General features: G+C 42.3%; 13 protein-coding genes, 1 long non-coding RNA gene and 1 pseudogene across 38 annotated transcripts; 4 read left to right on the top strand and 11 right to left on the bottom strand.

Moving 5' to 3' along the window:
- Positions 1–19,955: 19,955 nt before the first annotated feature.
- On the top strand, positions 19,956–45,961 carry GRTP1 (growth hormone regulated TBC protein 1). Its single transcript, XM_035114920.3, has 8 exons — positions 19,956–20,616; positions 25,411–25,562; positions 31,101–31,259; positions 33,380–33,504; positions 36,437–36,533; positions 44,001–44,173; positions 44,288–44,473; positions 45,652–45,961. The coding sequence occupies exons 1-8, from the start codon at positions 20,558–20,560 to the stop codon at positions 45,739–45,741; spliced, it is 1,041 nt and encodes a 346-aa protein (XP_034970811.1). The 5' UTR covers positions 19,956–20,557; the 3' UTR covers positions 45,742–45,961.
- A 1,211-nt stretch (positions 45,962–47,172) lies between these two features.
- On the bottom strand, positions 47,173–65,697 carry LAMP1 (lysosome associated membrane protein 1). Its single transcript, XM_035114919.3, has 9 exons — positions 65,600–65,697; positions 58,374–58,489; positions 55,896–56,109; positions 55,606–55,770; positions 50,919–51,100; positions 50,163–50,285; positions 49,245–49,308; positions 48,641–48,811; positions 47,173–48,142 (listed from the first exon to the last, which is right to left on the bottom strand). The coding sequence occupies exons 1-9, from the start codon at positions 65,646–65,648 to the stop codon at positions 48,003–48,005; spliced, it is 1,224 nt and encodes a 407-aa protein (XP_034970810.1). The 5' UTR covers positions 65,649–65,697; the 3' UTR covers positions 47,173–48,002.
- Positions 65,698–67,652: 1,955 nt separating this feature from the next.
- CUL4A (cullin 4A) lies at positions 67,653–104,120 on the bottom strand. The gene is made up of 20 exons (XM_035114917.3): positions 103,129–104,120; positions 98,185–98,300; positions 97,034–97,137; positions 96,169–96,238; positions 94,391–94,464; positions 93,534–93,696; positions 90,060–90,149; positions 88,899–88,981; positions 84,656–84,723; positions 83,820–83,938; positions 81,080–81,272; positions 77,589–77,693; positions 76,696–76,806; positions 76,363–76,448; positions 75,299–75,406; positions 73,011–73,124; positions 71,186–71,291; positions 69,907–70,079; positions 69,221–69,373; positions 67,653–69,034 (listed from the first exon to the last, which is right to left on the bottom strand). The coding sequence occupies exons 1-20, from the start codon at positions 103,301–103,303 to the stop codon at positions 68,939–68,941; spliced, it is 2,307 nt and encodes a 768-aa protein (XP_034970808.1). The 5' UTR covers positions 103,304–104,120; the 3' UTR covers positions 67,653–68,938.
- LOC148685871 (uncharacterized) lies at positions 85,327–88,752 on the top strand. Its single transcript, XM_088668506.1, has 3 exons — positions 85,327–85,338; positions 86,947–87,557; positions 88,746–88,752. The coding sequence occupies exons 1-3, from the start codon at positions 85,327–85,329 to the stop codon at positions 88,750–88,752; spliced, it is 630 nt and encodes a 209-aa protein (XP_088524632.1).
- Positions 104,121–105,577: 1,457 nt separating the features above from the next.
- On the top strand, positions 105,578–115,687 carry PCID2 (PCI domain containing 2). The gene is made up of 15 exons (XM_060273389.2): positions 105,578–106,436; positions 107,009–107,082; positions 107,684–107,773; positions 109,095–109,168; positions 109,705–109,772; positions 110,075–110,114; positions 110,509–110,563; positions 111,089–111,192; positions 111,416–111,491; positions 111,574–111,715; positions 112,374–112,474; positions 112,883–112,956; positions 113,219–113,344; positions 114,496–114,619; positions 115,153–115,687. The coding sequence occupies exons 2-15, from the start codon at positions 107,047–107,049 to the stop codon at positions 115,240–115,242; spliced, it is 1,200 nt and encodes a 399-aa protein (XP_060129372.1). The 5' UTR covers positions 105,578–106,436; positions 107,009–107,046; the 3' UTR covers positions 115,243–115,687.
- On the bottom strand, positions 108,694–114,548 carry LOC148685870 (uncharacterized). The gene is made up of 2 exons (XR_015949752.1): positions 114,427–114,548; positions 108,694–109,427 (listed from the first exon to the last, which is right to left on the bottom strand). It is a non-coding gene; the product is annotated as an uncharacterized LOC148685870 (long non-coding RNA).
- Positions 115,688–116,334: 647 nt separating the features above from the next.
- PROZ (protein Z, vitamin K dependent plasma glycoprotein) lies at positions 116,335–127,480 on the bottom strand. The gene is made up of 8 exons (XM_035114923.3): positions 127,251–127,480; positions 126,454–126,617; positions 125,632–125,656; positions 123,970–124,083; positions 122,270–122,401; positions 118,981–119,066; positions 118,530–118,644; positions 116,335–116,975 (listed from the first exon to the last, which is right to left on the bottom strand). The coding sequence occupies exons 1-8, from the start codon at positions 127,321–127,323 to the stop codon at positions 116,458–116,460; spliced, it is 1,227 nt and encodes a 408-aa protein (XP_034970814.3). The 5' UTR covers positions 127,324–127,480; the 3' UTR covers positions 116,335–116,457.
- A 922-nt stretch (positions 127,481–128,402) lies between these two features.
- On the bottom strand, positions 128,403–143,922 carry F10 (coagulation factor X). 2 transcript variants are annotated; one of them, XM_035114922.3, is made up of 8 exons: positions 143,824–143,922; positions 140,509–140,669; positions 137,452–137,476; positions 136,281–136,394; positions 133,761–133,892; positions 131,791–132,002; positions 130,783–130,900; positions 128,403–129,550 (listed from the first exon to the last, which is right to left on the bottom strand). In XM_035114922.3, the coding sequence occupies exons 1-8, from the start codon at positions 143,891–143,893 to the stop codon at positions 129,003–129,005; spliced, it is 1,380 nt and encodes a 459-aa protein (XP_034970813.2). In that variant the 5' UTR covers positions 143,894–143,922; the 3' UTR covers positions 128,403–129,002. The 2 variants fall into 2 exon arrangements, with proteins under 2 accessions (XP_034970813.2, XP_088524715.1); XM_088668589.1 differs by lacking the exon at positions 143,824–143,922 and adding an exon at positions 140,813–140,965.
- A 2,991-nt stretch (positions 143,923–146,913) lies between these two features.
- On the bottom strand, positions 146,914–156,342 carry F7 (coagulation factor VII). Of its 2 annotated transcripts, none has more exons than XM_088668591.1 (8): positions 156,111–156,342; positions 153,918–154,078; positions 152,955–152,979; positions 152,761–152,874; positions 152,488–152,628; positions 151,445–151,551; positions 149,065–149,185; positions 146,914–147,635 (listed from the first exon to the last, which is right to left on the bottom strand). In XM_088668591.1, exons 1-8 carry the CDS (start codon positions 156,178–156,180, stop codon positions 147,055–147,057), a joined length of 1,320 nt encoding a protein of 439 aa, XP_088524717.1. In that variant the 5' UTR covers positions 156,181–156,342; the 3' UTR covers positions 146,914–147,054. The 2 variants fall into 2 exon arrangements, with proteins under 2 accessions (XP_088524717.1, XP_088524718.1); XM_088668592.1 differs by lacking the exon at positions 156,111–156,342 and adding an exon at positions 154,442–154,810.
- A 1,902-nt stretch (positions 156,343–158,244) lies between these two features.
- MCF2L (MCF.2 cell line derived transforming sequence like) lies at positions 158,245–274,345 on the bottom strand. 19 transcript variants are annotated; one of them, XM_088668573.1, is made up of 34 exons: positions 273,688–273,966; positions 269,517–269,706; positions 213,168–213,251; positions 207,925–208,039; positions 196,928–197,018; positions 192,845–192,964; positions 190,992–191,108; positions 189,403–189,552; positions 187,429–187,553; positions 186,841–186,955; positions 185,865–185,984; positions 185,563–185,754; positions 184,444–184,635; positions 183,535–183,694; positions 183,362–183,438; positions 180,570–180,646; positions 179,894–179,960; positions 176,721–176,836; positions 175,639–175,708; positions 173,638–173,730; positions 173,439–173,531; positions 172,198–172,323; positions 169,469–169,690; positions 169,233–169,325; positions 168,781–168,859; positions 168,251–168,320; positions 167,390–167,505; positions 165,170–165,229; positions 164,767–164,841; positions 164,259–164,339; positions 162,482–162,600; positions 161,367–161,479; positions 160,657–160,760; positions 158,245–160,538 (listed from the first exon to the last, which is right to left on the bottom strand). In XM_088668573.1, exons 2-34 carry the CDS (start codon positions 269,683–269,685, stop codon positions 160,444–160,446), a joined length of 3,696 nt encoding a protein of 1,231 aa, XP_088524699.1. In that variant the 5' UTR covers positions 269,686–269,706; positions 273,688–273,966; the 3' UTR covers positions 158,245–160,443. The 19 variants fall into 19 exon arrangements, with proteins under 19 accessions (XP_088524699.1, XP_088524705.1, XP_088524700.1 ...); XM_088668579.1 differs by lacking the exon at positions 164,259–164,339 and having other exon boundaries at positions 273,688–274,345; XM_088668574.1 differs by lacking the exons at positions 269,517–269,706; positions 273,688–273,966 and adding an exon at positions 237,304–238,538.
- A 5,790-nt stretch (positions 274,346–280,135) lies between these two features.
- On the bottom strand, positions 280,136–396,572 carry ATP11A (ATPase phospholipid transporting 11A). Of its 4 annotated transcripts, none has more exons than XM_060273372.2 (29): positions 395,930–396,572; positions 343,243–343,365; positions 341,294–341,383; positions 340,115–340,195; positions 339,344–339,451; positions 336,103–336,231; positions 335,217–335,320; positions 333,346–333,396; positions 331,587–331,651; positions 329,948–330,029; positions 327,645–327,795; positions 326,509–326,706; positions 325,472–325,645; positions 324,364–324,527; positions 323,210–323,281; positions 322,792–322,865; positions 321,124–321,227; positions 320,427–320,608; positions 307,057–307,308; positions 304,586–304,760; positions 303,526–303,628; positions 302,734–302,879; positions 300,986–301,045; positions 299,243–299,370; positions 297,857–297,992; positions 292,462–292,527; positions 290,097–290,200; positions 288,559–288,724; positions 280,136–281,453 (listed from the first exon to the last, which is right to left on the bottom strand). In XM_060273372.2, the coding sequence occupies exons 1-29, from the start codon at positions 395,966–395,968 to the stop codon at positions 281,196–281,198; spliced, it is 3,585 nt and encodes a 1,194-aa protein (XP_060129355.2). In that variant the 5' UTR covers positions 395,969–396,572; the 3' UTR covers positions 280,136–281,195. The 4 variants fall into 4 exon arrangements, with proteins under 4 accessions (XP_060129355.2, XP_088524714.1, XP_088524713.1 ...); XM_088668588.1 differs by lacking the exon at positions 322,792–322,865 and adding an exon at positions 322,459–322,532; XM_060273373.2 differs by lacking the exon at positions 280,136–281,453 and adding an exon at positions 282,828–282,932.
- Positions 311,578–315,820, bottom strand: LOC148685868 (uncharacterized). Its single transcript, XM_088668590.1, has 2 exons — positions 315,091–315,820; positions 311,578–312,699 (listed from the first exon to the last, which is right to left on the bottom strand). Exons 1-2 carry the CDS (start codon positions 315,686–315,688, stop codon positions 311,726–311,728), a joined length of 1,572 nt encoding a protein of 523 aa, XP_088524716.1. The 5' UTR covers positions 315,689–315,820; the 3' UTR covers positions 311,578–311,725.
- LOC148685867 (major facilitator superfamily domain-containing protein 6 pseudogene) lies at positions 358,469–360,243 on the bottom strand (annotated as a pseudogene).
- Positions 396,573–416,243: 19,671 nt separating the features above from the next.
- TUBGCP3 (tubulin gamma complex component 3) lies at positions 416,244–469,122 on the top strand. 2 transcript variants are annotated; one of them, XM_035114915.3, is made up of 22 exons: positions 416,244–416,894; positions 426,331–426,438; positions 427,982–428,049; positions 429,363–429,440; positions 431,600–431,817; positions 435,538–435,710; positions 438,888–439,006; positions 440,526–440,651; positions 441,876–441,944; positions 442,586–442,718; positions 444,773–444,939; positions 447,443–447,553; positions 449,291–449,399; positions 451,456–451,645; positions 454,551–454,686; positions 456,157–456,225; positions 458,411–458,546; positions 465,440–465,528; positions 465,687–465,818; positions 466,562–466,702; positions 467,342–467,458; positions 468,044–469,122. In XM_035114915.3, exons 1-22 carry the CDS (start codon positions 416,819–416,821, stop codon positions 468,200–468,202), a joined length of 2,724 nt encoding a protein of 907 aa, XP_034970806.2. In that variant the 5' UTR covers positions 416,244–416,818; the 3' UTR covers positions 468,203–469,122. The 2 variants fall into 2 exon arrangements, with proteins under 2 accessions (XP_034970806.2, XP_034970807.2); XM_035114916.3 differs by having other exon boundaries at positions 416,525–416,894; positions 429,347–429,440.
- Positions 469,123–469,986: 864 nt separating this feature from the next.
- LOC118085752 (uncharacterized) lies at positions 469,987–495,742 on the bottom strand. The gene is made up of 12 exons (XM_088668666.1): positions 495,637–495,742; positions 488,843–488,899; positions 486,643–486,744; positions 485,812–486,354; positions 484,452–484,529; positions 481,621–481,728; positions 479,081–479,164; positions 477,917–477,997; positions 476,565–476,690; positions 475,694–475,765; positions 471,730–471,874; positions 469,987–470,807 (listed from the first exon to the last, which is right to left on the bottom strand). The coding sequence occupies exons 1-12, from the start codon at positions 495,740–495,742 to the stop codon at positions 470,024–470,026; spliced, it is 2,286 nt and encodes a 761-aa protein (XP_088524792.1). The 3' UTR covers positions 469,987–470,023.
- Positions 495,743–501,477: the final 5,735 nt, after the last annotated feature.

Here is a 501,477-nt window from a genome sequence, read left to right as displayed (position 1 = left end):
CGTTCCATTGATAGCTGTACTCACCATGACTTGGTTTAAGTCTCTTTTAAAGGTATTCACTACATCTTGTAATATATACCGGTCACGTTGGTTGTTGGTTCCTACTCAGGGGGATGTTATATACGTATTCTCCATCTTGCCATAGCCAGAACTATATTATAGTAGAATACAACAATTGCTTAGTTTCAAGGCTCACCAGTGTCAGACCTCAAAATCTGTTTAATACTCCAGCATTTATACTGCCAATTCTCCCCCCACCCCTGCCCACCTCCCCACAGGCTGGAAGTGCCACATGTGCAGAGTGCCTTCCTAACCTTATAGAATAACCACATCCATCCTTCATAGATCAGGATTTGGGGGGGGGGGGGTAGAGTGCTCTGAGCTCAGCACCTCTCAGCTAAATTTTATTCAGCTGCAATTCTCTACACCAGGGATAGCAAGTTGCCTGGAAGTGACTCTAGCGAAATAAGTGGACATAAAAGGACTAGAGTGTCTCATATTTATCCTTTTTAAAAAAAATGCAAATGTACAATATGGGACAAAATGCTCTTTGTTAAATACACAACACAAATATGCATTATATAAGGCTCCTCTCCCTGGATCCCAGTGTAATAGGAATTTATTTTTTAAAAGATAAAATCTGATTTACTGGCTATTACGGAAGGGAGCAGGTTCGGTTCCCCAGGCTCCTTATTTCCTTCCAAATAGCAGACTGGAGGTGAGACGTTTATGTTGCAATGCCTCAAATTTATATCGTCTTTTCCGCCCGTTTTATTCCTGGCGCTAATAATGATATTGCTGATGCTCTATCCCGTTTTCAGATGGAGCGCTTCAAATCCCTTGCTCCAGGTGCCCACCAGCTTCTGGAAAAATTCCTAGTCCAACCTTGGCAGCAGCTAGTTTTGCAGGGAGTAGTAGCACCTATTTCTCCTTCCACTTTGAGGTCTTATAAGAAGGCCTGGATGGACTTTTTAGCTTTCAGAGCACAGCTCATGACCAGCCTTAGCATGGAGTCATCATCTACACAGCAGGTGTTGCCGTATTTGGCTCACCTGCGTTTTATGGGTCGTGCTGTGAAGTTCATCCGAATTCAGTTGCCTGCCATTTCATTTTTCTGTAAATCCCTTTATTCCAGAGACCCTTGTGGTGCGCAAGGCGCTTGAGGGCTGGGCCAGATTGCAGCCATCTAGGGCGCCAGGTAGGAGGCCGGTCACATTTGACATTCTTTGCGCTACGTGTAGCAAGCTGAGGCTAATTTGCTGGTCTGCTTATTAGGTCTTTTCGACCATGTTTTCAATTGCATTTTTTGGTGCACAGTGTGTGGGTGAAGTGGTGCTGGAGTCAGCACAGGGAAGGGCTGCTAGGCGCTTGCTTTTGCAGGACGTCCAGCTGTTCAATGTTGAGCTTGTGCTCACTATTCGCATATCAATAACTGACCAGTTGGGCAGAGGCACCTTGATGAGGCTGCCTGCCACCTGTAAGCCTGGCCCTTGTCCAGTTAAGGATGCCAAGAAATATATGTCACTTCGCCCACCAAGGAATGGTCCCTTCCTGGTTCATGAGAATGGGTCCTTGTTAAGGAGACATCAATTTGCTGCAGTTATGCGTAAGGCAATCGCAGCATGCGGCCTGTTAGCCAGCGAGTTTGCACCTCATTCCTTCCGTATCGGGGCAGCTACTACTGCTGTGCATTGGGGCCTGTCCGTTGACAGGATTGAGGATCTGGGCCGCTGGAAATCTGAAGCATACAAGGGTTATGTTCGGATGTGGCGCTGAGGTGCAGTTGCTTATGTTGTTTTGTTCATTCCTAGGTCCACCTACCCTGCATGTCTGGATAGTTGTGCCAGCAAGAGGGTGGCAGAGTTTGGATTCAGATGCAGGTTTGGGCCCCCCGATCACGTGAGCGTCTCCTGGGTGTCCAGACAAGGAATGCCTTGGGAGGGGCTTCTCCTAAGAGGTGCGGGCAAAGGTGTCTGCGGAGGCACGCCTGCGGTGGTGGTAGTGCAGCTGGCAGGGCCGTCTTAAGCACCTTTGGTGCCCTGGCGCAGTAGTGCGACGGATCCCTCCGCCGCCCCCCACCGCCCCGTTTTCCAGTGCGGCGGGTGGGTGGGTGGCCGGGCTCAGCGCGCAGCGCGGTCGCTGAGGGTGCTGCACGGCGGGTGGGCGGGCGGGCTTGCTGTGCGGCGGAGTGGGCAGCGTGGCTGCGTGGCGCCCCCCTGGCGGGCGGACGCCATGGCGCCCTGCGCCACCCAGCCTGGCCGTAGAGCCGGCCCTGGCAGCTGGGCGCAATTGCCGGATCCCCTGGCTGAGCTTGCGGTCCTGCATGCAGGAGGACTTGGAAGAGTTGAAGGCAGCTCTTCCTGGACTCAAACTTGGTCACTGATGGCAGTGACGTGTGGCGAGGTAACCAATGCCCAGCAGCCACCGAGAGGGTCCAGATGAGTGTCCAGAGCACGGTGGCCAAAAAAGGTTCTGGCCTTGGGCAGGGATGGTGAGCCGTCACCATTACAGATGGGGTTCATCTGTCTGTGATTGGGAATGATTTGTGGCTGACCTCCGTGTCAGTGGGGTCAAGGGATTGGTTACAGGTGTCAATGGTTGGCGGCGAGCGCGGGCTCGTGTGGCAGATAGGCTCTGGTTCAGGTGATAGGGATGGGGGAGCGCTCTCGCCATGCCTATGTGAAGGGTATTCCGTTAAAGGAATCCAAGGACTCAATGGTTTGGTCAACCCTGTGAGGGGTTGTGCCCGTGCCTGAGTCCAGGGGGACATTTGGGTGGTGGACATAGCCTGGCTTTCCGCCTATCCGGGTGTTCACCTTAGGCTGATCTATGCAGGTGCCCTGGGTCAGTGCTACCTGTTGTTTCTGTTTTAACTATTTATTTGTGCTTTTATCTTGTGCTTTTATCTTGTGAAACACTCTGACATCTTTTGATGAAGGGCGGTAAATAAATAAAATTATTGTTATGATCATAATTGTGCATTTCTACACACAATGCGTCCGCTGTTTATACGGAAAACAGTATTATTTATTTGTTCCATTTGCATTCCTCTCTTCCTCCAATGACTTCTCTTAAGGTTATTCCCAACCACCCTAACAAGGTAGGCCAGGCTATAGCAATTTGTCAAATGCCATGCAACGAGCTCCATCGCTGTGTTCTGAAGACTTGGACAACTTATTGGCAACACAAGCTATCCGTTAAACCACCACACTGACTCCAGCACCGAAGATACCTTTGCTGTTTACAGGTTTAACCTTTCGCGTTTCAGTTCCACAGAAACTGTAACAGATACCAGCAGGTATTATTAGTATAAGCAGTCACCCCTCCCCCCCTTTTTTGCCATGTACAGGAACTATCAGCTGCAGTGGGAAGGCTCCATCATGTGGCTTGATTTATATTGCAGGATATAAGTAAATAATGGAAATTAGCAACTACATGTAATTAAGACGTCCAAATCCCAGAGGTACAAATCTTGATATTGGGGGGAGAACACACATTGAGCTGCTTTTAATGAAAGCTGGTCTATACTTTTTTAAAAACACATAAATAACGAGCTAGCATTCTTATTTTCCTGTGTGCACAGCTATGCCTATAATAAAACTTTGCATGTGTCTGAATTGGGAGTTTCTAATAGAGCAGAGGGTTCTTCCATAATTCCACTTGTTCTGTGCCTAGAAAGCATGGTTCCAAGCAGTTTTCCACTTGCCCAGCGGTTTTGCCTTTGCCCTGCTGTTTTGGTACTAAATCAGAGCAAATGTCAATCTAGAGAAAACTCAATTGCCGTTGGCTCTGATTCAGTGCTAAAGATCAGGTCTCCTTGGGGGGGAAGAGGCAGGGCAAGCAGAAGCATGAATGAGCTCCACTACTTCCCAACATCATTTGACTCAGGTCCAGTCCTCAAAAGGGCAGTAACAGTTGTGTCAGGGTTGTACCACTTTGGGTAGCTCATATGCTCCTCTTCAGAGTAAAAAATAAATGCTTGCACACAGGTGACTTGGTGTCAGAGAGCAGCCTAGCCTAGCCTAGCCTGGAACCCATTCTGCTGATTTTTTTGTTTTTTGTTTTGTTTGTTTTTACATGCAAGGATTCCTGTATGGATTATGTAAGGAGGAACATTTATCTAGGCATGGTAAAGTCCTGGCACAGGTTTGCCACCTCAAGCGAATATGCAACATTAAATTTAACTTCGTTTGTTTGTCTGACCGATTCCTTACCAGCTATTTACCTCGATGTTCTGTGGGTGGTTCCAGCAATTTAAAAAAGCAATATTCAAATTGGTTTAAAACAAATGCAATCGAAATAATAGGGGTGGGTGGGTCCTATATATGTATATATAAATATACATACCAGTATATACCACTACCATGGCAGTGACCAAAGGAGGAATGACTACAGAGAGAAGAAATGCCACGGTGCACTTGTAGCAGGAAAATGGGATGTATACCCCACCTGCAATGAAACACTGTATATCCTCTCTACAGGATAGAGGTTATACAGTGGATATACTGTATATCCTCTATCCTCTCGACTGGAAAGAGAAGTTGCAGAATTGGAACTCATTACCAAGCTTAAAACCATGGAGCCACCTGGGATGAATAAAGACATCGGATTCTTATCTCATTATGCATGATCAAGCTTTCTTTAGCGCCTCAGCCCTTGCTTTTTCCCCCAGGACCAATTGCAGTCATCAGCAGTCGTTAACAGCCATCTACAGGTTTACCACTCCCATCAGCCCATCACCCATTCCCATCACCCCCACCCTCTGAATATACATAAGGGTTTGGTGGATTCTATTTCAGTGTATCTGACGAAGTGTGCATGCACACGAAAGCTCATACCAAAATAAAAACTTAGTTGGTCTTTAAGGTGCTACTGAAGGAGTTTTTTATTTTGCTTCGACTCAGACCAACACGGCTACCTACCTGTAACTATCCTCTCTACAGTTACAGCAGGTGCGGTAACTTTCCAACAGTTTGACTTCACCCCTGAAGGTGCACTCTTCTGCTGTCTGTAGGGACAGACGGATGCCAACAATTATATGCAAGGTGTCAATGAATAGGTTAAAGAAGTGGATCATCCGCTTGCAATGGAAACTGCGTGACGAAGGTATAAGGTGCACTTACAGGAAGAGGGGATTCCTCAACTTAGTAGCTGCTGCTGAAGATGCCCTCTTCCAGGCTGTCACATGAACCCTCCAAACTTCTGAGGACGGTGGAACTACCAAGAGGTAGGCAAGACCTGCTGATTCTTAACACCTGAGGGGATCTGTAGGGAAGCAGGCAGTCTTAGAGATTTGAGGCCTGCCATGTTTAGGGCTTGAAACACAAATGTGAGCACCTTGAACCAGACCTGGAAGCGACCTGGCAACAAATGCAGCTGTTTTAGAACAGGGGTTATAGGAGTTCTGAGTGTCACCACAGCCAGTAATTTGGCTGATGCATTTTGAACCAGCTGAAGTTTCTAAGTCATCTTCAAGAGGTCACTGAAGGCTCGTGGTGTTTTATGTATTTGAGGAGTGGCTTAAACACTTCAATAGGAGCCAAATCCACTGCCTCCCCCTGACAGACAAAAGCACCCCCCACATACACAAAAGGAGCATCTTGCTCATTTCCATCCTCTCTCTGATTCTCTCCCGGTCTGTCTCACTCTCAGACAAAACTGCAGCTTCTATGGAGTTCCTGCATTATTTGTTTGTTTTAAAGGTCCTCCTTTTAGTGCAAAGCCCCCTTGTCCCCACAGCTTCCATCAAAACCATAAAATCTAGCAAATTGTTGGAGAGGGTGTGGGAAGCAGGATACTTTTCTCCACATGTGGTGGTCATGCAAGGAAACTGCAGAGTACCAGCGAACTGTTTTTGGAGAAATAAATAAGATAAGCAAATGATTCTGCCAAGCCTTCAATTGACTTTACATATGATTTCTGATGGGCTATTCAAACTTACAGCTGCTTACAGCAGCTAGGACTGTAATAGCTAAAAACTGGAATGCTGTGGGGGCAAATATATTAGAAAGCAGGACTTGGGAGGTTGGTGTATATATAATGGTAATGGGGAAACTTAAGACATAAAATTTAGGCAATGCTGAAAGGAACAGAGGGGGCCTTTCATTTTCTCTAGATTTCTCCCATTCTGTCTTACTGCTCGTGGTACTACAATAAACCACTTAACCTTTGAATGGATGATATCCTTTTTCTTCTTTTGTAGGTAGACTGTTTTCCCCCCCTGCAGTGTAATTTTCTGGCTCTAGATGGCGCATTTTCCATTTAGCAGAACAATCTAGGTCAAGCATCCCCAAACTGCAGCCCTTCAGATTTTTGGCCTACAACTCCCATGATCCCTAGCTAACAGTACCAGTGGTTAGGGATGATGGGAATTGTAGTCCAAAACATCTGGAGGGCCGAAGTTTGGGGATGCCTGATCTAGGTGTAGAGCAGTAAAAAGGCATCACAAGGTATCTAAGTTCCTTAGAACATGCTGTTGGCAAGCCTATGTTCAGAACCAGTTAGTACAGCACAGCTGTACTCTATAATGTAGCTGCAATTAAGTTGTCTGTTCCAGCTGGTTAAAGTTGAGACGCCGCCTCTAAAAAGAGTCCTCCTGTCATACATGTAGCATCTACGCTATTGATTCAATTATTCCAACTCACTACATTCTCTGAAAACATGTGCTTGTGATCTCTGGACCATGATGCAGGGTTCATTTTGACAGATGCTATTCAGATGTGTGTGTGTGTGTGCATGTGTACTCTGAGTATGTAGATAAACCGAGAGATGCATTGTCAAATATTTTTTAGCTTTGATAGATCTTATTTTTAGGTATTTGGACCACCCGAGAACTATGATGATGGAGATGTGTCAACACAAAAGTTTGTTATATTTAGTACAGTAGATGCAACTATAGCTAGCTAGCAGAATGCCAAGGTCAGGCTAGTATTAAAATCTAGCCCTGAAGGGTCTCCAGACTCATGAGGTCAGTGTCTTGAACTAGGAATTGAACCCCGGAGCCCAGAAAGAAGAAAACATGACTTTCTTGACCAGCAACAGGCAGAAGGCCTGCTTCCTTTTATGGATAAAGGTAAAGGTAAAGGGACCCCTAACCATTAGGTCCAGTCGTGACCGACTCTGGGGTTGCGGCGCTCATCTCGCATTATTGGCCGAGGGAGCCGGCGTACAGCTTCCAGGTCATGTGGCCAGCATGACAAAGCCGCTTCTGGCGAACCAGAGCAACGCATGGAAATGCCGTTTACCTTCCCGCTGTAGCGGTACCTATTTATCTACTTTCACTTTGACGTGCTTTCAAACTGCTAGGTTGGCAGGAGCTGGGACCAAGCAACAGGATTCGAACCGCTGACCTTCTGACCGGCAAGCTCTAGGCTAGGCATCCCCAAACTGCGGCCCTCCGGATGTTTTGGCCTACAACTCCCATGATCCCTAGCTAACAGGCCCAGTGGTCGGGAGAGATGGGAATTGTAGTCCAAAACATCTGGAGGGCCGAAGTTTGGGGATGCCTGCTCTAGGCTCTGCGGTTTAAACCACAGCGCCACCTGCGTCCCTTTTATGGATACCAAAAGCTAATCTACACTTGCTGATGTTGCATGGCTCTGTTACCTTCTGTGTGATGCTGGTTCTGCAGCCCTCCCACACACCATATATAAAATCTCACTAGGCTAAGTCTCTGAAGTTTTCGTTTCAAGCCTCTGGAGGCTCCACCTTGGAAGGTTTGTCAGAGGCCAGTCCTGTATTTAAAGGAATCCTTCTATTTGAAGGGCTAAATCTGGTTTAAAGGTAAAGAACTGCATGAAGGGAGATCAGGGGCCTTGAATTTGCCCATCCACAGTTAGGAGGCTGAATGGATAGCAGACACTTGCTCATGGTTTCCCCCACTACAGTGAGGTACACCGTATTCCTGTTAAAATTGCAGTACTTATTTCTAAATTTGTGCCTACATATACATCAGCACCTGCCCATTTTATGCAAATCATGGGTAGCCTCTTAGGCGGTGGGGTGTTTTGTCTTTTGGGGTGATGGGTAATTCCAAGTATCACATTCAAAGGAGATCCGGTGCCATCATCCTCTTCCTGTGAAATTATTACCAGATGCCACTTTCCTTAACAATGTAGTTACCCAATTAGGCTTTTGCATATTGCCTGCAAGTACTTAACAAACCAGTCATTTTTTTAAAAAAAGGAGCGAATGCCACAAACATTCCAGAGTGGAATGTCAGAGGACCACATACACACAATTCATAAAATTATTCTTATTATTAAACATTCCCTATGAACTAGATCTCCCTGAATTCATCTTTTATTTTCTCTGGGTTCTTATGACAAGCTACAGATCTTCTTGCTCAAGCATGATGTGCTACCACCATACTGAAATAACTAGCCTTACAGTACAGTGGTGCCTCGCTAGACGAATTTAATTCGTTCCACGGGTCTTTTCTTATAACAAAAAATTCGTCTAGCGAATCCCATAGGAATGCATTGAATTTTTTTTTGCCCATAGGAACGCATTAATTGAATTTCAATGCATTCCTATGGGAAACCGCGATTCGCTAGACAAATTTTTCATAAAATGAATTCGTCTAGCGAGGCAATCTCCACTAGAAAAAACCTTTCGTTAAGCAGGGCATTCGTTAAGCGAGGCACCACTGTACTTGCTACTGCAAGGGCCCGAAGGGGGTGACTACTGCTCCAATGCAAACATCAGCCTCTATAGTCTCCAAGGTGAGCATAGTATTTTTTTTAATAAAAAAAACTAACACCAGACTTGGGGGTCATTAAAGCAGATAGCACTGTTGCACAATTCCAACTCATCATTCATAAGCTTACATAAATACACTGAAATGCCATTTTGACCACCCTAATCTCCTGGGAACTTGCAGCAAAAAGAGAGAAATAAATAAAAGGAGGGAAGTTGTGAAGTACCATATTGTCTCTAGTCACAACAACATCAACATGTGCTAAAAACAAAGGTGTCTGTGCAGTGGTCAATAACAACCCCCCCTCCAAAACCAACATTTTCATAGCACTGTCTAGACTGTGGTCCAGGCAGTTGCTTCCTGTATTCTTGGTGGTCAGCTGTACACACAACCAGGAACATGTTCTGAATTTAACCTATACTGCAGCTGCAACCCTAGGCACGCTTATATGGGGTAACCGCCCCCCTCCCCCGGCACATTTGTAAGTTGCCCATCTACACTGCAGGAAATCAGCCACACTGGAACGAAATTCTCAGTCTTCAAAATGGCAAGCCAACCAGACAAGGCCTTGTCTTTACCACCAGGCAAACTCGGAACCTCCAGATGTTTTGGGACTACAACTCCCATCATCCCTAGCTAAGAGGACCAGTGGTCAGGGATGATGGGAATTGTAGTCTCAAAACATCTGGAGGGCTGAGTTTGCCTATGCCTGCTTTACACACACACACACACACACACACACACACACACACACACACACACACACTACCCTCCTGTTTTTCATATCATGTACAACATCCACCATTTCTCTCTGATGAGAAAATGTTCAGAGGCAGTAAGCTTCTGAATGCCAGTTGTTGGAAAACCACAGGAGAGGAGAGTGCTCTTGCATTCAGATCTTGCTTGGGGTTTTCCCATAGGCACCTAGTTTGCCACTGTGAGAACAGAATGCCAGACTAGATGGACAACCAGCCTGATCTAGCAGGCTCTCCTTATGGTCTCTTAAGTCTAGCAAAAATAAAATCTGCCACTGATTCCAGTTGAAATAAATATTGCTGAAATAAAATTCTTCTTCTGGCATATGAAACTGAACAGCTAAAGGCCACAATTAGACCCAAATCAGATCATATGTTAAAGGACTGTCTCCTATTGTATGACCATTCACCCTCTTGTATGTCCTGCTCCCAGCTGAACATGTGCTGTTCCTTCAACCTCAAGGATCCAATAAGGATGCAATAACTTGCTCCAGGAAATATTCTGCCCATAGGTTCCATAGTTTTGTACCTACATGTATGAAGTTGGCAGGTGGGGAGACTTTCCTATGTGATGATCCATAGACAGAACTTGCTTATGCTTGGGCAAACTGTATTGTGTCTTTCAAGTTCTGCCTACGAAATCATCTTAAAATGAAAGACATGCACTCCAATACATGCACACTCTTAGGACCTGCCCTAGCTCCCACTCATGGATACGGACTCTCGGCTCAATGATTCCTGAAGGCTTTATTCTAAGAATCACTACACAGTTTAAACATAGATCAGATTACTGATTACAGGGTTCAAGAGTTCAAAGCAGAGCTCTAAGGTACATGGTTGGAACAAGCTAAGATGCCGTCTCAACACCTGACATGACCCCTTTGCACATGTCATTTGTGTATTTCAGGTTCAAAGCAACAGGGGCTGGGGCAGGTGGCTCTCCCTATTTTGCTGAGATGCCCAACATTGTTGGGACAAAAATGTCTCCTAGTGTGCAATACTTGGTTCTCCCCGTCTTCAAGCTCAGCACTGCTTTCCTATTCCTCCTCTCACTCTGACAGCTTCATTAACATGTGACCCTGAAATTCTGGATCCCCCCCCAAACTGATGCCAAAATTTTGTGCTAGTTTTATGATGTTTTGTGCTGTGAACCCCGCATTTTGTGGCTACACCCCCAAACCACATAATTGGCAAAGCAAATCGGGGTCACAAGTTAATGTCAAAAAATACAACCTTGTCTGATGGACTCCAAACAGGTGCCAAAGTTTTGTGCTGTTTTGTGCTGCAAACCCCACGTTTTGTGCTGTCCCCCAAATGGAGTAATTGACCCTCAAACCAGGGGCCATAGGGACACCCCCCCCAACCCAACCTTGTTAGTTGGCTCCAAACTGGTGCCAAAGAGGCATGCTGTTTTGGTGCTGTTTTGTGTCATAAACCCTGCCTTCTGCATGGCCCCCACACTGAGCAACTGGCATTCAAACTGGGTTCACAAGTAAAGGGCCAAAAAACCTGAAGCAGCTCAGGCAGGGAGTCATTGGTGTAGCGGGGTGGTCGGTACGCCAATAAGAATCCTGTACTGCCCCTATTGCCCAACTTCTAGAACATGCACTCAGAAAACTGGTTTTCCCTAATAGGACTTCTAAAAATCACTGCAACCTTGCCTCCCTGCCCACGTGCCCAGGGTTGCAGTGTGTAAGAGAAACCTGGTGGACAAGCAGCAGCAAGAACAGGCCCATCTGCCATGTCCAACCAAGTCTTCTGTTACACATGCCAGGTCAATTCATCTATGATCAAGTCATGGATGGTGGTGGTCTTGTGAATCATTGACCTAGCATTGCACTGCAGCACCTTAAGATCACGTGGGGCACCTTTGTTGGTACCTGTAACCTTCTCGTCAGGACCAGGACCAGAGGCAGGGGCAATGACTAAAGTTGCCTCCTCCGTAACGACATGGTCTGGTCATAGCATAACTCCTCTTCTTGCCTGGGGTCACGAAGATTGGGTATCTTGATGCATTCCCCCACTGTGAAACCTGCCCCAGCCATTGTCTGCTGGAACTGTGCTGGAACCTGCCCCAGCATACCCCAAGCCCAAGGCCCATTTAGCTGCCTCAGCTGTACTTCATCAGTCCGTCAGGGCCTCAGCTGCTGTCAAACTGTCTGTCCGAACCCTGCCCTCCTCAAGTGCTGAGCAGCCTTGGTCACAGTCTTTCATAACTGTGGTCTGCCAGGACCCCGCCCTCCTGGGCCAGATGGAACTGGCCGGTTTGCCAGGCAGGGGGCAGGTCCACCGAGACTCACAGCTACTGGTCTCAGGCCAGAACAAGGTGGCCTTGGAGCAGTGGGAGTTACGCTCTAGAAGCCTAAGGCAGGCAAGGACCCAAGTGGCGCTCACTAGCCCAGGTGGGGCTCGCTAGCTTGGGGAGGAGGTGAGGGTCACGACAAGCCCAGAAGGTATAAAAGGAAAGCCTCATCTCTAACATGAAGACACTTAAATAGAAACTGACTTTATCCCTTCCCTTGCAAGTGATACAAAGAGTTGAATTCCACTGAATGGCTCTGTCTGCCAACTTACACTATTATTGTATGCATGTGAAATATGCTTAACGGTGGCAATATGCGACTCATCTTCCGCTTCCTTTCTTACCATCCCAATGTATTTTTTTTAAAATAAAAAGAGAGAGCCGCCTTTATATGCATTCCTCTGTTCTACCTACAGTAGAATTATTAGAATAATGTTGATGCCCCCGGCTATTCCTTGATTCCGGAGCAACCTTATATATGCCACAGTACATTAGGAATCTTTGAAGCTCTTAAGTCACATGGAGATTAAACTGAATTACGGAATCGGAAGTATTTTTCAGCAGCAGCTTTCAAAGTTGCCTTAATAATTCTCATTCCCCGGATATAGCAAATATATACTGTAGATCAGGGGTGGGGAACCTTCGGAGCACAGGCCTGCCTCTCACCCCAAATGGCTGGAATGTGTCCTTGTTTGCCTGGATCGAATATTGTGCAGAAACTAGCCTCATGTACCAAGGTAAAATTTACTTTCATCGTTCCAACCACTTTTGCCTCTGGCCCCACCCACCACAGGAATGTGGCCCTTTGTAAGGTTGCCAGGAAGCCAATGTGGCCCCTGGGCTAAAAACTGCTGTGACATAGATGAAAGAAAGATGGGTTTTAATTTTGTGAGATGTGTTCTGGGTCTCTCTCTTGCCTTTGATTTCTTGAGTGTATATAAAAAAAGGTGTTGTGGTCACACAGAAGTCTCAGTGTTGTTAATAATAATAATAATAATAATAATAACAACAACAACAACAATAATAACAATAATAATAACAACAATAATAATAAATTCATTTGTTTGTTTATATGCCACCCGTCTAACTAGGTTGCCCCAGCCACTCCCAACAACAAAAACAACAAAACCACTAAAAGCCTAATGCAATGTCACACTCTGAAAACTTCCCTGAACAGATGTCTTTTAAAAATCACATAGCATTCCACAGGGCGGGCACAACTACTTGTGGGGGTGGAGGCCAGAGGGGAGTCTAATATTTTCTTTCAGTGTTGATCCAGAGAACAAAAAACCCTTTTATCTGTCATGTCCAAGACATTTTGCAAACAACGGTCCCCTTCATGAACTTGAAGTTCATGAGAAAAATATTGAATAGTCCCTCTTTGCCTGGGAACCTCTCTGCAGAGTTAAGTCAATAAATACTCACAATGCAGTGTAATTACATAGGTTAATGGAGTGGTGTAAAGAAGTAGTGCTACTAGTACCACTTCTGAATTTTCTCTATGGTAAATACAGCATAACTGCACCAAACTTCTGGCTATGTTTGCTCTTTTGATCTAGGTAAACTGTGTGCATTGCATGCAAAACATATCAATATTGATAAGGCGGGAGGAACTGTGCAATTGTGCTTTTTCAATTCATGTCAGCTTTCTTTAATCTTCATATAGAGAATGGCACAGACAATTCAAGCTTCTCCCCATTTATTTTTTAAGCTGGTTTCCCCCCAGCATTTCTTCTCCCAAAACATTACAGTCACACCTCGGCTGACGAACATAATCCGTTCTGGAAGACCGTTCGACTTCCAAAACATTTGACAACCGAAAACTGAAAGCGGAAGACTCAATACAATCGGGAAACTCAAAATGGAAGCCGCATAGCACATTCAGCTTCCGAAAATAGTTTGAAAACCAGAGCAGTTACTTCCGGGTTTTCAGCATTCGAGAGCCGAAACGTTCCAAAACGGGAGCCGAAACGTTCCAAAACGGAGGCATTTGGAAACCGAGGTTTGGTTGTATGTTTCTTCTTCTCAACGTTTTATGATAATTAGGAGATTCGTAGTATATCGCATCAGATAACAACTCTGGAAACTATCGTATTGTTTTCTCCTTTTTGGGTGATGGCTGAAAATTATAAGGGAGCAAACACATACAGTGGAACCTTGGTTTACAACTACCTCTGTTTATGAACGCCGCGGACCCGGAAGTGTTTACATCCGGGTTCTGCGGAGTCGGATGCGCAGCTCACGCATGCGCAGAAGCGCTCTATCAGCGCTTCACGCACGCACAAAAGCGTGCCTTCGGGGAGTGAATGCCTCCGTGGAACGGATTGCGTTCGTAAACCGAGGTTCCACTGTATCTGCTTAGGGTTCAGCAACTGGAAATCCCAAGGGTCAAATCTGTCTCCCTGAGATTACTTGTCCCCTCTAGGGTAACATAGCAAAGACAAAGGTGGGGCCATAGGACTTGCTAGCACCATGCATTTTGGGGGGGAATATAGAGGAATTGGATAGGCCTACTACCCACCCACGGAACGCGGGTGGCGCTGTGGGTTAAACCACAGAGCCTAGGGCTTGCCCCCCTTGCTCGGTCCCTGCTTCTGCCAACCTAGCAGTTCGGAAGCACAAAGTTCAAGTAGATAAATAGGTACCACTCCAGCAGGAAGGTAAGCGGCGTTTCCGGGCACTGCAGTTGGTGCGTCTATGTTGAAGTATTATTTGATTTGTTTGCTCTGCAAACTGCAGGGACAGAGGAATAGAAACATTAATATGTGCTCTTTCTGTATGCAACTTTTACAGAGAAAAGAGAAACAGATTTACTTCCATCTTGTTAAGCATGCCAGCATGGGCAAGTTCCTTTATTTTAAACATGCCTTCATCAATGAAGCAGCCATTAAAAGGAAATGCAAGACATAATCTGACAGCAACAACATCTGCTCTCTATTTTTGAGGGCTATTTTTGCTTTTGGCCATTCACATTTCAGATATCAAAGACTGGAGATCAGAAGTGCCCAAGAGCAAAACAACAACAACAAGCAAACAACAAAAAAACTCAGAAATACCGTACTTTTTCGTGTATAAGACTATGTTTTTATTTTATTTAAAAATCATGGGTAATGCATAGGGTGGATGTTTGATTGGTTTCTTCTGAGGGTGTCAGCGGCTATTGTGCGTGTTATTGGTTGCTGTGTCAATGGGTGGTGTTGATTGGCTGACATTGGACAGGCGATTGGCAGATTCTGCCTGTGATGGGACAGACGGGAGGCAGATTTAGCAACGTGTGTGGGTGAGCGATTTTTTGCAAATCCCCACCCTAAAAAAAGCTCAACAACCCTGGGTAATCCCCCCCCAAAATGCTCAACAACTCTGTGCCATCTCCCCCCATTTTCTTAAACTTGAGTCCTCAAAAATTGGGGGGCGCCTTATACATGGGGGCGTCTTATAGACGGAAAAGTAGGGTATATATTTGATTATTTCTGTGCTTGGAGAATACTTTGGTGACCTTTCCTATCACCACTTGCTAGTCCCCAAGTCAGATGCTCAGCTCAGAAAGCATGTTATATAATGGGAACGGGCATGTACAGTCAATCTGGGCAGGATTTAACCCTGTGCTCGAGTGACATCAGCTATTGGGTGTGGTTTGGGGGAAATGGCTTTGTAGGCCAGATTGAACCCCCTGGTAAGGCAAGACTGGGCCACGGGGCAAAAGCTCTCTACTCCATCTTTAGCAGAAAGTGCATCTACCTGTGCAAAACACCTGATTTCTTTTAATTTGCTTAACCCACTGCAACCCCTTGTACCCCATGCAAAGCTGCTCCTGAGGGTCGGGGGACCTTTTGCAATAGTATTAGATGTGAAGCAAGGGGCTGCAGTGGGCAGGGGGAGAAGGGTAAAAATAACGTCAGGTGCCCAACCCACCTGAACAAGTGGAAGTGCTTTCTGACAGGTAAAAGCAGAAGTGCCAGCTCAGGGTAGTGCGGCAAGACCCTAGACTTTTACGGCTGCCATGGATAATACTTCAGTTGTAAAGCATGCAACTGACATTTCTCTTCTGCCTCAAAACCCTTGCCCCAGTCATTCCATTCTTTTACAAATTGTATTCCTTAAAAAAAGAAAGAAAGGAAAAGAAAAGTTTGCCAACTCTGATAAAAAGAAATGCATTTTAAGCTCACTAAAAAAAAAAGCCATGACCATGGCTGCACAAATAAAATGTCCTTCTTACAGTCTTATAAAATGGGGTTTGCTTCTGCTGTCCTGAGTTCCTCAAGAATAAGTGGGCGAATGTCTGAAAAGTGAATGTCTAAATCAGGCATCCCCAAACTTCGGCCCTCCAGATGTTTTGCACTACAATTCCCATCTTCCCCAGCCACTGGTCCTGTTAGCTAGGGATCATGGGAGTTGTAGGCCAAAACATCTGGAGGGCCGCAGTTTGGGGATGCCTGGTCTAAATGCTTAACTGGCCCTTCCCTTCATAAAAAAATAAGAAAGCAAGGATCCTGCGTTGGCCAGCATCAGCCCTGGTGGGTACCACGATGCTTCTGACGAGGACTCTTTTTTTATCCAGAACTCAATTCTGGCACCTTTCAGCTGGGCGCCATTGCCATTATAAGAGAAAAAGGGAGGTGTTCATGGTGAGTTCCGGCACCTCTTTTTCTGCAAAAATAGCACTGCTCGTGGCATGCAGGATTCTGACCACGGGGCCTGCATGTCACTGTCCTTCATCACCCGCCATTCTTCTGAGGGTCGTCTGGGAAGCCCCCAGGGTGTAGGATCCTGAATTTTTGTCCCCAGGGTCCAGCCCTAGTTGCACTTAGTGGCATCTTAACTTCATAAACACCTACTCCCTTTGGGAAGGTTACATGGAAAAAATGAACTGTTCTTTCTGCTTTTAAACCAATCCACTTGAACATTAATTTATTTCAGTCCTTCATGACTAGTTGTGCCATGGATGGAGTTGCACATTCAAATAGCACATCCAATTGGAAGCACGTCTACCTGGGAGTAAGTGCCACTGAATACAGTGAGATTTCTGAATAAACATGCATGGTACAGCTATGTTAATCATGTTGTTGTCCTTCTGACTTTCTTATTCCAACAGGCTTTGGGGAACTGACTGCTTTTAATGAAAGGGCTGGTGCTGTGTTGCATTAATTGTTAATTATCTGTATGCGTTCATTAGATCTTTTATATACAGAGAGAGTTTTAATTCTATTACTGTCTGTTTTTTAATTCAGTTTTCGCTTTTTTTTTTTTTTAGCTGTTCCTATCTTACCAGTATGCCACCTTCCCTGCCAAGGAAAAAATGTGGGATAGAAATAAATATATAATAATGAGTAGTAGTAGTAGTAATAATAATAATAATAATAATAATAATAATAATAATAATAATGTGTTTAACTCTCCAGGTGAAATCAGTGGGACTTTAAAGCATCTAATTCACTTTATTGTGTGCAACATGGGAACACAGCAGAAACAATGTATGATGCAGTCTTGCAAATTAGACCTCTAATTTGACTATACAGTGGAACCTCAGTTTATGAACACCTCGGTTTATGAATTTTCGGTTTATGAACGCCACGGACCCATCTGGAACGGATTAATTCATTTTCCATTACTTTCAATGGGAAAGTTCGCTTCAGTTTATGAACGCTTCAGTTTATGAACAGACTTCCGGAACCAATTACACCCATGCTTCAGTTTATGAACGCTTCAGTTTAAGTACTCCGCGGACCCGCCTGGAACGGATTAATCCACTTTCCATTACTTTCAATGGGAAAGTTTGCTTCAGTTTATGAACGCTTACTCCGCGGACCATCTGGAACGGATTAATCCACTTTCCATTACTTTCAATGGGAAAGTTCGCTTCAGTTTATGAACGCTTCAGTTTATGAACAGACTTCCGGAACCAATTGTGTTCATAAACCGAGGTACCATTTTTAACCAGGAAACCAGCACTTTCAAAAGCCGTATCATTCACGAGGCGTGTGTCTATCAATAATTATCTGCATTTACAGCAGAAAATAAGGGTTTAAACAGACCATCAATGCAATAGTTTTTCATTGAGCTTGACAAATGAAAGTGTGCATTAGTCACATTTTGGTTTCGATTTTTTTTTTTAAAAAAAGGTAATAGTAGAGATCTCACTAATCCTGGTTATCGTACAGACCCTTCTGGGTGTGTAAACCTTGCACAGAAACATAGCTCAGGATCCTTAACTTGCCCCAGAAGCTTAAGCGGCTCTGCTTTTAGTGTTAGCGAAATGCTGTTATTTGGAGGTCATCTATTTCAGAGCCAGGAAAATTCTTAAGCTACTTAAAAAAACGATCTTAGCTCTTACTGATCTTGAGACACTCCCTGATCAACCTAATCCCATGTGATTTGGGCAAGAACCCTGGAGCTGACACTCTGCCAGAAGCATGAAACTTTGATACAAAAAAACCCAAAGCAGTGCAGTTCAGCATCGACCATTAACTACTGGGTAAATGACTCACAAAAAGGAGGAAGTGGAAAATGGGTTTTCTGTTGAATGAATTTCTTTAGTGGGATCTGTATCTTCTACTCCGCAGGCAGCATCTCGGGTTCAAACTACAGGCACAGCAACCATTCCAAGCAGCCACTTCCTTCAGCTTCTGCTCCTTATCTGAAGCACTTGTGACTCTGTGGAATGTTGGCTTCAGAGAAGCAAAGTTCTGTGTTCAAATCCCACCAGGGATTGGCCTTTCTACTAACTGGTCTCCAAAACAATTGAATCCCTATCTGGCTAGCTGTTAAGTGGCAATTGCATTAAAAAAAAAAAGGTAAAGGACCCCTGACAGTTAAGTCCAGTCGCGAATGACTCTGGGGTTGCAGCACTCATCTTGCTTTACTGGCCGAGGGAGCCGACGTTTGTCCACAGACATTCTTTCCGGGTCATGTGGCCAGCATAAGCAGCCTATTCGGATGAGCAACATAACATCAGAAGGGGGTACACACAGATAACTGCACCTTTGCAGCTCATTCTGTTCAAGGAAGCAGATATGCTACTCTTGATATATCCTTTCCTGAAGTTACACCACTCAGGTGAGTAGCCACTGATGTAAGCTTCTTTCATAGAGTGCTTTTCTTTCATAGAAGTGTAGAGTTGGAAGGGACCAACCCCTTGCAATGGAGGAATCCTGTCCTGGGTGGGCTCGAACCACCAACTTTCTGGTTAACAGCCAGGTGCACTGAACCATTTTGCCATCTTTCGTAACGGCACATGTACCAAATTACCTGTGTTTAAAATCTGCAGGAAACCCTCACATGCCACCATAGCCAACAAGTGTATGATGATTTATGTTGTGAACTGCCCTGAGATCTACGGGTATAGAGTGGTATATAAATTTAATAACTAACTAAATAGAATAAAATCCCACCAACAGAGCCCCCAACAAGGAATGAGGCATGTAGGAACAGACCAACACAGGTTTCCATCCAATTCCTACACAGAAGTAAATACCACCACCCCCCTCATTTCAATGGGGCTTACTTCCAGGGGTGAAGATGTCGACGTGTTTATTGTTTATACCAGGCATCCCCAAACTTCGGCCCTCCAGATGTTTTGGACTACAATTCCCATCTTCCCCGACCACTGGTCCTGTTAGCTAGGAATCATGGGAGTTGTAGGCCAAAACATCTGGAGGGCCGCAGTTTGGGGATGCCTGGTTTATACAGTGTCCCTAGGGTGTGTGTGGTTTAAGAGCACAGGTCCTTGCCCCTAGGAGCTTACAGTCTAAAACAAACAGCTGGGGGAAGTGAGGTAGGGGTAAACCGGAAAGCAAAGGTGCAGTTGTTTGCATATGCTCAGACTTGGTTATAAGCTGTGTTACAGTAGGGCGTGCATGGGAATTAGGGAGCTGAGTGACATCTGGGGCTGGAGGTCACACCCTTTGCTCTGGACTTCCCAGCGGCACATGCGTGGCCCGGCTGCGCTGACCCACGAGAGGAAGGTGCGCTGCTGCATACTTTATTCCCACTGCACCTGCTCCAAAACGGAAAACGAGTCCCGGCCCTGCGCCTTGCTGCAAACTGAAACGCTGCCCTCACTGCCCTGGCGAGGCTTCCCTCCCCGCCTCCTCTGCCGGCAACACGAGCAGCAAGAGCAAGACTGAGGAACGTGGGGAGAGGATTCCTTCTCCTCCCCAAGGTTTTTCTAGGGAACTGCGCGCGCAACTCGAGGCGAAGAAGGAGCGAAGCAGCAGGTTGAGGAGGAGCCAGTCGCGCGCTCAGCCACCCGGGGAAAGGGAGGCTTCTCAGCTGCTGCGCTCCTAAGTCGCTCTACCTCAGGAGCCGTTTGCCCCGGCGCTGTCCTTAAGGAGGCGCAATTCCCAACTCGGCTGGCGGTGGGAGCCACAAATAAGCTAAACTCTCCCTCACAGGCGCGTCTGAAAAAGCGTTGGGCGCGGACAGAAAGGGATAAGCTCTGCGCGCCGCTCTGTTCCCTGTCCTTGAAGGGCAACGCTGTGGTACTTTGGAGACGCTTCCAGCTCTTTTTTCCTCCGCCGCCCTCCAATGTGAACACATTTTCTACTGCAGGCTGCCCTGCTCTGGAAACCGCCCGCTCCCTTCCCTCCCACCTCGCCAAAGGCACTTTTTTTTCAGCCAACTTCGGAGTGTAAGAAGAGGGAGGAGGCGCGCTCTCCCTTGGTAAGAGTGGTGGGACTTTGACTCGTCTCCAGCAAGGGGAGGAGGAAGCGGAGGAGGAGGAGGAGGCAGGAGCGGCGAGGCCGCGCCGCGCCGGGCGGGGGTTCGACCATTCTGTGCTGGAGGAACCCGGAGTACTCCCTTCCCATGGACGGGGAGGAAGAGCGGCGGGCGAAGCACGAGAACCGCGAGAGCAACGTCCACAGGTAGGTTGCGCCCTTGCAGAATAATGGGGTTGCCCTCCTGCTTTTTGTATGTGTGCCTTTAATATTCTCTATATATATATCATGGCCCAAATGTAAATATATATATATATCTTCCTGGGTTGGTGTTAAGTGGCCCCTCAGGTGTATCTGTGATACAACAGGAAGTTAAAAAACAAAAACCAGCAGCAGCAGGATTTGCTTGAGAAAGGCAACCCAGAAAACTTATTTACGTTTGGGGTAAATCGATGCTGGGAACCTGGGAGTGCTCCTTTTCCTACTGAAAGTGCTTCGTGCGTGTGGTTTTCATCTAAAGTTTGTATCGCATGAATTGGTTACTGAGTACACAGTGGGGCAGTTATTTCTGCCCTTCAGGTTTCAGTTGGCAATGTTGGTCTGGCTGTTTTATTCAGTGGATAAGTTAATTAAGCTAACTACATTGTCGTCGTCCCCCAAATAATTAAACTTTCAAAACCCTGTTACCAAATACCTTGATTTGTCACTCTCTCTCAGGTTTTATTGTAATAAAACTAACCTTTTACTGCCAAGATTATTAATCGTTTACAGCTGCCATGGTAAAACCTACTCCCTTTGGAAGGTTACATGGAAAAAAATGAACTGTTCTTTATGCTTTTAAACCAATCCACTTGAAAATTAATTTATTTCAGTTCTTTACATTTAGTGGCATCTTAACTTCATAAAATAGCGAGATTTAATTATTATTTTTTTAAATCTCTCCCCAACACCCCCCATCACCCCTATTGTTATTACTACATGGAACTTTAGGAAAACACTCTAATTTGTAAAATAAAACTTAAAACTCTAATGAACTCTGTCCAGAAAGGCAGTCTAAAATATTTTAAACAAGAAACCCTTGTTGTTATAAGAAATATCAAAACAATTTGTGTTCTGCAGTACTCTATAAATTACAGAAATATTATAAATAAGAGAGCACAGAGGTTGGCAAGTCACTGGAGAATATGGGAAGGCTGAATATTGTCTAGATGGAAGTTATGTTTATAAATTTCCTTGTAGCTGAAAAAAAAGGCTCAGTGGAATTTCTACAGAGAGATAGATGAGACATCAAGGATGGGCTGACCAGCATTTCCCTGTTTATCACCAGACAGTGGGTATGCAAGGATGTAGCAGAAGAAGAGCTGACCTGCTGGATCAGATGAAAGATCCATAATTGTTCCGCATCCTGTTCTCAACAGTGGCCAACCAGAGGCTTATGAGAAGTCCACAAGTAGGACCTAAGTGCAACAACACTCTCTCCCCACTTGTGGATCCTAGCAACTGGGATTCAGAGTGACACCGCCACTGCAGTACAGTATTCTTTGTCCTGGTGCATATTATCAGGCACAGCCGTTTATACAATACAGTAGCAGAGCACAACCAGTTAGGCATGGAGCCTTGGGGATGCCATAGCTGCGATTTAGAATGGAGCATGAGAGTCGCTGATTTTTTTTAATTTGACACCCCAAGAGCTGCCACTGACAGTAATAAAAGCTTTTCTCCTGAGCTGTACCACTTCAGATTCTGGTTGGAACCTGGCTTGTTTGAATGCCATCCTTCCAATAGGGCTGAAAAGACCTAATGGAATGTGGAAACATGAAGTCTTAAGTTACAAGGAAACACAGTGCGATACTTTTATTTAAAAACAAAACAAAACGGTGCAGCATAGAAACATATTGTACAGTATTAGTAGTGCAGGAAAGGCTTGCTCACCCACACTGAGCAATGGGCTTGAGCAATGGGACTCAATGGTTGGACAGTGCTCTCGAAGCTACGAACATGAGTTTGACCAAGCTGCGGGAGGCAGTGGAAGACAGGAGTGCCTGGCCTGCTCTGGTCCATGGGGTCACGAAGACGACTAAACAACAAAACAACAACATGGCCATCTCTTTTGGAAGAGTACTTTTTAAGGATTACGTTATTATCCAAAGTCCCATGTATGCTTTTCTGGGAGGCTTGAGAAAGTTGTGACTTTTGCGTTTGAGTGCTAAATATACAACTTGTTTGTGCTGAAGCGCTGAGCTTTCTTGAACTTTTGCAGTGATTAAATCTGCACAGTTATGCATGCTTAAGTTCAATCGAAACCAATGGCACTTAAGCACATGTCCCTGTAGTTGAACATTTCCCTTTAGATGTACATGGTGAAACTGATATTATTTATTGGAAATGTCTTAAGCGGTGACACTTTATTCTCTCGTTTGTCTATGTTTTCAAGCAGCTAATAGTTAGAGGCTAAAGGGAGCTGAAAATTGATTGATTGGCCTGCCTTATGCATCCATTTAGATAAGCAACCATGTAAATCAATTGTTGTTGTTGTTTAGTCGTTCAGTCGTGTCCGACTCTTCCTGACCCCATGGACCAGAGCATGTAAATCAATATTGGTCCCATTATACAGAGCTTGATGAGGTTCAGAATTTAATGCAAAACACACAAGTGACCTGAAAAAAGGCCTTGTCTACTCTCTGCAAGAGTGTGCTATCACTTGCCTGAGTAAACCATGACTGTAAAACTGAGGTAAAACTCTGGTCATTGAAAAGATCTTTGATTTGTAACAAGTGCCAACCTAGCAGTTCGAAAGCACGTCAAAATGCAAGTAGATAAATAGGAACCGCTACAGCGGGAAGGTAAACGGCGTTTCCATGTGCTGCTCTAGTTTGCCAGAAGCGGCTTTGTCATGCTGGCCACATGACCTGGAAGCTATACGCCGGCTCCCTCGGCCAATAATGCGAGATGAGCGCGCAACCCCAGAGTCGGTCACGACTGGACCTAATGGTCAGGGGTCCCTTTACCTTTACCTTTACTAAAAGTAATAGGGACCCAGGTGGTGCTGTGGGTTAAACCACAGAGTCTAGGGCTTGCTGATCAGAAGGTCGGTGGTTCGAATCCCTTTGACGGGGTGAGCTCCCGTTGCTTGGTCCCAGCTCCTGCCAACCTAGCAGTTCGAAAGCACGTCAAAATGCAAGTAGATAAATAGGAACTGCTACAGCAGGAAGGTAAACGGCATTTCCATGTGCTGCTCTGGTTTGCCAGAAGCGGCTTTGTCATGCTGGCCACATGACCTGGAAGCTGTACGCCGGCTTCCTCGGCCAATAATGTGAGATGAGCACGCAACCCCAGAGTCGGTCACGACTGGACCTAATGGTCAGGGACCCCTTTACCTTTACTAATAAAAAGAAAAATAATCAGGATTAAAATTACAAAACATGCAATGATATTACTCTGTATAAATGGTCCATTCATGTCCTGGTTAGATAAAAATAATTACCAGGTTATAATGTGCTTTATATACAGTGTGATCTTTACTACAGCCCTATATGATAGGTTGAAAGTGTTACTTGGAAGGAAAAAAATAAGTATGCAAAAGAATTCCCTGGATGCCAAGATCCAGGTTTGGGGCAAGTACTCTTTGTTGAGCAAACCCCAGCAGACATAAAAATCACAAAATATGCAGCAAAGTAAAGTGTGAAATAGATCGTTAAAATATGTCGTCCTAAGTTACTTCCAAAGTCCCCCTGTTCCCTTAGCATAGAAAAAGTCCACAAACTTGGTAAGTTAAACTCTCCAAAGGTTAGGTTCATGTGCTTTTCCACACAGCATTTAGAAAGCATGGGCAGTAAAACTTGGTTTAGTTACAGTGGTGAAAGTTCCTAAATCATTGGTATAGGAACTCAGAAGAGGCTTATTACTACTACTACTACTACTACTACTACTACTAAATTTTTATTTATACCCCGCCCTCCCCAGTCAGAACCGGGCTCAGGGCGGCTCACACCAATAAAATTACAATAAAACATAAAAAGCAATTAATTAAAATACAGATTAAAATATAATATTAAAATTTAAAATTTTTAAAATGCAGCCTCATTTTAAGTAGTCCATAAATCCATGTGGTACTAGAGCCATGTGGTCTGATCTTGGAGCAACCAGCTCAGACCTCACATGTTGAGCTTCTGAGGTCTACTTAGGTACAACAACAGGCCCAATTTTCTTCCTCCCAAGGGTAGTGGGAGTGACCTAGCTATGCCTGGCAGGACCACTTACTCTATGAGTAAGTGGAGAGCCAGCATGCTGTAGTGGTTAAGAGTGGTAGACTCGTAATCTGGGGAGCCGGGTTTGTGTCTCCGCTCCTCCACATGCAGCTGCTGGGTGACCTTGGGTTAGTTACACTTCTCTGAAGACTCTCAGCCCCACTCACCTCACAGAGTGTTTGGTGTTGGGGAGGAAGGGAAAGGAGAATGTTAGCCGCTTTGAGATTCCTCCGGGTAGTGATAAAGCAGGATATCAAATCCAAACACTTCTATGGCATTAACCCCTTCCTTCATTAATTAGACTTAAGCATGTTGGTTATATGAGGCTGGTTATCCCTCAGGGTAGAACCAACTGTAACCTTCCTCCTTAGTGTTGCCATTGTAGACTCAGAAGGGAGGATGATGGGAGCATAACTAAATTTGCTCTTCCTGTCATTTGTTCTGGCTCCACCTGCTGTTGGCCTCTTTGTCTTCTTATCTATCAGTCCTAATTAGCATCAGCCATCACCAAAGCTAATGGGTGTTAGCTGGGTGTCTACAAAAGCAGACTCATCTTCTAAACTTCCGGAAGGTTTCTTGAGCCCATTCTGGCATTTCCAGTCGATAAACATTTTTTTCATTCGGACATTTTAAAGTCCAGTTTTCCCTCCCTCTAAGCTGCATATCTGGAAAAATAGTTTTAATTTAGGTATGTGAAGTTTATATAACTACATAAAACTAATAAGTCTGTACAATGATTTCCCTTCTGTTGCAGAGTGGATCCGTATGGGTTTGAAAGGCCAGCAAACTTTGACTATACATCATATGAAGATTTTTTTTCTAGATACCTAGTGATACTCACTAGGAGAGCAATTAAATGGTCCAAGCTTTTAAAGGGTAACCGCGGTGTACCGAAAAGCTTAAAAGGTAATATTCCAGTATGAAGCTGTTCCTTGTTTCCTTCTCCTGTATGAAATCTTGCTTGAATCTTTTCAACAGGACTTTTTCAATAGGGGGACATTGTTTTCACATTTATTGTAGTGCCAAAGTCTTACCGGTACACCTACCCCACTTCAGACCTTAGTTTGATTCTTTCTGGACAAACAGTGTGATCCTATACAAATCTACTCTGAAGTATATTCTAGTGCAGGCTTCCTCAACCTCAGCCCTCCAGATGTTTTAGGCCTACAACTCCCATGATCCCTAGCAAGCAGGACCAGTGGTCAGGGACAGAGGTGTCCTTCCCATAGGGGCTAGTGGCTCATTGCGCCAGGGCACCGGCCTCTCAGGGGCACCCCAGAATTGGCAGGGTGCAACGAGTCACTAAGCCCTGCCGCCCGCTCAGTCCCCGCGCTAAACAGGTGCGGCGTGGAGGCTGACTTCTGTGATGCAGCACGGCTTCTGATTGGCTGCAGGAAGTTCCTGCAGCCAATCAGAAGCTGTGGGCGCCTCTGGGTGCTGCCCCTTCCTTCCCGCTGAGGTGGTCAAGTGGGAGGAAGCGGCTGAGAGCAGGAAGGAAGCGACAGTGGCACGGAGACTGCCTCTGCCGCCCAGGCCAGCAGCATGGGCTCTGCGCCCCGCTGAGCCAGAGGACGCCAACGCCAACACTGCCGAAGATGAGGCCGCGGCAGCGGCGTGAGTGGCCTTTTGGGGGTGCTTTTGGGAGGGGGTGGGTGCAGCCCCCCACAAGGTCTGAGGGACAGTGAACCAGCCCCCTCCTGAAAAAGTTTGCTGACCCCTGCTATGGCTCCTCCTCCGTCGCCGCCGCCTCTCCCTCAGCCACGGGAATCCCCTGCCCGCCGAGCCGGTGCCCGCTGCCCCACCACCACCACTCCCAGGGCACAGGCAGCGGCTTGGCAACTGCCTCAGGCCTCTGGGCAGCGGGCTGTAGTCAGGGAGCCCCAATGGCGCCCTTCACCCCAGGCTAAATTTGGGGAAAGGGAGGGTGTGCCGGAGGGACCTTTGCGCCACGGCGCTGGATGTGCTTAAGACGGCCCTGGTCAGGGATGATGGGAATTGTAGTCTTATAACATCTGGAGGACCGAGGTTGAGGAAGCCTGTTCTAGTGAGTCCCAGGTAAGCAGGCATACAAATTACATCCCAAATGAATAGTTTATGGGGAAACTGCAAGGAGGGTAACCCCCGTTTTTGACACTTGATCGCTGATTAATTGCTTTCATTTCTACGTAAGTTCTGTCCTTGTAAGAAATAATCTGTCGGCTACTACGGATGTTTGGTACTTGTTGCAAATGCTACTTGTTGCAAATGCAGCACAGTGAGTTGCCGTGAATAGAAACTCCCCAATGTCTCTATTCCCTCACTGTTTTAAATATGGCATGTTTGGAAATGTAGATTTTCAAATGCGTCCTTATGAAAGCAAATGTAAATGCTGAAAGGAAGTATATAAGCTTGTTCCTTTAAATGTATATTACTGAAGCTGAAGCAAGAAAATAAAATTTAATTAATTAATCCAAATATCTATTGATTCCAAAGTTCCACCGAGATGAACAGCAAGGCACTTCTTCTCAGTCTCTAGTTGTTGTTGTTGTAGATTCCCCCTGTGCTGCATCTCATACTGTTCTAGAAGGGCCCCCAACACTTGGGGGCAGATTTTCAGGAAATACATAGGGCATTCAGCAGGAAGAGGCTATGAAAGGGCCCCATTCCTTGGAACAGGACTCTGGTCATGGAAGGTGGAATCCAAGCTACAGTAATGAGATAAAACTCATTTAGTGAGTAGGACAAAGTTTGATGACAAATCATGACACTGAAGCTAGTTAAAATATTTTCACGTTTGCATATTCAAAGGCTTCATGGGCTGAATAGGAAAAGGGGGATTTCACAGTCAGGTATGCTTAACTTATTCCTCTGTGAAGAGAACTGGGCAAGTTTATGACGGTGTTTGCACAACAATTACAGCTTACTGCTGGAATGGTGACAAGTAGCTTGCAATTATACAAGTTTTCCTGTACATACGAAACTGCTATAACCAGTTGGGCGAGTAAGATGCCACTGATTATTAGTGGCTGTTTATCATAATTAGGCCCAACCACTGGCTTATTGCCAAACTGGAACGTGATTAAGCTAATCAGAGCTGGCAAAATATTTAAATATTTTCTTTGCCTGTGTCTCTTTAGGTGCTGGCTCTACATAGCTTTCTAAATTCCAGCACAATATTCCTGCTGCGGTTGTCCCAGCACTGCTAAATCTGTGAAGCTTGGCTTCCATTTAAACTGAAAGTAAAAAAAAATCCTCCCCTTAAAAGATTCTTGATAAAGTGTTAATTTTGAAATCCTTAATGGGTGTAGATAGAAGTTGGCTCAAACCCAAAATAGAGCAGTTTGAGAGGTATTTGAGTTCTTCTGCTCTCCCCTACGTATACACACATTTTATATATATTTTAAAAAACACCCTGAAAAGATAGATTGCAGAGGTATGCAATAGTACATCTCCCGGCTGCAGCACCAGTTTCAAAAGCAGAGACTGCTACAGTAAGAGCTGTTCGACAGTGGAACTTGCTGCCAAGGAGTGTGGTGGAGTCTCCTTCTTTGGAGGTCTTTAAGCGGAGGCTTGACAGCCATCTGTCAGGAATGCTTTAATGGTGTTTCCTGCTTGGCAGGGGGTTGGACTGGATGGCCCTTGTGGTCTCTTCCAACTCTATGGTTCTATGATTGTTTTAACAATTGTTTTAACTGTTTTGAATTTCTGTGGGTTTGTTTTTGTTGTTTGCTTTTATTGAGGGAAGGCAGATGTGTCTGGGAGGAGAGGAACTGGAGAGAACAGGGTGGCCTCCAGTCGCAGTGGTTGAACTGGAGAGAACAGGGGGGCCTCCAGTCGCAGTGGTTGAGGGTAGGGGGAAGTAGGGCAGGCCAGGTAAGGGGCACACGGCACAGGCCGTTGGTGACTGGGCTGTGTGCCAGCCCCTCCTCTAACCTGGGGAATTCCCATTGTCCCATCAGCCAGCCCTTAGGTCTATGGCAGGGGTGGCCACCTCCCAAAAGACTCTGATCTACTCATAGAGTTAAAAACTGGAAGTGATCTACCCCCTTTGCGGGGGGGGGGGTTCAGGTCAAAGCTGTTGAGTTTTTTTTAAGGAAGGGAAGCCCTATTTTTTGGGGGGGGGTTAGGTCAAACTTGTTGAGCTTCTTTTAGGAGGGAGGGAGGCCCATTTTTGTTTAGGGCTTCAGGTCATAGTTCAGTTTTTTTTTAGGGAGGAGGAAAATTTTGGGTGAGCTTTTTTTAGGGGTGCCAGTGATCTAGCAGTGATCTACCACAGACATCCAGTGATCTACTGGTAGATCACAATCTACTTGTTGGACGTGCCTGGTCTATGGCTTCTGTTGCTGAATGCCAGGTTGGCTTTGAGTAAAACCTCCCTCATCTCTCTTCCATGCTCTGATTATAGATGAGGAAGCTGGTCTGGTCCATATCACTGAAACCTGGGTAGGTGAGCAGAGGGGAGTTGGTCTCACACACCTGTGCCCACCTGGATACTCAGAGCAGTGTCAGGGCAAACTTGAGGACTACGAAGGGGGAGTTGCTGTGGTTCATAGATATTCTCTCTCTCTCTCTCTCTCTCTCTCTCTCTCTCTCTCTCTCTCTCTCTCTCCCTTGTGATATTCAGATGAAGGACAGTATCTGAGAAAGGAATGCATGGCCTCCATAACTTCAATTTACTTTTCCTCATCATAGGCCTCTGCAGGGCTGGCTCGAGGCCTTTTGGCACGTGAGGCATGCCATGGATGCTTCCTCATCACCACAGATCCGGACCCACGCCCTGGTGGGGTGGGAGGAGCATGCCACCTCAGGCGGATTGTGTCACTGGTGTGCCAGCTATGCTAGGGAAGGAAGCTAGCTTAGAGGCTGCAGGGCAGACCACATGGCACACCTTTCTAGCCAGTGTCCAGCCTGAGGCAGCTACCTCACTCAACATCATGGTATGGGCAGCCCTGGGCTCGTGACTTTGCTGTCAACAACAACAACAACATTAAAGAATAATGTATGTTAAGCCTCAGGGCTGGATTCCCCTTCCACTGTCCACCAAAGTCATGAGGCTATATCCGATTGCAGCATCTGATTGAGCTGTGTTTTAAGCTGGCTTTACTTTTAAAATCAATAGCCATGATGGGAAAGGGTCAGCTGCAAATGCAAGAGACATTATGGAAACAATATTCAAATATGGTGCTTTGCCTAGCTATAAATATCCACAATCTGTAATATCCATACACAGAAAAATGCATGAATGGATTCTCCTCCCCAATTCTTTTTTTGTAGATGGGAATCATTTGGCTATTGTAATATTGGCAGCATTTTCTGAGCCAGGTTTTTAATTTATTTTAGAATTGTAGGGATATTTTCATATTCTTAATCAACTTAATCAATCAAATATTTATTACGGTCATAGACCAGCACAAGTAGGGTGCAGGTACAATCATTTAGAATCTGTAAAACATTTTGGAAAGCTAAAAAGTATTAAAACAGAAGGTATACTAATCAACTTAAAAAACGATTAACCTGGAAAACCCAGGAACGTTTGGTTGTATTAATATCCCAAGTTGAAACAAGTCCTCCTTCCATGGCGAGTATAAATAAAGGAAGGTAGAAAAAGATGGGAATAAATAAACAAATCACTTCCTTTTTGCCCTCCTCCATGATACACACAAACTACCTCTCTCTCAGGATTTTTGTGGTCACCTGAAAAGGGCACTTGCCTGCTTTTTGTGTGTTCCTCTTGTCACTGAAGTTTCCTACCTTACTAAGGTCGCACAAATGTTGGTTCTGCACTTTCAAGCTCTTGTTTGTGGAATGATCAGCAATTGCTGGTTAATAATAGTAATAATTTTATTTGTACCCCACCTATCTGTGACTGGGTTGTCCCAGCCACACTAGTTACCTTAATGTCCTTTTACTTCCCTTGGAGGGGTTTTGTTTGTTTTTTGAAAGATCTACATTGGCTCCCAGTACGTTTCCGAGCACAATTCAAAGTGTTGGTGCTGACCTTTAAAGCCCTAAATAGCCTCGGTCCAGTATACCTGAAGGAGCGTCTCCACCTCCATCATTTTGCCCGGACACTGAGGTCCAGCACCGAGGGCCTTCTGGCGGTTCCCTCATTGCGAGAAGCCAAGTTGCAGGGAACTAGGCAGAGGGCCTTCTCGCTAGTGGCGCCCGCCCTGTGGAACACCCTCCCATCAGATGTCAAAGAGTAAAACAACTACAGTACCAGACTTTTAGAAGACATCTGAAGGCAGCCCTGTTCAGGGAGGCTTTTAATGTTTAATAGATTACTGTGTTTTATTTTTCTGTTGGAAGCCGCCCAGAGTGGCTGGGGAAACGCAGCCAGATGGGCGGGGTAAAATAAATTATATTATTATTATTATTATTATTATTATTATTATTTGTATTTGTATTTTAAGTATCCAAAAAATAATGCTTGAAATATCAACTGGTGTGCTTTTTCTTTTGCAGTAAAACGCTATATCAGGAAAGGCATTCCAAATGAGCACCGTGCACTGGTTTGGATGGTGGTGAGTGGTGCTCAGTCCCACATGGAACAAAACCCTGGATACTACCAGAAATTACTTGAGGGAGACAAAAATGACAAACTCGTGGACACAATTAAGACAGGTTAGCATCTAAACATATATGTGGTTGTTCTAGTCCAGGCATCCCCAAACTGCGGCCCTCCAGATGTTTTGGCCTACAACTCCCATGATCCCTAGCTAACAGGACCAGTGGTCAGGGAAGATCAGAATTGTAGTCCAAAACATCTGGAGGGCTGAAGTTTGGGGGTGCCTGTTCTAGTCTGTTGTTTACCAAGGAGCCTGTAGCCAAGTATTCCGTGGATAGAGAGACAAGTGTGGGAAGTTTGTTTCTTTGTACTGTATATTGTCTTTCATCGGAAGACCACAGGGTGGTTCACAACATAAATATACAAAATCAGGACACAAAATACATAATAAAACATACCCATAGCACCCCTCCCACAAACACATTTAAAATGCCATAGAATGTTAATCAGTCAAAGGCCTGGCTTATAGAGAGACATTTTTGCCTGGTGCCTTTGTGGACTTGTGCCTTAGTTTTGGAGACATGTGAAAACCTGACCCTTCACAGAAGCAGTGGTGTTTGTGTTCAGTGTGGGACATTCTCTTGGCAATTCCTATGTTTATGTTTATGTATATACAGTGGTACCTCTACTTACGAATGTTTCTACTTATGAATGGAACTCCGTCCGCCATCTTGGATGCGGTTTAGATAGGATTTTTTCTACTTACGAATTTTTAGATAGGGTTGCTTCGACTTACAAATTTTTTCTCCCAATGCATTCCTATGGGATTCGACTTACAATTTTTTTTACTTACAAATATGCATTCGGAACGCATTAAATTCATAAGTAGAGGTACCACTGTATATATATCCCTGCTCAAATGGATTATTTGGCTTTATAGTCTGCCAGACTGGTACCAGCAGTATCTCCATAGGTCCCAAGTGAGGTTGTGTATACACTGATGCGTTCATAGCACAGAAATGTAGTTTTTCCTCAGTCCAGAATCATTCATGGTTGCCCTCAACATGCTGCTTTCAGTTTAGATTGTTTCTAGATCCTGTCATCCACAAGGGTTACTGGCTGTGCATTTTAAAACTCTCCTGTTTATCAGTCACGCCTTTCCCTCCCTGCACATGCCACGGGTGAATGAAGAAGGCAGTGGTGATGTTCACCCACAACACCATTGGGCTAGTGTGGGTACCTCCCCGGTCTCATCACATCGGTTTTCACACTGAGGGGTTACAGAGAACTGATCTGCAATGAACTTTTTGGAGTGAAACCAATTTCACATGCAATGCTTTTCAGGGGCAAAAAAATAAATAAATGCATTAGATCTAGATTATGTTTGGATTATATAGAAGAAGAAAAATACTCTTTCTCTGTTGATTATAGAATAAAATACCAGTTTCTGCCAAGTATAACAAGCCTCTCAGAATATCAGGGCAGTGTACAGCAACCCTTTAAAAGCAATACAGTACAAACATTTAGATGACTGCAGCGATACCACCACAAAGTTAATGTTCTAGGCAAGCAACTGTGGTGATTATTCAAGGTCATTTTAAGAGACTGTTGGAATCTTGTAAAGGATAATCCCTGGCATGCAAAGAAACAATAAAAGACTTCTCTGCAGTCCTGAGGGAGATGGGATAATGTTAAATCCATGGACAGTCGGCAGACGAAATAGACACACAGTTGTGGCACCTTTAAAGACACAACAAATTTATTATGGCATGAGCTGTGAATTACAGTCTACTTCAGATTTGTTTAGAGTCAACCTACCCTGTTTATAGATCTATAGCATTTTGCCTGCATTGCTGAAGAATAAAAGGCTTCTTAAAGCCTGTAATGTTGATCTTCTTCCTATACAGAAAACCATGTTCAATGTGCAGATGTTTAAAAACAACAACCTGATATTGAGGGCAAGGCTAAAATCATGGCCCTGTTCTGCTAGTTCAGATCTGTATTTGAGCATCCCCTACACACAAGTCATGCGTCCATAAGGCTGTTTCGATCCTTTCAATAGGACAGCTGAACCATATTGTTGATCAATCCCACAGCAGAGAATCACAGATAGATAACATGGTGTCAACTATTGAGTTCATGGGTGAGAAGGCAACTTCAGATCCCAGGTCCATGAATCATACTGCTTTATAGATAATTTTTTTTATTTTTGCCGTTTCCTTTTTTTACATTTTAGACATGAATAGGACATTTCCGGATAATGTAAGGTTCCGCAAAACTGCTGATCCCTGCTTACAGAAGACACTCTACAACGTATTAGTGGCATATGGGCACCATAATCAGTCTGTGGGATACTGCCAGGTATGTAATATTAAGTATGCAAGCATGAGTTTCTTTTAAAGCGAAGCATTTACAGCTTAGGTGTCCTTGATGGCAGTGCAAGATTTGAACAATGTCGATTTCATGCACTTAACCACCCCACCCTTCTATTTTGGTCCTTAGTCAATATCTGAAATTTGCCATAGTTTAGTACCTTCCAGTTTGCTCTTTTATTTGGAACTTTCCAGCCCTTTCCAGAACAGCCTCTCGAGACTGGTGCTCAGAGACCCTCGCACCACCTCACATGCGAGCAATACCTATCGAACTTACGCCATCATTGCATATCAAACTGCCGTAGGTATAAAGTGAGCTGCCACCGTTCTCTAAAATGCACCGTAAACCTCAACATCAGTTGGGAGACCTTTTAAAAGCAAGAATTAGACGTTTCTTTAAAAGAAGGCAAAGCCTTTTCAGCAAGGTAAAAGATTGCATGATGTACAAAGCGCACCGGGGGGGGGGGGCACAGATTGCTTTGAGTCCTTTCAACCACCCACCAAGTGTGGGACAATGCTTGGGATCCTGGAGCACCCGAGTTTGTGTTTCAACAGGACCTTCCTAATGCTTGTAATGTTAATGTGCTCGACAGTTAACTCCCTGAGAAACATCACTGTGAACTGTGACGTTAGTGTTGCCTTGCTATTCTATTGTATGCTCCAGTACGATGCTTCAGTGCATGAGCTTTTATGCTGGCATGTACAATTTAGTTTGCTCCATGAATGTCTGTTGAGGGGCACTCTTTTGTTGCAGTGCCAAATAACCCTCTGTCACCATGGTTGCTATTGTTGAGCAAGCTGGCAGTCTGAGGACTGAAAAAGTACCCTCACAATTGGAGGACAAATACCCCAATAAAGTAGAATAGAGGGTTTTGTTGTTGTTGTTTACAACATCTGTTAGCTTTTTTTGCATTTCGGGAGGAATTGGAAACAAATGTTTTTGAACCATGCCCATTAGGCACAAACAGATGGTTATGAATTCTTGGAATTAGAAAGCAAAACAGTTGGACCTATTTTGGATTAACTGAGCTACTAGTTGTGGGAGAACTCTTCATTTACCCAGGAGTCCCTTCCCCCCTCCCAATCTTCCTGCTTGAGACCAACGCATTGTTTATGAAATAAAAATGAGAGAGCTTCGTTCTTTTCCATAGAAGAAGATGGTATAGAAGAGTGATTAGTGAAAGGTTCAGAGAGGTTTCAAAAGAAAGAGATGAAACAGGAGATGCATTCAAAAGACAGATCTGACAGACTGCAACTGATACGAGCGTCCATGAATGTTTTAAAACGATCTTACAACTTGTACACTTCAGACTTGCAGAGCAGCAATTGCTGTGAGTGTGACTAGGATGGCTGCAAAAGAAATTCATGGCAGGGTGTGTGGGTGTGTTGCAGAAATAGAAATAACAGCACAACCCTATGTCTACTCAGAAGTAAGTCATATTGAATTCAGTGGTGGCTTACTCCCAGGTAAATAGGGTTAGGGTTGCCGTCAAATGTGAAGCAATCAGGGACGTCTTGAGCCTATCTGGCGCCATGGTGCACAGATCCCTCTGGAGCCCCCCGCTCCACCATTTCCCTCTGGGTGGGCAGCAGCTGGAGGGCTGCTCCTCTGGTGGGACGGAGGCTCTGACCATGGCATGGCGGGCAAAGGTGGCGCTGCCGGCGGGGCTGGAGGGCATCTCCTCCGGCAGAGAGGAGACTCCAGCCGCGGCATGGCATGGTGGAGGCGGGCGAGGGCAGCGCTGCTGGTGGGGCTGGAGGGTGGCTCCTCTGGCAGGGAGGAGGCTCCGGGCGCAGCATGGCCTGGCAAAGGCAGTCGAGGGCAGCGAGCTGATGCCAGGAGGCACTGCGTCCAGCCTCCACCTCTTCCCTGGCACCTTCCAGAACTTGGTGCCGTGGTTCCCCACGCCACTAGCCTCTATAGCTAAGACACCCCTGGAAGCAATATTACGATAAAATTGACACAGTCCTACTCTCCCCCAGCATTGAAAATGCATTTCTTGCACAGAGACTGTCTTTTGTCTGCTCTTTCTTCTCTATGCCAATTAGCCACATCATAAATAATTGAGTTAATTGCCATTTCGCTTCTTAACCCAAAATATATGTGTCAAAAAAAACCCTACAGTGTTTATGGTGATGCACTCAGCTGGTTCTGGTCCGTGGCAGACTGCCTGCATGCTGCCTTAGGTTCTGTGATGAAAGAAAGGTGGGGCATAAATGTAAGGAAACAAAAATAAAACCAGATTACATCTTATGATGCAGAAACCAAACAATCCAGTTGTATTTCCTGTGTTGCTTATGTGTGTTATACTTCAAATAGCCAAGCTGTGAACAGGTGTAATTCTAGAGTCAGCTGTAGAATTCCTAACTGGCTTAAAAAAAAAATAACAACACCTAATTACTATTGCAAAGGTTTGAGTATTATCATTGGCTGAAAGCAAAGGAGTGTGCTTGGGGTGAGCACTCAATGAAAAATACAACTGGAAGTCATTTTGTCATGTAAGCGGTATATAAATTAATAAATAACAATAAATGAAAACGGGGCTTAGTCACGTCCCGGAATATTTCTTTTGTTTTATGCATTCATTTGTGGTCATTCAAACAGTTTTCATCCTTCATTATTCAAGGAATTCTAGACTTTGCACAACTAAAAATGGAGACCTAGTCTGTGGTATTTTAAAGTCAAAGTGGCCCAAACATTATTTTCCTTTTAATATAGCCTCAAAATTGAAGTGTTTTACTTGCATCTGCAGCAAGGAATTGCTTACAACACTTTTAAAACTGACTTTTGATAAGCATGAATTACCATTACTGTAGTTCCTTCCTCTGCCCCTTCCATTTATTATCTTGGCTCCTTTTAATATTACTTTTGTCAACATTATATCAAGCTAGTTAGATAAATTGTTCCTTTGTGTTTTTAGGGCATGAATTTCATAGCAGGCTACCTGATTCTCATCACAAGGAATGAAGAGGAATCCTTTTGGTTATTAGATGCTCTCATTGGTCGAATATTGCCTGGTAGGTCAGATTCCCACCATTTCTATCTTTGTGTCACAGATCATTTCCTGTGTTTGAGCTAAGTAAGGGTGACTATCAAATGGGTAGTCTAATCATATAATATTGTAACTCCAGAGAATTACCCAAATACTATATTGAAAGCAGTTCTCTGTAGGAAATAGCAACCACATTCCTGTATTCATTCTATTTAAACTTCCCTTTTGTATATGTAGCAAAATACATGTTGATATATTCTACTCTTTTTACTAAAGTCCATTCCGCCGTAAGGAGGAATGGAGGTTGTGGGCCCACGAGGCCGACACGTGGGGGGTGGGAATGGTTGCCATTTCCCCTGCCCATTGGCTGGCGCCCGGCCGCGGCACTCCCTTGGCGCGTCCAATCAGGACGTTCGAAGGGGGCACGGCTTACTGATTTAAGCAAGCCCGCGGCCAGGAATCTGCCTCTCTCCGCATTTTAACCTCCAGCTGCTTCGAACGAATGCTGCGAGCACACAGCATAGTATTTTTTGGCATTCGGGTTATTTCCTTCCATAAGAGGCCCTACGTCCTATCACAACATAATCCTATACTACACACACACACACACACAGAGAGAGAGAGAGAGAGAGAGAGAGAGAGAGAGAGAGAGAGAGAGATTGAAAACTTGCAAACTTGCAGAGCTAAAACAGACCATAGAATTTGTGATATTTTCATGCAAAAATGTCCCCCCCCAATAGTTGCGGTGGGTGACAAAGGGTGGGGCCGTGTCCCCCTGGGTGCGTTCCATGGACCCCAAGTCCCTGGGTCCCTAATTGGGAACCACTGCTCTATACCAAAAAGCATGTACCACAGAGAAAACCTGGAAGATGTTTCTTGCCTAGCCTTTTCTGACATGCTGGATATCTATGTATGTATGGGGAATGTCGTCTTCATGGTACATCATTCAATCATGTGAGCTCCCACCTGCAATAGAAAGTGCTGCAGTCCAGACAGAGACATAGTTGCTGTTTGGCTATACTTTTCATCCTTTACAAAAGGCAGGCAGGCAGGCAGGAAGGAAAGGAAAAACCTACATAAAAAGAATCTGCGAAATTGAACCAGAGCACTTCTGCAGGCCTCTGTTCATTTGCATGTTAATTAAAATAGTTAAGGTGTAGTACAGGCACCCCCAAACTTCAGCCCTCCAGATGTTTTGGACTACAATTCCCATCTTCCCCGACCACTGGTCCTATTAGCTAGGGATCATGGGAGTTGTAGGCCAAAACATCTGGAGGGCCGCAGTTTGGGGATGCCTGGTGTAGTACAACAGAAACTTCTAAAGCATGCCTCTTAAAAAGGAAATGGAATCTTTAGTGATTCATTCATCTTCCAGTGACTGGCTGGATTTTTTTTTTAGAGCATGTCTTTAGAAGGAAGGCCTGGGGTACAAAACCTGTGACATCTTGAAAGTCTTGTTTGCTGTTGAATTATTTCTGCTACATCCCTTGTTTTTGTTTTTTGAAGTCTTTTAACCATTATCCCAAAGATAATGGGAATTTTCAAGACACCAGATAGCGGCCTCTCTTCCCCCTTTCTGCTCTACCCAACAAGAAGGAATTAACAGTGAAAACGTGTAACTACAACCTAGCAGAGAGTTCACAGTTGCTGGATCTGAATGCGCCTTCCTGTTTTAAGTACAATGTATTCTTGAGTATAAGCCTACTTTTTCAGCACAAAAATGTGCTGAAAAAGCTGCCCTCGGCTTATATTCGAGTGAGGTGGGCGGCAGGGGAGAAAGGCACAGGACTGGGGGCTTGGAGAAACGCTGCGCTTCGACTCTCCGAACCCCCGTCGTATGCCTGCTCTGTGCGAGGTGATCAGGAGGGAGAAGCGGCGACGAAGGGATCCTTCCTTGCTGCTTCTCCCCCCACCTCACCGCTGACAGGTGGGAAAGGCATAGGATGGTATTTATTTTTATTTTTGAAATGCTGCATTTCCCACCCTCGGTTTATACTTGAGTCAATAAGTTTTCCCAGTTTTTTGAGGTAAGATTAGGTGCCTCGGCTTATATTTGGGTCGGCTTATATAGTATCTTTTATTATTATTCTTTCCTTTTTCTTTTTCAAGCATGGTGCAGATCCATTTGCACAATCCTTGAAATTTGATTAGTTCCTGTGTAGTGGACAGGGCAATTGAGGTGCTTTTGGTGTTTTGAGAGTTCTGAGAAGATGCCTTTAAAGATGCCTTTAAACAAATGCTCCTAAAAGTGTGAATGCAAGCACAGCCTTGATTCTTTCTCCTTTAAAAATGTTTGAATAAATGCACATCTTTCATAAGTTGGGTGGGCTGCCAAGTATTGTGAAATAGCCCCCCCCCCCATATCCTCAAGTGCTGCACTTAATCTCTTCACAAGAGTGAATAATCACTACACATGGACGTAGGAGAAAATGAAGAGTTGTGTTTGGGGGATGTTGTTGGAGGGCTAGAATCTTCCAGATATAGACTGCAACTTGCCAATTTTCATTTTGACTTCTTTGTTAAGTATTTGGGCTATCTTTTTCCCAGTTAAACATCCAAGGTTTTTCTAAAACATTCTTGCAAAAGTGGGTACAGCAACCTTGTGTTGAAGTCTAAATGGGCATGCATATCCAGTGTTTCAAAAGATGGTTCTTCAGCTTCTGTGCATTGTTTATCTGAAGATGGAGATTTAAAAGTAGAAAAAGTCAGGGAACTGCACCATGCTCTATTTCTGGATATGCTTTTTAATCCATTTGTAGCAGAGAACAAGTCCACATAGCCTTTATAATATTTATTCCTTATTTCCTGCAAATCTCATTACTGGTCCATAGAAGAGTTTGGAAGAAGAGTTTGGATTTGATATCCCGCTTTATCCCTAAGGAGTCTCAAAGCTGCTAACAATCTCCTTTTCCTTCCTCCCCCACAACACACACTCTGTGAGGTGAGTGAGGCTAAGAAACGTCAGCGAAGTGTGGGTAGCCCAAGGTCACCCAGCAGCTGCATGTGGAGGAGCGGGGAAGCGAACCCAGTTCACCAGACAACAAGTCCACTGCTCTTAACCACTACACCACACTGGCTCTCCCATAGGACAAGAAAGCAGCTGCAACTGCATTGATGCTTTATTAAAGATTGTAATCAAGGAACTCTGGCAAGCAGAATTCTGTTGAACTGTGAGCCCTAAAAGCCACTGTGTGTGTGAAGAGTCCCAGTGATGAAGGGAATGCATGCACAAACCTGAGCATCATCATAACCCTATCTTAGGAGTTTTTCCTCTGTCAGTACTGCAGCAGATGCAGAGTTTTCAGCTGCTGTCTGAATCAGAGGTATATATTGTGAGCTAAGAGGAAGCAGTATAAAGCATACCTCTGTCCAGCACATTGGGAAAAGCATCTCTCTCTCTCTCCTACTTGGGAACTTGGGTAGGGAACATACTCTCTTAGAGCACTTTTACCCATTTTTTAAAAAGGAAGCAAACACATACCGAGCTTCAACTGTTTTGTAAAGCCAGTGCAAACCTACAATGGCCAGCACTCAACATTTAAATTTCTTATGCCTCTGCCTCACAAGCATATCTTTGGATTATATCATAAGTTGCATGAGAGAGAGGCTCAAAAGCTATTGAACTCTTCCAGGTGAAAACATTGGTTTTCATCCAGTAATTGCAAGTTAATACAATTGGTTAAGTAACACGTCAACATCACTCTGCAACAATTTCCCAAACAGCCTTTCAAGCTGATACACAAATACTAAAACCACTGCAGTAAAATGCAGGTTCGAATCTTAAGTGATCTAGCTTTCCTTTGTCTCTATTGCAGCTCTGTATTTTGTGGTGTTGTTTTTCGTAGTGTCGGATACAACTCACTTGGTTTATGAAAAATCCTGCTGCCTCAAGTCTTTCAGCTATTTCATGACTTAAAAGGCTGGTTGCTCCAAGAACTGGACATCCTAAATCTGAAGAAGTGTGCATGCACACGAAAGCTCATACCAAAATAAAAACTTAGTTGGTCTTTAAGGTGCTACTGAAGGATTTTTTTTTTATTTTACTTCGATCCAGACCAACACGGCTACCTACCTGTATCCTAAATCTGTTCACAAGCAAAGGAGCTTGAATGTCACAGGGCCAGTGTGGATGCTTCAGATTTTAATTGATTGTATTTGATTATATTAGGTGATATTTGAAATTGCGGAAAGTAATGTCGAGATAGAAGGGAAAGATGCAGGTAATACAGGACATTGGATAAATCTCAGTTAGACATGTTCATAGTCGACTGATGAACTGGATAAATCAAGTTAACCTAGGATGATTAGAATTGTTAAACACAGGACACAGTTAATTTTAAGTTTTTATCTCCACCGTGAATCAGTCTCTCTCCTTCCCCAATCACTGAACTGCAGTAGGTGACAGCATATGCCAGGCATTCCCAAACTGCGGCCCTCCAGATGTTTTGGCCTACAACTCCCATGATCCCTAGCTAGCAGGACCAGTGGCCTTTTAGTGGACCACCTATACCATTTCTGAGCCTGCCTCAAGTGGTAAAGATCTCCATCATAGGCAGCATTCGAAACTCCCATTGTTCTAGGCACATTTTGCAACAGGGAATTAGCGCGGGCAGTTTCTGAGCTCTGGGCGCAGTACTGCGTCTAAGATTTCGGATTAAAACTGCAGTGTAAGAAAGAAGGACCTTTTTCTGCCTCCTCACTTCCAGCTATTCTCTGAAGACTGGGGTAGAGACCCTCTTAAGAATATTAGGGGGGTGGGCAGGGAAAGGACCAGACCATGTGAAAAATGAACATAGTGTTTTAGCAGCAGTTCATTCATTTTCAGCTTTGTATTCTTGTTATAAAAAAGCGCACCTAGACATATTGTTGCACCCATAACCAAGGTTTAAGGTGCCATTTAGCTCTTAGCTTTCATATCTCAGTTTCTAACATTGATCATAGGCTTGACTCATAGGCATTGATTCTTTAAATAGGTAGCTACTGGGTGTAAGGCTCTCTTAATAGCCTTGGCTATGGAAATCTCCCCCCTTATCTTCGCTGGTGCCCTACTTGATCATCTTCCAACATTCAGTAAAAACAATTCTTCATTTCTGGGCTTTTCCTTGGTACCATAGGAGCCAACTCCTAGGGGCCAAGGGCCCTTCACCTGCCCGCAATAAAATATATCTGGCTTCAGGCATCCCCAAAGTTGATGGGCATTGCCATTCAAATGGTGTGCATGTACTGTGTCTTGTGATCAATTCTGCAGGGTGAGGTCCACCTGCCCCCCCCCCCGCCAATACTTTATTCAAATTGGCACCTCTGCTCGGTAGTATTTAAATGGCTCTTGCAAGTTCCAGTACAGTGGTACCTTGGTTTACAACCATAATCCACTCTGGAGGTCTGTTTGTAAACCAAAACTGTTTGTAAACCAAAACTCATGTCACACTTTCCACAATGGGGCCTGCAAAAAAAAATTGTTCGTAATTTTTTTAAAAAGGGTTATAATCCAAAAAGTTTGCAAACCGGGACATGCACTTCCGGGTTTGACGTATTTGTAATCCAAAACGTATGCAAACCAGTCTGTTTGTAAACCAAGGTACCACTGTACTATTATCTCAAGTTTTGCTGGTTTTTTAATTGTTGCAGTTTGGTTTTAAATATGTTTTTCTACACTGCCTGTTTTGCAGAAAGGGCCCTCCCTCTTACTATTTTGTGCCTGGATGTTAATACTCCACGTATGTGGAGTAATAAGGCACACTCTGTGTGGCACAGTGATGCCAGAGAGAATCCATAGAACACTGGGGCACAAACTTGGAAAACTTTTAATTTCTAGTTGACCTCCGTGCTCAGTTGGCGCTATTATTTTTCTGATCATGAAAGCACAGTAGCTCAATAATGGCGCGCCTAGCCTCAGTCTAGTTTTTTAGCAGCTTGGAAAGGTGCCCTGTTAGCCTTGTGGGAGCTTTAGCATTCGTTTTCTGCTCTGAAGACTGAAAGCAGCAACTGCTGTTCCTTTTCCACAGATCAAGTGATTAATGTTGAACATGATGCACAGTGACTTATGCCAAGTTACAGAGCGCCCTCTGGAGGCTTCCTTAAGAAAATCTGTTTATTTTCTGTATTTCTTTTAAATACAGTACTGAGTTTATTTTTTAAAAAAATAAAGAGGGGGGGGGGAATTACTTGGTTGCCTATCTGACAACTTTTTTGCCACCTGCCCCCAAGCCTATTATGGTGCCAACAGCAGCTTCTGTAGTCTTGAATCACATTTAGCAACTTTATATTTTCAGGTGCCTGTGATGAACTGGGAATTAGCTTGGAGCAGTTTCTCTAGGGCTTATCAGGCAGTACCCCATCCAGAATGAGACCCAGGGACCCACAAATGTAGTTTCTGATGACTACCAGTGCTCACAAAACCATTCTTGCAACCAGCTGCCCCTGATCACTGTGCACAAAGTAAGAACCCTCCCTTCCCCTGAGTTTTCTGAGAGTCTTGCAGAACTTAATAGGTGAGAGGAGCTATTGCATTATGTGGTCGTCGGTGGTGATAAATCATACTAAGGCTGGCACTAATTTATGGAGCTGTACTGAGACCTTTTCGTGTTGGAATAACTCTCTGACAATTGCATGTGGCCTTTGAACGTTTTGTGGACCCACATGTTATAGTGTCAGGGGATTGTTGCGGTTACTCTCGAGTAAAGACGCTCCAGTCCGCTCTGTCTTTCAGAGTTTTATTGTGCATATTATTTACAGTGCAGAGATATCAGAACACATGACTGCCTAGTCCGATTCAGAACCCGGCAATGGCTGCTTCTGGCTCTTTGGCCAACATAAAAGCTTGGGCACCCCAAAGCGCCTCCCCCTAGCCCTGCGTGTGGGCGCATGCCTCAATTTGGGCACCAGAAGGGGCTGCGTTCCTTCTCCTGTCCTTCAGCTGGAGCGTTGCAGAGGCTCCGGCACCTCGCTGCGCTGTCCTTCCCCCTCTGGCCAGCTGGGTCGGTGCCTAGGCTCTGACACGTCTGAGAGCCCTATCTCCACCCCGCTCCATTCCTCATTCCCTCCTCCTGACCCGCTGCTAGTGCTGTCACTGGGTGAAGTGCTGGCCAGGATGACGGGGGGAGGGTCCCTGTAAGGAGTCCCCCTGACAGGTAGGGTCTGAGATGCTTTGAAGGATAAATCCCAAAAGGTACCACATATAGTCACACACGGCTGTTTATCTGTCAACTGTGCATTTGTGTATCTAGAGTTGAGTCCGCTCAAGTCATGGAACGCAGGGCATTTTGACAGCCTCTCCTAGTTACATTGCAATCTGAGCCATCTTAACAGCTGTCACAATAGGTGGGGTTGAGCCCTTTACGCTTTCAGTGGAAAGACATGCTGCAATTTTACCTTTTGAAAAATGAGCTCTTTCCCTTCCCCATATACTGTTCCCCCCCCCCTTTTAAATGAGTGATAGCAATTGATCATTTTGGTGATTAGCTTTTCTTTCCCTCCTTCCCCCCCCCTAAAGATTATTATAGTCCAGAAATGATGGGTCTGAAAACAGATCAAGAAGTTCTTGGAGAGCTTGTGAAAATGAAAGTTCCTGCCGTTGCAGAATTAATGGAGAAACATGGCATCATGTGGACTTTGCTGGTATCGCGTTGGTTTATATGTTTGTTCATTGACATTCTTCCAGTAGAGGCAAGTGAGAACTTGATGGTATTTTTAGCTGTGTGGTTTTTTGTTTTTGTTAATGACATGGGCTATATATATATGCTTTAGTGATGCCTTTAAACAAAATCCTGTCTCCTACAGACTGTACTTCGAATTTGGGACTGCTTGTTCTACGAGGGATCAAAAATAATATTTCGTGTGGCCTTAACACTAATTAAGCACCACCAAGCTTTCATTTTGGAAGCCACCAACTTCCCAGATATCTGTGATAGATTTAAAGAGATCACCAAAGGACCATTTGTAACGGAGTGTCACACTTTCATGCAGGTAGGTAGGCATCCCATGTTGTAGAAAATTATAAACTGGCTAGAAACGCTGTGACCACTGGCAGCCTTCAGTTTATTTGCTGTTGCTTTTCTGCATAGTCGTACCTTCAAGTCAAACAGTCTAGTTCTATAACGTTTTGGCTCCCAAACGATCGAAATCCGGAAGTGACTGTTCCAGTTTTTGAACGTTCTTTTGGAAGCCAAACATCTGATGGTGATTCTCTTTGGTTTTTGAACGTTTTGGAAGTTGAACAGATTTCCAATGTACAGCGGAACACCTCGGTTTACTATCCTAACCTGGAAGTTAGTAAACCGAGGTTCCCAAGGCCTACTGAGCGTCCGATGCCTTCGGGGAGGCCGGGCCTTCGCTCCGATGCCTCCTGAAGGTCCGGAGCGAAGGCCCAGCCTCCCCGAAGGCATCGGAGCGAAGGCTAAACCTCCCCAAAGACACCCTAGCGTCCGTTACCTTCGGGGAGGCTGGGCCTTCGTTCTGATGCCTCCCAGAGGCCGGGGAGCGCTTCCTGGCCTCCGCGAAGGCATCGGAACAAAGGCCTGGCATTGAAGCAAAGGCCCTGCTGCTTTAGGGGGTGTTTTTCCTCGTCTAGAACGGATTAATCAGCTTTCCATTACTTTCAATGGGAAAGTTCGCTTCGGTTTATGAACAGACTTCTAGAACCAATTTTGTTCATAAACCAAGGGATCACTGTACCAACTGTATTGCCTCAATGTGCTTTTTCATGGTGTTCTTGAACTTCGGTTGGTTCGATAGAACTAGCAGCGGGTCAAACTCTATAGGACACACCACTAGGGAGGAGTTTGAGGAAATTTTTGCTGATGCTCTCTAATCTCCTGTAAAGCTGCTGTCAGATGTTCAAGGGATCCTGCGGAGCAGCATGGGAGGCAGCACCAGAGAATTTTCACTGGATCTCCTTCCCTTCTGCATACAGGAGCCCTTCTGCTCACAGAAGAGCAAGTCTGAATCTGACTCATAGTTAGCAGCACTGAAGTGACCACCCTGGGACATAAGCCTGGGCAGTGTGTATGGAGGAGGGCCTGGGCTCCCCAGCCTCGCTGATGTTGTTCAGGGGAAAGATCCATTATAGTGATGGGAATACTCAAGGATGTAAAAAGAACTGTGTCCTGACTTACACTAACTACTTCTAAATATCTTAATTCTAGAAAATATTTACAGAGCCTGGAAGTCTGAGGAGGGCTACAATAGAGAAACTACGAGAAACTTGTAGAGCAAATCTGATTGCTCAGACATAAACGGACAATATTTAAAACAGACAAAATGCTGCAAAAAATGGGCACATTTCTTCACTTAATTCCACTGATACACCATTTCTTCAGTTTGCATTAGTGTTGATTGACATGACCAGTTCTCTCCAACCTTTCAAGTAAGTGTTGAACTGGGTAATTTGATTATTTTTTATTTTATGTAAAAACAAAACTTTAAGTTATGTGAGAATAAAATGTGGTCACTGTGGCAGTAACCTTTTTTTTGGGGGGGGGAACAAATGCACTGCATACCTTCAGAAGATTTTGTAATATTTAAATACATAGATTTATAAATATCAATATAAAAAGGCAAAATAAATTCTATTTTGAAATCCCCTTTTCTTGAATTTGCATAGTAAAATGGGCCTAAGACATCTAGCAGAAGTATTTAAGAATAATCTGCAGCAGCTGGAAATATTCAGTATGCTGCTGACCTTAAAGAAATCCGATTTGGTCTCTGTATTGATCACAGGGAGGTTTTGCTGTATTCCCACCCCCAGGAGGAGTAGGCTGACTCTTGAAATACATTGCTTGTGTTGAAGACCAGGCATTCCCTCTGGGAATCAATTGTATGATTTGGCCATAGCTTATATGTTTAGGAGCCATCTGGTATACAAATCTTCGAATGAATGGCTACTAGAACAAGCACAGTTTCTATTTGCGCCTCTGAACTTTAAGTTGCGTGTGTAGTGTCCTGTTGTGACTGTATAATATAGGGTCTCTACCTGTTAAGTAAGGCTGGGCAATATCTGGTCATTAACATTGTGATGTATCAGCAGCTACATGCCATGATGTCTGAAATGTATCTGGGCTGCTGCTTCCTCTATACCTTAAGGGAGGAAGAAGCAGCCGAGATACATTGCCCAGCCCCAAGCCGTTGTGGCTCATGTGAGCAAGAGCAGTATGGGGGCTTGACCAGTTATGGGGTGGGTAGCTTTCCATGCCCCTCAGTTGATCAAGCCACCCCACCCCTTCCATAAGATGGGGGGTGGGGTGGGGCTTCCTTAAACTGCTCAGCTGAGGGGCAGGAAGCCTCCAAACCCACAGTTGAGTAAGCCACAATACAGCTCTGGCTTCCGCAAGCCAGAGAGGCAGGGGGAAGGTAGGTGGTAGCTTGCCACCAGCACAGCAGGAGTGAGGGTACACTGTGCTGGCAATGGCTGCCAGGCATTTACACAACAGCCCACATATTCTCTTAGCTATAGGTACCTTGGCCACTGCAAACCCAACTGCTCTTTCATCTTTTGAAACTTGCTTCTGAGCTTGACTGGGGCACAGAGGGAGACTAGGGAAATGAATATGGCAGGCAAAATTTGCTGCTTGGGTTTTGCAGTGCGCCCCTTCCAACTTAGTTTTTTAAAAACTTCCTCTTCTTTACACAAAGATGTTGCAATTGCTCAACTGGACACTGACAAAACATACAGAAAAGTCTTTATTAGCATTGTTACAGGCAATGCATCCATAACTGATCCTTGCAGTGTACAGTCCCAGCCAAGATCAAAGCAAGAATTAGCAGACTGAAGTCTATTATTGTACACATGTGCAGAAAAAGGACCTCCTTTGAACTTCAACAGAAGAGACTGAAATTCACTTTACAAAAAAATAAAGTAACACCCATTTTTCATGTAAAAAAGGGCCAGCTCCTACCAAGCTGACAGACCAAAAATATTTTAGAAGTCAGCCAAATTGTATCTCCACACCTTGCATATACCAGGCTTAGCATTTAAAGCTTATTAATGATACATACCTAGGTAGAGACAAAGTGGGAATTGTGTAAGTTGATTGGTCAGTCATTACTGTAGTTACTGCACCTAAGCAGTTGAAATTCAGCACAGGATGGTAGTTTCAGAAAAGTGGAAATTTCCCTTTGTTAGATATAATTAATCTGAATTTTAAGTGAATGAATGTGAATTAACTAAATCACATCCATTTAGAGTAGTTGACATTAAAAACCATGCCAATTCAGAAAAGCATTCTTAAAACTTCAGCCTGTTTCTATGTGGGTGAATACTTAACCCATTAGCAAAATTAAACAGAATTATAGAAGTTATCCTTTGTGCATAGTTAAATGCCACGAGATGGATTTCACATTTAGTAAAAGCAGGCACTGCAAGAAACAGTTGGTAAGGAAGAGATTGTGCTCCCTCATTATCAATCTATCTGAGGGGAAGATGGGGAAATGGGGGAATCGATGTATCTGCTTCTTGCAACTGCTATTCTCCCACACTGGTTTAAGGAAGTGCTAATCATTAAATTGTTTGATAGCCAGCATGGCTACGTTTTCTGCCAATTAAATATGCAATCAACACAATAAGGACAAGTCCAGCAAGGGCTGCACCAACTATGATTGGGATCAACATATTGTTTTCATCCATTGGGCATTCTTCCGCTGAAAGAAAGAAAAAATCCTATTAAGCAGCTTTAATCCAATTTTCTCTATACTGTATATGGCATCTTGCTCTGCGCCAAGTGCAAAAATGGCAATCTGCCTTTACCAATTGGGAGTCAACTTTAAATTAGTGATGCTGCAGGAAGAAAAATGCTTATTACGGAGTGTTCTGATACGACAGACTAGGAATCAATGATTGTCTTCCTTCTGAAACTAATTTAAGCTTCTTTTAACTACCTTCAGTGTTTGGGCAGAGCTGAGATGAGCCACCATATAATAAAGCTTACCCCTGAGGTTGTGATGCACAAATTAATCTACATTTAATTGTTTAAGTCACAGATCATGTGCTCACCCACAGTAATGTAAAGAAACAAACCTATAAATGTGTACAGGTGACACCACTCAGTATGGCCAAGGTAGCTCATCAAGTTACTATTGCTCTGAAAGTGTGAAGTTTTTGCACTGAACTTGTGTTTAATATGTAGTTATACAGCTTACGTGTTCCAAATGTGTTTCCTGTGATCTTGAAAGCCTGGACTTGAGCATTGAATATATTGAGAGAAGTTTCATTCGAGATCCAAATACTCTCTTCTGAAAAGCACTTGTACGATTTTCCAACTGTAGCTTTGAGAGCACTCAGGCTATCGTTGTCAGCTTTAAATGTTCTTTCTGTATAAAAAAAAAAAACCACACACGCGAGATTAAGTAGGACCACACTCTTTTGTAAAGGCACCAGCCCATTTTGCCACCATGTTTTTATAGGTGGTGGTGTGAAGCCCTGATGAGCAGTAAGAAGACAAAAGTCAGGACTCCTTTCTTGCTATCAGTACAGCATTGTCTCTGACAAGCTATTGCACCAAACTTTTATAGGCTACCGGTATTTGCTTTCCTGGGTTTGAGGACCCTGAAATCATGGTGTGAATGTCTTATCTCCCAGTGAGCCTTCTAAAAGCTAAAGAATTAATAACCCTGGCATTTCAAACTGGCAATTAACACTGTGAATACTTGCATATCTTTCTCTGCACTCTTTGCTATTTTGGACATTCTTTGTATCCTTCAAAATCTAAGCTATTAAAGTCATTTTAATATATATATTACTTACTTTCAGCAGGCAGACTTGTGCTCACAGAGATACGGTGCAGGAAATACTTGTCAGTGGTTGAGTTCTTAAAAAGAAAGATAAATCTTAGTCACTTGTTGGGTTTCTTTTAAAAGACTACCCATATCCATGCTACAGGGCCACCATATCACTGGTAAAATGTGCTGCAGTTGTTAATAGAAAGAGACAACATACATAACATATACATCTGCATATCATGACAAGCCATAATTAAAACATGGCTTAATGTGCATGCACATACTGCTGAATCACTCCTGCTTCACTCCCTTTGTTGATCCAGGAACAAAAAACCACAAGCATTGGCAACTACAGATCAAGAACCACGGTTTAAACACTACAGAAGACACTGAAGAAGAAATGCCCTATTTTAAGGGCATGAACTCCAGATCCCACTGGAGTTATTGATGATTTTAAGATAGTGAGGCTGTTTACAAAATGGCTATCATGCCAATCTGCTCGTTCACAAAATTACAAGTCATCTAAAATTGCCATTTTATTTTTAACAAGTGCCATTTATTTATTTATTTATTTACTAATTTGCACCACCTTCCTCCAGGGTGATAAACACACCAATAGTAACATAATGAAAAACTCTAAAGCAACCTTCTAAAAACAGTCTAAAGCTACTGAAGTTCTGCACATAAGCTATTGTGCCCTGATCCATGATCTTCCCCAGTTACTAATAGAAGCAGAGTTGTGCACATAAACAGAGTAGTATTTGCATGGTCTATACATGTCAAACACAGCTCTGGCTGTAAATCAGAAGCAGTCAATGTGGTGTCCTCCCATCTTCACTGGCTCCAGCTAGCATGGCCAAAACTCAGGGACAATGGGGAGCATAGACCAATACCGTATGGAGTACATCAGCATTCCGTAAGTGTTGCATCAAATTATGCTTACCTGCTCAAAATAAAAAACCAGGTCAGTGGGCGCAGAAGTCAAGTTCAGAGTAACTGTGGAATCCCCACAATGCCCAGAGAAACTTGTATTTGCTGGAAGATTCAACAACTCCCACTTCTTAGTCTTGGAAATAGAAAAACAAAAGTTATGACATATTTCCTGTAAAAAAACCTCACTGGAGATCAAGCAATAATGTATGCGCTTTCAGTAAATTTTGTGTAAACAGCTTTGGAAACAAGTGTGCAGAAACAGGAAAGCAACTTTCCTAGCAGTACACAATAGGGTTAAATTGAATGGCTTCACTGTACAAGCAGGCTATGATCTGTATGGATATTGAAATGAGCACATTATTAAAAACCCTTTGGTGCACAGCAGTGTTATCTCCTTGATTGTTTTTTAAATTTTAGCTGTTTTTGTCTTGTTTTGCCACCCTGGGCTCCTTTGGAAAGGAGGGCAGGAAAGAATTTTCAGTAACAATAGTGCCATGGGGGTGTTCAGGAGAAGATCAACTTTTCCAGATTTTGCCATGTTTAGTCTAAATTTAGCTGGTAGTTGTGCAAGAATAAGAGATCCTGGCCAAGTGTGCAGGACACACTGCACAGGTGGACAACACTAACCTTCTTGAAACACATTACTGTGTGGCTGCTGGTGCTGAAGAGCCTGGGTTTAATAAGCCCACTAGTCTGATCTAAGGTGCATTAGCTTCCCATATATCTCTATGAATTTCTATGTATAAATAATAAATATGGAAGTTACCTGGTTTTTGGTGGTGTAGGTAACATTAAGCTGCAGGCCCATAGAAGCAAGCAAACAGCCAGTCAAATTGTATCGTCCAACATCTGGAGTTTTGGGGGCTGCAGTTGGGGCTGCAGTTGGTGCCACACTTGTAGTTGTGGGACTGGCGGTCGTAGACCCTTTGTCTTCACTACAGACAGTTTCTGGAAGGCAGTGATCACAAATCATAGCATGGAAAGTAGTCAATTAACACCTGGACAACCTTTATTTCACTTTGTCCTTTTGTAGTCACCCAGTCTTTTCTCCTGCTTTGCTCCCTCCCAACTACAAAATGTGTACTTAGCCCCTTTTTGTTTTTGAAAATATATTTTAATATCCCTTGTACAACTGTGTTCTCCAAGGCAATTCATAGTTTGTTAAGCTCAAAAACAAAGATAATGCAATCATAAAAAAGCACAACAATACGAAAAATAGGATGGGCACAGGAGCTAAATATTTAAGAAAGGGGAAAATGGGGGAGGGAATCAGGTTGGCTTCAGGCCAAATGCCAGGCAGAACAACTCTGTCTTACAGGCCCTGTGGAAAGAAATCAGGTCCCGCAGGGCCCTGGTCTCGGGAGACACAGCGTTCCACCAGGTCGGGGCCAGTGTTGAGAAGGCCCTGGTTCTAGTAGAGGCTAATCTAATTTCCTTCGGGCCTGAGACCTCTAAGGTATTACTGTTTATGGACCTTAAGGTCCTCCATGGGGCATATGGTCCCTTAAGTACGAGGGTCCTAGGCCGTAAAGGGCTTTAAAGGTCAAAACCAGCACCTTAAATCTGACCCTGTACTCCACTGGGTGCCAGTGCAGCTGGAAAAGCACTGGGTGAATATGCTCCCATGGCAGGGACCCCGTGAGGAGCCTCGCTGCAGCATTCTGCACCCGCTGGAGTTTCTGGGATAGCTTCAAGGGCAGCCCTGCGTAGAGCAAATTACAGTAGTCAAGTCTGGAGGTGACCGTCGCATGGATCACTGTGGCTAGGTCAGGGCAGGAAAGATAAGGGACCAACTGCTTAATGCAGCGAAGGTAAAAAAATGTTGCCTTAGCTGTTGTAGTAACCTGTGCCTCCATAGAAAGGGAGGCTTCAAGGATTACACCCAAGCTCTTAACGGAAGGCAATGGCACTAATTGGGCCCCCACAAGAGAAGGGAGTTGCTCCCTCATCCCCATGCCATCCCAACCCAGCCAGAGGACCTCTGTCTTTGAAGGCTTTAGTTTCAGTCGGCTCCCACAAAACCATCCAGCCACAGCCTCCAAGCATCTGTTCAGTGTGTCCGGGGCAGAGCCGGTATGGTCATCCATCAACAGATAGAGCTGAGTGTCATCAGCATATTGGTGACAACCCAGCCCAAAGCTCCAAACAATCCTGGCAAGTGGGCGCATAAAGATGTTAAAAAGCATCGGGGAGAGGATTGCGCCCTGTGGCACTCCACACACTAAGGAGTGGCGCGACAACATCTCCCTCCCTAGTGCCATCCTCTGTCCCCGAACAGAGATAAAAGAGCACAGCTATTGTCGGGCTATGCCCTGTATCCCCACATCGGCGAGGCGGTGGTCCAGAAGATCATGATCGACCATATCAAAGGCTGTTGACAAATCTAAGAGAATCAGCAGTCCCGACCCACCTCGGTCCAGTTGTCTACAGAGATCATCTGTTAGGGCAACCAGAGCCGTCTCTGTCCCAAAGCCAGGGCGGAAACCAGACTGAAATGGGTCTAAAGCCGATGTTTCCTCCAGAAACCTGCCAAGCTGTTCAGCAACCGTTCTCTCAATTACCTTGCCCAGAGATATGGAAGATTCGAAACTGGGCGGTAATTGGATAGATCTAAAGGATCTAGAGAAGTTTTCTTTAAGAGCGGACGCACCACTGCTTCCTTCAGCTCCCCTAGGAATGTCCCCGTGCCAAGGGACAAATTGATGATTTCAACCAGGGGGATCCGCGCAACGTCTGGGCACGCCCTAATCAGCCAAGACAGGCACGGATCAAGGGGGCAAGTGGTGGGCCTACTAACTTGAAGGAATCTATCCACATCAGCGGGGAGAATCCGACTGAAATGGTCCAACACTGGACCTGAAGACAGTCGAGGAGCCTCCAGTTCTACAACTGTATCTAAATTGGCAGGGAGGTCAAGGTGGAGCGACAGGACTTTCTCCACAAAAAAGCTCGCAAATGCCTCACAGATAGTAGAATTTGTACTTAAATTTGGTTGTCCCCCTAAGGACGTTATCGACCTAATTATTCTAAATAGTTGTGCCGGGCGAGAGCTAGCGGATGCAATGGAAGCTGCGAAGATTTCTTAGCAGCTTTCATAGCCATCTCATAGGCTTCCATAAGTGTCCTAGAAGATGTTCTTGAAGCTCCGTCGCGAGTCCTTTGCCATACTCGCTCTAGCCATCTGAGGTCCCGCTTCATTTTTCGGAGCTACTCAGTAAACCAAGGGGCCCGGATTTGGCGGGGTCACAGAGGGCGCCTAGGTGCAATCTCATCGATGGCCGCCGATAACCGGTTATTCCAGTCCTCGACAAGGTCATCTAATGAGTCGCCAGGGGGAGCAGGGTCCCGCAAGGCCTGATGGAATCTATCAGGATCCATCAGCTTCCGTGGGCAAGCCCAAATAGGCTCGCCACCCGAGCAGGGCAGGAGCGGGAAGTCAATCTTGGCTTTCAGAGCATAGTGATCAGACCATGGCACATTTAGGGCTTTAAAGGTTAAAGCCAACACTTTGGATTGGGCACAATATGATTTTATTTGCCAATCCCCATCAGTAATCTGACCACTCTTATTTGGACCAAATCACGTTTCTAGATAATTTTCAAAGGCACAATGCTGTATTCCAACCAGGAGCTTTGTTGAGTCATAGTTAGGTCAGCCAAAACTGATAAAAGGTGCTCCAAATCACTGGGGGGTGGGGAGCAGCAGAGTGCTGGATCTAGAAGCACCCACAAGCTAACTTTGTGTCCTCCACATGTTTTGGACTATGATCAACTGCAGCCAATATGATTGTGCTGCAGTTGTAGGAGCCTGAGCCACAGTACAAAATATCTAGAGGACACCAGTTTGGCAGTGGCTGGCCTAGGATACTAAAAGCTGCTGACATGTAAGAGAATCAATTAAGTCACACTCTTCACCTGTCTTGGCAGAGACCATCTCATAGGGAAACACGGGCAGTTTCTATTCTGTTCCAAACCCAGTCCTAATACCTCACTAAAGCAGATCTAGAAAATCAGAGCCATCCAAAAGAGCTTGGAGCAGCTAAGCCTAGGCAAAGTTCCTGTCTTACTCAGGTGCTGCAGAGCTTGGATCCACTCCCTCTCACAATGATAAATTTACAGTCACCTGGATCCAGGCAGACAGCCCCTTCCTAACACAAGTGGTTGGTCCAGAGCCATGTCACTATCCTCAGGCCTCAATAATTGAAACTCCAAGCAATAAATTGGACCAGACAGTGCTATGGATCCCACCTAAGGCACTGCACTAAAAGTGAAAGGTGTGAGGAAATAGGCATAAATCATCATCAGTCAACATTTCTTTTCAATCTCCATTTCAAAGAACACTGATACCGTAGGAACACCCACCCACCAGATATTAACTGTTACTTCACCCCACCAACAAAAGACTAGATAAAATATTTTTCTCCTCCTCTTTCCCAAAGCTCAGTGCAAACGAGCCTGGCGGCCGCCAATACACAACACTGACCCGCCGGAAAGCAATATTTGGCAAGTGTTTCTTACAGTCATAATTATAATATAGGGCGGCACAGAGTTAAATTTTTAAACTTTTTTAATGGTGGTGTGCCTCGTGATTTTTTTCACGGAACAAGTGGGCCATGGCCCAAAAAAGGTTGAGAAACACTGGCGTAGCCCTCTCCCTCATACTACCCCCTCCAATGACATTGGCACAGCAAAACACACACACACCCTTGCTTGAAGAAGTCAAGGCTCTTGGCCTTTCTTAGCAAATTCTATCCACTGTGAGGAATGATGTGAGTTTCATAGCAGGGATGGTGGCAGCTGGTGCTCCCGCCCCCAGCCGGGTTTTTGTGTGGTAGCGGTGAGGAGCAGAGACCAGATGGCAAAAAAGATCTCCTGCTGTCCTACCTGTGGCACTGCTGTTCCAAATTCACCCATGTATTTTGATGAAAGCTGTGTCTCAAACTAAACTTGGGTGTCAGGCTTCTCGGTGTGATAGCAATTTGCTTCCTGGAAATGGGCCATTTTAAAAGCTATGATAAAATTCATTTATTTGCTGCTACATTGCCGCTTCACAAATTGCACACAGCAAAGAGGGCTCCTCCTGTTCTTCCAAAACACTATACTGTCGGAAAGACCAGTGAAAGAGAGAACTGGGATGAAGGTTCTCCCAGCTTGCTCTTCTCTTGTCCTTTCCAACTAGGCTTCAGCTGCATTTGCCAGTAATACTATTTCCCAACTTATTAACAATACCCTTCGGCTTTCTGCATGATACGTTGTTGGTCATTCAAATTCTATGCTTTACAAGGACTGCTTTGGCTTTCCCCAATCAGAAACTCATTTTACATAAACCATTACAAAATAGCAATATTTCAGCACAACCCCAGACCTACAGAGAAAATGAGAGTCCCTGGGGTATGACTAGTTACACTGGGAAGAATTGGCATGCCATAAGCTTTTTGAAAATACAATGCTTACCTTTTCCACTGAAGGTGTTATTTGGAAGGTATGCTTCAAGCGTAACATTGCTGAGGAGGACAGTCACATTTTTCATGCCTATTATGGTGTTGTTGCTGTGACATGTATACGTTGTCTTTAAGTGTGCTTGAATATCGGTTTCTTTGGACACACTTCTTGCTCCAGCTGCAGAAAGTGTGCAATTGTATTAGTGTGTGATTTATTTCTCCATAAATATGGCAACCATCCTATGTACCACCAACCCAGCTACCTTCATCATACTGTACTTTGCAAAGCCTCAAAACACTTACTTTCACTTGAGTTGGGGAAAAAGCTGGCATCTGACAAGTTGTAGGTGAAATTCAGATTACTGACAGTGTAGACGCCTGCATTTTTTACAAATGTCATCTTTAATGAGTTATTGTTGCCAAATCCAATTGCAAGAACTTCTGAAGTGCCGTTTAGCCTGTCACATGTGCTTTCTGGCAGTACCACAGCATTAGAAGGAAGTGAAAAGACCTTGACCTAAGAGACAAAAACAGTGTTGCTGTTATAGTGAGCCTCAGAACTGTTGTAAACATAAAACAATCCAAAGTAAGTAAAATGCTTCAAGGCATTCAATAACCATAGTAGATTTTGGGGGGTGGGGGTAGGAATACAAAGCCAACCTACAGCACCTTTGGGTCAGGATCAAATTGCCGTTTAATTTCTACAATGTAGGATAAGGCTTTAGAGTGAAGCATGGGAAAGAAGGATCCCATGCCAAGTAAAAGTGCATTTGCTTGTCTTTTTATTTATTAACTAAAGGTTAGGCAGGTGGGATGTGCGTTGGGGAAAGAATAATCCCTCCCTATGTTTTAGAAAGGATTTGGCACAGAGTAGGTTGGTTGGGGCTTACAACATTTTGTTTCTGTCTCCTAAACTAGACAGGCATACGTAGTAGCAACAGAAAGTTAGCAAAACAATAGTGACAGAACCAATGGTGTACCGATTAGAATGCTGGACTAGGACAAGGGAGATTCAGGTTCAAATCCTAACACAGCTATGAATCTGATTTTGTGACACTGTGCCAGTCATTGTCTCTCAGCCTAAATTACTTTACAGGGGTCTTACAAGAATAAAATGGGGCTTTAGCTTTTTGGATGGAAGGCAGGATAAAATGGTAAAATTTAGCTGAATCTCCTTTCCTGCAATTTCTATCCATTAGCTCCAGTTCTGCCCTCTGGAGCAACAGACTGTCAGCTCCATTTTCTGCATGATATTTCTGAAAACTACCCAGCTTCTCGTTTCAGGCTAAACATGCCCAGCTTTTTCAACCATTCCTAATAGAATTTGGTTTCCAGACTCCTCTGCACTTGGATCACTCTTCTCGAGGCACACTCTTGACTTTCAATGTCTTCTTTAAAATGGGATGCCTATAACAGTACACAGCTGTAGCCTGACTAGTGCAGAGCGAAGTGGAACTACTACGTCTCATGGTAGGATTCTGGACACAATGCTGCTACCAATGCAGCCTAAACTTTCATTGGCTTTTTTTAGTAGCTGCACTGTGGCTCGTGTTTAATTTGTGACCAACAAACCTTTAGTTACTAAAGATACCTACTTTTCACATGTATTGCTTCAAATCAGGTCTCCCCCATTCCTACACTTGTGGCCTTGATTTTGTAAACATAGAATGTTACAATTTCTCACTGTTCAACTTAATCTTGCTGGTTTGGGTACCATGTTTTAGGCAGTGATAATCACTTTGGATCTTGATTCTGTCTTCTTCCAAGCTTCCTGTCATCTACAAATTTGAGAAGCATATCCTCTACACCAGGCATTCCCAAACTTCGGCCCTCCATATGTTTTGGACTACAATTCCCATCATTCCTGACCACTGTTAGCTAGGGATCATGGGAGTTGTAGGCCAAAACATCTGGAGGGGCGAAGTTTGGGGGTGCCTGCTCTACACCCTCATCCAAGAGATTTATAAAGATGTTAAAAGGCACAGGGCCTAAGACAGATCCTGTGCAGTACTTCACTCAGAACCTTCCTCTAGGTCAGGGTTTCCCAAATTTGGGTCTCCAGCTGTTTTGGACTCAATACCCATCCATCATCCCTAACCACTAGCTAGGGATGATGAGAGTTGTAGTCCAAAAACAGCTGAAGACCAAACAGCTGTAGTCCAAAAACAGCTGAAGTCTGGGAAACTCTGCTCAAGGTTGATGCAGAGACCATTAATGAGCACATGGTGGATACGGTTGTTTGAGCAGCTATAAAAGTGAAGTAAGCATTGTGTGCCTTATAAACAGGGCTATTTTTAATCCTATATTTGCTTTGAGGCATTATTACTGATCCCAAGAAATTGGGTAAGGACAAAATTTTATGTATAACTAAATTTTATCCTCATCTCCCACCAGTAAATGATATTACAGACTTGTTTTCCATCAAGCTCTGCCTTCAGTTGACCACAAACACTTCAGCAAAGTACTTTCCTTTCTGAGTTAGTTTTGAGCCAATTCATGCATTACTTTCATGGCGTACATTTAAAATTATTTTCCTACTGTGTGGAAAGGATGAACATATACATATACTAATGAATCAGAGACCAGGGTTTAACTGGAGCTCCCAATCAAATATAGAAATCCAAAATTTCTTCAAACACTCAACCTTGAGTGCAAATTAATCAGCTTCAGCTCTGAAAGCAGCATCTTGCTGCTTTTAGCCACACAACATAGCACCTTAAAAGTTATGTCTCTGTAAGCAGCTTTCTGGCCCACCACTCACTTAAGCTTCAGCATCCTCACCTCTTTACTGGTGTTTGTGTGGTATTCCACTGTAAATAGCACAGAAAAATTTGCTAATATGCAGATTTTGTTTTTCCCATCTCTTACTTCAAACGCTGAAGATGCTTGTAAAAATCCTGCAAACGGAAAACAATAAATATCAAGAAGTGCAATGCCGATAGACAGCTTTGAAGAATATATGCAACGTCGGTATGTAACAATGTGCTTCACTGGGACAGATGACTTTTGTGGAAGCAGAATAGGAATGCTTTTAGAAAGCCTGCACTTACTCAGTACAGGTATCTTTACACTTGCACACAATTGATTTTGGCGTCAAAGGGGGTGGGGTGGAAAGGACCCCCATACATCCTGCTGCCATGCACAGCTGCCAAGAACAGAACCCCCGCATAAGTGAGAATTCCCCTGTAACAACTCTTGCTCGCAACACATTTTATTGTGAAGATAATCTAAGCCATTATTATAAAACACACAATATTTAAGAACCTATTATGTATTAGTTAGTGCATTCCTACATTCATACAAAGCATGTTCCAAAGGGATGAAAACTTCTTAAGCAACCATGAGAATGATGTAAGGAAAGTCAATTTATGCCAACCAGAATTACAACCTTTGTTTGCAAAATGGTTCATTGTATCTCCACTGGCTTTATTTGTATCTAGTCCTCTTGATAACACACTGATAAGAGTCCTGTTACAAAACTAGCAAACATTCTTGTTAAATTTGTCATGTGAGAATCACAAGCTAACAAGTTTTATCTACATGTTAAAGAATCATTTTGATTTGAATATATACAAAAGCAGAAAACTCACCACATCCCCATTTTTATACTTTTGTTTATATGAGTGGGTAGTATATATTTTCATAAATATGTTATCAATACTCAAGTGTACAAGACGGCTTTTTAGTAACTGAGCCGTGGCTTAACATTAAGACTGTACGACAGACACAAAAATATTACCTAAATACTCATTCCTATTTTACTGAAAATTAAAGGAATGTAGAAATCCCCACCCCACAAAGGTGTTCGAGTATATTCTACCTCTGGTCAGTATTTTTAAAATGTGAACAGGCAATATTAAGTTGACCTCAGCTATCAGGTGTCTTCATTAATAAGGTTCTAGTTGCTACAGTATAGGCTGTTGCCAAAGGCAACTACAGATTACCACCTGCAGGAGCTAATGATTTACTCAAATTGCACCAACATATGAAGATCTGCACAAAGGACAATTCTTTAAACCTCCACCTTTTTAAAACTGTGTAACTATAACACATGTGTGGAAGTCTCAACAGATCCCCCCCCCCAAATTTAAGCTAGAATCTTATTTGCTTCCCTTCTAGATTTACACAAGTACATTGTTAGGCTTTTTCTACAACAGTGACATGTTTTGTCAGAGGGAGAACTGGAAAGGGTTAGGGAGGTGCTAGGCCAGGGGGTGGGGAACTGTATAGTCAAAACTAAACAACTTTCTATGAAGTGAACTGAATGAATACAGGTTTGCCCAGCAATATTCAAGCAGGTTGAACTAGATGACCCTCAGGAACCCTTCCAACTCTACAATTGCATGATTCAGGCTAAGATACCATTCAGTCAACTGTTCAACAGGCACCGAGTCTGGTATACCAAGCTTCTCATCCTCTCTTCAACGGCCACCCAACGAGCATGTCATAACTTTTCTCCAGTGGATTTGACTTGAGAACAATCATCATGTACTGCAATTTTAATACTGGCTGTATGTTGCTGAAACTTTCCATTGCCTATGACCGATTTGTGCTTCTCTGTCCTCTCTTCCACGACAATGTGCAAGCTGTGAGACTACCGAAAAGTTATGCAGCACGTGAATTTGTTTTCAATTGCTATATAGCCAAAACATTAATAGATAAAATTTGTTTAATTGTCCGACAGCCTTAATACTTTCCCCCAGTGCTTTCCCCTTCCTTCCAAACTGTAGCAACTTTCTTCTCTCTCTAAAAACATAAACAACTATCTTGGAATACCAAGTAGTGACCTGCCAATGAAGCAGCATTGTTGGAAGACACAAAAATTGAGCAAGTTTCACAGCCTGATTATACCCCATCATTTTGTTGATTTTGTCATTTTTGAACATGCTGGAGTGGCAGCAATTCAAGCCCATTATAAAAGTGTATTCATACAAGTTTTTTCTCCCAAGAACTGCTTAATGCAGAGTGAAGGGCAAAGTCCACTGCAATGTTTTCCTCTTCTATTTAAAAATGCAGGAAGGCTGTAAGCTGTTTGTACTTCTGAATGACAAGTCTTACTGCAGTAGAATTGTGTTCCATTTGTTGTCAGACATTTAATTGGGAGTATATACCATGGAGGGATTCCTCTAAAATGGAAGAAACTGCTACAGAAGTCTGAATTGCAAACACACTGCTCCATCTTTGAATTGTTTGAATTGTATGGCAGACTCAAAAGAAACAAATGAGCTACACTTCCAAAACAGCATCCAACCAATAGAACATATTCCAACTTTAAGAACAGGTGTTTAAAGCAGTTTTACATCCCTTAGGGCACAATCCAAACTCCTGATGTGCCAAACAGTTTCACCAGTCTCTGTGGAATGGGATGGGGCTGAGCTGGCTGAAGATCCAGGCCTCATCCCTACAATAGCTCCAGAAGCAGAATTTTGCCTGCCCTGCACCCTGGCAATGAGAGCAATAGAGCTGCAGATTTTGTGGAAGCTCCACTGCTCTATGTGTTTCTGCTGCCCAACCAGGGTTTGGATTGCTCTGCCAGTGTATTTTCGATGCCAGTTTCTTTGAAGACTTGTCATCGAATATTCATACCCTATGTAAATAATATTTTAACCAAAATGCTTGCTTGGTTTTTTAAAGATATGCACTAGAACCAATAAACAAAGGCCTTTTTTAAAAAAATGGATCCTTTTTATTGGCCAATTCTGACAGGTTTTATTGGCCAATTCTCACAGAGCTGGAACTGCTTATTAGGAAAAGGGTAGCTGCTTTACAATATGCAAGCTAACAAGATGAATATATAAATCAAAAGAAGACACACCTGCCTTACTCACTCAACACAATATTAATAGGGTGCAAGAGGCATTTTAAATACAGTGTGTGGACAAATGAAATTTTTAACCTGTGGGATCCATGGAAAGTTTCTTTGTATTTGCGAGCACATTTAAGATCTGCAGGCAGGCAGCAAACTAGGGCACTAGCCTGGCTGTAGCCCCACCCATGCATTTCACAATACTGTACTGCACCATGGCAGCATGGCTGTTCCAACCCTTTATGCAGTGGATAAGAGCAGAGACAGGAAGACTCCAGGGCAGCCTGAATCACTCTCTACTCTATGATAAGTGTGCCATGCTCAGAAAGTAGAATGGTAGCTACATGTTTCATGCAATTAGAATCTGAACCATGGAGATACCTAGTAAACTTGAGTGAAGAGCAGCTATGTGGGAAAGCAGTTCACATTACAATTGCACACCCCATCTTAAGAGTAAGACTAGGTTAAGTTTCAGTGGATCATTTAATAGTAAATCTTGAAACTGACAAGTTCATGGTTATGCAAGACAATATATTACAGCTTCCTGCTAAATAGTTGTCCTGGCTAAGCTTTCATGCTGCATCAGCTCTTCCTGAATAAGCAATTCTATGATACAGATAAACATAAAACACAAGTTTTAGTGGAAAGTCATTTGTAAGCTTCATGTTTTGGACTATACGTATGTGAAATGAGCTGGTACAAAGAGATGTTTCTAGTGTTTATGCACCAATGTCGGTTGCTTCCTTGTGACTATGGGGCAACTGCAGATAAACCTATGGAATGAATATTACCCTTCCAATAAAGCAGCCATTTTAAAAAGGAACTCCCCCACTGCTTTTCATCTGATAAAGGCACCTCTGTCATGAGCCCTTTTAAGTTAGTGCCTTTTAGCAAGAGATTAGATGACACCAATTTGCCAGCAACTTTGAGCCAACACTGCACTAGGAAGATCCTAACTTGCATATCAAGAGTTTGGCAGCACTGCAGTGTTCAGACCTGACACTTTTCTAAAAACACTATCTGCAATTTTCAAAAGCTGATTTGGTGGCTATTAATTTATAGCAAGAAACACCTGTTATGTTTCCCAAATACAGCTTCTTAACACCTAAACTGGACAAGTCCACTGCAGAAGGGAGTTAAAACCCTCCGACAATTATCTACATATCCAGAGCCCTCAGCCTCATTTAGGGCACTGGAAGGATTATCATTCCTTTTACAGCCCTTGTTTATCTTCTTTGTTTGCTCTTAGTAAATCAACTAGAGTTTGGCAGTTCTGGAGAGATATCTACCAGGCCTTGGAGTTAGCTGAATTATTTATTGTGCACATGCACAAGGATTCCTTACCATGCAGATCCATTCAAACAGCCCAAAATTTCAAATTGTTATAGAAACCGCATCTCATGCCATAAAGCTGATTCTAGTTCAACCAAATGTAGTTGACAGCTGATCTGGAAAGTTTAAGAAAGCCAGCCATTTTCTTGTAGGCAAAGATGTACTAAGTTTATAGTTGCTTATGGAAATTTATTCAAAAATCTTGAAGTAATAAAGTTCAAGAGAAGCCACCAGTCAGTGTTACAGCTCCCACACAATTAGATATCAGTTAACAAGTTTAATACTGTATTGTATTTCACTGAGCACCCATAAATCTTTTGAAGACATGGGCATGAATGAGAGTTCAAGAGAAGACAGCAGTTGACCAAAGCGTACTAAGTCATGCAACAAATGCAGTATAAGAACATGCTCTCCTGTCCTTTTAGAACCTTTATTTTGGTGCAAAGCAGGAAACTGCAAAGTGAAACTTGAGGGAGCATCATATAAGCAAACAAAAGTTGAATTTCAGGAAAAAGCAGGTATCACACCCAGAATAAAATCCACTGATAATCAAATCCATGAATGTATCTTTAAAGAATCCAAGTTCAAAAGCATTACAAACCATAGCTGCCAAGTTCTCCCATTTTTAAGGGAAATTCCCTTATGCTGAATAGGCTTCCTCGCGAGAAAAGGGAAAACTTGGCAGCTATATTAAAAACACACACCAAGTACGCATAATTAGTTTAAGAAAAATAAGTATTCATTATTTTTCAGTAAAAGGGGAGGTTTGTCTCTGGTTTTCTCTGGTTTTCTCTGGTAGTCCCAGGTTTGTCTCTGGTTTTCCTATTTTTTGTGTTTTAATGCCTTTAAAACATTGTAAATACAGTAAACCACTCTTGAATTTGCTATATGTAGCTTTTTACTTCTATGTATGTTTGGGGGTAGGCCCAAATACTTCAGCCTATGATGGCAAGGCTAACTGACAAAGGTAAGAAAAGGAGATACAATCAATCTTGGGGGGAAACACTTCAGGATATACATAGCCACCATCTACCGAGTTGGAACGGAATTAGGCAGACCAGCGATTGCAGACTAATAATCACATACAAATCCATACGGTATCAAGTCAAAGCAGCATAGAAGGACACAAATTCATGAGTCATACTTGTTCTTAATTCTGGCCTACATGACTAGGATGCCCAAGTTTTCTCATTTACCTCATGCTATAGTGAGAAGATTGTGCGATTTACAGCCTAACCCTATGAATATTTACTTGGGGGATAAAGTTCCACTGAGTGCAAGAGAACCTGTAGAAATCTCTGCAAGATAACAGCTTCATATCACCAGTGTTATACAACCAGTGATAAAGAGACTGAAACTAGACAATGCCACTTGGGAGAAAAAAAACCAGCAGAAGACAACTACTATCAGGAGAGAAGAATTTCACCTTCAGATGGGTCATCTATTACATTTTCAGTTCCTTCACATTTGCTACATCTAGTTTCCACAAAACACAAGTTTGGGAAGATGGGGAATGCCTTGCAAAATCTAGCTAGGAGGACACATTCCCTTCCGGGAAGCCTTCCTAAGCCACATGCCAATTATGGGTGGGGCCAGAGGTAAAAGTGGGCAGAACAACAAATGTAAATTTCACCTTTGTACAGCAGGTTGGTTTGTTCACTCTCACACTCAAACAAGCCTTCCTATCCTCCATCCAGAGAAAAAAGACAACAGTTTAGCCAACTACTCACAAGAAGGCTGCAAAGCAGTGCAGTGAGGGTCAGCCAGAGTGGCATCAAGGGAGCATTGCCAGTTTTGTTGGTACAATCAAGCGGAGAAGAAACTCTCAGTGCTCTCTGCACCAATATACCAACAGTGAAAGTCATCTCAAATTATTTCAAATTAGCAGCGTGCGAGGCCTCAAGCACAAGAAGGCAAACAAGTTCTCTTGCTCACACCTGTTGTTGCTAGAAGAGGGCACTCCAGCAAAAAAAAAAGTTGTTTGCAGAGCTGCTGGGGGAAAACAGAACATAGGGACACAGGATTTGAGTAGCCTTCAAAACACAGTTGCCTTGGAAGGAGAACAATAAAGTGGCAGTATGTTTCTTAAGATATGCAGCTGCAGCCAGAAGGAATTAGGCGTCAAGGTTACAAAGCCATCCACACCCTGGGTGTGCAAGCTAGGCAAAGATTGGAGCAGCAGCAGCTACTAGTCAGTCTCACAATCAGTGACCTGGAGGAAAAGTAGGTGGTCAGCTCTGAAGGGAAAGCTCCGGGATTATTATTATTATTAATAATAATAATATCATTATTTATACCCCACCCATCTGGCTGGGTTTCCCTAGCTGGGCGGCTTCCAGCACATAAGGGGAGAAGGATGGGGGACGACGACATGGGTTTCGGTATACAGCTGCCTGAGGAGGAGAGGCAGCTCCTTTAAATGTTGAATTCCGCGTTAGCGGTTGCACTGCATTAAGTACACCGTGTCCTGCGCCACCGTTTCCCATGGCGAAAAACCGTCCTCTTGCTTCTCCCTAACGCAGAGGCTCCTCTGCCCGCAGGGCCGCGTGGGAGGCCCGCCTGCCCTTTGACGCGGACACCTGGCCTGCTAACTTCCCAGGTGCCGGGAAAAGGAAGCGGCTGCGGCGACCCCGCGGCCCGGGCCCAGCCCTCGGGCTCTAGGAAGAGGCGCGGTGCCAGCCCAGCGCCACACGGGAGGCCTCCACCTTTCCCCTCGCTGCGGGGCTTCCACGCAGAGGGCGCAGGCCTCTAGCGGAGGGCAAGAGGCGGCGGCAGTCAGGGCGCTCCTTCCCTCCTCAGGTAAGCGGCGGAGACCAGCGAACCGAGGCTGGGGAGAGGCCTGCGAAAGGAAGCCGCCGCGGATACTCACCCAGCAGGGCCGCCGCCAGGAACAACCCCCAGCTGCACCGAGGCGCCATGACAGGAGCGGGCCGAGTCGGCAGACAGAGAGAGGAACGCAAAGCTGAGCGGGGAGCGCAGACTGAGGAACGTCGGCGTCGGCAGCACCGAATAACGCCAAGGGGCGCAGTCACGTGATCTTCGTCGTCGTCCCGCCCCGCCTCTCCCACCGCTATTTCTTTTACCTCCGTCACCTGATCTTAATAAACCACGCCCGGCCTCTTTAATAAAGAGTGGGGAGGGGTGCAGAGAGAAAAAGAGAGAAGACGGACGGAACGGAGGGCCGGGCAGAACCAGAGCCGTGATCTCGCGAGAACGGAGAGAAGCAGGCCATAGGCTGAGGCCGTTGAGGGGCTTTCTCCCCCGCCTCTCTTTTTTTTTAACCGTAGCTTTTTAACCGATTTCGGTACGTTCTGAACTGCTAAAAGCGAAATATACGGAAAGCTCGAATCGGCTTGTGGCGATTATAATCACTATTAGGCCCGCAGCACATCGTGCGTCGTCCGAGGAGGTCGGCTGGTCGCAGGGAGTTTCGTTTCCTTTGGGAAGCTGCTCCGGGTTCTGTGCCAAGGAAATGATTCCGATGTCACATGAGAGCTCTCTCGCGATAGAGTCATGTTTTTAAAAGAAATTTTTATTATTGCGTAGGCGGAGAGGGAAAACAAATAATTTCCGAAACATAAATCCTCTACTGGAAGGTTCTCAGAAAAAGCAAGAGAGCCCCTAACAAATGTGGGCTTGTCGGTTGTACTGTCGCCACAAACGTGACTTGATAGGCTCGTAAGAGCAGGAGGAAGAGCCTCATAACGAGACATTTTAGGGCGAGGGGCAGGGAAAGTCACATATGTAGTAACATGCCAGTGAGACAGCAGAAACCTAAACACAAGCTGCATAAGTTTGAAGTTGCTTTACGTTGAGATGAAAGACGTTTTAAGACCTGCTCTGGCTTCTGAAGCCACCTGCAGCAAATGGAGGTGACAACCTACCAATGCCACGAAATTTCACTAAAATGGCTACTGCTGTCACTGGTCATTGCTGCCTTTAAAAAGAAAAAGGACGCTAACAAAAAAAGGAAAGAGGTCAAGAGGGGGACTTTAACGAAAGAGGGTAGATATGAAAATGAGCTTGGCATCAATGATTGCAAACGAGGCAGTCTTTCCAGTTCCCCCTCTCCCGTCCCTTGATTGACAATTGGAGTCCAATGTTTCCCAAAATATATCTATAAATGCATCTCTAATGCAGTTGTCTCCCACATCCAAATGACCAGGCACAGAACCCTGGAAAGCTGTAAACTGAACCATATTTAGGCTATCGGTAAAGGCAGATGTGCAAGCAAAAACTATTACTAACTGGGAGAATTGTGTTTATTTAAAATTGTAGTGTTGACAATAATAAATAATAATTTATAAAATGCCTGTTATTAACTTGTAGATTTTAATTTTTCTCTTACGTTTTTCTGGTCAGATCTACAAAATTATACTTTTTTAAGCAATTGATAGTTTTGACTAGTAAACTGAAGTAGGATCCTGGTTACTGATATATGTTGTTTTGGTTTATTATTTTGTTTTCCAGTCCAAATAATAATGTAGCTATATTTATTGTAGAGATATTTCCCATAACTTTGTTAATCAAAGCCTGTGCAAGCTTCCAAACTGAACAAGTGTTGCAGGAAATAAAGCAGTACTGGAGACCAGAAAAATGAGGATTTACTTTGTAAAAATACTGAAACATTGAACTAATCCCTTGTGTGAATCCTCATGAAGGTCCTGTCTTTTAGAAAGAGGTATACTCATTATAGTACCAGTAGCAACACAATTTTACCAATATTGGATAGACAATACTCCATGCTATTGCAAATAGGAAAGAGAGTCACAATCATACTGTGGCAAAGTAGTTACTATGCACGAGATCTGATTTAAGTAAAAATCAGATTTAAATGTTTCTATTTGCTTAATATTTTTTAAAAAAACAAAAATGGGAAGGAAAATTCAATGAATGTTGGATTCATCACTAACTCATAGTAATGCAGATGAGAAAATGATTTTAATTTTCAGAAGTCAAAATGGTACAAGGGAGTTTATATAATAAACCAAGTTACTAATTTTATGCAAAGCATTTTAATAAAGATACTACTAACATTAATGACACAAAAGGTCAAACTCCCTTTGGTTTCTTTTAAACATACATCATTATGCATATCCTGTAAAGCCAGCAGTTACAACTGTCTGTTAACATAGCTTGCTTTCTTTCTTTCTTTCTTTCTTTCTTTCTTTCTTTCTTTCTTTCTTTCTTTCTTTCTTTCTGTTCTGTGAATTTCCATATAAATGATATGAAACAAGCTACTTCATCTGTCACGGTAAAACTATGAGAACAATCAAATCTTCCTGCGTGCAGAAAGTCCAGAGAAACTTTGCATATGAATGCACAGTATGGGATACAAGGGAGGAAAGCTACCACAGTAGGAATATTTTCTCATGTTTTCTCATGTTTCAGCAAGTATCCAAAGAGGAGCCGGATTGTTTTCGTTACAGGGCTAAAAAGCCTTAAAAAAATATTTTGAAATTTTCTAAGATCATGCCACTGTAATTACCCTGTGTGTAACTTTTAGAATAAAACTATATTATCCTGTAGTTTCAATTTTTTTTACATGAAAGGTTATAAACAATTATCCCAGAGCTAGAAAGTGCTTATTTGGTTCACCTTCATGTGGCCAAGAAGAAAATATATTTCACCAATGAATATCTGATCTCATTAGAAAGCTCAACTATTGTTTTTAATGCAGTTATCCTCTTGGCACTTGATCCATCTAAACAGGGATAAGGTATAGAAAACAAAAAAACAAAAACAAAACAAAAATCTAACAGAACAAACTAGAATTCTTGGTGCATAGTTAAAACTTCAGTGTACCCCGAGACCACTGATTGTTCTTCAACAGTGTTTAAAAGAAACTCAAATAATTCTTGAAGCGAAAAATGGCAGCGTAAAGTATTTTTATGATGTGCTGTCAAACACACACAACCACTCTTCAGGCAAAAGAATTATATCATACAGAGGACAATTACCATTCACTCCAACTCCAAAATAAATTTTGAACAGAATTCTGAAAGAAATCAAGAAGCAGACCTAAAAATAATTGTCTCTGAATAACACCACAGATTCTAGGCAAGGATGTTTCAAGTATCAGCAGTACATGCAGCTGCTTAATGAACATCATTCCCAGTTCTGCTAAAAGTAAGGTTTGGGAACAACACAAGTATCCATTGTTGGGAAGCTAATGTCCTCCTGTTTTATAAAAACAGTTTCCTCATCATCATGCAACATAGTGGTACTGATTAGGGTTATCTTTGTCTCTCTCCATATAGTCTCTGTCTATGAGAGATTCAATCCGCTTTTTCAAGTCTCCAGGCTGTAATAAGAGAATAAGTTGACACTTTAGCAATGTAAGGACAAAAGAAATAAAATACTAGAGACAGACAGACACAGACAACTCTCTGAAAATGATAATGTATTCTGTGATCACAGTAATATTACCATAATTGTGCTCCCAATTTTGCCTCTCCCTTACTGTATTAGACATTAATATTTCACTCACCTTTACTGGAAATTTTAGCTGATTATATAACTCTGAAACAAGAAGATTGTGACTGAGTGTCTTCCTCATCTTCATTATTCGTACTATAGCTGCATCAATCTGATACTGTCTATCTTGAAACACCCTTTCAGTTGTGCTGACTTGCTCTTCGACCTATACGGCAAGTATGAAAAATATGCATCAATTACCCTCACATACAAACATACACATGCACTCACACATGTGCATACATACATGCATATTATTTGGTTAATTATAATAAATTGATCTATACTAAAAGAATTGGTATTAATGCTATGGCATGGCCAGCTTTTGGGGATTAGGCAGGAGTGAAACAAAAGTCAACTAATGGTTGCATCATGTAAATTTGCCTCTCAGAAAGGAAAGGCAGCACAGGCTATGACTGAAATAAAGGTCAGCTAAATATTTACAAATTATCTACAAATTTAACTGGCTGAATCCATAACCATGTCAAATGTTTAGTTTTCACCCCTCAAAACAACCCCCCTCTCTGAACCTAGAACAACACTACAACACTTGGTTGAACCCTGAACAAAAGCACTTCTATTCAGGGCTGAGAATACAGTACATTTTTCATACATGTCCTAACCTCTCTTGGTTAAACCCAAACACTACCAGCACTATAGACAGACTATTCCAAAGAGCTGTTGGCATAGAATACATACCGTTTCTTTCATCTGTATTTGATTGATCTTTATTCTGAACAATTTATGCTTAAAATCACCATTAAAGGCAAATTTGTCTCCATCTTCTACATCCTTTCCTCTTGGACTTTTATTCAGTACTCTTGCTTTACCACAGGCCAGAGACTGCAAGGTTCTTTTTAATTCGCTGTCCTCTGTGAAATGGGTTTAAAATGCAAACACACAGTGGAAAACTGTTTACAATTGCTGTATCAATTGCCATAAAGCACAGACTGAAGAGGAAATGAGCTGGAAAAGTATTGAGATAGGAGCAGGTGGAGATTGCTCTAGTACAGTTTGAAAATTTACGTCTATCTACTTGCTTAGGGGAGTTAACAATATCCTAAGTGATCAGGATATCAGACAGGATATTACAAACTGCTTCTGTCCACCTCCCTTCTGCTATAGTGCAGAAGACTGTGAAATATAAGCCTGACACAGTACAGTAGCACCTCGGCTTACGTTACCCTTGGGTAACGTAAACTTCGGGTTGCAAAAGCGGCAAACCTGGACGTGTTTCACCCCGTGCACATGACCAGAAGCGCTCTACTGTGCCACATGCATGCACAGAAACAGTCTGTCACCACGCACCCATGCGTAGAAGCAGTCCCTCTGGCTGTGGAAACCTCGGGATCTGACCGGAGCTCTGAAATGGATCCCATCCACAACCGGAGGTACCACTGTACAACTACCATAGTAGTTTGCTTGAGGAAACACAGCATGAGGAAATTGCCAGCTACCATAATGCAGTACAATCTGTAGGCACAATATTCAGTTCAGAGCTCCATTCAGTTCAGAGCCCAGGGTCAACTACATCTTGTATGTCATAGGCAGTTATTGGAAAAACTGCAGCCTAAATATGTTCCGCAATATGTTTTGAAACCACAGTGGTAACATGTAGTACTGGTATCTCTTTGTATTCATGTTTACCTCTATTAATAAAGCTCTTGTAACAAGTCATTCTCCTGTACTGTGGTACCTCTACTTACGTTCACCTCCAGTTATGTATCCTTCGGGATACGTACACAGCAAACCCGGAAGTATTTTTCTGGGTTTTGCCAGGTGCGCATGCGCAGAAGCGCTCTATCGTGCCACATGTGTGCACAGAACAGGCACCTCTGGTTGTGGAAATCTCGGGATCTGACCGGAGCTCCGGAATGGATCCCGTCTGCAACCAGAGGTACCACTGTATTTTAATCCAATCACATTTATGCCAGATCAAATCCACAAGACACCTGTCTTTTCAAAAACTATTACATACCTATACCAGTAGCCATTTTAGTTTCTTCAAAACTGAATTCATCTCCTTCATTGAACATTAAAAGCACTAAGGTTTGGAAGAGTGACACCTGAAACTCCTTCTTGCCCTAAAACAAACAAAATATATTTATAACATTACAAACATACACACACTAGCTTAACTGTTAATGGTGCTGCCCCCAAAGGTCATTTATGTTACACACACAAGAAATTAAGAAATTTGCAGATAGAATGATTTTTAAATTTACTATTTTAAAAAGAAAGCATACATGCTTGTAATTACAAGCAAAACATATACATAAACTGAACATAGTTTGGAATGGGGTAAGTTACCTGCCGTACTCCACCATATCTTTAGGGGGACTTACTCTGGCCTTGGCTAAGCCAGGATGAAAGACTTATCCCAATGTATCTCCAGATGAGCAGGCTCTATGTTGGAGAGCCAACTATTCTAAACTCCCCTCGTTCAGGAGGATATTGGGTTTAAGTTGCTCCCTTAGTGTTAGAAAGGCAGGAAGAAGGAAACTGATGGATGACAGGTTTGGCATTAAACAATTCTGAGCTAAAGTGAAATTCAGCCTAGGAATTTCCAACCCCACCCCAGCTATTTCCAAAATTATTTTCCATCCTTAGTTCCGAACAGAATGCCAAAAGTCATTGGCACAGTTCAAACAGTATGCTCCCTGACTCACTCTATGTGCAACAAAGGAGCAAAATTCCACCTGACACTTCTCAACATCTGTGCACAGACGTAGCATTTTAATAGGATGTACATACATAAAATCTATGGCTAATTTTTTTCTCAAATGAATCTCTGGAAGGACCATGAGCTTCAGATCTACATGCATCAAATTCTAAATGCTGCACTCTACTCTAAATGTCTGCACAAGCAAGATAGGCAAGTTTCATGGCAGGAAGGCACAATCTGATTCCCGCACCATGCATAAAGAAAAGATAAACATATCACGTGAATCAGAAGACTACCAATATATTTCTGCTTGCACAGCAGAATCAGACTCAAAGCTGCAGCATAATATATATGGACTGATAAAAAATCTCATAGAATGTTGCTTAATGTGAATGCTCCAATGTTCACCAAACAACTAGAGTTTATGTTCCATAGATTAAGTGCAAGTACTCTTTCAGACCTATTTGACCACAACAGCTCTTATACAATGCAGGCAACTAGTAGCATAAAATATTTCTGATCACCAACCTCTGAAAATCCTTCTGGCTCCTGGAAGTGTGAATTTCTTTTATGTATGGCCAGGGCTCTTTTTCTAGAAACAGAGGTGCCGGAACTTGTTGACCTTTTTATGGGGGGGGGGAGCCTTTTTAAGCCAATAGTCAACTAGCCAGGACAGGCAGCCCAAGCAATCCATGGAGGAGCTTTCAGGCCAGGCCAGGCCAGCTCACCAGCAACCACTCTCCAGTCCAACTATACTGCTGCTGCATCTGTCCTCTCCCTCTGCCACCAAGAAGCATTTTGGGGGACAAACTGCAAGCCTGCAGTAGTGGCTGGTGAGGCAGCATGGGTGGGACTCTGTTGCTTTCCTGGCTTCCCAACACTATGAGTCACTGCAGCTTACTGAAAAAGGAAAGTGAGTAGTGTGTGGACCCTGATTCACTGCACTGAGCTCCTTGTACTTCTTCTTCTTCTCAATAAGCAGCACCAACTTGGGGTACTGGTAAACCAGAAGAGCAACAGAGTCACACAGAAACACCACCCCTCGAGCTGCAATGCGTAAGGGAAATGGAGGGTTTGGGAAAGCTGTAAATGGGAGTAAAAGAGCAAAGAAAGCAAAGATTAAGTTATTCAAACACACCTCTTTAAATTCTGCTTTCAGGACAGCATGTCCTAAACTAGTTTGCCACTGAAGTTTTCGACCACTATGCTTTCCAAGATAAAAAGTCTTAAATACTTCTTGAAGTTTAACCATCTGAAATACAAGAAATAATAAGCTTAAGAAAAATAAATCCAGGCAAACACACAAATCCAGGCATAAATGGCAGCCTGGTAACATTTCATGTATTCATTTTTGTCTACAAGTAAAGCAGAAAACCAAGCAAAGAATGCAAATCTGTACAATTGGCAGGATTTTTTCCAATTGCAGGATTTCGGCTTGTGGCAGAGAAGTGAATACTCTCCTTGAACATCCCATTAATGGGGATAATAGCTCAACAGCCCTTAATCGGTTTTGGAAAATGTGTAGATACACTGCATTTATCCAGGATCTTACATTTGGCTTTAAAAATTGTTAAATCAGAATTGAGTAGGCTCTAAGGCAGGGATGCACAACCTGCAGCCCTCCAGATGATGTTGGGCTACACTTCCCACCATCCCTGATCACTGGCTATGCTGGTTGGGGCTGATGGGAGTTGTAGTCTAGAAATATCTGGGGGGCCACAGGTTGTGTACCCCTGTTCTAAGGGGTGGAGGTAAGTAGATAAATGTATACTGAATGGTATATTTCGTCATACCACCCCTGTATTTCATGCAGAACTACTGCATTCAGCAAAAACACAGAACCCATTACTTCTGGGGATGCTTCACTTTGAGATTCATGACGTGTGAATATGTGCATACATGTGCACACATGGGGTGACTGGATGTCTACATGCTCCCATGGCAAAAAGTTTCAGGAACAAGGTATTATAGGCCAGATAGAACAGTTTTCATATTCAGGAAGCTTTCGACATGAGAGTACATTCATGTATTCAACCTCTCCCCCTGCAGTCTGAAGTTACTGCATCCTAGAAAGAATTATCATGCGCATTCCCCGCACTACTGGCCAGGGTTTCCCAATTGTCGGGTGTTTATACTACATTTTGAAATATTTCCCTTGAGAGAGTCTTTAAACCTCTTTAATCATGCTTTCCATTTTTAAGTTTGGAATACAGTAGTTGCTTTGGAAGGTGATGATCAGGCATCCGAACAATATGACCAGTTGAACGAAGTTGATGTTGAAGAAGAATCATTGCTTCGACACTGGTGATCTTTGCTTCTTCCAGTGCACTGGCATTAGTTCACCTGTCTTCCCAAGTGATATGTATAATTTTTCAGAGACACCATTGATGGAATCTTTCGAGGAGTTGGAGATGTCGTTTATAAGTGGTTCATGTTTCCACAAGCATACAGTAAGGTTGGTAGTACAATAGCTTTGTAAGCAAGCATTTTGGTTTCCATACGAATATCCCGGTCCTCAAACACTCTTCACTTCATTCGGGGAAAAGCAGACTTGGGCAGACCTGACCTGACCCAACCCTAAGGTGGGATGAGGCGACTACCCCAAGCGGCACCCCCAAGGGGTGGCATGCTCGTTCCACTGGTCATCTTTGCAGCCAGTCTCTTTGGCTTCTGGGGCAGAGAGGGACCAGCAGCAATCTTTGAGGAACGCTACCCCCTCCTCCAGAGTTGGCAAGAGGGGAGGCATTCCACCATCCAGCTTTGCTGTTGGGCAGGCGAGGGAGATTTCCCCACCCCCACCTGGAGAAGCAGGCATAAAGCCTCGCTGCCAGGTGGGAGGGAGAAATCCAGAAAGGATTTCAGCCCCACCATGGCAGGGGAGACCCTAAAAGGGCATCTCACAGAGGAGTCCTTACGGAGGTTGCTCCCAGTCCCTGCAATGTGGGATGCTTTGCCTCATGTGCCAAAACACCTCTGGTCACCCCTGGTGGTGGGATTAATAGCATCTACAGGAGCCACACACTTCCTTATGAGCAGTGGTGAAGCTACAATTTTGGAGCCCTGAAGCATGAGGCAACCAGCAATGAGGTCTGATTAACCATGGCTATCTTCTCCAATGGTGTTGTTCCACGTTAGATCACCACACCTTTACAACATCTGTGCTACTGACTCTCAGACTTCGGGATTGTTGAAATATATACAACAAAAAATTAATCAATTTGAGTTGTGCTACTCAAATTGGGCCTCCTAGATACCAAAATTCTAAGCAATGTGGACCAAGAATCACTGAAAGCTTCTGTGCTCTGGTTTGTGCATGTGTAAATCCCAATGTAAGAGCTTCCAGAGATCAAATCCAACAAACCAATGAACATCAATAATTTGGGGGGGGGGAATGTCCCAACACTTCAAGTGTAGTTGAAGACTTACCTCTGGAGGCAAAAGGACATCCATAGGCGTATAAGTTGGCCAGTATCCCATTGTAAGTATATTTACTGTTAAGTCTATATTCCCTGGGTCCTTTTGATTCTGTATGTACTATGATAAGAAAGGAAGAAAAGGATTTTCAGTCATGTTAATGAGTTAAAGGTTTTGCCTGGGGACAAAGAAGGAAGGAGAAAAGAAATAACTACTGCTGATTATTATTATTTTCTACAAAAATGTCAACTTTATTCAAATAGCGTAGCAATTTCCCCCTATATTTACAGCAAAATTGAATTTAATTATTGAAAAAATGACGTAAAGCTGTTTTTTAACAAAGGTTGAATTCAGTGATACTCTACTTTCATGTTATTAAAACTCAAAACAATCTGAAAATAAGGAGCTTAAAGTAATATTTAGAGTTGATGTTGAGGTGAAAGTACTTTCCTAATTCTGACCTAGATTTTCACCTATTGAAGTATTAAATTTCAAAATCAAAGTTTGACGCATCTACGTTTTTAAATGATGCAACATTTCCAATTCCTAATAATACATTAGGATATATCTGTGTCAGTTAAAGTGAATTCAACTGATTGACAAATCTTAAGGTAGCATATTCCATAAGTTATGTTCTGTGTGAAATTTTACTTTATAATCTAGACAAAAATAGTAATTAGCATGGATTTTAAAATGACAAAATAACCCACTATATTTGCAAATGCGCCTCTCTCTTCTTTCACCACTGCTGCAAGGATGAGTTCAGATGTAGTCAATCTTAACTGTGATTTGTTTGACACAAGCCAACTTCAAATCAAGAGCTATGAAGCTGCAGTTAAAATTAACCATGGTTTAGGGTTCATATTAAATACTAAACTGCAGTTAATGAAAAATGAAAGCTTCTGATATACTCATGGCTGTGCCAGAGGTCTTGGGTGGGGGTGGGGAGTGTGCAAGCCCAATGTTCATTGCAGCTCATTTCTGTTATGCTAAACGATCATATATTAGGTCTGAAACTAGTCATATCAAACCAGCTCAAAATTTCACTGAACTATCCAACTGAAGTGAAATCTTACCTGTTTAAACTGAACCATAACATCTTTTGAAAGTTCCATATCCTTAAACATTCCTTCCAGTTTACTGGTGAAAGCAGCACCACATTCTGTTATATGAAACAAAAACAACAAAAAATAGTAATATGGATGCAGTAACTTGAACTGTCAATTTAGGCACATAAAGAAGGTAACAAACTCTTCAGAAGGAGTAAAGTAAAGCAAACCAAACATGAGATTTTTTAAAAAATGTGCATTTGTTTGGAATCAGATTTCCAAAAGGACTAACCTGTTCCATTTCCCCCTATATAAGGGCTCAAACTTGTAACTGAAGGAACCAAATTCACAAATGCTTACCATGCTTAAGCTTAGACAACATAGATTTCTCAGCATCTACTGAAGCGCTTTTCCCAACCAGAAGTCTTTTGGCCAGGTCCTTTTTATAAAATGCTTCAAATACATCTTTACCTGCATGGACAATGTTGAGGAGGATGAGAAAAAACATCACTAAAGCACATGCTGTGACTTTTTTTGAACCACAGAGGGGGGAAATTAACTGTGTGTGTGTGTGTGTGAGAAAGCATAGGAATAATCCTCTATTTAAAGGAAGTAGCAGAAGCAAGATTCTGTCACTATAAACCTCAAAATACTACAGCTTATACAAATAGCAAATAACTTAAAACTTGACCTACACGTTCTACCTGTGAAAGTGTCAAATTTCAAACTGAGCTAATAAAATTGTCACAGATACAGCAAATTTAAAAGTGCTGGAAATATAAAATTCAACTCTTCCTCTCCAATTATTAAGATAACATATATATTTCATTCACATTCTGGTGAAAACTACCAAAGTGCTTTAAATAGACTTGTTGCAGAACCTACACTTGGGTTTCTCAGAAGTTATAACAATTATAACAATGTTCCTGCCCCATTTCTATTGAAAACAAGTAGCGGAAAATTGTGTTGTGCATGGCTGAAAGAAAAATTGAAGCTAAAGATCTTGTCAGAAGTGCAATGTTTGTAGAGGGAGCCACAATTCCTATTCCTTTAGATATAAAATATCATTGGGTGGATCCTTCAATGTGCAATTCTATAGAGTTCAATCCTATCCTTCAAGCATCTGCATGAAACCACTGCATGGAGTCATTTACTGCAACATGCATCAAGCCTTTGGTATTTTGGTTAAAAAAATCAGCAGGGCAGAAATGTATGATACACTTTATCCAGTTGTTTAAAAAGAGATTCCTTACCATGAATAAATCTAAATATTATCATAATTTTGTCAAGGATTCTTTCCAGCTCTTCATCTGTTGCTTCCTTATTGCCAGCTCTTAGCTTTGAGTCCACATGTTTTGCTAAAAATAATTAAAAATAAACAGCTTAAAACTAATCGGGGTGGGGGGGAGATCACTTGGTTTCCACATATTAGTTTTAACACATCTAAAACTACACTACGCATTTTATAAAAGTTGAAAGAAACCACTCAATGTCAAAAAACGTATAGTCTAATAAAAATATTTTTCTATTAAAGATTTTCTTGGTTTACAAAGATATGATAAAAATATGACAAAAAAATGAAGGAAAAGTAAAAGTAAAAAAAAGAAGCAGTGGCACTTTTCCTGTTACAATACCGCAAACAAGTAGGCTGCTTGCATTTCATTGACTTCAGTGAGATTAATCCAATCTGTGCATAAAACTGCAATATTTACAGGGTTTTAAAAAATCCAAATCCATGCCGGACTCAGAGGAGGAACACAGATATGGGCAAAGAGTGCAGAGATACGGTAGTAGAACAATGGTGATGATGATTATGATGAAGACAAAGCTAAAAATTAACAGTAAAAATAAACAGTTTGAAAGTAATATACAAATCTACAGAAAGCCAATGATAGTGAAAATGGGAATGATACTATTAGAGAGGCAAATAATAATAATAATAATAATAATAATAATAATAATAATAGCAGAATTGAGAACAAAAATCTGAAGCTTTCAACGTGAAGCGGGAAAACCAGTTAAAAATATTACAGGTTAGGCGCCGTGACAAAATTTAAATAGTAGTGAACAGAGGCAGTAAACTGGCAGATATGGGGAACTGATGAAAAGAGTGTGAAAGAGAGAACAGCACGGGGAAATTTAAAATATGCCCACATTCAGCAAAACTATGAAATAGTACAGTATTTCCTCTTTCTGTACCTTTTTTTTACTATACAGTGGAATATGTATGCATACACACCTGCGTAATCTGAATTTTTGTAAAGCATCAACATTTATATATAAAGCACTAACATATTTACGCAATACTTATTAAGAGAAGTTAGGAAATTTTTAAACTTTAACACACTACATGAAAGACCTCATAGAATCATAGAGTTGGAAGAGACCACAAGGGCCATCCAGTCCAACCCCCTGCCAAGCAGGAAACACCATCAAAGCATTCCTGACATATGGGTGTCAAGCCTCTGCTTAAAGACCTCCAAAGAAGGAGACTCCACTCCTTGGCAGCAAATTCCACCTAAACTTCTTCATTTTTTTTTACTCTAAGCTATTGTAATGGCTTAAAATATTTCCAATGGCTTGATGCCCAAAAAAAGCCCCTAGGATTACACCATGAATCTGAAGATAAAAAGACCACCTCCTCCAATTAGAAGTAGAAAATAGTCTTACATGAAAGGAAGAATGAAAAGGGCATGTTAAAAGGTGAGAACTCAATTCTTTCACTGCCTTTTCTTACTCATGGTTGTTAGGGGCAGTCACTGTAAAAGCAGATCCAAAAGCCCCTTGCTATAGATAGCACCAAGCTGTTTTTAAATATACTGATAAAGTTCTTATAAGCCATGCAAAATCCCTGAACTCGTGGGAAAGAGCAGTGTGTGCACATAATAAAGCAAATAAAATAATAGAATTTTCCACTCCTTATTAAGGAGCTCCTAAGAGATTTCTACACAGATATCAATCTCTAGATATAAATTGTGACACAACAGTTTCCTTCTGAATGCTTTCACAAACTAACACCAGCTGCAAAATAAGGAGAGGGCCTTCTCTATGGTGACACCCTGGTTGTGTAAATGCTAAATATATATCTGGCACCATATCCGTTGAATCTTTGACAGGCAGCTAAAAACACACTTGTTTGAACAGGCATATGCTGAGCAGAGGGTAAACACCATACATTTTAAACACATTACTTCCTCCAAAGAACCCTAGAAACTGTAGTTTATGCTTCACAGAGATATAATTCCCAACATCCTTAACAAACTAGTTTCCAGGATTATATGGGGAAAGTCAGGTATGTATGATGCCTTAGTCTGTGTTTGTTTCTGCAGTACCGCTGTTTTAATGTTTGGTTGTCAATGGCTTTCATCTGCCCTGTGATTCACTTTTTATGTAACCATTATGTTTAACTTGTTTTATTGTACTCTGACCTGAGACTGCTTGTTGATAAGGGGCAGGTTTAAAATGTTCATTATTAAGTAAGAAAATAAATAAATGCAGGATGTGGCCAAATTACAAAAGCTTATCTATATCCCACAAGACTTCTGCAGTAGGATACCCAGGTTAAGGACTGCAGGGACAGTTCTTCAGTTGTTCTGCTCCTGCCTCGAGGGTCAATTCAAGAAAGCAGGAACCTGCTACTCAGCAGGTGCTATTTAACATCCACATCAAACTGCGGTATGGAGGTCATCCACAGGCTTGGGACTTGAGTGGCATCAGTATCCTAACAACACCCAGCTAGTTAGCGAATCAGAGTATATTACCAAAGAGTAGGGTAAATAAAACTAAGAGTAAAATCAGAATTAGATCACATTTCTCTCAAAAAGGGAAACTGGTTAAATATTAGAACTTTTGAATTTTATCTTCTCCTCCCTCACCCCCCCCCCAAAAAAATCCATCCCGCATGTGATAAGCATTGCAAGAGCACTGGTGTTAGAGATACTGGAGGAAGTGTCTGCATGCCTACTCCCCATTGAACACTCTCTTCCCAGAATTTTACCTGTTGTTATAGCCACTGCTTTTGGGAATACAAACTCATGCCAAATCCAGAATTTAACCAGACCTTCTATGTCCCACTTCCAATCAATATTAAGGCGGCTGTGGTTCTCTCTCTCTCTCTCCTCTGTGTTAGAGGACAATGGGACAACTTCTACGGCAGGGATAGGAAATCTGTGGCTCTCCTGATGTTGACTACAGCTCTCATCACCACTAACCATGCTGGCTGAAGCTGATGGGATTTGGAGTCCAGCAACACATGGAGGAATCATCTCTACTTCATGGTTTGTGTTCTTTGGTCGTGTGCATGTGTTTGGGTGAGTTTGTTTTGGCCCCCTGAGGTCTTTACTTTGGATACCTTAGAAAAGACCACTACTTTTAGATAGCTCTAGCCTCCCTCTCTTCTCTCTTTCATCAGATCACCCCAATAATAAGCAACACAACCAAACTTACCTCTGCATCTTTTGGAGCTTCCTTAAATAGTACTATGTTGCAACAGCACTCTAATTTCCATGCAGTTTTATGAGCAAATGTCACTGCAGTCAGTCAGAATAAAAACAAGCACAGATGCACAAGGAGAAGAAACAATCATGTCTCTTAAGAATGCAGCCCACATCTTTATCAGAATACACACACTAGCAAATATTTTCATGGAATAGATATTGTACTGCTGGACACTGGCATATTTAGCAACTTAATCCTAGACAGTATAAGTTTTAGAAACAGTATTTTTGCAGAAAAATTGTTATACCTATAAGTTCTGCTGGTTTATTTGGTCTCTTGTTGATAAACGTTTCAAAAGATTCTTTCATCAAGTTTATACATTTCTCATTTTTCTGAAAACACACTTCTATTATATGATCCACTTTGTCCTTAAAATCTAGCAGCTCTTGCACCATATCCTTGTCTTTTTCAGGGTTTACCACTATTGTTGTCCCATAGTTCTGCAAAACAAACACTTTTGATCAAATGTGTCAATAGTACTTACCTCTCTTATTTCCTAATATTCCCCCACCATTTACATTGATAATAAAATCATTTAAATCACAGTTGCTTTAATGCACCTGAAACATTAAAAACACCAAAACATGAGAATTGCACTACATTTTTTTTAAAAAAATAAACACTTAATAAGTGTTTTTCCAGCCTGTGATGCTAATTGACACAGAAAATCTGTTTGTACAGTACTAGTTTAGGCACAATACAAAACTATAGTTTAGTAATACAAAAAGAAGTCTTTTCTGGCACCCCACCCACACTTCCTTAGCATAACCACAAGAAAGAGCTTGGAAGCTTGTGCTTCAGTTTTTTATTAAACTGCAATTTACTAGGGCTATCCAAAAAACCCCAAACTGTGGTTAGCTTAACTATGAAGCTAGTTTGCTTCCACTACCATAGCCAAGATTAACCATTGTCCAGAGATTCAGATAACATGTTAAACCGAGATTACTCTAAATTGGAAACTGAAGTATTTTATTACCTCCTCATGGCCACACAGCATGTCTGAATACAGCCACAGATCATTGTTATATAATATGAAAAGTCAAAATATGTTTAGGGAACATTCAGAAAAATAGTACGCTGTGGTGTGTTGGGGGGAGGAGTGCGGCTTCTAAACATACCTTTAATTGAAATAGAAACTTTAAAAAATAGCAACAACACTCCCAGACTGTGAAGTCTTTGTAAGTCATGTATGAGAAGGGAAATATACACAAGGGACATATCATTTTAGGCAAATGCAGCTTAAATATTCAGAACATCTAATAATTCTGCTGTTGATTAATAAGCATTGCTTGTGACAACATGCTGCAGTATACTTCATTTCCTAGCTGAAGTGCTCCTATAGTATCCACCTGTGGGATACTAAAATGTAAGGAGCTCAAGCAAGGCATTACATTTACACACAACACTTTTCATTTTTCTTTCCTGACACAAAATATTCTGTGGTTACTGTGCCTGGTGAATCCTGGAAGGGGGTTGGAAGGTTCCCATAAGTTTTTTTTTTAAAAGCTCTTGTATGTCTGCAAATTTTGGGGTTCCTCCAAGCCTGCTAACCCTCTTATTTCTTGGTGGCTCAGCTTTGCTCGTCACCAGCAGCAATCACCACCAGTTTGCTGTTAGGAGGAGTGATAGCAATTAAAATAATATTGCTCAAAGCTGGCTTTTGTTACATTGCTCTCAAAAGTTTCCAGTCTTACACCTCAAACCACTATTGAATTAAGAATATTTTTGAACATTTTATTTATTTATTTATTTATTTAATGCTAAAATGGCAAGGTAAAAGGTAAAGGACCCCCTGACAGTTGTCCCATCAAATTTGAGTATGGGGTGCTGTGCTCATTTCCGCTTTTCCGGGTCATGTGACCAGCATGACTAAACTGCTTCTGGCGCACAGAACACTGTGACGAGTGCCAGAGTGCATGGAAACGCCTTTTACCTTGCCACCACAATGGTACCTGTTTATCTACTCGTGCTGGTATGCTTTCAAACTGCTAGGTTGGCAGGAGCTGGGCCAAAGCAACAGGAGCTCACCCCGCCACACAGATTAGAACTGCCAACCTTGTGACTGGCACGCCCAAGAGGCTCAATGGTTTAGACCACAGCGCCACCCGTGTCTCAATGCTAAAATACTGCAGGCTTAAAGATAATGGATAGCAAAGTAATTAGACAAAAAAACCACCATCCCTATCCCACCACTTAATTTTTCTTTCTCCTAAATCGTCACTACATTAAGCTGAAGGCATAAATTCAGAAGTAACATACTGTCAGCTTTAGCCTTCCATAATGAGTGATCTACTTCCCAGCCTGGTAATTCTTCTGGTCTTCTACTATCTGTGAATTCAGCCTCTGTGATTCTAGCTACCAATCAGGAGAAAGCCCTCAAAGAATTCTACCACTCCTAGGTTCTTTATAGCTATGAGGTGGTTTAGGTTTTCCTCAGGCAGATCTTCTTTGTGAAGCTAAACCACACTCCAAACACCAGAAATACGATTTTCTAAAACAAAAATTGTGCTTAACACTTAGGGTGCTTACTACTCCCATGGTTCTTTTGTATTCCCTCTCAATATGCAAAACGTGGCCTTCCCAAGGATGGATTGCAGGCAGTAAGAGTGCTTCAGAAGTAGGTGGCTGCCACACAAACTGTTTGCTGCAAATATTGCAAAATATAGTAGCCATGGTTCAAAGAAGAATTTTCTTTTCCTGTGGTATGTTTTTCCACATGCGAAGTACACTGCTATATTCAACTTCGATAGGACTGCTGCTGAACAGTAGAGAAAATTGAAGTGAAGCAAAGTTTCACTTTCTCAAGCACTTGAACTATGCATATTGCCTTGTTTTCAGTATCTGATCAACCTTTTTGTTTATTCAATAAAAAGGGGATTTATTATGAATTGGTTGAAATTCTAAGTTACTCAGAATCTAGAACAAGTATATCATTTTTGACTTTTTTTTAAAAAAAAAGTGCAACAAAACAGCATGTTTCTAAATACCTTGATGTATTCACTCCAGTGCTGCAAGAGGAGCTGTTGTCCGGTTTTCACACGGCTGAAAAGCTGGCACATCTGGGTGAGATCTGCTATTCTGTTTTCATCAAGCAGATTATCAAGTCCTTAAAACAAGCATGATTAACACGTTAAATAATGTGTTATTGTTAGAAAATGGAACAGAACTTTCTGTGAGTTTAAAGCAACAGCATCTAGACATTATGGTGGTTGCAAACAATGCAACTTTCCCCCCTGTAAAGAATATATGATTGACAAGTGCTTTATATACAAACTGAGTTTCTGTCTCTCATATACATAGATTTTAAAGGTACTATATCCAAACGGATTGGCTGTGGAATTCTAATAGGCTAGATTTGCAACAGCTTGTCCTAACAAAACTATCAGCCTGCTGAATGTAAAATATTTCACAGGTGCTGTTAGATTTTAGTTCATGGAAAAACACAGGCCTGTTATTGCTACAGCACCAAGAAAGAGTTCTATCAGTTATAGAGGTCTGCAATTAAATAAGCAGTTTTCAGAGAACTATCCGTGACCCAGCATTCCTGGCAATTCCTTCACATACAATGTTAGCCAGTTTTATGAACATTTTTATGAAAAATTTATACACATCCCTTAACTTTTATTGCTCTGAAAAGCGTTTGCTTACATTATTTGTTGCCAGTTGTGTGTGGGAATGTGTATTGGCCATTGTATTTTAAGAACACTTGTTTGTTCCAATAGATTTTCCCAGGCCAAAGAGGCAGCTGTACAATCTGTTTTCACTTTCCCATAAAATGTGAGCAGATTATGCAGCTTAAAAAAAAGCTAATTAGAAAAAGTACCTTTTTGCAAAACAGCTGATAAGTGCTCTCCTAAAAGCTGCCTCTCCACACAAGCAATGAGTGGCTTCCTGTTTAAGGCAAGAAAAAGAATCTATGAATACCTGTACAATTTAGGAGGAAGAACCTTCAAAAGGTGTGCAAGTGTATACTCTTGGTTGCAGATACAATTGTAGGTAAAATACAAATCTTAGGTTCACCAACTCTATGTTTAACTACATACACAGAGGGACGATATAGCAGAATGAAAGTATTCAGTTAACAACCCAGCCATTACTGATGTGGAATCATCAGCGTGATCTTTACACTAATCAAAAGGAAAAACTTAAATATGAGAAAGAAGGCACTTGCTGTTATGTATTAATCCTAAACGGATATAGAGCTTAGCAGGAGAACTATAAAGTTCTGTAGGTGGTGTTATACTGTCTACTTAAAGCACCAATGAAAAGTGTGTATAGAATCTAGATTAACTGTCCAGCAGGTTGAAGGGCAGCAAGTAGACATCTGCCACATCAAGGGCTTGCACCTGAATTATGCTGTGGAGTTATCTTTTCACTTATGTACTTTTTCTTGAATACCTGCATATTTGCCTTGTCTGTGGGCTGCCCCATTGCCCTACTAATTATCATGGCGCTCTGCTTCACCATGAGAAGGAACCATCTGAGAACTCCAATATGCTACAGAACGTTAGTGTATCCCCAGTATATTCTTGGCTCCCTACAGGAGTACTCTAGCCTACTATTATTTATGAAGAGGGAAAGTTTCAGGATCACAAGGATTTCTTTTTCCCTGTTCCATGTTGCTGAAACCTTCCTTTACTGTGTTGAAGGGCTCTGGTTCTGGATACCAGGCTCAAACCTGAACACATTATTGTTGTAAAGTAATAGAAGAGTTTCTAAATCGAAAATGAGGTGTATGTGTGTCATTTTTTTCTTTCCTCCTTCCAGAAAACTGCCCATGTTGTGCAGAGAGGAGTGAGTGCACATCAGTCGTAATCCCTATCTCAAGCTTCTAAAAGATTTTAGGAGTTCAAGCAGGTCAATCCCCTACCAAATTACACCTTCAACATTGCATAGGCTGTAGAAGCCACTGGTCCCTTTACCTTACCTTATTTCCAGAGTAATCAGACCAGCAAATTCAGTATAAAAAGAAATGATGATATACAACGCTTCAGTAATGAGCATTCATTAATAAAGATCTTGGGGAAAGTCAAAAAGGATACACAAATGTAAGAAGAGCCCTTCTGCATCAGAGCAAAAGCCCATCTAGTCTAGCATCCAGTTCTCACAGTGGGCAACCAGATGTCTATGGGAAGCCCACAAGCAGGATATGAGTGCTAAAGTACTCTCCCCACATCTGATTCTCAGCAAGTGGTATTCAGAGGCATACTGCCTCCACTGCTGGAGGTAGGACCCATCTTCCTTCCCAAAGATGCTCATCTTCGATGACAGCGGAGGAGGAGCCACCCTGGTTCTCTGAAATCTGCCACTGCCAGACGTTCCCAAAGGCCTTATCTATTAACCTCTCAGCTTGTCTAGATCAGCCACCTTGGTTGGCCTCTGGGGAACAAACTTGTCCCATGGGTGCCAGGAATGCACTGATTGCACCAAGCACACAAACACAGTTCCTGCCAACAGGTATATAGTTCTACATGTGACATTTGGTACAATACAGTGGATAAGTCAAATCTCTGCTGGCTTTCTACCTGCATACTTGTTACTGTTGTTTATTAAGTAATTTACTATGGAGCTTCAGATTTCTGGAGTTGAAAAGTGGTGCGGGAATAGCCTGACAGCACAGTAAGGTGCCAGGGAAAACAGTTTTCTAACTTGCTTGCTACCTTGATGCTTTTCCACTGGTGCTGATGGCTCCCCATACTCGGCTGCATTGTTGCCCTGACTAGTGGTGCTGCAGCCAAATTGTTCACGGTCCTCATTTGAAAAACACAAGGAGGTGTAATTCAGACTTACAGTGAAAAAAGCAAAATGTTATCTTGTAGCTGCAGTAAGCCAAAGCTCCTTTTGTAACTTTCAGAACAAAAACAGGTGATAATTAGGAACACACAAAGCTGCCTTACACTGTCAGACATAGGTCCATCTAACTTAGTAATGTCTAGTGTCCAGTCGAGGTGCGGGCCCCTCTGGGTGAGATCATTAACATGCCCCTTGGCATGGGGACATTCCCAGAGGAGTTGAAGGAAGCAGTGGTGCGTCCGCTCTTAAAAGAAAACATCACTAGATCCTTTAGATCTATCCAATTACTGCCCGGTTTCGAATCTTTCGTACCTGGGTAAGGTAATTGAGAGAGCGGTTGCTGAACAGCTTGGTAGGTTTCTGGATGAAACATCGGCTCTGGATCCATTTCAGTCCGGCTTTCGTCCTGGTTATGGGACAGAGACGGCTCTGGTCGCCCTAACAGATGATCTCCGTAGACAGATGGATCAAGGTGGGTTGGGACTGCTAATTCTTTCAGATTTGTCAGCAGCTTGCGACATGGTCGATCACAAACTTTTGGACCACCACCTTCCCAATGCGGGGATTCAGGGCACAGTCCGACAATGGCTGTGCTCTTTTATCTCTGGTCGGGGGCAGAGGGTGGCACTAGGGAAGGAGTTGTTGTCACGACACTCCTTGGTGTGTGGAGTGCCGCAGGGCGCAATCCATCCCCTGATGCTTTTCAATATCTCTAGGCGCCCCCTTGCCCAGATTGTCTGGAGTTTTGGGCTGGGTTGTCATCAATATGCTGATGACACCCAGCTTTATCTCTTGATGGATGGCTGCCCTGACTCGGCCCCGAACACACGGACCAGATGCTTGGAAGCTGTGGCTGGATCGCTGCGTGGGAGCCGGTTGAAGTTAGATCCTTCGAAGACAGAGGTCCTCTGGCTGGGTGAGGATGACATGGGGTTGGGGGGGTCAACTCCCATCTCTTGTGGTGGCACAATTAGTGCCAGCGCCTTCTGTCAAGCGTTTGGGTGTAACCTTTGACGCCTCCCTTTCTATGGAGGCACAGGTTGCAGCCACAGCAAAGGTGGCATTTTTCCATCTCCGCAGTATTAAGCAGTTGGTCTCTTACCTTTCTTGCCCTGATGTGGCCACAGTGATCCATGCGACAGTCACCTCCAGGCTTGATTATTGTAACTTGCTCTACACGGGGCTGCCCTTGAAGCTGACCCAGAAACTCCAGCAGGTGCAGAATGCCGCAGTGAGGCTCCTTACGGGGTCCTTGCCATGGGATCACATTCATCCAGTGCTTTACCAACTGCACTGGCTCCCGGGGGAGTACAGGTTTAAGGTGCTGGTTTTGACCTTTAAAGCCCTATGCGGCCTAGGACCCTCATACCTACAGGACCGCCTCTCCTGGTATGCCCCGCGGATGACCTTAAGGTCCACAAACAACAATATTCTGGAGATCCCAAGCCATAAGGTGGCTAGATTGGTTTCAACTAGGGCCCGGGCCTTTTTAGCACTGGCCCTGACGTGGTGGAACACTGTCACAAAGGACTAGGGCCCTGCGGGATTTGACATCTTTCCGCAGGGCCTGCAAGACGGAGCTGTTCCGCCTGGCCTTCGGCTTAGACTCACTCTGACCCCTTATATGGCATTTGGTATATAAATTTTACCTTGGCTTTTTTGCTGGCCCATGTAGGACCAGCCTGGATAGCTGGCTCGGGTGAATATCTGATATTTCCTCCCTTTATGGTCTTGATTTATGTGCTACTACTAAAATGAGGCTGCATTTTAAGTTGTATTTTGATTAACTGTTTGTTTTTGTTGTTGTTTTCTATTACGTTTTATTGTAATTCATATTTGGTACAGTATTTATTTATTTACAGTGACTGGCAGCAGCTGCCCAAGATTTTAGTCAAGGTTCTCTCCCTCCCTTCCTGGAGATGCCATGCATGGAAGCAGACACTCTACCACTGAGCTACACCTCTTACCCTATGGCTATCTGTAACTACAATTACAGATGTTATCATTAAAGTTAATTATTAATGAACAGATAATCTAAATTGAGTGTTATGTAATAGATAGAATTCTAAAACTCTACACATTGCTAAGCTTTCCCAAATACCTTTTGCTTCTATTTCTAGAGCATAATTTTAAGAACATAATTTAAATATAATTTATAAAAGGTGGCACCACTACCCCTTTAGATATAAAGAGTGTTGTACAGTTTTCTATAGAACCAACTTTTAAAACAAACAGGAACCTTGTATTAAAGAAAAAAGGTAATAGGTACTCACTGTGTGCTGTGGTCTAAATATGTCACTACTCTATCTGCTTCTTCTTCTAAACGTTTGTTAACATGGTGAAGGTATTCTGGGACCTGTCAAATAAAAAAAAGATATTTGGAAGGGAATTTTGTTCTACAAAATGACAGAGTCTAAAAGCTGCTAAATAGTAAAACAGCATGACCATATGCTCGTATGATCTTACCTCATGTAATCATATACAGTAGATAACTATATGCATTGATGGCTCTGCTCATTTATTTGTAGTAATTCTGTTATCCCACCCCACCTTTTGCTCACAGCAGGCAGGCAGCAATAACAAGAGAAAGTAAAACTGCTATCCATTGTGATTTCAGTCATTTTTCTATGAACCAAAAGCAATTATTGCAGCAAGGAGTCTCAAAATACACAAATGGCAATTTTAATCTAACCTGACAGATATTCACCTCATCCCCCAAAACAGAGAGAGAATTGAGGAGATATTAATATTTTTACAGCACTAGGAAAAATCCAGAAATGCACACACTGCTTTCAGTCCAGACACATCTGCAGGGTTGAATTCTCAGAAAAACAGCTCTGCAAGTTTGCAGCAGAAGCAGGCTGTGGACAGCACTGATGACCTTGACCTGGCACCCATGATGTCAACAAGAAGCCTCTCTCTGGAGAGGTTTTTGCCTTCTGCCATGCTATCTCAGTACTCACATTCATAACTACTTCAGCTTCTTTTATGAGAGGTAGAAAATACTGCCTGTTTTCTAAATTCTGTACACAACTTCAGAATCACATTTATAAATCTTTGTAAATAACTAAATATTTAGAAATGTCTCTCTATACTGAGGTGAGATTTTCTTTGCATGGAATTGGAAACATCTAAGTTCTCAAACACAATCATGTGGACTCAAACACAGTCATGTGGAAGCCAGATTATTGGCTCTTTATACAATTTTTATGCAATCTTACTGCTTTCCTTTGGCTATAATCCCTCAAATATCATACAAAAATCCCATATATTTAACAATAAAACTGTTTCAAAAGGTAATTGCTATGCATTACTATGACCTTTTTGTTCATATGCATAGAGCTATTTGAATGATTCTGCCTAATGCAACAACCACTCAAGCATATGAACTCATATTGGGAACAATTCCTACTACATTTTGTTTAACTTCATACCTCTCTTTCTTGCATTAATCTTTGGCCTTCTGCAGTATATAAACGATTTGTATCTTCCAAAAACCTTTGTTCAAATGCATCTTTGTAAACCTATTTAAGAGAGACACTAATGTATTTTATCAGGTTAGTGCCTAAATTGTACAGCAATTTGTCAGTAAAAGATAAAACATAGCTTCTATGCACTTTTCTTTTAAATACAGGCTGTTTTATTCATTCATTCATTTAGATTACTTACCCACCATTTACAATAAGATCCCAGGATGGGTTAGAACAATAAAATATAGTTACAAAACAAATAAAACAAATAAAAATATAGTTACAAAACAAATAAAATAGGTACAACCATAAAACAAGTTAAGTGTAAAAACAATTCCACATCTTAAAATGTTTACATTGTTTTTACAAGAAAAATAGTTCTAATATAGATGCAGACTAATTTCATTCATATTGGGAACAATTCCTACTACATTTTGTTTAACTTCATACCTCTCTTTCTTGCATTAATCTTTGGCCTTCTGCAGTAACTTTGGCCTTCTGCAGTAATCTTTGGCCTTCTGCAGTATTGCATTAATCTTTGGCCTTCTGCTGTCACTGCAGATGGTGACAGCAGTCACGAAATTAAAAGACGCCTGCTTCTTGGGAGAAAAGCAATGACAAACCTAGACAGCATCTTAAAAAGCAGAGACATCACCTTGCCGACAAAGGTCCGTATAGTTAAAGCTATGGTTTTCCCAATAGTGATGTATGGAAGTGAGAGCTGGACCATCAAGAAGGCTGATCGCCGAAGAATTGATGCTTTTGAATTATGGTGCTGGAGGAGACTCTTGAGAGTCCCATGGACTGCTAGAAGATCAAACCTATCCATTCTTAAGGAAATCAGCCCTGAGTGCTCCCTGGAAGGACAGATCGTGAAGCTGAGGCTCCAATACTTTGGCCACCTCATGAGAAGAGAAGAATCCTTGGAAAAGACCCTGATGTTGGGAAAGATTGAGGGCACTAGGAGAAGGGGACGACAGAGGACAAGATGGTTGGACAGTGTTCTCGAAGCTACGAACATGAGTTTGACCAAACTACGGGAGGCAGTGGAAGACAGGAGTGCCTGGCGTGCTATGGTCCATGGGGTCACGAAGAGTCGGACACGACTAAACGACTAAACAACAACAACAATTTCATTCATTCTTCAAACAACCCTGTGGCATAGGAAATATTCCTACTTACAATTAGGGAACTAATAGTGAAGGAATATCACTTGAACTAGTTTTACAAATTTGTTGGGCTCATTTCCTTTTTTCATTCTCCTTCAGTATGGGCACAAAGAGGAAATAAAAAGCTTTTATTTCCTCTTTCTACTAATTGAGGTTTGCTGCTACATTCTAATCTAGAACTGTGGGTAATTTTAACTATGGTTTAAGAAAACAGTTTGAGATCAGAAAGCATAGTCTACGCCAGGCATCCCCAAACTGCGGCCCTCCAGATGTTTTGGCCTACAACTCCCATGATCCCTAGCTAACAGGACCAGTGGTCAGGGAAGATGGGAATTGTAGTCCAAAACATCTGGAGGGCCAAAGTTTGGGGATGCCTGGTCTACGCTATTTGAAGTTGGTTTGTTCCATTAAACTTTAGGTAGACTAACCAGAGTTTCTCCAGGTTTGGACATAACATGTGTGACATGCATAAGGAAGAACAAGCCATAATGACTCTCAGCCTCACATGCTCCCCCCCTTACCTCTCCCAAGTGAAGGGAGTTAATGGTATGATGTGCTGTTCAAAACCATGGTTAACATTATGCTTAGTTTAAAGAAAGCTTCAATGTGTGTGCAACCGTGCATCGAGCCAAACCCGGAAGTGATCCGAAGTCACAAAAGGGGGCAGAATGGGGTGCCTTGGAATGTAACCCCCGTGTAAATGGGAGGTTGCCTGTGTTCAAAAAGACTCTCATTCCTACCTCAAAACACTGCCTTAGTGATAATAAAATAATAATAATAATAATAATAATAATAATAATAATAATAATAATAATTTGATATTTGTATCCTGCCCATCTGACTGGGTTGCCCCAGCCATTCTGGGCGGCTTCCAGCATATATAAAAACAAAGTAAAACATTAAACCTTAAAAAGCTTCCGTATACAGGGCTGCCTTCAGATGTATCCTAAATGCTGTATAATTACTCAACTCTTTAATATCTTATGGGCAGGTATTCCACAGGGTGGGTGCCACTACCGAGAAGGCCCTCTGCCCTAGTTCCCCTGTAACTTCGCTTCTTGCAGTGAGGAAACCATCAGAAGATCCTTGGAGGACCTGAACCAGAGGATCCTCTGGGCTGAACGATGGGGGTGGAGATGCTCCTTCAAGTATACAGGGCCAAGGCTGTTTAGGGCTTTAAATGTCAGCACCAACACGTTGAATTGTGCTCAGAAATGTACTGGGAGCCTATGTAGGTCTTTGAGGACTGCTGTATATGATCTCGGCTGCTGCTCCCAGTCACCAGTCTAGCCGCTGCATACTGAGATGTTAGGAATGCCCACTTTGAAGCTGGTTGCTCCTTAATTGAGCAGGTCATGTGATATGGTATGACTTTTCAAATAAGCACCAGTACAAATACCATGCCAAGCTGGAAATTTCAGCTCTTTTCTGTGAGCTTTTGCTGAGAGTTTGGGGTGGGAGGAGGAAAGTGTCGTTGAACAGGCATCCCCAAACTGCGGCCCTCCAGATGTTTTGGCTTACAACTCCCATGATCCTTAGCTAACAGGACCAGTGGTTGGGGAAGATGGGAATTTTAGTCCAAAACATCTGGAGGGCCGAAGTTCGGGGATGCCTGTCGTTGAAAGTCTACTCAATATTGATCCAGAGTAGATTTCAATGTATAGTTAGCAAAGTAACAACTTAAACACATTGCAGGATTCCAAAAAAAAATTAGACCAGATGCAATTGTAATTCGTCCAACAGAGCTTTTCTGCTACTGAAGGCAAATGAGCATAATGGTCACAAATCTCATACATTCAGGATTGGCACAGTCCATAAGAAATCCAGTTGCCGCAGATTTAACTTAAACTTACAATAACTACCGGTATAATAAGTCTAAATCTTAACACTATCTATGTACAGACGACCACACCAGAAGGAAAAGATATAAAGAGAAAGTGAAACCCAGGATCCTTCTGGCCTTATCTTTTCTGTCAAGGTCATGCTGACACTAAAAGTAACAGAACTGGTTCAAACCAGCTGTACCCAGCTTCTCTGAAGAATAACCCAAACATCATGAACCTTCTGCTTTTATCTTTCACACAGAGAAGCTTCCACATCCTCTTGAATTAATTAGAATAGGAAAGATCTCTACAGTATTTGCTCAATACTTTCTGCACTAAGAACTGCAAACTGACAGTAAAGCCTCAACTTTCTATTCCCATCCAGAAAAGCAGAAAAAGGAGTGTAATGTTTACTTGCCTTGTACATATTAGGCTTTTATACTTACTTGCAAATCAGACAGCATACTTAACAGACTTCGTAACAAGCTTCTATCTACAGCTTCACCATTCCGTTCTCGTTCAATCAACAGCAGGATTCCATCAATTGTTTTTGTTTGAACTAATTTATCATTAATAATATGGCTTCTAAAAAGTTCTAATCCCATATCCCTGTAAAATTATAACAGGTTAATTACAATTTGATTTTATATAACATTACATGTTCTTATAGACCTAAAATCATATTATGCTTCTATTCCACAATGTGAAGGTTCCGAGTTTTCTCCCTAGTAGAATTTCAACTGTAGGTGCTTGCATGGCTTGAGAACTGGTTACCACTGTAATGACCATTCCTTTTGCACTTTTGCTGAAATTTAGATCAGCAGGAACGCATTACTTGCAGTATTAGGATTACAGAACCAGTAGAAGGGGCATAAAAGAAGCCCTGTCTACATAGCTATTAAAGTTTTAAGAAAATTTTAAGGGTGCAGGTTATCAGTTAAATGGGAGCAGAAATCACCTGCTAAAATTCTTATTTTTGCAGAGATAGTAGTATATGCTTGTGGAACCTAGGACCCTCCAGATGTTGGAGTTCAATTCCTTTTTTTAAAAAAATCATTTTTATTAGATTTTTTTCTCTTATAACAATATCTGTAATCATTACATTCAAATTTCAATTTTCCCCTTCCCTGCTGACTTCCCTCAACTACCATCCCTAGTTTGTTACAACTCATATTACATTCTGCTCTTTGTATATTTTACAGCCCATATATCCACATTTCACACCGCAGGTGCATAATGGCCAACACTGTAATAACAGATCCACACACTGCCAACATACATACTACTTAAATACTGTACCTACCATATAGAAGGTAGCATTGAATTCTGAAGAACATAAGTACGGTCCAAAAACAAAAAAATGCTTCTAATCATGATCTGCAAAAAAACAACCCATAAAGATAGAATTAATCTTCTGTGCTTATGCATTACCTCTGCCATATATGTCACATTTCCTGATTTCCTATCCTCATCAATATGGTTATTATACATTCAGAATATATCGTAAAGTTTCATCAAGGAAGAGTATCTACAAGCCAAGAAAGAATTTATACAGTACTGTATATGATCGCCAACAAATAAGAATTTTAAGGAGTTTTCTTAAAGTATGTATGTTTCCTAGAGTTGTAATAATTTGGAGTGAAAAGCAGTAAAATAGGGCCAGCATAGACATAATATTGCTTATCTTAGCCAATATCAGCAGTTCAGAAGCAGCTGTAAGATTTCAAAGTCAATTCCCAATAACCTCTTAATCTTAATCAATGTTAATGTGTTACTAATCCAATATTAATAATCTTAGCTTGATGTTTTATGGGCATGACTGTTAAAGAAGCTTAACATAAAACATATCTAATATGGGGTAGAATTAATCCATAGGGCCAAATGACCATTAAATGTGAAAATTTATATATAACCAAACAGTATATAAATTTTGTTAAATGAATATTGCTAGCTAATGTAAAGCCAAAATATATTTAAGATAATCCAAAACAGCATTAATTGGTTACGACACAGTCATTCTAATTTTACTAATTAATTTTGCTTGGGTGAAAAAGGCAACTTTATGTAATTCAAATACTTAAGGGGATTTCACACATTCCCCATAGTCAAATAACTAGTTCCTAATGAGTTGCACCAATGTGCAATTAAATTTGAAGCCAGCGAGCTTCAAATTTGTTATGCAACTTCATACAGTATTTGTGAAACTAGGTAGCAGCTCAAGCACTCTTTGCTTTTGGGGGGGCGGGGAGCAAAAAAGCAGGGATGCAGCTAGGAAACTAAGCTGAAGTAAATTTCAAAGTCTTTCAAACTCCCACAACACAAAAAGAGAGAAACCAAAGTAATGACCAGTTTTGCAAAGAACACCCAACTCTGTTTGCCCATACAATCATGCTGCAAACTGTTTTTCAAAAGCAGCTGCTTAATTTCATAGGGACTTGGTGATAAATTATTTTGTAGTAACAGAATTAAGAGCTAACCAATAGCTTTTCAAGCAGTCAAAAGCTGTTAAAGTGCTACAAAGATCAAAGTTTATATATCCAAAGGAATATAATTGGATTCAGCTTTCTCATTCAGTTTTTGTAAAACTTTTCCAAGTCATAAATACATATATCATTTAGTTAATTTAACAAAGAATCTAAGAGTTAAGCGAAGCAAATAAAAATTTTCATCCATTTGATTAACAGGGGCAAACAATAGATGTGAACCTGAAATGCCTTTATGAGCTGTGTTGCACAGTAGCTAGTGTCAGACTATGACTAGGGGGCCCTGGTGATCATGGGACAACAATCATCTCTCAGTCTATCCTACCTCATAGGACTGTTGTGAGGCTAAAAATGAGACTCATATACATCAGGGATGGGAAAGCTGTAGACCTCCAGATGTTGTTGGAATACAAACCCCATCATCCCCGAGACCCCAGACCATCCTGGCTGGAATGGATGGGACTTTTAGTCCAAATATACCAGGTTCCCCATTCCTGATTTATATCATTTTGAACTGCTTGAAGAAACGTGGGATATACAACTTTTTTAAAAAATAAAATGAAATATAAATATGCATTATGAACTACATGTAACTTACCATTTGTCTGCAGTGATCTTGCCAGCATCTGTTTATTTTCTTTAAAAACAGGAGACTGTCAAGAGAATCTGTGCTACAAAGGTTAAGGGAAGCTATCTTTTTTTTTTAGTCAATATATCAGTAGTTACTCTCTATAGAGTTATATGTTATAGATTAGGATTCTAGCCTGAATTTGGAGCTATCATTTCTGAAAGAATTTCGACTTTTACTGTGACAACCACATCAAGTCTTTAAGAATCTGGAGTCTCCCTGAAAGCATCCAAGAGGGGAAATATATGATTCTTAGTATAGTTGAACACAGGAAATTATTGCACTGATTATTAATCATACCCCAAATCTTCAAGAACTGTCAGCAATAGATTCTCCACTCTAGAACACAATCTAAACCAAGCGAGACCCAAGCAACACTCTGGGGAAATTAAGAATGCAGACGGCCTTGTTAACTTCAATATCACTGTGAAAAGATGCCAACATGCTACAAACCTAAACCATAAACAAGACATTATTTTTCAGATTCCAAGTACATTATTTGTGAAGCATTTTTACTTTGATGAGACTACAATGTATACTTTATGAACACTAAAACTATTAATGCAGTGGTACCTCGACTTACGAATGACTCGACGTATGAATGTTTCGAGTTACGAATGGAGCTGTGTCCGCCATTTTGGATGCGGCGTGAATAGGATTTTTTCAACTTATGAATTTTTAATAGGGGTTGATTTGACTTACGATTCCCCCCCCCAAATAGGCTTCTACTTACGATTTTTTCGACTTACGAAGGTCCGTTCGGAACGGATTAAATTCGTAAGGCGAGGTACCACTGTAACTGTTTAGCTGCATTTTTTGTATATAAAAAGGATATTCTCTAAACTGCAGTATCTGGGCTTTCACGTGGTCTTCACAGACTTGTCTTAGCTGTTTATACAGCATAGGTGATGCTTTATAAGAACAGACATTTTCAACAGCCTGGGATATAAGGACAAAGAAAGAGTTCAGCAACATCAAGGTAGCCACCACCACCTCCTTCCCCTCCCCCAGGTTTCAGATACTTTTTTTTTTTAAGGAGGAATAGAATATTTCCGGAAGAGATATCCCAGGGAGAGACAACAGATCTCCCCGTCCTCTTCTGGGTAAACCTATTTTGTCTTACTTAACTATATTCTTGAAACAGTTCAACTTATGGGAAGATTTCTGGGCAACTGCTTCACCAGACAGAATACTCGTAGTTTATTCAAGCACCGAGAATAAAATGGAGAGAATGCTCAAAAATAGCCAGTTCAAAAGAAAATTAATCCAAGGTGACCCAAATGAGAATACTGGGTGGGGTGGGGGAAATGGAGTGTCCTGAGAGAAGGCATGGCTGCCTGACTAGCTGGACTCAACAATGCATTCCACAATGCATTATTTTCTTGCAGGCTCCCTTGTATATTTATAAATCTATAAGAACACACCACTCCTGACATTTTAGTAAGATTCATTTTTTAGTTTCTTGCCATAAGTCCAACACAACTGTCCCATTTTTACTGGGACACCCCAGTTGACAGAAGCCAATTCCGGCTTCTGTTTTGATCCTCGAATGTCCCTTTTTTTGGTCTGGTGCTCTGGTTCAAGCACTGGACCAAAAGATGCTCACTCTGGTGATTGTCAGCAGCATCACACCAAAGCGCCTTCCCATCCAGCACTGTGGCATGACTCTCCTGATCGCCAGAATACTGGGTGAGAGTGGATGAGTGGCATGAGGGTGTGGGAGAGTGGCGAGAGCAGGGGGTGGGGATGGAATAGGGTGTGTTCTGAATTTAGTTAGGAAAAAGTTGGAGCACAGGTGCACATAAAGGATAGAGTACCTGAATGCACCCCTATGCACACAGAAATCTAGGCAGGGAGAAATATAGGCATCAGGGCATTAGAAATGTCCAAGGACAGGTTTTCCACGTGATGTATTCTTTGTTACAGACAGAAAATCTCCCAAATCACTACTTCTAAAATATCCATTTTATTCATATAAACTCTTACTTGGTAGAGCTCTTCAAGATTATATTTAATAGATGTACTGCTTTGAATTGCTCTGACTGCTTCATGAAGCTTCTGCCATGTGTCCTGAGTGTAGTTATCAGGTAAAGTGGGTCTCTCTGCATTAAACAGACAAAGAACAAGGGGTGAGGAATGGTATATTCTTTTACAACTTTATAATTCTGAGTGTGGTTTCTTAATCGATAAATAAGGCATTTCCATTTTATTTTATTTGACCTTTTGCAATAGGCAACATGAAGAAAGTGCTTTCTAAATGGAAATAAAACACAGTGTGATAAAAGAGCATACACCTTTTAAACTTTATATTTGTATTCCATACAAACATGCACTGAAAAATACAAAAATACACCAAATCAGCAGTTATTCAACCACTACTTCAAATGTGCAGAAAAGGACACGCTTATATACACATGATCTGCATTAAAAGTATTCTGTGCATCACACCCTCTCACAAAGACTTCAGTCCTATGTATGCTTGGAAGTAAACCCCACTGAACTGAAAGGGATTTACTCTCAACTAAACATGCATAGGATTAGGCTGCACATGTAGTACAAGGAACAGGTGTAATTTGTACTTTATCCCATTTCCTGTCACTTGATTGATGGTGATTAGTGCTCCACTTCTGTATGTTAATAATACTGTACCTTATTAAAGGGATATTGGCTTCCTCATAACTAATTTGGACCAGCATTTCATCGTGCCCTTTATCCCAACCCTTTCATTTTTAGAGTCATTTTTTTCTTATTTAAAAAAGTTGAAGATGAATTTGTGCATCTGTATCCATTCATCGTAATCACCCAATTTTTTCAGCTAATTGCAAAATGTGAGGATATGGAGTAGATTGTTTCTAAACTCACATAACTATAGCCACTTCATGTTCTCTGCTGTTATTCTGCAAAATTATGGCTCTGTCTCTGGACGCAACTACCAGTATCCATCATTTTTTTCTAAAGGTCAAAAAGTCACATTATGAAGGAACACACATGAACTAGGAACACCGAAATTTTACTACCAGAACAAGCTATTAACAAATTAAGGCTGCAATTCTGTGGAAACTTACTTGAGAGTGAATCCCACTGAACATATTGGGACTTGTTTCTGTGGAAATATGCATAGGATCCCCCTGTATGTGTAATAACTGTTGCTGCGTATATAGTCTAAAATGAACTGTCATGTATGTATATGTCCCTGAATTTGTCATGCAGCATTAAAGTGGGTAAGGGTGAGAAAGAAGGGTTAGGCTGACTAAGTTTAGGCAAGTAACAATGTTTTGTGAAAAAATACAAAGCTCAGCTTCATAGGAGTGAAATCTCTCTTTTGGAGATGTTTAACTGGACACATATATGGTGAAATGCGAACAGGGGACAGAGAAAGGGCAGAACTCCTCAATACCTTCTTTGCCTCAGTCTTCTCCAAAAAAAGAAAACAATGCCCAACCTGAAGAATATGGAGCAGATGATTCAGCAGGGGAAACACAGCCCAGAATAAGTAAGGAGGTAGTACAAGAATACTTGGCTAGTTTAGATGTATTCAAGTCTCCAGGGCCAGATGAACTACATCCAAGAGTATTAAAAGAACTGGCAGAGGTGATTTCAGTACCACTGACAATAATCTTTGAAAATTCCTGGAGAACAGGCGAAGTTCCAGCAGACTGGAGGAGGGCAAATGTTGTCCCTATTTTCAAAAAGGGGGAAAGAGAGGACCCAAACAATTACCGCCCAGTCAGCCTGACATCAATACCAAGAAAGATTCTAGAGCAGATCATTAAGCAAACGGTCTGTGAGCACCTAGAAAGGAACACTGTGATCACTAAAAGTCAGCATGGGTTTCTGAAAAATAAGTCATGTCAAGACTAATCTGATCTCATTTTTTGACAGAATTACAAGCCTGGTACCCTGTTTCTCATATTTTAAGACATACCCATAAAATAAGCCATAGCAGGATTTTTAAGCATTCAAGGCATATAAGCCATACCCCGAAAATAAGACATAGTGATAGGCGCAGCAGCAATGCCGGCCGCGGCAGGAGGAGGAGGGAAAAAATAAGACATCCCTTGAAAATAAGCCATAGTGAGTTTTTTGAGGAAAAAAATAATATAAGACGTATCTTATAATATGAGAAACACGGTAGATGAAGGGAACGCTGTGGATGTAGCCTATCTTTATTTCAGCAAGGCCTTTGACAAGGTGCCCCATGATATTCTTGTAAAGAAGCTGGTAAAATGTGGGCTAGACAATGCTACCATTCAATGGATTTGTAACTGGCTGACTGACCAAACCCAAAGGGTGCTCATCAATGGCTCCTCCTCATCATGGAGAGTAGTGACTAGTGGGGTGCCACAGGGTTCTGTCTTGGGCCCAGTCTTAATTCAACATCTTTATCAATGACTTGGATGATGGGCTTGAGGGCATCCTGAGAAAGTTTGCAGGTGACACCAAATTGGGATGGGTGGCTAATGCCCCAGAGGACAGGATCACACTTCAGGATGACCTTGACAGATTGGACAACTGGGCGGTAAGCAAACAAGATGAATTTTAACAGGGAGAAATGTAAAGTACTACACTTGGGCAAAAAAAGAAAGAAAGGCACAAATACAGGATGGGAGACACCTGGCTTGAGAGCAGTACATGTGAAAAGGATCTGGGAGTCTTGGTAGACCACAAACTTGACATGAGTCAACAGTGTGATGCAGCAGCTAAAAAAGCCAATGCAATTCTGGGCTGCATCAATAGTATAGCAAGGGATCAAGGGAAGTAATAGTACCACTGTATTCTGCTCTGCTCAGACCTCACCTGGAGTATTGTGTCAAGTTCTGGGCACCACAGTTCAAGGAGGATACTGACAAGCTGGAACGTGTCCAGAAGAGGGCAACCAAAATGGTCAAAGGCCTGGAAATGATGCCTTATGAGGAACGGCTTAGGGAGCTGGGTATGTTTAGCCTGGAGAAGAGAAGGTTAAGGGGTGATATGATAGCCATGTTCAAATATATAAAAGGATGTCATATAGAGGAGGGAGAAAGGTTGTTTTCTGCTGCTCCAGAGAAGTGGACACGGAGCAATGGATTCAAACTACAAGAAAGAAGATTCCACCTAAACATTAGGAAGAACTTCCTGACAGTAAGAGCTGTTCGGCAGTGGAATTTGCTACCAAGGAGTGTGGTGGAGTCTCCTCCTTTGGAGGTCTTTAAGCAGAGGCTTGACAGGTATATGTCAAGAATGCTTTGATGGTGTTTCCTGCTTGGCAGGGGGTTGGACTGGATGGCCCTTGTGGTCTCTTCCAGCTCTATGATTCTATGACATGAGGAGGTATAGATGCTTGAGAGTGTATTCTTCAGATTGAAAGGATGAGTTGTTCCTCAGCATACTTTAACTTCCTCAACATTTCAGGGGATGTCTACAGATTCTAATTTGTTAATGACAGAGTATGAAAGCAGTGGATAGTGGTTATACACAATTAAACACATGCAGTACACAGCAGCTTGCTGTCATTTGGTGGACTGCAGACAATGCAGCAGTACACCAAGCAACAGATGAAGGAAATATGAGACTTAAAACTGCCTCTGTGAGAACAGTAACAAAATCTAGTTTCACTCCTATAGAGAGGTCCCATGTGGACAGTAAAGTGAGGAAAGGGCAATGGATGTCACACGTCAACACAAGCCAAGGGGCCTGTGCTCCTGATTGGCTGACAGTGACTGATCTGACCAGGCAGAGTGCCAAACACTCTTCCACTCCTGCATGTCAAACAAGGAAAAGTTCCTTAGAGTCCTTGGTCTGCCTGACAAAGAGCAACCTCTCCCCAGCCAGACTTAAGATGACAGCAAATACATCTGTGTGGTAAATATCAAGTTTCCTGCATTCAGGCATATTTACAAGCAAGCATGTATGTGTGCAAGCAAGCAAGCAAACAAACACACATACTCACACTCTTGCATGCCTGAAGAGCTTTTTAAAAACAAGGAACACTTCTGGAGTTCTGCTGACTCATTAATAAGTAAACAGCATTACGTAGGATCAAAACAAAGATACAGAGAAGACAGACTGTTTTCACAAATCAGTTTTAAAATTGCTTGCTGTCTGTTAGGTCAAATGTCACTTTTAATGCTACATGTGAAAATGTTCTGAGATGCCTAGAGCTACATTCACAAGATCACACCCTTTTGCTCCACATAATTTTTTAGAGAGCCCCATCCCATCATCATAATTGCAGGTTCACCCATAAGAACATAGCAGGAGGCTTGGGGGCAAGAAATTAAGCTTGTCTTTAACACCCCCCAAGTGCAACTAGGGTTGCAAGCCTATGCATACCTACCTGGGAGGAAGTCCTATTGAAGTCAGTGGGGCTTACTTCTCTCTCTCTCTCTCTCTCTCTCTGTGTGTGTGTGTGTGCAGGTTTGCACTGAAAGGCAGGTTTCAAGGATATTAAGTGATAACCCCTGGGGTATAGGGCTGTATATAAATTCAATAAATAACAACAACAACAACAACAACAACCATCACCACCCTATCCACATTTGTGATGTTGACCGCCTAATATCCCCAGGTGCAAAACAGGGCAGGTCAGTAACATTAAAAAAAAAAAACACACCCCAAACCGACAGCGTAGGAGAAACCATTTTGTATCCCTAACTCGTCACCCAAGGAAAGCCCACTTTTACACCATTTTTATAATCCCGCCTTTGAATCTGACAACCCCTTAAGTACATCTGCAAAGGGGTGGGAAACAAAAACAAAAGCAGGTTGCATTTCGAAACGAGCTATTCAAATGGGGACGAGCAAGAAATCAGAACAAAACGTTTGAAATGAGGGTGCTGATGAGCGCGCCACGTTCCCTTGGACGGGGAAAAAACCAACCCAGGGGAGACAAGTCCCACACGCGAACATCTCCTTCCTCCTCCAGCATCCTAGATGCGCTTGCACACCCACCTCTGAAGTTCTTGATCACTAATTTCTTGGACGTGGCCCCTCCACCAGCAGCTCCAGAGCCGGCCGGCCCGCTTCGGACGCCGGCCACAGCTGCCAGGGAAGCGGGCTTGGTGAAGCCGTTGGTGTGCCCGACCAGCGCCGACAAGTGCTGCTTCTTCTGGGGCTCGCCGGCCATGTTCGACCCAGCAATCCCGGGGGTGGGTGGGGTGTAGATTTCCCTTGGTGCCCCTCCCTCCTTCCCTCCGGCTTTCCTCTCAGTTTTGAACGACGCGGAAGGCGGCTCTCAAAAGGGGGAGACGGTAATAAGAACAACAACGACAACGGTAAAGATCCTCGCCGCCAACGGGGCGCCGCCTCAGCGACCCAGGCGCTTCCATGAGGGGCGCACGGAAATCGAAGGAAAAGGCCGGAGCGGCGCCTCCTTCCCGGCCGCTGGACTCGGCGTGTGGGAACAGCGAAGAAGCGGCAAACAGCAGGCGACGGCGACGACGACGACGCCCCCGACGACGCCTCACAAAATGGCTCCTTTGGTCCACTCGGGTGAAGGCCGAAGCTGCTGCTGTTGCCTCCGCCGCGGGTCGGGTTGGCTTCTGAAAGCAAGGCCGAGGCGGCGGCGGCGGCGGCGGCGGATGCACCTCGCCGGGGCAGATACCTACGACTTCCTCGGCCCGGAGGAGGGCTCTAGCCTGCTGTTGTCACGGGACTCAGGCAGGGGCCACGCAAGGGGGTGGTGGGAGGCAACTGGCGAAGCAGCACCTCCGACACCGCCGCCGTTTCCACAGTATCAGCTCGGCGTTAGGCAGGCCAAGGCCGCAATCCTATATCCACTTACCTAAGGAGTGGGCGGTGCGCGGGCGAGGGAGGCGCTATTTCTGCTTTGTTTTGCTCTTACGTTGTGTGCTTTTTTGCACAGTAAAAGGGCGCCATGTGATTCTTCGCATTGTGAATTAAACGGAACGACAAGTCAAATAAATAAATAAATAAAGTAACCCCACCCCACCCCCACTGAACACTACGCAAGTTCATTCTGAGTAGGGAAAGAGAACCCAGGTTTATTCATTGTGGGAACAAGCTGATACCGTACTGTATAGGGGTGTCGTCGTTACATTTGGTGAAGCAGGATCGATTCAAGACCAAGCAGAAGACGCTGCAAGGTTGGCATCCTGTCTGCCTCAGAGACAAAAAGCACTGGGAGTTGTAGTCCCAAAACATTTGGAGGGCCGAGTTTGCCTATGCCTGCTGTAGCGCTACCCATAGGGGAGAGACATGCTTTGTTGCAGCTGGGGCAGATGGAAGCCTCTGGGATGTGCTGCTGTAGATTATTATTATTATTATTATTAATTGAATTTATATAGCTCCCTATACCCGGGTGTCTCAGGGCGGTTCACAGATGCAACATTCACAGTGAGCAAGGACAATGAAGCTGTGACATTGACAGTTTATTTTCAGTTCTTTTCGTAACATGGGGTTTGCCATTTTGCAGCTGCAGAACAGCTGTCAACATTTTCACTGAGCTATCTAGCACAACTCAAACATCTCTTTCCCTGTCAGTCACTACTAATTCAGGCCCCTTTAGTATATAGTATACACTGCTCAAATGTACACAACTTCACAATTGCTTACAAGGGGTAGGACCTTTTAGCTGGGCTAGAACTACTGGTATGTTGCTAGTATAAGTCTGAATACAAAGTAAGACATTCATATCTGTTAATGATTCCCACTTGCCACCAAGTCTAGGCCCCTTTATTAAGACCCACTGGGTTCAAGTATTCCATCAGCTTGCAACTTCACTCATTACTTGTGCAGTCCTGTATGCAGGGCTGCCCATTGAAGGGGACAAGTCACATTGAAATCAGTTGGAATTACGGTACTTCTGGGTAAACACGCACCACCACATTTGCTGCTTTCCACATTTGTTTTGATTTGTTGGAAGCTGCCCAGAGTGGCTGGGATAACCCAGATGGGCAACATTATTATTATTATTATTATTATTATTATTATTATTATTATACAAATAGTAAAAGCATTAGATGATTTAATAATAATAATAATAAAAATAAAAATTTATTTATACCCCGCCCTCCCCAGTCAAAACCGGGCTCAGGGCGGCTAACACCAATAAAATTACAATAAGACATAAAAGAAAACAATTAATTAAAATACAGATTAAAATACAATATTAAAATTTAAAATGCAGCCTCATTTTAAGTAGTCCATAAATCAAAACCATGAGGGAGGAAAACACAGGGGTCATACTGAATCCAACCCGAGGGCCAGGCAGAACAGCTCTGCCTTGCAGGCCCTGCGGAAAGATGACAAATCCCGCAGAGCCCTGGTCTCCTGTGAAAGAGCGTTCCACCAGGTCGGGGACAGTACTGAAAAGGCCCTGGCCCTAATTGAGACCAATCTAACCACCTTATGGCTCAGAATCTCCAGAATGCTGTTATTTGTGGACCTTAAGGTCCTCTGTGGGGCATGCCAGGAGAGGCGGTCCCGTAGGTACGTGGGTCCTAAGCTGCATAGGGCTTTAAAGGTCAAAACTAGCACCTTAAACCCGATCCTGTACTCTGCTGGGAGCCAGTGCAGCTGGTAAAGCACTGGATGAATGTGATTCCACGGCAAGGACCCCGAAAGGAGCCTCGCTGCGGCATTCTGCACCTGCTGGAGTTTCTGGGTCAGTTTCTGAGTTTCTGTATGGCAGAACATGTGGACTGTAGTCAGGTTTGCATGAGATTCACAGACTGAATACGGAGAGTCTGGGCCACTGGTTGTTGCAAATTGCAATTCTACTGTATAAATAGGTATAGAGGTGGCATGTGATTTTCTACGTACATATAAAGATTATATGTAAACACCTAGAAGGTAGGGCGGAACAGCAACAACAAAAATGGCACAGCAGAACGGGATGAATTTAGCACCCATGATCCTGTCATTTATATCGCCTTAACTCAGATAAAATCCTTCCCCGCCCCTAAGACGAACCCTGCGCCGGTTGCTTTGGTGAGGTCCCGCCCCCTTCTATCTGAGGCGAAGAGCAAGCGGAGGCCCCGCCCACCCAGCTCTTCCCTGCTCGCGAGGAACCGCGCCGCAGGTTGTATGGCAGAACATATCACGTGGGCAGAGGGAGTAGGTGGTGCCTTGAGGTGGCGATAGCCAATCCGCAAAGGGGTAAGCTCTCGGCTGAAAGGAAGTTCGTTTTTTGTAAGCTACCGCATCGTCGTCGTTGTCGGTGCGGCTCTTCACTGCTGGGCTTCCTCGCGAACCGCCGAAACGACGTGTCTAGGAGTTGCGTGTGCTGAAACTCGACGGTAGGTCGTCAACAAGGGGCTCGCGGGGGCCCCGATGGAGTGGTTGTTCTGCGCATGCTCGGTGTGCAGCGTGGAGGACTTAGGGGCTCTGCACGTCGGGATCAGGCAAGAAAGCTAATCGCTCTCCAACCCTGAAACCCGCAAGGCCTTTTTCTTTGCAAAGCTTCTCTCGTAATAAATGTCTGAGCCTTTCAAGTGCCCCAAACCTTCCTTCGTGAATGTACTTCTGAGCATGTGCAGAGTTCCTTTTTTGGAATTTTATGGTTCCACGTCAGATATATTATCACATCCTGGGGTGGATCGTATTCTCTGCAATTTCTCTGCTCTATCTATCTATCTATCTATCTATCTATCTATCTATCTATCTATCTAGAAGTCTTATGTGTATAGCAACATCTGACTTTTAATTTAGCTGGAACATAGCCTGCTGTGCAAAGGCAAGAGTCACATCCATCCTTTTTACCCAAGCATGCAAACATTTGAGGAGGGTTGACGATAGTTTCCCCAGTCTGGTCCACAGAATAACTATTTTGTCATCATGATTCATAGTGTTCTTTTTGTTTTGTTTTCAGTATAAGGTGCTTATTTGCTTTGGAGCAACACCCTTTCAATGGCACATATCAGTATAAATCAATATTTGCAACAGGTAAGTGATACAGTTTTGTAGTGAATCTTACACATCCTTATTTGGAAGCAAGTGCCATTGAACCCAGTGGTGCTTACTTCTGAGTAGACATGTCTACCTTGGCCTTATCAGCACCACACTCTAATCAACTGAGCTAGCCATTACAACTCTTATTAGAAAGTAACTAATTGACTGGGCACAAAGTCTCTTCAAATACAGTATTTACCTTTCTTTGGCTCACTAAAATCATCCACTGCTCACTGGTGTTCTTTTAGCTGCAGGGGATATAGAAGGCTGGTCTCTACATTGGTGCAAGAAAGAATGTCACATTCCCTTGCAGTGAAACTTGGAGGTTTCCCCACTCCAGCACCAGAAATGAGGGAAATTGTCACTCTCCAGATGTGTTCGACTCAAATTACCGTCAGTTGCTGGCAGCATGACTGCTGGCCAGGGATAATCAGAACTGAAGTCCAACAACATCTTGAGGGTACCAGGTTCTCCCTAGCCTTTTCACCAAAATGGCAATTGACAAAACAAGGAATGAGAATATTTCTTACTGCTTCTGTGGGTATGGCTAGGGAATTTGTTCTATAATATTTTTGTGTGTGTGTTCCTATTACAGGTGTTAGAATCTATTGACAGCAGAGATGGACTGTTTTGTGCAGAGTTGGTGTCATTTAAACATCCTCATGTTGCAAATCCTAGACTTCAGGTAAGAGATTTGGGTTGCAATCCTGTATACACTTTATCTGCAAGTAAGACTAGCGGAACTGAATGGGGCTTACTAAGCATGTTTACTGTGGAGTAAAATGATAAAGGTAAAGGACCCCAGGGCAGTTCTCTCAAACTTGACTATGGGCTGCGGCACTCATCTCACTTCAGGCCAAGGGAGCCGGCGTTTGTCCGTAGACAGTTTTCTGGTTCATGTGGCCAGCATGACTAAACCGCTTCTGGCACAACAGGACACCGTGACAAGTGCCAAAGTGCACGGAAACGCAGTTTACCTTCCCGCCGCAGCAGTACCTATTTATCTACTCACGTTGACATGCTTTTGAACTGCTAGGTTAGAAGGAGCTGGGACAGAGCAATGGGAGCTCAACTCATTGCACAGATTCTAACCGCCCACCTTCTGATCGGCAAGCCCAAGAAGCTCAGTGGTTTAGACCACAGTGCCACTATGGAGTAAGCCCCACTGTACATGGTGGATGTTTATTCCGAGTAAACATGTATAAGCATGAAAATCTTTAGTATTTACATTAAGGGAACTCAACTGCTCTGCTGTATTTGTACTGAAAAGGCAATTTCTGCTGTAACCATTTCCAGTGTAAAATAATTGCATTCTGCTACATTATTGTGGTTAGTTGATTTATAACTGGCTTCATATTTCAACTATGTGGTTTACTTACCCCAACAAAAAGGAATCAGTATAATGCAAATTCTGCATTCAGTACCAAACAATACCACTAATATTACTACTAATAACAATTCCACATTTTAAGCAAGATAAATAAAAATGAATCTCTCTAAGCACTGTATATAAATAAGAACCACAAAAAATAAAACATTAATTACCAAGGCAAGCCATAGACCAAATAGTAAGATCTTCAGCAGCCCTGCCCATATGTTCAGCTCTTGAATACATTGTCTTTTATTGTACTTTATGAACTTTACATGCATAATTTTTTCTTGTCAGATAGTATAATAAATGTGTTTGCATGGATTTGATCACTCTCCCTCATATGCACACCATTTATGGAATATGCACTGACGTTCTAAATTTTCTCACTGATAATTTTAAAATGTTAGCGCAATAGGCCAATTGGCCACACAGGCCAATATTGCAAGCTTTATAAATGAGGAACTGTTGCTGTTGTTTCCCCACGCTGTTGAGTCAGCACGCTGTTGAGTTGCACAGTGTCCAACAAGCCCTCTTCCCCTGGTGGTTTCTTCCCCCTAAATCTAGCCCTTTTGGTTACATTCTTTTGCATGTAACAAGGTATCACATTTTTTCATTGCATTTAATTTATTATTAGCTTTCATCTCCAGAAGAAAAATGTCAGCAAGTGCTGGAACCACCTTACGATGAAATGTTTGCTGCCCACTTAAGGTAAAACTCTTTTTGGGGGGGAGGGGGGTTATGGCTTGAATTCTTGAAGATTCAAGCTACAAGTTCTATGCATTTTTTTACCTAGGAGTAAGACCCATTGAACTTAGTGCAGTGCAAAATGGAGGGACATAAGCATTGGAAGCAGTGATAGTAAAAACAGAAGAGCTGTAAGAGGAGCCCCAGTGCTCTGTATAATGTGTATGCTCACTTGAAAATCATTCCTGCTTTATTCAGTCTGTACAAGATTGCAGCCTGTAATCTGGAAAGTAAAAAATAAAATGTGTTACCCTTTAATATTCAGCTCAAATATCTTTTTAGTGTAGAGGAAAATAACAAGTATTACCTGTTGCCAAATACAAATTTTTAGACTTCAGTGCTGAAACAAACGTACTCGCAAGTAAGCACGCTGGGTAGATAAGGGATTTTTTTGCTGAGCAAATACGCAAAGAATTTCATTTCTCAATCTAGCTAAAGAAAATAGTATGAAGCTTTGCTATTGTCTCATGAATCTTAATCTTTGTCTCTCCTCTTGATAGATGTACTTACGCAGTTGCCAACCACGATTTTGTAGAAGCTTACAAGTGCCAGACAGTTATAGTACAATATCCTTTATGATTGACTCCATTAAAAGTCTGTTATGGAATTCTGAGTTCAGAACCTTCAGCATGGCCTAAAGAATGAACAAGTCTGTGTTAGGACAATATGGGCTGTTGGCTGCATTCCTGGGAGAAGATAATCTGGAATGTTGTTGAACTGAAGGATATGGAGAGATGCTGGGCTTTCGTTAGATGGTCCATGAGGCTGCCCAGTCGCTGTTGCGATTATTGTTGTCTGTGTTTGCTTTAATAACACATCATTATATAAATCACGGTGTATTAATTTTCCATAACCCTAACCCTTGCACATCTTTCCTGAGAGCCTTTCAAGCACACAAAGAAGAAAACTGGTACGTATCTGGCAAACATTTAATGAGAACTATGCCGTTGAAAAAATAGAACGGACTTTTCACCTGGAGGCAAATGCCATTTCTTCTGTTGATGTCACAATGCCATTGCATGTAAAGGGATCTCTAAATGTTTCATCATTAGTTGTGCGTAGGGCCAATTAAGGCTATTAGAAATCATGAAAACAAAGGTTGCACAGCCCCCAGCAAGAAGGATTGAAAGGACAAATGTGAAGAGAAAAGATGGAGCTTGATGTAGGGGAGCTACAGTCCCATGAAAGGGGTATCTCTGAAGACTATATATATGTGCTTGCGGGCAAACTTAAAACTGCCCCATAAGCTGTTAGACTTGGGATGTGTTGTATGCATTGTTATGTTGCATTTTATTTTTTTCCAGGGCTTTGCCTATTATGTATGCAGTAGCCCTTGATCTTCGAATTTTTGCTAATAGCGTAAGTAGTATCTTTAGGGACTAAGTTACTGGGTGCCACTGAGGTTGCTGGGTGGGGGTTGAAGGTGTATCTCATCTGGGGAAAACCTTGGGGTTTTTCCTGTGCTCATCCTGAGACTTACCCTGCCTTGGGAGCGCTTGCTCTGCATATTGCTTTGAGGTTTTCTTACACTCAAGAAATATATAAATTTGGTTAAAGAAATTGTTCTTGGGGTCTTGTTTGCAGTGTAAGCAAGACACGCATTGCTTCTACAAAGCAAGCATTTCCTATGGAGCAGTTGTTCTGACTGCAGACAATCTAATTTTGTTGGTCGTGGGGTTGGGAGGAGAGAACTGGCCTACGGTGTGTTTAAGGACATGTTGAAGATGTCTACTGATTGTGCAGCCGTGTGTTTGCAACAGGCGGGGGGGGGGGGGGGGGTTGATTCATTCATTTCAACACTTCATATCGGTTGCTGTTAGGAAAAGACAAAGGCCTGCCAGTAGGAGTATGACTGTGTCTCTTGGTTGCTTTGTGTCACGATAGGCTGACCAGCAGCTGGCAAAGAAAGGCAAAGGCAAAGTTGGTGACATGTTGGAAAAAGCAGCAGAACTTCTTATGAGCTGTTTTCGTGTATGTGCCAGTGACACGTAAGTGAACACGCTGTTTAAATTGGACCAGGAATAGCCTGCATGTGTCTGTATATGTATATAGGTGGAAGCTTCGTTAGGTTCTGTTGTTTTTGTTGGTTTGCAAAAAAGTGGACCAGAGACTTAAGAGGATTTTCCTTGTATTTTAAAAAAAGGTTTAAAACAATATCCTGCCTTTTAAAATACAATCTGATCCTGATGCATTTTTAATGTTTTTTTATAGTCGAGCTGGCATTGAGGATTCCAAAAAGTGGGGCATGTTGTTTCTGGTGAATCAGCTGTTCAAGATTTATTTTAAGGTACGACCTTGAACCAAACTCCTAAAGCAAGCCTGCCGTTTTGTGATGATTTCCCTCTGCTAACGTCAGGCTTCGTTTCCAGATCAACAAGCTTCATCTGTGCAAACCGTTGATAAGAGCAATTGATAGCTCAAATCTCAAAGATGAATACAGCATGGCACAGAGGGTTACATACAGATACTATGTTGGACGGAAAGCCATGTTTGACAGTGACTTTAAACAAGGTACTATATTGGTTTGTTTTTTTTTTTTTTGCCAAAAGTGTTATGCGCATTGATGTGGTTTTATGCGGTTTGTATTGGTGCATCTGTCTGTAATGCCATTGTGATGTGATGTGTTGCATTGGTGCAATAGTTTTTACTTTCACCTTAAGCACTATCTTAAAGCCACAAGTTATAGGAGTTGGGTTAGTTAGCCTTATTAGCTAAGTCTCTCTGCAGATGCACTGCTGCCCATTCAAGAATGCTGTGGGCTTCGCAAGACTCTTTCCTATCTATAATCTGTCATTTGAATTCTACTCAGTATTGATCCAGAGTAGATCCCAAAGTATAGTTAGCAGAGTAACAACGTTGCAGGATCCCCCAAAAAATAGACCAGAGGCATTTCATCCAGCAGAGCTTTACTGCTCCTGAAGGAAATAAATGCTATTAAACGTGAGTATATACAAGCCACACCTCAAATATGATAATAAATACTTGGTGGGGGGGGGAGTGGCGGAGGCTGGTTTTATTTCAGTGCGAATACTTGCAAAACTGTAAAATAAAGGACAAAAAGCCGTGAACATTTTCCAGGTGGCTTTGACACCATTATTCTAAAAAGTGTTTCCTTACCATTGGTAAGTATGGGGCACCTGTTTCATTCATCTTCTTTTTGTGTTTTCAGCGGAAGAGTATCTATCTTTTGCCTTTGAGCACTGCCACCGCTCCAGCCAGAAAAACAAAAGGATGATTTTAATTTATTTGCTGCCAGTGAAAATGTTACTGGTGAGTGGCATCTGAACATATCAAAATCCTTTGGGCATACTCCAGCGCTTTGTAGCTGCGATCTGTGTTTTAACAAGCTGCTCAGACAAGTATAGGCTAGGGTGAAGCTGCACAACATGTAACTTCTCAGGCTGAACGTGTGCCGCCGCTGCCACCACCTATGGAGAAATCCAGCCACATGCTTGATAACTAATCGGCGCTTAAAGTTCCTAGTTCACAGCAAAACCAAGAGGTGTGTTCGGCACCTGTTAGTTTATGCTTGGCTTGGTGAATCACCAACTCAGTGGTGAAAATTGCAGAATGGCTCAATTGGAACTCTGCTGAGAACCATTCCAGAGGGCTGGATTTCTTCAAGAGCATGATGTCCTAAAGCTGTCAAATCAACTTCAGTCTGTGCTTTGATTTCAGGGCCACATGCCAATGATCCAGCTTTTAAAAAAATATGACCTCATGCAGTTTGCTGAAGTTACAAAGGCTGTGAGGTAAGTTTCATTTCTTTGACAGAATCTAAACTTTTATGAGCTGATTTCCACATTCACAACAGGGCTTCCGTTTCTTTCCCTCTCCCTTAAAACCTTCCCTACTGCATAGAAAACTACTGTGTCCAGAAGAAACAGTTCTCCTTTTCCCTGTCCAGCCACCTCCTTCCCTATGTCTATGTATCATACGTAGGAAGGACATGCTGTATGTGCCTGCTTTGAAGCAAGCCTTTTCAAAACTCTTCTTAATTTTAAATTCCTCTAGTGAAGGGAACCTTCTTTTATTGAACGAGGCTCTGGCAAAACATGAGACATTCTTCATTCGCTGTGGTATCTTCCTTATTCTCGAGAAGCTGAAAATCATCACCTACAGGAATCTCTTCAAGAAAGTGTAAGAAGAGTATCACTTGTGTTGTCTGAAAAGGCAGTCTGTGATGAATATGTACTTAGAGTTATTATAATAATTTCTGGTGTTAAATATAGGGAAAAGCCATCTTGGCTTGAATCATGTTACCTCTTTTGTTCTTGCCATTTTTGTTAGCAAAAAGAGTCCTGTGACATTTTGAATGGCGGAAATAAACAAGCTGAAGTTTTTCCTTCAGAGCAATTGGTTCCTTTTACACCTATGATCCTTTTACACCTAATAATTAGGAACTTGTGTTCCTAACTGTAAGAGTGCTGATTAAAAATGTATTTTCCTGTTCGTAGGCCTAGATTTACACCTGTGCCAGATATTCCTGGAAGCAGTTGTTAATGTAATAGCCATTATTGGTTTTCAAATCCATTTCTTGGTTTGAGATCTACCTTTTAAGATTTGGTTTAAAGACCTGGGAAGTTTTACCTGAAAAGGGAAGACTATCCAGGATGGGGAAAAGACTGACTCTGACCCTTGACTCTGCCTCTGGTCCTGCTGGCATACAAAGATTCAGCCAGGCTGCCATTTTTTTTATTAAAAAAAATTGTTAGGCGACTCTCCCTTCTGGTAGCCATGATGCTAGTTATCTTGGAAAAATTTTCTAGTAACATTTCACTGAATAAGAACAAAGCTTGTAGAAATTAAGTTAGGGGCAAGAAGTAAAAGTGAATTACATTGTGTTAACTTTGTTTTCTTTCTTTTTTTAAAAGTTAAAGAAGTTGACAGATTCAGCAACAACTGGCATAACCAGATTATCTTGCCCTCTAACCCTGTGCTTTCAGTACAACTTTAGGTTTCTGTCCCACCTCAAAAATAAAGGAGGACGCAATGGATGCAGCTAAGCTTGAGATTTTAGTGACTAAGTGAGGTTTATTTCCCCCTTAAATCTTTGTCCGTATATTATAACAGGTTGCACCCAGTTTTGAATCTCTGCTGAGGAAAAAAAAATTGGTTGGATTAGCATGGCCTGGCCTTTAGGTGGGGCTCAAATGTGGTTTCCCCGGATAGAGAAAGTATTTTGTACTCCCCCATTTACAGAAATATGAATTGGTACTTACAGGATAGAGATGGTGGGACTCCCATCTAGGTTTGCTACAGTAACTGTGGTGTACTTTTTCTTCTTTCAGGTATTTGTTACTCAAAACTCACCAGCTGTCTTTAGATGCCTTTCTGGTTGCCCTGAAATTCATGAAAGTTAATGATGTTGATACGGATGAAGTCCAGTGCATTCTAGCTAACCTCATATATATGGTGAGCGTCGTGGTTTTTCATTCATCATGAACAAATGAAACCATTCTTCAGAAATGTGTTGTTGTCGTACCAGGCCTATATAAAACCACCAACTCTCAATTTATTAATGAACACTGGCAAGTTATTTGCATATATGGTGGCATGCAACGACTATGCATAGACTTGTGCATGTTCAGTGCAAATAGTTTATAAATGTAATATTAAAGTATTATGCAAGGGGCATTTTCTTAGCAGTGGTTTTACATACTACCACGATGCGTGTACAAAAGGATGTCTGCTATCCTGTGCAGGCCTCTCACATTGCCCACTTTCTTTTCTGTAGAAAATGAAAAAGGTTTGCCCTTTTTCTGGCTTTTCATTCACTACTAACTACACAGCGTCCCATTTAAGTAGCAAATGAAAAACCATTGCTTTTATAATGTGATGATGTTATTTGGAAGCCCTGTGCACTTTACTGAATACATATCTCATTCTAGCAAAAGTCTATAAAGGGTTTCACCTTTGCAATACTAATATTCGTTTTCCTCTTCCAGGGTCACATCAAAGGCTATATATCGCACCAGCACCAGAAGCTTGTTGTCAGCAAGCAAAACCCGTTTCCTCCACTGTCTACCGTCTGTTGAATCTGCTGTGACCTAAATGGAGATGTGCTGTCCATCGACGCTGGTTGCTGTTGGAGCAGGATGGAACTGGCCGTGAATTTAGACCAAATCTGTTGGGAGTACTCATGAGTATTTAAGCGACTGCTATAATGAAGTGGGGCTTTCCTGCTTATTCCTCCCACCCAAAGCCACTCTGCACTGTCATAGGACCTTTTCAAACAACATGTGGACAGAGGCTGCAGCAGGCTAGGGAAAATGGGAGAACCTGGCAAGGCTGTCTTGTCCAAGCCTTGTAGAAAACTGCAAACTTGTTTTTAAAATTGTTTTTGTAAAGTTATGTCTTCTTTTGACACCCTTTGGTTAAATGTTACCATAGCTGGAACAGTTGAAAATGTGTTTTGCAATGATTTGTATCTGATATTGGCTGACTAAATAGCGAATAACAGTAAACATTTATCTTGTGGTATCTGTGTGTTCAAGTGACGGAGAAAGGCTAGGAAATCATTTTTTTCTGAGAGGATTGAAACTTTTATTTATTTAATTGGACGTTTTAAAAATGCTTTGGTGTAGCTTGTTTGCTTTCCTCATGCACCTCTGTGCGACCTTCATTTAGCATCTTTTGAAATAGTTGACTGCAAAAAAAGACATTGAATTTACAAAGAATAATAGTTGGTATGGAACACGTCTGGTTTTGTAAAAATAGTTGCATAGCTCCATTTTGTTAAACATTCCGATTCCTTTCTGCAGTACACATCCCAGGAGTCACAGAAATAAATGTAAATGTAGCCATGGAAATCAAAAGGCACCAACAGTTGCGATAACTCAGGACCAGCTAGAACTGTGTACCTAAACATTAGGAAGAACTTCCTGACAGTAAGAGCTGTTCGACAGTGGAATTTGCTACCAAGGAGTGTGGTGGAGTCTCCTTATTTGGAGGTCTTTAAGCAGAGGCTTGGCAGGCATATGTCAAGAATGCTTTGATGGTGTTTCCTGCTTGGCAGGGGGTTGGACTGGATGGCCCTTGTGGTCTCTTCCAACTCTATGATTCTATATAGCTACATTATTATTATTATTATTATTAATGATGTTAGTAATGTGTTCTGTTAAAATGCATAAAGGGCAAAAAGTTTTATTTTCAAGAGTTAATTGCACATAATTTTTACAACTGACTTCTACACAAATACATACAAATGCTGGGCCTTGCCATTCCACATATTCCTATGCCCTTGCTTTCAATTAGTCCATTTTTTGCTTAAACCACATCATGTATCGTGTCGTCTTAGTGAATATAAGTGTTTCCCACTTAGTTGCTTCTGTTGCCCATGGTTCTAAAACACCCGTCAGAAACCAAGTGCCTTTATAGTCAACAGCACTAAAGCTACCTCCAGCCAGTAGTTCTCCCGATACTTCACGGCTATAGCCACAGAATTCCCTTGTTATCAGTGTCCTGTTGAGGATTTGCTTGCATTCGTCTCCATTGAGGTACGAAACTGACAGCTCCGCCGTTGAACCTGTGGAGTTATTTCCATCGGCTTTCCAGCCACTGAGAGTGGCCTCCCGTTCCGAAATCAGCACGTGCTCCGCAAAATCCCTCTCTGGGATGCATATGGGCAGGTGGCGGCTGCTGCAGCCAATGTGCTTTTCGAGTTCAAGCAAAGCCAAGTTGTTCTCACCGGTGTCGCTATCATAGCGGATGTGTATATTTATCTGTTTCACAGGTATTTCTTGCCTAGCTCTTTGCAGCCTGTTGATTCCTATGCAAGTAATGATGTACCCGTTAGTTGTTGCAATAGCATTTGCTTGGAATAGGCTCACATTGGCAAACACATAGTGCCTTGAATTGGAATAAGCACGTAGCCATTTCTCAATAGGCCTTAACGACATTATACTCGTGCAATACTGTTAGTTTCCAAATGCATCTGGACTGTCAGCAAATCCTTTTTTGGTGAGAAGAGCAAACATCTGATATGGAACTCACAGGAATTCATGTGTATGTTTACTGCCCTTTCACTCCAATTTTTATAGGGGCAAAAAGAAGAGAAACCACAGAATGTTACAACCGTACTGTTGTTGAAAATGTAATTTACTCTTGCCCAGGTCAAATCCTGAGTGGGTTGACTTGGCAAAGCTAGAAAAGTTCTCTAGAATTCTTACAACTCTTAATACGGATTTGGTAAGGTTGGGCATGTGTCACAGTGATCTGCTTATTTTGGAATGCAATGGTGAAGTGTAATCTTTTGTTGGTTATCTACACCAATTGCCTGAACCAAAGTGGTTGCAGTCTTGTTAATAATAGTTCCTGCACAGCCCCCAGTGTGAAATGAATGGAAAGTGCACGAAAAGTACCTTCATGCGCTTTTGCGTTGCAAAGAGGAGACATGCCTGAGATGAGTGTGAGCTTTCAAAATTGAGATAAAGGTGTCAATGAAATTCTACTTAATATTGATCCAGAGTAGATTCCAATGTATAGTTAGCAGAGTAAAAATTTAAACACCTTGCAGGATCCCCCCAAAATAGATCAGGCATTTCATCCAGCAGAGCTTTACTGCTACTGAAGGCAAATGAGCATAATGGTCACAAATCCAGTACATTCAGGATTGGCACTAAGAAATCCAGTTGCAGCAGACTTCACTCAAACTTACAATAACTTATAATAAGTCTAAACCAGGGGTCAGCAAACTTTTTCAGCAGGGGGCTGGTCCACTGTCCGTTAGACCTTGCGGGGGGGGGGGGCGAACTATATTTTTTTGGGGGGGGGATGAATGAATTCCTATGCCCCTCAAATAACCCAGAGATGCATTTTAAATAAAAGCACACATTCTACTCATGTAAAAACACCAGGCAGGCCCCACAAACAACCCAGAGATGCATTTTAAATAAAAGAACACATTCTACTCATGTAAAAACATGCTGAATCCCGGACCGTCCGCGGGCCGGATTTAGAAGTCGATTGGGCCTTATTTTGGGGATGCCTGGTCTAAACCTTAACACTAAGCATACTATGTACAGAACACCACACCAGAAAGATAAGAGATATAAAGAGAAAGTAAAACCCAGGCTCCATCTGGCCTATTATTAGTCAGCATGACCTTGACAGAAAGAGATAACAGAACCAGTTTAAACCATCTGTACTCTGCTTCTCTGAAGGAATAACCCAAACATCATGAACCTTCTGCTTTTATCTTTCACAAAGAGAAGCTTCCAGCACCCTCTTGAATTAAGTAGAATAGGAAAGATCTATACACATCAGATCAATACTTTATGCACTAAGAAATGCAACCTGACAAAAGGGTCATTTGGCTACCTACCAATCACAGCGATGATGGGATTCAGCCGTGCACATTCAGCTGTAGTCAGGACAAAGTTAGTTTTCAGTAGAACACCACCACAGAACCATTCTCCTTCCGAGTTTAAGAGCAGGACCTTGGAAGCACAGAAGACAGTACATGGCTCTAATTTAGTAATTTTAAGTCCATAGGGCAGGACACATTGTTCTTCTGCATCCCATTGCTGCTCAGAGCACAGCATCAGGGAACACACCATTACAGAAGAAAAGCTCATTTCTGGTGTAACCACAACCAGTCAAAGGCATGTTGAGTGCACTGCAAATCGGGCAAAAGTTTAGAGGGGCAGTTGAGAGGAGGGAAGAGAGCAAGCTGTGGTCTGAGCAAGGAAAATGGGGGCAGACCTGCCTAAGCACTGGTTAGGCACATATTTATAGCAAGTCTAGATAAAGGCTGTGTTCAACATTTCACATACCTGCCAAGGGAATCCTCTCTGGATTGTTTCGGTGGCATCCAGCTGCACAGGTAAGTGGTCTTTATGTCTGCCGCATGCACACTGATCTAACCATGGTAGGTAAAAATATGGAGAAATGCTATGGGTGTCTTCCAGAACTTTCATTCATCCTATATAATAAAGTCCAAGTTGTCCCTGCGTCCAAGCTGTCCCGTGTGTCCCTGGGTCACTGCGCATGTCCCCCAGGCACACAGGGATTGGACGGAGAGACAGGACGCACACGCTCTCTCTCTCTCTCTCCCCCCCCCACCTCTGCCTCCCATTCCCCTGCGGCCGCCAACTGCCGTTCCCGGCCGGACAGCCGTTGGGACATGGAGCGGAGTGGGGGGGGGGCAAAGGAAGATGTGTTATTGGGGGGAGTTGAGAAGCAAGGAAACCGTAGCGCCGCTCAGAGGAGGAAATGCCTTTGAAACCCCGGCTCCCCTGGGCTTAGGCAGCCCCAGCCTCCGCTGAAGCCCGATCCTGCATGAAGCAGGTGGCCTCTAAGGGAAATCCACGAATTAAAGTCCAGGCAGGAGGCAGATCTCGGCTCTAACATCATCCGCTGCTGTGCCTGCTTGGATTTTTGTGTGTGCGTGTTTTCATGTCCGACCATTTATTGCTGTAAAACAAAGATATAGAACGGGATGCCTTCATTTTCCTTTCCTCTCCCTCTCCCTCCCTCCCCGAGGGTGTTTACTTTTCTTTTTTCCTCCACAATAGGAGAGGGGGAAAGAGGAACGCTCCAGGAAGTGAAGCACCCCCCCCCAAAAAAAATCCAGGATCCTTACAGGTTGGGGACACGCAATGGTTAAACAAACATTTAAAAACAGTATACCACTTTTTCAATAACTAACATTGAGGCAGAGTCGCCTCTGAAATTCTGTAGGACAAACCTTTTTAAAAAAGTACTGAGGAGCACTCTAGGTGTCCACCAGTCCTTTAATATTCTTGAGGGTGGACATGGAAAGGCTTTTGCGCTTTCTACTCGCTCCTGCCCCTCCCGCAGCCCAGCCTCCCCTGGAGAATGAGAGAGAGAGGGCGGGGACTGAGGGAAGGGACAAATTTGTTGATCTTCCACTGGGTAAGCCAGATCTGCCACAAGCCTACTCTGTGCCTGGGAGACTTATGGGAGGACAGAATTCACAAAATGTAAAATGCCATTAACAGCATTTATATATGGTCAAACTATCTCTCTGCTTTCTGGAACAACATGTCCCTGTCGTGTCCTTCAGGGAGATACTGGGAATGTCTTTTTAAAAATGTGTTCTGCAGATTTCAAACTTGGGGCAATACCTTGATTTTAGTAAATGGACACAACATATCAGTACACTGCTTCTCTTCCATCCCTCCACTCACAGTAAATGGGGACAATAAAAGTTTCAGAACAGGCTTGAGTTTCAACCAGATCCGTTATGAGTGTCAGTTTACCAACAGTCCCTTGCTTCAGAAACCAATACAGATCAGGAGATTGCAGAGTAAATGAATTTACATGTATTTTAGACACAGAAAATATTTCCCAATGTGCAAGTAGGTGGTGGTGGGGGAGGCAAGCAGAGCTGCTTTGAGAAAGTAAAGATGCTATTTATGCTGCAGCATTGCAGACACTATTGCACTGACCTGAGTAGGCTTCTTCTCAATGCTTCTCAAGTTGCATTGTTCCACCACATGTTCTGGCAGCAGCAGGAGCGCGACCCCCTCTGGGCGGGACAATGGTGCGACCCCCTCCTCCCACCTCCTGGCAGCTCCGGCCGCCCCTCGCAGCTCGGAAACCTTCCTCAGGCCTCATTCCGCCCCCTTTGGAGGCCGGCTGGGGAAATGCCTCCACGACGAGCGGGGCTCACGGCTTCCCCTCAGCCCCCTTCCCTTTGTCTCGCCTCCCTACCCCCTTTTCCCAGCGGCAGGAGCAGGGCTCGCTCCGAAACTCATTGTCGGTTGTCGGGCAGCAACGCCTCTGAGCGTGTGCAGAGTGCCCGCACTTTTCTAGCGCCCGTTTACCTAACGGGCTGAATGACACTAGTTTTTAATATTACTGGTAACTTCTTTGCGGGGGGTGGGAGCCCAGACACACCACCAAACCCAAGATGAAATCAGATCCTCGGATGACGAAAACAAGCACAGTTCCTTTCCATTTAGCTATAGTTTTGCTCGGTGGGTTTTGTCATGACTCTGAAATTAAGTATTCGTTTCTCCCCCTCAAATTTGCATTGTAAAGAAGGCTTGGGCTTTATACCAAGCATGCATGCATTTTAAGGACGATGTGCACGTCACAAATTTATGAATGTAATTTGTTTACTTTCTTCCACGGGAAAGAAAGAGTAACTTATTCCTATGGTTCTAGTTACAGGTAGGTAGCCATGTTGGTCTGAGTCGAAGCAAAATAAAAAAAATTCTTAGGGTAGCACCTTAAAGACCAACTAAGTTTTTATTTTGGTATGAACTTTCGTGTGCATGCACGAAAAGTGTGCATGCACACGAAAGCTCATACCAAAATAAAAACTTAGTTGGTCTTTAAAGTGCTACCCTAAGAATTTTTTTATTTTGCTTATTGCTATGGGTTGGTGGGGAAGGTACTGTGCTTTGGGGCAATGTTGCAATGGGGGTAGGGCTACCCAGTCTCCACCAAAAGGGGACCCCAGTGGGGACCCCATCTCTGCCTGCAATGTCCAATCATCTCCCTCCCTCCCTCCCTCCCTCCCTCTCTCTCTCTGTCTCTCTCTCTCACACACACACACACCAATACCTGCAAAATAACAGTTCTCTATGCATACTCCAATCATGATGATATACATTTTTCTCATAGTAGTAGTAAAAATAATAACAAAAGGGGACAACCAGCAGTACCCGGTTACGAATGGAAGGAACCCCCAGGAGCAGAATGGGACTTCCCCTTCCTTTCCTCCCCTCCCCACCGCAGCTTCTCCAACTCCAGAGAGCTGGGAGACAAAGGACCAGAAAAGAGAATTCCATTGCACAAGCATGGACTCACATGGGGTTGGATATCATCCAGTCTTTGTACAGGGATTTCCCATAAGGGCTCTCAGAAAAAAATATCCCTGCAATCCTTAGCAACCCTGTAAGAGAGGCAGCTATCCCCATTCTACAGAAAGGGTAGAAGGAGGCTGTCAGAGGCTTGCCAAAAGCAGCCACTGGGTTTTATGACTGATGTGATGACTTGAATCACAGTTCCTTTTCTTAGCTACTATGGTACATTGGTCTGTATTGTTGCCTCCTTAAATAATTTATTTTATTTTCCATTTTCTAGACTTACCTTGGGGAAGGCACGATTTAGCATCTTTCCCAAGTTCATAGGCTTTTGCGCACGAACAGCGGTACGACATCAGTTCTGGATAGCAGAAGTGCTGGCAACCCTCGTTTATTTCATGGCGGCACTCATTTTTAGCTACGGGGGGGACGGGACATTTAAAACTATAGAACAAGCATTTAAACATAGGACAATGTTCAACAATGTCCACTCACTTATGCAGAGGAAATATCCTTGCACAACAGTACTTCACTTCTCTCTGCTCCAGCCTCTGGTATACCTCCCAAAATCTAATCTAAGGGGTTCCCCAGGAGTTTTGGGGGACTCCAGGAGGGAAGGAATGAAGGAGAAGTCATGTTGCGCAAGCAGACACCAGCTTGCACTATATCAGATCTCACCCAAAATTAACAATCAACTGAAATTATCTTGTATAAATTAACATGGGCTCCCTTTCCCTAATATTGACTGCATTTGTTTTTTTGATGCTCAATTATTTTCCCAGGATCTGCTGGCTTACCGCTAGTCTCTATATTTGTGTGAGATACATTACACTTGCAGCATCCATTAATTCCTGGCAACGTTTCCCAACAAAGACTAAGCTGTAATCTAGCTCTAGTTACAGGTAGGTAGCCGTGTTGGTCTAGAGACCAACTAAGTTTGTCATTGGTATGAGCTTTCGTGTGCACAGTGTATCTGAAGAAGTGTGCATGCACACGAAAGCTCATACCAATGACAAACTTAGTTGGTCTCTAAGGTGCTACTGGAAGGAATGTTTTTATTTTGTTTCAACTGTAATCTAGCTGTAATGGTCAGATTTCACTTTTGACTATGGATGTCAAGAGTTTACATCTTGGGAATAAATTTAAAACAAAACAAAAAAGAAAGAAAGTAATTCACACATCCATCATTCGCACAAAGAACAACTGCCTTCATTATCAGAAATGGTGAGTTAGGTTCACCCATGGGATATTCTCATTAGAGAGCTGGAGGGAAGAGGTGACTCATCAATTTATTCTCTCTGAAGCCTTCCATGCGTCCTGAAAATCTGTTCAAGATGTGGTTGTTAAGACCCTCCCACAGGAACATGGAGGTGGCATGAGAAGCTATAGGAGGAAGGCGGCGATTGGTGGAAATCACCTCCCATCACCATCTGTTTTTTTTTTTTCTGTTTTAAAGCAGAAGCATCTCCCTAGATCTGTTCCATCCGCAAATGGAAGGATCAAATATGTAATATCTTGCTTGTCAGACAGAAAGGGGGACAATTGTGCACAATGCCCTTGTGAATTTTCCTATGGCACCTAGTTAGCTATTGTTGGAATGTAGAGATTAGTAATGAGTAATTAATAATGATATTACTTGACATAGGCTGGATCTAGACACACCAAAGAACCGTTTCAGGTTAAAGCGTTGTAAATTTAAACAGGGAAAACAGGTAGAGAAAAATGGGACTCCACATCGCCATCTGGTGGCACAATGGTTACAGGTAGGTAGCCGTGTTGGTCTGGATCGAAGTAAAATAAAAAAAATTCCTTCAGTAGCACCTTAAAGACCAACTAAGTTTTTATTTTGGTATGAGCTTTCGTGTGCATGCACACTTCTTCAGATACATTGTGGTGGCACAATGTTATATTTAGAGAGATTCCTTTACAGTCTTCTAGGAAATGATGTGGCACATGCCTCTTTATAAAGAAAACATTGCCATTTACCAAAAGCACAGCTGGCTCCTTCAAAGCCATCTCTACAATCACATGTGTAGCTTCGGATGCTGTCCTTGCACACGCCATTATTCAGGCAGGGGTTGGAGGAGCATGGTGCACCATCTGGGGCGGGGGAGAGGAAATATTAGTAGTCAGTACATTTAGAATAGTGAGAATATTTTCTGCTGCTCTTCTGCTGCTGCATCAAAATTCTTTTTGTGAACCCCATTCCCTCTCCTCTAAAAACCCACATTTCAATAAGGGATGTTGCCCAGTTTTGGTAGTCCTGATTTCAGAATGTGAATCTTGGCAACTCTTGGAAGGCATGATACCGTCAAGTTAATCTGTATCCAAACTGCTTCTGAACCAAATTTTTCTGCCTACTTGCTTGCTGCTGCTCCTGCAGTGGGAAGGACAGAAATCTATACCCTTTGCAACATAGGAAGCTGCTTTAAACTGAGTCAGGCCAATGGTCCACCTCAGTTGTCTATGCTGATTGGCAGCGGATCACCAGGGTTTTGTACAGACAACATCTCCTACCTGGAGATGCCAAAGATCAAACCTGAGACCTTCTGCTTGCAAAGCAGATTCTTTGCCAGTGAGCTATGGCCCTCTGACACTTGGAAAGCAGCTGTGGCTGCAGCCCAGGTGCCAGAAATGCTGGGAATTCAGCTTTCCTGGCAAAAACATGTGAACTCTATTTCCCCGCACTTCTGGCATCTGTTTCACAGCTGTAGCAGAGTGCCAAGTACCAGATAAGTCAATTTGGCCCATAAGTGGACTTGGAATAAATCTAAACATTTCCCAAGTTTGGAACAGAATAATTGGGTTTTCTAGACCAAATTACTAATTGGACCAAAGCCTAACTGGATTGGTTTGCCTCATCACTTATTTCAAGGGCAAATTTTCTACAATAATTTGACTCACACCCTACTTCTGTGATTATCCAGTTCAAGAGGCAAGTCCAAGAATGGAGGAGAGCTGGAGGAATTGAATGTACTTGTTATTTATGTATTTTCCCTGCCACAGAATAAAAGAGCAAAATGAAGTACTATATTAGCCTCATAACATATGCTCTATTATAAACAAATTTCCTTGGGTATAATGAGCAACTCCAATAAATCCCTTTGTTTTTAATATAATGGATGTAAGGGTGACTCCCTACAGGGAGCCAGCCCCCATCATCCTAACGTCCACCTCGCCAAGCACAGGGAGCAGCAGTGGGTCTGAAGCAGCCAGGGGGGAGAGGAAACTCGGAGGGAGAGAGAAGCCAGCATGCGGAATGATGGGAAAGCTCAGGGGAGGAGAGATGTAGGCAAGGGCTCAAGGATGCTGGAGAGCCCTTCCACCGCCTTGACAGGGAGGAGGCTGAGAGGGCATCGCTCCTTCCGTCGCAAGAGTTAAGGAGAGCATCGCGACACAGGTCAAGGGGGAGGCGTTTTGGGGTGCCCCGACTACTTTGCTGGCATAGGGACAGACGTACGCCATTGCCGGATTCTGATTCGGAATGAGAGGCCATGGTTTAAGCTGTCTGCACTATAAATACTTTGCACAATTAAAGTCTTTAAAGACAAACTGGACTCAAGCGGAGTTACTCTAGAGCAGCCACGACGACCCTCTGACAGCATCCAATAAAAAAATAATGAAATACAAAACTGAAAAACTACTTACCAAAGTAGCCATTCCAAAACTTGTCCTAGGGGGGAAATGTAATTTTTTGTTTTTAACAGTGGACCATTTCTCTCTCCCTCTCTCCCTCTCTATCCCCTAGCAACATATCATGCCAAATATAGGATTACCACAGAGGTCTCCAAATTTACGTGGGCCGGTGCCTCGAGCACCGATCGCGCTGTGGGCCGGAGTGTGCGGGAGCACACACCCATACGCGTGCACACACGTGATTTCCGGCGCACTTCCAGGTCGCCGGAGCATCGGACATAGCTTGTGCACATGCGCATGGGCCTCCTCCGACCCGGACGTGTGCCGGAAATGACACTCGCGCATGCGCACAAGCTATTTCCGACGCTCCAGCGACCCAGAAGTGGGCAGCTGCGCTGCGCCGGTAAGAGCGGGCAGCGGCAGTGTGCGGACGGGGCCACTGGGGGCTGGATGAATGAGCTTTGCGGGCCATATCCAGCCCCCCGGCCGTAGTTTTGGGACCCCTGGATTACCACCTGATTTCTCTGTGTGATTTTGGACAGAAAAAGTTAATGGGGCCAGAAAGATTGCTTAAAAGATCCTTAATAGTAAGATGAGAACCAATGTGGTACAGTGGTTAGAGTGCCGTACTAGGAAATGGGAAACCAGAGTTCTAATCTCCACTCAGCCTAACCTACCTCACAGGGTTGTTGTGAAAAATAGTGCAAGAATGAATATATCTTAAGAATTTATCATTGGTTCAGCAATCTTAACAATTGTGTCATGGATTGGATTTCAATGCCCGGTCTACAGCTTGATTGATATGCCCATAAAGGAAAAGTTTAGAATACATACAGTTTTCTCGGTGTCTTCAAATACTTCTCGAGCTTCTTCATATGTGCACCTTTCTTCAAAGCATTCTCTTTCCAAATTACCTTGGAGGAATTCTTCGAAATACATGAATCTGGCACGCTTAGACCTTGCAACAACTTGATTTGCATCCCTGTCCGACAAAAACACTGAAAAAAGGGGAAAGGTGGAGGGGAGCAAATAGAATTTGCCCACAAACCTACTGGGCGCAATCTCTCTCCATGTGCCTTTTGCTTCCTGTGCATTGAGGGATCAGAATAGCTTTCTGTAGAGTCAAGCTGGGGAAACTTCTTCAACCATTCGAGGCACCCTTTTGAGTAGGTTATGCTAGTGGTAGGTGGTGCCACGGGCAAAAGTGTTCCAGAACTTTGAAATGTATTTCACAGACCATGTGACCGAACCACTAATTTTGGTTGCATCTGATGAAGCAGACTCTATTGCTGAGAGCTCACATATATATACATGCGTATTATTTCAGAAAGTGCAAATTGGGCCAACTTGGCTTTAAAAATGAGAACCAAATCAAATTTCACTCCGATCCCTACTACCAAATAAACTGCATTTATATAAATCACGGAATCTGCCATGTGAGTTAAACCAACTAAGTTTTCAAACATTAACTGAAGAAGACTGTTTTGGAGGGGAGTAACTCTCAAAGGTACAGATTAAATGACAAGTCTAAAAGTCCCCGACTCCCATGTTCATATATATATATATATATATATATATATATATATATATATATATGGCAAATTAACACTGTTGTGGACAAAACACCATACCTGTTGATTCTGCCTGATGAAAAATGAATGCAAGGAAGAGAAACCATATTGTCCAGTTGTTGTGAGTTCCCATTTTGGTTCCCTTGGAACAGTTAACTGGATTTCGCCTGCTTAGCAGCTAGCTCTTGGGTGAAGTTACTGAATGACTAAAGTTTAAAGTTCAAGAACCCAGTAAAAAAACAGAAGGGCAATGGTAGGACCTAATGTTTACAAATGGAAGCTCTGAAAGAAAGGACTTCATACCTACAGAAACAGAAAACAAGTGGCAGGAAGCATTCCAGGGTATCTCTACAAATTCTGAAACTAAACTGCAGAGATAGGGCGCAACTAACCAAAATTTACTCCGTGTTGTGGCAAGATATTTCAACCCATTCAACCCCCTTCCCTCAGCAGCTGAAAGCAAATTGGGTCCCGTAAACAGGCGAGGGCATTGAGATACCCTAGAACTTCATCATGCCAGCCTGTTGTATGGATCTTTTGGGACTCTGTCACTGAACTAGGACACATGAAGCTACTCATCTGCCCTAATCCCAAACAGATTGCATACATTCAGTTGCAATTACAGTTTTGCGATTTGTTCCACCCAAACAGTTATTAGGAATGAGATGCTTAAGAGCATAATTACTGTAAATATGTGTACGATTTGCATTTGGCTTATGGGTGTTAGGATTTTAGGAAGTTGGAAAACGCTGAATGTTGTTCTATTGAATCAAAATCCCTCATCTGTAACACTTTTTTGGGGAAAATACACATTTCTAGCACTGGTTCTGCATTGGTACTTTGCGACCACAAGAGGGAGAACGCACCCAATTTAGTGGACAGGCTTTCTGCCCAGCTATAGGATGGGAGAGTGTGAGTCACTCGAAAATGGGAATGAAACAAAGACCATCAAGTATTAGCTATGTACATTCTCTAGCCAGATAAATAGGTGGAGGTTGGCCCATTCAGATGCAGGCTAGCAGATGATTTGTGATTTCTGAACAGGTTGGAATACTAACTTTCTGTGACAGCTCTCAACTCGCATGGCCTGATAACATGCTTTCAAAAAACAAAACAAACCCAGTACCGTCCACAAGGCATATAATTTGTTGCTACTGTAAAGGATGCATTGTTGAAAATGATGTATAACAACATAGTGTTTTCCCATCAGAGAAACGTTAACATTTTCTTTTATTATGGCATTATTGGGATGGGATAAGAAATTCAGTTCGGTTAGCATTTAAAGGCTAACACGAAATTTGTGCTTTTATAAAGAATACATGAAGCAAAACGTAGCAGTCCTTCAGAACATGCACTTCTCTGAATTTTGCAATCCAGTTCTCCAGACAAGTAAATGTGCTCAAAAATGCATGTACTAGGTGGGCACAGAGTGCATATAAATGAAAAGAACATACAAGAATGCATTGCATTAGGCAAAACTGCATACTATATTGATATTTCTTGTTCTGGAAGAGCACCTGAACAAGGCTTTTGAAATGAAGAGGCCATTAAAGTAACATAGTGTAAGTTATCCCTCACTAAGCGTGTGCCCTTGGGATGTTTTGTACTACAACTCCCATCCATGCCAACCAGCATAGCTGTGCTGGCTGGTGCTGATGGGAGATATAGTCCAAAAATAATCCTGTTTGGTAGAGGCTGGTTTAAGTCCTAGGCAGAGTGACTTATTTAATTCACCCATGGAAATGCCTGTGTGAAACATGACAATAAACCATGATCAGGGAGACAAGTGTTGTCCTCTCATGCTCTACTGTGTTACAGCTTTGAACGCATGATTCTCCTCAGCCAACCTATGAATTTTGACACCTTGGTATAAACCCCATATTTCCCCTCCCTTGCACACCCTTCCCCCCAGCTGATTACACCAGTCACAAAATATGTGTCCCAGTATTGCGTGACATGTGGGCCTCCGCTGTCTCCCTGACATGCATCTTGGGCTATAGTATGGTAACCAGCACAGAACATATTTTCAGTGATTGGGAAATTGCTGGACAGCTTGCAGATATGCCTCTCGACATAGGGGACATCGATTTTTTTGAGCGTGGCGGATACTCGGCCTCTTTCGTGGAGGCGGCCAAAGCCACTGATCGTACCCTTTCGTGCTCTCATTAGGACTTGATTCGCAAAGTCGGCAGTGGGAAGGCACGCAGGGATCACGTTTTCTGAAAAGTGGATAGGGGTCTTCAGCTGAATGAGGGCTATATCGTAATCATAGGTTGCCAAAACAAATTTTTGATGTACGTATATTTTATCCACTGTATGAACTGTCCCTGTTCTTCCGCTCACCGTTGTGTTGACTTCCCCTGTGTGAGAACAACACAGTATAATCGTTATGTGATACAAATATGAGGTGCATTGGTATTCAAACTGGGTAGTGTTGTTATTAAAATTCCCCCCATCAATTAGAATATAATAAAAACAACAACACTTGTATTCTACAACATTTGATCCAGAATAAATACAAAACTTGCTGTTCTTTTCCCAACTCACCCAGTCCTTGCTCATAAAACTATGTCTTTCCACCCTCCCAGAACCCCAACTTCTGGATGTCTAATGATAATAATTTTGACACCTATTATTTGGCACCTGATAATACATTTAACTGAATTAACAAATAGATTTAAAAAAATTCAATGGAAGAAAGAACAAAGAACAGAGAAGGGGAATGAAAATGGCAATATTTTCTGAGATTCTGTGGCAGCTGCCAGAGGTAAGCAGGGGCTGCACACACCTCCTGAATCGCCAAAAAGGTAAGGAAGCCCCGCCAGGTATCTTCAAGATGATCTGCTTCCTACTAAATATTTGAAAGACATTTGAAGCGCATTCTTTCATTCAAATAATTCTGGGAACTGCAGTAGTCTGCTACTGGGAATATTTCTGGGACCAGTCTTCCCACTACGCATAGCGAGGGCAGCTTATTTCGGGAGTCACTCAAAGGTTGGAAACTGATAGCAATTTATTATTGTTGCATTTTTCCTGCCAGGAAAGGGAGGAAGTACTTGTGGGATTTGCTCTCTCCAGTGACAGAATAATTTGTCCAGCTTGGGTATTATGCACCTCGATATGTATGTGCGCGCGCGCACACACACACCATTTGCTGCTCTGACTCAGACAGGCTGGCCCTAGGCATTCCATGATTGGAACTCGCACTTTCTGTGGGTGGGTGCTAATCCTCCCCACCCCCAGTGTATTTTCTCAATTACCATTGAGATTCCAAAGCTGCAAGTTTCCCCACGGAAAAAACACCATCCTTTGAGCATCACAGTTTACACCCAATTCATTCACATCCACCTGTCCACTTCTGTTCTGATTTCTTTAAAAAAAAAAAATCCCACAAGATGAATACTGTAACACACACACACAGCCTGCCACAGCTCACATCCAAAGGCTTATTTACAAAACATTAATTTTGGTGAGATATTGAGTAAGATACTAAAACCTATTAGTGATTATCTCTGTGTACCTCACCTACCAATTTTTTTTTTTTTTGCAATTTAGCATCTTTGAATAGGTGACAAAAATCGAAAATACCCACCAACAACAACTTTCAGCGTTCTTGTCTGATTTATACAATGAGCCGCGGTAAGCACAAACTCTGGGCTCAAAATGGTCCCCCCGCAAAACCCTTCTCCTGCATCATCTATCAGAAGTGCCTGAAAAAGAAGCAGGTACAAAAATCAGGATTGTGTGAGTAAGTAGCTTTTTGTCTGAGGGAGAAATGACGCCACAGGATGTATTACGTCTTCTTACTAGAACACCTGTAAGAATCAAAATAAGGCAGAGCCAAATGAGGGGGAAACCAAAATAAGGACATACAAAGAAAGTGAAGAAAAGAAAATAGTATATTGACAAAAGCAACTTTTAAGTGCCTGAGTGATGTGGTGCATTTCTGCCAGGGGTTTAATGGGAAGGAGGGCCGGATCTGCCATTAGGCAGAGTGACGCAGCTTTCTCAGGCAGCAGGGGCAAGCTAAGGAGCAAGGAGTGAGAAAAGCTGTGAGGGCCATACAGCCTGGCCTGAACCCCATAAGTTAGCCTGTTGCCTGAAGGTGTAGTGGAGGACTCTGCCCCATCAACCAAGGCTGAATTAAAAGTATATGTACAGAGAATGGAGGAGATGCCATCTTGCCCTTTGCCTCAGGCAGCAAAATGCCTTGATGGGAAGAGCCCAGGGTTGGTTAAGGAATCGCCAAACTGCCAATTCCAAAAGAGATTCATTTGTGTGATTCACTCAGGATGGAGCATGAGCTGGATAGTCTACTTCAGAATCTGAAGTCCTGTGGGTAACCTGATGAGGCTGAAGGTTGCAGGCCCATAGCCCCGAATCTCTTATTGTAAATGCTATTTATTGCCTTAAAAAAAGAAGAAGTTTAAAAACAGGAAATCCAGCCAGCCAGCCACAACCTGGAGTGGGGATCCTTGCTGTTCCCCACTTTAATACAATATGGGAGCAGTTAAAAATGATAGAATCAGTGTCCATTGTTAAATATGGATAATAAACGAGTATATAATATTTATACAAGATACATGGCAGAGTAACTTACCTGCCAAGGACATTGGCCCAGTTCACAATCCACTCCGTTAACTATTCTGACACCACGGTCCTCGTCAGGATCTTCTTTGACCCCATACAATGGCTCTTCATCTTGGGGACCAGGGCTTGGGAGAATCTGTGTGCCATAATCTGAATCTTCTAAAGAACTTGCTTCTCTCTTTGCCACCTTCTTTTTCTGAATCCGACCACAGGGATATGGAACTGCAAAACCGGCATTTTAAATTAGCCAACACAACCAAACCAACTTGTGCCAATGAAACAAAAAAGCCAATCTTTTAAAATCTTTTTCTACGAAGGGCTGGAATATTCTTTTTATTATTATATTCATTTATACCCTGCCTTTTCCCCTGATGATACTCAAGACAGCTTACAGATAAAAATAAGAACCACTAAAACCAGAAAAAAATAATTAAAGATTAGAATCTAATTAAATCTCTCTCCGTCTCTCTCTCTCACACACACATCTATTAAAATCATACAAATAATTACAAAAAAAGGCATGGCACAAGCCCCCTCATTAAAAGCAGCCAGTTTCCAAAGGCTGTTGAAACAAGAATGCTTTCACCTGTTGGCAGAAGAACAACAAGGAGGGAGCCAGTCCAGCTTCTCTAGGGAAGGAATTCCAAAGTCTGGGAGCAGCCACTGAAAAGGCCCTGTCCCACATCCCTACCAAGTATATCTGTGAGGGTGGTGGGAGCTAGAGAAGGGCCTCACCCAAAGATCTCAAAACCCAAGTAGGTTTGTATGAGTCCTTCAGACTACTTTGACCCAAGCTATTTAGGGCTTTCTTAGCCATAACTAACACTTTGAATTTTGCCCAGAAACAGATTGGTAGTCAGTGGAGCTGTTGTAAAAAGGGAGTCATATGCTCCCTATAACCAGTCCTGGGTCAAGAAACTGGCTCCTGGATGTGGCTTGGATCCAGGAAGATGAATTGTGGACAAAGTAGGTAAAGAAGGGAAGTTAGAAGACAAAGACCCATTGAACTCAATGGAGCATTATTATTTTTAATAAACATTCATAAGAGTGCCTGATTAATCTTCCTGTGACCAACTATCTTTTCACTGCATCTTTCAAAAATGATGAAATTTAAAAAGCACAGAGGAAAGACATAGGTCATCCTGGACCTTAAAATGAAAACATCAGCTAAAGGACCTTCAGATCTAATGGTCAAATCATTTATTTATTTTTAAATTTAAAAATTCTCTCAGGCCCTTAAAACACTTCAGAATCTGTGCACTCAGTTAGAAACAAACTATATATCAATAATAAAGGATGCAGGACACAAAGTGTAGGTAGAAGTATTTTGTGGTTTTATATTCTGATTTTATCCTGTGAACCGCCCTTAGACCTGCGGGTATAGGGCAGTATATAAATCAAGTCGAATCAAATTTAAATAAATAAATAAATGTGGAACATCACAAAGGTTTAGATATGAAATTAGGGTTTAACTTTAAAATGCATCTTGGGTGAGGAAAAAAAACGATGAAAAAAATCAGTACCTCCAGTCTCTCTCTCTTAATATCTTTTTTTTGGTACTATGAATTATTTTAAGGTAGAAATCAAAAGAACAAATTCTATGGGTGCTTCTGAATGGCTATTTATTGTGATATGGGCGCTCTTCATGTATGCAGTATTTTAATTTTGCAGTAGCCAGAAAACGTTGTCAGCATCAATATGCCAGCCCATATCCCTCTTCCTCTGCTTTAACTGATTTTGTTAATAGGAGACACAACAACGTTTGACTGAAGACTCCTGGAAATTTATGGATTGATTTCAGAACATGAAGAGAAAAAACGGAGATAAGAAAGTTTGAGAATATCCTTGTACAAGGAGAAAAGCAAACTCAAAATTAAACTGTTGGTAGCATTAAAAAAGACAATGCATGCAAAAATGCACCCCAAAAATAAAAATATATAATTACAACAAGTTGCTTCAACCAAACAAATGGCTTCATACCTGTAGGAATGCAGGAATGTCCATTGTTTTCCAGAATATATCCATTGGCACAAAAGCATTCAATATTGTTTTCTACAAGCTTGCAGAACTGCTGACAGCCACCATTCTGCAATTTGCAGGATCTTTGTATGACTGTATAAAAGACAAATACACGAGTGCTGAAAAATAAATTAACACACATTCTTCAGGCAATGGTTAAAATGTCACTTAGAGCCAGAGCCGTTTTCCTCTAGGTTGTAAATTCTTCAAGGCATTTTTTTTTTGCACTGGGTAATTCCTTTGTGTTCTCTACTGTTTAAGCTAAAGCTCTATCAATGGACAAATGGGGCAATTGTTGAGGGTCACTGAAAAGCCAACTGCTGGAGGGAAACTGGTTTGTAGTCTAGCGATTTCATAACCGCATAACGTCCTCCAAGACGTAGCAACGATTTTGAAAACGTGTGTTCTTTGCTCCAGTAGGAGAAACAAAATAAAGCCTCATTTATGTTTGAACCAGAAATCATGGTTTGTTGTTCCCTAACAAGCCACGATCAGCAAGCCAACAAAAGAAAAACAAATCACGGGCCAGGACTGGCTAGCTATCGTGGTTCGCTAGGGAGAAAGAAACCACAATCCCTGGAGGAGCGAAGTGGGAACAATTGGGCAGCAATTGCTCATTCACAATAAAGCACAATAAGCCATATAGTCAGGCTATCATTATGTGCAAATGCAACCATTGTGTGGATACCATAAATGCATAGGGGCATAAGAATCAAACCTGCTGGATCAGATCAGCATCTTATTCTCAGTGGTCAACCAGATGGCCATGAGAAGCATTCTTGAATACTTATCTAATACATATGGGAATCTTGTTTTGCTCAAGTTACCACATTTAAAGAAGAATGTTTTCTTCAACCCTACACTCAGGTGCATAGGCTCTCCCTTCCTTGGGATCTCACAGTAAGGAAGATTTAAAAGGATCAAGGAACTGAAATGATAGGTGACATCTGCCTCTAGTTCCCAACCGTGGCTGTACAGCATATTATTATGAATGTTGGGGAGTCCCCTAAACCAATAAATTAATAAATGGTAAGATTTTGGGATGTGAAGGGAGAAATACAAACTGAAGAGGAAATCCTGGCCTAGCCTATGCAAAAGGACGTGGCCAAGCTTGGGCTGTTACAAAACAATGCAGGGCCACTGAGGGCCATTGGCAATGAAAGAGAACTGTCAGGGGTGCCAACATGAATAAAATATTGTGGGGGGCCCGGGTAAGCCCTGCCCTGCATAATCTATCACATGACACAGTGCACACACAACATTTGAATGGGAATGTCCATCAACTTTCTGAGGCTCAAGCCCCCACGAACGCCAGGAGTTGGCTCCTAAGTTTCTGGTGTAAAGAGAGACAAGTTGCCGGGGTAACTGGATGTAATGAGACAGGATGAGGGGGGGGGCTTGCACAAAGCTTGGAATAGTTGAAAAAGGCAGGACAATTTAGGTTGGCTGGCTGGGAGAGATGCCTTCGACTCCAATATTGTACTGCTGTGAGGAACAAGCCCCTCTTGAGATGAACATGCTGTAACACCTGTAGTCTCTCCATCTAAATTCTAGGGGCTAGGTTATGGGACATAGAGCGACAGGAACTGACTTTAGCTGCGAGGAAACCATGTTCTCCTCTTTATTTTCATCTCTCTTGGGCACAGGAATCTAATCCTTACAATTTCTGTTCAAGCCACAAGAAAGAAGGGCTTTCGCGCTGGCTAGGTTTAACGCTAACCCGTCTAACCTCCTCTGGGGTAGGTTCGCAGGGACAGCAGAAGGAGACAGGATCTGCCCATGTGACACCCACCCAGTTGAAACTCTGGCTCACATGGTCCTCAAATGCAAAATGTATGCTGATATCTGCCAGCAATAATTGGACCAACTATGTATTCCAAACTGGAAACCGGCAATAAAGGTTACACGCTTCCTATTACAGGGGATAGACCAGGTGTGATTGTAACTGGACCATTTATTTTAACGTTTGTAAATGATGTCAATAAAGGTTTTGATTGATTGATCATCTAAATTCAGGTGTAAATTATGTGAATAAATCCTATTTCTTAAAGCTACCACAGCCTCTGCCATGTCTTCAGTTCTCCAAAGGAACACAGACCCTGGTCGAGGACAAAGACCACAGCTCGTTAGGGTTTGGGGTGGCAAAATGTATGCTGATAAAAAGTGGAATCTGTGGGAAAAGTGGAATCTGTGTTTCACGAAGAGAACGAAGGCCTGGGAGCAACGTGCACCTGAAGTAGAAAATAGAGGGGGGAAGACCAACAACCTTCGAGTCGGAAGGAAAACTAGCAGAGAAAGAGAGAGGGAAATGGCATTGGCAGTTCCCACATTCATAACAACATATTTAGAAATGCTGTTCCGTATGGTCTCAACCTTAGGGTGCTTGTTTGGAGCTGTATGGAACCCACCCTCAGAGAACGTAGTGAAATAAACCAACAAATAAGAACGCCACTGCTCTTTTGCAACTGAAGCACAACTTACCACTATCACAGTTCGTCCCATCATAGCCATCCAAACAAGTGCAGGTGTATTTATTAATGCCATCTTTGCACGTTCCACGGTCATGGCAAGGGTTTGAGGCACACTGGTCCCCATCTATCATTTGGGGGGAAATATACATTTTTGTAATATAGTTTCTTGTTATCCAAGGTATTAATGAATGTGTTAAGAATGAAAATATGAGGTTACCCGGTGTCACTTTTTATACTGGCTCCCCAAAATTCATCTAGTCCAGCTTCCTGTCAACACAGGGCATCTACCACGATGATGTCCCTGATTCAGCCTCTGCTTTAAAATCTCTTACAAAGGTCTGCTCCACTGTTGCTACTACAGCTCCTGTGCCTAAATCCTGCACATTACATTGAAGTAAGTTCCACCGAAATTAATAGAACTTGATATTGGACCGGGGCCTTATGAGCACACTTATTGTCGTTTAGAACATATAGATTAAGAGCTAAGGGTTCAGCTTTCATTCCTATTGCAAAATGCTGAGCATAAGCTCTGGACACAGCTGCTCACAGCTCTAAGAGTTGCTGCCATCGTTTGAAAATAGGAAGCCACCTTTGCAAACGTGGATTGTAATCCCTTGTTTGCTTTGGCTGGTCTCACTCTCACCCCCACCAGAATGCAAACTCTTCCACCAGCAGGCTTTGCTTCTGTTGTTTCAAATGCCATATATATATGTTGAAGGCACCAATCAGTCAATTTGTGGCATAGGGTCTTCCTTTATCAGTTTTATGCAGCCATGGAGGAGTAGAAACACACAATTTAGCGTCTCCGAAAATGTTTTCTACTAAGATACAGGATGGGAGAGCATGAACTATCAAAACATGGAGCTATAGTTCCTTGGTCACAATCAAAGTAGTTCACATGAACCTGGCACAACTAAAAACTGTTCTAGCTAAAAAGTGTAATTGAATCTGAATTAATAATAAAATAATAATAATAATAATAATAATAATAATAATAATAATGTATATCCCACATTAGTCATACTGTGAGTAGACTCATAGAAGTCAAGCAACTCAAATCTACTTGGATTATTGTCTTAGTTTGATATTACCCAATGAATCAATTAATTTATTTTTTATCTAATGCATATCAACTGTATTTTAAAGAAATATTTGGTTAAAAAAACATACGCATCTCTTACCTACGTACACATTCCAGAACTCCTCCTAATAAGAAAACAGCAGATTTTATTTACAACAATATAACAGTTCTTCCAACAGCAGCAGCAGCAGCAGCAGCAGCAGTAGCAGTAGCTCTTCCCATAATTTGGCCATGTTAGAGCTCCGGTGCCATACTTCACCCTAGCTGTGACTGCTGTCCCAGAAGCACAGATGTACCTGTAACTTTGGATCCTTACTCACCCCAATGAGATAGTCTTCAAACAGACTCAGCAGAACCCATTGTAGCGATCAGTTTAAAAATTAGCCAGGCTGTAGAGGGTTAACCCTGTTAGAACCCTAAGAACCCAGGGGGGAGGGCTCTGGGGGAGTATAAAAACCCCACCCCTGGAGTCAGTGAGGTTGTTGAAGGGAGTTGTTGGTTGAAGTCAGTCAGGTTAGAGTTGGTGTGAAGATAAGAGCTGGTTAATATTGAGGTGGTTGTTAAACAGGGAGATAGACAGACAGGATACAGTGTGATGAGATTAGTGATAAATATTAGTAGTTATATTTAGAGGTAATAGGCCGGTAATTCAGATTTAGAGGTATTAGGCCGGTATAGGAACCATCTGTTATTTGAAACCGTTTAAGCTTTGTACAGTAACCAATACGCATAAGAACATTCAAATAAACTATCTTGTTTTATTTTACGATATCCTGGTCTGAGGTGTGTGAGTGACTGAAAGTATTTGTTTGTCGTAGGCACATCACCAATAGACCGTCAAACGTCCGGGGGTGATGTGCAGGTCAGAGTGACCGCGACACCCATCTACCCAATGTAGACCCACTTGTTAATTTTCAGACCACATATTCATTGGGCAGCAGTGCCGCTTTTGTGATCCACCTTAGGTCAGGCTGTGACCCAACTGAGGACCAGTATAGACAGGCCAACAGTATAGACAGAGTATGCCAATTAAGGTCTGACTAAAGGACATATTTCAGTCCTCTGCCAATTTCTGCTACTGCATGCCGCCTAGCAAAATGGAACTGCTTAAGGCAGATCTAACAAACAGTACTAATGCCATGTGTTAATGTAACCCGCCTAGGGACATTAGGTGGGAGTGTGGGTAGATTAAGAAGAAGACGACTATGTCAAGTATCAGCAAGAGCTATGCATATATTTACAACTTCAAACAGATCTGGGAGTATTTGCAAAAAATGATCGCATTTGGTTTAATGGTAGCAATTGACTGCCATTATTAAATACTAAAAGAAAAGATGCATTAGCTAACTGAGAGACAATATTGCACTACCTGAACTAAGGCAACTTGAGGGAGGATGACTATTTCAGAGTTCCCCCTTTGCGTGTTGAGGTCACTGGACATTCCCCCAATACATCACACAGCAATTTAAGTTTAAGGTTTTTGGCATTATTTTGGCCACAACTTTATTTAAAATACAACCAAATGTGAGTGGTTGCTTAGGCATTGGTTCATCCATCTGTCCCCCGCCCTGGGACAGATCTGACATCCCTAGCCGTCTAGGGAAGTCAGTAGGTAAACACCCCCAGAGAGAGGATGGAGCCATGTGTCAGGCCCTTCACCTCTCCCCGAATGTTCCCCGAGGCTCTTGCATGGCCCTTGCCCCTTGCAGGGGTACAGATGAGAGCCCATCGAGCCCCAGGATTCCTTTAATGGAATACCCCTATAAGCAGCAGCAATTTTGAGGGGTAGGCCCAGCCTTTCCATACCCCTCCATCAACCAATTTTTAAACCAATGCCTAACCGCCAACCTTACAAGTTGTGACGATTTGCTACGCAGTAGGCAAAAACCAAATGGCACAGCCAATCAGCCAAATGGACAAAATTCCTACCAGGCCCCTGCCCCAAAGCAGGCGACCCCATGACAGGCATAGCAATGTCAAAGCAAAAGGACCTTAAAGACGGTGGGCGGGCGATCCATTGCACTGGCAAAAGTGAAACTAAAAGCTGCCCACAAAGAATTTATACCCGCTATCACTATCAATCATTAACTTGCAACATGACTCCCCCCCCCAAACAAACTGTCCAATTCCCCTGTGGCCATTAGACTGATCTGCCCAGCAATCCCAGGGGATGTCCTGTTAACCCCTACCGCAATGCGTGCTCTCAATGAATAAAGAACCCGATTTGCAAGAAGGTAGCTGCTGTGTTGTTAATTTTGTTTCATCACTGTAATGTTTGTAACAATCTAATATTTCTAATAGGTATGGCACATCAGTGTTAAGTTCCTACTTTTCTTAACTTTGCTTCTACGCCTTAAGCATCCTTAATACCTTGTACCTACACTGTTAACATTCTTAATACTTATAACGATTTTAATGGTTTTTTGTTTTTGGTCTTGGCTGTCCTATATCTTATGAAGAACCACTGTATCTCGGCTCTTTTTGTATGGTAATAAAAATAATAGAAATACATTAATAAAATATTAATAAAGGAATAAGCTGCTGCACACATATATGTAAGCATGGGGAAAATATCATTTAAGATGCAATATAAAAACAGGGCCAACCACACACTACTGAGTGCACCTTCACAACAGAGTTGTCAGAGTGGTATTAATCAACAGTCTGTCTTGACCCTTCCTGCTTGTCTGCTCCCTTTTCCATTATTATTGCCCACAATTTCCTCCCTCCTCTGCTTTGTCTAGGACAGGAATGGGGAGCCTGCAGAATGATGTCAATGGACTACAATTCCCACCATCCCTTACCATTGACAATGCTGGCTGGGACTAATGGGAGTTGGTTTCCAAAAATATCTGTACAGTCACAGGTTCCCCATTCCTGGCTTAGGGAGAGAGATATGGAGAGATATGTCTGTGTTTCAGCTTGTTCTCCAGCTGGAAGAAGCAATAGTAGGGAAGAAGAGGGAAAAGCAGTAGCACATGGAGAGAACGCTAGGGTATTGCAGGAGTAGGAAGCTGTTAAATGCAGCTGACAGTTCCACCGTGAAAGCACGGCTGATAGAACATAGCTGTCAGCCCTGTTTTGATCTTGCTCCGGAGGACAGAAACCAGCAGCCATATTAAGGCAAAGCAAAGACATTGGCCAGCTTTGTCCTTACAGTTTTCTCTTGGTCTTCGAAGGCTTCTCTGGCTTCCTCCTTAGAGCACCTCTCTTCCATGCACTCCCTTTCAATGTTTCCTTGCTTAAACTCCTCAAAGGCAGAATTGGCACGCTTTGCTCTTTCCAAAAAATTGTTTGCCTTTTTATCCTGTAGAAACACTAAAGGAAAAAAACAAACACAAAAAACACAACCCACTAATGTCTCATATGCAAATTTCAAAACACATTATGGATAACTGTTTTGCATTTATAGATAAATGTTGCACATGGTTTCACATCTTTACTTGTGATAGAAAGTACACCTTGGTTCTTTCTCTCTCTCCGTCTCATGTGCATGTTGTATGAGGCAGCATCCACAGAGGAACAGTGATTCAGTTCTTAGGTTCATATGTTTGCCTATGAAGAGAAGACAAGCCACCCAGTGCTTGTGGTGGCTGCTGCTCCCTTGAGGAGGTTGACTTACTTTACTTCGCTTCCAGCCTTCTCATACTTCACTTGGGGCAAAGAGAAAGCCATCCCATTTGGGCAGCTGAAAACAGCAAGCTCATCCCCACCCCAGTCCACCCACTGCATTTCACATGGCATTCACACATTGTTGTACACACCAGAGTGGGAGGAGGGAATGTATTCACTTGATGCACACTACCTGTTGCGTTTTTCCACCCCTTGCAATCCACTCCCCGACTGTGCATGTGCTGCAATGCCTGCATGAGCAATGGCTGTCTCAAATGCACACACCTCAGCTTAGCTGTGAATGTGGTTTAAGTTTTCCTTTTGAAATGAAGCTGGTTTGAGGGAAAACACATCAAACAGCAGGACTGCTCAAGAACCTACAAGATAACTCTGCATTTCAGTTACAGGTAGGTAGCCGTGTTGGTCTGACGTAGTCGAAACAAAATAAAAAAATTCCTTCCAACAGTACCTTAGAGACCAACTAAGTTTGTCATAGGTATGAGCTTTCGTGTGCATGCACACTTCTTCAGATACCTGAAGAAGTGTGCATGCACATGAAAGCTCATACCTATGACAAACTTAGTTGGTCTCTGAGGTGCTGCTGGAAGGAATTTGTTTATTTTGTTTCGTCTGCATTTCGGGTAACACCATGTGTACATGGATCAAAAAGGGAGGTAGTGAGAGTGCACTGGAACCAGAGGAAACAGTAATGTGTACACAGCTTTAGTTGCTCCCACAGCAGTAAAGTCCCTCAGAAACCTCCCATGATCATTGGATGCTCTCTTTCCATACAGCATGGGGTAAAGAAACAGGTGGAAGGAGGGCTTCCAGCATAATAGCCTGTAGCTGCAGGGTGGGTGGCTATCACAGGCACCAGGAGACTTCCCTGGTCTATGTCTCAGGAATTCTCAAAATTCCTACTTAGACCACTATATTGGATTTCGGTACATGCCACGAAGATGTGGGAGCAAAATTCATCATTCTAGGATTGCCACTCTGCACATCTTGTAAGCAGTCACTTTCTGCAGGCATCACCTTGCTGCTCTCAAAATTGCACACTCTCCATCTTTTTGTCATTTGCTCCTTTCGTTTGTAGTCTGTTGATGGTCTGTTGGTTCTCTCTCACCCTGGGCTCTGCCTCTTAAAGCCTGATGGCCAAACACAAATCTCTGGCCTTATCTTTGATTCTTCCTCTCCCCCCCCTCCCCAAATCATTGCAGAAATCTACCAATTCATCTGCAAAACCTCAGCTAGAACCTCAGCTGCATCCTCTGGTCATCTCCCACCTTGACTGCTCCAGCTGTCTTCTCTGGCTTACACCTTTCACAACTTTCTATATCCCTCAGTTTCAACTGCCCAAATTATTCACATTCCCAGTCACCCCCTCTAAAGTTTTCCATTGCATTAAGGAGGAGGCAGGTAGGTGAGGAAAGGCTTATTCTGCCTCCACATCTGCTGTTACGCTCATAATTATCAGCCGCCTCCCCCAGCATTTAAGTTGCACATCAAGTGCAAAGGTGCATTTAACATCATGTTGTGGTGGCCATTACTACTACATCGTGTGTGGCAGCGAATTCCATAAATTTAACTACCTTTGGTGTGAATAAATACTACCTTTTGCCTCACCTGTTCCCTGCCAACCGTTGGGGATTCCCGAGAAGAGGTTTATGAAGACCCAAAATGGGGCAGCATCACTTTTTCACTGGATGTTATTGTTTCCGTGTCCCTAGTCCCATCCCATATCGGCCACTTCAGTTCCCATTATAACCAAAGCACATGAAGAAATGCAGATCATCATTCGACTGGGTCGATTTAATGTGATGTACACTATAATCCTAAGCAACTGTACTGAACAGTGGGTTACAGTTAAATTAGCATAGCTTGCTTCCATGCCCCCAAAATAGTGTTTACTAACAGAGTGTTAACATTCATAAAGCCTATATTGCATTTGCTGACGACATGAAAAGGAACTTAAAACACCAAAGCTAGCTACTTGTTTAAAAATATCACTCCAGATTGCCAGTGGGGTCTTGTTATATTGTACGTGAAGTTTTTATGAAGTTATGCTGTTCATAGCAGCATTGGTGTGTTTGAGAGAACAAGCATATTAAATTTATTGCCACAACTTCATTGATCTGTGAAATGTTAAGATTCCTCCCACCCCAACTAAAATCAGGTGCATTTCTTCATTTCATGGAAACATTACTTCCACTATCATTCTCACCATTTCTTGTTTATTAACTCCTTCTGTGTCACTTTTTATTTTTCCTTCCTCTTTTTAAAAAAACCAAATCACCACATTCTTACCAAATCACCTGTCTTCTGGGAACAATATTAGATATATGTTTCTGCCTTCCTCATACGAAACATGTATTTGCTATATGAAGAGCTCTTTCCCTTGTCATGTATATCATTTTCTCTCCTATCACCCCTGTAGCTGAAAGAGAAGGTATTTTTACCATCTCACAGATAGAACTGCATTCCAGGGTGCTTTCTCACACCATTTAAATCACATTGAAAGCAACACACACACCCCAAAAGAATTTTGCGAACTGTAGTTCCTCAATGCATTGTAGCGATGTGATGGGTAATCTATAGTTTCCAGGATTATTTGGGGCGGGGCGGGGAGTGCTTTAAATGTATGGTGTATATGCAGCCTAAAAACTAATTCCCACACCATACGCAGGCAAACAAGATGCAATATACTTTATAATATACTGAGACCCTTTCAGTGGAGAAGACTCCTAATTTGTGACCCTTACTTTCTTCCTATGTACAAAGGAAAAAAAATTATTCTTATTCTAAATAAATGAAAGCAATTGCAATTGAGAGACAGAGAAATTATTTAAGGCTCTCTTACCATTTCTTTCTGCCTTCAGGAAACTTGACAGAGAAGTGAGAATCAGAATGAGGAACAGCTGGCTAGCCATGGTGCCTATCGGTGGAAAAACAACACACTGTTCTACTGCAGGGTCTAGCTGTGAATAAGGTTCAAACAGCACACTTCCTGTTGCTGGGCTGCACCTCTTATCACACATAACAAATGAGGTTGTGTTTGGATACAGATCCTCCAAATTATTGTGCTGAATGATAAGACATCCTGGTCTTTTCCAAGTAAGGTCATAAGAGGCAGAGTAAAGGCAAAGTGGTGCCATGGATGCTTCAAAATGCAGTTTCCCTTGCTTTTGTCCTCAGATATTTAGGCACAGAGGAAGTGTGTCTGTAAGTCAAAAGCTGATTACGTTTACAGAAACAAGCCCTCTGTTCACAACAAAATTCAAAACAAACCGATTCGGGCAATTTGTTCCTAATGAAGTCTCTCCACCCCCTTCCCCTTTCCAAAAACATTTTGTCATGGATGTCCCTTTTGCAGTACCTGAACAAGAAAATAAGGGAGGAGGAGAAGTGAAATGCCTATATTAGGGGTGGATGTGCCAAAAAATGAATTACATTAGTGAAAATAATATTCAAACATGCTTGCAAAAATGTGCACTTTAGGTCAAAACTGCACACGAAAGCATGGTTTCTAGGAGGTATTTGCACTAAAATGCTGAATAATTTTCATGAGATTTTTTTTTAAATAAAATAAAATTGCAAGCTGTTGCAGAAATGTGGAGAACTGAATTTAAGATTGGAAAAGTAAGCAACCCGAGAGAACCATAATTGACATATCCTTTCATCTGTACTCCTCATTGGGAAGGTGGCCCCAAGGTGATCCTCTGGTCATTTTGGTTGCTCTTCTGTGTACCCTAAATAAGCTCTATGTGCATATGGGTTAACTCAGTCTAACCCAGGCACCCCCAAACTTCGGCCCTCCAGATGTTTTGGACTACAATTCTCATCTTCCCCGACCACTGGTCCTGTTAGCTAGGGATCATAGGAGTTGTAGGCCAAAACATCTGGAGAGCCGCAGTTTGGGGATGCCTGGTAACCTACCTCGGAGGGTTGTTGAAAGCGTTAAGAGCGGGGATGGGAATGTACGTAGAAGAAGAAGAGGAGTTTGGATTTGATATCCCGCTTTATCACTACCCTAAGGAGTCTCAAAGCGGCTAATAATCTCCTTTCCCCTCCTCCCCCACAACAGACACCCTGTGAGGTGGGTAGGGCCGAGAGACTTCAGAGAAATGTAACTAGCCCACGGTCACCCAGCAGCTGCATGTGGAGGAGCCAGGGCCGGTGCCTCCACTTAGGCAAACTAGGCCATCGCCTAGGGCGCCGAAATGGAAGGGGCGCTGTCGAGCCTGCCCGCGGCCACCCGCCGCCTGCCCGCGCCAGCACCTCCACGCGCATTGCCGGAGCCTGGCAGGCGGCTGCTCGGCTCCGCCCCTGAAATGGAGGGGGCGCTGGCGAGCCTGCCCGCTGCCGCCCGCCCGCACTGCCCTCAAAGCGCACTTCCCCGGGCAAAGAGACCCGCATCCATTTTTTACCTGGGAGTAAAAAACTTCCACATGGAAGATAAAAACAATATTTATTTATTTTTTTAAAATCCTATTTCTTGCCAGTCTTCTGCTTCTTGAATATGTATGCATCAGAACTAAGTCTATTTGCATAAGGAAAAGATCATATCCCTTCTTCACTAACTGATTCCAAATAAAAGCTCATATACAGTTTCTTAAATTAGCCATTTATATTCACAGTAACTACTCAACCAGAATAGCGGAACATTTGCCATCTCACATATTACATAAGTAAGGTTAAAAACAGTCCGTTGTCATAAACTAGAAATGAAGCTGGATAGATCAAGATCTGTATACCCATCCCTGCTAAAGTTCAAGTGCATGCTAAATCCGAAATAATTTCTAGTTTATGACAACGGACTGTTTTTAACCTTACTTATGTAATATGTGAGATGGCAAATTCTGGTTGAGTAGTTGCTGTGAATATAAATGGCTAATTTAAGAAACTGTATATGAGCTTTTATTTGGAATCAGTTAGTGAAGAAGGGATATGATCTTTTCCTTATGCAAATAGACTTAGTTCTGATGCATACATATTCAAGAAGCAGAAGACTGGCAAGAAATAGGATTTTTAAATAAATAAATATTGTTTTTATCTTCCATGTGGAAGTTTTGTCCACTGGGAATGACAGAGATAGTCTTACTAAACTCTCATCAAATAATGATGCACATTTCAAATCCTATCCTTGTTTCTTTATAAAATAGAGCTACAGTAGGCAGGATGAGTATCGTAATCTAACTCCAAACAGGTGGAGCATGTGGATTTTGTTACTGTGTAGTAATTCTGGCAAAGAGAAGTGTTCAGAATCTGTGCTCATCTTAGGGCATGATGAGAGCCTGTTGGATCACACCAATGGGTCATCTAATCTAGTGTTGTGTTCTCACAGTGGCCCCCCAGATGCCCATGAGAACCTACAATTAGGACCTAAGCACAACAGCACTCTTTCCCTGTGGTTTTTGGCAACTAGTATGCAGAGCATACTGCCTCCAACCAGGGAGGACAGAACACAGCCATCAGGTTTGGTAGCCATTGATTCCCTTATTTTCCATGAATTTGCTGGTCTTCTTTTAAAGGTGTCTGAATCGTGGCCACCACCACCTCTTGTGTTTGAAATATGATTGGCAGGGGGGGGGGCACCAGAAGGTGATTTCACAGCGGCTCTGGGAGGAGCATCCGGTTCCCCAGATTAGGAGTCTACCGCTCTTAACCACTACACCACACTGGCATTCACAAACCATGTAGAGAGAAAGGAACAAAGCCAAGACAGCATCTCCTATCACTTTAAATACTTTGTCTTATGCAAACTGAATTATGCATGTCCACTCTCGTTTCTACTGAAACTTTTAAGACCGCAAGAATAAAATCAAATTCTTATTTTTCTTGTTGTAAGTGAATATATGCTAAAGATAACACTACGATTATAAACAGCGTATGCTCCCTTCCTGGTCGCAATGTTAAAAATAATAGTGAAGAATAAACTTGTGAAAATGAATAAAAGTGTTAATTCAGTATATAGCCTTTAATTGATATACGATGCTCGAAGAATTCTGAAAAACAAGTGTAAAAAAACACACACACAGAAAGTGCTAATGAAGGCTGCAATGGGATTAAATCCCATTGAACTCAATAGGCCTTAATTCTGAGAGGGCGTATGTACAACTGCAGTGGTAGAGGTATTCTGCATGTGATTGTTTAGCCACCCAATGTATTCGACTACATTGGTGTAAACTCCGTATGTGCCCATTGCTGCACAGCCTTTACCCCAGCTCACGATCCCTGTTAGAAACCACGTGTTCCTATATTCAGTGGCGTGAGGCCCACCGCTGTCACCTTCACAAGAGTCCCGAGTCCCATTAAGGTATCCTGCGCAGAACATGTTCTTTGTAATATTAAAGTTAGTGTGCTGAGCACATTCTTTTCTGTGCATTTTGACGAGTCTCACTTGCATAAGTGTGGCTGATGTAGCCCCGCCTTCTAAGAGACGCCCCCATCCACTCACTGTGGAGTATTCAATGAAGCTCAGCACATCTGCAGCAAACCGCTGCTGAGGCAAGCATATGGGCACCACATAATCTGTGAAATTGACAGGTGTCACTAATTGCAACAAGGCGATGTCATTTTCAACTTTTTGGGGAGAATACTTTTCATGGATTATGATTTTAGCAACTCTTCTTTCCTGTTCACCTTCGTCTTTCTGGTTTATCCTGTATTTACCTGGAAAAGCAGGAACATTTGTTATGTGACAGGTATCAGGTTTCTCAATAGCACAGATCTCAGAGTCGAGTCAGGTCTTTAGGCTCATATTCAGAAAGGATTAATAGCACAAAGACTGTCCTTATTCTAGGGTCACACACTGGCAAATTTAGGTTGTACAATTATAGTTGATTGGGAGGTTTTGCATCAAAGACCCCACTTTCCCAACTGGACATTTTGTAAAGCGACAGGAAAATGCACTGGAATGTGTGGAATAAGATTAGTTTTGATGCATCATGATCATCATCCAATTTCCATGCAAACTAATCAGAATAATTTGTTATTCTGTAGTCAACACTGTCTATCTCCCTGGAAACAAATCAGGATGACCACTCAACCAACAGGTTGTCTGGAAGCACTGCATGGTCATTAATGGTTATGTTTTCGATTATTTTCTTGTTGCATGCAGAATAATTTTCCACTATTAGACCTCCAGCAGGTACACTTCCGTAGAGCAATGATTTCCTTCCCTGGGACCTCATTCTCCCTGACAGCAGGGAATCTATCATTGTGGGAATGGGACACAGCTGTAACATCCCTGAAGGCCTTATCTGCCAGCTTCTCTGCATCTTTTACCTTTTCCAGGCCTGCCACTTTGGTCTCAATGTTCCCAGGAAGCTCACTGCACCTTGGAGAAACCCGTGACTTCTGTCCAACAGGGACAAAGCACTGGAAAGCCTCGATGCCCCTGCTGGCATTCTAGCTGCATAATATTTTATTTTATTTAAGCTACCTTACTGAGAGTTTGGGTTTACTTTACGTCAAGGAAAGGAAGGGCATAGTGGAATACCCCGGTCTCCTCACAGATGGATTCATATTGCAGGCTGTGTTTGTAGAAGCAGAATGTGTCACACTGATCAGATTCTGATGTCCAATTATTTATGCTGACAGTCTTATTTGATCTACATATCCAGTGATCCAGTTATTGGCCATTTGAGCTCCCTGCATGGCATAGCACTCAATAATGTTTATTTTGTTTATTTATTTATTATTATTATTTTAAAAAACTTGTACCTCCTTCTCCACACTTTACCAAGGAAGCTTGTTCCAACTGGCCAACCATATAGATTGAGCTCTATGTAGTTTCAGCAGAGCATAATCACAAGCCTCTCTTTACTAAGTTTATCATCTCACCTGACTCTTTGGACCACATAATTTTGGATTGCCCTCTTTTTAACATCTTCCGTGATGATCCTTCGATGTCCTCTCTGTGGCTTGGGGTCCTCGCCAATAAACAACACGTGGTGCAGTCTCTACTGAGAGATGACTCTCCTGTTCTCACTAGAGTTATGGTACAATTTTTGACCAGGATCTTTGAAGTTAAATCTGAGGTAGTTTGGCCTGTATAATAGTGATTATTCTTCTCAATTCCACTGAGGACTGTACTCACCCAGCTTTATCCTGAGTGTTTCACGGCGTGTTTGTGAGAAGCAGTGGGCTGCAGTAACTACCCATGATGGAGCAATCAGAACACCTCCACACCTCTGCATTTGACCTTCTAGCATGAGAGCCTGAAAATACAACAATCATCACTGCAAAACCCTTTACAAGAAACATGATTTACTTGGCATTTATGAAGGACCCGCCAACACATCTACCGCTAATGTGTTCAACTGAATGGAATGGTTAGGTTATTTAAATAACACTTAAAATTTTGGGGAGCGGAAATAATCAGAAGGCTGGAGCAACTTCTTCAAATGAAGGAAAGTTACAATGTTTGCGGGAAAGGGTGAGTTTAGAAAAAACAAACAAACAAACAGATGAGTAAGGAGGGGTGCGACTGACTACGAATGTATGCAGGGTGTGGAAAAAGTAGGGAGAAAGATGTTTCTATCTCTCTTTCTCTCATAATACTAGAACTTAGGAGCATCAAATGAAGTTGGATAGCAGGAGATTTAAGACAAGCAAAAAATGAGTTCTTTAAAAATACAGTAGCTTTAAAGGGTGATTCAGCATAGTTAAACTATGGAATTTGCCGACAGAACATGTCGTGATGGCCAGCAATTTAGGCATCTTTAAAATGAGATTAGATGAACTCCTGAAAGATAAATTGTGATAGCTATGTACTACCACCAGAATCAGATGTTTTCAACACCTCTGAATACTAACTTGCTTGGAAATAACTGCAGGAGAACATCCTGTTGCTCTCACCTCTAGCTTGTGGGCTTCCAGGTTGACGGGCTTTGTTCTGACCCAGGAGGGCTCTTATGTCCTTATGGCCAAGGAGAGCACCTGAGATACCAAAGCAAAGGCAAGGGTCTAGACGTCCTAAGAGTGGTTACAAAACTTAGTATGTAGGGGGAGAGCTGAGTGAACAGCATCTATGCCTGTCTTTTTTTCTGTCCCCAGAGCTATTAGCAGCTTTTGGGCAGTGGGAGGTGGGAAGTGGTTTACACTGTGTAAAGGTGCAAAGTTAAGAATCCTTTCCCAGAGAACCACACGCCCAATATCTAAATCAAAACAAACAGCACACATAACTTTGGGTTTCACCTCCATTCAAGCACATCACACATTGGGCTTTTCTGTTCCTGTGCAAAAAGTTGGTTCTAGTTGGTTGTGCATGTTCTCCCTCAAGGTTGCTGCAAGACGGTCACAAGAGTGCCTGGTCTAAAATTGTCTATCAAAAACTTCACTCTTGTGGTTTATCACAACAGCTATTCACCTTGGGTTTTAGTAAAGCAAAAAGTCTAATTTGTCAGCACCTTAATGATATTGAGCGTCAGAACAACTTGGCCACAGCAAGGAAATTTTGCTCATGGTATGACTATTTTCCACCTTCCCATTTTGACTCTGGCACCCTATCTGCATAACCTAGCAATTCTAAAATATAGACACGCTTTCACCCTTGCAAGATTGAATGTATTGCCCTTGGCTGTACTTGAGGGACGATTCCAACAGATTCCACACGAAAAACGCTTATGTCCCTGTGGAGATGGCACTACTGAATCAGTGGTGCACACCCTTTTGGCTTGCACTCTTTATAAAGCCTTGAGGAATGAGATTATCACCCTTCTTTTATTGTCCATTCTGGGTTGCCCAACCACTGCCACAGTGTCCTTTCTCTTGGCAGATCAAGATGCAGATGACAGCAAAGGTTGCAAGGTTTTTAGCTGGGGCAATCAGAAAAAGGTCCACTATTTGACTGTTGATTCGGGACCCTAAAGTGTGTTTGATATAATCAACTTTTTATTTCTGTTCTTTTTATATTGCATTGTTCTTTTGTTGCTATGGCCAATGGCTGACACTAGTAAAGATTCATTCAATTCAATCTCCCTCAAGGCTGCACTTCCCAACATCCAAAATGCAACATCTTGCTCATGTTTCTTACCCCTGCCTACACCTCATGAATAGGTCTGCTGTTTGACTGCTGTGCAAAAAATGTGTTGTTACTATTCCTATTATCAGTCTAACTTTTATAACTTTTTAAAAAATGACTTCGTTTTAGTATAAAGTATCAGTATAGGAATGGTTGTCTAGCCATTTAAAAAATAAGACAAGCTTCTCCTGAACACCTTGCAATGTTTTACCACTTTGCACTGAACACCTTGCAATGTTTTACCACTTTGTGAATGTTATGTTGGAGGTTTTGTTTGGATATTGTTTTGTCTCTTTTGAAATGTAGGGATCTGGCACAGTTTTCTTTTCCCCTAATGCACCATGCAGTGTATGGAAAGTCAAGAGGGACCTGTTTGTGCCCCTCCCCCATTTCAGTGTTTCTGATGCAAAGACAGACGGAGAGAGAATTGTACTAAAGTTACTTGAAGACTCACTTGCCATGGGCATTCACCTGGAGGACAGGTATAACCACCTACGATTCTTCCCCGTCGGTCCTCCATTTTTTTGGCCAGAAGTGGTATTTTCCCACAAGGATAATCAACTGCAAAATGATGTAGCTTTTGTTATGCATGAAACATGATTATGATCCTTTCCCCACTTCTGAGTTTGGTCTGTATCACAAAACACCAGTAAATAATATTTTGAAACATACAGTTGAGCTTTCAGACTGTAATACTGTGACAATGTTTTAAAGTGCAAATTTACAATCTTTGGTTATTAACTACTATGAAAAAAGCTCATTCTCAGGTGGCAGTTTTGAATTGTGAAATCCTTTGAATCCACTGATTGAATGCATTTAAACAGTGTGACATGCAATTATTTTTTTAATTTCTGTGCCTCATTCCCAACAGGCTGTTACAGTCACATCTGGCCTAGTCAACAAACCAGTTAAGCAGGAGTAGTTGGACTGAAACTGATGCATATATCCCAGCAAAGTCACAAGCTGATGACCCTGCACTGCTGCAGCATGACAGATATACAGGTAGCTACATTCGTATCCATGCAGAGCAGTTACTGAAAATGGAGAACAGGACAGTAGCGCACTTGCCAAGTTTAATCCCCAATATCTCCAGGAAGGAGAAAGGCCCATCTGAAATCCTGGAGACCTGCTGCCAGTCTGTGTGAGCTATGTGAACCAATGGTCTGACTCGGCATAAAGTGTTTCCCTTGCACTGCCAGTAGTAGTTAAGATCCTGGTCCAATGATGTTAAAATTGGTTTAGCTGGATTAGTATTTGAAGCCCTAAAGTAATGCAACTGCTAAGTGGGAAAGAACAATTTTTTTCCGAATGGGGAATAACATGGAATCTTTTAAAAACAAACCAGTTTTCTGCCATCATATTTTAGCCTACCATTTTATTTTAAATTAAAATTGCCAGATTATTTTTAAAAAAGATTTTTAAATATTCCCTGGCATCTATCAGGACATGGATGTAACCTGAAATACAATTGGTGTGGTGATGTGTTCTATACCTTACCTTCTGGGATACAAGATTCTTTATCATTTCCCAGCCTATATCCCTCTGCACAGAAACACTGTCGTACTGCATTTGGGATATCGATGCAATAATGCTCACAGTTGCCGTTGTCATAAATGCACTTCAGTCTGGTTTCTGGGCCTAAATATATGGGAACATATTAATTCACCAAATGCCTTGCAAAAGACCTGCAGAATTATATTCTAAATGTTATAGAGATAGATAGATAGATAGATAGATAGATTAGATAGATGATAGATAGTAATATCTTACCAATTTCACAGTTTTTGCCCTCATAATCTTCAGGACAGTAACAATTGTACTTCTTGTACTCATCATGACAAGTCCCACCATTTTGACAAGGGTTGGAGTCACACTCATTAGGATCTATGAAAACACTCAAGTGTCAGCAAAAATTCTAGGAAGAGCTCCAATAGCAAATTTTCTATTAGCATGAGTCAGCTTACCTGTGTATTGTTTCCAGAATTCCATCTGAGTAGAAAAGGACAGAGATACAGGAGAAAGAATCAAAATGAGCATAAAAACGTCAAAATCTAAGTAAAACAGAACCTACACTATAACAGTTTGGGAAAAGTCATCTACTATCATGATAACCTTCAAAATATTAGTTTACTTCTGGGTTTACTTGTAACTTCCCTATTTTTGAACCAAGAATTGCTTCTTAAATTGGCTGATCCCACTCAGACACTCCATAGTATCACAGATGGGGCTTTTCTGTCTACTATGTTAATTTCACCTGCAATAGGTTCTTCTTTGGTGATGCAAAAGCCAATTGGGCCTGTGTTCTTTCGCTAACGTTTCACAAGGAAATTATAAATGCCGCACCCAATATTTCAAATTGAGTTCCATCAGATGCAACATAGGAAATGGTACATTGAACACCACATGTTGTTCATGTATGTTATGCACATTTATTACATTTACATGTGTTTGTACAAGAGATATGATGCACTTCAGAGATCGATCCCTAAGGCCTGAAGAATCACAGATCTATCAACTCCCACTAATGCATTTAAAACAAGTAATCTCCAAAATCCCATTCTCTCACCAAAGGCAGAACAGGTAGAAGCTGACTGAACCTTTTTGCTATTATACAGTATCAGAACTGGCAAATTCTCCTCCAAACAAGAAGCTGCAAATCACATTGAAATTGGCAAACTACACTTTGTACTTGCTATCAGGGTCTGCAATTCTGGTTTGGAGGGTGAGCACAACCCACAGTTTGCTGGTTTGGATTTGGGAGGGAATTGGATTGAGCAAGGGGATTAGGGAGGAAAGGCATGAAGCCAGTGGTTCCTCATGTAATGTCAAACCATGGTTCAGTTTGTTATAAACCATTGCTTCTAATACAGATTTGGCAAATGTCATCAAAATGGGAATATGCCCTTCCATTACTTCACATTACTTACAGTTCTTTCGCCATCTTTGTAGATTTCTCTGGCTTCCTCAAATGAACATTTCTCTTCCATACATTCTCGTTCCAGTGATCCCGCTTTCAACTCTTCAAAGAAGGAGTTGGCTCTCTTATTCCTTTGTAGCACACGGCTTGCTTCCTCATGCTTTAAGAAGACTTAAAAAACAAAAACAAAATCATTGGCTTTCTGCCTCCGCAAAGCACAGTTATTAGGGACATCTCCACAGCTGAGGAAAGCAGGGAATGGAACTAAACCGAGATTACTATGTCCATTTTGGAGAATATAAAATTCATTCTGTAGGGGTTTTTGTGTGGATCATGGTCCCCTTGTTCTCCAGGTTGCCGTTTCTCAGCCCAACAATTCCTTCTTGCCCTCAGCTACCTTCACTGCTATTTCACCTTACTGGCGGGAACAATCCATATGACTTTTGTCAATGGTATCATTAAGCTATGTTAGTAAACTGTGCTTTTTTTCCAAGACAAAAAGGTGCAGGAATGTGCCTCCTCCAGAAGACCTACCCCAAAGCCCAAAGTTGATCTCTTCAGGCTGGGTGTGTGTGTGTGCCTCCTCTGCAGCTAGAGGCTTGCTGAGGCTGCTCAGCTGAGGTGAGGGGAGTCTTCCACGCCTCAGGGGAACAGCTTAACGACCCCCCCATCATGCCTCTCCAGCTCACATGAGCCGGAGCACCTGGGGGCTTGCTCAGCTGAGGCACGGCTTTCCCACACATCAACTCTTAGTTCGGGGGCTGAAGAGCCTCAGAAAAGTCCTGCTACACCTCTGGCTCACAAGGAGACCCTCTCCGGATCCCCGTAGAGGATGTCCCCTTCGGGCTCCTTGTGAGCCAGAGGCACAGCAGGGCTTTGATGAGGTTGGTCTGGTCTCTCCTCTGACTGTTGGGGGCATTCTGACTGAAAAAAGCCCTGCTCAATACACATCATGTGATCACCACAACCAACCAGGTAAAATAGTTGTGAGGGAAAATGAGGCTGAGGGTGGCACTGGCGTAGGTGGTATTTGTTTTGAGCAATTTCAAAATAAACGTCAAAATTGAGGAATACTTGGCATAGTCCTAGTAGAAATGCTTCAAGCCAGAAAAATACTTCACTGTTCATTGTGTCATGGGGTACTGTAATTCTTTTCCTTTGAGTTTCAGAACAACCCTCTCTGTCCAGCCCACAGAGAAACTACTCCTTGCTCCCCATCAGATTCGAACACACAATCAAATGTTCAAGAAATATAATTAAAATTCACAAGGTTGACTGATACAACCCAGCAAGTCCTGACACTGTGTCAAATAATGAGCTGACTCTATAAAGAAATATTATTCCTGTTATGTTGCATTCAAATAGTTTAGTAACTAAATTTTTGTTTCAGAGTAAGCAAAAAAAACCGGAACAAATATTTACTATGTTTAGCTTTTGTCACATTTTATCCTTCCAGTAAAGAATAACTTAACCTCTATTTTCAAATGATTTGTATCACAAATAATACATAAATTTGAATTACAGATTATGCTTGTAAAGAGGATTAGTCTTCTTTACCTGAGCCATCACTTACTTGAGCCAACACAGTTCATACAACCTGTTTAGTAATAATTCACAAAATGTAAAGAATCAATTTTTTTTGTATTTATGGCCCTTCCTCTTTAGCTTTGTGAATGCCAGAAAATTTGCTCCCCCCAACCGCCCCCACCTTTCAGTAATTTTGTTAAAATTACTGGTAAAATTCTGAATTCTTAAATGTGGAGGCAACACAGAGATATAGGTTTCTCTCTTCATGATATTATTCTACAGGTTCCGTTTAAACAAAACCAAACCAAAACATAAACCAACAAAGAGAAAACTACATGGAAGCAATAATTGATAATGGTGGCTTTAGAAATACATAAAAAAGAGTTGGTCAGATTTGCTGCTGTTTTTGACCTCTCAGTTTAAAACCTGGTTTTTGATCTATCTGTGAGGCACTGGGGAATTTGGTTAACCATTAAGCTTAGCAGCAGATTTTCCTGAATCATTATGGTAATCACATGAGCAGCTCTGTCACACAAAACAGTTTGGTTTTAGGAAGCTTTAGAAATGTTTGAATCCTTTCTCAAAATTGCTCTGCACTTTCCAATAAGAAAATTACAAGAAAAGGAAACATTTCAAGTTAATACTGTGCACTATGACAGTTTTTCGTGAGTCATACCTGCAGCCAGTGAAAGCGGATACACCAGGAAAAAGAAGAAAAACAGAATGCAGAAGTGACAGGAAATCATGATGAAACCAAAATGCCTGTGTCCCAAATTGTGTGCTGATATTTCAGCAAGATCTCTGTGACCAAAGTTCTGCTGCAATTGCTTCAGTCATAGGAGGGGGTACAGAGGCACTGGAAGAGAGAGATCTGAAGCCGTAACAAACCAATTTTCATGGGCGGAAAGCTGAACAAATAAGAAAGATCAGATATAAGTTCATTTATTTCCGTTTATCCTAGGGGCGGAGAAGCTTTTTTTCATCCAAAGGGCCACCTTTCCTCATCAGAAACCTCCTGGGGGCCACATGCTGGTGATAAGTAGAGCAAGGGGCAAATGTTGTGGAGCAACAGGTGTGACTCTTGCACACCAAAAATAGGTTTTGTCTTAGTTCGAGGACACATTCCAGCCAGCAAAAAAAAGCATTTAAGGAGACTGCAGAGCCCGACCACTGAGGGTTTTTGCCTGGGAAAAGGGTGTGTGGACAGGGAAGGGGAGTGAATGGCAGGAAAAGCAACTATTGGTTTGACAAAACAGCAGCAGAGAGGGGCATTTAATCTGGAAAACAGCATACTATACCTTCTCCCTGCTGACTCCCATAACAACAACAATTTTATTATTTACATGCTGCCCATCTGACTGGGTTGCCCTAGCCACTCTGGCCGGCTTCCAGCAAATCAAAACATCAAACACAGTAAAACATCAAACATAAAAAACTTCCCTATACAGGGCTGCCTCCAGAGCACTGGGATCCTAAGCCAGTCTCTGCCCCGCACCCTGCCCCATGGCTGCTAATGAAAATGGGTCAGTTAAAGATGCCTTCCTGTGTGTTCCAGCAACGCAGATTGCTGAAAGTAGGATGGCCACAAATTAGAAGCATTTCTTCTTAAACATCCAGCACTACTTGGCCTAAGATTACTGGGCAGACAGAAAACCAAACTGACCCACTAGCTAAATGTTTGCATCCTTTCCATGTTCAATGTGCAAAAGCCATTTAAAAGCTGCAATAAAGAGCTTATAGCTGCCCTTAAACAGACAGCTTGGAATGAAGAGAGCTATCTGAGTGAGGCTAACCTCAGGCCTTTTGCAAGAGACATTATTTGCGCTCTGTTTGTGCTCATTGCCGGGTCTGCAAGAATGCCATTTGAATAGTATTGAATCGTCAACCCAAGCTGAGGTAGAGGGTGTGCATGAAAGGGAAACCCCCCCCCTATATTATTTAGAACCCCTTTCTTCCAGAATTTGTTAAAAACACATTGATATTGCTTAGAAGTTAAGGCTTGAAATAATTTTACCTAATACCTGCAACCAGTGCTTTTTTATTTAAAAAAAAATGTTTAGGGGTACTCTCACTTTCCTATTCATATTGAAATACTGCCCCTCAATGAGGCCAAACTTAGATCCACAAAATGTTTAGGGGTATGCGTACCCCTGCGTACTCCCAGAAGAAAAGCACTGCCTTCAACAGTCTCCCCATTGCTATCCATCAAGTCCCTTTCCATCTGCAATGTATACTTAGCAAATTCAATCCTGACTTGCCATGGATTCAATAACTTGATATCTTTCACAACAAAAAGCAACCCCAAAGTTTTCCTGGGATAGGGATATTACTGCTAGTGTTTAGAATGCCCAGTGCACACAAATAATTTTTATTTTTTTTAAATAGAGGACAGGCACACTCTAAGGGGCACTCCCATTGCAAGATCTGCCAGATTGAGAAGCTGAGGATGCAGCGGATCTCTAGCTCAGCCCAAGATATGCTGGTGCTGAGCAAAAATCTAGGGTCTGGAGTTGGGGCTAGAAAGGGAGGATTTAGGTTGGATCCTAAGCCAGTTTGGCTCAGTCACATGATCTGGCAACCCAATGCAGAATATTATTTGAAAATCTTGTTTCTCCTGTTAGGCTTAGGCAAAAGCCTAAGCTGAGTGGGGTTTGGATCTGGTGTAGCTTTCTGCTGGCTTAATTTACAAATGCTTTGCTTTACACCAGCTTCTTGTACATAGATTCCTCCCTTAAGACTTGCTGCATCAACTTCTGACATACTGTGGTACCGGGTTAACACACCCACACAAAATAGACACCGCCATCATGTTGAGGAGACCCAGCAAGAAATGCTGAATTTTATTCAAAGTTTCATACATATACAATAAAGACATTGGATTCTGTAATTGCAATTTACAACAGCAGTAGAAAATTGAAACGTGGGTCATATTAAAGTGCAATGGTATATGTACAACCACATGAATAAGGAAAAGGCATTGTCAGGGACAATGTAAAAAGAGACAGCCTCTAATATAAGGGCTTTCTCTGTGGTTTTCCCTCCCCATAATAACTCCTCTCACTTGAGCCAGAGAAGCAATAAACCAATTAAGCCTATGCAAGAAAAGTCATTTATTGTTTGGCAGTATCCCAAGCTAGGGCCACTGACAGAGGAAGGTGTGTGTGTGTGTAAGGCCTGTGGATGCATCATAATTGTATCCTTTCTTCTAGGACGATTTTGCAATAGAGGGGTCCGCACTCCCAAACTCCTATTTACAAAATAAATTACAAAAGACTATTGCTATTTTATGACCACAACAGAACAGACCGTGCCTTGGCTGGCACGATCTCGTTCGTTTGAGATGCTTTCAAGAGATGCACTTTTCTGTGCTGGAAATTATATAAAGGAAAGCCTTGTACAACCTTTACATTGCTGCCCTATTAAGAAATTTAGGACATACAGAGGCCATCTTTAGCAGCCAGAAGTGTATAAATACATATTTTACATTAATACACATACACACACAAATATATATATATATAAATATGAACATATACAAATAGATATAAAATTCTGCACTGACCAGAGCCAGTCATAGTTTGATTGTTAACTATAAGCCAGAACTTGTTCCTGACATTTGAAACAACAATCTGAGATGCTATTTATACTTCAGAAAAAGAGCAAAATCCAAATTCGTTTTCTCTTGCCAGATTCTAATTGCTTAGTATTCATTAAGTGCTGACCACCAAACATTCACTTCTTCAATAATATATGAATGAGGTACATACGCTATGAGCTGTAGGTTAATTCAGATGTATGGATGAATCCAATGTGGTTTATACATCAGTTTACATACTACTAGCCTTTGGTAAGGCAGATTTATAAATCGTATCTTGAGGGGGAACAGCAGTTTACACAGCATTGCTCTGTTTCACATGTGTTAAATAAAATGTGTATGGTTTTCATCTTCGTTTATTTTAAAACTATGCCCACAATGATTTTTCCCTGCTCAAATGACACACTCTTGCATTTCATAGACAATTAAGCACCAGGAAGGATTTAGAAAGGTTTCATTTAGAAGCTTGTAGGCATCTTCTAACAGTAGAAGACAATTGCCTGCTATTATAGAATGTTTAATTTCTGGAAGTTCAACCCATATAAAACATGTTCTGGTATTTACTTGATAATTTAAAAATTTACAAAACAACTTATGAAATCAACGGCATTGTGTAAACAATTGTCCTTGATGGCAAAAATATCTCAAAAGGGCTATCGTCATAGATTGTAAAAAAAAGAAAGAAAAAAGAAAAAGGAAAGGAAAGGAAAAAGTATAGTCTCTGTTGAAGTGGAATTGCTATTTCTTTTGAAGCTAAGATTATAAACAAGCTCATGGCTAGATAAAGCACAGTGGGTTTTTTTTTTTTAAACTAAGCCAGAAACAACAGCCAGATCAAAACGGATTCCCCTGATGCTGTAAGATATTTCCCGCATATTAACACATTGCCTCAAGGAGGATTTCATGTAAAATGACATGTAAATATCATGTTTATGTTTCCTTCTACATGATCAATTAACTTCATATTAATTATACATTAACATATATTCATTGTTTTACTGTACAGATTCACACCAATGGACACAACCTGATTTCTTCATAGTATTCTCCCACATTATCCCTCTCCAGGTTCATTTTTTTTCTAGGAAAATGATAAAAGATTTCCAACATGCACCTTCCAGAAGATTCTCTTTCCAACAAGGCACACTTCTTCTACTCCATGCTGCTGGCAATCCTTTACATCTTCATTCAATGTCTCTTTATTTTTTTATATAAAATTTTCTTTTTGTTATTCAATGTCTTTTATTTTAAATAAAGAAGATTTTGTAAGCTACCACTGAAACATGGGTGTGTGGGTGTGTTGGTGAATGGAGAGAGATCCATGTGATGGTAGCTTCTCTGTTTCATTTAACATCCAGCATTTGCATTAGAAGTTTGACAGTTTCACAAGAGTCTTCATGGAGGTTTTAATAAGTTAACCCTTTATGTCCGAGAAGCTGATACTGCTGACATTGCAACTCTCACTGTAGCTTGAAGATGAGCTCAGTGTACTGGAACCAGCTGCAGACTCTGGATGGAAGGAACAGAAATTTACAGAGAAATATATTTGTAGCTTACTTGGTACTGGGCTCTTTGACAAATTAAGTGGCACTCTGCTAAACCAAAGCATTTACAATGAAAATAATACCTGAGCTGCTCAGAGATATAGCAGATTTTGAGTTGCCAAGCAGCACCAACAAACTGTTGACTGGAACCCAACCTTCTTTGCTTGTGGTCAGATTCTTTACATACCTAGGGGGAAAATTTGTTTTTGCTTTTAAACTATTAAAAAAAAACACAGCATTAAAATATTAGGCCTCATTTGGAAGCAAAGTAGCCCTTATTTAGAGGCAGGCAACATTTTTTGTATTTCTTCTGGTGCATATTGTAATGCTCTAAAATCAAGGTTTCCTGATTTTAGTCTCCAGCTGTTTTTGGACTACAATTTCCATAATCCCTGACCACTGGTCCTGCTAGCTAGGGATGATGAGAGTTGTAGTCCAACAACAGCTGGAAACCCAAGTTTGGGAAACTAAGCTCTAAATTAACAACATTCCAGGTTAGAGAGATAGAGAGTTGAGGGTCACATGCTCCCTTCCCCATAAAGCCCCCTTTCGTAGTGAATTCCGCCCATCCATCTGATAGCTTTAACCATGGTTAAGGGAATACTGTATCCATTGTTTGCAAACCAGTTTCAGGAACTGAAAGAGGTCAGAAACAATATTGAGAAATCAGCAATGAGAACTGAACAATCTCACTGCCCTTTCCAAATCTCTTAACTATAGATATACATCTGGACATTGCACCAGGCCACGGTGCTTTTGCGGACATTCTGTCTTAAAATATTGGCATTCATACCAAAGTCCATCTTCTCCTTCATGCATCAGCTGAACTAACTCTCCGCTTTTCAGGGCCATGTCTTCAGGGCCTCCTCTCTCATGATCGGCCACAACAGTGTATTTACCAGGAGTCTAAACATACACAGTAGAAGATACAATTGGTTTAATGAGAAATAATCAAATAGCTATTAACTCAGAGACAGATTTTATGGTGATCAAAGTGCCAAAGCTGAATCAGTTTTTTTTTTTAAAAAGTGACTTATTATGCATGTGGAGCATTTCTCCCTCATAACTGAGAAGCAGAATCACATCCTCTCGAGCAGTGTTCTTCAATCTTGGTCCTCCAGCTGTTTTGGGACTACAACTACAACTCCCATCCTCCCTGACCACTGGTCCTGCTAGCTAGGGATCATGGGAGTTGTAGGCCTAAAACATCTGGAAGCCCAAAGTTGAGGAACACTGCTCTAGAGTGACTATGCATATATATATGAAATAGATTTTCCAGGACTGTCACAGTCCTGTACAACCAATAAATAGAACAGGGAAAGGGTTATGGAGTTCTAAATTCCGTCACCAGCATTCCATAGGACATACACTGTGTCAGTTTGCCCCATGATTAGCCAACATGGTGCCAACTACAACTCCTATCAGTCCCAACCAGCCTGGCCAATTGTTAGGGATAGTGGGAGTTGAAGTTTGGAGGGCACCACATTAACTCTCTGGTTTAGCCTTTCTCCAATGGTACATCAAAGTGCACACTGTTCATTTTCCTTCCACCCACCCCTCCCCGCATAACAACATACTGTACAGAGTTAGGCTACATTAGAATAAGTGCTGCAAAACTATGATCAACTCACTGTTCATTCTACCAGTGTCACTGAATGAATGAATGAATAAATAAATAATAATTACTATTTATACCCCACCTTTTTTCTCTGACAGAGACTCAAGGCAGCTTACAGATAAAAGGTTGTCATTTGCTGTATACCATACATTCTGATTGACAACCTATTTCCAAAGACACCATCTCCAAGGGGTCTATGGGAGATAAGTCACTGCAAATATTATATATATATATTATATTCAAATATTATATCTTCCTCCCTCCTATAAACATGAAAATATATTAGTTACCAGCTTCTTCTCTACTTTTACTTCTTCTTCTGCATCTGAGGAATTAAGCGGATCCTCCGCACTGGACCAGCCATCATTTTCTTCAGAAGCATCAAGTGACTGAGATGTTTTAGACCATCCTTAATAAACAAACAAGAAACTGTTATTGAAGCTTCTCAAGCAAGTACTGAACTGTTTTGATACAATAGCCATGAAGGGGTGTGTGTGTGTGTGTGTGTGTGTGTGTGTATATATATATATATATATATATATATATATATATGTATACACACACACACACACACACACACACACACACACACAGTATTATTTATTTATTTGACATTTAGTTGTGACTTCTATATTAAATGTGGGATACACTTTGAACAGTTACAGCAAAACACTAGATACCCTTTGAACCAATTCAATTGTACTAAGTGATATGCCGTCTTGGAGCATCTCATCTTCTAAATAAACAATCCCAAATAAAACTCGCACAACAGATTTCCATATCTACTTATTGAAAAACAACCCACTTCAACACAACTACAAAAGGATACCATATGAGTTCCCTGCACTCTCTCTCTCTGTCACATTACCTTAGTGTGAGCAAGAAATGAAACCTACAGCGCTGCTCTGCAGGTTAAAACAAGTCTGATTGTCAATGCCTTCTATTAATTACAACTAGGCAAATTAAATGAGCAGTAGTTGGCAAGACTCTTCGTAGTGGATCAGAATCTGCTCTTCCCAAAGAAGGTCATTGGGACGTTTGTTCCTCCAACCCAGGCATCCCCAAACTGCAGCCCTCCAGATGTTTTGGCCTACAACTCCCATGATCCCTAGCTAACAGGACCAGTGGTTGGGGAAGATGGGAATTGTAGTCCAAAACATCTGGAGGGCCAAAGTTTGGGGATGCCTGCTCCAACCCCATGCTGCCAATAAATACTGTATAGCTATTTATATAGCCATTTATTTTCACCCGTATGAATGCGGATGGCTGCCATTCACTTCTGTGGAAAATGTGGGAAGCTACACTTGGGGGCCCTGTTATGATGGAGGCAAAACCTGCCCTTCTCATGTCATGAGACGCTAGATGACCCAGCTTCCACAAGGAACACAGGTGGAGCACAACTCCTTGAGAAGTGGTTGTGACTGTCCATGCTAATCATAACAAGGGGCTTCCTGCAGATATAGAGTTCCAAAACTGGAACCCCTGATGCCATTGCCTGGTTCAAAAAGCAGCTTGGGGTGGAGTGGGGAGTATTAACCCTTTGTTATGATTCTGCAAAGCAAGTTACCCTTATCTCATCCCCTAAGCTGTTATTAATCACAGAGGTAAAGATGGGCACAATATTTGGGGAGGGAGGATCCCTGGCCCCAGTCTAAATCATGCTGCTTTTTTGGACAATGCAGGAAACTCTGATTCAATCCCACTCAGTCCTCAGTGGAATTAACCCCACACAATGGAATGGGGAGGGACTACCAGGACGGATGCTGTCCTGAGCTTTTTGGAGGAAGGATGGCATACCAGTAAGATTCCAGGCAGATTGAAAACCAATTTAAAAAGAAGGAACAATTCCCAATTATAGCTATAAATGAGTAAAATGGAACACCCCCCCCCCTCCCCAAAATGAGGCTTTCGGTTTTTGGGCAATTCTGCAAGATTTGTGCCTCTTGTCATCTGTGACACTACAAGATGTTAGAGGAAAGCCAAAGCAAGCCCTTAAAAGCAGCCACGAGTCACAGCACACATCACACCATGCACAAAGTCCATGTGGCCCCAGAAGAGATACGTTACCTTGCCTGCGCTGGGCTGCTAGTAAAAGATAAGTAGTGCTGACCCACTTGGCCCTGTTCCAAGTTAACACAGAACTTGCATCTGTGAAAGAACTGAATAATAAATATTCCTAGTGCATTACGCTGTTGCCATGGTACCACCTTCCACCCTGAGCTTGAAATTGGAAACTAGGTTCCACTCAATCATAATTAAAATGAAATAGCCTTGCACTATTTATCAAAGACAGGTCTAGCGTTTCTCTCTCCCCCCTTTTAACTAATGTTTGCTATCTTTTTATCAGGTTATATGTTGCAACAACCTATCCGCTGCCAGCTCTACTCCCAGGTTCTCATCTCTCAGCTTTTTACACAATGTGGTTTCCTGGCACATTTGTCCCTGAACTTAAGTGAAGGTACAGAAAATTGCATTGCTTTGTTGGCTACCAGGTGTGGCAATTTCAGTCAAAGCGAAGTGCATGCTACTGTTGGGATTCTGCGATTTCAAGTTTGGAAAGTCGGCTCCACTCTACCTCTCAAACCCAAAGGAGTTGGATCACTCTTTACTTCATGTCGTTTAGTGTTTTTGTCTGGGCTGGTAGGAGAAGCTGCAGTAGGGCAAACAGGCAAAAAAGACAGAGAGACAAGAAAGAGATATTGAAGAATTTGAAAGAGAGAAAAATAGGTGGGTTGCATGCAAAGTACCTTTGAGTTTAGACTGGAAAACAAAAATAGAATCTCATACTTTTAACTGGTATTCATAAAAACAAGAAAAAACATTTTTAAAATCTAGGAATAATCAAAAAGTGCACAGTTGTGGTTATATGTACAAATACTAAAAAGCTGGTAGCAAAGATATAATTAATTTGCAATTTTCTTTATTTTCTGTATTCATATATCATTTTATTCCAATGAAACCAAATCTTGGATCAATACCTGGTCGTGAAAGAAGGATCATTGGCAAAGTCTGGCTTTTAGCGGTAGGAGACGCTGTTTCTGTCAAGGCAAGCATGGAATATTAGTGCTTACCTATATGAACTTTAAGTAGCTGGCTGCACTCATTGGCAGCTTCTCCAGAAAGAACTCAAAGGTAAAGGGGTTGTTAAAGAGAAGGAGAGAGAGAAAGGAGAGACTTTTTTCCATCAGGGCGATTGGTGCATAATGTTGGTCACTCCTTTCAATCTCGTAATAGCTCCATGGTTATAGTGTGAATGACATCTCAACATGTCTTCCTGGACACTTTAGATAAGTTATTCACTAACAGCATGAAACCACTGTGCGAGTGTGCACATGGCTCCCACAACCAAAGCACTGGCCACATGCAACGAGTGTAATTTAAAGCAGACCAGAGCAGGGCAGGTCTTTAAAACGCTTTCATGTAAAATGGTACAAAGGAAAATGCTATCAGAGATAACAGCTTTGAGAGCAAGACTTAGCCCACCTTCTGTGGTGGAAAAACACACAACCTCTTTTCCTTAGGGACCTGTGAAATTAACATTTCAAAAGGGTCTCTTTTGAAAAAAAAAGCTCCTCTTGATAAAAAGCTTTCTTGAAGGAAGCAAGTGCATTCCTTCTCCAGTAACAAACTGAGTTAATGATGATGATGATTTTATTTTATTATTTATACCCTGCCCATCTGGCTGGGTTTCCCAGGTAAGTTTTTAGAGATGACAGAACACAGCAGCTCACCTTGGAACATGAGAAAAGAGTGGAAGGAGTTGTCCACTGGGAACACATCATGACAGTGATCCCAAAACTGCATTAATTGCCTCCAAATATCTGGCAAAAATTAAGCCAATTCCAACTTATAAGAGCTTGAACCTTACTTTCCTAGACACTGTGTTTATGTCCAAGTACAATCTCAGTCCTTAATAACCATGAAGAACTTGATTAATACTGCCCCCACCCCACCACAAATGAAGTTTGAACATTCATTGTTCACAGAAAAGCATTCTGGTTGGTATGCAACACATCTTACAATTTTTGTGGAACTCCCTCCCAGCTCCAGGGAGGGAGAAAAAGAGAATAAGGACCAAGGTCTTCCTATCTGAACAGAAAGGCAACAGCTTGAAAGTTTGGGTTATTTATGGCTGGGAGCTCTAATGAAAATATGCTAAAGCAACTTTATAATCTTGTCAACAAAAATCATTTCAATCGTTCTATTTAGCCTCATATTTTACATTAGCTTCACGGCTCAAGGCCAGACAGCTGTCCTTTTGAATTTTTCAGGTCCTTAATCGGGGCTTTGAAAAACCAAGAGTTAAGGCTTTGAAGTTACAATAACCATTTTGGAAATACACAAATCCTAATGGTTTGAATCTTAAGTACTGTGGGCAAAGTTTCCAAGTCCTTTAATTCCTGGGCATTCAATGCCAACTCCCTGCAAAAACCTGATCTAGAGGGTCTAAGGACTCTTCGGAATGGTGCATATAGGCCTCTTCCTTGGATTCTAGCCAATATTTGTACACGTACACAGAGTGGCAACTACAGTGTGTACTGAACAAAAATAAACCAGCTAGCTTTGTAAAATTTACCTTTCTGGCTTTGGGGATTAGTAATACTGTACATTAGTGTGTGTGTGTGTGTGTGTGTGTGTGAGAGAGAGAGAGAGAGAGAGAGAGAACTGAGAAATCTGAGATAGTATCTTCAATAAAATGAAGACAGAGGGGAAAAGAACAGAGGAGTCAAAGGTAAACCAGAAGGTTGTGCCAGAAAAGTAAGGCATTTATGAAGAATTAATTATTGAAATGGGAACAAAGTAACAGAATCACCCACATGTTTACTACACTTTTAGAATCATTTCTTTTTTTAAAGAGCTTGAATCTTAATATAGTAATGAAAAATCACCCTATGGAGACAAACAGGTTCCTGCAAATAAATCAGTGTGGTTCTTCTATGGGATTTAAGACAGGCATGCTAATGAACAGATATTAAACAGAACCAACTAGCCAATATTTGTTGTATACCTACCTAAAAAAAGATTATTATTATTATTATTATTATTTGCACACCTGTTGGTTTTATCTATGACAAGAGTTGACATGGCAAAATATGATCACATGATCAAAATATGGTCACAACTCCTTTTATGCCACAACTTATTCCACTTTACAGTAATTGATGCACATTAATAACCAAAGGGTATTTCAAATTTACCTTTGCCTTTTTCAGGATACTTTGATGCTACTGAGGTTACACATCCATCAGGACTTACAACACCAGCATTTCTCTCCTCCTGTTTTCTGGTGTTCCTTGCCTCATTTCTTGAAGGACTGTTCATGGAAGAAATACAAGGGCCAATTCACTTGTTCCCATTACAAGATAACCACAACAATCTCCGAGCAAGTAAAACAAACCTTTTCTTTTCCTTTCTTTTTTTAAAGCAAGAGACAACCTTACAAATTAGACATACTTTCCCACTTAATGGGTACGGGGAGAGATGTTCTACACTAAACACTATGGCAGGCATCCCCAAACTGCGGCCCTCCAGATGTTTTGGCCTACAACTCCCCCTAGCTAACAGGACCAGTGGTTGGGGAAGATGGGAATTGTAGTCCAAAACATCTGGAGGCCCGAAGTTTGGGGATGACTGCACTATGGTATTGTGTTTGCTTAGCTCGCTCCATATCTACAATAAATATTTCAGAACAAAAATGAAGGGACAAATCTGTACCTGACACAGTTATTTTTAAGCTGAGACTTGCAGGGAATTTTTCAGGTTGCCTGCCAGTGAGGTACCAGTAAGTAAAGGTGCAGGTAACCTGAAAGTTTCTAAAAATGCATATGTACAAAAGTTGGGATCATCATCGTTCTCTACTGTTTGTAAAAGCACCCATACAGGAGGTGCTATAAGTAGATTAAGAAGGCATTTAAACTCTCACACTGCAATATTTAGCAAGTAAGTTTAAAGCAAATAAATGCTTTTGGAGACAGGCAAAGCAGAAAACATTGAAATTGGAAGAGTATCTGATGAATCAATGTTTTATAAAGTTATTTGTGGAGCAGATAGCAGCTTACCTGGTATTATTAGACGATGCAGGTAAAGGGAGACTGTTTGTATGTTCTAGAACTCTATGCTGGCTAGCTTCTGTAGGGAAAAGAGAGAGAGAGAGAGAGAGAGAGAGAGAGAGAGAGAGAGAGAGAGAGAGAGAGAGAGAGAGAGAGAGACTGCCTATCAAAGCACCTCAGGCAAGCTGCATACCTTTGGTTCAGATTTTGGAAGTTCTGTGCAAACTTTGGAGCTCTCACCAAATACTGAAGGGGAACCAAATTATATGGCTTCCACTACACGACAACAAACTGAGCATGAACAGAACTCTTTGACAGTAACTGTGGGACTTTGGTTCCAAGCTGCAAGCAAATTAGCAGCAACCCCAACATCAGGACAGGGTGGGAAGTTTTGCATCCATCCCCAATTGCAGCATCTTTAATCTCCCCCCACAAAATACAATGGAAGCTGCTTGTGTCTGTTAGGGAAACTAAATGCAGCCATCATACTGATAGCCACATTGCTATTGACAGATATTAGGGAGAAAGAAAAGACTTACGCCTGCATGCCTGTAACTGACTGGTCAATACTTTCCTAATTTCATTTACCCAGGTGGCTTTGACTTCCAGGGTTGGAGCCTGCATCAAAAAGGAAAAGGTAAAAATTCAGCCAACTATTTGCCACAAATTAAGCCATTTCGAAACGAGACAGGCAGGACCAATGTTTTCGGGCCTCAAAGAAAACATCTACACCAGGGGTTGGCAACCTAAGGCTCATGGGCCACAAGCAGCCCACGGGGGTCATTTAACTGGCCCAGGAGCTGCCCCCGAACTGAGCCGCCCGCTCGGCAAGTCACCGTGCACCGTGCACAGCATGAGGACTCACTTCTGTGGCACCGGAAATCGCATCTGTGCATGCACAGACGCCGGAAATCGCCCCTGATCTACACCTCCATAAAACTGGCTTTAAAAGGCAGCACAATGCTTAAAATGGGGGGTGGGTGTTGTTTACCTGTATTATATACACTTCTTCCCTTGCATTATACCAGATTTCAAATTTTTTAGCGTCACCTTTAACGTTCTCTGTTATTCCAACAGCAGTCATCTGAAAACAAAAGGAATGTTGAATTGACATCTGGCATGACACCCTTGCTAGTTGTATATATATCTTGCTGCAGCCAAAATGTTATTACTTTTGCTCTACTATTTATTAAAATGTTTATTTTTTTAAAAAACAACACATCTTACATTTAAGGAATTCTTAAAGCTATATGAGGGTGCTTTCTCATATCCTTCTCCATTTTCTTCTCTCTTTTTACAGAACAGTATTGCCTTCTCATGAAGGAAGAGGTGCCTCTGCATTGGCTTGAAACGTGCCAGGTCCTTGACTTTCGAGTGCCCCTTTTTGTGATCAGTCCACACACTGAAAGATCCCTGCATCAGAAGCTTGCCAAGTTCATTCAGGTTTCCCTTAAAACAAAAAAACAAAAAGCAGACTTTTTACACTTTGTTAATAATATTTAGAAAGGAAAACCAGCAATGGAGCTGCACCATGGGTAGAATTAAATGTTTTGCTAAGGAGAATGTGCCTTCATTTCTATTTGCCAGAAAGAACAATCTCCCCTCCCTTTCTCCCAACATGCTGTTCTCAGGGTTCTTCTGACCCTCCTGGGTAGATTTGGGGAAGGCGTGGGGGATGCACATGGGTGGGGAAGAGAAGTGGAGAAAGTCCTGTTGCACTAGGGGGACTAGGTGAATTAATACCGGTGTACTGGAATAAGTAAAGATCATCAGTGTCAAAGCAACGATTCTTCAACATCAACTTCGTTGGACTGGTCATGTTGTGGGGATGCCTGGTTATCGTCTTCCAAAGCAACTACTCTATTCCGAACTTAAAAATGGAAAGCGTAATGCTGGCGGTCAACAAAAGAGGTTTAAAGACGGTCTCAAGGCAAATCTTTTAAAATGTAGTATCGTCGTCGTTTAGTCGTGTCCGACTCTTCATGACCCCACGGACCATAGCATGCCAGGCACTCCTGTCTTCCACTGCCTCCCGCAGTTTGGTCAAACTCATGTTCGTAGCTTCAAGAACACTGTCCAACCATCTCATCCTCTGTCGTCCCCTTCTCCTTGTGCCCTCAATCTTTCCCAACATCAGGGTCTTTTCCAAGGATTCTTCTCTTCTCATGAGGTGGCCAAAGTATTGGAGCCTCAGCTTCACGATCTGTCCTTCCAGTGAGCACTCAGGGTTGATTTCCTTCAGAATGGATAGGTTTGATCTTCTTGCAGTCCATGGGACTCTCAAGAGTCTCCTCCAGCACCATAATTCAAAAGCATCAATTCTTCGGCGATCAGCCTTCTTTATGGTCCAGCTCTCACTTCCATACATCACTACTGGGAAAACCATAGCTTTAACTATATGGACCTTTGTCGGCAAGGTGATGTCTCTGCTTTTTAACATGCTGTCTAGGTTTGTCATTGCTTTTCTCCCAAGAAGCAGGCGTCTTTTAATTTCGTGACTGCTGTCACCATCTGCAGTGATCAAGGAGCCCAAGAAAGTAAAATCTCTCACTGCCTCCATTTCTTCCCCTTCTATTTGCCAGGAGGTGATGGGACCAGTAGCCATGATCTTGGTTTTTTTTTATGTTGAGTTTCAGACCATATTTTGCGCTCTCCTCTTTCACCCTCATTAAAAAGTTCTTTAATTCCTCCTTACTTTCTGCCATCAAGGTTGTGTCATCTGCATATCTGAGTATAAACACCGACAACTGGGAAACACTTGCCTGAGAGCGGTCCACTTGGAGAACAGCCTTTACCAAAGGTGTCATGGGCTTTGAGACACCCGAACTCAGGGCACAAGGGAGAAACGTGCTAAGAGGAAGGCACGCTTGGCAAACCCACACCGTGATCAACTCCCACCCGGAAACCAATGTCCCCACTGTGGAAGGACGTGTGGATCCAGAATTGGCTTCCACAGTCACTTACGGACTCATTGTTAAAACTGTGTTTATGGAAGACAATCTTACTCAGCTATGAGTGATCGCCAAAGAAGATGTTATGTTGGCTTGTGCAAGTGGAACAATTTAGTTGAAGCTGGTCCTAAGCCTGCATTATTCTCCTGGAACTGGGTGGGTTGGTTCTATAGTCCTGCCTCTTAAGTCCAGTGAACAGTCCCTTCCTGAGGAAATGGAGAACATCCAATGTCTGGACTTTGGCTGGCTAAGGCTGCTGGGTCTCATGAACTAACCAAAACTGTTTCAGAGTTTTAGTCTCCCCTTCTCTCAGGGCTTTGGATGGCAAAAGTTAAATGTTAAAAGTCAGGAACCAGAATTAAAGTGTGGGACGGTAGAGAGAAGAAAAACCTATTTTATATACGGCAAGTCCTCTCACCAACACCACCCTGCAGATTTCTATTCCATTCTAAAATTCAATCGATGCGTATATCTCTTTTTGTGGGGGAGCGACACACCAAACACAGGCTAAGTGACATGCCACCAGAAATAATGTAAGAAGGGGAAAAGTTTTTCCTTAAGTGCCAACTAACAGAATATATCGCAGCTCAATGTGTTTTGAAACAAGTTCCTTCTTCAGCAGCAATCTCAAAACTTCTGAACTCTGTAGAACAGCAGAAGCAGCTTCGACAAACATTGCAGCTCATCTAGTACCGTTAGTAAAAGTGCAAGACAGGGCAAAAATACATGCTCAAGCTGCTGCAACTATTCTAAAAAAGAAAAAGAAGAAAAGGAAACTTTTAAGATTCTTTCTAAAGAAGGAAGCTGTAGTCTGAAATGTACTGAGGTGGAACAAATCTTGTAGGATGGCATTTTTGATAACTGGCTTCTTCTTTCTGCATTCTTTCAGTAGTTTTGACCATCATTTCAGATAAATGGTGATGGGGAAAACTGTTGCAGAAAATATTGGCACTACTGCTTGCATTATGTATCACTAAAAAGTGAAATTTTAATGCTACTACTTACATCATAGCCAGTGATTGCAATCTGGTGCATGGAATCATTAACTGCTTTAAGAATTCCCAATATTGATGTCAGTGCCTCCTGAAGATCTTCCGCCCCTTCACAATTTTTACTGTATTTTAGCATTTCCTGTGAAAGAAGTAAATATAGCACCTTATGAATCTCAAGAGCAACAACATTATCTAAATACAACAGGGGAGCTACTACTATATGCCATAAAATAAATGGTGACTGCAATCCTATATAATAATGTCCAAGTTGTCCCTGCGTCCAGTTGTCCCGTGTGTCCCTGAGGTACTGCGCATGTGCCCCAGGGATACAGGGATTGGACAGCAGAGACTGCCCGCGCGCACTCTCCCCCCCCCTGCCTCCTCCAACCGCCGCTCCCGCCGGACACCGCCTCACTGCAGGGCACGTCAGGGAAGCGAGGGTGGAGGCCGGCGAAGGCCTCCTCGCAACCCTCCCTGGCCCGTGAGAGGAGCGGCGGTTGGAGGAGGCAGGGGGGGGGAGAGTGCACGCGTCCTTCCTGTCGGCGGCTGGCGGAGAGGAAGGAAGGAGAAAGCGCTCCTCCGTTCCTGTCCCCCTGCCGCCGACAGCAAGGACAGGTCCCAGGGTTCAGAGAAGCGCTGTGCAAGCGCTTCTCCGAACTCTGGGATGTCTGCTTCCTGTCGGCGGCTGCGGGAGAGGAACGGAGGAGGAGAAAGCAGCGCTTTCTCCTCCTCTGTTCCTGTCCCCCTGCCGCCGACAGCAAGGACAGGTCCCAGGGTTTAGAGAAGCGCTGTGCAAGCGCTTCTCCGAACTCTGGGGTGTCTGCTTCCTGTCGGCGGCTGCGGGAGAGGAACGGAGGAGGAGAAAGCAGCGCTTTCTCCTCCTCCGTTCCTGTCCCCCTGCCGCCGACAGCAAGGACAGGTCCCAGGGTTCGGAGAAGCGCTGCGCAAGCGCTTCTCCGAACCCCAGGATTCTAGCGCCCGTTATTAAACGGGCTGAAAACCACTAGTATAAAATATAAGGTTACAATCTGAGAAGAGACAGTGAAGCTGGGAGACCAGCTTGTCAGCTCATAATGATTCACTTCATTGCAATCTTGCTGAAGGCAACTGTAAATGAAGACTGTAAAGGATGCTACAAATTGCAAACACTGTCAAAGCTATAAACTATGGAATTACTAATAGTGGGCATTGCTCTAAATCAGAGTCACTTAGAAATTAACTAAGGGCATGGCTAAAATAATATTATACTCCTACCTTTAGCAAAAGCTGATATTTGGTTATTCTTTGAACAGGTTTCAGCAAATAGGAATCCAAACTCAGCTTGTGGTCAAGTTTTCTCTGACACTCCTATAAATATAAATGAATAAAGAACTGGGGAAAAAATCCTTCCATGAGATGCAATGAGAAAGATAGTAATCAACTAATTGTGTGTTTTCAGTAAAATAAAGAATACCTGAAAGAATACAGAGTCTGAGAACTGCCTCCATAGACTTTCAGATCGAGGTTTATTCTGACAGTATTTTTCATAAATCTGAAAGTCTTCCATCTGAATGAGAGAAAATAATTATTACAAAAGTTTTAAGTTTTCATGCAATTATGAAGTAAACTGTCACACTTACAATGGGCATTCGACTAAGTCTTACTCAGAGGAGACCCACCAAAATGAAAGAAAATGGCTAAGTTAAGTCAACTGCTTTTAATGGGTCTACTCGAGGAAAGCTTGAGTAACAACCATTCTTATTAATGGACTGTTGAAATATGTATGGCTGTTCCGATTGGCCAAAACTGAGTTGACATTAGATCACGCAAATAACTCCATCCCACCCTGCCGCCATTAATTCATGTCTCTGCTCCTGTGGGAACTAAAAAAAACAAACAACCTGTATTATTTATTTAACTTCTATACCCCACCCTTCCTCCCCAAGGAGCCTCAGCTGGTAAGCACATTAGTGTTAAAACAATACAATGAAAAATAAAATAACACATTTAAAATGTCTTTTTTTTTAGGGGGGGAAACATACTCTCATAACCATTTAAACACTGCCAGGAAAATTTTTAGCCATCCAGTGTCTCGGTAAACAGGAATGTTTTAAAATCCACCCTGAAAGTTTATAAAGAGGGGGCAGATACACCTCACCAGAGGAGACATTCCACAAACAGGGAATCTCCACTGAGAAGGCCCTGCCTTATAAGAATGACAACCAGGCAGCACTCGGCAGTGGCACTTCCAATAGGGCTTTCTTGCTGATTGTGCTGAGACTAGGGAAGGCGCTCTTTCAGGTACTTGGGTCCCAAGCTGTTTAGGGCTATGTTTGCCAGCACTAGCACCTTGAACTGGACTGGTATTACACAACATGACCCACAACAGCGAAACCCAACTGGGTAAATCTGACATTACTGTAATTTCCTAGAACGGGCATAGGCAAACCCGGCCCTCCAGATGTTTTGGGAGTACAACTCTCATCATCCCTAGCTAACAGGACCAGTGGTCAGGGCTGATGGGAATTGTAGTCCCAAAACACCTGGAGGGCCGAGTTTGCCTATGCCTGTCCTAGAAGCTAACAGAACTCAGAATTCTGATCTTCCTCTCTAATATGCATTTGTTTCAGCACGAAGGCCTAGACCCGTGGTTCCCAACGTGGGGCAGATGCCCCACAGAGGGGCAATTTGATTTTTAGGGGGAGGGGGAATTTGAGAATGAGTTAGAGCAAGTTAATGGCCTTTTAGGCTTCCTCCACGTGAATAGGAGTTCACTTTTTGAATAATAAGAATTATATGTTACGGGGGGTGTGGGATCAGGATTTTAGAGATGCTTAGGATGGGCATGGCCCAAAAAAGGTTGGGAACCACTGGCAGACATTTGCAATGCAGACATTGTTGGGGAAGAACGATGAAGCTAGCAAAACAACTATGCTCTCGATCAGGGGGTGGGCATACTTCAGGCTTGTTGAATCTATTTAGTTTTTCACGAGAACTCCCAAGGGCCACCAACCAGAGACAGATGTGAAATAGTGGCTCGGCATCACTGGGAGCCGAAAACTTTTGTGGATCTACTGCAAGTCATTCAGCAATTTCCCACTAGATCCTGATCCCACCCCTGCAATAGACCAGTGTTTCCCAACCTTGTGCCTCCAGATGTTTTGGGACTACAACTCCCATCATCCCTAGCTAGCAAGACCAGTGGTCAGGAATGATGGGAATTGTAGTCCGAAAACAGCTGGAGGCACAAGGTTGGGAAACACTGCAATAGACCACTTGAAACACATATGATTTTTGTCACATTCATTGTAAAACTTTCATCGCTAACCATATGTACCAGGTTTATTCTTGATTGAATTAGGCACTTGCAACTATGGCATAATTTCTCCTAATATTGCTGGTGCCAGAATGAAAACTATTCTGCCAATGAAAGGCCAAACACAAAAACTATAACCCTCATTTTCGTACTACTTACCCTTGCAAGGAAACACCTTCCTACCAGTTCTGGATATTCTATGTAATTTTCTAGTTCTCTTAAGAATATTCTGCAAAGAAAACAATTTTAATTTATTTGAAAAAATATGGAGAAACAATCCATAAATATCTACAGCATATGCTGTAATATTAGTATATTTAATACATTATTTAATATTATTTAATAATATATTAATATATACTGTCTGAAATCTCAGAAGCAGGGAGCTATAGTATTCCTTATATGAAACTAAACAAAGATGAATCTAAAAGAGCACCAAGTTCAAAGTGGCATTACTGCTTACTTCTTTTACAGATTTCACACTTAAATACAGTGGCCATTGCATAAAGAAGACCCCTCAGGAATCTATAGTTACATTTGCATAGCATACTAAATCATAGTTTAATACAACATGAATGAGCTTCAGCAAAAGGAATGGGACCTGAAGGAGCATCTCCACCTCCATCATTCTGCCCGGACACTGAGGTCCAGCACCGAGGGCCTTCTGGCGGTTCCCTCGTTGCAAGAAGCCAAGTTGCAGGGAACTAGGCAGAGGGCCTTCTCAGTGGTGGCGCCTACCCTGTGGAACGCCCTCCCAACAGATGTCAAAGAGGAAAACAACTACCAGACTTTTAGAAGACATCTGAAGGCAGCCCTGTTCAGGGAGGCTTTTAATGTTTAATAGATTACTGTGTTTTATTTTTCTGTTGGAAGCCGCCCAGAGTGGCTGGGGAAACCCAGCTAGATGGGCAGGGTATAAATATATTATTATTATTATTATTATTATTATTATTATTATTATTATTATTATTATTACCACGGTAAGTACTTACGCAAGAGAGAGTGGGTGCAAACCCTATAGTAATTTCCATGGGGTTTTGACAAAGAAACAATGTGCAAAAAGGCTGAAGCAATGGATTTGTAGACTACTGCTTTAAAAAGGAGTTTAACTACTGTGACTCTGCAAAACCAAATAATTTGGGGGTTTCGATAAAAAATCACAAAGAATATATTCTAGTGTGTTTGTTTTTATTTTCTGTTAATATGATTATAAATTGTGTGCACGGGCCACAAATCTTAACCTGTTGTGAAAGTGATAGATTTCTTCCATGTTTCCGAACAAGACATCTTTCTTATTTTGCAGCCCTGGTAAAATGAGATGTGCCATTAAGGGACTGTCCATTTCTGCAGCATAGCCCTGTAATACAAAAGGCAAGCAGATTAATTGTTTGCAGTTAGTTCCAACATCTCTCTCTCTCTTTCTTCAGCAAGTCTAGTCTGCTCAAAGCTGATAAACACACAGCAATATTTCAACATCATTGTGAGGGGGGGAGGGGGGAGAGACTATTCAATGTCCAGTACAACAGCTCTCCCTTTTAATTCAAGCCCAGTTCTGCCCCCCCCCCCAACAAAACAAAACAAACAAACAAAAATAACACACCACACATCTGCCGTCTTATAAACAGTTTTGGAGAATATTCTTGTTAAGAAGGAAGTTTACAAAAATCAGAATGTATTTTTGAATTGCATGTAGATTCAAGACTATTTATAAAAATCCATCCAACTGATAATTCCAGTGTTTTGGATCTGAGCTCACCACAATGACTATGGATCCCCATATCGTGACCTTTCCAGCCAATTGTTCTTCTTCCTTCCTGACATAAGTTCCTGTTTATGACATCTGCTGTAGGCAACAAAGCCAGATCTATTCTTTAGCACTTCCAACACAGCAGGAAAGACGCACAATCTTGTTTTAATTTGCACTTTTAAGTACTCATGTGCTCTTCTCATTTGGTACAGCTAGGCAAGATTTTCATTTTGCCTAGTGTCAGAGGGTCATCGTGGCTCCTCTAGAGTAACTCCGCTTGAGTCCAGTTTGTCTTTCAATACGTTTATTGTGCTAATTATTTACAGTGCAGAGACAGCTTAAAAACATGACCTCTAATCCCGAATCAGAATCTGGCAATGGCGTATGTCTGTTCCTACGCCAGCATAGTAGTCTGGGCACCCCAAAACGCCGCCCCCTTGACCTGCGTTGTGGTGCTCTCCTCATTTCTGGTGCCGGAAGGAGCGATGCCCTTTCAGTTCCCTCCCTCAGCAGTCGGTTCTCTGGCTCTGCAAGCATCTGCCTGCCTCCCTCCGCCTCCACTTTCCCATTGTTCTTCACTCTGATTTCTCTCCCTCTCCGAGTCTCCCCCTCCCCCTCTGGCTGCTTCAGAACCACTGGTGCTCTCTGTACTTGATGAGGTGGACGTTAGGATGATGGGGGCTGGCTCCCTGTAGGGAGTCCCCCTTACACCTAGGTTCAGATAAGCAACCTGGCTTAGAAAGTGAAGCAAGGTAGAACTGCAATAGAATGCATTATGTCACCAGGCACACTGATGAAAACAATATTTTAATTCTCCCTTCCATAACACAACATTAGGAAGTACATGGAGGAGGGCCATTCTGCCTCCACATCCTTCATCACCAGGAACTTGGGAGATGTAAAATATGATGGCCCTATATGGGAAGTATTTCCAAATATTATGGCAGGAAGGAGGAACAGGTCTGCACTGGGAAGCTGTCTTCAGTTGTTTTTTTTAAAAAAAGGGTAAAGGTGAAGTAAAGCATGAGAGCCAAACAAATTTTTAACAAGCACCACCCAGGGGTGATCCAAACAGAGGTGCAGATTGCCTCTCTTTAAGGGGCTGTAGAAGTCACTCAAATATGACCATGTCAAGTCATCTTGAGATTCCTCCTCTTGTAAGTGCTTTGTGAAGAGAGTGGAGGAAGGTCCCAATTCCACAACAAAAGGGAGTTCTTTCTAGGGGAGCATGGAAAACCTTTCACTGCAAAAACCCCACAACCTCCCCCCGCCCATTAACTCAATCCTAATACCATTTGGTACTCATACATACAGTTTTAGAATGTGCACTGCACAGCAAGTTTGCTCAAGGGTTGTAGTTAAATGTAGCACTGCAATGCTACATTGTAAATACCGTGTTTCCCCCTTTTTAATACGTAGCCATAAAGTAAGCCATGGCAGCATTTTTTAGGAGTTGCTATATCTAAGACACCCCCCGAAAATAAGACATACCTCTCATACCGTATACAGCGAGACCGCCAAGCGCCCCAGCCAGCCAGCGGGGCCTGGAACCAGCTGCTGCAGCGGCAAGCCACCTGCCGGAACAGACGGCTGAAGAGTGGAGCGCTCCGCAGCGCCGAGCGCTCGGAACGTCCAGCAGCACCGGACGGAGTGCCCAGCCAGAGCGGCGAGGCAGAGCGCATGGCCCAAGGCAGAGCGGCGGTGGGAGCCCCGCTGGCCCTGCCAGGGTGATGGGTGGCGACGGGAGCCCTGCTGCCCCCTTCCGCGCTGCAGGAACGTTGTGGGCCGCATGGCCCAAGGCAGAGCGGCGGCGGGAGCCCCGCTGGCCCTGCCAGGGTGACGGGCGGCGGCGGGAGACCTGCTGGCCCCTTCCGCGCTGCCGGAACGTTGTGGGCCGCATGGCCCAAGGCAGAGCGGCGGCGGGAGCCCTGCTGGCCCTACCAGGGTGACGGGCGGCGGCGGGAGCCCTGCTGGCCCCTTTCGCGCCACCGGAACGTTGTGGGCCGCATGGCCCAAGGCAGAGCGGCGGCGGGAGGCTCACGGGTCCTTCCGCGGGGACGGGGCGCGGACGGCGCCGGAAGCGCTGCTGGCCCCTTCCGCCCCGCCGGAGCGGTGTGGGCTGCATGGCCCGCCGCCGGAATGTTGTGGGCAGGGAAGCGGGAGGCAGGCAGGCGGGCTGGGCGATGGGCCCGTGGCTGCGCTCGGCGGGGCCGGTAGTGAGCTCAACGCTGGCCTGTGCCAGCCTGCGCCAGGGGCTCCGGCTCAGTCCGTTGCCGGCGCACGGCGCCTTGCCGTGGCCGGGATCTGGGTCATGGTTAGGTGAGTGCCCTCCCCTCCCATAGCGGCGCCCGGGACGAGCCTGCCTCTGAGCATGCACACCCCCCCCCCCGCCAGTCCAGTGCCGGGGAAAAGGCGTCTTGGAAAGCCGGGGTGGGTTTATAGCTGGGGATGGGATGGTCTCTGAGCATGCACAAAGTGCCTCCCTCACCGCTGCCTTTGCTCTTTTTTCCTTGTCTCTTTTTAAAAGAAGTTGCTCCCCAGGGTGGGTCCATAATAAAAATCGTAATAAAAAATTAAGACATCCCCTGAAAATAAGACACCTTGTGTTTTTTTGAGGAAAAAAAGTTATAAGACGGTGTCTTAAAAAAGGGGAAACATGGTACCTACCTCAAGAACGCACAGAAGTTCTTCCACATACGCTCGTTCCGTTTCAAGAAGTTCATTCATTACATGTCTATGAACACAGGGAACAGATTAGTCAAGAGGTGGCTGCTCGAATCGGTCTTCATGTGTTTCTTAGATTACTGACAATAGAGATCATGAGTACCGTCACTGATACATACTAGCAACTACATAGGAGCTGCGTGGAGTTTCCTAAAAATGAAAGAACTGTCATGGCAGCTTAGTACCACCGAAACCAAATAACGTCCTACCTAAACGTTGCTGCCGCGTTATACAGGGATGCGTTCAGGGAATTTGCTTAGATCATGGGTAGGCAAACTAAGGCCCGGGGCCTGGATCCAGCCCAATTGCCTTCTGAATCCGGCCCACGGATGGTCCGGGAATCAGTGTGTTTTTACATGAGTAGAATGTGTGCTTTTATTTAAAATGCATCTCTGGGTTATTTGTGGGGCATAGGAATTCATTCATTATTATTTGTTTTTCAAAATATAATCCGGCCCTCCCACAAGGTCTGAGGACTAGCCCCCTGCTGAAAAAGTTTGCTGAACCCTGGCTTAGGTCAACCAAATCTCAGGTTAGATGCATAAAATATGTAGACACTGGAGAACCATCTAACATGCTAACTGTACGATATTGCTCTGGTATGTAAAGTTGTACTTACTTCCTTAACACGGCTAGATTTTCTTCATCATCCATCACAGATCCACCTCTGTTTTGATTGATTTCACTGATTTCACTCTGAAAATATTTTTATTTCAAAGTCAACAACACCATAGATAAAGCAACAAATCTACATTTAGAGTCAAACCAAAAGTAACACTGCAACCAGTCAGATGGGTGGGGTATAATATTTTTTTATTAAAAAAATTACTATTATTAATATTATTATTAACCTGATGCTCTTGTCTCCCCTCAAAAGTACTTCCGGGAGGGAGATTTTCAACAGAGTAGGTAGGGTGTGTATATGTTTGTATTTAACTCTCTCCAACTTATGCCTACCTGCCAATCTTACTCTAAATGCCACTCCTCAGATGCTTTCTCTCACGTGGCGTTCCAAACTTGCAAAGGCAAGCATGGTCTTGAAATTCCATTGGGAGTTGAAAACACAATAACACAACAGCAGGGGTGTTTAATGTTTCAGGGGAGAAGTGGTGAGGAGGAGTGGTACTCCCGGTCCTGCTTCTCTACTGCAAATCACTTTTCCAGAGGACACTTTCGAACAAAAGAGCAGCCAGCAATGGCTACAGGTACACTGGCAATCACTCTGCTTTATTAAGTATGTGAATGGGAAGACCCATATTTAAAGAGATAGATCTTCTGCCACCACATCTAGTTTGGTACTGAGAAACACAGGCAGAGGTGGAGGCTCAAGCAGGTATACAAAAGTTGCAAAACTTGGTCAAATGTTTTGATGTTCTCGCTTTGTATTACTTCACATGGAACACACATAAAATGTATAGCAAGGCCTGGGTGAATCAAGTAAGATGGGGTTTGATTTCTGCTGGGAAAATTGTGGGCTTGTGGAATCTTTTTGCACAAGCAGTAGGACCGAGGATGCACTGAAATTAAATGCTTTTCCTGCTTTCCGTTTGAGAATAGATTATTTCCTGATTTAAAATAGAAAAAAAATCTTTATACAGTCATACCTTGGTTTTCGAACAGCTTAGTTCTCGAACATTTTGGCTCCTGAACACCACAAACCCGAAAGTGAGTATTCTGGTTTGCGAACTATTTTGGGGTGCCAAACGTATGGCGGGGCTTCCAATTGGCTGCAGGAGCTTCCTGCAGCCAATCAGAAGCCGCACTTTGGTTTCTGAACGTTTTGGAAGTCGAACAGACTTCCGGAATGGATTCCGTTTAATTTCCAAGGTACCTCTGTATCTGTTTACTGATCCTCTGAAAAACTGTATTAAAATGTGTTTAATAAAACGATCTACACTGTTTCAGGCCCTGATCTGACCCTGACTATTCATCCTCCAACCAAGACTCAGACGTTAGAGAGCCCGGAATCCTCTAACCCCACTACCGATGCTGAAGACCCCAGCATTTAGGGAGATACTTCACAAGGCTGGCTCCCTGGAAAGATCCTCAGCGCAGACCCTTGATTAATCTGTGGCAAAAGAGCTGCCTCCCAGACTCAGACAGCACAGACACCAGAAAGTCCTAGCTATGGTAGCCACCTAAAAGCCCAAGAGAACAGAGCACCTTTCAAGGAAGGTGCTCTTGGGAAGCAAAAAGCACAATTAAATCCTTGTAGCTTGGCTTGAGTGGGATTTGCCAAGACCAGACTATGTAAGCCAGTGATGGACAACCTTTTGAGCTTGGTGTGTCAAAATTCGCCAAAAAACTGAGCAAAACTCGGGTGGTGTGTCACTTCGAGAAAAAACCCATAATTTCATGATATTTAGAGTTTAAATAACAAAAATGTATAATTGTAATATATAACTGTATTTAATAAACCAAAACCTAATTATTTAACCAAACCAAACCAAACCAAACCAAAAACCCCTTATTTATCACAAAGTGCCCAGAGTTGTTGAGCTGTTTGGGGGGGAGATGCTAACCAAAGTTTTGGAGGTTTTTTTGGGGGGTGCAAAAGTTGGTTTGCTTTTTGGGGGGATGCCCTAAAGCTGCTGCGCTTTTTTGGGGGGGGTGAAGAGCACAGAAAGAAATGTCGAATAATACCTTCGCTGGAACTAACACGCAGCACCAACATAGTCTGCCAAAGTGCCAAAAAACTAGCACAGAATGGGTTAAAAAACCAACCTCTGGCTACCAGCAACAGCGGAGACAAGCTGTAGCGGAGACAAGCTGTAGGAGGAGCGGGAGAACAAATGGGGGATGACGACAACAACAACAGCGCGAATGGGGCAATGGGGCATGTGCCAGCAGTGAGGGCTCTGCGTGTCACATCTGACACGTGTGTCATAGGTTCGCCATCACTGATGTAAGCCTTCGGTTTAGTTTGGTAGTTCTTGGAACAATACAGGACTTTCGTCTCCCAGACTGTTGCAACTTGACTTAACTTCTCTGCCCGTGACTGACTCTTGGGACCTGCACTCAGCTGCTGTGCCCTTTGGCTTACACTCAATTCTGGACAGCTTTCTTGCATTGTAAACAATGGGGCCACATGCTTGTAGCAGGTGGAGCCAGAGACAAAAGGGAGTAGAGCAATGGATGCAAATGCTAGTTCTCTGTGTTAGGTTACTTTCTACACGCACCCCCTCTACATCTTCCATCCAGCGTGATCAGAGTTCAAAGACACCTTCCACCCAAAGACATACAAAGTGGGTGCAGGGCAGGGCTGATGAGAGAGATGTCTTGGGGAGAGGGTCCAGATAGAGGTCTGGAGGGCTGTATTTGACCCCCAGGCCTGAGGATTCCCCATCCCTGATATATCTATACATGCTTAAAAACACACATGGGCAGCTACACAAACAAACAAACCCCTACCTTGATTCTTCTCAGGTTCATTCTTCGAACCATGAGACTGTCAGGGCTGGACGAATCTTCAGAGTCTCTTTGAAGGCCTGGTATGCAAAACAAATCCAACCATTGAAAGCCAGTCAAGTCATAAGCTCGGTTATTTTTGGATTCAACAGGTTCCGAGCAAGCCAGCTGCTTACCTGGAGGAGGACAAGGTGATTTCGGAGAGGTCTCTGGTCTAGGGGCCACGGGCTGAACTGGACGCATCTGCTTAGCTGCCAGTTTCTTAAGGCTGACCCGCCTCTTTTGAAACATTTCTTCCATGCTTTCCTGCTTCTGAAAAACTTTTTGTATGTGCTCCTGTAGAAGCCAAAATTAAACCATCGTTTTAAAACAAGCCCATGGTGTTTATTTATTTAGTTTTAAACTGAACTGCTTTTATCCTGAGTTGTCAACACACAACGCAGTTGATAGTGCACTAATTTTCAGTAATTCAATAATGATTTGGAACAATAACGTTTAAAAATGAATAACATTTTCACATATTGCACACAATTAAGATTCTTAGGACAATACTCTAAGCAACTGAATTCCAATTCTGTAGTTCAGCTGCATGCCTATACGTTGCCTAAACAAATCGTATAGCAAGATACTCATTTGTCTTGCATTTAGTCTCCTATCCTACTTACATGCAGCTGAAATTTCCCATAGCGGCAGCCCCACACGCTGCTCTGGAGTGTCCCATGAACAGCTTTTTGTGGACTGGAGGATTGGGCAGTCACCAAGCAGAAAAAGCAACCAGTGACTGGTCACCCCATGTGACCAGGTTCTTCTGATCAGAGAGAGTTAGCCAGTGTTTGTGAGTGGGAATCCACAATATTCTGGCTCTAATACTTATGCACGTGTTTGTAGCTATCTTAATACCCTTGCAGAAGTACTTTAATACCTCAGCTTTAATTTAGGGACAGACTTGGACTACCTGTGCCTCATGATGGGGCAAGACACGGGTTTTGGGTCCTTCAAACAATCAAGTTTGAGGAGAAAGTAAAGCTACCTTGGCATAATAACTGAATAATCCATTTATTATTAAGTTCTGGCATTAAGAGTACCATTAATTCCTCGCTAAGGATGGCTTCATATTCCCTGAACAAGTAATTCGGTTCCATGAGCTTGTTGTCTCCACCCGTCTCCAAAAACTTCTCGATCTCCTGTAAAGCGGATTCTGCTCCATCTTGGGACTGGCATTTGTCCACAGGCTGTGAAGCCAGCAGGAAAATTCCTTCATCACACCACTTCATGGACTGTAAATGTACAAAGGAGGCAGGCAGAACAGGCACATCAGTAAATATCCTTGAACTGGAAAAAGATTTGGTAATACACACACACACACACACACACACACACACACACACACACGAGGCTTGCACCCCTACTCAATCTGCCTGCCAATTTCCTGATACTCACCCTACATGAACTGCCTAGAGCTTCACCTTTCCAACCCCATTTCCAAAGCCACTTCTCTTTTCTGTTTCCGCAGCCCTGCTTTGTAACTGTTTTCACCTTCACACCATGCCCATGGCTCCCCCACCTGCTTTTGTGCAACCCCTCCCTTGCACAGAAACTACCCCCGTAGTAACTTCTTGCATCTTTCTCCTCCCACACATTGCAACTACCAAGCAGCCTCTTCACCATGTGACACTTATGAAGCCAGAATCCCCTCCACTTATTCAGACCCTTTCACATCCCTGCTTTCACTTTCAACCCAATTCCCATGCACCCAACTCTCTTTTCTTGCAACCCATTTTGCACTCCCGTTTTCACCTTCACTCCCTTTCCCCCTGTAGACTCCTTCTTTACTGTTCTGAACTCTCCCTTGCACACAGATCACCCCCATTTCCATGCCTCAACCTCTCTTCTATTCTGCAGTCAGTGTAGACCAGTAATCTTCGACCTTTTCAGATCTCGGATTATACATCTGTATGGTGGCAGGACTGCTGCAACTCAGTAGTGGGTCCTGATCCACAGCAAGTGGATCAATGATCTGTTTCAGTATAATACATCTTCTTATGTTTCTGTTGCCTGTGTCACTCTAATAAATGAAGCTGTCTCACTCTTTGGTTGGATATTTTGGTCCCCATTGTTGTGAGGAGTAGTCAACAGCGACTGCCCCAGGAAGGGTCATCACATGCCTGCATTTTGATGAGCAAAATGAGTAAAGTTGGGCCTACCTTCTCCAGCCGGCTGTGCAACTCATGCGACTGGTTCAAGAAAGCCCTGATTTTATTCACTGCAGTGGCAATGGCATCACAGCGATGTTGGAGTTCATTGCACTTGGGGAGAATGGAGTCCACAGCATAATGGTTGTTTCGTATAAACTGGTCACCTTTAGAGATCAGCATCTTGGCCTTTTCCAAAATCTCCTATGAAAGTATTTGGTTAAGACATGAAAGCATAAGTTGTAACACTATCTCTTCACAAGAGCAGCCTGCTGGAAAAAAACACGGCTTACGAAGGAACGTCAAATCTTTACATGCGATTTCTCTTCAGAGCTGGTGAGATCTTTCAGAATGTGCTCCACATGTGAACAGCTATTTCCCACTTCTGTGAAATGTGATAACCTCTCAGATACACTATCAAGGGCTGCTTTGACCTGAAACGAAAGATAGCTGCATGTAAATGAAAGTGTGGAAATTTACACACCTGAGGGAACAAGTTTCAGCCCTTTCATAAATCGTCAGTTATATAACAAGGTCTTCATTTTTTAGTCACACCAACAAAGCAAAGCTGCCAGTCATCTCATTCACTGAGAGTAATAATCATGGACACTTATATACACTGAACTATAAAGGGTGTGTTGCTGTTAACTACGGGCTTTCTTGTGTCAAATATACCGTATTTAAATCACAGAACGTTGATTTGAAACTTTGAGAAGGGATTCTGTAAGTCAAAGCTGTGAAACTGTAGGACTTACGTCAACAATATTTAGATGGTGAATGACATACTTTATGGAAGGTCACAAATATAATTTATTATTGTACCTATAATATTCTGTAGATATTGAGTCATCTGTTCTCTCAGTTACAACACTGGAATTGCTATGGTTAACATTTAATTTTATTCTACCCTGCCCTGAGACTGTTATAACGTACGGCAGCTTATGAACATTAATAAAACTGACACATATTTTTTGATACTACTACATAAGGCAAAATTAATTTAGTGAATGGCAGAGGAGAGAGAGCAAGGCAATAGCAAAGTAATACAACACACAAAATATTACTGGGTGTTGATTTTGATTTGCTTTGAGGATAACTCAGTCAGTAGAGTATGAGACTCAATCTCAGGGCCGTGGGTTCAAGCCCCACGTTGAGCAAAAGATTCCTGCATTGCAGATGATTGGATTAGATGACCGTTGTGGTCCCTTCCAACTCTGCAATTCTATGTTTTTCTGTCTGTCTGTCTGTCTCTTTCTCTCTCTCTCTCTATATATATTTACAAGTCATCACCTCTTTGAACTCCAGTTCAAAATGTCTAAGTTGCAAGCACTGCTCAAGCTTCTGTTGATGTTTAGACCAAAAATCATCAAAGGCTGCTTCAGTTTCATCTAGTTGAGCTAGAAGCCTAAAAGAGAAAAGGACAATAACTCCATCCAGTGCACTGTAAGTGAAATAGAACATTTACTTTTATTCTGGAAACAAATCATCATCATCATCTTTATTGCGGTCCAATGACCCATACAATGGATTCAGAATAAAATACAGATTCATACAGACACCCCCCCCCCAGGGAAGGGAGACAGAAGCGTTATTTGTTTAGTCATGGGTATGTTGATCTTTGATTCATATGGCTACTGAAAGAAACTTTGCCACGGCCACTGTGATATCATTGGACGTGTCATCCAGAAGATATCTGGTATAGTAGGCTTCAGACTGACCTGGCCGATTTGCCAATAGTGGTGTAATCAATAGTTCCCTAGCTTGATTATATTGTCCGCAATGCAAACAAATTAATTCTGGCTGCTTATTTGATTATATTTTAGGGGGAAACAAGCATGCAACACAACATACATGCTACAAGCACCAGGTTTACCTCACCTTTCCACAGTCGTTTGATTTTCTAGCTGATCCGGATTCATGTTGTATTCTGAGTTTTCAAAAACCGGTTTTCTAATACTTTTGAGAATATCTTTTCCTTGTATTAATGCTATCCTCAGGTCCTCCTGTAGAAAAGTTAAAAGGCTATGACTTCCCCCCCCTAAGAATTCCACCGAGGCTATACCTTCAAGCTTTGCGAAAACTAAGATTGGAGACGAGTAGTCTATTGTTGTACCATCTAAGCCACTGGAACTGCATCATTAAAAGATTTATACGCTGCCTTGTTCACCTCCCACTGTCTGAGAAGGAAAAGCTATGAAGCCTGGTCACCACCACTTAAGTATCCTCACAAAACCTATCCCCAAAGGCAGGTGATACATACGAATACATACATACAGTGACTTTAGAGATTTGGGACCCCAGCTGGCTCCAAAACAAACAACCGAATCTCCTTTGGAACCAAAGCAGCATCATTAGTGTCAACAGTACAATGCTCACCCCATCCTGCTCCTACCTAGCCTAGCCCTGCCTTTCTTCTCCAAGCTAGACTCCTGAGTTTCGACTGAAATTCTGCTGTTCCCTGCAGCCCAACAGTTAGGGTTAAACACTTCAAAGTATATTTTGAAAACCATCACTGGCAAAATCCTAGCACAACCAACACTACATTTATTTGTTACAGGTAGGTAGCTGTGTTGGTCTGACAATAGTCGGGGGGAATTCCTTCTAGTAGCACCTTAGAGACCAACTAAGTTTGTCATTGGTATGAGCTTTCGTGTGCATGCACACTTCTTCAGATATACTGAAACAGAAGTCACCAGACCAGTCAGAGGGTGGGGAGGGGTATTACTCAGAAGGGTGGTGGGAGTGGGTGATTGGCGGATAGGAGTGGTAAACCTGTTGACGACTGCAATTGGTATTGCAGGAAAAAGCAAGGGGTGAGATGGCTAAAGATAGCTTTATCATGTATAATGAGATAAGAATCCAATGTCTTTATTCAGACCAGGACTCTCCGTGGTTTTAAGCTTGGTAATGAGTTGCAATTCAGCAACTTCTCTTTCCAGTCTGTTTCTGAAATTTTTCTGTAATCAGATAGCTACTTTGAGATCTTGTATAGAATGTCCTGGGAGATTGAGGTGTTCTCCTACTGGTTTCTCTGTCTTGTGATTCCTGATGTCAGATTTATATCCTTTGGCGCAGGGTTTGGCCTGTTTGTCCAATAAAGAGAGCTGAAGGGCACTGTTGGCATTCTGTTGGCAATCACCCACTCCCATCACCCTTCTGAGTAATACCCCTCCCCACCCTCTGACTATACATAAGGGTCTGGTGACTTCTGTTTCAGTGTATCTGAAGAAGTGTGCATGCACACAAAAGCTCATACCAATGACAAACTTAGTTGGTCTCTGAGGTGCTACTGGAAGGAATTTTGTTTATTTTTTGTTTCGACTACATTTATTTGTTGTTGTTTTTTTTAAAAGCAAAGCATCTAACAATTATTTTGTTTAACATACCACATTCAATACAATCGCTTAGATTTGCAATAAAGTTGATATTAGTGGAGTCTTTACTTATACTGACTCATCAACTTTCTCTTTTTCTAGCTGTGCGCCGAAAAAACTTCTCTCACCACATTTGCTTAACTACATTTGCTTAAAAGTGAAAAATCCCTGAACAAAATTCTCCTAATAAATCAATAAATAATTATCCAAACATTGATTTGGGATTCCATGGGGGAAGGAGATGAAAGAAAGAAATGCTGTCAAAAGAAATGATAAAATACAATGAAACTACTTTAAAATCTCACATTGCTACTATTCTTTTTGCTTGAACTGGTAACTGGGGAGAGGATTGCCCAAAGCATTTTAAAGGCAGCATGAAGAAGTATGGCAAACCAAGTTAAAGCTCCGTTACTTGAACTATTCGATAAAACGTCCTCATATATTGCTAACACTACATATAATAACACAGCTAGAATACCTTCATTTTGTCTTTGTTTTCAGTATGTGCTGTAAGAAGGGCACTGGTGGATTGCACATCATTTGGTAGCTCTGTTTCTGCCAGTTCAGTCCCGAAGGATCGAAGGTTTTTAGCAGTCTGCTTAACCATTTGAGCAAAGTTCTCTATAGCCTTTGGGATTAAAGAAGGCATTACACATGAGTCACACTCAGGAGTCAAATGCCATTGAATATAAACACACACACACACACACACACACACACACACACACACACACACACCATCGAAGCATAAATAAAAAGTGACACATCAGTGGGTAATAGCCAACTAAGTCAAACTCAAGAGCAGACCACCGACATCAGTGAACCAAGTTACTTAAATTCGTTGATTTCTCTGTTTGACTACTGTTAGATATCATTTGACTAAAGATTCACTCCAGCTTTCTGAGACATATTCTTGGACTCCCAACTGTTATCAAATATGTAACAATGTGTGCAGAAATAGGCATACACACAATGGAATATTGGGCTTGGACCACCTCAATAAAATACTGGTTACGCTGCCATTTTCGCTGCTCTCCATCAAGTCTGCTCGCTGATTTGCCCAAAGACTCCTATAAATCAAGATGGTATCAGTACCTTGAAAAAAAGATTGAATCTTTAGGCATCGAGTTGGAGCCCTTGTACAATTCTAGCGAGCAATACATTTTCCAGAATATCCTAACTAGACTAAAGTATGTCAAGAGACAAAATATTGTGGCAGCTGTAAACAAAACTTGCTCCCCTATATTCTATGATTTAAATATCCTAGATAGCAGAGCAAATTACGTCACTAAGTTAATAATCCCAGCCCAACGTAGGGCTTTTATGTTGGCCCGTCTGAATGTTTTTCCCTCGGCATTTGTCAGGGGAAGATATCAAAACATTCCTAGAAACAAGAGATTCTGCAGATGTTCTATGAATGTCCCGGACACTGTAGAGCATATTTTCTTTCATTGCCCATTGTACAGTACGCTCCGTCAACGTGTGCTGTCCCCTCTTTTGGGTGGTCTGGAACCCCAGCAAGGTGAAAGTGTGGGATTCTGCCTAGCTGACGTTGACCAAAGGGTAACGGTGGGGGTAGCCGAGTTTTTGGTAGCAGTCCTCTAAGGAGCAGGTTAACAGGGAAAACCCCAGATTCTACATATATATATATGTATGTGTATATATATATATATATCTATATCTCAAGGCTTTTATTTGTGATTTTCTCTTTTATGGTTTTATTTGTAAAATGCCTAATAAAGGTTTGATAAGCAAGTAAGCCTAATGATGGATATCACCTAATAGATCTCAATTTTTCTGTTAAAAGCATTTTAGTTGTTGCATGTCTCGTGAGTTGTCACCAAAAATAGCCACCCTCTTTCAACAATATATTGTTAATTCCCAAACTCTAAAGTCAAAACTCCCAAGTTCATTAATCATTGTATTAACTCTCTGGGATGGCCAAGTTCTTCTGAAACATCTTCTCATATATGCTACTTCAATTTGTATTCATAAGGCTAAGCCCATAGTGACAGAGTGTTCAACAGAAGGGTCATTGATACAACCAGTTAAAGGGAAATGACTTACAGTGCGATGTGTCAGCCACCTATTATGGCAGTAATCTAGAGTTCCTCCAAGATCTTCTGTTAGTTGTGTTCTGTCAATGTAGCTATTTAATTCTGCTAGTGAGCTCAGCATTATGATCTATAGCACAGAAGCAGCAGGAGCAAAAGAAAGAAAGAAAAAAGGCTCTTTTAGGATTTTTTTTGACAGCTTTGGAAGTTTGCAATTATTTAATTTCATTTCAATCAAGCCACGATACTTCCTTTTGCATAGGATAGCAACAGAGAAAAAATAATTGTTTAAGTCAAAAGGCATAACCAAAATGTATACATACAACTGATTGAAACCAATGGAAGAAGGAGCTAAATTACTGATTGGCTACAGTATCACCAATTACATGATATGTTTAAATTAGATTTTTCAAAAACATTTTTTTAAACCAACGCTCACAATTTCAAAAATAGCTATTGATGAACAAGGAAAAACTATTGTCTAAAATGTACAAACTATTATTGGAATGGGAAACAAAAGATGAGCTGATTAAAGTGTCAATGACCCACTGTGCAATGGATATAGGACATAATATAGATTTAAACCCCTGGGAGAAACTTTGGAAGAATCATCTGAAATTTACTGCATGCTACACACTGAAAGAGAATTATATGAAAATGATCCATAGATGATATTTAACGGGGTAGATTGGCTAAGATGTATAAGGTAGAATCAGACCTGTGCTGGAAATGTAAAGAAGTAGAAGGAACCTTCTTCCATATGTGATGGGGCATGCAATAAAGTTAAAGTATATTGGGAAATAATATATAATAAGATGGGGGGGAATTCAAAACAACTTTCCTCAAAAACCCAGAGGCATTTCTGGGAAAGAGGTTCCCAGGAGTCAGAAAAATTTATTAATGTATGCAACAACAGTGGCTCAGATTTTGGTAGCCCAAAAATGGAAAGTGAGAGAGGTCCCTAGAAAGGAAGATTGGCAACCTAAGATGCAGAAAATGCAGAATTAGCTGGTCTAACACGTAGAACAAGAGAACAGGTATTTAAAAAAGGAGTGAACATTTTTTGCCGAGGATATTGAAAATAATTGTGCAGTTAAAAACGCCGGCAGTATTAAAGTACAGTAATTCAACAGTATAACATATTTTGAATTGATGCAAGGTTGCAAAATTAAATTAGATGGATATACAGTATTCAAATATGCAAGAATGGTGAATAAGTTAAATGAACCTTGGAAGGGGAGGGAGGGAAGTAAATGAATGAATGTATGGTATAATAAAAGATGCTTAATTGGAAATGTAACCTTTGAAAATGTAATAAAATTATTATTTAAAAAAATGGAATGCTGGCCCGATGAGAACCTTCTACTGAATTTTGTTGGTTAAGTAGTTAAGATTCTATGTTAGCAACTCTGGGAAACTATGGAGTATAAATCCATTAAATAACCAATAAATGAAATGAATGCCCTCTCCTCTTCTTGGTCACCTACTGCACACATCCCCTACAAGACAGCACTGGATGTGTTACTCATACCTTCTGTTTGCTCCCACCACATAAATGGGACAGCATGGAGATAAAAGGACGGAGAATTAAACTTGAAATGCTATGCATAGGAATAAAACCTATGCATACAACAGAGCTTCCCCCACAGAAAGAGAGTTTTGGATTTAGCAAATCCAAAAAAGATCGATCTCGCTCACCAATCTTTTTCATACAGTTGTTAATTTGCAAATATCACATGTCAATTGTGTATGAAGAAGTATTATAATTCAGGTTTTCCAAAACCAGATTAGTGACCCAAGTTAAATTATTACCAAGTCTACCCAAATAACAAATCACAAACAGAAGTAAATGAATTAAGCACTAACCGGCAGCTTCATCTTATACTCATCTCTATGAAATTTGAATGCAATGTCGAAAATGGTCCTGTGAAAGAATCCTGTTGGTCTCAAAACCAGAACTAGCTGCAAATTTCCAGGAAAAGATGCCTGCAAAAACCATGGAAAAATAAAAGCCTGTCATATTAAAATGGAATGATTTCTTCATGGATTTTTGCCAAAGGCAGTGAAGCAGTGTTCCAGCTTTCTGTAAAATCCCACCAGGAAAGGAGAGAAACCATTGTTTGAATTTAAGTGGATTGACAAATCATGGTTTGACATGATTTCAGAATGGCAGGCCATGGCTACAGCCGTTTCCCCTGTGCTATAGAACTGAAAACAGAAGCCGCTTCAGAGCATTGCTTGCCTATGTTTGGAAGTTCATACAGTAGTTTGGGGTTTGGTGCAATTCATGGATTGGTGTGATGTGTAAGCTTGAGCTGCTGATATTTATTAATGATATGATATTTATTAATACAAACCATTTTGAGATGACAACTGTGGCATACCGTAGGTTGAATTATTAATGTTTCCAAACTGATAATGTAAGTTAATTTTGTTGCATTCAGCCTAAATCTGCAGTAAGTACGGTTGTTCTTCCAGCTATTAGGACTCAATTCTGAAGTGGGTATTGAACTGGTACCACAGATGGATGTCTGGCCAGGGGGGGTGGGGAGGACACACACACACACCTTGCTTTAAATCCAGGTGACAAAGCTGTTTTTCTTCTTCTAAAGTCTTTTGTAATAATATTAATGATGATGATAAAAAATAATAACAATAACATTAACATTAACAATAATAATTCCATTATTTATACCCTACCTATCTGGCTGTTCTGCCCTAGCCATTCTGGGCGGCTTCCAACACATATAAAAACATAATATAACATCGAACAATTTGTAAGCTGTATACAATACCTTAAGTGAACAGACAGATATTGACCTGGACCTTGCCTCTCTATATTTCCACTCAACTTCACCTCCAGACCAACCCAACCCAGATAGATTCCACATTTAGACCTGCGTAAAGCTTCTGGGATTCTGTCCCAATGTTTCACCCCAGGCAACAAGCTACTGTGTTAGGTTTGCTCACTAAGCACTGCTCCTCCTGCCTATAGGATTGCCTTTCCTTCTGCTCGCTAAATCCCTAAGCACTTAAAACTTTGTTGCAGGCAGAAAGTAGAAACCAAATAGCTGCCTTCTGAACTACAAAAAACTCATGGTTCATGTTTCCAATACATAATGCATTGGCATGCTATGGACATTGTCATGTCACACAAAGATGCTGGGCAAATAATGAACGGATGAGTTCCAAAATAAATACAGGAAGCACTGCCAATTGGAAGGACACACTCTCAATTTTCTTCACAGCTGGATATTTCTCGGTTCATCAAGTTATATTGCCCCCAAGGAGCTGTACTGCAGAGGCAGCCAATGTGTTGCCCTCCTGACGTTGTTGGACTCCGATTCCCACCAGCCCCAGACAGTCGGGACAATAGTTAGGGATAATGGGAGCTGGAGGCACCATGTTGGCATCTCTCTTGTATGGTATCCAATTTGCTAGTTCCTAAAGTTCTAAAAAGTCAACCAGCTACTACCATTACCTTAAAAAATGATACAATAATAAGCAACATTAGATGAGAGAACTAAGTTCACAAAGACCAACCATCTCCTTCCCACAATGTATATTCCCAGAACAGAATGACAGTGTTCTTTTAACCTTGTGTCCCCAGTTAAGGTGGGACTACAACTCCCATCATTCTTGAACATTGGGTCAAGCTGTCTTGGGATGATGGGGAGTTATAGTTCAACATTATCCAGAGACCAAGGTTGGAAAACACTGGGGTATGGGGCAGTACACCATCACTGACCATCCAGAATCCCCACCACCATCACCAAAGGAAAGGAATCTGGCAGACTTCTTGGAAGACAACACATGGTAAGCAAGCACAGAGCACGATAGGAGAGCCATTTGGGAAATAAGCCACAAATAAGCTCCCAGCACTTATTGAAGAGGAGACAGGTACTGGAGGCTGTGGACAGACACTATAAACACTCCTCCCATTAGCACTGTTGGTCAAACATCCCAGCACTTTCTTTCCTTGCGGAAGCTTAACCAAAAAAGTGATCGTCATACATCAGATTCTCTAGGAAATTGTGACTTCTTCAAAGGCAACACAAACTTATTTATAATATTAATGCAATATAACATAACTGGTTCCTCTCAACTGATGAACCCTAGAAGTTCTGATAAGGTAAGCACAAATTTAGCAGGAGTGAAAGAACACAATAAGTGGCATTTGGACTTTCTGCTACAAGCATTCAGTCACAGGGACCATCCAGGTAGACTGCAAACTATTGGCTCCATCTGTTAACACAAGTCCCTTCTTTCAATGAGCCTAAACATATCTACAGCAGCAAAGAGATGCTTGATGCAAGAAGCTAAGGAGGACTGCAGCAGCAGCAGGCAGCAGCAGCAACAACACTAGCAGCTGTGAAAGGTGGAGAAGCAGGTGGCCACATGAGATCCACCCACTGTAGTATACAATAAGGTGCTTTCAATAATGTAAGCTGTGTTTGTTTTGTTTCAAATTCAGGGATGAATCTCCAACTCCCTTCTGAAGAATAAACATTAGATGAGCTTGGATGCTCAAAGAAAGTGAAGGATCAGTATCTTCTTGGAGGTGGGGACTTCAACAATTTGCTCAGAAGCTGGGCAGACCCAAACAACCAGATGCCCACCTGTCCACAAAATAATGCTACAGGACAATACTTCATAAACCATGCTGTTGGCACTGCACTGCATACTTGACAGCTGTGGTCTCTGTCTTCACAATGTTGGAATCACAACCAAAAATGGGCATACCCTGTGGCAACCTTGGTGGCTTTGTTGATGCAAAAGGAAATCCCCAAGGGATTGGCCAGCTCAGGCTTGTTAACTATATTAAGTTGTGGATCCAAGGTGCTTTCTATAAACAGGTGATTGAAAAGTTCAAGCTAGTATCTAAAAATCCCCCTCTACTGTAGAAGTAACACCCCTTTCAGGTATTTAAGGGGGGGGGAATCACTGGTTGGTTATCAAATAGGGGAAGCCTTGAGGAAGTAGGCTCTGCCTTGCCAAAATGAGAAGTGACACTAGCTTTTATATGTATTGGCTTTTTTTTGCTTCCAGGAACAACAATGTGGCCTTATGAACACACATTTAATCACACTTTTGTATTAACTGCAAATGGTTTGTCAAATTGCCTCTAGGAAAGTAGAAATCATTTACTGTTTTAGATTATGATATACTTTTAACACATGACATTGAGTCTTGGCAATGGAATATTTTACTATTATGGTAACGTATTCTGTGTTTACTTATTTTGGTGTTGTCTTTCTTAGGTGTTGAGAACAAAAAGAGAAAACGTGACCAGTATATTTTAGAGCCAGAAGGTTGTTGCTTTACACAGAGAATTCTAAAAAGCCTTCTGGTTGACTGTGTATATAATATAATAAAGTAAATGCTTATCAATCCATTTACTGTTTTGTGTTATTCGATATGAACTACACGCCTAGCTAATAAATGTTACAATAGCAACACTTCAAGGTTTTCATGTGAAATACCAATTGTGCTTTAACTGAAACCTGCTAATTTGTCATTTCTTTGAGCTACATTGTTAGAAGCAAGTGGTCCTGTGGGCATCACAAAATAGCCCTTCCCCCAACTTCCCTATACATACACAGTTAAAAATCATGAGACCGTTTGAAGCCCACCCTCCTTAAATCAGCATAACCCTAAAGGACTGGATTCACTCGATCACCACATCATAAAGCAGCAGGTTCTACAAGCATCCCATTTTTAGTGTATTCCATATTTTTCTATTGGTACAGATCATTTCTGCCTCTATTGGTATGCCATATATAGCATGGTAAACCACTGCACATAATGAAGCAGACAATCATTATATAAAGCTGCCTGACAAAGGGATAACATGCAAATACTTTGGAAAATAAAATAAAAAACCCTTTTGAATGAAATTTGTGTACGATTGTTAAGAGAGTCGAAAGACTTAGTTGCATAACAGCTCACCGCAATTCGCAGGATAGAGGCTTGCACTGAAGTCCATTTGTCTTGCCTGCGGTCTATGACAAGTATAAATCCAATTCCAGCATCTTGTGAACTAATGGGGGCACAAGGGGGGGGGGGCACAAGAGAAAAGAAAAGGAAGAAGCAATTATGGGAAATGATACAAGTGGTTGAAATTCTCAAGAAATTATTTTACCGTCAGGAATGAACCTTTTCCTACCAGACACTAAGTTATCAGTATGCTGAAATCAATATGCCGATGAAACTCGAAAGCAACATGCATAACCATTACAAGAATGAGACATTCCCAAATGGATTACACATAGCTTCAGCTGGTCAAAACATCAATTACCCTTCTCCACAGGTAGCAAGGCTTTATTAATTTGATATGCAAATATGCTTCCACTTCATTCTTTCAGAATCTATCTTGCTGTTTTCTGCAGTACAGTGATAATCCATCCTTTAAGTAAGGGTCACTCCAGAAGGGGAAAAAATATTTTCCTTCCTCTTAACATTTTCTTGCCGGTACACTGGTTTTATTCCATCAATATATAGGTTTCCATCCCTTGAAATGCAAGCTCTTAGGTTCCAGATTCCAGGCATTACTTTAATCCTAAGGCACCTGAGATTTCTCTAGTCTTCTGCATTTCCGTGAGCTGCTCTTCGAGGAATTATGTAAACCAAGGCAGAATTTTCCCCACGTCATTTATCAGAAAGGTGAAGAAAGAGGCAGTTTCTGAAACAGGAGTTTCTGTGGCAGCACACAAGCTGGCATCCGTCTGGGAGGAGAATCATTGTTTTCTTGCTCTGTTCAGCTGCATGTGTTACAGTCACAGAGTATAAATAAAGAGCTCCACTCCTGTTTTGTACTTTCACATACAAACCAGTTGTGTAACGCTGGCAGCTGACTGCTAGCCAATTACAACGTAATGGGAATGACAGGCAACTATAAGCCAGCATGACTTCAATTTCTATGTGTTTTTGCATATGTTTGAGCAGATTATATATATCAATCCCCATTACATTACTGTAAACAAAACCATGGATTATATTAATAATAGCAATGGACAGAGATATGTGCAAGGATCCCTGCATATTCCCGATTGCAGAAATAGACATCGTATTTGTTTTCGCTTATAGCATTTCACATGGTGACAAGAATGTGACTGAATTGGCCATATATGTAAATGCTACTTTCTAAAACAGCATTTTGTATTAAGACGATTCCAAGTCAAATACATTAGGACTTTTCACTAACACAATTCTATATAAGCATCAAGGGCTTTAATTCACTCTGTTATCCCATCTGCAATTTTCCAAGGGCATAATTCTGTGCTGAACACCATCATTTATTTACATTTCTAACCTGCCATAATACCCATGTGCTACTGTGATTAGTAACATTTTGTCAAATCTTTCCAATAACATTAAGAACTAAAGCATTAGATGTAGCTTTGACTACATGAGATAGCTCAGTCGGAAGAGTGTGAGACTCTTAATCTCAGGGTCATGGGTTTGAGCATTAGATGTAGCTGAGATTCAGAATATTGTACCTAAACAATGCCCCAAAGAAAAGAAAGAATAAGCAGCAACTATAGATTACTGTGTGTTAGCATTTACACTGGGCTGGTTAATGCTAAACATGGGCAAACTCTGAAGAACCATTAAGAGCTTGCCACCCTTAGGTGCCAAGAAAATTCCAGAATGTTCAGGAATCACTTAGACCCCATTAGTATCTGGGAACAGACCACCCTAAGTTATGTCAAATCCATGGGTCACTTTCTGTTCCCTCTCTGGGGACATTTCAAAACAGATTTTCAATGTGAACCAGGAAGTGACTACAAGACAGTAAGATAGTTCTTCCGAGCCCTTTTAAAACCGTTGCTTCCTTTACCTCTTTTTAGTCACCCCATTCCATTTCGCAACCCACCCAGTTATCGATTTTTCCTCCTCTCAACGTTATGCGCCATTCAGTTTTTAAGGGACTGTTTGGGAAGTTGCTTCAAGCCCTTGATCAGAATCCCCCCCCAAAAAAACAAGTAAAGGTTGCAATATTTGGGCTTCTTAGTTTAAAAAAAGGCAAGTAAAGGGGGACATGGCAGAGCTGTGGAATAATACGCATTGTGACAGAAAGTCTTTCTCCCTTTTTCCTAATAGTAGAACTCAGGCCATACAGTGAAGTTGAATGTAAGAAGATTTAGGACAGAAAAAAAGAAGATACTTTGCCCTGCACAAAGTTGCACTATAGAATTTGCTCACAGAAGATTAGACAAATTCTTGATGACAAGGCTATCAGCAGCTGCAGGCCACAATGGCTATGCTCTCCCTGTCTTGCATGTGAAGAGATTCGTTATCCCAAACTTGGGTCTCCAGCTGTTTTTGGACTACAACCCCCATCATCCTTGGCTAGCAAGAGCAGTGATCATGGATGGTGGAACTGTAGTCCGAAAACAGCTGAAGACCCACGTTTGAGATACACTGTGTTACTGCAAAGCTACTAAACATTAATATCAATGTAAATAAAGCAATAAGGATAAGTGAGGCAATAAAAAGCAGGGCGGATAGACAAAAAAATAAACACATGAATTTGCAAATATTCAAATAAGCCCCATACCGTACTATATTTTGTGATGGAAACAGCAAAAAAAATCTCTTGAGCAGTTTTGGTGTCTTGAAACGCTTCCTACATCTCAAACAATACCACAGACATCATATCATTTGACCTTTTATTGAGAAGACAGTCAAATGACCTCATGCACCTAGGGGAAGGGGTGGGAGTTTATAATGCATGGGATTTTAACAAGCAACTTTCCCAAAGGGTGAGTGGAAGGAATAATCTGTTAGTCATTTTGAAGATCACTGCATCCTTGAAGGGATGGGTAGTGGTAAATGCTATATAAATCATGCGTTAAGTATTTCTTCTGGTATGAGTATGCTTTCTCCTTCATTCCTGCCTTTAAAAAGAATTTTATCTCCTATAACTGCAGATGATTCTTTAATCTCGCCAAGCGCTCTCTCTCTCTCTCTCTCTCTCTCTCTCTCTCTCTCTCTCTCTCTCTGTGTGTGTGTGTGTGTGTGTGTTTAACAAAAGGTCAATGAAGGCACCTTTAAATAAAAATATTTCTTCTTACAGAATATTATGTAAGACTATTTTATCCAACACTGCTCTCTACTGCAAGCAGCCTCCACCCTATGGGTGATCGTGGCTGAGTAGCAACCTTCACATTAGGAATCGCAAACACTAGCAGTGCGAGTTCACGAATGTACACCTAGCTCAAAACACACTTCCAGCAAAATACCGTATAGTAGAACTCAACGAAATAAAATACTTTCCTATATTTCTGCTCCGTTGAAGTTACATTTTAATCTACCTGCGCAAATATAGCTGTGCTGCCTTAGTATTTACTCACCAGTTAAATGAGATTGACTATTTGAGAGTGTAGCTTTGTCCCATGAGTAGCATCCAGAAAGATTTAGGCAGCTACATTTGAAATTAGAAAAAAAATACAAAGTATAGTATCTCTAATCACTAAGGTTGCTACTGAGATATTTTGCAATATCCAACTTGAGACTCTTTTTTGCTTTTTAAACAAAAAAGAAGGGGAAAATATTTTGAAATGTAACATTAGCACCATCTCTTAATTTTCCAGGTTGAATCCTTTCAGGTATGGCTAAGGAAAACTAGCGGGCCACTGCCAGTCGGTGTGGTTCAACCTGGAAAACCTGTGGCCATCTAGATGTTCCTGGATTAAAACATCAATCATCCTATGCTGCCTGAGGGTTATGAGAGTTGTAGTCCAACAATATCTTGTGTAGTCCAACAAACTGAGTAGACCAGGCTTTCCCAAACTTGGGTCTCCAGCTGTTTTGGGGCTACAACTCCCATCATCCCTGGAACAGTTGTCCAAAAACAGTTGGAGACCCAAGTCTTGGAAACTCTGGTGTAGGCAATACAGCACTGAGATAGGTGGGCCAATGTCCTGCCTATAAGCCAGTTTCCTAAGATGGTCTGAGAGTTTTATTAAAAATGACCCATGCTCATTTAAACCTATATTCTATACCACAACTCTGTGTTCTGTTCATTTTTGCTACTAACAGCCTCTTATATCTTATTTTATTATATAACAAATCTCCAACCAAGATACCAATTGTGTCACGTACTAGAACTTTCAGTTCAAATCTACGTCAGCACAGCATACCCTAAAAGCAAACAGCGTGAGTCATTCTCTTCTAGTAAGTAAGAATGCCATCTTGGTATAAAAATAACCTGAGTTTTAGCTGTTTAGACAGAGAACAACAATATCTTGAAGCCATATTCTGCTCCTGTGCTATTGTCACTGAGGTCAGCTGAAGGCTTACATGTCCGAGGACACAGCTGTTTATAAATGACCGTGATAATAAAATAAAATAAAAATTAGTCACTGAACAGGCTATAGAAATTTTTCACATTGCATAGCATGCAAAAAGTAATGTACTGTACAATCATCCAAATCTAAAAAAAGATTTTGCTCTTAAGCTGTTGTCAATACGGTTGAAGCAAATAAATATCTGCCTGCCTAATGTCACGTTCAATGGTTTCTATATACAGTATTTATTAGAAAGTACCTGATGCTGATACTTACACAGTTACATAAAATAAGTTGCATTAATACAAAGTTACATCTATCTATCTATCTATCTATCTATCTATCTATCTATCTATCTATCTATCTATCTATCTATCTATCTATCATCTCAATATCAATTCATTTTCCTTCTGACGCACCCTCCCACTCAGCCTCCGGGTTTTCACCCAGGGTCCAGACAAACTCAGCCCACCCAGAAAAGTCTCGCATTGAGAAGAGTTTCTGGAAACCGAGTACATCACCCTAGTGTCCTCTCTCTCTAAACTTGATTTTTATGGGCAGGACCAAGAAGGATGGCACTTCCTCAGGCTGCCCACAGTTGTGTCCCATTCAGCTGCACTCTCCAATTCCAGGCACACCAGGTTTGTTGTGTTTCCCAAGGGGTCCAGAAGCTGGGGAAAGACTCTACCCTCCACCCACAACTCTTTCTTCGCCCTCTGACCTCTCCTCCTCCTCCAGCTGCTTTCCATAAGAGTACAATCTTACAGTTTCCTCCAGTGAGTTTAATTGAACTCATTCACATATTAAGTAAGCACGGAATCATAGCCAGAGGCAGATTCTGAGTTGGAGAGCGAAAGCAGGGAGATGTAAAATATTCAAATATCCACAAAATGTCTGGGCAAATGTACCTTTAGATCAGAATGTACCTTTAGATTAGGTCTGATCTAAAGCAGGCATAGGCAACCTCGGCCCGCCAGATATTTTGGGACTACAATTCCTATCATCCCCGACCACTAGTCCTGTTAGCTAGGGATCATGGGAGTTGTAGTCCCAAAACTTCTGGCGGGCAGAGGTTGCCTATGCCTGCTTTAGATCAGACCAAAGGAACAACATTTCTAGTTACAATAAATTATTATTTATGACAATTATTCATTGAGATAGTTATAGGGGAAATGGTATGATTTGTTGCATTGTAAGTGGCCACATGCAGAAGTGACCCTGCTTGTTATTGAAGGAGCATGTCATCTAGTCAAGTCAGCAGAAAATGTTATTTACTGCAAGCAATAATTCTTGAATTGAGGCTATATTTGTCACGACTACCACAAGTTGTCTTTTAATTTCGTCTTTTAATTTCGAAATTAAAAGACGCCTGCTTCTTGGGAGAAAAGCAATGACAAAGCTAGACAGCATCTTAAAAAGCAGAGACATCACCTTGCCGACAAAGGTCCGTATAGTTAAAGCTATGGTTTTCCCAGTAGTGATGTATGGAAGTGAGAGCTGGACCATAAAGAAGGCTGATCGCCGAAGAATTGATGCTTTTGAATTCTGGTGCTGGAGGAGACTCTTGAGAGTCCCATGGACTGCAAGAAGATCAAACCTATCCATTCTGAAGGAAATCAGCCCTGAGTGCTCACTGGAAGGACAGATCGTGAAGCTGAGGCTCCAATACTTTGGTCACCTCATGAGAAGAGAAAACTCCCTGGAAAATACCCTGATGTTGGGAAAGATTGAAGGCACAGGGAGAAGGGGACGACAGAGGACGAGATGGTTGGACAGTGTTCTTGAAGCTACCAACATGAGTTTGACCAAACTGCGGGAGGCAGTGGAAGACAGGAGTGCCTGGCGTGCTATGGTCCATGGGGTCACGAAGAGTCAGACACGACTAAACGACTAAACAACAACAACAACAACAAGTTGTACATGACACGTAATCATATGATGCCTTACCTTCTTGTGTAGATTTTAAAAATAAAAATATGCTATTTTATAGTAACATTTTTCTTAGTCTGACTGGAACAAGTTAAGCAAACTATTCCTAATGACTCTTACGATACTGTAATAGTAATATGAACACCATCTACTTTTTATAATCCATTCCCAAGGACAAAAAGACTCCTCTAAATCCTACGGATAACTCCTAAACTGCCCTGTAGAATTAAAAATGAATAAATCTCAATGTTTTTCACAGTATTACTAGAACATTCAACATTGTCTCCTGAGACAGATGGATGCCAACATGCATGAAAAAGAAGAGACAGCAATTTAAAAAAAAAGAATTGCTAGGGAAATTGTAAGGATATTCACCATTCTGTAGCAGCCTCTAGTGGTTCTTGCAAAAACTGAATCAAAAAATATTGAAAAAGCTCACAACATCGAGAAAATCAGGGAAGAATGGTAAATGAACAAAAATACTGGGTGCCACTCACAGGGATGCGGGATAAACTTTGTTCAGCTTGCATTTGAATGCAAACCTACATAATTCCCACTTCCAGAAACAATTAATTTATTTATTTACTTCATAAAATGTATACATCGCTTGATTGTAAAAAGAAAACCCTGTGCATGGAACACAATGCAGCTATCCTTCAAAATTCGCACTTCTCTGAATTGAGCTATATGCAGTTCTCCAACCAAATAATAGTTTCTGAAAATAACAAAAAATGCATACAATCATACATTGGATCCTGAATGCTTTGTTACTTGAATGCTTTGGCTCCTGAATGCCACAAACCCGGAAGTGAGTGTTCTGGTTTGTGAACGTTCCTTGGAAGCCGAACGTCTGAAGGGGCTTCCGCGGCTTCCAATTGGCTGCAGGAAACTTCTGCAGCCAATTGGAAGCTGCGCCTTGGTTGTTGAATGTTTTCCGAAGTCAAATGGACTTCCAGAACGGATTCCGTTTGACAACCAAGGTACGACTGTACTGGTAGGGAAAAGTACTTGCATAAATATGGGGTGTGCGCTCTCTGATATAGCAATGTGGAAAAATGAAATTAGGAATGGGAAAATGAGCAGCCGAGAGAAAGAGTAATTGACAGATTCCTAGCCATCAAAAATGGAAGCCCTATGACAAATTCCACCCCACATCCTACACAGCACAACTGAGCCCATGTCCTAGTAGTGGTTGAGTACAGATGGTCGAAATCTCAGCTTAATTAACAGAGATGCACATGAGCTTCATGCATCCAGATGCTGCAGCCATGTTTCCCTGTCAGCAAGAGCCAATGATGTGGAGCAAGGGTGGAAAAATGCTCAGCATCATGCAGGATGTAAGCTATAGCACATGCAATCACATTTTATGAAGGGAGGTTGGATCACAGAATCACAGAATTGTAGAGTTGCAAGGGAGCCCGAAAGTCATCTCTGTCACCCAATATCATCTCCCTCTTCTCCATGCAGAGGACCTACTGCTTGCTTGTTCTTCCTCTTGCTTCAAATACAGTATAGCCAAATATACATTTTTTAAAATTATATTTAACCTTTCTTGCAAGTCTGAGCTCATTCTGAGCTTTGGCCCACCAGACCTTCTCCCTCCAACTTTGGCTACTAGTGCATACTCTTCCTTCATGATTTCTTCTTTCTTCCATTTCTTATAGATGCACTTCTAACATCTTAGCTCATCTGTAAGCTCCTTATGCAGCCACAGCAGTTTCCTTAGGTGTCTCCCACTTTTCTTTGTTGTTGGAACTGTGTGCCTTCAACATTTCACCTCTTGAACTCTCTTCTCTTTTATTATTTCTGATCATGGAATTTCACCCAGAGCTGCTGTTGTGTGTTGTTACTTATAATGATGTAGTTCCTCCTAAACTCACAGCATCCTGATTGGATGATGAACAGAGAATAATAAGGAAAGGGACTCCCAGGGAGAAAGGAAGCTGCGTAAACCTCACACATGGCTTACAGATAGGAGGCCTGCTTGGTAGTAGGAGCTAGGATCCATAGCTATATTAATGCAAATAGGTTTGGATAAAATGAAGGATCTCTCCAAGAAGGAAGTTCCCAGGCTCCCCAAACATAGCCTGTCACCTTCACCACGCTGCTTTTCCCAGCACTGTCAACAGAATGGCATTGGATGGTTAGAGGAAGCTGCCTTATTACAAATCAGACTATTGGTTCATCTGTCTCAGTAGTATCTGCACAGAATGGCAGCAGCTCCCTGGGATTTCAAGCAAGAAACATCCCCTGGTCTGCTGATGTTTGAACCCGATATCTTCTACATGCAAAATAGATGCTCTACCATGAGCCATAGGTTCTTCCTGAGATCAGAAGGTAAAGTACGCGTATAAGACTACTTTTTAACCCAGGAAAATCTTCACAAAAGTTGGGGGTTGTCCTATACGCCGGGTCATATTTCTTATACGGCGAGTATATCCCAAACTCTATATATTAACTGGGAAAGTTGGGGGTTGTCTTATACGCCCAGTCGTCTTATACGGTACTCTGTTCTTTTAGAGATTGCTCTAAAAAACTGGATGGAGTGGATCAGGAGATAACATTTCAGGGCCGGTGGGCCACTTCTCGCAGCTTGCTATTCCACATCTGGTCTGTGGGTTGCAGGCTAACCACCTTTGCTTTTAGTACATGGCTGCTTTGTGTTTCTATATTCCACCACATTTTTAAGTTGTGCCGACAAGAGTAGCCGAGTTATTGGTTCGTGGCACAGATCGTTGCTGCTCATGTTTCTGCCGCCTGCTCTTTTGTACACTGTATGCTCAGTCATTGGGTAATTACCATGCAATGAATACAGGCTTATGACACGGTAGCAGTAGAAGATCAGTACTCCAGTGGAAGGGAAGGTTTGTGAGTCCAATATTGCTCAGCTAGACATGGGTTACCAGTGTTCATGCTTCAGCATGCTATCCCTTCCTCAGCATTAAAATCGACCTGCATACTAAATGCACTGTATGCACTGATGGGAAGCTTGCTGTTGGTGTTGCATTTAGGGGGCTGCAGGAAAATTCATCCAGGGATAATTCACCATTCCGTTGAAAATCTTCCAATCTATCCACCACCTGCTGCTCTCCTCCTTTCCTGCTCTGCTTTATAATTTGTATACTTATTTCTTCTAACCTCAAGCCAACAGTTTTGAAATTCCCAGAATTAAGTAGTGTTGCTGTTGTTAATGTGTGAATGGTTTTTTTTGTTTTGTTTTTGTTTAAAGGGGGGGGGCAGGAATCTGTACAAAACTGAACAGGAAGCTTTTCAGCAGCTGACCGAAGCATTCCAGTTCTGAAAGAAATTTCCCTGTGTATGAAACTGCAGTGTCCTTTCTGTCTTGATTATTTTACTTCCTGATTTATGTGGGAGTTGTGTGGTAAAACTGGGTTAAGCACTGCCATAGCTGTCAAGCTGTCCCTTTTCTCGCGAGGAAGCCTATTCAGCATAAGGGAATTTCCCTTTTAAAAAAGGGAGAACCTGATAGCTATGAGCACTGCAGTTTCCAATAAGGCTAGTTTACATGACATTGTTGACTAAGGGCAGAGATGATACAAGACTCTGCCATACAATTAAACAGTTCAGTGTACCATGCCATGAAGATTTAGAAATAAAGGCTTTTAAAGCGCACAAGACCAGATACCGTGAAGTAATTTACAAGGACTATACTCTTTGGCACGTCAAAGCAAATACTCCCAACTCATGCAGCATCACTCTCACGGAGATCAATTTTCATTTCTATTAAAAGGCAAACTTGAGACTCATGGATGCATATTAAAAAGGCTCTTATGATATAGCTTCGCAAATCCAACAGCTCACAAAGCTATACTGTAAGAGCCTTTAATAGCACTGGCTTTTTGCCAAAATGCACTTTCTTTATTAAAAGTAGAGATCACTTGGTAATGTTTCTATGTCAGATGAGTGCTAGGGAGCAAAGCTGAATGACTGATTTGCTATGTTCCATAGCTGCATGAATTGAACTGCTTGAAGCTGTTGGGTGAAGCAATGTCCCTGAGATTCAGATGGTTTCAGTGTAATCCTCCTTTATTTAAGGGAGCTGGGGTGTATGGCTGAATACAGCTAAGCCACATGGGTTCCTACAAACACTGGCTTAAGAGCCATGACTTATTCAGGAACTTCAGTAACCAAAGATGTTTGGATGACAACGTGTTGCTTTGTCAGCATGCTTATAATGTCTTGTTGACACTCCATGGGGAGACCCTGTGTTTTGGATTTCAAAACCCAATTACAAGAACAGAATTTATGCCACAACAGTAGGGTTGCCAGACTCAATAGAGGACAGGACTTCTGTGCCTTTAATTGCCCTGCTCTCTTTTGAGTCTGGAAACCTTAAAGAGAAACCAACAGACCCTTTGCTTGGAATCCCCCGCCGATCGCAAATGGCGCCAAACCGGAAGTGCGTGGGACTACTATTGCTTAAGGACTGTGGAACAGAGCTGAATGTTTGCATGCTCAGAGCTGTAGAGAAACATAAAAAGGGGTCTTGGAACCCAAAATTTATATTTCAAGGCGTTCCAAAGGCTCATTTCTCCTTAGAAGTAGCAATATTCTTTTTCAAGCCCTGCTTTATAACCATAATGTTCTTTTCTTTATTAAACGGATTACAATCTGCCAACTCTCTTCCTTATGTGTGTGATTTAGCTAACGAAGCATTAACATTAATTTGATAAGCATTCCCATTTCCTTGAGCGCACGTCTTACCTGGGGATGTTAGTGAGGTATGTCAGAACACTCTGAAACTCCTTTTCTGGAATTTCGCTGAATGTTGAGTACTCTGGAAAAGTGATGACAGGGCAGCCATCTTTTCCTCGCCCACCTGGTGAAAAACACAATTTTTTTTACTCACCACTAATTCCTCACAAAGAAGCTATAATTGCTACATCACTTTCAGACTTGAAAACAGATCAGTTAAGATATCAAATATCTGTCGTGATCTACTTATGAGCCTGATAATGAGAATGCTCCTCAAAAAAAGGAGGCTGAGGAATTGCTAGTAGTGAGGGTGCTTTGATTTATTTAAACTGTAAAGCAGCTGCAGGTAGGGGAAATGCTAAATATAAACAAGTCCAAAACAAAGTGAACCCAATGGAACCACCTACTATGCAATAATGCAACAACAATTTGTGATGCAGCTGAGCTTAAAAAAAAATTAGGCTTGGGAAGCAAAAGTCTATGTGCCAGCGGCAACTCAAAAACTGCCGAATGGATGTACAGCTTGATAAGGAGAGCAGGAACCATGTTTATCCTCCCATGTGCACTGCTGTGTGCAAACTGCTAGGTGTCTCCTTCCTTGTTCCTAGTCCCCTTTGGTTTGATCCACAGCTTCCCAAAACACCGTTTCTGAAGTTTTTTCCCCCCAATGCTCAGCTCTGGAAGATACAAAGCAATAGTAAGATGTGGGGTTAACAATGCAGTTTTGCAGCATGGAATGGTCCTGTTTAAGGTTCCAGGCAGTCATGCCCTTTTGGGGAATATTTCATCTCCCCCTTATAGTTTTTTCCTCACAACAGGAAGTTAGAATTTCATTATTCCATGCTCAATTCTCTGTGAGCAGTTTCCCCCAATTTTTTTTTTGTATTTCTGCAAACCTCAGGGTTCCTCTGAGCATACCGATACCTGGATTCTCATAAGAGGGTTATAACACTTTGGCTACATGTGCAATGGAATCAGATTTGAAGCAAACTTAGAATACACAGGATGTCCAACACTTTTTACCTCAGGCTGTGGCTGAGGGAGGTTAAAGCATCAGAGTTTAAAGACAGGAGTCCATGCTCTAACTTGGTGCTTATTTCACCTGAAAAAGTACTTTAGATTTTAGAAGCCCAACCAGTCTGCATGCAAGTCAGTGGAGCATGACATTTCTTCATGCTTGATTTGGCCTAGGAGGAGGTCTGAAGGAGCAATTTAAGTTGAATGACTTAAACCTTTATTGCAACCTAGGAAGTATGGGATTTTTTTTAAAAATTGGAAATTCAAATCAGCTTCACTTCTGCCCTGCAATATTAACAGTGGACTATGGAAATGTATAAACTTTGTGATAGTTGTCTGTGGATGAAATAAACAACATAGGAAAACACAGGCAATGTACAAAAGCAAACTTCGAAAATATGACTTCCGTACATTTCAAAAGCTGGGTATGTACAAAGCCTATACTTGCAAGGCTCATTTAAGCTACCCTCTAGTCAACATAGAACTGTAAACCTGCAATGGCGGCCTAACCTCAGGGTTTTTGTAAACCGTTCAGAACTTGGAACAGCAGTATTCAGTGTGAACTACATTGCAGGGCTGTCATAAGCCACTCTCTCTGTGTGTCATAGCCCCTTGTAACCTGTGGTATGGAGACAAGGAACACCATTTGCTGTGGAATTCACTTTAGCTGTATTTATTTTATTTTAAGTTTCACTTTAAATAAGAACAGAGTTATAAAAATCAGGAACTCTTCTATTTTCTGCTAATGTTGAGGTTTGGGTTTTTTTTGGTAGGCAGGGAAGGGGTTTTGTGGACACACAAGAAGGGTAAAATATTGAATTTCTCCATTGGGTTCGATGAGCTGCTCTCGCTTGTGTCCCTGGAAATTCTTAAAACGTCCTTCCAATGTGAGTTAGGAATGACCTTTCCAGACAATGTGATTGTTATCTCTGCATTTTATTAAAATCTATGCATCTTTTCCTCCTTTTATAATCCCTCCACCCACCTGGTTTTCAGTTTTTTCTCCTCTCAACAGTCAGTTAGCAGTAAGCATGCTCAGTTCTCGCCAGGCTGTTTTTAGAGGTTTCCCCTAGCATCCTAGGTTTTTTTTAGAAAAAGAGTGTTTGTACACCTGCAATCTAGGGCAGGCTTCCTCGAACCCAGCCCTCCAGATGTTTTGAGACTACAGTTCCCATCATCCCTGACCACTGGTCCTGCTAGCTAGGGATCATGGGAGTTGTAGGCCAAAACATCTGGAGGGCCGAGTTTGAGGACGCCTGACCTAGGGATTTCCCGGTTCCTCTTGTGTATGGTGATGCAGTTCTCTGACCATTTGAGCGTGAGTACAATCAGGATTACAACAGTAAGAACAGAATACTCCAAGCTGCCTTCTAGAAAGACTGCTTGTTCTCCAGTTCTTAAAAAAAGAAATTGCCCCAATGAGATAATTTCAAGGAGTAGATAACCAGCTGCGAACATAAGAACAGCTTCCTGGGTCATCTTGTCTAGCATCCTGTTCTTACAATGGCCAACCAAGGTGTCTATGGAAAGCCCAAAAGTAGAACCTGAACACAACAGCAATATCACCTCCTGAAGTTTCCATCAACAGGTATTCAGAAGCACAGCATAGCCATAAGGGTCAGTAGCCACTGAAAGCCCTATCCTTCCACAAATTTGTCTAATCCTCTTTTTAAAGCCATCCACATTGGTGGGCATCGCTGCCTCTTGCAGGAAGGAATTCCTTAGCTTAATGGAGTGTGATAAGAAAAAAAACCTCAAGAGTAAATATGGGAGAATGCAACAAGCCCATTCGTTTTTTTAGCCCCACAGTCAATGTATTGCACTACTGTTGTTGTTGGCACCTGTCTGTCGAGAGAGAGAATGGAGTGCACTTCTGAGGATAAAGTTAAACCCAAGTAACCTCCTTGGGGCACACGCCTGGGTAGTGTGTATGGAGGGGTCCTGGGCTGTTCAGAAAACACAACTCCCCTTTCAGCCTCACGTTATGGTCCAAAGGAAAGCAGAGCAATTTGGCACCATCCTAGCAGCAGGAGTTGTGGGAAGGGTGTGTCCAAAGCACCATCCAACAGTCTTAGGGACTTGTGTAGGGTTTGGTTTACTCCTTAGGCTTAGACTTTTCTGTCCCTCAAGGCAGTGGAGGCTTAGGATCAGTTTTCCTTCTCCTAGGTTGGCTACGTTCCCATATTGATGAGCCCCATCTGGCCCTCACTTCCCTCTACAGCACTATATGGATCATTAAACTAACCCTATTCTTAATGATCTATATGACTTCTGGGAGAGGAGACTCCCAATGCCTTTCAACATTACGTTCCTCTGACCAGGTTGACTGCTCTCAGCATGACATTTTAAAGTTAACTTAATAACAAAGCTGTGCTTTTAAATCAACATCCATTTTTGTTTATCTTGAAACTACAGTGTCAGCAACCCTTAAGAAAAGTGCAGAATAACAAATGACAGCAGCAACACCCAAACTGGAACATCAGCAGAATGAAAACTGCAAGTAATTTGCTACATAAATTCCGTGGCAGACTATTAAATTCTGCTCAAACGTTGCAAGGGCACACTGCAGTGTATTATCATCGAAGTTGGCATTTATCTTGTATGTTGATAACCAAGAGTGAGGAAAAAAACAATATGGGGTGGGCGGGCGGGGTCAGAAAAAGATAATACAGTCTCTCTCTCTCTCTCTCTCTCTCTCTCTCTCTCTCTCTCTCTCTCTCTCTCTCTCTCTCTCTCAGCACTATTTACTTATAAAATGATAAGATCTACTCACCACAGAATCAAAAGGGTTAACTATAAATTAAACAAAATGGAACGACAGAGGGCTGTTTCTGTTATGCTCCACTGGGCTGTGGATGAATGCCCATTATGCTTGTGAGTGTGTTGAACTAATAAGGGTAGGAGGGATTAAAGAACCTGGAACTCAATTTCACACTTTTATGTAATCCATTTTCAAAAGCACCCCACTTTTGCTTGGGGGAGGAATTACTCTTCATTGTTGTACGTTTCGATAAATAAGGACAACTTTCCTTCTTTAAGCATGTAACAGGAGTGAAAGTGTCCCACCTCAAACATCCAAACCTGAAAAGACTATTCCTAGGCTACCTTTTGGTATCAGCTATGAGGTACTCCAGGGACCCAGGTGGCGCTGTGGGTTAAACCACTGAGCCTAGGGCTTGCTGATCAGAAGGTTGGCGGATCGAATCCCTGTGACAGGGTGAGCTCCCGTTGCTCGGTCCCAGCTCCTGCCAACCTAGCAGTTCGAAAGCACGTCAAAATGCAAGTAGATAAATAGGAACCGCCACAGCGGGAAGGTAAACGGCGTTTCCATGTGCTGCTCTGGTTTGCCAGAAGCGGCTTTGTCATGCTGGCCACATGACCTGGAAGCTATACGCCGGCTCCCTCGGCCAATAATGTGAGATGAGCGCGGAACCCCAGAGTCGGTCACGACTGGACCTAATGGTCAGGGGTCCCTTTACCTTTACCTTTTTATGAGGTACTCCAGACACAGCTGGCATCCTGGAAAGGTGTTGTCAGTTGGGTGTAAGCAATACAGTGGTACCTTGGGGTTATAAACACCTCGGGTTACAGACTCCGCTAAACTGGAAGTAGTTCCTCGGGTTAAGAGCTTTGCCCCAGGATGAGAACAGAAATCGCGCGGTGGCAGCGGGGGGCCCCATGAGCTAAAGTGGTACCTCAGGATAAGAACGGTTTCAGGTTAAGAATGGACCTCTGGAAAGAATTAAGTTCGTAACCAAAGGAACCACTGTACGGTGCTAAATTGGCCAACGGTCTCATTAAGCATAAGGCAACTTATGTTCAACTGCTATTATTGTTTTAATGTCCAGTTACAACAAAGCCACCTTAAATGGCTAGCATTCTGTTCATAGGATTAAGATTTCATTTGTGCAGCATTCATTTGGTACCAGGCCCGGCTCTAGGTGCAGTCCCGGTGGCACGGGGTGCCAGGGCACCGGGCCGGCAGGGGGGGGAGCGCTGCACGGCGAAGCCGCGCTGCGAGGTCCCGGAGCGATCTCCGCGCCTCAGTGCCAGGGCGCCCGACCTGCTCGAGACGGCCCTGTTTGGTACCATTCAAGAAATCAACATGTACAAAACGAACCATGGAAAGAAATATACTACAGGGTTCATACAAAGAATAAGAACTGAATTGGCCAACACTTTGTTCTTTTTAAAAAAATAAATAAATAATCTAATGTAAACATTCAAACTCTTACCTGACAGATAGGCAAACTTCTTCCTTAGCTCGTCCTCAATTTCTGCAGCACAGAGGGGAACAATATCTTGATGCATGATTTCATCTGAAACAGATCCCCCAACAAATAGTTCATTATAACACTCCCATGTAGAAATGCTTGGCTCACACAATTTTTATTTACTGAAAACATTTATGTGTCACCATTTCATGACTGCACTCAACATTAATTAAAAAACATTTCATCCAACCACTTAAAAAAACAAAGCCATGAACATTAAAACTCAAAACAACAATGCTCATGGGAAATATAATGATTTCTAAAATAAGCAAGATTCAGATTCTGAGGTTACATTTGGGGAACATTAGAACACATTTTGGCAGCTCAGATGCATAAATTAAAGCATTATTCTCTTATAAAGTTCCCCAAATGCTTAGGCAATCAGCCTAATTAGAAGTGCATTTTAGTAAATAGGAAGAAACTTTTAAATAAGTAGAATGCCACTCTGGGTTCTTCCAAACACATCCCCCCCCCCCGGTACTGGAAGGTATTACGTATCTAGTGAATTAATGCCTATATGGTTTTGCCACTGAACCTGTTTTCTAACAGTTTGAGACACCTTTTCTTTTACCACTGGCATTTACTGCTATGAACTGGGCTGTGTAGAAAAGATGGAATTTGATGAAAAGCAAGTGAAAGTGGCTGATGTACAAATCAACTTAAGAAGCAGAACTGTTTAGTCACAAGTTCACCATGTGAGAAGTCTACGGACATCAGGGGAAGAACAATAAAAGAAAAGGAGGAAAGTCCATTTTTACAGGGGCTGGGTGCACAGGCAGAAAAAAAAAGCTTAAGCTGAATTTTGACTGACAGCTTCATAATTGGGATAACCATATTTTCCCATAAATTCTCTGCATTTTTTTTAATTAATGTGTATCAGCTTATGAGAAGACCACAGGAATGCACATGTTACATGTGTGAAATCAACAAACTTATAAACAACCAAACAAGCAGGATTGCATTCATGGGCCACATTTGGCCTAACACGTGAAAGAACATGTGTCTTTCATGTAGGCAGGCAATGGGAAGAACCAGTAAGCATGTATCTACATGTACTGACCGTACATTCATATGTTAATAACCCAATGTGCTCCTCTGATCTGTAAGCTGTACATATGCGGAGCCTTCAAATCTTACTTGACCCTCAACATATGTGAAAATTGGTGCCAATGGAAAAGAACACCTATTAACCAGGTTTACTACCACACATACACACATCATATATGCAGGATTTGAATCTGCAGGCTTGGGATACCAAGAACAGTAGAATTACTTCAGCACAATCAAAGATACCATATATTTCGGCGTATAAGACGACTCCCAACTTTTCCAGTTAAAATATAGAGTTTGGGATATACTCGCCGTATAAGAAATACGACCCGGCGTATAAGACGACCCCCGACTTTTGAGAAGATTTTCCTGGGTTAAAAGGTAGTCTTATACGCAGGAATATACAGTAGGTTTAAAAATTCAGAGCATAAACCAGATCTAACTGATTACAGTGGAACCTCGGTTTATGAACACCTCGGTTTATGAATTTTCGGTTTATGAACGCCGCGGACCCATCTGGAACGGATTAATTCATTTTCCATTACTTTCAATGGGAAAGTTCGCTTCAGTTTATGAACGCTTCAGTTTATGAACAGACTTCCGGAACCAATTACACCCATGCTTCAGTTTATGAACGCTTCAGTTTAAGTACTCCGCGGACCCGTCTGGAACGGATTAATCCACTTTCCATTACTTTCAATGGGAAAGTTTGCTTCAGTTTATGAACGCTTACTCCGCGGACCGTCTGGAACGGATTAATTCACTTTCCATTACTTTCAATGGGAAAGTTTGCTTCAGTTTATGAACGCTTCAGTTTATGAACAGACTTCCGGAACCAATTGTGTTCATAAACCGAGGTACCAGTGTACTGTATCTCATTTCCACCAAGCGTACTAATAGTGTACCTTGGACAGCACCATATTTCACATTTCCTACAAGGACATCATTTTCATAAAGGAAATTTTGTACCCTTGTCACACAGGACAAGCACATGGGCACCTTTCACCACATGGGCACCCGGCAATTCTTCCATCTATCAAGTCTGCCTGGGAATGTAAATGCAATAAAAGGATAAAAAAGACTTGTACACTCATTGTATTTGGCAGCAGTTGTTGTTTTAAATGATGGCATTATATATGAAGGCATGTGTGGAGTATCCCCCTGTTTTAGTAATTCTGAATATTAAGTAGTATATGAATACCTGAATTAATAAATAACTTGAAAATCAGTAGCCAACCGCAGTTTGCTAGAGTACGGTATGATGAAACTGCTATTTAACAGTTTAGTAAAGGACACAACTAATAGCATCCATTGGTATTAACAGCAACACAGGCAATATTTGACAGGCAAATTACAATGCACATTAGAAGTCTTGATGTATTTGTTTTAACTAGGCCTGGGTGATATATCGATATATCGCCCAGGACCGGTATGAGGGCAGACCATGATATTGGTTTCACTCAGCAGTATATCGTTGGTGAAACTCTCACCACTCCTGAGTCAAGAATTCCTTCCTCCAGCGGGCACTGCTAACAGAGGGACTCAGGAGCAGTGGCCGTTTCACCAGCGATACATCACTGATACATCACCCCACTTTGGCCTCATACGATGGAGAGGGAGATACAGCTTGTTCCTCCCTCTGCATATTTAAACTGATCGATTGAGGACTGTGCAGCTACCCTTGCCTCAGTCGAGCAGTTAAAGGAGTCCCTAGCTTGGCGCTGGTTCCCGCAAGCTGGCGGTGGAGTGGGGGTGGGGGCTCTGTGAAACTGCTTGGCTGAGGGTAGCGCGGTTGCCGCAGCAAGCAAGGAGCCCTGAGGCTCCGCCCACTCATGCGCCAGCAGTGAGAACACTGGGGCTGTCTCAGCTGGGGAGGGTGTTCCCTCCCCTCAGCTGAGTGGCACCAAAAAGCTGCATTGTCCCAGCTTGTGAGTCTGGGTGAAGCCGCATCAGCTCTCGAGGTGAGAGCTGGAGCAGTTTTGCCCAGTGTTTTGCAAGCAGAGGCCAAGGCACTTTGTTTTTTCAACATCTCACCAAACCGTGATGTTTGGCTGACGATACACCGCAATGTTGAAAAGCTGATATCGCCCAGACCTCGTTTTAAGAAGTTAAAAAGAAGTGCCTCCCACATAGGCTTTGGGTCTTTTGATACATTTTGACCCATAGTATTCAGGGATTTTCCCACTACTGTTAACGTGGAACTATTTAAAGGGTAAATCACTACTACTTGCAACATTTTGTTATTATGGTGATTATTATGACTGACAACCATTTTTTGAAAGCTAAGAATGAGGGCAATTGCTCTTTCTTCTACACTTCAACAGCAATTTTAAATTTAGAAATCCTTAATGATATAAATAGGTGCATTCAAAAGAAAATGCTTGAGCTATAGATGCTCTATTTTAAGTGCACAAAATGCAAAATTGATTATGTCTGGGAAGTGAAATACTACTCACAAAACACAAGTGAATGTATTGTATTCTACAACAGACATCTTCACTAAAAGAAGAAGGAGACACTCCCTGTATTATGACTAATATAGACATTAATGTCATTCATCATTTACAAGTGGGAGTTGAAACCCTGAAGCAAATCCTTAATTCTTCATCCCTTTGGGGTCTTTAACTTGCCCCCTACCAATAGCCTGTCCAGCTCCATCAGTAAGAAGATTGGAATTACAAAGAGATTAGACTGTGGGGCCCTTTATGCGGAAGATGACTGCACGCCACTGTTAACTAACTGAAGAAACAGCTGTCATTTCGGACTTTTTAGCTAAGAAGTTCACTTCAACAAGTTAACAGATTCAGTAAGAAACAGAAAATGACGGCATTTAAAAACACACTCTGTATACCACATAAGTTTTATTAGCCCCACAAGGAAATCCAGAGGAAAGGACAAGCAGTTTGAGCGCTCCATGCTCCTTTCCTCCTTGCAATAAATTACTTGTATGTTGGGTTAATCTGTAACCTGGAAGGATGATTTCACAGTTAAAGCACTACAGTAACTGAGATTTCCTCAGTATTTTCAGCAACCGTTTCAAAACATTGTACCTGAAAACTAAAGACATGATTTCTGCAGGATAGTCAAGAATGGGCTTAAAAATCAATAGGCCTGGGTGACTCAAGTTGTGTACCTCAATTGTTTTAATATGGTGGAAAGGGGTTTCTCCTGAATGCACTAGCTAATGGAAGCATTTTTGTTAGTTTATGAAGTAGCTTAGGACACGACCCAACAAATCTCCCAGGTACAGCTTGTCCAAGTTACTAGCCTATGACTAAAAAGTTGACCACGTAGGTGGTTTGTTGCCACACAGGATAGCGGTCAGAGATCCTTCTGGACAGCAGAATGTCTATGCTCCCCTTCCTCTGGCTGGAGGCGATGTAATCAGTGTGTCATGAAATGGAAGAAAAGACAATGTAAGCCTTGCAACTGGGATGGAAAAGGCTTGCTGTCTTTGAGAAACCAAAACTGTGGCATTTGAGGGCTTCCCTAGAACCTACTGGGGAAACAGGTTCTGTTGGGAGTTAATGCGGTGAGCCTTCCATCTCATCCTGCATATTTATGTGTTTGGAAATAAACCTTGTATCACAGCAATGTCATCAGCCTCCAATGACCTACAGTGGTACCTCGGGTTACAGACACTTCAGGTTACAGACTCTGCTAACCCAGAAATAGTACCTCGGGTTAAGAACTTTGCTTCAGGATGAGAACAGAAATGGTGCGGTGGCGGCACAGTGGCAGTGGGAGGCCCCATTAGCTAAAGCAGTACCTCAGGTTAAGAACAGTTTCAGGTTAAGGACGGACCTCCAGAACGAATTAAGTTCTTAACCCGAGGTACCGCTGTACATTGTAAGGGAACCAAACTGAAGTTTCTGTTGGAACCCCTCACTGCTCAAATATTGGGGTGTGTGTAACACTGGGGTCAAGTGGTAAGGATAACTCTTCCCTGAAATCACATCACATACAAGGCAGGCAATAAGAAACTGGAAGTTACTACTGAATGCACCACTATATATGATGCTACAAACAACTGGGCAAAGCCTAGCCAGGTATGTTCACAATATAAAGTCTGCAGTAGATGATCTTTACAAATTCCTCTCACTTGAAAGAGCACAACAAACGAGCATGTGGATAAGCTGTAGCAAGTATGTTCAGTGACCAGAGCTGACCCCATACCTTGGCTTTGAATGCATCTCACAACTCTGAATACCTTTCACTTCAGGTTAATTTTTATATGATGTAAAGCACTGAGTGAAACGGGTGGGGGTAGGAAGGCTGCAGCCGAAAGAGAAACCAACCTCCACCTTTCAGCCAAAACACACGAGAGAAGTGAAATGGAAACACAAGCTCCTTTAACATTCCTTCTTCAAGATGCAGTCAGAGCAATGCTAAGTTCTCTTTACTAACTGTAATAAACCAACAAGATCCTATATAGCTGCTAGCATGCTTCTTTGTTGTAACATCCAAACCAATTGTCGATGAATAATACAAAATTAGCAAATGGAGATGATATCTGAGGCGTTCTGTATACAGCAAAGCAACGCTATGCCATTGCCCTGCACCACCCTACAGTTCCATTGTCTACTTGAGTCACCATCAAGCTATTTAAAAAAAGAAGAGCGTTAGCACAGTTAAACTGGATACAGATCTGAGTTTTGCAGTGTTTGCAAATGAGGCAGTCGCTTAACAGCTTCACCACATGTTAACAGATCCATCACCCCACATCCACATTGCAACATTTTGGTCATTCAACTCAGCAGATCTCGATCAAAGTTTCCTGATCAAGTGCAGTTTCAACAAATGAACTTAGGCTGCAATGTCAGTAAGCCTCAAAGAAGAGGAGGAGGAGGAGGAGGAGGAGGAGGAGGAGGAGGAGGAGGAGGAGGAGGAGGAGGAGGAGGAGGAGTTTGGACTTGATACCCCACGTTTCACTCCCCTTAAGGAGTCTCAAAGCGGCTAAAAACTCCTTTCCCTTCCTCCCCCCCAACAAACACTCTGTGAGGTGAGTGAGGCTGAGACACTTCAGAGAAGTGTGACTAGCCCAAGGTCACCCAGCAGCTGCATGTGGAAGAGCAGAGACGCGAACCCGGTTCACCAGATTACAAGTCCACTGCTCTTAACCACTACACCACGCATTGCTCCCAATGCAGCAGAGACTTATTTCTGAGTAAACATGCATGGTACTGGACTGTTAGCACACATAAGTATTAAGGTCAGTATAGCTCAGGAACTGCAAGAGGTATCTTTCTGCCAACTACAGCGGTCTCTCTCCAAACAACCTACCACCTAGGGTACTGAATTTAAAGACTGTGGTGTACCCTCTCCACACCAAGAGCTGCAGCACCCCAGAAGTAGGAAGCGAAATGCGAGGGAAGAATAAGACCCTGAAATGAGTCTTAGTGGGACCCTAGTACAGAACCTTCATTGATATAATGTGTGCATGGTTTTGCTAGAATTGTATATGCTATAAATTAATCAGGACATTTAACCAGTGTTTTTCTTCTTAAAAATTGTTTAGGGGTACTCTCACTTTCCTACTCTTATTGAAATATTGCCCCTCAATGAGGCCAAATTTAGATTCACAAAATGTTCAGGGGGTATGCATACCCCTGCGTCCCCGCCCCCCTCGAAAAAAGCACTGAATTAACTATTGGCTCCAGTTGAATATACCCCCAACTAGCTTTCTTCCATCAGCTCTGATTGATTTGCACAAAAACAGTTGGATGAAAAGACATTAACTTAAGGTTATGTTCCCCTTGCCATCCAGTACAATACTTATTAAATTTAGGTCCCAGTGAAGCAAAATACCTATTGAACCAAAGTCTTTTTGATAATGAACAACAGAGCAATCTGTCCGCAGTGAGGAAACTATGCCCCTGGTTTGCCTGCCTTCCAACTGGTCCTCCTGATGTAGGATCTAACAATTCAAAAATGTAAACAATTCGTAAATGTCCACGTGGAGGTGGGAATGCTGAAACATTGGTTCAGGTTTCTATTTTTCTCTCTGTACAGTGGAACCTCGGTTTATGAACACCTTGGTTTATGAATTTTCGGTTTACGAACGCCGCAGACCCATCTGGAATGGATTAATTCACTTTCCATTACTTTCAATGGGAAAGTTCGCTTCAGTTTGTGAACGCTTCAGTTTATGAACAGACTTCCGGAACCAATTACACCCATGCTTCGGGTTAAGTACGCTTCAGGTTGAGTACTCCACGGACCCATCTGGAATGGATTAATCCCACTTTCCATTACTTTCAATGGGAAAGTTTGCTTCAGTTTATGAACGCTTCAGTTCAAGTACTCCGTGGACCGTCTGGAACAGATTAATTCACTTTCCATTACTTTCAATGGGAAAGTTCGCTTCAGTTCAGTTTATGAACGCTTCAGTTTATGAACAGACTTCTGGAACCAATTGTGTTCATAAACCGAGGTACCACTGTATAGGAATCTATGTAAAGAGTTAATCCAGGAAGTACAGCTGATTCTTATGCGTCTTTTCTTCTTGCAGATCACAATAAAAAGTAATGCCCTCTATCTTTTTTTAAACTTTTGGCCAGAATTGGCTGAAATTTGTAGGCATGGTCACTTATTCTGAGGGCACAAATTCTGTCAGCTTTCAGAAGAAAAGTTGCAATGATTTTCATGCAAGAGCAGCCATTGCAGTTTTGTGGTGGGCAGAAAAGGGAATCCCTTAACCTCACCTTATGTTGTCTGGGTAATTGGACTGAAAAGTAGAAGCATGCGAGAGAAACCTGACCAACTGCAGACAAATAGATGGCTAGGCTTTAGGTCTAGGGACCTTTAAAGTTCATTTTGGGGAGGAACTACATAGGATTGGGGTGGGGGGGTCTGGTCGATTATAAGCTATAATTTTTAGTTGCAAAAGAACTCTCCCAGTCCAATTCTGACACCTCGATTAAGTTTAGACACATACGTTCCACTTGCAAAGTTGCTCCCTCTCTTAAAGAAACCAGGATGGAGAGCACTGGTAAAATTAATCCCTCCGATAACCAAGCTAGACCCATCAGTCACAATGGTGCTCCTTCTCTGTGCCCTGGTGTTTTTCTCTTCCTCCCCAATATCATTCCACCTTGGCCTTTTGGCTTTATAGTAAGCTTAGACACACTACTTTCACTTTCAACAGGTGCCTGTCTGCAACATTACCAGTATTTTGATATCTGCACCACTGAGGTGCCGCAAAGTGTTTCAGCTTGTGCCACCTTACAAAGATCCCACTTTACCTCTGACAAGTCCTAAATACCTCCAACGTATCCCACTCCACACCAGGATTTGCCTAAATCCAATATCCATCCCTACTTCAGAGTTCCATTCAAGCCAATCAATCACACCAGGGATGGGGAACCTGGGACCCAATAGATATTATTCACAACAGTTCTTATCATCCCTGACCATTGGGCTATGCTGGATAGGGTTCACAGGAATTGGCAGACCACCACCACCTGGATGGCCAAAGGTTCCCCATCCCTTAATTGCACCTTACTTGCATAAAATTAGTACCTTCTTCCACATGACATGGAATAAATGCTTTGCTAAAGGTAAAGGTAAAGGGACCCCTGACCATTAGGTCCAGTCGTGACCGACTCTGGGGTTGCGCGCTCATCTCGCATTATTGGCCGAGGGAGCCGGCGTATAGCTTCCAGGTCATGTGGCCAGCATGACAAAGCCGCTTCTGGCAAACCAGAGCAGCACCAGGAAGCAATTTCGGAGATTAATAAGAGTATGCCCACATTTTATTTGCATGTGTGTAGTGACCGGGCTGCTCAGTTTTATAGGCAGCCAAACCTAACATATCTCTCTGTTTTCTCAGACCTTACCTCAGATTGCATACTTCTTTGCACATTGATGTTCCAATACCTCTAGCAGCAGCAGGTGGTGGGGAAAGCTTATCTCCATGCCCCAAGTACCTGCTGATGAACAGCAGGCTGATGGGCAAAAAAGGCCAACACTTTTGCTTAATATCAGACAAGTTGGACTACCCAAAAAACACACACACAAGGATTCTTACTATTACCCTAAGTTAAACTATATTTAAAATAATTCATACAACACTATCTGGCAGCTAGCATAGAAGTACATCCCCCCCCAATAGCATTTGCTTAAACAAAATGGTTTTTAATAATAGTATCAAGCAAAACATTTCATGCACAATGTCAGAAAATGCAGCAGGGGGGGGCACTTGAATTTTCTAATTCTGTTTTCTTAAATCCTTTTTAACCTCAGCCTTGCATTCCTTCTTGTCTCCAGCAGTATACACCAAGCCACAAAAAGCATAGCACAATTATCCTGAATGCACAGTGATGCTGCAGGCGCACCCAGAGCCTTTGATATAACTTACTTTAAATGGAAAACATCACTTCTCCTAATGCACGCCAACACTTAAAACTCAACATTAAATAAATATCATTTCAGAGACCCAAGTGGTAGAATACAAATCACCAACCTGACATGTCATTGCTGTTCATCCCGTATTCCTCTCTAGCAGTCATGCATACCAAACAGAACACAAGACAGGCAACGTGAACTGAATCAGCAGCATTTGGTTTCTCTCTCCCCCCTCCCCTTCCCCAATTTCCACAAAAACAAGCTTTCAGTTTCACAGTGGACTGTAGCTTCACTATTTACAGCAAAGACTGCCTCCAATGCTTCATTCATACCCTATTAGAATAAAGCAAGATTACTGTGGAAAGCTCTGAATTAAAAGAAATTGTAAGAAAAGATATGATAGCGAAGCTTTGCTACTGACAATTTTGGAAGAAGATGTAGTAGAGGAATCCCCACCTTTGCCCTAGCCTTTTCTCAAAGGTAATAAAATGCCTTGGAGGGAGAGTGACAGTCAAACAGCAGGTCACAAGATACTGTACAAGGAACCTCTTTCTAAAGGAGCTACTGGTAGGTACAACAAGGAAGCATTCGTGATTCTTTAGTAAATATATTCTACAAACATTCTGTGTGATAAAGCTCACAATGAACACGTACGTGGCGCTGACGTAACAATAGGCACTCTGGAAATGAAAAATACAAATGCGTGAATTGCGCAGAGGACCGGAAGATCCCTAATACTAACCTTAATACAAGAACTACTAGATTGCGCCAGTCATTTCAGTTCAGCAAAGTCACTGGAAGCAGAAACAAGAAAGGGAAGGGAAGAAAACATGAAAGGTAGACACACCTGTTCTTTTCTTCAGAAGATACCACAGTTCTGCAATATCCTTGTACAGCAAGGAGATCAGACTTAAGGTCATATTGCCACAAATCAATTTAGTGAAGTGTTGCTCAGTAGATGGTGACCTCTGTCTTTAAAGCGCCCGTTCAATATACAAGGAAAGCTCAAAACTTCACCTTTCACAGTAAAAGTCAAGCTGAATGGGACACAATACCTTTCTTCAAGTTACATGCAAAGCCAGTGTGTCTTTCAACGGGATCAGAGGTCCACAAAAGGGTTAGCGATTGACTGGAAACTTCTCGTTTTCCTGTTTTATGGTACAGAGAACTCACAGGCAGCACACTAAGTTTATTTACCCAGAACGTAGAAGACAATAACTGAGCAAATTCAATTAAAAACAAAACATGTTTTTAAAACAAATTAATTTCTAAACTCTCCTGGAGTGGCATGTCAAAAGCCTCCCTTAAGGAACCCTACTTTAGCAAATGGTAACCTATCAAGTAAAGCCATCTCTTTTTAGCCTGAAAGGAACAACACTGGTCAGCTGACAGCTGCTTCTCTCAAAGAGCTCTCTAATGAGACAATTCCTTGAAATGGATTGGGAAATTTCACATTTCTTGGGGGGGGGGATACCTATTCTCACTTTTTTTCTGGAAAAGTGCAGAAAAGGACAATTCAACCTTTAATTGAAATCTTCACCAATATATGTGCATTACTGAGCTTAATAAAACTTTTCTTCAGTTAGAATAATAAAACTTATTTAAAATGCATGTACTTCAGAACATGTTTTATATGCCCAAGGCAATTCTCTTGAGGATTTTGCATGTTGTTAAAAACAATTATTAAATGAATATAGATTTCTTTCTTATTTTTTAAATGACATCTACATTTCTTGGAATCATAGAGTTGGGAGGGACCACGAGGATTATCTAGTCCAACCCACTGCATTGCAGGAATCTTTCGCCCAGCGTGGGGCTTGAACCCACAACCTTGAGATTAAGAGCCTTGAGCTCTATCAACTGAGCTATCTCTATGCCAGGGCTTTTGTCTTTTCTCAAAGAGATATCCACATGTCTGTAAAAAAAAAAAAGCACTTGCTATACACTTTCAGAGACTGTACACAATAGGTCAGAATAGTCAATCCATAAAGCTTATGTTATACATGCAGATTACAACAGGCAATGTGAAACAGATCCTCTCTCGTTTGTTCTTTCACTTGTGTTTTTTCACCTGCCAATGTGGTGTAGTGGTTAGAATGCCAGATGAAGACCTGAGAGACCAGGGTTCAAATCGCCATGAAGCTCAATAGGTGACCTTGGGCCAGTCACTGCCTCTCAGCTTAACCTACCTCACAGGGCTGTTGTAGGGATTAAATGAGGAAGAGGAGAAGCATGGACACCACGTTGACTTCCTTTGAGAAAAAGGTGGGATATAAATAAAACAGAACAAAATAAAATAAATTGTAGTGATATGTGTAAAAGGACTTTTTAAAAAGATGCCCAAGGTTTATACAGTTCAAGTACACCTATGAACTTTCACCCACTAAACGTTAAGCAAAGTCTTATTTCACTTGATCCTTTTAGGTGATTGTTGTAGGGCAGATTACCTGTTAATTAGTGACCTCAAGATTGCTTACTAGCAATCTCAAATTCAGTAATACAGATAAACAGGACAGTAAATGAAAGTGACAGAAGCAACTGTTAAATGACTCAAAGAATATAACAGACCGTTTCCCCTCTGCTACTGGAGAAGACTTCTGCCTTTCCAAAGTCACCAGAAGGTCAAGAAATGAAAACATGGTGGATAGCTCAAGGATTTATAATTACAACTATTCAAACAGTAACAGTAAGGTTTCTTCTTCTTCACTGTACATTTATATCTGGAAAAGCATTCCATTATGAGTACAAATTATCTACAAATTTGTAACAATCACACTAAGTATAAATTCTACCTAGTTATATCCATGAACAACTTACCCAACAAAGGTACTTTTAATGCCATGCTTTCTATTCCCTTATAACCAAGACCAAAACAAGATAGATAGATAGATAGATAGATATAGATAGATAGATAGATAATTTGCTTATACTGCAATATGCAGAACATGGCTGAGGAACTTGTTTGGATAATATAGATTTGATAACAAAAAAGCACAAAAAGAACTGCAGTGAATGAGTGAGCTTCCCATTTCTGATGTTTAATTTTCTATAACTGGAGGAGGGGGCATCAGTGACAGCAGATGGGAGACAGCAGATGTTTCAGGCAGCCCACCTGAAACATAGTGAAGAGCTAAGACCATAGAATGCACACCTGACAGTTCAGCTGGCAATCCATTGTTATCATATTATGGCTGTCTTTATTCTTACTGTTGTAGAAGGGCTTGTCTAACTAAAGATTTCAAGAAACCAACAGGAAACCTTCTCATTATGTTCTATGCTTCACATAGAAACTTAATATGAGATGAACAGATGAAACATCTTGCCAAAGGCTATTTAACTCACCTATGGCTAAGAAGAAGAGAGCCCAGAATTGTAAGACTTGTGGTAGACAATAATGTGTCTGGTTTTTCAACCAGCAAATGTTTAAAGTTCTTTAAATTCTGCACAGAAGGCAGTCTGCCTGCCATCCACAGTACCTCCCTATGACATATCCTTGAGACCTTGCTTAGAAGCCCTGCCTGACAAGCTGAAAGTTTGCAAAAACCCAGTCCTTACTGGAATGTGGTGCCTGCACACCTCCCATGCTCCCTTCTCCAGACAAGAGATACTGTCCTCATACAACTCATTCACATGTGGCATCGCTCACTTGCATTTTCTCTAATTCCTCTGTAAAAGTGAAGCCTCTTTGCAAGCAGTCAAGTCCCTCTTAATTTCTAGTCATCCAACACACCATACTTTTCTGTTTATAAGAAGCCCCCATGGATAAGACACCCCCTAATTTTGGGGACTCAATGTTAAGAAAATTGGGGAGGGGTTGTCCGGAATGGGAGGAATGCCGAAAAAAGCTCACCCAAATTCCAAATGCTTGCGATCGAACGCAATGCAGAAGCCTCCTATCTTATTTCTGATCAACGCCAGCAGCCGCCAATCACACGCCCCATTGCCACAGCAGAGCCCAATCACCAGCGGCAACTGCCGCAGCAGTGCCCAATCGCAAGCAGACCTATCACCCACAATAACGCCAATGACAATCTACTACTCAAGACAGAAATCATTTCCACTATCCCTCCTCTAAGACGACCCCAATTTTTAAGCGTTGTTTTAAGGTAAAAAACATAGTCTTAAAGACGGAAAAGTACGGTACATCCAACTAACCCACTATTCCAATGTCCACTTACACTACAGCTCATCCATGGGTTGTACATTTGGCAAGAAGAGAAAGAAAGGACTCTCCTTCCTTAGAGGTTATTAAGCACACTGTTGAACCCCCACAAACCATTAATATAGTTCAAGAGAAAATCAGGCACTGGGTTCCCTCCCCCCCCAGCTCTTTAAAAGAATATGTAAATGATGTGTATGGTTGATTTTAGGCCATTTTCTTTTCTCTCTCTCATTTGTACTTCTGCTGTGCTATGATAGTTGTGGCTACACAGCCATGTGTGCTGCCTCCCTCTTGAAGCATTGTAGCATTTGCTCAGTGTCAAATAAGGCTAGAAATCTAATGCTGTGGGATTTACTCAAATACCCATGTGGTTAGCCCGAATGCTTAAAACACATATTTGACCTTACTATAAAATAGCAAACAGAAGCATCAATATAAAACTTTTCAGTGTGATTTGTGTTTTTAATGTTGTAAACATTTGTAAGGTTGATTCCTATTCAAAACAATGCAAATTTCCTGGATTCTTTTCTAGGACCTCAGGGTGGAGATATAGCTTGTGGTTCTGATTTGGCCCACTAAGTCCTGATGTACATGGGTGGAGTGACTTATGGCAAATAGGGGTTGAAATTAATCTGCACTCACTTCAGCATTTATGCCACAGATCAAATCGTCCAGGCCGCTCCCCTATGAAACAACTGGATGAAGCAGGGAGGGACTGATTTGTATTACACAGAACATAATATATGAGAAGAGGCTGCTGGATCAGGCCAGTGGCCCACTTAGTCCAGCATCCTGTTCTCATGGTAGTCAATCAGATGCCTACAGGAAGCCAGCATTCAGGATCTAAGTTCAACAGCACTGTTCCCTCTTCCAGTTTCCACCAACTGGTATTCAGAAGGATTGCTGCCTCCGATTGAGGTGGTAAGACTGCACAGAAAGGGGACAAGGAATCAGTGGCGCTCCAGTTCTTGTTGGCATTCACAGCTCCCAGCCTGCCTAGCCAAGGATCTGGGATGATGCAAGTTGTAATTCAACAACAAATCCAACCATGGCTGGGGAAAGCTGTCACAAGAATGAAGCCAAGCTTCATTCTCTTCAGCATGGAACAGGCATGGAACAAGACACTTCAGTGTACATTAACCCCCCACCCCCAATAAACCCCACAAACTTTCACTTAAAAATTGTTCTGGGAGCTCCAGAAAAATGCTACGATGCATTCCTTACAAAATTGGGGTGGGGTTTGTTTTACACCAAATTATGAATGGAAAACATGGCCCCTAAATCAGCTGTTACCAGCTACACTGTGTAAAGGAAATAAACTCTGGTACTCAAGCCCACTAAATAAAGACTGAGCATGTAAAGCTATAATCTGCAAGTAATTAAATCTATATGTTAACTACGCGCTTGAAAAATATAAGCCTACAAAACGTCTCACCAGTCATAAAATATGCATAGCAGCATGACAGTATACTTGTCTACTTTGTTAATCCAAAAGGAAGCACAATCTTACCTCTAACATTTTGTTTTGATCCCAAACTTTAGAACAATGGCTATTCTTTTTTTACCTTTGACTTTCCTAAGGTGCTTCCTGTTTTAGTCCTGCATGCAAATAATGGGTGTGCAGAACAGGAGCCACCCCTTTCCACATTGTTGTTTACACTGCTGCTTCTTTATGTACTTTCATGCTGCGTATGGGTGGGGTAACACAAACATTAAAAAAGAAAACTGCAACAGGAAATGATCTTGTTTAGAAAAGGCATTTTGCTTTAGTCTCCTACATGTCATATTCCACTATTGTCATTTTAGAATAGTATGCCCTACGTCAGGGGTGTCAAACTCAAATTCATCGGGGGCCGCATCAGCAGTTTGGTCACCCTCAAAGGGCCGGTTGTATCTGTAGGACTATGTGTCCACTCTTTATTATCATAAATTATTGTCACTGCATTCAATTATTACTGTTTTTTGTAATAATGTAAGTAATAACTAGCTCTGAAAGCAGAAACATAGTCAGAATAATGGCAAGTAGATATTCAAATGTAAAATTATTGTACAATTTATTGAAAAATGATTTTTGGTAACTGCACTGGGTGGTGGAGGCTCGCTAGGGTTTCATGCAGGACCTTTGCAGAGCTACTAGTACCTGGAGATGCTGGGGTCCTTCTGCATGCAGGACAGATGTTCTGCCAGTGAGCCACCACCCTTCACCAAAGGGACTGGCTGAGGTTGACTCACTGGAGCTGCTCTCCTGGTTCCAGGGTTTAAGGGCCAGAAGTATAAAGCAGCATCCTATGTTTCTGAGGAGAGGGAGAGGGAGGGGAGGGGAGGAAGGAAGGAAGAAAAGAGGGAGTGGGAGGGAGAGAGGAAGGAAGGAAGGAAAGAGGGGAGAGAAAGAAGAGTAGGAAATAAGGAAGGGAATAAAGAAGAAAAGAAAAAGAAAGAGGGAGAGAAGACGGAAAGGGAGAAAGAAGGAAGGAAGTAGAGGGAAAGAAAGAATAAGAATGAGGGAGAGGAAGAAAGATGGGAAGGACGGAAAGAAGGAAGGAAGGAAGGAAGGAAGGAAGGAAGGAAGGAAGGAAGGAAGGAAGGAAGGAAGGAAGGAAGGAAGGAAGGAAAGAGGGAGCAGGAGGGAGAGAGGAAGGAAAGAGGTGAGAGAAAGAAGAGTAGGAAAGAAGGAAGAAAGAAGGAAAGAAAAAGAAAGAGGGAGAGAAGACAGAGATAAGGAAGGAGGGAGAGGGAAAGAAAGAATAAGAACGAGAGAGAGGAAGAAAGAAAGGGAAGGGGGGGGTTGCCGCCTTGATTCAGCGCCAGAAAAGAGCGCGAAGGGACCCAGGGGCAAAAAGCATTTCCTGTGCAGCGTGAGGCAGCAGGTGTCCGTTTTAGGAGAAGTGCGTAAAGCCTCAGAGTTGCACGTTCGTGAGGCTGAGCCGCTGCTGAGCTCACGTTCATGAGGCTGAGCCGCGGAAGGAGGAGGAGGAGGTGAGGCAAGAGGAGGAGGAGGCGGCTTGTCGGGTCGGTGCCCGGCAGCACCGTACGGAGAGTGCCGAGCCTCTGGGACGCAGCAGTGCTCTGTAGCACTTTGAATCCTCCTCCTCCTCCACGCGGCGCTGCTGGGTGCTTTGTCTGTGCTTCAGCAACAGCAGCCGTTTCCAGGCGCCGAGCCGTGGCAGGAGGAGGAGGATTCAAAGTGCTACATAGCACTGCTGCGTCACAGAGGCTCAGGACTCTCCGTGCGGCGCTGCTGGGCGTTGACCCGGCAAGCTGCCTCCTCCTTCTCCTGCTGTGGCTCGGGGTGCTCCACGCAGCGCTGCTCTGGCCGCCTTTCTACCCCCCCGGGCCCAGCTGTTTGTCGGCGCTTTGTCGGCGCGGCGCTTCAGGAGCAAGGTCCCGCTGCTGGGTCCCGCTGGCTGGGGCGCTCGGCGGGCCACATGACAAGGGCTGGCGGGCCGGATTTGGCCCCCGGGCCTTGTGTTTGACACCCGTGCCCTACGTAGTCATAAGTAATACACCAGTCTTCAGCCATTCAAAATCCTTTGCAGCATCAAATATTCAAGGCATTACGATACAGCGGCAGAGGAATTCCCAGCCTATTATGCACCCAAATCTTTTCATTTATGATTATTTGCCTTGTTAGGTTTGCAGCTTCTACCAGGAGTCAATTTCCGTTCCTTCTCTGGTTTGTCTCTTACTTTTCACTGTGAATGTCTATTGGTTGCTATTTGTTCCAGCCGTCCTGAAACCCACCAGTGATTTGTTTTTTATACTCCCCAGTGCTCTTTGGGGTCCATTTTAACTCATCTTCTGATGGGTTTTCCAGTCTTGGAGCCAACATTATTCCTTTCTTCCCTCCGTGCCATTTTTCCATTTGCACCCATATCTTAACTGCATTCCTTTCTTTCTTCCCTTCCAAGGCTTTGCTTGGTACAGTTCGGGGGATGGAATCAGTGACAAGAGCACACTTTGCATGTAGAATGTCCCAGGCTCAATACCTTAGCATCTCCTTTCTTTCTTTTTTAAAGACAAAGGTGGACTGTAATGTGACACCACTGCTAGAACTGAAAGAGCTGCTGCCAGAAAGAACAGGCAATATGGACTAATAATCCTACCCGGTTTCCAATATTCCTATATGTAGCTGTGCTACTTGAGCGAGATTCAAGGACCAATTAATTTTGTTCCCCTTACTCCCGTGATCAACATGTGGTGCAGGGATAGCCAACATGCTACCCTTAAAATATTGTGGCCTCATTACCCCTGACAATTACATCATGCTGGCTGGGGCTAATAATGGGAGTTGTAGTCCATAACATCTGGAAGGCACGTTGGGTACCACTGATGTAGCAAGAAACCAGCATTGTGCAGTCTGGCGCTCTCTAAGCTCAAGAACAGCTACGCAAGCAAGAAGACGTAGCAGCTTGCAGCCTTCTCCCAGCCGCAGCTTATACTGCAATATTGCAGCAGTAACTTCCAACCTTGTGAGAAAGGGACATTGCAGTTCTATTTAACAGCACCACCCTATGCAGTAGGTGGTAAAGGGGTAGTCAAAATAGGCTTGGGTGTTCCTGAGCACTGAAAAAAAAATACAGACAGCATAGAAGTTTCAAAATTTATAGATTTGTTTACTAAATACAGATAAAAGTAAGGGGTGGGGAACCTGTGGCTCACCAGGTGTTGCTCGACTACATCACTCACCATTGGACTTGGTGACTGAGGACGATGGGAATTGCAGAAAAACAACATCTCAACGGGCACAAGTTAAGAACCCCTGCTCTAGGGCAGCGTTTCTCAACCACTGTTCCGCGGCACACTAGAGACGCTGGCTGGTGTGCCGCGACGTGCAGCGACGAGAAGGGCGATTTGCATTGTCACGTGCCTGGCGGCCGCCAATAACTGACCCACCGGAAAGCAATATTTCTCCTCCTCTTTCCCAAAGCTCAGTGCAAACGAGCCTGGTGGCCGCCAATACACAACACTGACCCGCCGGAAAGCAATATTTGGCAAGTGTTTCTTGCAGTCATAATTATAATATAGGGCGGCACAGAGTTAATTTTTAAAACTTTTTTAATGGTGGTGTGCCTCGTGATTTTTTTCACGAAACAAGTGTGCCGTGGCCCAAAAAAGGTTGAGAAACACTGCTCTAGGGCACCAGAAAATTTCCTGGGAGAAACTGAAAATTTCCTAGAAAACCGACATCACAGCACACTGCATAAAATTGTTTTAAGCAAGCTGGTACAGATGCAAGTTGCAGAAACACACATGAAAGTGCATGCACACAAGAGCAAATTTGACTTGTGCATCTTCCTACAAGATACAGAGAAATTGCTCCTTTTCAGAGGAGTGAAAAGCAGCAATACCAAGTCAGTGGCCTACCTACAGTACTTTTCAATGCCTTTGTAACGGGGAAAGCAGCTCTTAGCCAGATGACAACTGAAATTGCCTGCTGTGTTGGGGAGGGATCATAGCACATGCTTCACATATAGAAAGTCTCAAATGCAATAGGCTGCATCTCCAGTTAAAAGGTGATGTGTAATACCTCTGAAACCCTGAATAACTCACTAGAATGTATAGTAGGGGCTAAATGGACTCTAGTTTGACCTGGGTAAGGGCGGATTTGTGGTATTGTGCCTGTTTGGAGAACAACAAAGAAAATTTTCCACATTTCTGTATGAAGACGAACCAGTGTAGTTCTTACCCTAATTAGTAGTACAGAATCTCATCTCAACTCATTATTGAGGTGTGTTTAGCTCTTATCTAGAACCCAGCGAAGCAATTATGGCAGCATTAAGCTTATGGACTAAGCCTGTGGTACTCCCTTGCAAATAATATTTCCAAGAATGAAAACATTATTTCTATTTAATAAAGAACTCAATAGCAAAGTGAAGGGGTTTAGATGGATTTATACTCCCCAAACAGACACCTGACAGGCACAATTGTTCCTTGAATCACACAAAAATGCCATCTAAAATGAATGCTTGTGCCAACATGGCCTGTAGTGACTGGAACCCCTTAAAAATAGTCACCTGTAACCTCTGGTCTTGTACTCTGACAAAAATTAATGAAGCCTCTGTAAATTATTAGAAGAGTGGGATTAGCAGAAAGTGGCATGGTAAAAATTCACCTCAGTAAATGCCAGAAGCTACAAGTATTACCTGCCATATAAGCGAGTCTAAGTGATATAAACATTTCAATCCTCACAGTCTGCTACAAAATCAAATTTCTTTTACTTACCTTGAGCCATAGAAACTAGCCAGGAGCTGCAACTCAAAAAAATACTATAGCTTTCCATTTCTTTTACTGAAATCGCAATACAATGCATCTTCACCCAATCTAACAAGGAGTGAAATATTTCCTCTTCCAACAGATCATGCTTATTTGATCTGGCTTTACTTTTTGTGTGTGGAATGACCTTTGTTCCTTTTATTATCAGAAGTTGGACAAAGTTACTAAGCAATTCCATCACCACCACCCATCGTTGCTGTCTGCTATTTTCTCTTTAGTTATAAAATTGTCTACAGTCACCCAGGATGTTTACATATAGCAGAGGTACCTAACAACTGGGTTACTACAAACCAGGCCTTTAAAACTCCAGATTAGGCTTCAGATCTGAAACATAGTACAAGATACTGATATTTTTGGCTTTACCTAATCTAGAAAATGTTATGAACCACTTAAATAGCTCTCTAGGTGGTGCACAAATAAATTTGCAGATAAAATACAGCTACAAACTACAAAACAATTTAAAGAACAGATATACAGAAAACTATAATCACTGAAACAAATATTTTAAAAAACCAGCAAAACTTTAAAACAAATATAGGTAACTAAAGTATATGTCTGGGTAGATTTGCCAGCACAAAAACCTTTTCAGCAGGAACCTAAAATAATATCACAAGGGCTTCTGCCTAATGTCAATACGCTGCAGCTCAGTGATCTTGTGTAAACCTAACACAGACAGGAAAAGATGTTTTCAATAGAAACACATTTGTCCAAGGGGAGCACTTGCTGTCAATGTGAATAGAGTTATCAAATGTAATTTGCCGAGTTTGCAAAGGGTGAGGCAGGTTACCTGGTGGCGAACCATATTTATTATTCAGGAAAGACTTGACCGTCTTCCTGAACCCTTGGAAAAATATGATGACAAGATGTAAATTAGTTGCTTTTATTGAACTGTAATTATGCAGCAGTGACTGGTATTCTTCATGCTGGAGGAAAATGAATAAAATGCTAGAACTAAAAGAACTATCATTAAAATACGGTATATTGCAAGAAAAAGAATCACTTCCTTTTCCAACCTGCAGGCGTTGAGTGTGGTTATGTAGCCAAAACAATGTTACACATGCATAAGAGTTCAACGGAAGTGGGGGTAACCAATGACTCATACTCCTGATTCCTACGGTACCTTTCATTTTTTGATAGAAAGGAAGTTTCTAGTATTTGTAGAACCTGAAATATGAGACAAAATGTGCAAGCACTATACTCTCCATTTTTTTGGTAAGAAATTACAGAATGACACACACGCCTACCAAAACTAGTATGAAATGAAGGAATCACATGCACCTTCGAGGTTACTTGGGTGTGTTTTATTATGTCCCTGTCTACGTTAGCCAAATTTGTTGAGTAGATATTTTATTATTCCAAGATACCTGCTGTCCAGCCATGTGAGAATCAGATTTAAACACACTCAGGGACTAATGATACGCATTTGCAGGAGACAGGTGAAATAAGGCTATTATTTTCAAAGCAACAAAAGGAGTCTACTGAATTGGATACCTTACACAACCTCGTGAAACAGTACCACAGCCTTTGAACCTCAGGCCTACCCTAAAACAAGAGGTTAAAAGGGGCAGCTGTTAATCTCCATTTAATACTTGAGCTTGAGGTTGACTTAATTCACACCTGAGCAAGATCAACAGGTGTTTCTCAAAAGCCTATTATAAAATTAATAGTGAGGGGGTGGGGATGATCCTGACTGAATAATAATAATAAACAATTCTGATTTTCACGGTGTCCATGTAAAATTACTGCTAAACATATGAGGCCATGCCTATTAAAATAGGGCTTTGTATTTCATAGTAGTATGTGATTTCATCAGTAGTGCAAAAAGTCAAATTCATTAAAACAAATCGTAGGTTGGAAATTTGTCCAAGGTCTATTTACAGCCACCATACCCTTGTCAGCTGACAAAACCAAGCCAATATGTATGTGTGTATTTCCTCCCCCACCCCCAAGCAGGTCACTGAGCAAAGACAGTTCAAATATTTTGAACAAAACCCTACCCAGATTGTAGTCCTAGACGTAAATCATGGTCACTTGTGAACCCAGTTTTGTAAATAAGATTGCAACTCTGAACTGAAAGCAAATGATGGATTTTTTTATCTCTGGCATTCAGCCTCTGAATTAAATGCTCCTGGTGGCTTTGTCTCTACACCAATTATTGTAAGCCTTTAAGGCAATTAAGTACTAAACACAAGTTAAGGTGTATTTTGATGGACACTTACTTACATACACCTCAGATATGAAATCTAAAAAGCATTCCTGTTATATTGCAGGACACATACAATATCTGACATTTGTGGAAAGGATGGGTGGGGTTAATTGCATGTACTTTTTTCCAGACTGTGAAATGTACATTGTCACAAATAGTGTCCTCCCTAAAAGAGGACACGTGTTGCGGTGAAACCTGGAAACTGACCTCCTGTGTTGTGGGTGGGTAAGATTGGTCAGCCACAACACCCGATTGTAGATCCCTGATGTCGGGTTCAATCTGGCCAATGGGGCGCAGTCCAGACGGATTGAGGGACCTATATATACCCATGCACGTGACCCAGAGCAATTCAAAAATGGACCAGTTGTGCAGAGGTGCCTTGATGAGGCTGCCTGCCACTGGTAAGCCCGGCCCTTGTCCAGTGAAAGATGCCAAGAAATATTTGTCACTTCGCCTGCCTGGGGATGGCCCCTTCCTGGTCCACGAGGATGGGCCTCTGTTAAAGAGGCATCAATTTGCTGCAGTGATGCGTAAGGCAATCGCAGCATGTGGCCTGCTGGCCAGTGAGTTTGCACCTCATTCCTTCTGTATTGGGGCCTGTCCGTTGACAGGATTAAGGATCTGGACCGCTGGAAATCTGAAGCATACAAGGGTTATTTTCAGATGCGGCGCTGAGGTGCAGTTACTAATGTTGTTTTGTTCGTTCCTAGGTCCGCCTACCCTGCACGTCTGGATAGTCGGGCACAGCATTGTCCACTGGGCCAGCAGGTGGACGGCGGAGTCTGGATTTGGACGCAGGCTTGGACTCCCCAACCACATGTGCGTCTCCTGGGTATCCAGACGAAAAATGCGTTGGGAGGAGCTTCTCCCAACGGTGCGGGCGAAGGTGTCTACGGAAGGCACTGGTGGTGCAGATGGGCGAGAACGATTTGCCAGAAGCACCCGGCTTGAGCCTGTGGACCCCCATGCAGGAGGACTTGGAAGAGTTGAAGGCAGCTCTCCCCGGACTCAAATTTTTTGGTCACAGCTGTTGCAGCGACGTGTGGCGTGGTAGCTGATGCCCAGCTGCCACCGAGAGGGCCAGGAAGCCCATCCAGAGCGTAGTGGCCAAGAAGGTTCTGGCCTTGGGCGGGATGGTGATCCATCACCTGGGCATTACCTCCTGTGATGCGTCCCTTTACAGGCTTGATGAGGTTCATCTGTCTGTGATCGGGAATGATTTGTGGCTGACCGCCGTATCAGCAGGGTTAAGGGATTGGTTACAGGTGAGAGTGATTGGCGGCGAGTGCAGGTGCTCGTGTGGCGGATAGGCACTGGTTCAGGTGATAGGGATGGGAGAACCCTCTCGCCATCCCTATGTGAAGGGTATTCCGTTAAAGAAATCCAGGGAGGGACTCAAATGGTTTGGTCAACCCCTGAGAGGGGGTTGTGCCCGTATCTGGGTGGTGGACATAGTCTGTTCCCGCCTTTCCAGGTGTTCACCCTTGGCTGACCTATGCTGGTGCCCTGGGTCAGCGCTACCTGCAACGGTGCAGGGAGCTAGTCGAACCAGAGCCTATGCAACCACTCACTTTCTGTAATCAATAAAGTTGTGGCCTAAATTCTGCCAAAAACCAAACTAAAATTTGAGTCAAGTGTGAATTTATTTAGGGGGGAGGTCTCTGGGTCTGAACACGTAAACAATTACTTTCTAAACAAGAATTATTTGTATAATGCATAGTTTATATACACGTACTACATACAGGATAGAAAAACCTGATCCGATACCTACAAACTCTAAAATATTTATTATACTGAACAGACACCCACTTGTTTAAAAAGTACATATTTTTTATTTGTCATTGTCACTTGGGACCATTAAATAAGGTTGTGCTATTACAAGTGCACTAAAACTAAGGAAGGTGTTTCAGTATTTTGAGAGCTTTTTAAAAGAAAATAAAAGAATAATGTAGTAAAGTGAAGTGTCTGGCACATACAAGAATTGGCATGTGAGTCAGACACTGATACTCTGGAACATTGGTTAAAAGATTACAAATTATTATTCTGAAATAAAATCTTACCAGAATAGGCGTGGCGTGGGTAATTTCGCCCATGCCTCTTTGTCAGAGACCGCTGTACTGCTGAAGAAACACTGTGAAAGATGTGGTTCGCTCTGCGCAGAATTCGGAAATGATTTTCTTGTCCTTCTCTTGCATATCCACGTTGCGACATTGTGTTATTGCCACATGAAACTTTTTAAAAAATATTTCATACAAATAGAGCCCACAATATCCGTTTCTTGTAGCCTTTAATGTTAATTCCAGTGCTACTTAAAAAGGTAGCATTTTTAAAAAGTTGTCCAGGACTTTAGCATTTGGAGATGAAGGGTAACTCTTTGTATTTCACTTCTCATTAATAAACGAAACAATAAAACACTTGGTGGATTTAACTGTAGATAATTCACTCCAGTTTTGATCGCAGTGACAATTTCTTGATGAACCTAAATTACACTGTATACTGCTAAATATTTTTTTAAAATCTAACTAATATATTGATGCACGGAACACATTCACTACCTCTCCTCTTCAGCAGCTGTTACGTAAAGCCAGAAATCTACATGAGAAATAATACTGTACAGAAATATCTGAATACTGTAGCTAACTTCTGTCCTCGGATCCAGGTGTGTTTTCAGTCAGAACCCATCATTTTTAGAAGAGGTCATACCCAGTTTTATAGTCCATCTCCTTGCCACATAGCTCTCCCACGATATTAGAGAGTTTTCCTTCATTTCCAAATCACCTCTACCATTATTTACATATTTGCAACCTCCTCCTTAATGCCCAGGGGTCTTCTGCAATTACCAAGCAACGTCTTAGGCTTCCACTGAAGAAGGGCGCACGGAGTTTCTCTTCATAGATTCATGTCAGCAGCCAACCAGGCAGAAATCTATTTCTTAAATTGCTAAACTGTCAGCTCCCACATCTGCCACCTCAGGTTTATCTCTTCCAGTCTCCTTGAAGTTTGCACTGTTCCGCTGCTTTCAACAGGGCAGGATAAAATAGCAATGCTAAGTAGGATGCTATAATCAAATTATGCACCTTTCCTGTAGCAGGTCCTCTTTGTAATTGCTGCTGGAGCCCAAAGAAACTGAAGATATGCTGCATTTGAGCTCTTCAAAATCAGAATGGCTTTTTCCTCCAAGCATTCAAAAGGGAAAAAGCTAAGAGGACACTTCCCAAGGAAATTCAAATAACACACAAATTACAGTGGGAAGGAAGGGAGGGAGACCACTGCTGTCTTAAACCATACCAGGAAGTTCTGCATTGTCTCCTCATCTTATTTAATACAGAAGGGGGGGGGGGACTGATTATGTTGCTTTACTTGGCAGGAACCCTTTCCTATGAGAGACATTTGGCTAATTTAACTGTGGGTGTGTTCAGATAACTCGTATTTTCCCACAACAGCACACTGATGCTTTCAACTACTGTGCAATGTGATTTTCAGAGAAGTATGTACAGGTCCAACAACACACAGGACTCAGGAGTGTATATTAACAATTTGAGAAACACAATCTTCCTACTTTTTAATACATATGCATCTTCTGAAACCTTTTAATCACAGTAAGTAACAGGAAAATCACAATGCACGAAGCAACTCAGTTGTTTCTTTGTGGCTTACAGACGTATATTCCGGCGTATAAGACGACTGGGCGTATAAGACGACCCCCAACTTTTCCAGTTAAAATATAGAGTTTGGGATATACTCGCCGTATAAGAAATACGACCCGGCGTATAAGACGACCCCTGACTTTTGAGAAGATTTTCCTGGGTTAAAAAGTAGTCTTATACGCAGGAATGTACTGTATTTTTTGGATCGTATGATCCATACACAATCAAAGGCAACTAAATGAAGTTCTTTGGGAATGTAATAACGCTCTTCATCAGAGAATATTAAGCAAACGTTTCTCAACACAAGACTTATCGCAGAAAGTATTTAAAAGGAGTTTTTTTAAAACAAGTCACTTTGTTCCTACCGTTGTTCTTAAATATCCATGGTGAGGAGAGTTCCAATAATAGTTATGGATCTTTAAAATGGTTTCTGTACTCACTAACTGAACTTGGTTGGCTGACTCTTCTACCTCTCCCCACTCCCACCCCCAACTTTAAAAATGAAGATTACGGTATAACGAAATGAAGTTAGATAAATATGACATATAAACAGAATTTACTCACAATAGCAAATCACTGTGATTGGCCTGTTATTGTTTAAAGAAAAGCAAAATAATAAACCAACCAACAAACCTTGCACATCTGGTTAGCCGTATCTTACTGAATTACAAAACAACAAGTTGACACAAATAATTCAAGTAAGGACCAAGGTTTAGTTCCGGTTTTTAACATGAGATGCATTGTGGCTGAGATATAACTTATTTTTCAGTTTCATTATCCCTACGTACATGTTTTTCCTGGCTAGAAGAGCACAGATGGCTCTACGGACTGTGCACATAGCATCACTCAGTGTTGGAAACACAAAGAGGCAAGTAGTTCAGGAACTACTTATCACAACATATTTGCAATACAGTCAAACACATATATGGAATCCTTGCAAACGGATGTGTTACTAGTTGCAAAACCTTGGAAGCAAGTGTACTTTCCACGTCAGTAGCAACTTCTTATTAGGTGCCATGTTCAGGTTCTGTTATTGGCATCTCCAGGTAAAGCTGGGGAAGGGCTCTGCCTGAAACTCCGACAACCTGTTGCTGATTAGACCATGGTGTGGATGGGCCAAGAGTACTGTATAAGGCAGATTTCTACATTCATTCACCCTAGGGCTATGTACACAATGCCATTTGCTCTGGCTTCAGTTCACTTTGACTGCTGCTGTTTGGAGTGGAGTACACAAAACGCTAGCCACAATCCATACATATCATGTAGCTGCTTGAGAAATACTCCTGTTAGATGTGTTTCCCCCTCAAACAAGCTTCCATCCTATTAGAGGATGGAAGCTGCAGTTAAGCTGAGGTGTGTACATTTCAGGCAGCTGGTTTGAGCATGTGCAGATAATGGCACATGCAATGGTGACAGATTAAGTGAACTGGAGCTTGGCATGGGAAAACAAATCAGGTAATGGTCATCAGGTGAATACATCCCCAACCAGTCTCTGCGGTATGCAGCAATGTAAGATAGCAACCCGAAATTCAATGGGCAGGGGCTGTGTGTGTGTGTGAGAGAGAGAGAGAGAGAGTAACCTAGAGCTGCTGGTGATTCCTGAATACAGGCAGGAGTGGTGAGAACTTTTTTTAAAAAAATCTCTATGGTACTAACATGGTTAGCTTAAAAACACAGATAATCAAAATGGAAGATTATAGAATACTTTAGTTTCCACAAGATGACCTACTGGCATTCTTTGGGCGAAAAGCATAACATTAAACTATAGTGATGATGCAAACTGGCCGTACATTTCATTTCATGTACTCAAGAGTTCTGAAGTGCAAAGAAATTTGTCGCAACAATGATTGTGCCTGCTCAGAAATCTGAAGGAAACAGATGGTGTGACATCAAGGGGGGGGGGAATAAATATTTTTTCTGGCTGCTGATTCCTACTGTTCAAAAATATACAGTATCCACTCAGGATTTCTTTTTCAGCCTCTGCCCAACCACCACCAAGCCAATTAGCAGCTTGAAAGACAGCAGTATCCTACCGTGTTAATTGGAAATGCTAAGCAAACTGCACCTGATCTTATCTGTCCCCTGTGCAAAGGGGAGAGTTGGTTAAACCAACAGGGATATTGAGGGACCAAGCTACAGTGGGGAAAGCCTTTTTTTTTACCTTTTCAATAAAAGTCTCAATTCTATTTAAAATGCACTCTTCGTGTTCTTTTGAGAAGATAATTGGTTTTTTAAAATGAAATAAAAATATGCTTGAACAAGAGTGGTTCATTTCATTTCATGAGCCTAAAACTCTCTGCAGCCTGTTCTCCTAATTCTCTGAATTGGCCTGTATATAAAATGCCACTTGGAAGCCTAGTTCTTCAGACAATTGATTTCCACATGGAACGATCTGTGCATACTGATTTTCTTTTATATACTCAATAACAGGCATCTCCTTAAATTTAAAATAACCATGCTACATACGAGCAGGCCTTCTTTTCTGGTGAAGATGCAAATCTATATATATATATATATATATATATATATATATATATATATATATATATATATAAATAAATGTAAAAATCTTGAAAGTGTCGGCCGAACTTTTCTCCATAACCACTTGACCAATCGTCCTGAAATTTTGACACAACGATCCAGGCCACTCCCCGAGCGTTGTTGGGGACAAAAATCCCTGACATCTCACATCTGGGCAGGTAGAAACCTGGTTTTCCACCAAGTCAAACAGCGCCCTCAAGTGGCATTATACCCTCCTCCACCCCTCCCTTCCTGTGAAATCTAAGCCACACCCACAAACTAAATGACATCATCAACCAAGCAACTGAAACCACCAAGGTGGCCATTATCAGACCCCTAGGCCCCTGCCAGGCTCCCACTAGGCCCGGGCGGGGGAAGAGGGTGAGCGCCCGGATCGCAGGTCACAGCACATCCTTTGTTTTATGTAGCCCCCTGTCAGGCCCCCGCCAGGCCCGGAGGGGAGAGGACAAGTGCATGGATCACAGGCCGCAGCATGGCCTTTGTTTTATGTAGGCCCCTGCCAGGCCCCCACTAGGCCCGGGGGGGGGATAACCCACAGCAACGCACTTGGGGCACGGCAAGGGGTTTTTACTTTACAATTTAGCACCACTACCCCCCCAAATCCCCCACCAAATAACCACAAGACAAAAATAAATACCATCCTTCAAAACGTCATGAGATACGCTGGTCACGGAGGGGGGGGGACACAAACAGAATAGATCATGGATCGGGGCACGTGGGGGCAGTCACAGGGATTAGCCACAACAACACGCCACACCCACAAACCCCGCCTCCGCCACGAGATCCTGTAAAACAGGGGGACTCTGAGGCTCAGGGGGATCTGAAGGGGGCCTATTACCAGACAACCCACAGAGTCAGGCCAGGGCCAAGGAATGGAGATACAGGGCGGAGGCCTCGGGTCACATTTAAATACTAGCCCAAGCCAAGGCCTCGCCTCTACTTTACAGCCTAAAGACTAGGCCTCGGCTCCATTTTACAGACTAGGACTCAGCTCTACAGCCCTTTAAATACTATCCCAAATGGAGCCCTGGGTGGGAGGTGGAGCCCAAATAGGTCCTGGGCTGACGTAGGGTGGGGGGAGCAACTGTCCAACAACCACCAAAACAGCCATTCCACCCCCAAAGCCCAAGCCCAAAGCCTCTCCCGGCTGCTGCATTAATAAACGCCTGGCAGCATTAGGCAGACGTTCATCATTTCTCCTAACACACACTTGGGGGCACAGCGAGGGGTTTTCACTTTATAATTTAGTGGGCGTTGTGTCACATGCGAGGCTCCGGCGGCCATTTTAAGTAAGGGCAGTCGTGCCCCTTTTAACCTAGGCTTTACCGGTATATACTACAACTGATTGCAAGCCTCTGTGTCTTTTTTTAAAAACAACAATAATGCACTTTCTCTCCCCAGTTTAAGTCCTCAGATATTTGCAGTGGCCATCCCCCACCCCATTTACAATCCCCTACCTTCCCCATGCCACTTCCTGGGTTTTTTATGGAACTGAACAACTTGGGTGCTTCAGAACACGCCTTCTGTTGTCAGGCCCTTGCAGGGCCAGACAGAAGCCCGGGCCAGGTAGATGATGTGGCCCTGTTTTTAACTCCTTTGTTACTTTTTTCATTTTACTGATTGTGAATATGCTGACCGAAGCCCCCTTTGGATTGGGAGGCCCGCGCCAAGCGGCCCATATGACCCCCCTCCTTCTGTCTGGCCCTGTCTGTTGCTGTGGGGCTTCGCTATCCCCCCCCCCGTCGGGATTTTTAAAGTAGTTCTCTGGGTCCCATGGCGCATCATCACCCCCGATCCTTTATCTAAATATATAGAAATGTTCACGATGCGTGCGCAGGGGCCAATGTATGGAGATACAGGGGGAGGGGACAACAGAGGCTCAGACAAAAGTAAATACTGGGAAATGGAACCCAGAAACTGACAGTTCCTTCTCCAAGGGTGGGGGCCAAGGTATGGAGATACATGGGGGAGGGGCCAACACTCCCCAGGGACAACAGAAGGCTCAGACAAAAGTGCATGCTGGGAAATAGAACCTAGAAGCTGACAGTTCCTTTTCAAAGGGTGGGGGCCAAGGTATGGAGATACAGGGGGGAGGGGCCAACACTCCCCAGGGACAACAGAGGGAAGGGTATCCTACCAAAACACAGGGATGAGCCGGGGTGGAGGGAGGAGGGGCAGGATACGTCATGGATCGGGACAGGGTGGGGTGGGGTCACAGGAAAGAACCACAGCAACGCGTGGCCGGGTCAGCTAGTGATATATATTTGATTTGAGAACTCCCAGTTTTTTCTAGCAAAGATTTCAAGGCAAAAATGGCATGCCTGGTTCAGCTCTAGCTGACTTAAATTAATCGAATATGCTTTTTGTTCTAAGTAAAAATTAGTTTAGTCATCTATGATTAGTCCTAAACTGAAGATCTGCATGAAAAGTAAACCACACAAGCCACTTCAGTAGACAAGCATAAGAAGGATCAGTTTAGAAGTGCTAGCTGGCAATGTTTCACTTTCAGGCCTCCAAAGCCACTTCTTTAATGTAAACCATAGAAAACTAACCTATGTTATGTTAAAGAGTGTGAAATTTAAATAAGTGTCTTTTCTGTAAAAGATTTTATAGAACTGTTAGTTCAACACTACAAAGCAACAGAATTGAAAACTCTTTTTAAGTGTTACCGGAACATTTGCTATTGTGAAAACTCTCCCCCCCCCCAAAACATATTCCCTCCCACTTTTGATTAAGGAGGCATTAGAACAAAATCCTTTGTTCGCTTAAAACAGCAAGCCAGAAATACAAAGTATATTTCAGAATAGGTAGCATTTTCTTCCTTAAATATCACAGGATTTAAAAAAGAACAAAATCTGCCACACTGCAAAACATTTTTTGTTCTAGGTGAGAAAACCATCTTAACAGTAAATTAGTTTTACACCATCATTTTAATACCCTATTTGGCAGACGGCTGAATGTAGGATTTTTCCCATTGTAAAGTGAAAGTCTGTTTACTTGCTTTCAGAAAAGGTAGCAATGTGCTTTTTTTTTTGCCTGGAAAGCTAGGTGCTAGAATGATGTTTTGTTGATTCAGTTGATGCTACTTATGTCTTTGGTATTTGAATTATGGTATATACGTTACTTTCTTATATTCCTTAAGCTGCTTTGATATTTGGAAAAATGGCATAAAGTTTTAAAAATAAATATGACTTTTCCAACAGAATTGTTCTGCAACGTTAGCAAAACATCTCAGCTGCACAAAGGCGGATCAAGTTTATTTCTTTTTAAAAAATAAAAATAAACCAGAATTCAATTTCTATGGCCTTTGTACTGCATTAAATGCAACAGAAGGCTTAGGCACTAGCACATCACACAGTTCAGAATCAAGACTGAATGTGTCAGTCTGCATCCCCAAAGAAATCTCAAAATAGGGGCACACAGTGATAAAGCTATTTATTTAATTTTTTTTTAAAAAAAACCCAGTCGGAAAATTTCAAATACGAAACAGTTATGAAACGTGCATTTGTTTTAACTTGATTAGTTAAGCAGAGAATCCTTTAACAAAGGAGGAGGATACAGAAGCCATTTCCTCAGAGGAAAGCAAAGTAAACAGAAGCAAAAAAAAGCTTTGGGTGAGAAAGGTGTCTAAAAATAAATGGCAGCTCTGATTAGGTGAGAACCAGACACTATGTCTACAGAGTTTAAAGGAGCTGGTTTTCACTCCAGTTGTACAAGGAGAAGCCAAAGTGATTTTCATTTGGCTAGCTTAGGGTCAAGGACTGTTGGGACTGCCTCTATTTGGTAAAACCACATTTCAATAATGTGCCTCTGCGTTGACAGCAGAGTTTTACAAGTAATACCCCGCGAATCCTCTTCGCTAGTTCATAGAAGAATCAGAAGAAAGAAGAATGCGCACAGATGAGTAATAAAAACGTAATATGAGCCCTGCTGAATCAGGCCCAAGGCACATCCTAACCCAGTACAGTGGTACCTCGGTTTACAAGCTTAATCCATTCCGGAAGTCCGTTCTTAAACCGAAACCGTTCTTAAAACGAGGCCGCTTTCCCTAATGAGGCCTCCCGCTGCCGATGCCCTTCCACCGTTTGGATTCCGTTCTTAGACCGAGGTAAAGTTCTCAAACCGGGACACTACTTCCGGTTTTGCGGAGTTCGTAAACTGAATTGTTCGTAAACGGGACTGTTCTTAAACCGAGGTACCACTGTACTCTTGTTTTCACAGTGGCCAACCAAATGCCTCCAATCCCACCCCAGGTCAAAGTCAAGCTGCTAAAATCCATTGGGTTGTTTTCTTAAGTCTGAAGTCATTTGGGGACTGCTTGATGTTGTAAGGGAGTGTCCAGGGAACATTTTCACTGCTATTAGATATACTGTACTGCAAACTACCAAACTACCTGTGAGGGACAGGGGATACCGGGAGGTCCCTCCCCTCTTAAGTTCCAGCCCATCCCCAAGCGCTGGGGAGAGCAGGGAGAGCTCTGCCTCCAGCGGAGAATCAGGAAGTGGTGCCCGAGGCTCAGGCAAGGTTGCGGAGCCACTGACCCAGGTGGGACAGGAAAGGGGGAGCCCGGGGGGAAGGCCAATTCCCCCGACGCCGGAGTTGCGCAGAAAACGTAGGGGGAAGAGGATGGGTCTCCCAAAGCTCCTTTGCTGGAAGAAAACGCGCCAATCTCCATTCGGAGGTTCTGACACCTGACCGAAAGCATGTATATAGATCGCTCTGAGCACTGTAAATAATCAGCACTTAATAAAAGTCTGAAAGGAATATGCTGCGAGGAGTTGTTACTCTAGAGTAGCCGCATCAGCGCCTCTGACACTACCTGTTTCAGCAACTACCAATAGGATGCCTGGCCCTCACAGGTGAGACTTTTGAAATAGAATCAGTGATCAAATATGTTGCTTGCCTGCACTAGTGAGGCAAGGAGAAGTAACATGTTATAGGCAAAGACATCAAACTAGAGCAGAAAAAGGAAACCTGCAGCATTTGTGAAATGCCCAGCATTTGTGGAAGGACACAGGTGGCGCTGTGGGTTAAACCACTGAGCCTAGGGCTTGCTGATCAGAAGGTCAGCGGTTCGAATCCCTGTGACGGGGTGAGCTCCTGTTGCTCGGTCCCAGCTCCTGCCAACCTAGCAGTTCGAAAGCACGTCAAAATGCAAGTAGATAAATAGGAACCGCTACAGCGGGAAGGTAAACGGCGTTTCCGTGTGCTGCTCTGGTTCGCCAGAAGTGGCTTTGTCATGCTGGCCACATGACCTGGAAGCTATATGCCGGCTCCCTTGGCCAATAACGCGAGATGAGCGTGCAACCCCAGAGTCGGTCACGACTGGACCTAATGGTCAGGGGTCCCTTTACCTTTACCTCCCATCAGATGTCAAAGAGAAAAACAGCTACCAGATTTTTAGAAGACATCTCAAGGCAGCCCTGTTTAGGGAAGCTTTTAATGTGTGATGGATTTCTGTATTTTAATGTCTGATGGATTTCTGTATTTTATAATTCATGTTTTGTTGGAAGCCGCCCAGAGTGGCTGGGGGAACCCGGCCAGATGGGCGGGGTATAAATAATAATAATAATAATAATAATAATAATATATTATTATTATTATTATTATTATTATTATTATTATTATAGACGTAATGCCAAACTAACAGAAAATCTTATTGTTCCGATCTCATCATGGCCTTACCAGAGGAAGAAAGGACAGAGCGCAAAAGGCTTATTGCAGTTCGTTCTTGTTAATGCTAAACCATAGTTTAGCTTGACATGCAAATCCTTTACAGTCCCAGTGAGATTGTAATTGGAACACTTCTAATTAAACATATTAAATGGTTTCGAATCTGAATTCAGCATGTTTAGGCAACACAAATTTATGGTTAAAATTCACTCCTTTTCCTATTTACAAACTAAGCAAGCAAGGGAGAGTAAAAGACCCCACTCTCTTAAAAGTTGTAACAGCTTTGAAATCACCCAAGTTGGTGGTGTAGCAATTCATTATGTCACATTTAGCAAATAATGCATTTTTTTTTTAGAAATGGGAAATATAGCAGTGGAAAATTCCCAAATAAAAGGAAGGGAAAAGCAAGGTCTTATCTCCCCAAAGTTACAGAAAACAATACCAGATGGCAACAACTTCAGATGCATTTGTCAATGCCAAACGTGGCTCTTCCCTGACTACAAAGTTCAAGCCAAGCCATGCTTTTTAAAAGCACAGAAGGAAACATGCCAAAATCTATTAGGATGCACCACAGTCATCTATGCTATACAAAATGAGGTATAGATATTCAATCAGGTGTACAAAACTCAAAAATAAGTAGTCTAATATGCCCATAGCTGCCAAGTTATCCATTTTTTAAAGGGATTTTCCCTTATGCTCAATAGGCTTCCTCGCGAGAAAAGGGAAAACTTGGCAGCTATGAATATGCCCCCAGCAGGCATAAGGTGGTGGATCTGACTGGTACATCTCCAAGTGACTTGAAGCAACTGTTTACAAACTCCCAGCAATTTAACAATAGATATTAATCTGGACCCTGCTAAGTATCGCACGACCATTATCTACAACAGGTAGAACATCCATGAAGGACCAAAATGGATGACAAGTTCTGTAATGCTTCTTTGGCAAATTGCTTTGATGATGAGCCTGAAGACAACACCGTATTTATCAGCATAAATAGGTTGGCATGAGTCCTTTGGAAATATACCAAAGCAGACAAGGAGAAAAAACAACAGCAACATGATAATGTATAAGGAATTATAAATATTGATGAAATGTTTCAAAGAATGTGCTGGAAAAGCAAGGGTCACAATTATACATCCCCCCCCCCCGATAGATTATGGTAAACCACAGTCTACCTTTTATGTGAGTTCACCTACATTAGTAATTAAATTAACAGAGAAGATGGGAAATACCATCATCCTGGGTCAGTTCCGGATCAGTATAAAGGGTGTTCAAAGGATTATTTCTTCTCTCTTTTCCTAGCTCTCTATTCAACTCAGCTTCATCTGCTGAAGGCCACAAGATCCTGGCTCACAGCCCTGGGTGGATTAACTATGAACTTTATTCCAAAATGCTAAAATGCTAGGGAACTTTGAAATTCTCAACAAGATGGGCTGGAGGAAGGAAGGAAGGCAAAATCTTCAGTTAGGATGGGATTGAAACAGAAAATTGTGATTGTTTTGTCAACTCTAATGCAATTCTTACACCATTTTTAAACCACAGGAACTTTTATCTCCCTATTCCATTGTGTTAAATTGCTATCCTTTCCAGATTCCACAGTAACATTCAGATAACAATAAGCCTTAAACTGAAACACTGTACACTAATTAACCACTTGATTCGTTTCAGTTACAGTGTTTAGTCTGTGGTATCACACTTTTCTCTCCATCTCTTTGGGTTGCAAATTACCAAATCTGAACCCTGATTGGAAGAGCCATTGAACCTTGGTGCACTGACCAGGAATTGGCTGGATTAGATCCCAAATTAATGATAGATCATGGTGTACAAAAATACACTTTTGAGCACTTCAGTTCCCATTGCTTCCAATCACCCTTTATGCACAAAAAACCTATTTCAATCCTCACAGCAATTTTTATAACAGAGAATGTACACAAGTAGATATTCATATGAGAGACTGCCAGTGTCAGAATGAGTAAGAACTGCACAGTTACATTAAAATTAAAATATGCAGTAGAGCAGCCAATGAAAACAGATACAAGCCACTCCAGTTATTCAAGGTGTTAAAATGAGATCAAGAGTAAATCTGAAACTGTTTGATACCTTAAAAGCCAATCCAAGGTAACGGTTAGCCCTCCAGCCTTAGAGGTTTTAATGTGGTCGAAGACTTGGGTCTCCCAAGAGAAAATATGCTTTAACAAGTTTTATTTATAGACAGCGCAGTGCTACATAAGGTGACATTTCACAGGAACCAGAACCTGAAAATTGCTACAGGGTAGCAAAAGTCGCCAACCATTACTAGTCTAAAAACAGTCTTAGATCTCAAATTATCACAGACAGCTTAGTACATTAGAAGTCAACAAAGAAATCACTACAAATCTCCTAGAATTTTACCAGCCACAGCTGATGCGTGAATTACAGATGACCTTGGACATGAATATTCTGGCCACAGTGATTCATGCATTGGTAACCTCAAGATTCGATTATTGCAATGCACTCTTTCAGCCTGGTCCAGAGGCTCAAGGTGGTGCAAAACACACCCCTTGAACTGCCTGTTTACTCAGGCCCATCATCCACTTCACTTGGCACTCCCCACTCTAAGATCCCCACCTAATCTTCCTTCCCTGCTGCTCCCCAACCATCTGAGTTCATCACTGCAGTAGGAATACTGCACACTAGATAGATAGATAGATAGATAGATAGATGATAGATAGATAGATAGATAGGCACACTAGATAGAGCCTGTTACCCACCTAGCCTGTCTCCCTCTGCTCCCCCTGGAAAAGGCAGGCTGGCTGGTGGGCAGGCTGAACCTGGAACAGGAGAACCTCTGTTAGAGCCGGGGGTCTACAGCAACATTTGGTTGCAGATCCCACTTGTTAAATCGTGAAATGTGGATGGGTTTTTAATATAACGTCAGAAGAACTTCCACAAGGCATTTTACTGGAAGCAGAGATGAGCTTATGTAAATCCCACTCCCTGATGGAATCACCTCCCCCGTCTTTTGTGTAATTTACATGTTAACTAATTGGGATATCTGTCCCAGAAGCATAGGGACCACAGTGCAGCAGCAGCAGCAACAACAGTAGCAATCTTCACATTATTAAAACCACTGCACTGTCAACTAGATTCTATGCTGGACTTCACTGCAGTAGCTTTAACTCCAGAAGGGGCCAGCTACTATTCAGTTTGGGAGCTGATATGCTGGGAATCTGTGTGATATTGTTGATTGAAAAGTTTGAGATTTTTACAATAGGAGGAAAAGTATCCTTCCCCATTATAGTTTGGTGCTACTGGGCATATCAGTAAGGCTCTATTCTGCATGTGCTCCCCTCCCTTCTAATCCTTCAAGTTACTGACATGTGTTAAGGTGACTAGCAGTTGGGCAGAGGTAAAACTACCAGGGGGGGGAATGAAAACCTGCTGTTTCGATATTAATTTGGAGCGGTGTGGCCATTACTGAGAAAGAGGGAAATGTCATTAAAATCAGATATATGGGGGAAAGGTGGATTTCTCCCTTCCTATTAGGAATGGTTCGCTTGTTTTGAAATATTCAGTGTGCATCAACCTTTTAAAAGGCTGTTAAATCAGTATTGGTATTTTACTAAGTATACTCAGAGACTGTATACATGTGCAACTACACATGCACATGATCATTGCTTTGGTGACTTCACTGTAAGTTTCAAGAGTTGTTGGGAGACAAAACAGCAGAGATATTTCACACAGTAACTCCAATATGCAGACATATTGTACACTGTTACAATGAATTGTGTGGTAAGTATAGTCATTTTTCTGCAAATACTACTAGGCTACACAACGGCAGGTGGGTGTTAAGTATTCTCCCCCGCTCCCAGCCAATGGCAAATGCAAACTGAAAACTTAGCAGCAGGCATGGCTATGGCTCTTTCTAGTGTAGGTGCTAAAGACCATTGTACAGTTAACATTTTACTAAGAAGTATAAAATGATATACCCTGCCAACCTAGCAGTCCGAAAGCACGTCAACGTACAAGTAGATAAATAGGTACCACACCGGCGGGAAGGTAAATGGCGTTTCCGTGCACTGCTCTGGTTCGCCAGAAGCAGCTTAGTCATGCTGGCCACATGACCTGGAAGCTGTATGCCGGCTCCCTCAGCCAGTAAAGCGAGATGAGCGCCGCAACCCCAGAGTCGTCAGTGACTGGACCTAATGGTCAGGGGTCCCTTTACCTTTTTACAATGATATACAGGCAACTCCCCGTTTGCATGGGGGTTGTGTTACAGGTCAATGTGTTTGTCACTGGTTGTGTGTTAGCCCATTCTGCCCTATTCCAGGGCCGAAAGTGGCATGCGTGTTAGCAGTCCTGTGTGTCTTGGTCATACACAAAATGGCTTCTCTCTCTGTACATGTCTGCTCAGAAGTATGTTTGTGTGTAATAGGCCCTACTGCCAGGTATGTCAGAGCAACCATTACTACCCTCAGCTTAGAGTTGCCCTATGGGGTTCATGTACCCTTATAACAGCTCTGTGGAGGGCAGAAATTCAACAGGGTAAGACTTTTCTACTATTTATTTTTTGAGCACTCCACTCTGCCCACAAAAGAGGACACAAATCTGCATATGGCACAAAGCCCATTCAAATCTGAGGCCTCTTTTGTGAGTGGTTCAGAGGGCCCAATCCACATACAATCCCTGACCAATAGTCCTGTTAGCTAGGGATGATGGGAGTTGTAGTCCCAAAGCATCTGGAGGGCCGAGTTTGCCTATGCCTGACATACAGTGTACTGGGTACACGTACACACACACACACACACACCTCTGATAAATTACGCTCATTTCTGCATAATTAGCACTACAACATTTTATGAAATGCAGGTTTCTGGAGCTTATATGAATAGCCTATGTAGTGTTATTAATTTGACTAATAACAGTCCTATTATAAACAGATTGCCTATATCAAAAACCTAAGCCTTTTTAAAAATTATGGCACTGACTTCTAGCATTATCTATGTAGCAGGTCTTGCAGAAGTTAAAAGCAAAACTCTTTTGACCTTGACTGTGTCCTTAGATTTAGTCCCATGGCAATATTTGCATTCCTGGAACAGACACACTTTCCTCCCCAAGAACTCTGTTAAGTATCTAATTCATTCAACATGTCCTGCTCAAATAATAATAATAATAATAATAATAATAGTAATAAATGGAAGTAGAAATTTAAAAATAAAAGCAAAATTCCCATTTCACAACATGTTTTATGGGAGCTTAAAATATATTACATGGTAGGAAGCACAAAACCTGTATTACGAGGCACAGCAAGTCATAGATTGAGTTTAATGTTCAATTTTTGTGCACTCAGAGATAGAAAGCACCACCAGAAATTAAGAGTAGAAGTCGCATCACAGCACACACACACAAGCTCACACAACCCTACCTTAGCACTAATAAATAATGTACGACACTTAAGAACATACTTGGTTAAGAAATGTTTTTATTAGGAAGATTAATACTTCAATCTTTCAATGCACTCACAGAGCTCAGAGTGGTTTACAACAATATGAAAACAATTCAAGAAAAATAATAATAAATAAAATCTAACAGCAAAAAGGCAATAAGAAACAGAAAACGTTCAGCAGAGAAGAAACAAGATGAAGATTATAAGCCATTTGCTCATTTTAAGCAAATCCTTAATGCATCTAATCACTACAGCTCTACAATCATCAGCCATTTTGTTAATTATCTCAGATACTTCGTGAAAAAAACGAAAGGACAGTTTGGAACCCTGGCAGAAATTAAGCAACATTAATAGCACAGAATGGCAAGGAAGTATGATGTTTTTATGTCCTTATGCTAATAGCACATATGAAGAGGGCTCCGGGGGAATTATCCCCCCCCCCAGCAGTATGGCATTGATACCTATTTACACAGCAAAGGAAGGGGAGAAGTCGGTGTAGGAAAATCTGTTCAGTATCCAACCTTCTTTTTGGATGGTGTTACTGTTTCCTGTGCTATTGTAAAGCATCACAGGTTACCATGTTTGATTGGGGGGGGGGGGGACCTAGAAAGGACGAATGTGACAAAGTCCCCTTCGTCATCCGTCCTTGCTATGCTCTCTGGTACATGGTAGTAGTTGGAACACGGGCAAACAAGTCAGTAGTTCAAATCTCAGCTCAGCCATGAACTCACTAGGTTGCCTTAGGCAGGCTGCTGTCTCTCGGCTGCCTTCCCAATGCAGTGTATTAACAGGAAGACAAACACTAGCCTACTTAATAGGCTTGCTTAAAGGATTACTTGGCTAATATATGTAAAGCATTTTCGGTACAGGGTGAAATCTTTATGCAAAATGCCCATTTAATTGTTTCATGAAAGATGCATAGGGGAACTTCTTGAACTTCCGACACAACTAAGCAGCTATTAAACAATGATAAAATTCCTTAACATCATTAGGTTTTTAGAGAATCTATGAATGTCTTCCCGATTCAGAAAACAAGTCCTGCAATAAAACATTATTTAAAAAGCCGGTCTGAAGCCAGACTAAAATTAGCTCACAGCGTCCCTCTGTCGCACAAGTAATTTCAAGGTTGTATTTTTAGAAAGCAATCTTGGGAGAATCGCGATGGTTTGTACCTGATGTCTACGAATTAGGAGCCATCTATGAACAAGTGTACATTTCCCCTGGAAGCTTCAATACAGACCTTCATTTGCTAACAAAGGCTGTTCAAGGCAAGGTCAGGTCCTAGTATCCATCAGCAGATAAAGTTTCCATCAACAGACATATGTAATTATCATGCCAATTACAACCAGGTTATTATTATTTTTTAAAAAAATCTTATTAAAAACACCAAGTGTCAAAAACACATTACAGTATTTAAGACCTGCAGCTCCTCCTACCAGTGTGCTGAGAAACAGCATACAATCTCCAATCCAATTCTTCCATAGCCATTTCTTCAGTTTTTAGCCAGCATCTCATTCTCTAACAAAGGCAACGCACAGGAAACATTCTTCTCCCCATCATAAAGTAGAAACATTATTTGGGGGGGGGGGCAACCTACAGCACTGCTTCAACAGCACTGCATTTCAGTTACTGCACACAGACATTTCCCCCCCTCCATCTCCATGTTAGCTCAAAAGGAGGTGCAAGCACCCTCCCTCCGCAATGCACGGAAAAGGAGGGATGCTGTGGAGAGGCAGTCATGAATGATAATTACATCAATATCGCTTTTTTAAAAAAATTCTCCCCTCCTCCACGAAGCGACCCCCACCCAGCCTTGCTCCCACGCTGAATTGCTATTAGATTTCAGAATTAACGCGAAGCTTTCATTAGCCAGGTCTCCTTCACACATCCCAGCGCTGCTCTGCTTCAGCAGCACATCTATACTGAAGCTGCCTGCTGTTTCCTTAAAGAGAGGAAAGCTAACACAGCTTTGAAAGATAATACAGCTCTGAACATAAAAAGGGGAGGACACAGAATTTCCTTTCCATAGGAAGCAGCCAAGTAAGCCTAGTTTAGATGAAATACTTGCTGTTTTTAAATTGCTGTCTGGTTGGACTTTTGAAAATGAAATGAAATGAATGAAAACATAAATCCAGTGCATCAACTGCTACTGACATTTGGCTATATCAGGCATCCCCAAACTGCGGCCCTCCAGATGTTTTGGCCTACAACTCCCATGATCCCTAGCTAACAGGACCAGTGGTCAGGGATGATGGGAATTGTAGTCCAAAACATCTGGAGGGCCGGAGTTTGGGGATGCCTGGGCTATATCCCTTAAGTCTTTAAATCAGTGTTGGAAACTGGGATAGAGAAGCTAGGAGCCAAATGGCTTCTGGGACCTGGGTTGTGGGCGCCAAGACAGACTGGGGTGGGTGGGGGTGGGGTGGAGGCAGTCAGCATCAGCAACACTTTCTATTTATTATTTTAATAAACATGAATTAATATGCAATTCACGTAAGTGACACACTGTTAATATCACGTTTAACAGAAATTGTTAATACATTTCATTGAGTGTTTACAATAAAAAAATTGGTACCATACTTCAGTTTTCAAAACACTCTACTCTTTATTGTTAAAATTCCTTAACATATTGACTTTCCTTAACATATACTTCAAGGCTTCAAAGCACATACATTTCAGTAATCCCTGAGTGTCAGCTAGGTTCAAAATATGGCACCCAGACTTTTGGAAGTGCTAGCAAATGAAGAATCTATAGGAGCAAAATGTGCCTGGCGCCCTGCTAATTTCGAACCCTGCCTTCAGTTTCAGAATGGCTTCAAGTTTACTCAGCTAAGAGAGAGTCTCAGCCATTGAGTCAATAAGATCAGGTCAAAAGCCATGGTGGACTCAAGTAGGCATGGTCCAGTGATGGTCTTAACAAGGTGCAATGCTGGCCACATATACTCTTCTCACTCCTTCCACTGTAACTCAGCAAGCTAAACCCTGAAAAGTTTGGGAAGGACTGGAAAAGAGACTGTGATTTAGAATGAGACCCGAGCTCAATTCTTCTGAGTTACCGAGGATAAAGATCTCTTTCTCAGCCTTGCTCTTTTCACAGAACATAGACAACAGATTCCACCTCCTTCTTAAAGCCAGTGTGCTTCTCTGGACATAATCCCTTGGCCATTAATATTGCTATGACACAAGCTTGAATTTTTCATGGGGGGTGGTAAAATAATGTTTTAATTAAAAATAGCATTTAATTAATCTAATTATAATTAAATAAAAATAAAGTAAATTTCCTAGGGACTCCATGGTTCTCTCTTCTTCACATTAGAAACTCCCACAAGCAGAGGCCTTACTTGACCTAGGAGGTTTGACCCAGTGCTGGTGAAAATTTATAATGGAAGACGGAAGTGTTATGATCTTTGGAAAAAAGAAACAAACGTCATGTTGTTTCAGATGAGCACTATTTAATTAAGACAAAAGCCACATTTTAAATTATTATTATTAATAATAATGTTGATGATAATTTGATTTATTACCTGCCTTTCACCTTAAGGTGCCATGGATAGTCACAACTTAAAGTGCTACATTTAAAATAAAATACCTTGCTTAGAAGCCATTTTTTACCATGTTAGTTTTGGATTTATGAACATTAGAAAACTGAAATCAATTGACTGTGATTAAGCAGTCAAGTGCTGCATAAACCAGAGGGGAGCCAATGTGGTCAACTCTAGAAATGGTTGGATTCCACCTCCCATCAGCACAGCATAACCAATAGTAATTATGAAAGCTGTAGGGCAGGCATCCCCAAACTCGGCCCTCCATATGTTTTGGGGACTACAGTTCCCATCATCCCTGACCACTGGTCCTGTTAGCTAGGGATAATGGGAGTTGTAGTCCCAAAACATCTGGAGGGCCGAGTTTGGGGATGCCTGCTGTAGGGCAACTCAGTATGAATTATGGGTGAGCAACCTACCCTTCCTCTACAAAACCAGAATGCAAGCTGATTTTTGCTCCCACGTGTGGGAAGGCTGTGATGAGGAACCACAAAAATAGGCAACCCTTTGTAAGTTGCCTGGAGCCCTGCATGGTGTGGGTCCTGCGTTGTGAGCTTTCCTTGAACTAGAGATAGTACACGTGCAGGAATGCAGAGTTAAGTGCAAAACCTGTGTCTTCAACAGATATTCGGCTCAAAAATTTCGAGAGGCTGGCCTAATTTGCTCAAATATCCACTAATTATTTCTAGAGCCCCAGTCCCTGCATCACAAATAGTGTGAGGACTAACACTGCAAACTTTAATGAGGCATTTTTGTTGTTGTCCTTATGCGTTACTAGGATATGTTAATCTTAGTTCTTGTAGCATGTTCTTAACTAATTCCACTTCCTGAAGGCAGCAATCTCACCAGGAAACCTCTTAAGACACCCAAACCCACATTTTCCCTTTCACTGTACAGTAGTTGAATTAACCCAAGAGCAAAGGCTCACGGCTTTTTAAGTAATGAACTGTCCATTTACTGTAGCAGAAGGTACAACAAACAACACAAACTTGGAAGTACCCAGATGCAGTTGAACCGTGGGATTTTTCAACTGGTCTAATGGCAGAACCCATAATTCACAGCACACTATTAGTTTTATTTATGTGCCTCAACTATTTAAGTCCCGGGAAATTTATTTCCTTTTTAGCCTTAGCTATTTTTTTCCCTTTTAAGAAAATTAATCTGATGCAGTAAGTGGAGAACAAAAGAAAACTCAATACCACTTGGTATTCAAGTCCAGATTCTTACTCTGCAAAAGACATGTCAAACAACGAAGTGATGATTTAAAATATTCTGGCCTTACCAGCGGTCCTGCTTGGATCACAACCCAGAAGGAAACTACTGTACATTTATGATCTACAGCTTTTTGAATTTCAGATCCCCTGCAGTCAAGTCTGACCCTCTGTCTAGGGTTGCAGCCTAAATATTAAGAATACCATTTGAAAGCCTCACCCCACCCCAAAATCAGCAGTAATATTATATCCAACCAAAGTATGTACATGGTATACTGTACACCTTTTCAGTTCTCCTGTGTGTATAATAAAATTTATCCAGGGTGAGAATAGAAGCCCCTTTTTTTGTTTTGGCTAGTAGATAAATGTTGAGAAACAACAAATAGGGTTGTTTCTTTTGCTTAATCTGCTACAGAAAATTACATTAGAAGAGTTCAGCATTCTAAAATCCATGAATGATTATACCCCATATATTGCAAAAATGAGAAGTTTATTTCCAAAGTATTATGTATGTTTCTATGAGACTCTACAGAAAACTCCCACTGCATCGGTTCTTGGTCAACTGTGCCCCCCCCTAAATTTAAAAGAACTTCCAGTCCTCCACATGCTCAAACAGGAAGCCAGTGGCTGTCTTAAAGCCTTTTGGAAGTCTCCCCCCTTCAAGTCCTTAATCTGAGAAGCTGAAAAGGGGAGAGTGTGGAGACTTGCAAAACACAAGGAATTTTGAGAGGTGGCCCTGCCCACCTGTCACTCATTTGACATCATCATGACAACATGCAATTGATAGGTGGATGGCCCTTGGAAGTCAAAAAGGTTCTCTACCCAATTTAAAATGAGTAATCTACACTACCCCCTTCATGGATCAATGCCTTGTCGTGGCGAAGGGGCTTGAATAACTCAGAGAAGCTATGAGCTATGCCATGCAGGGCCACCCAAGATGGACAGGTCATAGTGGAGAGTTTTGACTAAACGTGATCCACCTGGAGAAGGAACTGGCAAGCCACTCCAGTATCCCTGCCAAGAAAACTCCATGGACAAAGACAACAGGCATATAAAAGTTATGACGCTGGAAGATGAGCCCCTCAGGTCGGAAGGCGTCCAACATGCTACTGAGGAAGAGCGGAGGACAAGTACAAGTAGATTCAGAGCTGATGAAGCGGCTGGGCCAAAGCCGAAAGGACGCTCAGTTGCGGATATGCCTGGAAGCGAAAGGAAAGTCCGATGCTGTAAAGAAAAATATTGCATAGGAACCTGGAATGTAAGAACCATGAATAGAGGTAAGCTGGATGTGGTCAAAAATGAGATGACAAGAATAAATATCGACATCCTGGGCATCAGTGAACTAAAATGGAAGGGAATGGGTGAATTCAGTTCGGGTGACTATCATATCTACTACTGTGGGCAAGAATCCTGTAGAAGAAATGGAGTGGCCCTCATAGTCAACAAAAGAGTGGCAAAAGCTGTAATGGGATGCAATCTCAAAAATGACAGAATGATCTCGATACGAATCCAAGGCAGACCTTTTAACATCACAGTAATCCAAGTTTATGCACCAACTACCGGTGCTGAAGAAAGTGAAATTGACCAATTCTATGAAGACCTACAACACCTTCTAGAAATGACACCAAAGAAGGATGTTCTTCTCATTACAGGGGATTGGAATGCTAAAGTAGGGAATCAAGAGATAAAAGGAACAACTGGCAAGTTTGGCCTTGCGAGTTCAAAATGAAGCAGGGCAAAGGCTAATAGAGTTCTGTCAAGAGAACAAGCTGGTCATCACAAACACTCTCTTCCAACAACACAAGAGACGACTCTACACATGGATATCACCAAATGGGCAGCATCGAAATCAGATTGATTATATTCTCTGCAGCCAAAGATGGAGAAGCTCTATACAATCAGCAAAAACAAGACCTGGAGCTGACTGTAACTCAGATCATCAGCTTCTTATAGCAAAATTCCAGCTTAAACTGAAGAAAGTAGGAAAAACCACTGGGCCAGTAAGATACAATCTGAATCAAATCCCTTATGAATACACAGTGGAAGTGAGGAACAGGTTTAAGGATTTAGATTTGGTGGACAGAGTGCCTGAAGAACTATGGATGGAGGCTCGTAACATTATACAGGAGGCAGCAACGAAAACCATCCCAAGGAAAAGGAAATGCAAGAAGGCAAAATGGCTGTCCAACGAGGCCTTACGAATAGCGGAGGAGAGGAGGCAAGCAAAATGCAAGGGAGATAGGGAAAGATACAGGAAACTGAATGCAGATTTCCAAAAAACAGCAAGGAGAGATAAGAGGGTCTTCTTAAATGAGCAATGCAAAGAAATAGAGGAAAACAATAGAATGGGGAAAACCAGAGATCCATTCAAGAAAATTGGAGATATGAAAGGAACATTTCGTACAAAGATTACCATAATCAAGGACAAAAGTGGTAAGGACCTAACAGAAGCAGAAGACATCAAGAAGAGGTGGCAAGAATACACAGAGGAATTATACCAGAAAGATATGGAGGTCTCGTACACCCCAGGTAGTGTGTTTGCTGACCTTGAGCCAGACATCTTGGAGAGTGAAGTCAAATGGGCCTTAGAAAGCACTGCTAATAACAAAGCCAGTGGAAGTGATGATATTCCAGCTGAACTATTTAAAATTTTAAAAGATGATGCTGTTAAGGTGCTACACCCAATATGCCAGCAAGTTTGGAAAACTCAGCAATGGCCAGAGGATTGGAGAAGATCAGTCTACATCCCAATTCCAAAGAAGGGCAGTGCCAAAGAATGCTCCAACTACCGCACAATTGCGCTCATTTCACACGCTAGCAAGGTTATGCTTAAAATTCTACAAGGCAGGCTTAGGCAGTATGTGGACCGAGAACTCCCAGAAGTGCAAGCTGGATTTCGAAAGGGCAGAGGAACCAGAGACCAAATAGCAAACATGCGCTGGATTATGGAGAAAGCTAGAGAGTTCCAGAAAAACGTCTACTTCTGCTTCATTGACTATGCAAAAGCCTTTGACTGTGTCGACCACAGCAAACTATGGCAAGTTCTTAAAGAAATGGGAGTGCCTGATCACCTCATCTGTCTCCTGAGAAATCTCTATGTGGGACAAGAAGCTACAGTTAGAACTGGATATGGAACAACTGATTGGTTCAAAATTGGGAAAGGAGTACGACAAGGTTGTATATTGTCTCCCTGCTTATTTAACTTATATGCAGAATTCATCATGCGAAAGGCTGGACTAGATGAATCCCAAGCAGGAATTAAGATTGCCGGAAGAAATATCAACAACCTCAGATATGCAGATGACACAACCTTGATGGCAGAAAGCGAGGAGGAATTAAAGAACCTTTTAATGAGGGTGAAAGAGGAGAGCGCAAAATATGGTCTGAAGCTCAACATCAAAAAAACCAAGATCATGGCCACTGGTCCCATCACCTCCTGGCAAATAGAAGGGGAAGAAATGGAGGCAGTGAGAGATTTTACTTTCTTGGGCTCCTTGATCACTGCAGATGGTGACAGCAGTCACGAAATTAAAAGACGCCTGCTTCTTGGGAGAAAAGCAATGACAAACCTAGACAGCATCTTAAAAAGCAGAGACATCACCTTGCCGACAAAGGTCCGTATAGTTAAAGCTATGGTTTTCCCAGTAGTGATGTATGGAAGTGAGAGCTGGACCATAAAGAAGGCTGATCGCCGAAGAATTGATGCTTTTGAATTATGGTGCTGGAGGAGACTCTTGAGAGTCCCATGGACTGCTAGAAGATCAAACCTATCAATTCTTAAGGAAATCAGCCCTGAGTGCTCCCTGGAAGGACAGATCGTGAAGCTGAGGCTCCAATACTTTGGCCACCTCATGAGAAGAGAAGAATCCTTGGAAAAGACCCTGATGTTGGGAAAGATTGAGGGCACTAAGAGAAGGGGACGACAGAGGACAAGATGGTTGGACAGTGTTCTCGAAGCTACGAACATGAGTTTGACCAAACTACGGGAGGCAGTGCAAGACAGGAGTGCCTGGCGTGCTATGGTCCATGGGGTCACGAAGAGTCGGACACGACTAAACGACTAAACAACAACAACAACAACAACAACAATCTACACTACCAGTCCTCACAATTATTCCACTTCATAATTGCAGATTCCAGCTCTGTGGCAAATCATGCCTTGGATTGGGGTGGGTGGAACAATTGCCTTCTGCCTGTTTTCAGATTTGGTCTATCTTTGTCTGTCAAGGAACACCTGTACATTGGCCTCAAGGTCATGTTCTAAGATACATGTTTGGTTAGTGTTGCAGAGGCGTCTGTGGAACATGTTGGTCCCTAACCATGTTGGCTTAGCTTAACCACAATGTAGCCTAACGCAAACCAAACTTTCCTGTTGCTACACACAACATAATGAAGATCAACGGTGGGCAATCTTTCTTTTAGAGTATGCTGTACATCATTACTGAGGTTTTTCTTGATATGAGAAAACCTAGATAAGCTTCCAAGGTTTCCTAGAACAAAAATTGAACACCTGGAGTCTAAATCTTGAGCCAATATTCAATTCCTGTAGCTGGAAGAGGTAGACTCTGCTCAAAAACGTCCATAACTTGGAGTGTTTATGTTGCAAGTCAAGTATGGTGAACACAATGAAGTGATAATGATACCACCAAGTCTAGAAAATAATGCTACGGTCCTGAACTGCCTCCAATCCCAATGAAACTTGAAAGTTATGATTCGTAATTAAGTATAGTTTTTATTTAAAGGCATCAGAAGGGGGTGATTTTATTTATAACAGAATTATAAAGAGACTGAATCGAGGCAAACTAAATTTTAATCCTTAATATTTATCGCAAAGCAACAATGGTAGGGTTGTGAGTGTGGGTTGTTGTTTTTTGTTAAGATAATACCTGCAGCCATGTACATTTTAAAATTAACTTTGATGATATAAAGCTCTCTTAATCCACACTCCTTATGACTCCCATGTAAAGAGATTAAACATACAAATCAAGAGCATTCATTTGAGAGCAAGTCAGGCTAATCTTAACAAACGCAGCAAATGGCATTTTAATAAAATGTCACATTTAATCATCACATAGCATTAATTCCAAAAGGTATTTCAGGACGGAACAAGAGTACATCACTGGTACCTTGTCAGTTTGAGTACATATCAAAGAAAAAGAAAATTCACCCTTGAGGAGGAAAGCAACTCATTATATCATACCAGCAATATAGTTAAGTTTTCCTCCTTTCTTTAAAATGTTTAGAAAAACTGTCAAAATCTTAAATAATCTTAGCTTTTTTTATAAAAAATGAAGAGATTTGATATGTTAATACTGGGGGGGGGGGAGGAGTTGGGACTATCAAATGACACAACATTTGATTTTGAAAGAACTGAATTGCATATAGTTTCCCCCCTCTGTGTTCAGCTCCCTGGTACTATAAGAGAGCCCATAGATTGAAATTTACTAGTTCAATCAATGTTTTAACAAGGCTACTGGTGGTCACGGGACAGAATTAAACTGGGATCTGGGAGATCTGGGTCTCGCCTCCTGAGGGAATATCCTGAGATTCCATTTCAAATTTATAATACAGGAATGTGTTCACATCTGAAATTCCTCTTGTAACCAAGCAGGATTACTACTGAACACCTACAGTTACATTTATAGGGGCTTTCAATTTAAATACATTCATTCATAATCCCACATACAGTAGCTTTGCCCAATCACACAACAGAAGCGAAAATGCAAGAAGTCATTCCTATAGTCCCCTTATGTTAGTGAGGGGAAACTAGATAGCAAACTCATGGGGTGTCCACCCAACAGTCTCCCTTTAGTCATTATCTTTCTTTATTTAAGTGGCTATTTTTATCCCAGACTGCATCTGTATTGGACTTGAAATTGTTTCATATCTGTTTTTTTTTAATGCTGATGGGGTTTTTAAAATGGTTAAATCACTTTAGGATGTTTTATAGGAAAAGAGCATTAATAGATCTGTACTTTTATTTCTATAGGATAACTGCCTACCATTTTGTGTACGTGCACTACGCAAAAATCACAATGTGGGGAAAACCGTGAAGCCAGCCAATGCTTCTCTTGATTCCTGCCGTCCAGGTTAACTTTGCCAGCTCAGCTGTCCCCTGCCTCATACAGGGGGGCAGGGATTCACAAGAGCAGGCGCGATGGAGGAAAAAACCTTATGCCAGCCAGTGCCTCTACATAGAGATATACTGACATATCAGGCGCTGTGATGTGTCACAGTATATCATAATGTTCTAGATTACTGCGATTTTGAAAACCAGTTATTGCCCAGCTCTATTCCCATCACAAAGGGGTGTGTATCTCAATTTTAAACACCAGAAGTATTGCATGTAAACAGTATAGACTGCTCCCCTTATCACTTAAAGGTTCTCTCCCTTCAGCCACTGTCTGCCCTCCCACAAGTGCTTTCCCTCTCATACTGGAAGTGTGCGCGCCTGGGAGAAAAATGCTTGGATAGAAAGGCCATGGGAAGGGAGAATTCTGCACTTTTTATCCCTATGCGCGTTTTGCTGTTCTGCAGCCTCATTCAATGCAAAGAGAAGGTGAGATTCATGTTCAGAAGATCTAGATCAGCACAGCTTAGACAGGCAAACTCTGAGCATCCTTCTTCTAAAGTCTTATGCAGGTGACTTTGCTTAAGACTTTGAAAGGAATGGAGTTATCTGCTGTCTGTCTCTCTGTCTTAATGGGCAGAGGGTCATTAAGGCCATGATCCTACTTTGAAAACAAACCAGGGTAATTACCCAAGCCTTAAAAATTTAAAGGGGGATTTAAAGGGGAAAGGACTCGCTCACCAGGCTTTCTGTCTCCCCCTAGGTGGTTACATACAGTACATTGCTTTGACAATCGCTGCCAACCCGTATAAGTAATTGAAGTCCTCCTTTTCCTCCTGTTTTAAACTCCCAGTCATGTCTCCATCACTAAGCCTGCGACATTGGTTCAACAGCAACACCTACTGGAGAGTAAGGGTTCATACACCAAATATCTCACCATCTCATCCGTGTTGGTGGGTTAGACGACACTAAGAAAACCGCCACACAATTTCTAAAACAGTCATTGGGAGAAAATGTACACAACCAATATGCTTTAATCCTTCCATGGTTGATGATTTAAGCTGGTTCTCACCAAAACCACATATCATGTGCTGAGCCTTCTGTTCTAGACCAGGGTTGGGGAACCAGTAGTTCTCAGAACTTGTTGCGTCTTCAGCATCCTTCAGCTCCAACCAGCAAGGAGTTGGATTCCAATTTTTTTTGAAGGGTCACAAGTTTGAAAAACCTGGTCTAGACTGTACCACTTAAGACTGCGGAAGGGGGCTCAAATCATGGAACGCCCTCCACACAATTTTCCATATCTTCCTGACGACAGGGAGAAGGATTCTTGCTAGCCTAGACATTCCCTTGATATGTGACTTTCACGTGTGAGGGAATTTATGCTCTGTTGTTGTGAGTGATGACCAGAACGCAGCCCCTGCACAAATCAGGGGTTGCCTGCATTACTCTTTAGGGAAGCTTTTAATGTTTAACAGACTATTGTATTTTAATATTTTGTTGGAAGCCTCCCAGAGTGGCTGGGGCAACCCAGCCAGATGGGTGGGGTATAAATAATAAATTATTATTACTGATGTTTGTAATAATTAGGATTCTGCATTACGTTTTTATAAACATAAACTGGAAATACATGGGACTGTCGATTGGTGAAAACTCGGAATTTGCCCTCAAGGGCTATGGTAAGAAACATTTTGTCCACATAGATTTTAAGGCCTATGTGGAAATAAAAATAAAGAAAACAATTCCTTTGAGAGAAGCGGGGGGGGGGGGGGAATGCACCTTCAAGACCTTCTGTGCTCTGTCCATTTTATTATCTGAAAATACCCCACACGTAGGCCTTTGATTATGTCAATTTAACAGTTTCCGTTTTGTATCCAAGTTCAATTTATTTTTCTTTCAAAGCCATAAAATAGCAATCCATTTCTGACGCGAGTCCTTTGTGAATTGTTGTTGTTGTTGTTTTTTACACAAAAAAGCTCAGTAACTTGAAGGCCTGCCAATCCAAATCAGAACCACAAAGGCAGGGTGATTAGCCTCCCCATTGCCACAGCCAAAACCCCAGTGAAAATCTCCCCTCCTATTGCACAAAATACCAGTGACATAAAACCACAAAACCAAGAAGAACTCAGAAACTGCCAAATTACCTCAGACACAAAACAAACATTTTAAATCAATGGCTATAAAAGCATCACTGCTCTGATTTCTTTGAAGCATGTCTGTGCAGAGACCTCTCACCAGGAATCAGATGAGGGAGATAAGTTTACCAATTTCAGCCACTGATTTTGCTTTTATAATGAACAGAAAGTATCAAAGGGAAAGGGGTGTAAAGAGGTTTATCTTCTGCATACAGCAGAAGTGCTAGATGCATCTCTGCAGGGATGGAAATACACAATTTAGGGGCTGCCACAGAGAAAAAATATCTCCCAGGGCAACATTTCCAGCACTCCAAGAAAGGTGGAACTATCAAGAAAGGTCCCCTCTGTTCATCTGAACACTTTGAGAGTTTGTAGGGAAGCCTCAGATATCTTGAGGCTTTAAACACTAATGTGAGTGCCTTGAACTGGATCCAGAAAAGAACTGCAGCCAGTGCGAATGTTTTAGGGAAAGGGGTGAATTCTAAATGGAACCACAGACCACAAGCTAGCTGCTGCATTCTGGACCAGTTGGAAGTTTCCGAATTGCTTTCAAGGGCATCCCCAGGTAGAGTATTTTGCAATCTAGAAGCCGTACAGAATACAGTAACCAAGTAATACCTGCCCAACAGGGACCATAGCTAGAAATAGGTACTCCTAGCCACCAAGATCACTTGCGTCTCCAGGTAAAGGTTGCTCAGGTCAATTAATGTCAGTTCCGAAAATTACCTGAACTGTGTGTGTTGAAGTTAACAAAAACCTACGTTTTCACATTCTTGGTCTACATTCAGCTGGTTGAGGAGAGCTTTCTTCCGATTGTCCAAATTCATCCCCTTCCCCATCGTTTAAGCCCTGGGGTGAATACTCCAGTTAGCATACTGGGCTAACTGGTACTGCAGCATATACAGTAAATGTGGATTAAAAACCCCATTTAAAAAAGTTCTGCGGAGTTCTCCTTTGAAGTATAGTTAGCTAATCTAATACTAAATAAAGTCAAGGTTAATTCCAAGGTGGTATCAAGTAAAGAAAGTCTCCTCAGGGATATTACTGTCAGTTCCAAAAAAAAGTTATATAACTTGATATAAGCTGGCAGTAAACACAACATAAAATATTTTTTGAATACCTCACTTCATATTTATTATGTTGAGCCAGCCTAGCTTAAAGATTCAATTGTCAGCACAAAATTTAGCAGCAAAACTTTCCACTTACTTAAGTACACCCTTTAAGGGTAAAATTAAGTGGTGATGGTCAAAGCAGTTAACTAAAAGCAATGAAAACTGCAATTTTCATCCAAGCTACCTTCCATTTAATTATTTTAGGAAATAAAAACCTGTATCTTGGGTAACTTAAATTGGAAGCATTACTACTTATGTATCACTAGTTCACAAAAAAAGAAAATCCAAGTTCTGCACCTGCAGGGGGCTGGACTAGATGACCCTCGGTATCCCTTCCAACCATACAATTCTAAGATTCTGTGATATTTCAGGAGGCAGTATGGGATTAATGAATGAAGCCTGTACTTAATAACTGGATTTCGCAAAATGTGTAATGCTTAACAGATGACTTTCTGCCTGGGTGTGTGATTTCCTTTCTCATTTGAATTTCCACATTATTAAAATAACTACTATATTGATAATAAGCTAAGTTGAATCTGTTCCAAGATAATTAAAGAACACCTGCTGGAGTGCAGAATTACCATTTCTAGCAGTGTGCTGCTGAAGAAAGCTCTGCTGGGTGTCAAACTAAGGGGAACTTCCCCCCAATCTTAACCCTGCTCGCCTGACGACTGTCTCCACTCCCCACACTCATAAATATAATTGCTCAAGATTTCTAGAGCCTGTGAACATAGCAGCTGTGAAACGAAATTTACATAAATGTATAAACTGACAATTTGCATTTTTAAAACAAGTTGAACAACTGACACACATACTGGCTGTGTTTGGACATGATAAACCATATTCTCCCCCCTGAATTTTCCCCTCAGTGCAGCTGAAGCTTTTACTTTCCTTTTTAATAACTCCAACTTAGCATTATACACAACCTGACCTGTGGTTAATCTGAACTATGGTTTATTGAAACAACGCAGCTTCATAACCATGGTTTGGCAATAGTTTAAGATTTACCACAGTTTGTCAGGTATGGGTGAAAAGTCAAGCTGCAGCTAATCAAAAACAGAAGCAAAAGCTTCTGAAGTCCTCCTTCTTGGTAGTGGCACCCGCCCTGTGGAATGCCCTCCCACCAGATGTCAAAGAGAAAAATAACTTCCAGAGTTTTAGAAGACATCTGAAGGCAGCCCTGTTTAGGGAAGCTTTTAATGTCTAACAGACTATTGTATTTAAATATTTTGTTGGAAGCCGCCCAGAGTGGCTGGGGAAACCCAGCCAGATGGGTGGGGTATAAATAATACTATTATTATTATTATTATTATTATTATTATTATTATTATTATTATTATTATTCCTTTTCTAATTAAATATTTGCAGACATGAAAAAAGAAATGTTTATATCCATGTTCAGTACAGAGGCTTCCTACAGAGGCTTTCTAACGAGCAAAGGTTTAATTATTATTTCATTCGAGTTTTCAGGTTGGGATGCAAACCTGATCCCTTTGCCCCCCCCCCCTGTGCATTCACTGTGCAAATGAACATTTGGTACCTGAAAATTGATTTTTTGCTTGCAAATTTACACCACCAAACGTAGATGACTTTATTCACCAGAATCCTATAATGTCCTTCCAGTATATGGTATCCATCCACTGCTAGCTATTTTCACCACCAAGTATTTCTGAAATGTGCAGGCATTGCAGCAAACTCAAAAGCCTGTTTGTACAAGCAGATTTCCTAAAGCATTTTTTTCAAATTTAGCCACTTATCATTTGGGGGGGGGGGTGTTAGGTGTGTGCGCAAAATATCCCAGGATATTTTAATTCAGTTGTTTTCAAACACTTTGTTAACCTGGCTAAGGAATGTGTCCTTGTGCAATACTTCCAGTTTTGAGTCTGATTCAACATTAACATCCTAGAGTTTCTGGACAGTATTGTTGTCGGCTCACAATCAGAATGTTCATGGTGGATTTCAGGAAACTAGAATCTGCTTACGTTGAATAAAGCAGACAACCCTTTTGCTCTAAGTAGCTGGTTGCAGTGTATGGCATAAACAGGGGTGGGGTGGGGGAGGAAGCATCTGCAAAAGCAAAATGGTAGGCAATTCGGGGGGGGGCTCACTATTTCCCCAGAAACATGTCTACCGCACGCCTAATTAATTGCCCTAGCTACAAAGTATCAAACATTAGCTGAATAACCGTATTGAAAGCAAGTTCTGAAGTGCTAGGATGCAATGAAAAATATGCAAATGCTAATCTAAAGATAAGTTTATCGCAAAACCTAGAACTCATTTATCCTACATTTTGCAGAAGCAGGAAATGGATGTGCTGATTGGAGACACAGAAGTGAGAGAACACAGGTGAGAGGAAACATATTACACGCAGACTGAAAAGCTATTGGCACAGCTTCACACATTTGTTAACAAATTACCTCCTTCCTGCTCTTAACACTTTTTCTGTCATAAACGCCCCTCTCCTGTGCTGTTTCTATATGAATAGGAGAAACAGGAATATAGAGGCCAGTGTGAGAGGCCACAGGGTCAAAGATGTGGGAGGAGAGGAACCGAGTTTCCTAGCAACATTTAAAAAAAATGTATTCCCTGCTTTATCGATTTTCTTTGTGACTTTATACCGTGTTTCTCATATTATAAGACATGTCTTATATTTATTTTTTCCTCAAAAAAACACACTATGGCTTATTTTCAAGGGATGTCTTATTTTTTTCCTCCTCCTCCTGCCGCGGCCGGCATTGCTGCTGCGCCTATCACTATGTCTTATTTTCGGGGTATGGCTTATATTCCTTGAATGCTTAAAAATCCTGCTATGGCTTATTTTATGGGTATGTCTTAAAATATGAGAAACAGGGGTATATGACATAGAGGAAGACTTGCTTTATTGTAAAGTCTTTCTAAGGTGTAGCACAGATTGCCTTACCTGGCTGTACTGCCAGCATCTTCTGCTTATCTTGCACAAGCCGGATGATGTCCGATACCGCAATGTGGTGATCCATATCTTCTTTCCCTTCATTAGGTTGATTTTCTTTTGAAAAACAGCTGCAACTTCCATTTTCTTTACACAGGACAAACCTCCAGTAATTAGACATGAAAGTATCTTACTTCAATTCCTACAATTTAAAAAGGAAGAAAACAAGTTTATTCCACAAGCAGCGGCAGCTCATCTGGGGACATGGTCATGTTCTTAGGTTTTCTGCACCTTGTAAAGTACAACACATCCCCTAGTTCTAAACTGGAGGCCACTTCGTAGGGACTGTTTCAAAAACTAGAATACAGATTTTGCTTATTCTGTAGGCCTAACAAATATTTAATTCGTGCAAATGCTTTTAGACAAAAGACCAAGCTGCTGATAATTTTGCCCTTTGTAATGCTGTATATATTATCTCATAATGTAACATTCCTTTTCAGAAAATGATTTCTGGCATATTGAGAAGCATCAAATAACCTCTCACAAGCTGAACCTGGCAGGATTATAGAGATAGCTGGCATTGATTAGCCTAAATGTTAAATTTTCTGAAGAGATATTGAGCCAGAAGTCACAGAGGCTACAACCCTATGTCCACTTCCCTAGGAGTAAATCCTACTGAACTAAACGGGGCTTACTTCTGAATAAACACAAATAGGATAATGATTCACCCGTCAGGGTACTTTTCTTATTTTTGGTTCCTTTCAGAAACTTGTCATCAAGCTGAGGGCAGGAGGCTTTTAAAAATAAATAACTGTGTATGCATAAGATTTAATAAAAAAAAATCCTGGGACTTTCAGCATTCTGGCAGCTTGTGTCTCAAAAGCAACAGCTCCAAACCAAATTCTCGGCAGAGATGAATTTTGCCCAAGACAGAAGACATTTAAAATGCATTAAATTCCCTGTTTTCATCCATTTTTAACCAGGTGACAAACTAAAAGCCATATATAGCCAAGGGCATTTCCAGTAGCAGCACCCTCATGTAGAACTCTTCCCCCCAGGAAAGTCTGGCAGGCTGTTTACTATGAATACTTTATTCATCTAGTTGACAAATAAAACTAAAATTTCTTCCAGAGGGCATATATGGAGCAAGGCTATTCTGCTGTTGGCTTGCTGCTTGTAGGTTATTTTAAGGTTTGGGGATTCTCATTTTTAGCTGTTGAAATACTGTATGTTTATGGTTATGGGTTATGTTATATGTTGTATATGTTATATGTTGTTATATGTTGTATTTTTAGGGTTATGGGTTATGTTATATGTTGTGAGCTGTCCAAAGGGTGACAAAAGCGTCACAAATCCAACCAAACCAAACCACATAATTTTGTAAAATTTAAATGGATATGAATTTTAAGGGGTATGAAATATACTTTAATATTTCAAGATATAAAGTTTTTCCCTCCCCCACCCTGCATTATTGTGCACCTTGCTAAAAAGTCACTTTTTTGGGGAAAACACATGGAAGTGTACTGTATACAATTTCCAATGTTCAAGAGAACTTCAGTAGCTCAGCAGCTCCAAGCAAAATGTAATTGTGAATTAAATTGAGACATGGCATTTTTTTCAAACCACACAGGGGAAAAAGGGAACAATTAACCTGAAAGAGATTATTACAACATGATATTTCTTCACCCTACTGGTTGCCACCTCTTTGTAACATTTACGTCTATGAAAAAAGGAAAAATATAGATTTTTAATACAGGACTCTTTCTTGAAATATAATGTACATTTTTTAACACAAGACCAAGATAATAAATTCAACAATTGCTTCCATTTAATGGGGTTGTACTGTATGCACCGTTGTGCTTAATGGAATTTACTCGCAAGTAAGTATGCCTGGCTGCACACCTTATCTGGGAGTAAACTCTGTTAAATACAGTGGAACTTAACTTCCAACATAAAATAGGATTGGGCTTTTTCATTATCTATGGATATAAATTATATTTTTAGACTGTGATGCTAATATCCAACCTATGTCGCTGGGGAGGGTAAGGATCCAGCAAAAAGCACAGAAGAGGCAATGCTACTGCCTTTAGAGGATCCTGAAATAAGGTGCTTCAGCGGCAAGGGGGCTGCCCAAGAATCCTATCCAGGTAGGTGCTGTATACAACTTATACCTGGCTGACAGGTGTTGCAGGGCTTTTTATGCAGCAATGGCTGTACAAGCTCCATCCCATTCTACTGCTCCCCAGACCGGATTCAGATTGCCATTTTTTTGTTAACTGCAATTTATGCACCTAAAAACAAAAACAAACCACACTATCTATCCTTTCAAAATGATAACTGATCCCATCCATGGCTGCAACCTTACCACCGAACTGTGAGTTAAGTCTCATGAAAGTCATGCTTGACTTCTTGCTTACAAGCAGTCTGAGGTTGGAACTCATGTGGCAACCTCCTCTTCCTTAGTTTTGTTGCTTCAGCAGGCAGGCAGGGGATGGAAGTAGAATTTGTTGGTTCTTTTTTAGGGTTGCCATATTTCAAAAAGAAAAACCAGAATACCCCGAAACTTGCTGAACATTTTTTAGGAAGATCCCAAGACCTGTTCTTGGCTTCTCTGCCTTCCATATTCCCGGTTCCAATGGACACCAGCCACCACAAATTTATACCAATACGCAGTAACTGAAGCATGCGACTCTAATTAGGCCTACTCAGACATGTATATCTGATGTGTATTTGAATATGTAATTTTATTTTATAACGTGCATTTTTGAAACTACTAATTTCATTTCTATTTTAATATTTTTTAAGGTTCCCTAAGTTTTTTTAACATCTGATTTTCCTGGCAATTTTAATGTCTGCTTCATGTAAACAGCTTATTCGTGTTGATGACTAAGCAGTATATAACAGTGTTCAAAACTCCCATTATTCTAGGCGCATTTTGCAACAGGGAATTTCATTAGCGTGAGCTTTTTCTGCCGCCCCACTTCCAGCTACTCTCTGAAGACTGGGGGAAAGACCCTCCTAAGGATATTAAGGGGGTGGGCAGGGGAAGGACTAGACCATGTGAAAAATGAACATAATAGTTTAGCTGCAGTTCATTCATTTTCAACTCTGTATTCTTGTTATAAAAAAATTCACCTGGACATTCTGTTGCTGCGCCCGTAACATAGCTGCCAAGTTTCCCCTTTTCTCACGAGGAAGCCTATTCAGCATAAGGGAATTTCCCTTAAAAAAGGGGAGAACTTGGCAGCTATGGCCCGTAACCTAGGTTTAAGGTGCCATTTAGCTCCTAGCTCAGTTTCTACCATAGTTATATAAACTTGTTAAAATAAATTCTCATATTCCCATTTGCGGCTGGGACATTAAAGCTGATAGAGAAAACATATATTGTGAACCGTCCTGAGATCTTAAGATGAAGTGCGGGATATGTCTAATACAAATAAATGTGAAAGAGGAACAACACACAACAGTCCAAGGTGTATGTCCTTGTGTCTTTCAGAGCAAAGGAATTTCAGCAACTGCATCTTTTCTCAGGGCAGCACCAACATCTATGACATGGCAAGACACACCTGGTCTAATTCCCTCCAATACACAACAATGGACATCACAGGTGGACAACTCAAGCACTCTTGCTTTCAGGAAGCAGTCTTTTCAGTTACTAAGCTAGAGAAGTCCCTTGAACTTAGAGGGACTTACGAGTCTCTGCAGACCGCCAGGAGCAATCTAGGGGTTGCAAGACAGGAGTTTCCCCCCAGGCCTACAGAAAAACAGAGCCTGAGGGAATTTAACCCGGCCCATTTTGCATGCAAGGCAAAGCCCTATCTTACCCCAGAGCTACGGCCCTTGCCTCCAAGCCCCATCGACCAGCCGGTGCTCTCGAAGCAAAACTGGGAGTCCGAGGTTTCTCTACAAACTCACAAAGGAACCGGCGGGGCGTGAGGGCGCGGGAAGCGCCGCTTTGCAGCTAACCTCTCCTCACATTTCTTTCCCAGCAAAGGAGGGCGAGGAAACAAACACAGCACCCACCCCACCCCAAACTAACGTGCACTGAGTAGGAGAGCTGGTAAAGGCGGGAGCAGCCGAGATTCAAATCATTCCCCCACCCAGCCACCCCACGGCTAACCCCTCGACTAGGAGGAGCCGCCTGAACCCAAACAAACACACAAAGCACATGACTCGCGCTCACCTCCGGGGTCGGGATGCTGCTGCTGCTGCTTTTTCTGAAGGCTGCGACGGCGCTACCCGGCAAGGTGCTCCCTCCCTCCTCGCCTACCAGTGTTCCTCTTTTTCTGCGCCCTTCTTCACTCGCAAGTTCCTCTCCAGCCTACGGCACGGGGAGGACCTGCCTCCTTTCTCCGGGGCAGCCCGGGACGCCGCGTGGAGTTGGCGCGAGCTGGAAAGCGGTAGCAGCACCGACGGCGCCCCTCACCTCCTCAGCCTCGCCGGGCTCGCCTGCGTGCAAGCCGAGCGCCGCCCACTCCTTCCAGCCCACCGCTATTCCGGGCAGGAAGGGGAGCGGGGTGCCCAGGGCTCCTTTGTTGCCGGTGGGGGGGGGAGGAGGAGGATGCGCTGCACTGAGCAAAAAAAGGGACCTGAGGGGCTGGAAAAACGGAAGTAGCCCTGTGCTCGGCTCGTCGCCTCTTCCCTCCCTGTTGTTTCTCCTTTTGCAGGATGGAGTCACGCTTAGGCTGCTGCAGTCCTGGTACCTGCTCTTCGCCCCCGGGAGTAAACCCCTCTGGACTCAGCCGCGCGTACTTCTGAGGAGACCTGAATATAACATCTCGGTCTTGCTTCTGCCTCTTTCTTACCCGTTATTCTTGCCTCCTCCCTCCCGCTTTGCGTCTGGACAGCTGCTGCTGTTTTGCGCTCATAAAGCCTCGTTTCCGAAGGTGTAGCAGCAGTCCTGCCTAACCCCTCTTTACCTGGGAGCTGAATTCAACTGAGCGTTCTTCTGAGTCGACTTGTTAAGGACTGTGCTGTGTAAATTGAGAGTTGTGTGCGTGTATGTGTCTGTATGTAGACACATAGTATCTCAACGGAAGTTTACACGACACGTCTACTCTGAATATATCCGTCTCTATGTCTCTGAAATGAAATAAAGTTTCTGTCAAGAGCTGAGTTTTTAGAATCATAGAGTTGGAAGAGACCACAAGGGCCATCCAGTCCAACCCCCTGCCAAGCAAGAAACACCATCAAAGCATTCTTGACATATGCCTGTCAAGCCTCTGCTAAAAGACCTCCAAAGGAGGAGACTCCACCACACTTCTTGGCAGCAAATTCCACTGTCGAACAGCTCTTACTGTCAGGAAGTTCTTCCTAATGTTTAGGTGGAATCTTCTTTCTTGTAGTTTGAATCCATTGCTCCGTGTCCGCTTCTCTGGAGCAGCAGAAAGCAACTTTTCACCCTCCTCTATATGACATCCTTTTATATATTTGAACATGGCTATCATGAGGGGTGTGTGGGCAAAAGTGTCTTCCAGTGAGTTTGCCTGGCTGCAAGAGTGCTATATGGTAACTTGTGTCTAATAATTCATCCTGCAGTTAGACTTCCTTGTCAGGTGGGGCAGCCACGTCTAGGTGGCGTATTTCAGGGTGAGAAGGAAGGGAAACGATACACTAACCAATTCCACTGCACCCCCCAAAAAAACTGGTAGAGAGGATGTGAGGTCCAGGCCAGGGGAATGGAAAGGCAGCGACCTTCCAATTCTAGCCTTCCCCATGCAAAAAGTGTGTTAATTTACATAATGAGCTATATATAAAGGTCAAATTAACAACAACAAAAAATAGTTTGAAGGCCATGAAAAAAAGAGGATGCAGTGAACAAGAGGATGTAAACAAATAAAACAGTTTAGACAAGTTAAAAACTTGTGCGGAGCTTGCTTTCTCCAAAAAGTCTGTTTTAACCATGTATCATGACACCATAGATACTTTAGGGTGTGTTTGTTAACTCATCCTTGAGACCCTCTTGCTAGTCATGTTTCTGACCTTTAGATTTTACTTCCTGTTCTACAACCAATGGAAAGCTTTTTAACTGGTTGCTATAGTGCAGGCATCCCCAAACTTGGGCCCTCCAGATGTTTTGGACTACAATTCCCTTCTTCCCCGACCACTGATCCTGTTAGCTAGGGATCATTGGAGTTGTAGGCCAAAACATCTGGAGGGCCGCAGTTTGGGGATGCCTGCTATAGAGGCATCTGGAAACTAATTGTGGAAAGCATTTTTTTTGGGGGGGGGATTTACTGGTTGCTGGTTTTTCTGCCCAGAAAACCTGAAAAGGCTTCGTGCTGAACTGTGCACTCTGATAAAATCAGAAATTATACCTGAGTTACAGCCTAGATGGCGAACCAAACAGTGATCCGTAGTGTACACAAAGCAGTGTTTCTGTTCCTCTAAGGCTGTTTTTATCCTTTGCCATCAAATACTCATGAAAAATAAGGGGGGAAATAGCCACTATGTGAGTAATTTAAAAGAATAAAGGGTAACTTATGGTAAATATTTTTTCAGCTCACTTTAAGTTATCGCTTTATTTCACCTTTTAGCAATAAGCACCAAATCCTGCTATGCTAATCACAACTGCAGAATGAATTAATTCTTGCTTCTCACTTCAGACAAACAAACATGCTTCTTTATTGCTGGCTGCGTAGAGTACAACTGATACTGAAAAGCAGAACAAAGGAAAGTTCAAGGCATGGAGTCTTAACTCTAGGCCATAATACAAAATTCTAACTCTTGTGTTACAGGTTGTTTTTCCAGCATCAGTTATTGGGTGATTGTGATCATGAAAAACCCACCCTCACGAAGGGAACGACTTGAGTGAGGGTTTCTGCTATTTACATTGTTCCTGTTCTTAATACAAATTGCCGTTCTTTAAATGAAGGCAGCCACTCCCTGTCATGTCACACATAAAAAAACCAAATTCGCTGTTCCCCCAAGTAGCTATGGTATCACAATCTAACGCGCGGCAGTGGGCTGTTTTCTTGACACGCTATGATTTTGGTCCACACAAGTACCGTACACATCAGGAGGAACTAAATTTCATTCTGTTATGACAACAGAAGTGTTTCTATATATGAAGCTTAAAGTAGTTCTTCTTTTAGTCTGTTCATAACACCTACATCTTCTCTGGGTTTCTTCATCCAAAGTTATGGCTGATTTTGAGTCCTGAAAATCCTGCTATAATGTGTCAGTCCATATAGGAAAGCTTGCACTGTGCAGGAATTAGCATTCTCACATCTTCACTGGTTAAAAAACAACAACCATGGGGAATTAAAATAATCTAGCACTGTACCCACTGTTTTGAGATTTAATGTGACTACTTGAAAGTGCCTACAGTTGGTGCACTAACGGAAACACTGTATGTGGAACTAGTGAATGCCTGCAGCGTATAAACAAATGGGCAAAACTGCAGTTAGAAACTGAAATGTTTGTTGAATGCAACATTTTTGTTTTGAATTGAATATATTTCCCTCTTCTCTTCTAAATGACTTCTCTTGCTCAGTAAAAACAAGCACACACCCCAAAACAAATATGCAAATTTTATTTTATTGCAAGCAGATTTAAACATCTACTGCTTTATACAATCTACAGAAAGTTCAAAAATATTAATATAAAGAATTCATGTTTAGGTATTTACGGAAAAGAAAGTTTAAAAACAGCACTGAAAATAAACTTTACAGTAATGCACATGTATATTATATATATTTATATTTATTTATATCCTTAGTATTCGAGACTGCTTTGATCCAGTTAATGAAGTGTTATAGCTTAGTCTAAACAGTAGTTTTGAAGGCTGAATTATCATCAGATAAGTGCACCTATCATTATACCATTTAAAATACATGTCAGTATTTGGTGCTGATGAGTAAAGATATTTTAATGATTAATGCACTGATAACTATGATCCACCATTCCCAAAAAGCTGATTGTTTGTTTTTGCCAATTACACATTATAGACTGAAAGAGTATTGATAGTGCATACAAGACAGAATTTTGTCCAGACACAATATACAATTAAAATTCTGTACTTCTTTCAACAAAGGTAAAGCTGTATAAACTGAAGTGTGCAATTGTGCAATGTACAATCATGTACATATTTCTCTCTTATAATACTCGACAGAATTCCATTAAAGCTTCTCAACATGATCTCACTGATATCACCAACTAGTGCAGTTTCCTTCGTTTGATACTTGCATTACAGTGGGATAAATAGGCTGATGCAAGTGAATAAATGGTACTGTATATTAAAGAGCTGAATAAATTAATAATTACTGAGGGCCATCAAAATTATCTGAATATTACTGCAAGCCACTCTAAAGAATAAGTAGAGTTTCAATGGATGTATATGTTTTAGTCTTAATGAATATTTGGTTGATGCCCTCCAGTTCCAACACATTTATGAAAGCATTTGAAACGTTTACACATTAGATGTTCAACAATTGAGACAAGGCCATTTGTGTGACACAGAATGGAGTTTTTCTCTTCATATAAATTTCTATCAATTTTACATTTTTGACTGAGGTCGCAACCCTACTATTGATCGTTGGTTGTTGCGCCTGACTAATTCTCCTAATCCAGCCGGGTGCATGGAAATATATTTCTGTGCATTGATCATCCTTCTAGAATTATTTCCTCCTCTCTCACTTGGTCCCCAAATGCACATGAAAAATCCTCTGCATCCATCATCAACTGTGACACGAGCACAATGCTGAACAGATGACCAAATTCTGACAGTTCAGACTTTCTGATCTTCCAAGGGTAATGAAGTAAATCTAGGTTATGCCTCACCACTGACAGCATCAGTCATTTATTCAGCTGGGCAGATCCTCATGTGTAGAGCAGGAATGAGCAGCCTGTGGCCCTCCAGATGTGGTTGAGACTGCAGCTCCCATCAGCCCCAATGAGCATAGCCAATGTTCAGGAATAATGGAAGTTGAGTTCCAGCAACATCTGAAAGGTCCCAGGTTTTCCCACCCTTGCTATATAGCAGCATGTGTGCACCAAATCGCTATGCACAAGAATATCCAAGGCCTACTAGTTTAGCTTCTGTATTACACCTGTACATCTATTACAGAAAGAAAATGAAGGCCTATAGAGCCTTTCCTCCCCCCCCCCATTTAAACAGTGTATTTTTAAAGCTCTGATTGCTTAATCATGGAAGCAGGATTCCTCCTTTAAATTCAAAAATATCCTCCTACCGATAGTGGTGCAGCAATAAAACTGCTAGCACATTTGCAGAGCTAAGCAGGGTCTGGTGTGGTTTCAAACTGGATGGGTGTTGAGATTCCTGCATTACAAGGGGTTGGACTAGACAAGCCTTAGGGTCCCTTCCAACTGTACAATTCAATGTTTATATGATTTCTCCTTCTAATGCAATACTATCAATCATAAGTGTTTGTTTGTTTGTTTTTTAAAAAACTACCATTAAATATTTCAGCCTGTTGAAATATCATTCACTTTTTAGGAAACAGTTGAGATGCAAGAATATTGCAGTAAACCATTTTTGTTAGTAGGCAGAGCAGGAATGTAGCATTTTCAAATCATCAAGCAAAGGGTCTTCTTACTTAAGGCTAAAAGATGGAAATGAACAAAACAAAAACAAGCAACTGGTAGAAAGCTTCATGGAACAAAAATGTAAGAATAGTAGATAGCAGCAACTGGTTGTAAGCAGAAACTATCACATTAAAAGCTATTACTCACAAGCAAAAGCAAAAAAAAATTTTTTAAAAAAAATCAGTAGCTTTTGATGAATCTGAAAGAACAAACCTATTTCTAATTTTAACATTCATCAGAATTTCAACATTCAACCACAATTCCACTATAAGCTAAATTCTGATCCAAAACTCATAGGTATAAAAAAACTCTCTAAAACATACAATTAAAAAACAATAGAAATGTTGTGTTAACAAATGTATGCATATAACAGATATATAAATAGCTACAGTATTGAAAAATATTTCAGTGCAAAGGCAATTTTAAGATTTCTTAAAAACCCATTAAAAATAATTTTGTTAACTACACCCAAACAGGAGATTTGTCACTACTACAGGTATAAAATCAATACTCACATCAAGTTAATTTTTAAAAAATATGTATTTGTAACCAGTGTTTTATGTAGGGGACATTTCTACTAGACATTCAAGTATGTAATGTCAAATAAATATTAACTTCCGGTATATTACTATCAGTATGTAAACACTGAAAATGGAAAGTGCTTCATTTTAAATGACAAACGCTGAGATGTTGTGCGTTATGAGGGGGGTGAGACTTGAGAAGTATGGGAACTCCCATCAGATTCTCTGTCTCTGTAATCTTTGGTATAATAAAATGTTCACAATTTGCCTTTCAAAGCATTATGTTCCCATCTCCCCCAAATCTCTGTTCAAGGAAGGCGAGAGAGAGAACCTGTGCATTTTCTTCCACACACACACTTTTTTTTCCTATAAAGTAATCCTTCGGCAAAGTTGACACCCTAAATAAAACACTGGGAGAAAAGAAACAGAACTGATCTGTGTATGCTATTATGAAAACCGGTACACAGCAAAACTAGAGCCACGAATAGAGCCGAAGTACAAGCTGGCTGTAATGATTTAAAATGACAGATAAAGCGTTTGCATAACCATGCACATATTTTTTCTTTTCTGAAGAATGGTTGAATCCACATTCAAAGAGGAGGGAGGGGAAAACTTAACCTAGTGGTCATTACCAAATATAAGTAGTCACTAAGTAGACATTCTGTTAAACATTCTGTCTCCCTCTCCCTTTCAAAGTTCAAATCAAAAATTAAAAACCAGCATTTAAAATACAGTATTATCTAGTTGAGCTGTTATGGAAGCAATTACTTCCTTTCCTCAACAGGGGAGAAAACAAAAAAAATTCGGGTAGCAAAGCACTTCCTAATACATCTGTACAGTACTCTACTTTAGAGGTAGCAAAATGGTAGAATACTGGTTCGTTCTTTAATTTTCTAAGACTACATTCTTAAATTCCGTAATTATTTTCAACTCAATACCTACATGGCCACTTCACTCGTTTGATAGCCAGCTTGACTTCCCAAAGGTTTGTAGGCAGTCTAAGTAAAAATGTATTGGTCTAAAGTGTGGGGAAGGGTGTTGGGTCTTAAAATCACACATAGACGTCCTACTTGGTGACTTACAATAAAATGGATATTAGAGAGTGTTTCTTGAAAGCAGATTTGCACAGAGGAAACACCAGTTTGTTCTACAGAGAGAGCAAAGAAAAGACAAACACAAGTCAGAAACAGCACCTATGAAGTATGTTCTCAGCGACTTTCACTGGGGGTCTGAGATGGTTGCTTATTTAGAGGGCTGACAAAATTTTAACCACTGATCTCAGAAGATGACGTTTGACTAAAGCAGGACTCTTTCAAGTAAAAAAGAGATGATGGTTTTTGACAAAGTGAAATTACAGTGCTGCTCATCCTCACAGTGCCAGACTGTGTAGAAAAATCCATTGCTTCAACAGTTTAAAACATAATAAGGAAGGCCAAGACTCCTGGGAAAGATTTGTACTCCATGCTCTTTGATCCAGTTTGTCATATTATTACATCGGACAGTTAAAGCCAGCAAAATTTCAATCAGTGCCGTTAAATGGTCATTTGCGGATGTAGTAGGAGTGGGGGTTGGAATGAGAGGGAGGAATAGTTGCTAGTTCTTAAAGGCTTGAGTTGGTGATCTCTCATAGAGATGTTTCCAGACCTGAACCCCCGTGGTAGTACCTGGCACTGGAATCACAACGCTTATTATTGGAATAGCCAAAGATGGAAGGGAGTACTGAATAATCATAGTTTCTCCAATGCGTAAACATTGTTTTTTTAGAATGAGAACTAGACCTTCTTGCTGGGGTATTGCAGTCATTGCTCCTGTATCTTGGACTCTTCAGAGAGGCAAGAGGTGTGAATTCTGAAAAATGGTCCCGACCATGGCTTGATTTATTCTGCCAAGAAAACAAGTAATAGGTTATGAAGCTGTCATCATAGTAATTAACTGAAAGGCTTTAAGGTGGTACCTATCATAGGGGCAATATGGCCAGATGGAGACATATAAATTGCCAATCGAGCTCCACTGTTTGGCTTATTTAAAAAATGCAGGCACAGTCTCAACAGAGGAGTAATTTCAATTAATTTTAATACACAATTTCATCTTCTTTTACATACAGAACAACTTTTTGTTAACATTTTGCTTAGTAGGAATAAGATACTCAGATATGAGCTACTTTTTATCCTGCCTGTTGGATGTCTCATAATCTTTTGATATTTGGAATGACTGATACAGTTGATATTTTTCTCAGTAGCTAGCAGATAAATTTAAATTGATAAGTTAATTTATACTGTCCTTACTGTTCCTAGCCTGTATTTAGGAAAAGTCCAGAGTCTCTAGACTATTCTGCACCAGAACAGATGGGAATTTGAATACACTCTCCTGATCTCCGTGGAGTGTGTCGCTTTATGGAAGCTATTTTAGGAAATCCCAATCATCTGGGCATTTGTGTCACTTTGGAAATTAAAGCACTTCCTTTTCTGAGGGCTGTTTTTATCTTTGAATAAATGTGTGGCTGAGACAAAATGCTTTTGCTTCCTGCTAATACTTGTGTCTTGTAAAATACCAAGTTGCAAATGTTCCCTGTGGGGAGATATGAAGACTCCAGCAGATATATGTGCCCTTGTGATCTGCTTTCCCCCAATTCTTGGGAGTCTGTAGCCTTTGCCTTACATTTGTTTAGCGGCCAGGCTAAGAGTTGATGCCTTTTGAAATTTTGCTTTATCATATTTCCACATCCAAAGGTGAAGACAGGGCACTGAGAAGGCAGGACCCAATATCATGGATTCATGATATTTTGGAAATTATGCAGATATATTTGAGGGGGGGGGCAAATGGGATTCTGAATTTTGCTCAAACCAATGTTACTAATTTAATCTGAATCCAAATACTTGTGGTTTATGCTTAGTCACTGAATCTCATTTGAAGAATAGCGATTGACACAAAACAGCTTACAATTCCTATTGAATTAAAGCTGCAACCATGCACATAAATCGTATTAGAATCGGAGTAAAAAAAATCAGAACAAAACATGCAGCTTCTAAATCTCAAACCTTCCCAGAAGACCCACCCAAAATACCACACAAAAAACCCCCAAAACTTACCTGTGCTCTGAAATGCATTGAGAACAGACTACGGTATCAAAAACTGCAGTGATTATATTTAATTTGATAAGGCACAGCAAAAACTCTGGAGGAAGAAGTTTTCTCTTTGAAAACACCACAGCACACCAACAGAAATTACCAAACGGTAACACGTGCAATACTGTTACCTATCAATGATCTAATTATGCCTCGGAAGCAGAAAGGGGTCCTTCAAGGAGTGGCCCATCGTTGTTCGCCAGTGCATTAAGGGCAGTTTTATGTTTCGTACTCTTCTGCAAGGATGAGGAAAAACACTGAGACTATTGCTCAATATGGACATCTCACGGTATCGGAGAGGAAAACAATAACTGCAGTGTTAGGATGGCTAACAATCATTAACACTGTTAATAAGAAATGAACAAACGAACAAGAAACTGTTATTGTTATAATAGTTTACTAGCAGATGTATATTATTTCAAACCCTCCTTGTCCTATTTACAGTGGAAATGGGGAAAAAGTGCATTTGAGATGATTGTTTGCAACAACCTTAAAGTCCTACAACATTTGTCCCAGTTGCAAATGGACTGTCTACTTCTGGAGGGGAAGTTAACTTCTTAAGTAGGAGGTAATCTTCTAATATGTCCATGTAAAGGCCAATATGAAGGTCACCCTATATGTATCATTTAACTACTACCACCACCACAGAATTTAAAGTCTTATCACATTGTTTCATATTTACTGCTTGACATTTTAATTAAAGGAAGGCTTTTTGAGGTTTTTAGCAGATTCATGTAAATGAGGAAAGGGTATAACAATTCAGTGTTCTTCAAGTATGAAAGTTTAAAACTGGCATCAAGTTTACACTAAGAGTCTTAATGTTAAAAAGGAGGAAAGAAGAATTAAGCAGGAAAGTTAACACATAAAAACAAATTTGTAATTCAAAATAAGGATAATTATGTATAGTAGGCATACACTGGAATGAAAGAATGCATGCCTTATCACCAGCTAAATATTCAAATTAGAGGAATATTGTGACTGGTGTCATGACTCTTGAAACAGAAAAAAAGGAACAAGATTTGGCTCGTATTTTACCAAAAGAAACAGATTCCTCCAAAGCTTTTGCAGATTCATTGATTATAATAGCCCAAAGCAGTTTGCACAAATAGCAATATCAAACATTCTGAAAACACCAACAGCAAAAGAAGACTTTAAAAAGTCAGTTTAAAAAAACAAACAAAAAACCTGCAGTCATGAAACAGTGATCTTGCTCACCACAAACAGAGGTCAAAACTGAACATGAAGCGAGAAACACAATGAATTTGGAATTTGTTGAAATGGGAAGAGAAAAGCTGAAGAATCATCTATAGTTAAATTTCTAAGTTCAAACCAGGTCGTGCACAAACTACCCTGGTTTCTGATCTGGGTTTGCAGCAAAAGCACAAACCATAGTTTGCAGTTGTGAACGAAGCCCCGACCTTTGGTTTGCCTCAGACCAGGAAATAAAACAGCAAAATGACATGTGTAAGGAGAAGATGGTGTGCACAAGCCTCAAGGTCTAACCAGACTTGTGTACATCTGAACTACCCAATTTCTCAGGAGCTCCCATCACGCTTGTGTCTGACAAACAGTCCACTGAGGTGGTTGCAACTCACAACGCAAACAAAATGTGCATCGGTCTATCAAGAACCACCATTACTTAAAATGGACAGTTCTTGCAATGCATATTATGCTATTCACATACAAACAATGACAAGTAAAGTGCACATAACCATTTATGGTATACAGGCACTTTTAGAAAAGCAAAAAGAGGGAATGTTGACAGAACATGTTGTAAGTACCAAGAGGTTTAACGTACAGTTTGGATATGAAGTACGGTATGACTAACATCATATGAACTGTGGACACACTTTCTAAAGTCCTCTGGACGAAATGGCCAAGCATGCAGAAAGGGGAAAAAATCACCTTTTGCTCCATTAGAAACTTAGACTGCTTGAAGTCTGAGAAAGCATAAAGATGGTGGACTGCTCAACAGAAAGGCACTGATGTTTAGTCTGATTTCCCCCAGAAGGTTGAAGAAAGTACCCGCGTACATCATTTACAGTTTAAAGCAAGGTAGGAGTTATTTAGGAAAAGGAGGTTGGAAGACAGGAGCATATTGGGAGAGGGGAAAGAAGAAACACAAGGAATAAATCTGATTAAATGCTAAAGGCTTTCTAGTGCATATTACAAATACAAGCAACAAGCTGCCTAGGAAGGAAATACTATACGGTTCTTATTCCACCCATTAGAGCTAGTTACTTAAAACTTGCAATACCAGACTTCTTAAAATCACAGCACATAGTTTCCTTACTATGCCCTTTTCTAGATGTCTTGCTCAAGTAGACATCCAGAGTGTTAATAGTTTATACCAGCTTCTGTTAAGTGACCACCATAACTCTTCAGACAACTGTCAAAATGTTAAGGAATAGTTCAGCTTCCTAATCATACTGAATTATTTCCATACTATTCCTTTAATTTTTTACAGGCTACAGTATGCTAATTTAGTTCTTCACTTTGAACTTCTGGCTGTTCCCATAAGTCCAGTTGTGATTACCAAAAAACAGGTCATTCAGGTTATTACGTAGGAGTCAGTACGATGTGGTTTATACAGACAAGCAAGATTTTCTTTTACGTAATATCTAAATATTGATGATCACTCTAAAATCATCAGCTGGGGATTAACAATAAGGCAACTCACTCAAGGCATTCAATACTGGGTGGGGATGGTTTTGGCAGGTCAAATTTGGTGAATTGTGTTAAAATGGACTGATCCAACAGTTTCTGCTGAACAACCATGGTCCAACTTGCAACTATGTCTGGAATTACCGGTACATTTTTGCTTAAATTCCAGTGTCAGGTTTTTGCCTTGCAAGTCAGGCTCCTTTGGAGAAATGCAATGATATTCAGGAGAGGAAGGGGCAAGGCCAGAGGTGCAAATACTCCAGTGGGTGGCAGATTTACACCACCAGTGTGTTCGTATTGTGTTGGCTTTGCCCCTGCCTTGCCCCTCCCCTTCCATCGCCTGGTAAGTAGCAGCGACACAGATGATTAAAGTCCAAGAGAGCGGCTGTGGTCCACTCTATTTTCTGCTACTGCTGAACAGCATGGAAACATTTATGCCAAATTTTGATATCAGAATACCTGCCCTTGCTCTCCTAACCCTCTCCAAATACTGGTATTTTAATCTGGCTAGGAACTCTGATCTTAGGGTCGCCATATTTCAAAAAGTAAAATTTCTGACACCCACAAAGTTGTTGAGCTAGTGATTTTTAGCTTTTGGGGCTGTTTCTTTTTCCATTGTGTTGCCATACAGGACATGTCAGGAATTTTCCTGGCGTATGGCAAGCCTATGATCTTAATAATCCTGGCTTACAATTTATTTACTGTGTATAACCACTGGCAAGCTGATGGGAGTGTTTGTTTCAGTGCTGCAAAAGCTTTGTATCTTCCAATTCTTTGTGAACAATTAATTGGCCTAATCCAGATGAAATTCTCTCCTACCTCTCTTTACACACAGCAGAGGAATGAAATTGCATCTTCCAACCCAGCAATCAGGTATGTCTGCCTTGCCTCCAACACCACTAGAGGTCCATGCAAATTGAATAGGCTATACAGAGGCAAATCCAATGTATATAAATGCAAATTGTGCAATTGATTTCCTCTTCAAAAGCCCAGGAATTATCTGCTTGATTTGAGACCACACAAGTTGGATTTTACATCCTATTAAAGGACTACAGTTCATTCAGGACCGGGGTATCTAAATTCTACTAGAACAGGAGCACTTGGTGAGTGATCTTATTTTCTCCCACAGCACATAAGGAAGTAGTAAGTGAGAATAGTGCCCAAACCAAGTAGACTTTCATTATTAAATTATCAACACAAGAAGAGAAGCCACAGGTGTATGAAACTAATTTGACACTTCATGTTGTATCTACACAGATATTTGAAATTCAAGAATATTTTTAGCTATTCATCAAACAGAGGGAATTAAAGAAACACCAGATTAATGAAGGAGATGAAATATTGCTAACAGAAATATGATGCAGTTTTCATTAAACAATGTATTTAATACGAAAAGCATCTGTTGAAATTTCAGGATGACAATCTTTCTAGAAACTAGGCTTCAGAAACATGCAGCTTCAGTGTTCTAGTTAAACATGTACGGTAACACACGTTATCATTCAAAGCTCAGTATAATTTCTAAATTGACAACGTACTAAATTGTACTGGTGGTTCCAGTTATTATCTTTAATGAATGATTTTTTTATTTATTTTGACTAAAAATACTTTGCATACCTGAATTTGCTTCCTCTCATTTTTTTAATCGTTTTATTATATTCTAAGCCAGTATTCTAGATTGAAAGCTTCTTCAAATACAATGGGCAATAAAGTGATACATAAATGTAGGATATAAAACTTAGCGGAGTTGTTTGAAATTAGCTATCGATGCTAATTAGCATAAGTTAGCATTATAAGTTAATCAAGTTTAAAACAGGCTGCTAAACAGTTTCATGTTGTTTTGTGCCATTGAAAGTAACAGAAAGGGGACTTTCTTTCTTTTTATGGGGGGGGGGGGGAGGTTATTAAAAAAATAACAAATATCAGCCCTGCATCTGTGATTGAACTTGCACTTTCCCCAGATACTTACCGTAAATTATTATACTTTATTATCCACCTATCCAAGGTGGTTTACAATGATATGAAAATACAATAAAATCAGTTAAGCAATTTACAATCGGAAAATTAGGGTGCCTGCATAGTGTTTGGTGCCCTTAGTTGTGGGGGGTGGGAATAGCACAGCTTAAGAGAGGCTGCTACAGGGGAAAAGACCTCACCCAATGTCACATGGTCCACACTTCCAGGAAAGGCAGAACTACCAAAAGCTGCCCCCTCTGCTAATCTGAATACTATAGGGCAGGGGTGGCCAACTTCCAAGAGACTGCGATCTAAAAACTGCGAGTTAAAAACTGGGAAAGTTGTTGAGCTTTTATTTAGGAAGGAGGAAGGCCCATGTTTGGGGGGGGGGGGTTCATGTAAAAGCTGTTGAGCTTCTTTAGGGAAGAGGAAAGCAACATTGAACTTTTTTTTAGGAAGGAAAGCCCTGTTTTGGTGGTTCAGGTCATTTTAGGGGTGCAGGGCAAAGATGTTGAGCTTTTTTAGGGGAGCCAAAGTTTTTAAGCTTCTTTGGGGGGAGCCACTACCGGTGATCTACCACAGACGTCCAGTGATCTACCGGTAGATCACGATCTACCTGTTGGACATGCCTGCTGTAGGGTGTCTGTAGAGAAGGAGGTTGTCTTTCAGACATTTGAAAGCTAAAACATTTGGGGCTTTAAACACTAATGTGAACACCCTAAATTTGGACTGGAAACAAACCAGTGCAGCTGTTTTAGAATGGAGGTTATGTGAGTTTTAAATGTCTCTGTGTGTGTCTGCATTAACTCGTGTCCTGGGGCTTTTTCCATGTCTGCAAGCATGCTGCAAGGTGCTAGCAAAACGGGGTTTTTTGCAGGGGCGGGCAGGATATAAACTGAGTAAAATAAATAAATACAAATTTAATGGAAAGAAAACCTCACACACCACCTTTGGCCACCTCACAACCATCAGGTATGCTCACACCTGAACTCATTGAAATTATAAATAATTCTGCAAATGAGAGAGGGAAATGGAAGCCACTTTGGTGGTGAAGAAAAAGAGACTTAGAGGAGAGGTTTTCAGCAGGGCACTAGTACTAACCTTAAACATGCAAATCCAGCCACACTTGTTTGGAAAAATAAGTCCCGTTTGACCTCGGTGGAACTGAGCAGACTTCTCTGAGACTAGGCTGTAAATCTAAGATTAGGCATCCAACATCAATTATCAAGACTATGGGATGTTTACCTGGATTCTTTCTGTTGCTGTAGGCCATAATTGCCTGCATAAAATTTTCTTCAGAACATCTGGAAGAAGGCTCACCGTTATGAGCATAATAATACCCAGCCATGCAGGACCGCTAGACAGCATTTGCATGAACACATAGTACATCCTCTGGTAATTGAGAAAAGGCCTAATTGGGCAGAAAAAAAACAGAACACAGCCATGGTGGATAAATGAAGTTGAACTCAAAATATAGATGGTTTCAGCATGCAATAATAATAATAATAATAATAATAATAATAATAATGTTTATTTATTTATACCCCACTCATCTGGTTGGGTTTCCCCAGCCACTCTGGGCAGCACCCAACAGAATATTAAAAACCCGATAAAACATCAAACATTAAAAACTTCCCTAAACAGGGCTGCCTTCAGGTGTCAGATAGCTGTTTATTTCCTTGACATCTGATGGGAGGGTGTTCCACAGGGTGGGCACCACTACCGAGAAGGCCCCTCTGCCTGGTTCCCTGTAACCTCACTTCTTGCAGTGAGGGAACCGCTGGACCTCAGTGTCCAGGCTGAATGATGGGGGTGGAGATGCTCCTTCAGGTATACTGGGCCGAGGCCGTTTAGGGCTTTAAAGGTCAGCACCAACAATTTGAACTCTGCTCAGAAATGTACTGGGACCTTACCTTCCAAGTCCCGGACTCCAGAATCCGGGACCGGCAGCTGTGTGACTTCCAGTGTCGTTTTGCCCTTCTATGGGCACCAAAAATGGCCGCCGCCGGCTTCGAAAGTCGCTTCTACACATGTCAGGAAGTGTGTCGACGCAACTTCCGGTGTCGCTCTGCCCATCTATGGGCACCAAAAATGGCCGACGATGACACCAGAAGTCACGTCTATGCACCTCCGGACATGCGTAGATGCGACTTTTGAAGCCGGTGGCGGCCATTTTTTGTGCCCATAGAAGGGCAAATCAGAAAGAAAAAAAATTGGCCACCGGCAGGAGAAAATAACGGAGAAAAACGGGAGACGAAGTGATACGGGGGACCACCGGGAAAAGGTAAGTAAAAACGGGGGTTTCCCGGGGAAAACGGGGTACTTGGCAGCTATGACTGGGACCCAATGTAGGTCTTTCAGGACCAGTGTTATATGGTCTCAGTGACCATTTATTCTTATTCTTATTCTTACCTCACTGTCAAATTGTGGCTAGGTTCAAGGTATTAGTGTTTCATAAAATTTATCTTTGTATTAAGAACATTAGAAGAGCCTGCTGGATCAAGCCTAGCTAGTCCAGCCTGCTGTTCTCAGTGGCCGGGCTGGTGCCTACAAGTCACCCGAAAGCAGAATCTAAGTGCACTCTGCCCCCTTGTGACTCTCAGCAACTGGAATTAAGAAACATATTGTCTCAGACAGCAGGGGCAGATTAGAGGCATCGTGGCTAGGGGTATGCTGCCTGAAGTGTGGGTTATTAGTTTTTTTAAAAAAATAAATAGTCCGCAATCCCTTGTATGCGATTCCAGAAGTGGCATTTTCAATTATGCTTCACAGGTGTTTCTTACCAGATGATCCCTCCCCAGAGAAGGGAAAAGACAATGTAGAAAAGCAGTGATCCCCAGATCACAAAGTGATTGATCCAAGTCCAGTAGTGTGTATCCAGTGCAAGCTGCAAAAATGTATGTATATATTTAGATCATCGCCTGAGGATAGATGTCAATATGAATTATGTAAGTATTCAGTTTCACACATACATTTAACATGTTGGACTCAACATGACATGTACCTCCTATAACTTTTAAACTTACAAAACAACCAATGAAAATTACTCTTAAACAAGAATCATAGAATCATAGAGTTGGAAGAGGCCACAAGGGCCATCCAGTCCAACCCCCTGCCAAGCAGGAAACACCATCAAAGCATTCCTGACATATGCCTGTCAAGCCTCTGTTTAAAGAGGCTTGACAAGTCAACAAAACTGACAATCTCCTTTATATGCTAGGAACAGACTTCCTTTCACGGCATTCTACACATAGGAATATAGCAGTAGCTCTTCAGAGTTTCAGGCACTGACATTCTTAGCCCTACCTGGATATTCCAGAGACTGAATCAGGGATTTTATGCAAGCAAAGCAGATGTTCCGCCACTGAACTATGGCCCTTCTTTAATTCAGTTCTCAAGAGTCACTTACATAAAACAATTTTGGGACCATAATCCATCCATTGAGATAAGTATCGATCAGTTTTCTCCTAAGCAAAATGTGCCAGAGTTAAGTTTGCCTGGAAACTACGCAATAATGCTTTGGCCAGATAGTTCTACTCTTTAGTTATATATGCGTAGAAGCTGGTAAGAACAGGTGCTAAGAGGTGTTTTTGTTTTCACATGTGGTTCATATGAATGAAAAGCAGGCCATAGGCTGAACCTTGCCTCAAATCAAGCCCTGGTAGAAATACACATTGACTGTTTCTTGTGCAATAAGTAACAAGTCCCAAGGGGCAGTATTGCTGGTTCTTTATTCAACAGTACGGTAACTAAAAGTGCACCACAAGCCATTCAAGCAGATGGGTTAACGCAGGTGGCTGCTTTTATTGAGATTCTCTGTGGAGAGAAAATATTTCTGAGAAACAGGGACAGGGGAACATAAGAGCACTGCTAGATCAGTCCAAATGTCTAATCCATAATTCTGCTTTCCGCAGTGACCCAGCCAAATGCATACAGAAAGCTCCCTCCTCCTTCTGTTTAGGGCTTTGAAGTACAGGGGAAGAGATACAAAATCTGGTCCACACCTATCAATAGGTGGGACCCCACATTCTGCACTAGCTAAAGGTTCCAAACCATCCTTATACAATGGAATAGGACAGAACAGGCACATCTCCAGCCCATAAGTCCACCAAGTTCCTTACTATCATTAATTGCATGGTGTCACACTCTGCCTGATAGAGAAGGCACAAAGACTGGGTGTGCTCCCAGACCCAACTCGGTCACTGGAGGTGCAGTGGGCCTCAGTGGCTAGGAAAGCTTTCTACCAGCTTCAGCTGGAAGACAATGGCAGCCGTTCCTGGATCAGGGTGGCTTCACAAGAGTTCCCCATGTATTGCTAACTTCAAGGTTGGATTTCTGCAATGCACACTTTGTGGGGCTACCTTTGAGGTTGGTCTGGAGGCTGCAGCTAGTACAGAACATGGTGGCTAGAATGCTTGTGAGGGAAAACTACTGCCAATCTGCTACCAGGCCAAGATTAAAGTTTTGGTACTAACACATTAGGCCCCATACAACCCAGGACCAGATTACCGTGGTACCTCAGGTTACAAACACTTTGGGTTACAAACGCTGCTAACCCAGAAGTAGTACCTCGGGTTAAGAACTTTACCTCAGGATGAGAACAGTTTCAGGTTAAGAACGGAGCTCCGGAACAAATTAAGTTCGTAACTTGAGGTACCACTGTACTTGAGAGACCACCTTAATCCTTATTTCCTCGCTATGTCACTGCATTCAGCAGGAGAGTTTCTTTTTCAAGTCTCTAAAATATCAGAAGCCTGCTCCACGGTAGTGCAGAGCAGGGCTTTCTGTGTGCCTGCCCCTGTTCTATGGAACAGCATTTCTGTCACAGCATGACAAGCAACCACCACTTGTACTCTCTGAAAACATTTTTGTTTTGATGTGCTTTTCCCATTCATTCACCCATATTTGTTTTTATCCTGAATTGACTGACAATATATTTCACTGGATATTTTCAAATTCCGCTATTATAAGAGAAGGAAGGGAAAAGAACCTTTCTCTATTCAGTTTTCCATATAATCCATAAGCTTATAAACCTCCGTCTTTTTTTCTGAATGAGGAAGTCCCAAACTTTTTAGCCTTCCTCCATATTGGAACGTGCTTCAGGAAGTGGTTCCAGATTGGTTTCAACACACATGTAGGAGATCATACCTTCAAGGTAACAGTGAATACCAGCACAGTGAATACCAGTGTCCCAAAGGTCCAGTTTCCAAACATCTATAAGGAAAACATTCACAAGAAAAAGAAGTTTCAGGTTATACAGTCTATTATAGCAAGTTTCATTTAGTATTGTGTAATGCACGAAAAATGTGGAAGTGTACACATTTAAAACTTTCCTGGGAATTAACCCAATTATTCAAGGGGAGATTTTCATGTAGCCAAAATGGCCTCATCTATGCACAAGGCAGAGGGAGTCATAGGCTCACAGAAACTCTGAGGTTCGTAGACATAAAAAAATGGGGGGGGGGAGGCAGAATCCTAACATTGGGTGGAGGGGATGATGGGTACTGGGTATACTTAGTGGATACAGAATGCTGATTGACTGGGGGGGAGGGGACAGAAAACCACATAGAAGAGGAATGTAAGGGGGAAATCTGCAGAGGAGCACTCCACACTGCAACATGTTTGCTAGACTAGAGATCCCATTTTTTTTCCCAAAATAGCAAGAAACATAAGCATAGTGAATGTGCCACTAATATATTCTCCCTTGCACCTTTATCACTTTCAGAATACTCGTACCATTTGCTCTCCACTAGATCTCTTGCTGATAGCATCTTAAAAACTACAGACTTTTTTTTAAAAAAAATGAGATGAAGAGAACAATCATTCTGCTATAAAAGCAAAGGGGAGCAATGGACATTTTTATTGTATATTCGTGATGTGCTTGTCTCGTGAGGTTGTCTTTTGTTATCTGGGTTGTATGGATAAAATTCAATAAAAATACTTTTAACAAACAAATAAAAAAAGTGGGGAAAAGTTTAGACGGCAGTCTTATACACCTGTGGCTAACTCTTTTCATACAATTTCATGGGCTGCCAATTCCAACACATCTTTTGTTCAACCACAGATTTGGGTCCAGAAACCACAAGTGGAATGACACTCATGCAAGAGCTCCTTCTACTCTACCTGAGGGACGCGGGTTCCCTCTAGGACAGGCACCCCCAACCTGCGGCCCTCCAGATGTTTTGGCCTACAACTCCCATGATCCCTAGCTAACAGGACCAGTAGTCAGGAATGATGGGAATCGTACTCCAAAACATCTGGAGGGCCAAAGGTTGGGGGTGCCTGCTCTAGGATGTAGTGAGAAGTTAAAAAATGGGAGTAACTGGGCGTCTTGTGCTAGCTGAGTTTTCACATTTGATTTTCCACAACCTTGCCTTCTCTAGAAAATTTTCATAGTACTATTAGCATAAAAAAGTGGAAAGAATTAGAAACTGACAAATGGGCAAGGGTGCAGAATGAAATCTCAGGAAATTTCTGTTTACTGAATAAGCCAAAGCATTCTGCTAAACAAAAGGCAATCATTTAAGTTCAGTTACTTCTAGTTTTCATGGTGTTATCAAGAGGTTGGTGGCTGATAGTGACAAGAGTTAACATTTTAAAAGTTAATATAAGCCACAAAATCATGCCTGGTGTTTTGTGTAATGAATAAAAATAAAATTAGTCTGATTTCTATATTAGAGGAAACTAAATTTACAGATAACACAGATCTCACAAGGTAAAAGTGTTATAATAAAAACAAACAAAAACACAGTATTTCTTTGCGTAGGTGTTTTAATGCTAGGGACAAGATAAATGCTATTTTGTGGCTATACATCCTTCTTGACTATAAAACTATGAGACATTCCAGTTTTGTAAAAAGCCATGAAAACAGGACTAACAAAATCAGACTCCATCACACCAGCTAATCTTCCCTTCCCCTTTCCCACTTTTACAGAGAACTACTATGGAAGTGAGTGCTGGACCATAAAGAAGGCTGATCGCCGAAGAATTGATGCTTTTGAATTATGGTGCTGGAGGAGACTCTTGGGAGTCCCATGGACTGCAAGAAGATCAAACCTATCCATTCTGAAGGAAATCAGCCCTGAGTGCTCACTGGAAGGACAGATCCTGAAGCTGAGGCTCCAATACTTTGGCCACCTCATGAGAAGAGAAGACTCCCTGGAAAAGACCCTGATGTTGGGAAAGATTGAGGGCACAAGGAGAAGGGGCAACAGAGGACGAGATGGTTGGACAGTGTTCTTGAAGCTACCAACATGAGTTTGACCAAACTGCGGGAGGCAATGGAAGACAGGAGTGCCTGGCATGCTCTGGGCCATGGGGTCACGAAGAGTCGGACATGACTAAATGACTAAACAACAACAACTACTATCTGATCAAGATAACTTGATGCCTGCTATAGAACATTCCAGGACAACTAGGCCAGGGTGTACCCCTGATGCTAACTTCAAAAAATAACACAAAAAAGTGGCAACTAGATTTGTAACACAGGGACAATCATACTGTCCAGCCTTAAAGTGTTGCTGTAACATATAGAAGGCGCTTTGAAAACTTGAGATGTGCTAATGTACTGTGCCGTGTTTTCTTTTATTTACTTAAGTTAAAAACAACAACAATACCCAGTAACAATGACAGTGCATTATTATCAGTAGGACCTACTTGTAATATCCTGAAGTGCATAGCCATAGCCAAACGCAATTATATCCAAAGTATTTCCTGACAACCCTGTCCTCCCTTTGATTGAGAAAAGACCTGAGCACTTTAGCTGGCTACATGGAAGACACACAGGTAAAGAGAAATGCCACCAGATTGTGCCAATCCACTTGTTAAACCCAGAATATCCAAGATAGTTGGAAGAACAGAAAATCAGTAAGAACTGGACTCTCCCTACCTTGGTAGGGAGAGTCCAGTCTTTTTATAGTCTGTAACAATATTTTTGATGGCTGAAAGTTCTACACATTTGGGATAAATTGTTCCACAACAGATATTCGCCAGCTAGTTGCCATTCACTCCATTTAGGAAAATGAATTATATGTAATTCATATTGATTGACATAAAAATTAACCGACTGCCTAGAAATTGAAGCTTATTACTTCTTTCCATGACCTTCACTGTTGAAAAGTCATATTATTAAGTGTTGATGGGAGAAGTATAAAGATGATCCTGAATCTTGTAAACAAACTGTTCAGTTATTTAATTAACCATTGTAAATTGTTCCATCACATTATGTGTACTTATAAGTTAGGGCTCCAAACTGTTGTAAGTTAATATAGTACTATCCATTATAACTGTAGAAAAATATTAAAATTTGACTTTCTAGTTAACATATTTAGTGGACATGTACTAAACTTGAAAAAAATAACAATTTAAATATGACAATTCCTTTGTTATTTGCCTTTTATTGTAATATTAGGAACCACAGCCACCTGAAACTATCAGCCGTCAGCTGAAAACTTCTTTAGGCTTTGAAATGTAAGAATACTGATGGGTCTTGAATTTATTTCTGACCCCACTCCTTTTGTAGCCTAGGTGTGCTACTATGAGAAAATATTCTGTATTCCTAAGTTTCCTAAAAAGAAGCATATTAGCTGATAACCCTTTTATAATTATTTAAATAGGAAAGCATCCGTAAGAATATGCAAACATGAGCTGCTTTTTCTTGCATCACCACAAACAAACTAAGCTCCCCTGTGGTTGCCAATTATTTATAATGTAGCATCATCCTGCCTCACGAGAGCTTGTAGCATGAGGATGATTCTGCAGCTGTAACAATCTGTGCCCATGGCAATTGGAAAAAATATATGCAATGAAGAATATATTCTGAAATGACTATGTAGCAAACTAAGGTTATGTCTTTGGCCTTCCTGCCTTTACATCCAGGTAAACAAAAACAGAGAGCTATTTCAGGTGCATATGGAAGTTAGCCCATCTCGCTAGGAAGCTAAGAGGAGATGGGGTAGCCTGGAAAAAAAGAAAGATTAGAGGAGACATTGCCATCCCTACCTGGAGATGCCAGAGGTTGGACTTTCTATGAAATGTGTAGATGCTCTACTGCAGGCATGTCAAACCTGCGGCCCTCCAGATGTTTTGGACTACAATTCCCATCTTCCCCAACCACTGGTCCTGCTAGCTAGGGATCATGGAGTTGTAGGCCAAAACTTCTGGAGGGCCGCAGGTTTGACATGCCTGCTCTACTGTATCACTGTGCTGTGGTCTTTCCCCAACCAATGGGAGCCTGTTTTCAAGCCTAATTGCAGTAGAAGGAGCTGTGTTTTGTAGGGTGTGGAGAGGGGATAGTAAACCCCTCCCTCAGCTGCAAACTCACCCCCTATTGACTCCAATAAAAGGCTGTTTCCCACCACCTAAAAGCTGCATGGGACATCCCATGGGCCAGAATTGGTCCACAGGCTGCCAGTTCACCACCCCTGCACTAAATCATGTCTACCCTAATTTGTACAAGTTCGAATGAGCTGGAATAAGTCTCAGATATCTGCCTTCCCATCGCCTCTCCTCTTCTTTGATATTCTTCTTGCTACCTACCTCATTCCCATGATTTATTTTCCGAAGCTGACTTCAGATAAACAGTACATTTGTTTGTTTATTTCTGAACACCAAACTTTTAAAAAGCCCATCCAGAAATCTATTAATGTTAATTTGTGTAAAATTAAATAAACATAAAGAATTAGCTGCGCAGAAAGATAAAGTAACTAGAAAAGCAGGTACATACTTATAAAAAGCAAGATATGTATATATTAAAAACCTGTAAGGTTCTTTACTTTTAAAATGCAAATTAAAAGCTGCTTTTTTATTATTTCAGCACAGGAGGAAGGGAATAAACAGAAATTTTAAACTTTGTTTTTTTAACAGAAATGTCTGATCTGTACTAAAGTTGGATAGGGAAAAAGGAAAGCACACATCATGACAAAACCACAGTAGTCTTACCATGTGAGTGTTGGCTGTCATTAGCTGAGGATAGGAAGAGAAGCAAGTAGCAAAAAAGGAAAAAAAGCAAGACACAAATAGACCACATAAATGTCAACATGCAAATAAAAAGCAGAAGGACCTTAAAATTATATCTAACGTCACTTAACAAATACAAATAGAAATGCTTTGAATGGATGTATATTTTCTTTTCAAATTAACCATGATGTTTATTACTATGATATCTGAATGCACATTTCTTAAAATGGAAGTTATGAATAAATCAAGCAATTCCAAAATATAAAATATGCATCAATGGCAAAATGAACCACATTGATAATATAATGGTTCATAAAAGAAACTTTTTCTCCTTAATGGTACCATAGCAACTTACTACAGCTTCTTGACATTCAGAATTAGATTTTACCGTTCCCTGTCAAACACCCCATAAGAACCACAAACCTTTCCTGTTTCTAAATAACCATTTTAATGGGAGCTACCAGTAGGTTATGAAAGACTGGATCGTACTTAGTGAAAGGGGGGAAAGGCATAAGCAACACTTAAGATTATTGGCACATCATTTCTTGATGTTAGCAGAGCAGCTTTAATCAAACTAGATACTCACCTGTCCATTGCTGGTCACAGTTGAGCTGTCAAACAGGAAATAGGCACCAAAGAAAAAAATGACAGCATCAAATACTCCCAAGAATGTCCAGTAAATGAATGCACGCCAGCGTAGGTGAGCATTCTTGGCAACGTCCCTGAATAACGACAAAGTTATTAATTTTGACATGTTAAAATAGAGAAATGTGAAATTGCACAATGTTTTCTTAAGTGACAGGAATGTTATAGTGTTTAAAGGTGACCTGTCAATAAAGCATCTCTCTGCATTCCTAAACGGATGTCCAATACTTAAGTGTACCATAAAGCTCTTCAGTTATAATCCCAAGTCCTTTTAGATGGGAAGAATCAATATTGTCACGAATGTTGACCCTGTTTTAAATAATAAAACACAACACTAGAGGTCTCCAGAAGATTTGCTTTCGTTTCAAGAGGCTGGTCTTTGTAAACTGAAATAAGCTTCAGGCTGTTGCCTTTTTTAAACGCACTACTTTTACATTTAGCATTGAACCTGAGGAGACACGTAACAGTTTTGTTACTGAGGTCATTTACTCATTAGTGATCTTGTTGGGTTCAACCCTGTGAGGAAAGTTAGGCTGAGATATAGTGATATAGGCCCTAGATAGCCTAGTAAGCCTTGTGGCTGAACAGTTTTTTGAACCCAGGTGTTCCTGGTCCTAATCCGACACATTAACTACTAACTTGCAATTTTTGCATACACACAAGTTGGCAACTTCCCTTAAAAGTCCCTTTGTCGAAATGCTTTCCCACAGGACATTTAAAGCAGATTCACACAGTTAACCCCTTAATGAGGAAATGTAGGAAGGTGTTGCCATTGCGATCGTTGAACAGATGCAGGTACCGAATCCTTGCTGCCTTTCTTGGTTACCTGCAGAACACAACTTACTTACTGCATCCAGTGGTGTTGGCGTCAGCAATTTTTTTAAAAAAAAAATCGCTTCATGAACTTTGTCACAAAAAAACCAAAGTGTGAATCTGCTCACACGTATTAACGTTATTTTGGTGTTGGTACGTTTATTTTACTATCCGAGATAATTTTTCACTGAAACCACATGGTACATTCCCCTTGTTTCTTAAAAGACCAAAGAAAATGCTCCTGGTTACAAAGCATCCCACTGCAAAAGCCCTGTTCAAGGTATTTCTCACTGACCCTCTGGAGTCTCCCCAGGCCGCACCCTTCAGTGCCCCCCCCCCCGCCCCACAGCGTCTTTTGCCTGACTGATAATGCAGTCTTTAGAATCCAAAAGGTTCCCCATCCCTGGACCTACTTCAGCATCTCATTGTTTCCCGAGGCGCTCAAGAGGGAAGTTGAGCAGAGTGGCACTAACTGGTCACCGCTGTCTATTCAAAGAATGTTATGAACTCTAACCTGTACAGTGTAGGGTCTCTCTTGAGTGTATCTGAACTGACGTGTTGCTCCATGAGACTATACAGCAGGATAGGAAGTGAAGTGAAGCTGATATTGTACAGGGTAAGATACGCAGTATCATATAAAGGCTGCAGATGGAGGGAGGAAAAAAACAGATTATATTAACCGGCTATAATTTAATTTCATGGTACTCTAACAGTAAAGATTTAAAGTACAGAAATAACCAAGTAACCCTATTTAATGCCATGTCCGCCGTCCTGTATGTATTTCCCAGCTATCCAAATTCACTATGACTGCACACGTAAACACTGGGTTTCCTAAATTTTGGTGTCCAGCTGTTTCTGGAATATTTACTGCTTACTTTGCCAAACCTTTATTAGGCATTACAAATATAGGCCACCATAAAACATCCATATGTAAAATTTTAAAATATATACAAATAGACATGTAAACATATGTAAAAATGGGATAGAACTCCCATCATCCCTAGCTCTCAAGAAGGGAATTGTAGTCCAGAAAAAACTGGAGACCAGTGCTGGATCAAACCCCGTGGAGGCCCCTAGGCAGCTGAAATCTTGGGGGGCGGAGCATCGCAAATTATCTCCTAATACATTTTTTATTTGATCTTTCAATATCAAATCAATATTATTTTGATCCGTTGTTGCAGGGCCCCTAAAAGGCATTGGTCACCTAGGCCAGTGCCTACTCTGCCTATTTGATAGTCTGGCACTGCTGGAGACCCAATTTTGGGAAACTCTGATGTAGCAACTCAAGGAGAACAGCATGCCCAGGGGTAAAACATCTAATTAGCAAATTTTGTGCAAAGGACACTGGTCACATTGCCAGGGGCAGAGGGAGGGGGCGTGGTGGGTGCAGTCCGGCCCGGGTATCACCACTGAGCGGATGGCGAAATGCCGGTCCTCACCGTGGGAGAGACGCGGTGGCTTGGATGCGCACAGGCTCTGCGCTGCCCAAACTGTCCGCCCGCTGTCTTCCCCCCAGGTGTAGGGCGGCTGAGTGGGAGGAGTTAGGCAGACTCCGGAGGCCCTGGGGTGCGCCCCGCACCTGGGCATGCCACCCTAGGGGCCCGAGTGGCTTCCTCTGCTGCTGCACATTGTACAGTCCAGAAGGACACAATCCAACCAACAGTAAGTGTTCTTAGTTCCACACTGATTTCCCAATGGGAAATTTTAAGAACCTGCTTCCCTCTTCCATTGAATCCCACAGGATGTGAAAGTGCTTAGGTTAGCTTTGGCTGGATGAAGTCAGCTCTTGAGGGCAAGTTCACAGGTTCAACAAATACATCTTGTTACTTGATAACCTCAAAACATGAAATTGTTATAAGTCAAACATCACACGATGAGTCGTTATGGATCTCATCTCAGGTGCTTTTTAAGCTAACACTGCTTATAACCTTACTCACAAGGGCAATGAATTTTAAAGATTTTAGGGTCATGCCACTTACTCACAGCCGTGTGTGTGTTTTTATACTGAATTGTAAGCTAACTGCAACTGTGGGTTCTACTTAAAATCTGTACACTTCAGGGAGCAAATCTCGTATTATCTGTGCTTCTGATAAACCAGAAAATGCTATACTGTGAATAGCTGGCTTTTTCATTCAACATCATGCAAAGCAAGATCAATTGATCAAGATACATTTAAAGTTCTACTGGATCAATAAAGAACATGTTTCAAAATATTAACTTGGTTTAATGATAAAGGGGAAAAAGTTTTCTGAGATACCTGCTGTGAAAACCCACAGAAGAACTGGTATAAAAACTGAGGGAAAATGAAACAGACATTCTGGAAGACAAAAGCAAGATATGTTGCATGACATTATCATAGTATAAAAACGAACTGGCAGCTACACAAATTCAAACACATATTTAAGTTCAACTGAACACAGAATTTAGCTTTTGAAAAAACAAAACTCCATAAAAGGGCAACTCCTTCAGTACTACATTGATAATTATGGCAGTGTAGAAAAGCTGTTTTTAAAAAGTGGCAACCAATTAAAATATATTGATGCTTTGGTTTTTGTCTGTGCATTCTTGCCCACACCCTGGAAATAGAGATAAGAGCAAAAAAGTTATAGGTAAATACGTGTCAAAAGGTAACGTCTGAGCAACCTAAAGTACAGTCTGCAAAAGGAAGGCAAGGAGGACTTGGACAACAGTCACAGAAATGGCTGTTGGCGATATGGAAGCAAGCACAAAAAAGAAGGCAAACAATGCGGTCCTCAGGAAGAGGAGGCAGAAGCAGTTCTGGATGGTTGAAGAAAGGAATTGCAGTCACTGAGAGCTCATCCAGACTTGCCCTTGCCCTGCCGAATCTTTACCGCTGATTCACAGCAAATATCAATCGGGTTTCTCCAGGTTTTCCAGAGGAAAGTGGCAGGGAAAAGGGAAAACTGCTCAGATTCATGCTTTCTAGGCTGAGCCCTAAGATTACTTTGGGTCCAATAAGTGACGCTGCAATGGCATGAATTCCTGAAATGCCGTGTAGCTGTCTTTCTACACTTGTACATATTAATGGTACAATGGAGGAAACATGGAGACACGGATACACAAATAACCTGGCTCGGAACCAGGAAGACATACACATACTGCTACTCCCCGCTCTTTCTTTCCTGCGTAGTAGAGTATAAGCTTCGGACTAAGAGATTTCAATAGTTTATAAGTTTTATTGCTACATTTGAGTTTACTCATCAGATTAAAGACGAATGTTGCGCTAATCCTCAGTGTTTTGAGAGCAGTGCATTGCTGCAGAGTTTAGGCTAGTTTGAATGGTTTGAATTCAACACTGTGCTAGAAGTGGAACGTAAACATGTTCCCATGGCAGAAATAAATCCTTCACATTGGTCCACATTTCTATGTCTTTGCAATACTTATTATGCCCTATAATAGATGTCCTTGGTGAATTTGGCTATCTTATTTTACCAGTGAATTGGTGCATCAATTCGTATGTCAAAGTGACAAAAAGGTAAAATAAACAGGATTTGGATAACTGTAGTGCTGAGATGAGCTACTTCCCGAAGGAAACAAAATACATATGCCTAATGTGCTGATCTGTTGTTATAAAACACCCGAGGTTGACATTTTAGATTTACAACACAAGAGACTGTTGTTGTAAGCATATACTGGCGAAAGTTATCACTAATATGATCCGACTATCAGTGTAAACATAAAAACAAACCATCATTCTTCCATTCAGCTTGGTCAACTGAAATTAGAAGCTGATTCATGTTTGCAGCCATGAAACCACTTGCTATTTTACTTACTACATTACTGGACATTCTGGAAGTAAGTGGTTTTATGAATGCAGGTTTTCCCCATATCTAGGAAGCAGAGTAGGAGGAATCTAAAGTTAAACTGGAAGAATGGAGGTCTGGAAGGATGATGGTCACACAGTGGTATCCAAGACAACAAGCTTCAAAATAATCTGCCTCTGTCTAAACTGTTAACAACCATAATACAAAAGCCCCAATATACCTTATAAAAGAAGTATTGCACAAGTTCAGATATCCTGACATAATAAAAATGCCCATGAACAAGCAACATTTTTTTCAAATGTTTAAATTTGGGTATTGCATAGTCGCTGTTTCTTGCAGCTTGGCGGCCTTCTTTCCCAATAAGGCCTGGAAGGAAAAACAAAATGGCAAAAAGTGAAACGATGTAGTGAAACTGATCTGGTGACACTTATCATTAGATTTCATTTGGACTGGGAAACTATGGTTAGCAGGTTCAGAACAAGCCAGTATCTTCTCTCTCCATCAGCATATAGTGAAGAAGCATCATTTGCCCCTAACACAGTATTTAGGAAGTTTCTGCTGCTCACAAAGTATCTTCCACCCAACTGTCAAATGGAGACTTAGCTACTGATGGGAAAAATACGTACTCCTCCACAGTACAGTGGTACCTCTACTTACGAATAACTCTACTTAAGAATGTTTCTACTTACGAATGGAGCTTCGTCCGCCATCTTGGATGTAGTTTAGATAGGATTTTTTCTACTTACGAATTTTTAGATAGGGTTGCTTTGACTTACGAATTTTTTCTCCAATGCATTCCTATGGGATTCGACTTACAATTTTTTTCTACTTACGAATGTGTGTTCGGAACGCATTAAATTCGTAAGTAGAGGTACCACTGTAGTTTGTTGGCAGTGATACACAGGCAATGATACAGACAAAGTACTCGGACCATAACAGGTGACTCAATATTATTACATCATGATGATGATGATGACGACGACTTTAAACTTGACCATAACAATCCACTTACCAATGCCAACATGTGCTTCTAGGATCATACTGACATCATTTGCTCCATCACCAATTGCTAACGTGATTGGATGCTCCTTTGACCATTTAATTAATTTTACAATCTGGAAGGGAAAAAAAGGTGCAAATATTACATACGTATTTCTAAACTGCAACATTATGCTCAATGTTCCACTTGCTAGATATTTCGGTGGTGGTGGAAACTGAACCAAGTAAGAAGAAAGGACCTTCACTTCACGGAATCTTCTATTTTCCAGGCAGTAGTGAAACAGACAGGCCGGCATTTGGGCCTGTTCACACATTACTTTCTAAGGAAACTCATAATTCCCCTTCCTTTACCATGGAGAGAAAATAACAACCAAAGATATAACTGTATGATGTTTATTTGAACAGATTATCTCCACAGCTACTTGGCAGAAAATCTCTATTCTTTCTGATAGCAGATTAGGCAGTCAGGGAAATACTTCGTTCGGCAACATAACCCAGTTCACTTAATACTTCTTTTCCACAGCAAGAGGAAGGGGCAGATTTCACTTTTATCCAGGAAAGTAACGGCTGAACAGGCCCCAAGATGGGCCTAGTTGTTTTCTTTCTGTCATCCTTATATCTTTGTCCAGTGTTATTCCAATTATCTACTGATAAAGCCTAATCAAAAGAATTTCCAACACACACCTATTCATATTTCTATTTCCTTGTGTTTTTGTGTTTAGGAAATAACAGCTTTCCATATGAGGTTAATGTGTAGTCTCACAATGTAGCATCAGCTGAAAATACAGCACTTTTCCTTAGTTAAATAAGCTCCTTTCCCAGTAGCATGTCAATCCCTGAAATCTGCTTGAAACATACATAAATCAGAGGCACAGCAGGATGCCATTTTAATGTACCATTAACTAATTGCTTTCTTTCAGAAATTCTTTCACTCATTTCTCCTTGTTTTTCATTTTTTGCTTCCATTATCAATCACTGGAAGGTGGGTATTTAACACAACACATTACACGGAGACTTTCAATATTTATATAAATATACATTTGTCATGTAATTTGAAGACGTGAAACACAAACCTGTGCTTTTTGCAAAGGAGCCATGCGGCAGCATAGAACTGCGCTGCAGTTCCTACAGATTTCAAGGAAGATCTCTCTATAGTTACCAGAGCTCCCATCTTCCCGTGGTTTCATTATTAATGATAATGCTGCTCCATCAATAATTAAACCATAATCTTGCATTTCAGCTGAAAGCCTATTGAGTGACAAAAATACACGAATTAATGCTGGTTTTGCAGTTTAACCAACTGTGTTTTATACAGCAGTCGCTTCAAAAGACATGCTGAAATACAGCACACTCAAGGTATTTTGGGTTGCATGTAACATAGGGCTAAGGCTACGGTTCCTTCAGCTCAAGGATTTATCAGTGTGCAATGGAACATTCTTTCTTTTTTCTCCCCCCTTGTGCATCCTAATTCTCTTCTCTCTGTTAGCCCAACCCTCCGGAGAAGATTTGGGGACAGAGGAGGGAGGCATGCGGGGAGGAGAGGGGAGAAAGTCCCATTCCTTGCGCTGACAGGATAATTTAGTTGAATACCGTCCTTTAGATTTCTTGCCATTTGAAGTAACTAACTTGATACAGCAATCTTGTTTTTGCCTCCAATTACCACTGTGGAGAGTAGAAACCTCACCACTAGGTTTCTGTTCCCTCTACCCACTAGGATACTCTCACAAGAAATCTCTTCCCTCAATATCCAATTTTGTTGCACAGGATAAAGCCAAGCTATTTTAACATTTTGTGGGGCAATCTGCTGCCTCTATCTATTATGAACCTACCCAGACCCCAAGAGCATCCTCTGGGGCCTTTTTTTGTCTGCCCCCTCCATGTGAGGTCCGGAGGGTGGCAACATGAGGGCCTTTCCTGCAGTGGTCCCCCGTTTGAGGACTGTTCTTCCCCAGGGAGGTTGGCTAGCAACTTTGGTGTCAGGCAAAAACATTCTTCAACCAGGCCTATGGCTGACTGACATCCAATGCCATTTTAAAATGTATTTGGGGGGGGGGAGGCAAGGACTCCAATGGGACCAAGATGAGCACTAGAGTTAGCTGTGACCCAGTGGCCAGGATTTCTGACCTTCTAGCCGGCAACATGGATCATGTTTTGCTCCATTTCTGTTAGGAGTTGATCTTTCAGAATGGCAGCACCCATGTTTTGGAAATCCCTGTCTATAAACATTAGGAAGGTCCCTACATTATAGATAGATGATAGATAGATAGATAGATAGATAGATAGATAGATAGATAGATAGATAGATGATAGATATAGAGATGATGATTGATAGATAGATAGATAGATAGATAGATAGATAGATAGATAGATAGATGATAGATAGATCAGCGTTTCTCAACCGCTGTTCCGCGGCACACTAGTGTGCCGTGAGATGCTGGCTGGTGTGCCGCGACGTGCTGGTGTGACCCGCCGGAAAGCAATATTTCTCCTCCTCTTTCCCAAAGCTCAGTGCAAACGAGCCTGGCGGCCGCCAATACACAGCACTGACCCGCCGGACGGCTTGTGAAGCCTTATTACAGGAGATTGCAACCAACACAGCAATTGGCAAGTGTTTCTTACAGTCATAATTATAGTCAATATAGGGCGGCACAGAGTTAACTTTTTTAATGGTGGTGTGCCTCGTGATTTTTTTCACGGAACAAAAAAGGTTGAGAAACACTGAGATAGATGATAGATAGATAGATATACAGACATATAGATGCCTTCTAAAAGCCTATATAGTTATATAATTTAGAATCGGCTTTTTAATTTTGTTGATTTCATCTGTTTTTATCACATACAATAATGATTAGGTAGCTAATGATTGTGTACCTATATGTGAGGGGGAAAGAGTACAGAGAGCCCCCCCATCCTGAGGAGCAGTTCCTCCACCAGCAGCGGTGCCAGCGGGGAGGGGGAAGAGTCCAGTGAGGAAGGAGGAGAGAGGAGACGGGGCTCTGGCAGGATAGCAGAGCCTCTGCTGCACGAGGGAGAGGAAGAGAGAGAGGGGGAAGAGGGGGAGAAGGAAAACATGGAAAGGAGACCCTTTTTCCCTCCGGTTCCGGAATTACGCAGGAGGAAGCGAGGGAGGAGATTTGGGGTGCCCAGACTCTTATGTTGGAAGAAGACGCGAAATGCGCCATTCCAGGGTTCTGGATCCGACTGAGAGCATGTGTCCTGTATAGCTCTAGCACTGTAAATAACCAGCACTTAATAAAAGAATGAAAAGGCAAAGGTCTGGAGAGTCGTTACTCTAGAGTAGTCGCAACGCATCCCCTGTGACACTATACATACCATATTTTTCCATGTATAAGACTAGGTTTCGCCCCTAAAAATAATGTCCAAAATTTGGGGGTGTCTTATACACGGGGGTGTCTTATAGACGGAAAAATATGGTATGTCTATATATGTTTTTTAAAAAGCTGTTTCCGATTCTGCCACTGAACCAATGCCAAAAAAAAGGATGAAAATTTTGTTTTTGGTTGAATTTGTACTTTATACATACCCTGAGAAGGTGTCCCTTGTTAAACTGCCGCTGTGCCTTAGGACAGTCTTGCTTAAATCAAACAACACATCATGCAAGCTCTGCTCCTCTATTTTCTTGGTAGTTAACTCAAGTATTTGAGTACTTCTTCTGAACAGTTTGCAGGCGTAGCAAGCAGCTGCGGCAGTCTCCATTTTGTCTCCTGTCAGAACCCAAACCTTAATGCCAGCTTTTTGCAGGGATTCGATTGTATCAGCAGCTTTTTCCTGTAATCTTGGAGACACCAATCATAAATAATTATTGACAAACTTTAAATTAAAAATTTAGGGAAGTTGCTAAAAGGTTTCTATCATATTGGAAAACATGACGGTAAAAAGGGGTTTGTACTTAAGAAGCCTTTGCTGCCATGCAATATTTTATTTATTTATTTACTCAATAGTTTTCTCTCTGTTGATTTAAAGGGTTCAGATGTTGCAGTCCAGGGGAGCTACAGTGTACCGTATTAGTGCCCTTCACCTGTTTGTTTTAAAGTACAGTGGAACCTCGGTTTATGAACACCTCGATTTACGAATTTTCGGTTTATGAACGCCACAGACCCATCTGGAACGGATTAATTCACTTTCCATTACTTTCAATGGGAAAGTTCACTTCAGTTTATGAACACTTCAGTTTATGAACAGACTTCCGGAACCAATTACACCCATGCTTCGGGTTAAGTACGCTTCAGGTTGAGTACTCCGCGGACCTGTCTGGAACGGATTAATCCACTTTCCATTACTTTCAATGGGAAAGTTTGCTTCAGTTTATGAACGCTTCAGTTTAAGTACTCCATGGACCAGGCATCCCCAAACTTCGGCCCTCCAGATGTTTTGAACTACAATTCCCATCTTCCCCGACTACTGGTCCTGTTAGCTAGGGATCATGGGAGTTGTAGGCCAAAACATCTGGAGGGCCGCAGTTTGGGGATGCCTGCCGTGGACCATCCGGAACAGATTAATCCACTTTCCATTACTTTCAATGGGAAAGTTCGCTTCAGTTTATGAACGCTTCAGTTTATGAACAGACTTCCGGAACCAACTGTGTTCATAAACCGAGGTACCACTGTACATATAATCATGCTTCACAGCAATTTATGCCATTTTTAGTTAAACTGGCAAGATGCAGCAAGCCTTTGAATTGCTCACAACTCAGCCTCATTTTGTGCAGCTTGAAGATGAATTAAAAATTTTGTTAGAACCTTAATATCTTATAGGATTCAAACCAGCAGATACTAACACTGTCTATGTCATACTGGCTTTAATTTGGTCTCTGTAGTAACTTAACAAAAACAGAAAAACTTGTTTTTCAGCTGCTTTGGCAGTAAAATAATAAAAAATATACAAGGCTTAGGTAGGCAAATAATAAAAATTGGATGTCTCGTCCACTGAAAAGGATTCATGGGTGTTTCCTGAACCCCACACATGAACATAAATAATATTTTTATTCTACACTTCTAGCTGCACTGATAGCAAGGTAATTGGTAAGAAAGAACCCATTTCTTGTTGCAGTTTTCAGCTAGTCAGTATATTCCCGGGTTCAAATATGCAACCTGGTGGCTCCAGAAATATAAAAATTAGGACCAGTCTAAGAAAAGGGGAGTGAGGAAGAGACAGAGATAGAAAGCAAGCTAAATCTATATATTCCAGGTTGAACAACATGCTTCTATTCACATTAGGCTGAGTTTAGCTTGACTACAGCAAAAGAGTGCTGAAAGAATTAAAAGGAACTACGTACTAAGTAAGGGCTGATCCACAAAACCTGAGCAAACACAACAACTGCACTTGTTCATATTCATCCTTTTGTAGCCTTGTCTGTCCTTTCCCAGACTCCGCCCCCAGCAAGCTCTATTGGCCAGGGGGCTGATGCAGGGGGCTGAGCACGCCCCCTGCAAGCACGGGAAGCTGGCTCCGCCCACAACTCCTCCCCTCTGGAAGGAGGAGAGGTCTTACCCCAAGCAGCAGGCAGCAATAGTGATGGGTGGACACAGTTTGACTCAGAAACTGAGTGCACATTACAAGTATTTTTAGGAAGCTCAGCCAAAGTTTGTGTGGTCTCGGGAAAGCAATGGAAACAGACTTTAATGACCACCCTTCCCGGTGAAGGTTAAATGCCAGAGAGGCAGTGGGGCTACTTATTTTCACCGCATCCTTGTGTTATGAACGGAGCTTGGATCCTAGAACAATAGGCAGGTAGGATCCCAGAATGCAACAACCTGATTGGCCTGCAGGAGCAAACAATCAGACCCCAGGAGGTAGTTAATCAGCCTATTAGGCCGGTAGGATTCTAGAATGCAATCACTGATTGGCCTGCAGTAGCAGCCCAATCAGGCTCCAGGAGGGATGCAGAATCAGCCAATCAGACGGAACCCATTGTGTAAATAATGTATATAAAGCCTGAGGTCTGGGGGGGCGGATTTCACTCACTGTTTTACAAGCTGCAATGAATAGCATGAAATCACTACGTGACTCCAAGTATATTTCACCTTGTTTCTTTTACAGTATGTAATAACATCTGATCCCTGGTATTTTTATTGAGCAAATACACATGGTGAAAGTGGGAATATTTTGATGCAATGTAGGAGTGGGAAGTCTTGCCCAGTTTTCATGGGATAGTCTTTTATTTTCCTGCTTTCATTTTTATTGAATTGGGAGTAGGTTGTTGTGTAGCAAGTCCCTCCGATCAGTGAAATAATTGACTCGTGACACAGAATTTAAGGGTTAAATTGGGTGGTTCAGGCCACAACTTTATTAATTTATGCATGTTGAGCGGAATTGGCTTAGGCGTTGGAACCTACCAGACTAAATCCGACTCCAACCCGTGTGTTGAAGTCCGTGAGAAGTTAACCACCAGAAGGAACCCGGCGATGCAGATCAACCGGAACTCCTCCTGTGGCCACCGTACGGGGCGTGCCTTACGGCCCTGGCGACTCCCGGCTCTGGACCAAGCCTCGCCCCCGGAATCCTTTAACGGAATTACTTCTCCATATTTGGGCAGGCGATGACGCAATCTGCCCCTCCTCCATCTTATTGTTATGCAAATTTCCAACGCCTAACCGCCTAGCCTAAGTTGTGACGACATGCTACGAGGTAGGCGAAAAACCCATCATGGCTAGCCCAGTATGGGAAAAGTCCTACCCGGTCCACTGACTAACCAGGCAACCGACCAGGTCCGCAGCAGCGCCCCCTATTCTCTTTTTAAGGGGCGGGTGGGCGGGTGCTTCTGTTCGCTCCGGCGAACTTGGACAAAGAGACTGAGTTCCGGCAACGCGGGAGGATTTAAGCGCTGCGGCCCCGCCCCCTCGTCCCTATTGGACAGGGGCGCGGATGACGCAGTTGGAGGCTTCCATTGCGTGGGGGCTGAAACTGCAGCCCCCACGCAATGGGCTCGTCGGGCTGCCCACAACTCCACCTCCGGCAAAAGCACGGAAGTGGCTTTGTGTAGCAAGTCCCTCCGATCAGTGAAATAATTGACTCGTGACACAGAATTTAAGGGTTAAATTGGGTGGTTCAGGCCACAACTTTATTAATTTATGCATGTTGAGCGGAATTGGCTTAGGCGTTGGAACCTACCAGACTAAATCCGACTCCAACCCGTGTGTTGAAGTCCGTGAGAAGTTAACCACCAGAAGGAACCCGGCGATGCAGATCAACCGGAACTCCTCCTGTGGCCACCGTACGGGGCGTGCCTTACGGCCCTGGCGACTCCCGGCTCTGGACCAAGCCTCGCCCCCGGAATCCTTTAACGGAATTACTTCTCCATATTTGGGCAGGCGATGACGCAATCTGCCCCTCCTCCATCTTATTGTTATGCAAATTTCCAACGCCTAACCGCCACTCGAGCCCCCCCAGGCTCGCCGCCAATCCGCTCACATGTTATAAACCAAAACAATCAATTTAGCGAAACCCTAATTTGTAACCCTAATTTATAGTTTAGCACTCAGCTAATTTATTATCAGATATAAATCATTAATTAATCGTTTACCGAGGGAGTGTGACCCTACTCTCTTATTCACCTAATTAAGATCTACCTCATACAGGACATTTCTTATGCCAGCAATCACGTTCTGTAGCCAGATGTCATTCCCGATAGGAGAAAGGTGCACGCCATCGTCACGATAAAGGGCTGCTTCGCTTCGTTTCAAAGTGGGGTGCTGTATAACCCGGCCATTCAATGATAACACTCTGCGGGCCACGAATGAGTTCAAAAGCCTCCTGGAATTGTTCAAGGCTTTTGGGCAACGTCCATCACGCCAACAGCGCCTCTCCAGCAAGGAGGACCACAGTATCATCATCCCCGGAAAACTGTCCATCATAACATCAAAATCCTTGCATATATGTAACCGCAGATCGACCGCATTGCGGTAAGCTAGGTCGTTTTCACCGAGCTGCACGATAAGAAAATCTGGGGGGCCAAGTGAAGCAGCCCGGGCTTGGATAATCGGTAGCAACTCGCTCCACGGCATGCCCCTTCTGGATATCCACGACACCTCAACATTTCCTGGGAGGCCGAGCCCGCTTCCCAGACCAACTTCGATTGCCCTTCTCTGGGCCCAATGCACTATACTGTGCCCTGCTATCCAAACCCGGATGAAATGGTAACCTGAAAAATAGAGGTGAAAAAGGCCGGGGTCAGCACTGCTACCAGAACCGACCTACGTGCGAATGTACCTTTTGTAAGCGTTCGACTTCCACCTCCCCATCTCCTGAATCCTTTCCGATGACAGACCTAGGTGCATGGCAGAAGTAGCAGCGCCTATTCTAAAGGAGTGAGCAGAAAATTCCGTGGGGTTGTACCCGCAAGAAGCAATGGCTTTGCGAAGTACTCTGGTAAATTGCTGACGGGTAAGCCTAGCACCATCATGGTGAATGAGTAATGGACCGGGTCCCGGCGGTCGAAGGTGAAGATAACGTCTGGTGTCCTTCACTGGACAAGGACCTGCAGCGCCTGTTGCCGGGAGGCGAATGGTAGCGCCTTTCCCCCTCTGGTCCGTCTTTGACTGGCGAACGTGAACTAGAGCTAGGGAGTCGGACAGTGATAGATCCTGTAATAATATACCCCGGGTGATACCGTCAGGGTGGTCCTCACACACCACCTCGCCAACCCTAAGGGCCCCGAAGTAAGCCAACGAAAAAGCTGCCGAAAACAGCCGCGCTTCAAATTTGGACCAACAAAGGGTTCTCAATTGCTTATGGATTTGAGTAAGCATGTCGAAAGTGATGGGCCGCCTGGAATCAGCCACGGGAGGCTGCAGCCTACGCCAGCCCTCCATTGCTCTGCGCAAATGGAAGTTATCGCAGGGGTCAGTGAGATAGAGAGATTTTGAGAAAAAGGTGATAGCTGCAGTGTGGATGCCCAGCGTCTTGGCGGCGCGACCCAGCCCTCTGAGGTGCACCACGTATTGCATAACCTCCTCAGGGGTTGGTGGCCCTTCAAGGCGCACACCAGCGCCCTTATGCCGGAAGGCAAGGAAGTCCGCCCATGCCCGCTTATAGGAGCTAAGGGTAGCGGGGGCCACGGAAGCAAATACTCCCTTTAGGATTTCTCGTTCCCAAGGTTCCATAGCTGTTCCGGGAACCTCTCTGGACACTGCTGCGCATCTGGTGCTAATGAGCGGAAGCGGTCCATCTGGAAACGAGACAAAGCATCTGCAATATTATTATTCTGCCCCGGCACGAATTTGGCTGAGAAGTGCATATTTAACTCGAGACTACGCAGCACAAAATGACGTAGGAGGGCTGACACCCTTCCCGAGCGCGACGATTGCCTGGTAAGTACACTGACTACTGCTTGATTGTCCGTGTTGAAGCAGACTCTCCGGTTCCTGAAGTCGTCCGACCAAAGATGCACTGCTACCACTATGGGAAAGAATTCTAAAAATGTTAGATCCCGAGTAATATCAGTGTTTTTCCAGCTGGGAGGCCACGGTTCAGCACACCATCTCCCTTTGAAATATACTCCAAAACCCAATGCACCTGATGCGTCTGAATGGATCTGAAAGTCTGAATGTAGAGTAATGTTATCCTGCCATAAAGATATGCCATTATAGTGTTCTAGGAAGGTCAGCCAGGTCACAAGGTCCGCTTTGACCCCTTTTGGCAGACGTGCCCTATGGAAAGGTCGGGTTAGCCCCACAGTGAGCCTGGCGACCCTTAGGCAAAAGGGGCGCCCAGGTGTGATTACTCTACAAGCGAAGTTGAGATGCCCTAGCAGTGATTGGATTTGTCTTAACGTGACCTTCTTGCGGGGAATGAGCTGTCTAATTAACTCCTTGAGAGCTGCAAGTTTTTCTGCCGGTAAGCGCGAGGTTTGCGCTACCGTATCTAATTCAATACCTAAGTACGTCAATCGAGAAACGGGTCCTTCGGTTTTATCGGCTGCTAGCGGCACTCCCAGTTCTCTTGTAAGGGAAGCAAAGGCCTCCATGAGGCCTGCACAGTCACCAGTGTGAGCTCCGCCCACGAAAAGGAAGTCGTCCAGGTAATGCGTGACACCTGACAAACCAGTCCTAGCGCGCAGGGCCCAATCCAGGAATGTGCTAAATGCTTCAAAGGCCGAACATGCAACGGAACATCCCATGGGCATAGCTTTGTCGATGAAATAAGCGCCCCCGAACCTAAAACCCAACCATTTGTAGTCGTGGGGGTGTACAGGAAGGAGGCGGAAGGCCGATTCAATATCGCACTTCGCCATCATGGCCCCCTTGCCAAACTGGCGAACCAACTTCACGGCGTGGTCAAAGGAGGCGTACTTTACCGTACAAAGCTCCTGCGGGATCCCGTCATTAACTGAGCTACCCCTCGGGTGGGAAAGATTATGGATTAACCTAAATTCACCTGGGGCCTTTTTTGGAACTATGCCTAGCGGGGAAATGTGAAGGTCGGCTATCGGTGGGGTTAAAAATGGGCCCGCAACCCGCCCTGCCGATAGTTCCTTATTTATTTTCCTGATGGCTATGTCGGGGCGCTCCCTAACCGACTTCTGATTTGGTGGGTCAGTTGTGGAAGGTGGGGTCTGAACGGGGATGCGAAAACCTGTAGAGAACCCTTCTTCAAGGTACACTGCAGCAGACCTGTTAGGGTATAGGGCTAGCAATATTTTTAAGGGGGTCAGTTTTACAGGGGAGTAGGCCAAGGCAAGAGAATAGTTAGAATCTATTCTGTCCTGAGGTTGCTCCGTGGGCGGCACCGGGGGGGTATCTGGGGCCCTGGTGGGAATTGCCCTTGGCCCCCCGAAAGGACTGCTTCCCCTTGAAGCAGGATACCCCCGGGTGTTGACCAAGGCACTTCTCACATTCGTGAGTGTATTTGCAGTTAGGCCTTTGGCAGAGGCCCTTATTGAACTCCCAACAAACCCTGCGCCGCGGGTCTTTCTTGGGCTCGAACCTGCCTGTTTTCGGGGGGTCAGTTTGTTTTTTCTCAACGTACGGCACTACATGGTTACTCCAGTAGTGTTGGTGCCGTTGGTCCCAACGCGTTTTTGGATTTTTTGAAGCATTCCTGCGGAAGTCTTCATCGTAGTTCAGAGCTGCCGTCTCCCCCGCCATCTTGTGAGCCAACCTAACGTCGGCCATGTATGCAAATAGGTGCACCGCCCGCTTTGGGTATGCCGCGGAGATCACGGCCGCCCAAATGTGTATGCCCTCTAACCAATTTTCAAAAGTGCGGTCGGCCCTAGGCGTTCTATAACGCCGACCCCTGTAATCACGACGCCTTTCCCCTTTTCCCATCATTTGAGTCAGGGGAAGAATGGTGAATACATCAATATAATCCCCATTTAGAATTTTCTCTCTTTTCTTGTCTGACAGGTGAGACCCCAAAAGGATATCTGTGTCCGAATTTGTGGCGTACTTTTCGTCGGGGACTAACGCCCCATCCCGCCACTCCAGTGTTCCCCTAAAAGATTTGCGATGGGTGCTGGCCCTCCTTTTGTGCACCCAGAGAGGAAAGCCCATCTGGTCTTCCCCCACACCCCAATAATCCTCCATTGGGATTTCGCATTCCGAATCCGAGGACGTACCTGTGTCGTCGTCCGAGTCGTCCCTTCTGCTCCTCTTACGTTTCTCGGACTTCTTCCTCGCCTTCCCACCCTGGCGACGGTCTTCTCCTTCCCGCGACTCCGTGTCTCCGCCCGCTGCACGCCCCGGCGCCTCGTCGTCCGTGGTCGAATCACGCACCCGCGCCCCTTGGTGCACCGTAACTGCCGCGGGCTGGGTCCCCTGTTGACCTGGAACAGACTGGGCCACCCCACTGAGGGAGCCAGGCGCCGGAGACCCTGAGGCCACCGATTGCTGGCTGGGATTGTTGGAGCGTGCCTTTTGCAACCGGGTCCGCGGTTCCGGTGCCCTGTCGCTAGCCCCACCCGAAGTGGAGGTAGAGAACAAGGATGCGGAAGTGGACGGCCCATCCTGATCCTCGAACTGGGTATCTACCACGCAATCTTGCGAATTAGGTGGAGACTCCTCCTGCAAGCTTTCGGCTAGCGGAACCAGCGTGCTGCACAGAGGGCCCAGCTGGCCGCAAATGGTTTGCAGCGCATTAACAGCCTGGGCGAACTCCTTAGGGTTCACTTTTGCCGCCAGGTTTTTGGCCGAACCCTGCTTGCCTTTGGAAGCCATGGTTGGAAGGACTTTAGACTGTTGATATAAGATCAAAAAGACCACTAACCTCCTGTAAAATTGCTCTACTATCGCCTAATGCAGAGGGGAAGTCAGATCTAACGTCTACAATTAAATCCTGTCAAGGATCAGCCCCACTGCTATTAGTAGTGACTAATTAATATTATTAGTAGTATCACTCTTAAAGTCAACTCGAGCTAAAATCGATTTGCATATACCAATAAATCAACTTGCATATAACCAAGGCACGTGCGCAGGAACACACGCGGTCGGCCCCAAGCAATTAATTATCTAATTATTTAATTAATTGATTCAGCAAGCAGGGTACAATCTCACAATAGGGACCAGCAAGGTAAAACCAGGAAGCAAATGTAAGCCCTGGATGCCACCACACGAGAAGGACCGGTTAACCCGCCAATCACTTTAAATCGGCCAATTACTGAAGAAAATCAATTAGCAGGGCCTACCCAATTAGCAGGGACAAGCGCGGTTACCCAGTGATCTAAATTAGCGCTGGAAATAAGCGTACAAACCCTTCCCCTGAAGCCAGCAAACTAACGTAAGAGACCCACAAAGGCAAACCAATAACTTGAGTATGTGAGGAAATTACCGCTGGGGCAACCCAGATCAATTAATCGTGATAACAGCCAAGCAATGTACCATAACTGGCTAGCGTGAGGCTTGATGCCAAGGCCAGAGACCCTAGAGCCACACTCAAAATGGCTGCCGGGCTTGTACCAAGAAAGGACCCCTCAAAATGGCGGCTGCCAGAGCACGTGGCCACACCTAAAATGGCCGCCGAAATTGAACAGACAAAGAGACCCCACCCAAAATGGCGACTGCCAGCAGTCAAAATGGCTACCGGGCTTGCACAAGGAAAGGACCTCTCAAAATGGCGACCGCAGGAGCACGTGGCCACACACAAAGTGGCTGCCGAACTTGCACAACACAGAGCCCCCACCCAAAATGGCTACCGGCAGCAGCCTCACGTGCCCACACTCAAAATGGCTCCCTCTCCCTTTGGGGGCAGGAGAACCCACCGATATGGCCGCCAACCCACGTGGGTAAAGGATAGTAAAGAGGGGGAGGGAGATCAAAATCACTCACCCGGGTCCGCGGCTGTGTCTACGCCAATGAACAGCCGCACGCACGAAAGGGGAGAGGAGGCAGCCGCCTCGACTCTGCAACCCAAATCAACAGGCAGAGAAGCCTCCCTGCCTTCTGGCCAAAAGGGGCTCCTGCCTGCGCAGATCCTGGGTAGTTGAAACCTGGTCGCTGAAAGGATGGGCTGGCAACAATAAAGAGCAGCAGACTCACACCAAGCCCTGCTGGTGAAAACCTTCCGGAAGGCAGCCGCCTCTAAACAAGCTTGCGATGCGACCCAAAGCGGCAGAAGAGGAAACCAACGGAGCGCGAGCTCCCGCCCGGCGCAGGGAAGCTCGAGTGGGCTGCAGAGGCTTTCCGATGCTGCTGGGACCCTGGCGTGGCTCCACGGTAGATGCAGCCACAAGCTGGATGCCCTGCAGGAACTCCGACGTCAGCGAAGGGGAACAGCTGATGGGCGCTCTCGGCGATCCGCTGCCGCGAAGGGGAACAGCTGATGAGCGCTCCAGGCGAACAGCTGATGAGCGGTAGCGTCCGCGCTTGCCGCTCCTGGCTTCCCTCTTGCGCTGGCTCCAAAACCCTGGGCAAAATACACAAGGGGACAACAAACAAGGGAAAAAACCACACAAACAAACGGGAGGACAAGGAAGGGTGCTGCCAAGATCCCTGCAAAAAGAAATAAGCCTGAACCAAAAACGAGGGTGCTTCTGTTCGCTCCGGCGAACTTGGACAAAGAGACTGAGTTCCGGCAACGCGGGAGGATTTAAGCGCTGCGGCCCCGCCCCCTCGTCCCTATTGGACAGGGGCGCGGATGACGCAGTTGGAGGCTTCCATTGCGTGGGGGCTGAAACTGCAGCCCCCACGCAATGGGCTCGTCGGGCTGCCCACAACTCCACCTCCGGCAAAAGCACGGAAGTGGCTTTATTTTTAATGACTGGGACCAGAAAACTTGCTGTCAGGGAAAAGGCGGGGTATTAAATAAATATGCATATATTATAATAATAATAATGTTTAGAGGTTCTTTTAACCCGGTTCCGGTTTCCGCCTGCAGGAATGGCGGACCTGTTTTCCATCCCTCTGACCTTCGTAAGGAATTTGGCGGTTGCTAGGGGAGTAAATGGCAACCCCCTACCCTCTCCGGGGGTTACGGAGAGGGGCCGCTGGCCCGCGATGCCCCCAGACCCACTCCGACTGTTTATGGAGTGGGGGGAGCTTGGGCTGAAGCACTTACGAGGGCCAGGACTCCCGGACGCTAATCTGCATGGCGGGGATTTCCATGATTAAAGAAGATAATTAGGCTTAAATCTATGGACATACTTCAGAAGGAGGGGCAGAAGCGCTGTTTACTGCCGAGAAATCTATGCTGCTGAGGGTGAGGAGTTAAAGGCTGTATTTCATCTGGAAGAAGGATTGATGGGGACGGAGCGATAAGGGAAGCGAGTCTTTCTTTTTTATTTTTTTTCATATGAGTTACTTCGTACCTTCCCAGACGTGATGTCCTGGCTTGTTTGGAGTGAAAGAGAAGCAAAAGACTGTGTGAGTTGAACTTTATAAACTGTTGTTATTGAGTATATTTTTTGAAGATGAGGAGTTGCTGACGAGAAAAGCCCCCCTCTAGTTGGATGGGAGGAGTGCCTGGACGCGTTCGGAGGATTTATGAGTTGTGACGCACTTTGAATTGGAGCAGCGACCTGAAGCTAAGTTCAGCTATAGGGCAAGGAGATCCATTAATTTACCAAGAGTCTATGCATGGTGTGAGGTCTGGTTCTTCTGCCTGGAAAAGCTGTAAATTTTATAAAGATCGTTAATCTATGAGAGAAAACGAAAGTGATTTGAGTTTTTTTAAGATGGCGCTGCTTCGTGTTGAGAGTCGACGCAATAGGGACGCTCCAGACCAAGAAGATTTATGGGGAGGCTGGACTGATTAACTCACACAGGAGAAAGAACATTTGTGAAACTTTGTTTGACATTTATCTCAGCAGCTGGGAAATAATCGGTTGAAAGAGGAAAACATCTACGTGACTGTAAGGGAAAGATCTGGATTATTATGATCTCGGAGAGACAATTTGAACTTTAGAAAAAAGACGGCAGTGGACGGTTGCGAGGAATCCCCAATTTCTTGAAGCATGGGAACCCAAAATTTTTTTCTAGATGATTTGGCATAACATTCGGTTTGATTGATATATATGTGTATAATTTGAAATAATGAATGTGATATAATTGGTTTTAATTGGAAAATTAATAAAAATATATTTAAAAAAATAGAGGTTCTTTTATCCCAGTGCAATGCATTCTGAGGTTTTTGTCATTTCATAGTACAATTAGTTTCTGTTGTGGAAACAGCTTGTAGTGCTGCTAATTACTGTGTGGCCACATTGTAAACTACTAATTGTTATAATACTGCTTCTAAATGCTTCCACAAGACCGTTATTGAGTCAGATGTACTAAGAAGAGATTAATGGGTCTGGCAGGGCAGCAGGGTGGGGGGTAGGGTGGAAAAGATGCTCTCCCATTAGGGGAGGGGGAGAAAGGACACTTGCAAAAAACTGTTAAGAAGGATTAGATAAGTACAGGGTTTCTTTTCTTTCAGTTCTGTAACACCCCTTTGATTCCAAATTCTGGTTTGTTAACTAGTTTTAAATCTATTTTAGGAAACGTTTACATTATTCTGTATTGTCTGCATGTCAGTTTGACAGCTGTTGTGGTAGAAACACAGCACATAAATTTAAACAAACAAACAAAAATAACTCTATACAGACGGATTCAGACAACTATGTCTCACTGAGACATGTATGAGCCTTTTGCCTTTGCATGCAGCTCTCATTGCCTTGATAAGGAAGTCTGTTTCGTTCAAATCAGAAAGCTGTGATTAACAGGTTCTGAGGAAACCAGGACCTTAAACCAGTTTTCAAAGTATATTTATGATCCTGGTGTAGTCTGAACACAGTAACCATCATTTTATTGTTCTGGGGGGGGGAATGGGAAACTATAGTTCATTAGATAGGGAGATATTCAAATACATTTTTTAGTTAATACCAGGGGACTTCCCTGTCTCTCCAAATCTGCTATGGAGGGTAGTGGGAAACAGCAGAACAGATTTAGGAGGCACATGCAGGGAGAAGAGGCATACCACGAAGAGAGGAGGGAAGAGGCTGTCAACGACTGGGTGTGGCTACGGCAATAGGGTGGCTTATTTACAGCAGCATTTAGGCATGCGTGCAATCAGCTGTGGTTGCTTCGAGTGGGCAGATGGGCTTTTGGCTGCGATCGTGCCGATGATTGGTGGTTGTGGTGATGCATGCGATATTCATTTGTGGTTAGGCTGTAGAGCAATTGCACCCCCCCAAAAGCTCAACAACTCTGTGCAATTTCCCCTCCCCCCCAAAAAAAGCTCAGCAGTCCCCCAAAATAGGGGGTCTTTTTACACACGGGGCGTTATACGTGTAAAAATATGGTATATTGGCTTATTAGTCAACGTATGTGCAACCAAACTGGGCCTAATTCTGCTACTATATGGAGACACCTATTTTCATCACACAGAGTGGTATTTGCATAGGGAAGAAAGTTCTATCCCCTTAACAGAAGTTAAGATGAATCCTATTGAATTGCTTTAAATTAATAGAAGTGCACTAACCGGTCTTCAACTGCTGTAGCACCAAGCAGGATAAGTCCCTTTTCTATCTTCTCATATGCCTCAGCCAGTTTCTTCTCCCGATCCCGAAGGGCCAGTTTGGCCTCCTGCAGCTGCTTCTGCACATTCTCGTATTCTTCAGAGGTGAATTTCTTATACGCTACACATAACGTTCGAAGGCCCTCCTAAAGGAAATTATTTTAAAAGCACAGAGACATGTTCACTGAAAGTCTTCTGGAGATTTTCAGTTCCGCAGGTTGTAATTTATGTTTCTGCCTCATGTAGTGGTTTATCGACTGCCTTGAGCAAGGCAACAATTTGGTTTACTTGAACGTTGCCTCTGGAGAAAAGGCTATGAGGAAGCTGGAAACCCAACATCTCTACAGTTTTGGGAAAAGAAAGAAAATACTGTTGATAGAGGTGGGCAAACCAACTATGGCTTCCATCAAAAACCCATATGTGACAAGCAGAACTACAAGATTCTTGGGTATCTCTAATAATTTATGCTCTGTGTGTGTGTGTGTGGGTGTGTGGGTGGCCTCTCACAAAAAGTGCACTGAAGGAGAATGGAAGTCAACACAACGATGACTTCCTTATCTACACTTTGCCATCGTTCCCTTCTTTAGGCAAATCTGCCCTTACAAACTGACTTTTGCAGCTTTCTGCCTTGAATGCACGCAACATAATAAATGGATCTTACCACTGCATTGCGCTCAACTCTTGACCTGATCTGGTCTATTTTGCCTTCTGCAACTCTGGGAAAAATAGATGAATCTGCTCCTTTACAAAACAGAAATATTTCTCCTGAAAATGTAAGCAAAACAAAATTTTAAAAGTGGGTTAAATGCAGATAAAGCCCTTGCTGTTCTGAACCACAGGCTCAAAGGACAGCATGAGGGAGTGGCTGGGTACAGGAATATCAAAGAAGGGTGTCAAAAATAGCAGAGAGATTAGTTCTAGTATTATTATGAGACTTGCAGCAAAGTAGCCTGCCAGGTCTCCTAGCCTCTGCAGACGCGAGACAGACAATGCAGCAAGGAGATGGTTTGTCTGCCCCGGGTCTTCAAAGGCTAGGAGACCTGGCAGGCTGTCTATGCCTTTCTTTAATAAAGAACTAGAACTGATCACTCTTTGGTATCCTTGCACTCAACCACTCCCATAAACCCTCCTTCGGGCCTATGGTTCAGAACCCTCACCGCCAAAATATTTTAAAAGTCTTCTTATGAAACAGTTTTTTGAAATTATCACACTCTACATTAAATGGACTCAAATTAAACGGAGTCAAAATTACAAGCATGCGACAGTCGTACCTTGGCTTCCGAATAGCTTAGTTTTGGCTCCCGGACGCTGCAAACCCAGAAGTGACTGTTCCAGTTTGTGAATTATTTTTGGAAGCCAAACATCTGATGGGGCTTCCACGGCTTCCAATTGGCTGCAGGAGCTTCCTGCAGCCAATCAGAAGCCATGCTTTGGTTTCTGAATGTTTTGGAAGTCAAATGGACTTCCAGAAAGGATTCCGTTCGACTTCCAAGGTACGACTGTATTTGAAAATATGATGGAATAGTAGAAAACGGCAAAAATCAAGACAGGCTAAAGAGCAGAAGATCTGTGATAATCTGAGGTCCTTCTTCATGCACTCCCTTCCACAATAGGTCTGGAGGGTGAGAATGGGGCCTTTTCTGCAGTGGCCCCCTGTTTGTGGAATGCTCTCCCCAGGGAGGTTTGCCTAGCGCCTTCGCTACATATTTTAATGTGCCGAGCAAAAACGTTCCTCTGTAACCAGGCTTTGTGCTGATTAAACAGTCTATGGCCTTTTAAATGTGTTTGTGGGATGGGGGTGGTATTGGTGGTAGTTATTGTTGTTGTTTTTATGATAGGTATTTTGTGTTTTCATTTTGTATTTTTATGTGATAAAGCACCCTGTGATCTTTGGGTGAAGGGCAGTATATAAATTTATTAAATAAGTAATATATTTCAGACTTAAACCAAGTTCCCAAGAGCTTAGGGACTAGACTTTTTTCTTTCCTTTAAGTACCTTTCACCGATTTAACTATCACACTCATTCGTCTCCTTACGGAATCAAAACTAAGGATTTCCAATAGTTCAAACCTAAAAGGCTTTGTGCTGATTAAACAGTCTATGGCCTTTTAAATGTGTTTGTGGGATGGGGGTGGTATTGGTGGTAGTTGTTTTTGTTGTTTTTATGATAGGTATTTTGTGTTTTCATTTTGTATTTTTATGTGATAAAGCACCCTGTGATCTTTGGGTGAAGGGCAGTATATAAATTTATTAAATAAGTAATATATTTCAGACTTAAACCAAGTTCCCAAGAGCTTAGGGACTAGACTTTTTTCTTTCCTTTAAGTACCTTTCGCTGATTTAACTATCACACTCATTCGTCTCCTTACGGAATCAAAACTAAGGATTTCCAATAGTTCAAACCTAAAAGGGAAAAAACAAGGACAAGTTGTAATAACGTTAAGTTTTTATATCCATACACACACACACACACACACACACAGAGAGAGAGAGAGAGAGAGAGAGAGAGAGAGAGAGAGAGAGAGAGAGTGTAAAACAGATGTAAATTCATGGTCTTTGTGAGATGAACATAGCATTTCATTAAACTCCATAACCTTGGCTCAAAATCCAAACTGACAGACTTGCAAATCACCCCCGTAATAAACCATACAATCAACTAAGCAAAGTGTTTTTCTCAAAGTTAACTTTTTTAAAAGGCCATGAAAGACAAAACATAGTTATGTACAGGACAACAGTGCACAACTTACCTTTCAATATCATTTTCCCGATTCAAGATTTCCATAAAATTGTCCTTCAGTCTTAAATAAGTGTAACCAAGCCTGAAATTCAACCGTAGGTAGACATCAGAAGTTACAACAATTACCTGTATGCCACCAAGTTTACAGTACTCTGAACCGTGCAACGGGTTGTGTATTACTAGAAACAAACTTCTCTAAATTTCATTTACAGGTCAAAAAAGTTATTATTTGCTCAAGCTGCCTCAAGATTTCTCTGTGGTTTTGTTTCTCATTTCAATGTTTTGGGAACAATCACCCCACGTAAGCTGCTCCCACAGTTCACGACCATTAATTTCCACCGCTTTCCAAAAACACTGTACTTTTGGCTCCCCCTGTACTCTTGCATGGACATACAGACACACCTAAGTACCTCATCTGTGGCACATTCACCACGCCCAAATGACAACAATCAAGTAAGTATATGATGAGTATGGTATTAATATTTTCCTCCCCAAAAGATATGGGCACAGAAGTACCTGGACCTACAGACACCTGGACCTGATTAGAACCTGCTTCGTAACAAGTAGATTATCCCCATATGATAAGTTATCATCCCTGCCCCCATCCAAGATGTTCCCATTGCAAAACATACCTGCTTCAAAGCTCTTAAAAGCAAACGATTCCCTCACTTTGAGCACCTGCTCTAAAATTGTGCTGGCAGGAATAGCAGAGTAGTCCTTAGTGTCCCATTACACATATGGCCTGTAAAGCTGTACAGCTGTTGTGCTGTACCTTGTACTGAAATTCTACCTTTCTGTTTCTTGTCCATGCTCTCTCCACCGCCCCTGCCACCCTATATGCCTCCCCCTTCTACTAATGTTAAAAGTTCTACCAGCTCTGAACCACACAACTTCTCTCCAGGAACAGTAACCGGGTTTGAGAAAGCAGAAGGAACGTTTATTTTTCAACAGAGACATTCAAACAACACCTCACACGCAGCTAGGCCTGACCTCTCACCCTCTCTCCATTTCCTCCTCACTTTCATTTTACCTTCAGCGCATGTCTCTCACTTCAGGGACACCTTCACAAATATATTTCTCCCCAACGGCTGCCTTTGGAGTTACTATCAAAGGAAACAAGTCTCAGCTCTTACACAAGCTGAAAAAAGGCATTATGGTCCATACCTCTGAATTCCTTCCACTAAAGCAACTTCATCAGGGGACGATGAAATATACACAGCAGACCTCCCCGACAGCTGTGCTTTCTTCAACCCATCCACGTTGTCATCTTCCTTCACTTGAATGGTGTGGCAAAGGCACAGAGCCCGGAAAAAGAGTTCTTCTCTGTCCTAATAAAGAAGAAGAAGAGGAGTTTGGACTTGATATCCCGCCTTTCACTCCCCTTAAGGAGTCTCAAAGCGGCTAACAATCTCCATTCCCTTCCTCCCCAACAACAAACACTCTGTGAGGTGGGTGAGGCTGAGAGACTTCAGAGAAGTGTGACTAGCCCAAAGTCACCCAGCAGCTGCATGTGGAGGAGCTGGGAAGCGAACCCGGTTCACCAGATTACGAGTCCACCGCTCTTAACCACTACACCACGCTGGCTCCCAAGAAGAACGCTGCTAACACAGATTTCCAACTCCGAGGGAAATAGCAACATTTAATACTTTGGACATGTAACAGTAGCAGCTGAACAGACTGTAGATTGTCATGCATTATTTAAGTTCACACACTAAATTCTTTTGTTCAACAACTAAGTTCAAAGTTGTTTGCGGGAGGAAAGTTGCCCATCCTACAACCTGGCATCACCTGAGATGCTTTAAAGGCCTCTACGGATTAATTGGGACCCTCCTAAGCAATGCAGGATGCTGTTGTTCCCCCTTAGTACCCTAGAGTCCTCCCTATCTCTGGACTCTCATTTATGTTTCAAACCAGTTCATCTTGGAACAACAGGGACTTTATTAAGAAGCTACCATTGGAATAGAAAAGGATTGCAAATGATTTAGCATACTGACTAGATAAATTGCTGTAAGCCACTTTAATTTGAAGTGTTTTCGTCTTCGCTAGCTTGTTTGGAGCAACGGTATCCTTCAGCTTTGCAAACTGTTATTTGTAAATATTCTGAGCAACAGCTCTTGAGTTATAGCAAAGCAGGATTGTCGTATTAACAAAGGGGAAAATATGGAACATTCTGAAAGCAAAATTCCTACCTGACAAAAAGCTTCTTTATTTAACTAAGCCCCCCCCCCATGTGTCATGTTTTCAGTATTTAATAATAATAAAATCTTCGTACTTTGCCACTTCCTCCTGGGGAAGAATCAATCATATCAATACCAGCAGAATCAGGGAGAATTTGGCCATTACAGATGACATGAGGAACATACACATGGCCCTCAATGCAACATTCTATGAACTCCATATTGTTCTCTGTTAAGGTCCCTGTTTTATCTGTGAAGACATATTCAACCTGAAGAGAAACAGATAGAACAATTAAGAATTAAAACAAGAAGAACAGAGCTGGGGGGGGCAAGGCAGGGGAAGTCAGATATTTCCATAGATGAAGGTTTTATGTGATACTTTTTTGTCCTCTATCCTTGAAAAAGCATGCAGTACTTGTCTTTTCCAGGTGAGGCATAGGAAAGTCCAACCCATGGGCTTAACCTGGTTCACCAGAACTCTTTATTCAGTTATCGGCATTATCCGCATGACACTGAAATGCATGCAGTTTTGGGCACCACCACTTTAAGAAGGATATTGACAAGCTGGAACATGTGCAGAGGAGGGCGACCAAGATGACCAAGGGTCTGGAAACCAAGCCTTATGAGGAATGGTCAAGGGAGTTGGGTATGCTTAGCCTGGGAAAGGAAGAATTTGAGAGATGATAGCCATCTTCAGACGGCTGTCACATGGAAGATGGAGCAAGCTTGTCTTCTCCTGCTGTGGAAGGTAGGGCTCAATCCAATGGATTCAAGTTACAAGAAAGGAGACTCTGACTAAACATCAGGGATAACTTTCTGACAGTAAGAGCTGCTCAACATTGGAACAGACTCCCCCAGAAAGTTGTGAACTCTCCTTCCTTGGAGGTTTTTAAGCAGAGGTTGGGTGGTCATCTGTCACGGATGCTTTTGTTGAGATGACCTCTGGGGTCCCCCCCCAATTCTACAGTTCTATGATTCTATGAGACACCACCTTTTCTTGTCCCATGGTACAGAGAGCTGACCATACAGGAAGAGGTATTTCCAAGTAAAATGGTGTTCTCAATATCTGCAGGAATCTAAATATCAGAAACAGCTGCAAGATTTGTAGGATACTTTCTACGTGATTTGTTACCTGCCCCAATTCTTCATTGAGGTCAGAGGTATTCACCAGCGGCCCTTCACCTGTTTCTTCATCAAACATTTCTTCATCCCAGGTAAGGAAATAAGAACCAAGAAACTTCTGCATTTCTACTGTGACGTACATGGATACAGGAATGATGTAGTTGAAAAGAACCATGAAGGCAAGGAAATCTGTAAATGCTGTAATAAACTGCCAAGGCGACGGGGTGGGGGGACAAAAGCAAATAATTTATTTGGATATACAGTAACAGTAAGAATCAAGCAGTTGGATTGACAATACATATTTTTAAACTGTAGGTGTATCATGAAGAAAAATCAGTTAAATAAAAAAATTCCTTCAGTAGCACCTTAAAGACCAACTAAGTTTTTATTTTGGTATGAGCTTTCGTGTGCATGCACACTTCTTCAGATAGAAGTGTGCATGCACACGAAAGCTCATACCAAAATAAAAACTTAGTTGGTCTTTAAGGTGCTACTGAAGGAATTTTTTTATTTTACTTCGATCCAGACCAACACGGCTACCTACCTGTAACCAAAAATCAGTTAGTTAGCTTAGCTTAGGCCCAGTGCAACCGTAATGGACATACTCTAATAAACTAAGCACATTATTCTCCTCCTTGCCTGGCCTTCTGTTCCTTTGTGCGCGCATAGCTGCAGACAAGACTTCTATGTTTCTTAAACTAGTTTTCCACAACATCCCAAACAGGAAACTGGTTTGAGCATTTCCTTCTTTCCAGTTCATCCCTTGTTCATGTGCTAAAAAAAACCCCTGTGCACTTTGCCATGACTTGCTTTTAACTAACAGAAGCCCCAAAGAAGATACACAGATAGAAAAACTTCTTTATTCAAGTTATCCTGTAGGATTGGAAGGGTGGTGGAGCAAATAATGTTCCATATTATTTGCAAAGGAAGAAAACCATTTTCAGCGATTCCTCCTCCCTCCTCCTCCTCCTCCTCCGAGGGTTAGGGAAACCTTCAGAGCAAATTTAGTGAGGCACTGAGGGAGGGGAAAATAACTGAAAATCACTTCCTTTCCCATTCTACTGACAGAAGCCTCATCATCAGCTGCAGTGATGCTATTGCACAAAACCCTTAAATCTTTTATTAAACCTCAAGTTATTCACATACCACATTTCTTTTCCGTTCTAGTTCTGTTTTCTCATTATACCAAGGCTCATCGCGAAACTGCTCACTTTGCCACACGTATTTCAGGACAGTATTTATTAGTGATTTACTGATCAGAATACAGAGGTATACAATAAGAAATACATTCATGGATCTGAAACAAATAAGAGGAAAATGTTTTTAGCATAAGTAAAAAAAAATTATTTTTAATGTTAGCATGCTTTTGATTTAGTCTAAGCTTCCCCCCCCATGTAAATTTGACATATCTAACAAATGCAGCAAAAGACCTTTTGCAGAAAAGGCATTAGCAATTCATAATAGGGAATAAAGGATTGCACAGTGCATATTACAAAGGTTATCAGTGCTTTTGATGAATCATGACCCACATGTATTATTTTGGTTTTGATAGGTGGACAAATGTGCAAATATCCCTCAGGCTAATATGCACCATAAACCAAACTTTCTACATCCTCGGTTCAACACCAGTTATGATCAGCTCATTCTTCTGGATGACAGGGCTAGCACTAGTTGTGAAATGGCAATAACCAAAACCATTATCTTTGTCTGCACAGCACTAACTAACATATGCATGCAAAGGCATTTCCCCAAACATTTACACTCCCACTTTTCTTCTGAGGAACGTGGGAGTGGTCTCTTACATAGGACCGGCACTATTTCATTCTCACAACAAACCTACAGGTGAGGTTAAGTGGAAAGTATGTAAATGAATATGCAACATGCTGCAAGACTGAACGATAATCTGATTTCCCCGGTCCAGATCTAACAGTCCAGAATGGTGTTTTAAATTTGTGCATTTGGCTGTTTCCAGAAGCAAACCAGTGAAGGAGGAACTGGTGGGCCTTTCAGAGCTGTGTCATATTACATGCATTTTGCATAAACCACTGTGTGGCTAATGCCAAGCACTGATCACCTGGTATAGTTAGAGGTGCCACCAAACTTGTACTCTGGTGACAGGAAATCACGACTGCTACAAAAAAAGAGGCAAGCTTTTTGTTCCCCCAATTCCTCTCCAGCTTGGATGCAGTGGTAGTTTCCTTGCAGATGGAAAGTCACTGGGAAAGGGAAAGGATTCTCCCTCCTCACTCCCTTCTCTAGCAGACTGGTATGCTGCAATGCAGCACCCAGGAGCCCTATGGGAAAACTGTACATTCCTTGGGATACTGTGCAATCCTTGGACTTTGAGGAATAGCATGTGCCACCCAAGAGCGGAATGCCCCTCCTTTTCTTCTCCCTATAGCTTGTTGCTGCCATTGGCTGTGCCAGTAGCCTATTAAGTAAGGTTTAAGGCATGTCTAAAGTCCATTTTGGGGGCCTAATTCGGCCCACCAGCTGGTTTTATACAGCCCCTGGGGCAGTTTATTTATTGGGGTCAAATCCTTTAAAAAATCTCAACAAGTTCAATCCTAAAAAAAATCTCAACCACTTTGGGGTAAAATCGTAAAAAAAGGTCGGCCCTCATGCATGTTCACTTCATCAAATCTGGCCCTCTTTGAAAAAAGTTTGGGCACACCTGGTTTAAGGGAAGGGGTTTGTGGGGATTGGTGGATATGAAGTAGACATAATTTTGACTGGTTCAGAAATACAGTAAGCCCAAATATTTCCCAGTATAATGTATGAAACAAACTCATGCTTGTCTAAAAGAACAGGACGATTACAGTGCTACCTCTGTTTGCCACCGCAATCCGTTCCGCGGAGGCGGTCGCTCGCCGAAGCGGTCGCTCGCCGAAGGCTTCTGCACACGCACGCAGATCGCTTCTGTGCATGCGTGAGCTGCGCACATCTGACGCCGCGGAACCCAGATGTAAACACTTCCAGGCCCGCGGTGGTCGGAAACCGAAGCGGTCACAAACGGAGGCGGTCGCAAACCGAGGTTTGACTGTACAAACAGGAATGACATCAGAAGCAGGGCTTTCCCCCCCAGCTAGAACTCGCTGGAACTGAGTTCCAGCACCTCTCAGGGTGGTGCCATTGCCATTATAAGAGAACAAGGAAGGTGAGTTCCAGCATCTCTTTTTCTAGAAAAATAGCACGGATCAGAACCTTTTCAAAGCTAGCAGTTTTAAACCGGCAATCAAGTGATGACTGTATCCCAATGTGTATGAACAAACAATAGAAGAACAAAACCTTCATAGCAGGCTTAAGACACGATTAGTTATTTCCAAAACAAACAAACACTGTTTGGGGTTTTTCACTGCTTCGCATCATGCAGGTATTTCCTTTCATTTCCCGCTTCCTACTGATCTTGCCCACACATATATGCATATTAGAAGCACTCATAGCTTTACTTTTCCACAGCAGATCGTTTCTGAGATTTTGATTGGTAGTTCAATGCCATTTTTGTTTCCATGCCAGTGTAGATAGCAACACCTGAAACAAACAGAAATACTATTTCATCAAAAAATATGGGTGTGGGTGAATGTGCACATTATGTAATATTACACACAATCGCTAGCTAATGCAGCTAATTACAAATTCTATTAAAAAGGATAGGATTGTGTAGGCGACACAGCTGTAGGCCTGATTTAGTGAGTCTGTTAATGGATGCATTAACAACTGCACACATACAGCTACATGGCTCAGCTAAAACTGGAAGTGGTGGGATAATATTTGTTCAAGTTTTTAGGTGGTTTTTTTTTGGGGGGGGGGGGCAATAAAACACTTCCAGCGTTTTAACAGATTTCTTCCGGAAGGGCACAAAAAATGTTCACCCATTCAGACTGAGGGCAATGCTGATGCAGGAATCATTTCCCTTACTAGCTCTGTTTTCCCTCCATAATCATATTACCAAATCGGATTGGCTACATAATGTAATGCCATAATTACTATATGACAACCCCCAATTTGATGAGATGGCCAGTGTGACGAAATCTGGGGGAAAGACAACCCAGAAAAAATGGCAACAGACTAAAAAGCAGGGAATGAACAACATGAAGCAGTGAACATTTGCAGAATTAAGTGGTTGTTCAGGAATGATTCGATCTGACTTCAAGAACACTACTTTCAGCCCCCAAATATAATATACTATACAGTCGTACCTCGGGTTACGAACACCTCGGGTTACGAACAACTCGGGTTACGAACTGCACAAACCCGGAAGTATTTTCGACCGCATGCGCAAAGCGCGGAAATAGTGCTTTGCGCATGCGCAAAATGGCGGTTCATGTTACGAACTTTTCGGGTTACGAACTGCGACCCGGAACGGATCGTGTTGGTAACGCGAGGTACTACTGTATATTAATATATTAAGTGTTATAAAAATTAAACCATCACCATCACAATCAAACAGCTAACAGTCCTGTAAGGGTGACTCCCTACAGGGAGCCAGCCCCCATCATCCTAACGTCCACCTCGCCAAGCACAGGCAATAGCCGTGGGTCTGAAGCAGCCAGGGGGGAGGGGAGAGACTCAGAGGGAGAGAGAAGCCAGCGTGCGGAACGACGGGAAAGCTCAGGGTAGGAGAGATGTAGGCAAGGGCTCAAGGATGCTGGAGAGCCCTTCCACCGCCTTGACAGGGAGGAGGCTGAGAGGGCATCGCTCCTTCCGGCGCAACAGTTAAGGAGAGCACCGCAACGCAGGTCAAGGGGGAGGCGTTTTGGGGTGCCCCGACTACTTTGCTGGCGTAGGAACAGACGTACGCCATTGCCGGATTCTGGTTTGGACTGAGAGGTCATGTTTTAAGCTGTCTCTGCACTGTAAATACTTTGCACAATAAAAATCTTTAAAGACAAACTGGACTCAAGCAGCGTTACTCTAGAGTAGCCACGACGACCCTCTGACAAGTCCTTTTCAATGGGTTGTTGTTTTTCCACTTCTTATTTTTTTAGCAGAAGATCCTCTGTACGACATCAGAAGATGCTGCTGAAACTTAAATCTTCTCATTCATATCTCTGAATTAGGACTGTTATTGCTTTTATAGTAATTTACCAAATATTTTCTCTGTGTTCTTCAACGTAGCTCCTCTAAGAAGAACATTTTCAGATCCCAATGGCCTACAAAGGTAATAATAATTAATATTAATTAACTGTCTGAAGTGGCAGCATGAAGGCAGTGTTTTAAACACAAAATAAATCAGGTTAGGTTTAGAAAAGAAATTCACATTTCTGAAATGGCGGACACCTCCAGATGACATTTATATTGAGAATTCACCCTGATTCGCTTGTACGGAAGTTATATGTTTTCTTCAATGCTAAAAGCGGGTCATGCAATTGGTACAAACCCGAAACTTCCTATTAAGTAGTCCTTTCCAGTAAAGTAGGATAAGAGCTTTACTCATAAATGTGAGGATTCAAGTCAGGTTTTTTTAAATAAAAAAATACTTATTTTTACGTACAAATCTAATTAGCTCTATTTTAATAAAAATTGTTCAGGGTGGTATAAAAAACCATACAAATGCATAATAAAACAGCATGACATCAGTAGAAAAACCAGCGTATAAACCCATAAAATATTAAAAGGAAATGCCACTTGAACTCAATATGGATGGCATTAATCTTTCTTTAGCATTTCAGCACTTAAGCACTGGCAACCTTAGCAGAAGATTTTAATCTAAGACCATCAGTGCTTTAAAAACCAAAATGTTCTACAAAATCAAGTAGTGCGGTTAACCAGCTAAAAAAGAACTTCTGCGCATTCTAAGAACTGCACATTAAAGTCTTTTTTTAAAGGACTCACTTAGAGTATACTCATTTTTTATGGTTGGTTGCACTTAAGGGTTGGAGTGGGATGCGGGCAGATTATTAGCTACAATTTCATTCTGGTAAAAGCAAGACAAGGATGTTCACCAATCCTATCATCTAACTTTGTATTTAGCTGCCAAAATTTTAGCATCTGTTCCTCCACTTCAATGGTATTTAGCTTCAATGGAAGCCACATAGAATTTTGCCCCCAGAAACAGTGCCCAGCCATACACAATCAAGTCATTTTTGTGTCATGTTCAACTATGTGCCTTTCATTCCCTGATGATCTGCTCCCTGATACTGATGAACAAAGGTGCCCAAAAAACGGGTGGGCAGAAAGGGATTCGCATCAGGCTCTTGGCCTAGCTTTTTCAGGATAATGAAGGAAGAAAAGAAAACTCAGTGCCCCTGATAGTCTTCATGCCTGTTCTTTGCATCTGCTTTTCTCTGCTACAACGTGCCACAGTTTCACTTGTTTTGTTGCATATATTCTGAATTTAACTAGCCCTGACAGGTACACATGCATGCACTGATTTTTTAAAAAACAATATTTCTATGCAACCCCAATACCAAAGTTCTCTGGGTGACGCTGATAAAAATTCTTAAAATGCAATATATTGCAGCACAAATTAAGCGATAAAATCAAACACCATCAGGTCTTTAAAAACTTTTTAAGGACGGAGGAAAAAATACTGCCTGGCAGGTTGTCCTATAGTATTTGCTTATGGTAAGGATTGAATAAAAGCACGTCAAAGTGCAAGTAGATAAATAGGAACCGCTACAGCGGGAAGGTAAACGGCGTTTCCATGTGCTGCTCTGGTTCTCCAGAAGCAGCTTTGTCATGCTGGCCACATGACCTGGAAGCTATACGCTGGCTCCCTTGGCCAATAATGCGAGATGAGCGCGCAACCCCAGAGTCGGTCACGACTGGACCTAATGGTCAGGGGTCCTTTACCCTTTACCTTTAAGGATTGAATAACCCAGGCATTGCATGTTTTAAGTCCTACCTTGCAACAGGCTCATCTCTGTCATGGTAAATATTTATCCGACCAACAAATCTGCAAGAGGAAAAACAGATTACGAAATACCTCAATGCCTGTAGGAATGCAGAGAAGAGTACTCCAGTAATTGTACAGCCTTGCATGCAAATAAGTTCAGGTATTGCCTCTAGGGAGATGAATCACAAATGCACCTTTGAAACGCATTGCGTTCCCACCCCTGCTTCAATGCAAAACTTCTACAGCTTGTATCCCTGGATGCCTCAATGCAAACTCAAAACTGAACACCACAATAAATGAACTTGCCCTTTCACCCAAAACTTATTTCCCTCTTTTCATCATATATTTCTTTACTTCATAGCATTTATATACTGCTTAATTGTAGAAAACCTAAAAGCAGTTTATAAGATTACAGTCAAAGCAGGGGTTTTGTTTCATTCGAAGCACTGTATTCGTATCCTGACTTCTAATTCCACATACTGTGACAAGATGTTGAAAATCAAAATTTCAGGATGGTGAACAGCGATTATCTCTAAGGGTGCACTGACATTTTGCTGGGGCAATGGAGTAAGATTCTGGAGAGAAAAGGAACAGAGATACTAGGAGAAAGGTAAGTCGAGTTCCTACAACTGCTTCCAGGTAGGGTTTCCCCCTCAAGAGATTGCTGAGGCCTTGTGATCTGATTCAACCTAACACCTGCAATTTATATGGGAATATTTCTTTGTTAAGAATTTTATATACAATGGTACCTCTGGTTACGAACTTACCGTAATTCGTTCTGGAGGTCCGTTCTTAACCTGAGGTACCACTTAGCTAATGGGGCCTCCCGCTACCACCGCGCGATTTCTGTTCTTATCCTGAGGTCAAGTTCTTAACCCAAGGTACTACAATGGTACCTCGGTTTAAGTAAACAATTGGTTCTGGAAGTCTGTACTTAACCTGAAGCGTACTTAACCTGAAATGAACTTTCCCGTTGAAAGTAATGGAAAGTGAATTAATCCGTTCTCAACCTGAAGCGTACTTAACCCGAAGTATGAGTGTAATTGGTTCTGGAGGTCCGTATTTAACCTGTAGCGTACTTAACCTGAAGCGAACTTTCCCACTGAAAGTAATGGAAAGTGGATTAATCCGTTCCAGACAGGTCCACAGAGTACTTAAACTGAAAGTACTCAAACTGAAGCGTACTTAAACCGAGGTATGATTGTACTTCAGAGTTAGCGGAGTCTGTAACCCGAAATGTTTGTAACCCGAGGTACCACTGTATCCCTCTTTTTGCTCGAAAATATAATTACTATTTAAACAACAACAACAACAACAACAACAAACATTCTGCTGATTCCAAACCCCACCCCCCTGCTGACCAAATGGAGTATCAGAAAGATAGCAGCAACCATACAAGAGGAGCAGCAGCAGCAGCAGTTCCCACCTGCAAGCAGTCACTTTTTCTTTGAGGCACTTCCTGTTTCTTTCTCTGGCTGGCATCTGGTAAAACTGGTATCGGCAAGTAGTTGTTGATGGTCCTGGCTCTACACACTGCTCAATCTATCTCAATTACAACGTCACTCAAAGCATTCTCACCTAATTATCAGTTATAGACATGCATTCACCTGTGAGAATTAAGGTGTTTTCTTTAAGCCTGCTGCCAGCACTAAGCTGGGAGTCAGGAGACACACACAGTTCTCCAAAGGGAGAGAGAAAGAAGGAAAGAGGCAGGAACCAACTCAACTGTACTAAATATGCTGCTAAATAAATAAATAGATTTGTGCCCCGCCTCCCCAGCCAGAGCCGGGCTCAGAGCAGCTAACATCATATAAATAGCACAGTATACATAATTATGGCACAATGGACAATTCAGGAAAATAATTACCACATGCTCTTACTTATAAAGATCAGGCTGAGGTTGTTCACATTCAATGGTAGCATGCAATGTGTCAATATCCTGTTCACTTTGAAAGGCTTTTGTATCTTGGACAGCATAATACGTCTAGAATGGACAAGAAAGTGTAGTTCAGTATCAAGTCAAGGTGTTTATGAAACTGAAGTGAGAATTTTGAAAATGGGGGGAGGGGGGACACCCAAACCAACTTCTGTCATGAGTGCAATGGTCAACTATTGTAAAATTCTGCAATTCTAAATCATTACGAGGTTTTCATAGCACATTGCAAAGTGAGTAAAATATTAATAGAAAACTACAATTACCATGCTTGCCAAGTTTTAAACTGTTGCACCAGCCCATATTTACAAATAGGAGCAAACCAATTTTTAAAGCATGTTCCCAAATGTGATTGTTTCATTTATTAATAGAATATGTTCTATCTGCCCCTGACAAAACTGTAAAGCCACAGGGGAATGTTTCATATTCTTTTACAATGATAAAATCTACAAGCCTACAAAATAAAATCCAGCCTTGGAAGTCAAACGGAATCCGTTCCAGAAGTCCATTTGACTTCCAACCAAAGCGTGGCTTCTGATTGGCTGCAGGAAGCTCCTGCAGCCAATTGGAATCCGCGTCGGACATTCAGCTTCCGAAAATTGTTCAAAAACCGGAACACTCACTTCCGGATTTTGATCATTCAGGAACCGATTTGTTCAGGAGCCAAGGCGTTTGAAATCCAAGGTAAAGGCGTTTGAAATCCAAGGTACAACCGTATAAGGATGTCAAGTTTAAGCTATTCACCCTAATAGTCATATGTACATCACTTAGTGCAGAAGCATTCAATGCCTATCTTTAACCCTTATATTGACATTTCATCAAATGCTGTTCACCTTATGACTGGATTCACCATCCAAACTTGCTGTCGTAACAAAACATGTTCCATCTGCCCGACTACTGGACAAAAATATTAAGTCACAAGGGAATGTTTCATCTTCTTTTACCATTACAATATCTCCAACCTGGAAGAGAAGAGTGTAATCGGTCAATGTTTAAGAAAGAATTTTAAGTTGTCAATCCCAAGTGTCTTAAAAAACAAAAATCCACTGCTTTTCCTGTCTTTCTTGCAGTTGCCTGTGCCTCAGGGACTGAGGCAACCATCCCATACATCTTGTATGAGAACAAGTGCTCTTTGATGCGGTAAGACTTGCTTCCAAGTAAACATTCACTGCCACTTCCTACTACGGCTATGCATAGCTGCCAAGTTTTCCCTTTTCTCACGAGGAAGCCTATTCAGCATAAGGGGAAATCCCTTTTAAAAAGGGATAACTTGGCAGCTATGCGGCTATGGCTATCAAGTCTACCTGCAGAGGTTAAAAGGGAGTTAAAAACAGCTATTAATTACAAATGCATAAGAAGTTATCCATGCTGTAACATAATTAGTATACCCTTCTGTGGATTATATGAACATAGGTAACCTTTCAACAAACTATCATTTTTAGGACTGCAAAAAGAAAAGGTAGCTTTTTTAAAAAACAACAACAACCAAATGTCGAAAATTATCCTATTGCATTATTTCAGAACAAGGCACTTCTACGCAATGGTGTGTGTGTGTGTGTGTGTGTGTGTGTGTGTGTGTGTGTGTGTGTGTTTAAGGTCTGCTTAAACTCGAGCAGGATGAAAAATGTGAGCACATTTCTACCAAAAATACAGTCATTTTTCATGTTCTTGTTGGAGTAAAATAATACGCAAAACTCTCTCTCTCTAGAGGAATGAGACAGAATCATCTGGCACAGCCTTCTCATTGACCTACTTGGCAAACACAATAACCTTTTAAAGAAATATAAATGAGATAATTTACAAAAATGTGACCATTCTTTTCCTAGCCATGACAACTAACTAGAGCACCCGTGTTTGGAAGCAGTATACCTCGAAACATTAGATATTACCGTAGGGAGAAACAACAGGGGAATGCTGTGCTTTCAAGAACTAAAACAAAACAAGTGTTTCAGGCAGCCATCAAGCTATGCACTCATCTAGAAAACTGCATTTTATTCCCTGCTTCAGCCCATGTTTTTCATTTTTCCCACTCCAACAGTTACTTAGCATTCCATGCTCACTAAGCAAGCTCAGTTCTCAATGAGCTATTTTAGTCGTTTTCCTCTTTGAGTTTCCTCCCTGCCCTGACAATTTCTGAATTACAGCAATGAAAGGCAGTAATTCCTATGATGTGGAAGTGGCTTCCATGATGTAATTTTTTTAACATATGGAATACCCTATACTTTTTAATATGATTAAGCATGATAGCTTAAGATTTGTTCAGCGTCCCTCCCCATTTAAAGAAGGACTAACCTCTGACTAAAACGTTGCCAACAGCAGTTGTGGCACTTAACATGAGATGCCATTTCCAAGGTGGTTATCGCTCATGCAATATCTTCCCATTGCCACTGCTGGATTTTTAGTAACCAATTTTATTTTATTTTTTTAAAATATATTTTATTAATTTTCCAATTAAAACCAATTATATCACATTCATTATTTCAAATTATACACATATATATATCAATCAAACCGAATGTTATGCCAAATCGTCTAAAGAATTTTTTATTTGGGTTCCCATGCTTCAAGAAATTGGGGATTCCTCGCAACCGTCCACTGCCGTCTTTTTTCTAAAGTTCAAATCGTCCTCCAAGTTCATAATAATCCAGATCTTCCCCTTACAGTCACATAGATGTTTTCCACTTTCAACCGATTGTTTTCCAGCTGCTGAGATAAATATCAAACGAGGTTTCACAAATGTTCTTTCTCCTGTGTGGGTTAATCAGTCCAGCCTCCCCATAAATCTTCTTAGTCTGAAGCTCATTGTTGCGTCGAAGCAGCGCCATCTTAAAAAGCTCATATCACTTTCGTTTTCTCTCATAGCCATGAAGATTAACGATCTTTATATAATTTACAGCTTTTCCAGGCAGAAGACCCAAACATCAAACCATAAACTCTTGGTAAATTAATGGATCTCCTTGCCCTATAGCTGAACTTAGCTTCAGGTCGCTGCTCCAATTCAAAGTGCGTCACAGCTCATAAATCCTCCGAACGCGTCCAGGACTCCTTCCGTCCGACTGGGGGGGGGGGGGCTTTTCTCATCGGCAACTCCACATCTTTAAAAAATATGCTCAGTAACAACAGTTTATAAAGTTCAACTCACACAGTCTTTTGCTTCTCTTTCACTCCAAACAAGCCAGGACATCGCGTCTGGGAAGGTACGAAGTAACTCATATGAAGAAAAATAAAACTCCATTCCCTTATCGCTCCGTCCCCATCAATCCTTCTTCCAGATGATATACAGCCTTTAACTCCTCTCCCTCAGCAGCATAGATTTCTCAGCAGTAAACAGCGCTTCTTCCCCTCCTTCTGAAGTATGTCCATAGATTTAAGCCTAATTATCTTCTTTAACCATGGAAATCCCCGCCATGCAGATTAGCGTCCGGGAGTCCTGGGCCTCGTAAGTGCTTTTCAGCCCAAGCTCCCCCCACTCCATAAACAGTCGGAGTGGGTCTGGGGGCATCGCGGGCCAGCGGCCCCTCTCCGTAACCCCCGGAGAGGGTAGGGGGTTGCCATTTACTCCCCTAGCAACCGCCAAATTCCTTACGAAGGTCAGAGGGATGGAAAACAGGTCCGCCATTCCTGCCGGCGGAAACCGGAACCCCCTTTAGTAACCAATTTTAAAGGTATACACCTGTGTAGTCAGTACTTAACATCAACCGCTAAAAGGCCACAAGTGATGCTGCCCTCTTATGGGTCATACAACTCCTGACACCACTGTTGCGTATTTTTAGTGACAGATGAAGATCCCAAAATAGCTACTTTTCTATTTGCACCCTTATCCTCTTTTCGAAGCAAAAGTCTTCACCCTGGTTCATAAAAGGCTCTGCTGTGTTCTACCGTAGCCCACCTGATACATGGGACTAATTTTTCTTTTAAAGGCAGGCAGAAATAATATTTATGAAATGGAGAAAGTTATACTCATGGAGTATATATCATGGAGAGTTGTATCCAACTCTCTCTCTCTCTCTTTCTGACACACCAACTCAAGTAATCTCCATCCAAGAAATATATTGAATAATACATGGCACTCACTCTGAGTTTGCGGCTCTGCTTTCTAACCAGTTTGCCATGTCGAATGAAATGAACAGGACACTGGTTCATTGCATTGTCGGCTTTGTGACGAAGCCAATCTTCATAGCCCTAAATGAAATAGCCAATTAAATATTTATAATTCCAAAAAAAAGTAACCGTTTATCATTTATATTAGAGTTGTACAACATTGTTGGAGAAACTGTAATTTAAAAAGTGCAAGGTGGGGAAGAGGTGGAGGTGGGGAATAGAGCAGGAGTTCGAAAATTATGATGATTGCTTGCTTTTTCTTCTTTTTTAAAAATGACATGACTCCAACTCAATTCACATCCACTCCTGATCATAATGGTATATCACAGGGGTCAGCAAACTTTTTCAGCAGGGGGCCGGTCCACTGTCACTCAGACCTTGTGGGGGGCCGGACTATATTTTGAAGGGGAAAAATGAACGAATTCCTATGCCCCACAAATAACCCAGAGATGCATTTTAAATGAAAGCACACATTCCACTCGTGTAAAAACAGGCTGATTCCCGGACCATCTGCGGGCCAGATTTAGAAGGCGGCTGGGCCGGATCCAGCCCCTGGGCCTTAGTTTGCCTACCCATGGTGTATCAGGTTCAAAGTTACCATACTGTTGGGGGTTGCATGGTTGGTGTTGCACGCACACATCTGGACAAACAATATCTCAGGAAATGAATATAATATTTTTTTAAAAAAAAACAACACCATGCAGAATTTATACTACCTTCACTTTTCACAGTCAATGCTCTTACCTGTTTAATAGCTGTTACAGTGATGACAAAGAAAAGTGGAAGCCCACTCGTCACTGGGCTAGTTGGTGTGTCAATAATTAACTAGGGGAGGGAAAAGAATTAGCATACATTTTCTAAAGAACAGCATTTTTTTAAAAAAAAGGTCTTAAAACGTTTTTATTAGCTGCCTTTGATAAAGAACTCTGAAATTAAAACTGAACCATCTGAACATTAAGATGATAACCAGTGATTTACACATGACTTCCATAACATCTTAGAAGAGTTTGACCACCTTGACTAATGTAACTTAATTAACTTATCAGAAGGCATGGTACTAGCATGGTACTGCACGATTCAACTGTTTGCAAACATATGTTTGCTGTACACACAGCAGTGTATAAAGTGATCTTGAGCCACAACAGCACAAAGAATACCAACACAGCTTAAGCAGAACCATATACAGTACCTGGAAAGAGGAATGTTAAGTATTCAATTTTCCAATTCTAGTGAAATACCATTTAGCTTCTTGGAAAAGTATCTTATTTGTTGCATAGTCCATTATATGTTGCATTGATTAGGTAACATGTTCCCTCCCCCCGATCATTTTCTAATTTAATCTATGTATAGCTAAGACCACATCCACACCCTGTATTTTAAGTGCTATTATACCTCTTTAATAGTCATGGCTTCCCCCCAAAGAATCCTGGGAACTGTAGTTAAGAGTTGTTAGGAGACCCTCCCTATCATCTTCACAGAGCTCCATTCCCAGATTTCCCTGGTTGTTAAACCACCCAGGAAACTAGTTCTGTGAGGGGAATAGTCTATGAGAGTCTAACAACTCTCAGCACTCTTAACTACAGTTCCCAGGGTTTTTGGCGGGAAGCCATGACTGTTAAAGTGTTATAATAGCGCTTTAAATGTACGTTGAGGATATGGCCTAAGTTTAATGGGATGTACATTCCTGAAAGGCAGGATGATAGTACTGTAGTAGTAGTAGTAGTAGTAGTAGTATATTGCCCTATACCTGCAGGTCTCAGGGCGGCATTGTAAAGACAAAAACACTTTATGACAAATTCCCTTTCTACCCCTATAAAAATAAAACATAGCTGAAGACTCAAAATATTTACTTTTAGATGTCCATATCAAATATGTATATCGTTTTGAATGAAATAACTAAAGAAAGAAATGTGTATATCTTACCTGTACAAGAAAAATGATGAGAAAATAAAAGTTAGCTATTCTTCGGAACTGCTCAAATAAATTCTTTGGGACAAAGTTCCAAAAGGTGTACTAAAAGAAAAAGAGAGGCAGAAATAGATTGTTGATGGCATGCTGTGCTTTCATATTCATCAAATGGTATACATTAGGAACTAATGGCTTTAAAGGGCAGTGGGATCAATTATATAAAGATCCCAGTTCTGAGAAGTTAATCAAGCTTAAATCTTGATTTACACATAACATTGGCAGAGTTAACTTTGCCTGGATCAAAGCCATATATAAACTTAACTGCTCTAAGTAAACACAAAACATATCTGCAAAGTAATATTATTATGAATTTAAGTAAATTGCATAACTTGAGACAAGCGCTTGGCATTATTAAGCAGACTGACATATCAAATCCCAGCTTTTCAGAAGGGATGAACTTCACCTTTTTCGAAATTCAAGGGGAATTCACCTGTGAATCTTTCTAGAAATGGTTACCTATGAGATTGAGAGCTTTCCAGCTTTCCATGCTAGTCCTCCTCTGGTCAGGTCTAATTCTAGAGGAACAGTACAATGACTTCTCTTCATATTGGTCCTGGGTGATAATATATATCCTTCCCACGACCCTCAATACCTGCTATGCCTCCTACTCAAGCTTGCCTCTTCGTTCACCTTCCATCAGCAGTAGATGTCTCTACTTGAAACTACCAGCTTAAGTGTTAAGATTCGCAATGGGGGTGACATCTGTCAATATCACACAAATGCTAGCAACAAAATTCCAGAAAGCTATTATTAATATTCCATCTGCAGCTGGCTAGCCATTACTGACAAGCCTCTGAGCAAGTGAGCTCCAATACGACCTGCAGGTGACATTTCCGCTAAATATTAAGTCCGTAACACAATCAGACAGCTCTTCTGACACATGCAGAGAACGGCCCGTAAATCAAAGTGTCCTTTTAAATACTGCGTAGCTAATAGGAAATATAGATAGAATGATAAATTAACAATAAATTGTAACATGGAAGACTATTATTCTTATGGGTTCAACTGGCAGTGTTCACACAGGGTAGTCCGGTGCGTGTCCTCAAGGCCTTTTTTGTTGGCCCTCAACATCTGGTGCTCAGCCTTCGCGCTGCCGCTGCAGGGTAAGTGAAACACTGGGCTTTGGGAAGGAGGCATGAGGTCTGTGATAGGGTCCTAGATTCCTCTCGCCTCCTTTCCCAAAGACTAGTTAGCACGTTCCAACCTTTGGGCAGGAGGTGGGAGGGATCTAGGACCCTGCCAGAGGTCACTCATCACAGATTAGACATGTACATTCCTGTGCCTTACACCCAACTTTTGCTTGACCCTTTAACTACACCCACTGACCTCTCATCCATTTGATTTCTATTTGCTGCTCTGGACATTGACTTCTGCCTGACCTGACTATGTACCCAATCCTGACTCATTTGTTTTAATTAACTGATTTGAAGCCACCTAGCGCTTCCCAATGACTGCTTGCAGGCCTGACCCCAAAGGCTCCTGACACTGGGTTAAGAATGCTGTGATTATGATAGGAAGGGAAGAGACTGGAAGGTGTTGTTTGTCATTCAGCTGTTCACACAACGATAATTACAACTTGCCCAGTGGCAAATTTTTCTTCTGGTCCTCTGGAAACTGCCCTGCTAGATATTTCTGGGGGAAAAATGCCTGTTATGACCGTGTATCATAAGAACAGATCAGCAGCGCCTTGTAAGAGCACAGACTAGTGACAATTTGACTATGAGCAAATTTTAATGGTGGGAAGCAACATCTACTTTTTATTATAGTACCCTTTTCCAAGCAGCTGCTGGCAAACAAAGGTAGCTCAGGAAGCAAAAACTAAAATTGTTGGTGGAAAAAAGAAAAAGAAAACTGGCAGAGCAGAGTCAAAAGCATTAGGCAAATTATGCAAACACACACTCTACCTTTGAGGAGACAATTCTGTTATCCGGGTACCTCTGTGGAATGTACGCTTCAGTGCCTACAGGGGGTTCACGATGCCCAACATAAATAGTCCGATTGTCCACCCAATTCTCTTCTCCAGCACACTGTGGGAAAAAAGAATGTGTCATTTTAGTTCAGTCAGTCGTTCTGCACAGACATGAGTCATACACTGAACTGGCTAGCCCCGTCTCTTGGCATCAGTTGATCCTTCATTCTCTAATAGCTGTCAAAATCTTAAACACCCCCCCCCCCGAAAAAGTCTTTGCCTATCTTCTCCTGAGCGATACTTAGATGACACATAGGAGTGAGCTGTCAAAATCCTGCCTCTAATTGTCTTCAGTAAGTCCCTTACCCCTGGAGCAATAAAAGCAAACCCACACAATTCAAATCTGTTACTCTAAATGGCGAGTTTTATATTTTGTCCTCATATTACTCTAAAGGCATGCACACTGATGCAACCCAGCTCTCTGAATATTGAGCATATTTCCCTAATCATGTACATTGTAATCCAAGGAGCTATTTCAGGAGACTGCCAGGGCTTGCACATATTCGGGTTTTCTCTCCAAACAGCAAAGCTGAGGGGCTACTTGTGAAGTTCTTCCAAGTTTTGAAGCTATGCGACAAATAGTTGCAGGCTGCTACTTGCAGCACAGCTTCTATAAAAAGGGATTGACTATGAAGCCCTGCTTAGTTGGGGAGTTTAACACACTTATTTATTCAAAGGATTTATATGCTGCCTTTCTTGGGGTGCAAACTCCTGCCATGGGAGATTACAAAAGATTATGAAAACCATGAAGTATGGATGGGGAATCCTAATATGAGGACCAAAGGTAGAAGGCCTTTATCTGAAATCTTCTAAAATACATATGTACGGAAGTATACATGATTCTATGCATTATTATTTTGGATGTATGGAATAAGTAGGACTTGTTAAGGAAAGAGTTGTTAAGACTTTATATTCAATTTATTTTAAGTGGTGTTGGTTTTTTTAAAGGAAGTTGTAATGGCCCTAGCCTCAAACTCAAGATTCAGAGGATGGGTTTAGTGACCAGGAAGAGGCTGGGGCAGAGGGCAGTCCAGAATCAGAGGCAGAAGTGGAGGCTGGAGCGGAAGGGGGCCAAGAGGCAGCAATAAGTCAGGCTGGTAAAGAAGCCAGGCTATCCCATTTCTGCTGTGACCGGCTCCTCTCCCCCGGGGTTTCCCAAAATGAGATACAAGGCAAAGGAGCCTTAGGCTGCTGGGGAAGGAACCAGGAAAGGCAGGGACCTTCAGTCCTAGCAACTGTCTCATTGGGGCAAGACCTACTGGGAAGAGTTGTTGTGATCCCTAGGCCTGTGCTCTTTTGGTTTCTTTGAATACACTCATACCTCGGGTTACGAATGCTGTGGGTTGCGCGTTTTCGGGATGCAGACCGCGCCAAACCCAGAAGTACCCGAATGGGTTACTTCTGGGTTTCGGCACTCGCGCATGCGCAGAACCGCAAAATGACATCACACGCATGTGCAGAAGCACCAAATCGCATCACGTGCATGCGCAGATGCGGCGCTTCATGCTACGAACGCTGCGGGTTGCGAATGTGCCTCCCGCATGGATCACGTTCGCAACCGGAGGTATGACTGTAGTTAACTTCACTGACACTGGTGTTTTTTTATTGCTGACCTACTTCTGACTCTGGCTCAGGACAGTCTTGCAGAGATTGCACCATAGAAAGAAAAAGCACACCCCTTTAAGCCAGGGACTTGCTCCTTTAAGATTTCCTTTAAGAGGAGTGGAAAAGGGGCAGGCTGGAGGGAGGGCCTCATTATGAAAACTCACTCCATCTTCATATGAATTCAATTGGCGTTCTCCAAGGTGCTGTACCCACCATCCCGCCTTCTGGTGTGAACTGGTCAGAACAGAGGTAAGGGCAGGGTTCAGATCTTGACAAACTCTCAATGATGTCATAGGGCAGGCATAGGCAACCTTTGGCTCCCAGATGTTTTGGAACTACAACTCCCATGATCCCTGACCACTGGCCCTGTTAGCTAGGGATCATGGGAGTCGTAGTTCCAAAACATCTGGGAGGGGGTAATCACTAATGGCCAAAGAATACATTAGGGAAAATGGATTGTATAAGCCTGTTGAAAATTGTTGCTAAAGACTTCATGTTCTGAACAGTTTACAAACGAAGAAAAATATTTTTTTTTGGGGGGGGGAAGTATTCCAAAATGCAGATTTAAGTAATTTACACTACATCCTCAAGAACAGAGAAGGCAACCTGTGCCTTGTTAACAAAAGCAATACCGAATAACGAAAGCAGAGTCATGCATTATTAAGGCCATTATTCAACAGAACTTAATTCTTCTCATGAGGGTACTACTGTACATAGTTTAGAGGACAGTAGAACAAAAAGGCTCTCTTATACTGCTTATTGCCAATAATCGATATAATATATACACTATATATATAGTATATAACAGCTATTATGTCTACCATAATAACAACACCCCAAGACAGCACTTTCCCCCCCTATCAAACTACCACTCTGTATTAGATTTCCTTTGGACAATGATATTGATATCCCTGCAAGGAAAGGAAAAAGTACTGCAGCGAAGTAGGAAAAGCAGTGAAGTGTATCCACTGCTTTATATGCTATTACTTAAGCCCATTAAAAGGTACATCCAAGAAACCATAAATAAACCTAAGCATTATGAGTTTCTAATAATAACTTAAAGCTCAATGTACCGAAACCCAATTCCATTGGCACATCAATGATGAAGCATTACTTGTACGCTTTTCTTGCTTCAGCCCTGTCAGCAAATGCAGAACCCAAAAACTGGTGGGAGATCCATTATGCTGTCTTTACTTCACATACCACTGACCACGGTATCCTCCTGGGGAGGCTATCCAAGTGGGTGGGGAGTGGGGGGCACTGCTTTGCAGCAGTGTTATTCCTACTTGGATGGCCGTCTTCAACAGGTGATGCTTAGGGAATGTTATTCGGAACCATAGGGCCTTCAATGTGGGGACCACTCAGGGTTCAATTATACCCCCCAAGCTGTTTAATATCTATATGAAGCCACTGAGTGGGGTCATCAGGAGTTTTGGAGTGTGTTGTCAGCAATATGCTGATGACACACAGCTCTATTTCTCCTTTACATCTTCAGGTATGGAAGTGGATGTGTTGGACCAGTGTCTGGCCTCGGTACTGGACTGGATGAGAGCCAATGCAGTTAAGACTGAGACACTGTTAGTGGGTGGTTCCCTAGACGGGGTGGGTGGAAGACTGCCTGCTCGAGGGGATTGCACTCCCTCTAAAGGAGCAGGTACACAGCTTGAGGGTGCTCCTGGACCCATTGCTATCGCTGGAGGCAAAGGTGGCATCGATGACATAGAGAGCCTTCTGTCAGCTTCAGCTGGTGGCCCAGCTATGCCGCTATCTAGACAGGGATAGCCTCATTTCTGTGGCCTACGATCTGGTCATCTCTAGGCTAGATTGTGTGTTATACATGGGGGTGCCTCTGTAGACGGTTCAGAAACTTCAGCTCACGCAAAATTTGACGGTCAGGTTGCTCACACTCGGAGGGTGACAACACAGGAATAGGTCTTTTCTGTGATGGCTTGCCGTTTGTGGAATGCTCTCTTCAGAGAGGTTTGCCAGGCGCCATCATTACATGTCTTTAGGCTCCAGGTGAAAATATTCCTCTTTATCCAGGTTGTCAGCCATTAAACAACCTATGACCTAATGTGGTGGACCTGTTATTAGGTATTATTATTATTTATGTGATTGTTATATTGTTTATTATTATTATGCTATGTAAAGTATGTTTTTAATATTGTACACTGCCCTGAGACCTTTGGATAAAGAACGGTATGCAAACTGAATAAATACAAAAGGACATATTCAAGACTCCTAGTCTCATCAAGCTTGAATGATGATGTAAATATGACATTGTGTCTCAGTTTAAGGTCATGAAACTTTTAACATAATAGAAAACTTTTTTAAAATAAAATGGGGCGTGAAGTACTCACAAATAACTCAGTGAAGTATTCAGTTTTCTGAAGAATAATGTTTCTTTTTAAAAAATTCAGGAAAGGAAAAAAAATGCAAGCAATGGAATAATTACGGTATCGCATTATTCCATTCAAAGGGAAAAGCTACATTGATTTGCTGTAGCCCAAACAGGAAAAAACGGGGGGTGGGGGGGGAAGAAACCCAGTGATATTTTAAGGCTTTTGTGACATAAACTTTAATGGGCAAGTCTACAAAATCTTTGGGCACCTCATGAGAAGAGAAGACCCCCTGGAAAAGACCCTGATGTTGGGAAAGATTGAGGGCACTAGGAGAAGGGGACGACAGAGGACGAGATGGTTGGACAGTGTTCTCGAAGCTACGAACATGAGTCTGACCAAACTGCAGGAGGCAGTGCAAGACAGGAGTGCCTGGCGTGCTATGGTCCATGGGGTCACGAAGAGTTGGACACGACTAAACGACTGAACAACAACAACAACAAAATCTTATGGTACACTAAATTTGTTAACAACCTCACTGGTGCTACAGCTGTCAGAATTCAAAGTCCACATTTGCATCCTCAGAAGAAAATCTGTATATGGTAGGTTATAAGGATTGCCATTTTACATTTTGAGAAACAAATCTGAGAAATTTATAACAACTTGCTCAATGCATGAGCTAGGATGGGCGTTCAGGGCTCATATCTATCCCTTGAATCACAATTGTTTATCTGGAAAGGTACTAAAAAAACATTATCTGAAAGAGGAAACAAGCCTGAAGGGGCTCAAACAATTTTGCTTAGTTGCTTAACATACATTAGGTCAAGAAATATCCCAGCTGTCCTCCAGGTAAGATAAACTGCATAAAACTGCAGGTATTTTTTTCACCTTGCCTGTTAACATGAAAAGCCCACTTGCTTTTATCTTATGAATTGTTCTAGAAGTATTTCTAAGCTGGTGCTTTGATTGTTTCTGCTCTCTGCTGTAGATGGGACGGTGTCAGCTAAGTTTCAGTGATGAAATGGATGGGATGGGGAAAGGGGCTAAATGACCATCAAAATATGGTACTTAGAGAACAATGGCTTTAACTCTGCTGGGTTACTAAAAGTATGATCTTGTCATGCATTTGGAAGAGGATAAGAGGATGGCGTGATGTGGAGAGATACAGGGAACATAACTGCTGGTTCCCATATATAAAACCTTATGAGCAACACATATATGGAGTTTTCCATCAGATCATATGATGGGCCATCATAAAATAATAATAATGATAATAATTTATTATTTATACCCCGCCCATCTGGCTGAGTCTACCCAGCCACTCTGGGCGGCTCCCAATTGAATATTAAAACAATACAGCATTAAATATTAAAAGCTTCCCTAAACAGGGCTGCCTTCAGATGTCTTTTAAAATTAGGATAACTGCTTATTTCCTTGACATCTGGTGGGAGGGTGCTGCTACCGAGAAGGCCCTCTGTCTGGTTCCCTGTAAACCTCACTTCTTGCAATGAGGGAACCGCCAGAAGGCCCTCGGCACTGGATCTCAGTGTCCAGGCTGAACGGTGGAGGTGGAGACGCTCCTTCAGGTATGCAGGACCAAGGCCATTTAGGGCTTTAAAGGTCAACACCAACACTTTGAATTGTGCTCAGAAACGTACTGGGAGCCAATGTAGATCTCTCAGGACCGGTGTTATGTGGTCCAGGCGGCCGCTCCCAGTCACCAGTCTAGCTGCCGCATTCTGGATTAGTTGCAGTTTCCGGGTCACCTTCAAAGGTAGCCCCATGTAGAGCGCACTGCAGTAATCCAAACGGGAGATAACCAGAGCATGCACCACTCTGGCGAGACAGTCCGCCGGCAGGTAGTGTCTCAGCCTGCGTACCAGATGGAGCTGATAGACAGCTGCCCTGGAACAGAATTAACCTGTGCCTCCATGGACAGCTGTGAGTCCAAAATGACTCCCAGGCTGCGCACCTGGTCCTTCAGGGGCACAGTTACTCATCAGACCACACATGTGCAGAAGCAGGGATTGGCTCCTGCATGGTTCTCAACCTGGTATCCAGCAGCCCTGTGGCTTTGCTACATGCATGCTGCATCCACAGGTACTGCAAGCCCACAATCCAGCACTGGGCTGCGAGAACAGCTCTTCCAGGTGGACTTACTGTCTGGCCAGGATGGGAAACCAACTCCCACCACTGGTCATCTAGGCTGGAGCTAATGGGTGTTAGGAGTCCAGCATCATCTGGCTGGCCACTTGTTTCATCATTTCTGGTCTAGCCCTTAGACACAGCTGGTGGTTTTGAACTATCATCACACAATATTCCAAGGGATGAAAGGATGGTGTTGGCTTCCCACCCTTCTCTGTCTCCTCTCAGCCACTGAGATATGGTCTGAGAGCCTGAACCTGCCCTCTACCCAACAATGCCTAGCATTCTCCCATCAGCCATAGCTGCAATGAGCGTGGGAGCTGAGCACGGCGCCTCACCAAAACGGTCTCCCTTTTCCTGTGCCGGACAGGGTCTCTTACAGTTGGTTTGTCTGGAATACCATATAGGCACTAACAAAGAATTAACAAAGACTATAACCTTCAAAGTGGTAGTAGGGCCACTATCTATCCCTCACTAAAGTGAGCCAGTTATTATTATGCGATTTTCATCTCACACATCCATATGAAACTGAAATATCACTCTTGTTCTCATCTGTCAGGATAATGTCGCACATTGGGGGGGGGGCAATTACTGATTTGGCAAAGATCACATATCTTTGGCAATTTTACAAAGCAGAAAGCCTGATTTATGATTTTTAAAATTAATGAAAAGAAGATTTGCCTTAATGCAATATTTGAATAGCTTGACTAGGCAAATCTTCTTTCCATTAATTTTTTAAAATCATAAATCAGGTTTTGTAAATTGCCAAAGATATGTGATCAAGCTAGTAAAATATTGGATTAAGTATGATAAAAACTGAAAATGAGAGTATTTTTCCCAAATTGTTAATAAGACCATAATAGTTTTCATAGAATACATTGAGAGTGTTCTGAATGCTTCACAATACAGCTTGGAAAGGTACCCTTGCATCATCTTACCGACTGGAGAACAGTAGCCTGCCTATTGCCATACAATGAGTTCATGGCTTAGGTGACATTTAAACCAGAGAATTTCTGGCTCACAGCCACTATGCTAACAGATACCCTAGAAACCCAGCCTTTCACCAGCATAATCCTGCATTATACTGTTGAACATTTGCTCAAGGGGAGAGGGAAGAACATGGGCAGATGGTATGCTGATTGAAAGCTGTGCCTGGCCTAGCTTTGAATGAACCGTCTCTCGGTTTACTATTCAACGCGACCTGCACAAGGATATGCCATGCATTGAGATACTCAGATATGAGATAACAACACTTGGCTTGCAGACATGATGGGAGTTCTGTAAAAATGCTGCAGAGTTCTGACCTTGATGAAGCAATTATCGCTGCTTTTCAGATTGCACTTGAAATGGTGTTGTTCTGTCACTTCACAGAAATAGACTGGCAGCCCCTGCTCTTCTAAGCATCTAAAATCCATACAGCGATGTAGAAAATAACACATTGCTCTCGCTATGTTACAGCATTCGTCCCTCCTCTACATTTGTTCTCATCGGATTAATCTGCAACCAAAGAGAGCACACTCGCTGCTTAAAAGCAGATGATGTAGCTCACCGTGTAGGCCTGTTTTGATTTAATGTTCAAAAAATGATGTCTCATTTACCCATTAGGTGCTGCTGCCTTGTCTCGTCATGCTAGGCTTCTGATTGTTAGAACTGTGAAGCTTACAGGGTAGCTGAGGATGGGAGACAACTGCATCTCCAGGAGTCAGATCAGGTGAACTTAGGATCGATAACTATTCCTATAGCCATTCAAAATATTGCCTACCCCTGTCACTACTTAGACACAGAAAGGTACATAGGGAATTTCACATTATTTCATCTAATAGCCAAGTGGGGCTCCCCCTCCAGCCAGTGTCCCCCCCTCCCTACAAGGCAACAAAAAGGGGACGCACAGAAAAAGACGGAACTTTCTGCAAAACTGGAGATTATGTAGGTGGTGGTGGGAACACAGTGGTTTCTCTATTCGCCACAAGCAGCAGACAAATGCCTCCAAATAGGGAGGCAGGAGACTGCACATGCAAGCTCCCAATATGCTGTTATGGAATCCTGGCAACATGAATGCAGAGCGCAGGCACTAACTCTGTCTGGTGACAGGACACTTAATTTTTGCTGATTCTATAGCCCAATAGGAATGATAGCATGTGTCCTCTGCCCTCGATTTCTATTTATTTCCAGGATCCTTTATGCTTCTAGGGCAAAGTTTCTCATACTTGGGTCTCCAGCTGTTTTTGGACTACAAATCCTATCATCCCTAGCTAGCAGGGCCAGTGGTCAGGGATGATGGGAACTGTAGTCCAAAACCAGCTGGAGGCCCAAGTTTGGAAAACACAGTTCCAAACTGTGTTTGGGTCATTGCGAGGGGCATTGAACTGTCACTGGTGCGGGGAGGGGATTTACTAGAATCCACCTATACAGAGTCATACAACTGGTTCATCAAACTCAGAATTGTCTGCACTTACTGGCAATGGCACTCTCCGAGTTTCAGGCAGGTGTTTTCCCCAGCTATAGCAAGAGATGTCAGGGGCTGAACCTGGGAATTTCTGCACACTCTTGAGCTGAGCTAGGGCCCTTCCTCAAGTGCTAACAAGGGCACAGCTATGAAGGAGACAGATGCTTAAAGAGTCCTGGAGTGGAAAAATATTAAGGTCTCGACAGAAACGGCTACATACCGTGTGCACAGGGGTTAGTTACTGCTCAGGTTAGAACCGGCAAGTCTGTCACTTGAAAGGTTTAGCATCTAAGCTTTAAAGCTATTCTGCTCTATTGGGAGATGGTAATGTTCCTTATCTTTTTTTCCCCTTCCCTGCCTTTTATGCCTCCTGTTGTGTATTGAGTCAAAGGATTTTATATCTGTATTATTATTGTCTGTATTTGCATTAGGATAAAGTAACTGCCTTTTGGTTCCAGAGGGTACAGCTACTATTGGTTCATTTAAGCTGCTGTATTTGGATCCTCTGTCTTATTGGTTTCCTCCAAAAGGCAGCACTGTGATTGCTTGATATTGTTCCCTCCAAAATGTATCCCTTCCTAGCTAGTCCCCTGTCCCTATAAATGTAGCTTTCCTCTCCTCAGTCTTCAGTCTTGTTCACTTTAATAAAGAGCTGTTACTAGAGAACTGTCTCCAGCATGTTTTGTCAAGAGAGCTGAAATCACAAACCCCACGTCACAACACCTCCCACCTTGCAACCCATAATTGTTTGCTCCTGGACTTTTATATTTGCTGTAAGAACAAAACCAACAACTGAATAAGAATTTTTACAAGCGTAGCTCATTAAACAAGTGTAATTAATTCAATGTCAGCTAACTATTATATCATTTTGTAAAAGAAAAGAAAAAGAAAAAACAACAACTACAGTGGTACCTCGGTTTAAGAACAGCCCTGTTTACGATCTATTCAGTATACAAACTCCGCAAAACTGGTAGTGTTCCGGTTAGCGAACTTTCCCTCGGTCTATGAACAGAAGCCGAGCAGTGGAAGGGCACCGCGGCGGGAGGCCTCATTAGGGAAAGCGCGCCTCAGATTAAGAACGGACTTCCGGAATGAATTAAGTTCGCAAACCGAGGTACCACTGTACTTCGGTTCTGTGTAAAAATAGGAAAGCGGGTATTTGGAGAGTGTTGGTGTCTATTCAAGAAGCCGAAAAAACACTGAAACGTTTGAATTATTATATGCAATTATAAATAAAACTATGAGAGCTAATGCATTTTTTGTACTATCCATGGATTTTCACACCTAATATTAACAGTTCTAGGCATCTTACACAACATAAATTTGTATCGGTCACAATCTGCTTCTTTATGTATGCTACAAATTCAAGGGTTGTAACAGAACTACATGGAACATGGAAACGACATAAAGGAAACCTTGTACTTAGTCATCTTTGTGTTTTTAGCCACTTATCTGTCAAAAAGGCCGTCAAACTAGCTTATAAGATATAAGCATCAGAATCAAAAACATCATGTTTTTGTATCAATCATGCATCACAACCAAACAAAACTCCCAAAACTACAATAATTTTTCTAGGGATAAGGGAAAGAACCGTCAAAATAACTTTTTAAGTAGCACAGCAGAATCGTGCAGTCCAAGCACACACGTTTTCAACATCACCTCAATAAACGTATATCGTATTAGCACCATACTATTCAACTGTCTTATATTTCCACTATGGCAGATTACTAGAAGCAAATAAAGCGCTGGTGTTTGTTTCCCCTGGCAGAGAAGGAGAAGTTGCTGCCATGATATATCACTTGTCATCTTGAAGCCCAGCCAAGATACATGAGAATTCAGACTGGCATGAACAGGGCATGCGGAAGCCATAACTATACATGAGACACATATTTGGCTGCTCTGTGTTTTTACTTAAATATAAAACGTGACTGCTGGGCTTCTCCTGCACTCAAAATTTAACAAAAGGTGAAACTGAAGTGTGTAAAAAGAGCATTTCTTGGAGCAAAACGAAAGATGCACAGCAGCAAGAAACTCAAATGATTGCAGAGCTGATCACTGTTATAAATATAATACAAATGTTCATAGATATCTTCTCAATCATTACAGTGGTAGTGAAACACACACACACACACCTAAATTATTTTTGTTTGTTTTTTAAGCAAAGTGTCATTCATCATGATGGTTGGTGTATATCTAAGGAGAGCTGGAAAGTGGCAAGGGCCTTTGGGAAAGTGTGTTTATTTGTGCTCTACATAAAGTACCGTATTTGTCCTTCCATAAGACACACTTTTTCCCTCCTAAAAAGTAAGAGGAAATGTTTGTGCGTCTTATGGAGTGAGTGCGTGGTCCCTGGAGCCGAATTGTCCAGGGGCTAAAGGAAGATCGTGCCTTTTTTTTAGAAAGAGCTAAAGGCTAACAAGAGGGAAAGAGAGCCTTGAAAGGAACCCCCTCAGCAGCTGATTGCAAGAGATTGGGGAGGGAGATAAGAGAGTTGGCTCCCTTCGCAGCCTCTCCCGGCCCCTTGCCTAGGCCTCAATTGTTGTCTGCAGAGGGAGACATGTGACTGGCTGATTAGATCTGTCTGGAAACTGTAGAAATGGGTCCCTTTCCTTTCCTAGAAGCTGCAGAAGTGTGAGTTGAGCCCCATAAAAACAGGATTTTTTTTCCCTTTGCAAGGAAACTCAGCAACTTTGAGCTGACCCTAAAAAATGGAGCTTCCCCCCTTTGCAAAAAAAGATGCACAACTCTGAGCTGATCCTAAAAAAATAATAATACGGTATTAGGGGTGAGTAGGCAGCTTTCCCATCATTATAGCAGTGTCCCCAAGTACAGATCTTCAGAGGCCTACCTAGGCTCCCTTGCATCCTTGGCAAGATGATGTAGCACTGACTCTGAAGCTGGGAGCGACCACGGACAAGAAACTCAAAATGTTTGCTTTTCGGTGCCTTTCATACTCTGCCAGTGACTTCTTCCATAGCCATTGCGATTGGGTCTGTTTTGCTCTGCCCCCCCCTCCTCCTCTACCATCGGTCCATTTGCCTGAGCACGCAGATGTGAGGTCAGGTTCCTAGCCAGAGTGGAGAGGGGCAATTTTTGTGCCCCCATGGGCCTGCACCTTTGGCAGAGGCCAACCTAGCCAACCCCCTAGGAACGCCCCTGGAGCTCGCTCCTCAGAAATGAATGGCAATCATTCACTTAAGTAAAACTATGAGAGTATATGGGTGCATGTAGGAGAAGAAGTTGGGTGAAGATTAAGCTTGCTCCGCGCCCCTGGGGACATTAAGAATGAAAAGGTTCTCTCTCTCCACACTTAGGTTCCCTTTCTGGGTCATGTAGAATGTGATGCAATGTTGGGAACTGATTAGATGTAGCTAGAGAGGTACTGACCATGGAAACTTGATAGATGTGAAAGAGGAAAAATAGCACCATCTTCCATATACCTGAAGCAGGGTCTGAACTCACTCCTTGGAGCAGGAAGGCATGCTCTGTGAGGTGCCACGCACACTGATCACGCTGCATAAGCAAACAAACAACAACAACAACTCGTGTCTCCCAGTTCCTAACCACTGCTGTATGTTATCAGCATTTATGGTTGTCCAAGAGAGAAAACCGCTATCTTCTGCCTCCGCAAATATCACTAGCCACAGAGCAGGTGAGACCAGAAGGAACGAGTTAATATTTGCCTACTGTGCTGTCATGACATTGCTGCATAGCGACTGGTTTCTTCCATGCGTACGTCCTAGGGGAGTCGTCCACACGTGGCAATGAGATTGGTTGGGGTAGCTGTGCTGTTGCTATGAGAATAACTTGTCACTATTGGAGGTTTCCTTATTATCATTTCACTGTTGTCAGAGCTGAGCGGAACAGGGTACAGCTGAACCATCACAAGCAGAGCCAAAGTAACTACCACCAGGTTTATCTTATGCGTGCTTACAAAGGAGTAAGTTCCACTGTGATCGATAAAGCAAACTCTCAAGGAAGTGTGTATAGGACTACAGCTTGTAATGGGACCATAGGGCTGAGCTGCCCTGCCATTCTGACTCACTCTTTTTCTATGTATGCATTCTTGAAAATCCTCAGACCTCCATTGTGAGGATGGATTTAATTTGCATTTATTGCTCAGAATGCATTCCACAGCTAAGTGGAGTCAAAGTACTTTGGTTTAAGCGAGCCTCCTGACTCTCGCATGCAACTAAATAAGCTTAAATGTGAGTACTTTAGTTTAACTGGGTCGCTGATGAGCCTGCAAGTGCACATAACCATGGAAACCTGGAAAGTGATGTCTTCATGTTTCTCCAAAGTGAAATAGCTTGTACCTCCAGGCTGTTTATCCCAAAGCCTGGGCTTTGTAATGTCTGATTCTTGGGAGAAGTCTCAGGCTAAATCTGCAATGGCATTTGACTTTTTCAGTGGTTTCTCTGCACTGAGGAATAGAGAATTAATTAATCTTAGTTACAAAGTCCACTAATCCAGAATCAGCAGGAAAACTGGAATTAGAGAAATGGTTAACTAGCTGTTGGTAGAAACAGCTGCTGCCTGTTCTTCAATAATTCCAAGCAACAGTCCCTTCCATTATTTCCACAGAAGTCAATGGAGGAGTAAACGTGATGAGGCTATCTTAATATATTAGATATTGGTCTAATCAATATCACTCCTAAGGGGGCCAACATTATGCAAAGGTTTTTTTTAAAAAAAATCCTGAAATGATGAAGACATTGCTTTACACCATTTAACATCCTCACCATTTAACAGAGAAGCTGACACAGAGCAATGGATTCAAATATCAAATCCAATCTCTTCTTCTTCCTATACAGGGCTACCTTCAGATGTCTTCTAAAAGTCTGGTGGTAGTTTTTCTCTTTGACATCTGGTGGGAGGCTGTTCCATAAGACGGGTGCCACTACCGAGAAGGCCCTCTGCCTGGTTCCCTGTAACGGCTTCTCGCAGCGAGGGAACCGCCAGAAGGCCCTTGGTGCTGGACCTCAGTGTCTGGGCAGAACGATGGGGGTGGAGACGCTCCTTCGGATATACTGGGCCGAGGCCGTTTAGGGCTTTAAAGGTCAGCACCAACACTTTGAATTGTGCTCCTAGACCAACACTGTAACCACTACACTAAACCGCACCACCAAAATGCCTAAACTACTAACTAAAACCACAACTGGTGCTGTTGCAATAAAAGTGTGGTATTGTTCTCACAGTCCTCTGTTGGCTACAGCCTATAAGATTACTGAAATATTGTTTGCTCCAGAGATGGTGGTGGTGAGGTGAGCATTCTTTGTTTACATAATTGTGGTAATTATAGAATCATAGAAGTATAGAGTTGGAAGGGCCATCTAGTCCAACCCCTGTAATGCAGGAATCTCAACATGCAGTCTCCCATCCAATTTGAACCCATACCAGACCCTGCTTAGCTTTGCAAATGTGCTGGCAGCTTTATTGCTGTACAAGTTCTAATCTTTTCCACAGGAACATATGTTCATAGAATCATAGAGTTGGAAGAGACCACAAGGGCCATCCAGTCCAACCCCCTGCCAAGCAGGAAACACCATCAAAGCATTCCTGACAGATGGCTGTCAAGCCTCTGCTTAAAGACCTCCAAAGAAGGAGACTCCACCACACTCCTTGGCAGCAAATTCCACTGCCGAACAGCTCTTACTGTCAGGAAGTTCTTCCTAATGTTTAAGTGGAATTTTCTTTCTTGTAGTTTGAATCCGTTGCTCCGTGTCCGCTTCTCTGGAGCAGCAGAAAACAACCTTTCACCCTCTTCTATGAGACATCCTTTTATATATTTGAACATAGCTATCATATCACCCCTTAACCTTCTCTTCTCCAGGCTAAACATACCCAGCTCCCTACATACCCACACAAAAGACTCTGGAAATCTCACCCGCCATCGCACCTGATGTGTTTTGACTATAGGCAATTTTGGCTTTAGGTGTGATCCCTGGAACTTAACCCACCCCCCCTGTAAGTTGCAGGCTTGCTGTATCTGACATGCAAATACTTCCACTGCATATGAAGTTGCCTTTGGCTGTATTCACTTAGCTGTTTGTTCCATTTTCCCAATGTTTTCTTCTGTGTTATATTTGAGCTTCCAGAAAGTCGCTTCCAGAAATCTAGCAGAATATAGCACAAGTTTAACACTAATTTCCACATTGTTTGCTTCCAGAAAAATACTGGTATCTGTTTGCGAGCCTGGAAATACAGAAAATCATGGCAGGTTTGTGTAGTGTTTGTGCACTGGATTTAGCCAATGGCCTGCAAGGTGCAGGAAATGCTTCTCAAGTGGTCTTTCTGAAGGAAAGCCAATTGGAAACAATCACCCCCTTCCCTCCACAGCAGCTGAGCACAGTGGGTGATCCAGATTTCTATTGAAACATGGCCGTATTTCTATTGCAACATGGCCGTATATAGGTTCTGCAGTGTGAAAGGAGCATTAAAAATTGGGGCAGCCATCTAAATATGTTCTTATTTATAATATTTTGTTTATATATTTTGTGAATTTCCCTAGAGAATTGATGCTTAAGGGTGGTATATAATTATTTTAAATGAATGGATAGGTTCAGCTTTTAATTTGCGTGCACCGAATCCTTTTCTTTCAAATTGCCACAAAAATCTGGCAATTTTTGCACAGTGATGTTTTTAAGTTTGAGGCTGACAGAGGTGGCGAACATAATCTACATGCAGAAGACGTTTACTACATATTTCTCTGGTCACAATATAGCAGCAAGCTTTTAAGAGAAATTTGATTTTCACAGTCATTTACAATAATATAGAAACTGATGTGTCCAATTAGCTCGATCAACTTGTGGCTGAAGAAATACGCGGTCAGTTCGGACACGTGACTCAGGACGGAGCAGACCCCGAAGAGCGTGGTGGTGCCATTCAAGTCCTCCAAGTGCCAGTAAAGGAAGGTGAACACAAATCCGTACCCAAAGCCCATGAACCAAGCTACAAAGAGCACGGAGCCATATTGGATACTGCAGAGCAGCTTTATCAAGTCCCAGAAACTAAAGGAGGGCGACTGGCTTGTGTCACTCGGGGTTTTGTTGGAGGAGTCGTGGGAGGAGTTCCTGTCTGCCTGGGAGATGTCCCCATCTTTGCTTTGGTTCTCCTCTTGCTTGTAGAGGTTGTAGTGGAACCGGAACTGGGTGGCCACAATCAAGGAGTGTGTCATTAGCACACCAAAGACGATGAAAACAATCCTGTAGTTCTTGTATTCCGGGGCTTTGCAGCCTTGCCCTTCGATGAGCACATCGATACGGGTGGCGTCGATGCCGATTCCTACCGAGAGCATGGCCAGGCCCCAGCCCAGAGAGCCCCACATGCGCTGGAGCCCGTAGCGATCTCGGTGCTTGCCGAGGTACTGCAGGGTGACCGTGTCCACAATCGTGACCGACGACGCGCTGAAAAACTCCCCTATGATAACAACCATCAGGATGAGCAGGAAGATCGCCTCCACTTCCTGGTGATCGTAGACAAGAGTGGCAGCCCCGGTGGCGGCGGCCGGAGGCACCGTCGGAGGGGTTAAATTCCCCACCGATCCGGCAGTAACAATGCCTTTCGGAGTACTGTGAGTAACCACGCTCTCTTCGGCCCTCAACATGTTCCGCGTGGTCAGAGGGAATGTGGTTTCAGGAGGAGCTGAGCTCGCAGCCACCAAGCTGTAAGAAGAAACGTCTCTTTTCCTCCGGCCCTCTGGCGACGCAGCCCGGGTGGTAGGAATCGCCGAAGGGAGGGAGACGTTTTGCGTGGCTGCCGTCGAGAGGTGGCTGGCGTTGGTAGGAGAGACTGGCGGCGGGAACTTTGGTACGCACCTTTGACGAACCCGATTCCCAAATTGAACAGCACCCAACACAAAAGGGAGAAGAGGAGGACGACTTTCCCTTTTTTGAAGCGGTCCGCCACCACACCCCAGAACAGAGCGCTGCAGAACTCAATGAAGTACCTGATGCCCACCAGCAGCCCGCTCTGGCTGGGCGTCATGCCCAGCTGCTTGTAATACACAGGAAGCAGTGGGTAGAGCGAACCGTAAGCAGCATAAAAGAAAAAATAAAAGACTTTGGAGATCAGGAGATCGTTGTTCACTTTGACACAGTGCTTTTCGAGCCAATCCAGTTCCTCGTCCGGAATGGTGGTGGTGGTCTCTGTCGAAGGTGTATCGCTTTGGGTTTGGGGGTCTGGCTCCTTGGAAATCCCGTTGAAAGGGTCAGCGAGCACATACTTCCTCTTTTGCTCCTCTTCGTCGTCGGTTAAAATAGCTACTTTGTCGTCGGCTGCCATGGCTTACTGTCAGCATGAGCTATGTGCCCAGATCTCCCAACTTTAATTCAAGTAGCCTTCCTCTAGCGACTCCTGTAACTCTCCAGTTCAAAGAACTCAGATCTGAAGCCCATTTCTTCAAGTCAGAGAACTGACGGATGCATTTACAATTATATGGACTTCCATCATCTTCCACCGAGAGGCTTGTTAAACCATAGCTCCAACTTTTTCAAAGGCTATATGCAGGGCAGTGTTTAGCCAGGCTGCAAGGTCTGACCACCTCCTCTTCAAAATAGCAAATAAACAACTTCATGAAAGTGCCAAGTAAGTAAACCAATATCAAGGCCAGTAGTGGGTTTAACCTTCGTGAAAGCCTGGTCAGAAGAAAGTCAGTATAGATTGAATATCTGGAAAAGGTCATCCAATCATGCAAATATCTTGAAAAGTAATAAAATTACTCTTCTGGAAGGCTTTTTTTTGTGTGAAGAGACTTACACAAGCACCTGGCTAAAAGGGTTTAGGTTCAGTTAATGCTAGCTCATTGCAGGTACTCGAACAAGATTATTTCTGAAGTTTCTTGTGACCCATATCTTTTCATCACATACAGACAGCAACCCCATTAAGCTCCGATCTGCTTCACAAGCCAGGCCTCTCACTTGAGGAGTTCGTGCAAATCAGGAAGAACAATGGGTCCCCTTGGCAAAAAAGGACAAGGAAGCAAGACACGGGGAACAGCAATTTCGAATTGCAAAACTTTTACTTGCAGAACTTCTTTCGTATGAAGCCTGACGCCACACAAGTCTCAAATTTCATAAGAAGCGTTATGCTGCGCCATAAGCAAAGCTTTGATTATCAGAAAGCCTGAGGCAACAGATAAATCAGAGCCAATTGAAGTTTGAAGGGGGGATGTCAGCATCGTGCTCTCTGATGGGTCCCCTCAAACACTGTCTGTCCATCCCCAGTAAGTCCTGGTGAGCTTACCTGCCATGGGAAAGGGGAAGCAAAAATACAGCCCTGATGAACACTGGGCAGCTTGGAACACACGTTTATAATTTCCTATAATGCTCTGGAGCATCCTTGACATAGCATCGCACAGGGATATTGCAGAAAATTAATTTTTATTTATTTAACATCACTTATAGACCACTTATGGGACCCAGGTGGCGCTGTGGGATAAACCACAGAGTCTAGGGCTTGCTGATCAGAAGGTCGGCGGTTCGAATCCCCATGACAGAGTGAGCTCCCATTGCTCGGTCCCAGCTCCTGCCCACCTAGCAGTTCGAAAGCACATCAAAGTGCAAGTAGATAAATAGGGACCGCTCCGTCGGGAAGGTAAACGGCGTTTCCGTGTGCTGCACTGGTTCGCCAGAAGCAGCTTTGTCATGCTGGCCACATGACCCGGAAGCTGTCTGCGGACAAACGCCGGCTCCCTCAGCCTATAGAGCGAGATGAGCGCCGCAACCCCAGAGTCGGACACGACTGGACCTGATGGTCAGGGGCCCCTTTACCTTTATAGACCACTTATAGACTTTTAGAGTGCTCACTGAAAGGACAGATCCTGAAGCTGAGGCTCCAATACTTTGGCCACCTCATGAGAAGACTCCCTGGAAAAGACCCTGATGTTGGGAAAGATGGAGGGCACAAGGAGAAGGGGACGACAGAGGACGAGATGGTTGGACAGTGTTCTCGAAGCTACCAACGTGAGTCTGACCAAACTGCGGGAGGCAGTGGAAGACAGGAGTGCCTGGCGTGCTCTGGTCCATGGGGTCACGAAGAGTCGGACACGACTAAACGACTAAACAACAAATAGACCACTTAATATATAAAATAGTATGACAAAATAGTATGACAATCTATACAATCAACAAACCCTTAAAAACAAGTAGGCGTAATAAAATTAATGATAAATAACGAAATGATAAAAACTCCAGACTCACCAAAGTACAGTACAGATAAATGAAAGAAATAGAGTTTGATCAAGAAAGATTCTACATGGTTAACCAAATAACCCATCACCAAAGTGGTGCTGCCTATCTATTTTTTTATTTGCAATTTAAATCCAAAAGGTCAGTACTATGGAACCACCTTTTTAGTTGGGTGGTAAAAGAGACATGTCCTTGCCCAACAAGAAACGATGTACCAAAAATAAATTGAGGCAAATAATGTTATAAATTATCTACCTACTGGTTAAGAGAATAAAGGTCTGCATTTCAAGTACATTTGATAGCTGAACGCCTCTGCTATGACCCTAGATCTAGGTACCGTAAGCGGAGATACTCTTGTGGAATTATTTTTCTTTCACGTTAATAAGCAGGGGGACGTATTTTATAATAGATTAATGCATTCTGTACTGCGCTGAGCTTGATAGCAAATGCCATGGGGAAATTGTTTAAGTTGCTTCTGCGTGGGAAGATAAGGGTAATCACAACTTCCAGATGTCTCTGCTGTTCAGCGATACATTGAAAGGTTGCCTAACCTTTTCAAACCACAGCTTTCTATTCAACAAGAACAGTGCACAAGGTGGTGTGTACTACAGGGCTCTGATTTACTGCCAGAGTGTGTGTGAGGAGGAGGGAAGGGAGGCCATGATGGTTAACATTATCACTGCTTTATAAAGCAATAGGCTTCATGCAGGCCACATGACAGCGCCGTCTTAAGCGCCCCTGTCGCCATGGTGCGCCGGATCTCTCCGGCGCCCTTCCGCCCCGTTTCCCGGCGCGGTGGGCGGGTGGGCGCGACGCTGCTGCGCGGCGGGCGGGCAGGCACAGCGCGATCTCTCCGGCGCCCTCCCGCCCCGTTTCCCAGCGCGGTGGGCAGGTGGGCGCCATGCGCAGCTGCGCAGCTGCACAGCCGACCAGCGGACCGGCCGGCCAGCGGGCGGGCGGGCGCAGCTCGCGGCGCCCTCCTGGCGGGCCGGCGCCATGGTGCCCTGCGCCACCGGGGGTCTACGACGAGCCGGCCCTGCCACATGATATAGAATGTTCTGAAGTCACGTGATGCTGCTGTTCAGTTGTGGCTTTGTTCCATAGGGAGACCACCTGAGAACCATTTGTAAGTCACTTCGTAAGTCTCTGTGAGGATGGGGAGCCTGTGGTCTGCCAGGTGCTATTGGACTCCCATCAGCCCCAGCCAGCAGGGGCAAGCATCAGGGGTGGTTGGAGTTGTCTACCAATAACATCTGGAGGGCAGCAGATTCTCCATCCTCCCTTGAAAGAACTTTTTTTTTTGAGGGAATAAAAGGAGAAGCAGCAACTGTTGTGCAAACAGAAAACAGATGGCAGCTCAAGCTACGACATTTCTCTTTCCCACACAAATTAGAGGGTCTTCTCAGGTACTTGGAAACTCTAAAAGTCCATACTCTGCATTACTTCCTTTGCACGTAAAAGGTCCCATGTTCAATCTATGACCTCTTTGGGTAATGATGGAGAACACCTGAAGAAACCTTGAAGAGCAGCTTCTAGTCAATGTGGATGATACTGAGCTAGATGGAGCAATGGCCAGACCCAAAGAAAGGCAGCTACCTATATAGGCAGCTACCTATATTCCTAACCTTCTCAGAAAGTACACCCTAAGAGACAACAGACTGATGGCGCAGAATCAGCAAAGGTCTCAGGAAGGGTCTCTAAGGTTTTCAGCAGTTGGTACTGCACTCAACACAAGTTTATAAACTAGATGAAATCTATCTGGGGGAAAAAGGATTTGAATAAAAAACATAGGAAAGAGAAGAAGGCAGTGCTCTCCTATGCTTCCTTGTGTGGTAATAAAACTCCTCAATTAAATCTCAAGCAGAAAGATCCTAAGTCACCATTATTACAGTATATAGCTCATAACTGTCTCCTCAAAACATAGAGTTGATCCATCATTGGATTTTTTCAGTGCTTAGCAAACAAGCACAATGCTTAGTAACAGGATTATGATATTACATTTGCTATAAATAGCCCAAAGCATGGGGAAGGGAAGCTGAACCTTGTGTTCCTACAGCCACACAGTAACAGACAAAGTTAAAAATGCTTTGGCTGTTGCACAGATAAGCATTTAATAACTGAACAGAACAAAGTTTCTGTATCCTTAAGTCAGTAAGTATGAATATTGGAGACTTCAAAAGTAAGAATCAGGCTGTTGTTTAAACATCTCCACAAGCCAAAATGACAGTAGATGCCGTCTTTGGAAATTGTTGTTGTTTAGTCGTGTCCGACTCTTCGTGACCCCATGGACCAGAGCATGCCAGGCACTCCTGTCTTCCACTGACTCCCGCAGTTTGGTCAAGCTCATGTTCGTAGCTTCGAGAACACTGTCCAACCATCTCGTCCTCTGTCGTCCCCTTCTCCTTGTGCCCTCAATCTTTCCCAACATCAGGGTCTTTTCCAGAGTCTTCTCTTGTCATGAGGTGGCCAAAGTATTGGAGCCTCAGCTTCAGGATCTGTCCTTCCAGTGAGCACTCAGGGCTGATTTCCTTCAGAATGGACAGGTTTGATCTTCTTGCAGTCCATGGGACTCTCAAGAGTCTCCTCCAGCACCATAATTCAAAAGCATCAATTCTTCGGCGATCAGCCTTCTTTATGGTCCAGCTCTCACTTCCATACATCACTACTGGGAAAACCATAGCTTTAACTATACGGACCTTTGTCGGCAAGGTGATGTCTCTGCTTTTTAAGATGCTGTCTAGGTTTACTTTGGAAATTATGTCTGTGTGCAACCTTCACTGGTGATATGAGATACTAAGAAACGTAAGTCCAGAATAAAGCATTTCAATGACGTTCCTGAGGCTGGAACTATCTATTATCTGTAGCCTCACAAGGGATAAAGGCCATGTTCATATTTAATGACAAGCCAAGTTTTCTAGAAGCCAAGTGATTGCTTTCACTTCGCTTCTCCCCTGGTGCAAGTGAGAGACACAGAAGCAAGTGGTGTGTGTCTTTTGGTCCTGATTTATGGCTTTGTTCCTTGACTCTGACCTTCTGGCACAGCTCCTCATTGCCGGATCATCTCAGACCACTGCCGACAACTCAACCCTGGCATATAGGCAAACAAGACTACATGCAAATAGGCAGTCATATGTAATAATTGCACTTAAATGTTACAGTGTGCGTCTGTATGCCTGCATGGGCAAGGTTTTCTCTCTTTTTTTACCTGTGGTTTGTGTTACATCTGTTTCAACCCTAATAAGTGATATTCCCTATGGGTAAACCTGTTCTTGCCCTCTGCAATCTTAATCCTGTCATAAGCTATTTCTACAAGTGCCTGCTGCTCACAAGCTAACAAGGCCTTCATGGGGAAAAAGAAACATTTCCTTGAGGTCAAGTAAGCACATTCAGTTATGTTGAAGAAAGAGAAATTATTATTTGCTCCAAAGGCTCAGCATTAAAGAGAATGGCGGAAGAATTAAACACTGCTAATTCTCCAAATGCAGTGTTAAAAATGCCATCAAACTGCTCACCAATACTGTACAGCAGTTTACTATTCTGCAGATTTCAAGTATTTTACTTGGCTCCTTATATCATATTCTCCAGTGGCCAGAGGAGGAATGACTGCTGGGAGGAGCACAGAGAGAAGAAACACCATGGCACACCTGTAGCAGCAAAATCTGCCCACCTGCAATAAAACATGTCCCTCCCATATCAGTCTCTACAGCCACAGAAGGAACTGTAACTCTCCAATAGTTTGACTCTACCCCTGAAGGCACACTCTCCCACTATCTCCCAAGACAGACAGATGCCAACAAGTGCCTGAGACACATTTATTTTACGTCTGTATGAATTTCATCTGCATTTACAACACCAAGATCGCACCTTATGTGTCTACCCTTAGACATGCATTATCAAAGTATTTTGAAAAATATTGACCTTTACTTGTAACCCAGAAAGCATTTTTTTTTACATCTATAAAGTCCTATCTGAAACTAATAATCACACATTCAGTCAACATGTAGGGATGAAACCTCACACACACAGCAGTACATACAAAGACTTCATGCCTGCAGACATTTGTACTGAATGAGAACCCCAGGGATGGGGAAAGCCAGCATGTGCAATGTCTAGGGTTTGGCTAGTTGGCCCAATTGCACTCCTTGTTATTACCATCTGGAAGGGAACTTTTGTGGTAAAGCACAACAAAAGCAAGAGAACGCACGCAATTGCGTGCGCACACACACAACCCCAGAACATTTGTGGCATTAACGGTTGAAGGATTTTAGTAGGAGGCTATGGGAGATTAACCTATTGCAAAGCAAGCTATATGACTGCCCCAAATCTTCTGCAGATGCAAATGGCACTGAAACCATCCCAATAACATCATGAACACAAATCATGATGAATGCCCAATAAAGAACATGTCTGGGTTGTGAAGGCAAAGAGGTCCAAGCACAATTATTAAATGTGAACTCTAGCACACAAGATCAGCCAATAGGTCTAAAGAACTCTAAATTTTAACCTCAGCCACTTTGTAGTAATCAGACACTCAATGCTTCCTTTCTTTCTTTTTAATACAGAGTAGTGGAAACTCCTACACAAGTCATATTAACCCATTCAAAAAAGTTGTTTTTTTCTGCCAAGGCTTAAAATGCAACGCAATTATCAAAGAGGTACTCTACTTAGTGAAATACATACATTTACTGTGAACACAAGTCTATACAGTGGTCCCTCGACTTACGAACTTAATCCGTTCCGAATGCACATTCATAGGTCGAAAAGTTCGGAAGTCGAAACGCGGCTTCCCATAGGAAAAAAAAAGATTCAGAAAAATCCATAAGTCGAAAAAAATGCATGTAAAAATTCATAAGTTGGAAAAACCGCGTTTAAAGCCGCCAAGGGTTTCCATTCGGATGCAGAAAAATTTGTAAGCCAAAAAATTGTCCCATTCGTAAGTCGAAACCTACGGATGTCAAGTAATTCGTAAGTCGAGGGACCACTGTATATCACAAATTACTCTAATTGGTTAATGGCTCCTACCATCAGGTTTAGGGAATTATGTCAGACACTAGATATTAGTTTTTCAATTTCTATTAGGCATAGGATGAGCTAGCTCCAAACTTACCAAGACTAGAAATAGCCTCAACTGTGTGTTTTACTTTCCCAAACTAAATTACTACTAAATCTACTAGTCATGTAAGACCACAGAATGTGTTTACCGTTTACATGGCACAGAAGTTACAGTAAGAACTCTAACCTTCCAATCACCTTGCATGAGTGAATTTGTAAACCTTTGCAAACTGAAGTTGTGCGTGCTTGTTTTTTATTTTAGAATCATATATGTGTAAAAGAGGCTTTAAAATGATTTGTAGTCTACTTCATATCTAGAGCTGAGAGATGCATAACTAATACAGACACTCCACCCAACATTTCATAGGAATGGATAGGTCTTGATTTGTAGTGAAAATAAATGAAGTTTAAACACAGGGCTTCTGTTTGCAAAAATTAGAGGATGATAGCTGAAATTAGTACACTTTAATAATTATTATTATTATTATTATTATTATATTTATTTATACCCTGCCCATCTGCCTGGGTTTCCTCAGGCACTGTGGGCGGCTCCCAACAGAATATTAAAAACACAATAAAACATCAAACATTAAAAACTTCTCTAAACAGGGCTGCCTTCAGATGTCTTCTAAAAGTCAGGTAGTTGTTTATTTCCTTGACATCTGATGGGAGGGCATTCCACAGGCCCTCTGTCTGGTTCCCTGTAACCTCACTTCTCTCAGTGAGGGAACCGCCAGAAGGCCCTCAGAGCTGGACCTCAATGTCCAAGCAGAACGGTGGGGGTGGAGATGCTTCTTCAGGTATACTGGGCCGAGACTGTTTAGGGCTTTAAAGGTCAGCACCAACACTGACCAGTTATGGGTCTACTTTGAGCAGGCCCATGCAGAGGGAGGGGACATCCAGGTACACTTGCCCAGGGTCTTGGAGAGTTAAGCTGGCTGGGTAGCCCTGCCAGGGGTCTGCCAAACTAACACTGTCATGCCAATAATACCCCAGACCACCCAGCTGATTGGGGCCTCCCGCCATGGGCCTCAGACAAGCTCTGTGCAGCCTGACCTTGAGTATGAGTAATGTTGGATACCACCCAGAGGTTATAAGCAGGCTAAAAGAGCATTTTAAAGGAGGTTTTAAAGGTTAAAGCAGGGGTTCCCAACAAAATTTTCTCGAGGACCCCTCATCGAGCCGCTATTGTGACAAGGACCCCCATTAATTCCTAATCCTAAAATTAAAAAGTGAGAGCCAAATTAAGAGTCTTTTTTATACGTTTTTTACAGTTACAACAGAGTACTCCATCAGTATACAGTTAGTTTTAATTTTCAGTTCTTAATGAGATGAGTTAAATCTGTCCTTTGAGTTCATTATTTCTGAAATATTAGGTTCCAAACTTGAAACTTTCACTCTGAAATCTGACTGCAAATCTCTACCTGCCTACTAGTCAGCAGAAAATAACTTTTGGCTCCATTAGCACCTTTTTATTAAACAATTTTGGCTGAGTGAAACATATCCAGCGCCGTGGTGCGAAGATCCCTCCGGCGCCCCCCCCCCCAAAAAAAATTCCCAAGAATTGACAACCTTTTTTAGGCGGGGGACCCCCAAAGTTGTTGACCATTTTTAGGAAAGGTTCCCCAGAGAAGAAGCTGACAAGAAGCAGCGGGTGGAAATTAGCAAATGCTAAGGAAAGAAGGGGTGAAAGAGAGAGGGAGGGAGGGAGGGAGGAAGGAAGGAGTCAGAGAAATAAAGAGAGGGAGAGAGGGAGGGAGGGAGAGCCGCGCACAGCGCCCAAGCGGCTCTTGCTTTTCTTGCTGGTACAGCGAGCTGGGAGAAGGGACGGACTGACAGGAGCTCCCGTCCACCACCACCCCTCCCAGCTCGCAGCAAAGCAAGCGGAGCAGGCTTGGTAACTGGCAGCAGGGGGGAATGGGGCATCCCAAAAGTGCTCCTCCTGCCTTCCGTGCCTGTGTTCCAACGGAAGGCAGGCAGGGAAGGCAGGCGGCTCAGCCCGGGAGAGGCTGTTGCTTTTGCAAGCAGAGCTACAGCCTCTTCGGGGCTAGAGCGCCTGCATTCCATGGGCTTCTCCCACCCAGTCACCCCTCTGTGCAAAGGGGGCTGATTTGTAAGGCGCCCGCACTGCTCCCTCACTGACAGAGGGGGTAATACCACCACCCCAAAAAACAGTGGCCCCCTCTCTCTCTGGGGGTGGGCGGTGGAATGGGGTGGGGGAGGGGAAGGCGCAGCTGCCGAGGTGAAGAGGCGACCTCGCGCCCGCTTCAAAGCCTCCCACCGGGTCCTGAATTGAGGGAGCAGGGGCACCCAGCAGCGAGTCTGCCGCCCTCCGCCGACTCGGGAGTCTCATTGGGTCTCCTCGGAGGAGGCGGAGCCACGCCAAAAACTCCACAGAACAGCGTCTGGAGCTGCTGGCCACAGGCAGGGAGAGGGCGGGAAGGAGGCAAGCGAGCTCTGGGGCTTTCGGCGTGGCGCCTCCTCCTCTGAGGAGACCCAAGGAGACTCCCGAGCCGGCGGAGCGGATTGCTAGGGGCGCCACGCCGCGGCAACAGTGCGTGGCGCTCCCGCTGCGCGTGCGCTGCTCAGTACACACATCTTAGGGAGGTGATCTTGCGGACCCCTCTGGCATAGCTCGCGGACCCCTGGGGGTCCGCGGACCACTTGTTGGGAACCACTGGGTTAAAGGCATTAAGCAGCATGTATGAGTCATATGACTGTTGTCCATAATCTAGAATGGGCGAGAAAAGATGTCTGGCATGCAGGTAAATTTCAGGTTACCGTACCTCTGGCTAGTTGATTGCACACAAGGCAGAATATTCAATAAGCCTTTCATCTGATACCTTAAATTTATAGCATGTCGCCGCACCACCGAATGATCGCAGCTCAGCTAAAGACAAGTCTTCCAATGTGAAAGGCAAGCTGATTAGAGTGATGAAAAAAGGCCTCTGACATGCTCAGCGCTGGGGCTATGCCATCCTGTTACCAAGATTAACACAAGCAGATGCCTCTGAATATCAGATGCTGCGGAACATGAGCTAGGGAGTGCCATTTTGCTCATGACCTTCTCGTGGGCTTCATAAAGGCATCTGGTTCACCACCGTGGGAAGAGGATTCCGAGCTACCTGCTTGACCTGATCCCAGCAGAGCTCTAACATAGAACGAATGAGATGCAACTTGCAACTAGTGCACAAACCACCTTGGAAAACAGTCGTCTCTAGCACTGGTTCACATACTGAGAACAATTTTACAAAAGCAGCTTCACTGCTTTGGAGTATATTCTAGGAATCAAGAAGGGTTTAGGGGGCAAAGATAGCCTGAAGTAAATTTAATATACGTACACAGTTATAGAGTGAACACATCTTTATCTCAATCTAAATCCAGCTGCACTTTTAAAAGGTGTGACGAATTGGGAAGCCGCACACACTATATTGTCGCAGACACATGCCGAAAGCTTTTCTGTTTGGGAAAGTGTGGCAGCAGAGAGGTTGGTGTGGTGCAAACACAGTAGCAAGAGCACTGGGTTGGCTCTGACTATGTGTTTACACCAGGCATCCCCAAACTTCGGCCCTCCAGATGTTTTGGACTACAATTCCCATCTTCCCCGACCACTGGTCCTGTTAGCTAGGGATCATGGGAGTTGTAGGCCAAAACATCTGGAGGGCCGCAGTTTGGGGATGCCTGGTTTACACCTTACTGATTTCCCTGCCCCTCCCTATAAGCAGCAATGGCCAAGCTGTCAGGAGGCCAGATGAGCGCTGCTACCCCACCCTACCCTACCCCACCCCATCCATTACCACTATCAGGACACAATTTAGTTACTTATATTTGTTTTTTAAAGTTTTATTGATTTCATTTTTGCTTTAGCAAGGGTATGTGATTTTAATTGGCTCGTGGATCTCAGCTAAGTTTTATACATAACCATAGCTGTTCACCGCTTGGAGAATTTATTGAGCAAGTGGTTTATAAATTTTCTAAATACAGGATGTGGATGCACATTTGAAATGTACATTTGAAGGTGCATCCCAAGGAAAGGAATGGAATGGAATGCACAAAGCAGCTACAGTAAACACCCATCCAGTTTAGATCCTCAGCTCTTGCTCCAGCAATTTATGCATGTACCTATCCCTTAGCTAGATTTGGACGCTTTAATTTAAGACAGCAGATTTAAGTGAGTAGCACTTCAGTTCCAAATTCAGAATGCTCTGCAGCATGAAGGTCCAGCAATTTCAGGAACTGTAATGGGGAAAAGCAAAGAATGCTACCCACAGGAAACGATGCAAGTCAACGGTCTATTATACCATTTAATGCAATCAAATGCCTATTGTCACTAGGGGCCACAGGGATTACAGCAAAGCTCAGGAAATGAAGGCTATAATTTCTGTAAAGAGAGACTCAGATGAGATAGCATCATTTATGATAATGCTATGTGACCTTCAAGTGGGCATGATTCTAGTGCCTCATATCCTTTAATAATCTTTCTAGAAATTGTAGTATGTTCAAGATGATCTACACGTTTTTAAAATAAGATTGTATCACTTCAGAACCTGGAGGGTAGGATGGATGTTTGAACAGTCTTAATTTAAAAAACAAAGGAAGACTCTATTTATACCTACCATATTTTTTCCCAAAATGCTATCTTCTCAGCAGCAGTTTTGTTTTGTTTTCAATTTGGGGAAGATTCAATATGTGCAATCAGTAGATGGAACAGCTCCAAGAAGGTACATATGTATGAATGTTAAAGGACAATTAAAAATAAATAAGGCAATTAAACAGAATGTCAATGGATTGCGAGATCTACTGAGAGATGAACGGGCTTTAGATTCCTCTTTTCAAGCCATGGTGTCTTAACTTTAAGATAAAATGCCAACAGGTTTCATTTATTCTTTAAAGACATTTATACTCCACTTAATCATTAGCATTTCAAAGCACAGTACATAAAAATAAACCATACAGGGGGAAAAGCAATAAAAACTCACCATAAAACCTAAGGTTGCAGACTGTTTGTCATGATATAATAGAGCTGCAGTCAAAAGAAAACATTAATATTATTCACTCTCCTGTGGAGAATTCTGGCCTGACTTAACGCTCAAGCATATTTGTCAGCTCCACTGGGTTGATTTTCACTGCAGGCATCGTTGCAAGTTACCTTCTTGAGCCCTTCTGCTATCTAGCAGACAAGAGACGTGCTGGACTTAGACCACAGAGAACAGGCTTTAAGCCTCTGCTTAACCATGAAGTGCAATGGTGCAATTATTTTCTCAGCCTAACCTACACCACAGGAGTGTTGCAAGAATAGTGTATTAAGTTTATTAAGTTCCTGCTCTTGGGTTTACAACCTGAAAGAAACAAGACACAAGAAGAAGGGGAGTTCTCAAAAGTCACAGCTGGGGATGGAAACACTTCAGACAGCAAAGTGTAACTTGAAGGAGAGTCAAAGACAGGTGGTCTCTCAGCAGAGGCCACTGAATAGCCTCCTATCTCATCTGATCTGAAGAGACCCCCCTTAACCCCTTGGAGGCAAGGTAAGTCACAAATATCCTGAATTCTCTTTGTTCCCCCCTCTTCACATATGATCCCTAGGTGGGCTGCAGATTACAACGGTAATTCTAAGGCGTCTATTTAGGCAAGCATGCCCCTGATCTCCTGGCTCAAATCTCCTGCTCTGATTGTTGTTTTAACTGTTATGCCATTTTAATGGGCTTGTTTCTTTTATTTCAATTATGGATGCTTTAATGTAGCTGTTATACAATGCATTTTAATTACATGTATAATTGATTTTATTTTTTGTTATTTTGCTGCTGGTGTTTGTTCAGCATTTCTTATTGAAATGAAAGGCAGTATATAAGTAATAACAATACAGTAATAATAATATGTGTAGGACTGGCCTTACAATGTGGTGGGAGACTGAGGTGTTTTGATGCTTCAGATTCACAATATACGCTCTGATAACACAGATTACATGCATTCTTAAAGAACTTGAAATACAAGAAATTTAAGAGCGGCCTGTCACCCTCAGCAGCCTGTCTTCCAGCTATAACATTTGAAACCATGTCATCTCAACCATGTCAATCACCCATTTCCACCACCCCTCCCCACCCTTTCTCTACATATAAGCGTCTGGGGACTTCTATTTCAGTGTATCTGAAGAAGTGTGCATGCACACGAAAGCTCATACCAAAATAAAAACTTAGTTGGTCTTTAAGGTGCTGGCTGGAAGGAATTTTTTTATTTCATGTCATCTCTGTTTGCAAGGAATGTAAAGAAGGTGAGTGATGGGTTTAGATACAGCCTGCCTAAAGACCATTACCACCATTTTGGCTTGTTTGTTTTTCTGCTTTGACACGATAGATGGCTCATTTATCTGCACCAGAGATTGAAACACTGCTCTATAATAACCTTATCTTTACTGCTTCCCAGATCTAGTCCTTTAATTAGTAGTGAGGAACCTAACAAATATTTGGTAGTGAAGGTTATCCTGGAAAACGTGTAGAGTCACAAATCCAGTGGAAAAGGAGACTGATTGGTTTAGATACAGCCTGTCTGTCAGGAGAGAGCTTCCTTGTGAGGAGGCGAAGGGAAGACTGAGAGAGGTGCATGTTAGGAAGGGACTTTTAATGGGCCACATCACAATGCAGAATCAGGCAACCCAATCCCTAGTTCTCTTTTTTTGTCATTTGGGTAAACAAAACAAAACAAAACCCTGAAATTTGCCTGTACTGTAGTGCAACTGTTGTTAATTCATCTTCAGGTGGTCTCATTAACACAAATGGGAACAAATGAGCACATAGATTTACTATGTTTCACAAATGAGGACATAGATTTACTATGTTTCTTCATAAGGGAAAGTCATAAAGTCAGAAATCTTGTTATATGCAGCATTTTATAAATAATTTAGAAAGTCTATTTCCTCTTCTCTAGATCTGGACCTTTGCCTGCTGAGAGCAAGGAGTCTTTACCACTATTATTAAATATTTATCATATTGTTGTTCTGACTTCCTTGCAAAAAAATACACAGCGTACAAATGTTACACTTTAGAAATAAAATAAAATTAACCTGAAGCGAACTTTCCCATTGAAAGTAATGGGAAGTTGATTAATCCATTCCAGACGGTCTGTGGAGTACTCAACCTGAAGCGTACTTAACCTGAGGTATGAGTGTAATTGGTTCCGGAAGTCCGTACTTAACCTGAAGCGTACTTAACCTGAAGCGAACTTTCCCATTGAAAGTAATGGAAAGTGGATTAATCCATTCCAGACAGGTCCGCGGAGTACTTAAACTGAAAATACTCAAACCGAGGCGTACTTAAACCAAGGTATGACTGTATGGCATAGCTGCCAAGTTATCCCTTTTTTACAGGGATTTTCCCTTATGCTGAATAGGCTTCCTCGCGAGAAAAGCGAAAACTTGGCAGCTATGCTGTATGGGCACCATGGTAAGTCACCAAACTTCATAAGCTGGTCTTGATAGCCATACACTGTTTACCAGGTGTACCTTTTATGTTCCTACAATTAATTCTGATTCGCTGTGAAATAACTTACCGGTATGTAAACTAGGCCTCAAGTTCTTTTATAAGATCTTCACATTTTGCCCTCTTTCTGTGCGTTTTACACAAATTGTTTTACCGGTCAGGGTCCATTGCTCAAGCTGGCAGAGCTCAAGTCGGGGAAGGGGAGTACACATCACTCCCTAAGCTACGCCAGTCAGAGACTCCTATGCAACATGAGAGTAATTTGGATTCTACATAGGTAGATCCTCTTGCATTTGGCATCAATATTAAAGTAAAGAAATCTTTTTTCAAAGTCCCTGGTGACTATCCAGGAAACTGTTGGAAGAACCTAAAGCGCTCTTTTGAAAGTATGGGTGGTAATACAGTCCTGATGCACTACTGGTAGAAATCCCCCTCTCTCAATAAAACATGATATAATGCATGTGAAAGAGGAACTGCAGAGCACCTAAAGAGCTGATCTATTTTCTCAAGTTCAATCTATTCTTGTGCTTGGTGCTTGAGAGTCATAAAGACTCGACCAAAAGCACTTAATGAAGGATGTACTCCACAGATCTGGCTTATATCCACACACGATCTTCGGTTGCAACACATCCATGTTTCGTTGCAATGGGTGCTGCACTCATTTATTACAACCATGCAAACTGTATTCTCACCTATTTGCATCTGCTGGGAACAGACACTAGGTGAGCAGATAGGGAAGATTTTGTAAACTGGGTAAGAACAGGTTCTTTCTCTCTCTCTCTCTCTTTAAATGTCAGTGTAACGCGAAGGTACGTATAGACCTGTGGATTTGTTTGCAATTCAGGCTGATGATTCTTCACCAGATGTTGTGCATGGCAGATGTGCTAGAAGTTTGTACTGCAAAGCTTAAATCTTGTACTCTTCCAGGTTTATCTTGTACTCTTCCAGGCTCATCTGAACCTGCACTAGACTTTATCCATTGTGTGTACTTCACTCTTCACTCCATGTGTTATTAAATTGCAGCGAGGGGAGAGCAGGAATGGTATGTGGTCTCTGTTGCTATATTATTTTACTGCTCATCAGCATAAACAACAGACAAATCCAGGGGTTCAAACCCGTCCCATGGTCTACTTTGGCAGCTAAAAATAATGTAGCATTGTGCTTTTAATCAAAGTTTGGAGGAAACGGCCAGAACCCATATCCGTTGCATGCTTCCTGCTTTACAGGAACTCTATGTAAGTTTTGGAACATTATTCAGTATATAGCACTTCTGCATGTTTAGTTCCTTCTCTCTCTCTCTCTCTCTCTCTCTCTCTCTCTCTCTCTCTCTCTCTCTCTCATGTCCCCAGCTATCAGTTGTCCTTGAATATTCATTCTTTTAAAAATAGACAATCTCGCACTCCAGCTACTCAGGTTTTAAAAAATGCAACTGATATACACTCAACTCTGAGAGCAGGTTTAAAGACATAGCCAGTTTTGAGAGAGCGTTGTATCCAAGAGTGCTTGGAAGTTCTGCTCATCTAATGCCCCTCCACCTTTCTCCTCACAAAAAAATCTGCTCTGGAGGATTCTCCAACCCTCTGGAGCAGCTTTTGAGGGTGCATGGAGGGAAGTTGCAAGGGAGTTGCAGGGGATAGCTGAGAAGACTGAAATTCTGTGGTGCAAGAGAAACTCTGAATTGCACAAGTGGAACAGCAACAATGAAAATAGTCCAGAGTTCCTTGGTAAAGTCAGGACAAGAACCTCAAAATTTTAGTATTATTTTCAGTTTAACAAGTCCTACAACTGAAAATTCGTAAAATATTTGGTTCAGGTCTCCTTTTAATGATTGACACACCTGTGCAATTTGTAGCAATGTTGCAAAAAAGGAAAAGCATTATAATATGCAAAGAGGTCATTTTATTTCAATATTCTGCCACCTGGTTATAACCAGATCAGCTCATAACAGTCTACATAAGGCATCCCCAAACTTCGGCCCTCCAGATGTTTTGGACTACAATTCCCATCGTCCCTGACCACTGGTCCTATGAGCTAGGGATCATGGGAGTTGTAGTCCAGAACATCTGGAGGGCCACAGTTTGGGGATATAATAATTTAATAATTTATTATTTATACCCCGCCCATCTGGCCGGGTTCCCCCAGCCACTCTGGGCGGCTTCCAACAAAACAGAAATTCTAAAATACAGAAATCCATCAAACATTAAAATACAGAGATCCATCAAACATTAAAAGCTTCCCTTCCTGGTCTACATTATCTGCTGTACTGAAAAGCAAACCGCTGACCTAAATCTGACCTGAAACTGCTAACTGCAATATAATAATATTACTGAAAATGCTAAAACTATGAGAATAATTAAGTTAAACATCTTAGATCTCTAGATTTGCAGTCCTGTTCCCATTTATGTATTGTATGTCCAATAATGTGCATTTTTCTAGGGGGCGGGGGCTCATTTCACATTAAGACTGAATGACAGTTTGACATGCGATAGCTCTCACAGCCTGCTCCACTTAAAGTAATGGCTCTTCCATCAACAATTTTTTTTTAAAAAAAATAACAGAATTAGGAATACAATAGGATACTAATCCAAATTGCTAATTTTAGCTTTGGGGGGGGGAACCTTTTTTAAAAAAACAAAACATGTTCATTTTGCCTCTTTCTGAAAAGTGCAAGAAGTGGATTAAATAGGAATCTGTACACCCTACTGTTACAAATGGCTGGCTCCACCCCCCTACAAGCTTTTCCCAAGTTTCTTGCTCAGGCATAGGCAAACTTGTCCCTCCAGATGTTTTGGGACTACAACTCCCATCATCCTTAGCTAACAGGACCAGTGGTCAGGGATGGTGGGAGCTGTAGTCCCAAAACATCTGGAGGGCCGAGTTGCCTATGCCTGTTCTTGCTCTTCAGGAGATGGTCACAAAACCCTCCTCTATCTAAAACAGGAGTAGCCCTTCTCATCATGGGAGGAAGAGAAGACAACCTGCCCCAATTCCCACTATTTGGGATTTGGTGACATTCCTTGGTTTCACTGTTACAAAGAGTTCTTTCAGGGTTTTTTCTGACAATGACAATATTTTGTTCTACGCTGAGCAGATCTGCACCATACATTTAAAACACATGACTTTCCCCCAAAGCATTCTGGGAACCATAGTTTCCCCTTCACAGAGCGACAATTCCCAGCACCCTTAACAATTCCCTGGGTTTGGGGGAGGGTGGGTGCTGAGAAAAGGGGTTGTCCCAAGAAGAAAAAGAGTCATTGACACAAACGTAAAGAGAACTCTTTGTTAGGAGTGAAACCAACCAGCAAATGCCACAAAATCCCAAAGAATTAGAATCAAGAACCAGAATGACCATCTGCATCCTAATAAACTGAAGAAAGATCAAGGGAAACTAAGAATGGATTTAGCCCTTGTGACTTAGCCTATAAATTTTTTTTACACCATTTACACAAAGCAGTCTCAGTAGCATGGGGAGCTTAAAAAATGAGACTGAAGGAGGTCAAAAGAAGAATTAAAAAACAGACAACTGACATATTGATAGACAAACTGTTCACATAGATGAAACAAAAGAAAGAAGTGTGGTTTGGGAAAACAATAGCAGTGTGAAGGCATTGGGCTTGGTTGTCCCATGCTACTTGTATAGATAGACTGTTGCATATGGTATGTGGGAATGGATATTTTACTTGTATGGTATGTTACATATCTTTCTTGTTTGTCCACTGGGGATGAGAGAGTTAACTTGGAAACCTAGCAAATACCCTACTGTCAAGGCTGCCTTGACTCACCCCATGGCAACAAGCAAGGAGCAACTGCCTTGGCAGGCTCTGTCAGAGGGAGAGGATGAATGCAAGGAGATATGCCTGAGACTGTTGGTGGGGATGGTTCAAGAAACCCTCCAGGAGACTTCCACAGTCAGCTGCTTTGGATGCCCCAGCAGAGAAGGGAGTATCGTGTGAGTCAGCTATCACCCCACCTACTGATAAAAAAAAGTTGTCTCGGCAGCTGAAGAAGCATGTGACCCTGGTCGGGTAGTAAGTCAGCTGAGCAGACATAGCCTAGACTGTATCTTAGAACTCTGCTTCTGAACTATTGACTGTGTAACCTGTATCTCAGCCTATGTTTAAACTGTGAGCTGACTTTTTTGGAATAAGCCTTCAGGAATTCTCCACCCAACAGTCCAAGAACAGAGTAGGAGCCAGGACAGAGGCAGTGAAATTCCATTGTGGATGTAGGAAAGGCCCATGTCTCCTGTTTCAAAGGTTTCAGCCTACTTAGGGACAGAATCTACATCAACAGGTACCAAGCCTGGAGGGTGATAAAGAAAAAGCTCTGAAAGTCTGGGAGATGGGCAAACAAAGGGCTACTTCTCAAGAGTAAGATCCTGGTGAGTTTTGGGACTGTCCAGTCCAGTGAAAATGGCTGGTGTTTTAATCTACAGTCATACCTCATGATATGTCCGCTTCATGTTGCGTCTTTTCAGCTTACGGACGCGCCAAACCCAGAAGTCCCGGAACGGGTTACTTCCGGGTTTGGCGTGTCCGTAACCTGCGTGCATGCGCAGAAGCACTAAATTGCGCTTTGGGCATGTGCAAAAGCACCACATTGTGTCACGTGCATGTGCAGATGCAGCGCTTCATGTTGCGGCCTTTTCATGTTGCGAACGGGCCCCCGGAACGGATCCCGTTCGCAACATGAGGTACCACTGTACTTCAATTTTCTATTTTATTCCAGTGGGGATAGATTGGATTTCTGTATCCTCTGCATATATTTCTTTTAAACTTTTTATCCCCCCCCCCCAAGTCTTATTAAACTCTCTGTTTGTTTCTTAAACCTGCATGGTCTCAGTTTATTTTAACACCCTCACACTTCAGAAGCTACAATAACACACTTCTTTAAGAGGCTTCAGAGAGACACCCAGGGAAACTTGGGAGGCTGACTAGCAAGGGGGAAGCTTAAAATAATTAACCCCTTGTCTGGTGGCAGCAATTTAAGGGGGAAGGGTGGACGGCGCAGTACACTCTGTGTGAGCCAGGAATTCCCTTCCTTCAGATGGCACAGGACCCAGGGTGACTGAGAGGTGGCTGTCACAAGCAGGTTTAAAGCAAGAAAGGGCTGCGCAATGACAGAGATCAAGTGAGGAAGGAAAAAGCAGGACCGTGTTTGTTAAGAAGCAAGAGGCAATGACATGAAGAGGTCAAATGGTAGATTTAGCTGAAGAGAGAAGGGAAGTCCTGTCAGAGGCAGAAACTGAGGGGAGAGGAGGAACATGAAAAAGTAAGAGGTTTTGGTTCAATGGAAGAAACAGATGAAAATGCAGGAAGTAATGAGGTATGAACAGGCAGAAAATATGGGACAATACTGTCTGAATAAATTGAAGGACTGAAGAAAGATGGGTTGGTGGTTTTTTATTATTATAAAAAGTAGCAAATGGATATTGAATATAAGAAGGGGGAGATTGGGTAAGATGAGATACGCAAGCTTCCTTGGCAGAAAATAGGGCAGATGAGTAGGAGGAAAGCATAAATTTATAATGAACAAAACAGGAGAGCAAGATTTGCACCAGAGACATTCGATGGCTCTGATGAAAAAAACAAAAACAGGCCATTAAAAGGAGACAACCGAGGTTGAGGAGGAGTGAAGGAAAGAAAACAAAAGGATTCGGGAGATGTCTGAAGTATGAGAAAGTACAGAACAACAACAACAACAACAAAAGCAACGCCGAAAGTTCGAGACTGCTAAAGAGAAGCTCCCCCTCACACACACCTTAAGGCTCTAAAGGATGCTGATCTTGAAGAAGACTGGAAACTCAAACACACCCAATATGCATTATTTCTTCTATGAATGATTGGTATATTTAATCTCTTTTGTAAATAATGTGCCATTGGTTAAATGTTTCCCAAAGCATATGTGTCATTCTGGTCAGGTATACTTGCAGTTGTAAGTAACTTAAGTCCATTATTGGGGGTGGGGGGGAGGCAAGCAGAAAACATTAGCTAGTGCTGCCATTAAAGGTAAAGGTCCAGGTCCAGTCGTGACCAACTCTGGGGTTGCGGCACTCATCTCGCATTGGCCGAGGGAGCCGGCGTACAGCTTCCAGGTCATGGGGCCAGCATGACTAAGCTGCTTCTGGCGAACCAGAGCAGCGCATGGAAACGCCGTTTACCTTCCCAATTGGAGCGGTACCTATTTATCTACTTGCACTTTGATGTGCTTTTGAACTGCTAGGTTGACAGGAGCAGGAACCGAGCAACGAGAGCTCACCCCGTTGCAGGGATTTGAACAGCCAACCTTCTGATCGGCAAGCCCTAGGCTCAGTGGTTTAACCCACACCAAAAAGTCTGCTTTCTGGTTGGCTCTGGTTGGGAAACTATTTGGCTGTTTCAGTTATTTGGCAAACAACACCTATGGTTTTGGGGAGTAATAGAAACCAGTTAATGATCTGGAGTGCTAGCAAACATCATTTAGGGATTTGAGCAGGCAGGAGTAATACCTCTGTTACATCCTTGTTAACACTTAAGCAAAAAGTCAATTTATTTACTGGCTAATGGTGGAATATATAACTTAAAGCCTAGGCCCAAGTTCTGTTCCCTCAAATCCTACACTACTTCAGTACACATGGTTGCATAGCCTATAGACAGCTACTTCCAAAATGCACCTGAGCTTTTTTCAAAGCTGAATTGGTCACCTCAGTCCAAACAGGAATTCCAAATAATAGTTACACCAATTGCTTAGCTTTGATTTTGTCTGCTGCAAAAACAACAACAATCTATCAGCACCTTTACGATTTATAGATTTGTTCTGCCTTGAGCCTTTGTGGACTGTCTACTTCATCATTTGCCAAGTATGTACAGAGGAACAAAGCATTAAGGAGGCATAAGCAATAAATAGCTATTACCACAAATCTGTGCCATCTCCCACATTCTGGAAGCTATCCTTAAAAGATCGCAAGGCTTGCATTTGAAGCTGGTATTTAACACAGTGCTTGAGATTATTACGATGAGACTGGCTTTCTACATAGAAACAATAAAATTATGTATTTATGATGCATAATTCTTTTCCTGCATTTATATTCAAATATCTAAATATATAAAAATGTAGGCATTGCGTGCGCGGAGGTCACAGCCTTTCTCCGTAACCGCTGAACTGTAATGTAACAGATTTGGCCACAACATTCCATGCCCATCAGTGAGGGATCTGGCATAATTTTTTTTTCCAAAAAAGCAAACCTTTCATACCTAAAATAATGATTAAACACAAAAAAGTGGCACCCAAATTAGACATCACCAGCAGAAACTCTGAAGACTCCAGCAGCATCCAATAGAAAGGCAGATCGCCCACTGCTGCCTCCCAAGCCACCAGATGCCATCACAAAATTCCACAGCAACCAACTGAAAACAGGCCTTTTGCAGCAACGAGGCCCAACCAACTGAAAACAGGTCTTTTGCATCAACAAGGCCCAACATTGCCAAGTGGAGGTAGGGGCCTGCCTGGGGGGGGATGGGGGGCCGAATAGGGGGCAGGGTAATTGGTCAGAACAGGGTGGGGGGAGACACAGGGATGAAACCTGCCCTCTCCACAGTATTTCGCCTCAGCATTGCAGATTAGGCTGAGTGGATTTAGGGGCCTGCCTGGGTGGGGGGTGGGGGGGCACCGAATAGGCCGCAGCATAGAATCAACTGAATATGGGCATTTTACAGGGCTGTGCCTTTGGGTAGAATAAATGTTATTTCACATAACACATGTGGGTAGGGGAGTCAGGGTTGGGACAGGGCAAAACACGCGCTTTGGGGGAATGATTGTGTGCAAAATGAACGGGTCTCAAGGATAACCCAGGGTGTTTGGAAGGAGGAGAGGGGGAAATCACAGGGATAAGCCAGGGTGGGGGGAAGAGGGGGTATAATAGGTCGTGGATCAGGACAGAGTTGGGGGATTCACAGGGATGAGGGAGGGGGATGAGGGGGGAATCACAGGGATAAGCCGGGGGTGAGGGGAGGAGTGGGAGAATCACAGGGATACGTCATGGATCGGCACAGGGTAGGGGAAATCATACAAATAACCCACAGCAACGCGTGGCAGGGCCAGCTAGTAGTATTTAAAAAGCATGAAGAGAAGACTTTTCTATCTACTTAAGATATATATTGTCAGTATGCAACTTCTAAAAAAATTTTTTTTAAAGAAAATGTTGCTAATTAATTTGACTAAGAGATCTCTAGAGCTTTAGCAGAAGTGTATTTCAGAGGATTTCAAAACATCATATCTTAGCAACAATGCAGTGGAAGAACCTAATTGTCCTTAATCCTCTAGTTAAAATAGGTTAGATGAAATCCTCTTTTGAGCAAAGCAGGAAGATTACTCAATGACATCAGGCAACAGAATCGCTACTGCTTTGCGATTTAATTACTCAACTATTGAGAATGTGAAAAATCCAAAGTTAACTGGCAATAGACTTTGGATAAGATTTAGATAATTGCAAGTGAGGAAAGACAACTGCATTACTTATACCCTTTGAAGAAGTTAAAGCTTAGGCCTCAGTGTTGGCGGTGCAGCCTTTTTAGATCAACATCTGCTGCTTCAAGGCAATATACTATAACCAACACAGCTAGTCCTAACAGAGAGAACACTGCATACAATCTTGTGAAACTAAGGACAAGGCAAATTCATTCATGTTTTGTGATAGAACTAAAAATAATAATAAAAAATACCGATAATAAGTGTTTATGCAGCTTAAAATAAACACACAAACACACTTGTAAGGTACGTAAGCTCTTTAACAATCTTCGAAGGCTATACCACTAAATCAAAGCTTGGATAATCGAGATTATGATAAGAAACTGGTGTCTGTGCAGTGTACAGAGAGAAAAGCCTTTGTTTTATCTAATCTACGCTGAATTTGTTGCCATGGCAATTAAAGCAGGAGAGATAACTGTATTCTTGTGATATTCTGCCTTCTAGTTCAGGCTGAACTTCAGAAGCTGAGTTTTCACTTGACAATAGAAACATTACAGTTTCCTGTTCCTTTATCATTGGAGGCAATACTTCAACAAAGTACCGTAATGTTGAGTAAAAGGTACAAGGCTGATATACCAGCAATCAAGTGTCGGTGCCTCTGAAATCAACAAGACTTAGGGAGCAATCCTATACACAAGTAGCTGGTGTAAATCAAACTGGTGTAAAGTTAAACCAGATCCAAACTCTACTCAGCAATAGTCCTACTGCTGGCTGAGTTGTCCTAAGCATGGCAATGGAATAACATAGTCATTGACTCTTTTTGGTGGTTTATTTTACACCAGGTTGCCTAGTCAAGTGATAAAGCTGCATGGGTTTAGGATTCCACCTAAGTCCCCCCTCTCTGGTCTTTAGGTTTCCAGGTTTGTCTGGCCCTCTGAAATGCACTTCTGCTAAAGCTCTAGAGATCTCTTAGTCAAATTAATTAGCAACATTTTGCCTTTAATCATAATGCTTGAAATTATTAAGGAAACTGTACGTGCAGCATTGCAAGCATCGGCCCAGCAGGAGCTGGCTGCAAATTATAGCATTGTCTGCCCTTCTCCCTTCCCCTCTCCCAATTAACCTCCGTCTCCAATGCCACAACAACAGGGGCCTCCCCATGACATCACCAAGGGCTGCTCTTAGATCTCAGGTTTGGGCCCTGAACTTGCAGAAGATGGGATGCTCCTGACCTGGCAAACCTACTGGACATGCCCCCAGAGCTCCCCTTTTTCAGGGATTATGCTGGCTTAAAATATGCAGGGCTAAACTCAGCCCAGCCAACTGGGTACCAGCTGAGCCAAGATAGAGGAGATATGCTGGAGCATGAGAGAGCTAAGCTGGTGCTGCACTGGGAACCTCTCAGCACAGAGTATCAATGATATTTGAGCTAAAGTCAATATGATAAGATAAGATATAATGCCATTATTTTCTCAGTATTTCCTGTTGATTGCAACATGGTTCTGCTCTTTTGTAAAACACACACACACACACAGGAAGCGTCCCCGCCCAAATAACCACCACAAAATTTCTCACCTTCAAAGTATAACTTACTGGTGCAGGAAAAATAATGAGCTGGGCATATTTTTACCTCAAATGCAACACTATAATGTCCTGCTCTGTCCCAGCTCCAGAAACATTCCCCCCCCCATAAACATTCTTAGGTTAGAAGCCTGTACAAACTTACCTGAGAGTAAGCCTATTGAATACAAAGAGACTTACTCCTAACTCCCATCCTCTGAAGAACATCATCTAGTGCTTATGAGTAAGACATCAATGTAAACAGAGGGAAGGGTATCCTACGGAAACACAGGGATGAGCCGGGGTGGAGGGAGGAGGGGCAGGATACGTCATGGATCATGACAGGATGGGGGGGGGATCACAGGAAAGAACCACAGCAACGCGTGGCCGGGTCAGCTAGTTATTATATATATATTTTTTAAAAGCTTTGTGTTAAAGTTTGGCAACTTTTAAAAATTAAATCTAATGAATGTCTTTAGTTTGAAAATTATAGTAAATTTAAGGCATAATGCAGCAGAGCAGCATTTTGCAACCAATAGCAACTGGACTGTAGAATGCAACTGGCTAGGGTTAGAGCTTTCTGTAACTGGCTTCCACAACCACAGTGCCACATCTGCTATAGCCTCTGCACCAGCAGTAAGAACTTCTCTGGAAGCTACAACCCCCCCTGAAGAGTGTGGGACAGCTCAGGGCATAGATATCCACTTGGGCAAGAAAAATTACCCCAAATTGCGGAGTTGTTGCTTAACGAATTGTAAGTTGGTCGTGATTTTTCTTTTTCTTCTAGTTAAGTTTAACAAACAAAATCCTTGAAAGCAAAAGTATTATTTTTGAGACAAGCAGATGGGGTGTTAACTGCACTTTCCCTAAAGCAATATGTGAAAACACTCAATTGGCTCATAATTGGCTTTAACTACGCCAAAAGGGAATTATAATTCTAGATTTTAAAAATCGAGTATTTCAGGCTTATGTACATTTCCTTTTGTAATCATTATTGTAGCAATCTCTATCATCTTTCCCATTCATAGCTGTGTTTTCAATTCACTTCTACTGTATACTGGGAAGATACGGTAAGTACGCACTATATATATATATATATATATATATATATATATATATATATATATATATACACCTTCTTGAAATTTTAAAGTATTCCAGCAAACAGACACTGGGAAGTTTTAGGTCAAAGTAGGATATGGGTGCATTTAAAACAAACAGACAGACGTACACCCAAATAGGTTTATTTCGAAGTAAATGCTACTGACAATAAAAAGGACCATTTGCAGGCTAGCATTTAAGATTGGAAAGCAAGAGACCAATTTTTAAACACATGTTACTGGTTAATTCTTAAAAGGAACAGATCTCACATGAGATCAAAATGCCTGGCCCCATAATAGTACAAAGCATCAGTATGTCAGCAGAACGTATCACCAAAAGACATAGAACACTTCAGAAGCCATGAACTTGTCAAAGGTCTACAACTGCCCAGAATGAAAAACAGTCATTCTAAACAGAGCAGAGCCAGCTGTCCTATTCAGGCAGAGCAGGCAATTGCCACTGGCTGCAAAGGAGTTTAGTGACCATTTAATGCTGGAATCATTGCATGCTGCAAGGGACATATCTTTCAGACTGCCTGAAACAGCAAACAACTGCATATTTAGACTGCTCCATATTCCGCATACAATGTTTGGTCACAGACTATACTATAGACGGATATAGTCTTTGACATCTATGGCAGAAAATATCAAGTTATATTTTAAAACCAGAACAAAATGTGGATATTAACTAATCAGAAACTAGCCCCTGTGTGATGGAATCCCGGCACATTAGCAAAAAGCAGTCGACCTAACATAAATAAACTTTTCATTGTTAAAACTGTATGTAAAGCAGATATTCACAGTGTTATAGTAGTAGCCCGTTCTACAGAAGGAAAGTTATTGATGAAATTTAATCAGAAATTCCTCCTGGCAATATGAATTAGTAACAATACTAGGAGCATTCTAATATTGACCATCCAATTTTGCACATTTTCCAAATGTCAGCTTGGAGGTAGAGATTTGGTCCTTCTGAGCAGAAGTCATTAGGGGTGGCCAACTTCCAAGAGACTGCGATCTACTCACAGAGTTAAAAACTGGCAGCGATCTACCCCCTTTTGGGGGGGGTCAAAGTTCAGGTCAAAGTTGTTGAGCATTTTTTAGGAAGGAAAGCCCTGTTTTGGGGGGTTCATGTAAAAGCTGTTGAACTTCTTTAGGGAAGAGGAAAGCAACATTGAGCTTTTTTTTTTTAGGAAGGAAACCCTGTTTTGGGTGGTTCAGGTCATTTTAGGGGTGCAGGGCAAAGATGTTGAGCTTTTTTTAGGGGAGCCAAAGTTTTTTAGCTTCTTTCGGGGGGAGCCAACTGATCTACCGGTGATCTACCACAGACGTCCAGTGATCTACTGGTAGATCACGATCTACCTGTTGGACATGCCTGATCTCAGACCCATCTTTCAAGCTAACCTGCAGCATACATGGACCTGATTGTACACTGGAGAGGTGTGTTGTTGTTTTTTGTTCTTACCCATGCAAATGTTCAAGTACTGTTTATTTAAGTACTAAAGGAGTACTTTGAAGTATATTTCCAGTCTTAAAGACTCTCAAACTTATCCATGAAAGAACAGAACAAAAGGAAAGGTTCGTGATAAAAGTTTTCACTTAAGATTTGGAAAACCAAACAAAATTTACTGTAGGAGTTCTCGTGCTGAACTCTCAATGCACTCTAAAAGGTTATTGTTGACTGAATTAAAGTGAAAGCTACTTATCAGAAGGAACAAGTGTGTACTTCACTGCTGCTTCAACACAAAAGCTCACGGCCAGTAACAAAAAATCTCATCGATATATTGCTGGATAAGCCCATTTTCCAACTGCGTAATGAAAACAACAAAATTAAAATAAAATAAAATTAGTAGTTATGCTCTGAGTAAAAGTCATTTCCCCCACAAATATCGGTTTTGCATATTTTGCTTTTGAAAGCAACTGCAGGTTAGCGAGAATACATTAGCAGTGAACCACTTTATAAATGATTAAAAGGAAGTCAATTTAGGCTGCAATCCCCACTGAATAAACATTTCCATATATATTAAAGCAAAAGGCTGCAGTGAAGACAACATATTCTCCTCCAAAACAAAAAAGCTCTTTATCTGGTATTTAAGTAACTGAAGACATATATTTCCCAATCCCATATAGATATTGTATAGTAGAACTGTTTTGATCATTCCCCCTTAAAACAACAGTACAGTGGTACCTCGCGTTACGAACACGATCCGTTCCAGGACGCAGTTCGTAACCCGAAACGGTCATAAACCGAAGCGCCATTTTGCGCATGCTCAAAGCATGGTTTTCGCGCTTTGCAACAACCCGTGTGTGCAGCTTCTGCGCATGAGCAGACCACGCACGGGGCGAAAATACTTCCGGGTTTGCGGAGTTCGTAACCAGAGGTGTTTGTAACCCTAGGTACGACTGTACTGTTTTCTACATTTTTAAAGCACTTTGGGTTTGAAACTGAGACAGATCTGCCTGCCATTCTCACATTACTTTCATGGAAGTAGTCTACTGAAGCAGAAGGCAATGTACCCTGATAAGTATATGCAAGATGCATTATTCAAAATTCTAGAATCATAGAATTGTAGAGTTGGAAGGGGATCCAAGGGTGATCTAGTCCAGGCATCCCCAAACTTCGGCCCTCCAGATGTTTTGGACTACAATTCCCATCTTCCCTGACCACTGGTTCTGTTAGCTAGGGATCATGGGACTTGTAGGCCAAAACATCTGGAGGGCTAGTTAAGAAATTCTGCACTGGATTTTAATCTTTAAAGACACGAGGTCTCCTAAAAACCTTCCCTGTTATACTTCCCACCCAATTTCATGTTAGTGGACATCTGGGTGTCCATTTTTATTGACAGCATCTCCTTTCATCCTGCAAGCATGGCCAGAGATACAAAAGAAGGCAGGGCTTCTGCTATTGTTGTATGAAGATACCTGCTGCAATACCTGTTAGATTCCCTCTTCCACACAACAACTATTTTTTTAAAAAGATCTTTATTCAAATAGTTTCAAAGAAATACAAAATCCAAAATCAAGCACACAAAAAACAAAAAATACATTAAAGATACAAAAAAGGACAAAAATCCAACAATATAAGAAAAATACATATTCAGTCATAAATCAACTCAATAGTACATAAGCCCGGAATAAAAAAAGAGAAAAGAATAAAGAAAAAAGGAAGAAGAAAAAGGAGCCTATATACTCACTTTAATAGTTAGGAAACCCCTAAAGGGAGCAAGAGAAAGAAGAAGAAAAAAGAAAAGAAAGAAAAAAAAAGAAAAGAAAAAAAGTATATTTAAAATTTCCTTCCTATTATTTGCGAAACGCGTCCCTAAATACATTATTTTTCCATTGCTGTATCTCTTACTTCCATACAAATTCTAACAAAATTTTAACAAAATTTCCACACAACAACTAAAGGTGCAGGAGCCCTCTGGCCACCCACCCTACATCCTACCCACATCAAAGTCTTAGTAGTTTCTGTGACATTTACTTTCCTCAGCAAACAAACTTTATATTGCCCACTCCTTGCAGGGAATAGAAACATGCCCTTTTTTTGCCTGTGCTTTATGGCACTATGTACACCAATTAACGACAACAGCAATTCTATCTCAAGTTCATCTTTGGACAGGCCACATGAGCAAGGTAGTTGCATGTACTGTATATCACATGTACAGCTTCTAGCAGGTACAACACTGTCCCTGTGACTCTACAGAAGTGTTCCAAGCCTTCAGCCCTGCATTTCTGGTTTCTCCACAGCAAATACAAATAGGAGCCAGCAGTTGTAAATTTAGATCATCCTATTATGCTCGCCCTAATGGCGTAGTAGCAAACACAGGGATTCAAAAACTAAATGTGAAACTGGTGTTTGCAGATACCTGTTCAGCCTTAAAGCACAGGGCAATTTGGAGCAAGTGAACTTTACAACCCAGCTATAAAACCGCTGCATTCTATAAGTGTAAGATTACAATGCTAAATTCTTTTTCGTGTCTAGAACAACCACAGTCTCAAAGATGGTGCCAGCTCATGGTTGGAACAGCCCAAGTTCTTTTTCCATAGGACCTCATCCCCAGAAAACACAACACAAAGTCTGCATAGTTTTGAAGTCATAGCACGCATTTCTATACACACAGGCTGGAATTCAATGCTATGCTTTGACATACCTTCCATCTGCAAAAGCATTTCACCTTGCCATGCGTAACAGTCCTCCCTCTGCTCTTCGATAGGGGGTTCTCCCAATCCCCTTCAGAGCCAATTTCAGGGAGCATGGGGGTAAAGAAGGGGAAGCCCTAATGTTCCCTCAAAAGCCCTTGCACAGGGCTTCCGTTGATGGGTCTGGTTAAGTGAATCCCATCCACAGTTATTTTTTTTATTGATGAACCTGATCTGCCACCATTAACTGCATTTCATATACTTCTCTCCATTTCGCCCCCTGAAACACTTCTTTATGTAGGCACAATTATTAAATAAGCCCATAGACCTGATCCTGTTACTGGATCTGTTTGGACAGAGACCTGCATTATTCCTTTTTCAGTATTGCAGTTAATGAAGATTAGTATGCATAAGTGCATTCAAGTTCCCTACTCAACACATGCAGGGAAATTTCCTACATGAGACGTTATCTACAGACCCCATTTATACTCCAAGTATTTTCTTTTCTAGTTACTTCTTCTCAACATTTGTTTCCCATTAGTGGTAAGGGCAGCCAGGCTAGAGTTTTGCACTTATGCAGGGGAACCTGAGTTCAAATCTCCTTTCAAGCATAAGGCTTACTGGGACCAATCATTGTCTCTCCACCCAACCTATTTTATAGGTTTGCTGCTAGGATAAAATGGAAACAGATCCATCTTTGTTGACTTGGGAGATACAAATGCAGTGCACTGCATTTGCCCATGTTTTTTTTAAAATAATGTACTTATTCATGAATTGCCTTTCATATCCATCTCAATGAAATTTACATGCATTCCATAAAAACAGCCAAAAATAGTTTTACAAACAATACAAAAACAACTAAAGATGGGTTTAAAAACAGAGAAGGAGACATTTTAATCCAGCTGGAAAAGCTTGTGAATAACAAAAATGTATTCAATGGAAAATATAAAGAGTGGGTGCCTGACTTATCTCCACAGGGATGCTGATCCCAAAACATGTGCAGCTACACTGAAAGCCTTGCTCTGAGTTACCAGGCCTCTGATATTTTAAGGACTTGAAGGTGTAACTCTCCTGCAGAAGAGATAAGGCGATCTTTCAAGCCTGAGCTGTTCAGGGCCTTATAAGTTAGTATAAGTAGTAATGACTAATGACAAAAGTTAGTATAAGTAGTAATGACTAATGACAAAATTAAATAAGGTCTCCAGTTATTATGGGTTGGAGGGAAGACTCCACCCTTTAGCTTGTTCCTGCAGCTACTTTCATTTTCCTATGCAGCTGTGTTCACCAATAAACTGCCTCTTTGTCTGGGCATTAACGGCACCAAAACTTTGAATTTGGCCCAGTAACAGATCGGTAGCCAGTTCAAATCCCGCAAACACGCTGTTATATATATGTTGGCAGGAGTTTTCTGTCCACAAGCAACCTAGCCACAAACTTCTCTATTTCCTGCCTGTGTTCTCTTCCCAGTTGCCTCTATTAGATTGTAAGCTATTTGGAGGCTTGTATCTGTCTACCTTTTCCTACGTAACTTGGTAAGCCAACACATACATTATTTATACAGCACCATCAGTGTATCGGCTCAATAAATATGCCATTTACCTCATCCTAGTTTTTACTTGGAAAGCTATCTAAAAGGTCTAAATGCCAGCTTGTAAATTTCTTCACAAGCCTTTTTACATGCTTTTGTTTCTACTGTATTTGGTTGCTCTTCGAGGCAGTTCATATGATTTTAAGCCCGTTTCAATCCACTCAAATTCAGGATGGCCCTGAACAGGGTGCAAATCCTTTGGAAATTAAAAGTACTCAAGTACATCGCGTGCACCACAAAACCTGCAGCATTGTTAAGTTTGGCCACAGCACCTGGAAGCTCATTGCATAGCAGGGCTGGGGAGCCTTGGGCCTGCCGAATGTTGTTAAACTACAATTCCCATCAGTCCCAGCAAACATGGCCAATGGCTAGGGATTGTGGGGAATAGTAGCTCAGCAAATTCGGGGGGAGGGGGCAAAGGTTCTACACACACCTGGTATACTGAATGAAGTGTGCTTGATTACTGGTGAAAAGTGTGTGTGCGGGTGCGTGTGTGTGTGTGTGCGTGCGCGTATTAAGATGGAGGATCAGGAGGTTTTCTTTAGGATAAGGCTGTGGCACTGTGCATCTTCACAGAAACATAGAAAACCTGAGTGTCCCACTAGTGCCTGGGAATTGAATTGATCCTGGTGTGTGTGTGTGTGTGTGTGGTGTTGTTGTTGTTGTTGTTGTTGTTTGGTTGTTTAGTCGTGTCTGACTCTTCATGACCCCATGGACCAGAGCACGCCAGGCACTCCTGTCTTCCACTGCCTCCCACAGTTTGGTCAGACTCATGTTGGTGGCTTCGAGAACACCGTCCAACCATCTCGTCCTCTGTCGTCCCCTTCTCCTTGTGCCCTCCATCTTTCCCAACATCAGGGTCTTTTCCAGGGAGTCTTCTCTTCTCGTGTAGCACCTTAACAGCATCATCTTTTAAAATTTTAAATAGTTCAGCTGGAATATCATCAAAGGATAGGTTTGATCTTCTTGCAGTCTGTGGGACTCTCAAGAATCTCCTCCAGCACCGTAATTCAAAAGCATAAATTCTTTGGCGATCAGCCTTCTTTATGGTCCAGCTCTCACTTCCATACATCACTACTGGGAAAACCTTACACTGTTTATTATTTTAAAAAAAAACATGTGTATGATGTCTTTTAAGGTCCTACCCTTTGTTGCATTCAGCAAGTCTCTTTTATTTCCACCTCACACTTGAGGTGAGAGCTCAAGTGTGCAGGGTGTGTGTGGGTGTGTGGATACTAGCCCACCAAGAAAACATTTCCACTTGTCTGATTGTGGGTAGATATGGCAGTATGTTATTATCCTTTTCCGTGATGACAGAGGATTGTGGAAGTTGTTGTTTTGTGAGGAGAGTGCAAGCTGGTGAGCATTAACGCATATTCAGGGCTACATAAAATCTGCAGGAGTGCTCAGCCTGCAGAGATGCTGTAGTGGGTGAACAACTCAGCTTCCCAATAATCTCAGATCTGGCCCTTATGTTGTCAGGATACACTGGGCAGTGTATGGACAGCACCTGCTTAACAGAGGCAATTTTAGGGTAGCGAGACTGGTTCAGCCACCCTAGGTACAGCACAACAGGGGGCACCAGAACAATGCTGTGGAATGAATCATGAGAGGCAGAGGCCACCAAATGTTAAGTCTCGCATAGGACACCACTGAAATTTGAGAGCCCAAAGTTCACCACTGTGCTGACAACCCAGAAGCCAAAGGAATGCCTGAACAAGAGGAAATCCTCTTACCAGTCACGGAAGTGGTAAAACTAGAATAAAATTTACCTAAAACAGTAACAAATTATGGGTTGTGCCAAATGCTAGCCCTACTCAGAATAGATCTACTGAAGTTAATAGGTGTGACTAACCAAGTTTTATTAATTTCAGTGGGTCCACTCCAAGTATATTTATTGGCAACATTTCCATAGTTTATACACTTTCTTGGCATAAAATTTCTGTGTTTATTTATTTAGAGTGGAGTATGCACAACTTTGCCTGCTCAGGTGGCGCTGTGGTTAAACCACTGAGCCTAGGGCTTGCTGATCAGAAGGTCGGCGGTTCGAATCCCTGTGACGGGGTGAGCTCCCGTTGCTTGGTCCCAGCTCCTGCCAACCTAGCAGTTCGAAAGCACGTCAAAATGCAAGTAGATAAATAGGAACCGCTACAGCGGGAAGGTAAACGGCGTTTCCATGGGCTGCTCTGGTTTGCCAGAAGCGGCTTTGTCATGCTGTCCACATGACCTGGAAGCTATACGCCGGCTCCCTCGGCCAATAATGCGAGATGAGCGCGCAACCCCAGAGTCGGTCACGACTGGACCTAATGGTCAGGGGTCCCTTTACCTTTACCTATGCACAACTTTGCCTGCTCTATAGGCTAGCAACTCAAGAAACAACTGATATGACCACAGCCCTTCCAAAATGCTAAATAATATACAATTAGCTACTGGTTGCTCATCTAGACCTACCACATTATCATTCTTCAGCATTTGCAAACAAAGTAACTAACAAAGCAGTCCTGCTCAGAAGTAAGACCCACTGCACTCAATGGGGCTCATACCCCAGGTAAGCATGCATTGGATTGCAGACTAAAAGCAACCAACACACACTATTTTACATGGGTTCCCCCCCCCACTTTTTTAGATAAGAAAGCATACATTGTATCAGCATGCTCAGGAAAACACAGACAACTAAGCAATGGCTGCCTGCTGGAGACAATAATGTATAATATGCCTCAAGGGCTTTTTGTTCTGACCTCAGCGCAAATCATGAGACTATCAGACTCATGACGGATCACTTACTGGAAAGCTTCAGAAAGAAGGGGAGCTTGTAAACAGACAGGCTCCAGAGCCTTATTACATATACGAGCATCATAAAATGTGCATATCTGTCAATCTGTTTACATTGTGGTTTTTTGAAACATTAACTGTAGCAAGAGGTTCTCTCTCTCTCTCTCTCCACAGGATTCCTAATGAAGTACAGGATCAAATACAAACTGGCACCCCAGTTTTACAATGCTTACCATTGGCTTTCAGCTGAACTAATTTTCTGCTACATTCTTACACACCTCAAACCAAACACATTTACCGTATTTTTCCGTCTATAAGATGCCCCCATATATGACGCCCCCTATTTTTGGGAACTCGGATTTAAGAAAACCCACCCACGGCACTATCTGTGTATAAGACGGCCCCTAATTTTTGACATTAATTTTTAGGGGAAAAAACCTAGTCTTATACATGGAAAAATAAGGTAATTGGAAATAACTTCAGTTACTGTAGGCAGTCATTCTTCACACAATTTTCTGAAAGTAAACTCCACTGGAGAATATGATGCAAGTATTCTTTAGGATTAGTGTGATGGTTTAGTGCAGCTATCCAACCAATTGTCATCTGTTGCTGACCTTCAGAGGCAACTGTTGAGAACCATTTTCTTAATTCGATTTAAAGAGGCTTAAGAAAGCGCTGGCAACATATGTCAATTAATTTTGAGTGTTGCTGGCCTATTAGCTTTCCCCCAAGCATAAATTACAGCAAGCAAATCATATGCTGGACTGAAATGTTCATGGCCACACTCTGCCCGGCCAAGTAGAAGGGTAATCTAATGTTATTTGATCAGTTCCAAATAGTTTTCAGCCTCCAGTTGCCAAAAGAAGGAAGCTGTGCTGCCAGCAGTGAAATAATATTTTATTTTTTAAAAAATTGCTTTTATTAGAGTTTTTCTTGGGTTGCAAAAGCACATACAGCATCTCTATTTTCAGATCATAAGCCCCTCTCTACGGTTATATTATATTATTTGATCAGTTATATTATTTGTGAGACTTTAATGTTGTATAAAGAATAATTTTTAAAAAGCAAATTAGAAAGTTGAAAAAGAGATGATGGTTGTGCATATGCAAGTTTACACAAAAGCAGTGCTTTTTTTCTTAAAAAACAAAACAAAAACCGTTTAGGGGTACAGTACTCTCATTTCCCTACTCATATTGAAATACTGCCCCTCAATGAGGACATACTTAGATTCACAAAATGTTTAGGGGTATGTTTACCCCTGCGTCCGTCCGTCCCCCAGAAAAAAAGCACTGCACAAAGTAATCCTGTGTTTAAAAGCAGGTGGGAGGCCGATTTCCTAAATTCACCTATTCAGAAGCAAACTGCACGCAGAGTAATAGGACTATCAACCGTAGATGAGGCACAACATCTATGAATGGGAAGGAGGAGAAGCCCTTCCTTTTTATCTCTAGGAAAATCTAAGGGGAGCGGCGGAGAATTTGTCTCCGGGGATCAACATTTCACAGACAGAAAGATGAAGCGGGGAGGGACTCGCCGGGCTTTGCTCCCTTCGGGTCTGCGGTGCCCTAAAATTAAAGAAAGCAACATCTTCGCCATGCTCGGGTGCTCTGCGCGAGAGGGGCCAGTGCGCCATGCCTGCGCGCAAGGCAGCGCTTCTACACTATGAGCAAAGCCAGGCAAGCTTTCCTCTTTTTTTGCTTTGGCGCGCTCGCCAGGACGCCTTGGCGACGGCAGGCAGCACCGACCCCTGCCCAGGGGGGCGCCGGATACTCACGTATCTATTAATAAGAGTCCTGAGGCGGCTGCAATCCATGGCGAGGCGACGGGCAGCTGCTCAGGCGGCTCTCAGCCTCCTCCTGCGCCGCCGCCTGCTCCTTCTCCTACAGGCGGGAGACTCCAGCCAGGGGGAGCTTCTCTCGGTCTCGGTCGCCGCCCCTCTGCTACTTCCTACATCCACTACCACGCCGGAGTTTCTGTCTCATGGCAGCCGCAGCCACATCCCTGCCCTGCCTTGACCTGCCGGGGATTCTTGGCGGGCGATTCTTCCGCTCAGTCATGCGTGCGCCAGGCTGGGGCGCCTCGGTTGCCTCTGCCCATGTGCGCTCACGCCAGCCAGCCGTCCCCGGCAGCTCGCTCCGAAAAAGCGGCGGTGGAGGAGGAGGAGCAGGAGGAGGAGCAGGATTATGGGGGGGGGGGGGGACAAAAGGCAACTTTGCTCGGAGACTTGCGCAGGTAGCGGGGCGGCAAGGCCGGGTCCCGTCCCCCCCGCGCTTCAGTGCTTCAGGAAACTTGCCCCCTAAACCCGGCTGCTTCGCGCGCGACGGCTCTCTGTGTTGCAAGCTCCCCGAAAGCCTCAGGTTCTTCTCACTCGCGCTTTGATCTTTCCCTGCTTAGCCAGTCAGCTCACGTCATACGGTGCGGGCGAGCATGCGCGCTCCGAACTTCTCCAGTACAATACAACAACACACACCCCTTTACGCCTCCCTCTCTCTCTCTTTTTAATACAGCATAATATATTTTGCATACAGGCGCGCTCGACGTTGAGCGCATTACCTTAAGCTTGAACCTGGGCGTCGCTCTGTACAGAAGTGACCCCGCCAAGCAAACAAACAAAACAAAAAAAAGGTGGAGAGGCGGGAAGGAAAGGAGGATGATCTGTTCCACATCCGCCGGTGTATGTGTGACTGTGTGTTGCGATAAATGGAGAGCATCAAAAGCCTTTTTGTGCCCTACAAGGAAGCTGTGAGAGCTGCTTTTTGTTTTGTTGGCTCGGCCAGTGGGGGCGTTTAGTGGGAGCGTAGAAACAATCCCCTCGAAAACTTCCTTCCAAAGCCACTCCAGGAATGTACAAGGGGAATGGGCTGGTGGTAGGGGGATTGTGCACAGAAGACGAGAAAGGCTTCATGTGTTGCAGATCTGAGAAAATGGTCAGGGAAGCGTGGCTAAAAAGAAGGGGACCTGCTGCCAACAGGCCGTTTCCGTTTGTTTCCTGATATCACTCGCCTGGCCCCCACAAAGGCAGCAGTAGCTAGGTGACGGCTGCCTAGGTTGCAGCTGGAGCCCCTGGAGGGAGCATCAGAGGTGAGGTGCTGCTAGAAAGCTTTTGAACCTCCTGGGAACTCCAGGGCAGAGAAGACTGTCTTGGCGGCCTTGTAGATTTCTAGAACAGGGAAACAACCACGTGGTACATTACAGGAGCCAACTTCTGAGAATTTACACGCTAATAAATATATGCACCACCAGCCCTCATCAGCAACAATGGAAAAGGAATCTTAATTTTTCTCTAGAGTAGGAGAACAGCCTGTTACTACTTGAATATTTACCCCTTCCTAGAGCCCTCACAATAGCCACACACAGCTTCAGACATCTACGTTAACCAGAAGGGAGGGGAGGGCATTTTTGAAAGACGATGTGCTGGTGAATGGCTCAGGTACTCAGCATCTCTTCTCCACCCTCTCACCTTAGGGAAGAGGCACTGTGCTGGCTGTGGTACAAAATGTGCCCACCTGAATGTGCCCTGAACCAGAGTGGTTGTTCCCACTATCTGAGAAACGCTATTCTAGAAGCTTGTCCCTCAAACTTCTGTGGGTACACTCAAATTTTGTTTCCCAGGGTTTCTACTTGTTTTGCTGTGGAAAAGATTAGGGACCTGTTATGTACAGCAGATGGGAAAGAGGTCTGGTGAGAGGTGCAATGCCTTGGAATGTCTGAAGGCACATTATTTCTGGAAGTGGATCCAGCAACTGTAGTAATAAGGACAAATAAGAACCTCCATTTTTGTAATCAAACATGGGCTTTCATAAGCATCTACTTAGCCTCCTTTCACTTCTCGAACCACTTCTTTTATGTTCCATTCCAAGTGCCATTGCACCCTCCACACCTGCAATTTTAATTTTAAGAAATCAACATACTTTCAGTATAAATAATAGGGAGATGGGGTGGGGTGTTTTCAGACACGGTCCTGGAATCTACCAGCCTTTCGGAATGAATGGGTTGTCTTTCAGAGCCTATAGCATTTGCCCCATAGGAGTAAACAATTGTACTTGAAGGCATAGGTGGGTTTATTGATCTGTGTGTGGGTTTTATCTTTTTGCTAGGATTTTAAACCAGTCCTGATTCTCTTAAAGTATCAGATTAACAGTAATGCAGATACTGTCAATTTATACACACTTCATAGGCAATTGGATTGAATGGTTTCTTAGAAAGGTTTTTTTTAATTTATCCTGGCTATTTATTTCTATAAATTTAAGCAATTATATGACAAAAGATTCCCTAAATGTTCTCCGTTATGAGAAACCACAACATTTTGCTTTAATTGAACATATTTATCAAATGCAAGTCTGTTAATTGATTCGAAAACCTTTAGTTATTTGGCAGTGCTAATAAACAATTATATAAAAGCGCAAATGCCACCACTTTCCCAGTAGAGTACACCACAAGATGCTACAGTGGAACTATATGGCAAGCTGATGCATGAATCAACTCTCCAATCCAGATATTCATGATGAAAAAGGACACTCAAGCTACCATGCACATGGTACAAAACAAACACTTTCTCAGCTAGCATATTGGATAATAATAATAATAATATATTTATACCCCGCCCATCTGGCTGGGTTTCCCCAGCTGCTCTGGGCAGCTTCCAACAGAAGAATAAAATAAATGATTAAAGATTAAAAGCCTCTCTAAATAGGGCTGCCTTCAGATGTCTTCTAAAAATCTGATAGCTGTTTTTCTCTTTGACACCTGATGGGAGGGCGTTCCACAGGGCGGGCGCCACTACCGAGAAGGCCCTCTGCCTGGTTCCCTGCAACTTGGCTTCTCGCAACGAGGGAACTGCCAGAAGGCCCTCGGCATTGGACCTCAGTGTCCGGGCAGAACGATGGGGGTGGAGAAGCATCTCCTTCAGGTATGACGGACCGAGACCATTTAGGGCTTTGAAGGTCAGCACCAACACTTTTAATTGTGCTCGGAAACATTACTCTTGGAAAGAGTAACACAAAGTGGTTCTGGTTTCAAAGGATTAACCGTGAAAATAAAGTGTGTGGATACATATTACTAATAATATCACTGTATTGCACAGAGCTGCTTGATTGCCAAAGAAAGGCAGCACAGAGGAAGTCATGTGGAAATATAAGTCACTGATTTGTCTTCCTTCAGTAAATACAGTACTGTTGTGTGCAACCCACTCTCAGAGCAGCAAGAGACTCCAGGAGTTTCAGCCAGGATTCAGTTTGTTTGGAATGAAGGTCAATAGAGACTGTGGTGTCTTTAGGCCATGTGGTTTTACACATATATACAGCCTGAGCATAGGATGGAAGAGCTCACAGCATTAATACCCTAGCAGATCTTTCCTCCTTGTTAGGCATCCATGGAAATCCCAAGCCACAGCTCCTGGTCCAGCATAGAGTAAGACAATTCTCTGTGTCTCCAGCTTAATACAGGAAAAATATGAAGCAGTATGAAAAGAGTGCCTTTGAACATGTGCAGATTCACAGCCATGATTTCAAAATCGGAATGATTAGATTCCCCCCACTCTGCTGCCAACCTCACCATAACAGTTTTTGTAATTTCTATTTGGATCTAGAGCCTCACACTGACAATACTGATGCACTTGTGATTTGCCTGAGCTGCCTTAGGTTTCAGAAGGGGCTGAAAGCAAGTTGACCCCTCCGGTGAAGTGTTAAACCCCCACGGAATCAGTCCTGAAAAACCCAGTTTGATGGGCAAGTTGTATAAGTCATGATTGGCTGAGTCTTCTTCATACATGCTCATTGCTGTGGAAGTAGTTTAATTCCATTTTCTTGTTGCTGTTGCAAATCTGTTTCACCACCACCATCACATACAGTACTCAGAAGTCTGATCCTTTCACACTTACTCAAGAAGAATCCTCACTGAGTATGGGCCGCAGAAATGCATCTTCTTTCTGCTCTAGACAATTACTTCCCCTTTGTCATTCAGTGACTTGATTCAACGTAATGCAATGCGTTTTAGAAATGCATCTTCTGGACTTATATGCCTTCAGCATTCCAGCCAGTAACAACAGATCCTCCAATATGACAATCTAAAAACCGAGAGAGATTTTTGCCTCTCAGAAATACCTTTAGAATCCCTTCTATTTTTAGGGCATCTGCCTACTATGCAGATGCATCAATATACAGATGTCACACCATTCTAATTCTCTTTTACACCAGAGACAAATCAAGCTTTTGGGGTTCTAACCACTCCCTGAAGGTGTTAATGGGCTGGATTATGGCTAACAAGCTGAAGTTCAAACAGATAAGAATCTGATAACATTGCTAGTCTTTACTTGGACTTTGTTATTTTAACCCATGTGCAACTGTACTCATTCTACCTGCCTATTTTATAGTTTTGCGGTTTTTTGTTTGTTGTTAGAATGTTTCTCTCTGTTTTATATACATTATAAAATGAAATTGAAGATAACCTTTCCAAAACAAAAAAACCAGACAAGAATAAGGAAGTTTGAGCCCCTTTTCCAAAGTCAATCTGGTTTGGATAGTGTGTGGGGAAAACATGTTCTCTCTTTGGGAATTCGCTGGAATCAGATTTACACAGAGATAACCAGGTGGCAGCAGAGGTCAGAACAGGAGTTCCTCTGCTCAGTTCAAGAAGTTGTTGTTGTTGTTTAGTCGTTTAGTCGTGTCCGACTCTTCGTGACCCCATGGACCAGAGCACGCCAGGCACTCCTGTCTTGCACTGCCTCCCACAGTTTGGTCAAACTCATGTTCGTAGCTTCGAGAACACTGTCCAACCATCTCATCCTCTGTCGTCCCCTTCTCCTTGTGCCCTCCATCTTTCCCAACATCAGGGTCTTTTCCAGGGAGTCTTCTCTTCTCATGAGGTGGCCAAAGTATTGGAGCCTCAGCTTCAGGATCTGTCCTTCCAGTGAACACTCAGGGCTGATTTCCTTCAGAATGGATAGGTTTGATCTTCTTGCAGTCCATGGGACTCTCAAGAGTCTCCTCCAGCACCATAATTCAAAAGCATCAATTCTTCGGCAATCAGCCTTCTTTATGGTCCAGCTCTCACTTCCATACATCACTACTGGGAAAACCATACCTTTAACTATACGGACCTTTGTCGGCAAGGTGATGTCTCTGCTTTTTAAGATGCTGTCTAAGTTTGTCATTACTTTTCTCCCAAGAAGCAGGCGTCTTTTAATTTCGTGACTGCTGTCACCATCTGCAGTGATCAAGGAGCCGAAGAAAGTAACATCACTCACTGACTCTGTTTCTTCCCCTTCTATTTGCCAGGAGGTGATGGGACCAGTGGCCATGATATTGGTTTTTTTGATGTTGAGCTTCAGACCATATTTTGCGCTCTCCTCTTTCGCCCTCATTAAAAGGTTCTTTAATTCCTCCTCACTTTCTGCCATCAAGGTTGTGTCATCTGCATATCTGAGGTTGTTGATATTTCTTCCGGCAATCTTAATTCCGGCTTGGGATTCATCTAGTTCAGCCTTGTGCATGATGAATTCTGCATATAAGTTAAATAAGCGCAGAGACAATATACAACCTTGTCGTACTCCTTTCCCAATTTTGAACCAATCAGTTGTTCCATATCCTGTTCTAACTGTAGATTCTTGTCCCACATAAAGATTTCTCAGGAGACAGATGAGGTGATCAGGCACTCCCATTTCTTTAAGAACTTGCCATAGTTTGCTGTGGTCAACACAGTCAAAGGCTTTTGCATAGTCAATGAAGCAGAAGCTTTCTCCATAATCCAGTGCATGTTTGCTATTTGGTCTCTGGTTCCTCTGCCCCTTCGAAATCCAGCTTGCACTTCTGGGAGTTCTCGGTCCACATACTGCCTAAGCCTGCCTTGTAGTATTTTAAGCATAACCTTGCTAGCGTGTGAAATGAGGGCAATTGTGTGGTAGTTGGAGCATTCTTTGGCACTGCCCTTCTTTGGGATTGAGATGTAGACTGGTCTTCTCCAATCCTCTGGCCATTGCTGAATTTTCCAAACTTGCTGGCATATTGGGTGTAGCACCTTAACAGCATCATCTTTTAAATTTTTAAATAGTTCAGCTAGAATATTATCACTTCCACTGGCCTTGTTATTAGCAGTGCTTTCTAAGGCCCATTTGACTTCACTCTCCAGGATGTCTGGCTCAAGGTCAGCAACCACACTACCTGGGGTGTACGAGACCTCCATATCTTTCTGGTATAATTCCTCTGTGTATTCTTGCCACCTCTTCTTGATGTCTTCTGCTTCTGTTAGGTCCTTACCACTTTTGTCCTTTATTATGGTAATCTTTGTAGTAGTAGTACGTTGTTGTTGTTGTTGTTGTTGTTGTTGTTGTTGTTGTTGTTGTTGTTGTTATTATTACCCCACCCATATGGCTGGGTTTTCCCAGGCACTGTGGGTGGCTCCCAACAGAATATTAAAAACACAATAAAACATAAAACATTTAGAACTTCCCTAAACAGGGTTGCCTTCATATGTCTTCTAAAAATCAGTTCGTTGTTTATTTCCTTGACATCTGATGGGAGGGCATTCCACAGGGTGGGCGCCACTACCAAGAAGGCCCTCTGCCTGGTTGCTGTGCCCGTTGCACACATTTCTTAGTTACATCAGTACTGGGTTACTGGAATGCAGTCTACATAGCAATGGTGTCCCCACCCAAAAGTCCAGTGCAGACAGGCAAGGTCTACTACTTGTAACTACAGGTTGTTGACTATTTGCAGTTTATATGACTGAACTGCTCATGCTATAACATGGTGCCAAAGAGAAGCGATGAGGCAATGAGAATTGTCTTGTTTGTGATTTACTGCATTGCATGGGATTGTACATTTCAGAACTAACTTCTAACAACTTGATTTATTTGTCCATTTCGCAACACTAGAAAGACAATTTGTCCATTGAACAACAATACTAAGTCAAATTAAAAACTGAATTTAACAACTTTTACACAGAATCTGTCTTGGTTTGATTAACTTTTGGGGGCGGGGCGGGGAAATGCTTGTCTGTACATAACATAAAGGAGAATAAAACACAAAGTGGGTTTAAACAAAATCTGGAATCCTTGAAGGTCTTGGCCAAATCAGTCAATAACTTCTTCTATAAATTTGTTCCTGGAGTAGTTCTTCAACTTTTCTTTATGGGCAATGAACAAACACAAGCCAGACAATTGATCTCCACTCATTGTCAAATGTAGCCATGTTTTCACCCAGCACAGAGTGCTGAATGACTGTTTACTTGCGAAGTTGTAACTGGGAGGGAAAGTGCTCTAAAGATGGCTATTTTAACAGCAGGGAACAGTTGGGTGTTGTCCAATAGTTCAGTAAGACTCATGCTGCATGTCACACAATGTTTGGCATATTTCTTTCATAAGTCTTTCTGTCCAAGTAACAGATTCATCCCCAAAGTTTTCAAATTTGTAAAGTTCCTAAATGGAGCATACGGCATGACCATTATATATGGAGAACCAAGAGAACGTATGCTTTTCTTCTCCTTCAAAGCTATTGCTTGAGTTGTACTAAAATGTATGCATTAAGACTCACTTGATTAATCAGTGTAAGACTTATTTAAAATTTAGCAGCAGACTTGCATAGGCTGCCCTGTAACCAACATTACCTGGACGGCTAACGGGGGATAACACAAACAAAATCCCAATGAAAACAACACTATACAACCAATATGGGACCACGATAAAATCACAAATCACTTTGAAACAGAGAGCAGAGGAAAATAAAATTTGCGTGCATGAGCATAGGAGCATGTCTTATTTATTTTATTTGCCCTACCGTGACATATTTAAATTAGTCTCACTGTTCATGTAGCAGAACTGATAAGAGGAAGCAACCAAAAAAAGAACCCCAGTCACTTCAAAGACATATGAGCTGGACTCTACCTTAAGCCAGCGAAAAATGTCATATGAAACAGGATCCAATCACACTGTCCCTTCAGGCAGTGGAAGATACAGACAAGATCAAAGAGGCACTTGACTTGACTTGAAATGCTCAGTTCCAGGAAACAAATTTTTGAAGTTGCATTAGAACTAGAGAAGGAAAAAGCCTGCCAGCTTGCCAAAGTTCACCCTCCAGTGTGGTGTAGTGGTTAAGAGCGGTAGACTCATAATCTGGGGAACCGGGTTCATGTCTCCGCTCCTCCACATGCAGCTGCTGGGTGACCTTGGGCTAGTCACACTTCTTTGAAGTCTCTCAGCCCCACTCACCTCACAGAGTGTTTGTTGTGGAGGAGGAAGGGAAAGGAGAATGTTAGCCGCTTTGAGACTCCTTAGGGTAGTGATAAAGCGGGATATCAAATCCAAACTCCTCCTCCTCTCAGTTGCTCACAGGATCAAAGGTAGCAGCATTCTTAATACAGCAATCATAAATGCTAACTTGTGAGACAGTCTTTTCCATGAGACAATAACCGCCAAATAATTTGAATATTCTGATAGTTTTAGATTAATGACCTATAGAGTTAGCTGATTAATTAATGGAACTGAGAGTTAAAAGCACCCTTTAAATTTGATTTTGTTCCAGTGTGGTAAATATATATATATTAAACATGGCTTTTCTTCTGATGATCACAAAGGATGTTTATATTTGAAGGAGCGTCTCCAGCCCCATCAATCAGCCTGGACACTGAAGAAGCGAAGTTACAGTGAACCAGGCAGAGGGCCTTCTCGGTGGTGGTCAAGGAAATAAACAACTATCCAACTTTTAGAAGACATCTGAAGGCAGCCCTGTTTAGGGAAGTTTTTAATGTTTGTTGTTCTATTCTGTTTTTAATGTTCTGTTGAAAGCCACCCAGAGTGGCTGGGGAAACCCAGTCAGATGGGCAGGGTAGAAATTATTATTATTATTATTATTATTATTATTATTATTATTATTATTATTGGAGCCTAACATGTTTATCCAGAACTAAGTCCTTCTGACTCCTACATAAGTGTATGTAAGGCTGCTGCTTTAATCATTTTTGTGTACTGTATTCAGAACATATAAAAATGAATCAGGTTTTAAAGCACGTGGATTGAACACTGCAATCTTATGCATGGTTACTCAGAATCCCACAGTTTTTGAATTACTGCCCTACCCTACGCACATTGGCTCAGAAGAAAGTTCTTTGCTGTTTATTCTGAAGAAAGTAGGACTTATTCCCAAGTAAGTGTTCATAGGAACATAGCTAAACTAAACAGCTAAGCAAACAATGGTTGCAGATGCTTTTATTAGCAAAAATACACCAGTGTCTCTACGGAAAAAGGTACGTTCTCTCTTTGCTGAGCAGGTGAACTGCTGATCATAAATTGTAATTACAGGAATGTTTAGGTCCAGCCCCGTAAAATGTCTCTGACTCCAAATCAGGAAGAGTCCTGAAAATTAGATTCCAGGGGTCTGATACACTGGAATATTATTCTGTCCAAGTCCCCTTAAAATGATGGGGTATGCTTGGAAACACTTTTGTGCTCTTGCGCAGCTTCTGTGGTTTGTGCCCCAAGATGACAGGCAGAGATTAAAGTATTTTCACAGTAAAGTCATGCTGTCAACCCTGTTTTTTGTCTATTTCTCCAAGAAGTCAACAGAAATTAAAATCATCTACATGGGGTTTTTTATTTTATTTTTTACATATATAAAAGAAACAAAATTGGTCTAATACCAGGCAGTCCCTCTGGTGCTGCACAGCAACAATCCAGACAATTTCTGATCAAGATATCTTAATAGAATAGAACTAGTTGGGTTTACCGTAAGCCTTTTAACAAAACCTAAGGCTTCTGTCCTCAGGCTTGATGTGAGGATGAAATTAACCAGTTTGGGCTTCCAATGAAATGGTTTGGCTATTTTTACTCAGAAACATACATGCTTGTGCATAAACATCAGCTGAAGCAGACAATCTGTTTCAGAGGTGGCAGACAGCATTGTTTGGTATTTTAAGCGCAGTTGGTTTTTTTATGTACTCCAGTGCCGCTTAATGATTGATTATAATGCTTTGACCTTGTAGTTATCCAAGTGCCAACACAATCTCAGCCCCAGAAAACATAGCAACACACCTTCTTGCCCATTTACCGCATCTCCTCATGCCATGGGTCCCACGGCATGTCTCTCATTGCATTATTCACCACCAATACCAGTTCTGCCCCCATAGTACCTAGAGGTTCTAATGCAATACAGTGGTGCCTCGCTTAACGAATGCCCTGCTTAACGAAATTTCCGCTTAACGAAAGGACTTTTCGAGCGGAGCTTGCCTCGCTAGACGAATGCGTTTTACGAAAAATTCGTCTAGCGAATCACGGTTTCCCATAGGAATGCATTGAAATTCAATTAATGCGTTCCTATGGGCAAAAAAAAAAATCAAAAAAAATTCAATGCATTCCTATGGGATTCGCTAGACGAATTTTTCGCTATAAGAAAAGACCAGTGGAACGAATTAATTTCGTCTAGCGAGGCACCACTGTATTTACCTCTTGACACCAGATAACTCCTTTGATCCTAGTTAGGGCTTTAAAACTTACTATACAAGTAGTATTACCATATGCTAGGCTAAATCTTGGAGGTTGTGCAGGGGCATTCAGATTAGATGTAATGCTATTAACATGGCAACAGAGAGTTATGCTATAGCCTTACAAATTACCGCAACATAGAACCACACTCAGTACACTGCTTCACTTGGAAACTTTAGAAGATGTCAATAATATACAATCGGTCCGCAAAGCAATACTAATTAGCAAACGATGCTAGAACTCTTTTTAGTTTGAAAGAGCACTTGATGCAAGGAAAGAGCATTACTGGATAATAGAAACTTAGACAGGAAGTCTCTCCCTTCTATTACCAGTTGTACGGGCCTTAATTCCAAGAACTCTGTGACTCAACGTGTGCCTGAGGGAATTTTGGATTTATGTGTCCTGAAAAGCAATGCCATGCCATTGCCACATGGTTGCTCATCCATTAAGTATCCCAAGTGAAATGAGAGAGAATGCTATTCGCTCTTTTAATTTTGCTCCTGGGTTCTTTCCTTGTCGTTGAAAGCTATCATCCATATTGGTCAGTCGGTAAATCACTTGGGGAAGAAATGGCGCAGATCTGTATGGCAACTTATTGCAACTCTGACAGTTGTGAAATGATGTCTTTCTTACAGGGGTAGCCATGCCAGTAAGAGACACCCAGAGTGATTGGGGCAACCCAGCCAGATGGGCAGCATGTTGTTGTTGTTGTTGTTGTTGTTGTTGTTGTTGTTGTTGTTGTTGTTGTTGTTGTTGTTGTTATTACCAGTCTTCCGTTAACATAAATCTCTCATGTGCTGATAGAAGAGACTGTTTTCATGTAGCAGAAGGGGTCATTATAATTAGCATTAATGCATTAATTGTCATCCACACAATCATCTCAAGGTGTCAGGACTGGACTGAGGAGGAATGGTGGAGACCCCCCCCCCACTCCTCTTGCACCTTCCAGAGAAGAGGAAGACAGTACAGATTTACAACAGTGGTTTGCAGAAGACGGGCAAAGCTGGGAGATAATGGGAGGGGGGGAGCAGCGAAGCTGGAGCAGCTGGCTGACAGTTATCATTAGAAAGCATTCCAGACCCGCCTTCTCCCAGAACCCAGTGAGCAGTGAAAGTGGTAGAGCAGAAAGCTAAAAGGAAAATGGCCTTAAGCAGCCACTGTAAGGGTGGTGGTGCTGTTGACGACTGAGAGGGAAGGAGATTACTCGGATCAACACCATTACCCGAGAGGTGACATTTCTAAGACTCTCTCTGTGAACATTGAATAAAATACATTGGTAAGAGCTTCTTGTCTCTCTATTACTGGGAGGTATCGGGTTCCCTGAAGCCTGACACAAGGTGATGTACAATAAAATCAGGGGGGGACATTAAAAACCAACAGCAGCAGGTATCTTTAAAATAAAATGAAAACAGCGCAAAACATACACTCATGGTAAAGACCTAATTATACCCTGTTAGGAGGGGAAATGTTTTCAATTGTTTCTGGAAAGTATGGATGGCGGATACCTGCCATATCTTGCCCTGATCCATGGTACTGCAGAGAGGGCTTCTGAGATCTTTAGAACTTGCAGGAGAAACTCATCTGCAAACCACAGTGTTCCACTGGGAATATAAGGGATAAGTCAGTCTCTCAAGTAACCTCGTCCTGAGATGTTCAAGCGCTATTTGTTAGTACCAACACATTGAACATTTATTGGGGGGGGTCTTAAATAAATTGAAACTGTGTCCAACAGTTGTCTGAGATGTACGTAGTAGGAAACTCCCCCCGTCAAGTTGTATGGTTGGCTTTACAATATGGTTGTTTCCTCAGAAGAACAGTACTTTCTGATTCCTTTCTAACTTATGAACACTCAATATCTGAAATCAGAGATGGAGAAACGTTGGCCATCTGGATGTTGGTAGACTCCAACTCCTATCAGCTCCTGCCAGCATGGCTAATGGTCAGGGATGATGGGAGTTCACCAATCTCTGGAAGGTTTGCGTTAAACACACAAACAGGATTGAAACATCAACAGGTTGACAGATAACATAATATCTTGCAGCAAAACAAATCTCTGGACTGGTTCACAAATATATGCCTATATACTGATATGTATGTGCGTATATTACTGGCCTAGATCCATTGAAAAACATTTTATCTGATGTGGTGTTAAAGTTCGATCTGTAACTACTGCCCCTTGAAAAAGCTATTTAACTTTTCACACATGGTTTCTATACATTCAGGGTTCCTCTTTTTCACCTACCGTGATTGCTTCATTTTTAAGTCTAGGGATCCAATTGGTATGAGAACACTTTATCTGAGATAAGAGATATTTATTGACTCCTTTGCAGTAAAGATACAATCCACACCCATGGAGAGTGTTATCCTGGCTATAAACAAGTCCTGCACTTCTATGCTAGTGGAACAGGTGCCAATCTGGTTTAGCATCATCAAGAGTGTTTAATTACTGCTGCTTGCTCCATCTGTAATGTGAACTTACTGACGATGATCTCTGTGCCCGACAGCACAGATACTGCAATGTCAACATCTCTTCTTATGTTTGTTGCATCTTGTGTCCACCCTTGGCTTAGAGACCAACCAGCACTGATAATTAATCTGTTTTAATGTTGATAACCTCACCATTTTTTTTCTTTTAACAATCAGCTGTTTTGTTCTTGCCATCTCTTCCTTTACCACTTAGCTATTTAGATACCAACTGCATCAGGAATTATTTTCATATGCATCTTGCCAACCAAGTGTTAAGCAACATGTAATTGTTTATCAAAGAGACAATCCTAAGTATACACCATTATATAGGCTTCATTAAAAAGAGTAGCATTGATTTCTGAGTAAACAGGCAAAAGATTGCACTGCTAGAATATTGCCAAATACTTCCCCCCCCAACTTGGATCACAGTAGAAATGTCACTTTTACTGGGGAGTCTCTCTCTCTCTCTCTCTCTCTCTCTCTCTCTCTCTCTCTCTCTCTCTCTCTCTCTCTCTCTCTGTGTGTGTGTGTGTGTGTGTGTGTGTCTGACTTTCTGTATTCTAACACAAAGATCCAGTGTAGAGAAACAGACTGAAGCAGGACAGAACACTTTGCAACAGAAGAAGCAATCCTGTGGAAAGCAACCCAATCTCCTGTATCAGGAGAACACAATCCATTTGAGTCCTGACCTCATCCTTATTGCATGCCTCAGGCTAAAAGAAAAGTATTATTGAGCCTGTGGAATGACATTTATTTACTTAGAAAAAAAGCGGAACTATGCTAGGATCTAAAGAGGCACTTAGGCACACCTACTTTGTGTGTACCCAGTGAAGAGTTTATTTCAACACCAGGTCCTCATGCCTTTAAAACAAAGACTAAGGTTGGCAAACATTTTGGGGCCTGTGGGCACATTTGCAATTTTGAGAGTGTGCCACACACAATCCCCCCCACCCACCCTGGTCGGTTTTCTTTGCTTGCCTTCCCAACAGACAGAAAGAGAAAAAGCACACACACATGTTGTTTTTTCCATAGGGTCCCAATCAATTGCAATAAAAAATAAAAAATGCATAACTTCAGCTATGATTTTCCCTGCTTCCCCATTTCAAGAATTAAAGAAATAATGGAGGCACTTCCATAGAAAGCCGCTGGTGCTTTTAAAATATCTATAAGCGTTGTTTTATTTGAACATTATCTTTGGAAAGAAGGAGCTAAAGCCCTCTGGTAAATGTGTTTCTACCTTCTTTTGACTGATCACTAGGCTAAGATCACTGAGCATTAAATTTAAATGGGTGACATTATAAAATATTCAGATAATTGGCTTATTGTGTGCACATGGGTCTCTGTTGGGCCAAGTAATTTTACTGCAATGGCCCCATTATCGCTTGCATGATGCAGCTGTACATTGTGTAATGCGATACAGTCATGCTTAAAGTTAATTAAGCAGGCAGTAAGACTATCAGTCCAGTCCTTGATATGTTAAATTGTACGCCCCATTATTTCAGCAGTGTTTGTTGCCAAGTAAGAATGCTGAACCTTGCAAGCCTATAGCTTCTAGATCAGAAGCTGAGAAAACTGAGATTTCCTCATTCGGTTTTGGTCCAGCTGATCTGGATTCGAAAGTATTAGAAAATGAGGTGGGAGCAGAACTCCCGCAAGTGCTAAAAAAGGGATCCATCACTCTTGCTGTAACAGTCTACCCACAGTTACAACATGTATGCCTCCTCTCATTTTCAGCAAATACTGTCCACTGAGCATGTAACTTTTGCATCATGGGATAATATGGGGTTAGTTAAGTTACAGCAATTGATACCCTAGTGCCGGACCAAGACATCTTGAAGCCTGAGGCAAACCACAAAATGGTGCCCCACCCTGCTAGAAAATATGAGTGAAGCTCTACACCACGAACAAGGGTTGAAGATCCACATCGAGAACAAGGGAGGAATAAAGATCTACAAGTGATGTGTTCCTTGGAGTGCCAACATGGCCCCGCAACCGTGGGTGCTATGCAGCATGTATGGCTCTGGCACTGAAATTTGTGGGTGCCCAGCCCCTTCCTGGGGAATTATTTGGGTGCTCAGGCCCCCAGGGCCCCACAGAGTTGGCACCTATGCTTGGAGGCCAGATCCACTGCCCCTGTGTATCTTGCCGCCCAAGGCTGTCGCCTCATCTTGCCTCATAGATGGGTCGACCCTGCCTAGAACATTTTCTGCTCCCCCCTAGTATCATCCCTGACTATTGGCCATTCTGGCTGGGGCTGACAGAAACTGGAGTCTAGCAACATCTAAAGGGCCACAGGTTCCCATCCCTGCTCTAGGATTAGTACTTTCTGATCATAGCCAGTGCTCTTAAGACCATGAGCAGGGTTCCCAACACTTCATGATACAGTGAAAACAAGAAAACAAAAAAATTAAAAAGCTGTTTTCCACAACTTCTGTGCTGCCACCTGGTGTTAACAGTATAGTAAATTACACACGACACCTTTAAAGCATTTTCGAGGCACATTCTCTCCATCAAATAATTCTGAGCACTGAAGATCATCCCTTCACAGTTACAGTTCCCAGCAATACTTAACAAATTTCGCCTCAGAATTCTTTTGAGGGCAAAAATGTGCTTTGAATATGCTTTAAATGTATAGTGCGGTTGCAGCTATACCAGCTTAATGTGGCATCTATGCATATTCAGAGAGTCCTACCATAAACAATTCTAGCACCTCTTTGTAGTGCTTGCTAATAGTAGCAATTCATGGTTGAAAAAGAGTCAGATTTGCTCTTCATATGGTCACCTTCCCCCCTCACATGTAATATGCCTTTTAGAAAATTGCTGAAAATATACTCATCTTTAATTATAAGCTGGCCAAATAATAATTACAACCTTCATAAAACAGTGCAAAGGTAGAAAGAAGAAAATTGTAAATGGCAGAGTTATAATTACAGCCTGCATACAAGGGTGTTTTTGGTGCTACGGTACAAAGAGAAGGGTTTGTTCCCACGTGGCAGCGGTCTATCCTGATGGCTATTTACGTTCAAGGTCCAGACAGGTGAAATGGAGAAGAATGTAGTTCAGTCAGGGCTCTTATTAGAAGTAGTGAAAGATTCTCCCTCCCTTTGAGGAGAGCCCCTGAAACATTGTTTTGGTTTTTTTATTCACTTCAATTTTGCATTTGTTGAGCTGTTGAGAAGCTGAAACCAAGGCTGCTCTATATTGAGCACATTTAACTGCAAGTGTGCTTATTTGAAATAAACAAAACACACTTCCACATACATTTGTTTAGGACTTGAATCAAACGAAGTGAACTGCAGTCCATGGGAGCTTGCACCACAAGCAACTCTCTGTTTACGAGCATTCAAAATATGAGCAGAAAGTGGCATTAAAATAATAATAATAATAATAATAATAATAATAATAATAATAATAATAATAATAATAATATTTGTATCCCGCCCTCCCCGGCCAAAGCCTGGCTCCGAGCAGCTAACAAGTAAAAATAGCAGTGTACATAAAATAACATAGTCAATTAATTAAAATACATTCTAAAATCAATTCAGAATCAAATTAATGGCAACCATTGGGTTAGAGTTCTATGAGGATTACAGAAGGAGGGGGGTGGGTCAGATTGTGACTTGGCCAAAGGCCTGGCGGAACAGCTCCGTCTTGCAGGCCCTGTGGAAAGATGTCAAGTCCCGCAGGGCCCTAGTCTCTTGTGACAGAGCATTCCACCATATCGGGGCCACGGCCGAAAAAGCCCTGGCTCTGATCGAGGCCAGCCTAACCTCCCTGTGGCCCGGGATCTCCAAGGTGTTTTTATTTGAAGACCGTAAGATCCTCCTGTCGGTACGAGGGTCCTAGGCTGTATAGGGCCTTAAAAGTTAAAACCAGCACCTTAAACCTGATCCTGTACTCCACCTGGAGCCAGTGCAGCTAGTATAGCACCGGGTGAATGTGATCCCACAGTGAGGACCATGTAAAGAGTCTCGCCGTGACATTCTGCACCCGCTGGAGTTTCTGGGTCAGTCTCAAGGGCAGCCCCACGTAGAGTCAGTTACAATAATCAAGCCTGGAGGTGACTGTCACATGGATCACAGTGGGTAGGTCAGGGCGAGAGAGGTAAGGAGCAAACTGCTTAGCTTAGTGGCAAAAACGGCCCTAAAAGAGCACGAAGAGCATGAAAATGGCAACGTGGCATGAAAATAGCACCTAGCAATCCCACAAGCCTTTGCAAGTGCAATCCCATGAGGCTTCACATTGACCTTTGAGACCTGTGGAGAGCTGGAGTTTGAGCAAGGAAGCAGCAATTGAGGTGGAGTTTTTGGGTTTTTTAAAATGGTTTTTCAAGGGTTTCCAATTCAGGAGGGTGTTTGCAGACTTTTTCAATGGTGTTCCCAATATACAGAATTTCACTTAAACGTGCAGTGCCACAGAACATAACCCCTGTGTAATTGGGGAATTGCCTGTACAGTCGTACCTTGGAAGTCGAACAGAATCTGTTCCAGAAGTCCGTTCGACTTCCAAAATGTTCAGTAACCAAAGTGCGGCTTCTGATTGGCTTCAGGAAGCTCCTGCAGCCAATCGGAAGCTGCGGAAGCCCCGTCTCATTCTCCCCGACTCATTATTGATACAGGTCATCCATCAGGGTGAATACAGATAGTCCACATCCTCCAGGAACTTCTGCAACTGATTAGCCGAAACTCTCTACCACCTTTCCCAATAAGGGGGTATTCACAACTGGGTGGTAGTTGTGATAATTGGCTTCTTCAAACATGGATGCACTACCACATGTTTAAGGACAGCAGAAACAACACTACTTATGTAGTGTTCACCCCCACACTGGACTCATTCAGTCACTTCTCCATCCCTGGACTAGTTTTCAGAAGCCAGAATGGACAGGGGTCAAGAGAACAAGAAGCTGGTTGCATCACTGCAAGGTTCCCCATCCACATAAATTGAAACTCACCCCATAACGTACAGGAAGGTGCTGTATTGGACATCTCAACAGGGATTGCTACAACTGCTTTGCAAACTACTCATGCAATGCACTCCAGAAGCCCGCCCACCACTTCTGGTCGGACCAGCATCTGGACTGCCTGAAACAATTCTACTGGATGGTTCTTTGAGGACGCAATGGAGGCAGCAAAGTAGTTCTTCTATTTCCTAGAGATGCATTAAAGCAAACCCTTACTAGCTCTTGGAAGTCAGCCCAATTATTTGGCTTCTTCTTCTTGGAAGCAGGCAGTTTGATGGTTAGCTGCAAGGCTGGAGGAGTGCACTTTCATGTCTCCAGTCTATAGGAATGTTAAGCGCCTGGCACTTTGGGCATTCATCCTCTTTCTGCCCCACCACTGCACATAAATTAGTGTGTTGCAATAGTGTCTCAAAAACACTTCACCTCAATAAGCTGGAAATCACAAGCATCTCTGGGCACTTGGCCATGGAGATGGAGGCCCAAGCATCTATTGGATTATCTTTAATTTTAAGGAGCTATCAGGGCTCAGCTTGAAGTCTGTACAACTTAGAAGGTATAAAGGAGGGTTAGAATGAAGTAGGAAGTGAGAATAGCAAGTGTAAGTAAATACAACGAAGCACATGGCAAAGCAGAATAAGCACCTTAAAAGCAAAACAAAATGACAGGCTGGGATGGGTAAGACTCCAACTAGTTGTTTTTAAAGTACTGTTGGTGTTGCTCAAGAGTTCGAGATTTTTTATTATCTGCTGGTAGATTTTTAATGCTGTGTTTCATATTATTGTTATACTTTATATCTGTATTTAAAAATGGTTTTCATTACTGTATTTTTAATAAGATCATCTTATATACTTACAGAAATTGCAAATAACAATTCACAAAAGCAAAATAAAGGAACTGCAAGTATTCTGGTGTTTTTATTGTTATTGTTAATTGCCCAGAGAAATGGTTGTTGGGTACCTTGCGATCAGGGGACCATAAATAAATTATATTTGAAACAAACGAAGAAATCCAGCAGTTTAAGGGCCAGACAAAAGTGTTAGGTAGAAGGCCAAACAGGGTCTGGAGGAGCATCAGATATTGGCCCTGCTTCTAGGGGGGGGCAGCTGCCCCCCTGCCCCGCGCTGGGTACGCCCCTGAGCAGCATCCCCATTTCCTCAGAGATGCTGCCCCCAGCCAAGGATGTGTTCTCCACCGCCCGTCCTAATTACTTGAGGGACTTTGAGTGCCTTGCGCACTAGGAGGGAAGGAGTGTTATGTATTGGTTTAATTTGTGTACATGAGTCTCTCTGCTAGTCCTGTAACTACCTTTCCCGCTCCAGGGTGATTCAAATGGGTGCGGTGACAGTTGCTATTGGTTAACTTGTTAGCACAATTTGGATCCTCACTCTGATAGGGTCCCGCCAAAATCTAATTGTATCCTTTCCCCAACCCCTGCTCCTGAGAGTATAAAAGGAGCTCACCCTTTCCCTCCTGTTAGTCAAGATTCCTACTGCAATAAAGAAGACTGTTCTTGTTATACTTGACTCCTAGCAGTTCCTTGCTAGTATGCTGACTCACTATTCAGAGCTGACTTCACTAAGAGCTGAAATCGCACTCACAACTTAACAGCAACTATAACTGATTGGCCTGGGAAGTCTTGCGCATCAAACCTGCAGTATGGGAAGTGGCGGGGGGGGGAGGGGGATTACTGCTAGCAGTGAGCAGCACCATCTAACCTCCCCGCGATCAGATCTGAGCAGATGCTCAAGGAACAGGACGTCGGAAAGGGATGTGATTGAATCCATCCCGAAGACAGTGGCAGTCAGAAAGCAGCAAGGAGGAGTTTATAATATTGGCAATTTTGTTTCCCCTTTTTAAAAATAAATTTATTTATTCATTTGGTTTTTCAGATTAAAATTTTAGAGTCACATGTCCAACATACAACATATAAACAAGATTTCCAAGGAATCTCTTGGACTTCCCTCCTCCCCTATTGCTAATCATTTCCTCCTGCATCTTTTATAACAATCCAAGCGATTTTGTTTTCCACTACAATGAGAGCCAGCAGCAGAGTTTATACAGGGCACAGCCTGCATAAAAGGAGGCTGTCGAAGCAGACTCGCGCCTTTTTCTTCTTCTTCTTACGTGCCCCGCGTGCGCCCCGCCCCGCTCTGGTCCTTTCAAAAGCGATGACGCCACGGTGCGGCCAGTGACGTGCCGGGAGGGGGGCCCACACCAACAGCTACGGGTGAAGGGACGCCTCCCATGTTTCCTTAGCGTCAGGCAGCCTTGACTTGAGCATGAATAAAACCGTGGCTGCAAAATGCCGGGGGGATACCTAGATAGAAAAGAGGCACAAACACATTACCCCCCCCCCAACATATTTAAAAAACTAAGCTCCCTTATCGCTGTTGGTAGGGGCCCGTTTGCAACGCGGAACCTCTTCGCCGCGGCTTAGTGGCGGCGCGAGGGAAGGTGTTCGGCGTTGCACCGTCCGGGCTGCGAGGGGCATTGTGGGGGCCCGCGTTTGAAAACCGTTGCTCGCTTCTTCTCCTCTCTCAATTTTTATCCCCCCCCCGCCTTTCTCCCTTCCCCACCCCCTGCCACCATCTCTTCTCTTCTCCCTCCGGCGGGTCTTTATTAAAATGGCGCCCTAAGCCGCGGTCCAGGGAAGCCACCCGAGTTGGGAGGCTCGAGGAGAAGCGGCCCTCGGAGGAGGGTAAGGGCGGGCCCGCAGGCGAGCGAGGGGCGCGTCCTCCTCCCCACCCTCCTGCCTCCGATGCGAGAGGATGGCGAGCCCGGATCAGAAGTCGCCCAACGTCCTGCTGCAGAACCTGTGCTGCCGCATCCTGGGAAAGGGCGAAGGTAACTGCTCGGACCCTCCTACCTCCCCCGAAGACTATATAAGCCCTTTCCCCCTTGTCGTGAGGTTGCTCGGGTCGCTTCTCCGTGTGTTTGTGTTGGTTTGTGTGTGTTGTGTTGCGTAGCGGCTCTTCCTGCCCTTCTGTCAGCGGAGCCGCTCTGGGAGCTGTGCAGGTGGAGCGAAGGATGCTCTTTCTTGCCTCCCCACATAATAACGTGCAGGCAGGCGAAAGAGGCTGCTGCTGCTGCTGCTGCTTCCCGTGGGTGGCTGAGCTGAGCAGATGGACAGCTTCGAGGCCCCTGGAATAACTTACCTGCAAAGCACCCTCCCCAGCCACCGCCTCTCCCGCCGGAGGAAGTGCCCAAAACAGTAATTAATGCGCATCAGAGAGAGACACAGAGAGGAGACGTCCTACTGTAAGAGTGCCTGGTCGGTTCTAGAAGTGGGGGCTTCGGGTTTCTTTCCTCAGCTCCACTGGGTGGACTTGGGCAAGTTGCCAAGACTCGGCCCAGCCACCTTCGGCAGAGCTGCTTTGTATCATACAAATAAGGGGTACGGGGTGGAAAAGCTAAGTAGGACCTCTGAGAGGAATAGGCTGGATGCTGGATCACTAAATATTGTGTGGAATAGCTATACACAAATGTAATACAGTGGTACCTCTGGTTGCGAACGGGATCCGTTCCGGAGGCCCATTCGCAACAAGAAAAGGCACGCACATGACGCAATTCAGTGTTTCTGCGTATGTGCAAAGCGTGCCAAACCTGGAAGTAACCCGTTCCGGGACTTCCAAATTCGGCGCGTCCATGACCTGAAAAGATGCAACATTAAGTGGACATATCATAAGGTACGACTGTATTCTGCAGTTAGGGTGTTTTTTTGGCAGGGGAGAAATCAGATCCACATGTACAGTATAGGATGACACTCAACTTGACACCAGGAGGTGTGAAATGAATTGGTGCGTTAAAACCCCCCAACAACTGCTAGCAGGGCCCCTGTATGGTGTCGAATGGGATGGGGGACTGTGTTGCAGGGGGTTGGACTGGATGATCCTCAGGATCCCTGTGAAAGGCTGAAAGTTATCACTAGCATTTTGAATTGGGTCCGGTAATCCAACTCCAATTAACAACCCGATTGATGATTTCTGAACTGATTGAAGTTTCTGGATACTTCAAAAGCAACCATGTTAAGTGACTTAGAATGATCTGGATGTGTCATTGTGGTTAGGTCTGCTGTCTCCAGGAATGTGCGACTGCAGCACCAGACTAAACTGGGCAAATATACATCTGACCATGGCTTTTACCTGAGTGTCAATATCAAGGCCACAGCCAGAAGCACCTCCAGACTATGAACCTGTGTTGTGTAACCCCATCCAACACAGGTTTTATTATTTTTCTGATATTGGAGCAATCTGTATATATGCCCTGTTGTGAGCTAAGCCATGGTTTGTCTTAGCATTGTGTCATATTTGAGCTCATGGTTTATTTCCAGACAAACCACAAGCTGTAGCCAAGTCTATGGATTACTGCTTATGGGTTGTGGGAGATAAACCACAAGCTATGGCTTAGCTTACAGCATGTTGCAGCAGCAGGACCAGAGGAGGAGCAAAATCGCCAGATCTTCTTTCTGGGAGCCTACTCATTTGCTTGATTTGTGCTAAGTTATAGTTATTGTCTCATATATGACATAATGAAAATTTGCTTGTTCTTTGAAAACTAGTTAAGATGACTTGGATGCATATGGTACTTTATTGTGCTTTAAAAGTTTGGGGTTTCTTTTGGTGTGTGCAAGCTGCTGCAAATATCAAACAAGATTCAGTAGTAAAGAACTTACTTGATTGTACTGTAGTTGCTTGGCATCTGTCTTGAGAGACAATGGTGTGTGCCTCCAGTGGTGAAGTTAAATCACTGCGTTGGCAGCACTGAAGTGACATCCCCTGGGAGCAGGCCTGGGCACTATGTATGGAGGTCCTGGAAAGCAGAGCTCTGCATTTGGCACCAGCTTGGCTGCAGGAGTTACTGGAAGGAGGCAAATGAGGTGCCACCTGACCAGCTTAGGGACTTCACTCTGGATTTGTGTAGGGTTTATTCCTTAGCCTTTTCTTCTCCTGACGGTATCCTGGAAGCAGTGTTCGAAACTCCCTTTGTTCTAGGTGCATTTTGCGACAGGGAATTTCATTAGTGTGAGCGGTTTCTAAGCTCTGGGTGCAGTACTGTGCCTAAGATTTCAGATTAAAACTGCAGAGTGGAAGGAAAGAAGGATCTTTTTCTGCCTCCCCACTTTCAGCTACTCTCTTGAAGACTGTAGAAGAGACCCTCTTAAGAATGTTAGGGAGGTGGGCAGGAGAAGGACTAGATCATAGAAAAATGATCATAATATTTTAGCTGCATTTCAGTCCTTTTCAGCCTTGTTTTCCTGTTATAAAAAAAATGTGCCTAGACATTCTGTTGTTGCGCCAATAACCTAGCTTTAAGGTGCCATTTACCTTCTCGCTTTCATATCTCAGTTTCCAACACTGCCTGAAAGGCAGCAGAGGTTTAGGATCAGTTTTCCTTCTCCTAGATGGGCTAGCTTCCCAGGTTGACGAGCCCCATCTGCCTCTGACTTCTGTATGTGCAGAAACCGCCTTCTTGACTGTTGGACCCACTATTCTTTTTGTGCGCTCAATTTGTCAGAGCCTGTGTTTGCATGCAGAGGAAGTCCCTAACTCTCAGAGAGCTTAAGACCTATCGGCTATCCTCACCTGGTTTAGCCGGCCAGTCAAAGCCATTCCTGGGGTGTGGCTGCTGTTGTATGCTGACAGCTTCTGGGAGCCGCAGGTGAGAACTAAATTCAGGGTGGGGACCAAAGGTGGGCAAACTACTCTGGAAGGAGCACAACATGTACCCCTCCCATCCCCTAACACCACATACATCCCATTTGACTTTAGTATTGCACAGGATACTTCACCTGCCCATTTTATGAGACTGAAGTCTCTAGAGAAGAGATGGTGTGTTAAACTTGTGTGGATTTCACCAAATAATTGTTTATAGAATTGTTTTAATGAAGGTAGATGCAGTTGATAATTGCTAAGTAGAAGACGGGTATGAAAATACAAATTAGAAATTGGGGAGAACTATCTTGTGGAATTTGCAAGAAGTAGGCTGTTTGCCTCTGGAGGAAAATTTGTTGTGCATTTAGCACAGAAATGAAATCCTGACAGCACAATTCCATGCATATTTACTCATAAGCATTACTCATTGTGTTAAGTGAGACTAACTTAAACATGCATAGGATTATAGTATAATGCTATAATTATTTGCTCAGATCCTTGGGAGTAAGACCCATTGAATTAACTGTGACTTACTCCTAAGTACAGTAAATGTGGAAATGTTTAGATCGCGTATAGATTTTGTTCTTTTAGCTTACTTTGGGAAATAGGTCCTGAAGAACGTGGTGTTCTATAAGCTGGCGATAAAATTAGGCTTTTCTTAAAGATAACTTGTTACTTGCAGCCTGACTTGTCTAAAGAGTTCAGATTGGGGGAGAAAGGTCTTTTTGTCTAAAAATCATAATCTGCTTCAAGGGGAAGGGTAGCAGAAGACAAAACTGGAGCAATACCAAATTTAGTCATTCCCTTGAATGTTTTATCAGAAGTAGACAGGCATATTTGATTTTTAATTCAAAAGCTGCAGAGAGCAAGACTTGAGACCTGCTAAAATCAAAATAGCTTTGTGGTATAAAAAGTAGCAGTTACCCAGGTGATAGATTGAAAATTGCCTATCCTTCTTATGCAGTTCAAATATCTTTACAAATAGGGAGCTTTTATAATGAATAATTTGTCTGATGTTTACAAAACTTGTATCATTTTGCTCCTTTGAAATACTAAAGTAGTTTCCCTTATTTATAAACACTTTTATTTGGCTTAAGTATTGCAAGTTAGGAAAACTCAGCAGTGGCCAGAGGATTGGAGAAGATCAGTCTACATCCTAATCCCAAAGAAGGGCAGTGCCAAAGAATGCTCCAACTACGGCACAATTGCGCTCATTTCACATGCTAGCAAGGTTATGCTTAAAATTCTACAAGGCAGGCTTAAGCAGTATGTGGACCAAGAACTCCCAGAAGTGCAAGCTGGATTTCGAAGGGGCAGAGGAACCAGAGATCAAATTGCAAACATGCGCTGGATTATGGAGAAAGCTAGAGAGTTCCAGAAAAAAATCTACTTCTGCTTCATTGACTATGCAAAAGCATTTGACTGTATCTACCACAGCAAACTATGGCAAGTTCTTAAAGAAATGGGAGTGCCTGATCACCTCATCTGTCTCCTGAGAAATCTCTATGTGAGACAAGAAGCTACAGTTAGAACTGGATATGGAACAACTGATTGGTTCAAAATTGGGAAAGGAGTATGACAAGGCTGTATATTGTCTCCCTGCTTATTTAACATATATGCAGAATTCATCATGCAAAAGACTGGACTGGATGAATCCCAAACCGGAATTAAGATTGCTAGAAGAAATATCAACAACCTCAGATATGCTGATGACACAACCTTGATGGCAGAAAGTGAGGAGGACTTAAAATAACCTTTTAATGAAGGTGAAAGAGGAGAGCACAAAATATGGTCTGAAGCTCAACATAAAAAAAACCAAGACCATGGCCACTGGTCCCATCACCTCCTGGCAAATATAAGGGGAAGAAACAGAAGCAGTGAGTGATTTTACTTTCTTAGGTTCCATGATCACTGCAGATGGTGACAGCAGTCACGAAATTAAAAGACGCCTGCTTCTTGGGAGAAAGCAGTGACAAACCTAGAGAACATCTTAAAAAACAGAGACATCACCTTGCCGACAAAGGTCCGTATAGTTAAAGCTATGGTTTTCCCCTTAGTGATGTATGGAAGTGAGAGCTGGACCATAAAGAAAGCTGATCGCTGAAGAATTGATGCTTTTGAATTATGGTGCTGGAGGAGACTCTTGAGAGTCCCATGGACTGCTAGAAGATCAAACCTATCCATTCTCAAGGAAATCAGTCCTGAGTGCTCACTGGAAGGACAGATCCTGAAGCTGAGGCTCCAATACTTTGGCCACCTCATGAGAAGAGAAGACTCCCTGGAAAAGACCCTGATGTTGGGAAAGATTGAGGGCACAAGGAGAAGGGGACGACAGAAGACGAGATGGTTGGACAGTGTTTTCGAAGCTACCAACATGAGTTTGACCAAACTGCGGGAGGCAGTGGAAGACAGGAGTGCCTGGGGTGCTCTGGTCCATGGGGTCACGAAGAGTCGAACACAACTAAACAACTTAAACAACAACAACATTGCACACTGTAGGACTTTACTAGGCCTATAAAACATAGCATTTTCTGCTTTTTATTTCAAAATGTAATTTCTTTTAACAGTAATTAAACTAAGAATAATTATTATGATATGTTAAGCATGGTGGGCAAACTTGGCAATGTTGTATAATATTATGTTAATTTTAATTACTCTTATTTACAAAAAAAGAGTCTACCATCATGTATTTGTTTGGGACTTTTAGCAGTTAGCATTGATGTTATATGAGCTGAGTCTTCTACAGTGCCATCCTGTACATGTCAGTGGGAACTTTCCCCAGGAATGTGTGCATAAGATTTCAACTCGGATTTGTATGTTACTTCATTTATGGAAACATCTTTTGTCATATTGGGAAAAGTGGACATCTTGGACATCTTCCTTTAAATGCAAGTAATTGTTCCTCAATTTTAACATTGTGAGAGATTCCTGGTAAACCTCCTACTGGTTGTGCACAGGGGCAATGTTTTCTCTTACATTGGTAATTTGGTGCTCACCCTAGTTATCAAATCTGAGGACTTTATTGATTCTTTAGAAGGAGGCCAGTGATGCTGTGTCCTGGAAGCATTGAGGGCAACTCTAATCACATACTGTAAACATCTTTATGTGAACAGAGAAATGTGGTTTTCTAAAGGTTCTTGGCTGAGAGTTGCTAACTGATGAAGTGAGGGACCAGGTTGCTTGCAAACATTTGCAGATGGAATTGAGGTCATCAGTAAGCTTCACACAAAATAATAGCTATGATGAAAATAGTTTTGTTAGGTCACAAGGAAGGGTCTAATTGGGGCAAAATGTTTTGAAATTTTAGGTTTGTAAAATGATTTTGTAAACCTGTGGGGTGCTGTTGACCCCACCTACACAATTTTGGGTGATGTTAAGGGGAAACGAGTGATTTGTCTGTTATGAAAATGGGCAGAATTCTGTTTCTTCATTCTCTGTATTCTTTTCTCACGTGAAATGGACACAACAGGCTCTGGGCTAAGCACCTGCAAATAATGGCAATTAGTGAATAACCTTAAAGAGCATTTTGTGTGGCTACTTTGAGCCCTGGCACCCTATGTGCATGTTGTTTGGGTTTTCTTGGACATTCCAAGGAAGTAAAATGGACCTTAAAAACCATAAGTGAAACAACATTTCCTCCCACTAAATTACACCCCCCCCCGCATCCCGCCCAAATACCACATGGTACCGTATTTTTCCTTCTATAAGACACCCCCTAATTTTTGACATTATTTTTTTAGGGGAAAAACCTAGTCTTATACAGGGAAAAACACAGTACCGTAATTTATGCCCTATATTGGATGAGAACTACCTTTGTCTCAATAAAGGCTATTGAGACAAAAGTTTTATGGAATTTGTCCAGTGCTGTTCGGGAGTGTTTGACCCCACCTGTTGATGAAAGGTTAAACCTTCCTCCTCCCATATCATTTGCCAAGATGGTGGCATTTATGCTTGAGGCTACAGGAAATTGGATTTCATGAGTCCAAAGACCTGTTGTTTTTTACTTTCCTTGTGTCTTTTCAGCAAATGGTACTTGAGGTCTTAAGTGCAAACCTTGTTTAGCTATTTTCAATGGTTTTGTAAGGTGTGGGAAGAAAATCACTTAACCACATAATTTAACCATACATATTTAATTTCGTACTCCCTTTTCGGGAAATTTCTAAAAAGCACTAGCGGTGATAGTTCCTTTTTTTTCTTGGATCATTTTGACTTGAATTTCCTCTTTCCTCTAATAGTTTATCTACATTTTCACAGGGAATTTGTCCAGAGTCCTTTCTAGGCTTTGAAATATGTATGCCGAACACTGCAGTTCTGAGTAGAAATACCTCTGATACATTAGTGGAGATGGTGTGAAGGTTGTGAAAAATGGATGATAAAAGAAAATTCCTCCTAAGTATTAAACATAAAAGCATGTTTAATAAGAACGTGCCTCCTTAAAATTATTGATACTTTTGTTCTTTGCGTTCAGCACTTTGAGAATCAGAATGCTATTTACTGGTGTTCTGAATTCTTTGGAGAATATTCCACAAATCTGTTCATTAAGAGATCCTGCCAGAGTACTCAAATAAGGGCACAATTGTGAAATTGCTAGCAGTCACATGAGCTTTGAAATGCAGGTCTATGGCCATGTTCCATCTCACATCTTTATCAATATCACAATTTATATCCCATTTGCATTGTTTTCACATTTAAGAGGTGAAGGTCTCAGTCATTTTAATGAGACTTTCACAGTAGAAAAGATAATGTTTTGAAGGTCAACTTTTCCAGGGGGCATACAAAGGAACACCATATTATATGAGAGAGAGAGAGAGTGATGGATGCTAATTTGCTAAGTTCTCTGTTTAGCCTTTTGTTAACATGAATAATAGAATCATAGAATTGTAGAGGGTCGTCTAATCCAACCCCTTGTAATGCAGGAATCTCAACTAAAGCATCCATGACAGATAAGATGCTTCCTTTGCATGCACCGTATATACAGCTCATTAGGATCTGCAGGATAGAAGTCAATTTTCTTATATTTGTACAGTGGAACCTCGGTTTACACCTACCTCTGTTTATGAACGCCTCCGTTTATGAACGCCGTGGACCCGGAAGTGTTTACATCCGGGTTCCACGGCGTCGGATGCACAGATCGCTTCTGCACAGCTCGCGCATGCACAGAAGTGACCTGCGCAGCGTGCGCAGAAGCACTCTATCGGCGCTTCGCACATGCGCAGAAGCATGCCTTCGGGGAGCGAATGCCTCCGTTTACGAATGCCTCCGTGGAACAGATTGCGTTCGTAAACCGAGGTTCCACTGTAGAGCCCCTTCTCTTTACACTTGGCAAAGGTTTGTGCCTCTTGGAATTGAGGCTGCCCAGCAGTTTTCTGTTTTGCTGACCCAATTCTGCCAAATGTGGAATGAAGTCTCTGGCAGGAGCAAATACTTTTTAAAAGCAGTTTGAGGAAAGAGTGCCTTTCCATCTCAAATATTGCTTAGGTTAAAATAATATTTACTTCTTCCTCTTGCTAAGCTGTATGGTCAATTTTATGGCCTAGCAATGGTTATGTTGGTCATAAGCCAAACCCTGAGAATAACCCAAGATTGAAAAAAGTTTCTTTGAATTTGTCTTCCTGGTATAATTATGGCAGGTTCAGAGAGGAACCAGACCTGGAGTGTTGTAAAACTCAACACAATGAACTTGACAGACAGCCATATTTCTGTTTTCAGTCAGTTTAGGGTTACTATCATCTCATTATTATGCCTGAAAGACAACAAGTAATAGAATCACATACATAAGTAAAGCACTTGGTTACTTAGTACTAGATTATCTCAGCAAACTTTGAATCGAGTCCACTGTGTTCCAGGTGATGTGAGCTGATAGGCAGGCACTAAATTGGCCATTAGAACTCTGGTGGGTCTTTCACAGGTACAAGTCGGCACTGCAGTCACCCAGTGATGAACATGCATGTGCCAACCAGTTCACAGTTGACTAGCACATGATTTCATGCACATTCCCTATTCAATTACTGCCTCATCGTATGACTCATTCTGGAGTCAGCAGTGTCCTGGAACACTGAAGCAAATTCTTTTATTATTCTAAGTCATAGGTTCCCAAAATGTGTGGTCTATGGACCACCAGTAGTCCTTGAGTTTTATTCAGGTGGTCCATGGTCGTGCTTCTACATAGTGGTATAGCTATGTGCATATGGAGAATTTGTGTGTGTGTGTGTGTGTGTGTGTGTGTGTGTGTGTGTGAAGAGTAGTGAGCACAGTGGTTAAAGGTAAAGGTAAAGGACCCCTGACAGTTAAGTCCAGTCACGAACGACTCTGGAGTTGTGGCGCTCATCTTGCTTTACTGGCCAAGGGAGCTGACGTTTGTCCACAGACAGTTTTTCTGGGTCATGTGGCCAGCAGCCGGAGCAGTACCTATTTATCTACTTGCACTTCGACATGCTTTCAAAATGGTAGGTTGGCAGGAGCTGGGACAGAGCAACAGGAGCTCACCCCGTCGCGAGGATTCGAACCGCCGACCTTCCTATCAGCAAGCCCTAGGCTCAGTGGTTTAGACCACAGCACCACTCATAAAATTAAATGCATTTTCACAGTCTCTTTTTATTAACAGTTGACTAATTGTGATTTTATTTCAGCTGATGTAGCCCAGCAGTTTCAATATGCAGTGCGAGTCATTGGAAGCAACTTTGCCCCTACTGTTGAAAGAGATGAATTTCTTGTAGCAGAAAAAATTAAAAAAGAACGTAAGCTTATGTATTATTTTTAACAGTGTACAGAGCAAGTTTTATAAGGTTTTCAATGCTGTGTGGGTTTTGTCTCTTATGATAGAGCAGGTTCACTTTACTGTTCATCAGTATAAACTATTACTTTATTTTTCACCATGCATGTATGTGCTTTTATATTTATTTATTTAAAATATTTATAAGCTGCTGTTCTAGACTATGTCTACCCATGCTAGTGAACAGCAATACAACCATAAAATACATTAATAAAATGCAGCACCATAATACAATTGTTTATTTTGTTTCGACTACGGCAGACCAATACAGCTACCTACCTGTAAATAATAAAATTGTGAAAAGGTTTTCTCACACAATCCCTTATAAAAGCTTCCAAAACTAATTTTTATGAACAAACTAAACATTAGCATATAAACCAGTACAAAACTATTTAAAAAACAACAACACCCAGCAGCATGTCCAAAAGACACATCTGTTAAAAACCAACTGAAACAGGTGGCTTTAATTCTTTTTTAATTCTCTCATATAGGAGAGTGAGAGAGTAATATGAATTGTAGTAATAGATCACTGTTTTAGCAGAAGCTAGCAGGGAAGAAGCAAGTGCAATATAGAGCAGATGTATTTATTCTTTTGTCTGAACAAATTTCTATCCTTCATATGTGGTTGTAAGGAAAATATGGAAGGTGATGTGTGCATTTATCTATTATAGTGTAGACCTGAATATTCTACATATAAACATATTCATATAGGGTCATTTCATTGGATGAGATGACAGAGCTTTCCTGTCCTTTTGGGGAGATTCTGTGGCAGAGCAATCACCATGTTTGTCGCCTTGCTGCTAAATAAGCTAGGGTGGTAAGTGGAGGAAGCAGATTTTTTCACTTTCCCTTCCATTGACTCTAATGAGAGAGAAATAAATACAGTAGACTTATGCACATTTAACTTGCACACATTCAACTTTACATGCTTGGCAAAAAAATATAAGTAAAAGAGCGGACGTCCATGGGGCGGGGAACTTTGGCAATCCCCCCCCCCATTGATCCAATGTGCTTTGACTATATGCAATTTTGGCTTTATGCATGATCCCCAGAACGTACGTTGTGGGCTTACTATACTCAAGGCCCAGGCCTGGCATAGTCTTGGGCCAGTTTGTGGGTATGTCGTGATTTTGAATCTTGCCAATCCATGACCGCTGGAAATCCCCTTTTTTGACCCCCTCTGCCTACGGGACAGGGACCACAGAACATCTGTGCTCATGGATCTTTTCGCATATTACCCACACATATCCCTTTCTCCTGACGGAACAGCACTTAATGTTGTTTCTTAAGGTCTCTTAAGCAGCCTTTGACGAGGATCACAGGCCTAGTCTTAAATATACTGTAACACTATCCTTCTGGCCAGAATGAACAGTCATCTACATTGTAACAAAGCAGCTGATAGCTCATTGAATTAGATATCTGTGTTGATTGAATTTCTGTTTAGTTTAAATGCTAATGTTGCACATGGCAGACTTATAGTGTTCTTAACTTGCCTTTTCTCTTTAAAGTTGTGCGGCAAGGAAGGGAAGAGAATGCTGCTGTATTTTCAGAACTCTACAGAAAACTCCACTCACAGGTACAGGAATGTGTTCTGAACAATATCCAATATGGATACTAGTTGCTAATTGTTGAGTAATGAATACCACTTGTGTGGCTTTGCTAGATCAAGGCAATGAGTTGTGTTTCAGTTTGTTCTGCTCTCCTGTCCTGTAAAACATTTAAAGCCTGTTTTTGAGGAAAGTAAAAAATAATCACGTGTTTTTGTTGCCTATATGACTTCTTATGGGAAGGACATACATCAGCATAAAATGTGTTTTGCTTTTTATGTTAAACTTATCTCACCACAATCTATTTTTAAGATAATGTGTATTGATTTATTGATCAGGCTTTCTGTCGGCCTCTTAAGTGATCTTGGTTTTCTTTCTTTTGTACTTGAGAATTTATGAGTCATTTTTGACAGTGAAGTTCAGCGAAGTTCACAAACTTTCATATACTGCAAGCAAATCCGTTATTCCTGGCATTAATGAGTTGACTTCCCTCTGCTATAGAGAGACTAGTTCAATAATTTCCAGACTTGTGAGAGCAGTATAGTAGCTGCCTAAAAACAGCACAGCATGAATTAACATGAAGCCCATCTGTTGGTGGGAGATTTATCAGTCATTTGTTTAAGCCACAGCTCAGGTTTTTCCACTTATATTGCAAAGGTAAATTAATGAATTAGAAAATTCGAACAAACCATACTTAAAGAACCTAGAACAGTGACCTGAACTGTTGAGAATAGCCATTAAGCGCTTCCTGATACTTTATATCAGTACTTTTATCAGCTGCTTATAGCACTGTGAAGATACCACCCACCCTGGTTGAGGAGTATCATCAGATCAGGGACAAATAGGACATCAGCAGGGATTTAAGTCTCCTAAGAGGTGGGCCTGGTCTTCTTCTTCTTCTTCTTCTTCTTCTTCTTCTTCTTCTTCTTCTTCTTCTTCTTCTTCTTCTTCTTCTTCTTCTTCTTCTTCTTCTTCTTCTGTTAATATTATTATTAAAAAAGAACTTATCCAGGCAGAGATAAGTGGCAGATAACTGTGATGGGTGTATACATGCACCACTTTCCATTTTGAACAAAAGTAGACCTGTAAATCTTTAATTGATTTGACCGATGCAGCTGGATGAAAAATTGGTGTTGGGTGTTTTTTGCCGTAATCACGAAGCCTGAAGACCAATCATGCACTACAATTAGTCAATAAGGCTTGGTTTCCATTAAGCTAACCTTGCATCTCCAATCCATACCACTATTAAATCATGGTAATACCGTACTTGCTCATGGGCAAGTAAAACTAGAACTGATTTTGAAACCACGTTACCATTTCTAATAGTTACCTCTTGTGGCAGGGAGTTTTGAAGAACAGATGGTCAATCCTCTACCTCTTGCTCAGCCTCAGTGAAGATCCACGCAAGCAGCCAAACAAGGTAGCTATTTTTGTGGGTGTGGGTGTCTATCCATCTTGCATATAATAAACATGTAAGAGTATCATCAAGCTGCAGTTTGCTAGGCCACAGACAAGCGACATAGTGAACTACAGCATGGCAAGAGTTGGTGGATGAGCAGCCCAGGTGAGCTGCACAGCCAGAAGAGGTTGCAGCAGGCCCCCAACTCTGCTGGCTCTTCCTCCTGCACATTTTGTAGCCTCTGCCCCTCGGATTCAGGTCCCTAGGCCAGCTGCCACAGCTACTGTCCTCCTCCCTCCTCTGCAATTGGCCTTAGAATCAATCTGCTATTGCCAAGTAACATAAAGAAGAGGGCAACCAAAATGGTCAAAGGCCTGGAAACGATGCCTTATGAGGAACGGCATAGAGAGCTGGGTATGTTAAGCCTGGAGAAGAGAAGGTTAAGGGGTGATATGATAGCCATGTTCAAATATATAAAAGGATGTCATATAGAGGAGGGAGAAAGGTTGTTTTCTGCTGCTCCAGAGAAGCGGACACGGAGCAATGGATTCAAACTACAAGAAAGAAGATTCCACCTAAACATTAGGAAGAACTTCCTGACAGTAAGAGCTGTTTGACAGTGGAATTTGCTACCAAGGAGTGTGGTGGAGTCTCCTTCTTTGGAGGTCTTTAAGCAGAGGCTTGACAGGCATATGTCAAGAATGCTTTGATGGTGTTTCCTGCTTGGCAGGGGGTTGGACTGGATGGCCCTTGTGGTCTCTTCCAACTCTATGATTCTATAAAGAGCAGCAGCAAGAGCAATGCAGGGATGAAGAAGGCATCAAAAGTAATGGCCGGCCAGTCACAGGACCTGAAGTGGTGGCATGAGGTGGAAAAGAGAACATCAAAGCTGCCCTGTGCTGATCCTTTCAACCTCTGATGCCTGAGATTGCTGCCACTGCTACAGAAAGCAACAGAAAATAAGTCTGCATTTTGAAATCTTCTCTCATTTCTGGCAAGGGGCAGCGAGGAGGCAGGCAGACACAAAGTGGAGAAATAAGCTTCTTTCTCACCTTTGTCTACACCTCCTCCTCCTCCACCCCCCCCCCCCAGTTCTGTGGCTCTGGGAAACATGAGAAATGTTTCCTTAGGCTTCCTTTAGTGGAAATTGGTGTTTGGGAACCCCTCAAGGGATGGGAGGGAGTTTATGGAGCATACACACACACACACACACACACACACACACACACCACCTTTTTTATCAGTGTTTAAAAGTTGATATAAAAGAAAACAAAAATAAAAGCCAATAAAAGTGAAATTATAAAAGCAAAACCATAACTAAAGATTGTAACAATGTTAACGTGCCTAGATAAATAAAGAAGTTTTTGCCTGGCACATAAAGGATAGTAGAGTTGGTGCTAGGCATGCCTATCTGAACAAACCTCACCTCTGATGGAGGTGGTACCGTGTTTCCCCAAAAATAAGACACTGTCTTATATTCATTTTTCCTCAAGAAGACACACTATGGCTTATTTTCAGGGGATGTCTTATTTTTATTACGCGTCCAGCCTCGCCTCTTCATTGGCACCCTCCAGAACTGTGCCCATCACTATGGCTTATTCTCAGGGTATGGCTTATATTGCTCAAATGCTTAGAAATCCTGCAACGGCTTATTTTATGGGTATGTCTTATTTTAGGGGAAACAGGGTACTTAGATGACGGCCACTGGCACAAGATCTTGGCGTGTAGGCAAGTTGATATGGAAGGAAACAGCAGCACCCCTTGAAGTACTGTATTATTACAACTCACAATGTAAAAAACTGAGACAAACGTAAAGTTGAAATGTTAGACCAGGCATCCCCAAACTTTGGCCCTCCAGATGTTTTGGACTACAATTCCCATCTTCCCCGACCACTGGTCCTGTTAGTTAGGGATCATGGGAGTTGTAGGCCAAAACATCTGGAGGGCCACAGTTTGGGGATGCCTGTGTTAGACGTTAGCCTTACTAACGTTTAGCACCTGTTTAGAAATGTCTTTGAAAAGATTGGGGCTGATTCTGAAAAGTGTATTCTGTATTTTAATTTTAATTTTTAAACAGATACATAGGCAATCGGTTTCAGAAGGATAATGTGTTTATAATCATTTAGCTAATGGCAGTGGGTTTATTTTAAAACTTTGGGTTGTTTTTTTCCCTTTTCAAGGTATCAAATTTCGCCTCCCTGTTTGCTCAAGCACTGCCACGGGATGCCCACTCAACTCCGTATTACTATGCCCGGCCCCAGAGCCTTCCTTTGAACTACCAAGACCGGAATGCTCAGTCTGGCCAGAATTCTGCCAGTATGGGGAGCAGTGGAATCAGCAGCCTTGGCATGTATGCCCCGAATGGGCCAACACCAACCCCGCAGTCATTTCTTCCAGGGTAAAGGAAAATTTTTCATGTTGCTGATAACCATGCAGAGAGACCTGTTTCAATATATAGCAGTCAGAGGTGATAGTGAAGACTTGCTGTTCAACGAAACTGGCCTGCATGGCAGCTGTCGTCTTCACTTTGTACCGTAGGTCAATTTGACTTTTATTTCAGCTTATTTTATATCCTGCATCTCAGTGTTTCTTTGGGTGGCATATGCTAAAATAGCAAAATCAATGGCAAGTCCAAAAAAAGATTAAAGAAAGCAGCCGTTAGAACAAACAGTGGGAACAGCAGAGCAATAAAAACATTTCAGAGTGAATTAAAGTTGTTACAATTATTTTTTGAAAGACATCCAAGTAGTTTCCAGGCAAACCTATGTGGGAAGAAGATTCCATTGGTAGGTCACCACTGCTTAAAAGACCCTCTTCAGTCACTGTCTGCCTAACATCTGAAAGCAAAGGAACATGGCAGAGGGCTTCAATGTTTTTTTGGAGTAGCCGTCCTTCAGGATTGGTGGAACTGCTATAGTTATATACCTAAGACCATACAATGATTTAAAGTAGCTATGGGGGGTGGGGAAGCATCTGAGGGGTAAGTGCACTTACCTCGGAGAAAGCCCCATTGAACTTAGCAAGACTTGCTTCTGAGTAAATGTGCATAAGACTGTATTGAAAGTCTTACTGATTGACGGCAGCTATCCCCCCTCTCTCTGGACCACACTAGTGTTGTCTACACAGAGACACTCTGTCTTCTGTTAGTCAAAGATTATGTAAAACTGGAGTTCAACCTTAATTCTTGGTTAGAATATGAAGAAAATAAACAGTTTTTAGCTGAATGTCAAGAAGATTGGTAATTCTTTGGACTCTGCTAGACTGGTAAAGAAAAAGTGATTTATATGTGTTGTATGTGCGATATAACATTGTGCCACCAGATGGCAACGTGGAGTCCCATTTTTCTCTACCTGTTTTCCCTGTTTAAATTTACAACGCTTTAAACTGAAACGCTTCTTTGCTATGTCCAAATCTAGCCTTTGTTCTTGGGGTAAGAGTTACATTTCCTTAGCAGATAACCTTTGTAGCTTGTCAGTTTGCTTTCTTTCATGAACACAAATGGATTCAGCTGCTGAAAGGAAGTTATGGTTCTTTATAACTCACATTTTGATATGCTTGCTAACTCCCCCTCCCTGATACCTTCTAATGAAGGCAAGTGCAAGTATAGCTAGGGAAAGGAAAAAGAGAGAGAGGGTATATAAAAGCAATGTGTCCATAATTACTGGTAGTTGTTTATTTATGGCTTGCATATCATGCCTTTTCTCCAAAGAGCTGGATTTCAGGCAAAATTCTTGCTTGAAATCATTGGATGACAATTGCGCTTGCTCCAGCACCAAGGCAGAATTTTTGCAACATGGCATTATCCCAAAGTGTCAGGGGGAAGCAGTCATCACATTGGGGTTAGCACTACATCTTGGCTATGAGGTCAAGCTACTAGAATATCAAAGGAAGAGGCTTCCAAACTTTGTACACCAAACTACTGGTAGTGGTTTGTGCTTATAGTTCAGCTTTTTTTCACCAGGGGGACGGGACGGGGGACGGACGTACCAGCACTTCTCCTGCCTTTAAGTTCCAGGGAATTCGGGAAGAATTGTGGTTGCTCTTGCTCGCTTTTCCTTCTCAATGCCTCACAGTGGCACTGCAGGCACATTGCCAATTGCAGATTCCTTTCATGGGACCCTATAAGGGAAAAGAACAGATTTTTAATGTGAACTCCTGTGAAGCCTGTGGCTGCCCTATGCCGCTAAAGGAACTAACTCTCAACCAGTGCTTCTGGGTGACTAATTCTAGTGCTTTTCCCCTATTGGTTTCCCAGAGGTTCTGTCAGCCAATAAGGGCCCATGAGCCTTCCATAAGGACAAAAGGGGTGTTGAGATCTGGCCCTTCCTCTCTGCCCAGAATAAATTTATTCCATAGGTTACGGGAAGCTTTTTTTTTTAACTCATTTTCACTTCTAAACCACCATATTGGGATGGGGTGATAGCAGATTTTAGGTGCTTGTAGAGAGAGCTCTGAGGTTATGTTTGGAAGATCTTTGTTTTCATTAACAACTTTCTAGGACAGCGTTTCTCAACCACTGTTCCGTGGCACACTAGTGTGCCGCGAGATGCTGGCTGGTGTGCCGCAACGTGCGGCGACGAGAGGGGCGATTTGCATTGTCACGTGCCTGGCGGCCGCCAATAATCAGCACTCACCCGCCGGAAAGCAATATTTCTCCTCCTCTTTCCCAAAGCTCAGTGCAAACGAGCCTGGCGGCCGCCAATAAACACTGCTGACCCGCCGGAAAGCAATATTTGGCAAGTGTTTCTTACAGTCATAATTATAATATAGGGCGGAACAGAGTTAAATTTTTTAACTTTTTTAATGGTGGTGTGCCTCGTGATTTTTTTCACGGAACAAGTGTGCCGTGGCCCAAAAAAGGTTGAGAAACACTGTTCTAGGATGTCGTCCTGAGGGGCGATTGCCTTTGTATGTTCCATATATGATGACTGGCAGAACTGAAAATCTATCTTGCTTTTTAATTCCCATATTTTTGAAATACCAAGGGAAGTTGTCCCACTTTCCTGAAACTTGCAGCTCAATTCTGAGATCCAAGAGTGTAAAAACAACATCAACAACTTGCAGGGATGTCCTATCTGGTCTGAAATATATTTTCCTGAACAATTTGTTTCAGAAATGTTTGGTGTTGGATAAGTTTTAATAAGCTTAGCGGGCTTATCTTGCTGCTCTTGATCTGGGAAGCTGGTTTGCCCTTTCCCATGGTATATCTTAGCAACTTGACCCTGACTGTACCCAAAATAAGGTGCTAACCCAAATATGATGATGCTTATCCATGAGAATTCAAGGTAAGAAACATCTGTTTCCATGAGTAGGGCTGAGTTACTAAAATAAAATAAGAGCAATTGCTTTGCTATCTGCATTGACCTATTAGAGGTGTCAGAACATTAAGCTGAAGCATCTTTTTGGCTGGGCTGCTTTAAACTGTAAATCTTATCTCTCCAAGTCAACATCTGAAATGTCAAAACAAAATAAAAAAAATTCCTTCCAGCAGCACCTTAAAGACCAACTAAGTTTTTTATTTTGGTATGGGTTGTTGTTTTTTTGTGACAAACGGTGTTGTAGGGATGAGAATCTGTTCTGTGTTGCACTTTATACACTGTAGAAGAAGTCTGCTGAACTTTTCAATTTCTCAGGGCTTGACCTGAGAGTGTAGGGGTTCATGGCCATGGGTTTAATACACAGTTAACAATCATGGGCACCCTGCTGAGGTGAGAGAGCCTTTATTTTTACGATTGTTTTAGAAATTAGCAATTTTCCCACTGCAAATATTTACTAGGAATTATTTTCAAACAGTACTTTTGTACTTGCAGGGCTGCATCAGCTATACCTGTAGTTGGAATCACAGCAAAGTCATCTGGCTCTGAATGGGTAGCTGAAATTTCTGAGGTGCTTTATGTACTCTGTTGCAACATTAGTAGGCATGCAACAAGTACCTTTTCTATATAACTGTCAAGAACTGCAAAACGATGAATTTCTAAATGCATTCTCAAAGATAATTGACCATGATAATGCCTTCTGCATCTGCCTATTTTTTTGAGCTGAAATTTCGCAGAAATATAAGTAGTTTTGCTATAAGTAAGGCAACTCAATAGCTACATTACAGCTTTTATTTCCGCAGACAATCCTATCAACGTGCAGGAGTGGGAGATTGCCTTCGGCAGCAGCTAGGGGCACGGCTTGCCTGGACTTTAACCGCAGGCCAGCCTACTTTACAGAACTCTACCTCAAAAGGGCTCTCAACCACTGTTTCACGTAATCTACCAAGGTCAAGGCGGGAAGGGGACATAACGGGTGAGAAAAATATATTTCATTGTTTGTTCTCTATATTCTTGCGTCACAGTGCTTAGCTCAGATTGGGATGTTTCAGCTTTGACCTTGATACCAGTTGATAACAATTCCCAAGAAAATTGTATACACACAGGTTCTGCTATCAGAACACTAGTAGTCTGAAATCTTAGTTATCTTATCACAAAGAATCATACCCAAACCTCACTACACAAACGGCTGATTCAGGTATCTCCAAATAGCTGGAGTCTGCCCACTTTCTTCCTCTTTCTTCCAGAAAATATATATATATTCTCAAAAGAAAGCCTTAATGAGTTCATTGGAACTTACTTCCAAGTAAGAGGGTACTGAATTGCAGCATAAATGTACCCCCCAGTATTCAGATATTTCCTGAGGGTCAAATTATATGAAGCTTCATGTAACTTTTACCCTTTTTTTAAAAAAAAACCCAGCAGAAAACCAAAAGTAATTTAAGGGATTAAGTTGAGGAATGACAGTTTGGGGGGGAATGCATCTGTACCTGTTTCTCACTTCCCTCCCCTTACCCTGACTGTAGGTATAAAAATAGCTTTGGGGAGGCACTTTTGAGCGGAAGAACAGTCGGAAGGGAAAGGATTAAACACCCCCCCCCATCTCTGGCTTAAACTCTAGCATTGTGAGGCTGCTTTGAGTTATTTAGATGATGTCATGTCACAACTAGTTTGAACCCTAGTCTAATAATGAGACAGTAAAGGTACCCCTGTCCATTATGTCCAGTCATGGACGACTCTGGGGTTGCGGTGCTCATCTCGCTCTATAGGCCGAGGGAGCCGGCGTTTGTCTGCAGACAGCTTCCGGGTGGCCAGCATGACTAAGCTGCTTCTGGCAAAACCAGAGCAGCTCACGGAAACACCATTTACCTTCCTGCCAGAGAGGTACCTATTTATCTTATTTGCACTTTGACGTGCTTTCGAACTGCTAGGTTGACAGGAGCAGGGACCGAGCAACAGGAGCTCACCCCGTCGCGGGGATTCGAACTGTCGACCTTCTGATCGGCAAGCCCTAGGCTCAGTGGTTTAGACCACAGTGCCACCCGCATCCCTATAATGAGACTATACCCCATGGCAAACTGTTTTTGAAACCTAAGTGATTTTGTTTGCCTCTAAAATAATATATTTGGGTCCTTGTTTCATACAAAAAATGGCTAACATGCTAGGTACCATAAGTGTGCTCTGCCACTACTGGGGGAGCACCCATGAAGCACGGGCATCACCCTGTGCTGAGATCATCAGTTGGCTTTCTGCCTCTTCAGTTTTGTTTCCAATTGCTCTCTTACAGGACTCTGGAAGAACAAGGCCATGCATGGCATTTTCCCATTTCTGTAGTTAGGTGGTGGGGAGGGTTTTGCTTCAGTGCCCGAGCTACATATATTTAAATGTGGATATACAGATACTTTTTTTAAAAAGTGCATTAAATTTATGATTTCACTTCAAAACCATTTTTGTTTATGTTTAAAGTACAAAGTGATTCTGATCATATTGCTGGAAATCAGTATCATACTTTAGAGTATGAACTCTAAAGAAGCTAAACTGAATTTGTATAGATGTATAATAAAGTGGAATTTGTCACTGAGGGTGGTATCCAATATTAGGCACTATAATAACAGTTTATCCACTGCCTTCACTGAACTTAAGTATCTCTAGTCCATTGACTATAAAGGGGCTACTCTGAGTACAGTTGCACCTTGGAATTCAAAAGAAATCCGTTCTGGAAGTCTGTTCGACTTCCAAAGTGTGGCTTCTGATTAGCTGCAGGAAGCTCCTGCAGCCAATCAGAAGCCGTGGAAGCCCCGTTGGACGTTCGGCCTCCAAAAATAGTTTGCAAACTGGAACAGTCACTTTTGGGTTTGCGGCGTTCGGGAACTAAGCTGTTCGAAAACCAAGGTATGACTGTATGCCTAAGTATTTAAGAACAACACTACAAGTTGCCTGGTATAATCTCACTACACCAAATTGTAGTTCATTCCTGCACTAACCAAATCATTGGTACATTTTTCATTTAGAAGAGAGGTTAGTTTTTTAAAAGCTGGCTGTAAATGACCTTGTAGAACACACTTGAGTTTTCTCAGTAACTTTCTGGAAAAAATTATATTGCATAAAACATTTTCTTGCCTTCCTCTGCAAAACTCGCACTTTGACAATCCTCTATTTTTAGCCCTCATCACCATTAAAACCTGGTTGATATTGTGGTGCCACAGATACAGTATGATGTGAATAGAACCTTGGACAGCAGTGGCTTACACAGACAGAAGGGGGGGGGGACAATCTCCATTTCTTAATTTATTGTGTTTATGTTGTGCCAGTAAAAAAACATTTACTCATTCTGTCTGGAAAGATGTAACAGAAGGAACAGGTGCATTCTGCCATTATATTATGTAGCTGCTACTAAATAAATTCATATTCCAAATTAAAAGGCTTTTTAAAAAAAGAAAGCAGATGGGTTTTGTGCACATATTGAGTATGGGAAAAACTCCTGCCTGTAACTCTGCAGAGCTGCTGCCAGTCAGTGTAGGAAATACTTAATTAGACCAATGATCTGACTTAGGAACATAGGAAACTGCTTTTACAAAGTTGTTGAAAACGTTGGCGTAAAGCTCATCACAAAGTGTCATAAGCTGCTTATTGAATGAGGTACCTAAACCCCTCAAGAGTCTTTTTTGGAGACTATTACAGGTAATACTTTGGGTTATAATGTTCACTATTCCAGTCGCAAAGGGGTTATACGTGTAGAAACATCCCAAAATTGGGGCTACAGTACTAGGAGTTATATTTGACTCGTTGCATGAATTTTTAAACTGGCCCAAGGCTGTAAAGTATTAAGTTTGCTTTGTTTACATAAATGTGGTGGTTATTTTCATAGCAAAAAATATTTCAGAAATTGGATATGACTTTGTCTGAAATATTGATTTGGTTTTAGATGTCAAAATAATAGTAAATCTGGAAATGGGCTCTTGTTTGCTGACTAACTTTAGGACTGGAATTCTATGCAGTTATACCCTGAAGAATGGAGCAAGCTTGATTGAACTCAGTGGGTCATATTTTGAACTAAATATGGTTAGGCTTCGGCTTTTAAAATGGCAAACATAATTCTTAAATATCCTGCATGTAGCTTAATCTGTTTGTTTCCCCCCCCCCCCCTTTTCAGGCTCTGTTGAAATAACAGAGGCATATCTTGTGAGAGACATTTTATACGTCTTCCAGGGAATAGATGGCAAAATCATCAAAATGTTCAATTCCGAGAACTGTTACAAAATAGACGGAAAGGTACAGTAAAGATCTTATACCTGTTTTATATAGATAGTCTGCACACACAGAGAGGGAGGGGAAACTGTTCAGTATATCCACTCTTTTCAATAGTTCTTTACCTGGGTTTTATTTTTGCTTTTTTAAAAAATGTTTCTATCATTGTTAGCATCTAAAGCAGCTGGCAGTAAACCAGTAGCATAAAACCAACAGATAATCAGAAGTGCACTTGATACACAGTTAAATGGTAAAAGGAGCAGTAAAAAATATCCCTAAAGCATTATTAACAGCAATATTATGAGCAGCATTCTCATCCCATCCACCCCCAGCAAAAAGCCCCACAGTGAATTAAATCATTACCAAACAAAAGCCCAAATGAACAGACTCTGCCTGGTGTCTACAAGATAGCAACAATGTCCTTGGAAGGGCATTGAACATTTGGCCACAACCACAGAACCACCTGTTCCCATATGAATCTGTGCAGCAGCTGAGATTTATCAGAGGTTTATTTCCAGGGACTTTTATCTGTGGAGTTTAGGAGGGTAGTTTATAGAAATACCCTGTTCTTCAGATAACCCTGTATTTAAAAAGCTCACTTCAAGCTGTCAATCTACACGGGTGAGAGACATTTTTAAAAATTTGATTACTTAATCAATGCATAATCCAGTCAAGCAACAGTGTATAGAGGGATATTGGAGGCAGCCTGAGGAAGAGCGTTTAGTTAGAGTATTTGAGAGAGGCTTTCCTTCTTTAAGGGTCAGTATATGAAATGTGAGGATTACTTCAGGAGCCACAGACTTAACTGAAGGCCGCTTCCCATAGAATAATTTAGGCTGAGTCACGGGAAGTAGTTGAAACGTTACCCGTTTGGAGACAATTGTGCTTTCTGGGAATAAGAAGAAGATAGAGAACCAATAATAAACTGGTCCAGGGAGCACAGAGGGCTGGCACAGGGAATCTGTGGCCCTCCAGATGTTGGACTCCTTCCTTGACCAGTGGTCATGCTGCCTGGGGCTGATGAGGGTTGGAGCCCAACAACATCTGGGGGGCCACATGCCCCCCGGGTGCGTAGAGCTCAATGACTTGCTACATCTGACATTATGAATCGTACAGAATTACTTATTTAATTTGCTTAAAACATTTTTACTCCACTCTTAAGGCAAAAAAGACTCTTAGAGCAGCTTACAAAATCTGTAATAACATAATTCCTAGCTGCAAGCTTACAGTTTAGAAAGCAGGACAAAAGTAGAAAATCCATTTTGAGTCTTGCCAAAGCAGATTTATAGTGGATATGGAAATGTCTGGCATAAGACCTGATTTGTTATTATGCCTGGTTCTGTTCCTCATTTAGAAGTAACTGCTTAATAGAATATTCTTTCTGTTGAAGATCAACAATACTGAATGTGATCAACACCTTGTCAGATTCTAGTGGAAAATTGGAATTATGCCCTACCTTGCTCATTAGAGCTTGTTTCATCCTACGCTTATTTAATGCCAGTCTTCTAACTATTTGTTCATCATTTATTTCTTAATACTTTAGGTGAGCATTTCCAAGTCTCTGAGAGATACAACAAGCCGGCTTGCTGAATTAGGGTGGCTGCATAACAAAATAAGAAAGTATACTGACCAGAGGAGTGTGGAACGTGCATTTGGATTAGTGGGCCAGGTATGTGGGCAAAACCCAGAAGTCTTCAAAATATTTTGTTTTGTTTATTTTGTTTGTTGTTGTTTTGCTTGACAGGTTGTTACTGGTGTGTCAGATCTGTTGGTATGGGATGAGAGACCTGGCAATAGACAGGAAATGACACTAGAATGTATGGGCCTCCAGTGAAGCTGAATGTTGGAATATTGACAACAAATAAAAGTAGTTCATGCCACACATGGCTGAATTATGGAACTTGCTCCCACTGGAGGCAGTGATGGCACCAGCCTGGATGGCTTTGAAAGAGGATTAGGCAAATTCATGAAGAACAAGGCTGTCAGTGGCTACTATCCTCAATAGCAATGTTCTGCCACTATTGTCGGAGCTTCTGAATACCAGTTGATGGAACCACAGGTGGGCAGAGTGCTATTGCACTCAGCTTGAAGGCTGCCCACAGGCATCTGGTTGGCCACTGTGAGAACAGAATGCTGTACTAGGTAGCCAGCTGGCCTGATCCAGCAGGTTCTTCATCTCTTCTTATTATGCAGAATGAGGCAACAGTCTCAGGTGCTGGGATGGGGAGCGGAAGCACATGGAGGAGGGTTTCTGATGTGGATCTTAATGCACAGGTTGGTTTGTGCTGGCAGAGACGTTCTGTTAGGTATCGTGGTCCCGAGCCATATGGTTTGAAACTCACACTTTGAACTGAGCCAGAAAATACATAGGCAGCCACTGCAGTTGGGCCAGAACAGTTTATATGTGGCGTGATCATCTGGGCCCAGTGGTTATTCTGGTTGCTGCAACTGTGCAGTAGCTCTTGTTTCTGAATGTCTTTAAAGACAGCCCATGTGCAGCCTTAATTGCAGTCATTTTTGTTATGGGTTTTATTTGAGTTTATTTTACCAGTTTCTCATTTGGTTTGTTTTTGTATTTTGTCCAGGCCACTTACTATCTGTATATTTCTAATGAATGAACACAGTTATAGTTTAATGGCAAATTTTATCTTAATAACTCTGCAGGAGTTTGTTTTTATTAGTCACCCAGTGGTTCTTTATACTCCTCACCCCATTGAACTGAAACATTTCATGCCACTTGGGAGTGCTTTTGTATGACCTTTTGTATGACCTCAAAGGTTAACTTGCTGTGAAGCTTATCCAAAGACCCAAAATCAGTGGTCAGGTTGTATGCAAGTCATTCGGAGCTCTTTAGAATGTCTATGAACTGATTCCTTTTGTTCTTGTCTTACAGAGTTTTTGTGCTGCCTTAAACCAGGAACTCAAAGAATACTACAGGCTACTGTCTGTTTTACACTCGCAGGTAAATAATTACTTTTGTTTTTGCTTGAGTCTAACAAGTTAGTTGCAAAATATGACTTTATAAACTATTTGCAACTGTAACAGGCTTTGTAAAACTCACCTGTGAAGAACAAGAGCTGATTCCAGGATAGCACATTTTTGTAACTTTGGCTCCTCTTTCTGTCTCCTAACATACTCTTTGTTGCTTATGTTGTTATGCATGGGCAAATGAGCCTGTAAACCTAACCTTTTGCTTATTTGAAAGTTTGTTATGTAATACTTTCCATGTAGTTAGCTAACAGAAATGTTTGCAAAATTACATTACAATCATACTGCTTTTACAGTAATACTGTTAAAACTCTTTATGGTGAACTCTTGCAAAAGAAATTCTTTTTTCTTTCAGAATTCTCTCAGTGTCCTGCCATTCAACATTTTGTATTTATCTGCTCTTTGTTTTCTTTTAAAATTATAGCTTTCAGTTACCCTTCCCTTTCTTTATATTACAACTGTAACATTTCTTTCAATCTAAGCATTATTATCTTTTAATTCCAAAACATATTAGGCACATGTATATCTGGGGTTAGAAATTAAAGCTTGTAGTAGAGGAAAGCTTGAAGGGCTTCTATTATTGACTAAATCTTCTTTGCCCCTTGTTGTTCTTAGTTGCAGGTAGAAGATGATCAAGGTGTAAATTTGGGGATTGAAAGTAGTTTAACACTTCGGCGTCTCTTAGTTTGGACATACGATCCTAAGATAAGATTGAAGACACTTGCAGCACTTGTTGACCACTGTCAAGGTTTGTCGGTAGATATTTACAACTACACATGGCATGAAAATGAATGTTAAAATGGTAGGAGCTCTTCCACTTGGAAATATGATTTCCAGGAAATTGCATTAATAGTATTACTATTGGGAGGGGTGTGTGTGCAGAAATGGAGGATTATAAGAACCTTTACATGTAGATATAATTCCAGTGGATATAGATGGAGTTAACTTACCATTCAAATAATGCCATTTATCTCTGTAGCTCAGGCACCCCAAACTTCGGCCCTCCAGATGTTTTGGACTATAATTCCCATCATCCCTGACCACTGGTCCTCTTAGCTAGGGATAATGGGAGATGTAGGCCAAAACATCTGGAGGGCTGCAGTTTGGGTAGCACTGCATGCATTCATCATAACTTCTTTTTACTACTGTACATATAATTATCCCTATGGTGGCAATATTGGTAGAGTTTTGCATCTCATATATTTTGCATTTAAAAGTGAGATTATTACATGGTTGATTTAAGACTGTTCATCTCTATTTGTGACTGAGGGAGTATTTTGGTAATCAGTATAAGCTGTAAAGGCAGGCACTGGATGAGTGCTCATAATCTCTCAGTCATGTTTAAGGCATGGGCTGTGGGAATACATGCTTCCTGCCTTCCCCTTCTAACCTGATCTGTAACTACATGTTATGGCAGCTTCCACCGGAAAACTGCCACATTTGCTTGTTTGGGACCCTGAAGGAGCTCCCTCCCACAACTGTCTCTGCAGGCAGGCAAGGTCTATAAGTACTGAAGTCTTGGTTCACCTTACCTTTCCCTGCCATCCTGAGAAATAGAATGCCAAGCTTCTGGCTACCAGGTACGATGCCATAACCCCATTCCTCCGACAAAGAACTACAGCTGTTGAAGGCAGCTTGTGTTCCTGTGATCTCCTGTTAAACATAGTTAAGGCCTCGGGAGTGTTACTTGTCCACTGGCCCAAGGAAAGATTGTTTAGCACGATACAGAAGCTATCCTCACTTAACCTCACAAGATGCAGATTCCTCTCAAAATTTTTAAAAAAGTGTATTTAGTTTCCATTTCCTTTTCCCTTTTTTTGTATTCTATCTATAAGGCGCCCCCATGTATAAGATGCCCCCTATTTTTGGAGACTCAGATTTAAGAAAATGGGGGGGGGAGAGATATCTGTGTATAAGACGCCCCCCCCATTTTTGACGTTATTTTTAGGGGAGGGAACTAATCTTATACACGGAAAAGTACGGTATATGCGTTTTTGCTTGCAGCCTGCTCTTCCCAGAGATCCAGGTGATAAACTTGCCAACATAGCAACCTCTTTATGATGGGGAAGATGCCAGCATACTATTTTTTTTCTCCCTGTCTGTCAGGATAGTTGAAGGTAGGGAGAGGCACTCTAGTTGCTTCTTTGACCCCTTATTAAAGTATGGAGGCGGGCGGCATATTTTCATTCTGCAACACAGGTGGGGAACTTGTGGCCCTCCCAACTGTTGGGGAATTACAACTCCCATCAGTCCCAACCAGCACAGTTACGGGTCAGAGGTGATGGGAATTGGAGTCCAACAACATCCCGAGGGTCACATGTTTCCTACCACTGCTCTTGGGGGGGGGGGAACGCCCTGGCCAGTGGCTACTTCACCATGCTATCAGATCCACTTTCTCACTCAGTCCAGAAGCTCTCTAGAGGAACCAAAGAGCTGCATTTCCATTCCCTGTCTTCCCATGTGAATTAAATAATTATGAAGCATTTCCCGCTCTAAAGAATGCTCTAATGAAGTAGACATTAGTACTCTGCTTCTTGTGCTCTGTGCGCTATTTTTACTTGTAGCTATGGCAATCTCTTCACAATTTTGGTGCTCTTCCAACTTCTCTGAACTCTCGCAAAAGGAATATTATGTAGGCACAATGGTAAATTTGTCTCTGCCTTTGAAGAATGTTCTTCAAACGCCAGATAGCTGCTTTGTAATGAAATTTGGTGTATGACAAAGCTGCAGATGTAGCATCAGTTTTCCAGGGAGGTGAAAATGTATGTTTAAATTTTCCTCTTGTGTGTCATGTTTCTCCAGGAAGAAAAGGTGGTGAACTTGCATCAGCTGTTCATGCCTACAGTAAAACAGGTGACCCCTACATGAGATCCCTGGTGCAGCATATTCTTGGCCTTGTGTCACATCCTGTCTTGAATTTCCTTTATCGTTGGATTTATGATGGGGAATTGGAGGACACCTACCATGAAGTAAGTTCTGTAAACTGTTTACTAACATGAGGTCTGCTTTCCGTTTCCCATTTTGGGTAAAACTAAGCCACTGAAACACTTCTTTCACAATTGTGGGACTGAATCTACACTGTAGAAAATTAAGAGGAGACATGACTAGGCAGAAAAAGTTGGCATTTATACTGGAAATAGGAGTTGCATGTGAAGAACTTTCACGTTACTTCAGTTTCGACACTGTGGCCAGAATCCAAAGAACCATGGGGTTAGTTTGGTGTTTCTGGTTCTTTGTGCTTGCAAAACAACAGTCCAGTGGTAACAAAGGGATGCAGGTGGCACTGGTCTAAACCACAGAATCTCTTGGGCTTGCTAATCAGAAGGTTGGCGGTTCGAATCTGCACAATGGAATGAGCTCCCATTGCTCTGTCCCAGCTTCTGCCAACAGTTTGAAAGCACACCAGTGCAAGTAGATAAATAGGTACTGCTGCAGCGGGAAGGTAAACAGCATTTCCGTGCACTCTGGCACTCGTCACGGTGCAGTTTAGTCATGCTGGCCACATGACCCGGAAAGCTGTCTGCAGACAAATGCCAACTTCCGTGGCTTGAAAAGTGAGATGTGCACTGCAACCCCACAGTTGCCTTTGACTGGACTGAACCATCCAGGGGTACCTTACCTTACCTTACCTTACCTTACCTTACCAGTGGTAACATATCACAGGTATAACTTGTATTTTGTTTCGTTCTTAACTATGCCAGCGTTTCTTAATGGCCATTTAATGGTTAAATCTTTGTTGAAGTAGCAAATAAGTAGTTAGGATTGAATATACCAGCTGACTAGTAGCAGTGCAGTGTAATAAGTCACATGTCATTGCTTTGGGCTGAAGCATTTAGTCCCATATAAATCTGGTAAAGAAGAGCCAGCGATAGATTTGAGATGTGACTTCAGTTTATGTCCAGGCCAGACTAGACTTAGATGGTCATTTTACTCTGTACTGCTTTTTCTTGTATCAGTGAGATCAGTTTTTACAATATAAACTTCTTTGGAACTTTTATCAACAAAATAAACTTCCATGAGTTGTATAAATCCCCTGGGTGAAAGCCCCAATAAACTCTGCAGTAGTGACTATATTCTAGTGAACACGACCCCTACAATAAGCTTGTCATATAGGGCCTTTAGAAAAAAGAGAGGTTAATTACAACGGGGCATATGAATGTGTGGGTTTCCCTCCATCATATCCTAGCACTTACCCTCTGGGATACTGATTGCCTTTGTAAACAAGCTCTTAATTTCCCCGTAAGAAAATCACCCTTTTTATCTGTTGGTTGGAAGGCCTTGGCATTTGTTCATCAGTTAGATTGTACCATGATTTCCCATTTCTCCTGCACTACTTTCTATACAAGATATAATAACAAAACTCAAAGAACCTTGAATGGGTACAGTGAATCAATAAAATAATTATATTGCAATTATGTTCTGACCTTGGTTTCCTTCACCCTTCCCAAGATCTCGTTTTCACGGGATTAATTATAAAATGCTCTTCTCTCTCTTTGTATTTTTTACTAGATGTTTTCTAAATACATTAATTGCATGTTACTTTGCCCTGGTTATAAAATGAGGGCTTTTATAACTCCCAAAGATGATTGAATTGTCTGATGGATTTTGAAATTATATTTTTCTCATTAATACTCCAATTAAAGCTCTATGCCAGTTGCCAAAGGGGACTATGGTAATAAATTTAAGAAGCTGATTTATTTATTTTTTAAAAAATGCATGTTATATCTGCTTTTTTATATTAATGCATTAATATTGTTTTCTAGCATAGTTGGCATGTTTTCAAGTTTTACATCTGGTTTCTAGGGCACTTTTGAATGAATCTACCCCTGTTCTCTTCCCCACTGCCTCCATCCATACCTTGTTTGCACCTGGAACGTAACAGCTGAACAAGGAAATAGCACATTTATTTGACTGAAGGGTCTCATGCAGATGGCATTATATAATGAGCTGTATTGGAAGTGTTGTTAGTTGGTTAGTTGGTGTGCCATTCTTATGTGACTAATGTATTTTGGTTCAGATTGCACTGTATTGCATTGCTAAATGATTTTAGCGTATGCCACTTTCAGTAAACAACTCTGAGACACTTTATCCACCCTACATTTCAGATCCATGTGTTTCAGTATCAAAATGCTGCTGACCTGAAACAGTGGGGTGCAGTGAAACTTACACATTATTTAAAAGTGCATTAGTAGCTTATAGCTAGCAGGTGGTTTAGGTGAATTTTCCTGGTGGGTCTTAAAAGACTGGTTATTGTCTATGCTGTGGTTCACTTTTAATTGTACATATTAGAACAAACAGCTGGTGGTGCACATAACATCCCAGCTGATACTATTCCTGATAGCTTTCAAAAAGGAAGGTTTCTGTCTCTACCTAAGTGATGCCTCTCTGATTCTCTGCCTTAAAATGTATACATAACACTTACGCTTTTTTTAAAAAAAAATTAAAAAGTATTTTTAAATTTTGTGTTCACAGTTCTTTGTAGCTTCAGATCCCACAGTGAAAACAGATCGGTTGTGGCACGACAAATACACATTGCGGAAGTCCATGATTCCTTCTTTTATTACAATGGATCACTCAAGAAAGGTATGAAGGAAAAGGACTTTCCCCCTTATTTCTGAATTGGCTTTTTCAGCTATTAATAACAGACATACAAGTACAGAGGGGAGCATTCTTTGTACTTTAGACATAAGTATGGCTCCAGACAGGGGCACAGTGAATCAGAATTCATAAAAGTAGACATTTCTTACCTCAGTCAATCATGTTATTTGTATACTGTACTGCCTTTCCAAAGTTAAAAACCATGATCACGGTGGCTTGCAACGTATAAAAAATTACATATAGACATGACAAAAGTAATTGTAACAATGAATAAAACATCAGGAAGTACAGAATTAAATCGAACTATTTCCACATAAACCATAAGAAGATCCAAAATAAAGATACAAAAAATTAATATAAATAATAACAACAACACACCTCCACAACAAAGCCAGCTAAACTATAAAGGAGCCCAAAAGTCTCTTCAGCAGCCTCAGCTTTTGTAGCTGGAGCATAGCTGCCAAGTTTTCGCTTTTCTCGCGAGGAAGCCTATTCAGCATAAGGGAAAATCCCTGTAAAAAAGGGATAACTTGGCAGCTATGAGCTGGAGTCAGTCAGGGCCCCACCCTCCTAGGCCAGGTGGAAAAAATCCTGCAAGGCTGGGAGCAAGTCTTCACAGGACTCGCACTCATATATCATTTCTTATGGTAAATTATCAGATCATCCTAATGATCTCTGTGTTGGCAAGAAACCAACCCCTAAACTGAGCTGAATGCTTCTGACTGTTGCTGACTTTGCTGTGGGCATCCTTCATGGCTGCTTTTAACACTAGTGGGCCTATGTGATAGGTGCTTCTTCTCACCTGTGATTTCCGTCAGAATATTTCAAATATATCTCTCAGTCTAGAAAACACAGTTGGAATGCACGACGGTTCTTTTGAATTTGATTTTTTTATATATCTGCCTCAGTTTTGTTTTGTTTTAACTTGCTGGTGAAAGCAAGCAGGGATAGCCTAGCCATGGTGATCCCACGAACCTCCCAGCTGGATTACCATAATACGTGGGGTTGTCCCTAAAGATGACATGCAGAACTCAGCTGCCAGAATATTGATGAGTGCAACCAGAGTTGTTCATGTTTATTCCTATCTTGAGAGATCTGCACTGGCTGCTTGTTCACTTTTGAGCTAAGTTTTAAGGTGCTGGTGCTTATCTTGGAACAGCCCTAACTGGCTTGGAACCCATATACCTGAAGCAGCACCTCTTAACATATTTTTGCCTGTCTGTGGCTTAAGATCTCCTGCAGTGGCCATGCACCAAGTACCTCCATCATTAAAGGCATATTGCACTTCCACAAAAGAGGAACCTTTTCTGCAATGGTGCCTTAACTTTGGAATGCCCTCCTCAAAGAAGGAGGTCGGACGCCAGCAGGACAAGCTTTTCAGCTTGCTCAGGCATTCTAGATTCAGGTGATTTTTGGACTTTTGTCCTCTTCTGCTTTTAAGGGCCTCCCCCCCCCCCGGTTTCAGGTTTTCAATTCACTTTTTGTAAGTTTGCATTATGTTTATTTGTTGGGTATAAATTGTATTTATACATTGTGTGAATTTTAGTCACTCTTCGGAAACTGTCCTTGAATCTTTTGATGAAGGACAGTTGAGAAATAAAAATAGTGTGCTATTTATTTATGCTGACTTAGTAAGTGAAATATACTTGCTGAAAGTGTACTGTTTCTCTTTATAAAACCTTTAAAGAATAACTTCTGAAGATGCCTTACATTTATATTTAGGTTCTCCTAATAGGAAAATCCATAAACTTCTTGCATCAGGTTTGTCATGACCAAAGTCCATCATCAAAGATGATAGCTGTGGCCAAATCCGCAGAATCTCCAAAAGATGGTATGAAATTAGAATAAGAGTATTTTATCATTATGCACTCTGAGTGTCACATAACAGAATACCTGCTTTGTTTGTACATATCACTGAACATCAAGGTGCACTCTAGAAGAACCACATTAACCTTGTTTCTGACCTTGTTGATTTTGCAAATAATCTCTCCCTGAAACTATACGAAGTTCAAATATGGGGGCTTTGCGGGGTGGGATCTTTGACTAATGCATTGAGTAAACACTATCTTTGCAGTCTACATAGTATCTGTGAAAGAACCTTTAGTTTTCCTGCCAACCCTTGGATAATTGTAGGATGTGTGTAGGAAGTGCAGCCCTTATGGGAGAAAGAGGGATACCTGCTTGTAAAACCCCAGTATTGCATCTTACCACCTTTGAAGGGGAGCTGTTTTTTGCACTTCTGGTATTGTACATCTACATGTAGGGTGATTCCATGTGGGCATATGAAGTTGTTAGTACAAATGACAACTTCTCCATTGTATTGTGACTGTTACCATTTTAAGTTAATCAACTGGGCAATTCAGTTTGATGTTGATTCCACCAAGTGGCATTTGAAAAATATACCATGTACTAGGAAGAACTTGTAACTTGCTTTTTGTAAATCTCCTCAAATCTCTTCCTTCATTTCTAACTTCTTATTTACATTTAATTGTTTAACTTGCACTAAAGCATTTTAGGGTATGCTTATAAGAAATGCGGCATTTGATAAGCACTACTTGGGCAGAACTTTGTGTCCATACTTTGATCATACCTTGCTTCTAAATGCAGCCACATGATTTATATAATGTTCTGGTGTAGTGGTAGGTAGCTCTTTTTGTTCAGACATTGCTTGTTAGTTCAAGAAAGTCTTGGAGATAAGCTGCTAAGAATAGAATTTTTATTTGTCCGATAAACATCTTCAGTACTTGATGAAAGATATAAGCATTTTAAAAAATGAATCATGTATTTTAGAAATGTTGCTCTTGCAACATTCCTTCAGCTTTCTTTTGCAGTGTCTGTAGGTTTTTTAAAAAAGAAAATAATAATTTTGTGTTTACATTTTTACCAATTTAAGCTGCAATCTACACCCTCACCTGAAGTAAGTCCCACTGAAATCAATGGGGCTTTTCTGTAGACTGGTATAGGATGGCACGGGTAATAACTATTGCCTCAGTTCAACTGTAGTCATGCTTTGCTGCTTGCGACAAATGGCTCCAGATGGAGATGTGCAGTTCCATGTGGTCAAATGAAATCTGCTCTTTCGTATCTACGTCTACATCTGCTTGGGCAGATACCCCTTTAGCTAGCTTTAAGAAATAGTGAGTTATATAATGAATTGAGAGTGCATAGATCCTAATATTCCATTAGGTGGACGTTTTCTAGCCTTAATTACATTAATTTAGTAGCTTTTAAAAGCGAGCTTGAAAAAAAGAGAGTAATGTTTTTCACAAAGATAATGATTGATTTTGCTTTGTTGTGGTCACCTTCTTAGGCTGCAATCTTTTGTAAACTTACCTGGAAGCAAACCCCTTTGAGCACAGTGGCACTTACTGGTGACTAGATTATGCTGCACATCTAGTCCATCTCTTTGTTCTTGGCTTCCTCCTATGGTTTGTTTGAAGAGAAGCAAACCATGAGTGCTGGTTTGCATGTAATGCTAAACCACTGCTGTGGTTTGTTTCCTTCCAGCTTGGCAAAGGGAAGAGCTGGGTGGGCACAATCTGAGTAGAGTGCACTAGTATTTCTATCTCTAAAATGTTTCTTACAGTTTAAGAATATGAAGTAGTTACTGTAGCTTTTGTGTTGATAGAATATTTTATTTCAGAAGATAACACATTCTGAAAATTCTGCATTTAGGACCCTATAAAATTCAGGTGTATCCTATCCCTTCCCATTCCCTAGCAAGCCATGGTATTGCTGGACTAATGTGTAGAAACACAAGTCAATTACATATTTTCAGAGGTGAAATTTAGTAATTGTACACTGCTCGCATTTAATAAAAATATACTGGTATATTAAAAGAGTACATATCTGCAGTCTCGGTAACCATTTTCTTCTTCTTGTAACAGCTGCTGAAATGTTCACGGATTTGGAAAACGCATTTCAGGGAAAAATAGATGCTGCATATTTTGAGACTAGCAAATACTTGCTAGATGTTCTCAATAAAAAGTACAATTTACTGGAGCACATGCAGGCCATGAGGCGGTACTTACTTCTCGGTCAAGGAGATTTTATCAGGCACTTAATGGACTTGCTTAAGTAAGTGAATGTGGATTGTAATGTTATTGAATTTAAATGTTTGTACTGGAAGAGAAGATTGATTGAAATCCAAAATAGGGTTTTGTTAAGCCTCTGGTCTAACAATAAAACTTATTGTTATGCACTTTATTGCTTCTATTAATATGTTCAGTGTTGTGTTATGCTGCTTTAGGTTCAGTATATAGTATTAACAAAGCAATGCTTTAGTTTTATATTGGGTAATATTTGGTTCTTTCAGGTTCTAAGTGGAACAGAATTGGCAGATGTTGAAAAACACTGCTCTTCCACAAATAAATGGTATTGATAGTGTTGTGTCCAACAAAGCCATTCCAATGGGACTTCCCCTCCCTCTCCTCTTCCTGCACCCCCAAATCTTCTCTGGGCGGTTAGGGTTTGAGGGTGCATGGGGGAGAGGTTGGGGAAGTTCCATCGCACAAGCAGAAGTCCTTGCACTAATGTGCAGGCTACTAAGTACACCCAAGGGAGATAGCTCAGTCAGTAGAGCAGGAGACTCTTAATATCAGGGTCGTGGGTTCGAGCCCCACGTTGGGCAAAACTTTCCTGTATTCCATCTCTACAATTCTATGATTGCTGGAAATATTTTTGCAGAGCAGTCATTCTAGTTTTGGTGTTCATTGTGTATGAGCATGGCAACAGCATGTCTGACCTGCATCTTCTATGTGCCTGACCTCCCATCTATTGGTTGAACGTGTGCATAGTGTTCAGCTCCAGTTGCATTTTTAGAGTCTTGTGTGCATATGTTTAATTGATGTTGTGTCACGTCACAGTTGCAGTGTCCCTCCCCAACCCCACAAACAACATTTACAGTTTATCTGTAGAATAGGCTGATGAAGGGCAGGGCTCAAGACTACCAGTTGGTATCATATCATATTTTGTTTGTGCTGCCCTATTTGTAATGGGAGAGGTAATGGGTTGCGCCCACTGTTCTGGAGAAACAGTAGAGAAACCATAGACTTATAACTTAAAGTTGGTACTTTGCATTACCGTACAACCCCCAACCTCCAGCTTTTCCAGTTCTCTTTGTCTCATTCCACCTATAGACTAATCTAGAAATACTAGGGACCTAAATTCAGATTCGCTTGAGCTTTAACTATTCAGTTGCCACTGAATAACATTCTGATCAGCAGAAAGTGAAGACTGACCTTTGATGAACGTATCAAAATATATTCATCTTAAATGTGCACTTAAATCTACAGCTTTTAAACTTAGATCCTGTACTTAACGTCAAACCCCCACATCTGCCTCCCTTGGTGCCAGTATTTTTTAAAAGCATATTGGGCTTTCCCTTAGGATGGGGTTTTTAAAGTATAAAGGCAGGCTTCCTGCATGTCGTCGCATTCCTTTCCCCCACCATAATGCTGATTTTTCATTACAAAAGAGTCCATTTACTTGCCAGACATCAAAGAGATGTCTGTTTGTCCAAGAGCTGAATTGATGTAGCATCTCTACACTAAAGTGCAGCAGCATAATGATGAGACGTGAAATCAGTACGCTTTGGTGCATCAAGCAGCGAAGGGGCATGTTTAAGTGCAAAGAAATATCTTTTGACGTGGAATTTTAAATTTACTGTTTCAAGTTTATCGAGAACATTAGCTTAGAACCCTCCATTTTCTTTGGTGGTAGAATTTAAACTGAAATGCCCAAGTTGCTTGTTAGAATTTGGAGAGATTCTGCTTTCATTTTATTATTCTTTTAAAATGCTTTTAGAACTTAGGGTTGTTGACCAAATCTTGGCATTGTTACTGCAGTTTTTGGTCTAAACAGTGGTTGTTTCTCAAATATGCAGACAGAGGCAGTTGTTCTGTAACTAAAGCCACTTTCCTATCAATGCTCCCTGAAGCTTAACCTCTCCCCACCCCTAGTTTAGTTATCAGCATTTGCACAAAACCCTGTCAGCTTGATTATGGGAAGTTCTTTAAATAAGAAAACTATTTTTTTTAAAAAAATAAATAAAATCGGTTGCCTCCTATCCAAAAGGATATTACTGAATAGAAAAACCAAGATGTACTTGAGTACAGTGGTACCTTGGTTTTCAAATTTAATCTGTCCCGGGAGTCCGTTTGACTCCCGAAACCATTCAAAAACCAAGGTGCGGCTTCCGATTGGCTGCAGGAACTCTCTGCACTCATTTGGAGGCCATGGAAGCCGTGTCAGATGTTCGGCTTCTGAGAAACGTTAGCAAACTGGAACACTCACTTCTGGGTTTGCAGCATTCAGGAGCCAAGCCATTCAACTACCAAGGTACCACTGTACTACTGAGTTGAATGAGTTGTGACATTGTAGCCCGGTAAGGAGTCCTCCAGAGTTGCTCGCAAGTCTAATAACCCACCTCTTCTGAATCTGAAAAACATAGGAACATATGACTTAGGGAGATGCTTTATATACCATGTCAGACCACGTGTCTATCTAGCTCAGTGGTGCCTACATGGACTGGCAATGTCTCTCCAGGGTTTCTGAGATGGGGCATTCCCATCCCTACACAGAATGCTGAGGATTGAATCTGACAAGGCAGATGCTCCAGCACTGAGCAGCTGCCAATGCTCTGAAAAGTTGTGTGAATTGACTCTGTTTGAGAAGGTTGCTAAGGGGTGTGCAGTTGTAGCTGAAGTGTCCTACTGGTCCCTGGCTCATAGGAGCACAGGTATATTGTGCAGGGTCATTTTTGTGTGTGGAAATCCTCAGCTTAAATACCCGTAATTACACACAAACACACACACACACACACTTGATAGCTCACTGTTTGGAAAGGATAATCTGTTCACTTTGTGTGGGCTCAAAAAATATTGCATAGTTAGTCCATTGCGCCTGCAGCTAGATGACAACTGGGCTATTATGTAAATTGTGTATCTATCTTTCCATTTATCTCCTTTTATTATTATTTTAGGCCAGAGCTTGCGAGACCAGCTACCACTTTGTATCAGCATAATCTGACAGGAATCCTGGAAACAGCTGTCAGGGCAACAAATGCACAGTTTGATAACCCTGAGATCCTCAAACGATTGGATGTCAGACTTTTGGAGGTACTTTAAAACAACAACAACAACAAAACCACTTTAGCATTTTACGAGAATATTGGTTTTTTAAAAAATTAATTGCTAAAATGGCATCTGAGGTCAGCATTGGAAAATAGCATTGTCTTGTCTTGCATGCAAAATCTGATTTTCTCATCTATCAGTGTAGTTCTTAACTATTATTTATCTGAAAAGGGGCTTTGGTTCTTTATTTATTTTGTTTGTTTTGTTTCTGGCATTTGAGTGCCGCTCCACAATGCAAGGCTTTCTGTGCAGTTTACAGTGGTATCAGTGCGCTCTTTTGTCAGTTATAGATAGATTACACTTATAGCTATGTGTGTTTATAAAAAATAAGGCTACAGTCCAGTTTTATTTTATTTTAAATCATTTTTTAAACCCTGCTTTTCAACCGAAAAAGTCTCCCAGAACTGCTTACAAATGTCTGTGATAAGACTGCTCCTGTCCTCGGGCTTACAATCTAAAAGACATGACACAAAAGGAAAGGGGTATGTGTTGGGGAAGGGAAAAAGCAAACTCAGGCACTTTATCTTTGTTACAGAGTTCTTGTAAATGACTAGGTAGAATGGAAAGATTTCAAAAAGAGAAGGAGTCAGGCATTGCTCGTTTAGAAAGCAGATGGCGCTGCTGTTCCCTGTCTGTTCCTTGCCCATAGCCTGATAGAATGGCTGCTGATGGCAGTTGAGGAAGGAGCTTGGATGTAGCCCCTCTTTCGTTAAAACTGATGGAGAGGCCTTTTGCTCTCATCTCCATCTATAGCCTGGTGGAATGTCTGCTGATCAATATAGGTTCAGCATACCTATGCCAACTTATTTCAGGGGTCAGAAGTGTGCTTAAGTCTAGATTGTGGTTATAGTGCCATTGAACTTACCCTGATGGAGTCCTTTTAAGGATGTGCTGAGGCGTTGTACTATCCCACTTAGTACTAGGGAGGACATGGTTCTCTCGTGTTTATGTGTGCTTCTCCCTGCTGACCTGGATATACAATGACAACACAGTGGAACAGCCCTGTTTATGAACTACTGTTTTCGGTTTACAAACTCCGCAAAACCGGAGATAGTGTCCTGGTTTGAAAACTTTACCTCGGTCTTGGAATCTGAACGGTGGAAGGGCACTGATGGCGGGAGGCCTCATTAGGGAAAGCGCACCTCAGTTTAAGAACAGTTTCGGTTTAAGAACAGACTTCCGGAACAGATTAAGTTCGTAAACCGAGGTACCACTGTACCTAGAAAGGGTTTCTGCGGGACCTCCCATACCCTGTGTGCTGATAAACATGGTATCTCCCAATTTCAGACTTGCATCCTGTGCCCAATCAGAAAGTATGGGAGGGGGGGAATCCCTCCCATCCATTTTTGATTGAGTAAAGTAAAAGAGGGCCATTCCTAATAGCTAAATAATTATTGGAAAACAGCTAAATAACAATGTATATGATTTGGTTAAATGCTGATATATATTTTTAAGGTGTCTCCTGGTGATACTGGTTGGGATGTTTTCAGCTTAGACTATCATGTCGATGGACCGATTGCAACAGTAAGGATATGTCTATATTTCTATATTTCTAGTTCTATATCTATCTCAGTTTGTCAATTTTCACCTCCACCCCCACCCCCACTTACTTCACTTAAATACTTTGTTACTAAAATAGCCTTTGTACTTTTAGCAATGCATGATTAAAGAGACTGCTTGGTATCTTGGATGTACCCATTGTATTAAGAGTACAGCCAAACTCTCAATTTTCCTAAATTATTAATGAGTGTTAAAATGCTACATTTTAAGACTTTCATTATTTGAAATAAATAATTCATTTGTTCTGTCGGAGATTTTTAGAAAGTACTTAATAAATGGATTTTCATTTTCATCCATTATTCTGAAACTGTAGCAACTAATTTGGGATAATTTGCAAGAACTGTGAGATGTATTTTAGGGGAACCTATTTGTACTCTTTAAATAAAATCTGATGTGTAGTATTCATTAAAACAGATGAGAAAATAGCAGCACTATTGTTCAGAATGCTTTTACTATATCTAAAGAATAGCATTGCTTTCTGAACAAGGTGTCAGAAGTGAGAGTTTGACCAGCAAGGTATGTATAGTTTACTGAAAGGAAGATAATATCTCACTTTCCTAATTTGTTAATCCATTTTTTCATGTTCTGATTTTCCTCTGCAGATTGTAAGTAGTTGCAGGGCTGTGTAACCAATTTCTTTATATTTAGGATATTGTTAACTGTTTGATATCTTTATAAAAAACACAACAACAGCAATCCATCTTTGGTAGAGAAGAAAAATGTGGTGGAAGGCATTCCAAACACCCGTAAAGCTGTTGTATATAAAATAGCAAGCTTTAATGCAACTATATAAACAATAGAATTTGAACCTGTAAATAGAATGTAGACTTGTAGTTGGAATTTTGGGCCTCCTTGTAACCTTAGCCATGGACTGACTGATTAGTCCTGGGCAAGTTATACTCTCAGCCATAATTTTCCATGCATTTTTGGTAAGTCATTAAGAAAATTCCGAACACTAGGTTTCAATTCATAAGAGTTTGTGCCAGTTAGGATCATGCGATGTGCCCTTGATCCTTGGTGCTGCGTAGCTCCTAGGTTCTCCTGTGTAGTCAGATGAGGGGAGGAAATCTAGTGGTTCTTTCTTTCTGTTCCAAAATTAATTCAATGCCCAGTTGATCAGATCTGAAATACCTCCCTAATTTTAACATGTCCTTTCTTTTTAATTTCCTGTGTTTTCAGAGGGAAAAGATATCGTAGATGAGGCAGTGACATTCACAAGGAGGAGTGTTGCATTTCAGGATTTTTTTAACGCATTGCTGTTTTAGGGCAGCGAGGATCAAGCAAAAGGAGGATCTAGTTGTACTTGAGCTTGATCCCGACAGCTGCATCTCAACCACCTGCCATATTCTCCCGTCAGTAACCCCATGGTCAGGTTCAGTTTTTAAACTCGAATTATCTCTAGACAAGGAGGGGAGAGATTTAATGGATCTCTTCCTCACCTTCTCTCCATCTGGTTGGAATGAGACATGGGGCTGTCATACAATGTCTGCCCTGTGTGAGTCTAAGGACAATGGCAGCAGGTGTGGTCTGTCTGTGTACCCATTGTCTGTGTTTGCACAGTCCCCTATGCACGTAGACTCCTAACATGTGTAGGCAGAGTTGGGTTGATATTGTGCAAACAGAAGCATTTCTTCTTCTATTTTTATATTTTAATCTCACCTTTCCTCCAAGAAGCTCAAAGTGGCATACAAGGTTCTCCATATCCCCACTTTATGCTCACATCAACCTGGTGTAGGTAGGTTAGGTAACTGGCCTAAGGTCACTCAGAGAGCTTCATGGCTGAGTGGTGGATTCGAAGCTTCATCTCTCAGGTCCTAGTCTAACGCTCTTACCACCACACCGGCTCTAGATGCTGCACAGATAACTTTACTAGTAATATTAGAGACTGAATCTGGGACTTTATATATGGAATACGTTTTTTCTACCTCTGTCACATTGGCTCACGCAGAAGTCCTTGTATGCCAGTATGGACTTCCCATGACTTTTGATGGACTGGACCTCGCTTAAATCTTGTTGTCAATCTCTTAACTCCACCTCAAGTGTCAGTTGGTTGCTCTGTGAAGCTATCCAGAGACACTGGAAGCAAGTAAAGCAGCAGTATTAAAGGTACTTAACACACTTTAAATCTCTATGTTGATCATATTTGCAGGTATTCACCCGTGAGTGCATGAGCCACTATCTGAGGGTGTTCAACTTCTTGTGGAGGGCAAAACGGATGGAATATATTCTCACAGACATATGGAAAGGACATATGTGTAATGCAAAGCTTCTGAAAAATATGCCAGGTAAGGGACTAACCAACCCTATTACGGCAAAATTACACAAACAATTGTTTTCAGACCAAACCTCCTTTATAGGTTGCTTTGTATGAGAGACAAATTTATTTGTGCTGCTGAAGTCTCTCCAAATTTCAGAAGGTTTCCTGCAAGGGCAGATGTTATTTTTTTTAGGGTGGTTTGTTTTAAGTTAACAATAAATTTCCACTGTTTTTTGTGATCCTGGTAATAAAACTGCCAGATTGCACACAAATAGGGTAGGGGCTTTTGTTCTAGGCACCTAAAAAGTTGGTGGTTCTTTGTAATCCACTTATGTTCTTTGTAAACTGCTCGGAGGTCTTCATTTGAGTAAGTATATTGCTTTTGGTAAATAAATAAATAGGCGGGGGGGGGGGAGAGAACAAAATGGGATTCACTTTCTGGGTCAAGTTTCCCTCTGATAACATGCTTGACATGTGGGTCACAAGAGAGGTCACTCTCTGCCCTCTGCCCACTCTCATATTTGCTCTCCCTTTTCCCATCACTCCATCCTAGCATCATTCCTTATGTGGTTAGATTAGAGACATTGCTTTAGCTTTTAGCAGACATTTTCAGAATTCTTTTGTCATCTGGATTGCCATTGTTCCAAAAAGCACTTCAGCATCGGCCACTTCAACTTGTGCTGCCCCATACAGATTCCACTTTTTCCTTCGATACACCTAAAATTCCTCTGAGGCTTCTTTCTTCAGCTCAGGATTTGGGATTTGTCCAAATCCAGTGCACAACCCTAAAGTTTATTACATGGACATACATAATATATTACGTGGAAAGCATAATGTTAATGCAGCAACCACCCATTTGCCATTGTACATATCCCATAGGTATATGCAGTAGGCAGCCAGGTGTCAGGTAAGCTGGGGAATCGTGGCCAATGTGCAGTTGGTGGTGCTGAAAAACATATGCTTGGCACAATGGAATGTTGAAATGGCCCACAAATGTTTGGTGGGGTATTGAGGCAAACAAACTTTTGTCTTTTATTCTATTACTGACTTCTAATTTGACTTCATTTCCTCTGTAGACTGAGAGCAGCTAGTGCAGTAGGGTGTATAGGGCCACACAATCCTATGCGTGTTTACTCAGAAGTAAATCACATTGTATTTCATGGTGCTATTTCCTACTTAATGTGTGTTTTAGGATTGCGACCTGAGTAAAAAAGTTCTGAATTCAAATTTCACCTTGATCATGAACATATCTGAGCTCCTTTTCCTTAACGCAATATGAGGATAGCCATCTAGTCTGCTGCACCATTGGATGCTTAAAATATTCTACTTACTGCATTGCTGTATATAATTGTTGTTGTGATTGTGGTTAGATAGCTCTCTGGTTTTCTTAGTGGGTCTTCTGAATATGATCAGAAATGTTCAAGCTTTCCCCCAGCCCCTGAGCTTTTCAATATTGTTTAGGACTCAGTGGACCCTTCTAACCTTTTCCTACAGATCAAAACCCATACGTAATTTTAATGACCACAGCCTTGCCTTTTAATTGATCAGTTTTACAGCAAAATTAGTAGATTGCACCAATATAGCATAAAAATATGAGTCCCTAGTTCAGGGCCTTGTTAGCCTGTTGGGTAAATCCAGCTGTGGTCAAGACACTCGTATCCATTATCAAGAAAAATTAAATCAAGAGCAGGGTTAGCTACAGATGATATTCCCGATTCTTCTGGAACCTTTGAATAGACTACCTGAATGGAGCTCACAATTTGAGAACCTCTGTTCTAGCTGAAAGGCTTCAATAAATGAGATTAATGACCTACATATAACTCAGAATGCTTTTCAGTCCACCTTTCCAATAAATTAGGAAAGCAAACTACCTAGTTGTTTGCTCATGGCTGTGGTTGGTGGATCAAATGTTTTATGTGGCCAGGGGCAAAAGGACACTGCTCCTGAATATCTGCAAATACTCCCTGGTCTATGTGGCCAGGTGCCCATGTCTAGTTCAGTGGGCCAGGGGTAGCTGAAAGAGTTGTTGCTTATTTTCAAAGCCATTGGCTCATTTCTTCCCCTTCTTCTCTCTTAGCTTGGCTGTACTCTCTGTTTTGTTTTTGAGGCTGCTGCTGAGCAGTATGCGTTCGTGGGCTGTAGCAGTGTTGTGTGACTGGAAAATATTATTATGTAGTGAGTATATTTTCTATAATGAAAGAGTTTCAGTGGGGAAGTCTGTTTACTAAGATTTTTTTTAAAACAAGAAGAAGTTCTGCAGGTTTAATAAGGATGATGAAATTTTTGAAATAGCCTTGAGGGGGCAATAGAGCATTACCGTTCTTTATTGACCAGTGCCTTTCTCAGCTCCAGAACTCCAGGCTTGCAGAGTACTGATGTGTGTATTGCCATTTGTGATACTAAACTGAATTAGTCTTTAGACTAAATGGGTTAAGCCCTGCTTTGGCATAGAATTATATGCATTTTCTTGCTTTTGTGAATGGGATTTTATGCACATCACGTTCTGGGTTTGTTTGTTTTCTGGGCATTGTTAGTCACTTTGGATTTCCAGTAGGTTGGTATACAAATGTTTTAATTAATATATAAATAAGAATCAAACCAGGGAGATGGAAAGTTCTTTGTGAGTGACTGCCAGAATTGAATATGCAGTGGAGACCTGGTAAAACTAGCATTTGTTATCAACTGCAGCTGCTGAAAATCATGCAAGGTTTTGAATCGTGCATGACTCTTTAGGCAAAGATTTTCACATGTTATGTCTAGGAAAAAGAATTCAGTCGATACAAAGCGAAGAATGTTAGCAATCCAGAATGCATGCCTGTAGTATGACGCAGCCCACCTGAGGGATAACTTTGACTTTAAAGTGAGTACAAACTAAAAAATAAATTGTTCAAGTATAGAGAGCAAAAATTTCTGAGGAAACCTGGAATGTTTGTTATGACAGACACAGGTATATAAAATAGCATATTTGGCCTCTAGTCACTTTCTGGACAGTGCAAGTGTGGAAAAATGGAAGTCCAAATTTTCACCTAGAATTACCTCCCTCCTTCCCTTCCTCCCGTCTTCCTAGGCTGAAATTCTCTACCCACCTTTCTGGGAGTAAGCCCTGTTGAACTCAGTGGGACAAACATCTAGATAGATTGTGCAGTAAATAAATAAAATCTAGCAGGTAAACATATTGAAACATGACAAAAAGAAGGGCATTCTAGATGTTGGTTGTTCTGGATAATTCCAATGAATTGTTAACTAGAATGATATGTGAGCTAAAGGCTCCTGTGTTACACACCCCTGTAGTTTTGTAAATAATAAACCATTATCAACCAGTGATCTGTTAAGACTCAAACCTCTAGAGATTTTACAGAGAGTTATTATATGGCAATCATGAGTTAGGAGTTCTACGGACTCCTAGTTGCATCAGTTGTTATATAAACTTGGCTACAAAGAATACAAACTTTGTTATATAAACTTGGGCTACAAAGCAGAGCAGGTACAGAGAGTTTTTTGGAGGACAGGGGTCTAGGTGAAATGTTTCTGCTAGGATGAGAAAATGCATCTAATGTCCTGTTGGGAGGGTTTATTTAAAATGAGAGAATAATACCCAGCCCCAGTGAAAAGTTTTATTTGCAGCAAATTTACTGCAAAGGAAAAGGTATTTATACATGTAATGCGGCTGCCCTCACTTGACAGACTCATGGGATGCAACCCTAAATTAATTGGAGAATATATCAAAACAGAAGTCCTTAACTCTTCTCATATAAACTTCTTTGTGCATACAGGGAACGTAAACCCCTTAAGAGTCGCTGAAAATTGCTAGAATTTCTATTGTTAGCAGCCAAGAAGGTGATTCCCAGCCAGGCATTTGGAAAGCTAAAACAATCCATTTAGTGAACAGTTGGCTCTCCAAAATCAGTAATGGAGAAATGTTTTTACCAGTTAAAAGTTGCAACTTTTATCATTGTCCTTGTTTTATCTGTAATGTGGGGTTTTTTTATCTGCAGTGTTCACTTTTTAGGCAGTATTGCTCTTTAAGTGGAATCTTTAGCATAAGACGAAGAGGAGGTCATGAAACCCCACTGAAGAATAGAAATAAACCTTGGAGCTGAACGTGCTTTTACACTCACTACTTGGTGCTGCTACTGGTTGTTTGTCTTGCACACTTGAGTCCACATACAATTCCTTCCTTCTGGGTTTTGTGGCTGTTTCTCTCTTTCCCATATGCGCTGCAAATTTTACATACATGTTATCTGAGAGCACAGGAATATCAAACACAGTAAAGAATGGTTTGGCCTTTCTATGTCACAGGTAGGTTGTGGCACACAGGTGGGTTTCGTAGCATGCTGTGCAAACAGAGAAGCTTTGGCATGGCCTTATCTCCTCTTGAAGCTTGTTCCACACTTGAGTACCCTTGACTGACAATGCCTTATCTCCTTTCCCCACAAAGTTTGGCCTAAGCATTTTAGTGACTCTCTCCCAAAAGAGAGTTGTAATCTCTGAGGATCATGCACTGGAAAGGCAAGCTCTTATCTTCCAATGATGAACATAAATAGCCACTGGAAAGGAAACCACCAGGCAAGACTCCCATTATATGATAGTCACATATCTATGTTAATTCGCAGCAGGGTGGATCAGGAGTTAGAATATTGGCCTGGGTCATGCATGAAAACCCCTGTATAACCATGGAGTTATTAGTGGCCTTGGGTAAGAATGTCTGCTGTTGATTAAAGAGAAAGGCACTTCCATATTTTATTCGCCTTTTTAACAAACAAGACGGAATGTGAAGTTAAGTGCTAAGGTATATAAAGGAGAGGCATACAGTAAGTAGGGATTCATGTTCAAACTGAAGTAACTCATTGTGATTGTTTTTCAGAACATTATTCTTGGAATTCACCTAAATAGACATTCTGGTTCCACAGCACCTTTTAGAAGAGAGTTGGACCAAGAAAAAAAAAACAGGCAAAGGCTTTAGTATAAGAAAAATGATGAAGATCCATCATAACTGAGCTTCAGTTCAGAATTATGCAATCTGTGTGATACTTCATTTTCTGCGGCTTTTCCAGGAATCCTTGTTGACCGCAATTCATGATTTCTCATAGGCTGTTGTTGCTGTAACCTTCACCTTGGTATCACCTAGTTGATTTTCCCAATAGCTGTAGTCACTATTTTGACAGTTACTGTTTGCAGTTCAAAGCATGCAGACTGATCCTAAGCATGTTAACTCAGAAGTAAGCCTTGTTGTGTTTAATGGCTCTAACTCCTATATTAAGATTATATCCCTAGTTTAGAGTTCTTGACAACACGATCCAAACCCAAATTTCATGGGTGTGAGAGAGTTTGAGTTCAGCAGATTTGGGAGTTTCCCATGGGCTATGCTGGGCTATATGTTCTTCACCTCAGCTGAGCCATACATACACTGGTATTAAGGCCTTTACCCTGGTTCAGCCAGTGATGTAAGTCTCAAAAAGAGTGGGGGAAGGAGAGATGTGAACCTATTCCAAACCTTGTGGTCATGTGATCTGGGACCCAATCCTCATCCAGCAGTATCCCCTTCCAGACACTCCTGAACTGAGTTTGGAATAGGGATAATTTATGCCTGCCTAGGATATTCTAGCCTCCTATTATTACAATTTCTCTGTTAACCAGGAATTCTTTGCTCTAGACATTTTCTAAATTATTAGGAAATATCCAGTATGAATATTCTAGGGAAAAGACTTTTTATTGCTCTTCATCTATATATATAAAACTGTAAAGGGTCCATATTTGGGGCTTTCCACTTTTCTCCGAAGCCGCTTGACCGATTGCGTTCAAATTCCATATAATTTCTGGATGTTTTTGGCCAGAAGCTGGGGGGGGGGATTTTTCACAGATAGCTGCAGGTTGTTCTTTCTTATGTAATTTTTGCTCTGTATAATCTTGGCAATTTTGCTCCATGTAGATCTTTGTCATTTTGGTATAGTCATTGGTTTCCTTCATTCATTCTGATGCAGTTTGCTCCTATAATGCAAGACAAAATTGGGTAGTGCTGATGTGCCTCAACCAAAATGTTGAGAGAGAATTCCAGTTTGCCTCTGAGCTTTTGAGACATTTCGGAACAAACGAGATATTTTTGTATAATGCGTAATCATACTGTATATGGGATATTTTCATCTGCTCTGCCAGGTCACGCATTCCTTCTCCAGCACACAATTTCATCTATGAGGGACTCAGTTTATTAACACTTATACTCACTGTATTATTAACACTTATGCTCACTGTACCATTAGTTAAATATTTTCCTAAGTAATCTTGTATCTTGAAAGCTCCTGGTTTGTCCTTCCAAATCTCTTGTGGCAAGCCAGAGTGGGGGCTTAGGCATCTGATGTTTTATATATGTTGCTGAGAAAAATTAACCTTCTCATAAGAGCTCTGTTCAGGCTCCTTTGCTAGTGGATTGCCACCTATTACAGCAGTGCAAAGCAGACTTTGTTTCCCAGCCACAAAGGTCTTTTACCTATCTAATCTGTTCCACGTTCTAATTCCTTTCTATTACAAATCTTGTTTTGTACCAGATCTCCAGAGTTTTGTCAACCTATACTATTAATTTCATTTTCTTGTTTGATCCTGCATTATATTTTCTGTTAATATGGGGGGGGTGTATTTATTGCAGGCAGAGGCTATAGCAGCTACACCTCTGGAAAATGCTTAACTTGTAAATATACTGAGATTAAAATGACGATAGTCCACATATACAGTCTCCTTTCTTTGAGAACCTATTATCAATTTATATATGTCTTACTCCTTTCAAAGATGGGTGCAGGTTGCTGTTGTATTCCAGGTGTGTGTGTGTGTGTGTGTGTGTGTGTGTGTGTGTGTGTTTTAAAAAAAATATGGCTAGATGAACATTTCCATTCTGAGTTTTAATATACATATTCTTTGAATTTCTTACAGAACTTTCTGGGGTGCTGCATCAGTGTCACATTCTGGCATCAGAAATGGTCCATTTCATTCATCAAATGCAGTATTACATTACATTTGAGGTACCCTTTAACCATCCATTTTGTTGTTTGTTTGTTTGAAGTTGGAAGAATGTTCTTATTGACATGAGCTTAGTTATGTCACAGAGGTATAGAGCAGTTGCTATTTAAACAGTCTCTAAAACAAAGTGAATCTCGTTGCTGGATGTTTTGTTCCATAGGTGCTTGAATGTTCATGGGATGAACTATGGAACAAAGTTCAGCAGGCTCAAGACTTGGATCACATCATTGCGGCTCATGAAGTTTTCTTAGAAACAATTATATCTCGCTGTTTGCTGGACACTGACTCAAGAGTAAGTCTCATTTACCTATTTATATATAATGTAAACATTATTTCTGTAATTATTTATGCTTTTGAGAGTATTTCTGGCAACACAAAATGGAGTTTACTAGGAGATGAATTCCGCTGCATTCAGTGGGCCTTCATTGCAAGCAAAAAAAGTTTAGGATTACAGCCCTGGTAAATTTAATCCTTTAAGGGATGTTCTGGGAGAACCTCCATACTGATATCATTTTTTCCATGAATGCCTTTGCTCTAGGAGGGGATATTAAATATAACAATCTTTCAGCAGTTTCTTAAAGTAAAGGTAAAGGGACTCCTGACCATTAGTCCAGTCGTGACCGATTATGGGGTTGCGGCACTCATCTCGCGTTATTGGCCGAGTGAGCCGGCGTACAGCTTCCGGGTCACGTGGCCAGCATGACAAAGCCGCTTCTGGCGAACCAGAGCAGCACATGGAAATGCCGTTTACCTTCCCGCTTTAGCGGTACCTATTTATCTACTTGCACTTTGACGTGCTTTCGAACTGCTAGGTTGGCAAGAGCTGGGACGAGCAACGGGAGCTCACCCCGTCGTAGGGATTCAAACCGCCGACCTTCTGATCAGCAAGCCCTAGGCTCTGGTTTAACCAACAGCGCCACCCGCGTCCCCAGCAGTTTCTTATAGGCTAGCAAATCTTAGCTTTTCTTTGAACATTTCATTTTTAGAGGTTTTGTCTTTAGAGGTTTTGTCTTTCTTTTGCAACTTTTTTTGTAGATGCTGCTCAACCAGCTTCGAGCCGTCTTTGATCAGATTCTTGAGTTTCAAAATGCCCAAGATGCCATGTACCGCGTTGCCTTGGAGGAGTTACAGTTACGGTTGCAGTTTGAAGAAAGAAAGAGAGAGAGAGAACTTGAGGTACAAAGGACTTTTCAGTGGCATTTTAAGCACAAGATATGAACACAACAGGCTGCTTATGTCCAATACCAATTCAATACCAAAAAATAACCCTTCTAATATCCCCTTCTTTTCTTTGAAAGACTGAGCAAATAGGTATTTGCATAAAGTATTAATATGAAAAGCAAGTGTGTGCATGTTAATCAAAAGCAAGTTGCACTATGCTCAATGGGGCTTCTAAGAAAGTATGCCTAGATTACATAGTACATTTAACCCAGATTGGGGTAGCCTAGAAGCTGCAATGGACAATGGGGCGGAAGCTCAAACCTTAATCTCCCCCCCCCCCATTAAAACACAAATTGAATTCTTTTTCATCCTTGGTATGTATTGTTTGTAAGAAGTTTCTTCTGTCTTAACTTCTTCAATCAATCAATCAAAACCTTTATTGGCATTATTTTCAAACATTTAAAATACATAGTCCAGTACAATCACATTGCCAACTTAGTCTTAACTTCTTGGCTTATAACCGTAAGAGATCACCAACTAAATTTAAGGCACTTCCTCTTAATAAAACAAAAATTAGCGTGTGGCGTCAGATTGATGTGTACCTGATAATTTCTCATTTTTTCTTTCTTTCTTTTTACAATGTATATTGTTAAGGGTGAATGGGGAGTAAAAGCTTCAGAAGAGGAAGAGGAGACTAAAAGGATTAAAGAATTTCAAGATTCAATACCAAAAATCTGTTCACAGCTGCGACTACTTACCCATTTCTATCAGGTATTTTTTAAAAGAGGAATTTTAAAAATATTAACGTACTGATAGCTGGTATCTGTTTTCTGGTTTAAAGTGCACACTGTTTTAATGCAGAACGCAAGCCTGTACAGGATTTAGAAGAAGGCAATAACAATAAAAGTTATGTTATGATTACATTAGGGAATGTGACATTTGGCTTCAATAGATACAAAGAACCGAGTACATAGAAGTTGTCCCAGACATAAAAGTGCCTACGTAAATAATTGCACTCCAGAGTCCGTGTTTATGCTGACCATTGCCACTGTAGGTAGACAACATTTTTACGAAGCATTCTCGCTAGAATAATTTTCATGGATTCGCTTTGTTAAAAACCGCCCCATCAAAACTCAAGACAGGAAATTCACTAACTTTCCACCTGCTTTTATAAGAATGGGGCATTGCAGGAGCTGGCCATCTCTTGCAGTGGATCAGTTTCTACTTGTTATATATAGTGGAATTTTCAAGGATTGCTATGGAATGATGACATGATTCACACCTATATTCCATTACACACATTCATTTGTGTGACTTCCTATGAATGCCTAATTTCTTTGTTTTTCTTTCTTTCAGGGCATTGTGCAGCAGTTCTTGGTATTACTGACCACCAGTTCTGATGAAAGTCTTCGATTTCTTAGCTTTAGATTGGATTTCAATGAACATTATAAAGCTAGGGAGCCCAGGCTTAGGGTTTCTTTGGGTACTAGAGGGCGGCGTAATTCACATATATAAATCTCCCTGCAATGAATGTAAACCAGGATCACGGATGTGTAACCCGTTGTTGGTTGTGGCAGTCAACTTGGCATACTAAAACCAAATGGCATGCAATAGGTGTTTGTCATTATCGCAAGCAACCTGTTTTCAGTCATGTGATTGTGCAACACTTGTTCAGAAAGCAACATGGCTTATTTTTTTATATTTAATGGTTGAGATTACTAAATGGGTTTAAACTGTTGCATTTTTGCTTTGGTAGTCCATTAATCAACCAACTATATTTTGTTTGTGGCTTTTAAAGCACATTCCACCATCATTGATATTTGCCATCAGGACATTTTATCCACATGCAGAAACACACTTGTTTCCTTTTACACTAAGCCAGGGCTGTAATTTTCCATTTCAGTTTAGAAACCACTTTTATTTTAAAACCTGCCAGTTTAAGAATCTGGCCAGAAGTCTATCTTATTTCTTTTTCAGTGTTGTGGTGTATTGACTGTGTGGGGAAAAAATTAATCACTTAAAATTACACACATTAATGTTTTCAACATTTTCAAAACTGATTTATTTTTCCAGAAATTTTTTAACTGCTTTACAGAAACAAATATTAGAGACATAACAGAAGTCCAACACAACAAATAGAAGAAATGAAGTTAAAACCTCAGTGCTCTCCAGTAATGAAACATGTAAATATTGAATAGATGTGAATGAAGTATTTTGTGTTCAAATCTGATGTATTAGAAATTAATTTGGATAATGAAGACTACTTATTTCTCTTTCCTTGCCTATTTTTCCATTGTAAATATTTATATATTGCTGTCCAGATGTTAGGGGGAAACATTTTTGTAAAAAAAAAGGCACTATATATCATCATTCAATTATCCATTTGTTATATTCACAGGTAAACGCTTAGAAAATAAACACAATTATCTTTCAAACTTTTTTCTGTTTCTTCTAACTGACAAAGTGCCTGATTTAATAAAATTAATACTGAATTATAGGGCCGCCTTTTCTTTAGCTTGTCTCAATACCCATGCAGAATGTCAAGTGTACATTATGAAATGACTGAGACCAGCTTACTACAGATGTTTCCTTTTCCCCTTCATCCTGCCAGGCTCCGAGGTGGGAATGGACAGCACCCACTTGACTAAAACACACTTGCACTGTGTCTCAGAGATGGAGATTGCTGGCTCCAGTGTCACAGATCTTGAGTTTATTCTGAAAGCTCTGTAAGTTGTTACTTCAGTTGCATAGGTTGTGGAGCCAAGAGTATATTGTAATGTCTCTTACCAGGTGCTTGGGGTGTGGGGTTTTTTTGTTTGTTTCCCAGTAAAGATTTTTTAGAAAGTGGAAAAAGCTAAAAGCTAAACCCTCTGCAATAGCTTCCTGGTCCCTTAGTATTCGGGTGTGCAATACATTTCTCATTCGCTTCAACATTAATAGTGCCAGTGGGTCTTAAGACCCCAAATACTTAATACTGTTGCAGTTTCTCTTTGACACTCATGTTGCAAAGAACTGCATGTTCTTGCACAGTGCAGGGCTCTATTTTTTTTCTAACCCCCACCCCCCCCAAATGTGAATTAGTGCCTGCTAAAGAATGTGAGCACATATTACACTTCAAGCAGAAAATAATTTAATTGGACAAATCCAAGAAGCCAGATTAGCAACTCCTGTAACCCAACACCAAACCTACTTTTTATGATTCAGTAGCATGATTGCAACGTGTGTTCTCCAGGATACTATAGGGTTCCATCATGATTAACCATGGTAAAAATATAGGACTGCACACTTCCGGACAGCAGTCATACTGAACAATAACTCCCTCCTCTTTGTGCTGCTCTAATTCGAATATGAGTCTGTACTAGAAGAGCCTTTGATATGCTGAAAACATGCACAGTCTGAGTCATCATCTTGGGACAGTCTTGACTCCTTGGAGTTTTTGTTAGTGTCTAAAGCAGCAGGAACATTTGATGAAGGATCTCCAACCCAACTTGAACTGCTGTAGCTATGTTGCTTAGCTGAAACCTTTTTGTGTCCTCTTTTGGGTTCTGTGGATTTGGGTCTGTGCCTAGATGGTCTTTGGCAGATTGGTTTTGTTTTGTAACAAACAGTATCTTTGGCTTGAAGTCTTTTATAGTCATGATCTTTGGATTTACCATAATTTCCTAGACTGTTATAAGAGCTATGGTGGATTCTGAAAGTTCTAGGTTGTACTTTGAGGTTCTTAGAGGTGCTGCTGTTGTATGAAGGCAAACTATTGTGTGCAGTGTGCCTTGAAGGTTCAACTGGGAGAAGCAAGCCGGTGTCTTCTGGTGGGGAGCTAGGGGACAAAATAACAGGATGGAGGTCTAAAGGCTTTTTGATGTAATCAGTGTCTGTTGATGAAAACATTTCCGGGGGTGAACTTAAGTTGTTGTTGTTTTGGTTGTCAATTCCAACAGTGCTGTCTTCTGGCTGTTGGCTTCCTGTTTTCGCAATGTTAACAGCATATTCTAGTTGTTGGTTTTGTGCTCCCTCAATGCCAACATTGTAATGTGGTTGTTGGCTTCTGGTTTTCTCGGCTGATGTGACTTCATTATTGTCAGGTCCACCTTTTTTGTCAGCATTTGTTTTATCAGGTTCCCTAAGAGAATGATGGAATCGTTTTAATAGATACAAATCTTTTTTATGAAAGAAAGTCATTACATCAAACAGTGATACAGCAGCCAAGTCACTCCCTTGCCTATTGCTGCTGCTTCAGGAAAACACATTGGCAGCTTATTCCGAGAGCTGTCAATTCCCCAACTTGCTTCCCACCTCAAAGAAAAAGAAAATAAGTTTGGCTGCATTGGCCCTCCCTAGCTAGCAGAAGGGTATGCCCAACTTGAAGTCCCAAGAAGTGCGTTAAATGTATGGGCTTGTTACAGAGGATTAGATCAGCTTTATACAGATAAATCCTAAACTGTGCTGAGCTAAAACTATCATGAAACATCATGTGCTGAGGAGAACGGGGAGTGTGGAGAAGGATGTGGTTATCACAGTTATGTACTAACAATAAGCAAAGTAAATCATTGTTAAATCTAGGGAGCATTTCTGCCTTTCATCTAGAAGAAAAGGGCAGTGGAAAATGGGCCAGAATCTGCAACTATTGATTTTCCAAAGCTGCACATGAAGCAGAACACACGAGGATGGGGATGCTACCATACTGAGCAACACTACAGTTACAGCAGTGTGTGCTATAGTGACTTGTTCTGCAATAAGATACAGCAGTATCTGTGTTTAGAACTGAGATGCAAATCTTGTCTTTTGCCATTATGAATTAATGCTGGTTTCAGAATCATAAAGCCTGTTGTTATTCAACTTGGATATTATGATTCTTAGATGGCTACACCAGCAAAAATTGCATTTGATTGGCCTGCATCTACTACTGCGTCAATTACGCTCATTGCGTTATATCAGCATTCTAAAGTAGGCGCAAATGTCAAGGACTGGGTGCAAGTTGTTAGGAAGCAATTTGAATGATACAATGATGAGAGGGAGGAGAGAATGAAACAGTGACTTACTGCTCCTTCTTCACAAATAATGAAGTGTATATGTGCACAACAACTATTACAGTCAAGATCAAACAAGTGACAGCTACACAGGCTATGATGATGTGCTTTAGCAGGTCTTTAAGGTCTGCAGCTTTTGATTTTTTCCTGCCGTGAATACCTAAAGGAACAAACACAGAATCATATCATATTATTCACAATTTAACAATGTTTCATACTCAACACTACTGCAATACTGTTGTCAAAACTTCGTTGCTGAAAACTAATCTGATAAAGCTGTACACTATAGCATAGCTGTAATAATAATAAAAAGTTCTTCTAAGTTGTGGTAAATTCTGTGGTAAGTGCACGTAAGATTAAGCTAATATGCACCCAAATCCTACTTTTTTCCCCATTATGCGGGAGAATCGGCCACCAAATCACAAATGCATGATTGCTAGACAGTCACAAACAGGGTCAATGGCACCATGGAGTTTCAGAACCTGTATAGAGGCGATTCTATGATGTCAAAGCCCCCAAGCTGGTGGTGAGCCTTGCAAGTAGGCTTTTCCTCCCAAGTTGCCTCCCATGGTGATCTGGAAATTCAGCAACTCGAGTCACCTCTCCTTTTCCTGCTGTTTCCCCACGAATGGTGACTTGATTATAAAAGGCACAATATGAAAATATTCTAATCTAAACACATTGTTGAAAAACCCTCCATCCCTCTCTTCTTATCAATATTCACTGGATACCCCAACCTGAAATGCTTGTAATATTAACACAGGTGGAATATATTTTAAAGTGACCCACGATTTGCAGGCAGCTCTAGATTTTAAAGGTAAAGGGACCCCTGACTCTTAAGTCCAGTTGCAAACGACTCTGGGGTTGCAGCTCTCAACTCGCTTTACTGGCCAAGGGAGCTGGCGTTTGTCCACAGATAGCTTCCGGGTCATGTGGCCAGCATGACTAAGCCACTTCTGGCGAACCAGAGCAGCGCATGGAAACGCCATTTACCTTACCACCTATTTATCTGCTTGCACTTTGACGTGCTTTCGAACTGCTAGTTGGGCAGGAGCAGGGACCGAACAACGGGCACTCACCCCATCGCGGGGATTCGAACCGCTGACCTTCTGATCGGCAAGTCCTAGGCTCTGTGGTTTAGACTACAGCACCACCTACTGTGATTTTAGATCCTCTAAATTTTAGATCCTCACAAAACTTTAAAAGTTTTCAATCTGTGTTTAATTTTTTTTTCTATTTTATTCAAATATTTATAAGTGGCACTTAAAGCAGTGAACAACCTAAAAACAATATATACAATATATACAACACTGGTAGAAACATCAGGAACATGTCACTACAAACTGGTTAGTAAAAAAATTCCAAAGTCAGAATAGGACAACAGGGATGACTTCTCACAGGCTTCTATTGCCAAGGAACTCACCAGGGTACAGCCTACCAGACTAAAGGTTCAGTTCCCAGTAAACGCTGACTGAACCTCAAAGGCATGGGGGACCATGCATGGTGCCCTACCAGAAGTCTGAAGTGGAGCATAAGGAATCAGGTGGTCCTCGGTGTACTTTGGGCCCAAGTTGCAAATCAACACAAGCACCTTGGAACTGGCCCAGTAGTAAATCGGCAACCAGGGCAACTCTCTCAGCAAAGTAGTAGCATGTGCCAGTAACCTGCTCCTGTGAGCAGCCTGGCCACTGCATTAGTGGCAGTTTCTGGACCAGATATCAGGGCAGCCCTCCGTGAAGTGTGTTACAGTAATCAGGTCTTGAGGTTACCAAAGCGTGGACCAGGTTGTCCTGACCCAGGAATGTTCATAGTTGGTACTTCAGCTGAAGCTGGTAGAAGGCACTCTTGGCTGCAGAGGTCACTTGAACCACTAGATCAAGGAGTACCAGCCTACTCTTCAGAGTAAGAGCAACACCATCCAGAACAGGCAATTGACCTACTCCTAAATTTTACATCTCCTGATTTTGGTGACACTCCACACTGTGGTTTCAAATTCCCTTACAATCTTTTTAACTCTATGCTGTGCAAGCTGTTTAAGAGGTGTTGAACTTAAACCCAGCAGAGTTCCAATGACAGTGCCTTTGTAATGTTCAAAGGTCATGTTGCACAGCAAAGTCACACAGGTTGCAGATGCAAATACAGGCTGCATGCCTTTCCTGTGCAAGAGCTTAATTTTTTTTCCAGACATTGCAAACAAGCACTGCTGTTGACTACTATAGAAAAGACAGTGCAGGTGGCTGGCACTGCTTGTCGAAATATCCAAAGCTTGTCGAAATATCTGCAGCCTGTATGAAGTAAGAACTATTTGACAGCACTGCTTGTAAGGCTGATGCTCATACCAGCTGCAATGGCACTCTGTTGGCAGAGCAAGTTGACCATCATAGCGCGCCTGCTTCTCACAATCCAGCCAAACCACTTTCCCATTCCTACCTTTTAAAATACTTTCCATTATGGTGCAAATATGAATGAGAGCTAGATGTAGGTTAAAACCCCTTGAGTTGTATGCTAGGGCTATATGCTCCCATCACCTCTTTGCCAGTTCCACAAAAGCAACTCTGCAATGCTTCCGTGCTACCAAATTTATTTATTTATTTATTTATTCTTCAGCAATGCTGAAGAAAAGGTGATGCACGATTGCTGGTTTACAATCTTGTTATCTATTTGTCCTTTTGTCACTCATTCCTGTTTTCTTTTTAAGATGCAAGCAGAATGGACGGCGGGGGGGGGGAGATGAAATTTATTTCCCAAAATCCAATTTCACCGTGTTCAGTTTTATCCCATCTGTCTGGGGTATAAAAGTGACGTTTCCCCTTCCAGGAACCAATTGGGATCCTGTTTAGTATTTAGGAGTGAGGCAGTTAGGAGATATGTCTCTGTTCCCTAAGGGCTGTGTGTGCTGACTCCACCATACTTCCAGGCCTGACTGCCGCAGAGCCAAGGGACTCGAGCTTGATCTTGGATTTGGAGACTCTGCCAGTACTTCCTTGGCTTCAGACCCAAGCTACAGAAGCCCAGAGAAATCAGCACACACAAAAGCTGGGCATATATTCCACTAAATCTGGCACGCAGGAGCAGTGCCCCTAAACCTGGCAGTCCTTAAGCCTTTGAATGGTGCAGCCGCATTGCTCTGGCATCCAAAATCCAGCATTTACACTGGGGTTTGTAGCTTTTACCTCATGATAAAAAAACACTAATGCCATTAAAAATCTCTATTTTCACTAGGGGCTAACTACAAAGATGAAATGTTTCTGCTGTGACTAAGTCATCTTAATCCGCATACTTCGGGCTTAACTAGGGTGTGGACAAGGTTGCTTGTTTGGTATTTTTCATTAGCCCTTAGTACAGCAATACATTATTCGATGTAACTGTTCCTTTGTCTACTGCATCAAGTTCTGCTGACAAGTGATTCTAAGGACTGAGTTTCAGTGCTCCATTATAAATGTTCACATCATTTGTTTTTGCCTTGTGTGATGAGTTTTGAAACTGCAGCTTTGCAGCTGGTTTACAAAATTAAATGAAGTAAACAAACGAAGCAGTACCTTTTTGTTGTTTTCCACAGCTCTGATTTATGTGTCTTGCTTTATTACAGGTTTAAACTGTGGCTTAAGGAACCCAACAACAAAAATCTGCCCTGTTAATTTTCTAATTGAGGTCTAGGCAAACAATTTGACACAGGAAGAGAAAAATGTTTGCTCTCTTTCAGCTGTATACACACAAAATGTGTTTTAGCCGGAATAAACCCAACTGAAAGGCATAAATCAAGTGTTTAAAAATAGAATGGGGATAGCAGTAGTTTGCTAAGTCAATAAACACAGGACAACAGAGCTGAAATTATACCCCTGGTGTATTAGGTAATGCTCGCTTTCACAAAACTACAGCACATTACAGAAAGATGAGCAGCAAAGAGCAAGCTGTTAATCCTACCTTATCTAAAATCTTAATGGGGTATTTTACTTCCATTTAAGTAGTTCATATTTACCTTCATATTTCTCAAAGAATTCATATCTTTGGGCGTCATTCATATGTTCATTCGTCACTTCAGTAACCAAATCTGTAAAAAACAAAGCAAAAGGTAAATAGCAACAATAGTTCAGTGTGCTTCTGCTCGCTGCTGACTTGTAGGTAATAAAGTGAAAATGTCTAAAAATTCCAAGTAGCTTTCAAATAAAACATGCAGCCTATGGAGCAGTAATTATTTTCTTTCTGATCTATTCTATAGCTGGCTTTCTTGTTTTGCTTTGTAAATTTTTGTTTTTTTACATTGTGAGCTGCACTCAGCTGCAAGAGTTGGCAAACAAACAAACAAACAAACTTAAAGTAAAGAATCATGGAGCAAAGGTAGATGGACTTTCCAGTAGAACTGGGTGGGATGATAGCTGATATATTGCATAGGTCTCTCCAGTCCAGAGAATTATGGGAACAGCCTCAGGCTACTTACCTGCACACACGCTCTCTGGCCATGAATATTCAGTGTCTAGTGCAGAAAGATGACCAGTTGTTATGCTTGTAGCTGATGCTTGCTAAGAGTGTGTTGGGTTGGGGGAAAAGGGAAGATTTGGTGGTTTATTCCTCTTCCGTCTCCCTTGCTACTGCTGACCTCTTACAGTCAATGTCAAACTAGCTGGATCTTCCCCTCCTACACTTCATTTGTGTGATTGTAATAACCATGCTCCAAACTTGGCTCATGACATTCTAAATGCAGTACAGCTAGATTTTCACTGATCTGGCTTGCATGAGCAAAACTAGATTGCTCCAAGCATGCAGGAATAGCTGTGGCTGGAGAGCAATGGGGTGGCCATTACTGCCAATAATAATGTAAGATTGCGTGGATAACTGTTTAACGACTTTACTTGGAACAGAGCTTGCTTCGAGTGCAGGAATCAATGGTGGTTCATCTGGAAACGGCGGAAAATCTGTCTCTTCTGGGATAGGCTCTGTCAGCATGTTGTGGTTCTCTTCACTGTAACCTGCTTCTTCTGTAGCAAGAAATAATTAGATTTATTCGGCGACCATGGCACAAAACAAAAGAAACAAACAAAAGAAATATAATATTAGGGGCCTGTCTGCACAACGGGTTCTTTGTTAAATGAATGCACATTTGCTGTTTTTGTTTTGTTTTGTATATAGGCTACATATCTCAAAAATGTATGTTTTCCAAGCAGTCAGATGTATTGTACCTGTGAAAATGCACTATTTTTGTTAGATGAAACATCTATGGCAAATATGATTGCCACAGTAGTTTATAGCATATATAGCTTGCACAGGTGTTGCAAGCAGGTATTACTCAGTAGTGTAAGTCTGGAAGACAGGCTGTCTGTTGGCTTTGGATACATTCTGGAAATTTGTGGTTCTTTTTCCATCAGATTTTGTGCAGGGAGGAAAAAGCCAAAACATTTGTGCAGCCTGCGTGGGAGAAGGCCCTTCTATATGAGTAATATACAGCTATTGCTCATTTGTTGTACAAGTTCCAGTTCCCCCCTGAAGTACTGTATTTTTCTGTGTATAACACGCTCTCATGCATAAGACTCCAAATTTTGGGGACTCCAAATTAAGAAAATGGGGGTGGCCCAGAGTTGTTGAGCTTTTTTTAGGGGGGGTTGCTGAAATCACCCACCCAGTTGCTGCAGCGACAGCCAATAGCCGCTAACAATCTCTGGCTCGCAGCAGCAACCAATCCAATCCAATCCTATGCACTATCCATGTATAAGACGACCCACAATTTTTATCATAACCTTTCCCAAAAACTTTTTAAAAAACACCTTGTTTTATACACTGAAAAGTACAGTATCCCTTGGGGGGAGATGCCACATCTTTCCAGCACTCAACGTAAACATTTTACTGCTGGGAAAATGGAATTAGTTTCCCCCCAGCTAGCAAGGTGATTTCAAGTAGCATTGCCAAGTTGCAGTGTGCCCTCTATGCCTTTGACGTCACAGTGACCAGAGGCATCTACAAATGTGCTCATCTGCTTAACCTTAGACAAGGAGGAGTCTTTTCCAAGGGGCCTGCCTTTCTGGCAAAGGGAGACACCCCTCTTTGACTTGAAGCTGTCCAGCAGAAGGGCAACAGCAGCACTGAACATGTAATTTTTCTTTTATTATTTGACACTTGCACCCTTCCAAACACCGGCTTCCTTGGCCTGAAAGCGGGATGAGCGCCGCAACCCCATAGTAATTCTGATGCACTGCAAACCAAGATTTACCTGGGTCTTCAAGTTCGTTTGATGAATAAATATTGTCCATCAGCATTGGTTCCTCTCTGTCACTGGTGGAAGGCCTACGAACTTCAGCTTTTCACAAAAGATAAAATGGTAACTTACAAGAATTGCACTAGAAAACTGTTGTGACATAGGGCATGGCAAGCATAAGGGACACTGTTGCGTGCCTCTTTTCCATTTATGTTAAATAGCCAATTAATTTAACAATCAGCCATTTGCGAATATGAGCATTTTAAGCTTTAATAACTGCAAAGGACCCCAAACTGGGGTATTGGCTAATTGGTCTCAACTAGTCAGCCTTCTCAGTATGTACCGGTAGCACCCCAATCCTTGAACTCTCTCGGCCCCCTCGAAGCACAGATGGCAACATCATTGATGGGCTTCAATCAATTAATTAAAACATTTCTCCCAGGCTTTTTGGAGAACCTGATCAAATCTATTGGATCTTAGCTTTGTTGGCCTTGCAGTATTGTTGTTCTATGGGTCTTTGAACAACAATTGATATTGTTGTTCTAAGTTTATGATTTTTTTCACTTGGTTTTTGACTTTTAAATGTTTGTACTACTTTATTATTATGTTGTGCAACACTTTGGAACTACAACTGGGGGGAAAGCTGTTCATAGTAATTAACAAACAAACAAACAAATAAAATGCTTCATTTCAGATATTTGCTTTCAGTAAAACACAGAGACATGTAAAACAAAAACCTCTGTCCCTATATACTCATTTCCCATTAAGTGAAAATGATTATACACAATTAATGCAGAATCTAAGAAGGCAAAGCATATTTCTATTTGACAATTTTTTAACTAAATTACATTCAGGAGTAAATCTGAACTCAATCATATTTAGGGAAATATCTGACTCCACAATTATGAAACTCCCCACTGCCTATTTTTTAACAAGTGAGCAATTTTAGAATTTAGCATTGCTCCAACTCTTCAAAAATTTTGGTATCTGGACAGGGAATAAACTGCAGCATCCTCTTTTCAACGGTAGTAGAAGGCCTACCAGCCTTGCTGATTTTATTTCCTCCCACATTATCAATAGCCGTTAATACCATATGCAATATGGTACATCCCCATTGCTATGATTACCTCATTAATACGTACTGCAGTCTGTACAATTCAGTGAAACAATAAGAGTTACCTAGATGGTCTTGTAATTCCTGAAGAATATCTTCCATTACTGAAGACTGCAATTTCTCATTAGTGGATGGAGTCTCTTGCTTCACTGTTTTCAAAAAATATCAACGATTGAATTAATTGTCATTGCTACACTGGGAAGGTTCAGTGAGAAGGCGAATAATTAGTTGCACACAAATCAACTGGAATCGATTTTAAATGAGTATGCCAGAACTATACCTGTTGCCAGTTCGACCAGAGGTTCTAAAGCAGGGATGTGGTGGCCCTCCAATTGTTGCTGGATTTGGTCTCCCTGGCCCAATGGCCAGGAATTAGGGGAGCTGTAGTCCAGCAACATCTGGGCAGCCCAATAGTTCCCCATCCCTGACTCAACAGCTTTAAAGAAGGAAAACCTAGATTTGAATTCCTGCTCGTTCATGAAGCTTAACTTGCCAAGTTCTAGCCTTTGACAAGTCACAATCACGCATAATTTTCCATTGCTAAAAAATTATTTCCTGATGTAGTAGATCATCACCTTGGTTAAGACAAGTGACAAATTAACGATGCTTCATCATGCATTTGTGTGGACAGAAAAGATTAGAAGTGCAATCATAAACATGTTTGCTTAGAAGTAAATCCCACTGAGTTTAATGAGGCTTAGTTCCTACCAAGTGTGTATAAGATTGCAGCATAAGGGAGTTCCTGGGAAGGCAACCAAAGGTCTTCAGCAGAGTAGGGGAGCCTGTGGCGATCCAGATGTTGTGGAGTGACAACTGCCATCAGCCCCAGAAAGTATGGCCAATGGTTCCCCACACCTGGTGTATAGCATACTATGGACTTTTCTTGTCCCTGGTCAGAGGTCTTCCTGGTGTGACGGTAGAAAGATCTGCTGCTACTGCTGATCCAGTAATGGCTGTCTGCACACAGAGGGGTCAAGAAAAAGGCATTTGAGGCAGCTGTGGGTGTGTGACAGACTGGGGAAAAAGCAGCAGCAAGTGTCGCTGCAGTCAATGGGATGAAAAATATAAAAGAACAATAATGGGGGAAAGTGGAGAAAATTGCCCCACATCATCTGCATTAGCCAGTGCCTATTGGAAGGGCTGTGGATACAGCAGTAGCTGTGCCCAAGAACATAGGGTCCCTCTGCCTGTACAAAGTAAACTAGAAATTGAAGCCTAAAGCCCATTACATAAGCTTACTGTATTAACTTTTAAACAGCACATGAAGGGGACTGATAAGTCAGGATCTATGTTCAAGAAAGCAGTATTTCTGAGTTTTCTGGATTAATCTAACCACTACATTAGATTACTGCAACGTGTCATATGTAGGGCTGACTCTGCAGATGGTTTGGAGACTTCAGCTGGTGCAGAATTCAGCAGCCAGGTTGCTCACCAGGGCAAGATGGGTTGAGCATATAATGCCAATCCTGGCAAGGCTATACTGGCTGCCAATTAGTTTCTGGGCCCAATTCAGAGTGCTGGTTTTGACCAATAAAGCCTTAAACAGCTCAGGCCCTGTGATCATTAGATGAAGGGCAATACAGTCGTACCTTGGTTGCTGAACGTCTTGTGACTTGAACATTTTTGCTTCCGAACGGCGCAAACCCGGAAGTGAGTGTTCTGGTTTGCGAACATTCGTTGGAGTCCAGTTGAGTGCAGGCAGCTCCTGCAGCCAATTGGAAGCCGCACCTTAGTTTTTGAACATTTTTGGACGTTGAACGGACTTCCAGAACAGATTCCGTTCGAGAACCAAGGTACGACTGTATAGAATTGTTGTTGTTGTTGTTATCTATATATATAAAAATGTAAGCTGTCCATGTTTGTTATATTCCACTTTTCTCTCTGAAACCGCTTGACCGATTGTGTTGAAATTTGGACACAACATCACATGTGAATAGGCGAGTGTTTGTATAAACTTAGATTATACAGATGTCACACCTATCACAGGTAAAAACATTTTTTTAAAAAAACCAGAAAAAACAGGAACATGAGAGGTTGCAAAACATCGCCCTCTAGCGGCAACTCCATTGGTACTGCAGCTAGAAAAGCTTCCCTCTCCAAAACAGCTCAGTTTGGGTTTGCAGAGAAGAACGAAATAGCAGACTGGACTGAATGGAGGTGGGGGCTCGCCTGAGTTGGGGTTGGGGGCAGGACAGGTTCGGGATAGGTCATGGGTCGGGACGGGGTGGTGAGAGTCACAGGGATGAGCCACAGCAACACATGGCGGGTACAGCTAGTTATTAATACTATTTTTAAAAGTAAAGATTTATCTGATCAGTCAAGTTCTTGCTTTGTAGGTGTGATATCATGTCCCCTACAAAAAATTTTTCTCTATTTCTCTGACCAGACCAAGACTGCAATGCTAATAACAACAATATCCCCAGAATTGTTCAGAGTGAAATCAATAATGTCAACGAGTCCACAGCTCTATTTCTATAATGAGATTCTGATTAGAATGCTTTGGGAAACCCATTTGAAATACATTAGTACAATTTTATCAAAGCTCTGCTAATCTTTAATTTTAGAATGAAGTTTTTTAAAATAATGGAAGGCAAAAAATACATACCCCTTTCCATCTTCAGATCAGTTAGTATATTTTCTAGTTCTTCTACAGAAGTTTCTATTTTTGTTGTCATTATGCTTTGTGAACCTTCATCTTTGAGTGCACTTGTTGCTGCAAGTTACAAAAAAACCTGACTGGTTTTGATAACGCAAAGCTAATATAATGCAAAACTATCCAACAAAATCTTGTAATTTGCTCTTCAGTGGTGGTAGGGGTTGAATTAACAGCAACAACTGATATGCCAAAGATTCAGGCACTTCAAAACAAAACACAAAACATCAAAAACAAAACACAAAATATCCTGCAATTATAGCTACATATTTTATTTATTGTGATCCTTATCCCTATTGTTGCAATGTTACAGTTTTTGAATAATATGTTTGCAAACCTTAACTAGACTACAACAGCCCTGTGGATGGACTCTGCAGTGATTATCTGCAAGTCAATGGATAAGAAAGCTACATAGAATAACTACGAGCAAAGGTATTCTGTGGCTCCTGTGTATTAATTTTCTGTAAGAGCAAAACCATTCAGCAAAAGAAATGTATTAGGTTTACCAGCTCACAAAGAAATACTGCCAGTTCTCTTACATGTACTTATGTGTCACAGGGTTGTCTGAAGGTTTGAAATGATAAGAGAAGTGTAACTTGGCCTGGGCAACTGACTAACTGCTAGGCTGAAATACACACTGCATAATGAAATATAAACTTGATCAGCTTGACAGTGTGGAGCTCTCAGGGAAGGTGGAATCAATTCCAGAGAAATGTCAGGAGCATTTTGCTGCTGACAGCTCAACACACAATACCATTTTTAGTTCTGAAAAATGTTAGTTCTACTACTAGCTCCCTTACTGGAGAGAAAATGGAACCATGGCTATGAGTGATTACATGACTGCAGGGTCCTAGTCATTTATATAAATACTGAATGCACCACAGGACAGTGGAATTGTGTGCCACTACCTTGCAAGCAGGGCTTTCTTTCAGCCAGAATTTGCTGAAACTCAGTTCCGGCATCTCCCAGGTGGGTGCCATTGTCATTATAAGAGAAGAAGGGAGGTGTTCATGGTGAGTTCTGGCACCTCTTTTTCTAGAAAAATAGCACTGTGTGCAAGTGTTAGTGTATCCACACATTGTCCCAGTCCAAAAAATCCTTCCCCTTCCCCTCCTCCTTCCATAGTGACTGTATGTGGAAGTCCCTGTTTGCATTTACTATGGATTTTTAACGGTGGAGGGGAATGGGGGACAGTAATTCTACTATCCCATCATGCATTCACTATACAAACAACTCCCGTTTAAAGCACATCCAAATGACCCTGATCATGCGAACACGCATGGTGCGGAACCCGAAGGAGCACCAAAACATCACAAAAATGTCACAAAAAAGGGCAGAATGGGGTGGGGGTGGAATGGGGCAGAGCGGGCGTATGTGCCCTCCACCGACATGTGCAGGGGCAGTGCAACCCACCCAAAACAAAGATTGCCTGTACATATTAGGCAGAGGTGTGAACATGCTGTGCTTGCTTCTATACACAGTTTTCACTCAATGGCACCACAGGCAGACAAATATTTCCAATTCTTTTTCTATAATGTTTGTGAAAGGCCAGATCCTTATATCTCTACCCCTGGAGGGACAAATCTATCAGGTGGGTGGGGTTGCCCACTTGTCAATCATTGTTGGGACTTCAAAGCACACGATGGGGCTGTTTGAAAGCCCTCTTGCAAACAGTCTCATGCTGCTCTTTGAGCACTTGAGTGTAGAGAAATCCTAACATGGGAAGTGAGTCTCGAGAGTTGCATGAAAATGCCTCAAGTTTTTTAAAACTTCCCTTTACCAGTTTTGCTTAAACTATAAGCAGCTATAAGCAACATTCATTATAACTCTGCACCTCACATACTACTTGAACTAAAAGGCTAGAACAGTTTAAACTGATAAGTTTTTTGGTTCCTTAGTAGTACCGCTGTCTGAAAGCTCAAATTTATTTGATGCCATAGTTTTAATAGGACAATTCTACCATCATAAAATTGATCTATCAGTTAGATTTGTCTGTCACATCTCTTCCAGATGGGACAATATAATGCAGATTATCAAGTGCATTATTTGCAGGAGGACCCATAGCCTGTCAAATTTGACCTTTAATTCAAGCTATTATGTCTTCTTGCAAAAATAAAAAAATAAATCCAACATTTAAAACTTTCAATTCCTGGTGTGTTAGCACATAAGAGATACTCCACCCTTGAGATGCAGTAATAATGTAGTCGCCCAAAGTACTGCTGTAACCAAGGCTCACTGTGGCTGAAACTACATTATCTGGAAACAGAAGAGGAAAGTTCCTTAATAGTGAGATATGAGCTGGAGTGGCAAGGGAGCATTTGCACCTGCAAAGTTAGCAGCAGGTATAACTACCAGTAGATTTCCAGCACTGGGTAACAAGTTGTTGTTTTTACACTTGAAACCACAATTTGCGGTATTTATAAGCCTGCACTTCACAAAACAGTCCCAGAGCGGGAACATACAGTATGTGATGTTCGAAAATCCCTTTCACATACTAAGGTAAATCATGAAAAAGCAGCTCTGATCAAAAAAACTTTGTGGTGCACTCTCATGTGCACAAGGAACTCCTGGTCAAGGAAGTTTTGCCACGGACTTAAATGTGGGAGCCAGCACCAAGAGGTGGGAACTAGCACCAAGAGGATTCACACAGACAGCTTCCCCCCCTCAACAGTGAAGTTATAAAACGTATCTGGAATTCTGTGTGCACACTGCCAAATTGCATACTCTTATTAAAAACAACAACCTTGAATTGGGTGGAGGGAGAAACATACATATTTGCTAACCTTTTCGGTTAATATCTTCAAAAACCAGAGACTGGCTTGCAGGTTTTTCCATGTGGATAGCTTTTACTAGCTTGAAAGCTGTAAATACACATATAGCAAGTTTCTTAAAATAGAGGGGAAACTTTTGGGACAGGATTCAGTCTTGCCTGCTTAGACTCTTCACACAAATATGGGGGAAAGTTTCTTCATTTCAAGTCACATTATACACATTTCATTTCAAGTCACATTATACACAGGAATTATTTCTGGGTCTACATGGTATCCAGGCCCAAGGACAAAGTGTATGCAAAATATTCATGAGCCCTCCACAGGTATTGACTGCATGGGAAGAGTTATGGACCCTGGTGTGTTGAGTAGACACAAGTGTAAGTTCCTGTATCAGGTATAGATTTGGCTATGACTTTCAGGCTGCAATTCTATACACACTTACTTGAGAGTAAGCCCCACTGAAGCCAAACCACATGGGCTCCAAACCCCATAGAAAGCCATTTGTGTGAAAGTTTTCCTGATACAGTTTAGGAGGTCATAAGCATACCAGCCACTCCGAAAACAGCAGCAGTAAACTAAGTGGCAGTTCCTTTGCACAGATGGCTTCCTAAACATTTTATGTTACCGGTAACAACCACACTACCAGTACAACACAAGTCCCATTCCAAGGGATGGAATATACTTCTAAGCAATGCTGATTAGGGTTGCAGAATTCTCAGGATGGTATTGCATACTTGCCGTATATAATAACAATCTTACCATTCATGTAAAACTATTTCAAGTGTTCAAATCTTCACATACATTATCTCTGTAATCCTTACAATAGCCCTGTAAAGTAGCAAGTATTCCTTGAATCATCACACTATTTAGGATCACCAAGTGAGCTCATGGCTGAGGTGAGATTTCAGCTTGGGATTTATTGGTTTGCAGCTCACCTTTAGTCACTATTCTGCAAGAGCATGAATGTCTCTCTAATACTGGTGAGAGCTTTTTCATGTGCGGTCCAGCATGCGAGATGCTGGTTTTAGAGAATTGAAATACTGTGGACTTGTAACATTGAATATCATGAGCATTCCTATCTACTGCATAGACAAAATGGCATTAGGCGATTCAAGCTCTCGGCCTAAAATCATCACAAGATTGTTGTTAAAAAAAAAAAAGAATGACACAAGAACTGAGACATATGTTGCTCATATTAAAGGTGACATAAAAGTATAGCACACGTGACCAATTGCATTTCACTTAATTTCATTAGGGTACATAATTGTTCTGCAAATTCTATGGCGACAACAATATACCGACACAACAGTATGAAAATTTGTTTCAAGGTGAACCCCTACATCTCACTGAAAGGAAAAATGCTGTCTTTTACCTGTGAAAGGATGGTTTCTTTTACTGCCATCTGCAGTGGTCTTTCCATGAACAGGTACTATCAGGGCTGTTCTTCTCCCTTTTTCAGGAATATGCTTCGCATTATTATTCACTGAACTGTTTACTACCACTTGCAAACCATTGCCTTTTAATACTACTGTATCAGTTTTAATGCCTTGGTTCATAATGTTGCTGGCTATAACATGAACTTCAGGGACTTCTCTTGGATCATTTAAATTGTAAATGTCAATCTCAGTTCTGCTTGAATTGTCAGCGGAAAGGAATCTTACAGTGATATTAGCTTTTCTTAATGATCTGCCACCATTATTACCAGCATCTTTGTCCTGTTTCAAGGCAGGAAGCAAAGTTATGTCTTCTTCGGTTCCTGCACCCTTCACATTATTAGGTCTCACTGGTGTGTCCACAAGGATATTTGGGGAAATCTTGTGCAGCTTGTAACCAATCAGTACTGTATAGCTATTGGAAAAAGGGATTTCTTGTGTTGTTAGACTACTAGGAGTTGCCTTCACTTTTACAGAGGATCCTGAAACAATATAGTTGATATGTTAACATTTTTAAGCAGGATATTCTGCACTACAAACCAGCCATGCAGACTACACAACCACACACTTTTCACGCAACATCCCTTGAGACTATGACACCGAGCAAATTTGCTGGGAATCAACTTCCTCCAGATTAAAAGGGATAGGTAACCAAGTTAATGTGTTGTAGATTAACGGTGAAAGTAGACCTTGAGTGTTACTGAGATTAAATGCTGGCCTTCTCCATAGGAAGGTTAGTAAACAAAATCCAACAACAGGGGACCACCTGCCTTTGACCACACTCATGTGTACAGTTAATGATCTGTCCTGTTTCTCTGAGGGTTCATGTTCATGCATCAAATTCTTTTGGTGCAGAACTTGGATTCGGTGATCTGCAAATAAAATAATCTGCATGAATATACATGTGACAATATCCTAACAAAAAAAACACCCAATCTTTTAAAATTGTTGTGCGGTGATAGGGAGCTGCGAGCCAGAAAATCTCCAATCTTTCAAATCTTTTTAATCAGCCATGAACTCACATGATGGTTGTAGGTAAGCTATGAACCCTTGAACCTTTCCTGCCCTCGACTTAATTTGCAGCATGAGGATAAAGCAACCCTATCTTACAAGGTACGAAAGGGGAAGATCGGGCCCAGGGGCCATATTAGGTCATCCAGGCCTGCCTAGAACCTTCAGGATTCTTCCCAGGATATACCCATCCCCAGATCATGTGCCTAACCAACTGCACTGCATTCCATCCTTGAGTGCCTTTTCCTGGCTGGGATGTGTCCTTGGAACTGTAAGAAATGTCTCCTGCTTGCCTGGACGAGGAAAGGGTTAGGGTTGATGGACTTGTGTGGCTGGAGTATAGACTCCTGGACAAAAGGTAAAGGTAATTTCTGTTTCTCCACCCACATTTTTCCATCGGATCCTACCACACCAGTTGCAAACAGTCCCCAGAAGGTTGCCCTTGTGAAGAATGTGGTTCCCCACACCTGTTATAAGGAACTTTCAGATAATGTATGTGAAGCACTCCGAACACTTAAAAAAAAAGAAAAAGTGCTATACAAATACCATTAATGACTGTCACTGAATTACGCTACGTGAGAAACAGCTTTAACAGCAAATGGCAAGCTTTTGTAGTATTTAAAAGAGGGTAGCAGAAATAACAACTGTTTAACGACAGCAAGCTGATAACACTGTGCAGTGCGCACACATTACATGGTTCCTTCTTACAGAGTTTAATAGTCACAGCTCAGTCCTAAACGTATTTATTTAGACTCCAGTTCTACTAAGCTCAATGCAGCTCACTTCCGTAGAAATATGCCAAGGATTCAAGCTTAAGTGGGAGTCAGTCTAGGCATTATAATATCCACTCGTGACTTCTACCATCCGACTGCAGACTTTTGTTGCAAGTGGCTGACATTTCTAGAGGCATCTGCAGCTGGCATGGAAGCCTGCCCACAGTTTCATGTAATTTATAAGTAAAGCAACTCAGTCATTTGAATTATTGTTCTCCGTAAAATGCATTCTCAATGTTGTACACCGTGCCATGGGATCTTTTGATAAAGGACTGTATATAAATTGAATGAACAAATAATTGGGAGGAGCCATGAGGCAAGCTAAACTGGACATTAGAAATGCATGTGGCAATTTGCCATGTGACTACAGTAACACGTGGCTTAGCCACACAGTGCACATCACAAACAGCTTAAAACACGACCTGGCAAAGAAATGGCAAGCGTGGATACCAGGAATGCACAAAAGGGACCAGAACATACATACAAAATGTGATGCTCAATGGTGGTCCAGGAAAGGCTTTGTAAAATAAGGTTTCTGGAAGAGGAATAGAGAGGAGAAAATGTGGAGGAGGCTAAGAACACAAGGAAAACCTTGCTGGATCAGACCAAAGTTCTATCTTGTCCAGCATTCCTGTTTTGCACGGTAGCCATTCATATTCCTATGGGAAGTCCACAAGTAGGGAGTGAATCATACAATTGTAGTTGGGATGCACCCCGAGGGTCATCTAGTCCAACCCCTGAATCTCAGCACGTGGTTTCCTATCCAATTTGAAACCATGCTGGACCCTGCTTAGCTTTGCAATTGCGGTTATCAGTTTTATTGCTGCACCACTAGAAGGCAATGGCTTTTCCCCATGGTTGCTCCCCAGCCAGTGTAATTCAGTGGCACACTGCCTATGAACCTGGAGCTTCCATGCAGCCATTACAATTAGTAGTCCTTCGTGAGCCCATCCATTCCCCCTCCAAAGGCATGCCTAGAAAACGGGGGGGGGGGGCATATGCAAGCAAGCAAACCCAAAGACAAACAATAAGGAGTAAACATAAATGCATACTATGAAAAACACCCTATTTTCAGTTTATTTTGCATTTATGTCACCAGAAATACAGAGATTAACATTTTGTACGTCTTTGTGTATTGCTTATTTTATATGGGAATATAACATGTGATATAGAGCCTGCTACTTACCAAGTAATTTAATTATTTCTTTAAGCTTATTTTTTGAACTTATTGAAGTGTTCACATCTGCAAAAAATAAACAAAACAATTTCACAATGACATCAGTTATAAAAGACTACATGCCAGAGTTCTTTTGAAATTGCCCCTCTTCTCATCAGTTATCATGAACACCTTTAGGATACACTTACCAAAGTCAGTGAGCACAGGATCAATTATTTTGGGCTGGGTTTCAAAATGATGAAGGCAAACTGAACAAATTTGTGTAAATACTGAACACACCCTAAATCAGCTGCTTCACACATTCCATCTACAACTGAACTGCTTTTTCCATGCCACTGTAAAGTGCTGAAATTGAACTGGCGCTGTCTAATCCTAGGTCCAAATTCAGAGGCTGAGGCAAGTCTTCTAAGGTCTCAGGTTTGGAAGCAGATGTTGCTGAACTGCAACTCCCATAATCCCATGCGGCTTAGCCACTGACCATGTTGGGTGGGGCTGATGGGAAATGTAATCCAGTGATATCTGGAGGGGTCACGGGTTGCCTGTCCCTGACCTAAGCCAAACACCACTCAGAAGAACAAAAGGATGGGAAGTTTCTATGGCTACATGCCAACAAGAGGTAAGTTAGAAAAGCAGAAGAATGTTTATTTTTTGGCTTAAACTGTTCAAGAGACACACGGCATATTCTCAAGGAGGGTCTTAGTTCCTGTGTGAATTGTACTGAGAGGAGAGCAACGAGGCACTATTTTAAATTAATTAGGCCAATGCAGTTAAGTACAAAACTGAGCAACAAGCAACGACAAGGCTGAGTGAGAAAGTCAAGGAGTCACACTGAAAGGCAATTAGAATTGCAAACTTAACCTCTGAATCTTCACAATGGGGTTTCTTGAACTCATGAAGATGGAAACAAGTGGAGGATCCCCCCCCCAATAATGATCTAGCTTGGAATGCAGGGAGGAGGGCTAGGGAAATGGAAAGCCGAGAGAGAGAAAACACAAAACAGCAAGATTAAACTGGGGACATCTAGTTGAGGAATTAAAACCAGACATGACTTTAAGTGTCTGGATTGCCTCTGCCACTAAGAAGATCTGACCCATCTTCATTGTTTGCTACTAGGGTGAGAGAACTAGCTATTTGCCTTCTCAGGAGCCACACGTGCTTTACACAGGAGAGGTATCATTTGTTCTGTGTGTTTTCTTCTGCTCTGCAGGTATTGCTGTTCTGCTAGTTGCCCGGGTTCTAAATGTTCTGCACTGCTACGCTTCAACGAACCGATTGATTTGTGAACCTTTAAACTGGAGTGTGTTGTTGCTCTCTGTTTCAGTGGGAATTTGTGGCTCCTGTAACAGCCTTCTGGAGGGCATCAGATTGTAGGGCTCGAACCATGGTGATGCTGAGGCCATCACACCAAAGCTGCACCATTGCTCTCAGTCCACATCAGAAACAAGCCAGTTTGATATGTTAATTACTAGCATATACCACTGCTGCATAAAAGAGCTTTGAGTCTGCCCTTGGAATCAATGCTAACTCAAATTTCAATGTTTTCTGTTTTCTAATAGTGAGCCAAAAGAAATAAGCATACACACCAAACGGCAATGACGCCTCTATAATACTACCTTCAACTCACTAAAAAAAAAAGCCCAGTAGTATCCATTTCTAGCCCCAAATCCTGTCTGGAGGTGTAGGAGAAATATATCACTGCTCACTTAGTTTGACTAAGGTCTATGGAACTGTTCATTCTAGCATGACCGACCATCCATCATTAGACCCATTCTGAATGCCACAACATATTCAAGAAGTATATGCATGAATCCAAAGTTCCAACACTAAACCAATGACAAAGCTGATTTTCAAATGGTCTTAATGACAGACAATCTGCATACCAATTGACTCATTTACGCACATGATAACTGAGAACAATACAAGAAAAATATGTAAAAAGGTCTGTAATGGTGCATGACAATTGCTTCCAAGTATGCTGACCTTTGGTAAACGAAACAAACAAAAAGTACAGTGCTCTTTTGACGAGACATTAATGAGTGATTAAGAATGAGTACAGCTGCATCATATGAACACTTGGTTAAAAATATTCTTTTTGCATTCAGTGTCAGTCTCATAATTATGATGGAAAACACTGTGGAAGGAAGCAAGCAAGCCTATGCAGTAAAATATTTATATTTTTACAATAGCTATATGGTTTTCGACAACACTGTCAAATACCAGCTCACTTAATATTTTTCCAACTACTATTATTTATATGCAGACCCTATCATTACTATTATATGCTGGTACAGCAGTAGTTTAGTAAATTCTTACTTAATTTCCAATATCTACAGCTGTTGCATATTGCCTAGATATTCTAGAATGCTACCTTTTGAATTCATTTCTTAAAATAATTACTTAACAGATAAACCCAACAGACAATCTGGATTTATTTTTAATGTGTGAAAATGATTGAAAATTAAAATATGAAAGCTACATACTTTTAAAACATTAAAAAAAACACATGTATTCTGATAGTTTTGGTAATAGTGGTGATGGACCAGAGCTATGGTTCTCAAAACAGAAGATGAACTAAGGAGAGGTACAGGCAGCTTCTAGGACTAGCAGAAGGTACTGATTTCAGCAAGGCTTTCAACAAAGTCCTCCATGATATTCTGGAGGAGAAGCTGGTAAAATGTGAGCTAGATGGTGTTACTGTTAGGTGGATTTGCAGCTGGCTGACTGGACCCCCAAAATGCTCACCTATGGTTCCTTGTCATCCTGAAAAAAAGTGACAAGTGAGGTGTCATACTGCTGCAGGATGCTGTCCTGGGTCCAATTGTTGTTCAACATTGGATGAAGTAATTGAGAAGATGCTCATCAAATCTGCAGACTCGGGAATCAAGGATTGTAGACCTGGACCCAAACTAACAATGAATTTCAATAGGGACAAATACAGTGGTACCTTGATTTACGAAGGCGATCCATTCCGCGGCGCTCTTCGTAAGTCAAAACCTTCAGATGTCGAAGCGTCCATTTTGCGCATGCGCGAAGCACGATTTTGCGCTTTGCGCATATGTAGAATGTGCGCGGCGCGAAAATACTTCCGGGTTTGCCAACTTCATAAGTCGAAACCTTTGGAAGTTGAGGCATTCGGAAGTCGAGGTACCACTGTATAAGGTTCTACACTTAAGTAGGAATGGTAAGATGCACAAATATAGGATGAGGAACACCTGGCTTGGCAGTAGTACACATGAAAAGGGTCTAGTTGTCTTAGTAGATCAGAAGCTTAATATGAGTCAACAGTATGATGCAGCAGCAAAAAAGCTAATACAACTCTAGACTGCATCAACAGAAGTATAATATCCGGAGAAAAGGAAGTAATAGTACCACTCTGTTCTGCCTTGCAGACCACACCTGGAGTACTGTGTCCAGTTCTAGGCACCACAGTTTTAAGAAGGATTTTGACAATGTGGAACATGTGCAGAGGAGGGTGACCAAGATGCTCAAGGAAACCAAGCCTTATGAGGAACAGTTTAGAGAGCTGCCTGGAGAAGAGAAAACTGAGAGGGAGCTATGATATTGTTGTTTAGTCGTTTAGTCATGTCCAACTCTTTTGACCCCATGGACCAGAGCACGCCAGGCACTCCTGTCTTCCATTGCCTCCCGCAGTTTGGTCAAAGTCATGTTGGTAGCTTCGAGAACACTGTCCAACTATCTCATCCTCTGTCATCCCCTTCTTGTGCCCTCAATCTTTCCCAACATCAGGGTCTTTTCCAGGGAGTCTTCTCTTCTCATGAGGTGGTGAAAGTATTGGAGCTTCCCAAGTATTGGTGCTGGGGAGCTATGATACTGATCTTCAAATACCTGAAGGACTGTCACATGAATAATGGCAATCTTGTTTTCTGCTTGTTTCCAGAGGGTAGGAATAGAACTAATATATTCAAATTACAAGAAAGGAGGTTCCAAATAAACACCAGAACTTTCTGATGGTAAGGACTAACTCAGAATGGGATGGACTATTCTTCATTTTATGTTTTTAAACAGAGGATGGATGGCCATCTGCCAGGGATACATTAGCTGTGATTTCTGCATTGCAGGAGGTCAGACTAGGTGGCCCTTGGGGGTTTGCTTCTAATTCTAGAATATTCTGGTTCTGTGTGGCCTGTGTGGTCCTGAATGGTTAATAGGAGACATTCTGTTATGCCAATCTGCTCTCCTCTTGCACAATCAATGGAGCATAGACTGTTGCTCATCAAGACACCACCCCGTAGGCCATGCCCTCAAAGAGAGTCAAATATATTAGGATCAAGTGACATTCCTAAAAAGGGGGAACTGGCAAAGGGTAGGGTAGTGGTCAGCATATTAGCCTTCAGCTGGAGAGTTCTAATCTCATATCATGGATCTTGTGCCTGACCTCCAACTCCACAAGCTTTAGAACAGGGGTCAGCAAACTTTTTCAGCAGGGGGCTGCTCCACTGTCCCTCAAATCTGGTGGGGGGCCAGACTATATTTTGAAGGGGGGGGAAATGAACGAATTCCTATGCCCCACAAATAACCCAGAGATGCATTTTAAATAAAAGCACACATTCTACTCATGTAAAAACACACTGATTCCCGGACCATCCGTGGGCCGGATTTAGAAGGCGGCTGGGCTGGATCCGGCCCCCAGGCCTTAGTTTGCCTACCCATGCTTTAGAACAATGGCAAATACTGCTCCAGCACATGATGTAATAACCTGTGTTGTTATATTTTTTAAAAAGTGCCAGAGTTTCATTCCCTTGTGCACTACACCACTGCACAGCCCACTTAACTTGGAACAATACTGCCTGTTTCTCAAGATAAAAATGCCGTTTGAGGCTCCCTAAGTATACCTGATTCGCTATGTTGATCATACAGTCATCACAATTACAATGTGAAGAACCCTAATACAATGCACAAGGTATAAAGGACTTTGTACACCACAAACCAAAGTCAAGTTCTGAGTGTTTTCTACTCCCCATGTCTGAAGTAGTCTCTTCAGAATATAACCTCTCCTTACAAATCAGCGTAACACAGCACACCAGCAATAATATATTATGGCTGGTTGGATACTTGACTACTCCCTGCTCTGCTTCTGCAGTCCTGGGCATGCAACAAAAATAGGTTTGTCAAGCCTGTGACAAACGCCATCATACATGGCTGGTGCACTGCATTCAGCTTGGTGAGTCACAAATTGTGGAGGGTGGTGTAAAATGACCATTACAATAATAACCTTGAGACTTAAACTCCACAGAAGCTGATCAATATTGTGACAATAACCTCAACAGGGTATGCAAGACCTTGGACCATGATGATTCATATACTGTAAATTATAATACAGATCTAATTTAATTTTTGAGTTATGGCATTGGTCAAAGACTGCACCAGGCAACAAGCAACATTTTAAACAAATAAATTATAGTGTTTGCATCAAACTGGCTTGCATAGATACTTATTTGAAAAGGCTGTTCTTTTCAAATAAGCACCATGGAACTGTTGACTCCAACAGACTCCCTTAAATTCAGATCAACTTTTCTATCATGGATTCACTGTACAGGTTTGAAGGGGGGAAACTGCTGAGCTGCTAATCAAGGGGAAGCAGGAAAACCTGGGAAATGGTCCTCCTTCCCCTTTCCCCCTGTCTGCTTTTGGAACTGTTTTTAGAAAGATAAATCCTGAAGAAGGTTGCTCTCCAAGCAAAGTTGAAAGGGGGAAGTTTTGTTGCTTTCTTCTTTTGCTTCCCTCAATGTCTCAGAGATCAATTAAAAGCGGTGAAGAGATCAGAACACCACCTCCTGCCCTTTTGGGGAACAGAAGCACTTTGGAGTATTGCTTGCTTATGTGTTCTCTCTCTCTCTCTCTCTCTCTCTCTCTCTCTCTCTCTCTCTCTCTCTCTGTGTGTGTGTGTGTGTGTGTGTTTGGATCTAAAGGACAACATACATGTTTACACCATGTGAATACACAAAGAGGGCATTGCTTCATACAATCAGCTACAAAAACTGAGTCCTCTTTATACCGAAAATAAAATACCTGCACTGAAAGAAATGTGATGCTGACATACAAAGCACTTTGTATTCATCCCTTCCTGTAATTTGGAAGGAAAATGTAGCCAATCCACTTTAAATTCTTCAATTGCAATGGTTCAGCAGCCAGCAATTATTTAACTTGTGGAGTATTTATTCTTTTGAGCCTTAAACTCAACTGAGTAGCCTTTGCTACTCAGAAGTAAGTCTCACTGAATTGTGTACAGATTCTGCGGTATTATACTGCAATCTTAAGCTTTTTTACCCAGAAGTAAGTCCCACTCAGTTCAATAGAGCTTACTCTCTGGTATGTGCCTGATCATCATCATCATTATTATTACATACAGGCATAAATACTTCTTAGAATTCCTCAAATAATCTATTACTCTTTGAGAAGATCTACTTATGGTTCAATGAAAGCCAGACACACACACTCACTCTCTCTCTCTCTCTCTCTCTCTCTCTCTCTCTCTCTCTCTCTCTCTCTCTCTCTCTCACACACACACACACAGAGAGAGAGAGAGAGAGAGAGAGAGAGGCAATTGTACTATTTGGAGAGACTCTTCTCCAGCCTCTTTCAAACTCCTTTTTATAACCCTTATGAACAAATGAGGTGTGTGTGTGTGTGTGGACGCAAACGCAAATGGGGTGGGTGTGTTTCCTTCTCTATGTGTGTGACAAATTGGGTCTTTGCCCCAGGTGACAGAAAGCCTAGCTTCGGCCTTGCAGGGGTAGCCTCTTCTGCCCAGCCCCACCCTCACGGAGCGCGGCGCAGGATACCTGGGCCAGGTTCTCCCTGGAGCCTAATCTGAGTGTCCCAGCTGGGCAAGAAAGCGAGGAGGACGAGGAGGCAGGCGGGGACGGCACCCCTAGCGGCCAGCGCCATATTCGCCACCGGCCACCTCCGGCAGGAGACTCCGCTGTCCTGGGAATGACTTGGCTCGAGCCACCTGGCTACGCTTCTCCTGCTCCGGCCGGCGGGCCTCTCGGTCTCCAGGACACGCGGCGCGCGCCGAACGCTCCCGGCTCTGTGACCTCACCCTGCCGCCGGAGATCCGCACAGCCCCTCGGGTTCCAGAGCTGCTCGGCTGAGGACGCCTCCTGCAGCCCGAGCGCTCTCATCGGTGGCGCAGTGAAAGGCGCGAGCTGGTGGACAGGAAAAAAGTGGGGTTTCACTTCCCCTCCTGCGGTGGCCACAGGCTGAGGCGAATGCGTGGGTCACAAGAAGGAGGGGACTTTCTGAGGGAGTAGCCGCCACCGCCGTCGCCAAGAGGCCAGCAACAAACCTAGTTTCGCCAGTATCAAAATGCCCTGTAAAAACGACTCTCCAAACTCCGCAGTAGGGCAATATAGGGCTCTTAAAAAGACCACAAAATAGGGAGCGAGCTTTGGAGTTCTCCAGAACTTTGCAGGCGGCTGCGTTTGGGGCGAGGAAGGAAACGAAAAAATCCGGCCCCATTGGCGTTGTTTTCGATATTAACAAGCGCGCACGCAACCCCGTCTCTTGAGGTGCTTGCTGTTCACCTCAGAGCGAGCCCTTATCACTCTCCCACCCACAAGAAGCGTCCTATAATCTTAACAGGAATACGGAAAGGTTTGTTTTCTTCCTGCCTTCCGAAGAGAGGCTTCCTTAAGCCCATGTGTTTAAGGAAATTGAGGAACAGCAGGGGGGGGGGGTACAGGGCCCTGGCTTCGCCCAGCATGGGTGGGAGTGGACACTTGACCTCAGAGAGAGCCTCCCATTTTGGATGGAAAGGGGTTGAGGAAGCAGGGGCCGCTGCACTTGTGCGGAAAGATGGGGGCGCAGCTGTTTCTACAGTGAAAGAGGTGCGGCGGCTCCAGCTCGCCAGAAGCTGCACATTCTGCTCAGCATGAAACTCCTGAAAGGATGGAATTGCCTGCGTTTTCTGAGAGACTTCTTCTAGGAAGGCTCAAGCAGCAGCTTACAGGGAGGCCTTGCTATTAAATAAGAGAAAGGCAACCCATGAGCACAATTCCTAGGCCTGGTCCACAGACACAGCAGAATGAGGCGGTAGGTTGCTTTTAGACCACTTCATTCTGCAGGTGGGGGAGAACATTTTCGAATGTTCTTCTGCCCTGTAAAGCTATCAGGCCAGGGAGTGTGTAGACCATCCAAGTAAATATTGAAAAATAACACACAAACACCCTTTGAAGTGCTGCAGTTTATTCTAGCACTTCAGAAGCTCACCACCTCATTCCCATGTCCCACCCCATTCTGCTGCCCTTATGGGGTTGGTGGTTAGAATGTCAGGATAGTGGGACCAGGTTCATTTTCTCACTCGGCTGTACAGTTAACTAGGTGATCTTTGGGGCAATCATGGTTTCTCATTCTGATCTACTTCTCAACCTCGGATGAAATGGGGAGGGGGGGAATGAAGAGGTTTGTGAGGTTTGTCTCTGGGTAAGATATAAATGAGTATGTAGACTAGACCCTAGTGCCAAACAAAGTGTCGTCTATTCAGTTGCCTTCCACCGGACAGCAATGATAAATGACGTAGAGAGTATAAATATAGAGAGGATCGTCCTTTTAATTTCTGGTTTGAATTGATCTTTCCTCCCTCCCCTGGGAGAACAACCCACAGGAATCAGTGGAGAAATCTAAGATTTTAACCTATCCATGGCTGTGCACCAGATGTTCCCGAACCCCAAACAAAAGATAGCAGCAAAGGCAAGGGGCTCTGCTCTTCTTCCTACCTAGGGCAGGATAGCGGGAGGAAATAGTGACTGGGCATTTGAAATCAATAATCCATCTGTGTACAAGTCATTGGAGGTCTTGTCGGCCAGAGCTGGATTTGGGCTAGGTGGAAGTCCTGTGTGAGGGCAATATAAGCATTTTAAAGTACCATTATCCCAATGGGAGAAATAAGCTTAAATATCTTTCGCTGGAATCAATAGAACTTAAGTAGGGTTATTATATTGGAGTTCGCAAGCTATACAAGGTAAAGCGTTGATGGATGGAAGTGTAGTGCTTTCAGGATTTCAGAGTAACAGATCATGATGGATATGTGATATAATTGCACACAATCATCTGAAAGAAGGAACCTATGTGGGGCTGCAATATTGTTTGTGAAATACAGATTTTGTTGTTGTTGTTTAGTCGTTTAGTCGTGTCCGACTCTTCGTGACCCCATGGACCATAGCACGCCAGGCACTCCTGTCTTGCACTGCCTCCCGCAGTTTGGTCAAACTCATACATTCCAGGTTCCTATGCAATATTTTTCTTTACAGCATCGGACTTTCCTTTCGCTTCCAGGCATATCCGCAACTGAGCGTCCTTTCGGCTTTGGCCCAGCCGCTTCATCAGCTCTGAATCTACTTGTACTTGTCCTCCGCTCTTCCTCAGTAGCATGTTGGACGCCTTCCGACCTGAGGGGCTCATCTTCCAGCGTCACAACTTTTATATGCCTGTTGTCTTTGTCCATGGAGTTTTCTTGGCAGGGTTACTGGAGTGGCTTGCCAGTTCCTTCTCCAGGTGGATCATGTTTAGTCAAAACTCTCCACTATGACCTGTCCATCTTGGGTGGCCCTGCATGGCATAGCTCATAGCTTCTCTGAGTTATTCAAGCCCCTTCGCCACGACAAGGCATTGATCCATGAAGGGGGAAATACAGATAAATCTTTTTAAAATTAGGGCCAAACATCTGGCGATTCTAAATTAGATGCCGTAAAGATATATATATATATATATATATATATATCAGTGTTTCTCAACCTTTTTTGGGCCAAGGCACACTTGTTCCATGAAAAAAATCACGAGGCACACCACCATTAAAAAATTTAAAAAATTTAACTCTGTGCCGCCCTATATTGACTATATAATTATGACTGTAAGAAACACTTGCCAATTGCTGTGTTGGTTGCAATCTCCTGTAATAAGGCTTCACAAGCCGCTGATTTCTCTGCCAGCACAATCCTTTGCTCAGCAAGTTTCAGGTTGAGCTCATCCAGCCAGCTTCTTTAAGTTTGTCTAAAACCACCCTCCCGTGGTGGTGGCTGTTGAGAACTGCGCTCGCTCCGTGTCGTGACCCGGCCAGCTTCCATTCCAGTGGGTCAGTGTTTTTTATTGGCGGCCGCCAGGCATGTGACAATGCAAATCGCCCTTCTCATCGCCGCACATCGCGGCACACCAGCCAGTGTCTCGCGGCACACTAGTGTGCCGCGGAACAGCAGTTGAGAAACGCTGATATATATGATGGAAAGTAATCATAATAAATGCACCTTAATGTTTGAGTGATTATAACAAGCTTTCAGTTTCTTTGTTAACTTAACAACATATTTATCTTCTTAAATTAGTGCCAGATATATTTGAAAGAGGGACCCAGGTGGCTCTGTGGGTTAAACCACTGAGCCTAGGGCTTGCTGATCAGAAGGTTGGCGGATCGAATCCCTGTGGCGGGCTGAGCTCCCGTTGCTCGGTCCCAGCTCCTGCCAACCTAGCAGTTCGAAAGCACATCAAAATGCAAGTAGATAAATAGGAACCGCTACAGTGAGTAGGTTAACAGCGTTTCCATGTGCTGCTCTGGTTTGCCAGAAGTGGCTTTGTCATGCTGGCCACATGACCTGGAAACTATACGCCGGCTCCCTCGGCCAATAATGCGAGATGAGCGCGCAACCCCAGAGTCGGTCACGACTGGACCTAATGGTCAGGGGTCCCTTTACCTTTACTATATTTGAAAGAAGGCATGTGTTGACTATCTCTAATGCACTTGTATTCAGAAATATACTGTAAGTGTTTAAAATTTCCCAGTCGGGTCATTTTGAAGTGGCTGCCCATTTCTCTGCCAGGAAGAATGTGAGATGTGACATCTCAATGACCATGGCTTTGACCAATAAGTGCGGGAGGCCCATTTTGCTCAACATGTCCCTGGTGAGCACCAACCAGTGCTTACCCTCTGAGCTGGGGTGTATGACAGCAGGCTCCAGTGCACTCCTCTTACGCTCTTCCACCTATGGAATCCTGCACTGACACCAAGCCTCTGCAGTTTACGGCATTGCAATTTACAGATACGCTTGTGCAGGAGACCTCTGCTATGGTCACTGTTCTGCAAAATTCTCTCCTAGTTCCTGTAGTGTCAGGAGAAGCTCACAATGACTTTACCAGGGATGAAGAAGAGTGCACCTCTGAAGACCTGTCTGAAATTTATTCTGGCGTTTATGCATTGCATTTCTCAGATCAAGTGGCTGCCTGGTGCACTTAAGGCTCATGGCTGCAAATGCAATCACTCCTGGCCACTTCCAAGAATCCTAAGCTAACTTTATCCATGTACTTTCTACGTACGTGAATGATATGCCAGCAAACAGTGATCTAGTGATCTGAGTTCCTCAGACAGCGGTGCAGGATAAGCTACCATATACATCATGGAGACTACAACTTAAAGCAGTTTTGGAAGGATCAGATAGGTGGTAAGGAGTTGCTATTTTTATAAAACTGCATTGACCATTTTGTGCACTTCCGATTGATGTGCGATTGCCGACATGCTGCTTCTAGCCCTGGAAGTGGGTGGAATGGGTCAGGGCGGAAGCAGAACAGGAATAGGAACAGGAAAGGGCTGACGCACGGCCACTTATGCACTCAGTGGCCCGGAACGCAACCCCCACGCAAACAGGGAATTGCCTGTATAAATTTTTTTTTAATTTTTAAAAATTATTTTAATAAAAAATTAATATAAATGATTTAAAACCTGAATTCCATAGGAACAGGAACACTGAGCTAGTCATGTAGAGAGCTTTTATGATACTCCAAAACCAACACATGTTCATCAGGTCTGACACACCAGCATTGGGGGTTAGGAAGCACACAGAAGTTTGGGAGACTTCAAGGTCATTCTATACACTTGGTGTTGGGATGACACAGTCATGTACAACCCAGCCCTAGAACTACGCCTAAGACCCATTTGGGCCATTCAATGAAAATGGGGCTTAGCCACACCAAACAGTGACTTGTAACCCCTTGTATATAGTCGTAGGCAATGCGATGATTTTGAAAAGTGATCATGTCCCACTCCTAAAATCACATTAAAGCACATCATTCCATAACAGCATTTTCAGAGGGCATCCAAAAAGGAAGCAGGACTTGCAGTGAAATAGGAGGAGGGGTACATGCCACGTTTTTGAACGACAGATGGTACATGCCTTATTCTTCTCACTTTTCAGTGTGTTGGCCAATGAATGAAGTCAAGGGCTGTGATTGGCAAGTGGTAGAGAGCAACTTTACGAAAGGAAGACCCCCAAAATAGTTTCAGAATGACTCAGAAAGTTACTTCCCCAAGCCACTAGAGAAGGAGTTTCCACATTCATTTTGAAGCCAGTTTGGGATTTATCTTGGCATATGTGTCATTCTAGAATTCTTTCTAGATTTAGATAATAGAGAAAGATTGCCTGCTTCATTTTGAAGGGACTTCCTGCTTCATTTTTAAGCGATGCTTTTTTTTCCTTTCCATTTTCCTGGCTATAGAGAAATGATTGTTGCCCAGAAGAAAATAGCAGAAAATCCCAGTATTTTAGTGTAGCTGTGACTGGGCAGTAGCATGTCCACTCAAAAAGGAAAAAGGTAGCAGCGAAGACAGGAGCTCATTCTCTTTCTAAGGTTTAATTTTCTGT

This window comes from Zootoca vivipara, chromosome 4 (assembly GCF_965207765.1).
Source record: "Zootoca vivipara chromosome 4, rZooViv2.hap1.1, whole genome shotgun sequence".
Taxonomy (NCBI): Eukaryota; Metazoa; Chordata; class Lepidosauria; order Squamata; family Lacertidae; genus Zootoca; species Zootoca vivipara.
Note: the sequence above shows the minus strand (reverse complement) of the source record. Positions and strands in the feature narration are given on the sequence as shown.

Coding starts and splice junctions, on each gene's coding strand:
- GRTP1 (XM_035114920.3), top strand. CDS start 20,558: ATGGACGGGGAGGAAGAGCGGCGGGCGAAGCACGAGAACCGCGAGAGC. Junction 36,534..44,000: donor CATTGGTCGAATATTGCCTG/GTAGGTCAGATT, acceptor CCCCCCCTAAAG/ATTATTATAGTCCAGAAATG. Junction 44,474..45,651: donor AGTGTCACACTTTCATGCAG/GTAGGTAGGCAT, acceptor TCTTAATTCTAG/AAAATATTTACAGAGCCTGG.
- LAMP1 (XM_035114919.3), bottom strand. CDS start 65,648: ATGGCGCCTCGGTGCAGCTGGGGGTTGTTCCTGGCGGCGGCCCTGCTG. Junction 51,101..55,605: donor TAACACCTTCAGTGGAAAAG/GTAAGCATTGTA, acceptor ACTGCCTTCCAG/AAACTGTCTGTAGTGAAGAC. Junction 50,286..50,918: donor CCTACACCACCAAAAACCAG/GTAACTTCCATA, acceptor TCTATTTCCAAG/ACTAAGAAGTGGGAGTTGTT.
- CUL4A (XM_035114917.3), bottom strand. CDS start 103,303: ATGGCCGGCGAGCCCCAGAAGAAGCAGCACTTGTCGGCGCTGGTCGGG. Junction 93,697..94,390: donor TCAATGCTACCTTCTATATG/GTAGGTACAGTA, acceptor ATAATTTTACAG/GGATATGGGATTAGAACTTT. Junction 76,807..77,588: donor AATATTTAGATTTATTCATG/GTAAGGAATCTC, acceptor TTGTCCATGCAG/GTAAAGATGTATTTGAAGCA.
- PCID2 (XM_060273389.2), top strand. CDS start 107,047: ATGGCACATATCAGTATAAATCAATATTTGCAACAG. Junction 109,169..109,704: donor ATGTTTGCTGCCCACTTAAG/GTAAAACTCTTT, acceptor TCCTCTTGATAG/ATGTACTTACGCAGTTGCCA. Junction 109,773..110,074: donor CCAGACAGTTATAGTACAAT/ATCCTTTATGAT, acceptor ACCCTTGCACAT/CTTTCCTGAGAGCCTTTCAA.
- PROZ (XM_035114923.3), bottom strand. CDS start 127,323: ATGGGAACTCACAACAACTGGACAATATGGTTTCTCTTCCTTGCATTC. Junction 126,618..127,250: donor TCATCAGGCAGAATCAACAG/GTATGGTGTTTT, acceptor CCCTTTTTTCAG/TGTTTTTGTCGGACAGGGAT. Junction 119,067..122,269: donor TAAATCGTGCCTTCCCCAAG/GTAAGTCTAGAA, acceptor TACCATGGTTAG/ATCAGTGTGCATGCGGCAGA.
- F10 (XM_035114922.3), bottom strand. CDS start 143,893: ATGGCTAGCCAGCTGTTCCTCATTCTGATTCTCACTTCTCTGTCAAGT. Junction 140,670..143,823: donor CCTGAAGGCAGAAAGAAATG/GTAAGAGAGCCT, acceptor TTTTTCCTTTAG/TGTTTCTACAGGATAAAAAG. Junction 132,003..133,760: donor ACATTCCTGCATTCCTACAG/GTATGAAGCCAT, acceptor CCGGTTTTGCAG/TTCCATATCCCTGTGGTCGG.
- F7 (XM_088668591.1), bottom strand. CDS start 156,180: ATGATTTCCTGTCACTTCTGCATTCTGTTTTTCTTCTTTTTCCTGGTG. Junction 152,980..153,917: donor ACAAAGATGGCGAAAGAACT/GTAAGTAATGTG, acceptor TTTTCTACTCAG/ATGGAATTCTGGAAACAATA. Junction 149,186..151,444: donor CAGGTGAATGCCCATGGCAA/GTGAGTCTTCAA, acceptor TTGTATTTTCAG/GCTCTCATGCTAGAAGGTCA.
- MCF2L (XM_088668573.1), bottom strand. CDS start 269,685: ATGTCTAATTACTGGAGGTTTGTCCTGTGTAAAGAAAATGGAAGTTGC. Junction 173,731..175,638: donor GAAGGTGTTTCCTTGCAAGG/GTAAGTAGTACG, acceptor TCTCTCATTCAG/ATGGAAGACTTTCAGATTTA. Junction 169,691..172,197: donor TTGCAATCACTGGCTATGAT/GTAAGTAGTAGC, acceptor TTTTGTTTTAAG/GGAAACCTGAATGAACTTGG.
- LOC148685868 (XM_088668590.1), bottom strand. CDS start 315,688: ATGGCTTCCAAAGGCAAGCAGGGTTCGGCCAAAAACCTGGCGGCAAAA. Junction 312,700..315,090: donor CGACTCGGACGACGACACAG/GTACGTCCTCGG, acceptor TCTCGTTTCCAG/ATGGACCGCTTCCGCTCATT.
- ATP11A (XM_060273372.2), bottom strand. CDS start 395,968: ATGGATTGCAGCCGCCTCAGGACTCTTATTAATAGATAC. Junction 325,646..326,508: donor TCAATGAAGAATTGGGGCAG/GTAACAAATCAC, acceptor GTTTCTCTTCAG/GTTGAATATGTCTTCACAGA. Junction 292,528..297,856: donor CTGTGACCAGCAATGGACAG/GTGAGTATCTAG, acceptor TTTTCCTTATAG/ATGTTTGGAAACTGGACCTT.
- TUBGCP3 (XM_035114915.3), top strand. CDS start 416,819: ATGGCGAGCCCGGATCAGAAGTCGCCCAACGTCCTGCTGCAGAACCTG. Junction 454,687..456,156: donor TGGATGTCAGACTTTTGGAG/GTACTTTAAAAC, acceptor TATATTTTTAAG/GTGTCTCCTGGTGATACTGG. Junction 465,529..465,686: donor AGTATTACATTACATTTGAG/GTACCCTTTAAC, acceptor TTTGTTCCATAG/GTGCTTGAATGTTCATGGGA.
- LOC118085752 (XM_088668666.1), bottom strand. CDS start 495,742: ATGGCGCTGGCCGCTAGGGGTGCCGTCCCCGCCTGCCTCCTCGTCCTC. Junction 488,900..495,636: donor CCAGGGAGAACCTGGCCCAG/GTATCCTGCGCC, acceptor TATTTTTTGCAG/ATGTGAACACTTCAATAAGT. Junction 475,766..476,564: donor CGAAGCAAGCTCTGTTCCAA/GTAAAGTCGTTA, acceptor TGTTTTTTACAG/ATTTGGTTACTGAAGTGACG.